This window comes from Lathamus discolor, chromosome Z (genome assembly GCF_037157495.1).
Source record: "Lathamus discolor isolate bLatDis1 chromosome Z, bLatDis1.hap1, whole genome shotgun sequence".
Lineage (NCBI taxonomy): Eukaryota > Metazoa > Chordata > Aves > Psittaciformes > Psittacidae > Lathamus > Lathamus discolor.
Genome location: NC_088909.1, coordinates 107,549,375 through 108,039,634, shown reverse-complemented (window position 1 = coordinate 108,039,634; position 490,260 = coordinate 107,549,375). Strand labels below are relative to the sequence as shown.

At 42.2% G+C, this 490,260-nt stretch overlaps 1 protein-coding gene, 1 long non-coding RNA gene and 1 pseudogene across 2 annotated transcripts; 2 read left to right on the top strand and 1 right to left on the bottom strand.

Moving 5' to 3' along the window:
• Positions 1–19,290: 19,290 nt before the first annotated feature.
• Positions 19,291–418,785, bottom strand: LOC136005990 (urea transporter 2-like). The gene is given in 20 exon segments (XM_065663882.1): positions 19,291–19,467; positions 20,114–20,163; positions 21,089–21,223; positions 21,853–22,000; positions 23,545–23,737; positions 24,646–24,774; positions 26,248–26,437; positions 27,158–27,320; positions 47,638–47,652; positions 48,148–48,408; positions 49,787–49,836; positions 50,350–50,484; positions 51,474–51,482; positions 53,700–53,838; positions 55,657–55,849; positions 57,902–58,030; positions 58,491–58,680; positions 62,296–62,487; positions 194,530–194,634; positions 418,635–418,785. Coding segments are annotated over 18 exon segments (2,472 nt in total). The 5' UTR covers positions 62,462–62,487; positions 194,530–194,634; positions 418,635–418,785.
• On the top strand, positions 323,443–326,226 carry LOC136005563 (uncharacterized). The gene is made up of 3 exons (XR_010608803.1): positions 323,443–323,658; positions 324,786–324,869; positions 325,061–326,226. It is a non-coding gene; the product is annotated as an uncharacterized LOC136005563 (long non-coding RNA).
• Positions 360,631–360,749, top strand: LOC136006100 (5S ribosomal RNA; annotated as a pseudogene).
• Positions 418,786–490,260: the final 71,475 nt, after the last annotated feature.

Sequence of the window (490,260 nt, the reverse complement as noted above, 5' to 3'; positions counted from 1 at the left end):
GCACCAGTATTGTAGATGACACTGATCCCGCTTCCTAGCATTGAGTGTTGCTGCAGAACATGGTCAGTGCTGCGTCAGACTCCCCGATCCAATTTGAAATTCTAAAGGTTCAGTCACTCACTTGTGGTGTTTGCTCAGCTCCTTACAAATGCTTCTGGCCTGGGAAGCTCTCCTGCCTGACACACCATCACTGCAAGGTCTTAAGCTCTTCCATCACCAAAGCTGCAGTGAAATGAGTTTCTGGTGAATGTTAGCTAAAGAAAGTTATAATCATATTTAGGCAAATTTCTCCTTTTAGGCAATTATTGTATGAAAAATAACTAGCATTTTATTATGGGCAAACCATCATGGGTGGTAGAAGAAACAGGGAGCATCTCTCTAGTAAGCTGCTGTCTGTTGACTTCTGCAGTCAGATCCATGTACTGAGTTGAAGAACAGATCTGATCTCCAGACCTGTTTGTTTCTCTCTCTACTGCTGCATGTTCAAAGCCTCTGCTATGACCATGAAGAACTGCAGTTGGAACACCTGCAGACAGTGTGCTCAACTTTGCTACAGGTAGGTCAAAGCCACTGAGAGAATGAGCCTGGATCCATGATAATGCTTGTGCTCACCTTCTCCAGACAGCACAGGAGTTTGGGGTAAGGCAACTATTTGCTATAGGTTTGCAGAGTGGGATTGTCTCATCTCAGCACTGGACTTGGTCCTGAGCTTAACCAACAGTGTAGGCATGCCTGATTTAATCACTGCTTTGAAATAAGGTGCCTGATGCAGCCATTCAGATCAGCAACCCTAAGAGACCTTTGACTTGCAAGGGATCTATATGCTTAATGATAGCAATGTAAGGTTTTAGGACTGAACCTAACATTCGCTGGACCCATATGAACTTACAACCACTGATTGTTTGATTGCTCTATTCTGGTCATCCTGTCATCCCAACAAGCACTGAAGGTCTGGACTCTGTGTGATGCTGGGATTAGCCAGAGCAAAGGGGAAAGCCAGATGGGAAAACAGAGTCTCTTAACCTCTCCTTTATCCTAATCCAAGCGATGTGTCTGATTAAAAGTGCTTGAAATGCCACCAGAAAAGAAGTCTCTGCCTTTCCCTTCCTGCAAGTTAGCCTGTGGAGGTTTATGTGCTCTTTCTCTGCTGAATGAGCACAAATGGTGGTTTAAGAGATTTATGCTCCTTTAGCTGTAGATTTCACAGCCCTTCTCTGGGATGACAGCTGCGCTCCCTGCAGCTTCCCAAACTGCAGCCTGGGAAGGAGTGTGGCCCACATGATATGTGAAGCGGGTCCTGAACTTTCCTCTGACACAACACTCCACGAAGTTGACAGATGTGTGATGCAATGGGACAGGTCACCATTTGACTGGAATCCATGGTCTGAGTTCTGGTCACCACTACCTCTGTGTCATCTCAAGTTGCAGACTCACATCAGAGTCAAAAGCACTTAGGCTTAGATGTGTGGCAACGAAGAGAAATGCAGCCCTCTAAGATGTGCCTTTGGAAAGAACCTCTCCACCTCTTGTTTTCACTTACATTCTGCCTTGCCTAGGATCCAGTACCCAACCCCTCTAAAGTTTATTGTGGCATCTTCACTGAGAAACACACCATTTTGTTGTCCCTTGTCCCTCCTAATGTGTGATAACCTATAGTATTTCATTTATCCCAATGCAGAAAGTAACTGTAATTATGTTGTTGGTGGTCTGGGTTTTTTGGGGGTTTTATTTTAATTTTTCACCTTGGTCGCAGGCTGTCACCATCTGAAATGTGATGAAGACTGGGATTATTCACTTGTTTTCCCTTGCTCACTGGCAAACTTCAGCTGTATTTCTCCTCTTGGCATTATCTGCTGCTGTGCAGCTCCAGATGTACTTTGGCTGCATGTCAGCTCACCCACCCGAAGGTGACAACTACAGGTTTTCCACCCTGCATGGAAATAAATAAATATCCATACATAAATATGACCCATTGTGCCTGAAGGTGATAGCTTTCAAGGGTGGGTTGAGCGACTAGAGGAGAGCATTGAGCCATCCAATCTGACCTGGTATATAAGCATTAGTAAGTGAGAAGGCTCTGGAGAGACTTTAGAGCAGCTTCCAGTGTCTAAAGAAGCTACAAGAAATCTGGAGAGGGGCTTTGGACTAGGGCTTGTAGGGACAGGAAAAGAATGAATGGCTTTAACCTGCCAGAGGGGAGACTGAGATGAGACATTAGGCAGAAGCTCTTCCCTGTGAGGGTGGTGAGGCGCTGGCACAGGGTGCCCAGAGAAGCTGTGGCTACCCCATCCCTAGCAAGTGACAGTAGATGGCAAACTGTTTTCAGCCCTTCTCCAGCATGCTTCTGCCTCCAAACGCCACTTGTGTGCATCTGTGTTGGTGAGTGCCCAAGGCTGGTAGTTTCTGTCTCGTTGGTACTGGAATCTGCTGGGTTGCAAGGTTCATGTGATAGAAGTGCCAGGGAGACACATGTGAGTTGTACCATGTAAAGGCATTTACTTTGGCTTCCTCTGGTCTCTGATAACATAGAAGTGTTCCCAGTAAGCCGGTGTTGACACTTTCAGACCAATGTAACCTTTACTTAATTGTATGATTGTCATAACCTCACGTGGCCCTTGAGATACCAAGAGAGATAAGCCCCCTGCCTAGGGGAGCTCACACTCATCAGGAGTGATGGATTATGACATTGACTCTTGGGATTAAGATCAGAGGCTGATAATGTGGACATGGAGAAGTGTTATAGGGAGTGCATTGTTCTTCTCTATTTTCACCACATACCGGGTTGATGCAAGCAATAGATCAATTTACATCAGTTACTACACAGTGCCCACAACCCTGTGTGCAAGTGGCTGTTGACTCACTGTCAGGGCCTTGATGAAAGCTCAATGTTCCCTTCCAGGCAAGATTAGCAAGTGAAGTTGCACCAGAGGAGGCGAGCTGCTTGACATGAAGGTGGCAAAGTGAGGGAAGCTGAGGAAGCATAGTGGGAAAGCGGGGTGAGGAAAAGAGGCAGTTAGGGGTGGGGAAAGATTATGCTCAACTGCAAGATAAGGTGTCAGAGAACAGCAGAGCCTGGGAGGTAAAGGAAGGATGGCTGTGAGGTGGACATTTCCATATAGTCATTTCTCTACTCTCCAATCTTGAACCCTTTTTATGGGTTGTGACCTTTGGTCATGACACTTTTTGCAAAGAGATTGCTGTAAAGCACAGTAGGGTGGAGTAAGAGCATCAACAAGACAACATCTCGTCATGCATAAGTAAAACAAACAGGGTAAATAAAATGATGGCATTCGAAAGCTGGGTATCAGATAAAGCAGGTGCTGAGCGGATCATGATGGTTAGGATCGGACATGATGAATGAAGAAGCAGTTAGTGACACTTCTTGGCACGCAGGGCAGGCAGGTTTCTCACAAATCCCAGACTCTCATGTGTAAGAGACTGTAGCCAAATTAACTTGAGGGGCTGTGCAGGCTCTGAAGGCAAGATCTTCCTTGGGTTTCCATGATTTGTTGAGCTTATCTTGGTGTGTCAGAAAATCACTGTGCCTCATTGTAGTATGTCTTAAGTACCTAAACAGTTAAAAATATGTGACCCTTGATTGCTCATGTTGTAATTTCCAGCTACAAGAAGAAAAAGGAGGTTTATCTTTCCATTAGAGGGCTGGGTGACTAAGGCCATCCACAAGAATCCACATTGTATAAGAAGACTGCAGGTGACTTTGCCACGGAATCATAGAATCATAGAATAGTTAGGGTTGGAAAGGACCTCAAGATCATCCAGTTCCAACCCCCTGCCATGGGCAGGGACACCTCACACTAAACCATCCCACCCAAGGCATCATCCAACCTCGCCTTGAACACTGCCAGGGATGGAGCACTCACAAACTCCCTGGGCAACCTGTTCCAGTGTCTCACCACCCTAACAGGAAAGAATTTCCTCCTTATATCCAATCTAAACTTCCCCTTTTTAAGTTTTAACCCATTACCCCTTGTCCTGTCACTACAGTCCCTGATGAAGAGTCCCTCCCCAGCATCCCTATAGGCCCCCTTCCAATACTGGAAGGCTGCTGTGAGGTCTTCATGCAGCTTTCTCTTCTCCAGGCTGAACAGCCCCAACTTTCTCAGCCTATCTTCATACGGGAGGTGCTCCAGGCCCCTGATCATCCTTGTGGCCCTCCTCTGGACTTGTTCCAGCAGTTCCATGTCCTTTTTATGTTGAGGACACCAGAACTGCACACAATACTCCAGGTGAGGTCTCACAAGAGCAGAGTAGAGGGGCAGGATCACCTCCTTCGACCTGCTGGTCACACTCCTTTTGATGCAGCCCAGGATACTGTTGGCTTTCTGGGCGGCGAGCGCACACTGCAGCCGGCTCATGTTCATTTTCTCATCGACCAGCACCCCCAAGTCCTTTTCCACGGGGCCGCTCTGAATCTCTTCTTTGCCCAATCTGTAGCTGTGCCTGGGATTGCTCCGATCCAAGTGTAGGACCTTGCACTTGTCATGGTTGAATTTCATAAGTTTGGTATCAACACCGATCCCTGACGGACACCACTCGTTACTGGATTCCAGCCGGACATTGAGCCATTGACCACAACTCTTTGTGTGCGGCCATCCAGCCAGTTCTTTATCCACTGAGTGGTCCATCCATCAAATTGATATCTCTCCAGTTTAGAGACAAGGATGTTGTGTGGGACAGTGTCAAACGCTTTGCACAAGTCCAGGTAGATGACATCAACTGCTTTACCCTTATCCATCAGTTCTGTAGCCCCATCATAGAAGGCCACCAAATTGGTCAGGCAGGATTTCCCCTTAGTGAAGCCATGCTGGCTGTCACCAAGCACCTTGTTGTTTTTCATGTGCCTTAGCATGCCTTCCAGGAGAATGTACTCCAAGATTTTGCCAGGCACAGAGGTGAGAATGACTGCTCTGTAGTTCCCTGGGTCTTCCATTTTCTCCTTCTTGAAAATGGGGTTATATTTCCCTTTTTCCAGTCGTCGGGAACTTCACCTGACTGCCATGATTTTTCAAATATGATGGCCAGTGGCTTAGCAACTTCATTTACCAGCTCCTTCAGGACCCGCAGATGAATTTCATCAGGTCCCATGGCTTTGTGCACATTCAGATTTTTAAGATGGTCTCATACCATATCCTCTCCTACAGTGGGCACAAGGTCTTCATTCTCACAGTCCCTGCATCTACCTTCTAAGACCTGGGTGGTGCGGTCAGAGCCTTTGCCAGTGAAGACCGAGGCGAAGAAGTCATTCAGAACCTCAGCCTTCTCCAAATCCTGTGTAGCAAGTTCTCCCAAAAGCTTCCTCAGGGGGCCTATTTTGTCCCTAGTCTGTATTTTGTTTGCTACATACCTGTAGAATCCCTTCCTGTTATCCTTAACATCCCTGGCCAAGTTTAATTCTAACTGGGCCTTAGCCTTCCTAACCTGGTCCCTAGCTTCCTGGACAACATCCCTGTACTCCTCCCAGGCCTCCTGTCCTTGCTTGCAATTTTTATAAGCCTCTTTTTTCCTTTGAATTTTCCTCAGCAGCTCCTTATCCATCCAAGGAGGTCTCCTGACCCTCCTGCCACACTTCCTTCTAGTTGGGATGCAGCACTCCTGAGCTTGTAGCAGGTGATCCTTGAATATCACCCAACAGTCTTGGGGCCCCTGCCCTCCAGGGCTATATCCCATGGAACCTTACTGAGCAGGTTCCTGAAGAGGCCAAAGTCTGCTCTCTTGAAGTCTTGAAGTCTCTTCTCTTGAATCACAGAATGGTTTGGGTTGGAAGCGACCTTTAAAGGTCACCTAGTCCAACACCCCTGCCATGAGCAGGGGCACTTTCCACTATATCAGATTGCTCACAACTGCCTCCAACCTGATGTTGAATGTTTCTGAGATAGGGGTATCTACCCCTTCTCTGGGCAACCTGTTCCAGTATTGTCATACAGAGAGGTTTTCATCTAGCACAGGGTGGTGAAACAGAGCCAAGTTCTTGTGGGCAAAAGACATTGCTTTGTTACAATTACTCTTACTGTAGAAAGATTAGGCCATGATTTAGCAAGGGAGGAGCAGACGTGCATCCTTTGAGATGCAATTGTTCTTTTGCCTGTCACACTTGAGTATTTTGAATAATCAGAGATTTGGCTCTTTTTCTCTCAGCATATAAACAATTCTCAGTTATCATCTGAATGCTTTTGGATGAGTTCCCAGAGGAACTTAAATCTTGGGTGGCTCTGTGACATGTCTGTAAGCAGCCATCTCCTCCAGCATGTGTATGTGGTTACTTTTCCCACAGCCAGGAGAAATCTGGCTATGTGTATCTGAGGAGCACATGAACAGCCCCACGTGGCTGAAGTCAGAGCAGCCTGGGTGCATTTCTTTCATTGCTTGCTCACGGCTGCATCTAAAAGCGCAAATTTCTGGAAGTGTCACAGATAGCTATCGTTCTTTGAGAGAACAATGGAACAAACTAAGGTGCAGAACTTGCTGGTGTGTTTATTGGTCATGTCGCAAATGGGGCCTCTGTTATCTCCTTAGCTCTATTACGTAAATCTGCAGCATGCAGGTTAGTGGCCTCCTCTGGCAGAAGGATTGTTGTAAGGAAATTTCTGCCTTTTCCTGCATAGCATTCTTGCTGACATTCCTCCTTTGCTGTTGTAGGCTTCAGAAGTCCTTGGCCTGCCATGTGCTGCTCTAGCTTGAAAGGTGGCACTGGTTTTGCCTGACCTGTCTATGTGAGTCTTGTGGATTCTGGATTGCTTGCAGAATTGGTAACTAGAGAGGCAGTGAAATACAGCTGTGGTTTTCAGCTATGCTGGAAGAAGCTAATGGGTGGTTTGACTTGCTCTGAAGTTCCATAAGTTGCCAGCAGAGTTTAGGCTGAAGCTATGCAGATGGCATCTCTCTTGTGTAATTCTTTCTTGGCACCTACTGCTCCTGAGAGCACATGGCTTGTGTTGAGAGAGACCACTACAGCTTCCAAGGGAAAGATTTTCTTCTGCAATTTTTGCTGCAGGCAAAATACAAAACTATATAATGTTTGTACTAAAGAAAAAGGACAAGTGCAAGGTCCTGCACATGGATTGGAGCAATCCCAAGCACGCATACAGGCTAGGGGAGACTGGATGGACCATCCCTGAGGAGGAGGACTTGGGGGATGGTGGGTGACAAGAAACTGGGCTTGTTCAGCCTGGAGAAGAGAAGGCTCCTTAAGGGGAGACCTTAGAGTGGCTCCCAGTGCCTAAGGGTGCTACAAGAAACCTGGAGATGAGCTTTGGCCTGTAGGGACAGGACAAGAGGAAATAGCTTTAACCTGCCAGAGAGGAGACTGAGATGAGCTCTTAGGCAGAAGTTGTTCCCTGTGAGGGTGCTGAGGTGCTGGCACAGGTTGCCCAGAGAAGCTGGGCAACCCATCCCTGAGAAGTGTTCAAGTGCTCATCCCAGAGAAGTGTTTGCCCCATACCTGGCAGTGTTCAAGGCCAGGCTGAACAGGGCTTAGAGCAACCTGCTCTAGTGGAAGGTGTCCCTGACCATGGCAAGGGGTTGGAACTGGATGAGTTTTAAGGTCCCTTCAACCCAAACCAGTCTGTAAGTGGACCACTTGGTGGACGGCCGCACACAAAGAGTTGTGGTCAACGGCTCAATGTCCGGCTGGAGACCGGTAATGAGTGGTGTCCCCCAGGGATCGGTGTTGGGACCGATCTTGTTCAACATCTTTGTCGGTGACATGGACAGTGGGATTGAATGCGCCCTCAGCAAGTTTGCCGATGACACCAAGCTGTGTAGTTTTGTTGTTACACTGGAGGAAATGAATGCCATCCAGAGGGACCTCGACAGACTTGTGAGGTGGGCTGGTGCCAACCTTATGAAGTCTAACCATGACAAGTGCAAGGTCCTACACCTGGATCAGAGCAATCCCAGGCATAGCTACAGGTTGGGTAGAGAAGAGATTCAGAGCAGCCCTGTGGAGAAGGACTTTGAGGTGTTGGTTGATGAGAAAATGAACATGAGCCGGCTTCAGTGTGCACTTGCAGCACAGAAAGCCAACTGTATCCTGGGCTGCATCAAAAGGAGCGTGACCAGCAGGTCGAAGGAGGTGATCCTGCCCGTCCACTCTGCTCTCGTGACACATCGCTTGGAGTAATGTGTGCAGTTCTGGTGTCCTCAACATAAAAAGGACATGGAACTGTTGGAACAAGTCCAGAGGAGGGCCACAAGGATGATCAGGGGACTGGAGCACTTCCTGTAGGAAGATAGGCTGAGAAAGTTGGGGCTGTTCAGCCTGGAGAAGAGAAGGGTGCATGGAGACCTCATAGCAGCCTTCCAGTATCTGAAGGGGGCCTATAGGGATGCTGGGGAGGGACTCTTCATCAGGGACTGTAGTGATAGGACAAGGCGTAATGGGTTAAAACTTAAACAAGGGAAGTTTAGATTGGATATAAGGAAGAAGTTCTTTACTGCGAGGGTTGTGAAGCACTGTAACGGGTTGCCCGAGGAAGTTGTGAGTGCTCCATCCCTGGCAGTGTTCAAGTCCAGGTTGGACAGAGCCTTGGGTGACATGGTTTAGTGTGAGGTGTGTCTGGTTATGGCAGCGGTGTTGGAACTAGGTGATCTTGAGGTCCTTTCCAACCCTAACTATTCTATGATTCTATGATTCTATGAAAATTTGTTGGTATTCAGTGGAGAAAGCCTGCATGTCTCAAGCTAAGAAAGCACATTTCTCAAGCACATTTGATGCAACTTATTCCTGTGACACCCCTCTGTTTTCTCTTCAGCACATCTGCAGACATCTCTGGGATAAGGATAGGTCTCCTTTTCTGCTCTTTTTCTTCTATTCTGCTATTAATCCCCAGCACATATTTAAGTTCATAACATCCATTGTTTGGTAAGTGGCCATTTGCCCTTCCAAAACTAACCTAATTCCTCTCTCTCTGCTTTGTATCAGCTTTCAACTTTGGCTTAGTAAAACAGATTTATAACATTACAAATCCATCCCAGTGCTGTTTCACTCATGGTTTGGATAAATGTAATCTCATGATCTCTGATGTAAAATCCTCACTAGGTTTTTGATGGGGTGGGCTGGTCTGTCTGTGGCACTGTGGTATGGGTAGTCTCCTGAATCCATTATTTGATCTTTTCCAGTTACACTAATGTAATGAACAATGTTGTCTGTATTGTGTGGATAAATGATGATCAAATAGTACATAATCTACCTTCATGAGACCCTCACTGAATGCCTCTAACAATTGTGTTCCTGTTCTAGCCCTCTGGGGATGCTGCTCTTGTACCTGGACTGACTGAATCTCTGGTGTTCTGGAGTTTCTTGCGAGGTCACACGTCTTTCATCATTCTACACCCCACAGAGATTAAATCCAGTGTCTTTAGGTATTATAGGTCAGAAAGGAAGGGTATGTACTTTCCAACATGTTGATAAGGGCAGCAAGTGTTGAGTGAACTCCAGAGAGGGTCCTACTCATAGGTGCCTGTGGATAGATGCTGCTGTGGCAGGAACATGGGTGCAAGGAGTGCCAGAACAAGCTCTGGTAGCACCTGGTTGGTGTCGTGGTTAAGGGTTTTTAAGAGTTATTGAAATAGAAGTGTTCGGTGATGTGGGAGAAACTGCAACACTTCCCCAGAGGGGTTGGTGATCTTTTCTATCACCAACACACTGAGAAAACCAAGAATGGAGAAATGGAAAAGGTGGGTGGCCAAAAAGGGAAGGTTTATTTTGGCAAAGGACAGACACTCAGTATCCTTTTAAGGATCATCTCTGGAGCTCCCAAAATAAAAAGGATGTGGAGCTGTTGGAGTGTGTCCAGAGGAGGCCACAGAGATGCTGTGAGGGCTCGAGCAGCTCTGCTCTGGAGCCAGGCTGAGAGAGCTGCGCTGGTTCAGCCTGGAGAAGAGAAGGCTCCTTAAGGGGAGACCTTAGAGCAACCCCTAGTACCTAAAGGGGCTACAAGAAACTTGGAGAAGGGCTTTGGACAAGGGCCTGTAGTGACAGGACAAGGGGGAAAGGCTTTAGTGGAAGGTGTCCCTGTCAGTGGCAGGGGGTTGCAACTGGAAGAACTTTAAGGTCCTTTCCAACCCAAACCTGTCTGTGATTCTATTATTCACTTTGGACTTGTAGTTCTAAATTACTGCTTTTACTTGTCTCCTGTATAATACTTGGATGTATTACACTCAGCACTCTTGCTCACAGTGCCTGGCAGAAAAGTTTCACAGAGAGGTGCATCTTGTTGCCAAGCCACCACTGTACAACCGTACAACACCATACCCACTTAAGGTGTTAAGTGGGTTTTCTCTTGTCAGGGAGGAGCAGTTTGTATTTTGAAGAAGTTCTATGCGTAGGTAGGGTTGAGTCATCTACACAGTTTAGTGTTAAGTTGAATGTAAGTGATGTATTGGGTTATGCTGAAGTGAATTGGAGAGATGTGTCAAGGGGGTTATTCTGGATCTTCGTTTTCAGGTGAAAACTGCTGCTTTGTATGCAGGGAGTGCATGAACACAGAAAAAGGTGGCATCTTCCTCTGGCTGAGAGTAAAGCCAGACATTTCAAGCAGCAGGAGCTGGCTGAGGATCCTGCATTTGCTATCAGATGCTGCTACTTGATGAAGGTGTTCACTGTCATGTGAGTAGAAGAAAACAGCAGAGAGCAATGGGAAGATGAGGATGAGCTGGGAATGTGTAATGGGAAATACATAGCAACTCCAGATACAGGAAACTTTCTTATTTTTTTGCCCTGCAGACAAGAGAAAATTCAGATCAGTGAAGATAGATGAAACACAAGCTACTACTTCTGTGGCCTGTTTGTCATCACTAACAAAACCTCATCTACCTTTTTTTACCTGCACAAAAGGTGTTCAGTATCATCTTGGCTAATGAGGGGGAGTGCCCCATTCACTAGGCCTGGCAGATGAGGTGACAGCATATGTATAGACTAGCAGTGAAGAGGCAGATGTCTTTAGACAAGTGGTCCTTGACTGCTTGCAAAGAGACCTACTCATATTCCAGCATCTCAATGTTATATTTGTTTCTCCTGTGAAGATAAACACCAGAAAAATGCCATGATTTGAGCGTGTAATTGCATTCTCGTTTTTTTGAAGAGTAATAAATACCATTTTTGTTTAAATAATAGACATTTTCCACTTACTAACTATGCTCTTGCTTTCTCCAAAATGGTGTGACTTTCCACCTCCCTTTCTCTTTCCTTGTGTGAGAAACCAGGGTTCAGAACCACAACCTGAAACAAAACTAGATACGTTCTGTTCTCCTCCATAGGATCTAACTTCCTGAATTATGGATCTATTTATCATATGAAGGCTCAGATCCCAGAAGGACAGAAATGCTGGGACCCTCACTGGTACACCTCTTAGCCTCCAAGTGCTTTACTTGAGATTCACTGGCATGACCAGGAAAACAAAACAGCATTATGGTGGGCAAGGACCTTTCCTGGACCACCCAATAGAAAGGCTCTGGCGAAGATGTAGCCTAAGTCCTTCAGAGCCTTTGCTCATTCTTTGAGCTGTCATCTAGACTTTGGGTCGCTAAGCTGTTTCATGTTTTTTTAGTAGCGCAGAGACTTCAGTCTCTGTTCAAGTGAATACATAATGTGAGATAATTAGAGGATATAACAAGGTAAATGAGCATAGTATATGTCTATGTGGTATGGTGCTGAATACAGGCACCAGTTTAGGACAGAGAAAGGAACACTGCTTTCTCCTCTTGTGTATGTGGGTCTGTGAGCACACTCTTGAGATGCTCATTCTTCCTGTTGAATTAGACCCTCCAGCCAAGTTAAGTGGTAGGAGCTACAAGAGGGTTATTGGCCAGGCATGAGTGGCTCAGGGTGCAGATGATTCTGGACACACCCAAGACCAAGGAGCTGTACATATGCATGTGGTCATCTCCCAGGGTGATAAACCTGCTTGTTGGAGTATACTCATGAGTGATCATCCAGTCTTTTGTTAGGATTAATGTAGTTCTAGTCAGTTTGGACCACAGGGTGTAGAGCGGGATTCAGAACACCCTAAAATTTGGCCAGCTGAATTGCTGTGTGGACTCCATGGGCTGCATTGATTAGGTGTCCATTGACTAGAGCAGGACTTTGACACCTAATGCACATGTAGATGCCAACATGTTGACACCTAAATTCAGTTCTCTTTCTTCGTGTCCCTCTGGATACTTTATAGGTAAAGCACAGCTAGGCAGTGGTTTTGAGCATCAAATCTTGATGTTTAGGCTTAACCTGGCCGTTACCAAGTACAGAGCCATGTGGTGCCTCTTGGGAGCTGTTTTACTGGGGGCCTTGAACCTTCATGGATCTACACTGGTAGCCCAGATTTGTCATTAAAGTGGGCATCTGGTTGCCCTCAGCCCCTTCTGTAGTCAGCAGAGAAAGATGAGCTGCTCCTACTTATCGGGCTGTTCCAAAATGGGCTGTGATGGAATCGCAGAAGTGCTTCTCTCTGTACCTTTATTCTCTCTCTTTCTTTTTCTCCATGAACTGTATAAAGTGTTTGTAGCTACCAGAATCTGAAGTCTGGCATTTCAACAAGAGTCTCTGAAATCAAGTGGGGCATATCTGGGCTTTATTGGGGCAGTGTTGGGTGAGTACCAGCCACTGTTGTCACAGAGGACACAGCAACAGACAAGCATTGTCTGCCTGATAACAGAGAGATCTAAAAGGTAAAGACAGGCAAGGCAAGTTGAAAAAGAGTTTGAAATGTCTTCCTTTTAGTAAAGGAGAAAGAGGGATGTGGTGTGTTTGCCCAGTACATGTGTAGTTGGATTCTTATGCAGGGTGTTCAGTACAACGCCATGTCTCCCCCATTCTGATTTTTTTCAGTATATGTTCTGGATCTTTCTGCACAGATCTTTCATGATAAGGTGTTGAATTTGTAGCTCACTGGTGTTCGGAACCACTTCTCCTGAAATCCAAGGACGTAGTTGCTCTTCTCTGTTTATTTTTTCTAGATGTACATGTTGTCTTGCCCTGCACATTTGACTGGCATGTGTAAGGCCTTTCAGACATTACAACCTCTGCAATACACATGCAGAATGTAACCTGGAGCAGGTCATAGTGTTCCACCCTGAGCAAGAGGGTGAATTCCAGCACAGCTTGCAACAACAATGCAGGAAGGGACCAGGGAGGTTACTTCTACCCACATCAGTTTGTTACTTTCCTTTCTGTTTGTTAGAAGTTATTTTCAAGTTTTGCTCTCTTTTTAACTAGCCTACTCTTTCTGTGTCTCATAAGCAGTGAATATGGAAAAGGAAGATAGTATGAGATTATTAGAATGGCATCTTTAAGAGAAAATAAAGCTCAAAGAGAAACACTTAATTCCCTTCATTTAATTTGTTTTTAAATTATAGTAAAAATATCTATTGCTAGGGCACCATCCAAAGTCTTTCTGTATAGTTGAAAACCACACCAGTGGTGTGTCTATGTAGAATGAGAGCGCAGTCAGTGCAGGATAGTGCTGTGAATAGTGTTTTCACCTATAGCAAATCCTTTGGGCAGCAATGCAGTTCAGAATGGCTGAGTTTCTTATAGCGTATCACATCCTCTACCAGCAAAACAGTATACTGCAATGTGTTTTATTGCTGCTTCATTGCTGAGGCACAAGGACTCCTTGCTGGAAAATTCCTCTTGAAAAAATTTTCCTCCCCAGTGCACCATGTCAGGTGCACGGTTTTCCTAGTATTATTTCTCCAATGACACTAATTACCAAATCTGATCCTTAACCTCCCACTAATCTTAGCCTTATCTGATTAACTGCTGACTGATCCAAGAGTGTAAATCCAAGTAAGGGGATTTTCAGTTTGCCTGTTTTCCAAAACCATAGTTCCCATCCATTATTCATAGGAGGCAAAAGAAAAGATAATACAGATTCCTCTAGAAAGTGTTTGCATTTGAACCCCTAATTTTGCAATCACGTGCACATGGGGTTTTATTTCCCCAAAAAAATAAAAATTATCTTCTTCACCTCATTGGGCCTAAAAGTGGAAGCAATTGCCCACATGTTCCAAGTGCAACTGAGCTGTGTTTTCCCACACAGGTACTTGTGTTTGATTGCAGGATTTGTTTTGTTGCTTGCTTCTAAACATTTGAATTTGTTGTGAGAAATCCTTCTCATGGTGGTTCAATACCTGGGGCCAGCTTTCAAGCTGCATCACTCCCTGGGACAGTTTGAAATACTGGCATTGTGGGCAGGATTTCATCCAGCCTCAGAATGGATCCTGTTGCTCTGGTATCTGAGGCTCTTGCCATGGCACATGAAGCAACATGAGCTTCTCTGTCACATGTTTGCCCTTTCAGCCTCCCTTATTCTGGTTCTCACTGGCATCTTTCTTTAGCAATACACTTGGGCAACGCCCAGAGTCACCAGGTTGCACAATTACTCATGTTCCTTCTTTCTCCTTATTCCTGCTCCTCTTTCTACCCCCAGGGGAGTAATTCTGAGTCAGGCAAAGGGCAAGACTTCAGTGCCTCTGTCTCCTGGGGTTTGCCCTTTGCATGTGCCAGGGACATCTTCAGCTGTGATGGTGGAGGCAGGGTGGGCAGCAGCCCCACAACACTGGAGCTGTACAGGACCAGGAGCTTGCACTTGCAAACAGCCTGGCATGAAAGGCTCTCTCTGACAGAAGTGCAGGAATGCTATGAAGCAAAGCTGTTTTACTTTGGACAAGGGCCTGCAGGGAAAGGAGAAGGGGCAATGGCTTTAACCTGCCCGAGGGGAGACTGAGATGAGCTCTTAGGCAGAAGCTCTTCCTTGTGAGGATGCTGAGGTACTGGCACAGGTTGTCCAGAGAAGCTGTGGCTGTCTCATTCTCTACAGTGTTCAAGGCCAGGTTGGACAGGTCTTGGAGCAATTTGCTCTAGTGGAAGGTGTCCCTCCCATGGCAGGGCTTTGGGACTTGATGAGGTTTAAGGTCCCTTGCAACCCAACCAGTCCATGATTATATGATTCTAAGGCAAGTAATTTAACCTTCAGAGCTCCTTTGCAAGTGAAAAGTCTTTAAATACTAGCTACGGTAGAAAGTACTGAGAGGCCAAAAGAGGTTCACTCTGTGTTGAGCTATGCCTAGGCACTGTCTGGGGGATGCTGATTGACAAAGGCTGGGACTGTGCCATGGCATGGATGCTCAGTTGAGTGGGGGATGAATGTCTGTGCGCTGGAACATAATTCTTTTCATTTACCAGCATGGATTAGCTTCTGGGGATCTAAACCCAGGTCTTCTGGCCCATAACTATGAAACATTAAGGCTTCCAACTCCTGTTTAAACACTTTCCATTTCAGTGCGTAGGAGACTAATTACCTTGGCCTATCTGTGCCTTTGAGAATAAGCTGAGTCGGGCTTTTAAGTCATTGGATTTGCTTTGAGAGTTATACTGTTTCCCCATCTCATTCGAAATATTGAATAAGATGAACTGCTGGTACCAAAAAAAACCCTTACCTGAAGGCAGGTTTCTGTGGCAAGACAAAGAGAAACCATCAGAGAGGTGCCCATTTGTGTCTAGCAATTCAGTTGGCATAGTGGTTTTTGCAATGCTTAGACTCTGAGGGAGATAATCAAGTATTTCTTTTGAATGAGCAGACCTGCTTCCTCATGGCTAGCACCTTCCTTAGTAGGTGAATTACTCCTATTGATGGCCAAATTCTGTGTCAATTCTACCCTTTATGCTGAATGGCAAGATTAAAAAGATTAGATTATTATCAACATGAACATTCTTTGTACTGCTGGTATTTCATGTACAACATGACAAAATCAAACAAAACCCACAACAATCCTTGAGGATCGGATAAAGGAGACTGTATTGTTGAATGTCCCCAGATTTGAGCATCTAAACAGGTAGTGTGCTGCACTCATACCTTTTGTTTTTCACCCTGCTTTTGCAGACAGCTCTCAGATCTGGTCCTCAGGTAATCAGGGCTGAATGTTTTCTCCTCCTTAGCATCATGAAGATACAATGACTTTGATGCATGGATGGATATTGGCCTCTTGTGCACTTGCCCAGGTACTGGTTTACAGGGGGAAGGGGAAAAGAGGGCAGTAGCCCTTGTTTTGTTATTGCTGTGGGTATTGCCAGGATACTCTGGGCTCCATGAAGAAGCAGCACTGCTTTGGGAAGGGAGAGGAGTGGGCTCTGCTGACAAAAATCTGCTGACTGTGGCTCAGCATCCTGTGATTTCTTGTCCTTCCCACCCCTTGCCTCCAATAGCAAACCTTATGCAGGATTATGAGGTGTGTGACTGCAGGCAGGGCTACTGAGGAGCTGAACCACAGCAGAAAGTACTGTGGAGCAGCAGGCACACTGGTGTCAAATGGTGGAGACTGGGGCAGTTGCTTGACATGGAACTGGGAGTGTTGGGGAGAGTTACGCACGTCAGACAGAAGCCATGAGAATAGCTTGGAAAATCACAGTGAGGCAATTCACTTGCATGAGACTTTTGGATAAAATCTGATTCCAAGCAATGTTTTCAAGTGATTTTCTCAAAATTGTTTTCTCTTTATATAATTTTTAGAGATATTAGACACTGTGCTATCTCTTTTGCTGTGTTATGTTGGCATTGGGAGGAGGGAGGAAGCTGGTGGAAATAGTCAAGGAAATAGCCCCAAAACTCCTGCCAGCGTAAATATTTCTTAAGAGACTGGTATTACCTGTGTGTCAGAACAGAGGACTAAAAAAGAGCGCTTGGACAAAACCATTGTGACTCAAATAGCATTTATTTGATGTAAAGAGAGCAGTTTCAATAATAAGATAAATCAGACCTGTTAGCAAAGACTGCATTATGAACAATAATGGGGAAAAAGCATATTCTGACTGATGTACATGTCAGATTACAACGTAACTGTTATCTTGCTCTAGGTGAAGGGAAGAATGGTTTCTCTGGACAGTGTAAAGTAAGGAATTAATTCCAAAAGGTGAAAAATTTAATGGCTGAGGCACAGCTTTCATCTTTTGTTGTTACTCTGTTCTGTGTATAAGGTTTCTTTACGGTACTGCCAAAATATCCCTGTTGCTCAGCAACAGCAAGCTGAAATAGCACCAGTTGGAGGAAATCTGTTGATTTACACTGGTCATAAAGTGTGTACTCTCACCCGAGTGCAGCTTTTCACACAAGAATGAAAGCCAGACATTGTAGGTTTGCCCCTTTGGGACATATATGGTCCTAGGTGGAAGATGTCAGTTCAGACACCAAAATACATCCTCATTCCATCAGTTTGGAGAGGTACATCCTCTGGGCAGAACATGACCTCATTGATCCTAATCTGAGGGCCTGTTCAGCATCTCCCCTAGGAACAAGTTTTCATCTGATCCCAAAGAAGTTTCCAGCTCTGCCTGTAGCTCTGCAGGCACGTTACTGTGCCCTGGGCTGATTGTGCCTCCTGTAGAGCAACAAATTTTTGCACTTGAACATTTAAGAAGATACTGGTGCATCAAAATACCCTAAGTAAAAAACCCAAAATTTAGCAGCTTCCTAAATATCCCCTTTACACTGATTTCATAACTTGATTTCCCAACATCTTCTAAGCTACTTATTTAAGAAATAAATTGTCTTTGGAAGAGTATAATGATGATAAGTAGAGGAAAACTTATACAGAACTCTGAAAAGTATGAATAGTTGTTTTAAAAATTAACTCCACAAAATGTTATGTAGATATTTGCCAAGTGAGATACAGGGAATGCTACATTTTTACAAGTGAACTCTGGAGTGTCAGTCATACAGAAATACTGTCAAGCATCTGAAAACCTACCACTTCACTAGAAAATATTGCCAGCAGTTCATCCCAAATATTTTTCATTCAGGTCTTTTTGCTGTTCATAAAAAGATGTTTGTTGTTTTTTTTTTTTTTTTTTTTTACCCAGCCTCAGAAATCAGCAGTAGCACTGTTCACAGGCTACCTTTTATTTCCTCTGCTACAAAAGAAAGGAATTTTGATTGCTTTCCCAGGAGAGACATTCCTGCCTGTAGGATAATGTCAACTGAGGGACTTGAATGCATGCAGTATTCATGGTGAAGACATCAGCTCCATCATGAAACGGAAGTATCTCAATGAGCCAGGGAGAAAGGTGGATGAGTTAACACCCATTAAGGTATCAAGAACTGTTGGGTCCAAGGTCAGCTCCCTCCTTTCCTAATTGCAGACCCTGGGAGCCTGTGCAGACATGGCACAAGGCTGGTCAGCTGCAGACCTCTGCTAAGTCCACTGGTCCCCCAAACATCCCCTTCTTATTGTAGGAGAAAAATGGCAGAGCAGCAACTTCAGCTGCAGGCTGCGATGGGGAAGCATTTTGCTGTTTGATATTTGTGGGCAGAAGCAGATGATGTGGGTGGGAGAGGTGGAAAAGATCAGTTCAAATCAGTTCTACTTGCGCACAGGCTGAACACAGCCATTCTACTGAATAGGAAAGGGACAGCAATGCCCTTCCAGCTGTTCTTTGCTTTGCTAACCCATGACCAAATTCAAGTATTAAGAAAAATCGTTAGAGTAACATAAACTCATGAAACATTTTTTTTTTTTTTTGGTAGGAAAATATTCTTTTCACTGGCATTTGCTACTTTTCTCTGCAACTGGGTGGGCCTGAAACTTTTTTTTTCATGAGACATTAGAGCCTAGTACAAACAAAAACATGCAAAAGCTGGGGCTGATAGACACCCCCCTCCATGCCATTATTGTGATTTCTTTACCACTAGTCTTTCAAGTATTAGCAATGCTGCCTGCAATTTATCTGTGTCCATCTTGTGTATGCTGATTACTGCTACATCATCTCTCTTCACTTGGGCTTGAGAGATCCTTCAAGTAGAATTTTTCACTACCTATTTTCTATTTAGAAAAGGGTACTCTTTATTCCACTTATCTGCTACTATGAAGCTTTCTAAGACATATCCTATTGCTGTCATAAACTGATTTTAGCCATTAATTAAATGCTGAGAGATGCTCTGCTCTTTATTTCTTTATGTCTGATTGCTATGACTCAGATTTCATTAACAGATTTTTCTTTTCAATTTCTAAGTTAGTTCCCCACTGCTTAAATTCAAGTATGTGCTTTTAAATCATTACAGATTGGTCTTGTGAAAGGTTCTTCCAGCACAGCACAGTCCCTTACATACTAAGGATAGAACAAATGAATGCAGTGGAAAAAGTGGCTCTACTCAGAAGGGGGTGATTCTTTTTAGTCTTTTGATCTTTTAGCAAGCAAATAACTTTTTTTTTTTTTTTTTTTTTTTGAAACACGTTGTACTCTTGCCTTAAAATCTGCAAAGTATCTCTGTTCTTGGGTTTTCATATGTTACAGCAAGATCTTTGATGTTTCTTCATCTTCAGGTAATAAACTCTATTGGCTTCTGGATAGGTGACTTTGGAGAGTGGCAGCTTGTAGATGGCAGAGTTGTTTGTGGTTATTAACAGGAAGGTCAGTGCAGACAAGCAAAAAGCCCAGGTTCCTGATGGTACCCCAAACTGCAAATTAAAATACAAACCACCTATTTACTGTGCGTCTTTCCTTCATTTGATCCCTCAACCCTTAAACAAAACTCAGAGCCAGGTAGCTTGGAAAAAACCTTTCTCAAGGAAGTCTTGACTTGGTTTTGCATGGAATCTCTTCCCTGGGGAGGCAGTATTTCTTTATGGCATCTAGACACTGTGCATTAACCTGCAACATCTACCAGCTGTGGTGAGAAGGCTGCCTTCTCTTTGTGCATCTGTGGTGGTCTTGGATGGAGATAAGATAGGAGCATATACCAGAGGCATTCAGCTTTTCCATGGGCAGTTGTACTTGGGCAAAGCAATTAAACCAAATTTGAGGTTTCTTTACACATGTGAAGGGTCCTTTTCTCAATCACCTCAGGTACAAAGGATATGTAATTATCTTGGAACTGTTGGGGGCTGAGCCGTGCAAGTTCATGCAAGCTCCAAGGAGAAAAGTTGTAAGAGGCCTGTATCAGTGGGAATCACACCAAAACCGTGGGCAGATCATGTCCCATCTCCTGGATTAGTTCTGCTTTTAGCTCAGTGGTTCTCCATGTCTTGGTGTTTTGCCTGATGAGTCAGGAAAATACACTGTGTTTGAATCTGTTGTTGGAAACAAAGCTGTTACATTACTTACCACAGACAGCATGTTAGTTACTGCTGCTCCCAGGTAGGCACTGAAGAGCGCTGTGAAAATGAATAAGGTATTTCCTGGTGAGTTCAGGTTCACATGGAGTAAAGCAGCAAATATCTCTGACACTACCTTAGGTAGCTCAACCATGTCTATGACCATATGTGGGGATAAGCCCCCTCTTGAAAGCTCTTTCCTTTGCACTGTGCCTCCCTTAACCTGGAGCTCAAGGAAAGGGCAAAACAGAAGAAGAACTGGGATGATGACAAATGTGACTATGAAAACAGAGGCTTTTGAAAAATGCACTGACGTGGAAAGTATGTAGCTTGATAGATTGGGTTAAATAGGAAAATAACCATTCCACCTCAATCTCTCCTGCCTCTAGGGCTAGAAGGTGGGTCAATGAGATATAAAGCTAATCTTCTTTATATGAGCACTGAATGAGCAATAGTTTCATTCCCCTGTGATATTGAAATTTCATATGGAATTGCCTTATAAATAGTTCTTCAATCATTCTGTGTTGCCTAACTCATGCCTTTGGTATCTATTTCACTAGACTGGGAAACTTTATTGTCTAGCTACAATGCAGGCTGATCTTCAGCCCCAGTTTTCTCAAAGTTTAGGTATGTTCTCCCCCAAAGAAGGAATTTGAACTGGTATCTGTGATTGGAAAAAACAATACAATTCATCCAGCAATGTTGAACAAACACAGTTAATGCCTCAAAATTAAGCATCTAATTTCAAAGACCTTAGTTAATCAGCATCCACTGATTGCATCTCTCATTTCAAACACGACTCTTGGCTGGAAGAGAAAGCACTGCTTTTATTTTGTCACGGTACATTAGAGCAAAGGCTCCAACATCTGACTCCATCGTTCATCAGTCTTCCCTAACTCCATCTGCCTGTCTAGAGGTGGTCCCCAGGCTCCATCCCACCTCTAGTATAAGTGCATCTTGTACAGAAAATCCATAGGGTACGTACCACAGGCAATTGCCAGCAAATGTGTCTGCCAGGTGAAAACGTAGAACATGCCTCCAATGGCAATGCATGAGAGGGAGCTGTTGTAGCCCCACAAGCCAGAGCAGATTTTGCTAAAAGGTGTTGCTAAACTCAGTGCTGGAAAATAAATCAAAAATGTGTCATTCCTTGGCCAAAGAGATAAAAGATGCTGAGAAATGGCATGAATCCAGCTTTTTAAGGGCCCTAGCCAGCATACATACATGAAGTTCCCATTAGTAGTTGTGCTGCTACAGTCTAAGACTGAAGACACTTTAATCTAATATAGTCAAGGCAGCATTTCCCAGGTGCTACTGACCTGAATTTGACTATGCAATTTCAGAATATACATGAGTGAATGAGTGTATGTGTGAACCTTAAATGTATCCTTAAGGCCTGCACATCTGGATTTATGGTGATCATTTTTAGTAAGCTGCTCCTAAACCCGTCAGTATATATCCAGAAATGAAGTATTCATGATAAAAATGTATTTTAGCCAAAAATACGCTTCTTTCTTCTGAAGATTTCTGCCATCAGCAAGTCCACCAATTTTCTGCCACCAAATGTTAAGAAGCTTTCCACCATCACAAAATGAGGTGGGGAGTGGGGAAATCAATCAGAAGAATTCTTAAGGCAGAAGCTTATGTGTATTTTTTTTCAAGCATTCTCCAATAGAAGGAACATTTGTGACTGTATCATTGTGGTTCATCTTTTATTCTCCATGATTTTATAAAATGTCAAATTCTTACCTGCCAGCATACCCACTGCTGATCCAATTGCTGCATGCAGACAAGTAAGAGGAGAAGAGATAAATAAAGCAATCAGGAAGATTCCCCCAGTCCAGGGGTTGTCACAGCCATAAACCTGACCCACTCCGACTGGAATGGATTGCAGGAGCTGAAGAAATGTAAAAAAAAAAAAAGAAAAAGAAAAGAAAAAAAAGCAAGTTTCTTATTGGCTTAACTTCATTTTTTTGTAATACTTATTTTTCTTACCCAGGTTCATGTTCAGCATTTGTTGGATGCAGTCTGGCTTTATGGATTGTAAGTGGAAAGTTTGCACATTGCTTGGGAGGCAGCAGGGCATTTCCACAGGGTTTCCCCTTGACTGAAAATGAGTCATGCCTTGCTCCCTATCCATGAGCTCCTCTGCCAGGTTTTTTTGCTCTAATATCAAAGGTAAATGTCTTTTGTGAAAGGGTTTGCTCATCATCTTTGTGCATGCTGCTGGCTTGGCCACTTTTTGCATGCTGTGAATCTAGGAAATGGAAGTGCTCAGGGAGATGATGCCTTTGAGAAGACATTCTCCTCAAGCTGGAGGGTGATCAGGAGTTGGAATAGGAAGTGGTGGAATCACCGGAATCCCTGGGAAGTATTCAAGAAACTGTGTAAGTGAGGCCCTTAGTGACATGGTTTAGTGGTGGCCTTGGTAAAGGTCCTGGGCTAAAAGTCGGACTTGAAGATCTTGAAGATCTTTTACAACCTCCTTAATTCTATGATTTCTCTGAGTGGGCAGATCCAAGGGTAAAATGGCCAATAATGGCTTGGCTAGAATTACAAGACTTCACTCAGGTTAGGCTATGTACATGATCTATGTATATACCTGAAACTCTGTTGGGATTCACTGGGAATATGAATGGGAGTTGCTGGGTTGATGGGACAGAGCCCAACTTGTTCACTCCTTAGCAATGGTTTCAAGACACTTTTCTTCAAAATGTTGTGTTCCTCAGTGTGGAACAGTCCACTTCATCGTGGTAAACATTCTTTGAGAAATATCACTTGTGGGGATTGACATTTAGGGTCAATTAACTTCCTTTTCTTTATCACTCCCTGGGAAAACCTCCAAATAATCTGCTGAGCCATGGAGGAAAGCCATTACTCTAGTATCTATATTGTTTATGGTGCTATATAGGAGAGTAAAATGTTCCTTTGGAAAAATCCCACTTGAATATTAACTTAAAATACGTGAATGTGTGCCTGCACCCAATTTTGTAACCATTCTTCCATAGAAATATCTGCTTGCTAGTTTCTAATCAGAAAGATTAAATTTTAAAAACACAGCACTCTGTACATGGAAAACTAAAATTAATCTGTGAGTTAACTGGTAGTCTCAGCAAACCTTAGCTATGGGGTGCTGGTCAGTGCATACACAGTAATTGGTAATTAGATTCTGCAGAGTCTTTGTAAATCATAAGATATACATTTGGATGCAATTGCAAATGAAAGATGACAGAAATGAAACATTCTCATTTTCAGGCTATCAAGAATGTCAGTTCCTAAAGTAAACCTTTATTGGTTTACAATATTGTTATTTGGATAATAACTATCTTATAAATGCAATTTTGTATTGCCAGGCCATAATGTAGCAATGTAAAGCAAGATAATATCATTCTATAGTGGTTTCTTTGTAAATGGAGGAGGCTGTTATCTTTGGCATCTTACCATTGGCAGTTCAGCATTTGTCCAGGTGATGTTTGGTGTTGCTGTTGCAGGCTGAATGACAATTGTAGGGAAGAAGAGGTTATGTGGTCCTGATGCAGCCAGGTAGAGAGTCAAGGCCAAGTTGAAAGGCAAGGTGAGAACAGGCAGATCCCACTTCGAGAAGACTGACCCTAAAGCACTGGTGAAAACAGGGCTAAAAGAAGAACAAAATGGTCTTACTAGGAGCTTGTCAGCTAGGCAAAAATCCCAACTTCAACAGAAACAACAACAACAAAAAAAAAAAAAAAAAAAAAGAACAAAACAAACAAAAACCACCATGCAGGAAATTCACTCTATTTCTTTTTTTTTTAAAAAAAAAGCTGTTTGATTTCCTCAATTTTTCTGATAAAATCAGAGATATTCTGGGGTCATTCAGTAAACTAATTTCCTACCCTTCCCTCTGCAATTATCAGTGCACAGATTTCAGTGGTGTTATTTAATATATGGGGTGAATTTGGTGCAATATTTATTTATTGCACCAAATGCATATTGCATATATATGCTATGTATGTGGAGAATTTGGTGACCACGAAGGAGACAGGATCCTCCACTCTTGTGCGAGATCCAGTGATTCAATGAAATAATTCCTAGCTCAGTTGCAGTGTTTACTAGTTTTTCTTTAGGACTTGGAGTAGACTGAATTTAGGACACCCAAGCCAAGTCTGAGTGAACTGTGTGTTCTTGTTCAAGCTTATGGGTCTTAAAGAAAGGCTGACATCAAAGTTATGCTAAATCTACCCTGTTAAAATACTGTTCCTCTTGAAAAAAAAAAAAAAAAAGGACTCATCACAGTAATATGGCTAACATTTAGGGCATTGCATCACACACTATCAGCCACCAGTTTTCCTTTTCCCCATTGGGTTTATTTCTGATTATGTGGGTATTTTCTTTGTTTCCTGGTTATATTTGATTTTAACATAATGCTACAGATTTAGTAGCACACATGTGCTAGCCGTGTTTCTTTTCCACCGTAGTCTGCATAGTGCATAAACCCACAACAATTAAGTCACAGTATGAGGGCTCTGGGACTGGAATAAGAAGCAGAGGAGTCATGTAACTTACCATGTCATGGACACCAGTGTTACAGGCAGTAGAAGCCACCAGTGGTAGTCTCCTTTATCAGAGAAGACAGCCATGAGCAAACCCACCAAGAGCCCGTTGTATCCGTACAGGCCTGCTGCTATGGCTGATCTGTGTGAAGGGAACAAGTACCTTCAAATCATATCTTTTGCTGATGCTTTGCTCACATCAACCCCTCCTCCCAATGCCCACATCAAACCCTTTCTCCCTGGACTCTCTGTGATGAAGATCTGTCAACGGTTCATAGAATTATAGTATAGTTAGGGCTGAAAAGGACCTTAAGATCATCTAGTTCCAACACCCCTGCCATGGGCAGGGACACCTCACACTAAACCATGTCACCCGAGGCTCTGTCCAACCTGGCTTTGAACACCACGAGGGATGGAGCGCTCACAACTTCCCTGGGCAACCTCACCACCCTCACAGTAAAGAACTTCTTCCTTATATTCAGTCTAAACTTCCCCTGTTTAAGTTTTAACCCATTACCCCTTGTCTTATCACTACAGTCCCTAATGAAGATCCCTCTCCAGCATCCTTATAGGCCCCCTTCAGATACTGAAGGCTGCTATGAGGTCTCCATGCACCCTTCTCTTTTCCAGGCTGAACAGCCCCAACTTCCTCAGCCTGTCTTCATACGGGAGGTGCTCCAGTCCCCTGATCATCCTTGTGGCCCTCCTCTGGACTTGTTCCAACAGTTCCATGTCCTTTTTATGTTGAGGACACCAGAACTGCACACAATATTCCAGGTGAGGTCTCATGAGAGCAGAGTAGAGGGGCAGGATCACCTCCTTTGACCTGCTGGTCATGCTTCTTTTGATGCAGCCCAGGATACGGTTAGCTTTCTGGGCTGCAAGTGCACACTGCCGGCTCATCTTCATTTTCTCATTGACGAGTACCCCCAAGTCCTTCTCCACAGGGCTGCTCTGAATCTCTTCTCTACCCAACCTGTAGCTGTACCTGGGATTGCTCTGACCCAGGTGTAGGACCTTGCACTTGGCATGGTTAAACTTCATAAGGTTGGCATCAGCCCACCTCACAAGCGTGTCAAGGTCCCTTTGGATGGCATTCTTTCCCTCTAGCATATCAACCGAACCACACAGCTTGGTGTCATCGGCAAACTTGCTGAGGGTGCTCTCAATCTCACTGTCCATGTCACTGACAAAGATATTGAACAAGACCAGTCCCAACACTAATCCCTGAGGGACACCACTTGTTACTGGTCTCCAACTGGACATTGAGCCGTTGACCACAACTCTTTGCGTGCGGCCATCCAGCCAGTTCTTTATCCACAGAGTGACCCATCTGTCAAATGGATGTCCCTCCAATTAAGAGACAAAGATGTCATGCAACTGAACTTTGATTTCCTATTCTTGGTTCCCTTGTCCTCTCAGCAACTACCTTTTCTGCAATTATATCCAGCATCCTTTTGCACCAGATGCAGCTGACAAGGAAAATTTGTCTGGCCCTACAAGACCAATTAGCCAGGAATGCTAGATACGTACTTTTACTCTGTGTCGCTTGTTTAACACATAAATCAGCACTAAAGGGACAGTCTATATTTGAAGGGGAAAATGATGGACTTACCTATCCTGACCCAGAATAAGTGCTGTTAAAGTGGAGACAACAGTTCCTAAACAGCCTGTGAGTGTCCACCATGGGCTCTGCATCAGGAAGCCAGCAATGACAATGATCCCACTGATGGGATTGTTGACAAACATCACCTGGGATATCCCACGCAGCACCCAGTCAACAAACTGGATCATGAGAGTTTTATCTGGAAGAGATCAAGTTAAATAGGAATAGAAAAACCAAACCAACCAAATATGCAGGTGATCCTGGTTTGGAATTGATTTTTTGAAACTCAGGAAGAGTTTGGCAGTGGAACTTGGCAGCACAACTGAAGCAATGAATCAACAAGACAGTAAAATCTGACTGGGATTTATTATGGTCTGTAGTGAAATCTTACAGCTGGAAAGCTGAGATGAGCTGTGTGGTTGCCAGAGTCCCGTGTTATAAAGTACCTTGGACCAGATTCATGTGAACCAGCTAATTTATATCTGTGCCTCAATTGGCAAATCATGTGTGTATCCCGTTACTGATTTATTATGGGGACCAAGAACACCTACTTACATGCAATTTAACTTCACAGTGGCATTAGGCTTGACAGAAACTGCTCAGCTGAAAGGACAGGGAGTTTTATGTAGAATGGCAAAGCACAAAATAACCATCCCAGGGTATGTTTTGTGGGATTAAATTTGCTTTGTACATGGCATGTTGGGAGGTAAATGTCATCTCCGTCATCCTCAAGATTTAAGCAGTGTACGTATCTCTGTGCAAAGCTGATATTTTTTCCCCACAAAATGAAAATAAGTCAAGGCAGAGGTTGTTTCTGCACTAGTATAACTTGAATCACATTACTGAGAAGTTAGTTATTGCTCTTTTGATGTAATTTTTCTTCGGAATCTCCTGATTACTCACAATGAGGAAGCTTTACCTTTTAGCCAGGCTCCAAATTCCTTCATGTCTCCAGTGAGGTACCCAACACCTCTGCAGAACCTCTTCCCAGCTTTGATCAGTGGATTCTGTTTTACTGGGTTTCTTTCCCCCTTGTTTTCTATCTTGATGTCAACACTGTTTTCCATGTTGATATTCCAACCCTTTGGTAAAATTACACGGGGGGGGGGGGGGGGGAAGACATTTCATTACAATGCTTTTTACTGTTCCCTGTTTATTCACCCATCATGATTTATTTTGGAGCCAGAAAGAGGAAGATCCTTACTTTGAACACCTGATTCTCACATCCCTTTTCATGTGCTTTTGGGACTCTTCTCTATCCTTCCAGGCTTGCATGCAGTCATGGATTTGAACACCACAAGAAACCACTGAGCTTTCAGTTTATTATCTTTTACCTGATTTTAACAGCTTGCTCAGCTACACCATGTGTTCTAGAAATCAAGAAGTTCTTTGTTTAAGGGGTGACTTCAAGAAGAACAAGGTGGCATCAGAGGACACTGGCTTCACAGGAGCTGAAACTTGCCTGAAGATCCAACTCCGTGGAAGTCCACCATGTCTAGGAAGCTGCTTCAGTGATAAAGTTTCCTCTGCTGCTTAACCCATATTTCCAGTTTGAATTTATCCATCAGCCACCAATAATAGCTACCTAAAGTTAGGTTTATAGGTCTCTACACTGTCCCTGTTGAGATCACCTCTACCTTTCCCATGAGCATGGTTTAGCTAGAGCGTTATTCATGGCATCTTACTTTGTTACTCGCGTGCATATGCACAATAAATTTTTCTTTACTGAACTCTACTTTCAGCTGTCCCATGTTTAGAACTACCCAGCACTGATTTAGGAGATTGTAGGCCAAATTCAGAGTGTTTGCTTTCCTCAGATAAATATCATACAGCTGTTCGCTCATTCCCCCCCAGTCCACAGAGGGATGGGGAGGAGAATTGGAATAAAATATGAAAAACCCCATGGGTTGAAATAAAACCAGTTTAATAATTTAAATAAGAGTAAAATATGATATAATAATAGTAGGAAATAAAGAGAGAGAGAGATAGAGGAAGGAATAAAAAAGTGATGCACAATACAATTGCTCACCACTTGCTGACTGATGCCCAGCCCGACCCAAGCAGCGATCAGACCCTTCTGTGTATCTCCACCCAGTTTATATACCAGGTATGACATGCTGTGGTATGGAATACCCCTTTGGCTATTTCGGGTCAGGTGTCCTGTCTCTGCTTCCTCCCGGCTTTCCGTTCACCTCACCACTGGCAGAGCATGAGAGACGGAGAAGTCCTTGATCAGGGTAAGTGCTACTGAACAACAGCTAGAACATCTACGTGTTATCAGCATTGTTCTCAGATTAAAGCCTAAACACAGCACTGCACCAGCTGCTAGGAAGAAAAATAACTCTATTTCAGCCAAAACCAGGACGACTGGCCATTGTTCTTTCGCATAAGACAAGGTAGGTGACCACATGTAAATAAGAAACTCTCAGGGACTGAAAAAAAGACTCTTATTACATTTAGCAGGCACTATATCAAGACTTAAACAAGGTAGGGGAGCATTATAGGCTAAATAGAGGTGTCCAGGTCTAAATAAGGTGTTAAGGAAATCCGCACAGGGCTGGCAGAGACAGGATCCCCCATGAGAGACATGTCCTTTGGATTAGGAGCTGCTGGAATACCTTTTGGCAACTCATGCAGGTCTACACAGCTTCATTCAGGCACATGGATGAGAGACTTTCACCAGCTATAAATACTGAATTTTAAAAACAATGCTCTATAGCCAATTCATTATTTGTCTGAAGACCAATTCTCAATATGAAACCAGCAAATTTAAACCAGCCAAACCTTTCCCTGGAATGTACTGTTTCCTGAAGAGTAGGCCTAATTCTTAGCAATTGTCGAGACAAAGGATACACGTGACAAGGTGTGTTGCTGAATACAAAACCAGAGCTGCTTCAGGTCTCACTGGTGAGTAGCAGCTTGTGCAAGAAGTAAAGAATTCAGTTTTGGAGTTAATAGTCTAAATAGGATGACACAAACTTTTCATTAGGGACTGTAGTGATAGTACAAGGGGTAACAGGTTAAAACTTAAACAGGGGAAGTTTAGACTGAATATAAGGAAGAAGTTCTTTACTGTGAGGGTGGTGAGGCACTGGAATGGGTTGCCCAGGGAAGTTGTGAATGCTCCATCCCTGGTGGTGTTCAAGGCCAGGTTGGACAGAGCCTCGGGTGACATGGTTTAGTGTGAGATGTCTCTGCCCATGGCAGGGGTGTTGGAACTAGGTGATCTTAAGGTCCATTTCAACCCTAACTATTCTATGATTCTAAGTATTTGAATTAGCTCTTGACTTACTTCCAACTTCAGTAAACGCCCTTTTGGCAGCTGGGGAAGAGAATCCATACTTCAGAAATGCAGGTGCTGAGTACTTAAGCTAAAGCAGCCTCAGCCCTGGGCATTATACTTGCAGATCTATACTTGTGGTAAAGCAGTTCTGAGTCCACATAGAGGAATGGCTGGTTAATGTACACCCTGGCTGGTTTCTTACTGTATGTTATTGGGACTGATGGTAACATTTCAGGAAAGAGTAAATATTTGCACAAATTATAAACAGACATTTTCTGCTGCCTGCGAAGGCTCAGCTAGTGTAAGGGTAGGTTCCATATGAAAAAGGTAGAAGGCAGGACCAGTACTTCGAAGAGTGTTGAATTTGACTTTGTGTAGGACACGAAAGCAAAAGCAGCTTAACTAAAGGAAGAAAAAAAAAAAAAGGATGAAAGTGTTGTTAGGGACTGTGTCTCTGTGCTGGAAGGTTTTCTCTGGCTTAGTCATAATTCATTACCTTGATTCATTAACCTTCAATTTTCTCATGTTGTATTCTGAAATAATGGAATGAGTGAATTTGATGCACTTCCAGTTAAATCAGAATTTCCAGTCAAGATAAATGCTCTTCATTTTTCTTGAAAGTGCATTTATATTTTCAATTTAAAGAATCTTTCTCTTTGTACGACTTAGGCTTTCTCTGTTGCTAATCCATAAAGTCAAGGGCTGTTGCACTTGCTGAGTGTGTCCTGTGCTAGCATGCCCAGTATGTTTCCCCTGCTTGCCGACTAAGGAGCTGTTTGCACTGCAGGACTCTTCCGTGTGGGATGTAATGGGCATCTGAAGAAGTACTGGAGTCACCATCTGGTCCACTTGCACAGTGGAAAAGAAAACTGGTCAAGTTGGAGGCCTTAATTCATCAAAACTTGATGAATTGCCTTGCTGTGGGAAGGTGTTTAAGTGTATACTTCAGGCAGTCCTGCATGGTGCAAATCTGAGAGCACAGAACTCCTTTGCTCTGGGTTTTCATGAGAAGAAATTAAGCTGTCCTGATGCAATTGGGACAGCAAAAAGACCAGGTGGCCAGGTGAATCACTTCCACCAACCTGGCTTGAACTTAACCCTCCATGAAGGCTGTGCTAATGCCCTGTGTGCATGCTCTTACAGAATACTCAAAATTACAGTGGTTGTGGGGTAATCATGGTTACCTCCTGGCCAGTAGCATGGGTCATGTTCATTATGTCCTTGTTTATCAAGTAATGTGTGCCTCTAGAGAGAGATATCTCACATGAACTTCAGTTCATCTTTCCTATCAACTCACGCATGGCAAGGTGAAATGAAACCATGATTGAACACCTTTACTGCCTGCAGAGCAGCCCTATACGTAATGGGTTGGCCAAGAGCACCTTTGGTTTCTGACGAGACCTTTATGACACTGTAATAGACCCTGATCCAGCCCTATTGGCTTCACAACCACCCTGACTCACATCCCAGTGCTGCATGCGGACTGCCTCTGGTGTGCAGAGGTTGAGCTATTGCCACAGCCCTGAGACTTGTCCCATCCATCCAGAAACACAGAGCATGGAGGGTTTGCGTTACTTCTGCTTAGCTGCCCAAACAAAGTGTAAAGAAGTATTTCTTGCCCATGGAAGCTGTGGTTGCCTTATCCCTGAAAGTGTTCAAGGCCAGATTGGACAGGGCTTGGAGGAACCTGGTCTAGTGGAAGGTGTCCCTGCTCCTGGCAGGATGGCCTTTAAGGTCCCTTCCCACCCAAACCAGTCCATGACTGTATGATTCTAAGTAGTGCACCACTTAGAAACTGGCACCAACATAGAATATTTTGGGCAGTTTTAATAATTTTCGATAACGTAAGAAGCAGTAGCTATCATATATGCTGAGATTAATGATCTGCTAACACATTACCTTGTTTAGGTAGTAGACAATAACAACTGTTTAAGAAAGGACAGAAGACAAAATATCCCTCATCCCAGAATAATGGAGATGTTCAGAGAAATTTAAGACAGTGATGTCTGTACTGTAATTGAAGCTGAAGTATGCATGTTCTGCATAAAGGCTAGAGTAGAGCAGGTCTTCTGAAGACCTGCTATTGAAGTTAACACACAGTTTTCAGTCAAAGGGGGCTTATTTTTTTTTTCTCTTAGTGCATGAAGAAAGGAAATGGAAACAATTGTGAAACAACTATTCCGTTGGAACAAATTGCTTAGATTCTGCAAGGGTCAGAATTTTTAACTTTAGTTTTTAGTCCTTATTTCTATTTGTCTAAGAAAGCATTTTTTTTATTATCTCAGATTCTTAACTAAAGCTGTGTTAAGACACACAGATTGAAGTGCAGTGCCTGACCTCATGTACGTTCTGGAGAGGTGCTCCATGGGTTTGGTAGGAAATGCAATGCCGGTGTGTACCTGGTGTGATAAAGGAGCAGCAGTGTGTCTGAATGAGGTTTTCATCTCTTTGGTACAAGGACTGATTTGTGCTCTGTTGCAAGTGCAGAGGAGCTATTTAAAACTATTTTCCCATTGTGGAAAAGTGACAGCTAGAGGTGGAGCACTGCTGCTTTTCTCCAGTAATTCCAGATATTGGCTGCCTTCTGTTGTCTAGTTATCTTTGTGCTGTTGGATAATATCTCCCTGTCATCCTCACATAAGCAAGAAGGAAATTTTGCAGCCAAAAGTACCTGAATGCTTTTGTATCAGCTATGAAATGGAACCTGCGAGAACAGAAAAGATAAAAAAGATGTTTTTCTTTCATGAAAACAAACGCATCACAGGGCCAAGAAGATAATCTATTTTTTTTTTATCATCTTTTCAGAGTTAATGAATGTCCCTGTAGCAAAGCACTGGTGTTATGCAACTCCATGTCTCTTTAAATCAATTTCTGTTCCACTTGTGTACACTTCTTCCATGTCAAGCCATACCTACGGCATGTCGGTAATGCCTCATTAAAGCTGCATCTTAGTAATGCCTCTTTAAAGCTGCAGCAAGGCAGACTCTATGCTTGTGCTGCAACATCTGACCTGCGACTACTCTTTTATTCACCTGATGAAGTGGAGATAAGCCCTGTCACACACTTGTAACATGTGGTATTCATGGTAAGAGCAGTGCTGTGCTTGCAGCTTGGAAAGGAATAGGGGCTTTGAGTTGGCTAATTGCTTTAATTATCCTAATAAATAGTTAATTCCAAGCTGGTGCCTGTGTTTTTAAGAGTTGGGCTTTTATCTCTGAAAATGCAGCAAAGTTATCTAGTATTTTCTCTTCTTTCTAGAGTTTTACTCTCTCCCTGATAAAATTAATGTTATCCTGTAAATCAAGTGGATTTAAGTTATTGTGCGGTATTAGTTTCTCCAAGGAACTGCTACTGCACAATTACAGTCATTGAATCTTGCATTCTCTGAATTGTTGCTGTGAAGCATGCGGGCAGCCAGCTCTCTGTGCAGCATGTTTTTAGAGGAATTCCTGCATCCAAGTACAATCAGAGGAAAGGGCCAGATTCTTAGCATACCCCTTGTAACATTACCAGTGGTTTAACAAAGCTGGCAAGTGTAGTATTGTGTTATGTATAGGAACACACACCTGCATGAGCACACTCCCCAAAACAGAGAGATTCTAATGCACTTGAACCTCACTGAAAAAAAAAAAAAAAAGGTAGTTCAAGTTTTCCCATGGAAGAGACATTTCAAAGCATTAGTTCAAAAGAAAGCTTATCCCTCAGATTCAAATATTCATTAAGCCTGTTCGCAATTCAATTTTCAGAGATCTGTCTCTCGGGGACAGAGAAATCCAGACACACTATCCCATTAACTCTACATTATTACTATCTGGGCATTTTTAATTTTGCAGAATAGAAAGGCAGTAAAAGGAGATGTTAAAGAGTTACAAATACGTTGTGGTTTTTTTTAACACTTTTATTAATTTTTTTCTTAGAGGTTCAGCCAACTGGGCTAAGCCCTACTAATAAATCCTCACCCTGCTAGAAAATTCTCAGTAACTGGAATCCTTGTGACATTCCCTCACCTCTTTAGTGAATGTCTTGAGCCTTAGCTGCTCTTGCTCAGGAGGACTGCTCAAATGCTGTTTGTTAGGCATTTTGGGGGAGAAGAAAGATCCAGATGAGTCAGTAAGAGAGTGCACTTTCATCGCTGTGCATTAAAAGAACTAAGAGAATGCTCTTACCTCTTTGATGAGCTCAGGGGTAGCAGTTGCCTTTCTGGCTGGGACAGAAGGCAAGCAGAGCAAAGAGAGTGGGGAAAAGAAAATGCCCCACCAGCTTATATAGGCTAGCGTGGCTCCTGTTCTGATATTACTAATTAGTTTGTTTCTCCTCCCACTCGGTGAGCTCTAAGAAAAAATTAAGAAGGTTCCCCCTTGAATTCTCCACCTTTCCTCTTGCTCTGTCCTTGGTGTCTTGCCAGCAGCCTCTCCAAATGTCCTGTTCCCTGCTGCTATTTTTTTGTTGTTGCTAATTCTCCTTTAACTCTGTCCTTTGTCCTCCTCTACCACTTAAAAGAACTCAAAGGCTTCAAAGTGGACTCTTGTTATACCTGAGCTCAACCTCTCCAGTGTTATTCTTCTTATTCAAGACAGCTCAGGATCCTTCCTTCTCAAAACACTAACCTGCGAGCGTGCATCACAGTGTGACATGTTCAGCAACCTGCCAAGTTGTCCTGTTTCTGGGTAGTTTTCGGAGGCACTATTCTGTTATCACACTGGTACGAAGGACCTGGCGATCTTCTACTGTTTAGTTGCTTTTTATCAGTTATTTGAGAAATTCAAAGGGCATTTTTCCTTCTTTTTTTTTAACCTGCCCCCCTGGCTTGCTGCAGAAATCTGGAATATCCGATGTGTGGCATATATGAGAGGCTTATAAGGCTGTGGAATCACTGTGAAAGTCAGAGAACAGGATGGAAAGGGAAGTCTTGAGAGAGTGAATTATGGGAAAAAGGACAAAGGAAAAGCTAGTAAACTTAAGGAAATCATTAGGCTAATCCAAACCACAGCTTAATTCCCTTTAGGAGTCTTTTACAGTGATGGCTTAAAGAAGCAAACCCACAAATTCATCCAAGAGCTGGAGTGAATGGTTTGTTTCTGAACCAGAACTGATCTAGTCTTATGAATTCGCTTCCTTCAGCCCTTTGGAAACAGCCTCATCATCTGTGTGAGCTGAAATCATGTTATTCTCACTCTGTTTATTCCCAGGATGCCTCTCTTTTGATGGAGGGGTTTTTAACAAGAGAGTGGATAATTTTTTTGCCCTAAGAGCAGAGTATCTGATAGCAACTGTCAGCTTGGCATTGCTGGTGAGCAAGGCTCATAAAATCATAGTCACAGACTGGTTTAGGTTGGAAAGGACCTTAAGATCAGCTAGTTCCAACTCTCTGCCAAGGGAAGGAACAACTTCCACTACACCAGGTTGCTCAAGGCCCTGTCCAGTCTGGCCTTACCAGCTGTTGTGAGTGAGCCAGACACTGCCATCCACTGAGTTTGCACCCAGTAGTACATGTTACAAGAAATTTGCAGGTGAAGCTGCTTCACTCTTGTGGAGTAAAATTTTTTCTCTTTACTGTTAATTTCTTCTGGGGCTGCCTGTGCTTTCTTACTGGTAAAATGAATCTTTGCATCCCAAAAGAAGAGACAAGCATTGGGTAATTTGGTTGGGAGATACTCATAGGGAATCTGATCAGATTGAGTTTCAGGCTTCGCATCTCTCGTGTTTCAGGGTCGCTTAGAGCATTTTAAACAGCGTCTTTTCTACTCTGTGTGAAAGGGATGTTGCTCAGGGGGTCGGCAGGATTCACTGTCAGGTAGTGTTACTTTCATCCATTGAGCAGTGGGGTGGCTCTTTCCTTGGGGAAGCAGATTCAGGACCCCCCCCCCCTTTCCAAGTCTAGTTCTTTAACGTTGACAAGTTGGAAAGGAATCACGAAAAAGCCACTGGCTCCACATCTTGGAGCGATGTTTTGTTTAGATTACCAGAGCTGGTTAATAATTAACAGGGTCAGAGTCTGCTGATGCCTACGTGGGAATGAGGTCCGTGGCAGCAGCCTGCTCTGTAAATTAGAGGCAGAGCAGTGATGATCTCTGCTACCATGTGGTGTGTTCACTGGATCCTAGGTGCAGCCAGCTATGTGGAGGGTTTCACTACTGCAACTACTGTCTTATGAAATCCCTGTGTTTCCTACAACCACCTTTTGAAAAGGTCTGGGCCAGGTCCCAGATTGGGTGCTGGAGTCAGGTGCAGGAGCTCCTGCTCATGGCTGTGTACCTTAGATGGCCAGGGCATTCCTGGTGGCCCAGGGACTGAAACTCCCAATAGGATTGGTGCAGAAAGACACAAATGATAGAAATGTTTCCAGGTGTAATTGAATCCATGTCAAGTCAGATGCCCATCACTAATCTGTGCTGGGCACTCAGGAACATAGGTATCTTCTTCTGTCTTTTGGGCTTTGGAATTCAAATGGGAAAACTAAAACAGGAGAGGCTATTCTTCGTCAAAAGGATCAAGGTGTGCCATGTGTCTCTTATGTAACTGCTGGGTACCATCTGCCTGGACTGTGCCACCGGTTCTGGGTGAGCACTGGGTAACCATGTAATGATGTGCAAACTGAGCATGGAGGTTACACACATGACAAGAAAGTTGCTTCTTAATTTTAGGCAAGTGTGAAGACCACTTTGTGCTTAAAAAAAGGCAGCTGCGGCTGGTGTCTGACAGCTAGATCCTGTGTGATTTAGGAGGGCTGGGTCTATGGCTTAACTCTGCAGGCATCTGCTGGTGGAGCTGGTTGATACATTTCTTCTGCCTTCTGTTCTCCGTGGGAAGCTGGCTCTGAGAACACCCCTTGGACTGAGCCCAGTGGTTAACTGGATCAGAAGACGGGTTGGTGACTGGTTCCCAACTAGACTATCTCTCCCAGAGAAATGCCTGAATGATCCCTGACTGTGTTAGCGCATGAGGTAGGAGCTGTATAGCTGCGTTAGCTGGGTAGTGCTTGAACTTGTCAGCTCTGAAAGGAAAGACTGTAATGTCCCTAACTGAGCTTCACACGCTCTGTCTCCACACTTCTCTCAAGGCTCAGTGGCCTCCAAGAGGTTCACTGAAAACCATTTTGTAGCAGATTGCCGTTATACTGTGGGTTTTGGCTGTGCTCCTCTGCTCAGGTTGCACTGCAAAGATCAGGTCTGCACAGGGAGCTGCACCAGCTCGTGGACTCCATAGGATGCTTTAAAACCATGTAAATGATAAAAATACCTCTGTTAGGCTGGGCTGTAGATGTGTAAAATGCACCCAATGTTTGTGGGCTCCATGTCATCCTTCGTTGTTGGGGAAATCACTCTCAGGAGCTGAGCTCTTGTCACTGGGCACCGCTGAGAAAAGTCTGGCTCTACTTTCTTTACTCTCCCCCACCAGACATATGTACCTAAGATCCCACCCTGAGCCTTCAATTCTCCATGCTGATCAGTCCCAGATCTCTTGGCTTCTGCTTGTATGACAGGTACTTCAATCCATTAACCATCTTCATGGCACTTTGCTGGACTTGCTTGGTATGTCCCTGTCTCTCCTGTACTGGGGAGCCCCAGACTGGATGCTATACCCCAGATGTGTCTCGCCAGTGCTGAGTAAAAGAGAATCATAGAATGGCTTAGGTTGGAAAGGACCTTAGAGCTCATCCAGTTCCAGCTCCCCTTGCCATAGACAGGGACACCTTCCACTAGACCAGATTGCTCAAAGCCCCATCCAATTCAGTCTTGAACACTTCCAGGGAGAGGGCATCAATAAGCATATTCCCATATTGGGAAACTGTCTAGATACATTCGTCGGTGCAACAACGGGATGGTCTTCAGCCGTGGCTGTTGGGAAGGCTGGAGAGGATTGTCTTCCATCTGTGGTGTCCAGCTCCCTCTTGTGGTGTGTCTCCATCCCAGCCGCATGTGCAGTTACGGAAATCGGACCAAATATTCAGATGTCTGGTTTTGACAGCACCTATAAACAGCAGTTCCCCAGCCATGGCACAATCAATACTCTCCATGCTCAGAGCTTGTGTATGGCTCTAGATACTGCTGCTGATGTATGCTCCCAAAATAAACAATTCTTCTAATTCACACTCATCCCTTCACTCCTCTTACTACCTGCTCTGGAAACCCACTGTTGTTTTTGTTCAGCTTGGCATGTTGTCAGGACTCACTGTCTCAGTCCATACAGCTGCAAGTCTGTACAGTTGCTCCCTGGGAACCCATTTATGATAAAGAACGTCAATTTGTCTCCTTGGATAGGGGTGGGGCATGAATTGGTGAAGAGCAGGTTGCAGGTGTCTTATGGCTAGAGTAGGGTGTCAAAAAGCTCTGTGCTGCCATGTCAAATAGATGCCAACTTTACGCAGAGGGTCAGGCTCTCTTCTGGTAGGCTGATGCTCTGAATACAAGAATACTGGGTTAGTGAGCAACTCACCTCTTTTAGCTGCAGATTTTTCATGGCATTTAAATTATTGCTGCTAGTGGGAGCGAAGATTTGCTCGGAAGTGAGCTAGGTGGTTATGGCCAGCACATGCATAGGTCTGTGCAGGTGGTTCAGCCTCTACGTGGTGATGAGCTGCCATCAGGTACCATCCCATTCACTAGGGAGGTGGCCGTGGCGTCTGGCACAGGAATTCTCTCTGGTACCCAAGGAAAGGCCACGTAGTCATGTCTCTCATGACACCCACTGAAATACAGGTCAAAGCAAAGCCAAGCACGTTCATCTGGCTGGCTCCACTTGTTTGTTTTTGTGTTCCCTGCCCTTTTTCCAGGTGTCACTATCACTTTTCATATCAGCAGTGGGCATTCCTCTAGTGTGACCTGGATGCCTGTGGGAATGAGATCGAGATGCAGCATCTATGGGAACTCCAATGGAAATCATTCTTTTCACCATCATGATCCTAGCTCCAATTGCTTACTGTGGTCCCCAAGGTAATGTGGAAGACCCTGGCCTCTTGTTTGGTCAGCTTCAGCTTCAGACACCTTCACATCCTCTCTTCTCTGCCTGTTGTGTGCATCTGCCCTCCAGGATGGAGCACCAGTTTTGCCAGGCTCCTGGCATTACCCTGTTAATTTCTTTGGTCTGGGATCTAGGAGCTGGAACGAGAAAAGCTCTCTGCTTCCTGCCATGAGCCTGGACCTCAAGGCTGCTTGTTTTTCTGGTCATCTGCAGCTTTGTAGAATTCATCAGGGATATTGAAACATCCTGAAATACTAGAGAATTTTGGAAGCCTGAGGTTGGCTTTCAAAACTGGAGGGGAAATCACAACTCAGTTTTAAATTTCAGCTTCAGACCCCTATCCTGTTCTCCTGGCCCCAGAGGAAAGTCTACGTCCGAAGAGGCTCATTTTCCAGACCTACTTCAAGACAGAGGGTTGCCATGAGAATGACAAAACTGGCTGGACTTGCTTCAGTTTTATGACACAAGGCAAGGCAGTTTTCTGCTGTTTCATCCATTTTTGCAATTTCAGAGATCATTCACTTAACTTTCTGCATCTAATCTCAGTTGGTAAAATTTCATATCCTTACCAGTTCCTTTGCCCGGGCGATGGGGCTGCAAATCTCACCCAAGATATGCTTGTTTTCAAGGAAATAATCCATTCTCACAAACCTTGTGGGAGATGAATGTGCTAGGCCTTAGCAAAGAGCAGAATGCTATAATAGTTCCAATGAGAAACTTTTCCAGCATAGAAATCCTACTGTTTACTATTTTCTTGCCAAATAGCTCTTAAGAGAAGTGGAAGGTGTTGTATATTGCCTGGGTTGTGGTTCTGATCAACAAAAGAAAAAGGACTGGTATCATGCAGATGAAGCAGAAGACAGTAGGAACAACTGAAAATTAGTAATCACTGCCACGGATAGAGGTAGATTTACACTGGTTGTAGATCGTTCTGGGACTTTGAAAGCAGTACTACAGAGCAGCATTTTTATGCACACACACAAGCAAATATAAATCCATCTGCAGTAAAGATGCACATTTTGAATAGACAAAAGAAAAAAGAAGTATTATCTGTTGGAGAATTCAATTTCTGGGAACGGAAAGTGCCCTAACAGGGTTTAATTTACACAAGTGAAATAAACTCAGCTACAGTAAGAAACCATTACTGGCTGAAATTTTATTATCACCTTTCCCTTTCTGTTTTTTTCCACACCCAGGAAGTCCCTGCCTGGCTTCTGACTGAGTGGCTTAACAGAGCAGAGATTTATGGATGACAGAGCAGCAGAGCTGTCAGCACTTAGTTGAAATGAGGGAAATATGGAAAAGCAGGGTCAGGTACAGGATGAAGTGCCCTGGAGAGAGGGGATAAAAAGACTGCAGCTCATCCTAAGATGCACAGGTCAAGGATGTGTCTATCTCTCTGTGCCTTTAGCAATTCAGTGCACAGCGCAACTTGATTTGCAACTTCTGAGATGTGTGAAGCAGCATGAACCCCTCTGCATTTTGGGTGGGTAAGGTAACTGGATGTGTTTGGAAGGGCTTCTTCATGTGCTCAGTGCTCCAACCCTGCTGTGTTGAGTGAAGCTGAATATTTTGGGAGTGTGGATTTGGGTCTGCTTCAACTATCTGTGCAAAGGGCTGTCCCTGGAGAAGGATATGAAGATGCACCTCCACAAAGGCTTAAGCTACCAAATGCACTGAGGTAATTGAGTGCTCTCAGGAGCTGCTGAGCTGTAGCAGAAGGTGCCCAAACCCATTCCCAGGGAAAGTGTTGTGGAAGAAACCCTTTGCTTCTCATAAAGCTATCCCCGTCCTTCTCATCCCACCCCTGGGATGTGTGAATTACAGATGTGGCAACAGCTGCAGGAGTTTGTAAAAGACGCCCTGAGAACTGTAAAATCAAATGCAATCAAGGGTTTGTTTCCTCTTTGAATTCCTTCCATCTTCCAAATTGAAACACTCTCTTCTGTTGAAAAGGGAGTGAGAGGACAGTGTCTGGCACACGGACCCTTGAAGTGGTGGTATTTCTGTAATCCTTGAAAATCATAGAATCATGGAATAGTTAGGGTTGGAAAGGACATTAAGATCATCTCATTCCAACCCCCCTGCCATTGGGTAGGGACACCATCACATACTAAAAAATGTTACTCACGGCTCCATCCAACTTGGCCTTCACCACTTCCAAGAATGGAGCATTCACAACTTCCTCGGGCAACCTGTTACAGTGCCTCACCAACCTTACAGTAAAGAACTTAGAATCATAGAATCCTAGAATAGTTAGGGTTGGAAAGGACCTCAAGATCATCTAGTTCCAACACCCCTGCCATGGGCAGGGACACCTCACACTAAACCATCTCATCCAAGGCTTCTTCCAACCTGGCCTTGAACACCGCCAGGGATGGAGCACTCACAACCTCCCTGGGCAACCGATTCCAGTGTCTCACCACCCTAACAGGAAAGAATTTCCTCCTTATGTCCAATTTAAATTTCCCCTGTTTAAGTTTTAACCCATTAACCCCTGTTCTGTCACTACAGTCCCTGATGAAGAGTCCCTCCCCAGCATCCCTATAGGCCCTCTTCAGGTACTGGAAAGCTGCTATGAGGCCTCCACGCAGCCTTCTCTTCTCCAGGCTGAACAGCCCCAACTTCCTCAGCCTGTCTTCATATGGGAGGTGCTCCAGTCCCCTGATCATCCTCGTGGCCCTCCTCTGGACTTGTTCCAACAGTTCCGTGTCCTTTTTATGTTGAGGACACCAGAACTGCACACAATACTCCAGGTGAGGTCTCACAAGAGCAGAGTAGAGGGGCAGGATCACCTCCTTCGACCTGCTGGTCACGCTGCTTTTGATGCAGCCTAGGATACGGTTGGCTTTCAAACTTCCTGCTTATATCAAGTCTAAACTTCCCCTGTTAAAGTTTGAACCCATTACCCCTTGTCCTATCACTACAGTCCCTAATGAATAGTCCATCCCCAGCATCCTTATAGGTCCCCTTCAGATACTGGAAGGCTGCTATTAGGTCCCCACGCAGCCTTCTCTTCTCCAGGCTGAACAGCCCCAACTTTCTCAGCCTATCTTCATACGGGAGGTGCTCCAGTCCCCTGATCATCCTCGTGGCCCTCCTCTGGACTTGTTCCAGCAGTTCCATGTCCTTTTTATGTTGAGGGTACCAGAACTGTACACAATACTCCAAGTGATGTCTCATGAGAGCAGAGTAGAGGGGCAGGATCACCTCCTTCGACCTGCTGGTCATGCTCCTTTTGATGCAGCCCAGGATACGGTTGGCTTTCTGGGCTATAGGCACACACTGCCGGCTCATGTTCATTTTCTCATCGATCAACACCCCAAAGTCCTTCTCCACAGGGCTACTCTGAATCTCTTCTCTGCCCAGTCTGTAGCTGTACCTGGGATTGCTCTGACCCAGGTGTAGGACCTTGCACTTGGCATGGTTAAACTTCATAAGGTTGGCATCTGCCCACCTTACAAGCATGTCCCTCTGGATGGCATTCCTTCCCTCCAGCATATCAACCAAACCGCACAGCTTGGTGTCATCATTAAACTTGCTGAGGGCACACTCAATCTGTCCATGCTGCCGACACAGATGTTGAAAAAGATGCGTCCCAACACCAGTCCCTGAGGGACTGCACATGTTACTGGTCTCCAACTGGACACTGAGCTATTGACCACAATTCTTTGCATGCGGCCATCCAGCCAATTCTTTATTCACCGAGTGGTCCACCTATCAAATTGATGTCTCTCCAATTCAGAGGCAAGGATGTCATGCGGGACAGTGTCAAATGCTTTGCACAAGTCCAGGCAGATAACATCAACAAAATATGATCTACATAAAACCTAGTCAGCCTGAAGTGTTTGGAACCATTAAGACTGGAGATATCTAGTATGGGCAAAGTGCAGAGCAGCTGGAAATTTTAGGGGCTTAATCTTATTTGGACATGTAGTTTCAGGTTTTTCAGCTTGTGGTGAGGCCCTGTGTTGCTGGAGTGCCCCTCTGAAGCACAAAGCCCTTCTTGATACCTACTGGTGGCTGTAGGGATGCTTGCCTCAGGGCTAGGGGAAAGATGCCTGCTCTCCTTGTGTCTGACAGCTTCACACTCTTATTTGCCCTGACCTGTAGTTGTAGGTACGGGAAGAAAAGGTGTTGACATTACAGAAGAGCTGATCCCTTTCCCTTTCCTTTTCCCTGTCCTTTTTATACGCATGTTTGGTTTAGGTTTTAGGTTAGATCTCTGGGAAATGTCTCAAAATTATTGAAATTGAAATACATTGAAAACTGTACATTTTATTTCTCTTAATGAATTCTTTTTATAGAACTCAGTAGACAGCAGGCTGTCTGGCTACCGTTGATAACTTCAGTTAGTGCTTTTATTGCCTACTGCTCCCTTCCAGGAGACGCTTGATTTGTCTTGCCTCTTCTCATGAACTATTAGCACTGGCTATAGATACTCAAATCTTTTGATTAGCTAGAGACTTAATAAAGCTGTTTATACCTCATTTTTTATGGGTGGCTTCAACTCCAGAAATTGCTTTACTAATTGATTTTAGGATGTATTTGCTGGTGGCTGAGGATTTAATGCCTGCAGTGGCTTTTACACGACAAATTCTTTCCCATAATCAGATTGTGCTTGGACTTCACTCTTTTTTTAAGAAAACAAATAATATACTTGGCATAACCAACCACAGTTGAGATTTCTCTTCAAAAATATGGTTCTAGCATGATTTTATGATATTTTTCTATTTTTGTGTTTCTACTATTCAAACTTTCTCTAGTGCTGGACTGTGTGTGAGCTAAATTTAACAGTGCAGAGCACATGTCTGGATATAAAGAAGAAATTTTTTATAATGAGGATGGTGTGGTTCTGACACAGGTTGCCCAGAGAAGCTGTGGCTACCCTATACCTGGCAGTGTTCAAGGCCATGTTGGACAGGGCTTGGAGCAACCTGGTCTGGTGGAAGGTGTCCCTGCTCATTGCAGGGAGATTGGACTAGATGACATTTAAAGGTTGATTCCAAACCGAACCATTCTGTGATCCTATGCACGGGTCCTGCTAGTTTGCATGTACTTAGTATTTCATCGACTCCTGTAGAGAGAAGGTTTTCAGAGAGCTGTGTATCCCCTCATATCTTATTCATCCCTGCCTTTGTTGCTCACGAGCAGGGATGTCCCTGATCTTGCAGTCTGCACTGACCATGCGAGACTGCTTTGTTAGTAGCATTGGTTTGCTGACGCTGATTCAGAGAAAAAACCCAGGAACAAACTTGCCAACAAAGTTTTCAAGTTGATGAGCAGGTATTCTTTATTGCGGCACCGGGAGACACGGGGGATAGCTCCTCCTAACGTGTATCACTGTATTGTCACACAGGCCATCCTTATATAGTCACTGGGCATACATACATATTCATGAGGCTACACATGAATTACATAATTTTCCAGAAAGTTTCCCGCATGCATACAAAAATGTGATGGTGGTCTTTGAGGGTAGTTTACTTCTCCCAACAATCTTCATATCTTCTGGCAGTCTTTGAAGCACCAGCTTAATTAACATTACAGACACAGCAATCATCCTGTCCTTCTACTTATCAGTTAGTTTAACTGTGTCCATCCTGGACATCTGCTAGTACCAGATATTCCCCAGTAGATGCTTACACCAGCTTAATGGGTTCATTAACACCACAAACATAGCAATTATCCTGTCCTTCTACTTATCAGCTAGTTGAACTGTGCCCACTCTGGATATCTGCTAGTCCCAGATACTCCCCATCCCCAGGTCCTGTTTTTCTATTTTGTTCTTCTTACACTTTCTGTACTAAGGTCCTAAGCACCTAAAACTATGTCAGCTACCTTCAAGCACCTCAGTTATCTTCCATTATGAAGCCGTCAAACTTAACATTACTTAGAGCTGATTGATTACATTTTGTGTTTTTGTGCCTCCTTGTCTCAACATCAAGGCTCAAAGGGCAGCTTGGCAGCCTGTTCTCCTGTGGCTTTTTCCCTGATTGCTGACACCTTTTCTGATGGTGTCTTTCTTTTTTTTTCCTGGAGTCACCATGCACGAATAAGCAGCTGCACATGCAGTCTACAAATGCCCTTTAACAGTGCTTGAGATTGCAAACCCATTTGCAGCAGTTTTCTGTGATAGCTTAAAGACTTAACTGCCTTTGTCCAGTGCTTGCGTCCTGTGGTTTGTTTATTTTATGTATTTTTTTATTTTTTCCTAAACAATCTGTTTCTCTTAAATTAGTGATTTTCATCCCTTGCTCTTGTGTTACAGAAATACACCAGTGCCTCTGGGCTCCTGCTGCTTTTCAGAGCTCAGCATCTCTAGGAGGCTGCTGGGATTTGAAAAGGAGCTATACAGCGTTTGCTTTTCTGCTTGCTGCAGTGGTACTGTCAGATATTCTTCCCTCTAAAAGAGACGGCTATGGAGTGCCATATATCCTAGTTAGCCCTGAGTCAACAAAAGTGTCATGGCTAAAGCGTCAGGCAGAGTGCTGGGATTCTTGGTCTTTTATTAATCTCCAGGAAGACTTGTGGCATGTGGGAATGCAGCTTGTTCCCTCGTTTATTTCCTGGAGAGCATTTGTAAGATCAGGTTCAGAGGTTAGCCTGAGGTCTAAAATGACACAGAGGTATAACACAAGTGCTCAGGTCTGAGGGTGGACCAAGTTATAATGGCTACAGAGCTTGCTGGGTCCTTAAATTTTCAATTACAGTGTTCTCTTGGCTACAGAAATTTGGACTTGTGTTGTGTGAAGCTGTTCTGTCAGGTGGAATCTCAAATAAGGTATCATCCACAGAGGGGAGGAAGTGGGAACTAGATTTTATGACATTTTATGGCTTAACCAGTTTAAAAAGCATCTGAACATACTTACACAGAACCACATTTTTTGTCTCCCAGGTCGAAGTCAGTCTTGGATGCAGTGTCTAGTGAGAAAAGGAGGCCCAAAACCACAAAATATAATCAGCTCTAAGTAATGTTAAGTTTGACGGCTTCATAATGGAAGATAACTGAGGTGCTTGAAGGTAGCTGACATAGTTTTAGGTCCTTAGGACTTTAGTACAAAAAGTGTAAGAGCAGAATAGAGAAACAGGACCTGCGGATAGGGGGTACCTGGCACTTAGCAGATATCCAGAGTGGGCACAGTTCAACTAGCTGATAAGTAGAAGGACAGGATAATTGCTATGTTTGTGGTGTTAATGAACCCATTAAGCTGGTGTAAGCATCTACTGGGGAATATCTGGTACTAGCAGATGTCCAGGATAGACACAATTAAACTAACTGATAAGTAGAAGGACAGGATGATTGCTGTGTCTGTAATGTTAATTAAGCTGGTGCTTCAAAGACTGCCAGAAGATATGAAGATTGTTGGGAGAAGTAAACGACCCTAAAAGACCACCATCACATTTTTGTATGCATGCGGGAAACTTTCTGGAAAATTATGTAATTCATGTGTAGCCTCATGAATATGTGTGTATGCCCAGTGACTACATAAGGATGGCCTGTGTAGCAATACAGTGATACACGTTAGGAGGAGCTATCCCCCGTGTCTCCCGGTGCTGCAGTTAAGAATACCTGCTCATCAATTTGAAACTCTGTTGGCAAGTTTCCTCATGGAGTTCTCTCCGAATCACTAGGGGACTGTCAGTTGCTGGTGCTGCTGGTCTTTTCGTTATAAAAGTGCAAACCAGTCCCATGAGGAGCCCAGGCTCACCTTTTTTGAAAGGTCCAAGTGATGCATTAGAGCTGGGTTCTAAACTCATATGAATCTGCAAAACTGCCCTACATCAAAGGCAGAAAGGACAGCATTGGGTCTGAAAGTGGTTGCGTAGTCTCCATAGATTTTAAGTCTTCAAGTCCTTTGGATCTGTGATTTTAAAGTGATCATGTGAAATAACTTTAAAAAGAGGAAGCTTTTCTGTGAAGCTTGTTTTGCAGAGGTTTTCGGAAACGTTCCCAAGAAAAATCCTCTTTAGGGCAATTGGCACTTCCCTGTTGTAAGGGCTTGGGGGAGGCATAAAGTGACCTCATGTTATGCCTGTTAGGACACCCAAGTGAGTTAGGCCTCTCACACATGCCTGTTAGGAACCAATGCCAGGAAAGAGCATTGGAAAGAATCACAGAATCATAGAATACTTAGGGTTGGAGAGGACCTCAAGATCATCTAGTTTCAACACCCCTGCCATGGGCAGGGACACTTCACACTAAACCATGCCACCCAAGGCTCTGTCCCACCTGGCCTTGAACACCGTCAGGGATTCCCAACTTCCCTGGGCAATCCATTCCAGTGCCTCACCACCCTAACAGGAAAGAATTTCCTCCTTATATCCAGTCTAAACTTCCCCTGTTTAAGTTTGAACCCATTACCCCTTGGCCTATCACTACAGTCGCTAATGAAGAGTCCCTCCCCAGCATCCTTATAGGCCCCCCTTCAGATACTGGAAGGCTGCTATGAGGTCTCCATGCACCCTTCTCTACTCGAGGCTGAACAGCCCCAACTTTCTCAGCCTGTCTTCATACGGGAGGTGCTCCAGTCCCCTGATCATCCATGTGGCTCTCCTCTGGACTTGTTCAAACAGTTCCATGTCCTTTTTATGCTGAGGACACCAGAACTGTACACAATACTCCAAGTGATGTCTCATGAGAGCAGAGTAGAGGGGCAGGATCACCTCCTTTGACCTCCTCAGCTTCCCATTATTAACTGATGATGCCTCAGGATGTTTCTCTGGGACAAGTGAGACACTGAATATCCATGTGAAGATCTCAGTCTGCCACCCAAGAGACATCAAGGGGACCTTTTGACTTCTTTGCTGCTCATGGCTTAATGCAAGGGAATTGCTTCCCAAGGAAAGGAAGTGAAAGAGCTGCAGTAACTGCCATCAGCAGTAAATGCTAATCTCATTCCTTAGATGAAGTTTTCCTATTTCCCACTGTATGCATGTAGAGATTCAGACCTGCTATCCTGCATTCATCAGGAAAGAGAACTTCCATTTGTAAGACAGAAATTTATGCGAAGGAAAGAAAAATGTTTCATCAGTGCAAGCTACTCACTTTCCTAGTCTGATTAAAGCATATATATTTATACCTTCATTTTCTTGGCACTCAACAAGGAGTCAGGAGATGGCACCAAAAATAGTACTCACTCTGTAAGAATATTTACCTGTGTACGTTGTAGCTGTTAAGAGGGATTAAAAGGGTTAGACATTTATGGAACATGACAAAGAGAGATCAGTCTGTTTATTCCACTTTCAAAGGTACATGTTCTTAATTTGAAGGGCAGCTCTTGACATAGTTCTTACATTATTTAACATTATTAGTTACCAATGCTTTTTGCAGCATATTTATTTTATTAAATTACATATCATGAAATTAAATACAGCCTCTGGTTGGTTTTAATGTTCTTCTACCTATCCTTATAATTATTATTGATAAGAATTAACTTTCAAGTTAACAGCATGTGGATTGATAAGGCAGCTATTACTATGTTACTTGAGTACATTTGGGAAAGCTTAGCTCAGGGGTAAATTGTGTTTCCTCTGGGCTGTGGCATGCTGAATCCCCAGCCTGCAAACTGCTGCTAAAGATGCTGTTTGTGGCTGTGGTGTACCTGGCTAGCATTTGAAAAGCTACCCCAAAACTACACAATTACATATATCTGAAATCAGTAAGCATGGTGGATTTTGGGAGTACAAAGGGGGGTCCCTCCTGTGTTTATATTTGAGTTGCTGGAGGGGTTTTGCTCCTTTCGTTTCTGCTCTTCTCTCCTGCTCTCTGAGGCTCTTCTCTTCATTCTCAGGTAGTAGATCCGGTTGGCTTCCGGGTAGGTGACTTTGCAGAGGGGGATTTTGTAGATGGCTGGGTTGTCAGAGCTTATCAGCAAAAAGAGGAGTGCGGAGAAGCAAAAAGGCCACGTGCAGAGAGGCAGGCCAACCTGAGGGGAAAGGACAGACACATAGGTGCATTTTGGTACCTCAGTTTGCCTGTTTCCTTTGCTTACTTCCATCTGTTGCTAAATTCTTGCATTTGGGAAGCAGAGAGAACCTGTGCTTTCCCTGGGGACAGTGTGACATAGGACATGTCCTCCTGAACCCTTCCAGATAGGATCCTCTGTTTAGATCCAGAGGAGGATGCCCAGGTTGGGTGGCTCCATGTCAGGAGTACATGTGAGCTTGGTTCCTGTGGTCACTGGAGGTCTGAGAAGCTCTTCTGCTACCAAACATCAGTTCAGCTGCTCACCAGAGGTATCCAGTTTATCTGAAATGGATGTAACTACATAAAACATCCCATATTGGAGACCTCAGTCCTTTTGGGGATGCAGCTGTTGATGCTAAATGGCACTTGGTACCAATGCTGAAGCAGCTGAAGCAGGCTCCAGAGATTCGCTGGCTGTAATGAAAGCCAAGACATCCAGCTTACTCATAAACATCTATATTCTCTAATAAATGAGCCAAACCCTACCCTCCATTGTCCTGTAAAACATCATGTACTGAGTACCATTCACACTTATGCCCATGTGTTACTGGCATTGCATCTAACCCTCAGTCCTGCTCTGTGACCTCACCTCTTGACCTGGCTTGAGGTCTGCCAAAAACAAGATCACAAGGAGAAAAAGTAGATATCCTTTTTTAATGCTATATCTGAAAAGCAAGTATGCTGAACAAAGCAGCCTCTCTGCAGGGACCTACATGGTGCTGGGTGTATTTCAGATGAATACATTTAATGTATGAAGCTTCTAGTTCTGACTTTTCTTTTTCCTTTAAGTTACTAGATCAGTTTTATTAAAATGTGGTTTTGCTTTAATCTCACAGATCTTAAGAAACAAATCTTTGCATATCTGTTTCACCTACTTCTTGATCTATCCAGATCTGCTCAGTCCCCCCCTCATTTTAGTTCTCATATCCAGATCAAACTTAAACAATATCTATGGGTAGGATGTGAGAATGACCATGGAAGAAGCAAATAAAAATTTAGACCATTGAAATGTGTTCAAAAATACTGCTTGCAGCTAAGTACAGCACCTCAAACCATACACTGTTGCTGGAATTCACATAGACATGCACAATCCCACTGTGGATAATAGGCTCCAAAGGTCTTCAAAATCTTACTAAGAGCTGTAGAGTCTGAAATGCGCAATACAACTGACACAGAATTTATACAAGACGTGACACTGTCTGTAGCATTCTCATGTCAATGCTGTCAAAACTGACATGGAGAATTTTGGGGCATTTCCTTAACATTATATCATAACAAGTCAGAATACAGTTAAAACAAACAAAGAAAAGAGCCCAAAACACCTCCCTCAAACTTACCACAGATAAGGCATTAGCAAGAGCTGCTCCAGAGTAGGCACAAAATAATGCTGAGAAAAGAAACCCAGACAACTCAGGTGAGGAAAATACTGTTCATCTCTCCGAAGTAATGAGAAATAGTAATATTGTACAAATGCACAGAAAAATATCCTCCCAAATACCTGATGTGAGGGTTAAAGTTAGAATTCATCAACTAGTTCAAATGTCTCAGTGCTGCATCTGGCTCTACGGACTACATTTGATCCTCCGTGCTCCGTAGAGATGGGTGGTGAATGAAGAAGATGGTTTTGTTGGGAGCAGGTGATGATGGAATTTCTTTTATCTTTAATTAAAAAATTAAAAAAAAATGCTTCCACTCTTTCTAGAATTTCTGTATGTTATGAGGGCCTAAAGGCCCTTCTCTCTCCACTTTTACCTTGCACACCCAAGCTGAAGCCATCACAGAAATAGCTCTTGCATAGTACCTAGTTTTGCAGCAGTGATAGCTGACTTTAAATCTCCATTACTCGTAGTCTGTCTGGCTGCATAAATTTATATCTTCCCTTTATGTACAAGATACATACCACAGGCAAGTGACAGCAAATGAGTCTGCCAGGTCAGGGCATAGAACACGCCCCCAATTGCAATGCAGGCGAGTGCACAGTTGTAATTGTGTAAGCCAAGGTAGATGCTGTCAAATGGTGATGCAATGCTCAGAGCTGCAAGACAAAAGGCAAGGCTGTCAGGTCAGGTATGAGAGGTATCTGCAGGAGGACCCGCCACTTGCTGGGAATCTGTCATCTTTCCCTGTGACATCTAGACAAATATAACTGCTCACACTCTCATATAACATACACATGCAGAAAAAGCATGGAATCAAATAAAGATTGTTATTTTAGAGCTCCGATACTCACAGGCTTATATAATCATGGAATGCTTTGGGTTGAAGGGACCTTAAAGCTCATCCACTTCCAGCCCCCTGCCATGGGCAGGGACACCCTTCACTACAGCAGGTTGCTCCAAGCCCCGTCCAACTTGGCCTTGAACACTGCCAGGGATGGGGCAGCCGCAGCTTCTCTGGGCACCTTGTGCCAGTGCCTCACCACCATCACAGGGAGAGCTTCTGCCTAAGAACTCATCTCAACCTCCCCTCTGGCAGGTTAAAGCCATTCCCCTTGCCCTGTCTCTACAGACCCTTGTCCAAAGCCTGTCTCCAGGTTTCTTGTAGCTGCTTTAGGCACTGGGAGCTGCTCTAAGGTCTCCCCTTAAGGAGCTTTCTTTTCTCCAGGCTGAACCAGCCCAGCTCTCTCAACCTGTCTCCAGAGCAGAGGTACTCCAGCTCTCGCAGCATTGTAATGTTCCTTGGGTTGGAATATGGCTCAGTCTCAAAGGTTTCTTTCAGACAGAACTTTCAGCATATGCACTGAGTGTGTTGTAGTTAGCTACCCCAGATGGAGAATCCAGCCAGAGTGCGGAAGGACCTTCCCACTTGGCTGTCCTTCTTGCAGAAAGCTGTGCTTTCTGTACTGTTTAAATCTCAAACCTGGCTTTGAATATCAGACGCACAGCTGAGTGTCTTTCTTCTGTGGGAATGAGCAGAGTTTTCCATGTCTTCCCAGTGATCTTTGCTAGATGTGGTATTGTCACTCCATCAGTGCTGTGGAAATCCTCCACTGGGATGGAGGTGAGGGTCTGCTCCAAATCTGACCTCACAGTACTTCTGCAGGATTTCTCATAGGCTTCAAGAATCGCAGAGAGCACAATATGTAGTGCACATGATACCTTTATGTCACTCTGAAGATTAATACGTTTCCTGCTATATTGCACTCCTTTGTCTCCTGTTTCATCACTATGCTTATCCCCACTTTCCCCAACCTTTCTCTTCTAGATTAAATGTCACACCTTTACAAAACTTGCCAAATGATCTTAACTACAGAAATTGTGGATAGTTTTGTTAAAAAACACAAACATAAGGCAGCTCCCATTTTCTACGATGCGCTTCAGAGCAGAGAACTTATTGTTGGATGACTGTGCCTTTTACAAGGTTGTTGTCTCCAACTACACTTATTCCATCATAATTTTTTTATTACAATTAGTCACATAAGTGTTATTAATCTTGCCTAATTTCATCTCTCTTTAGATTGTTTCCCTGGTTAGTGGAGAGACAGGACATTTTCAGTGGCATTTATTTAGCTATTTTTACAAACCTGCAGCAGGATAGAGTGAACAACATTGTAGAAAAGTGGGTTTCTTTTAATTGACTGATGAGCTCTGAGGCAGACATCTGCTTCAAAGCACTTGTGATGGCAAAAGATCAGTTCTGAAACTACTTCTCTAGGTTTCTTTATCAACATCTCCATGGGATTTACAACATCTGATGGCAGGAGGGTTAAGCAAGTTGGAGGGGGTCATTAAGAACAGCCAACATGGTTTTATGAGGGGGAAGTCATGTATGACCAACCTTATAGCCTTCTATGAGGAAGTGACTAGGTGGAGGGATGATGGTAGAGCGGTAGATGTAGTTTTTCTTGATTTCAGTAAGGCATTTGATACTGTCTCCCACAGCATCCTCATAGATAAGCTAAGGAAGTGTGGGCTTGATGATCAAGTAGTGAGGTGGATCGAGAACTGGTTGAAAGGAAGAAGGCAGAGAGTTGTGGTCAATGGCGCAGAATCTAGCTGGAGGTCTGTGACTAGTGGAGTTCCTCAGGGGTCGGTGCTGGGACCGGTGCTGTTTAATATTTTCATCAATGACCTGGATGAGGGAACTGAGTGCACCCTCAGCAAGTTTGCTGATGACACAAAACTGGGAGGAGTGGCTGACACACCAGAGGACTGTGCTGCCATTCAGCGAGACCTGGACAGGCTGGAGAGTTGGGCGGGGAGAAACTTGATGAAATTTAACAAGGGCAAGTGTAGAGTCTTGCACCTGGGGAAGAACAACCCCATGTACCAGTACAGGTTGGGGGTTGACCTGCTGGAAAGTAGCGAAGGGGAAAGGGACCTGGGGGTCCTGGTGGATAGGAGGATGACCATGAGCCAGCAATGTGCTCTTGTGGCCAAGAAGGCAAATGGCATCTTAGGGTGCATTAGAAAGGGAGTGGTTAGTAGGTCAAGAGAGGTTCTCCTCCCCCTCTACTCAGCCTTGGTGAGGCCGCATCTGGAATATTGCGTCCAGTTCTGGGCCCCTCTGTTCAAGAAGGACAGGGAATTGCTTGAAGGAGTCCAGCGCAGAGCCACAAAGATGATTAAGGGAGTGGAACATCTCCCTTATGAGGAGAGGCTGAGGGAGCTGGGTCTCTTTAGCTTGGAGAAGAGGAGACTGAGGGGTGACCTCATCAATGTTTACAAATATGTGAAGGGTAGGTGTCAGGATGATGGAGCTAGGCTTTTTTCAGTGATATCCAGTGATAGGACAAGGGGCAATGGGTGTAAACTGGAACATAGGAAGTTCCACGTTAACATCAGGAAGAACTTCTTTACTGTAAGAGTGACAGAGCATTGGAACAGGTTGCCCAGGGGGGTTGTGGAGTCTCCTACACTGGAGATATTCAAGGCCCGCCTGGACAAGTTCCTGTGTGATGTACTGTAGGTTACCCTGCTCTTGCAGGGGGGTTGGACTAGATGATCTTTTTAGGTCCCTTCCAACCCTTGGGATTCTGTGATTCTGTGATTCTGTGAATTAACCAACCACCTGCCTGAGTTACAAATCTAAAAGCAAATTCAATGCTTAAAGAAAATCTATTCTTGCTTCACCATGTGGTATGACCTTAGTAAGATCTTCTAAATTTAAAGACATTTTCAAAAATGAGACTGTTGTCCCAAGTGCATCCAATCCCATGCAACTCTAAAGTCTGGAAAGAGTAATGTAATGGCTTGGGTGAAGGTACCTTGGGTACAAAAATTACTTTGGTAAATTTTCTTACCTGCAAACATCCCACTGTTGATCCAATTGCAGCATGTAAACAAATAAGTGGGGAGGAGATGAGTAAAGCCACAAGGAAGATGCCTCCAGTCCAGGGGTTGTCACAACCATACACTTGACCAATGCCAACTGGGATGGATTTTAAGAGCTGCAGCAGCCAGTAGAAAAAGGCATGTTATTGTGCCTCTGTGAAGGACACAGCAGTTATTTTGTTCAAGCTATTGACTGAAAAGGAAATGTAAGAAGGGGAAGGGAAGGGAAGGGAAGGAAGGAGAGGAGGAGAGGAGAGGAGAGGAGAGGAGAGGAGAGAGAGGAGAGGAGAGAGAGGAGAGGAGAGGAGAGGAGAGGAGAGGAGAGGAGAGGAGAGGAGAGGAGAGGAGAGGAGAGGAGAGGAGAGGAGGGCGGAAACAAGGGCAAGGAAAGGGCAAGGGAAGGGCAAGGAAAGGAAAGGAAAGGAAAGGAAAGGAAAGGAAAGGAGAAGGAAAGGAAAGGAAAGGAAAGGAAAGGAAAGGAAAGGAAAGGAAAGGAAAGGGAAAGGGAAAGGGAAAGGAAAGGAAAGGAAAGGAAGAAAGAAAGGAAAGGAAAGGAAAGGAAGGAAAGGAAAGGAAAGGAAAGGAAAGGAAAGGAAAGGAAAGGAAAGGAAAGGAAAGGAAAGGAAAGGAAAGGAAAGGAAGGAAAGGAAAGGAAAGGAAAGGAAAGGAAAGGAAAGGAAAGGAAAGGAAAGGAAGGAAAGGGGAAGGGGAAGGGAAGGGAAGGAAAGGAAAGGAAAGGAAAGGAAAGGAAAGGAAAGGAAAGGAAAGGAAAGGAAAGGAAAGGAAAGGAAAGGAAAGGACAAGGAAGAAAGGAAAGGAAAGGAAAGGAAAGGAAAGGAAAGGAAAGGAAAAGGAAAGGAAAGGGAAAGGGAAGGAAAGGGAAAGGGAAAAGGAAAGGAAGGGGAAGGGGAAGGGGAAGGGGAAGGGAAGGGAAGGGAAGGGAAGGGAAGGGAAGGAAGGGAAGGGAAGGGAAGGAAGGAAGGGAAGGGAAGGGAAGGGAAGGGAAGGGAAGGGAAGGGAAGGGAAGGGAAGGAAAGGAAAGGAAAGGAAAGGAAAGGAAAGGAAAGGAAAGGAAAGGAAAGGAAAGGAAAGGAAAGGAAAGGAAAGGAAAGGAAAGGAAAGGAAAGGAAAGGAAAGGAAAGGAAAGGAAAGGAAAGGAAAGGAAAGGAAAGGAAAGGAAAGGAAAGGAAAGGAAAGGAAAGGAAAGGACCCTGGCTCTGAGTTGGACTGCTGAATGATTGTGGGCACTCATGCCCTTCAAAACAGAGTTAGTTCACTTATCAGTCCAAGATGTACTTCTATTTTCTTTGAGATGGTAGCATGGTGTATGTGGTGGTGGTGGGTTTTGGCTGACTTTAATGAGGGAGAAAAACAGTAACCTTCCCAGGAAGTAATGCTGTGGTGCGCCCGGTTGACTTGAGTTTATTATATGTTATAAGAAGCATTACCAGTTACCCTTAGGCTGCCTTGGAGAGGTGATCCTCCAGAACTAGAACTAGACCTGGGGGGACTGGATGTAAAAGAGTTCCTGTCCCTTTGGGATCCTGATTTTCCTTCTGTCTTTTCATATTGCCACTGACTGCCTTGCTGATACTGTTTTAACCACATCTGGACAGTGGGAGTGCATATCCAGATGTGCTTCCCTAATGACAGCACTTGAAGCTTGTTTCGGGACAGTCCAGCTTTAGGTGGAGTGAGAGGCTCAGCATCTCTGTTCCTTGGATACCAGCATACTTTCTGCTGGATCAGCCAGGACCATCCTGGGGCTTTTATGGCATGGTCCTCTATTCACTACGCGGGGTAATATATATCTGTGAATTGTTACTGGCTGCACATAGCCATTCTGACCCGTGTAAAATTGTTAATCCAGAGCTGAATGCCTTCATGCTCACCTTTCTGATGAAATACCATAACCTTATTGGAGTGAAGCTTACCAATGGCACATTGATTGCAGACCATGTGATGTTGGGCACTGACGCTACAGGCTTGATGAGGGTTGTAGGGAAGAAGGGGTTGTAGTGTCCTGTGGCTGCCAAGTACAAAGTCACCGCAATATTGAAGGGCAGAGTGAAAACAGGAAGGTCCCATTTACTGAAGATGGATCCCAAAGCACTGGACAGGATTGGACTGAGAACAGGAGAAGATACACAAGTATAGCTTGTTCACTAACATTGTGCTGAAACAGCCTACCTCTTTGGCCATAAGCCCTGGTAAATGAAAGACAAAGCCATTCCTTTTAGAAACATCATATTAGTGTGCATCAGACAATTAGCTGTAGAATGCTGTTCATCTTTTTGCAACAGCTATCACATCTATTCATGGATGGTACAAACTCTACACCCTCCCCTCAGGACCTGTAGCTAGTGTGCAGCTCAAGATGTCAGTGAAGAAATGCATCTAGTACAGTATTTTGGTAGTTTGGCTTCCTATTCAGTAAAAAAATCTAACAAGAAACAGAAGAGAAAATTTTGGGAATGCCTTGATTGATGTTCCTGCTTATATCAATGAGAGTGACGTTACTGCGTGCTGCCCAAGCACCACCTAAAATCATATGGTTCTTAAGAAACATAACACAGTATATTCCAGCATGTACAGTGTTTGGGGTCACCCTCAAAACATTTAGATACTGAGTACTAAAAAACATGAAAACTTTGAGATACCATGACTTTTCCAAGTGTTCTTGGCTGTAGAGCCTGGAATTTAAACTTGACCAGATCTGCATTTCAAGTGGAAATAAGGCAGTTTGGAAATGTCCAAACTGCCTTATTTCCATTCAAAGTACATGTCCTGCATTAATGACTTTGTGGGAGCATATTGGCAGGATAATAACTGTTTCTCAAGGGGCCCAGAAAGCTTGTGAAAGAAAGTGAATGGCCAGGTCCTGTTCTTGATGGAAATATCCTGTGTTCTGCAGCTTCCGGCTAAGATTTTCTGATGCAAATGAGCTGAATAGCTCTTATGGTCAAACTCCAAGTAGCAGCAAACATCACCCAGTTTATAAAAATCCAATTTAAAGATATGAATTATTTAAGATGCTGCATTTGAATCCCAGAAGCACATTTGTGTCCATTAAGCTGGTTCTAATAAAAAACCCCACCCAAATTATTTGGCATTTCAAAAGCAACATTTTGTCTCTTATTGTGTAGATACTATCAGTGGAAGAAATGCCTTGTTCTTCCTGTATAATCTCAGATGAAACCTATTCTTTTGTGACAACTTTGAGCAGTTTACAGATTTCCTTGCTTGTAGATATAGGAAAAGAAAAAAATATATAAAATTAGCACTTCAGTGAAACCAGTGCATCCTAATTTTTGTGCTGAAATACAAGGCTTCTGCGAGTTATACATTTTCTCAGAATAAAAAGAAATAACTAAGGAATTGCTGATTTGTAAAGCTGAAATCCAAAGCATCTACTGAAAAAAATCACTGAAATGTGTAATTTTAAATTCTTTCAGCTCGGGTCTTGTGAACTAAAAGACTGAAGGAAAGTTTGAACAAGAAGCCTGAAGGAATTCTGGCAGGCAAGACAAACTAAACATTTTTGCAACACGTCCTGGGTTTTGAGAGGTTATAAAATGACCTTTGCTGGGAGTGACTTATTGACATAAAATATGAACAAAATTTGATCTTAGAAGCAGTGAAATGCAATAATGACTTGCATCTTATTGCTGAGAGTGATTAAAATACAGCTCTTGAAATAATCTCAGAGAAGGCTGTTAAATAGATTCTGCAGTGCTGTTAGGGTCCGTATTTAGAAATGGCAAATTAAATCCTGAAAGGACTGTTTGGCATTCAGAGTTACTTGGAGGAATGAACTTTTGCTTATGTCTGATTGCATATCTGAGAGGGAGAATATTGTATTCAGCCCAAGGGAGAGCACTGGATTGGTTCAGCTTCCGGATGAGGAAGAACTGTTATGATGTTGGACACTATGACATCCACCCTGAATTTGTGGTGATCAGAGCTATTTGCGGAGCTGCTTTGTCTGTGTGCTGTAATCAGTGCTTTCTGTGCACTCAACCTCCTGCCAACACAAACAATTTGTATCAGTGAATTCCTCTTTCTAATGCCATCATGATTGGAGATGCTGATGTACGGGACTTCCGATATGTTTCAGCTGCATATAGTAAGACTCCTCATTCTCTGAGAATTGTCCTTAGGAGGTGAAGTGGCACTTACCAGGCCATTGATATAACTGTCACAGGAGGAAGAAGCCACCAGTAGTAATCTCCTTTGTCAGAGAAGACAGCCATGAGCAGTCCCACCAAGATCCCATTGTAGCCGTGCAGTCCAGCTGCAATGGCTGATCTGTGATGAAAAGAAATGTTTGCAAGGTCACAAGCTGTACAATCATGTGTGGCCCATCACAGGGACCCACTGAAATGCAGTTTGTAAGTATCCCGCTCCCGGTGAAAGGACTGTAGGGGAGGGACAAAAAAGCAGTAAGGTTTGTGCCACATTGCAGTGCCCTGCTGTGTGGATGGGAAGAGCTTGGAGACTGTTCAGTGATGATGGTCTAGGGTGCTCCATGTGATACATGGTTGTGAGAGTAGTTATCAGAAAGAGATAACTCTCACAAAGACAGCCAGTTATAGGGATAGGCCAGCTCTTCCTGCACCATGGCTCTGTCCTTACATAACTGCTTCTATACGGAAAGCCAGTCTGCTGTCTCTAGTGTACTCAAACGTGGGGTTATGACCCATCAGTGGGTTCCTGATACCATAATGATCAATTTTTATCAAGTGTCCTTACATGAGGTACCACCTACCTGTCCTGACTGAGGACCAGCGCAGTCAGCGTGGACACAGTCGTTCCAGTACAGCCTGTGAGCATCCACCAAGGTCTCTGGATGAAAAGCCCCACTAAAATGATCAGCCCACTGAGAGGGTTGTTGACAAACATCACCTGAGAGGTCCCTCGCAAGATCCAGTCCACCAGCTGAACCATCAGGGGCTTATCTGGAGGAGATCAAATAAAGACACTGGTGACAAGGCATCATTTCATAGAATCATAGAATCCTAGAATAGTTAGGGTTGGAAAGGACCTCAAGATCATCTAGTTCCAACCCCCCTGCCATGGACAGGGACACCTCACACTAAACCATCCCACCCAAGGCTTCGTCCAGCATGGCCTAGAGCACTGCCAGGGATGGAGCACTCACAACCTCCCTGGGCAACCGATTCCAGTGTCTCACCACCCTGACAGGAAAGAATTTCTTCCTTATATCCAATTTAAACTTCCCCTGTTTAAGTTTTAACCCATTAACCCTTGTTCTGTCACTACAGTCCCTGATGAAGAGTCCCTCCCCAGCATCCCTATAGGCCCCCTTCAGGTACTGGAAGGCTGCTATGAGGTCTCCACGCAGCCTTTTCTTCTCCAGGCTGAAAAGCCCCAACTTCCTCAGCCTGTCTTCATATGGGAGGTGCTCCAGTCCCCTGAACATCCTCGTGGCCTCCTCTGGACTTGTTCCAGCAGTTCCATGTCCTTTTTATGTTGAGGACACCAGAACTGCACACAATACTCCAGGTGAGGTCTCACAAGAGCAGAGTAGAGTGGCAGGATCACCTCCTTCGACCTGTTGATCACACTCCTTTTGATGCAGCCCAGGATACGGTTAGCTTTCTGGGCGGCGAGCGCACACTGCCGGCTCATGTTCATTTTCAGTCCTTCTCTGCAGGGCCGCTCTGAATCTCTTCTTTGCCCAGTCTGTAGCTGTGCCTGGGATTGCTCCGACCCAGGTGTAGGACCTTGCACTTGTCGTGGTTGAACTTCATAAGGTTGGCATCAGCCCACCTCACAAGTGTGTCAAGGTCCCTCTGGATAGCATCCCTTCCCTCCAGCGTATCAACCGGACCACACAGCTTGGTGTCATCGCCAAACTTGCTGAGGGCACACTCAATCCCACTGTCCATGTCAGCGATGAAGATGTTAAACAAGACCGGTCCCAACACCGATGCCTGAGGGACACCACTCGTTACCGGTCTCCAGCCGGACACTGAGCCATTGACCACAACTCTTTGTGTGTGGCCATCCAGCCAGTTCTTTATCCACCAAGTGGTCCATCAATCAAATTGATATCTCTCCAATTTAGAGAGAAGGATGTCATGTGGGACAGTGTCAAACGCTTTGCACAAGTCCAGGTAGATGATGTCAACTGCTTTACCCTTATCCATGAATTCTGTAGCCCCATCATAGAAGGCCACCAAATTGGTCAGGCAGGATTTCCCCTTAGTGAAGCCATGCTGGCTGTCACCAAGCACCTTGTTGTTTTTCATGTGCCTTAGCATGCCTTCCAAATCACCAAATTTCACAATTCACCAAAGCACATCTCTACCGTCGCTTTGAGGCCACAGAACAGAGGTGGTGTACCAACAGGACTGTAAAAATGGTCTCTGATTTATTTTTGTCTGAGCATATTTTGCATCTGGCACTTGAAAATTTAAGAAGGAAGGACTGGGCACTGCTATAAAGTTTATGGAGGGTTGATAAAAGAGTGGCTTATTTGCGGTGGTGAAAGAATAGTCTTACTTGCATGGCAGATCGCTAAATATACTGCTATAAATTTAATGAGGAGATCGGCCCTTTTTGGTGTATAATTCAAATGTAGAGAGGGACATAGGCACAAATTGAAACTAGTTTGTACATAGATCGGGAAATATTGAAAGGAAACAATCTGGTGTTTCAGGGAAAATGTCAGCAACCCAGAACGTGGAGGTATACTGTATATAGGAGATCAGGTCAAGTCATCAGAGGTGTCTAAAATGTATTTTGATAACTAAAGAACCTAAATTAAGGAACTAGTTGTTATAGCTTGGACTGTACTCAAGGTAAAGAGATGTTTCCAAATGGGAAAGAGCTATTGATCTTTAGAGAATACTGTTGAACACAGAGCAAATGGGCACCAAGCTTGGATACCTCATGTGAGTGCAGAGGGAGGCAGGATATGTATGGGCTGAGGGCAGCCTGTCTGAGGATGTTTATGTACAGTGCTCCTAATGATCTTTGTGGGCAGAGGAGGGTCTTGTAGCACTTCAATAACTTTTGCTGCTGGCTCTTCTAGCACAAATTGACTTGAGGTCTTTTTCTGGCCTGCTCCTGGGAAAGGTGCAACCATTTTTGTGCTGCTTTGTGTTATAAAGAATGCACAAGAAAGAGGAGCTGCTTGCATGTACAAAATGTTAATGCAATATGTATATATGCAGCTTTCATCTTAAATATTTTAAATTAATTCTAGTAATTTAGATTGTTAATTAGACACAGCATAAAGTGCCAGACTACTTTTTGAATCTGCAGGATGATTATTCCTAAAGTCTTCCCCCTCCCCCTCTCCTTTCTATTCTATTTCCTTGTCTTGTATTTACAGTCAAGGCTTAAGTTTTGCTTCATGATTATCGTAGCTTAAATTGAGGATCTCTGAAGGGTGGGGTATCATTCAGCATCTCTTCAGCATCCCTGGAAGAGCCTTCCCAAGAGGCTGGAGAGCAAGTTGAGGGACAGCTTCACAAGCATTCCTCAGGCTGTATGTTGTTAGAGAGCCAAGCAGTTACAACTGGGGAGGAATGAGTTCCTTAGATAAAAAAATGACCAGGATTGTGTAAAATAATTTTCACTAATATTTTTTGTTTAACTATGAAATGTATCAGCAATGTGGTTGGTTTTAGACACAAGTATTAATTGTAAACATTCAAACAGAGCTAGAGGGCAGTGGCCCGAGCTTTTCAGGTCAGTGAGCAGGAAAAGCTTTTCTACAGAGCGTGGACCACTGGAGAAAAGAGAAAGCGGTTGGAGATGTTTCCCTGTGGCTGGGGATCACACTGCCAGCCTGATGAGCTCCCAAAGAGTCTTGGGGCATCTCAGCCCACCTCCTTCAGCAATGACAGCCACTGCACAGCTTGTCTGTATGTGGCTGTCTCTTATTTCTCTCCCATTGCTGGAGTTGTACTGCTAACAAATCCAGCCTTGACAGAGGACCCACAGGCTTACGTAGCCTCTCAAAGCCCAGCATTCCTAATAATCCTGGGTTACGCAGACCATCTGCTCATGTGTTGTTCCTGTCTGGCCAGTAAACCTTTGGAATCAGTACTTGCGTTGTATTTTAATAGCATTGTAACACCCACGGTGCTTATTGCTCCCCTAAGGCTGATAATATATGAGCCTTTGCCCACACAATCCAGAGGCACACCGCCATCTTCAGCCCACACTTGGACAAGGACAGATCTGCTAATCCAAAGCATTTACAAACAAGACTAAATCCCCAGCCCTGGTGTGTGATTCCAGGCACTGCTATAAGGAACATGATACTAATGACACAGAACTGATTAAGTGTAAGAGACATCTTTTGCCTATGCTGAATTATGCATGCAGATATGGTAATGGCTTAGAGGATGTAGTGAGATTCTCTTCCCATTAAATGCTTTGGGTTAAAAGGCCAGAAGTTTGCAGTGAGCTCAGACCATGCTGGCTCTCCTTTGCCTCAAGGGGGTGAAGCGGCCCCTCATCTGGCGCTCCAGCAACTGTATGTTACCAGCTATATCTTCCTAGCCAGAGAGCCCCAGTCACATCCCTGTACTTACTTTTCATCCACTCTCCACATTCTTTCATTTCTCCTGTGAGATACCCGAAAACTTGGTAGAGACAATTTCCGCTTCTCCCCAGCAGGTCCTTTGTGTTTGACTTCTGCTCCGTGTACAACTGTTTCTCACTGGGATGTTCTGCCACAACAATCTCACCAAGCTCCATCTCTGTCGGGTGGTGTTAAGAGGTGACTGTAAATCACAAAGCCCATGTGTTAGAAAAACCTTTTGGCAACTCTCTGCTGTATTTTAGAGCCCCACAGTGATATAGTTTTCAAAGCTATTTAAATGTTTTTTCATGGAGAAGGGACCTGCCTGAACTGCTGCTGAGGGTTGTATGTACTGCTGCCCAGGGCAGTGGTGTGTCTTCTTGAGGATGAGGACCAAGCAATAACCTATTGCTGCCATGGAGCTGTGGCATAGAGCTGCAGGGTTAAGAAGGATGTGGCATAGGTGCCCTGCAGCCCCCATCCTCACTCCAGCTCCTGATGGAGGCTGTGACAAGCTGCTGATTGGATGGGAGACGTAACATTTGGCAAGTAACTGAGTGGTACCTGCATACTTACCAGTGCTGCTTGGCCAAGGATAACTGTTGCTGACAGCTACTGAAGGGAGATCCTGCTGATGTTGGACTAGCAGAGAGCTGGAGGGAAGCAATGCAGATTGCCAGTACAGTAGAAGACAGCAGGAGACAAGAAAATACTAGAGGAGAGGCTGAAGCTGTATCCCTTTGATGCTTTGAGCTGGTGCCTTCATATAGCACAGCAAATCTTTGGCTTTTCCATGTTCATCATTCCACATCTGCTCTTCATGGACAGTCTCATAGCAAACTCACATAGGATCAGCATTCTCATGTGACTTTAGACAAAGATAAGCACCTTGGCTTAGGGCTGTATGTTCTTTAGTTAGTAGGTGAATATCCAGCAGAAGTGTTGGTTTATTAACCTCTCAATGACAGTTGCAGGGCTCTGCTCACTATAAAATGTCCATTAAGATATAAACCCCTAAGAGAAAACACACCACACTGCATGCTGGTGGGCTACACTGCGGGTACATCTGCAATAATGACACCCTGCTCTCTGAGGGAGTTTGGCATCAGCAGTTCTGTGGCTCTGCCCCAAGGATTTTGGGGAAGTGTGACTGCATTTCTGGGTGTTGCCCAAAAGCATAGTGTGTTGTGAAGGGCTTGTCCTGTGTTTCGTGGAATATGGGCACCACCTTATGGTGGAATATGGTGGGAGCTTGCTTTTTGATAGCTCAAAGAGGCTGGTTCTTGGTGTTAGAGCCTAAAACAGCAGCAGGACAGGGTGGGAAGGGATGCCTGGATTATGGGAGTGCTGTTTTGCAGAAAAGAACACTGACAGGCGGATGGTAAAAATACGCGTGGCTGTGAAAGCCCTAACAAGGTCCTTGAGCAGCAAAGGATGTTTTCCTTTCACCCCAGGCAGCACAATGCTGAGTGCAGCCCTGCAAATACATTGCACAGTGCTTGCCTAGTGCTTGGGCTCTCTCTGCCGGCAGCTTGTCCCTACCGCAGCAAGAGTCTTTGAGATGACCTTGGCGTACCAGCATCAGCCTGCGGCTGGATGCACTGAAGAGTGATGTTAAGTAGAACTGTAAAAGCTAAACCCAAGTTTGCTTAATCCTACGCGGGAGGAGGGTTATAGAAGGTAGTGCATGGTCTAAAGCAGCCAGTGTGGTTGTGCAAGGAGTAGGCACCCCAAAAACCTTGCTCATGAGTGTGTCATGGGGCATAGCAAGGAGGTTCCTAAGTTGCTGCACTCAGTGCAGGAACAAGCAAGGAACAAAAAAAGAAGGGTGTGTGCGTGTGTTGTGCCTCTTCTTTTGCTGTCTGTAAACTGTTTCTGGCTAGAAGCTGAGTCCAACCCCTGGTTACAGTTCAAGGCAGCCTTAGTGACTCTCATTTTTGGCTAGTTCCTTATGGCTGGTGTAGGTACACTGGACAGAAGTCTCTTTTTTCCTCCCATGTCCTCTAGGACAGGGAAATTCTCAATGGTCAGGTAGTGGGAATTTTCTCTGAAGTAAGAAGAGGCCAGCTTCTGCTGGAAAACCAGGAAATTGTGTATGGATCTATCCCATAAGCAGTAAGCTGTGTAAGATGTATTGCTGCTCTGGGCTTCCTGGTAGTCAGTGTAGCTCTGGGCACCTTCAGATGGAAGTCTTAGCTCCGAACTATCCTCTGAAAGTTCCTCTTCTTCCCATTGACAGCTCGACATGGTGCTCCAAAACCCCAGTATTTTCTAGGAGGGACACTTCAACAGCACAAGCAAAGAAGACACTCCAGAGCACGCTAGCCTAGCACCCGGCTGGCACAGAGGTTGCTTTGCCTCCACAGCTTATTTAGTGAGGGTAGCTAGTATCAGAGATAGCTGCTTAATGATGCACATTTTGTTTGTTTGCTCCTGTCCCTTCCAGAAGACTTCTCCAAAGAGTTTCAAGGGACTGTATTGATAGGACAAGGGGTGATGGGCTCAAACTGAAACAGGGAAAGTTCAGGTTAGATACAAGGAAGAAGTTCTTCCCTGTGAGGGTGCTGAGGTGCTGGCACAGGTTGTCCAGATAAACTGTGGCTGCCCCATCCCTGGCAGTGTTCAAGGCTGGGGCTGGAACTGAATGATCTTAAAGTCCTTTCTAACTGTAACTATTCTATGGTTCTATGAGTGGGGCTCAGATAGCTGTGCTGAATCCCCATGAAGGTGACAGGCGAATTTCTTAGGATCCTCACATCCCAAGGACACATCACTAAAGAAGTAATGTCCCCTCTGCCGTGCACAGTGGCTACCACCAGAGTGCAGCTGCTACCAGCAGGGAGAACAAATACAGAATGGCTGTTTTTATGTCTTCACAAGTGCTTGAAAAGATCATGCTCATTCTAAGCCTCACCATGAGAAATTACTGCTGGCTTTCACAAAGAAGAAACATCATTGCAAAGCTTCTAAAGCTTGTTTTTAAAAGGCTGCACTGCTCAATTCCTTCTGAAATAGAAATGTGGGACCTGTATATCTGTAAAATTCTTGTCTTTGCTCACAGAATTTAACCCTTAGGGTTTAAGTGCAAAGTAGTCATGTTAGAACCCTTCTGCAGTCAATACAGGGAGGCTAGTATCATCAGTGAGGGATTCATGTCACTTTTTGGACATATCAACCTGAAATGTGAAATAAAGGATGTTTCTCTCTCTCCACAGGCTGCAAAGAAAGCCTTCCGGAGAGCAATTTTCAGGCAAAAGGAATTCCAGCCTAAGAGATTCTGCCAAGTTTAACCTTGAAGTTTATGGGAGTGGGATCTGGAGTCCCAGGCTGGTGCTTTTAAATCACTGAGCCATGTGCAACAGGCCTGTAACCTACATTGAAAAGGGCATCAAAGCTCTGAGGCTAAGAAAAAGATTACAGTCTCTTCTTATGATTCCTGCTCACTTTCTCCCTATGGATTGGAGGAGAACTATATCTCTGCTTGAAGGGAGTACACTCATCCTCCTCAGATGGGAAAGCAACATGGGACATGACTGGAGAATGGCTGAAGAATTACCAATTTTTTTTGGAAATAACTAGTGCAAAAAAGAGATATGAGGATGCCAAAATCAGCTACACTGCCACAGTGGTAATCTTGCGGCTTTACAGAAGAGAGGACTGAGGGGCTCCAACAGCTAAAAAAGATCCTGATGGGCACAGTGATCACTGCAGGGGCATTACCCTGGAAAACCATCATTTCTTTGCAGAGAGCATCTATCAGTTGACAGACTTGTGCTCAGTGGTACAGGCTCCATGAATAATAAAGAAATCATTTGAACAATTATCTAATTAGGGCTAATGAGAGCCTGAATCACTTACAGCACACCTAGGGCTGATGGGGAATTCCTTGAGAAAAGGGTCTTTTGTCAGCAAACACTGATTCATCAGTGTTATAATGAGCTGTCCTGCTCATTAAGAACATTTATCAGTCTGCATGGTAATGCCTGGTGGTTAGGGCTCATCTCTAGACCTACCTGTGCCTGCTCACTCCCAAGCAGAGAGCTATTATTGCACACTTTTGAGGTGCTGGCTACTGACAGAACAGAGCTGTGTATTTTTAAGCCCCCCAGAGTAAGCACTGGGTTTCTCTTTGGCTTGTGCTGCTAGAGAAAATGTTCACAGCTTAGCACCCCATGCAGCCTGCAGGGATCTGGTGGCCTTGTGAAAAAGAATAACCCACAAGTGGGATGTGAACAGTGGGATAGTGCATGGGCAGGGTGATAGGAGATGCATAATACTAGAGCCAGCTTTTCTACGGGGCTGTTGTTTGTGTCTTTATCCTAGGATAAGACTAAGCTCTGAAGCCAAGCCTGGGCAATAAGTTATTCCCTCCTGTATGAAAGCATAGAAGTGATCAGAAAACGGTTGCCTTCTAGGGACGTGGCCTCACGAGGACCTTGAGAAGAAACAGTTTGTAAAAGCACATTGTTCTCATAAGAATCCATGAAGAAACAGAAAAGAAATACAGTGTACAGCTAGAGGGCAAAACTTTGGGATGGTGACAGAATGCTTGGCTGAGTCGTAACGACTTAACCAAGCAAACCTCTACCAGGAATCAGCCTGTGACATTGAAACCAAGTAAACAAAGCAGGGCATTTCAGAACAGTCTCTGAGGTTAAATGCAGCACAATTGCAGAAAATAGGTATGAAACCCTTAGATACAGACCTTAAAAATAAATTAAAAAAAAAATAAAATTGATCCTCCTAAAAGGAAAGAAATACTCAAGTAAACTTGTTTTCTATCACAGACATTAAGTGAAGCCACATTCCAGAGCAGCTCTGTCGTATCTGTACAAGCACAACTACCACACAACAGTTAGTAATCAGCACAGTTTAACTTATGGGGCTAAATATGACTCTTGCATCCTTATTTAAATACTTGGATTTTACAGTGTGGTCTTGGAGTGTATCTGTGTCTTCCTTTCCCAGTCTGTGTAGTATGTAATGCAATACTTTGTTTTGCTCTAAGGCAACATGTTTTTACTGCTTTTCTCTCTGCTACAGCAGTTCTCCCAGTCCACTAAATGGATGCACAGTTTATTTAATGGATTGTTCTGGTGTCTTGGGTAGAAGTTGTGCTGACACCACTTGTATGCAGACTGTACACAGATACATACGCATTTGTATGTAACTGTGGAGAAGGAGGGTTTGACTTCCTTACCATGGATCTCCTGAATGATGCTTGTAGAGAAGGATTGATCTTGACTCCTTGTAGCCACTACAAGGTTTATAGTTTTGGCATGCTCTGTGGTCAACATAGATCATAGGTATGATCTCTGGGCAGTTGACCCTGGAATGTCAGACATCATCTTCAGGATGGGATGGATTTCTTCCAGAGGGATCTGTCTCATCTCTTTAGTAGTACAGAGAGGCTAAGATGGGGATTATGAGGTTAAACATGGGTATCTCCACTGTGAGTGTCTGTATCTGAGCAGCTTGCCTTGACTTCCAGTGAAAAGCTGGCCAATATACAGATCTAGAGCATGATTCATCCCCTCCCATCCTACACAGATGAATCATGTCCTAAATTCTGTTGTGTTTGCTGTCTATAATGGGAAAGACAGACAGCTCTGATGCACACAGCTGCACCGCGTACATATAGGAAGAGCTGTGATAAATCACAGCTAAGTGACTATCCCAAGGTCATCTGGGAAAGCTGTATCTGACTAGGGTATCAAACAAGGACACGTTAATATTTGAACCAAATGCCTAATACATGAAGAATTTTCAAAATGCTATCTGTTTTTTTAATAATAAAAGTAGTCAGACCAGGTAGATATTTTAAGACACAAAAAATCCTGTTTTCCTGCATATGGTTTCAGTTATAAAACCAGAGGGGAAAACAAATAGAGAAAATATGAAATATAAAAACTGTTGCTTCTAAACAGAATGTTTTTCAAAGGTTTCCATGAGGTGCTGGCTGCTCAGCAAAGCAGACTATAAAAGAACTTTACAAGCCACGTTTATTCTAAGAGCTCCACTTATTGAAGTACAATTCAAACTCTTGTTCTGCCAGCCAAGTTCCATAAATTAAACACTTGTCCAATAACACATACCTCTCAGCTTGGATTCTCTGTTTCTTTTTGGCTTTGTGTGTCTGTGTCACTCTCACTCTCTTTTTAAAAATTCCATTGCAAATGGAAACAAAAAAAGGTTTGCTTGTTTTAGGAGTGAGTTTAAGAAATAGACTAGTAAAAGCAAAAATATGGAGTGGAAAAAGAAAATAAGTCAACTTTTTAGTCCAGCTGACTAAAATGTGACTTCTGTTTCATTGTTTTACAACTTGGTGACACTGATTTAATATATGGCTAAATCCACATCGTGAAGCTGCATTATGTCAGACATCTAGCTGAAGTAGTGCTGAATTTCCATTACAGTCCACTGGACATTGGTGTTCAAAGGAACCAGCAAGGTGACCTGGGAGCAGAGAAGGAGGCCTGTGTCTTGCCTTCAGAAAGAACCCAATTTCCCTCCCTGCCCCAGAGCGTTATGGCCTTAGAGATGTCGCCATCAGCAGGACCAGCATTTTCTTGCAAGAGAAAGGATGGCAGGGTGTGAGACATTTTCAGATGGCCATCCTGTCTGACCTGGAGATGGATGGTATGTGGACATGCCAAGGAACATCCCTGCCAGCAGTGTTCCTGGGTGCACTTTCCCTTTCCCACCTTCTTTCCTGTTTCTCCGTGCTATCACCCCTACCCACCTGCAGTTATCATTGCTCTTTCAGTTCAGTCTAGAGACTCATATCCAGTCTGTGTCTAAATCTTGCAAGTTCTTTCTGCATGATGTCTTCTGAAACGTGACTTTTTTATTCATTCATCTGACTCATCACGTCACTTCTCCTTTAGCACATCTGTCTTTCTGGTCTTGACAGTCATTCCTTTCCTGTAGTATCACCATCTTCCTGACTTTCACTTTGACATGACCCTCTATCTTTCTCCTTCACATTGATGGTGAGTTGCATGCCTTCACTTTCAGAACCAGTCATTGCGTAGTCTCATCAGAAGGGAAAAAATAATTCCTACATTCCCCTGACCATAATACTGTCTTTGTCAGAAATATTTCTAAAGATCCTCTCCTGTGGTACAAAGCTTAGATGTCCTAACATGGACTTGATGATCATAAAGGTCTTTACCAACCTAGTTGATTCTATAATTCTATGGGCTCCAGTGAAACTAAAGCCTTCTTTAATATAGAGAATAAAGAGGTGGGAATAATACTGGATGATATCCCTACTTTCTTGTTAATTCACAGTGGAAAGTGGGGAATTTCAGCTACTAAATGTCTCATCAATTCAGAGGTGACCTCTTAAATGAGAATAATCCTTTTTATTCACTATAGTGATTCAGGGACTTACTCTTACAAGGCTTGAGTGTGACAGACATGGGAAGTCAAATGTGAATCAGGTTGGAGCAGCTACAGAAATTACTGTTCTTTTTTGGAAGCTACCTTCTGTCTGGCTGAGATACCGTAACTGATGGGTGTGAAAGAGAGGACAGCCAAGGAAACGTGCCTTAGGACATTTTAGCGAGGAAGAAGCCAGATTTAGTTTAGCTTCTGCTAAAGGTGCTTTTAGGCAGCCTATTCATGGCACAATAAGATTGGAGCAGCTCTTGTGGTCAGTCTCAAAGGCTGGGGATTGACCAAAAGACAGTAGGGTTATCAACTCCCTCTAAAAGATTATGATTGAAGGTGATGATTACTTCTTAAACTGCCCACCTGATCTGCAAGAGGTCAAAGAGGGCTTTGACCCTTTTTTTTGCAGTTTTGTAGCTTTTCTGTGTGATGCCATGTGGTGTTCTTGGTCTCTTGAGAACCAAGGGTTTGGAACATCCATGGCTCCACCACTGATCTGTAGGGCCAAAGTAATCTGTGGTCTGCAATACTTGCATGCACACAATTGAGTTGAAAGGTAAAAAACCTAATGTAGACATAGACTGAGAAACCTTGCTTATACTATACAGAATTATTTGGTTGCTCAGCCTGTGAACTCTTCCAGGATTGGATGCCCTGCAAAGCCATGGGTTGGCTGGCAAAACCCCTTCATTCTGGTGTGAAATACACTGCTGGTTTTGCTAGCTTAGCTTAACAGAGCTTTGCCTGTAAATGTTTTAATTGCAGTAACAATCACACGGTGTCTGCTGTTCCTGGGCTGACCCTGCTGAATACTGGACTGCTTTTAACAGTGCATGGTAAACTGCAGACTGTAAAGTGGTAGGTGCTGTTCACAATGAATAAAAATGTCAGAGCTGGGCCAGTATTTGGTTAAATCTTGAAACAAAACATACAGCTTTTTAATAGGGTAACAGTAAAGGCATTTCTCCATATAGTTCACATCACTTGCTCTTTAATACAAAGTTAATGGGGATTTTCTTTTTTAGATAACAACGATTTATCATGTGTTTCCCTGGTAACTGCAACACCATGAACCTTCCCTGAAAACTCCACTGGGATTTCTGCAATGTTAGTGAGCATAATGAATGGTAAATGTACAGCAAAACCATTGAATCACTTTATTTTAAATTTTGGCAGAGACATAATTTCCCACAGTTCATAAACATTTACGAAAGAGGAGTTTACATGTAGAAAAACAGTTGTTTTTATCACTTAGATCAAAAAAACATGTTCATCTAGATGCATGGATGTATTTTCAGCCAGCTTTTGAGAAACTCAGGTGACAATCTTTAAGAAGCTTCACAGAATAACACAAAATCTTTGAAGTCTGCAGCTTTGCTCACCTGCAAATGCAGGCATCACTTCTGCTCTCTGTTCTTCATGAGTCTGAAGCTTGCACTTCAAAGATTGCAGACGACAGGCTAAATTTCCCAAGCTGCTAACAGCACTGGGACTTATCGACTAGAGTAACGTGAAAAAATAGGGCACATCGAAGCATAAAGGGGTTTGTATCCACATGACATTTGTGCACTGGAGAAATGGCCTTATGCCATTGGAAGTGCAATGGAGGGATTGCCCTGGTGTTAATGACCTTTTCATCAGACCCTAAGATGGAAGAAAAGTAGGGAGAGCTGCAGATAACAACCTTGCAACTGCTGAGACTCCTGGCAGATCCTGGCACAGCTCCATGTCCTGGGCTTCCTTCTCTTGCATCAGCTCAAGCCCAGGGTTTACATGGTGGAGTCTGGTTTTCATCTTAGGTTTTATTCCTCTGTAGTTAGAGTAACACTAATATAAGTGAGGGAAGGGTCATATCCATCAAACTCAGTGGATTTTGTGCTTGTGTTTTGTGCTCTTGTTTTGTGCTGTTTTACATAAAAGCTGTTTCTGGTGCTGTTTGGAAGTAGGACTTCTTTGCTGCAGGAGCAAGTGAGGTTTCTGCATGCTACTGAATCAGCGAGCATCCCAGGGCAGGTCTGCACCACCCTTCACTGGTGACGCATCTGTACCTTACCTCTACTTTATATTGCCTAGCTATAACCTGAGAACTTTGTGAAAGAATGGAATGCTATTTTGTGGAGGGTTTCAAAATGGTGTGCAGAACAGCCCTGCTTTATTACAAAAACCTCTAAGAAGAAAAATTTAAAATGGCTAATAATTATAAAATTATGATCTTTCAAAACATTCAATTTTATTTAATCTTTAGAAAAAAATGCAGTATTGTATATCTGCAATAGCAAGTGACAGATAAAGTGTGGTTGCAAAATTTAAACTAGATCACTAGAGGCTGATTAGCACTGAAGATTTTCAGGAGAAAAATTGCTGTCTCCTAAGATTTCCACATGTCTGTGAAGTTCTTTGTTTTGTGGCTACATTTTTTCTCCCTGGTGCTTTGTTACTAGGCTGTAAGAACTGTAATATCATAGAACAGAAACATCAAATAACTCCAGCCATCACAAGATATCTTTGGCATATTTTGGTGGCCAATATACTTGTGTTCAAGTAGGATGCTCAAATCATACACAGAGTTGTGACAAGAATCTAATAAAGTTGAAAGCACTGGAAACATGATTAAATAATGTTTCTAATTGTAAGCGGGTATAATTTATTAGAAATTCAAAAAGTTCTTAAATTAAATTTGAGGACTAAGTGGGTCAGATGACATGCACAAATTAATTTAATCTTAATTCTAATACAAGTGGGGATGCATGGTTCGGGAACTTTGACTGCTGTGGCAAAGCTATTAAATTGGGAATATGTGAAGGGGGCAAAGGCAATTTTCACACTTTTAGCAGAAAAAACATGAAAATTGTTCCCTGGGCTGGTCAGAAGGTACAGGAGGGCCTTCCCTGAAAGGCTCTGAAATAAACTTGCACGCCTAACATCGAAAGGTTAAAGTACAAGTGTAGAATTTCTTATTCTCCTGGTATACTGGGGTGGACAGAATTCATTTAGGGGAACCACCAGGACATGTGCATGCTGGAAGCTGTGTTTTCCAGCTCAGCAGACATCCTGGATCTTTGGTGACCAACCACCAAGCTTGCTCTTGCTGGTGGCTCTGTTCATATTGGGCTTCATAGAATCACTGACTGGTTTGGGTTGGAAGGGACCCTAAAGTTGACACACTTCTAGCCCCATGCCATTGTCAGGGACACCTTCCACTAGACCAGATTGCTTCAGGCCTCGTCCAGCCTGGCCTTGAACACTTCCAGCAATGGGGCAGCCACAGCTTCTTGGGGCAACCTGTGCCAGCGCCTCACCACCATCACACGGAAGAACTTCTGTCTAAGAGATCATCTCAGTCTCCCCTCTGGCATATTAAAGCTATTCCCCTTTTCCTGTCCCTACAGGCCCTTGTCCAAAACCCATCTCCGGGTTTCTTGTAGCTGCTTTTGGCACTGGCGGCTGCTCTAAGGTCTCCGCTTAAGGAGCCTTCTCTTCTCCAGGCTGATCCAGCCCAGCTCTCTTAGCCTGGCTCCAGAGCAGAGCTGCTCCAGCCCTCGCAGCATCTCCGTGGCTTCCTCTGGCCTTACTCAAACACCTCCACTTCCCTCTTATGTTGTTGCCCCAGAGCTGCACCCTTACTGCAGGGGTAGTCTCCCCAGAGCACAGCAGAGATGGAGAATCCCCCCCCTTCACTCTTACGGGGCGGGGGGTTCTGGGCTCTAGCACACACTGAAGCCAGGTCCAGGGGAGCTTTTCATGAAAGAACTTGTTTCCTTTCTTATAACTGTCACTTCCACTGCGGAATTTCATCCCAATGTCTTGGTTATTTGTGACTTCCTGCACTGACTTGACTTGGATACCTAAGGGTCTGGCATATATAAGGTCTTCAGTAGTTGAAATTTTCTAAGTGACCCGTTCTGGGCACCATGATGTACATGTACCCTGTGTGCTTGTTGGGCAATGGGGACATTTCTGGCTCCTGCTGAGTCTTGTCTTCAGTTTTGTCAAATGTTGTCTGAGGTTCAGCCTTTCCCACAGATGCAGGTGATGTTATCTCTTGGTTCCTAACATGCTCCTGGTTGAGGACTTCAATAAACACCAGAATCTGTCTTTTGTTTTCTGAAGACTGAATGAATATAAATGAACAAATGAATAAATGAATAGGGTTTATAAATAGGGTCAGGTTAAGGTTTATGAAATTCAACAAAGTGCGTTGGTTATTGATTTATTTTTCATGTTAAGGGCATTTCTTCAAGTTTCTTTTGGCTCTAGTGGGAGCTGGGGCCTAATCCATAGCTAACATTTGGAATAGGAATAGTGCCCATGGTACAGGGGATAAATGACTTTATGATCTGTTCCACAATATATTCTAGCTGAAACATTGATGATTGTGAGAAAAGAGAAGGGAGAGGAAAAAACAAAGAGCATTTTGTCAGACCTTCTGTGTTTCATTTGCAAGTGTGAGTGTTGTAAATAGCCCAGCCAAAGGCTGGAGATGTCTTCAGGCTGGGCTTCCAAAGAATAAAGACTGGGGAGCCAGGATTAGGTCGGTATTAGACACATCCAGGGGAAAGGGAAGGAGGGAGTTAGGAGTTAGGGACCAGAGCAGAGTTAGGGTCTGCGAAATAGGGAAGTAGAGCCAAAGTCATAGCTAGTTTTTGCAATTCACACTTAGTTATTCAATTGGAAAGAGGTGGAAATGTGGTATTGGTGTCTCTGTGTGCTGTATCCCCGATTTGAATTTGTGCATGTGAATAATACCAGGTTCACTCTCACAGCTGGCTGGGTGAGCCAGACCGAGGGTCACCTTTAGGCTGAGCAGTGTGCATTGCCTGAGGTTTAAGGTTTGTTGCACGTGCAGAAATGATTTGGAAGTAAATAGTGGCAGGTATCTGGAATTTAAAATTTAAATTTGTTTGTTAAAGTTTTGGGGTTTATACATTTAAAAATATTGGAATTTTAGAATTTATTCAGGCCAGCTTTGTTCACAATTTGCTTTATTCTAAGTTTTTGCTGAGCAGTTTGACCATGTAAGAAGCTAGTGTTAAGGTGGGGTTATGAACATGAAAAGAATTATGGTAGAATGATGGTTAGGGTTGAATTTATTAACCCTGAGAAGGAAAGCTGTGTGTTGCTCTCACTTGATCTGGTTGCCTTATTCTGAATCTTTGCTCAGTACATACTGCTGGCAGAGGTTAGCTTAGACTAGAGTAGCTTATGAAACTGGTGCCTACAGAGCTACATTTTTAAATTTGCAAGTTCTGTGATGGAGAATATTGATATCACTTTATTCAAGTACCTTAAGCTCAAGTTTTTTCTGGTGCTTTTATGCCTTTCTCATTCACTGTATTTTTGTTCAAGTTACTTTTACAGGCTTTGAGAGATGCTTTGCAGATCCAAGCTTATAGCTGAACTTTGGCACGTTGGTGAAGGAAAACGTAGTTTGCATCAGCTTGTTTTACTCACTGTAAATTTTCACACAGAGGAATAGGCCTTATCTATAGCCAAGGTTAGGTTTAGCACTAGGTTCTACTGTAATGCTTCAGATGAAACGTTTTGTTTCAATGAAGGCTTCCAGTTATGTGCAGGAAATATCTAACTAGTATTAACCTGTTTAAACGTCATACTCTTTCTTAGGCTTGTGTGGCCTTGAGTGCCTTCTCCACGGCCAGTGCTTGAGTAATATAGGGTTTATGAGAATAAAGGATGCATAAGGAGGCATATGATATAAATTTGCCAATTGTACTGAGTCCAGTGCAAAGGTTGGGATTAGTTTGGAGGGTTATGAAAAGTTGAATTGGAAAGCCAGTGGTTTGGCTGAAGTTCGCCAGCTGCAAAGAGAAGAGCCAAGGGTTGCTTCCAGTTGCTTTGAATACCTTAGTCTGAATGCCTCATCTGGAGACAAAGTGAGCATTAGATGTGGGGTCAAGATGCATCCAGTAGGCCCTGTTACAGACCAAAATACCTTTCCACAAGGCTGCTCTGGGATTTTCTGTTTCTAAGAAGAGCAGAGACGCTATAGTGAGACAGTAAATTAAAAAAATACGCTATAAATAATGTTGCCCTTGACATTAGATATGTCACCTCTGGACCATGGTTTACATTTTCCATGGACACAGTATAAGCAAAATCCCATGGCTCCTCATGAGTAAATACTGCTTTTTAGGCAGGGTGCTGTGAATTCCTGTCCTTTCCCCTTTTGCCATTAGGGATGATAAAGCAGAAGCTACCTCAGAACCTACCAGAAAGGTTTTAGGTGAGATTTTTGAGCATTTTGAAAAAAAAAAAGCCTTATGAAATACTAACATATCACTTAGTTTTGTTCTACAAGAGAGGAAAATGTTAGATCTCTCTCTGGATGAAGAAGAATAATTTTTGAGAGAAAGATGCATTTTATTGCTAAAAAAGCAGTTTCAGGTCACTCCACATCTAGCAATAACAGCTGTATTTAGCAGAGTACTTTGTCAGAAGAAAATAAAAATGATCAAATGCAGGGAGAGAAAATCAAATAGTTACAGTCTGGATGTTTTAAAGCCTACTTTAGCTAAATTCAGTGATAATTTTTCAAAGGAGAAAAATGCTGCAATATAACATTTATTGTGGTTTTGTGCTTGTTTTCATTGCTTTGTGAAAAATGAAATAGTTTGAGAGTCATCCAATACTATTTTTTCCTTAGTTTTTCAGTTCAAGCATTAAACAACAACAACAAAAAAGTAGATCAGTTATTCACATAGTTCTCATTATAGCTTTTACTAGGGGAAAAAAGTTGTAAGATAGCTTTCTGGCCTGACTCAGTACTATCAACCTGACCATAAGACGACATCATTCATTTTAAACAGACATTGGCAAGGTGCTTTAGTAAGTATGTGAATAATTAAAGAAAACTAGGAATTTGGAAATTAAAAGAAGGAAAACATAAAATCTGAGTGTGTAAAGCCTTAAAAGAGATGTGTGAGAACTAATGCGCGTGGCTTATGCTCAGACCCATTTGGTGGAGAATTGCTGAGGCCTGAGGCACAAAGAAAGAGGTTTGGGCCACAGAAGCAAATTTGGAGGCTGTGAAGCAATTTGTTTCCATTTCCTTGTATCAATTTGAACACTCAAACAGCTTTGCAGCTCTGAAATAAACACAGTTGGGAGTCTATATGAGTTTAGGATGATGTAATCGTATGTTTTGGAATGGTAAGGGAAGGAGAAGAAACATTTGCAGCCAATCTGCCAACATGTTCCTCAATTGACATTATCAACAGGTTGGTTGAGGTAATGGGAGAGATAAGTATTTAAAATTGTAAATGCTTAAGAAGCTGAGGATCTGGAAAAAGGAATTAGTTTTGAAGTCTGGCCATCATTTATAGCCAGATGCGTGGGATGGAGTAAGGGGACCTTGGGAACTGCTGTTCCTGCCCTGTAAGCACCCTGGCTAATGTTGGAGCTTACTGAGACACACACCCAGGTCATGACTTGAGGCACCTTTGACTTGCTGGAGATGTGCACAAGGAGGAGGACAAATGAGAATCCTGTAGCCTGCATTGAGCCTGCCAGAACACTCATCCAACCTGGCAGCGGCTGGTCCCTGACTCCTATCCCACAGCACAGGCAGAGTGGCAGCTGGACGAGCTGCTCCAGTGCTGCTGGCAGCTGGCTGCTGCCTGATGTTGTTCTGGGATGAGACCTGTTCAGAGAACACTTTTCCTGCGTGGCTTTTCAGCTAAACATGGAAGAGAGCCTTGCTTGTTGACTGAACATGAGGGAAGAATGTTATCAGACCTGCTTGAAGTTCATGCTTTCCTGCAGAAATATGGGTGCCTGAGGACTCTGGTACCCACAGGAGTGGTAGAAGCTCAGGATCTATCTCCAAAGCCCCAGGGTTAGTGTGGCTCAAGGATATTAAGTCCCTATTGAAGCCCCAGTGATGTCAGAGGACACATAGAATGACTGCACTATGGTTCTCTGAGGCTCAGCTGCTGGGACAGGCCACCTACTGAGCTGAAACATTTGGCTTTTCATCAGTCTTAAAAGCTAATTGATATGAATAATGATAATGACTGGTTTGTAGACCTTGCCTTTGGCAATCAGCAAAGCTGCTTGTAGAATTGCAGTCTTTATATATGAGTATGGATATCTCAGCCTTATCACTGAACTCAAGGGCAATGAAACCTTCAGGGATCTGTTAGTAGAGAGCAACTTTCCCTGCAGCATATGACTTCTTTCATCTCATGTTTATGCCATTGCTTAAGACCTCATCTGGCTCTAAAAATAGCCCTGTCCTAGCCTTGGAAAGGTGAAATGCCTTGTTTTCTCTTTTACAGGTGTGGAACCTGAGAGCAAAATCAGTTAAGGCTGACATGTATGCCTATAATGATGGAAATACTTGTAATTGCACATTTAACAGTTGGTGTGATTTTCTAATCTGTGTGAGTGCAGTCTGAGGTGTGCTGATGGCAGCCGGAGGCAGGAAGGCTTCGCAACAGGGAAAATGAAGCCATACATTTCAGGGCAGACATAATGACCAAATACCCCAAGTTCACCCGACCTACTTCAGTATAGAATCATAGAATCATGGAATCATAGAATAGTTAGGGTTGGAGAGGACCTCAAGATCATCTAGTTCCAACCCCCCTGCCATGGGCAGGGACACCTCACACTAAACCATCCCACCCAAGGCTTCGTCCAGCATGGCCTTGAGCACTGCCAGGGATGGAGCACTCACAACCTCCCTGGGCAACCGATTCCAGTGCCTCACCACCCTAACAGGAAAGAATTTCCTCCTTATATCCAATCTAAACTTCCCCTGTTTAAGTTTTAACCCGTTACCCCTTGTCCTATCACTACAGTCCCTAATGAAGAGTCCCTCCCCAACATCCCTATAGGCCCCCTTCAGATACTGGAAGGCTGCTATGAGGTCTCCACGCAGCCTTCTCTTCTCCAGGCTGAACAGCCCCAACTTTCTCAGCCTGTCTTCATACTGGAGGTGCTCCAGTCCCCTGATCATCCTCGTGGCCCTCCTCTGGACTTATTCCAGCAGTTCCATGTCCTTCTTATGTTAAGGACACCAGAACTGCACACAATACTCCAGGTGAGGTCTCACAAGAGCAGAGTAGAGGGGCAAGATCACCTCCTTCGACCTGCTGGTCATGCTCCTTTTGATGCAGCCCAGGATACGGTTGGCTTTCTGGGCTGTGAGCACACACTGCTGGCTCATGTTTGTTTTCTCATTGACCAACACCCCCAGGTCCTTCTCTGCAGGGCCGCTCTGAATCTCTTCTCTGCCCAAGCTGTACCTCTGCCTGGGGTTGCTCTGACCCAGGTGCAGGACCTTGCACTTGTCATGGTTAAACTTCGTAAGGTTGGCATCAGCCCACCTCACAAGCGTGTTGAGGTCCCTCTGGATGGCATTCATTCCCTCCAGCATATCAACCGAACCAGACAGCTTGGTGTCATCGGCAAACTTGCTGAGGACTTGTATCTCCAGGACTCAGTCCTTCCCTCTGCAGTTAAGCAGCAATCACACTGCTGGGAACTCGGGACAGAACCTCAGGGAGAGAGGTGAGGGATTAAAGAGCTTCTTGACCCTTTGCCTCTGTCCTGGCCACCTCTTCACAACATTCCAAGATGTGCCTCCCATCTGGCATCATGCAGAGAGCATAATGCCTATTGCGCATCTCAAGGAGGACTCAGCTCTGATGCGTCACATCAAGCTTAAGGTTGAGCTTGTGGTACGAGGTCCCATAGCTAAACCTTCTGCTGTAGGTGGTCCTACCTGGGGTGGGATGGAGAGGGTCAGTCCTTTCCTTTCTGCCAGCTCAGACTGGGACACAGAGGTCTACTGATACTGGCTATTGGTTTCGCAGCATACCTTGACCATAAGCCGTGTCCCTCCTGCAATATTTATAGCTTATGTCTGAATCATGACTGCAGTACCTGATGACAGGCCAGCACAAATAAGTGTCCCACAGTGGGTTTAAGTATCCAAGAAGTCTCATGCAAAAAACAGAGTTTCTCAGATGTCAGTGTTCTTGTTGGTTAAATGGGTTTCAGGTCTTTAATATGCTAACAAAATACTTGAATCACCCCTTGAACTAAATGAAAGCTTACTGTGTGTGCATATAATTGTCTTTCTTGCTATGTTACTTGATCAGGTTTGAGTAAGGTTAGCAAAAAATTAAATTAATTTTCTTTGAAAGTTATGTATTGAGGTATAAAAGTTGCATTACACCTAGCAAATGTCTCAAGGGTTTGGTTTATAGACTTGTTTAGATTTTTATTTTAATGATTATTACCTTCTGTGTTATTTCCACTTTTGCATCTCTATACTCATTATGTTTTTATTATCTCTTTTATAAAATCAATGGCTGCAAACCAGAGAATTTTGTTTTTGAGATACATAGGTCCAAATATATCTATCCATAAATCAAACTTTGTGAGAGGGACTTTTTGAAGTCACTAAGCTTAAACTGAAGCCAATTAATAGCTGACCTTTCATTTTTTTTGTGGACCATGGCATGCATCATATCCATATGACTTAGCAGATTTGAAATTATCCAAGTGATAGCTGAACTGTCTTGAAAAACACATCAGTAAAATTAGTGCTTATGAAAGGCAACAGATAACAGCCTTGGAAATCAGATCCTCATGAACAAGATGCAAACCCCACTGAAGTAAATCATTCTTTGTCTTGACTTCAGTGGGTTCTGGATGAGGGCCTTTGTCACTGTATCACATACAGCCTGTTCAAGGGTTATCTGAATTTCAGCCAGCAGTTTTTGCTGTGGACCTCAACTGATGCATGTTCCCAGGCACGCTGTGCGTGGGGAATGCTGTCACAGAGCAAGGGGAATCTGCTTACAGAAACCGGCAAGTTGAAGTTATCAGAAGACAAAAACAAGAGGACAAACCAGAGTCATCTAGCAACAAGAGTGCCATGAAAAAGCCTGTGAAAAAGCCTGTGAAAAACCAAACACTGCTGTAGCTGGCATCTGTCCATACAGAGTCACCCTTGTCAGCTTTGGGGGAATTTTGTGCCAGTCAGACAGCTATGGATACTTATTATTGCTGCTATCATAACAAGATTTGCTGCCTAGAGTGACAAACAGAGTGAGGAAAATGTGTTTATGAACAACTCTGATTTGGTACCTGTTGTACCTAAACTAAAGGAGGGATTTATAATTTTTTGATTACCAGAGAAAGTTCTGTAAATGTTTAGCTGAAGTAGGCTTCAGCTAGTCAGAGTAGTAAAAGCCCAAAATTTCTGTCTGAGCCATAACACAGCACCTGGCAGATAACTAATATGAACTTGAGGATTTATGGTGGTGCAGGGTCAACTCTATCCTGGACATCTACTACAACCAAAGCAGGTTGGGCTGGGACAAGAAAGGAACAGGGTACATGTCCCATTGAGCTCAGCCCACAATGAACATGGGAATGAGTGAGCTACATAGGAAAGCTGATGGCTGTTCCTTTGTATCAATCCCTCCACATTCAGATGCTCCTCTTTGTGCATGAAGACCTGCAGTTCCTTCCCCAACTAAATATTAGAATGAGATTTCTACCACTTTGAACCACTGGCAAAAATAAGATCGTCAGATTTTTTCTCCACACAAGAGTTGAGTTAGGGCTACAACTTTGCTTTGTTGTTTCACAAATGCCAGTGATGACTGAGGTGACGGGTATGTCCATTTTGTTATTTTATTTGTGTAATCTGCTAAATGCTTCTGGGGGTAGGAGATTTGTCACCAGGAATAAGTGACTTCTCTGGTTGTGCTGAAGAGACATTCAAGTCTGAGTTCTACTTGAAAGGATGCCTGTCAGAGAAGGGTGGTGATCCTACCCCTGTGCTCTCTGTCTTGGTCTTCGTTCTAGAGTAGGATCCATTCTGAACATCAAGCAACACCAACCTTCTGTACTTTGTAAGCTGTGCAAATATTACATGTAAAAGAGTAACTTCTGATCAGAAAGTAAAATCAAAATAAGCCTAGGATATGTTCAGCATATGCCATTTTAACTGGAGTGCTCTCTTTAAGCATAGGAGCAATTTCATCTGATATTATGTCAAGAAATATCTGGGCCAGGAGTAGCCTGGCTGCAACAGTACAGAGCTCTGGACAGCTTAAATTACTCTTGAAATATGGAAAAGGAGATAATAGCTTATTGTGAATCTTTCAAAGAACCAATTAAAGCATGTCTATTTGCAGAAATAGGAGTTTAACTCACATATCTGCAATAAAGGTGTGATTACTGTTAATAAAATTAACCAGAACTTTTTGGCTCTATGTGGCCTCTGTTCTCTGTGAAAACATTTTCTTTGTGTGTAGATATTCTGTTTTTAATAATGGTTAGTTTCTTTATATCATCTTGGTGTCCTGAAACATATCTCTACGTATTTTTCCTTTGGGCCTGAAACTTAAATCCCCACTATATATATATATATATATGTATATCTGTCCTGGGTTATCAGGTCTGCATCCTTGTTGCCACAAGGCAACCCATTTTATAACCCCATACACAAACCCATTTTTGTCCATGTGAGAACCAGTCAGGTTTCTCCCTGCGTGTTTCCATGGAAAGGCTGTTCTAAACCTTTGTCACATTTGATGTTAACATCTTTCGATTTTCTCTCATTTTATCTGACAGTCTTCTCCAGGCTCACTGGAAAAATAGGGTGGTAGTGAGACTAATTTACTTGGAAGACATAAGTGAACATAATGAAATTAGGCCAGTGGTCTGACCAGTGAAAACATAGAATTTGGTAGTGATCGGGCTTCTGGTATGTTGAGGTCTTTCCTGTTCAGCTGACCAGTATTACCTTGTGTTGTGTTTGTGTCATTGTCTTTATCAATCTTGTCTTTTGTTTTGAGTTTCAATCCAAAACTATTTTGGAGCAGAGCCATCTTTCTGGGTTAAGTATGCACAACTAGTCCAGTGGGATTTAGGATTAAGGATTCTATAAGGAACATGATACGAATAATAAGACTAATGTGAATAACACTAGAGAATATAATCAAGCTTGTTGTAGAACATCTAACACAAATCCTGTATCTAAAAATAGAACACTGCAAGCAAGAGAGAAGTTCAAATTAATTTAAAATTATTTCCCCCTCCACACACCCTTTATGTCACTGGGATTTGCAAATGAACAGGGAACTGTATTTCAACAAACTAGCATTTCCTGAATTTTCTAAAATTTTCTAAACATGATTTTTAGAAAGTAACTGTTGAACTATGCCCATTCCTGCTACTCCATATTGGCACCGTCCCTCCCCCAGCCCGTGCATATTAAGCAGGATGCCTGTAAAGAACTGAATGTAATTTTGCATTGTCTTGCTGGAGTTTTGCCTGAGGAAACAGGGAAGGCTTTAGGATCTAGCTCCTTGTGTGGTGGACAAAATATTTCATTATGTTTAAGCAATGAGTACAGTGTTCCTTTTTAACAGTCCTATTGTTGTTGTAGAAGGAGAATAGAGATTGTGATCCAAAAGCCCCTTAAACAGAATTTGAAATAATGAATAGCTGTGGTTATTGGAAGCGAGAATTTATGGAGCCCTTTGCTGTTGGTGCCAATCTTAATGATACATGCTTCACCAGGCTGCGTTATTTGCATCATGGTAGATCATGGAGTGGGATGCACTGGAATACACTGCAGGAATGTAGAAACAAGGGACATTCCTTCTCTGAAGAGTTTGAGTCAAAGTATGTTAAAGTCAGTTACTAGTGTGGCCATGTAGAGCTAGATAAGGGACCAAAAAGAAGGACAGTCTGTTGTCAGGCCAATGGTTCATATGAAATGAATGAAGTGTTCAACCAAGAAAAGTGGTTTGATAATTTTATTTTGAAAATGCTAACAGTAGATATAGGGAAAAAGAAACAAGAGATCATCTTTTCAGAGGTAAATGGGATCCTGGTTCATAAAAAGACTCTGGTTCAAGTCCAAACTACGCAGAAACAGCTATAGAGGTGGAAGACTGAAGTGTGTAATGCCATACTTTTATCTGGGCTTTCTGTCTGTTTTGTTGCATAAGTACGAAGCAATGATGTTGGATACCTTGCCAAGGTCTATAGGTTGTGTTTTCATCTTGATGGCATCTCTGGAAGCAATCTGTAAACCCGTGCACATGAAACTCTGCTTTGAGACAGCACATATGTTTGGGGAATTTGGGGGTGCTTCCACTGCATGCAGGATATGACATCTTGGTTAGAGGTGGTAACGAGTGCTCTGAGGAGCCTGATGTTATGTCTAGTTCATGTTCCCTCGTACCTCAGGAGGCTTTGGAACGACAGGGACCTAAATACAAGCATGTTGGTCACTGTCATCGAACCTAGCCCTGCAAAGAACGTGTCCGCTGATGAGTCCTTGTCAAAAGGGTTGTACACCCTGTGTTGACGACTGTAACCAATAAATGAGGGTAAGAGAGGGGAGATTAGGACAAAGCCAAGGGCATCCCACATTTTCTTTTCCCTCAGCTTGCTCATTGTATAGCCAATAAGATATTCCCAGACTATTTTTGTTTGCTCCTTTTGATCATCCTTCCTTGCCAAAATGCAGACAGCAGTCAACACAAGCTTCCTGTACACACCATTTTATATAACAAATTAGTAAAGCTTAATAAGCCCCCCATTATTTTGTTGCACTATGGAGAATACAGGTGCTTTTCTGCATAACATTTTCACATGACACAGCAGGAGTTGCACTTTAAGCCTAAATGGCATGCACTTAGTTATCTAATTTTTGCACATTAATCCTCTCAAGATGTCTGTTAACATAATTAATTAATGTTCCTTTAGCATCTGTAGATGTATGATTCAGTGCTTTAAAGGAAATTGAAAGACCACAGAGTATTGTATTATGAATCATAATATCAATAACATTTAAAGACCTGTAAAGTAATTTAGCTGACTCCTGGACCCTGGTGGCAGATGTTACAGTAATACAGCACCCTGTACCCTGTAATCTACAAAAAAATGTCTTAAATCTGTGTCCTGGGTTGAGCAGCAGCAGTCATTTTTCTCCTTCTTAGGAGCTAGTACAGTGCTGTGTTTTGATCTTTTGGCCTGGGAACAGTGCTGATAACGCCGATGTTTTCAGTTGCTGCTCGAATGTTTGGTCTGGCCAAGGACTTTCTGAGCCTCATGCTCTGCCAGGGAGGAGGGGAGGCCGGGAGGAAGCAGAGACAGGACACCTGACCCAAACTAGCAGAAGAGGTATTCCATACCACAGCACGTCATGCCCAGGATGTAACTTCGGGTGACCCGGAAGGGTTGGGACTGCAGGGTTGGAGGAGGTATCGGTCGGTGCTTGGCTGGGGGGAGTGGGGTGAGTTATTGGTCGGCTAGTGTTGAGGTGTTGTATTCTTTCCTCTTGTTATTTCCTTTAGCACTATTATTATTGGTGGTAGCAGTAGTGATTTGTGTTATACCTTAGTTACTGGGCTGTTCTTATCTCAACCCGTGGGAGTTGCATTCTTTTTGATTCTCCTCTCCGTCCCTCCAGAAGCAGGGGGAGGGCAAGAAGGGGGGGGAGTGAGTGGACGAGGTTTGTGGTTGGGTTTAAACCACGACAATCTGCTATCTTAATTTTTTACTTATGTTATTAGACTGTAGTCACTTCAGACATTGCCTTAATTTCAATCTGTTGAAGAAATAATGAGATTCTTATCCAAAATAAATGTCTAAAAAGACACAGAGATCTGAATGAGAGACTCTAGATTTCCTTTCAGTCAATGGAGATACACAAGCAGATCCAGAAGGTAATTCATTTGATCACAACCTAAGAGAATTCACATCTAAGCCTTATGCAAACAACGATGTTGCAACAATCTCAAGTTCAAAACTCTATTTATAAAAAAAAAAAAAAAAAAGAGTACTTTAGGGACTTGTGGCATTCCTTTGCCCTTCTTGTTTTGAATGGGAAATAGCAGACAGCTTATTGTCTCTGTTTTGGCATATCTGAGGCCAGCAAATGTGTCAAACAGGCACTGTGGTCCTGAAATTTAAGCCTTTATTTCCAAACTAAAGGGATTTGGGATTTTTAAGTAAATAGACATATTTCTGGATATTTTTCTTGCAAAGCAACTTCCAGTTCTGAATTGCTTTGATGCTTGCAATGGTACCTTTCTTCAAAAGATCTGAACCTACTTAATAAGCATTAAGCCTTCAGTGACGGAAAATGTACAGAACAGAAATGGGAAAGATTGAACCAAAAAGGATGAAGAGATATTTAAATATCACCACCATGCATTTCTACACAAAATCTTAATCTGTGGATTTGATGGAGCAGAACTTGGTAGAGATGATAAAGGAGAAAAAAAGAAGCACATTATCATGATTTTTGCTCAAAAAGTTTGCAGTTAAGACTCCCACAGACAGTCTTAATCACAGATATACAACTTAAATCCTCCTGTTATCAATATTAGCTTAAACCTCATGTGTTATTTATCGCTGGTAATGTTTTTAACAGAAGGCCTAATTACCTGTTGGAGTAAACTACCAGGAAAAGGAGTGGATTCCTCTTCTCTTAAAGTCTTTATCTCAAAACTGGAAGTCAATATTACTACTATGCTCAGTGCAGCAGCTACAGGATGAAATTTACAGACTGTATTACATGGGCTGAATGATGAAATGTCCCTTCTGGCTGCAGCATTTACGGATTTCAGTGTTTCTAAAGTACCTACAGATCCTTGAATAAAAGCCACAATTGGAAGTACAATATATTTTATGGGAGAGCTCCGTCTGCCTTATGTGGAGGTAAAGAAAAGCTCAAGCAGTTGTATAGCGTGTTCAGGTACCTGCCTTTTATTAAACTTATTACCACTTTCAACCAAGTGGGTGCCTAGACATAAATAAGCAAGGGCACACTGCCTTTACCAAAATACATACTTTTCTTACTCTGACAGGTATGCAAGGGGCTGCAATTGCCTGTGTCTTGAGGAAAATTTTAACATCAAGATCATTCTCCTCAGGGGTCTGCTCTCATTTTTTCATTTGAAAAAGGAGAAAAGAAACCCAAGCCTAAACATATGACGTTTTTATTATGTGAAACCTAATAGGAAATGAAGTAAGAATGTCAGACTGCTTTCAGTTGGGTAGTTTCCTAGCAAGGGATTTTGTCTTATGTTGGAAGAGGGGCAGCTGTGTTGGAGGCTGTTTCCCTTCACCTAAACATCAGGACCTCTCTAATTGTATAGAGGCTGTTGGGTGAACTAGGTGCTGAAAAAGATACAACAGGCTTGGTGAGAGCTTCAATTCAGGCTCTGCTGGTTTGGAGAGGAAGATTCAGCTGCAGAAGTAGAAGAAAAAGAGCCCTCTGAATGACTGCAGCAGCTCCTGGTTGCATCTATTGGTGTGCACATGGGGGTGCTTGTGTGTGTGTGTGTGTGTGTGTGTGTGTGTGTGTGTGTGTGTGTGCACTCACCGCATAAGTAAGCTAGCCAAATTCTATCTTCATGGACAGTTCAATGGAAAGTTAGCTCGAAAATGCAGTATATCATATTTCATTAATTTAATAGGGTTTTCATGATTTTACAAAGTGCTTCAACCAGACACTCATGGCTGGAGGCTGCACAGCAGGAGACCTAAAACACTGCATCTGTGTTTTTCAACTCTTGCCAGAATCCATTGAATTTGATCCGGAATGACTATGCATCTTTGGAATGTACACTCACTTTTCTCTTGCCTTATCCAAATAAAAAAGGGAGGGGGAGGGAAAAAAAAAAAAAGAGTCCTATGAGAATTCCATATGGAAACACTAAACTAGCATTATAAAGGATTTCCTATAAACAAAATTATGGTCACAAATTTTGGACTTGGACCACATGTGAAACAAAGGGCCCTTTGTCTCCCTCTTTTTATATGTTATTTTATCTGTGTTAACACACACATTTTTATTTTTTTATAGATTTTTATAAACAGATGTACACGTACACACTCACATAGAAATGAATGTAAATATTAGTTTGAGGTCCATTTGCAATCTCTCTCTCTCTTTTTTTTTTTTTTTTTTTTTTTTAACTGCAGAACTCCTAACAAGAGCAAACTTTAATCGTTCTCTGCACTAAATCCCTTGAAAATAAATATCCAGGGCAACTTCAAAAGCCCTTAATTAGAAGCACATGTGTGGTGTTACAAATTTCTGGCTGAGGCGGCTGAGTTGTAATTCAATGTTATGATCTGCCATAAATATTATCCATAATGAGCAGACTTTGTGTTACACTTCTGTATGTCAGATTACTGCAATATTTTTTGTCTGCTTTTGTTCAATCACTGAACCTTAAGTGAATTTTAAAATTAGAAAGAGAGAAAGGAAGAAAGAAAGACCAGTTTTCCAGCCGGCGAGCTGAACATTTTGTCCTACCTGTAAAGAGGGCTATTGATATTATTCTGTTTTCTTTGCTGTAGTTTAAAATTGTGATAAAGAGATAATAACATGGAGATGATAGGGAAAGCAGGATATTATGGATTGGAGGTTAGTGAGATAACTGTTGTTTTTGAACATCTTTATGACAGCAGCTTCCTGGAATATGGGCTGTGTTTCCTCCCCCCAAACCCTCTCACAGCTCATTTCTGCATGAAAATCTAAATCATTTCTGCCCCTGTGTTCTAGCTGATCAAAGGGGCAGTTTTCTGACATACTGCAGAAACTTGAAGGTAGAATATAACATTTTCTGTGATAATTTTAGGCACAGTTTGTGAATTGGTTTTGCAGCCTTGGCATAGACTGTGCATGAATGTGTGTGTGTGTGTGTAAGGATGGGGTAACGAACCAGCTGGTAAATTTACAGTACAAATATACAGCTGTAGGGATTATGCACTGGCTTCCTAAATGTGTGTGAAGCGGTATAGAAAAAGTGTGGGGACATGGGACAAGTCCACAGACTTATAGCTTGTGTAAAGAGGCAATGCGGTTTTGGACTTCAACCAACCATGCAGGCTGCATGTTTTTTTCCTTGCAGAGTACTCTGGGACCCCCTCTCTCTCCCCATACCTATTTAAAATGACAAGCCTTATCTAGTGTTTTTGACTTGAGGTGTCTGAGCATTTCCTTGGCAGGCTTTTAATGCAGATGCACCCGTATCTTTTAACCTGAATTGGGCTATCTGTCCTAGGCAGAAGACATGTATCCTCAGCTTATGCTCCCTCCAGCAATCTGAGCATTTCCTACAACTTCTCCCACTCAAACAAGCCTTTCAGTTAGAACTGCTTTTATGATAAATACAAAAAAATGACTGTAAGTACGAGCAAAAGTCTCCATCAAAGAGCCCAGGGTGTTGATGTCTGTGCTTTATTGATTGCAGCAGCTCATCATAAAATACGGCTCCTGCAGCTACATGCCGATGGAGTGATTCAAAGCAGGGAAGCAGTGAGCAAAGACATAACAGTTTCAAGCTGTAGGCACTACAGCCAATAGATGACTGGAAACAGCATGCTCTGTGGGCATGAGAGTAAGTGGTCAGATGTCAGTGTGGCATTTGTTCCTGTCTATTTAGCTTTTGTCAGACTCTGGCTGCTGCCACTACTGCTGGGTGTTTGGGACGATACCTCCTCGTAAGAAGCAAAGCCCTTATAGGAATATTAGTTAATTCTTGTGGCAGCAGGAGGAGCTGCAAATCCACCTCTCCAAGGTTTCTGTACCAAGACTTTCTCAGGTCTGACCCTCATTCCTGAGATGTCTACATATACTCTTTACATATGCTGTTGCAAAGCCTTGAGCTGGATCACATCCTATCAGATTTCTTAACTTGTAGAATCATAGAATCCAAGACAAGTTTCGGTTGGAAGGGACTTTAAAGCCCATCCAGCTCTAGCCCCTGCCATGGGCAGGGACACCTTTCTCTAGACCAGGTTGCTTCAAGCCCCGTCCAACCTGGTCTTGAACACTACCAGCGATGGGGCAGCCACAGCTTCTCAGGGCACCCTGTGCCAGCACCTCACCACCATCACAGGGAGGAACTTCTGCCTGAGAGCTCATCTCAGTCTCCCCTCTGGCAGGTTAAAGCCATTCCCCTTTTCCTGTCCCTAGAGGCCCTTGTTCAAAGCCCCTCTTCATATTTCTTGTAGCTGCTTTAGGCACTGGCAGCTGCTCTAAGGTCTCCGCTTAAGGAGCCTTCTCTTCTCCAGGCTGACCCAGCCCAGCTCTCTCAGCCTGGCTCCAGAGCAGAGCTGCTCCAGCCCTTGCAGCATCTCCGTGGCCTCCTCTGGCCTCACTCCAACACCTCCACATCCCTCTTGTGTTGTTGCCCCAGAGCTGCAGCATTACTGCAGAGGGTCTCTCCAGAATGCAGCAGAGATGGAGAATCCCCTCCCTCGACCTGCTGCTTACGGTATGAGGATGGAGCCCAGCATACACTATACATATCAGATATAGCAAACTGCAAGACAGGTTCATTCTCTGTTCATCAGCCCAGTTGAGTTACATGGAGATTAACCTGGCTACCTCCTTCCCGTCTTGAGGTACTGCAGAACAGAAGCAAGGCTGTGCGCCTTCTAGGTGACAGGTTATCCCCAGAAAGTTTGCCAAGTCACTTTAAAACTTTAGCTACACAGGAGAGAAGATAAAATCTATAATGTTTCCCATCATTCCCATCCCAACATCCCCATCATGATATGTTGCTCCATCTTTCACTGTGTTGGGTGACTCCAATGAAACCTTTCATAAAAGCTGTATAAATAAAATACCTCTAGTCTCTCCCTTTCCTTCCTTCTCTAGTTTCTGGAACCAGAAATGCTGAGATATGGGGAGGCTGTTGTCAAGAAGTTTCGTAGACCCAGTTAGGCTGGAAAAGACATTATGCCTGTTAGGGCAGGACAGCCAGAAATGCCCGTTTTTCTGTGGCTACCAGTATCCATTTGCAGGCTGGAAGGTTTCAGATAATACCTGGAGATCTGCAGAAGTGCAAGTACATCTCTGAATGCAATCAGCACCCACAGTAATGCTCATGGAGGCATATCCAGTATTTTGGGCCTCTTATCAAACTAATCTTAAAGCAAATATATTGCTGGAGAAAAGCAATGTATTTGGTTTAAGTCCTTTCCAAGTTCTTGTTTTGTAATGATAGTTTACACCTCACAGGATCCTTCCAACCAGAGATCAAGAAGTTATTTAAAAGTATGAATAATTTCAGTGCTCCAGAGCAATTCCCTCAAATCCTCCACTGCAAACCCCACCTTTGGCTGACCTCTGCACCATCGGTGACTTCCCCAGTATGGACTGGTGTGATATAACATTGCTGGAAGTTGAACATCTCTCTATTGTGTCCTTATTTGCTATCCATTATTTGGGTGCATGTATCTCCAGGTAAGATGGGGATTATAGAACCATAGAATAGTTAGGGTTGGAAAGGACCTTAAGATCATCTAGTTCAAAGCCCCATTATTTGTCACACCCCTTTAAATAGGAGCTTAGAAAAGCTACTCATGAAAGATTGTAGGAGAGACATAAAGCGAGAAATTACTTTTTCAACCAAGGTCATAAACTAGTAATGAGTTTAAGCCAAAGGAAAGCCCAGATTTCATGTGGGTTCCCATGACCCAGTGCTCCCTGCCCTGCATGAGGCTTCTCTTCTGTTCACCTCTTATTCTGGACCAACTCGTTCTGAGTGAGAAAACCTGACCTCCAAGAAGGGACACCCAGGGAGATACCAGATGTACAAGGCCTGTGGGACTTACCAGTGATGCTGTGGTGAACAAAGTCTTCCTAGGGAAAGAGCACTAAGGTGGGGTTGCACTTTGAAGGATGCCCAGGTGAAGAGGTAAAGAGGACCTTGTGTCAGACAGGTTGAGAGATGCCTGTCAGCTGTTCCCCCATGGTCTAGCTCTGCTCTTTCACACGTACCTCCTCCACTTACAGCTTTGCAAAAAAAAGCTTCATATTCTGACATTTTACAGATCTGTTATCAGTGCCTGTTGGCCCACAGAGGCCTTTCAGAGTGAATAAGGGAAAAAAATAATCCCAAATAGCAGAAGAGAGAAACAAACTGAGTCCATCGCTCATCTTCCGGACTTCCCAACTCTGCTTGGGAAGCTTGCTCTTTACTATCCTTTTCTCATGGATCAGGGTGTCAGTTCTAACTTAAACTTTTCATTCACTTAGCTTGGTCTGGCCAGTGAGGAGTATTGCACACCAATCGCACAAGTAACTGGCTATTTGCTCTTTCATCTTCATTTCATCACTTCTCTATAGTTCATCCTGATTACCTCTACTGACTTACTAGGCTTCATGTCAGACTTGTAAACCAGATCATCTGGTAACAGTGGTAATGATGGTTGTTCTTCCTTGGGGTTGGCTTGTATTCAACTTTTCTTAACTAAAGCACAAGTTTCTGTCATGATCCAACAAATAATTTCCTTTAAAACATGGTAGAGTACAGCTTGTTTGATCAGCTGTCCTGAATCCACAGAGATTAGTCATGTCCCTCAACCTGTAAACTGCAGTTTGATCAGGAGAATGGGTCATCTGTGCACATGTACAAGGCTGTGCAATCTGCTCAAGACAGAAGGAAGAGACTTGCTGCCCCAACCACTTACTTTTTTAGGGTGTCAATAGGTAGAGCTGCAGAAACAATGCAGAGCACACAAGAGAGTATATATATGGGTTTGTTTGCTTTTTCGGTGTATTAGGAAGGTATCACACTTGTGTAATGACAGAAGTGTAGCTGTTTAGTGAAGGGAGCTCATGAAGGACAGAAGACTGCTATACAGAAAGATGAAGGAGCCTTGGGAAAGGAATAGAAGGCATGGAAATTTGCATCTGGGACAAAATATCTGTTATTTGCCTATGGGCCTTTCCAGTGTATATTCTGCATTTGATTCAACGTCTACACATATAGCATAAAAAAAAACTTCTCTTGGTGTATCACCTACAGACAGAATTTTAACACACAATTTGGCATATCTAGCTTAGATTACACAATCACTCAAGTGCTCTGTGTATCAGAGATGTCCACCTTGAGATGATATAGATCCCAGTTAAGGCAGGTCAGATATACTTAAACAGTCCCTCTGGCTAAATAAATCATTGTGAAAGAAGTCTCAGTATTCCATGTAAATAAGAATTCTCATGTCATAGTTTGCTTAGTCTGATAATCAAAACATACAGCTCTGAGCACTTCCCATTTAGTGAAGCTTATGAAAATCAAGCACCATTATTGTCTCTGATACATTACCACCAGCAGCCATATAATGGGCAAAATATTCCTGGGCTGGAAAGAGTGCAATTTATGATTCTCAATTATAATGTATGAGTAAAAGAAGGAAAACTGCAGCTGGATATTCATTAGATGCATTCAATTTAATATATTGGAAACAGTAAAGAATATGTTTTAACTAATAAGCCAAGTGTACCTGGCATGGAATACATAAAGAGAACACATAGAGCTCCACAGCAGTCTCGTACCTACTGGGAAGTGAAATGGCAAAGCTGCTCCTCTGTCTAGTTGGGTTTAGTCTGTATTTATGTGTAGACCAGAATTCATCTGCTTTGGTTGTCTCTGATTTATCACCAGGATAAGCAGATTTTGCCCTTTGGACCCACTAGTGATAGAAAAGACATTGGGTGTTTTTACGAGCCTCAGTGGTTGGACTTCCAATTTGCAAATAGTTTCAGAAGGAAGATATGTGGCATGTTCCAAAAATCAATACCTTTGGTGAAATTGTTTTCAGAAAGGGCAATTAAGAATTGTTAAAAAGACATTAGAATTGCTGTAAGCATTGCCTCTGTGCTGCAATGTTGGAGGGAACAAATAGGAAAAAACAGGCCATCTTCAACAACTTTGAAGTTCAAGTCCCAAGATGACCTTCAAAGTCAAAATCACATCACTGACATTTTCCCCAAGTGTCTGAAAATGTACTGAAGCTATCTACCAAAGGATCTACTGTGAGGTGCTCTTAAAAAGACCCAAAATAGAAATACAGTAGCATGAAGAATTATTAAAGTTACTATTGGGACTGCAACTTTCATTCTAGCTCAAAATGCTTGTTTGAGAAAATTTTGGCACCAGGCACTAACCAAGTTTCTCAAAAGCCAGAAAGTGAATCACCTTGGAAAATCTGAGCAAAATTTACATAGCTGCCATTATGGAAGGGCAAGTGAAATGTGTTTTCAAATTGTAAGAAATTTTAACATGATTTTTTAGCTCATAGAAACTAGCTCAACATCAGCCAGCGCTTTCAGTTTGTAATTGAAGTAGAATCTTCTTGACTTCTACCTGACATCTACCTGGACTTGTGCAAAGCATTTGACACTGTCCCACACCACATCCTTCTCTCTAAATTGGAGAGACATCAATCTGATGGATGGACCACTTGGTGGATAAAGAACTGGCTGGACGGCTGCACACAAAGAGTTGCGGTCAATGGCTCAATGTCCGGCTGGAGACCAGTAACGAGTGGTGTCCCTCAGGGATCAGTGTTGGGACCAGTCTTGTTTAACATCTTCATTGCTGACATGGACAGTGGGATTGAGTGTGCCCTCAGCACATTTGCCAATGACACCCAGCTGTGTGGTCCGGTTGATATGCTGGAGGGAAGGGATGCCATCCAGAGGGACCTTGACACGCTTGTAAGGTGGGCTGAGGCCAACCTTATGAAGTTTAACCATGCCAAGTGCAAGGTCCTACACCTGGGTCAGAGCAATCTCAGGCACGGCTACAGACTGGGCAAAGAAGAGATTCAGAGCAGCCCAAGGAGAAGGACTTGGGGGTGCTGGTCAATGAGAAAATGAACATGAGCCGGCAGTGTGTGCCCATAGCCCAGAAAGCCAACCGTATCCTGGGCTGCATCAAAAGGAGCGTGACCAGCAGGTCGAAAGAGGTGATCCTGCCCCTCTACTCTGCTCTTGTGAGACCTCACCTGGAGTATTGTGTGCAGTTCTGGTGTCCTCAACATAAAAAGGACAGGGAACTGCTGGAACAAGTCCAGAGGAGGGCCACAAGGATGATCAGGGGACTGGAGCACCTCCTGTATGAAGACAGGCTGAGAAAGTTGGGGCTGTTCAGCCTGGAGAAGAGAAGGCTGCGTGGAGACCTCATAGCAGCCTTCCAGTATCTGAAGGGGGCCTATAGGGATGCTGGGGAGGGACTCTTCGTCAGGGACTGTAGTGACAGGACAAGGGGTAACGGGTTAAAACTTAAACAGGGGAAGTTTAGATTGGATATAAGGAGGAAATTCTTTCCTGTTAGGGTGGTGAGGCACTGGAATCGGTTGCCCAGGGAAGTTGTGAGTGCTCCATCCCTGGCAGTGTTCAAGGCGAGGTTGGATGATGCCTTGGGTGACATAGCTTAGTGTGAGATGCCCCTGCCCATGGCAGGGGGGTTGGAACTAGATGATCTTGAGGTCCTTTCCAACCCTAACTATTCTATGATTCTATGACTTTTCTGATAATTTGTAATTTGAAAGAAAGGGAGAGGGCTGGGTTGCCGTATTGTATTTTTTGTATTCACATTAGCACTCAAAGTACACAAAGGCATGGGCTTTTCTCAGAAACTCCACAAGCCAGGTGTGATCATTATCATCCACAAACCAGAGTCTCTCACTGCCATTGCCCACTAAATTTTCCATAGGCATCCTCATGGGGCCTGAATGTATAATGTGAAGTCCTTTCTCCTGAAAGGATGTGTTTTATACCATTCACAGCATTAGTGCTGAGGGGAATAGCCTTGATACCTGTCGTGTTTAAATTTTTGGATGTAAAACCATGTCAAAAGAGAATCCCAAAGCAGGAAGTTCTGCTACAACAGAGAATTTAACCTGTGAGTATGCACAACCTTGCTTACTCCAAGAAGCAACTGCAGTGAGGATGTGGTAACAGCCAAGGCACCACCAGTGCCCTGGGTGGCTTTTTAGTTAGAATATAGCTCTTATACCACCCCATGTTCACATATGTCCTGCAATGAACTAAAAAAGTTGTAATTTGAAGAAGTAATTGCTCATTACAGCATACTGAAAATGACCCTGGGTGTCCGAACTGCAGGGTGAACTGATGGCTTTCTTCATGCTCCTACAAGACACCCAGAGTACATTCTGAATTGTATCTGACCGACACACTCACCACTCATATTTTAATGCAATGAAATAGAGAAATGCTTGTGTAAGGAGTTTGTTTGCATATATGGTCCATAACAGCCATCAATCTAAAAAGTCTCTAAAAAGCTTGCTTTGCTATAAATAGTGTTATCAGTTTAAAAGCACTGGAAAATACAGTGCTAATGGAAGAAGTGTCATCTTTGCTGCTACCTTCAACAACAGATGTTAGCAAGAAGAAGCTGTTCCACAGGCAGCAGAATTAATGAAACCATCTTTCTGGTAGATGTTGGTCCTGGACTTGAACTTTCTGGTTAAACAAGGGTGCCAATTTAAGCTTTTCACATAGTTTTGATATGAATAATGTCTCTCCTCAACACGGATTCTTCAGTGTCTGATAGAGGGGCAACTGGAACCTGTCTTATTCTGGCTGGTGCAACAAATCAAGTCCCTGTCTCCCCCAGGCTGTAAATTTTCCTGAAACCTGTGTAGTTCTAGTGGACTTTGTTGAACCAGGTTCAAAAGTTGTCAGGGGACACAGAGATGAGCTGATACACACGTAACTTTGACTGTGTAAGTCCTTATTTTCTTTGGAAACCAAGATAGAAATATTCTACATAGGCAGATTTCAATGCAGAAAATGGCTATTTATGGAAAACTTTAAACTCTTTTCTGTCTTATAGAGAGATGCAACTTGGCTTCTCTCCTCTGTATGATTTATGAACTATAGGGGAAGAAGTGTTTAAAGGTAACCTGCCAAGGATTTTAACAATTGTCCCTCTTCCTTTAACACATTTCCTAAATTCTTGTTGTGCTTCATTTGATGAGCAAAAGCTCACCAAAAAGCTTCTACATTTTCACTTCCAGTATTTTGCTGCTTGTACTTGCTGAGGGTTTTAGTGAAGAATCTTTGAGATGTTTCACAAAGACCATGTGAATCAACAGGTGCCAGTATTTAAATTTTAATACGGGTTTTCTAAAGGCTGAAGTTTAAGCACTGATGTTAAATAAACAGTTAACAAAAGTTCCTCTTTCAGTTACTTTGCTTTTTCTTGTCCTACTCTTCTTCATTTTAGTAGACCATCTGTCATGCATCAGCCTAGACACAACCTATATTGCCAAACTGAAAATAAAAAATAAGCTCTTCCAAAAAATCCCAGTTTTCTTTATGCTAAAGAAAGAAAGAAGCCCCAATGACACAGGCTCTTTCTTATCTCTCACAGGCCCTCTTTCTCACCTCGAGGAAAGGTGGAAGGTTCTGAATATAAAAAGCCCAGCTGAAGCCTAGTCAAAGCCTAGTGAGATTTGTTTTCTCTTTTTGTCTTGCCTTCACTAATTCAAGACTCAGAAGTGATTTTAAACAGGTCATTCTTCCTAGGAGCAGGATCTCAATTCTCCATATGTTCTAGGATCATTGCAAAGCCCAACTCTACTCATTATTTCTGCTCTTTTGAGTTTAACCAGTTCTTGCTGTGGCCAGTACCAGTGACAAGGGAAATACTTATAGTGTTGAATTCAAAGGAGCCAGCACAAGGCAGTGCTCACAGTACTCCCTCTCTTTAACTTTATTTTTCAAGGCATTGGAACATTTACCTCTTCGAAAACCTTTGTGTTACAACTGCAATTCAGGGAAATTGGTTTATTTCATAATTCACAATTCTTCAACATCCATTTAATCATTTTTGGCAGGACAGGGTGCTGGAACATCTAGTCTAGATCATGCTTTGCCAAGAAAGGTTGGACAAGATGATCCTTGAAGTCACTTCCGACCTGGGACTCTATGCTGCATTGCTGGTTCAAGCAGCACATTGTTTTTCTGATGCAAACCGGTGCACAGTGCTATTTCTTAGCCTTTTTCACCCACTGTTTATCCTGGTGTCTGTGCGCACCAAGAATTCTCAAACAGCAGAAAAAGGGCTGATCTTGTGCTGACCAGTAGAATACTATCATTCACCAACACCTATCTATTCTCCCCTATGTTGTTCCTTAAGCTTGGGTTTTTAAATTTGTTTAAATTTGTTTATTTGATTTTCTCTCTATTCTGTAGTATGTTTTTCACTTGCTACGCTATTTCTCAAAAAGCTACAGTATTGCAGCAACCTCCCATTGACTTCTTTTTTTCACACATCCCGCATTCTTTGATTCATGATTGATGTTATACAGCAATTCAGCAAGACAGCAGCAGGGAGGCCTGTAGGTACCCACAGCTCTGGTGTCTCACTGTATGTTCTCGAATGTCTTCAGGCTATCAGTCTAAAATTAGATGTTGACCTTCATCAATCCCTACGCTCCTCCAAAGACCAAAGAGGGGTGTTTGTCCCAGGCCACAATTATCAGGAGAGGGACAAGAACACGGTAGGAGAGCTGGGGATCAGTTGGAGGTGGAAGAGCTCTGGGAAGAGAGAGATGCAGCCAGGAATTGCAGCTTGGAGTTATCACCTTATACTGAAGTTTTCCAATGTGCAAAAGTTGCAGGGTCTTATATATTTTTTGTCTCTGTCATTCATATTCCTCCAGCCCCCTTGCAGCAATAACCTGTCCCAGGCAACTGCCTCCTTTGCCTGTGCTGAGAGCTGGCCTGGGCTGCATTGCCTGGCCCTGAGCTGTTTCCAGTCCCCTGTGCTCTAGCTGCTGAAACCCTGGCAGCGGCTTGCAGTGGGGTGATGAGAGCCTGACAGGGGGGATGTGAATAGCTTGCTGCTGATTGACAGCCCCTCCACAGCATAGTCTGTCATATTCATTATCTGTACTTCAAAATTCCCTGGAGATCCCATCACCATTTTCACAGGGTGCCAGAGAAACATGTAACAAAGATCCAGCTCCCTTTCCCCAAGAGGTGGCAATCTATTTCTAAGATAAGAGACAGTAAGTGGAACCAGCTTGTGGATGGCAGCAAGGAAAGAAAAAGACTTTTAAGATCCAGGAAACATAGATGCAGCAAAGTCTGTTTCCCTTTAGCTAATGGCATCAGAGTTTCTTTGGCATCTCTGAAAGTGGTGGTCTCCAGAAGTGGACCAGCAGCCTGAGTCTTATCCCCTAACAGGTGGGTGTACCCCAGCCACAAAGTAGTAGAGAGCATTCTGTTGGACAAAGACACAGCAATCTGGGTTCCAGTATTTGAACCTGCAGATGTTCATTCTGTTGATATAGCAATAAGACTAAGATTTTTTATTATTATTATTTCCCAAGCAGCTGTCAAAGTGAATTTGAGGAAGGGGACTTCTAAGTAGTGTTTATGTGAGGAATGATTACTCATGGAAAATTCCTCCTCTTAACTTTTCCAATTTCATTAAGAAAGGAATGTTTACAAAGTAAAGACCTGCTAAACATGCTGATATTTCTGAGTTCGGAATTGCTCTTGTAGCAGTTGAAATTGAGTTTGTTCATCAGTTCGAGAGCATGTATTACATCTGGGTGGAACAAGGGCCTGCTTTTGGCAATCATGAGAGAAAATATCCCTTGTGTGTCAAAGGGCAAGTACTGAGAATATGAGTAAATGCATCTGAGATAGCTTTGTGAAAGCAGTTTCTTGCCCAAAATATTGGTGAAAGTCATTATTAGTTGGGCAGAATAAAAATTAAATTTTATCTTGGGCAAATGTTGGCAAAGATACACGTTCAAAAGGGAACTGAATGTCATATTCGTTGTTACTAGTAACTATTCAGTGTCCACCTTGGGACAGACGCTTGTTATATAAGGACAAGATTCCTCACAGACTTTCAAGTTTAAAATTGGATCCTCATTAAAGCTAGGCTAATATAATCCCTTTTTTGTTTTTTGGTTGGTTTACCACCTTTTCTGTTGTTTCAGCATGAGATACTGAAATGCTGTTTCACAAAGGCTGAAAACCCCTGCTGTTCATTCATCCTACTAAGTTATCCAAAGCCCACCTTATTTCAAAGTTCAGCTAGCCACAGTAACAGTCCTATGCCATTCATGGTCTCATCCTGTCTATTTTCAAGCAATAGGTTGAAAGTTTTTTATGATAAGGTACCACAAACTACTTTTGAAATTGATCAACAATTTGAACTTTCATATCATCTTTCACTGAGGGATGATGAGAGCATTTGCAAAACAGGTACTACTATCCCCATTTTGCCATTGAAATATGGAGGGATGAAGAGCTGTCTGAGGCCACAAGCTGACAGAGTCAAACCCAGACACTTTCCTTGTGCTCCTCGGGAGGATGGCATCTTTTCATTTATAACCGTAGGACTACCAGCTGTTTCTAGTCTCTGCTAGTAACCAGCTGCTAAAGCTCATCTCTCCCACAGCATATTCCAACATAACAAGAACTGGAGAACTATAGTCAATTTTGATTGAGATTTGGTATGGGGGACACAGTGCTGTGATTTCTAGAAGAAGGGACTAACAATAAGAGAAACGTGACAGTGCTGAGAGTAAGAACATGTGGCTACACTTTTTTGTGCATAGAAATTGTAGAAAAAGACAGGCATGAATCTGCTAGCAGGAAAATCAAATAAATAGGGCTACAGGGATACAAAATATCTCCATGTCACCTTCCTAACAGAAACCACTTGTAAGACCCCAAATAAAGCTTTCCTGATGCTAATGCTATGCAGGCAGGAAGCTTGTGTGATGTCACTGAGGTACTAAGCAATTATGAGGAGTATATTTTAGAAGATCATGTGAGGAATTAAACATGAAGGTGCCATTTAATGATATGTTTATGCACTTGCTTTTTTTTACTTTTTTTTAATGGACTTTCTGATGAAGGTATACTCTTTTGAGGTAATCATAGAATCATGGAATAGTTAAAGTTGGAAAGGACCTTGAGATCATCTAGTTCCAACCCCCCTGCCATGGGCAGGGACACCTCTCACTAAACTATCTCACCCAAGGCTCTGTCCAACCTGGCCTTGAACACCACCACAACTTCCCTTGAACATTCACAACTTCCCTGGGCAAGCCATTCCCTTGCCTCACCAGCCTCACGGTAAAGAATTAACTCTTTATATCCAATCTAAACTTCCCCTGTTGAAGTTTGAACCCCTTACCCGTTGTCCTGTCACTATAGTCCCCGATGAAGAGTCCCTCCCCAGCATCCCTATAGGTCCCCTCCAGATACTGGAAGGCTGCTATTAGGTCTCCACGCAGCCTTCTCTTCTCCAGGATGAACAGCCCCAACTTTCTCAGCCTGTCTTCATACGGGAGGTGCTCCAATCCCCTGATCATCCTCGTGGCCCTCCTCTGGACTTGTTCCAACAGTTCCATGTCCTTCTTATGTTAAGGACACCAGAACTGCACACAATACTCCAGATGAGGTCTCACAAGAGCAGAATAGAGGGACAGGATCACCTCCTTCGACCTGCTGGTCATGCTTCTTTTGATGCAGCCCAGGATACGGTTGGCTTTCTGGGCTATGGGCACACACTGCTGGCTCATGTTCATTTTCTCTTTGACCAACACCCTCAAGTCCTTCTCCTTGGGCTGCTCTGAATCTCTTCTCTGCCCAACGTGTACCTGTGCCTGGGATTGCTCTGGCCCAGGTGTAGGACCTTGCACTTGGCATGGTTGAACTTCATAAGGTTGGCATCAGCCCACCTTACAAGCATGTCAAGGTCCCTCTGGATGGCATTCATTCCCTCCAGCATATCAATCAAACCAGACAGCTTGGTGTCATTGGCAAAGCTGCTGACTGCACACTCAATCCCACTGTCCATGTCATCAACAAAGATGTTGAACAAGACCAGTTCCAACACCAATCCCTGAGGGACACCACTCGTTACTGGTCTCCAGCCAGACACTGAGCCATTGACCACAGGTCTTTGTGTGCAGCCAGCCAGCCAGTTCATTATCCACTGAGTGGTCCATCTATCAAATTGATGTCTCTCCAATTTAGAGACAAGGATGTCATGTGGGACAGTGTCAAACGCTTTGCACAAGTCCAGGTAGATGATGTCAACTGCTCTACCCCTGTCCATCAGATCCATAGCCCCATCATAGAAGGCCACCAAATAGGCCAGGCAGGATTTCCCCTCAGTGAAGCCATGCTGGCTGTCACCAAGCACCTTGTTGTTTTTCATGTGTTTTAGCATGTCTTCTAGGAGAATATGCTCCAAGATTTTGCCAGGCACAGAGGTGAGACTTATTGTCCTTAGTTCCCTGTGTCATTCATTTTCCCTTTCTTGAAAATGGGTGTTATATTTCCCTTTTTCCAGTCGTCGAGAACTTCACGTGACTGAAATGATTTTTCAACTATGGTGGACAGTGGCTTAGCAACTTCATTTGACAGATCCTTCAAGACCCGCAGATCGATTTCATTGGGTCCCATGGGCTTGTCTATGTTCAGGTTCTTAAGATGGTTTTGAACCAGATCCTCTCCGACAGTGGTCCTAGGGTCTTCATTCTCACAGTCCCTGCATCTGACTTCCGAGACTTGTGTGGTGTGGTCAGAGCATTTGCCAGTGAAGACTGAGGCAAAGAAGTCATTCAGAACCTCAGCCTTCTCCAAATGCAGGGTAGCCAGTTCTCCAGATATCTTCTGGAGGGGGCTTACATTGTCCCTAGTCTGTCTTTTATTCACAATGTATCTACAGAATCCCTTCCTGTTATCTTTAACATCCCTAGCCAAGTTTAATTCTAACTGGGCCTTAGCTTTCCTAACCTGGTCCCTAGCTTCCCAGACAACATCCCTGTATTCTTCCCAAACTGCCTGTCCTTGCTTCCACCTTTTATAAGCCTCTTTTTTATTTCAGATTTTCCTCAGCAGCTCCTTATCCATCCAAGGAGGTCTCCTGGCCCTCCTGCGGCACTTCCTTCCAGTTGGGACGCAACACTCCTGAGGATGTAGTAGGTGATTCTTGAATATCAACCAAGAGTCTTTAGTTAATGGCAATAATTGCATGAAAATCCTTTTGAGCCTCTCAAGATACTGAATTTACAAACTGGCAATAAAAATACTGTAATATTCATTTAAATACACTGTAATTGTGCTTGATTCTAAGCAGTGGTGTTTTAAAACCCATGCTATTTGTAAATACTAGACCTCTCTCTTCCCTGTTCCCTGTCTGCTCTAACATCAGTCTTTAGCAATGTACAGTGTATCTGTCTGATGTCAGTCTTGATAAATTATTCTGCTGAAAGAGCTGACCATAAAGAATAACATTTTCCATCAAAAATTAATATATTCCCATGCCAGAGGTCCTTGTGCAAGAGCAATGCAATAGTCCATGTCTTCTGTCTGTCAGCAGATCCATGCCTGGTTTGCAGTTTACCTAGATCCTACAAATGAAATTACAGTTTTAATACCTGCCATTGATTGGTAATATTTATATGATCACTCATTTGTACATTGGCAAGTGACACCTGGAGTATGGCTAGCTGTCAGGCAGGCTCACAACATGAAGGAAAGGAAATGAACTTCCTTATTGAAGGAAAAGAACCCAATTTTTTGCTGCCATTCCTTCAACACTTGTTTTTGTATAGGATGGGCATGGTTTTCTGCAGGCCTACAAAAACCTAGAGCAGCAGAAACTGAATCATTAAGCCCATTTCCCCATTACTGCATGTCCACAGTTGCATCACTTTGCTCAGAAGCTCACTGAGTATCATGTCAAGAATAGGTTGAGTTTCTCCTCTCTCCTTCCTTTTGCCATGATGGATATTCGAGGATCTAATTTCCCTTGTGCACAAGAATGCTTTCCTTATTTCCAGATTAAATACCACTTTGAAGACTTTAAACTCCTTTGTTCTGGCAATATTCTTCTTTGTATTACTTTTCTGAGTACCTGGTTCTTTTGAAAGTGGACAACTCTTTTATTCCATGTTTTCAAGCACCAATCTTTTGTTTATGTACACACTGTGGGTGCACACGCATTGTGCCAGACTTTCAGTTGGAACTCTTTAAAAAATGCATTTTCTTTCTCTTTTGCATTTTAGCTGGTTTAGAAAAGTCTAACTTAACTCAACTGAAGCATTTCTTATCTGCAGAAGGTCAAAAAAGTCTATACTAACTTATTTGATATTTCTCTGCTTTAATTTTTCCTGGCTTTGTGCTGTATGATAATAATGTGAAAGACAAGAGAATGTTAATCAGAACATTTCATTTGCTAGGAAGCAATTTTTTTCATTATTTCCTGGAAGGCTGTTCTCAAATAGAAGGAACACAGTCACAGGTACATTTTGCAACTGGTCTCCTCCAGAAATAGAAAAGTTAAAGCTACCTGCAAGGTCAGATGAAATGTTATAAGAGAGCTTTGTAATTACTTCAAAGGGTAAAGCTGATTACCAGTCAACCTAAGTATCCTCTGGTTTTCATTCTATTACATTTAGAGATATGGGAGTGAAATATAATGCTTTTTCTTCTTCTTCCTTCTGTTGTGCTTGTGTTTTGCTTGTTCTTGTTCTTGCTCTTGCTTTTGTGCTTGTGCTTGTTCTATTTTTATTGTAAGATATTTGTAATTACTTTCTTCAAATGGTAAAGTTGGTTGTCAGTTGAGTTTTAATTTTTCTTCCCCTTTTTAATTTTCTTATTTTTCTTTTTTTTTTTCTTGGTTTTTGTTGGTAGAAAGTGCACTTTCTAAATGATTAATTATATTCCTTCAAAAATGTCTTCTGTGATGCAGTTGAAATCAATCCAGCTTCAAAATTCTCTTTAAGTCTAATCTAGCAAAATTTTTCTCATGATAAAACCAAGCAAAAATGTTTGCTGTGTGGAAAATTTTGTCCAACAATATAGCAACCCTTGCACATATTTCAGTATTTTTATTGAGGTTCATCTGCCCTAAATTAGGCAACTAGAAGGGAGATGTGAAAAGGTAATCCCACTCACTGAAGAGCCATTCCAGAGCATATTAACCCATAAAATAGCCATTTTAAATTGAGAGACATCATTCTGGTATGCTACAAGACATATTGTTAAATTCTGATTTGCATAACCTTCTGTACCTTACATATAAATACATCAAATACAAAATATGTGCACATCCTCTGCCTTTTGGCACAAAAATCTTTCACACATGGATGCTTATGCATGTGCACCACACACCAAGACAAATGCCCCAATGTTCATAACTCCACATTTCCCATTTTTAATTCTTACAAGGCAGGTTTCTGAAAGACTGGTTATTTTAGCAAAATTAAATGCACTGATACGACATGCTGATACTCCTCGTGCTGGGAAGAATGAAAGGATAGGCTTTTAAATAAGAACTCTTTAGGTAAACTCACATGCTTGAATGGTTAAACCCAAGGATAAAAATATCTTTTACAACGTGTAATTTTTTCGTTTCTCACCGTAACTTTAACACAGGAAGGGAGGAAGGGGAAAAAGAGAGAAATAAGCTTATATTCTTAACTTTCCTAACCCATATTACATTCCAGAACTGTAAGATGTGGTAAAGACAGGTAAGCAGATTATTTCAGCAGACTTCCAGACTTCTGAAGGAAGAGAGGGATGCAAGAACATTTTATCATTTCTGGCATATGGAGCATGTGGTACTGACTGCAATATGGGGATGGATGATCAAAGTCATGTTTCCAATAGATTCTAGGAACATTTTTAGCTTTAAAGTCATTAGTAAGCTTCAATTTAGGAGCTGAACCCTACAACCTTAATTTGGACAAAGTGCTTCTTCTTGGGAGCAATAGTAACTCACTCACAGGTCAAACTTTAATATAATTCTTGAGCCAGGCAGCTCAATGTCTTGCAGAAAATGACTAAAAAATACTTAGAAAAATACCCTGAAGGGATGAGGATGAAACTGAGGGCTAAGCACAGAAAAAGTAAGAACCATGTCTTTCAAAGAAAATTGAAGCTTTGGAGAGCCTTCAACTATTTTGATTTATATTTAAACATTTTAGAGATTGGAGCTTTGATTAGCTGAGGCCCTCTCCAGTTCCCCTTCAGCTCTGATTTATGGGCAGGCTGAATCTTGGTAAAATGAAAGCTAAACGAGGTGTTCTTTAAAATTACCTTTGAACACTTAAAGAAGGTAAGGAAGAGGGCAACTTGGCTGGTGATGACATGAAGGGGAATGGGATATGAAGGTGAATATTTTCAGGAGCTGAAGTCTTTTGAAAACTGGAAATGGGGAAGTAGCAGGAAGTACAGGATGCCAGGGTTTTTTTTAATTGCTTTATGCAATAGCACTGATACATCACTTTTGAGTGGGTGATGCATTAAGCTGGATTTGTTAGCACAAACAAGGCTGTGCATATGTAAGAAGGTTTTTGGTGGGGTTTTATTTTCAAGAATTTTTTTTCTCCATTTACTTAAGGAATTGCTTTCTCATCTTGGGGTTTACAATTGGTTGTCTTAGCACACCCAAGGGCTTTTTGATGCAGATCTTATAACACCCAGGAAGCAGCTAAACACTTCCAGGTGAAACTGTGAAGGGGTGATTGATGATGACTGACCCCAATGGCCTATGTTAGACTAGCATCCTTTAATATTAATATTGGATATAAAAAGTCTGTATATCTGATATGTTCACTTCACTTGAACATGATGTTCCTAGTCCTCCCCTGGTTTTGCCCTTCAGACTACCATTCTTTTTATAAGAGATGATACACACTAACAGACTTGGGCATTATCAGAAGCCAGCCAGCACTGAATGAAAGTGTCCCCAAGCAGGCTAAAATTTAAGGCAATATCCAATTCTAAAAAAGGTCTCAGTCCTGTTCTCTGGCATTGGAACTGTCTCTGCTCAAAGATGTGTCCTGCTTTTGCAAATAGCTGCAGCAGAGATACACATGGGGTCATTGTCCCACCCCAAACAGGCTACTGCAGCTGGCACGTTCTTGGAAGAAAAATCTCAGGTGCAGAGGAAATTGCATGTGACAGTTGTTTGAAAACATGTCTCTTACATGAAGTAAGGAATTTGACATAAGTAGATGATCCCTGAGAGAGTGGTAGTTGCCAAAATAACGAGTTAGGTCATGACGTTTAGAAGATTTTAATATTTTGCAGCTGGAATGTGCATATAAAAGCCTATTTCCCACCCCACATTTTTGATGAGTTTGAAGACATAGATACAAATGATTACTGACTGGCTCAAAAACTTCCTTGCAGATATTGTGAATTTGTTTCTTGACAGCCTTTATCATGACAAGAGGAACTGTTGAGGTATTATGAGTGGAGAAGATTGAGACTAACTGAGGGGGATTGTTTAAGTTTTCCTAGTTACTTCAACAGCTGTAGAGCATCTTGGATTGGATTCAGCTTCATAGCTTGGACATGGATCTCAGTTATCCTCTATTCTTGGCACTGGCCTTGCCTGACAGTTCAGTGATGGGAATCCAGGATCTTTGACTATAAAAATCTGTTCCTATATAGGTGTCACCTCATTTTGCAGTTCAGCAGAATGCATTCAGCATTCAAACATTTTCCTTGGTCGTTTTTCACCAATAACTGTTTCTTCCCCGAGGGGACCAGATGAGCCATGTCAAACCTTTATCACTGCTCTGAAATGATATTATATCAGCTTCCACATCAGTCCTAAAGACAACTGCAGTCTTGTGGAGTCCATGGCTTGGATCTTTTTCTGTTTGCCAGAACATTGTCCTAGCAAGGCAGTCTCACCCTTATCAACACAATTAGATCACATGCATGATGCTTTCTGCCCAGGCATGCGCATGGAGGAGTAGTGAACTATTTGTGATATCTCTTGCATTCCTTGCAGGACTTTTATTCCAGACACATGCAACAGTTTTGTGATGTGGCTGTTCTCAGCCAATTTGAGAGAATCACTGTCGGCAAAGGAACATAGTTACTATTTTTGTAACTGCTGGCATCAAGTAGTAAGTGGTGATGTCTCTGGAATTAGCCATATACTACAGTTTTTTTACCTTTCTTGAGACATTTGGCTTCTTTTGTCTCCCTAATCACTTTCTCATGTGTCAAATCAGGGTTGAGCCTGACACATGGCAGTCTTTCATGCCCAAACCATCAAGAATAGGAGAATCATTTAGGTTGGAAAAGAAGTTTAAGAACTTGGACTCCAACTGTATTGTTTCATTATACAACCAGCTGGAGAACTGACAGCTTTGTAGAGGAACTGCTTTGGGACTGTAACCTCAATGTTCTTTCTCTGTACAATTCCTGGGCGGTGGTGAAGGTCCTCAGAATGACCCCAGAACATCTTGTCTGGCCAAGTAAGACCAGTGGCTGAACTGAAGAAGGATGTAGGGTACAACAAAAGGGTCTGTGCAGGCATGCAGTATCTAGCCACAGTAGAGAAGATTGCTAACCCTATTGGCTCTGATGGTAGGTACCATTAGTATTTCCTTTGGAAAGACCTCAGCACTGGGGTTGCCCTATGGCCAATTCTCATGCTGCTGTAGCCAACCCCAGGGAGCATAGTGCAAGCCATGATGGGGCTGCTTGCAAATGGCAACCCCATGATGATCTCTCTTACAAAGAACAGACGTTCCCTTTTTACCATCAGCTATCATGCACATAGATTAAATTACTAACTCCCTTCTCTAAAAGAAAAAAGGATTGTTTATTTAAAGCAGTAAGAACAGGATAGAAACCACCAGTTTGCGTCTGGAGTGTATGAGCTGAGGGTACTTTATGGTTTAGGTCATCATGCTGTAAGCACTCCTGCAAGATAAATAGAAATGGTTCTGGAACAGTTCAGAGGATTTAAGAAAGAAAGTTGTAACCTTCTTTCTCCCTTAGGTTCACAACTAGAAATATCTAGCTGCACTCATTCTTACTAAGCTAAGACCCATTCAGCAAAGAATTAAACTCTGTGTTTAAATCCACCCCTGTTCAGCATATGCTCCATATTAAACATATACTGAAGTCCTTCTCTTAGGAGCTATTTGCCAACCTAAAGCTCTACATCTAAATTCTAACAAAAATTAAACTGATGACACAGTTTTGGCCCATGGATGTCACTCAAAATGTTATCACAGTTTAAATGTGCATGACAGCAACTGAAATTTAAATACAGAATCTAAATAACTAAACTTTGAGGCAGGTGCAAAATCGTCCTCCACGAACTGTGGAAACCATTCGTGCTGGAGCTTTATTAGGATACATGACTGGTTTATGAAGGAACAAAGTAATTTCTAAGGATCTCTACTGTATTCACATTGATTTAACATAATGGAGGTGAAAAAATAAGATAACTTGTATGTAGTCCCAGCTGCAGATTCAGATGTGTGTTGTCTGTTCAGAATATCTAAACATATGGAGCCAGACTGCCATTGTAGCTTGTCTACATGTCTTGGGTAGCAAGGGACAATTTGAGTACATGAAATGGATGTATGCAGGCATAAAATCTGAATGCTTACAGTTTTTCAAAGTTTCAGAAGTTTAATAACTGCAAAATTCTGTAAGAACACCAAGTCTAAAATGCCTGAAAATTGATACCCGCTATTTCTGGAAATACGCTGGAAAACTGACAATTATTTTTGAGCAGCTCTGTGACTACTGAAGCCCAAGGAAGTCCTGCCACCCATTTCCGTGTGAGCAGAAAACGTTGAGTAATTGTGAAAGACCACCCCAAAATTCAAGTTTTCCCAGTGAAGTCAGCACAGTTCACATCCTTCCTTTATCCCTGACAATCCCTGTCCCAAAAGAAATGGCCTACCATGATGTGCTGCATGGGAACAGAATGAGTCAAGGGACAAGAAGAAAGTAAAATGCTACTTTCAGATCAAAGAGTAAGTGCACACTTAACATCAGACATTTACACATCAGACTTCCTATGATAGCTACTGTTATCAGGAGACTTCACCTACTGAGAACTGCAAATTGAAGACTTCCCAAGTAGATGGCAAATGTATACAGACCTGGTGATATATATACTACTATGATATTTACACTACATACTGTATATGGTACATATATATGCTATATATATATATATATATATATGTCCCTTCCAACCCCAACTATTCTATGATTCTATGTATATTATATTACAGTATTCTAATACATACTGTGCTGTCTGGGACCAACCAGACTTACAGTTCAGCCATGAGTTGGAGGAATGAGCAATGCAATGTACCCATCAACTCTACTTTATGTAGCATGTACATAAGCCCTAAAAATCTCAGTTTGAATACTAGGCACATCTCTTTGGCATGATATAAAATGTATGACAAGATAAAAGTCTGATGTGATGGTCTGAGTCATGACATCATTGTTATGTGCCAATTATAAAATAGTAACAACTAAATGTCATTCAATGGCTGTACTAAGAATAGCTTGAAATGTAATGACTATGTATCATCATTAGAGAGCGGCTGAGTCTCAGAGAATCTCTTCTAATGAACAACTGGATATTAACTAGCAAATGATGACTTTCGGAATGGAATCTAAAAGATTAACTCATTGATACCAGTGGATTATTAAGAGTTTATGTATTGATGTTCAATCATTTTAATAGATTTGCTTTCCTTACTGTAGAATACGACAATAAAAGTGCTGTGAATAATGATCTCCTAATAATAAACCTAATAATGCTAATAATACCATAATCTTATTTAGCCTGATTTAAATCGACAGCAGAAAGACCTACTTAGAACCACTTGTCTTTTGTTGGTTGAAATATTTTCATTATGAAAATGAAATTGCTTTTGAACTCCTTTGGCACACTAAAATCAAAGCTACTCACCAGCTACAAACCAGCAAGCACCAAATCTGCAAAATATTCAGGGAAACACTAATGCATCATGTTTAATAGGGATAAATTTAAGCAATTGCTTACAGACTTTGCTGAGCTGCGTTTTGAGGTTTTGGGCACAGTCTTGGTTTTAAATTAGATTAATTTTGCATCCATAACAGGACACTCTATTATTATCTGAATCAATTTATTTTCCCAATGAAGTCTCTGCAAGTGACTGTAGGAATTAACAGGGAAGAAATGAGAAGTAGTGAAGGAAAATACACAGCTGAAATCAAGTGGTGTGCTTGACAAGTCTGTCCAGAATACCAAAATCTCAGCATGTAGTAAATTTTCTTGACTCCACATGTATGTTTAACATCCCATATCAGAAAGAAATCCTCTGCGAGCGTCTCATCCGAATATGGACTTGCCTGAGCAGTATTTGAAACAAACTCCATCATCAGGTATTTCTAAGTTGGATCCACCGTGAACTTTCAATAACTTTTCTACATGTGTAAACAATTGGAAATCTGACAGACCTAATCCTGTAAAAGAAGAATGAAAAGCAACTCCTTTTTTGCCACTAGTTCCATTTTATCTCTGTGCTATATAGATGTCTTATTATTTCAGTCACATCTTCTTGTGTGCAGAGGCAGGTTTGTGTGTTTTGCTTGGTATCACTGCGGAGCTGATGTGTTCCTGGGAATGAGGGCTGCCTCTTTTGTGGTTAATGCTTCACACTGGGAGCGTGCCTCTGATTGCCAAATTTCTGTCGGTAACAATGAGAGAGGCAGAAGGAACAAAGTTGGAATTATGGACTATTTATGAGTCTGACAGCCAGGCTAAAAATACCCTTCCTGCTCAGCGACACAGAAGAGTGGATGTTACAGGGGTCAGACAAGCATGGTAGCCAACACAGAAATTTCCTCTGAGAAATTTCCTTTTCAGAATAGAGCCATAAGTTCAAAGCAAGAAGGATGGGCTGGATTTACAAAAGAGGGTAAAATGCCATGTTTGCTGCAAAATTCACCACTGACAGCAGGATACATCACAGGTGGACTCACTGGTGAGGATTGTGTGGGGATGAAAATGGGACTGGGAGGAGAAGGCAGGAATAGTAGCGGGATCCCAAGCTAACTCCACTGGACAAAATGCACTTTTATTTCCTACCTGAGCTCTTGATGGCTCATCAGGAAGCAGGCTGAAGGGTGCTAAAACCAGAAACAGCAGCATTTGGAGGAGCACACGCACTGACAGTGCCTGGGCTGGGTTGGTGGCAGGGTGGGATCTGGAAGTGCCCCTCTGCCAGGAGATGAAGTGCCAAGCGGCTCCAGCATAGACAGATGGAAACCTTTTACAGTGGGAAAGGAAGGAGAAAAATTACCTTTTTCTATTAAAAAAACAAAACAAAAAAAAAAACCCACTTCAAAAAAATACTACTTCAACCTAGTAATTTTGGAAATAGTAAGATGCATTATATATCCCCACAATGCTACTTCTCTGGAAAACACTACAGAGCATGCAACTTTAAAAAAGTCAACAGCTTTTTGTTACTTGCCGTCTTTCAAACCCCAGCTTATTTCTGCCCACAAGCCTCAGCATAAAATGAGAAACATGTCCATGTGCAGGACAGGACTGCAGGTACCAAGTTAGACTATGCTGTAAATCCTGCTTAGCTCTCCTCAAGAGGTGGTCCCGAAAGTCACCGCTGCCAATTCCAAACCTGCTCTGACTTGTGCTGCCTGCTGATGATATCAGTGCACACGGAGAAAGGCAGGGCGTGAGGATGCCTTAGGCCATGCCTCAAGTGTCTGGAGCATGGTGGTGATGGGACCTGTCACTGAGGAGTCCTCCTGTGAGCATCTCCCTCCCAGGATGATTTAAACAGACCATGGGATCCCTGGGTCTGGAGGGATTCATTTATTCCAACCTGCCTTAGCTCCTGCAGGGCTTTGTGGAGGACAGTGTGCTCCTTTGGGATGCCCTTGCTGCATAGTGAGCCCAGGGAGACAACCAGGCTGCTAGGGAGAAAGAGTGTTAAAAATAAAATTAAAGGAAGATTGCAAATTACAGTAAAGTTGAAGACAGGACTTTGAGAGCACAGTTTTTCAGGAAGACAGCTGCTTTTTATAGCATGCCTGGCATGGTTGATGGCAAAGACATTTGACATTTAGCTCTGATTGAGTGGCAGGTGGGGAGAAGGAAGCCAGAGACACTGTAAGCAAATTGCTTTGAAAGTGAAATTAGGAAGGGGCAGCATTTGGGGAAATTGGTAGCTTTGGCTGGACTCCGTGAATGTTTCACAGCGCTTGAAGGAATGGATTCAATGTCCTTTGCCATTACCCTCTCATCCCTTCACAGAGTGAATAAACCAGTCCCAGACCTCCAGGAAAATGAGTTTCCTTCTACAGGGGTCTGCTTTTTGGGCTGTAGAAGCTGCCTGTGTGCAGGTCTCCTTCCCCAACAAGTCAGTGAAGGATTTGGTCTTTAGGAATGGCAGATCCATGACCAAGGGTGAAAGACCCCTAAGCTCTCTGTAGTCGTGGCTGGGATCAACTCCTTTCCTTTGCCACTGAACCTCTGTCAGGAGGGCAAACTGGCGACGTAACATGCGGATTACAACCAAGAGGGTCTTTCAGGTGTTCTTGGCTTAGGACAACCTAGCCCCATTACAAGTGCTTGAGCAACTGAAAGGTTGTTGAAATGAAAATCACGGACTCACACACTGGTTTGGGTTGGAAGTGATCTCAAAGCTCCTCCAGTTCCAACCCCCTGCCATGGGCAGGGACACCTTCCACTAGAGCAGCTTGCTCCAAGCCCCTTCCAACCTGGCCTTGAGCACTGACAGGGATGGGGCCTCAGCATCTGATTTTCTTCATTTGCAAGATGTCAGAACCAACAGGGACCCTTCTCCCACTTCTCAAAGTGCCTCTGAAGACACAAAGCGGTGACTATGAATTACTCCGATTATCAGGAGGGATTTATTCCCTACATGATAGCTTCTATTTATTACACTGGTAATGAGCACATGGTTTTTGATTGTTCATGAACTAGATCCCTGCTCAGCACCCAAAATGGAGATAATATGCAATATTGTTTTATGTGTTTGAATGAAGTAATTCACTGAGTTTCCAGCCCAGCTCTGTTCCTGTGTCTCATAATCAAAATTAGACACTGTGCACTGGGGACCACCATGAAAAAATGAGAGTAAATCTCTTACAGAATCAGAACAGTTAGGGTTGGAAAGGACCTCAAGATCATCTAGTTCCAACACCCCTGCCATGGACAGGGACACCTCACACTAAACCATCTCACCCAAGGCTCTGTCCAACTTGGCCTTGAACACTGCCAGGGATGCAGCATTCACAACTTCCCTGGCCAACCTATTCCAGTGCCTCACCACCCTAACAGGAAAGAATTTCCTCCTTATATCCAATCTAAACTTCCCCTGTTGAAGTTTGAATCCATTACACCTTGTCCTATCACTACAGTCCCGGATGAAGAGTCATTCCCCAGCATCCCTCCAGGCCCCCTTCAGGTACTGGAAGGCTGCTATGAGGTCTCCACGCAGCCTTCTCTTCTCCAGGATGAACAGCCCCAACTTTCTCAGCCTGTCTTCATACGGGAGGTGCTCCAGTCCCCTGAACATCCTCGTGGTCCTCCTCTGGACTTGTTTCAACAGTTCCATGTTCTTTTTATGTTGAGGACACCAGAACTGTACAGAATACTCCAAGTGAGGTCTCACAAGAGCAGAGTAGAGGGGCAGGATCTCCTCCTTCTACCTGCTGGTTACACTCTTTTTGATGCAGCCCAGGATACTATTGACTTTTTGGGCTGCAAGGGCACACTGCTGGCTCATGTTCATTTTCTCATTGACCAGCACCCCCAAGTCCTTCTCCACAGGGCTGCTCTGAATCTCTTTTCTGCCTAACCTGTAGCTGTGTCTGGGATTCCTCCGACCCAGGTGTAGGACCTTGCACTTGTCATGGTTGAACTTCATAAGGCTGGCATCAGCCCACCTTACAAGCGTGTCAAGGTCCCTCTGGATGGCATCCCTTCCCTCCAGCATATCAACCGAACCACAAAGATTGGTGTCATCGGCAAACTTGCTGAGGGCGCACTCAATCCCACTGTCCATGTCAGCAACAAAGATGTTAAACAAGACCGGTCCCCAACACCAATCCCTGGGGACACCATTTCTTACTGGTCTCCAGCCAGACACTGAGCCATTGACCAAAACTCTTTGCATGCAGCCATCCATCCTGTTTATTATCCACTGAGTGGTCCATCTATCAAATTGATGTCTCTCCAACTTAGACAAGGATGTCATGTGGGAGAGGGTCAAACGCTTTGCACCAAGTACAGGTAGATGACATCAACTGCTCTACCCTTGTCCATCAGTTCTGTAGCCCCATCATAGAAGGCCACCAAATTGACCAGGCAGGATTTCCCCTTAGTGAAGCCATGCCGGCTGTCACCAAGCACCTTGTTGGTTTTCATGTGTCTTAGCATGCCTTCCAGGAGAATATGCTCCAAGATTTTGCCAGGCACAGAGGTGAGACTGACTGCTCTGTAATTCCCTGGGTCTTCCATTTTCCCCTTCTTGAAAATGGGGGTCACATTTCCCGTTTTCCTGTCATCAGGAACTTCACCTGACTGCCATGATTTTTCAAATATGATGGCCAGTGGCTTAGCAACTTCACTTGACAGCTCCTTCAGGATGCATGGATAGATTTCACCGGGTCCCATGGACTTGTGCACATCCAGATTTTTAAGATGGTCTCAAACCAGATCCTCTCCTACAGTGGGCCCAAGGTCTTCATTCTCACAGTCCCTGCATCTACCTTCCAAGACCTGTGTGGTCCGGTCGGAGCCTTTGCCAGTGAAGACTGAGGCAAAGAAGTCATTAAGAACATCAGCCTTCTCCAAATCCTGTGTAGCTAGTTCTCCCGAGAGCTTCCTCAAGGGGCCTACGTTGTCCCTAGTCTGTTTTTTATTTACTACGTACCTGTAGAATCCTTTCCTGTTATCCTTAATATCCCTAGCCAAGTTTAATTCTAACTGGGCCTTAGCCTTCCTAACCTGGTCCCTAGCTTACTGGACAACATCCCTGTAATCTTCCCAGGCCACCTGTCCTTGCTTCCACTTTTTATAAACCTATTTTTTTCCTTTGAAGTTTCCTCAGCAGCTCCTTATCAATCCAAGGAGGTCTCCTGGCCCTCCTGCCACACTTCCTTCTAGTTGGGATGCAACACTCCTGAGCTTGTAGCAGGTGATCCTTGAATATCAACCAATAGTCTTGGGCCCCCATGCCCTCCAGGGCTATATCCTATGGAACCTTACTAAGCAGGTTCCTGAAGAGGCCAAAGTCTGCTCTTCTGAGGCAGGACAGTGCCTGCATGCTCTTCTTACTGTCCTGAGGATCTCAAATTCGACCATCTCGTTATCGCTGCATCCAAGGCTGCCCTGGAGTGTCACATTCTCAATGAGCCCTTCCCTGTTGGTGAGCACAAGGTCAAGCATGGCACTTCTCTTTGTTGGCTCCTCTATTATTTGCAGAAGGAAGTTGTCTTCCACACAATCGAGGAACCACCTGGATTGCTTGTGCCGGGCTGTAGCGTCGTTCCAACAGATGTCAAGGTGTTTGAAGTCACCCATGAGAACAAGGGCCTGTGAGCGTGAGGCTTTTCCTATCTGTCTATAGAGTTCTTCATCCACAGGTTCTCCTTGATCAGGCAGTATGTAACAGATCCCCACAGTAATGTCTCCCACAGCTGTTTTCTCTTTAACCCTGACCCACAAACTCTCTGTAAACTGCTCACCTGTCCCCAGACAGAGTTCCATACTCTCCAGGCTCCCCCTAACATAAAGGGCAACTCCCGCTCCCTGCCTGCCAGGCCTGTCTTTTCTAAACAGCCTGTAACCTTCCATTCCAACACTCCAGTAGGAGGAGCCATCCACCATTTTTCTGTGATGCCTATTATATCATACCCCTGTAGACATGCACACATCTCTAATTCCTCTTGTTTGTTCCCCATGCTACGGGCGTTTGTATAGAGGCGTCTGAGCTGAGCTCCAAATGAAGCCGGCTCATTGACTGGAGCAGCTGGAATATCTCTGCATTGCTGCAAGCCTTTATTATAGGTGTTGGCAACTGACTGGGAGTGCTGGGATGGAATGATGCCCCCCTCCCCCAGCACATCTAGTTTAAAGCCTCCTTGACCAGCCTGGCAAGCCTCCTACCAAAACTGCTCTTCCCCTTATCATCAGACCAGCTCCACCAGCCCCCAGTAGACCTGGCCTACAGACTTTGGTCCTCTGTTCAAGACACCCAAACCCCTGACTATGACACCACCCTTTTAACCATTTATTAACCTGGCTAATCCTCCTAGCTTTTTTTAGGTCCTCCCCTGTGTCCTGGAGAATTGACGAAAAGACTATCTGAGCTCCACAGCCCCTAACCACCTCTCCCAGGGCTCTGTAGTCTTTCTTTATGGTCCCCAGGCTACTACTGTCTAGCACCCACATGGATCACCAGGAGTGGGTAATAGTCCGTGGGATTTACTAGAGAAGGCAGCCTCTCTGTAACATCCCTGATCCGTGCCCCTGGTAGGCAGCACACCTCCTTCAAGACTGGGTCAGGCCGACAGACGAGTGCTTCTGTCCCTTTCAAAGTAGAGTCCCCTGCTACTATGACCCACCGCTTTTTCTTGGCAGCACCAGTAGAGATCTTTACCTGTGCATCAGCCAGCTGTTTCTGGTCCAAGTGCATTTCCTCATTAGCCTCCTGCAGGACAGCAAAGCGGTTCTGCGTGGGCACAACACATTTAGGAGGAAGCCTCTTCCTTCTAATTGTCCTTTTCCTCCTTTTTTTTTTTTTTTTTTTTTTTTTTTTTGTCACTAATTCCCAGCTTCCCCAGGTTAACAGCCTCCTTCTTTCCTTCATGGGCTGGAGGGGAAGCTTGAGGCCCCTGCACAGTCTGGGCCTGAAGTAAGCAACCCTGCTTCCTCTCAGCTACCCTGACATCTTGTAGCCTATTAATAGCATCCCGCAGCTCAGCCACCTGCTGCAGGAGGACCTCCACCAGGGAGCACCGAGTACAGCCCTGCCCATTGTGCAACTTTCCCTCACCAGACCAGTGCAGGCACCCTCTACAGTCCGAGTTCTGCGCTGCAGCCTCGCCTGTCATCTGCTCTGTCTCGATGCCTACGCTGGCACCGCCAGGGCAGCCAAAGCAGAGCTCGCAGACTGGGCCCTGGTCTAGGACGACTGCTCAGCACCCCGCTTGCCTGCCCGTGCGAATTGCCACCTGAACTGAACTGAACTGCCTCGACCCGCCCTGTTTGTCGCGCTCCCTGGGGCAGGTTTTTAACCACTCAAGGCTGGTGCCGCTGCTCCTGGCTCCGCCCCCTGTGAGTCCCTGCTCGCGTCAGCAGAGCTGCCAGCTCCTGGGCAGGCCCTGTCGAGGTCTTGAGGCTCCCTCTGTGGCTCTTGCTGGAATGAGTTGAGGCTCCTGGACGCTGATCTGCCCCCCGCTCTGGTGTTGAAGGCGTCCTCTCTCGAACTACTCACTTCAGCAATTGACTACTATATCAATTACTACTTATCACATGGACCTACAGATATATTTTTTTCGACTCCCCTGAGCTCCCTAATTTAATTTACTGTTTTTAAAAGGTCTTCCTTATCTCAAAATACATTTTACTTCTGTTTATTCTTGAGGATACCTTTGGTAGAAGGGTTTAAGTACCTCAGTAATTGACAGACATTAATTTAATGACTGTCAATTTAGTAGTGTTTACACCTTCTGTAGAAGAAGGCAAGGTATTTGATACAATAAATACATTTCTCCTCAATTTGTCAGGCTGTATTTGTGAGTGCGAGTCTTTTGCTGTCAGTGCAATGGTAAACCATGGGACCCCCTGCAACAGGACGGGAGACAGTGTGGGTCCGTGTGAGCACATGTGAGAAACCTAATTAGGACTAATGGCATGAGGTATGCTCTTAGGCAAATATTTTAACCTGCATATGGCTGAAGATCCCTGTTTGGAAGATAAAGGCAGAGAAAGCAAGTTACATTAAGCACTGGCTTTGGAAGAGAGAGGGATTTGAGAAAAAAATAATTATTTGCTGAAGTATTGTATTTTAATTAGGGAAAAATTAACTGTGCTTTTAATTTTTGTTGTTCTGAATGGAAATACTCTGAATTTTGGACCAGACCTAAAACCTTTGATGAACAATTTTCTTTCAAACTCATTTGACTAAGGTGCTATGGTATTTCATGGAAGCTGTGATTTAAATATTCGCCATCTCCCACAGGCAAAACTTCTCCCACCAGGTTTGTGGCATAAATGCTTTTTCTTTTTCTCATCTATCTCAAAGTGTTGAAAAATTCCTACTGCAGGCCAGCTGTCTGGAGGCCTATGTGTAATTGTAGTTCTGCTTCCAGCAGAGAGAAATCTGTGTAGTGATGGGGATGATGTGTTGATGTTGAGTTTATACCTTGTCACAGGCTCAGTATGTATTTATTGGAAAATGTGTCTACTTTCCCTGTGCTTTTCTTTTAATCTGAGAGGTGGAAAGACTAACGCTGGACAGCAATTTCTTCCCGCATGTTTTTCCTGGGTGGGGGTGCAGAGGCAGGGTTTCAGTTTTATTACGATTTTCCACGTAACATCTTACTTTAAATGAATTCAGTCCCCCAAATATTTTTAATATTTTGCCACAAGGAAATCAGAGTTTACTGCTAAACCTTCTGTAATGTGTCATGGTTTCTCTTCTTACCGACAAGAAGTTGAACATTCGGGAAATCTCAGACAGCGAAGTGTTAGGGCAGATGTAGTTTTCCTGGTGAGCCCAGCTTCCAGGTGAGAATAGGACTGCAGGCAGCAAAATTTGTGACAATTTCTCCTTTAGTGCAAAATATCTGCCTTTTTGTGACGGCAGTGCTTCTAGTATATAAGAAATATAATAGTCTCTGTGGAAAAGAAGTTGGTGTTAATTACAAATTAGACTTCACTAAAGCAGTGATTTTCTAATGTAAAGCAACTTCCAGAGAAATTCCATGTATGAAAATATTGGCAGTAATGCACTGCTTACCATTTTCTTTATTTTTATATTGTCAATACTACAAGGGAGATGAGTTTCATTTGTGCATCTGTTGACTGACTCTAGGTCTTGCTGTGATTAATAATAATAATCATCATCATGATAATAATACTCTTTTGCCTGTTATGTACTTGAGAGCAGACTTTAACCACAACAGGCACACCATGAATGGAGATACAAGGTGTTTTCGCTGGTGGAGAGGCTGAGGGTTCATGCAAAGCCAAGGGAAGCTGTCTGGGTCATTGTGAAGCAGTGATTTCTGGGACAACCACTAACTTCAACAGCATTGCAAGTAAACCCCTCAAAGCGTTTTCTGGTATTCTTCAGCTTCTACCAGAAATTATTGGTCTGCTGCAGGAATTACCAGGTGAACCCCCATGCAGACTGTGACAATAATGTAGGGACAGATGCTCCCAAGGGTTCTTTCCAACTAAAGAGTCAAAAATCCACTTAATATGGCTGTGCTTAGCTCAATGTTTACTCTTAATAAAACATCATTAGAGGGACCCAGCCTTTCATTAGCGTTGGCTTTGTTCTGATGAAATCTGGCTGCATAAAGAATATCTTGGCTAGGCTCTCCAGCAGAAACACCCGTTGCCCAGTGCTGCCAAAGCATACTCTGCTTTACAGGAGAGGTCCTGCCCATGCCTCAGGAGCACTGAGGTGAGCCAAGCCCGCGGGCTCAGGGTGATGATTAAATTCACAACCTGCCAGAGAAACAGCTTATGCTTTTCCTTTTTGTCCCACTGTGCAGAGAAGCTGGCTGGAAACCTGGGGGTATTCCTTGCTCTGGGCAGTGTGTCGGCTGAAGTGTGCACTTGTAATATAGCTACCATAGCATACTGCATGGTGACCTGTCTAGCATGGTCCTGTGCAAGCAGCAGGATTAGTTTAAGACCGCAGAAATTCACTGTTCGCACCTTAGCCGTTCTAGCTTCATTGGTGACTTTTTTGTCACTCTTGTCACAGCATTTGTTCCTTTAGTTTTTCTCCCTCAGGAGGTTAGCATGGTTGCAAAATCTTTGTCATTATGATCTTTTGTATTGGGAAAGGGCTGTTTGTATTTGTGTTAACTATCTGTGCAGCTTAGTTTAGGTCTATTCGATGTTAATGACTTCTTTGCCTCAGACTTCATTGGCAAATGCTCTGACCACACCACACAAGTCTTGGAAGGCAGACGCAGGGACTGTGAGAATGAAGACCTTAGGATCATTGTAGGAGAGGATCTGGTTTGAGAGCATCTTAAGAACCTGAATGTGCACAAGCCCATGGGACCTGATGAAAACCATCCCTGGGTCTTGAAGGATCTGGCAAATGAAGTTGCTAAGCCACTGTCCACCATAGTTGAAAAATCATTTCAGTCACGTGAAGTTCTCGACGACTGGAAAAAGGGAAATATAACCCCCATTTTCAAGAAGGGGAAAATGGAAGACCCGGGGAATTACAGACCAGTCAGTCTCACCTCTGTGCCTGGTAAAATCTTGGAGCATATTCTCCTGGAAGGCATGCTAAGGCACATGAAAAACAACAAGGTGGCTGGTGACAGCCAGCATGGCTTCACTGAGGGGAAATCCTGCCTGGCCTATTTGGTGGCCTTCTATGATGGGGCTATGGATCTGATGGACAGGGGTAGAGCAGTTGACATCATCTACCTGGACTTGTGCAAAGCGTTTGACACTGTCCCACATGACATCCTTGTCTCTAAATTGGAGAGACATCAATTTGATAAATGGACCACTCGGTGGATAAAGAATTGGCTGGATGGCTGCATGCAAAGAGTTGTGGTCAATAGCTCAATGTCCATCTGGAGACCAGTAAGGAGTGGTGTCCTTCAAGGATTGGTGTTGGGATCTGTCTTGTTCAACATCTTTGGTGGTGACATGAACAGTGGAATACAGGGGAAGTTTAGATTGGATATAAGGAGGAAATTCTTTGCTGTTAGGGTTGTGAGGCACTGGAATGGGTTGCCCAGGGAAGCTGTGAATGCTCCATCGCTGGTGGTGTTCAAGTCCAAGTTGGACAAAGCCTTGGGTGGCATGGTTTAGTGGGAGGTATCCCTGCTCATGGCAGGGGGGTTAGAACCTAAGGTCCTTTCCAACCCTGACTATTCTATGATTCTATGGTTGTATGATTGAGTGCACCCTCAGCAAGTTTGCCGTTGACACCCAGCTGTGTGGTTCAGTTGATACGCTGGAGGGAAGGAATGCCATCCAGAGGCCTTGACACGCTTGTGAGGTGGGCTGATGACAACCTTATGAAGTTTAACCATGCCGAGTGCAGGGTCCTGCACCTGGGTTGGAGCAATCCCAGGCACAGCTACAGGTTGGGCAGAGAATAGATTCAGAGCAGCCCTGTAGAGAAGGACTTGGGGGTGTTGGTTGATGAGAAACTTAATATGAGCTGGCAGTGTGCGCTCATAGCCCAGAAAGCCTACCATATCCTGGGCTGCATCAAAAGGAGCGTGACCAGCAGGTAGAAGGAGGTGATCTTGCCCCTCTATTCTGCTCTTGTGAGACATCACTTGGATTATTGTCTGCAGTTCTGGTGTCCTCAACATAAGAAGAACATGGAACTGTTGGAACAAGTCCAGAGAAGGGCCACGAGGATGATCAGGGGACTGGCGCACCCGCTGTATGAAGATAGGCTGAGAAAGTTGGGGCTGTTCATCCTGGAGGAGAGAAGGCTGCATGGAGACCTCATAGCAGCCTTCCAGTATCTGAAAGGGGGATATAGGGATGCTGGGGATGGACTCCTTATTAGGGACTATAGTGACAGGACAAGGGGTAATGGTTTCCAACTTCAACAGGGGAAGTTTAGACTGGATATAAGAAAGAAATTCTTTACTGTGAGGGTGGTGAGGCACTGGAATGGGTTGCCCGAGGAAGCTGTAAATGCTCCATCGCTGGTGGTGTTCAAGGCCAAGTTGGACAGAGCCTTGGGTGACATAGTTTAGTGTGAGATGCCCCTGCCCATGGCAGGGGGGTTGGAACTAGATGATCTCAAGGTCATTTCCAACCGTAACTATTCTATGATTCTACTGTGAGAATAATTGAGCCCAGCGTGGTTGAACTGGGGATGTTTTCAGATGAGGGCTCTTGCGCATGTTTACAGATACCTGCAGCATATCACAAAATGACCATCCTCAGTTCTCCATCATCTTAAAGTGACTAGAAATGTGCCCAGTCTGGCCAAGGTCACAGAGATGTAGTAAATAAATAAACGTGAAGTTTATTTGAGTGTACACAGAAGAGATTCTGCAAGGCAACAAAAGGCCTGGACCCAGCACATCATGTAGCAGTTCCCATCACAAGGAACCCATTGTTGCAACAATATTCTTATGACAGTAATGATGGTATTACTTGGGTTTGCCTCCATTTTGCCCTTTGACTCTTTTCAGTAAACCTTTTAACATATCTCACATCTAATGGTGTTTCCCTGGCCATGAGACTTTGTGAGATTGCTTGTTAAAGATAGTATCACCTAACATACTTCACTCAGCCAGTATCATCACTGTTAAATCCTTAATGGCGAATACTAAATATTTTATATAATGAAGAACTTCCCTTCACCCCTGCTTAAGAATGGCATTTTTCCCTCCATAGAGAATGATTGCAAATATTTCTGACAATAATTAATTTTCCATTAATTATTTTCTATTTCTGTACAGTGTGTTCTTTTCATTCTAGGTCTCTAACAAATTTGGCGTTGAGACCTCTTCACCCTTTCCATCTATTCAAGTACAAGGTTCCATTCTTCATTAGGGCTATTTTAAAATCTGCAAAGAACTGTTTTCCAGATGTGGGTATGCACAGACAGTAATTGCACTTCATGATCACTTCCAGCTGCCCTAAATGCCTGCCAACGAATTCCCAGAAGAAGTGCATGTTTTGTGCCGCAAATCAGGGTGAACATTGTAAAATGATAATGTGTTGCACACTGCAGTACCTACAAGAGTTATGGACTTTATAACTGAACTAATTGGAATTAGGATTTACTTTAAAGGTCAAGAAAGTGACAAAGAAATGTAATCTTTGTAAATTAATCTGTTGGGTTGCTTTTGAGTAGTACTGAATACCTGTTTCTTGGATAATGCTCATTTTTGTGAATTATGTACTTGAATACCCTGCGGATGCTGTGCAAATTACATGTCATGGATATGGCAATCTCATGTTTTGAATTTGAATGTGTAATCAGACATCACATATTCCTTTACCAAGTAAAACATTTGCCTCCTGGAAATGTTCTGGTGTGACCAGAACTTATAGTTACGGATCACATGCTCTGCTGGTGTTAATGGCCTCAATGTCATCGATATCAGTTGAGATATGTACACACTACTGGAATTGAATTTGGTCCTGTATTTTTGTTATTTTAACAATTAAATTTTAAAATAGGGTTTTTTATAGTTCCAGTGAAGTTTTGTCCCTTTTTATTTACATCCTTATGATTCCTGCCTGAGATTCAGTTTTGTGCAAGAAGACCAGCAGAAGACATCACTTACAATGTCAGAGTGAGTAATAACATTCTAACCAGCATTGAAAATGCTTTAGCAGTCTTCAAAAATAATAATAAAAAAATTAACATTAGCAGAAGAGAATTTAGAAGTCCATCATGTAACATCTTGATCCATTACTCACTAGCCTGCGGACCCAATAACCAACCTCTACTAGCTCTCTGTACAGACTACCCTGCGGTCTTTCCAAAGTATGACCGTGGCCATTGTTCGTGGGGATTAAAAATGTGAAGTCAAAATTCCACCCATGCTTACTACCTTAGTGTTGTGCCCCAAAGCTCAGCTTTCCTTTCAGCAGCTAATTAGAATCTGGTATTCCTCCAGAGCAATATAAAATGTGGAGAGCCAAACCACTGCCAGGATCCAGATGAGAAGAGCCCCAGCTTGAAAACTCTGGTCAGGTGAGTCTACTTCTTTTAAATAAAAATGCAAGTATTTTGTTTTCTCTGCTAAAAAGGAGGCTTACACATCTGACTTCTTTGGGGCCTCTCTTCAACAATCTGGTAGACTTGAACAAAATGCATCCTAAAGTGCATATATGCTGGTGCAGGATCAGACTGGAACATGAAAGCTTTCTTGCATGTCCACCAAACTACAGTTCAGCTAATTCACTATTACCACATTGCTGTACACACATGTATGCCTATGACATGAACAAGAATCTTATCTGTAGTTCCTAAAGACACAGTGTATGTGGTTCCAGTGGCTACTTGTAAAGTAGCTCCTTATACCTGATGAAAGCAAACAGTCATTCTCTAGTCAGTTTTGCTGCACCTGCTAGCAATCCATTTATTTTGATACCTTTTTCAGTGAAGATGGGTATTGCTATCTTGGAAAGTTAAGTTTCTGACTACAGCTTTTCTTTTATTGGTTAGCTTTTCTTTTGCCAACTCCTTATGTATAGTGCCTGTATGTCCTAGAGATCACACATTTAAAACTACTCCATTAGCTAACTCTCTAGCTGTGTGTCTCATGAGCATGTGTGCCTATTTCAAGAGCTGCTTTCTACAAATATGTGAAAACCTTGCTACAGGTTTATGTAATCTGCAGCTCTGTTTTGGAAAGTAACTCATTAACACTTTTTTTGTGGTTCAGAGTTATCACCTCTTATTAACAAGGAACTGAACAATAAGTTGGACTTCTTGGCCCAAACTCACCTATGCCTTTCCAAGGCATTGTGGCTCTGAGTAGATGTTACCTGTCAGCCGTCAGCTGTAGAAACAAGCCTTGTGTTGTCCACAGGGTGTATTGTGATAACACAAGGGGCTTTCTGTGTCATGCAGATGTATTGTTTGTGTACGTTGTCCCCATGATCACTCCTGATGAATATACAGCTGGATACTTTTCTAACTGAATGAAATGGCTTAGTAATACAATGTAATTATAAAGCTTAAGTGTCAGAACTACAATTATGAAAAAAGAAAGAGAAAATTAGGCTCCTAAATCCCCATTTACTTCCACAACAAATTTGGTCAGCTTTCTAAACCTCCTTAGGATATAGCAAGCCCTGTCTGTGCAGGAATTACTGGGTTCAAGACACATTTGAAAATCATGTCCAATTAGGACAATAGGTATCTACAATACAGTGTTTTGAAGACTTGACTTGTTTGTGCATTGCAAGTGTGTTCTTGTACTAGCAGAGAAATGGGTTTCATTCTTTTATTAAGGTTCCATATTTGGTAAAGGAAAAATGAGCCTCATGTCTGCTGTTGATATTTTGAAGATAATGAAAGGCTTTAGGAAAATAGAGGTTGAGAAGCGATGCTTTGTCTGAGTAATGATAGTGCGTCTGTATGGGCCTGTTTGTGTAAGAAGTGCACGAGCGTCTAGTGACTTGTTAGGATGGACAGCTGCTCCCTTTCCACCTTAGAAGGCTGACTGTGACACTCCTAGCCCCATGCTCTGTTCTCCTTGAGGGGAACTGGCCATATTCTAATGATCAAGTGCCAATGTATTGCATGACCTAATGGGAGTAGGAGAGAAGGCTGGGTGCCTGATTTGGAGCCCAGTGCGATGAACAGAAGGCTTTCATTTGACTTTTTTGTTGAATTTTATGGAAAGCCCTGTTACATAAATAAAAGCCTGTCTGACATTATCAGTCTGATAATGCAATTGCAGCAGTCTTTTTCACTGTAGGTGGAAGTCACCAGAGCAGCCCTGTAGGCAGCACTTGCGACTTTCTAGGCGAGAGAAAGTGTCTTTCATACCATGGCATTTGTCTTTGTAGGTGGGTAAGCACTTGTAGCTGGGCATGGAAAAGAGTATAGAAGTCTTTTGTCATAAAGTTTTATTATTAGCCATGTCTGTATGTGCTCCATGGTAAAATTTCATCAACAACATCAATTTATTGTGCGTTCATGAACAATTCTTCATTTACAACCCTCCCACACCCAGACATTCACACATGACCAAGGTTCAGAGCTGAAGTTACTTGCTGAGGGGTATTCATCAATGGCTCTTTTCATCAGTGAGCTTTTCTGATGATGGATTCTTTTCACTCTGCTCTCTGGTTGACCCAGCACCTCTGCTATCCCTGTGTCTAGCCCAGAATCTCTTGGTTTTCTACTCTCCCTTCTGTTTAAACATATCTATTTCTTAAAGTTAAGGCTTACTGAAATTTCAGGAGGAAAGAATTTCTGCCAAAAAATACAGTTTTGTCAAACCTAATTTCTGGCAAGAGGAAGTCAGCTATATGTACATGCACACACAAAACTCTGCCTGTGAGAAATCCAAAATGAAAAAAAAATATTTTGAGTGATCATTTCAAAACAAGATGAAATATCACATTATGGTACAACATAAACTGTATTTTTTTTTTTTATTTCAGTAAAAATCTCCCACATTTTAAAATAAAGTATTGTTTTATTTTGAAACATCAACCTGAGATAATTTTATTTTTGGATTTTCTGGAAACTGCTCAAGCAACTTATTGTTTTAAAGCCTACAGACAGGACTTTTCCTTTTTAAATTCCACACTTTTTTTTTTTTTTTTTTTTTCAGGAAAAGACCTCTTTTGATTTTACTTGCTCTACTTCTAGTTTTCAGACCTGGTCTATGCCATACTGCACTGGTGTAGAGATGCTCTTCTCTATAGAGGGTTTCCCCATACCTTCTAATTAGTGTAACTAATGTCTCTAAGGGAGGGGGGATGTTTTATTTTACCCTCATCTAAAAAGGGTAACTTAAATTATTTTGCTTCAGTTGTACAGAAGACTGACACAATAAAAAACAGCAAATCTTTGTGCACTAACTTAGATGGCCCCAAGACGTGGAGATTTAACACTTGCTCAAGCACTCTTCATGTTTGCCGAGTGCAGGGGGTTCTATCTGAGCGGAAGGACCATTCTGAAGACCTGGTCTTTTCAGGGCTGATCTAAGCATGCTGCACCATCATAGCAATTCCTCTGCTGCATTTCCACTTCCACCTTCTGCATTTCTGATCACACTCCTGGCTTAGCTCACTGCAATATTACTTGTACAAGCCTTGCCAATCTGTGGGGCCTTGCCAGGCTCCCTGCCTCTGTCCTTTTCAACTTGCATGCAGCTGTAGAAAACAACTATTACCTTTTGCAATTGGCCTGAAAGCCCTGTGAGGCTGTTGGTTTTAAAGGGGAGTTTAGACAATAATTGTGTGGTCTTTCGTGACAAACCAGCCTTCAGTCATAGGTAGAAAACCAGTAAGGCTCTTGTGTTCTCTTGACCTTTCTCTCCAGATAATACCTGTAGGCTGTTGAGCCTATTAGACTCCGTGCCAGTAGAGAGGCCCCTCTTTTCCTGTCTGGAAAACCCAAAACTGGAGAGATTTGGGAATCCTCTGGGTAAATTCCTGCAGGAAGCTGTATTGTATCTTCCACAGCAAGGTATGTGAGGCTAATGCATAAAATAATAGCTCTCTAGCCACAATGAGAATCGTAAAGAAAACGCTTACCACTCTAAAGCCAAAATCAATAGTAAGGTTTTTTTTCCTTAGCTCAAAAGGATAAAACTATTTGTTTCACCATCACACCAGCAGGGCATTCTTTGAGATGAGCTGCTTCCATCAAAGGCAGCAGTGCCTGCAGAAATGACATTAACTTAACTTCACTAGCCTCTAATCATAGAAGGATTAGGTAACCCTATCTGTTCAAAGTAGATAAACAGTTTCAATTGCCTACCATGGTAAGTGGGTCTGTTTCAAATTTAGAAACCTTTTATAGCCTCGGGATAGTGTCTTTCATGTGACCTTGGCAGCAGCAAAGTCTATCTTGAAACCTTGCCCAAGTTTTGATTCCTTGTGGATGATACTCGTAATCCTGAGAAGCTGGACATTTTTACCAAATGCTATGTCTCTACTAATGTAAAAAACTATCTGCAAAGTCAACTGGACTATATGTTTCACTGTTTCTTGTGCTGAATCATGCCTTCTCGTGCACACAGATGCCTTCCTGTGTTACTGCCACAGTTTTCCCTAGAACGTTATTTCAGCTGTGATTGTTGCAAGACTGGTGGTTACAGCTGAATCAAAATCACTGTCTGAGGTTCCAGCACAAATCTGCAGAGTAGTTTCTTTCTTCCCTTCTTTCTTTCTTCCCTCACTCTGCCCTTACTTGACACTGCTTTGATTTCTTGTCTGTTCCCCAAATCCCTGTTCCCGTTTCAACACGAATATCCCTCTGCACAGCTCATGCCCACATAATACTTTTCGCATCTCCTCAAATCCCTCTCTTTACCGTGCCTCTTCAATTATCCTGAATATATTGCTGATATTACAGGTCCCAGTATTTTGGGTGTTGTGTAAATGCATCTAAGAAATGGCCCTTGCTGAAGACTTAATAATGCAGACAAATAAGATAAAGAGGAAGCAATGTTACTACATTCCTGGCTGAGATAAGGAGCTAAGATACTTCCTGATTCAGGAAACAGCTTATAACTCAGGAAGTGGGTGAATACTTGTTTAAGTTCTGTAAGAGTCTGTGGACCTTGAGCATGTATGCAAAACTTATTTAACTACTTCCTTGATCAACAGCTAAGTTAATTATCTCAGGTAACACAAGGGGTATATGGCTGAGTTGGCAACTTAGTCCAGGTTTCCAGTGACCTTGTCAAGTTTCTTAAAGACCACGTTTGGTTTATCTTCTCTCTTCCCCTCGCTTGTATTTTAACAAACTCAGTACACTATTACTTCTAGATGTAAAGACACCCTTGAACATTTCTGCGTTACTCTTGCTATTTTCATTAAAAAAAAAATACATTATCTTTGAGATTAAGAAAGACAGAAAAATGAAGTCAAGAATAACATCTGATATCACGAAAACTGCATGGATTTCCATAGTAAAAAATCTATGACTCAGACAATAGATTTCATTTTAAAATATAAATTATAATCCCACCAGGGATCATTTTTACAATGCAGAACTACTCTTTGACACTGCGGTGGGTTTTTTTTTAAGGAGTCTATAAAAGAAGACCTTAAATAAATACAGCTGGTGCAAGCTACAGGTAGGACTGGATTGTAGATGACAAAATTACTCAGATAGATAGATAGATAGTCTTCATGTCCCTTCCAGACAGAGTCTGTAATCATGATAATAGGGATACTGCACACAGGAGTATCAAAACAAAACTGTGACAAGGGCCAAGGAAAAAGCTGTGGGACACAGCCTAAATTTTTCAAGGACCAGTAAAGCATGCAAATGGCACTGAGCTGTGTGGCATGAGGGATGGGATGCCATCCATAGGGACAAGCTTTAGAAGTGGGCCCATGTGAAATTCATGATGTTCAACAAGGCCAAGTACAAGCTCCTGCGCAAGGGTTGGGACAGTCCCTGGTATCAACATAGGGGGGATGAAGGAATATGAACAGCAGTGCTGAGAAGGACCTGGGGTACTGGTTAATGAAAAGCTGGAGTGTGCGCTTGAGCCCACAACCCTCCATGTGCTGGGCTGCACCCCCAGAGTGTGAGCAGCAGGCTGAGGGAGGGGATTGTCCCCCTCTGATGCACACTGGGGAGACCCTTCCTGCAGTCCTGCGTCCAGCTCTGGGGTAACAGCACAAGAGGGACATGGAGCTGTTGGAGCAAGGCCAGAGGAGGGACAGAAAAATGATCAGTGGACTGGAGGCCCTCTCCTGTGAGGAATGGTTGAGGGAGTTGGGGTTGTTCAGCCTGGAGAAGGCTCTGGAGGTAAAAAAGAAGTGGACAAAATTTAGCAGGGCCTGTTGCAATAGGAAAAGGGGCAATGGTTTTAAACAAGAATGGAGTAGATTTAGACTAGATATAAGGAAGAATTATTTTATTATGAAGATGGTGAAACACTGGCACAGGATGCACAGAGACGTGGTGTATGCGCCATCTTCAGAGACATTCAAGGCCAGGCTGGGCAGGGCTCTGGGCAACCTGATCTAGTTGAGGATGTCCCTGCTCATTGGAGGGATATTTTAACCAGATGACCTTTAAAAGTCCCTTCTAAACCAAACTATTCTATGATTCTATGACTATGATTCTATGATTCTCTGATTCTGTGATTCTGTAATTCTATGATTCTATGATTCAGTTCTATGATTCTAAGATTTCATGGCAGAATTTATTACAAGCTGCTGCTAATAGGTGTGTAGTGTTCTGTATTGTGTGTTCCAAATAGGGTTCAAACATATACTTCATGGACATGCAGCACAATTTTAGTCCTTTTTTTTTATTTCCAGTGATCGTTGGTGTTATGATTGTTGCTTTCTGCAGGAAAAAATACCTTATCCTAGCAAAGAGTATGCAGAACCCCAGAAACAATGAGACCAGAATATCCTTTCATCAGTTTTTTTCTGTTTTCTAATATTGTTATTTTCCTCTATTATCTACTGTTTCACACTGCAGTGTGGCTAGAAACTGCTCAATAGAGGTTTCACCATGAAGAGATTAAATAAAAAACAACAGGGAAGATCTTCATGAAAGGGTTGTCATGACCATTTGAAGAGAATAGGAACAGGACAAACTATAACAGCCTGTTATAGCTTAGTTTTTTCTTTGTCTGCAACATTTCTGGGTTTTTCATTTCAGGTGATCAGTCAACAGAGAGTTTGTGGGTCAGGGTTAAAGGGAGAACAGCAATGGGAGACATTACTGTGGGGATCTGTTACAGACCGCCTGATCAAGAGGACATTGTGGATGAAGCACTCTATAGACAGTTAGGAACAGCCTCACACTCGCAGGCCCTTGTCCTCAGGAGGGGCTTCAATCACTCTGATATCTGCTGGAAGGATGGTATGGCCCGGCACAAGCAATCCAGGAGGTTCCTCTGTTGTGTGGAAGAAAATTTCCTTCTGCAAGTAATAGAGGAGCCGACAAAGAGAGGTGCCATGGTTGACCTCATGCTCACCAGCAGGGAAGGGCTTGCTGGAAATATGACTATCCAGGGCAGACTTGCTTGTAGCGATCATGAGATGGTTGAGTTTGAGATCCTCAGGACAGTGAGAAGGGCATGCAGCAAGCTCACTGCCCTCAACTTCAAGAGAGCAGACTTTGGCCTCTTCAGGAACCTGCTTAGTAAGGTTCCATGGGATATAGCCCTAGAAAGCAGGGGGGCCCAAGACTGTTGGGTGATATTCAAGGATCACCTGCTACATGCTCAGGAGTGTTGCATCACAACTAGAAGGAAGTGCAGCAGGAGGGCCAGGAGACCTCCTTGGATGGATAAGGAGCTGCTGAGGAAACTTCAAAGGAGAAAAGAGGCCTGTAAATGGTGGAAGCAGTGACAGGTGGCATGGGAAAAATACAGGGATGTTGTCTGGGAAGATAGGGACCAGGTTAGGAAAGCTAGGGACCAGGTTAGGAAAGCTAAGGCCCAGTTAGAATTAAACTTGGCTGGGGATGTTAAAGATAACAGGAAGGGATTCTGTAGATACATTGTGAATAAAAGACAGACTAGGGACAACGTATGCCCCCTCCGGAAGCTATCAGGAGTACTGGCTACCCTGCATTTGGAGAAGGCTGAGGTTCTGAATGACTTCTTTGCCTCAGTCTTCACTGGCAGATGTTCTGACCACACCACCCAAGTCTTGGAAGGCAGATGCAGGGACTGTGAGAATGAAGACCTTGGGCCCACTGTAGGAGAGGATGTGGTTCAAAACCATCTTAAGAACCTGAACATAGACAAGCCCATGGGACCCAATGAAATCGATCTGCGGGTCTTGAAGGATCTGTCAAATGAAGTTGCTAAGCCACTGTCCATCATATTTGAAAAATCATGGCAGTGGGGTGAAGCTCACTACTACTGGAAAAAGGGAAATATAACACCCATTTTCAAGAAGGGGAATATGGATGACACAGGGAACTAAGGACCAGCCAGTCTCACCTCTGTGCCTGGCAGAATCTTGGAGCATATTCTCCTGGAAGGCATGCTAAGGCACATGAAAAACAACAAGGTGCTTGGTGACAGCCAGCATGGCTTCACTAGGGGGAAATCCTGCCTGGTCAATTTGGTGGCCTTCTATGATGGGGCTATGGAACTGATGGAGAGGGGCAGAGCAGTTGATATCATCTATCTGGACTTGTGCGAAGCATTTGACACTGTCCCACATGACATCCTTGTCTCTAAATTGGAGAGACATCAATTTGATAGATGGACCACTCGGTGGATAAAGAATTGGCTGGATGGCTGCATGCACAGAGCTGTGGTCAATGGTTCAGTGTCCATCTGGAGACCAGTAACGAGTAGTGTCCCTCAGGGGTTGGTGTTGGCACTGGTCTTGTTCAGCATCTTTGTTGCTGACATGAACAGTTGGATTGAGTGCACCCTCAGCAAGTTTGCTGATGACACCAAGCTGTGTGGTTCAGTTCATATGCTGGAGGGAAGGAATGCCAACCAGAGGGAACTTGACAAGCTTGTGAGGTGGGCAGATGCTAACCTTATGAAGTTTAACCATGCTGAGTGCAACGTCCTGCACCTGGGTTGGAGCAATCCCAGGCACAGCAACAGGTTGGGCAGAAATGAGATTCAGAGCAGCCCTGCGGAGAAGGACTTGGGGGTGCTGGTCGATGAGAAAATGAACATGAGCCGGCAGTGTGCGCTCACAGCCCAGAATCTATCTCTGAATTAGCTGTGTGCATCAATTTTTTGGTTGCTCTGAGACTATCTGGTGTTAAAATCAGTTCTTTTGCAGTTACCTGTTCAGTCTGAGTAGCTGAATTATTATTCCTTCTTGCATATGAAACATTTGTGTCTTTTTTTCTTTAATTCATTGTTGCTTTATTAGCAGACCCCTTTTTGTTTTTTTAAATGAGTAAATGTGCCAACTATTCTAGAAAATAATAGGAAATATTAAAAATGCTAGATTCATTACTTGGGTTCTCACACATTTTCATACTTATCCTCATTGGTGAACAGAAACAATAACTTGGGAATAGCCATTTGCCAAGATAAAAAACGCCCATTGGAAGTTTGAATTCCAGACACTAAATTGTTAAAAGCGAGTTTCTCAGGAAGCACATAAAGACTTCCACATGCAGAAATTATGTAGGTAACAAATGAGAGAACAGGGAGAGTCAGAATATAAACTGTTCATTGTTTCCCCTAGAGACATAAAAAAGTCAAAATTCACATAAATATTTTGAGTGTGTACCTTCTCAGTGTTACTCTTCTCATGTCAAAACTTTGCCCTTCTCTAATAACTCTAGTGGAAAGATCTGAAAGCATTTGCCTGACAGTAATCCCACACCACCTACCTGCAGAGATACAATCATGCTGGAGGCACAGGTCACCTATCTGTATCCTGAGCTAGATAAGGCTTTTTTTCCCATTCTGCCTGTCTTGATCAGCTGAGTTTCTGGGTGGTGTGGATACTTCGACACTGGAGAATACCCATAATGTGAAATCCTACCCGGAACTCAGTGATTTGAAGAATAAGCCTTTGGTATTTTTTTTATCAAGCCCTTTTTCCTCAGGGCTGCAAGTCAGGAGAGGAGCCTAGGAGCCAATTCGTCATCACCTTGCATGACCCCATACCACATGCGTGCTTCCTTGTCTGATACAGCATCAGCACTACCACATTTGAAATAGGAAGTCCCTGTAATATTATTTTCCTCTATCATCTACTATTTCACAGTGCAGCTTGGCAAGAGACTGCCTCAATAGAGGTTTCACCATGAAGGGAGTAAAAGGGAATGGCGAAAATCTACCTGAAGAGGTGATCATCAAATCATAGAATTGTAGAGTAGTTAGGGTTGGAAAGAACCATAAGATCATCTAAATCCAAACCCCTACCATGGGCAGGGACACCACACTATGCCATGTCACCCAAGACTCTGTCCAGTCTGGCCTTGAATACTGCCAGGGATGGAGCATTCACAATTTCCTTGGGCAGCCTGTTCCCGTGCCTCACCACCCTCGCAGTGAAGAACTTCTTCCTTGTATCTGACTTAAACTTCCCCTGTTTTAGTTTGAACCCATTGCCCTTTGTCCTATCACTACAGTCAACAGTCAAGAGCTCCTCTCCAGCATCCTTGTAGGCCCCTGAGCTTTTGAAGAGAAGAGGAGCAGGACAAGCTATAACAGCCTGTTACAGCTTGCTGAGGAAAATACACTTCACTTCTCTGAGGTGTATGTGCAAGTGGAGTCTGTGCGCTACAGAAATAATCACCCATTAAGCATTCACATCAACCTACAGTGCAGCGAGTCCTTCCACCCCAGTGAGACAATGAGAAGTCCTTGCCTGAAGGTTTGACATTCATATTCTATAGATAAATTATGTATTGCCATGCTCCTATCCCCCACCCTGTGCTGTCATACTATATTTCATACCATGCTTGCCACAAGCTGTACTAGGGTTTTGGGGGGTGTGGTGTGTGTGTCTTACCCAAGGCTTAGAGAGGAGCGCTGAATTTTCTAATACTAAAGGGCCCATTTTATGTTATTTATGACCTCACTAGCGTCAAAACAGAGATCCATAAATTGTAAACATAGGCACACTAATTCTAGCAACAGCAAGTTTTAGTCACATGTAATTAAAACATCCCAAAGTCTTTCAGCTGTAATGTATTTCCAAATGACACCGCTGGGACAGGGGGAAATGGGAAATGGAGGAATCAGCAGTATTTCAAAGCCATGGCCATTGTCAGCTTTTGGTGCTCTGTTACAGCACAGGCAGTGCTGCCAAGTCTGCAGGTTTCTTGATGCTGTTTTCTATTACATATTTTAATGGCAGTGTAATTGATTTCCAGAAACAGCAGGGGCATTCGCTGTTCAGGGATGCCATCATGAACTTCAGGAGATTAATTTGATGTCCACACTGAAACATAATACAACCAAATTCTGTGATGGCATCTCTGTTATAGATTAGGTATACTAGAAAGGAGAAAATACTCCTTTTTTCCTCACTTTTATTCCCCAAAGTGAGCTAAAACTGGGATCTGAGTCTTCCTTGAGGTTTGAGGCAGTTTGGGTTTTTTTTTGCTTTTATTGTAATTTCTATAGGAGTTTAGTATTAGCTGCTGTTTTATACTCAGGGGAGCACTGGAAAGCTGATGCAATGTGAAGACAGCACATATTCAAATGCAGTTAAGGGATTTGTTGTAGCTGGCACAGGATTAACCTGTGAATTCCAGCTATCACTCTTGCCAATAGGTTGGAAGGACCCATCAAAGTTTACAACAGGGCTTGCCACCAATGTGTAGCTCATGGCTATCAGAAATCAGAAAAATAAGCTGAAGCCAAGAGTGACAGGTATGTGTCATTGTGTGCAATGCGTTATTTGCTCTACCCAGAAGACAACAGAAGTTTGAGGTTTATGTGTGTGGTGGGGACAAATGTCTGGATTGAAGGGTGTACTCTCAATTCAGACACTAATTCCATGGGTTCAAAGGAATTGTGCAGCCCAGGCCAGCCTGGATGAGAATTTGGGACATTTTCTCTCTCAAAGAGGATGTTAAGCTTCCACATTGCAGGGCAAAAGCCAGCCCACAAGTAACTGGGATGGGAAAACTTCCCCTGTGGGTATACAATGCCATGGAACTGCAATGGAAGCCCATTGCTGTTCCTTTGAAGCACCTGTTAACTGTTTGCAGAAACCAAGGGCTGGCTTGATGGACCATTAGGCAGATCTGATGTGACAACTCCTCTGTTCTTTTCCAGCCTGGATCCTCAGGCAAGTGATGGTGCTGGCTGCAAATCATAGGAGTAAGCACGGAGCCAAGCCATGCTACTCATGGCAAAACCTCTTTGAAAACCCTGGACCAGGAGCAGCGCTGGCTTGTTTGCAACTGGGAACTCGTGCCGGGAGTGGCAGAGGGTGCGGGCAAACAGGACCATGGATCCAGCCCTGTGCAGATCCTACCCCTGCCAAAATACATGCCAGGTTGCTTTCTGAGGGACAAGTTGAGCAGTTTGAATCAAACTTTCTGCTGTTGCCTGATTCCTGTGGTCAATGGCGCAGAATCTAGCTGGAGGTCTGTGACTAGTGGAGTTCCTCAGGGGTCGGTGCTGGGACCGGTGCTGTTTAATATTTTCATCAATGACCTGGATGAGGGAACTGAGTGCACCCTCAGCAAGTTTGCTGATGACACAAAACTGGGAGGAGTGGCTGACACACCAGAGGACTGTGCTGCCATTCAGCGAGACCTGGACAGGCTGGAGAGTTGGGCGGGGAGAAACTTGATGAAATTTAACAAGGGCAAGTGTAGAGTCTTGCATCTGGGGAAGAACAACCCCATGTACCAGTACAGGTTGGGGGTTGACCTGCTGGAAAGTAGTGAACGGGAAAGGGACCTGGGGGTCCTGGTGGATAGGAGGATGACCATGAGCCATCAATGTGCTCTTGCGGCCAAGAAGGCAAATGGCATCTTAGGGTGCATTAGAAAGGGTGTGGTTAGTAGGTCAAGAGAGGTTCTCCTCCCCCTCTACTCAGCCTTGGTGAGGCCGCATCTGGAATATTGCGTCCAGTTCTGGGCCCCTCTGTTCAAGAAGGACAGGGAATTGCTTGAAGGAGTCCAGCGCAGAGCCACAAAGATGATTAAGGGAGTGGAACATCTCCCTTATGAGGAGAGGCTGAGGGAGCTGGGTCTCTTTAGCTTGGAGAAGAGGAGACTGAGGGGTGACCTCATCAATGTTTACAAATATGTAAAGGGTAGGTGTCAGGATGATGGAGCTAGGCTTTTTTCAGTGATATCCAGTGATAGGACAAGGGGCAATGGGTGTAAACTGGAGCATAGGAAGTTCCACGTTAACATCAGGAAGAACTTCTTTACTGTAAGAGTGACAGAGCACTGGAACAGGTTGCCCAGGGGGGTTGTGGAGTCTCCTACACTGGAGATATTCAAGGCCCGCCTGGACAAGTTCCTGTGTGATGTACTGTAGGTTACCCTGCTCTTGTGAGGGGGTTGGACTAGATGATCTTTTGAGGTCCCTTCCAACCCTTGGGATTCTGTGATTCTGTGATTCTAGTGAGCATAGCCGGGGGAATAAGTTCAGGAAACTAGATAGTAGTAGTGACAGGGAGGATAAATGGAAAATATGATTTCTGTGGCCAAAGCCCCAGGCATGCAGATTTCCATACTGACGTGTTTCTTATTCTCCTTCTTTTTCATTATGGTGTCCTTTTCCTCAACTGTTCTCAGTCTTTCTTATCAGCAGTAGCTGACACATACTGAAGAAAATTATCTCTTTAATGAGGCTGAAGTAAATGCAGACCTCAACACTGGGTAGTTAGACTGGATCTGTTCCCTGAATTCAACTTTGGTGTGGGAAAGGCAAAGCATTTCTATGGCAGGTGTTACATTCTTCTATAAAAACTATCTTATACCACAGTCCCACTGGCTGAAATCAGTGGTCTATCTGGAGCTTTGGAAGCCAGACAGGATCTTCTGTGGCAAGAGATGCTTCTGGGAAAAATGGAGCCAAGTTGTTCTGTTGAGAGGAGCATCCCACAGCATGAGATGAGGGGCAGGAATTGTGCAAACTGGATGGTGTATCTGGTCAGGTTAGAGGGGTGGAATGCAGAGTCAGAACCCTGGTGACACCAGACAAGGGAAGAAAGGCAATAATACAGAGAGCACCTTGGACATTCTTGTGTTTTTCAGACTAATTTGGGTATTTTGTTTGGCATTCAGATATTCAAGGTGAAAGGAGGCCTTATCATCAGTTGCAGTAATGAGAAGAGACATAATCTGAGTTGCGCTAAGGAGCCTAGAAAGATTTAGCAGATGTGAAAAGGGGCTTTTATATTGTAGTGTTTTTATATCCTCGTGATTAATAATGCTATGAGAGTTCTCTGCCTCCAAATCTTCTTTGAAGGTTTTGCAGGGATTGTGTTTATTCAGTGAGGTGACATTGACATGTCATTGGTTGAAATTGCATAAGCAAGGACAGAGACAACAGAGAAGATGTTCTAAGTTCCTAAACTCAGTGGCTGTGGTTGGGATGGAGGCAAAAGTTCAGCAAAGCCTTATAGGGATAATGCATTTTCCCAGATTCCTAGAGAACTGAAATTTTCCTGAAGTGTGCCTGGTATTGCTGGGCCATACCCTTTGCTGGGCAGAATGATTACATCAGTGTGTTCAGCTGTATTATTTTTCTACTGGATGTGATGTCATCAGCTCCAGTTTCTACCTACATTTAAGGACTGATGCCTTTTTCTGTGATTGAGGTCTCTGAGCTTGTTATCTATCACAGATTTATCTGGAAATTTTGGGGTCATCTTGTCTTAGATATTCAATGTCAGGAGATATATCACAGCTCCTTTTAGATTTCAGTTTGCTTTGCTTCTATATATTCAAGTGTCTGTTTACAGAAATGCTGCTAAGGTCTCCTTAGTAATCAGCATTTTGTGCTTTGGTGTTGGTACTGGTGAAACATCACAGTTACATTTCTCACTTTGAAACCCATTGAAATACAGTGCCAGCTTACAAAAACTGCAAAGAGCAATTTGAGATCCAAAGAGTAGGATTTCTGTGGCCTCAGTTTAGTCATGTAAGATGTAGATATGTTTTAATGTTACTTGGGCATCTTGACTCCTTTTATAGGCAACAGAGAAGCATCTTCTGGTTAATTGTATTACTCATCTTGGACAACTGTCCCACATGCTCTCTGTGTTTCTCTGGACAGTCTTTCTCTATACCCACTAAAAGAGGAGCTCAAGTAATTTAGATTAATGCCCAGTTTTTATGTGGTTAAAATTAGAACTGCATTAAAAATTTGTGGATTCAGGAAGTATTTCTGTTTTGTTCGCAAAGAATGGGCAACCAGATTAAATAGAGGCAAACACATTTTCTGTTGCTTTAAAATGCTGGAGTATTTTTGGCAGCAGCTGAACTTTCAAGAATCTTTAAATAGAATTTTCATTGGTTAAGTTGTTGAATTTTCTCAGAGAAGAAAATCAGAAACTTACTTGTTTCTTGACTACCAACTTCATCAGAAGAATTCTGTTTCATAAGAAATACTGACTTGGATGGATAAGGAGCTGCTGAGGAAAATTCAAAGGAAAAAAGAGGCTTATAAAAAATGGAAGCAAGGACAGGCGGCCTGGGTAGAGTACAGGGATGTTGTCTGGGAAACTAGGGACCAGGTTAGGAAGGCTAAGGCCCAGTTAGAATTAAACCTAGCCAGGGATGTTAAGGATAACAGGAAGGGATTCTACAGGTATGTAGAAAAACAAAAAACAGACTAGGGACAACATAGGCCCCCTGAGGAAGCTTTCGGGAGAACTGGCTACACAGGATTTGGAGAAGGCTGAGGTTCTGAATTACTTCTTCGCCTCAGTCTTCACTGGCAGATGTTCTGACTGCACCACCCAAGTCTTAGAAGGTAGACGCAGGGACTGTGAGAATGAAGACCTTGGGCCCACTGTAGGAGAGGATCTGGTTCGAGACCATCTTCAAAATCTTAACGCGCACAAGTCCGTGAGACCTGATGGAATCCATCCGTGGGTCCTGAAGGAGCTGGCGAATGAAGTTGCTAAGCCACTGGCCATCATATTTGAAAAATCATGGCAGTTGGGTGAAGTTCCTGACGACTGGAAAAAGGGAAATATAACCCCCATTTTCAAGAAGAGGAAAATGGAAGACCCGGGGAATTACAGAGCAGCCAGTCTCACCTCTGTGCCTGGTAAAATCTTGGAGCATATTCTCCTGGAAGGCATGCTAAGGCACATGAAAAACAACAAGGTGCTTGGTGACAGCCAGCATGGCTTCACTAATGGGAAATCCTGCCTAGTCAATTTGGTGGCCTTCTATGATGGGGCTACAGAACTGATGGACAAGGGTAGAGCAGTTGATGTCATCTACCTGGACTTGTGCAAACTGTTTGACACTGTCCCACATGACATCCTTCTCTCTAAATTGGAGAGATATCAATTTGATGGATGGACCACTTGGTGGATAAAGAACTGGCTGGATGGCTGCACACAAAGAGTTGCGATCAATGGCTCAATGTCTGGCTGGAGACTGGTAACAAGTGGTGTCCCTCAGGGATCAGTGTTGGGACCAGTCTTGTTTAACATCTTTGTCGCTGACATGGACAGTGGGATTGAGTGCGCTCTCAGCAAGTTTGCTGATGACACCAAGCTGTGTGGTCCGGTTGATATGCTGGAGGGAAGGGATGCCATCCAGAGGGACCTTGACACTCTTGTGAGGTAGGCTGATTGCAGCCTTATGAAGTTCAACCATGACAAGTGCAAGGTCCTACACCTGGGTCGGAGCAATCCCAGGAACAGCTACTAGATTGGGCAAAGAAGAGATTCAGAGCAGCCCAAGGAGAAGGACTTGGGGGTGCTGGTCAATGAGAAAATGAACATGAGCCGGCAGTGTGCGCTCGCAGCCCAGAAAGCCAACGGTATCCTGGGCTGCATCAAAAGGAGAGTGATCAGCAGGTCGAAGGAGGTGATCCTGCCTCTCTACTTTGTTCTTGTGAGACCTCACCTGGAGTATTGTGTGCAGTTCTGGTGTCCTCAACATAAAAAGGACATGGAACTGCTGGAGCAAGTCCAGAGGAGGGCCACGAGGATGATCAGGGGACTGGAGCACCTCCCGTATGAAGACAGGCTGAGGAAGCTGGGGCTGTTCAGCCTGGAGAAGAGAAGGCTGCGTGGGGACCTAATAGCAGCCTTCCAGTATCTGAAGGGGACCTATAGGGATGCTGGGGAGGGACTCTTCATCAGGGACTATAGTGACAGGACAACGGGTAATGGGTTCAAACTTCAACAGGGGAAGTTTAGATTGGATATAAGGAGGAAATTCTTTACTGTTAGGGTGGTGAGACACTGGAATTGGTTGCCCAGGGAGGTTGTGAGTGCTCCATCCCTGGCGGTGTTCAAGGCCAAGTTGGATGAAGCCTTGTGTGGGATGGTTTAGTGTGAGGTGTCCCTGCCCATGGCAGGGGCGTTGGAACTAGGTGATCTTGAGGTCCTTTCCAACCTTAACTATTCTATGATTCTATGATTCAGAACATTTTGGCAATCCTGCATCAGAATGAATTAGACATATTTCCAAATTTTTCAGAATGCTGATGAGTGTAAAAAGGAGCTCAGAGCAGCTAACAGATCATTAGCCCTTGAGTTTGGGAAGCTTGCGTTCATGTCCATGTGCTAATTCAAGTAGACTTTTTCTCAATGAGAAGTATTGGTGATAAAGTTTTCATTCAGCAGATCCATTTTACACACATACGCTCACAAACGCACCAGAAAATAACCCTACCCAAATAAATAAATGAAAGACCCCTCTGAAATCCAATAATGAAAAAAAATAGTCACCACCCCCATTTTATGACTTCAGTTGGTTTTCAGGGTGACTTTTGAAGTTCCAAAGTCTGATTTTTCTTGCTCTGCGGAAGTGAATTGAGTACCTGATTCCCAAATTTGTTTGCCCACAAATTTTCCCAAGAAACAAGAGATGGATCAGGAAAGAGGAGGCACAGAGGCAGAATTGAGTTTTTGAGGCTACATCTATCTTTATTTAAAATTTCTAGTCTTGGATGTAGCTGCCTATCATTTGGATGCAGAATTAGTGTTGGTGTTAAGCAAATCTCTATTCATGTACCTACAGTGAATTGCTTATTGTAAGATTTCGCATGCACCACTCCAGGATGCATTGCTCTGAGATCTGCTGATGGGGAAAGCTCAGTGCTCCATTTCTCAATGTCCTTGCAGTAAAGTCTGGAACTCAGGGTGACAGATGTCTGCTGCTGAGTATTTGGCTTTTTATTCCACCACTCCCTGCACTCCTTGTGCTTCTTCACTTGGTATTTTTAGTTGCAAAATGTTGCAGAGACAGCTTTTTCAATTAGGAAAGTGGCAAACTCTGCAAAATTAATTCCACCACTCAGAGAACATCAACATCAATCTCCAGCATTTGCTCACTGACTTTACAGTATAGGCTTCTTTTTCTTAAACTGGATGTTTTGACCTATTTGTCTCCAAAAGAAATAAACAAAACAAAACACCAAGAACATTCCCATCTCATGATGTTTAGGAAAAGGCATGTGTCCAAACCCATTCCTGTGTCCTAAGCAGACCAGCATCGCTGGACTTGAATCTCAATGGGGTGTGGTGGTAGGACAGTTAAGAGACTTTGCTATGGATACAGAGTTTTATTGATGGCTGCCAATGCATTTATAATCTGGTGTGTGGTTAGGGTGTCAAACATGTTCAAGTATGATGCATGTCTGTCACTTTCTACAAAATCCTTTGTGCATTATACGAGCTTATTTAATGCCTAGGAATCGGACTGACTTTTGTCCTTCTTTAACATTAAACAAAATGGCCAGTATTTGCCTTAATTTAAGGAATCAGAACTAACAATGCCTAAAATATAGACCTGATAAATGAAATCTGAGGTGCAAATAAATGGCCTTATTTATAGAATCATGGAATCATAGAATAGTTAGGGTTGGAAAGGACCTCAAGATCATCTAGTTCCAACACCCTGCCATGGGCAGGGACACCTCACACTAAACCATCTCACGCAAGGCTCTGCCCAACCTGGACTTGAACATTGCCAGGGATGGAACATTCACAGCTTCCTCAGGCAACCCATTCCAGTGCCTCACCACCCTAACAGGAAAGAATTTCCTTCTGCTGCACTTCCTCCTAGTTGGGATGCAGCACTACTGAGTTTATAGCAGGTGATCCTTGAATATCAACCAACAGTCTTGGGCCCCCATGCCCTCCAGGGCTATATCCTATGGAACCTTCCTAAGCACGCTCCTGAAGAGGCCGAAGTCTGCTCTTTTGAAGTCCAGGGCAGTGAGCTTGCTACACGCTCTTCTCACTGTCCTGGGGATCTCAAATTCAACCATCTCGTGATCGCTGCATCCAAGGCTGCCCTGGAGTACCCCATTCTCACAAGCTGGCTCACCCTGCTGGTGAGCACAACGTCAAGCATAGCACCTCTCCTTGTTGGCTCCTCTATTACTTGCAGAAGGAAGTTGTTGTCCATGCAATCGAGGAACCTCCTGGATTGCTTGTGCTATGCAGTGCCATCGTTCCAACAGATGTCAGGGTGGTTGAAGTCCCCCATGAGAACAAGGGCCTGCGAGCGTGAGGCTTTTCCTATCTCTCTGTAGAGTGCTTCATCCACAGGTTCTCCTTGATCAGGCGGCCTGTAGCAGATCCCCACAGTAATGTCTCCCATGGCTCTTTTCCCTTTAACCCTGACCCACAAACTCTCTGTAAACTGCTCACCTGTCCCCAGACAGAGTTCCATACTCTCCAGCCTATCCCTAACATAAAGGGCAACTCCCCCTCCCCTCTTGCCGGGCCTGTCCTTTCTAAAGAGCCTGTAACCTTCCATTCCAACACTCCAGTCATAGGAGCCATCCCACCATGTTTCTGTGATGCCTGTGATGCCCCGTAGATGTGCACACATCTCTAATTCCTCTTGTTTGTTCCCCATGCTACGGGCGTTTGTATAGAGGCATCTGAGCCTAGCTCCAATCGAAGCCAGCTCGTTGGCTGGAGCAGCTGGAATATCTCTGCATTGCTGCAAGCCTTTATTATAGGTGTTGGCAACTGACTGGGAGTGCTGGGATGGAATGATGCCCCCCTCCCCCAGCACATCTGGTTTAAAGCCTCCTTGACCAGTCTGGCTAGCCTCCTACCAAAACTGTTCTTCCCCTTCTTTACCAGAGCAGCTCCACCAGTCCCCAGCAGACCTGGCCTACTAACTTCAGTCCCGTGTTCAAGACACCCAAACCCCTGACTATGACACCACCCTTTTAACCATTTATTAACCTGGCTAATCCTCCTACTTTTTCTTGGTCCTCCCCTGTGTCCTGGAGAATTGATGAAAAGACTATCTGAGCTCCACAGCCCCTAACCACCTCTCCCAGGGCTCTGTAGTCTTTCTTTATGGTCCCCAGGCTACTACTGTCTATATCCCTAGCACCCACATGGATCACCAGGAGTGGGTAGTAGTCCGTGGAACTTACTAGAGCAGGCAGCCTCTCTGTAACATCCCTGATCCGTGCTCCTGGTAGGCAGCACACCTGCCTTGAGACGGGGTCAGGCCGACAGACGAGTGCTTCTGTCCCTTTCAAAGTAGAGTCCCCTATTACTATGACCCGCCGCTTTTTCTTTGTAGTGCCAGTAGAGATCTTTACTTGTGCATAATCCGGCTGTTTGCGGTGCAAGTGCATTTCCTTGTTAGCCTCCTGCAGGACAGCAAAGCGGTTCTGCGTGGGTACAACAGATTTAGGAGGTAGCCCCTTGCTTTTAATTGCCTTTTCCTCCTTCTTTTGTTATTTTTCTTTGTCACTAATTCCCAACTTCCTGGGTTGGTGTCCTCCTTCTTTCCTTTATGGGCTGGAGGGGAATCTTGAGGCCCCTGCACAGTATGGGGCTGGAGCAAGCAACCCTGCTTCCTCTCAGCTACCCTGACATCTTGCAGCCTATTAATAGCATCCCTCAGCTCAGCCACCTGCTGCAGGAGGACCTCCACCAGGGAGCACCGAGTGCAGCCCTGCCCATTGTGCACCTTTCCCTCACCAGACCGGTGCAGGCACCCTCTACACTCCGTGCTCTGCGCTGCAGCCTCGCCTGTCATCTGCCCTGTCTGGGTGCCTGCGCTGGCCACCACCGGGGCAGCCAGAGCAGAGCTCGCAGACTGGGCCGTGCCCATACGACAGGTGCTCACCGTCCCGCTCACCTGCCCGTGCAAACTGCCACACAAACTACCTCAACCCACTCTTTTCGCTGCACTCCTGGTCGCTCGCACTCCCTGAGGGAGGTTTTTAACCACTCAGAAATGGTGCCGCTGCTTCCCCTGTTTAAGTTTGCAACCGTTACCCCTTCTCTTATCACTACAGTCCCTAATGAAGAGTCCCTCCCCAGCATCCCTATAGGCCCCCTTCACATACTGGAAGGCTGCTATTAGGTCTCCATGCACCCTTCTCTTCTCCAGGCTGAACAGACCCAACTTTCTCAGCCTGTCTTCATACGGGAGGTGCTCCAGTCCCCTGATCATCCTTGTGGCCTCCTCAGGACTTGTTCCAACAGTTCCATGTCCTTTTTGTGTTGAGGACACCGGAACTGTACACAATACTCCAAGTGGTCCCTCATGAGAACAGAGTAGAGGGGCAGGATCACCTCCTTCGACCTGCTGGTCACGCTCCTTTTGATGCAGCCCAGGATACGGTAGGCTTTCTGAGCTGCGAGGGCACACTGCTGGCTCATGTTCATTTTCTCATTAGCCAACACCCCTAAGTCCTTCTCCACAGGGCTACTCTGAATCTCTTCTTTGCACAATCTGTAACTGTGCTTGGGACTGCTCTGACCCAGGTGTAAGACCTTGCACTTGTCATGGTTAAACTCCATAAGGTTAGCATCTGCCCACCTCACAAGCATGTCAAGGTCCCTCTGGATGACATTCCTTCCCTCCAGCATATGAACTGAAACACACAGCTTGGTGTCATCGGCAAACTTTTGAGGGTGCACTCGATCCCACTGTCCATGTCACCCACAAAGATGTTGAACAAGACTGGTGCCAACACCAATCCTTGAGGGATACTATTCGTTACTGGTTTACAGATGGACACTGAACCATTGACCACAGCTCTGTGCATGTAGCCATCCATCCAGTTCTTTATCCACCGAGTGGTCTATCTATCAAATTGATGTCTCTCCAATTTAGAGACAAGGATGTCATGTGGGACAGTGTCAAACACTTCACACAAGTCCAGGTAGATGACATCAACTGCTCTACCCCTTTCCATCAGTTCTATAACTCCATCATAGACGGCCACCAAATAGGCCAGGCAGGATTTCCCCTCAGTGAAGCCATGCTGGCTGTCACCAAGCACCTTGTTGTTTTTTGTGTGCGTTAACATGCCTTCCAGGAGAATGTGCTTCAAGATTTTGGCACAGAGGTGAGACTGACTGGTCTCTAGTAGGACCCATCGATGCTTTTCATCAAGTCCCACGGACTTGTGCACTTTCAGATTCTTAAGATGGTCTTAAACTAGATCTTCTCCTACAGTGGGGCCTGAGTTACTCCATTCTCACAGTCCCTGCATCTGCCTTCCGAGACTGTGGTGTGGTCAGAGCCTTTGCCATTGAAGACCGAGGCACAGAAGTCATTAAGAACATCAGCCTTCTCCAAATGCAGGGTAGCCAGTACTCCTGATAGCTTCCGTAGGGGGCATACATTGTCCCTAGTCTGTCTTTTATTCACAATGTACCTATAGAATCCCTTCCTGTTATCCCTAACATCCCTAGCCAGGTTTAATTCTAACTGGGCCTTAGCTTTCCTAACCTGGTCCCTATCTTCCCAGACAACATCCCTGTATTTTTCCCATGCCACCTGTCACTGCTTCCACCATTTACAGGCCTCTTTTCTCCTTTGAAGTTTCCTCAGCAGCTCCTTATCCATCCAAGGAGGTCTCCTGGCCCTCCTGCTGCACTTCCTTCTAGTTGTGATGCAACACTCCTGAGCATGTAGCAGGTGATCCTTGAATATCACCCAACAGTCTTGGGCCCCCCTGCTTTCTAGGGCTATATCCCATGGAACCTTACTAAGCAGGTTTCTGAAGAGGCCAAATCTGCTCTCTTGAAATGCAGGGCAGTGAGCTTGCTGCACGCTCTTCTCACTGTCCTGAGGATCTCAAACTCAGCCACCTCATGATATTTATGTATTTGTTTAATGCTAATGAAAATGCTCTGAAAATCTAGGTTGTTTAATTTTCTGCTTAATATAGACTTAACTTCTATTTTGGTTTTGTCTTTAGAATGTACATGAACCTATAGAGTCTCAGGAAAATAAAAGCAGTGGCAAATAGGAATTATGATACTTGGGCTATTTATTATTTGTAGTGTATATCTGGTTTAAGAACATCCAGCCATTTACCTGGGAAGGATTAAAAGATACCTATACTGGAGAAGTCACCTGGTAGTTTAATAGTCAGTCTGTGTTATTCCTTAAGTCACCTGATCAGAAGCTGAAATTAGACAAATTTAGGTTATGAATTAAATTGGTCAAATATGTAATAGTGAAGGCAGGAACACCTTATGTGAGATTACAGTGGCTTCTCCATCCCTAAAAATACTTAGATTTACATGGAGATGTTATAACTCAGATGGGGATTGCACTGCTGTTACTATGAAGTATGTCAAACTAGATGATCATAACATTTCTATACAAGCCCATGCACTATATTTATTACTTTTCACTGATAATGAGCATGATATTGTCTAACTGCAGCATTGGAATAGAGCTGTGAGAATATATTTGCAGAAGAGGCACAGGCTGAGAATCAAGCACCACAGACGTATTACTATTTAGGAGGCTGACACAATTGACATAGTCAAAAATCTAAGCTATTTATTCCAAAAGTATAGACAAGTTTTGGGCATCCTTTAGCATGTTAGAGATAAGAGAAACTTTTGGGAGTCCCAGTCAAGACTACCATGTTTTATCACCTTAGCCCAAAGTCCACTGAGCAGTGCCCTCCTGGTGTCTTCATTGACTCTTGCTGAGTTGACCCTGAAAGTCAGCAACTTCCATGCTACAGAAAGTCCTGGATTTCAGACTGGGGTATCATAGCTGGATGCTCGAAGAGAAAAAGGCCAGGATGGGGCTTGGAGCCACCTGGTCTAGTGGAAGGTGTTGCTGCCTATAGGAGGGGCTTGGAACTGGATGAGCTTTAAGATCCCTTCCAACACAAACCAGCCTGCGATTCTGTGATTCTATGAAATGGCTGGGACTCAGTGCCAGTCAAGGAGGAAGACAACACAACAAACTCAACTCAGCTCAAAAACTTCACTCAATACCCATATGAAACAAAAACTCTGAGCTCCATACTTTACCACATGAGAGGCTCTGATACAGGTAGCAGGTGCTGATACATCTTGAAATCTACATGAAATTGTTTAAAGCAAATGAACAAGTGACTTGGGGACAGCTTACACTCCTAATGACTTATGAGGATCTGAGAAGCAATTCAAAATTATCTTCTTTAGGCCAATTCCCAGCACTTGCAGATTTTCAATGTAATTCTTGATGCTATGAGAACTCAGTGATAGGAGAGAAAAAGGTCTGTGAGTAGGGAACCACCAAACACAGGCAAGTTGTCCTCCTGACAGATTTTCTCATAAAGGACTTTTTTGTTTGTTGTTACTAGTTGTAATAAACCCATGATGCTAGCAGGGTCTTTGTAGTTATTTCTTAGGTGAGATACTCTGGGTGGGCAAAATTTGTGAGTTGTAAATTCTTCTCTCAAAAATTAATGTTTCTGTTCATTGTCTCTCCAGAATGTCCTCACTAATATTCCTCTAATGAGATCATCTTAGGTAGCTGCAGAAGCCCAAGGAAACCGCTCCGTCTCTGCAATTTAAAGTGGGGTTGAAGAGCTCTTAGGACAGAGAATAGAACAGAGTAGAATAGAAAAGAACAGAATCCGTTTTAGTGAGTATTAAGAGGGTTCATTACTGAGATAAATGCACCCTGACATAACCTATGAATGTCTCTGTTTCTTTTCATAAAAAGAAAACTGGGCTGAGCTGCCAAAATCTTGGCTTTAACTACAATCAGGAGAGAGATCAGACCACAGTGGTCTTATTGCACAGCAGTGTTGCTGAAGCCTTCTGTGAAGGCCTTCTGTTTTGAAATACTGCTGGAAAAGATACATGTAATAGTTGGGTAAAAGTTAGCTGGTCAGACAATTCCTATATATTATCCTATGTACATCTGATATATGAACATCTGCTGACTCCTGTGTTGGATGGGAGCCTCTCACAGGAGCAGTGTGGTACTCTGCAGTGTCACTGTCACAGGTCCTGCTCAAGCAACACACGCTAGGATGTGTGATGAGGGAATGCCAGCCAGACATTTAAGATCTCCCAGTCAATAGACGGACAATGTGCTAATTAAGAACAAACTCTCCTGTCTACACATTGGTGTAGGACCTGATGCCGCTGTACCAGATTCTGGGATTTTAGTTGAAGAAACTTTTTCTTGTTTCTCAGGAGCAAAGCTATCCAATTTTCTTTCATTCCAGCTGAAATAATGGCAGTGCCTGGACTCGGTTAAGCAAAAGCATTCATAGCAGTAGATGATGATCAGCTTAAATCTCAGGTCTGAAATTATTTCTGTTCAATGAAGAGACTCTGGATCTTCATTGCCTCACTCCCCAGAGAAGGCTGCCTGTTCCTCACAATTCAAACGTGTTATGGCTAGTTGGAAGATCACTCCTCTCACAACCTGTCATAACCTCACAGGAGCCCTGCTACAGGAAAGAAATAGTTCTTCAGGAGTCATAAATTGGGTTAAAGTTTGAGTAAGTTCACAAAATACACCAAGATAGAACGATACAGGGAGACTTCTATTGAACCTTTCATCAGAGCAGCCTGATATTTAGCAGAAAGCACAGGAATATCTTCTGAAAAGCAGACACCATTTAAGTGTTTCAGGCAAGCAGATAAGAAAGGAAACCGTCAACCGTCATTAAAAGGCTTGGACTCACAGTGTGGCTTATGCTGCTGTAAAGAAGCAGAAGGAGCTATCCCTTTTAAACTCTGAATGCTGCTTTTAATTAAAGGACCACATTTTTTACATTCTGGAAACACTAGTGTTATGGTCTTACCAAGAGAAATAACCTCAATGATTAGGTAAGTATCAATACTAGGCAATCCTTAATGTACTCAAATAAAGTTTATTTTACCAAGTAGTTGCTAGATTTTGTTCTTACACCCTAAATGAATATAAATGAAAACCCTTGAGATACAAGGATCTCTAAGTTAAACATGGGTTTCATATGATGAACCCATGTTTTTATTTGACACCATGGGACATGTGACAATATCACCAAGAGAAGAACTTGACCTATAAAACTGTGGAAATGTGGTCTGTTCGGCATTTGGACCAAAGCACTTTTCAACAGTTAGAAGGGCCTTTCCTTGTCTGGAGTTGGAAAAGTAGCTAGGAGATGATACATCTCTCCCAGTATTGGCTGTCCGAAACCTGGACTCCTGTGGAGGGATTCAGCTTGCACAGTAAATACTGAAATTGAAGAATTCACCTGTGTTCTTCTCAGCTCCCATTGCAGTCAGTATCCACCCAGGCAATGCAATGAAGGGATGAGAGGGCCCAGTTTTGCTCTTCCAAAACAACTATGCTTGGTCAGTTGAATCCCTCCATAGGCTTCATTGACTAAACACAGAAAGCCTCTGTTGATTTGTAGTATAGACATCCAACTCACATGTGAGCACTTATCTATGCACCCCTAAATGTCAGTATGTTTGCCTTGTGCCCAAGTGACTTGTCCAACTTTTCTACATGGAGAGAAAAATGTTCTTCCCTTAGAGGATGGTTCAAAGCTGCCTGCAAGACATCAGGAATTTCGTATCTCCCTCACATGTGTTTTTAGAAGAAGGTCAGATGCTTAATGTAGATTAGACATCTAATTTTAAGAAGTGTAAAGTTAGGTGAGTATGCCTGCACAGTCTATCTCTGTTTATATATGACTCAACTGCAGCTGGAAAACTGCATTTGATTAATAGCCCTGTATTGCCAGCATGTTGTTGAGGAGCAGAATCTCTCAATTTTAGTTGCTCTCCTCTGATCAGAAGGCTGGAGCCACAGGTTTATAAGGAGAATTGAAAGAACCATATCTTCATGCATACAGTAGAAGAAGCAATTAAGAGGAGCTACGAAAAGCCAAACTTCAAGAGACAGCTAACACAGAGGAGAAGAGCAATTATTTGGCGTGATACCCAAGCTGAAGCTATCTGCAAGAGGATTCAATTAAGACAGAGAATATGTGAAATCTGGGCAGACCTTACCCCATATGTGAATCTCTGGGCAGAAAATTTCCTGAGGGAGTGACCTGTGGGGGTATGGAGTAATTTGAAATCCCTGAAAAGAAAGATTTTAAGCCAGGCAAAACAGAACATCAGCAAGTATTCTGGCGATAACTCTCAGAAGAGCAAGAAAATTGCCTGGATGGTCTAACTGGTTTCTTCTCTGTGTAAATTCTGTAATTTTTCATACTGCTTCTTGATGCATGATGACTTCTACAGTGTTAAGTCCCTTTAATAATGACTAGGATATTGTGGTTCATTTATCTTTGGTGGGCCAGTTATTACTGTTCTGTAATAATGGCTGCACATTATGACAAACACACAAAAATCAGCTATACCTACAAATACACCTGCCCTGCCTGTCACCATGCAGTTGCAGTAACAGTCCATCTAGATGCAGCATTACCATCAGAACAGACTGAGCTGTAGCCGAGGCTCAGGGTATAGCGGTACCCTGAATTTATTCATATAGGACATTGCAGGAGTTACCTTTACATTTTCCTATCATCTGCTCATGAGGGAGCAAAAGCTGTTGACATGTTGCCTGCTTGCTGAGTGTTTGTCTCCTAAGAAGGGCCAATTCATGTGACTACTGTGTTAGTAGGCACTGGGGCACTTGAAAGCAGCTGTGTCAGCAGATAGCTTCTTGTAGAAACTGGTAAAGATGTTCTCAGGGAATGAAAAAATCAAGCCAGAGTGATTCAGGGGAAATACTATTCTTAACAAGGAGATTTTCTGTGTCAGTTGCTATATAAAAGGGGAGCTTTTCAGTATCCCCACTTAAAATTAAATTGGAGTAAAGGGATGGAGTTCTGGGGAGACCCCAAAATGGAGCTGGTCCATTTCAGCAAATTCTTTTAACAAAAAAAAGAGGCACAAGTTTTGAAAGCATTTCACACTTGAACGCTTTTCTACTTCAAATGTTTCAGTTCAGGAAATGCCAAAGGAATTCATGTGAGTATTTTTTTAAGAAATATTTTGACTTTTGTTTCAAAACATTTCTTTTTAATTTAAAAATTGACTACAGTGAAAAGGGGAAAAAAAGTTAAATAAAAAAAAAAAACCCTAAGTAATCTCAGGACATAAGAAGATGTTTATTTTTGGAGTGAAAGAATTCCTTCAAGTTGACCCCAAATGAAGCTGATCCCAAATGAAGCCGATTATTAGGCTTTTTCCCCTAGCTGGATATCCTGAACACATTTCATAGTAGACCTGGCCAGGAGTTTATTTTGGGTTCCTTTTAGACCACTGAACAGAAAAGAAACCTTATGGAAAAATACTCTGGCTTTGCTGTGAAATATATTGCAGAGAGCAGTCATGCCTTGTTTGGGATGACATCGCATCTTTGTTATCTCAATGACTAATTTTTAGACATTCAGATTTGCCTCCTAACATATGGAAGATGCATGGACAGGATTTTTTGTGCAAGTCAGACTGCAGCAGATGGGTGACAAATACAGCACTCTGTCTTTGATTTAGCAAAAGTAATCTAGTCCACATTCATGGACACTGCATGGTTTTTCCATGAAGCCTTTATGCAGGCTTACTTCTCTATGAAATCTGGTTATATTTCAAATAATCTGTAACTCAGTTATGCTAATTTTTGTTCAGCTGGGGAGAATCTCATATATTTGATGCCCATTTCCCCTACCCTGACCATCCTTGTGACATTTCATGCGTCTGCAGAACAGCAGTAGACTCTGAAGCTGAAAGAAAACTGTGGCTCAGCAGGTTCCTGATGGAGGGCTCAGTCCCTGGGTGAGCAACCACTGAGGCAGCCTGGAGAACAATGCAGGCTGGTCCATAGAGGACTTTATTGCCCACACAGAGCAGGAGATCTGAGTGCTTTGACCTCCTGCACATGAACAGCTAACCTTTGGCACCAAGGATGAGTCCCAGTGAGCCCCAGCTCTCAAGATGATGCCATAATTAAACTTGATCACTCAGGGTTGGGCCTGTCCTATGGCTCTGATGTTCACAGGAATGCTTGTTTTTCAGTGACGCGGTAGTAACATATTCTGATGTGCGACTATCACTCAGGATGTACCCCTGGGCATGGAGTTTCATACATACATAGGCATGAAGACACTGAGAGGCCCGTAAGCCACATCTGTCTGAAGAGTCATATGGTCCTAGCCCTTAAAATTCAGTTACAAATGTCTGTAAGATGTGTATAAGGCAAGGGCAAAGAAACTCTTTCAAGCTCAAGTTACACACGATCATTTCAAATCCTTATTTCATGGCACAATTTGTTCTCTTTTTACTGAGTCTGTTCTCACACCAAAGCAGCAAGACAAAATGCTTTTCATTATCGGTGGAAAACAAAGAGAAAAGGAAAGGAAAATGACACTCAAATTTATTAACCAGTGCTGTGAAGTGGACATCATGCAAGGAGTCTACACTGGAGGGATGTGTTCTCCATGTCTCAGACGGGGACATGGAGGAAAGAGGAGGAAGAGCAAGACTGATCCTATTCCTCTCACTCTTTTTCTGCTCTGTCTCTGGGCCAGCTCTGCATTGCAGAGGCAACCCATTTTGCCTTTTCTACTGTGGTGCCCCGTGTGCTTTACAGGTCTACTCCCACACCGGTAAACTTGCTCTTCAGGCTCATTCTTGCAAACACACACGTTCCTCTGCAGAGCAGGATCAGCCAGCCTGAGCTCTGCCTTTGAGGAGTCAAACTAGGCTTTTACTAAATACAGTGAGTTTTTCTTTTTTTCCTTCTTTTCTGTTTAATTATCTATGGCAGGAGCACAGTGGACTGCAGCTCTGCTCTGTACACCAGGTGGCCTCAGTGGTATGTGCTTCATTCGTGATCTTAAGGTGCAAATGTCACTCCTGCTGATAACCCGGTTTTTGTTCACCATGATCTGAGCATGCTTACAGTACAGTGAAACAGAGCCAAGAATCATGCAACAGGAGAAAAAAATAGAAGATAAACCACATACATGGATAGGATTGGTATCACAAGGCATCTGTTAAACACACATAATCAATTGCCCGTTTATATGAAACAGCTCTGCAGACAACAAATACTGCTGCATTATAGCTACCTGGAAGAACAGATTGTTGCTATCCTATTGCTTTAGAATAAAGTTCCTAAAATATAAAAGCCTCAGTTGCAGTCAAGCCTTTTGCATCTTGCAAAACATGACAATTTGCTCTTTAAATAGGCAATGCAGGAACCAGCAGATGACTGAGAAAATGGCTGTATGGGAAACTGCATCAGGTCTCAGTGAGAGGCTGATCGTTCATATGGAGGAAAGCTACTGTCTAAATTTCTCATTTCACTGAACTGACTTACTACATACACAAAGCAGAAGTGCACTGATGAAATCTGCTGGTGATGTGAAGTTAGAGGACAGTATTGGTGCAATGGAAAAGCGTGAGTCAGAATGCTCAGCAGTACAAAATGTAACTTGTCCACCTATGGGAGCAGTCATCTGACTAAAAGTAAATTTCTATGGAGCAGTCACTCACTGTTAGTAGTAACAAAAGCACTTTAAACACACTATCCATGTCTTCCTAAGATAGATACTTAAGATACAGCTAAAGGACCTTATGCTAAGAATAGCTATCACACACTCTTGATGGTAAGGACTCCATAAGGAGTCTGAGTCAGCTGCAGATGCATGAACTGTACCCACCTAAAAACTGCAAAATAAATCCCATCTGGGTTTAGAGGAAAATAACAAAATTTCTGCAAGCTGGTGGCATCCATGGGGACGGATGAACAAAGCGCGCCTTGTGCTCTTCAGACATCAAGAACTCTGATGTGCCACTACATGGGAATAAAAACCCACAAATGAGAAGGTAAACTATGATCCTGAAATTGTTCAGTCAATGTATTTCCTGCTTTGAACGTCTTGATATGAGACAGAAATGAACAATGCCTTGATTTACAACAGAAGCAGGTGCTAAGAGTGGATGTGATGATCAGGCAGTGACCATCACTTCAGACAAGACTGAGGTTGTTTGGCTAGTTGGCACATAGAGGGCTTGTTGGCTCAAGACCCAACTCCAAATGAACTGGTGGATGTAATAAAAAGTGTGTTTGGAAAGCCTGAATAAGGTGCATCAGCCTGGATGACCTTGGAGAGAGTCTCTCCAGCATTCACTGCTGGACCACAGGAGCCTGAAGGAATGGGAAGGGGAGGGGAAGGGAGGGGAGGGTAGGGTAGGGGAGGGGAGGGGAGGGGAGGGGAGGGGAGGGGAGGGCAGGGCAGGGCAGGGCAGGGAAGAGAAGAAGGGTGAGAGGCTTTCTAGGTGTAATCCTATTTCTCTTTAAGATTAGCCCTCAGGCTGTGAACCACTTTTCACATTGTATCTTACTTTTCTCAGCATTATCAAAACTATTGCCATGTTTTCCCACTTTTTTTTTTTCTTGCACTGTCTCCCCACATACCATGCTAGTTTCATCTCTCCTTAGCATAGATTCTTCCCCTGCCATACCTACAGTGACCTGGTCAAGCAATGCCTCAGACCCCAGGCTTTTCCCACTCCATGTAGGTTTTGCCAAGGATTGCGAAAAAAGCTTCCAACCCCCTCCTCTGACTGTGTAGAGATTAATTATGCCCAGCCTGGCCAGGGACCAGTGCTACCTACTGTAGCTTGACTTTTCTCCTCCTGTTTTTCCCTCCCTCTTTTTCCTTCTTACATAAATGAGAGAGGAGCTTGAACGCTGGGAAATTTGAGGAACCATCAAGACAGCAACTACTTGCCAGAATGGAGAGATACGTGACTAGAGAGACAGAAAAATCACAGAAAGAACTGAGAGAGGACAAGAATGAATCAAAAAGATCAACACCTAAAATTAAACTGCCAGTAAACAGAGATTAATTGCAAGTGAAAGCAAGACAAAGCTATGTAATACCTCATGTACTCCATTACAGCAGGAGGAAGCCTCTACTTTAAGGAACTGGTTAGTGACCAGTTACATATGGCCAGTTATATATGGCCAAATAAGTTGGTTACAACATGAGAAACAATTTGCAACTTGGTGTGGCAAGCTTTTGTAAAGGAAACACTCACCTCTACACTCTACAAGAGCCCTTCACACATTGGTCAAAGGGTGACATGACAGGCATGATAGAAGGCAGATGGACAGACTGCCTTGGATTATCCTTCACTACCCCTCATCTGTGACTGTGAGCCTTGTAAGCCACCAGAGAGCAAGTGGGTGGCTTCTGATGGGGCAAGGTTCAACAAGGCAAAGTGCCAGGTCCTGGACTTGGGCCCCATGCAGCACCCCAGGCTTGTGGAAGAGGTTTTGGAAAGCTGCTCATTGACAAGGACCTGGGGATGCTAGCTGACGGAGCTAAATGTTAGTAGCTTGTGCCAGGCGACCAAGAAGCCAACAGCATCCTGGCCTGTATCAGCACCAGTGTGTCAGCAGGACCAGGGCAGTGATCCCTCTGTACTGGGTACTGGTGAGGCCGCACCTCGAATCCTGTGTTCAGTTCTGGGCCCCTCACTACAAGAGAGACATTGAAGTACTGGAGAGGGGCCAGAGAAGGATAACGGAGCTGGTGAAGGGCATGGAGCACAAGTGTGATGGGGGAATGGCTGAGGGACCTGGGGGGGTTTAGTCTTCAGAAGAGAAGGCTCAGGGGGGACCTTATCACTCTACAACTGCCTGACAGGAGGATGGAACCAGGAGTGGGCTGGTCGCTGCTCTCAAGGAACAAGTGACAGGACAAGAGGAAGTGACCTCAAGCTACACAGGGGAGGTTTAGACTTGATATTAGGAACAATTTCTTCCCCAGAGGGTGCTCAGGCATTGGAAAAGGATGCCTGGGGAAATGGTGAAGTCACCATTCCTGGAGGAATTCACAAACCATGCAGATGAGGCCCTCAGTGACTGGGTTAGTGGTGGCCTTGGCAGTGCTGGGGTGATGGTTGCCCTTGATGATGCTAAAGGTCTTTTGCAACCTAGCTGAGTTTATGATTCTATAAGGTTCAAGAAAGGTTTGGCAAAAGGTGAAATAATTTGATGTGTCTTATACGAAAGCAGTGGACTATAGGAAAGGAAAGAGGCATGGTTTGAAGATGACAAAGATGATGATGAGTTCAATTGCAGCCATGCAGTTGAACAGTTAGACCAGACCACAGCAAAGGCCAGATAAAGACACAGCGAGCCAGACACTAGGCAATAGGGAGAATCATTTTTCATTCTTGTAAACAAAGAATTTTTTCCTCCTACAATGCTTAATTGATCTTTGGAATTACTACTATAAAGTATTACTGGGCACGCAATTTAGCAGGAGGAAGATGTAGTTGGCAATACTCAGTTATCTCGCAGAGGATAGATGCATAATGGAAATACAGTGTGATGTAAACTCTTATACTTTAGGGTGTGCGATCATTAACTGCTGACAGGCTTATATAGCAAAATTAGTCCATAGTTATTTGAAGGGGATTCTTGTGTCTTCCTCTGAGGAACTCCTGGAGGAAGGACACTGGATTAAGAACACTTCTAATCAGATCCAGCTCCAGTCTTCCTGTATGTTAGCAAATCTTCTCAATTTCTGACTCATATGGTATAGAAAAAATAATATCTCCTGCAGTTTATATGCATTTTAATAAGAACAGAAGTTTAATTTCTACGAATCGCATTCTTGGGAAAGGGAAAAATATCCAAAAAAGCACAGAAAACTGCAGCAAACTGGCTGTTTTGCAGACTTCCCTACCTGCAGGCAGATAATGCAAGTGCAGTGGTTAATTATCAACGAGCATCTTCCAAAAAAACTCTGCCTTAATTATAGAGGCCCCTGAGACATCCTCTACTGAGGCTTATTTGGCCATGTAGCATATGTCCAGATTTACAGAAGACAGAATTACTTTTTCCTACCTTTTTTTTTTTTAATTTCTAATTTGAAAATATATAATTAAAGACTACATACAGGATAATATTGAAGGGACTGGGTTAGAGACTATCCAGTTTCCAGGTTTGTAGGGTATTTGACTTCATAGAGATGTTATGTGCCTTTTAGGTGCTGCCAAGTGGCTGTTTGGTACTTGGGTTTTTAGCTGCTGTCATGGTTTAAGCCCAGCCGTAAATCAGAACCATGCAGTCTCTGTCTCACTCCCCTCCTTCACCCCTCACCCCCCACTCAAGGAGGGATAGGGAGGAGAATCAAAAGAATGTAACTCCCAGGGATTGAGATAAGAACAGTCCAGTAACTAAGGTATAACACAAACCACTACTGCTACCACCTATAATAATAATGATAAGGGAAATAACAAGGGAAGAGAATACAACCGCTCACCACCCGCCGACCGATACCCAGCCTGACCAGAGCAGTGATGTAACCCTTCCGGGTAACTGCCCCCCATTCTACATCCTGGGCATGATGTGCTGTGGTATGGAATAACTCTTTGGTAGTTTGGGTCAGGTGTCCTGTCTCTGCTTCCTCCCGGCTTCCCCTCCTCCCTGGCAGAGCATGAGACTCATAAAGTCCTTGGTCAGAGTAAACATGACTGAGCAACAAGTGAAAGCATTGATGTTATCAGTGCTGTTCCCATGCCGAAAGTCTGCACTGCAGCACTGCACCAGCTACTAAGAAGGAAAAAATTGACTGCTACTGCTGAACCCAGGACAGGTGCATCAGATGATACACATTCACAGGAAAGACGAAGAGAACCACATTTGATTAACCTTTGGGATTTCTTTGGATCAAGGAAAGAAAGTAGCCTCTTGAGACCTCAGCTGGTATCTCTGAGAAGAGCTCCTGAATTCTGTGGCTGTGCCAAAAAATAGTGATTTTAAAGTGTCTGAAGAGGAGAATAATAATTATTCTTCAGGATGTTAGGAACATATGATGGAATTCCCCATCCTCTGATAAACATATCTACAAACAAGTGATCAGATTGAAATACTTTTAGTTCATAAGCAGCTAATCTGCAAAGAAACCTCCCCCTTGTTCCTTCCATTGCCTTCACAACATCATTTTAATTTCTATCAAGATTTGTTTGCTTATTAGTCTGTGGCCTCCCCCTAAGGATATAACTGCAGATGGATGAATTATTTTATTAAATATTTTTCTTGGCTTTTTAGAGATGTTTTTTTTTTGTTTTCCTTCAATGGTTATTCTGCCTGGTGTTATTTCAGTTTTCAATTACAACTTGTGTGTGTATGTGTCTGGTACACTACCATTTTGTAAATGAATGTATGCACTTACTGTTAATTGATTCCCCAAATAAATCCAAATGCTTGCATTGAAACAATGTATTATATTCCTAGCATACCACTGAGCTGGATGCCTTCCAGTTTGGCGTCTGTTGTTGCTCTGGAGGCGGACATATTTCTCTCCCTCCCATTACACCTTGAGTGAACAGAGATGTTCATGTCAATTTTCACTGCAGACTTGATAGAACTGGCTGATGTCTTGGAATAAAGGTGGCCGAAGCTGCACTTCTGAGCGTGTATTTAGCCATCTAGAGAAATGATTTTTTTTACTTCCCCTCCCCAAAAAACAGCAACCCCCAAAAATCAAAAACCCAAACACTGAATGTTCAGTAGCCCCCACAGGCTTCAGTGAGGGTTTTCTTCCCTGAAGTCAGGCCATTACAAAAGATATTTTTCAAAAGCAGACCTTGATGGACTATATTTTCTCCCCCCAAAACCAACATCTGTTTGAGAACTATCCTGGAAATTAACCCACAACTGTTTCTGCAGCCAATGTTTGCAGCTCCATATTTTTCAAGACTTTAGCTAGAAATCAAGCTGAAGTCCCTGATGGTGAGAATGTGTACTTCAGCAGGTCATCTAACTCCCTTCTAGCTAAAGAAGAAAGATAATCTCTTTTCAACTGTGATTCATCCCACATGTTACAGACATCTATTTTAGGAGAAGCTGAATCACTTCCTGGAGGTGCTTCTTTCTATCCATTTATTTTCCATTTAGGAAACCTAGAAAAAAAAGCCTGAGAAAAAGTATAAATTCTAGATAGCATAAAAAAGGGGAGAGGACCCCCACTGTGCACTGAGAATCAATGACTGCTGAATTATTGAGCTTTCAAATGCTGTCAGCATTTCTGTTTTGACAGCAAAACTCTTTTTGTTCGGTATTTTCTACGAGTAACTAATTACTGCCATTTTTATCACAGACATGAAAAAAACATTAAACTGGCCCAGTGTGCTGGTAGGGACATTTGTGATGGCATTCAGTTGCTCAATCACAGGCACTTCAGTGTTGTTTTAGGCACTGAAGGGTTTCATGTCTGGTCTCCAGGTGCCCAAATGAGTCAAGTTCTCCCATGAGGCTGACTTCATGTCTGCTGGCCCCAAAAGATAACTCAAATGCAAGCTGATAGTTGGATCAAACCCCTGGTAAAATGTCTTCAGAGAAAGAGAAGCTGAAGCTGGAGAGGTGGCATGTCCTGCCCTGGGCTGGATACCCATTAGCTGTTGGTCTGCCAATGGGTGCTTCAACCTGGCTTCTGCTTCTTGCTGTTGCCTCCAACATGGATTGGTGTTACTCCTCAGGGATTTGCCTTCTGAAGGCCATGTCATAAAATAAGGTTATACTTACTGCTTACAGATTCAAAAGTAAAGTTCACCTTGCTAGAAAGACTCCACCACATTAATATTTAGCCAATGAAAGAGTGGCGCAAAACAGACCAAACCCTTCAAGGCAAAAGTGTTCGGGGCTCATCTGAGCTGAAGAAACCTGAGCTAGCCCTCACCAGGGTGTACATCCCATCTACACAACTCCTTCCATCATGCAAAGGAAGCAGTTGAGGTCCTAGAAGCAGATTCATGCAGTGTGGCCTGGGCTGAGCAGCCTGCTAATTATCTTGGCCTTTCAACGGCATTAATTATCACTAAACTGGTACAGCACAGATGCTTTTGGCTGCTATACGAACTTGGTTGGGACCTCTGCATAGCAGTGTATTATGTATTGTAGTTGAGGCCAGAGTCAGCAAGGAAAATGTTTTGATGGTGGCTGCACAATTATGTGTGTTGATGACAGTGGCTAAACAACTGAAAGTGAGTAGAGAAAGCATATGTAGCAGCATGCTGAAAATAAACTATATAAATCTGTGAAACTCCTCCTCTTTTAGAAAGTGTTATTTTACTCTGTGGGGTATAACAATGTTCCCTAAGCACCTGAGAATCCCTAGGATGATTTAAAAGGGAAGGACATGGAAGTGCTGGTTGATGAAAAGCTCAACATGAGCTGGCAGTAGGTACTTACAGTCCAGAACTCCCTCATGGACTAGACTGCATCCAGAGTGTGAGCAGCAGATAGAGGGAGGGGATTCTTGCCCTCTGCTGTACTATGGGGAGACCCCCCTTGCAGTCCTGCTCCAGCTCTGGGGCAACAGCACAAGAGGGATATGGAGCTGCTGAAGTGAGACCAGAGGAGGCCATGGAGATGCTGCGAGGATTGGAGCAGCTCTGCTCTGGAGCCAGGCTGAGAGAGCTGGGCTGATTCAGCCTGAAGAAGAGAAGGCCCCTTAATGGGAGGCCTTAGAGCAGGTCCCAGTACCTAAGCTACAAGAAACCTGACAAGAAGCTGTGGCTGTCAAGTGCTCAAGGCCAGGTTGGATGGGACTTGGAGCGATTTGCTCTAATGGAAGGTGTCCCTGCCCGTGGCAGGGGGATCCAACTGGATGAGCTTTAAGGTCACTTCCAACACAAACCAGTCTGTAATTCTATGAAAAGCGCATAGTACTTCATACCAAAGTACAGTACAGCATCCAAAAATTATTGAACCTTAATAAAAAGTCAGAGTATCCTTAAGATACCACAAGTATTACCTTGTTACCTGCCAAAGTTGAAGCCATCATCTTGCGCCATTTGGCTGAGAAAAGGAATTTGACGAAGGATGCAATTTATCTTTAATAATGAACATTCCTCAGCCACAAAACACAATTCACAAATGTCAAGCATTCTGCTGTTGCTCAGTGCACCCAGGATTTCTGATGTGATCAACTGGAGTGGAGCTGGTGACCTTCTGAATGATACTTTCTCTACAAGGTGGGACAGCAGTGTAAGGGTGACTATATCACAAAAGCCCAACTATCCATTTACTCTCTAATCCTGCCTCCAAAAGAAAGAAGAAATTATTCCTGAAAACTGCAGCTAAGAGTAACACCTCCGAGCACGCGAGATCTTTTCCTAGTGCTATGCATGTATGGTAGCAATTTAATTATATCACATGGGGAGATTCATCCAATGAATCTAATTTGAGTTGTGTTGTTTTTTTTTTTCCCAGAATTCTTCCTCATTTAGTGGAAGACATGCATTGAAACACAAGGTCAACCAAAACCGAAGATGCAACTATAAACCCTCCTTGGGGCTATTCTTGCAGTGAGGGTGCTTACATGTTTAGGTGATTTCAGTTCACTGTTTTAGTCCTGAGGGCTGGTGAGTCTAGTATTTTGCAATAACTTTCAGGTTTTCTGGCCATATCTATATGGCCAGGTTCAGGCAGTCATCCTGCTACTCTGTCCTTGACTGTCAAGACCTAGGTCCAACAAAAGAGCCCTTGCTTTAAAGCTATCTCATATCCAGCACCAGTGGGATGATGCATAACTGTCTGCAGCTAATATCTAGGAAGACTTTAAGAAACCCCCAGGATTTATTCTAGTGTTCACATCTGACATCAGTTAACTGGTATTAAAACATAGTTATGTAGAGCTCTATCTAGTTTCTTAGCTGGCAGACACAAGCGTTTGCCAACTGCAGGGGCATTTTTAAGTTTGTGCACCCTTTTTCTTTTGAGTACTAGTAAAGGTCATATTGGTCTTGGCTACTCATTTATTTCCTTTCTCTCATTGAATATGTAACAACAGCAGGTGTTTATCCTGAGCTCTGGGCTCCTCTACATTGCATTAAAATTCACAATGTCATTTGCTTTCAGTAAATATATTCAAATGGGCTGCCTTCAAAACTATAAATGACTCACAATACAATCAATCATAATTGCAGGATGCTGAATTTCTCCTCTATGTATTGTCCTCTAATGCCCAGAAGGAATACATGATGTAACTCTGACCAGAAACTGGTTGGGGAAAATAAATTATGTGTGATCATTTTTATTCTCTAAGGAAAACTTGGTAAGTTAACCTCAGGACCAGTTTTGGCTGGAAAGTGAGACAGATACATGTACATTTTATGCTGCCACTAAGAGCTTTGAGAGCTACTTCACTTAAGAAAACTTATCTCTCTAATCAATTATTAAGTTAAAAACGGAGCATGTGCTTCCCTCTTACTAAATTCCCATAAATGTCCCCCCATGATATTAAACAGACATTTTCACATGCTAAAATTGGCTTGTTCAAATACTACGTTGTCAAAGCTTCCAATCAGATAGAAATGATAATGGCATTTATAGAATGTAAAGGATTATGCTTATGAAAAAAAAAGTGAAAGAAATTACTAGAAATTATCCAAAAGATTTTTAATTATAACCTCATTTTCCTCACAATGCTGTGCAGTTAAAAAAAAATAAGAAAATAAAAATCATTAGGAATCTGGTTATTACTGATAGATAACAGTGAAACTATTGCCTTCCCCTTGTGTTCATGGTAAGGTCAGGCATAGTTTTATCACTGAATCGCAGATATGAGAAGTAGAAGAGGTCTATTAGGAAAACCTGGCTTTCTCTTCATAAGTGTGGAATTGTTCCTGGTAACATGCTTTCTGAGGCTCTGTCTGGTCAAACATTTAATGTCTCAAAACAGCAGGGCTCCAGTCACTTCCCTTGAGAGACAATTGTATTACCTAATAGAACTCAGTGTGAGGGACTGAGCTCCAAACTACATTTTCACTTTTCATGTTGCTAGAGAGTTACTCTGTTTGAGCAACCACTGCCTTAAAACCATTGCCCTTTATCCTGTGACAAATCGCCCTGTGCTCACATACCTTTAAACTGAGTCTTTGGCTTCCACTTTACTGACTTTGCTACTTGAATCCATGTGCTCATCCTCAAGGCTGACTTAATTTACTATCAGCTTTATTTAACCTACTGGTGCTTGATGGGTATGCTCAATGGAATGGATAAATTCCCAATAGTCAACACTGTTCTCCTATAGAAAAGCTTACAAGAAATCAGCAACAAATAAGTGTTAGAATGAAGAAATATGGGTAGATTGCATCTGCAGATCCCAGCTGTAGATATTCCTGAGGATAAAATAAACAAGTGCAATACGTATCAACTTCCCCTTCTGCCTTTTTCATACCTTATATGTCTTCTTTGGGTCACACCCAAAGACCTCTGAACTATAAATGGAAAACTTCCACTGACTTCAATAAGCTTTGGGTCGACATCTTAAGGACTGCAGTTTTGTCTTCCCAGAGTGTGTGGTCATGATTCAGCAAGATACTTACGCGCACAACTGCTCTGAGTATTGGAGTTATCTCGGGGCCTTTGGTGAGGTTTTTCATACACTAAATACAAATGCTCTTTAACACCCTGTTGATTCTTCATATTTAATAGTGTGCACCCTATGGAATGCCAAACATCATATTTTTAATACTATGGCTTTTATTTACCTCAGACACATTGAAGCTAAATTTGATATACTAATAATTCAAAACAGAAAGATGATTACTCTGCTGGTATCTTCTCATGTATTTACACTGCTCAAAAATCTGCCCTTTGACTTTAGAACAGCTTGTTAATACAAGTTCCTTTCACTAACCTGTCTCAGAACATCATACAAAAGTGAAATCAAATAGAAATATAAACTTCATAACCTATGATATATGTGGACTAAATCCAGTGAAAACATTTCTGATAGAACAATTTTCAGTTTAAAAAGAGGGCTCATTGAAATTGGATTATTATGTAGGAACATGACTATTTCAATGACATTTTCTATGGGAAGAATGTCTCAGCAAATTGCTTTGATTTTCTTATTTTTGCAACTAACGTAGAACTGATTTGTTTTGACAAAAGAAAAAAATGCATTGTTGTGTTTACAATATTGTTTTGTTTTGACTTATAACTAGTACAGATTTCATCGTGTAGTTTAATATAGTGTATTATATTCAATGTTTCATTTGAGTGTTTTTCAACATTATAACAATGAAGCATTTCTACTTTTCCAGAATAGTATATCCATATGTCTCCATGAGGATTTTCAAAATTTCTGTTGTTTCTCCTAAAAATTCTCTTGAAGTTTCTCTTAAAAAAATCCAAATTTTCTAGTTCTAGTTCTGAATTCTAGTTCAACATGTAAACATGATTTCAGCATGTACACAGCACTCAGAAAGTTTTGAATTTCTGGACACTTGAAGTACCAGCTCAATTATATGTATTTGCTGGTTGAAGCAGCCACACATACAGCCAACAGCAGTCAAATCTGTGTACATTAGGTACAGATTCTCAGCTATGCTCAGCTGCAGTCTGACCCAATGCCTTTCTTTGCTATGTGTACCTCATGACTGACTCAATCTGCAATTTCAAGGAGTTAAACTTTATGAAAAATTGTAGAAAAGATACACTAAGTCAGCAAGATTGCCTTTGACACATAAATATGAATATTCATAGGCCAAGGAGAATCCAGCTACTTGGAGCTCCTGGCTGGAGCAGTTCCTCATCCTCCATCACTTGCTCACACCAAAACCCAGTGGCTGAAGCACCAGAGTCATTAGAAATCCTGCTCCGGGATTCCACACTGTAGTGCATGGTAGTGAGCCACACATGGCCACATTTTGTTTATGACAGATGGCTCTTCCCAAAAATATGATGTGCGAGATTGTGCTGACTTGGACAGTTCTGCATAAACTGTGGGGGATTGACAGAGTGTAATATGCTTTTTCTGTTTACTTAAAGTCTAGAAGAGAATTGTCCAAACCCAGCAAAGAACAGCCTGTTTCAAAGATATTAAGTCTGGAAAATGTTGTTTCTCACAGAGATCATCTCTCTATAACAAACTTTATGGTGATCCTGTATGGTGGGGGAAAAGCTATGCAGACTGGGGAGTCAATCACATGGTTTTCGTTTGTGTGTTATCATGGAAATATCTGTGAGAGGAAAAGGGAACTTCTTGTCTCCACAGCTCAGCACAAAGCCAGCCTAGCTGGAAACAAGTTACCTCATGGCCTAGAAACTACTCATGGGAACCATGTGAAATTCAAATGTAAGAAATAGAATTCATCAGTGATGAACAGGCACCCTCGGAGAGTCTGAGTTGATGGACGATTTGCAAAAGTCAGCTGGGAATTGGACCAAATGAAACACATATGCAACCTTGCTTGAATGACAGCTTGGAAGAGCCATGCTGAATTTCCCAGCAAGCTGGGAAGCTGTGGCACACACGTGGGATTTGCTCTACCTTTGTTTTCTTTTTTCTAAACGTTGGATGTCTGCTAAATGGAGAATGCGTGTATAATATGGGGTTAACTGAAACTCTTTTCCTAAAGCCTGAGAATTATAATTAATCATGAAATATTGAGGATATTCTTATGGTCTTCAATCAGTATAGATTAGTATAGGTCTGGTGAGGTTAATGTGTTTGAACAGATTTGTGCCAGCTGAAGATCAAGTTCTCTTTTAAATGTTTTACTGAAAAAGGAGAAATTAATTGTTTTGCCCCAGATTTTTCCAGATGTTCTGGACTGAAACCTGCTACTGAAATGGGATCTCTCATTCCTTTTGGCTTTTCAGATTACACAGCAGACAGACAAAGCACAGAGGGCATTTTCGTTGCAGCTTCTATTTTGGTCACTTCCTCTGAAATATGCAAACCTCCCATGACTAAAATGTCTTTCTTTGGCATGGAGGAATCACATCTATTAAGATGATGTAACTAGCGTTGCATGGGAAGTATTTTTTCCCTAGACTAAGCAACTGATATAAAAAAAAAAAAAACAATCATTACTTTCCAAATTGAAATCTTTGGAAAAGTTCGTGGGAAATAGGAGAGACCTATCCTTAAAACAGTCAGTTACTTCACTCATTAAAATGTTGGACTTCACACCATTTCAAAGCCCATATTTTTAGGTGATTGGGAGGAGCCTCTTTTTCTGTAGCTGGCACATTGATTGGAAACTCCTTTTGAGAAAAAAATTCAAACCGTATGTGCTTCTCTGAACAATTTTATTTCTATCAAACTAACATTTGTTGATGAAAAAACATTTTGTTCCAAGAATTCCTCCGATGATAAGAATTCAGTAAGTAAAGTTTGTCTAACCTTTCTGGAGCCCTTGTCTGAAAAACCAAGTCTTGAAAGTAGCTGGAATCTTCCTGCTTAAAGAGCACTATGCCTTTCCTTCTACAATTAGTATGGCTGAGTTCTGCGTAGAAAAACACTTCCAAATTTCCTCACTGGTCTCATTAGGTTTTTCTCTCAGACTGTGTAATCCCATGGTTACATGATGTTGATGAAATGTGACACAGTATGTCAGTGGAGTTTCTGACATCTTATTTTGTAGCAGTTTGTGTGCTTCAACTGAAGCAGACTTTACTGAAAGAAGGAAATCTGATAATTGCTGTTGAAGTTTGCTAACAGGTAACTGGCAGCCTGGAAATTTCAAGAAGTGCCACTGTGCACAAAATGCTTGACAATCTGGCAGTGTACTCAGTAGATATTTCTGCCTGTCCATTCAGTAGATGCCTGCATTTAGCAGTATTTCAGGAGGATACTTGACTGCTTGACAAAAGGCCCTCCAGTATCAGCCTTGTGTGTGAGCACATTGATCAAATCCTTGAGCCAGTTATGATACACTCTTGGCATTTCATCAGCTGAGGCTCAAAGTCTTGTTGGCCTTTTTGGGCACTCCTCAGTAGTGACTGCCATTTGATCACAAATGTCAGAAGTACGTAGGATGGTCTAGCAGATGATATGCTACAGTCTGTCCTCTAAAATGTGGAATGTCTCCACCCAGCTTGAAATTTCAAAACTAAAGATGGTATTGTTTAGTCAAGAAAATACGTGGTAGATTCATATTAGACATAAGGAAGAAGTTCTTCCCTGTGAGGGTAGTGAGACGCTTGTCACAGGTTGCCCAGAGAAGCTGTGTCTGCCCCATCCCTGGCAGTGTTCAAGGACAGGTTGGACGGGGCTTGAAGCAACCTGGTCTAGTGGAAGGTGTCCCTGCCTGTGGAAGGGGATTGGAACCAGATGAGATTTAAGGTCCCTTCCAACCCAAACCAGTCAGTGATTCTATGATAACATTCTATGACAATACTAAAGAGTCCGTGTTCAGCTCTTGTGGGTGTGAATTATCTTAAATGTGGCTATGCAAGCTTATTTTCCCAAGGTCGTTCAAATGGGTGGCAATAAAATATCATCTTTAAATTTATCTAAACTTACTAAAAAAATAAAAAAACCAGATCTACATGGAAATGACATCCTGATTTAGAACACTCAAAATGAAATGTAGAAGTCTGAGCTGTGATTTTTAGAAGTGTTAAATGTGTACGGTTTTCAGATGAAATCAAGAGGAAGGTGTTGTTTAGCCACAGTTTCACACCTTCATCTCTAGTGAATGCTCACTTTACTGGTCTAGTCTACACTGGTCTTGAAAGACAGCAGCTACTCTCTGACGGCTCTATGGAGCAGAAACTGTTATATGTTTTAGTTTTCACCCTGCACTGGCCAGAGGAACCAAGCTTACCTTGTTGTACCAAGTTGTAATAGCCCAAGAACATATTGCAAGTGAGCTGTGCTGCCAAAGATGCCTGTCTGAGCACCTTTTTGACAAGACAGGGCGAAGGCTCAGTGTGTACATCTGGGTGAGTTACTCCATTTCATGTGAGGCAAGGGTGATCATCTACTACATCCATTTACTACATGTGGATCCCAACTCCTTTTATCGATACTACATGTAACACTCATTAATGTAGAATTCAACCGACTTGCTTTAGGTGCCTACTGCAGATAAGATGACTCATGTCCCAGAAGTGCTATTTCTTTCCAACGCCTTTTCTGGGAGTCTAGAGGACTAGATACAATGTAGGCAACTACATTGTTGATGTCTAAATTTAGGCAGGATTAGTCTGTCCCAAAGGAATGTAAGATATGATACTGCGAGTCTGAGCCCACACTACCCTTTGCCACATGACTGTTGGATAAAAATAACAATATGCAAGAGCAGTGGTCAAAGGCAATGTATAGGGACTCAGTCTCAGCTCAGCTATTAAAATAACTATAGGGCCTGTGGGACAAGCTGACTCCTTCCACACATCTCAAAATTCAGCCAGGAACCCTGAAGGTTTCATTATCAAATTAACCAAAGCTTTGACACTCAAGATACTCCTGAGAAGGGCTGTCTGTTGGCCATCAGGCTGTTAATCCACAAAAATCTGGTGAATAACTGGCTTGGCATTTTAATATGTTTTATTAACTGCTCACGTGTCGGTATTAGTTTAACAATACCAATTAGTGATGGATAAACATGCTGTAGTGAAATTTGGAATTTGTCCTACATCTACTGCCCTGTTCCTGTCTTAAACACTGCCTCAAGAAGAGAGTGAAAAGCAGTTCCCTTAATTTTTTAAGAAGTGTGGGTTCTCTTTTCTCAGAAAGTTAGTCATATTCCCCTCAGATTATCTCAGAGAGAAGCAGGACAGTGTTTATTAGGCAAGATATGTTAATACCTCCACAAATATTGGCCACTTGCATATTATGGATGATGTATTTACAAATCCAGTAAGAAACATAAAGACAGTGAAAGCATCCAATTCACAAGAAGGTTTAATTCCTAAGGATGAAGATCACAGTTAAAGAAGAGCTCTAGTTTTGATATAGGTTTGTTGGGGGTTTTTTGTTATTTTTTTTGTTTGCTTGTTTGTTTCTTTGTTTCTTTTTTTGTTTCCTGGAGCCAGCGTGTGACATAGATTGATCTTCATTTTCATTTCCCTACAAATATCTTTTTGTCTCTGTCCTCGAAAGAGGATGCCTTCAACACCTGAGCGGGGGGAAGCTCAGTGTCCAGGAGCCTCAACTCATTGCAGCAAGAGCCACCGAGGGAGCCTCAAGTCCTCGACAGGACCTGCCCAGGAGCTGGCAGCTCCGCTGACGCGAGCAGGGACTCACAGGGGGGGGAGCCAGGAGGGGCAGCACCAGCCCGGACTGGTTAAAAAACTGCCCCAGGGAGCGCAGGCGACCAGGAGGGTGGGATGGGGTGGGGGCAGGGGCAGGGCAAAGGGCGAAAGGCGAAAGGCGAAAGGCGAAGGGCGAAGGGTGAAGGGCGAGGGGCGACAGGCAATGGGAGACATTTTTGTGGGGATCTGTTACAGACCGCCTGATCAAGAGGACTGTGTGGGTGAAGTGCTCTATAGACAGATAGGAACAGCCTTGCGCTCGCAGGCCCTTGTCCTCATGGGGGACTTCAACCACCCTGATATCTGTTGGATGGATAGTATATGGCCCGGCACAAGCAATCCAGGAGGTTCCTCGATTGCGAAGAACATAACTTGCTTCAGCAAGTGATTGAGGAGCTGACAAGGAAAGGTGCCATGCTTGACCTCGTGCTCACCAACAGAGATGGGCTGGTTGGAAATGTGATACTTCAGGGCAGCCTTGGTTGTAGCGATTGTGAGATGGTTGAATTTGAGATCCTCAGGACAGTGAGAAGAGCGTGCCCTGGACTTCAAGAGAGCAGACTTTGGCCTCTTCAGGAACCTGCTTAGTAAGGTTCCATGTGATATAGCCCTAGAGGGCAGGGGGGCCCAAGACTGTTGGGTGATATTCAAGGATCACAGAATCACAGAATCCCAAGGGTTGGAAGGGACCTAAAAAGATCATCTAGTCCAACCCCCCTGCAAGAGCAGGGTAACCTACAGTACATCACACAGGAACTTGTCCAGGCGGGCCTTGAATATCTCCAGTGTAGGAGACTCCACAACCCCCCTGGGCAACCTGTTCCAGTGCTCAGTCACTCTTACAGTAAAGAAGTTCTTCCTGATGTTAACGTGGAACTTCCTATGCTCCAGTTTACACCCATTGCCCCTTGTCCTATCACTGGATATCACTGAAAAAAGCCTAGCTCCATCATCCTGACACCTACCCTTTACATATTTGTAAACATTGATGAGGTCACCCCTCAGTCTTCTCTTCTCCAAGCTAAAGAGACCCAGCTCCCTCAGCCTCTCCTCATAAGGGAGATGTTCCACTCCCTTAATCATCTTTGTGGCTCTGCGCTGGACTCCTTCAAGCAATTCCCTGTCCTTCTTGAACAGAGGGGCCCAGAACTGGATGCAATATTCCAGATGCGGCCTCACCAAGGCTGAGTAGAGGGGGAGGAGAACCTCTCTTGACCTACTAACCACTCCCTTTCTAATGCACCCTAAGATGCCATTTGCCTTCTTGGCCACAAGAGCACATTGCTGGCTCATGGTCATCCTCCTATCCACCAGGACCCCCAGGTCCCTTTCCCCTTCACTACTTTCCAGCAGGTCAACCCCCAACCTGTACTGGTACATGGGGTTGTTCTTCCCCAGATGCAAGACTCTACACTTGCCCTTGTTAAATTTCATCAAGTTTCTCCCCGCCCAACTCTCCAGCCTGTCCAGGTCTCGCTGAATGGCAGCACAGTCCTCTGGTGTGTCAGCCACTCCTCCCAGTTTTGTGTCATCAGCAAACTTGCTGAGGGTGCACTCAGTTCCCTCATCCAGGTCATTGATGAAAATATTAAACAGCACCGGTCCCAGCACCGACCCCTGAGGAACTCCACTAGTCACAGACCTCCAGCTAGATTCTGCGCCATTGACCACAACTCTCTGCCTTCTTCCTTTCAACCAGTTCTCGATCCACCTCACTACTTGATCGTCAAGCCCACACTTCCTTAGCTTATCTATGAGGATGCTGTGGGAGACAGTATCAAATGCCTTACTAAAATCAAGAAAAACTACATCTACCGCTCTACCATCATCCCTCCACCTAGTCACTTCCTCATAGAAGGCTATAAGGTTGGTCATACATGACTTCCCCCTCATAAAACCATGTTGGCTGTTCTTAATGACCCCCTCATCCTTGATATGCCTAGTGATGGAGTCAAGAATAAGTTGTTCCATCATCTTTCCAGGGATGGAGGTAAGGCTGACCGGTCTATAATTACCCGGGTCCTCCTTCTTGCCCTTCTTATAGATTGGTGTGACCTTTGCCATCCGCCAATCCTCAGGCACCTCGCCCGTTTCCCACGACTTACCAAAGATGATGGAAAGTGGCCTAGCAATGACCTCCGCCAGCTCCCTCAGCACCCGTGGGTGCATTCCATCCGGACCCATCGATTTACAGATGTCCAGTTTGCATAGCTGATCCCTAACCCAATCCTCATCTACCAAAGCAAACTCCTCCTTTGTCCTGACTCCTTCTGGGGCTATAGAAATCCGGGGCCCTCGGGGAGAGTCTGCAGGAGTAAAGACAGAGGCAAAGAAGGCATTCAGCACCTCTGCCTTCTTTATATCCTCTGTCTCCAGGGTACCCATTTCGTTCAGCAGTGGGCCTATATTGCCTCTTGTTTTAGTTTTATTTGCTATGTATTTGAAGAAGCCCTTTCTATTGTCTTTAACCCGACTAGTAAGATTGAGTTCCAAGGAGGCCTTAGCTGTCCTAATTGCCTCCCTACATCCTTTAACAACTGTCCTATATTCCTCCCAAGCGGCCAGCCCCTCCTTCCATAATCCATAGATTCTCCTTTTCCACTTGAGTTTGCCCAGCAGCTCCTTGTTTAACCACGCCGGTCTCCTAGATCCCTTACTTGACTTCCTACTCATTGGGATGCTCCGATCCTGAGCTTGGAAGAAGCGGTCCTTGAATGCTAACCAACTATCTTGAGCCCCTTTACCGCCTAGTACATTTTCCCATGAGACTTCCCTTAGCAGTTGACTGAAGAGGCCAAAGTTGGCCCTTCGGAAATCCAGAACTGTGGCTTTGCTAGGTATTCTATTCCTCCCACACAGGATCCTAAACTCCACCATCTCATGGTCACTGCAGCCAAGGCTGCCATTGACCGTCACCACTTCGACCAAACCCTCCTTGTTGGCGAGTACTAAATCTAGCAGCGCTGCTCCCCTAGTTGGTACGTCCAGCATTTGCATTAAGAAATTATCACCTGCTACAGGCTCAGGAGTGTTGTGTCCTGACTAGAAGAAAGCACAGCAGGAGGGCCAGGAGACCTCCTTGGATGCGTAAGGAGCTGCCAAGGAAACTTTGAGGGAAAAAGGAGGTTTATAAAAGTTGGAAGTAAGGAAAGGTGGCCTGGGATGAATACAGGGATGTTGTCTGGGAAGCTAGGGACCAGGTTAGGAAAGCTAAGGCCCAGTTAGAGTTAAACTTGGCTGGGGATGTTAAAGATAACAGGAAGGGATTCTGTAGATACATTGAGAATAAATGACAGACTAGGGACAATGTGGGCCCTTTCTGGAAGCTATCAGGAGCCCTGGCTACCCTGGACTTGTTGAAGGTTGATGTTCTTACTGATTTCTTTGCCTCAGTCTTCACTGGCAAATGCTCTGACCACACTACCCAAGTCTTGGAATGCAGACACAGGGACTGTAAGAATGAAGACCTTAGGCCCACTGTAGGAGAGGATCTGGTTTGAGAGCATCTTAAGAACCTGAATGTGCACAAGTCCATGAGACCTGATGAAATCCATCTGTGGATCCTGAAGGTGCTGTCGAATAAAGTACTAAGCCACTGTCCATCATATTTGAAAAACCATGGCAGTCAGGTGTAGTTCTCAGAGACTGGAAAAAGGGGAATATAACCCCCATTTTCAAGAAAGGCAAAATGGATGACCCAGGGAACTACAGACCAGCCAGTCTCACCACTGGACTGGCAATATCTTGAAGCAGATTCTGCTAGAAGGCATGCTAAGGCACATGAAAAACAACAAGGTGCTTGGGGACAGCCAACATAGCTTCACTAGGGGGAAATCCTGCCTGACCAATTTGGTGGCCTTCTATGATGGGGCTACAGAACTGATGGAAAGGGGTAGAGCAGTTGACGTCATCTACCTGGACTTGTGCAAAGCGTTTGACACTGTCCCACTTGACATCCTTGCCTCTAAATTGGAGAGACATGAATTTGGTAGATGGACCACTCAGTGGATAAAGAACTGGATGGATGGCCACATGCACAGAGCTGTGGTCAATGGTTCAGTGTCCATCTGGAGACCAGCAACGAGTAGTGTCCCTCAGGGGTTGGTGTTGGCACCAGCCTTGTTCAACATCTTTGTCGGTCACATGGACAATGAGATTGAGTGCACCCTCAGCAAGTTTGCTGATGACACCAAGCTGTGTGGTTCGGTTGATACGCTGGAGGGAAGGGATGCCATCCAGAGGGACCTTGACACACTTGTGAGGTGGGCAGATGCCAAACTTATGAAGTTCAACCATTCCAATTGCAAGGTCCTACACCTGGGTTAGAGCAACCCCAGTCACAGCTACAGATTGGGCAAAGAAGAGATTCAGAGTAGCCCAAGGAGAAGGACTTGGGGGTTTTGGTTGATGAGAAACTGAACACGAGCCGGCAGTGTGCGCTCGCAGCCCAGAAAGCCAACTGTATCCTGGGCTGCATCAAAAGGAGTGTGACCAGCAGGTCGAAGGAGGTGATCCTGCCCCTCTACTCAGCTCTCGTGAGACATCACTTGGAGTATTATGTACAGTTCAGGTGTCCTCAACATGAAAAAAACATGGAACTGCTGGAACAAGTCCAGAGGAGGGCCACGAGGATGATCAGGGAACTGGAGCACCTCCCGTATGAAGACAGGCTGAGGAAGTTGGGTCTGTTCAGCCTGGAGAAGAGAAGGCTGTGTGGAGACCTCATAGCAATCTCCCAGTATCTGAAGGGGGCCTATAAGGATGCTGGGGATGGACTCCTTGTTAGGGACTGTAGTGACGGGACAAGGGGTAACGAGTTCAGACTTAAACAGGGGAAGTTTAGATTCGATATATGGAGAAAGTTCTTTCCTGTTAGGGTGACGAGGCACTGGAATGGGTTGTCCAGGGAAGCTGTGAATGCTCCATCCCTGGCATTGTTCAAGGCCAGGTTGGACAGAGCCTTGGGTGAGATGGTTTAGTCTGAGGCGTCCCTGCCCATGGCAGGGGGGTTGGAGCTAGATGATCTTAAGGTCCTTTCCATACCTAACTATTCTGTGATTCTGTGATTCCATGATTCTATTCTATTGCAATCAGGTGTCACCATTTCAAAGTATATCTGTGAAGAAAACTTCATTTAACAATAAAAGACAGTAATAGGAGAGTAAAGTGAGGAGATTTTCAAAAAGATATCAAGAAGTTAGTGAAGTAATTGTAGTCTTGAACCTAAAAAGTGAATGCAACGTCCACTGGGTAATGCGATGTTTCTTCTGTTGCTGAAATGCCTTTTCACCAGTGTAATAACTTTATCTGGTTTCAGCCAAGGACTGAGGAATTGCATGCTCTAGCTACCCCAGAAGGTCTCTTTTTGGGGACATGTAGGAAAGACTGCAGTACTTTTAACCTCAGTCTTGACTTACTTTAATGCTTGTTCTCCTGCTTGCTGCATGCTTGTTGGTGAGGAGCTTGTCCTGAAAGGGTGAAAGCTTTTCACTTCTCTCTGTCACTAAGATAGAGTGGATCTGACATAAAATGTCTCCAGATAAATGTCTGAAGGTCCCTGGGGAAAGCAGATCACCACATTCAAACTAATCTTGAACAGGGAGCTGGGAGAAAGGGGACCAGGAACAGATGTTAATACTGTTTGGCTTCATGTTCTTTGTGCTTCGGTAGAGCTGTCTGCAAACAGTGTCTGGCTGAAACATCATCTTCAGGGGATTTTTCCTGTTTTGTTGACAAAAAGTGAGGAGCTTTGTTTTGCTTATAGCTCTGCTACTTTTATTTTGTGTTTTCTGCTTTTCTAGCCAAACTGAAGAATTCTTTGTCCAACCTAAGTGTTATCCACAGAGTGGAAGAATGGAAGATAAATGAAAAGGCACTAGAAGAGAGAGTACTCCTAAATGTTCATGGAGAGTCTCATGATGTGTCCATGTTGATGAATACAGACAGACTGAAGCTCCCCTTCATCAGCAGCCCAGGAACTGAAATATGGCTTGGTTTAGAAAAGGGTAGGCTGTAGTTACAGGAGCCTTTTTGAGTATGGGGGCCATTCAGTCAAATCAGGCCATAGCTAAGCTTGAGAAACCAAACATATTTTTAATGCATCTGAAATTCCAGTTAAATGGGCAGACTTCATTAGGGCCTTGTTTGGGGTCTTGACCTTCATTGGCTCACATGGTTGTAGTGACCCTTTTCTGTGTATTCTTAAGGACACAATATACCTTTGGGTCTTCCTTTGTGTTGTGGTTGCAGACAGAAACAATGATTCTAAAACCATGGTGTAGTCACAGACATTCCTGTCATCTGAGGTTTTGCTTAAAATCTGTGGAGATAGATTTTGGGGAAAAAGGAAGTGATATTTCAGTGAGGAGCAGTAATTTAAAGCTCCTTATTTTACTGCATCTTGAGCATCATCTTCACATAAAACAGATACCAGGTAAATTTTAACCAAACTTCACTCTTGAGTACTGTCTTTTTTAATACAGTTCATAAATATAACAGTTGAAATCAGAGACTTGACACTGGGGACACCATTTGATACTGCCTTCCTTCGACGGATGTTTGGCCTATTGGAGAGAACAGGGCTAACAGTCTTGTTAGAAGCTTGATTAACAATCCATTTTAATGCATGGCCAAGCTGCCATGTAGCATGGCAATCATTTGATGCCTCGGTACTTACTACATGACCCTAGCAGTAAAATCACTACTAACTGTAGAGAGCATCTAAAACAGAAATAACATTGAACTGGGGAAGCTGAGGCAGTGGCTTGGGATTTAAAATTTGCTAATGGATCTCCCCCAAGGTAGTTGCCATCAGCTATGGTGCAGGTTTGAAACCTACTGACTTAGAATCTGAATTGTGGCAAGGCTTAAAACCACGGTGGAGCTGGAAAATCAGTCTGAATACCATTTATTAAAGGTTTAGATTGCTTTGATTCTCCTTCTATCTATTTATTTATTTTCCCCTTTCCAGAACCCTTGTCAAAGTGTCCAACCCTTGTCTCACCCCAGGAAAATAACTCTAAAAACTAAAATACTGGAATAATGGTTGAAACCCTCAATGTGCTCCAGAAGCAGTAGTTTCCTCTTCAGTTCACATGCACCACTGAGAATTAAGCCTGCTAAGCTTTTGTTTGTTTGTTAAACACAGGATGGACAACTATATTCTTCTCTAGAGATGCTTTTACTTAGAGTTGCAGATTGTGGAGAGATACTGTACTTCAAACCAACTGAGAAAGTTTATTGTCCCTATCTCCCAGCAATAAATGAATTTTACAAATTGCAATTAATAGTGCAACATTTACATTAATAGTAAAATGAGTGCCAGTCCTCCAAATATGTTGGCTTTTACTTTAAGAAAGGGCAGACGTGTTCCATATTTTGGCAGTCCTCGTATGCCTCCTTGTGCCAAGAAAGGCCCACTGTAGCTGAGGATTCATTGACTACTATACAGCTGTAATGGCTTAGCATAGCAAACTATCATATATTTTGTAAGAGTTCTGCTCAGTATCCAGTAAATCATGCCCAAGAGACAGGGCTAGTGTTAGTCACCAACAGCGAACACAGATCTAAACTGTGCCTGCAATAGGTGAAAATTTATATTTGAAGTTGTGTTGCTAACTTGCTATACGCTCCTTATCTTTGCAGGGTTCAGAGTTGAGTGGGTTGTAAGGCATTAGGGCAATTCTCTGTTCAAGAGTTTAAACTGAGTTTACTGTGGGGAGGGGAGTCTAAGGACAGGCTGCCTTTCAATCCTCATTTAACGCTGTCTGTTGCAGCTTGGGCTGTCCTAATTATGTGACAAAGAAAACCCCCTGTGACTCTCCAAACCCTTATTAAATTGGCAGCATCTCAGTCCTGTAGCTGTTGTGGTTCAGAACAAAAATATATTTTAAGACCATCAGAAAGATGTCATCAGTTCAACCACGCCTGCCTGAGTTTGCTGAAAAGCTGAAATGGTAGCTTTATGATGCACTCTCTGGCATCCATTGCAATAAATGCCATCAGATTTGCACTGAAAAGTCAAAAATCAATGCTGAGAAGACAGATAATATTGTACTAGAATATCTAAAAACTATGCAGTTTTTGCCTGGTTTTAATGGTGATTGTAGTTTCAGAGTCCAGAAGGAAAAAAATGGCTATGAGAGGAAAGCTCATGTAAAGAATTCTGATTCCACATGAAAAACTGCATCTATTTTCCCAGCTAATTTATTTCTGCTGGATACAAGGAGTGACAGATGGTGTAAGGAAAGAGGAGCTTGTTTAAAAAAAGAGTTGAAATCCACTAATGCACATGTGTATGCATGTGTACTATTAGTGCTGAAAAAACTTACCCCCAAGAGCGTAAATTCATTTACAAAGAATGAAGACATCCAAGCAGATCCATAGGTATCCAACTCAGATCATTCTTTTCCACTCAAAATAATGATAATTAACAATTTTTTTTTTCTTCTGGAAGTATAAAGCTCTGGACTTCCTCCAGCCTTTCCTCCGATTTTGCCTCATTTCACAAAATTCAAAACAAACATACTCAAATGTAGAGAGCTACTTGTTACACAAAGGGTCTACCCATCCAAGCTGTGCAAGCAAACTCTTTACCAGAATGCTTTTCTTTCCTTTTTTGAGCTGTTTTGACTAGGCAGAAATGTCAGCTTGGATTTGGAAAATACCTTACCTGCTCCAGTTTAAAAGCCTTTGTATGTCATGTACCATTCTTCTAACAGAATTCGCTCCTGGGGGGTTGCAGGCCATATCGCCACCACAGGGCTGCTCCATCACTGCAGGTGAGGACCTGACTCCTTCCAACAGCTGCTACCATTATGCGCTCAAATAACACAGCAGCCTTTTTTGTTTCTTTGTTTGCATATTTTTGGTATGAAACTATAAAAAAAACCCCACCCAGCTGTGTTTGTCTTTCCTTCTTTTTTCTTTTTTTTTTTAATTTATCCTTTTTTTTCCAGTTTTCTTCTCAAAGTATTTGCCACCTCTTCTTTTTTTTTCTTTTTTTTTTTTTTTTTCCAGTGCATGTATCCTTCTGCTTAATTTATGTGCATAAGGTAATTCTGCTTTCTCTTGACCTTTTTTTTCCCCATCTCTCCTCTCCTGTTGTTTTTTCTGCCCTCTCCTTCTCTTCATCCCTGTTTTTGCTCATCACCAGGCCTAGCAACACCACTGGTATGACAGATGCTCTCTGAAAAAAGGCATAGAGGACTACAGGAGCAGTAACAGATCTGGGGGAATGTGGTTAGGTGGCGAGTATCACATTGTGAACTTGCTGAAAGAAATACTTCCCACCTACAGGATTCTGCTCCTCCTTGCAAGAGGATGCTCACTACTAGCTGACTTATAACATGGATGTACAGTGTTTGCTGTGGGGAGCAAAGCTCCCCAGAAACCCTGTAAGTGGTCCCATGAACAGGTACATGTGGCTAATCCAAGGCTTGCTTCGTTAGTTTAGTGTTCTAAAAGGACAATTTGGTGCTGACCATACCTGGAGGTGCAGTGCAGAGGTCCATGGAGAGGTTTTTGGTTCTGGGAGGAAAAAAGCATCATGGAATTAGAATGAAGGGGTAAGGAGGATGGTGTGCTGAGCCTTCATCACAGCGTTTTGTCTGCTTCCTTTTGCAATATACCTGGCTGTGATTAAATGAGAAGGGCAGGAAAAGCATGCTTCAGACATGGGCCACTCATGGGATAAGCTCAGAAGCTCAGCTTTTATTTATTGTTTTGTGTGTGTGTGTGTGTGAGCAGAGCTGGAATCATTGGCACAGGCTGGGTGGAGCCATCTCATAGAGAGTATCCAGCTCGGGTTGAGGGTGTAGTTTGTCTTTCTTTTGTAGTCCACTTTCATTGATTGCTCCTCAACTGAAGCATTTTCTAAAGGAAAGTTGAGTTAGGGGTTCTCAGCTGCCTACACATCTTGACAGCTGGGCTGGAAGGAAGGTGAGAGGGCAAAGTACTTTTGCTGTTTTCTTTGAAGTGCATCTCAAGTGTCTAAATTTCAACAAATTGTCCCCTTCTTTGTTCAATGGCCACTGTTCCCAGTAGGTGCATGAAAGTCTTTTGCAACTGCATTGTGCAACATTTCCCATACCACAGGATCTATGGAATAGCATAGAGCATTCAGAGGAGGCAAAAATATCTTCTTGCAAAGGGCGCAAGGGTGGGACTAGGATGCCTATTGCTCCATATAGGATATGCGAATTTTGTTTTCTGTTTCTGAAACTCTGGTACTTATGAGGCCTGTATGTTTCCATGTGTGTATTTTAGTTATCTTTTCTAAGTAACAAAGGACTTGCATAGACTAGGAAAACATAAACTACAGGTGGGAGACCTGTCTGAGGGATCAACAAAGGTCTTTAGCTGTTGGTAGCAAAATGGCTGCTTCCTCATACCTAAAGGGTGTGCTTTGAACCATACAGGTACTGTAAAAAATAAACAGGGAGCCCTCACAGGTTCAAAAGGTATTTCTGCATTATGGTCGAAGGTTGTATGGCTTCTTCTTTGGGAATAATGAGATTGGCTTGACGTTGGAAACAATGGTACCACCACAGTCTGGTTGAATCCACACAAACCAACTGCATAGGGGTTCACAAGCATTTTGGGCAAAGGCTGAGCTCACTATCCGCTTTGCTCCTGCTACTCAAATGAGCTAATTTGAAGCAGTGGATGCATTTACGTGAGCTGCAATTACAGCTCATTTGCAGTGTAGTCATGCAAAGAGTTACCTGCCTTGTTCAAAGCTGCATCTTCTGAGATGCACTAGTTACAATAATAGGAAGCAGACATAAGTTCACTGGGGCGTACCAACTTTGGGCATCACCGAAATAGCACACAACTGAGTCTGAACTGACAGGTTCTAAACATTACTCTTGTCCAATGTCAAGTCCATCTACTGAGCAGTGAGAACAAGGATTTCAGCATAAAGACAGGGAAATACTCTAGGAGAGAACTGGGATATTTTTACTGTAGAAAGAGGAAAGCATATGACTGAGAGCATTAACTGTCTCAAAAGGTTATAGTTTAAGGTACCCCAATCATAGTTTAAGGTATCCTAATATTATCAAAATTTCCATATCATTTGAAGCAGAGTGAAGTTGGCATGAAAGAAACAATACCGATTCTATTTTAGAGCCTGACATTGCACAGTCAGTAGCCTGCAGCATGACATAAATGGCAGAAAAATGTAAAAAATAAAGACTAGATGAGAAATTTATGGCTCAGATGAGTAATAAAGGGTGACAAAACCTTTCTTTTTAACAACGTATCAGATTGACAGCAACCAAATCTTAGTATCTGAGATAACTAGGACTGTGGGTAGGGTTGGGAGGGAGCTTTCTCCACCATGGTGTATGGCTGAGTGTGTGCGTAGAGATTTTCAATAGCCAACACTATCACCCTGACACCTTTCCCATGTGACAAATGATCCACAGATTCATAGCCCTGATTTATTGAGCTAGGTGCAAGAAGCATGAGGTGAAATGCATGGTCTCCACTGTGCAGTTAGTCAGGGGATCCTATTGCCCTCTTCCAACCATAAACTCCTTGGATCATAGCAAAGTGATGAACACTTCCTGCATAAAAACCGGTCTAGAAACAGGTAAAAGGCAGCTATGGAGCATAATGAAATCTGGGAAGCTGTGTGGGAACTCAACTTGTCTCCTTTCAAAATGCTATTGCACAACAAAGGCAGAGTACAGCAAGCCCAGGAGCACAAGGATTTACAGCCCAGGAGCTCCTGTGTGCTGCCTTAGTTCAGATGGTTGGTGCACACCAGATGAGCTGTAGCTACCTCTGCTATCACAGAGCAGAAAGGCCAGAGTTTGGGAAATGCTGGAGGTGCTTCAAGTGTGATTTTTAAGTGACCAAATCCAAAATCATGGTGCTCATTCAGCTGTTATTTAGCTCCACAGGCAGTTACATTTCAAGTGCTCCTCAGTTTTTTATGCTTAATTTTTCCAGATGCCTGAAGTTTTTTCTCACTCCCAATAAATCTCCAGAAATCAACAATGACTTTTTTTTTTTCCCCTGAGAACCATGAGCCAATGAGTTTTCTCAGATTACCTTCAGTGTTGAGGGTTTTGACTTTTGCCATTTTTTAAAACACCAGAAAGGAACCCCCTCGCTCATAATAGCAGCACTTCTGCGCAGAGGGAATATCCACACCCAACCCTTTCCCTCCATGAAGGAAACGAGTCCTCCATGAGTCAAATCCCTGTTTCTGGCCTCTCAGGAAGCTGCTGTAACCACTAGTTTGTAAAGTGGTGTAGGAAAGAATTCAAGAATCATGGCCAGAAGGAGTGAGGCTGGTTCAGCTCACTTTCAGAAGGAGTGAGGCTGGTTCAGCTCACTTTCAGTATAGTGGCTCTTGGAAGGCAATAGGTTAGTGTTGGATCTCATCTTTATTCAAATCACAGTTAGTGGTCTTTTGTTTTCTAAAACAGAGCTTTCTTTTTAAACCCATAAGAAAATACAGAAAAACACCAAATCAAAGACACTATTTAAATTAAGGATCATTAAAATGAAATATTTACTATTTGACTATGTCTGTGACAGTAAGCTGGTATCTATTTCGTCTGCTCAAAATACAGTATTTTTTTTCCTGCTGAAGTCCCAAGACGGCCTTCTTTTTCAAATTGCAATCTATTTGTACAATAAGCCAAATCCCTATATAAGCACTGAGCACTTCTCAAATTCTTTTATGAATGGTCACTCTTTTTATAAACTTCACCCCAACCCTGATCTGATCCCAGAAATTTCCCCCAGAACTAAATGGGGATTTTTCTTTTAGTATTAATAGGTTTTCAATCAAAAAGGAGTTTCTGGGTGAACTGAAGAATGACGAGGGTGCAGTTTCTTCTGGATTTGAGTCATTTTCTTTCCACCCCACTAGACTGATTTCAGCTTTCTGAGCTGTTTCTGGGCTGCCAAGAGGATGCAATCCCTGTGCACATCCCCAGTTCCTGTCCTTGTGAACACTCTGATCTTCCCTCTTAGTCCCAATTAGCAAGCAGCAGCACTTGTGGCTCCTAGAAACACATATGTTGGTTATTGACCAGTAGTTTCATGCATAAAGGCCAGCTGGCAGCTAAAACTGAACAGAAAAGCTTCTGATTTTCTTGGAAAACACTAGAATTTAATGTTTGTGACCTCTACTTTTCTGTCAAAGTTGATCCGTGGGTTTATAAGTTACTGAAAGAGACTGACGGCTGCACAGGCACAAAACATGATCACACAAGCCCTGTTTTCTTAGGCTAAAGACCATGATTAACTTTTGAAAAAACAAATTTCAATGTACCTGGATTAATCTTTTCTCTAGCAGTGATTTATAAGCAACTTACAGAATCACAGGCGATACGAATTATGTACTAGTGATGCACATCGAGAAACTTTTCCAGCATTATAAACTTCGAAACTTCTGGTTTTGATAGCATCCTCCTCCACACAGCAGCAAATTCAAGTCAGCTAAAGACATAAGCAGCTTATCTATTTTTAAGTTGCTTTTCTTTGCTTCTTCTGCAGCTACTTCATCAGTTAGAAAGCTCATGGAAAAAGGACATTCCTAGGAGAGATTCACTAAGTGAGAGAAGGAAAGAGCAGAATGCAAACACAGCTGATCCTCAGTGAGCTGAAAGTTCCCCTAAATACTGTAACAAATAGATACATGTACTTCTAGCTTTGCTTCTTGGGATTCTTCTTTCTTATGCGTCACATGCTAACTATCTCACCAGCCAGCCTGCAACGTTTGATTCACATTTTTCCTGCTTCTTCCTTGTAAATTTACATCAGAGAAGAGATGGGATGAAATTATTAATAAAAATATATCCACAGGTGCCTTTCCAAAGGAAGAGAGCAGAACTAGCATATAGAACAGATTGCACTTTCAGGTTTCCTTTTAAAGCATTTACATTTAGCTCCGAACCCCACTAATTTGCATATGCAAGAGTATAAAAAAGTAACAAACATCTCAGCTGGTTCTGAATTCCCTCCACAGACAGAATTATGTACTGGCTGCTCCTTTCTGGATGTGTTTATCCCAGGAAGCAGACAGCACAGAGTTCAGTTGCCACTCTTGGATCTTTGTAGTGGCAACCCATGTTGTACCAGGAAAAAGGAGGATTCCCCAGTGAGCTGGGACACTGTAGGTGGGATTTCTCTGAGCAAAAATGTCTTGAGCTGAGCTATGGCAGAGAAAGAGGGACTTCCTCAGAAGGAAAGGCCTGAAATGAGATGAAATGTGGCCTAAAAAGAGCTACTCAGCTTAGCTGATGTTTGCTTTTATGAATCACCATCAGGAGGAACTATGGAGGAGACATCAGTGGTTGAGCGGGAAGGAAGGAGAAAGGATGAGCTTTTTCTCTCATGGTGAGTATGTACATGCCTGTCTTAACACTGCAGCTAGAGTAGGTGAGTCTTAGTTGCTCAGTAAATGGTAGACATCGCACAGCAGTAAGTCAGGATGTGAGTTGAGGAGGGTGTGCAAGATGAGCTCAAAGCGGATGTGCTGCTTAAGGAAAAAGTGCATATTTTTCCACAGTCAGTTAGGAGGTACCTTTTCATCGGGCAGTGTCAACATGCAGGACAACATCTATGCTGATTTATATATCTAACTTCAGTAAACATAGCAACAAAGTTAGGTAGCAGTTAGATGCTTGCTGCTTCTTGTGTTGTTGCCCCAAAGCCGGCGCAGGATTGCAGGGGGGGTCTCCTGAGAGTGCAGCAGAGGAGTATCTTTCTGACCAAAAGATTGACTTTAGTCTGCCACATTTTGCTACTTAGAACTCTACAAAACCTTGTATTGAAAAAAGCCTTATTAAAGACGAAAATTCACTGAACTGCTCCCTCAACAAAGAATCAAGCAAATTAAAACACCTTTGATTGAGAAACCGAAAGCGTCAGCTGCAAATTCAACTGCACCTTTTTTTTTTAACCTCCTGATTTTCAACTGTGGGACAAGGAGGAATCCTTGGCTTTTAGGTTTTTTTTTTGCTCAAAAAATTTCTAATCAACTCTTTGCTTACAATGTATGGCTTCAAAACAAACCAATTCTAATGCAATTTGTATGAGCACTATATCACTCAGATCCTCCTGACAATTCAATGAACTTTGTCCTGTGTTTCACCAGAATACGTATGAACCACATTGGGCACAGCAGAGCTGTTAATGAAACTGGAACAGTATAATTACAACACGCTCATCCTTGAAGATGCAGGCAGATGGGAAGTGTACTCCATTTGTGTCATTGAAATACCACTGCAAATTACCTCTGTGCTAACTACATTTAAATAGGAAATAAAGGCGGGGGGGGGGGGGTGTGTGTGTGGAATCTTCTTCCATAATGGCAAGACAAGAATATCCATAAAAAGGAAATAGAGATGACATACTGCTTTGTCTGTGACATACATTTTTTACATGACTTAGGGGCTTTGCTTTCTGAGAGTTTACATCGTCAACTGTCAGGGCCCTTCCATGCATGATTTATGTATGCATAATAAAGACATTGTGGTAGAGGAATGATCTGTGATTTCCCACAGCTTTGAAAGTAGCATTAATAAAATGTATAGCATATTAATAATATATGGTTTAGTTAAAAAACATAAAGTTTTGAAAAGTAGGAGACATATTTGTTTCCCACTGCTTCATCTGCTGGTTTTTTATTATTTAAGGCAAATTGAATGACATCTGTTAGGAGAGACAGGCCGAAGACTTCCAACCCAGGGGCCAGGCTGTGCACAGAACACTATGTGTGCCCCTTTCTCCCATTGCAGATCCCAGGTGTTGGTGCAATTATCAAAACAAACCCAGAGCAAGATTTAGAAGAGGACAGACTGTGACGGTCTTGGAGCATACATTTAAATAAGCTCTTCCTAAAATGCTACAAGACTTCCCATACCACTTGTGCAGCAAGGCTCATGTACTAGCAACACTGAGTACTAGTGTTATTTTGCAGGGTTATCAAGAGGCCATCAGCGGAGATTGCTGGAGGCAATGATGAACACCATGCAATGATGAATAGTTCTGTGACGGCTCTCAAGCTATCAGCGAGTCTTGCTGAAATACTTCTCACACAACTCGTTAACCTGCATGCTTTCCTGCCTTGAACAGCCAACAGGACTAGGTTATAGAGCTGGTTTTCTTGGTGCTGTTAAAAATGATCTTTCAATTTTTTTGTGATAAGATAAAAATACAGAAACTTAGCGATTTGGATAAAACCAAGTAGGAAATCTATGCTAACCAGTCCCTAATTCCTAAGTTCTTGTCCATCCTGTAAAATTATCCATTTTATATTGATGGAGCTTTCTCAGGTGTCTAGGGGAATTTTACTGTCTTGCAGTCATATTTCAAAATTTGCTCCTGTTCGGTTAATGAAATGAAAAGGAGGATTAGATCATGCTTAATGACGACAAGAACATGACAAAGGTCTAAAAAGCCTTCAGGAGCTGTCTCCAAATCTACATTAAAGCTCTTATTTGGCTCTGTAAGTAGAGAAAGCCGACAGAGGTCCTTCATAGCCTCAGAACCTATTTTAATTATCCTGCCCCTGGATAATTATTAACAGGGAGGAGAAAACTGTCTGAAAGTCTAAATGCTAATGGGTTCCCTTGAGAGTGTGAGTCCAGAAAATCAAGGAACATATGACAGGCTAATGGCCTCTCCAACATGTGGCTGCTGGCTTGAAGGGGGAATGCCACAGCTGAGATGCCGGTAATATTCATCAATGGCTGAAGACTAAACTGCATGTCTTTATAAAAGCCAAGCTGTTCTTGCACTGACATATTCAAGGGAAAGAAAATTGCATAGCTAAAGCTTGGCTTTTGACATAGTCAAGTGCTGTCAGAAGGAATAAGGAAGGGAAGGTAGAACGGAGATCTGAGATTTGTGACTTCATCACTGGCTGGGGTGCTTTTTAATTGCAGTTCTCCAAGTGATTTAAAAATGGAAGAAGACCTCACAACAACCAGAGAAGAGAAACCAGTTCACACTTGCACCATGTCAAGGGGGTCACAAGGTTTGTTAAAAAATAAAAGCCCAGATGTTTGTGGCTTTTACCTAACAAAAGTCAGGTCGTGAAGTGTTATCTCAGGTTTAGCACATCAGCTCTTTATTAGATCATTAATTAAAGTTATTATTCTAAATCACCTACCTCTCTATTAGGTGTTAGAGCTGTCAGATGAAAAACACATTTGAATGGGCTGTGATGAGCAGTCACTGGCTGTTAATAATAATCTCTTTTCTCCAGAGGTTTGAAACCAATTCTGCTGTGCTTGGAGAGAATTTAGCATATAAGTGCCAGGGCAAAAGATGGAGTAAGAGAAAGTGATTCTTCCGCTTTCTCAGGTGTTTTCCCCCAAGGTCCTCCCTTCAGCAAAGAATGTCCAGATTAACCTTTGCATGGAGGTGGCACTTAGGTATAAGACTCTTATTTCTTTGGCAGCAAGTTTGCTCTGAAAGTAAGTTAAAATGGGATTTCACATCTGTTGTTTCTCCTAAGTTTTATGCATTGAGTTCACGAGACTGTTTTTCAATCTCTCTCAGCTTATGAATCTGAGAGCTTGCTGGAGTTCGTGCCAGTTAAAACCCAATCCTCAAGCTGCATGATGAGGTTGGTCCCATTATTGCCATTCAGCCCTTTTTCCACCATAGGGCCTCTTGGAGGGCCCCATGAAGCCAGGGTCAAAGCTCAAGGCAGTATTTGGGTACAGATTACTCTTCGGTCACTGCACACAAATGCTGGGTCATTCACAAGGAAGTGAGGAGTGGTTGATGTGGAGACAAGTGCGCACATGAAAGCTTAGGAGAATTACCCCTAATTGTTTTGCAGGCAAATTTATTACCATTTGAGTCACATCTTGTTCTCTATGTTTTATACGGAGAAGGTGGTTTTGGGTTCTTCCCATTGACCAAGCCCTTGGAGGTATCTATACAACACTATTACTTCTACAGACAGAGTAGAGAGAAGGCTTCCTACAGAGGAACAAGTAAGGCCGAATTCTCTTAGAGGCTTTATGACCAAGCAAAACCTGATGCATTGTTTTCTAGAACCTGTGTATGTACGGGCCATTTGGAGGTCAGTACAGAGAAGACCAAACTAGCTTCAGAAGCAGTATCTGTGTCTTGGCTAATGAGTGTGTTAGGGTTAATTAGTCTGCACTTATCACCATATTGCCTTAACTGTTGGGCTTTCAGGGCCCAAAGCTGATGTCTTGGAATGGTGGAGACACAACCCTGGCTGGACTTGCTCTGAAAAGTGTACAGGGCAAAAAACTGCTGGAAGGCAGCGGGTAAGAACCTACAGAGAGAGGGAGAGGGTGCCAGTGCTGAGGACTCATGGTCTGAACTTACCATCCTGTCATGACCCCTGTCTCCAAATCACACAAGGCTAATTTTAGCAATACTGCCTCTCCTGTTCTGCTGTTCTCTATAACCCAGACACAGTGCTATGGCTTTCTTCCCCTCTGTCTTCCACAGCTGTCACAACCTCATGCCAAAAGCCCAACATTAGGAGTGTTTTGAGCTAAAAAGCCCTGCTTGGATGATCATGCTTATGTCAGCTGAAAGGCTTTCAAAGCCCGGCTTAGCCAATATATGTGTGATACACACAATGAGTCCAGTCATCCCCCTTATAACCATCTATGAAGAGCTGTTTTTAAAACCAAGCTTTTCCATTATCATTTTCTTCCATTCTTGTTTCAGCTCACTAAACATTAACCACCATGACATACTGCATAAATCAGACCATATTAAACAGATGAGGTTTATGGCCAAATCCTAACACCCTATTTGGGGAACAGCTACAATGCTTGGCTGTTTCTACAGTTTTGTGGGTTGGGTTTTTTTTTGGAGAAAGTTAGATCTGTTTACTTGACTGAAACATTTTAGATGTGTTTAATACCACACTGCTAAAGCAAAACACGTAGACACAACCAATCCATTTATTTTAGAACAGTACTAAAAATTACATAACCCCCAAGCCTATCTGCGATGTATATCCAAAACTTGTAAAAGGAACCGACAACCTTTTATGAACTGGCTTATGTATATATATATATTTACATTTTGTTCTCATGAATGCTCCATCCCTGGCAGTGTTCAAGGCCAGGTTGGACAGAGCCTTGGGTGACATGGTTAGTGGGAGGTGTCGCTGCCCATGGCAGGGGGGTTGGAACTTGATGATCTTAAGGTCCTTTACAACCCAAACCATTCTATGATTGATTCTATGTATTCTATTTATATCAGAATGTAGGAAACGACCTCTACCTTTCAATTTACATTGCAGTTAAACATAATCACATGTTTTCCCATGGATAAGAACCCATTACTCTTAACAGAACTGCCAGGAAGCTGAGGTAGTAAAGAACAGTGCTGAATATCGCAGTTTTAGTTTTTAAAGGAAAAAACAAGGGAAGGCAAAGGGGGGAAAAAAAAATAAAAATCCTCACAGGATGATATCAGCTGACAAAAGGATAAATGGCAGATCCAACAATTCAGATAAATCATCATCAACGAGGGGCATTATAAGCAGTGTCTCCACAAAAGCAGACCTACGCTTTGGGCTGCTGGATGTTTTCATCAGTAATCCAGAATTAGATATAAAGTCACTACAGATAGAATTTGCAGCTGATGAAGATTGGTAGAAGTATAAATAACTGCAGGGACACCGCAAGCTAGATCACTGTCGAAGCTTGGTTTATTCAGGCAAAACATGTTTTAAACCAGCCTTTTAAACCAGCCAAATGGAATGCAGTAACACAGAATACATACTATGTTCCTACCACATAGCTATGAAATTTCATATGTAGGAAAGGGTCGACCTTCCTGCAGGCAAGGAACATGAGGGATGTGTATATGGGAGAGGTCATGATGGGTGAGTAACACAATCTGAACTCCATGCCATGTTGAGGCATTCAGCATTCCTGGTTGTTCAAGGACATGTAGAGATCCCTGAATGGAGAGAGATGACTGCTGTGAATGGCAGGAGGGAGGTGACCTTGGTCCCAGGGGTAACTTTCAGACCCCCACCATCAGGAGCAGTGCTGTGTCATGTAAAGCCTGTTGTTCTCTGGATAAGACCTGGGAAATGACAACTAAGGAGCTCAAGCCAAAGAGGATATGCCTTCATAGCAATACTTTTGGAAATATTTTAATGAAAATCTTAGCTAAATGATATAGCCAGTGAACAAGGAATGTGATATAAGTACAATATGATGAATTCCTAAATGAGTATGAGTAATACTGCTTAGGAGTAACACAATTTACAGACATGACAATTTACAAAGAATGGAAGTCCATGCTATAAGTAATGCTAACGAGCCCAGCCTGCTTGGAAATGAATTTTACCTAAATACCTGTGATCCAGAAACCAAATATTCAGTGGTGACCTTGAAGCAGACAAGAATCTCTGTCTGACCCTGAGTTCAGGGCAGGAGGTCTCCACTAAGCTCTGAACATTAAATTAGATCTAGATAAGGCAAGCAAATCTATCGAACCTGTTATTAGTGGCTATGCTTACTGCACTCTCCCTGCTTATGCAAGACCCTGATTAATTTCTTGCTTCTGAGAATGTTTCACTGCCTCTCTGACTTCTTTCCACTTGTTTTTCCCTTTTTCCATTAGGCAGCTGAGCCTGCAGAATAACTACTTCCATGGCTGCAGAGACAGATACATCTAAACCTACACGTATCTATCTGTATTATACATGCTATATGTACTGTATAAACACTCCATATACTGTAAATCCAGGGCGTTTAATGTTAAAAGTCAGGGTTCTTTCTTATATGCATGTTCCCACTTCAATAGAACCTGATTGCAGCCCTGCACCTGCATACAAAATCAGGGCGAGTGAAACGGTAATGCTGCATGCATCCCGGTTTGCTTTCTTTCAATAATATAAAAAGAAAACAAAAGGAGAAATCTCAGAAAAGAGCCAGACAAGGGCAGGAGAAAATTCTTGAGAAAGAGAGACTTTTCAAACTCATCCTACTTACTTGGGCAGTGAGAGGATGGGGAGGTAATTTAACTAGTGGAGAAAACTTGTGTGGAGAGATGAACCATTTGGAAAAAGGCTCTTTAATCAGACAGAAGAAGTCATGAGAGGAGCCAGTGTAATTTAGAGTGAGTTTAACATTTTGCTGAGAGGGATTACAAGCTAAGGAAAGTGGTGGGTTCTGCATTTTGTCCTTCCAGAAAATCAAGACTGGATGTCTTTCTGGAAAAGAGTTTTCAGTGAACATCCGTTCCTTGGATCAGTCTTGGAGACAGTAAGGCAAAACTTCATAACCTGTGACATAAGGGATGTAAGCAAGATGATCCTTTAGCTTTAAAATCCCTTCATCTTGGGGATGCTGAGAGCAAAGCCCTACATAGCAATGAAATATAACCAGAAAGCGAATGCTGGAGGGGCAGAACAATTAAGTCCAAGCAGCTAGGACAAGGACTGCCATGTAATTAATTTTTTACACCTAAATGTCAGATAGGTGTAAAGTGGGTCTTTTGAAACCATGAGGGTGGCATAAAGCCTTTGTACACAGCACACAAGCTGTTCTGCGTTACTGGGCTCCTTTTATGACCTGCTATTTCCATGCTTAGAGCTCTGGGGAATGAATGTGCTCTGGCCAAAGAGGAATGACATTAAGCAAGACAAGGTATTTTGCAGGAAACTTGGAGCACTGGTAGTTCCCTTTTAGCTCAGTTTGTGTCTTTCTGTGTTTTTGTCATGAGGATATGGTATTTCATGAGTGGAAGAAGCTATTTCACCATGCCTTCTCTCATCCCATGGTTTATTGCAAGTATTGATGTTTCACGACATGGATGTTTTACTGTTGAATTTTCTGTTGGGCTGTTACTTGATTTCAGTAATGAATTCCAGCCTGCTTATTTATTTATTTACTTACATTAAGGGGAGCTAACAAGTTTCACAAGAAATATGTGTCATGAGGAGGTGTCTTAGCTAGTTCAAAGAAGTAAATTGCAAGAGCAGGAAGCCTCAGTATGTGAATTGAATTTTGTAAGACACACAAAGTGCAATGTGTTCTCATTGTGGTAGAGGTGCCTACTGAGATAAAGAGCACCATGTAGTGCACTCAGGTAATTCTGAGTAAAATTGTTCCCATCCCATGAAGACTGCAGCAGGTCATCTGTCTAGGCTGACAGCAGCAGATACAAGTTATTAATAGATAACCAATAAATGATTTACAAGGAAGGTGAGCTCTCCTGTGTTAACAAACTAAGGCATTCAGAAAGGTGTGTTGCTATTCCTGAGGTATCTTAGTAAACTAAAGGCAGTTGCAGTAAAACAGGGCAGATTTCCTTGAAATAAAATGAAGTCCTACATAAGCCCTAGCAGAAAAATTGTCTTTTTTCCCAAAGTAGGGAAATCCCTCTTATCCACAGCTGACTGGCTGGACCAGACACCCCTGAAGTGTATGGTGCAATCACTAAGCATAAGAGGCTTCATGCTCAAATTTCCCCCCTCTAAAATATATCCATAGGCTTTTTGGATCCCAGATCTTGATCTAGAAACTAAATTTTGAGCTGTGTTCTGTCAAAGTTGTCAGTAAGCAGGAGAGGGAGATCCTTTGCCAGCCTACAAGATAAAGTTTTAGAGAGACATATCCTTCATTGGCTTGAACATTGATGAATCCTATTCTTTCTGAATTAGACTTCTTATCTGAAAGTGAGTGCTTTGTTATTACTCATGATTGTTTCTCACTGGTGCAACTTTTCTACCTCTCTGGCCATGCAAGGGTTAATGTGTAGATGACTGCTGGATGTACTGCATAAGTAAAGTCTTATTAAATGCTAAATTATCTCCTTCACTTGCAACCTCTCTGTAACTCCAAAAGAAGGGGAAAAAACAGAAAAGGCCACAGAAATCCCAAACAATTTTTTTGTTTAATAGTGTTGCAAAGTCCCAAAAGTATTCCTGCAACTAGAGAAATTTTTAGTGAGAGAAAACACTGCTGATACTTTTCTTAAAAAAAATAAATTAGACCTTTCTTCTTGCAAGATGAAGGTCAAACAAAATGCAGGGGAACGGTTCCTTCTCCACCCACCACCAGCCATCTTGCTCCCAGGAATTGACTTCTCGCAGCTCAAATGCGGAGACCAAGTCCTGCTACAACTCCAACATTCCACCTCTTCCTGGACACAGATCTTAGTGTTAACCCCAAACTTACATCCCTGCAGCATGTTTTCCCTGTCAGCACTTACACACCAAATAAGCCTTGAATGACTAGCTATGACAGCGCCACCTCCTAAAACTTGTCATATTACTGTCTGTCTTGACTATGCACTGCATGTTTTCCACTCGTATAAGTGAGCATTCATGCTGGTTTGCCAAAGCAGCAGCAGAAGCCTCCAGCATTGTATTTCTGGCATTGGCCAATTCTATATATCCTACAGATTGTAAAAAATAATCTTCACAGACCTTGGAGACACTGTTGTGGTACCATACCATCTGACACCAGCTGCTGATGACCTAAACCTTGTAACCTTTTTTTTTCGTTAATATACATCAACTGCAGAACTTAATGTCATGACATGTACAATTGTCTAATCTCTGTGTTCTCCTCCTAATCAGGAATTTTTCTCAATACCAATCTATGATGCCACAAATTAATTATATCAGACTTTAGGATATTTGCTTTGTCCCTTTAAAATGCATTCACAAAAGCACTTGGAGGACTACATAAGGTGTAGACGAACAATTTAATTTAGAAATATCATTCCTGTATATATAAGTTCGTGAGATGTCTCATTTATTCAGTTAAATCAGGAAAAATAATTGTCTACCTTAATTTTTATCTTTAGAAGAAGTATAATATATGCCAAATCAAACATGTAACTCATCCATCTTTAATAGCTTTCTTTGCGCCACGTAACTGCACAGCAGCTGCTTTGTCAAATGACCAAGAAATGGGAGTTTGGCAATTGGTTTTCATCAGCATATGACCTTAAGATAACATTTACATTTCAGGAGACGCCGTTCCAGTCAGAACAGAACTACAGGGCAAACTCACATCTCTGGATACTCATGGAGGCATCTGACAGAAAAGCTAATAAATGCACTAGATTAGTACAGTTTTATTTTCTATAAATCTGGGACATGCTCAACAATGTCAGAATTGTTCTAGTGGCTTTAAATGAATAAACAAACCCAAGCTCACTCTGAAGCTCAGAAGTGAGGTGGAATTCATTTAGCTCATTACCATTTAAATGATAGATGGACAGGGTAAACTCTTTCTTTTGAGGCAGGGGACAGACAATGTGGAGACAAGAAGAGTGGTATTACATAGATGTGGGCTCCCAGGCTTATACGATTGGATTCACATGTTTCCAAGAAAATTATTTGCTCCAAAAGGGCTCTTTAGTTACTAACAGGTATAGCAATCATATTTAAAATGTTTTTACTCACAGCAGGCTCCTATAGCTTCAGTCACATAGGCTTTACTGGAGGGTTTATCCTTGTGCTGCTTTGTTGAATGCAGAGAATTCGGGCAGGTGTTTTCAGAGGGTTAGGCTGCCAAGACACATATAGCAAAAACCCAACATGTTTAGAGGAGAAATATTTTGCTTTTGCCATTTTTACTTTAATTTATTTCCTGCTTTTGCAGTAGGTCATTATTTGTCACTTCTAAATTACAGAGAAATTCAAAGGAGAGAGAGGTAACAGGTATGTTTTCTGTTTGCTCATTTATTGCATGCAAAAGGAGGTACCTGAAAAGAAGGCGGCATGATCTTTACACCTAACCCAGGATGAATGAGAATAAAACACTACAATTTTGTAAATTAATGAATTTCTCTATCAGACAAGCTCCTTTGAGAAGAAGGAATAAAATGATAACTTAATTTTATTTGTTGCATTTAAAAGAGGAAGAAAAAGGGACCCGAAAACAGAAGAGAGAATAGGATATTTCACATGTGACACTGATGCTGCAAAATCAAAAATGGCTTGCATGATTTCTGGTTCACTTATAACCTTGAAGCTTAATGTAAACTCACCAAAAGCTCCCTGAGCGCTCAGAGGTCTCTTCTCACCAGTTTCCAGCGAGGTAATAGCTTGAGTCAGAGCTATGTGTAAGTTTCCTGTGTACAGGGCTGTGACAATATTTTGACCCCAGTATCAGACATGAGGGGTAGCATGAGGAGCAGGATAGAGCTAGCTGTGGGAATAGGTCACACATGACTCTACATTGTAATTTTATTTCCTAAAAAAAGAGCTCTTTAACAAATTGTCACACATGGGTGTTTTCTTAATCCAGCCAGTGTTAGTTGCCTACTGAGCGGTGACAAACTGCATCATTCCTGCCAGACCCTAGGACAAACCTTTTCCATCCCTGGCTGAGTTCAAGGCCAGGTTGGGAAGAGCCTTGGGTGACATGGTGTAGGGTGAGGTGTCCCTGCCCATGGCAGGGGGCTGGAACAAGATGATCTTAAGATCCTTTCCAACCCTATCCATTCTATAATTCTGTGATTTTATGATTCTGTTCTTCACAACTGAAGCCTGATGTTCTGCCTAGGCCTGTCTTTCTCTGGAGACCTCCTTCTTGCTGGGTTTTCCACATCTTTCCTGCACAGATGAGCATTGTCGGAGCAACTTAGAGAGCAGAGCTTCTCCTACCTCTCAAATTTCTCTTTTTGCAGCAACTGCGAACAAAAATATGAATAGGCAGTCTTTGTATATTTGCTGTCCAGGAGCAACTCTTGCATGACTATAACTTGCAGTAAGAAAATATACCAGATATAACCCAACATAGCACCCCATATTCCTGGACATCCATGCAGATCTGCCTTAAAAACATGCAGAATCTAAATTAATAAATTATGCTCTTTTTACACATACAGATCAGCAGCTACTGTAAACAATGATTTGCACAAGGAGGGAGCTTGTATGCTGGAAAGGGAAGATACATGGGTATTGCTCCTAGTGATGTATCACTTGCAAGGTGACTAGTGGTGTTGGGTGCCACAGCTGCCAGGTCATGCAAAGCATTGTGTAGTTGGGCTGTCCAAAGGTGCTGCAGTACTGGTTTTCGGAATGTCTTTTACTGTGTTTGAGACATGCAAATCTTTCTCATTTTAGACTTGAGAAGACATGTTAAGAAAAGACAGAGGTGGAAGTGTGATGTAGGACAGTGAAACAATAGGGTGATCCTTCATTTCTGTCTTCTGTTGATATAAATAATGGCAGGGTGAGGAGTAAGGAGGCATTTGGATGAAAAAGAGTGAGTGACTTGTTATCCTTAATACTATGTTATGTGAGAGGAGATAGCACTGGTGGATCTGCACAAATTACTATGGGTATTAGCTGCCAAAAGAGCACTAAAGCAGAATCTTTGGGGGTGATTCAATATCTCAGGTAGATTGTTCCCAACGACTGGAAAAAAAGGAAATATAACCCCATTTTCAAGAAGGGGAAAATGGAAGACCCAGGGAACTACAGACCAGCCAGTCTCACCTCTGGACTGGCAATATCTTGGAGCAGATTCTCCTGGAAGACACATTAAGGCGCATGAAAAACAACAAGGTGCTTGGGGACAGCCAACATAGCTTCACTAGGGGGAAATCCTGCCTAACCAATTTGGTGGCCTTCTGTGATGGGGCTATAGAACTGATGGACAAGGGTAGAGCAGATGATGTCATATACCTGGACTTGTGCAAAACGTTCAACACTGTTCCACATGACATCCTTGTCTCTAAATTGGAGAGACATCAATTTGATAGGTGGACGACTCAGTGGATAAAGAACTGGCTGGCTGTCTGCACACAAAGAGTTGTGGTCAATGGCTTAATGTCCGACTGAAGAACGGTAACGAGTGGTGTCCCTCAGGGATCGGTGTTAGGACCGGTCTTGTTTAACATCTTTGTCGCTGACATGGACAGTGGGATTGAGTGCACCCTCAGCAAGTTTGCCAATGACTCCAAACTTTGAGGTTCGGTTAATACGCTGGAGGGAAGGGATGCCATCCAGAGGGACCTTGACACGCTTGTGAGGAGGGCTGATGTCAAACTTATGAAGTTCAAGCACGACAAGTGCAAGGTCCTACACCTGGGTCAGAGCAATCCCAGGCACAGCTACAGACTGGGCAAAGAAGAGATTCAGAGCAGCCCAAGGAGAAGGACTTGGGGGTGCTGGTCGATGAGAAAATGAACATGAGCCGGCAGTGTGCGCTCGCAGCCCAGAAAGCTAACTGTATCCTGGGCTGCATCAGAAGAAGTGTGACCAGCAGGTTGAAGGAGGTGATCCTGCCCCTCTACTCTGCTCTTGTGAGATCTCACCTGGAATATTGTGTACAGTTCTGGTGTCCTCAGCATAAAAAGGACATGGAACTGCTGGAATAAGTCCAGAGGAGGGCCACGAGGATGATCAGGGGACTGGAGCACCTCCCGTATGAAGACAGGCTGAGGAAGTTGGGGCTGTTCAGCCTGGAGAAGAGAAGGCTGCGTGGAGACCTCATAGCAGCCTTCCAATACCTGAAGGGGGGCTATAGGGATGCTGGGGAGGGTCTCTTCATCAGAGACTGTAGTGACAGGACAAGGGGTAATGGGTTAAAACTTAAACAGGGGAAGTTTAGACTGGATATAAGGAAGAAGTTATTTCCTGTTAGTGTGGTGAGGCACTGAAATGGGTTGCCCAGGGAGGTTGTGAATGCTCCATCCCTGGCGGTGTTCAAGGCCAGGTTGGACAAAGCCTTGCGTGAGATGGTTTAGTGTGAGGTGTCCCTGTCCATGGCAGGGGTGTTGGAACTAGATGATCTTGAGGTCCTTTCCAACCGTAGCTATTCTATGATTCTATGATTCTATGATTCTATGATTCTATGATTCTATGATTGGGTGTGTTAGCAGGAGCCAGCTTGGGTGAATGTTGTACTAGACATCTAAGCCAGGAAGAAGACTGCAGGTAGGTTGGTGGTGCTTGTCTGGATGGTCCTGTAGAGGAACTTGAAGAAGAATTGGAAGGGAAGGGGGGCACTTTTTCTCTTAAATAATTTTAAAAAGAAAATAGTCCCAGTGGGACGGTTTTCACTGGACTCTATGCTAGGTTTGCCTGCTGCAACAGGGTGTAACTCCAGTACTTCTAGAGTGAGTTCCCTTTGCTTGACATTGAGAGTTCTCCAAGAAGGGCAATTTCTCCAAAGGGCTTTAAAGTTTTCTTTCCACAATTTCTTGGCCTGGAGCAACTTGAATTTGTTAACACAAGCAGAATACAGTGCAAAATGCATGGCTTTTGGGAAGGAGTTAAGTGGCTGTGCCTGGGATTTCCACTGAGGAGGAAAGTTTTGTGGGAGGAGTATTTTTACAGGCAAGTATGTTAGCTGTTTGGCTATTTGTGGACTGATGTGTTGGCATTTCCTCTCTTTCTTCTTCCCCCAGAGCCTACAGCAGGCCTCCTTTAATACACACAAATGAAATGAGATGAAAAAAGGTATTAAAATTGTAGCTGAAAATTGCAGGAAGCAGAAAGAGGAGGGAGGGTAGAGGGTTTTGCTTCTACAGCACCAAACAGTGAAAACATCTGTGTCCAGCTGAGTCACTTTCATAAAGATGCACTGGTGCTTGATCAAACCCGTCCAGGGCATCTTGCCTGAGCTGTGTGGCTTATATCAACATTATAGATCTGGCTCATGGGCCAGGTAGCAAACAAAGCTCAGTCATTTGCTTGTGTGTGGCATTTTTGGATCCTATTTTAAGGATCTAGACTGCATTTGCAAACCACTGGTTACATTTCACCTCTGTTGACAATTGCAGTTGTTCTCATGGATGCCTTGTTGCTTTGAATTTGAACCTCAGCCACGGCACTATTGCCTCTGGGCCCACCTATTCATTGCTGTTGATCCACCATCCATCTCCCTGATTCCCTGGAAGAGCAGCCTGGAACAGGGAATACATGCTGCACCTCACCTGCTGCAAATGTTTCTATTTTTGATGGCTTGGGGAAAGCTGTTGGTCTCAATTCCTTTTAAAACAGTTTGTGCTGCGGAGAGGAAATGAAGCTGAGCTGCAAAGCCTGGGAACTCCATTCACCCCTAAGCTTAACTTCTTCAGATCAGCTGCCCACAGCTACCAGCACTGTCTTCCAGCATCTGGTGTTGAAGGCTGATTTGGTAAAGCCCTCTGCCACATACCTCCCTGCAAGCGCACGTTGTCCTCCTGATTTCAGTGAGACTATTCAAATTATTTACATGCCTACAGATGTAAATGGAGGTGACAAATAGAAACGAAAAGAAACATAGAGTTGTTTTCTGTTTTACTTGTTATCCACAGGAGTAAATGACTTTGTTGATGCTGAGTTGTCCTCCAACCACAATATATAATTGCTTAATATACATTTATTAAAAAACCTCCACTTGTTTAATTTCCAAGGAATAAACAATTTGGTTTCCAGATGCCTTAAGTTTAAGGTTTGTTCCGTCATATTTACTATGGACCCCACTCAGACTAGGATTACTCTAAGCAGCATGTGGAAAGTGTAATTGAATAGTACATCACAAGCTGAAGTCTGGCAATGGTTCCGTCATATTTACTATGGACCCCACTCAGACTAGGATTACTCTAAGCAGCATGTGGAAAGTGTAATTGAATAGTACATCACAAGCTGAAGTCTGGCAATGGTTTTCAAGTTAATTTGAGAAAAGACTACCAGTTTTTGTGGCCAGCAGACCAGCATCTCATCACCTTTTCTTGCACCCAGCACATATCCACAGGTGGGTCAATGGAGGCTACCTCCAGAAAACATTCCCACTTACATCCTGGGCACAAACAAAATGCCTAAACTGCTTTTCTGCCTTCTCTCTCTAAACCCACACTTAACCTCTGAACATGGTGCTGGATCTTAGTAGTTGGAAAGACCTTCAGACAGACATACAGTTTTAAGGTCAGCCATCAGTTTCCAAACATTGCAGATGGTGTGTTGGTAGTTGGATATCATCTGTACAGCCATAAATTACCCTCTGACTCTCAGAAACATCCCTGCTCCCCAGAGTGGCAAACTGCTTCAACAGCTTAGGAGTCTTATGAGTAAAAATGTGACAGGACAAGGGCAGGCAGACAAGTGACCCTGGGATAGTCCAGTTATCATCCAGTGAGCACCATACACATGCTCTTAGTTATGCCAGTGCAGTAGCAGAGCATCTCATGCTTTCCTCAGGACTGGGTACATAAAGGCAGAGTTACCACAGAGCAGGTGACATGCCAAAAATGCATACTGTTGCTTAGTTCATGGTGATGTGTTCATCTGCCCTTGTCTACTGTAACTTTGGGTCTATGACAAATGGAAGCTACTGCAATGCTAACCTGAAAGGGTATTTGCCTTCTTTTCTGGAAAGAAAATATGCACTGTAATGTTTGGCTCTGGCAACTCCTCTCACATGCACATCTTCTTGCATACGAATGATACAGATTTTGTGTCCCATTGTGTGGCTTTTCTGCTGGTGATCTGGGGAAGCACCCCATGGGTTCCTCATTCTGGTAAGAGTTTGTGAGCGATGGAGGAAGGGGAGAAAGGTCTTGTGAAAGGATTTAATCTGATCTGAAAATGACTGAGACCTGTTAACTGCAGAGCATTGCAAAGCCGTTTTTTGACCTCTGCTTTATAAATATAGTCCTTGCCACCAGCACCTGCTCTACCAATAAAGCATCATCTGCGAGACGTCAGTTACTGACACTGAGTGTCACATACAGAAGCAGGCCAAGCATTTGCTGAGCTGAGTGTGTTCTCTAGAGGGAGGAATATAGCACAGATTATATGACCTGGATAACATTTGACAGGATTATGCAGCTGTACATGTTTGCTCAGCACCCTATGCATTGAAGCTCCCCCAGTCTGGAGCCACAGGACATTACTTGAACCGAAGCATTATTTATGTTGGAAACTAAGAGGTAGATCATGCATGAAGAAAGAGAAGAAGCATTGCAAGTGAATGAATTTGAGTCTTATCTTCTTTATAGGAAGGATTTTCCTTCAGGAAGGCAGGCAGTAGAATTGCAGTGCCTCTACCTAGCAGGACACACAATTGCAGTGAAGGGGCGACAGCTGACCTCTTTAACCTACTGTCCTGGGTTCAGCAGTAGCAGCCAATTTTCTCCTTCATAGTAGCTGGTGCAGTGCTGTGGTTTTGACTTTCAGCATGGGAACAGCGCTGATAACACCAATGTTTTTAGTTGTTACTAAGTAATGTTTAGTCTGACCAAGGACTTTGTGAGTCTCATGCTCTGCCAGGGAGGAGGGGAAGCTGGGAGTAAGCAGAGACAGGACACCTGACCCAATCTACCAAAGAGGTATTCCATACCACAGCACGTCATGCCCAGGATGTAGAACTGGAGGCAGTTACCTGGAAGAGTTAGATCACTGCTCGGGTCAGGCTGGTTATCAGTTGGAAAGTGGTGAGTGGTTGTATTCTCTTCCCTTGTTATTTCTCTTATCATTATTATTATTGGTGGTAGCAGTAGTGATTTGTGTTATACCTTAGTTACTGGACTGTTCTTATCTCAACCCATGGGAGTTACATTCATTTGATTCTCCTCCCCATCCCTTCGGGGGTGGGGCGGAGGGAGGAAGAGAGGGGGAGTGAGTGAGCTGCTGCATGGTTCTGAGTTACGGCTCTGCTTACACCATGATACCCACTCTCCTCTTTCCATTCTCAAGTGGAATTAGAACTGGACTTGGACCCCATGGGTTGGGATTGACTAAATCAGGCTTCTATTGCATCCAGAATTTGATCGTTGCCTGGCCCAGCTCAGCTGAGATGTGCCAGGGCAGGTGGATTTGGCTTAGTGTGGGGATCCCAGCACTTGTCTGGAAATTCCCACACAGAGCTGCTGCACTGTGGTCACTGCATGTAGCTCTGAGGTGGGTGAGCACTCCGAGAGGTGATGAATCTGAAGTCTGGGTTGCTGAAATCACTGTCTGACCATGTCACCACCACTTACCCCAGTCAGCCACTTGCTGGACAAAAGGATACTAAAGGCACTGCTGTCCACTCCCAGCTCTCATAAAGTACAAAGGTGGCTCCCACTGCTTTTTAAAGCATTTCAGCTTAGCTACCAAACTGTGGCCATGCAGCTTCCTTTCTCCTTCATGTCTCTACCCCCATCTCCTTTCCAAACACCTGCAGTAACATTCAGCATGCATTCATACTCTCAGTTTTGTCTGCTGCATATATGTTCAAGTTATTTCCCAGCAGATATATCTCATGAAGTTACTGAATTCCCACCACTCTCTCAGAGCACTGTGCTGTCAGAGCAGCAGCAGTTTCATTAAAATAGAGCTGAGCATTTAAACTTCATTCTCAGATTCATCTGCCTTAAAACAGTAGACATTCAAAATACTGCTGATGGTGAAATAGCCAATATAACCTCCAAATCTCCCCTGGTCAGATCAGATGCAGGCTTTCTGCTCTAATCCTTCCTCCACTCTCCCCCTCCCTTCTCTCTCTCTGACTGTGATTCTGCAGTGGCAGAAAGGGGTCAATCTATCTGTGAAAGATGGACTCAGCCAAGTTTTTCTAGCTTTTTCCTGCTGATGGCAATTATCCGAAGGTTGGCAGCGGTCCCAGAAACCTGCAGCTCCTGCAGTCCTGCTGCTGCTGGCCTGCTCCACAAAGCCAGCATCCTAAGAGGATCACTTGGTGTGGTGCCCAGGAAATGACAAACAGAAAAGGTCACACATACTCCAGAAAAGATATACTGCTCGGCAAATTTAATTGACATTGTGCAGCTTTTCAAAACGTCCCTGCAGACATTCCAGCGTTTAACAGATGCAAGCAAAGAACAGCAAAATAAGACAGAAAGTGCAGAAAAAATGCATTCTGTCCCCCAAAATAATTTTTTTGTACCCTGATATTACCCTTCCACATGGTCTATTGGATCAGTGTAATTTTTTGTTACCACTGGTCTGGCAAGTGAAATCTGCCATCCTATCCTTTAGCCTCCGTTCCTTCCCTCACACACACACAGCTGCTTTTTAAATCATCGGGCTTTCATTACACGGGTTAACTGTTTTGTTTTTTTTTTTTTTTTTAATCTTTTTTCCTTGCATGTTTGTCTGTTAAAATACTGTATGAGAAACCAGCTTCTTGTCAAGCCCAGCACTCTCTGGAGGTTCACCCTGTTTTATCTAGCCAGAGGGAAAAGCACTGTCTGCATCAATGGGTTCTTTCTTTAGAGAAAAGAAACAGGAGATCATGGAAATTTAAGAAGGTGTCTGATATCCAACGCTATTAGCAAGAGGTGGTGGGAAAGCAGGAGTGGCCAGGGTGAATCTAGAATGAAGGGAGGTGGTCCTGGTTCAGCAGTGACAGTGCTCAGCAAGGGTTCAGCTCTTCAAGGTTTTATTATTTCAGCCTCCTTTGCTAAGAACAGATTTAAGATCAATTTGATTTGATGGTTTTGTTTTTAATGTCCCCCAATTAAATGGAAAACTGGCAGGAAAAAAAAAAGTGTATTATGAGTAACAAAGATTAAGAAGACATGTGACACAACAGATATGAATACTTGGTCCATTTACGTCCATGAAATTTGGAATGAAAAGCACATCTTCCTTATGTAGTTGGAGCTATGCAATCACCATGATTTAGACAGCTAGGATAGTAAAGAAGCAAGGTTTGAGTCCATTGGGAGTGTTGAATCTTCATGTCATGAGTCCCAGCAAGTGTGTTAGCTGGGACTGCTGTGGAGACAAGTGATTGATATTTCCGAAGTTGCTATCTAAATAAAGGGTCAGAACTGTCCAGTTGCAAAGGTAAAGAACTCATTTTATCAGACTGAACACTTCAGGAGTGTATAAAGCAAAGAAAAAGATCCATGTGGGTGTTTTTTTTTCCCTGATTACTATATTTAGCAAGAATTAACTACCATATCTAGAATGTGAGTGTATACATAGAATCATAGAATCATAGAATAGTCAGGGTTGGAAAGGACTTCAAGATCATCTAGTTCCAACTACCCTGCCATGGGCAGGGACACCTCACACTAAAGCATGCCACCCAAGGCTTTGTCCAACCTGGCATTGAACACTGCCAGGGATGGAGCAGTCACAACCTCCCTGGGCAACCCATTCCAGTGTCTCACCACCCTAACAGTGAAGAATTTCTTCCTTATATCCAATCTAAACTTCCCCTGTTTAAGTTTTAACCTGTTACCCCTTGTCCTGTCATGGATGCATAGATACATGGGTAGCATCTATGAAACCTGGCCACCTATCTGCCTGAGTATGGCTAGGTTTTAGTCAAACAGTCTTATAACTGTAATTTCAACATAACAGCCATAGACTCAGAATCAGACTGGTCTATGTTGGAAGGGACCTTAAAGCTCATTAAATTCCACCCCCCTGCCACAGGCAGGGACACCTTCTACTAGACCAGGTGGTTCTAAGCCTTGTCCAGCCTGGCCCTGGACATTGCTAGGGATAGGGCAGTCACAGCTTCTCTAGGTAATCTGTACCAGTGTCCCACCACCCTCACAGTAAAGGGTTTCTTCCATATATCTAATCTAAATCTCTCCCATTTAAATTTAAACCCATCACCCCTTGTTCTGACACTACAGATCCTGACGAAGAGTCCCTCTCTGACATCCCTGTAGGCCCCATTCAGATACTGGAAGGCTGCTATGAGGTCTCCATGCAGCCTTCAATCAGTGGGATAAATCTTTTTAATTTATTTGGAAAGCAGTATGATCAGAGATTTTACAGGATATAACAGCAATACAAAAGCAGCCTGTAGAAAACAGGAAAGACGGACAACTTAAAGTAATTTTGCTTTGAAATACTGCTTCTGAATAGTAAGATATACAGTTACAAGTGTCCAAGTACTCTATGAACAACACCTAACTCTACCAGCCACAGAAGGTGGGGAAATATGATTTGACTTCTTCTATAGCAGGCAAACATCATTATGGTGTTAGGATCAGAATCCCAAGGTTCGCAGTCCACATCTGTGATTAAAGAGAAGGTTGTACTCAAACAGAGGGAACTGGTTAGAGGCAGGTTCATTTCAAGGCAGCTTTCTCAGTTTCAGTATTTGTCTGTTTCAAAGGAAGATCGCAATAGGAAGAAAATGTGACATTTGACGTTTTCAGTATGGATGTGGCAACATCCACTTTCTGAAGGAAAGCTGAAATTTATAGTTTAAGGACAGTTGGTACCCTGTAGCTATAACACAGATGTGGGGCAAATTTTTAAGGCTTTATGCTTTCTGATTCTGAATAGGATTTGTCCATCCTTCACCTACCTCTGTGTTATGAGGAAAGCTCAAAGCCCATAGTTATAAACCTCATGTCTGCACCTATACCAATCTATGCAGAGTGGGAGATGCATTAGCCCTTCCCTTGAAATGTCCTTGGAAACTAATGCAGCCCCATAACAGTTTTTGGCTCTGAAAAAGTTTCTTTTGATTCAAAATATTTTGTCAAAAATGTGTGAATAAATACACTTGAATTTACATGGTATTATAAAAAGATTTTTACTTCCTTGTGGACTCAACAATTATTTTCTGAAAACCTACTATCAGAAATAGTTAACTTTCCATCAGAAAACATTTCCAAGAAAGGGTTTTTGCTCTTGACAAAATCAGTTTATACTAAGTGACTCATAACTGTGTAATATTAATGGCTGGTTTCATAACACACTCTCCTATTACACTGGACTTCACAGAAGCAATGCAATAAAATTCAGAAGTTGATCTCCTCTGTACTGCAGACTTCTGTTGACACAATTATATTGGTCAGGAGAGGCAGAAGGTGAGATCTCTGGCCAATGAGCAGCATCAAGAGAAGCCTGACTGTAAAAAAAGGCACAGAAGCCAAAACTGAGCTTTTGCCATATCACTGATTTCACTTCAGGAAGGACGGGGCAGAGGAGGAAAGCTCCATTTTCCCCATCAAACAGTTTAACCTATTGGTTTTGTCTTCTTGGGGAGGGGAGAAAGATCTCTAAAGCATCTTGAAGTTTTAAGCGCAAAATATTTTCTGATTAAAGCTTGGTATATATCTTCTGTCTGAAAAAAGCAAAAGCTCCAGTCCTTTAGACCACAGGAAAATTGCCAGCTGTGGAAATACTAAGGCTTTTACAATATGCAAGTGAGCTGTTCTGACTCCATCTGCTAAAATGGTAGATTTTCACATATGCCTATTTTGACTGATACCAAATCCTGAGTACTCTCTAAGGCACATGCAGGCCAGGCAAAAAATGCTCAGCGCTTGCCAATTCAAGAAGATGATCATTAGAGGAAAGTGACAGGGTGGGTCTTCATGACTTAACAGGCAAGGCACAAAGTTTATAAACCACTTCCTTGTTTTGTCAGCAAAAATATTATCAAAACCAAGAAGATACTATAGCTTTTTGAGCCATCATGAGAAAATAGGTGAAATGGCTAAAGGAAGGCATATACAACCTGATGAAATCCTTTTGATTTATGAAGTGCGAATATTCTGCAAAACAGTGCTGGGGTGATTTTATGAATACTACCATTAGGCTTTCCTGTTTTCACATCTTGTAGCTAATGAGTGGTTGGATATCTTCGATTAAAACTTCAGGAAACATAAAGAAACTCGCTTTCAAGCCACTCCTTTCTTCTCATGGAACATTTAGAATTAGAATAATAAAAAATTCTAAGAATAAATCCCTGTGGTGTATCAGTATGAAATACTGTCAGTGGGAACTCAAAGACTGTGCAGTCTCAGGAGAAAAGAAAGAACACAATTTAATTAAAGCTTCTTATTTTAATTGCAAAATTGTATCATTCTTTAGTTCAATCATTGCTAGGGAAAAAAAGAAGTATAAACTGATTTATGGGCAAGTATGATGGATGCTTCTTGCTATTACACAATTGTTTAGGAGGGAATTGTGGAATCTCGCAGCAATTTTGTGAAAGGGACTTCTGGAGGTCACTTAATCCCACCCTGCCCTCAGAGCAGGAAGCACTGTATTATTTCCAATCAAAACTCTTGGGAAATCAGGGAAGGAAAGAGGTCATGAGTGGTTGATGATGTAAGCAGCTCCGGTGCTAGCAGTGGGGTGTTCCAGCACAATGCACAGTGGGGTTCCTGAACTGGGGAGGGCTAGAGAGCTGCCAGGGGACCCATAGCTTGTGCCACAGTGGTTGACAGGACTTCAGCAGGGCCAGGAGCATCAAAGGCAAGCCCCTCAATGTATGGAAGCAACACTTGGGAAACACCAGTGACCAGGAGTGTTGCCAGCATGGTGGACAAACAGGGCATGGCAGATGGCACTGAAGACCATGCAATAAGGGTGCTGAAGTCCTGCCAGCTCATCCAGGGAGCAGTGTTATACCCCTGGCAGAAAGCCATGGGCCCTCTAAGCTATGTGCCTACCACAGCTGATGCATCTGCCCAGACAGAGCTCTGAGGGTGCCCAGGTCAGGTTGGACACAGCCTTGGGAGACATGGTCTAGTGCGAGACATTCCTGCCCAGGCAGAGGGTTGCAACTGGATGATCTTAAGGTTCTTTCCAACCCCAACCATTCTGTGATTCTATGATTTTATGATTGTATGATGAGTTCTTGCCTGGTGCAGCAGGCTCATCTCCTCTGTGACCCCTTCATCTTCCCCGATGCTCTGAGGCTCTGCAAGTTGACCCAAACAATGGGAGTGATGTTTCATCTAGCACAGAGGTGTTGACAAGGCTAAGCTGGTCTACATCCTTTATCAAAACTGCTTCCATAAAGAAAAAAAGATGAGTCATTGTAATAGGAGAATCCTTTCTGAAGGGAAAAGAAAGCCTATTATCCAGACTGGACTCACTTCTTAGGGAAATTTGATGACTCTCTGGGGCCTGGGTTAAAGATATGAAGAGAAAGTTTCCTACTCTGGTCTCATCCTCATATTGTTATACATTATTGATTGTTTCGGTATGAAGCAATTGAGTTGCAACAGGACATCCAAGGGGAATTAAGAGACACTTCAGGGCCTTGGGACAGTAAGTTAAGGGATCAGACCACAAGTAATGTTCTCCTCTATCCTTTCAGTTACAAGGAATGCTGAGGGAAGAAACAGGAAGAGCTGGCAGATCAATGCTTGGCTCTGAGCTGGTGTCAGTGGCAGAATTTTTGGGGTTTTGATCATGGCTTAGTCTGTTTGAGGAACTGTGTGCTAGCAAGGACCTTCAGTCTGCTGTCTCAGTGGACGCAGAGGATGGAAATCCATGTGGCAGCAAAAATGCAAGGGTCATTGGTGAGTTAGAAACCACACAAACATCTGAGAATGGTCATGTAGGAATTAGGGCTTCTAACCTACAGAGAAGGTAGTTATATGAGTAGTCCAAATGAAGTGCACCTACACCAATGCTCGTGGCATGGGCAACAAACAAGAGGATCTGGAAGCCATTGTGCTGCAGGAAAACTGTGACATGGCTGCTGTCACACAACTGGAGTGCATCAATGGATGGCTGTAAACTCTTCAGAAGTGACAGGCAGGGAAGGAGAGGCAGTGCTGTAGCCCTGTATGGTAGGGAGTGTTTTGATTTCTAAAGCTTAATGATGGTGATGATAGAATTGAGTGTTTATGGGTAAGAATCAGGAAGAAGGCCAACAAGGCGGATATTATGGTAGGAGTCTGCTACTTCCAAGCAGGATGAAGAGACAGATGAAATACAACACTCAGCTGTGAGAAATTTCACTGTTGCTAGTCTTTGCTCTCATGGGGGATTTCAACTTCTCAGGTGTCTGTTGGAAATACCATACAGAAGAGAGGGAACAGTCCTGGAGCATGTGGAAGAGAACTTCCTGACACAGCTGGTATGTGAGCCAAGTAGGGAAGGTGCCCAGGTGGACCTGTTGTTCATGAACAGAGACAGACTTGTGGGTGATGGGATGGTTGGAGGCTGACTTCGGCACAGCCATCACAAAATGACAGAGTTTTTGATTCTTGGAGAAGCAAGAAAGGGGTGAGTAGAGCTTCCACCTTGGACTTCCAAGGGGCAGACTTTGACCTGTTTAGGAGCCTGTTTGGCAGTCCAGGAAGGCTGGGCATTCTTAAAAAAAGTAAATATTCAAGGCACAGGAGCAGCTGTTCCCATATGCTGAAAAATGAGCCAGTGGGGAAGACTAGACTGTCTGAACAGAGTGCCTTGGATGGAACTCAGGAAAAACATTCAGAAGAAGGGGCAGGAAACTCAGGAGGACTACGAGGGTGTTGTGAGGTTATGCAGGGAGAATATTAGAAGGGTCAAAGTCCAACGAGAACTTAGTCTAAGTACTGCCATAAAAGACTGTAAAAAGTTGTTTCTTTAAATACATTAGAATCATAGAATAGTTAAGGTTGGAAAGGACCTCAAGATCATCTAGTTCCACACCCCCTGCCATAGGCAGGGACACCTCACACTAAACCATCCCACACAAGGCTTCATCCAACCTGGCCATGAACACTGCCAGGGATGGAGCACTCACAACCTCCCTGGGCAACCGATTGCAGTGCCTCACCACCCTAACAGGAAAGAATTTCCTCCTTATATCCAACCTAAACTTCCCCTGTTTAAGTTTTAACCCATTACCCCTTGTCCTGTCACTACGGTCCCTGATGAAGTGACCCTCCCCAGCATCCCTATAGGCCCCCTTCAGGTACTGGAAGGCTGCTATGAGGTCTCCATGAAGCCTTCTCTTCTTCAGGCTGAACAGACCCAAATTCCTCAGCCTGTCTTCATACGGGAGGTGCTCCAGTCCCCTGATCATCCCTGTGGCCCTCCTCTGGACTTGATCCAGCAGTTCCATGTCCCTTTTATGTTGAGGACACCAGAACTGCACACAATACTCCAGGTGAGGTTTCACAAGAGCAGAGTAGAGTGGCAGGATCACCTCCTTCGACCTGCTGGTCATGCTCCTTTTGATGCAGCCCAGGATACGCTTGGCTTTCTGGCTGCGAGCGCACACTGCTGGCTCATGTTCATTTTCTCATCGACCAGCACCCCCAAATCCTTCTCTGCAGGGCCTCTCTGAATCTCTTCTTTGCCCAATCTGTAGCTGTGCCCGGGATTGCTCCGACCCAGGTGTAGTACCTTGCACTTGGCATGGTTGAACTTCATAAGGTTGGTATCAGCCCACCTCACAAGCGTGTCAAGGTCCCTCTGGATGGCATCCCTTCCCTCCAGCATATCAACCAGACCACACAGCTTGGTGTCATCGGCAAACTTGCTGAGGGCGCACTCAATCCCACTGGGATATGTAAGGGGACTGCCATTCTTTATTGCATGTGGGGAGAAAGAACAAACAATGAGGAAAAGGCTGAGGTACTTAATGCTTTCTTTGCCTTAGTCTTTAATAGTAAGACCAGTTGTTCCCTAGGTACCAGGCCCCTGAGATGGCAGACAGGGACAGGGAACAAGATGAAGCCCCATAAAAAGGAAAATGGTCAGTGACCTGCTACACCACTTAGGCACACACAGGTCTATGGGGTCAGATGAGATCCACCCAAGGATGCTGATGAAGCTGGCAGAAGTGATCAGCAGGCCACTTTCAATCATTTATTGGCAGTCCTGGCTAACAGGGGAGGTCTCAGTTGACTGGAGGTTAGCAAATGTGATGCCCATCTACAAGGGCTGGGAGTAGGTCCTGGGGAAATACAGGGCTGTCAGTCTGATCTTGGTTCTGTGGAAGGTTATGGAACAGATCATCTTGACTGCCATCACAAGACACAGGAAAACCCCTTCAGGCTCTGTCAGCATGGGCTTATGAAAGGCAGGTCCAGATTGACCAACCTAATCTCCTTTTCTGAACATCAGCCAGCTTGTGCCCAGACAACCAAGAAGGCCAACAACATCCTGGCCTGTATCAGAAATAGTGTGGCTCCAACTTAGGAACATGGTTTAGTGGTGGATTTGCCAGTGCTGGGTTAATCATTGGGCTCGATCTTAAAGGTTTTTTCAAATTTAAACTATTCCAGAATTCTATGATCTGACTTCCAGAGAGTCTGCCTGCAGTTCTGGAAGGGATGAGGATATTTTTCCTCTTTTTGTATATGTATACATATATTTGAAGTATATAGTCAACATACTCTTATCTTGTTGCTGGGATCTTAGAAATAAGTCCAGGTGTCAGGATTATACACTGAATGATAAAGGTTTTATACTGCAGCCTTAGAAGAGGGGAAACCTTGATCTAGCCATGCTTTATAATGTATATCTTGCTGCCCTCGATCACATAATGCTTTTCCCTCAGTCCTCACACACTCAGCTCAGTTGTTCAAAATATGGTTGTAGGCTCATTAAAGACAAGAAAGGTCAGAATTTTCATTTTACATTTTGCTTGAAAGACTTGGTCATTCCAGCCTGTACAGAGCTTTCTAAAATAATTCTGGGACTTCTGTCAGTTTTGATTTATAACAACATATGTCAGATTTAATTACACCATAACTATATCTATTCATTACCAGTGTTGCTCTCTGCAATGCTCACTGAATCGCCAACAGACAAAGTGACCTGAACTTGTTTCACCAGTGGACAACACAATTAGATATCCCCATCCCATCGCATTTTGCAGATTACGGACCACACTAAAACTAGAGGAGTATGGTTAGAGAGTGTAAAGATGCAAAAAAGTGGAGATGTTTGGGATGCCTTGCCCAAGACTGCTGCATAACCAGCATCGCTGTTAACAATCCCTGCTGCAAGGACTTTAAGCAGACTTGCACTCTGGATATATTCCTTTTATGTAAATCTAAGACACCCTTAGCACCTTTGAGCTGCATCATGTGGATGCGCCAATTTCACTGAGAACTGGCTCTAAGGTCGTTGAACCATGCTACATTATCTCATAGGGAGCAATTTACAGGATTCTCAACTTGGTTTTATGCAGAAAAGAAAAATATCCCAAACACTTTCTCTCCCTTAATTATCAGGAAGGAAGTTTTAGTCGGTGCCAAAGCACTGTTTTCTGATTAGTTATATAACTACTCCATTGCTTCAGATCAGCACTTGCAGGAGTAATCAAACTGATCAGATCTGAGCTCTTTCTTCTGATGTTTTAAATTTATAGTAAGATGCAGTGATGGTGTTTATTTTTTCTTTTACTTAGTTTGATTTGTTCTCTCCTCAGCTTTAAATTTCTTTACAGTCATAAATCCAAATAACTGTCTGGCTATCACAGCAGCAGATTCATCATTAAGCAGAGACTGAAGATCAAATACAGAATTTAATTAGCATCAGACAATGTTTGTGGGAGGGAAAAATCTTCCTAAAATCAGATTATACTATTTTCCTCTGAAGTATTTATTTCTCTTTAGAGGAAGTTTGATTTTGAAGATAAAGACCTGAACTGGGGCACTAAAGAGTTGAATCCTGAACAGCTGGACACATTTCAGGTATCTTAATCCCAGGTAGGCATCATACAGTACCACAAATGTATAGAATAGTTCAGGTTGGCAGGGACCTCTGAGGGTCACCTGGCCCAGCCTCCTGCTCAGACCAAGTTGTGCTTCAAAGTTGGATGTAGTTGCTTAGGGCCTTGCTCAGCTGAGTTCTAAAATTTGCTGAGGAAGGAGATCTGCACAACGGGCTTTCATGTACAGCCACTCTACAAGGCAAAAAGGTTTCCTTATATCCAGTGCATATTTCCTTTGCTGCATTTGGTGATCCCCTCTGAGAAGACCCTGGTTCTGTCATACAAATAAATCGCCTTTGGTAGTCAAAGACTGTGATTGGACACCACCTTCATCATTCCCCAACTTAGCACTTCTGTTTGCATCTTTGCTTGCAAACTACAAGGTCTCCAGAAGCGGGAGGAAATAGTTTGGCTCCTGAGGTCTACTTTTTGCGGTTTTTAGGTTTGCTTCTTTGGTTTTTTTTTTGTTATTTTGTGTTTTGTTTTGATTTTGTCTTTCTCTCCTCCACCCCACTATTAACATGCCATTGAGTGATACACTGAAATAACCAGCCTAAATTTCCTCTTCTAAACTATCTGAATTCTTTATTTTTATATATAAAGTGAAACAGGAAGGCCACTGTACATGGGCACTGTGTCTATCCTTAGACATACAACACAGTCGAGATTAGTGACACAGTAAAAAAGTAAAACTCTTGTTTCTTGTACAAAAAATTAGCTGAACTCATGCCTTCCACCTTCTTGTTGTCAGAAATGAATGAAATGAGGTTTGCAATAGCAATCATTAACTGCACAGGCAGACATGCAACTGTATGACCTTATGACTTTGTAGATGGTAGGGATATTTAGTGCATACCATGGAATCTTTCAATATTAAAGAGGTTCAGCATCTAGTTCTGGGCAACATACAATGATGGACACCAAGCATAAACCATGAACTGTGTACATTTATGCAGAGCAACTAGAAACAGGAAAACTTCGATGAATGGAAAGGCAAGAAATTCAAAACCAAGGAAAGGCTGAAATTCTGGCACCAAGCTATGGAGCTCCTCACCACAAGGTGTCATTGGGGCCAAGGCATTAGTAAGATCTGCATAAATAACAGGAATATCCAGAATGATCATAGATATTACCCAACATCTGCCTTCTTAAGGCCTAGTACACATTCCTTAGAGGCATCTGTCCCGGATTGCTGCTGGAGACTGGATATGTACTACCTAGTTCATGTGTCTGATCCAGTTTGGTACTTCCTACTTCTTTCCAGATCTTTTTCCTCTCTTTTTTTTTTTTTTTTAAACTTTTACCAGAGGTAAAATGCTACCAGAGAAAAGAAAGTTGCTTTTCCTGCAGTGTTCCCCTTGTCTATTAACGCCTGTTTTTATGTGCAGAATGATGGAGACAAACAGGCAGTAAGACTATCTTGCACTGTGATGTCTCTGGAGTTGGAACCCTCCAGGACAAATGTCCACTTTCATTTTCCTTCTCTATGTAATCTGTTCTGCTCACTCTGTAGCCATTTATTCCAAGATAATGCATTTATCACCATTCTTGGTTTGCCCCCATGCAGTCTATCCCATTTGTTTGATAACTGCTTTCACTTCCCTAACTGCAACAAAAAGTTCATCTCACAGGTTTCAAATTTTAGATTGGATATAAGGAAGAAATTCTTTCCTGTTTAGGGTGGTGAGACACTGCAATGGGTTGCCCAGCGAGGTTGTGAGTGCTCCATCCCTGGCAGTGTTCAAGGCCAGGTTGGATGAAGCCTTGGGTGACATAGTTTAGTGTGAGGTGTCCCTGCCCATGGCAGGGGTGTTGGAACTAGATGATCTTGAGGTCCTTTCCAACCCTAACTATTCTATGATTCTATGATTCTAAATCTGCAGTTGTGAATACTCACTTGGAGAGAGCCATGAGCACCCGTAACATCATTCATTTTCATACTGCATGACCCAGCACTCCCTTCCTGTGCTTTGTTTCTGGTAGGCTGCACTAAGCTCTGGGATAGATGACAGCTCCATTGCGCAACCACATTATTCTCACCAACCTTCACTACTGTGTTAATTTTAGTACTCCCTGCTGTGGATTTAAATCACTGGGACAATTTCACTTGCCATGTAACTGGAACTAAGTCTGTTAGAGAGCAGAATAGATTAATTGAATATACTATTTTTATATCTTAAAGGTCATTGTTCTTTTAAATATCACATGAGCTCTAAATATGTGACTGAAGATGATTGATATGTCTATTTTCCATTCAGTGTAACACAACGTAATGGATTTATTAGATTTCTGCCAACACATTGTGGGATTTGGAATCTAAGTAACTCTTAGATTACTGGAATACGTGTGTCCTACCACAAATGATCACATACCATAGCATAGCAGCTGCGCTATAAATCACAAGAGTGTCTTTCTCTATCTGTCATTGCTATAACTAGGTTTCAGGAAAATAAACTGAATCTACCCACAAGTGGGTGAAATCCCCCCCATTTATACCCAGAGGTTTCAGGCTCAATATTTTAATAATAATGGTAATATTGTAGCAGAGAGTAATTTGTTTGGAACTGAAAAGAATACATACATTTTGCTTTTGAAGACGTCCTGCAATACTATCATTGTCCGCGTCTCTCTATGACTGATAGAGGTTAACTCCATGCCAGAACTATGCAACTGTGATGACTCTTTACCGTTAGCTCTACTAGACAGTGACTACATTCAGGAAGACATTGTGTCTAAAGTCTGAGACTTTTAGGTAACCTGAGGTTGTAGACAATTTTATTTCTTCAGATATTTTTGATGCTACAGGTACTTCCAACACATAGGTGTAGTTCATAGAATCATAGAATAGTTACGGTTGGAAAGGACCTCAAGTTCCAACCCCCCTGCCACGGGCAGGGACACCTCACACTAAACCGTGTCACCCAGCGCTTTGTCCAACCTGGCCTTGAACACTGCCAGGGGTGGAGCACTCACAACCTCCCTGGGCAACCCATTCCAGTGCCTCACCACACTAACAGGAAAGAATTTCTTCCTTATATCCAACCTAAACTTCCTCTGTTTAAGTTTTAACCCATTGCCCCTCGTCCTGTCACTACAGTCCCTAATGAACAGTACATCCTTATAGGCCCCTTCAGATACTGGAAGGCCGCTATGAGGTCTCCACACAGCCTTCTCTTCTCCAGGCTCAACAGCCCCGACTTTCTCAGCCTATCTTCATATGGGAGGTGCTCCAGTCCCCTGATCATCCTCGTGGCCCTCCTCTGGACTTGTTCCAAAATTTCCATGTCCTTTTCATGTTGAGGATACCAGAACTGCACACAATACTCCAGGTGAGGTGTCACAAGAGCAGAGTAGAGGGGCAGGATCATCGCCTTCGACCTGCTGGTCACACTCCTTTTGATGCAGCCCAGAATACAGTTGGCTTTCTAGGCTGCAAGCACACACTGCCAGCTCATGTTCATTTTCTCATCAACCAGCACCCCCAAGTCCTTCTCTGCAGGGCTGCTCTGTATCTCTTCTTTGCCCAACCGTACCTGTGTCTGGGATTGCTCTGGCCCAGGTGTAGGACCTTGCATTTGTCATGGTTGAACTTCACAAGGTTGGCATCTGCCCACTTCACAACTGTGTCAAGGTCCCTCTGGATGGCATCCCTTCCCTCCAGCATATCAGTCGAACCACACAGCTTGGTGCCATCAGCAAACTTGCTGAGGGCACATTCAATCCCACTGTCCATGTCACTGACAAAGATGTTGAAAAAGACTGGTCCCAGCACCAGTCCTTGAGGGACACCACTCATTACTGGTCTACAGCCAGACACTGAGCCACTGACCACAACTCTGTGTGCAGCCAGCAAGCCAGTTCTTTATCCACTGAGTGGTCCATCCATCAAATTGATGTCTCTCCAATTTAGAGACAAGGATGCCGTGTGGGACAGTGTCAAACGCTTTGCACAAGTCCAGGTAGATGACATCAAATGCTCTACCCCTGTCCATCAGTTCCGTGGCCTCATCATAGGAGGCCACCAAATTGGTCAGGCAGGATTTCCCTTCAGTGAAGCCATGCTGGCTGTCACCAAGCACCTTGTTGTTTTTCATGTGCCTTAGCATGCCTTCCAGGAGAATCTGTTCCAAGATTTTGCCAGGCACAGAGGTGAGACTGACTGGTCTGTAATTCCCTGGGTCTTCCATTTTCCCCTTCTTGAAAATGGGGGTTATATTTCCCTTTTTCCAGTCAAGGGAAACTTCACCTGACTGCCATGATTCTTCAAATATGATGGAGAATGGCTTAGTAACTTCATTTGCCAGCTCCTTCAGGACCCGTGGATGAATTTCATCAGGTCCCATGGCTTTGTGCACATTCAGATTTTTAAGATGGTCTCGAACCAGATCCTCTCCTACAGTGGGCCCAAGGTCTTCATTCTCACTGTCCCTGTGTCTGCCTTCCAAGACTTGGGTAGTGTGTTCAGAGCCTTTGCCAGTAAAGACCGAGACAAAGAAGTCATTAAGTACCTCAGCCTTCTCCAAATCCTGTGTAGCCAGTTCTCCAGATAGCTTCCGGAGGTGGCATACGTTGTCCCTTGTCTGTCTTTTATTCGCTACGTGCCTACAGAATCCCTTCCTGTTATCCTTAACACCCCTAGCCAAGTTTAATTCTAACTGGGCCTTAGCTTTCCTAACCTGGTCCCTAGTTTCCTGGACAACATCCTTGTATTCATCCCAGGCCACCTGTCCTTGCTTCCACCTTTTATAAGCCTCTTTTTTTTCTTCAGATTTTCCTCAGCAGCACCTTATCCATCCAAGGAGGTCTCCTGGCCCTCCTGCTGCACTTCCTTCTAGTTGGGATGCAACACTCCTGAGGCTGCAGTACATGATCCTTGAATATCAACCAACAGTCTTGGGCCCCCCTTCCCTCTAGGGCTATATCCCGTGGAACCTTACTAAGCAGGTTCCTGAAGAGGCCAAAGTCTGCCCTCTTGAAGTCCAGGGCAGTGAGCTTGCTGCATGCTCTTCTCACTGTCCTGAGAATCTCGAATTTGACCATCTAGTGATCGCTGCATCTAAGGCTGCTCTGGAGTGTCACATTTCCAATGAGCCCTTCCCTGTTGGTGAGCACAAGGTCAAGCATGGCACCTCTCCTTGTCAGCTCCTCTATTACTTGCAGAAGGAAGTTGTCTTACACACAATTGAGGAACCTTCTGGATTATTTGTGCCAGGCCTTACTGTCCCCCCAACAGATATCAGGGTGGTCTTAAGTCCCCCATGGGAACAAGGGCCTGTGAGCATGAGGCTGTTCCTATGTGTCTGTAGAGAGCTTTATCCACAGATTCCTCTTGATCAGGCAGTCTGTAACAGATCCCCACAGTAATGTCTCCCATCACTGTTCTCCCTTTAATCCTGACCCACAAACTCTCTGCAAACTGCTCACCTGTCACCAGAGTTCCATTCTCTCCAGCCTATCCCTAAAATAAATAGCAACTCCCCCTCCCTGTCTGCCAGGTCTTTCTTTTCTAAAGAGCCTGTAACCTTCCATTCCAACACTCCAGTCACAGGAGCCACCCCACCATGTTCCTGTGATGCCTATTGTATCATATCCCCGTAACGTGCACACATCTCTAATTCCTTGTTTGCTCCCCATGCTATGGGCGTTTGTATAGAGGCATCTGAGCTGAGCTCCAAATGAAGCCAGCTAATTGGCTGGAGCGGCTGGAGTATATCTACATTGCTCCGAGCATTTATTAGAGGTGTTGGCAACTGACTGTGTGTGTTGGGATGGAATGATGCCCCTCTCAGCCAACACATCCAGTTTAAAGCCTCCTTGACCAGTCTGGCAAGCCTCCTACCAAAACTGTTCTTCCCCTTCATTATCAGAAGTTCAAAAGATTACTCAAAAGAGTGGTGAGCAATCTCCACTGATTCAAAACTGGCCTTATTCAAGTCTCATCTGCAGCATTTCAGGTGGCTGTTTCTCATGGATGCTGACAAATACCTCTTTTCTGAACTAATCATTATTCACCTTAAACGAGGGAACTGGACTTATATGGAAAGAAATGCATGGTGAAAAACTACAGAAAATTCCTTTAAAGGGCAAAGGCATTACCTATTGGTTCTAAAACTCTACAAATGTTGACATATCAAAGTTTTAACAAAATGTTGACATCAAAAACTCAACATTTACAAGTTTCAATAGAAGACAAGGATTCAAATCTAGCAGCACTGGTGAAGTAGCTATACTCTTCACCCCCTTCAAGGTTGACTGCAGGAGACATTCAGGCTTATGAAGTAGAGATCAAACCACTAAAGAAGAGCTATCAGCACTACTTGGTTTTATTCCCACCAAGAGTGACATGTCTTTTTGTTCACCTCTCTGCTCTGCAAAGAGTCATCCTGAATATACCACACCTTTGCCCACAACCCTCTGAGTAAGAGCACTACAAGGCAGCCCTTACTTAAAGTACTTTAAACTCTCACTGAATTGCCAACAAACACTGTGGGAGAAGAGGAGTAACTCAAAAGAACACAAAGTCTATTTGCAAAGTATTTTGATATTTACTTTTACAGAAAGAGAAGATCTTGTCTCTGACTCATCTTAAATTGCAGACAATAATTTTAAAAATGGTTTAGCTACACTTGTACACTCAATTCTGCTGGGAATGAAACACTGCTCATTGTGAGCTTGGTACCATCTGAATCATTAGGAATGGTTACCCCAGGTGAATCCATTTCAGGCATCAAAATACAAATTTCTCTGGGTGAAGTGACTGTGAGTATTCCTCCAGTAATTTCATATTTTGATTCAATAGCCAAAATGAATTATGAAACTCTTTACAATGTCAGATATTAAGAAGGAACTGTAAAAAGCTGATAAGATGCTGAAATGAAGGCAAGGGGATTTAAAGGTCATTCTGTCGAATTTTATCTGGTGAGCTTTTTAGACTGAGCTAATTACCATAGTACCTGAACTCTAACAGGCTGGGCAGGATTTGTTAGTGATATTAGTAAGAAGCTGACTACACAGTCATACCTATAAGGTCTCCAAACATCTTCCATACACAGATGAAAGTAGAGCTAATGGAACCAGTCTACAATGGACTGCAAGATCCATGTTTAATTTCTAAAGCAAATCATAGAATCATAGAATAGTTAGGGTTGGAAAGGGACTTAAGATCATCTAGTTCCAAACCCCCTGCCATGGGCAGGGACTCCTCACACTAGACTATGTCACCCAAGGCTTCATCCAACCTGGCCTTGAACACTGCCAGGGATGGAGCATTTACCACTTCTTTGGGCAACCTGTTCCAGCGCATCACTACCCTCACAGTAAAGAATTTCTTCCTTATGTGTAACCTGAACTTCCCATTTTAGTTTAAACCCATTACCCCTTGTCCTGTAATTCGTCACCAGAATATGGGTTTATGTGATACTTTGTAGGAGTTTCTCAAACAAAGTATTGACGAGTTGTCCGCAGACACCCAATTACAAAGTCAGTCCTATTAGCAACTGTTTATTTATTCATATGCCTAGGTATGCAATTATAAGGTTGCATGAAATGAAATGCAGAGGGCAAGGGGATGTCGTTGAAAATCAACAAATGCTTTCTTCAATGTGTGGCATGGCACATACTATTTTTTTTTTCTGCTACACTCCTTCCTCTATTACTCTTCATTGCCCTTCATGTTGAAGCACCTTTGAAGTTCTCTGAGCTGCTCCACACTGATTTATATGTACCTCAGTATTTGATCCAAGTAATAGGCTATTGTGTTTTGAGAGACATGTGTTGATGCAGATGCAGAATTGATATTAAACTAATCCTCTTCATCGCAATTATAAATCTGATAGCATAAAGCTTTGGATAAGAATATTAGAAAGTAAAAGGAAATACATAAAACCCAGCCAAGAACTTATTCCACACAAGTGGCTTAACCATATTCTTATTGACTTAAGTGGCATAAGATGAGGGCCAGAGCGTATCTAATACATACATACAAGGCTTGTGGTTTTAGTCCTATTCCCACATTTTGTGGCAAGCCATTGTAATTAATGTGCAATAACTAAAACCAGTGATGGGTTGAGGATCTCGAGTATTTCTACACTGACACTGATTTTTCTGTGATCTGAACTTTGCAGGAATTACTATTATCTGTTGACAAGTGTTGTCTTTCATGTGCTATTCATAATTTTATTCACTACTAATTTTCCTACTTTTGTATCCAGTGCCTGCTGCCTCCAAGAGGAAGAGAAACCCTAACACAATAATTCTTAATAATTTTGGCTGGGACTTGGACAAAAGACACCAGCATATTTATTTAGAAGGAAACCTATGGATGAATGCATAAATTATGGATGCATACTTTATGTATTCAACACATTGTGTAGAACTATTTCAGAGCTTTGGCTCATGAATGGCTTATTTCCATTAAAAGTAACGGCGTTATTCCTGGTGATGCGAGCTTGTGTGATTATGCTCACAAGTAGAGATCTGCCTATACATATAAAACAGCCCCTGCAGTTTCAGGAGAAGAGAGGAAGAGGAAGTTCATCTCTAACTTCTAAGCTGTACCAGCAATTTACTTTTTCACTTTTCACCGCTGAGATTTCCATTGTTGTTTTAGTTCTATTGAACTCAGGATTAAATTGAAGGCAGCAATTTTGAAACCTGGCCTTCAGGGCCTCAAAGGCAAGGTTGAGGGGAGAGCAGCTCATGAATAAACTGCAGGCTGGGGTCTGAAGGGAAATGCTTACCTGCCACAGAAAAAGCATGATTAGCGCTGGCTCAACAAGCCTCATTTGCAACATGTCTGGCAACCCCTTCTTGCCCTCTACTAATTAGGGCTTCACTTGTGAAGAAGTGAGAGCAGCCTCTACTCAGTTAATTCCTCATTGTTTTTAATTTCAAGAAACTCCAAATACAAATTCTCCCCTGGTGCCAAGACTGGCAGAGCCAGTCCTGACACAAAGAATGGATCTAAGCTGCTGTCTTCACCAAAGCTTGAAGCAGCCTACGGCTGGGAAGAAAGTGTAGCATTTGGCATTTTGCCCATAAAATAAGACCCTCTGAAAGGTCATATGCATGCAAGTACTCACAGAGATGTGTCATGGGAAAAGGAGATGGAGGGAAAAATATTCTTTTCTGCGAGGTTAATTGACTATAAGGTGAACTTCATTAGAGGACAGCCCCTTGTGTCCAATGCCTCCATTTGTGGTTTGGTTGGAGAGGAATAGATTATGCACTCAAAATAACCATACAGCAGGAAGGGGTACAACACATGTGAGAGCTGATTTTTATAATCTGCCCCTAATAAACAGCAGACAGGGATCAATATCCACTGCAGCTTTCCTTTTCAAGAGCACTAGGCACATTATACCCTCTGCTGTCAGGAAGGACTTAATAGTCACCTAGTAAGGATTGGTGAATTGGACACCTTTGAAAATGAGAATCCATGTGCAGGAGAAAAAGTATGGACCTGGAGGCTCTAACGCAAGACCCTCAGTAAATATCATCCAAGATCTTTAGAAACCCAAGTCCCACCAATTTTCAGTGAAGACCCTGATATTCTTGAAGATCCAATCCCTCAGCATTAATGGGGGAAAAATTATGATAGTGGGATCATATCACAGAACCACAAAATGCTTCAGGTAGAAAAGGACCTTAAAACTCATCCAGTTCCAACCCCCTGCCACAGGCAGGGACACCTTTCACTAGACCAGGCTGCTCCAAGCCTCATCCAGCCTGGCCTAGAACTCTGCTAGGAATGGGGTAGCCACAGCTTCTCTGGGCACCCTGTGCCAGCGCCTCACCATCCTCATAGAGAAGAATTTCTGCCTAAGACCTCATCTCAATATACCCTCTTTCACCCATGATTTAATACAGTGATGTTCTACATTATACATATAATACAGTATATAATAAAATTTACCCTAAGTAGATTTTAGGAGTGGTGGTTCACATATGCATATTATAGTTTAAAGACACTGAGAGGAACTCTGAAAGCTTATCATTCCATAATGCCTTTTTAGTGGAGCCAAGTATCCTTTTTTGTTTGAAATGTGACACATCAGTGCACTGATTTAATTTAAACAGTCACTTGCTTTCTCTGAGTTCTTTGCTTTTCCTGATGTAGCAATAGAGAACAGTGGGAAGACGTCGATCATTGTGTGTAGGAGGAGTAGCACTTCAGTAGGCACTGCCTGCATTGTTGCCTTCTCTCAAGGAGACCTATTGTCTCACCCTCAGGAGACTCACACAGATCCTCATACTTCAGCTATAAGTATTTTCTGCTGTTGGTATTTTCCTAAATCAGACATTGTGCGGTGCTGTGCCTGACTGCTTTTATACGATGAGCAAAAGGAAGCCGTAAAGGGAAGGGTTCAACATGTCAAGCGACCTCACAGAGTATAAGCCAGGTTTGGGTCCAAAACCACATTGCCTTGTGAATGAAAAGCTGTTCCCAGGGTAATGTACACCTCTCAAAACAGAATCTTGCCCCAGTGCTATGCTAACCCATATACGGGCTTTCCATATCAGAGCAGGACGTCACTCACACAGCCTGAGAAAAGCAAGACTGGGTACATATCCTGACAGATGTGTGTGGAAGCTTTTAACAATATGTCAGTGCTGTTGACAACGGGTCAATGCCTACTACTTAAATCTTTCTGACCGTAGGAAAAAATTATCATTTTGACTGTAGGGAAAATTAGGGACGGACTGTTGCAAAAAGCCAGGGTCTAAGAGGAAGTACTAAAGATTCATATTCAGCCTTAAAGAACAATGATTAATTGTTATTTACAAGTAACAGGAGTGCCTGAAGATCTCAGCTGGATTGAGGGCCTTGTTTTGCTATTTCCTCGGCACTTCCCCTTTCCTGCTTCTCACAAAATACACTCTCCACTAATATCAAAGCACTAATGAGAATATGTTGGTTTATGTCCAAAGCTGATCCTGGCCACTGTCTTATCAGCCAAATATCATTTGCTTTGATTTCAAGTTTCATCCTATCTGCAGATGAATTAACAAGTTGCACTGTCCAGTAATTATAACACAGAACAAGTCTAACAAACCTATTTGCTTCTAAACTGTGTGGGAGGAAGGAAAGCAATGGAAAAAGCATCAGCTCTAAATATGTCCTCTAAGGACCACATTAAAATTTATAGATTAAAAAAAATAAATTATGCTTCAAAATTAAGCCAAATCAGCAGTTTTGGCCTTGCTTTTCTAAGCAGAAAGGCTTTGCTGTCTGACTTCTCCTTTGGCTGCCTTTCTAGGCATGCAATTCACAGCTGCATTGAAGCGGAGCAGGTCCAATAATGCCATTTGTTTTCTACTTAAAAAAAAATATAAAAAAAAAATAGTAGGACATATAAATGGATCATAGAAGAAGGGGGCCATTAGCAGACATTCAGTCTGACCATAGCTGGAAGTGCAGATGGTTCAGAGGAACACAGCCAACTTGCTGTTTATGTAAACTACCTTGTATCTCCCTCTTTCTTCCCTTGTGCTGGCATTCAGATTGATTAAGAGGTCAAATAAAGGCTCCTTCAATGTTAGAGTGTGCATGATATATGACAAAAAATTCTGTCTCAGAGTTAAGGCTTTCTAAACAGCACAAAAGACAAATCAATGTATAAACTAATTCTCAGCTTTTTTAAGTCTTTCCTTCCTGAGAACTGTATCGACATCTCTTTTTTTGGTTTTTCATTTTTTCAGAGGCACAAGTGAAGAAAACCAGGCAGACCAGTGGAATGTGAACACAAGGAGGTAGAATAAGAAGGACATTTTTAATAAAGCAGGTGAAAAATACTATAAACATATCTGTTTTATACAATAGACACAATAAGTATTCTTCAGCAAATGTCTTTTCTGAAGAGTAAGGAAGAAAAGCAAAAACTGCTTCCCATGTGGCAACCTACGTCCTGAAATCTCTAGCATTTTAGCTCAGGTATTTTTTGTGTGCCTGCTTTGCAGAGAGAAAATTTTGAGTCTGTGAAAGAAAATGGAACTTTGATGGAGGAGTTGTCTTCTACAATAACAAAAGTAATGATCTTTACATGAAGTTAGGCACCTGGGATTTCGATCCACTATGGTGTTTTGACATCTGTCTTTCAATTGCTCTCAGGATACAGGATGTCCGATCACCTAATTGGTGCCTAAATCATAGGCTCCCAACAAAGAAACTGTCTCAAGACCTAGCTGGTGACCTGCTTGACCCTCCAAAAACTTCTGGATGTAAATCTCCGCTGAAGTTCAGACACCTTAAAGTGATTCAGGATTTGAAAATCAGGCAAATCTAGGAGTTTTATTAGAGGAAGAATCCCACCCCTAAGTACATCTGAAGATTTGGGTCTGAACAGAATCTCAGGTTGCGATAGCTCAAGCAGGCTGACTGAATCATGCTTGCACTTCTAATGCTTAGTTATCCCATGTGCCACAGGGATGGATACATAGAAAACAGGTGCAGAGGTATTCCTGAGCATCTGAAAACAAGCAGATCTGTTAGACTGGGTTCTGCAGATCTTGTTTGAATAGTTAATCACAGGAACACAGAGATGAGGAGAACCACATAGGTCACTGAGCCAGGTCTGTGATATTTTCTAATTATGATTTACAACCTGGAAAGTATCAAGAGCATGCCAGGTGCCTCATGCAGTCAAACAGCCTGAAAGTTGGCATTTATTTTGGAGCCAAGTGAGGCCTGCCTGTTTCATGAATCAAGGTTCTTATTGCTTCTTTTTGTTTTGAGACTGGGATAATAATTTTGTTTACAGTGTACTTTGTGGGGTGATATTTTTGCTCACCTCCATTACTGTTGACTGTGCATCATGTCCTAGTAGTTTCATTTAAGACCCATGAGTATGAAAGCTTTCCTTATAACTTTACTGAGTTATCCGTTAATGTATTTTGCTTTGGGCTTTTTAGACACAGGTACACACACCTATAGTTAGTAGAAATTATCAATAGGTAAATATGTACGCCTTGCATGCTTAAGCCTGCACACATATGTTTCCCAAACTTGTATATTATTGAAATATATGTATGCATATAGCACAAAAGCTTCTTAAACATCCAACTGAATGGGAATTGTCCCATTCCAGAATCAGCTGATTGTTACTTTTCCAAGCACAATTCTAGAACACAATAGGAACACCTTTTGTAGCTGAGATTATTGATGCAGTTTAATTACTCTGAATGGGTATAAAAAATTAATAGCATTCAGAAGTTAAAATTGATAACTAAAATTCTTATTTACTGAATTTGAATATATATGATAAAACTGATGTGCTAAATATTTCCACAACTGAATGTCACTAGAAAAGTAAAACATAAACTGCAAAGCGTTCTGAGAAAACCCTTAGACGTATAGATGAAAACACAAGTTTGGACACATAAGCAGAAATTAATTTGCCAGACAATAAATTACAATATTGTGCCAAAGTGTGACAATAGATAAGCATGGCAGACATCTCTAACATATAAATACTCAAGTGAGCTGGACACAAGCTATTGTGCCAAGACTTTCAGTGCATGAGGATACTTCATTACAAGAAAGAAAATCCAAAAGGCATACAGCAAGCTCAAGAGATTCCTGTTAACCCTCCTTTTAAGATTAGTAAAGATCTGTAATTGTGGGACAGGCTACTTAACAGATTATGACTTAGCTTTTTGGCAATTGTCCTGGGTTCAGCAGTAGCAGTCATTTTTCTCCTTCTTAGTAGCTGGTGCAGTGCTGTGGTTTTGACTTTCTGCCTGGGAACAGCACTGATAACACAGATGTTTTCACTTGTTGCTCAGCCATGTTTAGGCTGACCAAGGATTCTGTGAGTCTCATGCTCTGCCAGGGAGGAGGGGATGCTGGGAGGAAGCAGAGACAGGACACCTGACCCAAACTGACCAAAGAGGTATTCCATACCACAGCATGTTATGCCCAGGATGTAGAACAGGGGGCAGTTACTCAGAAGGACTAGATCACTGCTCGGTCAGGCTGGGTATTGGTCGACAGGTGGTGAGTGGTTGTATTCTCTTCCCTTGTTATTTCTATTATTATTATTATTATTGATGGTAGCAGTAGTGGTTTGTGTTATACCTTAGTTACTGGACTGCTCTTATCTCAGCCTGTGGGAGTTGCATTCTCTCGATTCTCCTCCCCATCCCTCCAGGAGCCATGGGGCGGGAAGGTGGGGAGTGAGACAGAGACTGCGTGGTTCTGATTTATGGCTGGGCTTAAATCATGACAGCAATACAGAAGTATTCAGTGCATTAAATGATGATGTGCTACTAGCCTGTAAATGACAAATTGTTCATTACAGGACTTCAGAGAAGTTAGTAATCATGATAATGGACCACGAGTCAGAAGTGTCTCCTGTATATCACTTTTTCACTTTTATAGACAAGTATAAACTTACCATATCAAACACTTGTACTGCACAGTCAAGTGGGAGAACCAATTAAGCTGGTTGAAAGGGTTTGCAGTGCAAATTGAGGGAAAAGTTTACCCAGCACACCGCCCTGTCTTTGTCAGCTGTTCAGAGAGCTTTGAGAAGAACAGCAATGTCTTCTCACCCAACATCTATCAAGCTTTTAGAGGTAAAGACAATTCACTTTGAAGCAGCTATGTAATCCTTTCATCATAAAGTATCTCAGTCTCTTACACTAAAATAATAACAACAAAAACATGCCATGGAAAAACTAGCAGAAAAAAAGCTGAGCTCTTCAGAGAATTGACCCTAGCCACCTTAGTGATTACTTATACGGAGTAACAAAAGACCTGTTTTCTAAGGTGATTGCTACCCATTGCCATATCTTCATTCTGCTTTTCAGCCACTGCAGTGCCATGAAAAACAGTCCCCACTTGTAATTATTCACTGCTATTCTAATTTTTCCTGAAGAATTGTCAGAGAACATGAAAGGATCATCATACACTGCAACATTAAAAACTGTTACTAAGACTTTCAGCATGTCTCCTTATAGATACCGCAAAAGGACTTCCAGTCTTCTGCGATTAAAACCATATAGACAGCACCAAAGTTCTTCAAGTATGCAACTGACAGGGTAACCAAAATGAAGATGTCCAGCCTTACCACAAAAGCACCAAAAGTGAGCAACTTTGCGCTTCCTTTAGTGATCACTTCCAATAACCAATTTTAACTTCAAGGCACTAGGTCTTGGCATGTACATGTCCGTAAAGCCGGGCAGCTTCTTTTTCATCTGTCACCACCTATAAAGTGATCAAAGAACTTTCTCACTTTAAAGAGGAGCAGACTGAGTTTCTCAGTCTGTGCAGTGCATGATCTTGACACATACATCAGTATTGATAGCTAATAATTATCCTGGAAAGCTTGTTTAAAATACAAGTGGGCAAGTTATGACAGGCAAGTATTATGGAGACAATCTAGGGACTTTCATTTAACCAGGAGTGATTCAGGGTATTGCTAAAACATTGTTTGATAGTATGATATACCAGCCTAATTTTTATTTCATACTTGTTAAAGGAGAATAAGTTAAAATATAAGTGTATAATTTTAAAGCCATACAATTTTGAAGGCACTATTAAGATATAATTATGATATTATTTTAAAGCCATACAGTTTTGAACGTAATAAAATGCTCTATGCCTTAGATGGACAGATATCTTTTGCATTAAAGAAAAACCTTTTCCAATCTTTTTGGCTGTGTTATGATTTTCTGGTATAGGAAGAAAGCACAGATGTTTAGTATGTTAGAAAACTTTTCATCCTAGAAAACTTTGGAGTTTTTTCCCAGAACTCATGGGACATGGGCCTAAATTCACTTTTCCTGATTTTAAGCATTTATGTGATCTTTCTAGTTCATCAAGCTCTGGGTTTTGTTTCTGCACTGGACGGAGCATACTGAGTGCATCTAGAAAGCAATGCATTTTCACCTGTTGATTGACAATCACAGAATCACAGAATCACAGAATCCCAAGGGTTGGAAGGGACCTCAAAAGATCATCTAGTCCAACCCCCTCACAAGAGCAGGGTAACCTACAGTACATCACACAGGAACTTGTCCAGGCGGGCCTTGAATATCTCCAGTGTAGGAGACTCCACAACCCCCCTGGGCAACCTGTTCCAGTGCTCTGTCACTCATACAGTAAAGAAGTTCTTCCTGATGTTAACGTGGAACTTCCTATGCTCCAGTTTACACCCATTGCCCCTTGTCCTATCACTGGATATCACTGAAAAAAGCCTAGCTCCATCATCCTGACACCTACCCTTCACATATTTGTAAACATTGATGAGGTCACCCCTCAGTCTCCTCTTCTCCAAGCTAAAGAGACCCAGCTCCCTCAGCCTCTCCTCATAAGGGAGATGTTCCACTCCCTTAATCATCTTTGTGGCTCTGCGCTGGACTCCTTCAAGCAATTCCCTGTCCTTCTTGAACAGAGGGGCCCAGAACTGGACGCAATATTCCAGATGCGGCCTCACCAAGGCTGAGTAGAGGGGGAGGAGAACCTCTCTTGACCTACTAACCACTCCCTTTCTAATGCACCCTAAGATGCCATTTGCCTTCTTGGCCACAAGAGCACATTGCTGGCTCATGGTCATCCTCCTATCCACCAGGACCCCCAGGTCCCTTTCCCCTTCGCTACTTTCCAGCAGGTCAACCCCCAACCTGTACTGGTACATGGGGTTGTTCTTCCCCAGATGCAAGACTCTACACTTGCCCTTGTTAAATTTCATCAAGTTTCTCCCCGCCCAACTCTCCAGCCTGTCCAGGTCTCGCTGAATGGCAGCACAGTCCTCTGGTGTGTCAGCCACTCCTCCCAGTTTTGTGTCATCAGCAAACTTGCTGAGGGTGCACTCAGTTCCCTCATCCAGGTCATTGATGAAAATATTAAACAGCACCGGTCCCAGCACCGACCCCTGAGGAACTCCACTAGTCACAGACCTCCAGCTAGATTCTGCGCCATTGACCACAACTCTCTGCCTTCTTCCTTTCAACCAGTTCTCGATCCACCTCACTACTTGATCGTCAAGCCCACACTTCCTTAGCTTATCTATGAGGATGCTGTGGGAGACAGTATCAAATGCCTTACTGAAATCAAGAAAAACTACATCTACCGCTCTACCATCATCCCTCCACCTAGTCACTTCCTCATAGAAGGCTATAATGTTGAAACCTGTGGTGGGACAAGCAGGTGAAATACATTCTGAGCAGAACACATATACTGTTGTCTTTTGTATAACAAATACTACCCTTTACAGGTATATCAAGGAGTCAAGGTTCTTCCACCAACACTAGAATGGAAACTGGATGTTTAATTAAAACTGAAAATACGCAGTATTTTGTAGAACAAAAAAAACCTAGCTCAGAAAGTATAAAGAAACTTTCCATATTAGACCTCTCCATAGACTGTTTGGACAACCTTGATGAAAGTAAAGCTAGACATTATTTCCTTTTTTCTTTTCCCCACAAAGAAAGCATAGGTCCTAAAAACATTACTATTATGTTTTCATGATACAACATTATTGTAAACTCTTGAGCAAAAAAGGAAATAATTATTAATGGATCTATATAGTAACAATGAATGTTAAAACTGTCAGACTGGCCTTCTACACCTAGTGCCATACAGTAAAATGAAACAGTTACATCATAAAGAATTGCCTTGGCTTCCTAAACTCCCTGGTGTTGCTTAGAGACTCTTGGATCAACTTCAGGTTTTCTGTCTTTAAACAATTTAAACAGTGTTAACGTTTTAGACTCTTACATAAAAGGGCAATTGGTATGGCCAATCTGCTTGTTTACCCTCTTGCTATTAAATTCATTATACTCTAATGAATATTTTTAAAGCTGGAATAGTTTAGTAGGTCTAATATTGTTACTGTTGTCAATGTAAGTCAATGCTATTCTTATGTGAAGATTCCTATGTCTAATTTACTTGCTAGCAGTGTTCTGGCTTTATGTATAGGTTGAGATCATCAGATGCTGGGCAGACACACTTGCAACCTAAGTTTTATTGAGTCCAGAGTTAAGAAAATGATCATGTATAAATACAGCTTAGACTGTCTGTATAGAGTAGTCTCTGGTAACAATATTCCAACACCCCTCTTGTTACATCCAAGGGGAAGAACCAAATGATAAGGAAAACCCACTAAGTAATGCAAGCAATTTAATCTTTTTTTCTGAAAAGAATTAATATGCTATAACAATACAGGAAGGCTACCATCCCTGCTTGTAAACACAGGCCCAGGTTATTTCATAAAACAGTGAAGCTGCTCATTGCTGTTGTCCATCATTTATTACTAGCTTAATAAATACTTCAGTTACATTTAATAAATAATATATTTAGGCTCAGTGAAGTGATAATTCTTTCAATCAATTATTAAATTCAAGCAAAAGGTTTTATTGCAAGTACTACTACAGGGAATTTCTGCCTCTAATCTAAAGTGATTTTTCATTATGCACAGTAAAAGGCTCCATTTGCATATTGTTAGTGAAGTAACCTTTAGCCTTCCTGGCAGCGATAAAGATGCATCTCAATGTTGCTGTGCATTAACGTTCTTGGTTAGCCTTCCAAAACTAAAGTGATGATAAACAATGTGTAATAAAGCTTTTATTCATGGCCTTCCACCAGCTGTTTTTTGATATCTCAAATATACTCGATGACAAAATGTCCAGTAAATGTATTACAGCAAGTTGTTAAAAGGTGTTGCCTGCAGATGGTTTGTTGATGGGAAACAGTAAAAGTGGAACCGATTAATGCCCTAGAGGTTTGGGTAGTAAATTAATCTCAAAAAGATCTTTTAAAAGGCCTCTCTGTGGTGTTCTCCCATGTGCTGAGCTACCCTGTACTTGCTGCTTTCCCTGCATGCTACCTAGCAAAGCCTCTGGGAGCTGGCCATGTTCTTTGCCAAGGGTCAGTTGCCCAGATGTTAGATTTTTCCTCTGTCTTGTGCAACTTTTCACGCTAACAAAAAGTGTTTCCAGCACCCTCGTCATGTACCAGTCCTAACCCCCAGGCAAGGTGAGGAGGAGCTTGATAGGGAGGGAAGTCCCACTAACTTTCAATGAAAGAAACCAGAGCAGCCTCTTTCCATCTTTCATTTTCCCCTCTCTCTCTGTCTTTCTCTCACTTCTTCACAGAGATCCTTAAAGACAGATCAGTCAGTCCAGAGGACCTGGTCCAGTGCTGAAGATTACCAGCTTGCGACTGGAAAGACCTATCCTACGGATAAACCCTTCTCCTGTAATATGGTATTGCCCTAGAGTTGAGCTGGCAGTCTAGTGCTGGATGAGCAGTAATTACCATTGATTCACACTCCCGCCCAAAATGGATCTTGAAAAAACAAGCCTAAGTGGCTTCTATGAGTGGCCAGGAGACGACTGCACAGGCTGTGCTGGATTCTACAGGTCTTGGTGCATCAGGCCTTCACACTTCTACAGGTCTTGGTCCATCAGGCCTTCATCCACCAAGACTTCTAAAACTTTCCTCTGGGATGCTGAATATATGTGTACTCAGGGACTGATCTGTTTTGCAGGGAAAACCTGGCCTGATCCCGCATAGAGATGTTTTCCTTTCAGAGATGTTATTTCATAATGTAGTGCTATGATCAATGCTTACATCTCAGCTAGACAGTTAGGGAAGGCAACACCATCCAAGTGCATGGTGAGCAGTGAGGAACGTAGGCAGGAGGAGAGAGCACAATCCATCCTTGGGATAAACAGACATATTGAGCACCATTTATAACACCTGAAGCTAGAGTTTTCATTAAGTGGTCTGCTGCTTTGAATGATGGAAATCTGGGATTTAACTTGAGTCTTGGGAGAACTAATGATAAAAAAAAAAAAGAGTAAATAAAATTATTAAGTTGTGATCATGTTTTCTCTACTACAAGTCTATAATCTCAAGCACAGTTGGGTTTTAATGGGTATTCTCAACATAGTGCCTTGTTTTAAGCCTCTGTTGTTAAGCTGTTTAAAAAAACAGCTTCTCCAGAAAGCCAGAACTGAAGCTAAATGGTAAAATGATCACAGGCTCCTTTTACCAACAAATCTAGTGAAAAGACTTTTGCTCTTCAGAGTGTGTTCTTGCTTGTTCTTTTTCTACCTGTACTGACAGCAGGCTAAATACAGGTCCGTTCAGCACAGGTGTTTGGAAGTAAGATTTCTGAAAAATAAAGTTAACTAATGCAACTCAAATAGAAGCACATTATTTTAAAGATTTTAACCTGTATTTAGTCAATACACACAAGAAAATCATGTACTGTTTTCTGCAGGTTAACTAAGAGGTCAGGTGAGATCTTTCTCAACAAATATCAAGTGTATATTTTGTTGCCTATTTGTCTATGGTCAGTAGAGAAATGCACTTACAGAATCATAGAATAATAGAATACTTAGGGTTGGAAAGGACCTCAAGAGAATCTAGTTCCAACCACCCTGCCATGGGCAGGGACACCTCACACTAAACCATCCCACACAAGGCTTCATCCAAACTGGCCATGAGCACTGCCAGGGGTGGAGCGTTCACAACTTCCCTGGGCAACCCATTCCAGTGCCCCGCCACCCTTACAGTAGAGAATTTCTTCTTTACATCCAATCTAAATTTCTCCTGTTTAAGCTTGAGCCCATTACCCCTTGTCCTGTCACTACACTCCGTGATGAAGAGTTCCTCCCCAGCATCCCTATAGCCCCCGCTTCGGATACTGGAAGGCTGCTATGAGGTCTCCATGAAACCTTCTCTTCTCCAGGCTCAACAGCCCCAACTTTCCAGCCTATCTTCATACGGGAGGTGCTCCAGTCCCCTGATCATCCTCGTGGCCGTCCTCTGGACTTGTTCCAACAGTTCCATGTCCTTTTTATGTTGAGGACACCAGAAGTGAGGTCTCACAAGAGCAGAGTAGAGGGGCAGGATCACCACTTTCGACCTGCTGGTCACACTCCTTTTGATGCAGCCCAGAATACAGTTGGCTTTCTGGGCTGCAAGCACACACTGCCGGCTCATGTTCATTTTCTCATCAACCAGCACCCCCAAGTCCTTCTCTGCAGGGCTGCTCTGTATCTCTTCTTTGCCCAACCGTACCTGTGTCTGGGATTGCTCTGGCCCAGGTGTAGGACCTTGCATTTGTCATGGTTGAACTTCACAAGGTTGGCATCTGCCCACTTCACAACTGTGTCAAGGTCCCTCTGGATGGCATTCCTCCAGCATATGAACCGGACCACACAGCTTGGTGTCATCAGCAAACTTGCTGAGAGCACACTCAATCCAACTGTCCATGTCACCAACAAACATATTGAACAAGAATGGTCCCAACACCAATTCCTGAGGGACACCACTCGTTACCGGTCTCCAGATGGACAGTGAGTCACTGACCACAACTCTTTGCGTGCGGCCATCTAGCCAGTTCTTTATCCACTGAGTGGTCCATCTATCAAATTGATGTCTCTCCAATTTAGAGACAAGGATATCAAATGCTTTGCACAAGTCCAGGTAGATGATGTCAACTGCTCTAGCCCTGTCCATCAGATCCATAGCCCCATCATAGAACGCCACCAAATTGGGTCAGGCAGGATTTTCCCTCAGTGAAGCCATGCTGGCTGTCACCAGCCACCTTGTTGTTTTTCATGTGCCTTAGCATGCCTTCCAGGTGAATCTGTTCCAAGATTTTGCCTGGCACAGTGGTGAGACTGACTGCTCTGTATTTCCCTGGGTCTTCCATTTTCCCCTTCTTGAAAATGGGGGTTATATTTCCCTTTTTCCAGTCGTCGGGAGCTTCACCTGACTGCCATGATTTTTGAAATGTGATGGACAATGAAAGGCAATACAAGGTATCCTAAGAGGTATAGCTGGGATAAATGGGATAGTTTTCCCATTGCAGTGGCTGCCCTCTCTAGAGGGATCCCAGTGCTTTACAGTGTAGCATCTAAGACGACTGAAGTTAACCAGGATGTGCCACACCCATTCTAAAAACCAAACAAAAAAATCTCAGTTCGTAGAAGATCAACACAAATCATGGATAAGCATCATGGTGATTATTATAGCCTGTTAATGCCCAGAACAGTGAAACAGCTTGTCCCATATTAGCATTTACCATGTGTTACTTGCTGTGAGTTAGCTGAGATGCAGCTCCCCCTCCCTTCTCCTGAAGCAAGAGCTGTTTTGCTCTTTAGCCACAGTTTTGTCCCAGATTTGAAGGCTGCAGACAGAAACTGCTGGGAGTGTTATCTCCCTTTTCTCATCTGATTCCAGATTAAAGGCATCTTTATTGACAAGTTTCTCACTAATTTGTAAAAAAGATGCATTGTATATCAAATCTCTATAGACACTGCTTGGGGATAAGAGCGAATTCAGGAATTTACAGAGCCTGGCTCCCTTCCCCCATCCTGCTCATATTCACATCTCTAACACGAAGACTTCTGGTTCACCTTTGAATCACTTATGTTCTCTTCATCATAGCAATCAGCTCAGTCCTACATAAAGTGTAAAGTGCTGACATTTTCAAGCAGCTTAATGTTTCTTGCAGTCATCTAGCAGCCTTTCAAATGCAGAATCCTAGATGCCCTTGCTTTCCTTAATCAGCAAGCAGTGAAAAAGAAAAACGGAATAAAAAGACCTCATATATTCAGTTGTCCTTTACCCTGTAATTTGCTGTCCATCCAAAATAATCCCCCTACATCCCTTCCATTATACAGATGTGGTGAGATCTCTGAACACAAATATTGTAAACCTCAACATAACTTCACTGATTCACCCTAAGGGAAATAAATTTAATTCACTCATCTTCTCATCATCTCATAGCACTGTTAGGGAAAATCATCTGCGTTAACTTTCTCTGCAGTTTTTCTAATGTGTAAGTGCCACTGACTATTTTCTTGCTGAAATACTTGTGGCAAGAGAACAAATTGCCCCACAGTGGATTTCTTTTCTACAACAGTGGTTTTACTGTTAAGAGTCAGGTTTGGAGTGGTGTTGATTTAAGACTTGGACAGCAGGTTTTGTGGCTGACTGTAACAGCTTCATACAGGAATTTGTAGTCAATTTGTGTTTCTTGAAAAAGGAAAAATTACAGTATTTACTCATCCAAACTTTTATGTCCACTCAAGAGCCACAACGATCCCTTTGGTTTTAAGGAGAATGATCCTTTTCTCAGCTTCCCACTTTCTTGAATTACCAAATTTTAATAGCTAAACGGCTTGGTTTTGCAGATATGTAATAAACAAAGCCTTTGGTAGGACATCTTGAATGCTGATAAAAGGATAGTCCTAATGCATGATTTCAGTCCTGACTGAAAAGTCCTCTTTAGAGACGTTGCACAACATAGACGCACTTTTGTTCACAGCTGTGGATTCAAATTCTTGTTCTTCCACAGATTCTATGTAATTCTGAATAGGAACTTTCTATCTTTAAAGTACTGCTGACCATACATTCTTTTTTCTTTACTGTCTGCTTAACATTCTCGAAGGGGCAGGGGTTGTTAGCATGTGTTTACATCAGGCTGTGAATTGCATACTCCAGAAATCATCAGAATTTATTTTACTGCTTGTTGCCTCTCCATATCTACTTTAGTTTTCTTTCTCTTGACCTGTCTTATTGCCCTTTTTGATCTTAAAAGCCTCAGTCACCATGGAGAGTTGAACTCGTAGGATTAATCCTTGTCCTCTGGCCTTTTCAATCCTTTTCATTCCTTGCTGGCAAGTGTTACTCAGACCTTTCTTTGTGATATACCAACATCAGAATTAAATCTATATGGCAAACCCAGAACTTGCCACCTACCTGCTTAGCTTCTTCCTTTCTCACTTTACCTCCTGGTTTCTAGGCCCTCAGGGAAATACGCCTCTCAGGGACATTTGTCTTGTCTGACTGTAGAATAATGCTTTGAATTCCATCCTAAGAAAGCCTCTCCCCTTTTCCTCTTGCATTTGCAGAGAATCTGTGGAGATAAACCTCCTACTTTGGGCTAAATTCATATCTGGTGAGTAGCACCTTATGGGGTATCATCAGTTTTCAAACAGATGAATCTGAAAAAAGAACATTTCCTTCACTAAAAATCTGGTAATTCCTATATGTTTTCACACAGGGACCTTCCAAGACTTTTAAGGAAGACAAACCCAAAAGGTATGCTAAGACCATTGCAGAATCACAGAATCACAGAATCACAGAATCACAGAATCCCAAGGGTTGGAAGGGACCTAAAAAGATCATCTAGTCCAACCCCCCTGCAAGAGCAGGGTAACCTACAGTACATCACACAGGAACTTGTCCAGGCGGGCCTTGAATATCTCCAGTGTAGGAGACTCCACAACCCCCCTGGGCAACCTGTTCCAGTGCTCTGTCACTCATACAGTAAAGAAGTTCTTCCTGATGTTAACATGGAACTTCCTATGTTCCAGTTTACACCCATTGCCCCTTGTCCTATCACTGGATATCACTGAAAAAAGCCTAGCTCCATCATCCTGACACCTACCCTTCACATATTTGTAAACATTGATGAGGTCACCCCTCAGTCTCCTCTTCTCCAAGCTAAAGAGACCCAGCTCCCTCAGCCTCTCCTCATAAGGGAGATGTTCCACTCCCTTAATCATCTTTGTGGCTCTGCGCTGGACTCCTTCAAGCAATTCCCTGTCCTTCTTGAACAGAGGGGCCCAGAACTGGATGCAATATTCCAGATGCGGCCTCACCAAGGCTGAGTAGAGGGGGAGGAGAACCTCTCTTGACCTACTAACCACTCCCTTTCTAATGCACCCTAAGATGCCATTTGCCTTCTTGGCCACAAGAGCACATTGCTGGCTCATGGTCATCCTCCTATCCACCAGGACCCCCAGGTCCCTTTCCCCTTCGCTACTTTCCAGCAGGTCAACCCCCAACCTGTACTGGTACATGGGGTTGTTCTTCCCCAGATGCAAGACTCTACACTTGCCCTTGTTAAATTTCATCAAGTTTCTCCCCGCCCAACTCTCCAGCCTGTCCAGGTCTCGCTGAATGGCAGCACAGTCCTCTGGTGTGTCAGCCACTCCTCCCAGTTTTGTGTCATCAGCAAACTTGCTGAGGGTGCACTCAGTTCCCTCATCCAGGTCATTGATGAAAATATTAAACAGTACCGGTCCAGAGATTATCACCTGCAGTAATGAGGATATATCTGTGCTTTGCAGGGTGAAAAGGGCTTCCCTGTGTGGAGATAGGTCCTGTGTGTAACCTCTCTTTCTTCTCCAGCTCTCCTGCTTTTAATGGAGTGAACAATTTCCCAAAGGCACCTTCATTCTGGAAATGGAGCAACACATGGTGGGTCAACTGCTTTCAGAAAGACACAGATGGAGAGATGAAGTTTTCACTCCCAGTTCTCCATCACTTCCTAATTGCCCCAGTATTTTTGCTTCCCTGGCTTCTCTTTCTAGTCAATACGTTTCTCGTGGACCAAAAATGAACTCCAAATATTGAAGAAGTGGCTTCTTCCAGTTTATTTCATAGTTCCTATCTGGTCATCTTGATCAGGTTTTTTACTCACAACAGAAAATATATTTGGGGACTGAAGAAATTTTTTAAATTGAATAGCCTCAGTTTTAGAAAATAGCTTTTTTTCTTTGGAAGTCACAGAATTCCCAACCAGTTCTTACTGTAAAGTAAAGTTGCTAGGTAGAGCAGGATCTAAGCATGGCACTCCAGGCACGGTTCTCACTGTTCATTCTTTCTCTCTAGAGGAAGAGTTGCAAAAGCAGACCAAGAGTTTGTGTTTTCAGACAGCAAACTCCAAACCTATGGCTACTGGCAGTTTTATCTTTTTTCTTGTGCAGTGTCCAGCTGATGCAAGTGATGCTACAGATGCTATTTGAGCTTTTTTATAACTTCAGATACAAAAATTGTCTCCCCAGGATCCTTGTATTGTTGAGTGTGTTAAATAAAATGGGGAAAAAAAAAAAAAAGAGGTTTAAAAATTCAGTAGAAGGACTGAGTAGAAAAAGAAAGGCAACAGTGATTGCATGGCACTGCTCATATGCTTAGGGTGGAGGATTATATTTTGCTAAGCCTTCCAGGAAAACAAGCCCCAGAAAAAACAGGAATGCTTTATGCAGATTGTTGTGGTTTAAGCCCACCTGTAAATTAGAACCATGCAGTCTCTCTCTCACTCCCTTCCCTTCCCCACTCCGGCTCCCAGAGGGATGGGGGGGAGAATCAAAAGAATGCAACTCCCACGGGCTGAGATAAGAGCAGTCCAGTAACAAAGGTATAACACAAACCACTACTGCTACCACCTATAATAATAATAATAGAAATAACAAGGGAAGAGAATACAACCACTCACCACCTGTCGACCAATACCCAGCCTGACTGAGCAGTGATCTAGTCCTTCTGGGTAACTGCCCCCTGTTCTACATCCTGGGCATGACGTGCTGTGGTATGGAATACCTCTTTGGCTAGTTTGGGTCAGATGTCCTGTCTCTGTTTCCTCCCGGCCTCCCCTCCTCCCTGGCAGAGCATGAGACTCACAAAGTCCTTGGTCAGACTAAACATGGCTGAGCAACAAGTGAAAACATCGGTGTTATCAGCGCTGTTCCCAGGCTGAAAGTTGAAACCACAGTGCTGCACCAGCTACTAAGAAGGAGAAAAATGACTGCTACTGCTGAACCTAGGACAGAGATATAAGGCTGTTTTGTAATCAATCAATCAAATTTTGGCTTGCTTTGGTTTCTTCACTGCCTTTCTCCACCATCAGCTGAATGTATCATTCTGAGCAGTCTTGTTTTTTTTTTTTGGCCTGTCTATTGATTTAGTTAAATTAATAATGCATAATGTCTGGCTTCCTGTAATACTTTTATTTGTTTTGCTGTTAATGTTGTGCCTCATGTTTGATTATCTCTTCCAGGATGATGGAAAAAAAAGAAAGTGAAACAAAATTGTGGATTAAACTGGTTTGGAGGAATTGCTGGGGCATGAGGAAGGACCATGGAGAAGTCAGGGACCTGATTTTGATGAGAAAACATTTCAAAGTGCATGCCACCACCTGTTTTCTGTGGTGTTTCTTTGTTTTTAATAGCTGCTATTTGAAGATACTTAGCCAGAATTCACTTTCTAAGTAGAAGTAAAGAAAGTGAGAAAGCGCATCTAATTTTTTAATCATCATCATTGCTGAAGCAACAGTTCTCTCCCTGTCTCCATTCTGTAAGAGGAGCCTACAGTGGCCACACTCCTAGTATTGGCATGGCAGGTTAGAGGCTAGGACTGTCTGAAAAGCATCCGGCATTATGTTCTTTTTTTCTACCTACTTCCATTTTTGCTTAAATGAACATAACTCCTGCAACTGTACAAGCAGGAACATGAATGACTTAAATGTGCTGAAAATGAGGTGTATCAGGGACATACTGAAAGTCCCATTGAGCATCATTATAATTTGGAACTCAAATAAGTAAAACATGGCTAATTACACCATCCTGTCCTCAGCCTTCATGCTGGCTGGAAATTGATACTAAATGTGAAGATTTGCTTTAGCCCATACCTTAGTTTTTCTAAGCAATTATCTGCCTGCCGGAGAGGAGACTGGCTCCTGCACTCCTGTCCCACAGCCCAGAATCTCATGTTCAGTGACTCTGACACAGACCTGCATACTTTCAGTGATTAGTATATTAACATTTCACTACTGACACCATAGGTTTGAGCTAATAAGATATATGCCACTTGGTAAGGGAGGAGACTGGGAACTGTTCAGTAGTCTGGGGAGATTTTGACAACCCTCATGGGGCAGAACATGAAACAGGAGGACAAGCAGGTCAAGTGTTTTTCAGAAGAGTTCTTTGCTGGAAAATGTTGATTTACGATCATGAAATGTGTCTTGAGACTGCTTTTTATTTCACTAGACATTTTCACTTGCACCAGGTGGCATTGACGGTCAGATGTAGGCTTCAGAAACAAGTCACCAACCCACAAGCAACCAAGGTCTGTGAGACCCAAGTATAAGGAGTAAGTATGGATGTACAGCAAATATGTTCTCTACACCCAACAGGACTAAATCTCTACTGTATAAGGGCCTATAAGAGAGTGAAACCCGTTCTACCATCTCCAGGTACAACACTTAAAGAATAATGATGTTGGAATGAATCAATATCAACTGAATTACCATTAGTAATACTAGCAACCATAATCTTTTTTATTTCTGACATTTCTAGCAAGAGTTCATTGCATCACTTTAAAGAAAAAGAGGAAAGATAGAGCAATGTTTCAGTTTTTATTAAGTCCTCTTTGTCTTCTAGCACAGATGGAGTTCATATGGGTAGCTAACATTGCTGCAGAATATGAGAGATTATTATGAATATGATAGAAAATACCATTTAGAATAATTACATTATCATATTTTCACAGGGAAATTATTTTCTAAGCAAATGTTCCCTGTTTTGAGAAGTTGAAAACAACTCTAAATACATCCTTCTGTATGTCACAGAACAAAACAATTTTTAAGTTTAAAACCCATTATTTTAGAAGAACTATTTATTTCAAGTAGGTGGCAGTTTTCTTCCCCTCCCCTAGCCTACAGATTTCAGTAGCTATTTCCCTCTCACAGTTTTCATTTAGCCTGTTCTTTAGAAGCCAATTGCAACCTTCAAAGTAGTCATCTATTTCCAAATGGAAATCTTCACATCCTGCTCTTTAGGCTGCTTTTTCAAACTTTTAATAAATTGCCTCAGGTTGTAGAGTTGGTAATGACACTAACTAGTGGAGGGTTTTCATGAAATGTTCTGAACCTCAATTCTCTTCTCACCCCTTCTTTTGTCCACTGCTCCTTGCAATTTTGCAGAATTTCAACAATTGCTCATTCAAGAGGAACAGATGCCTTTATTCTCGCACCACAGAATTTGGGAAATTTGTCAGAAAAATGGGGATGAGGATGTATGTGTAAACAGGGCCAGCTGAAGCAGAATTGGATCTCAAAAAAGCAGTAAATACTTAGCTCTCACCCTTTTCCTGGCAAGAATTTTCTTTTCAGGAAGAGAAAGAAGAAACTGTGAGGTGACTTTATGCTACTGAATTTACCTCCAGCTGGTGCTTTACAATCAGTGCCTGCAGTGAATTGGAAGTTTTTGAAAGCTAGGTAGGGTATTACAACATGGCAATGTGCTCAGTAGGCATGCTCCCTGTAGAAGTGCTGGAGGTAAGAGGTGGCTAGGAGATCAGGATTCATTAACTCTTGAGTCTGCCCAAGTGCCTGGCTGAGATTCTGGAGCTTCTGGCTGAGCAATGTGTCAAGATGATGTGGCTCAGGGCTGTACTGGGTTAACTGGTGGAGAGCCTCCAGAGTGGAGAAAGAAGGGAGAATTCCTCAGGCTGCCTCTAAGACGAAATTTCTGGAACCCTACTGCCCATAAAATGTATTAAGATGAATGCTCAGGAATGCAGTATAAGATCAGGGAAATTTATGCTGGGATGACTGTATCCTTGATCATAAGGATATATGGACACCAAAAAAGAAGCGGGTGTCCTGAAAAAGATATTGTGGTCATTTAAGTACTCGTATAGCAGTACTTTTAGACTTCATCAGCCCCCTAACCTCACTGCATATAGGAGGGCAAATGCAATCTTGAACAAGGGTATAATCAGATACAGCAGGGAAGTAATGTTTCTCGGTGTGTTATGAAACCGTTAGCGGAAAATGGCACCCCAGTGCTCCCACACTTCAAAAGAGGAAGTGGGTGAATTAGAAAGCATTCAGAAAAAAATTACAAGCCTGTTTTAGAGTACAGAAAATCTATCTCACTGTGAGAGATTTAAGAAGTTGAATCTATTCAGTTTATCTGGGAGAAGATTAAGAGGTGAATTGATCATAGTCTACTAATACCTATGTTGGGAAGAGATTTCAGAAAGCAGACAATTCTTTAATTGAGTAAAGTAAAGCTTAATGAGATTCAGTAGTTTGAAACAAAGCTATTGCTAACTCAGAGTAGGAATGTGGTGTACAATGTGTGGAGATAATTAACCACTGAAGCAGTTTAACTGGGTATATGGAAGACTTTCTGTCACATGAAAATGAGCTAAAGATAAATTATTATTTAAACTCAATTAAGTGCTTAGTGCAGACATAGCTAGCAAGGTTTTGTGGTCTGGTGTTATGCACATCAGATTAGTTGGCTGTGATGGTCCTTCTAAATTATAATTCTTCATTAATCATTATTGTATCAAAGGGATGCTTCCTTAGAAAGGGCAGAATTTACTCTGAAGGCTGCAATTAAGAACACTACATTATCACCTATTTAATTCTATTAGAACATAAATGGGCTATAAAATTTACAAGACTTGAAGAAATAAAACACACTGCACTTCTCACAGCTTGCTGTTTTTACCCTGAATAGTCAATGTTCACATTCATCCTCCTGGTTTTTAGCCTTCATAAGCCATCTAACCTCACTACAAACTTGATCTTCAGGAACAATAGTATAGGGAATTATGCTTCTCTTCCTTTGCTGTGCTCTGGGATTGAACCCCCATCCCCTCTGACCTGAAGGGACAAAAAGAGTGCTGAGAAGCAAAGCAAGATAATTAGGGCATGCCCTGATTTTGTTTGTTTCGTTATTTTAAAGCTGCCTTTTAAAGATCCTTATGAATAACACAGAGAAATAACAACATTGTCAACTTCTGTGCCAGCTTGTCCATAAGGATGCTAGTCACCTGACAGATACAATACATTGATAAAAACCTTACTCAGTTCTGGGAGAGATTAAAAAGCTAAAATGCATGCTGAAATACTTTGGAGCAATCAAAAAATATTAAATGAAAGTGAAATACTGTGTTTTAACAAAATGAAAGAGTCCATATACAGAAATGTACAGAGTTTCATAGGGCTATTCAGATTTAAAGAAAAGATTCCCTATACCAAAAGTAAATCTATTTGAATCGCCAATATTTTAAAATTAACCTGTGTGCTCTCATTGTGAAGTCAAAATGTGGGATGAAAAGCAGACAAATGATGAAAAGACTAATGAAAGGAAGGTCGATATAGTCAATGTGTTTTTTCTGTTTTAGAAGGTGAAAAACACAAAGTTTGTTTTTCATAAAAAGAAGGCTCAAGAAAAACCTCTCCCTACAACACAGTGGAAACAATCCTGTGCCTTCAAGCTCATGAAGTATATCATTTCCCTTGGATTCTGATATTTGTTTTAGGCAATTTGGTCTCTGAGATGATATGCTGACATTCCTTTTTTTTTCCCTAGGCAGCTTTGCAAACTTTGTCTCTGAGCTGTTTATACGTGTTGTGGTTTTGACCTCCTGCAGTGGGTTAAACTTCTGTCCCAAACAGACAGAGCCAATGTGGCACAAGACCAACATGCAAAATGGATCGGGGCTTGTGTGGCTAAATGACTCAGTACCTCAAAGTTTGATTATGAGTTGGAGTGAAGGCAACTCTTTCTGTCTGAGCTTATGAAAACAGATCCCCACAAGGTCTTATAAAAAGCTGTGACATGTTCTTGATCCCCACTGGGCAACTGAGAGCAAATGAACCACACCTGATCTTCCTAATACAAATAATTATCATAAATTTAGTAATTTACAGTAAAAAACTAGAGCTCAACAGAGCCATGGGTGATCCACAGACCCTGTAGGTATCCTCTGGCTTTGAGACATGGTGAGTCTCAATCTGCCCTTTGTAAAGTTAGTAGGATAGGACACATAAATCTAAAACACCCTCAGATAAGAAGAGATCTCCTTATCCAAGAGTGAAACAAGCCTACAGCTGGAAGCTTTATGCTAAGACTGTTATTTGCCCTCCTTAATTTCGCTCTGTTTCACATTCATCTGGTATAGCTCCTATGAGAAAGTGCTCTATTTTCGAAATAATGTAAAAAAGGAGATTATATTCTTTCTCATTCCACTCCTAACTCTGCAAACCCTTAAGGAAACCAGTCTTCTAGTCTACACAATTCAGTCTTGATAAATCAATGTTACCAATGGGAAATATACTGGTTACTTGACAAGTTCCCAACTGGTTATAACAAGAGCTGGCAAAGGTCACAGTATGATCAAAACTTGCTTTCTGTTAAAGTATTTTCCCTTCCACTGAGGCATCTCTGGACGCCTATTCTTGCCTTTCAGTTGTTCTTCCACCTGTTGACAACAAAACCTCCCGTAAGAAAACACCTGTCTGAGGTGGGAAAGGCAGTGGGAACTTTCTCATGGTGGTATGGGAGAGTTTGATCAGGGAAGTAGGTCTGAGGTCTTTTCATGAGTTTTTGGACTCTCTGTTCATCCCCCAGCCCCACTCTAGGGCAAAAGTCTTGGAAGACAAATCCCCAGCTTGAGTTAGACATTTTGCAACTCATCTAACTGTTGATTCTATGATTCTATCCGTATCTACCAGCAGTAAAAACTCAATGACCATCTTCACCCAAGAGGCACCCATAAGGGATGCAAGGAAATTAGCAAGGAAGTTAGTCAGAGTAGACACATGCATCAGCCTGTTGCCTTCCCTAGGGTCCACCACAAAATCAGCTGGTTCTTGCATTATGAAGTATATTCACACAGGTACAGGATGAGACAGGCTGTTCCAATAATGTAGTTAGCAATGGTAAACATAAACAAGTGGGACCCCAGAAATTGTGAAGTTTTTCAAATGCACAAACGATGGTGAAGTGACAGATTTCCACTGAAATTTCACAGAATTTGGACACTATTGTTTATTCCTATATTTGAAATTTCACTGGTCTTTGGGATAGTGGTGGGTGTAATTATTCCTTCTTAATTATGAGAGGAAACTGGAAAGATAATTAATTGTTGAAAATAGGAATATGAGAGAAAACTAAAGTAATTAGTTCTCTGAGTGTGGTGAAACACTGGAACAGGTTGCCCAAAGAAGTGATAAATGCTCCATCCCTGGTGGTGTTCAAGGCCAGGTTGGTAAGAGCCTTGGGTAACGTGGTCTGCTGTAAGGTGTCCCTGTTCATGGCAGGGGGTTTGGAACTAGACAATCTTGAGGTAATTTCCAACCCTAACTATTCTATGATTCTATGAGATCATTTAGGCCATAGTGTCCATGCATATATTTGTTGCACATTACAAGATATAGCCGATGACGCTCTCAGGTACTAAAATGAAACAGAAAGAAGGAGTTCTAGAGAGTGCACCAACAAACTCTGAGCCTTGTGGCTATGAGATATGGTGATGCTAGAATATAAAATGACCTAACCACTTATATTCCTATATAGTCCTGCAATTTCTTTCATTGCAGAAGCATAGTTTGGGCCCAGTAACTGGTTTGACTTCAGTATGATAGTACAGTGCTTTATGGGGAAAGAAGTGAAAGAGTTTGTTTTCTACCTGAATTATTCTAATGATAACTGGGGTTTATAAAACAGAAATAAGAACTAAATCTTGGTGCTTGGATTGAGGACTTGTAGAGAGCTGATCACCCATGTTCTGCTTACCCACCTCTATAGTAGTCTGTTGGATAGAAAATAAACCAAGCTTGCCTAACATGATGCATCCTTATAGCAAATGTTTCCGGTACAGAATTTTCCATGGCTAGGAAGCTGACCTGCAAGGCTCTCACATCTACTGTCCAGCAGAAAAAGCAGCAATATATCAGTTATCTCCCCATCAGCTATGCTTTGACCTTGCTGATGACTTTCTAGACGGACATTTTGTCAGTTCAGTCTCTGGTACTTACATTTCTGGAGGCCTTTGCTTCCAGCCATTTACTGAAAACCATGCCTTGAGTCTAATATGAGGAAAATTCCAATACTTTACATAGTTTCTTTGACAATTTTGGCAGAAGAACTAATGATTCTTTTACATGCTTAAACTGAGGGTATGCACAGCATGACCTCCTCAAAAAAAAGTTTTCCATTGAGCAACTGAACTCTGAAGATAAGGTTACCAGCTCAGGCTCAGCATCCGGTTTTGCTCTCTATTCATTTCTCCCCAGCCCTGGTGTGGTTTTTCTGTTTGTTTGTTTGTTTGGTTTTTTTTTTTTGTGTTTTTTTTTTATTTTATTTTATTGTTTGCTTGTTTTTCTATTAGTCTCTTTTACACGCTCTTCTAGGTGATTATCTCTGTTTCTACAGTACTCTCACTTAGTCATGAAAGTGTCAGGTTCTTGTCTTAATTCTTGCTGGTGAAACTCTCTGAGGTTCGTTGGGATGACACCAGATTTATATCAACCCAACGGGTATCACAAGGTGACCATAATGTTCTTTCTCAAGTTCAGCATGAGCTCGTGTCAGAACTGTGCTTTCTTCTTCATTATCTCACTTCATGTGGCATCTTTCCTATCTGAAAATAGCTCCTAACTGAGCCATGCCTTCATAACAGTAGATGGAGGAAGAATCTTGCAGGTCTGGTCATTAACTAGAAAAAGGCTGTGTATTCCAAGGATTTAGGATAATTTGAGAAAGTGTATAGGTCCAGCTATTAGTTCAGATTGGAAAGTAATATTTTCTTTTTTTAACTTTTCATTCAGTTAGTTAACTAGAAAGTGATAGTTATTGATAAATCTTACTATAAATGAAAATTGTAGAAAATAAGGCATAAGATTAATTACTTTAGTGCAAAGAAATTACGTAAACTAAATATTCTTTGCTTCTAAATATCAGCTTTCTTTCTCAGTGTAAAACTTTTCCCTAAAATTTCATCACTGTCTATACATTTCAGCATGATGGATTTCTTATGATTCATCCTACTTATTAACACTTCTTGATTTTGAGTCTTCTGTAAAATTTTAACTGTGTTTTTAACTTTTCTTCCAGTCATAGAATCATAGACTAGTTAGGGTTGGAAAGGACTTTAACATCATCTAGTTCCAACCCCCCTGCCATGGGCAGGGACACCTCACACTAAACCATGTCACCCAAGTCTCTGTCCAACCTGGCTTTGAACACCACGAGGGATGGAGCGTTCACAGCTTCCCCGGGCAGCCCATTCCAGTGCCTCATCACCCTTACAGTAAAGAACTTCTTCCTCATACTTCTATTTGAACCCATTTTCTTAAAAGAAACTGCCAGAAACTACCAGATAACTAAGTTTTATGCAGTTTCTCTAGAGCTTCAGTTGCCAATGCAAACAACTGGTTTTCAAGATGAATGTGAGGCTGCAAAAAATGTACTGTAAAACAGTCTAGAAAAAGGTGACATTGTAATAATCCAGTATTTTTTTTAATATGGCTGAGAATTGCAGCATAAATTTTCCTGGAAAAATAGCAGTGCTCTTCCTATTAGAGAAGAAAATAGATACAATTTTGCCTGTACTTGCACCCCTGTGATCAGTACTTTACATAATCTTTGCAGTGACAACTGTAGAAAACCTAGAAAATTCTGCGAGTTTTTTAACTCAAAACCTCTGCACAACTCTCTGAAGACTTCAGCTCTGAAGACACAACTCTGTTGACTCCTTAGAAACCCTGTGGACTGACGATGGGTCATGACAGGTAGGTTACGTAGTAGCCCCACAGGGTATGTTTCCAAAGGCTGACTTACAGAGTCCAACTTTAGCGCAGCATGCTCAAGAAGTCTGAAAGCCTTGTGAAAGTAATATAGAACAACCTGTGCTTAACACCCATCAACCAGTCATAAACCTGATATAATTCTGTAGTTAAGAGTCTTGTCACTACCTGAAAATCACCTCAGTAATATTAGCAAAGCACCGAGTCATCTGAGTTCAAAAGAATACCACAACATTTCATTTGGAAAGAAATGACTTACCATTGGAAATAATTGGAATTTCACAAGTTCGTTTGGGGAGTTTTTCTCTGGTAACAGAGGAAAACCATGCATCTGTCTGCTGTTATGACATTTCTTGCATTTGTACTGGGAGTAGAAAGTGAATCTCTTTCATGCCCAGATGGTACCCATCACAATCAAAAAATACCATCAGAATTAGCTTATTTGCTGTTCTCATCAAAAAGGCCACAAGGACAAAATTGCTGCTGGTGGTTTGCCTTGCCATTTCTGCACAAAAATTACACTTCCCCTTTTTCTTTTTGGTGTTTACTTAACTGGGCAGGATAGGTAGGAATTCTGTTGCCAGACAAAATTATTAAGGTTGTTTCCTAATATTTAAAGGAAAAAAATACATCTTTAAGGAAAATTTATTATTATAGCACTTGTGCAATTGCAGAAAATACTACAGATGTAGCTAGACAGGCAGAGAAGAAGAACTTCATTCTGCTGTTGCTCCTATATGATATGGACTAAAATTTCATATGATATTTTATAGCTGAATCATCTAAACTGCAGTTTTCCCATCACTTTTCCTCACAGCAGAATTTCTTTTTTCTCCAGCTGAGTGTCCCATTTAAGCCACAGATACCTTACAGTGCTCTTAGGGTACACAGATACCTTAGAGCGTTCTACAGCTCTGTTGCTGAAGAAAAAATGTGCACGAGCAATGGCTACTGCACTAGAAAAACTCCTTCATCAGCTCTGGTGAATATATTCAACAGATGAAGAGCTTAACTCTAGTGTACCTCTTATAAGTGTTTCCATGTCTGAACAGCTCATTCATCTGCTGTTAGAACCACGGGGTGAAAAGTGAAACAGCAAGGTGCTTGAAAGAAAGTGAAACAACAAGGTGCTTGGTGACAGCCAGCATGCCTTCACTAAGGGGAAATCCTGCCTGACCAATTTGATGGCCTTTTATGATGGGGCTACGGAACTGATGGACAGGGGTAGAGCAGTTGATATCACCTACCTGGACTTGTGCCAAGCGTTTGACACTGTCCCACACGACATCCTTGTCTCTAAATTGGAGAGATATCAATTTGATAGGTGAGCCACTCGGTGGATAAAGAACTGCCTGGATGGCAGCACACAAAGAGTTGTGGTCAATGGCTCGATGTCAGGCTGGAGACCAGTAACAAGTGCCATCTCTCAGGAATTGTTGGGATCGGTCTTGTTCAACATCATCAGTGACATGGACAGTGACACTGAGTGCGCTCTCAGCAAGTTTGCCGATGACACCAAGCTATGTGGTTCGGCTGATACCCTGGGGGGAAAGAATGCCACCCAGAGGGATCTCGACATGATTGTAAGGTTGGCTGATGCCAACCTTGTGAAGTTTAACCATGCCAAGTGCAAAGTCACCTGGGTCAGAACAATCCCAGACGCAGCTACAGGTTGGGCAAAGAAGAGATTCAGAGTGGCCCAAGGAGAAGGACTTGGGGGTGTTGATCAATGAGAAAATGAACATGAGCCGGCAGTGTGCACTCGCATCCCAGAAAGCCAACCGTATCCTGGGCAGCATCAAAAGGAGTGTGACCAGCAGGTAGGAGGTGATCCCTCTACTCTGCTCTCGGGAGACCCCACTTGGAGTATTGCGTGCAGTTCTGGTGTCCTCAACATGAAAAGGACATGGAAATGTTGAAACAAGTCCAGAGTCCCATATGAAGACAGGCTGAGAAAGTTGGGGCTGTTGAGCCTGGAGAAGAGAAGGCTGCATGGAGACCTCATAGCAGCCTTGTAGTATCTGAAGGGGGGCTATAGGGATGCTGGGGATGGACTCTTCATTAGGGACTATAGTGATAGGACAAGGGGTAATGGGTTAAAACTTAAACAGGGGAAGTTTAGATTGGATATAAGGAAGACATTCTTGATTGTGAGGGTGATGAGGCACTGGAGTGGGTTGCCCAAGGAAGTTGTGAATGCTTCATCCCCGGCAGTGTTCAAGGCCAGATTCGACAGAGCCTTGGGTGACATGGTTTAGTGTGAGGTGTCCCTGCCCATGGTGGGCCGGTTGGTACTATATGATTTTAAAATCCTTTCCAATCCTAACTATTCTATAATTCTATATGAAGGCAAACTAATGATTCTATAAGAAGGCAACCTAAAATGAGAAGCTACTACAGGTGACTCATCTCTTCTATCAGAAGCTAGAACAGTAAATCAAACCTAAGGTGTCTGGTGCACAGCTGACCCCAGGAGGATACATCTTCAACTTTGAGTATTATGTAAAATAGTTTTGCCTTTATGGCTATTGCACACACAATAAGAGTGGTAGAAACCAGCATCCTTATGAAATCAAATAATGGATGAAGAAAGTATGAACCCTTTCCACTATGAAAGCTTTCTGACAATAAACTATTAGATTTATTTCAGGCACAAAGGAGTCTTAAGGGCTGGAAAAAATATCTTTTTTCCATGCACATATTGTTTTCGTTAATAAATAGAACCTGTCCTTGGTGATATTAGTTTATATTCTTTCTTCCTCCAGACCTGGTTGCTAACAAAGACAATTTTCAGTCTTGCAAAGAGAGGAATGCTTGAAGGATGAAGGTCCCAAAAGAAAGCGAGTTGTGTTTGTGTGTTTAACTCCCCTAAGATCTGTGCAAATCACAAACAGAGAATTTAGCAAGGGCTGATGTAGGCTGTAGAAGAGAAATAAAACTGAAGTGGTGCAGAGGAAGGCACTTTTCATTTTGAAATCACAAAGTTAGCATTGAATGGTCAGAAATTTTAACCAGAAATCTACATCTAGGGAGATATAAAATACAGAGGTCAGTCTTTGCAGTAAATCTCTGAGATTAAATCATCTAATCTGATATTTTGCAAAATGAAAGATGGAAAATACCACCTCATTATGCCTAGATTAAGACAAATAACTTGTTCTTGACCAAAGAATTTTCAGCAAAGTACTTGATCTTAGTTTGAAGTCATCCAGCAAAAAATACATCAGACTGAATACTGACATCTGCAATGCGTATGTCTGTATCCCAGCTAGTCACCCTGTTCTTTCTTGAAAGTTATGGCTAAAAATAGATATTTATGGGGAAAAGTTCATCTCATCCTACTCTAAACATTTAAAAAATGTTAAAGAAAGGGTGCCTAACAGTATGCATTTCAAGTAGTCTTTCTAACAAGTCTAGTAAGTTTGATTTGGGTGTGGTCATTATGAGAACATATAGTACAATGAACCATTTAAAAAAAAAAAAACACATAGGGGCAAAACCATACCTTATTTCAACTAATCCTGCTTATTAAAGAAAGGAAGAGAGAACACTGCTGATATATGCTTATTCTGCTGTTGCCATTTTGCAAACTCACTTACAAAGCTCTTTACTGATTTGAGCATTTAAGTTAATGCGGTTAAAAAAGCCCCATACTAGCATTAAATATGAGAACTGCATTACAGATGGGTACTTTCTGAAAATTCCTATACCTACAGCCTGAGATATTATTTCTTCTGGAACAAATAAAATAATAATATTCCTACTCATATACATGAGCTGAAGTTTATCTATGATGTAACTACTGCATAAAAATTAATAATTACACAGATCACTAATCCCTCACACATACTAATCTTTCCACCTGAAACTATAAATTAGAAACATAGTTAAATTCATGTATTTTCTGCAAAATGTGGGTGCACAGGGAGGACTTTAAATGCATAAAAAAGCCTTTCAGCTGGTCTAGAGAAGGACCAGGTGTACAGCCTGCAAATTTCCCCAAAAATATAGCTAAAATTGGGTGTGAAGAATAAGAATGTAGCTCTGGCTTTAAAAGTTCTTTTTTTTTTTTTTTTTTAAAAAAAAAGAAGACAAGTAAACTTTATTTCCCACAAATGATTCAATAATTAAAATTCACATTTCATTTACAGCGCAATAATATATTTTACGTGCACGCAGACACAGGCTGTCATTTTGCATATGGGTTTTGTGAGGTTACAGAGGCAATAGAGGAAACAACCCACAGCTTTCCTGAAAAGGGAGCAGTGCTCCTTGCAAAGTTTTCTCTTGCTGAACACCACAGTCATGAAGAATGGTGCTTGGATTATGTTGCACCGATGGTTAATTTCAAATCTAGAAGTTTAGCTTTGACTCTTAGCGTAAAAGGCCATGACCAATTATTATTCAGAAAAAAACCCTACTGTTTAGCCAAAGACCATACTGAGCAACCATGTACTTGATATGCTTGTGGTAAACGTTCACATGACAAGGTTATTTGGTGTACAGCGGCTGGAGGGGTTGTCATAGCAACCCGTGCGCGATACCCATAAATCTGATGTGTAGTTATCCTTGCTGTGTATGCAAAAAACACAAAGGCAACTCAACCAGTTTAATTTACAGCATTGACTGTCTCCAAAAAGAAAAAGAGAAGAAGAAGAATGAATTCTAAGGTAATAGTACTCTTCGGATTATATTCTTTCACAAGGAGAAACAGCCTCTTCAAAGCCAAAAAGACTTTTAAGGTAATCATTATAGTCGGAAGTGCAGGTCATCATTGATATCAAGAAAGAAAAAAGACCTTTCTTAAAAATCTCTGCTCAAGTATATTGACTGTTTTCTGTCACTCTCACAAGGAGCTGACTGTGATAAAAACCACCAAACACTCTCATTTTTATTTTTCTTTTGTTTGCCAGAAATGATAAGATGAAACCTTGAACCACCTGTCAAGTAGGCCACAACAAAATGCCTTTCTTTCCACAAACAATCACCAGGATAACAAGAATCTATCCTTTACAGTTTTGCTTCATTCACATACAGGATAAAAACAAAGACAAAAGTAAAAAGACCATTCTTTTCTGATGTGTAAAAAAGGTTGGTCTGGAGGTGATAAAGACAGTAGATGAAGTAGGAGACCAGGGCTTTTTAGTAACCAAGTAATCAAAAACTGCTGTTTGGCCAAGTTGCTTAAATTATGTCCCTCAGTCTCCCTATCAGTATAGTAGGGATGCCCTAATTCCATTGTCAAGAATAAAGTATCACCTCCTTTAGAAAGAAATAATGTCTGTAGCAATGGAGATTTTAGAGTAAAACCACCTGCAGAGAGTAAGTGAGAAGCTCTGGACTGTCACCACTAGCACTGGGAAGAGCTCTGGTAGAAATCCTCCTCTGCTGGTGCCCTTGTAACCCATATACAAGAGTTATGCCCATGCACCCACATGACATACGTGGGCACCAAGTAGCAACAGCAACAACTTTGTCGTGTATCTACACCTGCACTGCTGCAAACTACATACAAGTGTAATGGGGTGTGATGAGTGCCAAATATTTCCAAAGCATCCTCTGGAGGATGCACATATTTATTATTACTTCCAGACAAATGAATATTAATGAATCAAGGGTCCCAGGTATAGCTGTCCTGAGTTCAGCAGCTTAAAGCACAACAATAACCAAAACTAGAAGTTCCCATGTGCAGAACAAGAGAGGACCTCCTTCCTGCTTCAATGGCCAGGCCTTTTGAAGAAGCTGTTTCAGTAAAGACAGAAGATACTTTCAAATATGTGAAAAATTTCCCCAAAGTTTTTTAGCATGTAAGACTGACATGGTATTACATAACATTTATCTCCTAAGAATAACCACATCTGTTTCCAGCTATAACTGCTGTTCTATGACTTCTTATTATAGAAATAAATATCTAATTCTATAGATGAACTCAAAAGTATAATAAGTGCAAATTATGAAAGGAGGAAATAAAGGCACAACCTTATTGTCAGATATACGGTGTCCTGACATAGACACTTCTGGATAGTGATCCCAGCTGCAGAGGGGTGCTCACCATAGTAAGATGATCATTGTCTGGAAAAGCATATTTGGCACACGAGATGCTGGAATGACTACCTCAAATTTAGACATCTAAAGGTCTAAAGAGGAGTAATGTAAGCTAACTGTAGATGTGTACAGTGCAGATGTCTACATGTGAGCTATATATACAGTATCCCACTATGCTCAGGAAGACTTAAGCAGTTAATACGCATTACAGCAAAACAAATTTCATCCTTGAGCTGACTTTTAACTTTCAGTTAGAGGAATCACTTCCTAACTTCCATTTACTCTTTTGGCTAGATTTTTGTCGATAATAGAAATCTAGATGATTAGTTCATGTGTAGTCCCTTTCAATGTTGATCCCAACAGCTAGGTAAAAGTCTCATGAAAATCTCCTTTTCTTGCCTCATATTGAAGCATGAATGTCATCTGTGCCTCCCATATTCCTTTCACCAGGTAACTGCATTCTCAAGGACTCCTTCCAAAAAAAACTAATTTTGCAACACTACCTTTTAACATGCTAAGTTGCTTTGGTGCCATGATTTTAGTGAAATGCGGTGTTCTCACAGGGACTGTCAGGTTATACTGAGAAAACCTGTTACTTTGCCACTTCCAACAACTTTTAGTGGAAGAACCACAAAGTCTCAGGGTGTGTGGTCTCACACAGAGTAATAAAATGTGTCCCCAGAGGTGTGATCCAGCTTTGGTTAACTTCATACGTACACACACCACGTAAATGGCAAAGCCCGGACTGGTCACACTGGGCTCCCTTTGTAGTCAATGGAGAGGGGAGGTGAGGGTGGGTGTGTGGAAAAAAACTTCCAGGGCATGATTCATCTCACTGGTTTTAGATCTATTTCAGGATGAAAAGAATCACATCCTGAAAGATCTCTATAGGGAGCCTGGATTGACTAATGCAGAAGTAAACACCCACATGACAGGCACAGCCAGGAGACAATGCTTCAACACATAGTGTGCTATAGCAAACTCATGGAGGATTAACATGATTTTTGCCTATCCTTATAGTCTAATGACACTGCAATCAAGTGATTGCTCGCATCCAGATAGGTATTATGCAGAACACAGAGTCAGAATACAATGGTCAAGCTCTTCTGTTTTTTTCTCTCCCAAGAAGCTGAAAATATGTAGCGTAAATTAGTGCTTCCTGCACTGAACCCATAGGACTTGGGCTGCTGCAACTTCTGAAGGGTTTCTGCTGAAACAAGTACTGGCTATTTTGTTATTCTGTCTTTTCCTCCCTCTCCAGGGAAAAATAAATGCTTGGTATGTGGCAGTGGGGATCCTGGAAGTGAAGGAAAGCAAAAAGAAAGCTCTGTGGTTTCTCAAATCCTTTATTTCTGCGTGGCAAAAGGGAGAAACAGCCCAGTTGTGTGACCAGAGGGAATTTGTTTCAAAATCAAATTGAAACTGTGAAGCTGCCAGGCAGCTGAAAGGGGGTGTTTCTAGCCTGTGATCCTGCTTTATGTCACGGGGGCTAGTAGCGAAGCTGTTCTGGTCAGGCTTCCCTCTCCACACTCAGTGCAGAGGTCTCATGCTTCAAACCCTGACAAGTAAGGATGCTGGTGCTTGCTGAATTTCTTCTCTCTGCTGGATCTGCAGAAATGAAAGATGAACTTAAAGCGAAGCCCACAGGAGGCCACTGAGGGAACATGTTAGCAAGAAGCATCTTTCTTTCTCTCTCTAGCCAAAGACCATTGACTACATCAGTCCATATTTCATCCTCAAAGAGTAGCTTAGAAAAAGCTACAGATGAAGGAAAGGAGCATGTTAAATTTAACATGAGGCATGTTAAAAAATACCAGATGAATAAGAGAAGCATCTTAAAACAATAAAATACAGGATGTCTGGACCAACAGCACATACCAGTGGAGTTCTCCAAGTTCCTGTTTGGTGATTCGAAAATATCAATGATTTATAGGTTTTACTTTATTTATTTTTTTTAATAAGACAGTAAAATTTATTGCCTCACTTTACAATTATTCCTAATAGTTCTAGAATAAAGCAAGCTAAGGAAAAACCCAGAGTTACCCTCTTTCGGAGACATGTTGGGGGAACTAAAAAAGAGATTGGAGGCAACCAGCTTTTCATACAATTTTTTTAAAGCCTCTGAAAAAATACTATCAGATGGCAGCTTCTTTCATCCTTTTTATGAGCCACTGATACACGTAGAGGAGAATGTAAATCTATTAGTCACTAGGACTATGACACAAATGTGAAACTGATGTTAGAAGTAAAAATGAGAGAAAGTGCCATTTTGGGCAAGCACCAGTGTTTGTAATGGTCAGATATCTCCGTGTAATCCTTTCCATTAAGGAGGGTAGCTGTATCTTGCTTGATATCCTGGTGACACTGAAGTCAAAGGAAATGTAATTACTTTCAGTAGGACCAGCTTTTTCACCTCTTTATGTTTGGCTATATTCCCTCTATCTGAAAAGCCTTCAAATACATGTTCTGCACCAGTACAGGCACACGGATGGATTAACCTCTCCCAAGTCATGCTGTCCTAAGTTTAAAAAAGCTGCAGACAGATGTTGTAATCTCCAAAAGGGCCTTGGCTCAGCCCCAGGAATGGCAAATTTACCTCCTGGATGAGTCAGGGCCATTTTCCCATGTGTTTTGCTGCCTGACTTTTAATGCACCATTAAAAGGGGCTTGTTTCTCACGCTCCCGGGCACACAGAGAGACACAGGTTTGTGCCCAGTTGCCCCCGTACAACGTGCTTCAGGTTTATGCCTCAAGCTTTGCCTCTCTGATCACGTGTCATGTGCCTCAGGGATTGCTTTGACTGCACTGCACCCTTTCCTAAGTTGGATTATACTATTGCACACACACACAAAGAAAACATTAGTAAAACACAGGCAAATCCTTTTTTTTTAGTCCAGTCATTCATTTAATGGTGATGTGAATGGGGCAGAAAAGAGGCATTACACAGAGTGCCTTGGGCTCATCTATTATCATAAGTAGGAAACCCTTCTGAATGGTGCCATTGCTATCAAAACAGCACTCATTAACAGGTTCCTGTTGAACAGTAGCATCACTGTGAAAGAATACAAATATTGAATCACACGGCTATTATTTTTTCCAGCATTCTGATGTTACCCATCTGTATAATAACCAGGCCCAGTTTGTGAGTTAGTGATTATTATCTAAGTGAAAATGGTGACACACACAACAGGGAAAGCCACGAAATGGAAAACAAACAAGCAAAGTAAACTTGCAAATCTATCCACTGATCGATGAGGTGCATGTGCTTCTTCAGGAAAACAAAGGAGGATTTAATTTCATAAACAAGACAGAAGCAAAGTGAGAGAGATTTGCAGAGGGTAGTTTATGAAACCGCGGTTGTGTTCACCCCATGTGTTAATCCCATCATACAAGATCCAGGAGAAGTGCTCCATGCTCCTTCACTCCAACTGAAACTTGAACTTGCTTCTGGGGGCTGTGTGCCTTTTTGACAGCTACTTCTCTTGGGCAAATGAGTTCTCACATGAGATGAGTAGCAAAACAAGAGGTAAGCTCAATCTTTGCACTGCAAGCTGCATGGGACCACGCTGCTTAGCACAGTGGGGGAAGAGGATCACCAAGAAAACCCTCAACCAAAGCTCTGTCAAACAACACAGACATGAATCTGACCACCACCTTCATAGAGGGGGCACTTGTTTAGAATGAATTTGACAAGATAAAAATCAAACTACACCCAGCTAATAAATCTTAAAGGAGATTATTTTATTTATTTATATATTTTTAATAAATGATGCCTTTTGCAAGGATGAGTAATCCAGAAAAAGTTGGTGTGTTTTAGCTTTTCCAAATTCTGTAATCTGCTTTATCTGCTGTGTTTCCTAAGCAATTATTGCCTCCGAAATATTCAGATCTGTGTTAGTAACATAAACTCAGTCCCAATGAGTTGTATTCAGTTAGTTGGGGAAAAGAAACAAAAGTGTGGAATTTCCAGGGCCATTAAAGCTAAATGGCTTGATTTCTAAACACTGAGAGCCACTTACCAGATCAAGAAAATTAAAACTATGAAATAATAAATACTGTGTTTAATCTTGTAGGAATCACAATCTGCTTCTGGACATGCTTGCCTGGATTCATCTTACCTAATTCAAGTTCTCAGTGAATGTGCCTCAGTAAACAGATTTTTTTTCCCAATAAATTATTCACTTCAGATTCATTGTTACTATTCTCCTGAATGCAATTCTGGAATTTTGAATTATATTCCTTAATTAATTGAAATGAACAACTGAAAATGAAAGATGGGCAACATGGGAAGTTTTATAGTGCTAAGAAGTTCATCCTGGGATGAGTTCTGCCTTACATGCATAGAATTGGGTAACATTTCTTGGTCCATCTTCAAGCTATGTTAGATAAAGCAGTAGGAAATGCAGTGAAAGGAATAATATTTGACTAACCTGTAAATTACTGGCCTTGAATAACTTACGAGTTTTCAGCATCTATAATTTTGACAATGCATTAATAATGCCTCCTTCAATCACATTTCAGCCTGAAGTCACAGGATACTTACAGTAATAAAGGATGAAACCTAGCAAAAGTCATTTACTTTGTTCTTCCACACAATTAAAGAAAGAGCAGCACAGAAACAGTTCTGTCATTAGTCTTCCAATAACACCATTTCATTGCTAGAAAACCTTAGCTCCACAAATACTTAAGATTGCTCCTTGCACAGACTTAATAACCCTGCTTATTCTGACCCCCAGGAACACAAGGTGACAAAAGATATATTGAGACATAGTCACTGAATGCCTTAAAACAAACAGTAAAACCTTGAAATCAATAGAGAACTTTACAGGGAGTTGGTGTGAAGATTGTAAAATATGAGTGATGTGCTCACCTACATGCTGATACTTTGCGAGAGATGTGCTCTACCATTCATGTGTCTGCGGCTGCCATTAATGTTAATGGGAGTCATGCACCACCAAGTGTAGTTGTGGGTTAGAGAGAGGTCAGTGGACAAGGAAGACTTGCACACCCTTAGCTGGATTTGGAACCCAACCACAAAGATGTAAATGGAGATGGGAAGTGGATTTTCCATGTTTGTGCCTGTGTAAAGGCAATCAGTTTTTGTCTAGCCATTAAAAAATGTTACGATAAAATAGATTTACATTTTATGTATTTGGTTTTGATGTGTTGCAGTAGATAACAATTCTATATGATCTGCAATAACTGTACGATGCACACCTTTATCTGTATATTTATATGTGTATGTTTATATGTGTATGTTTATGTGCCTTTTAATGTTCATTATAGACATATTTGACTATTTTACCCTTTTATGTCTGTGGTAGAGTTTTTCTTTATTACCTATATGGGTATGAATATGGCTACAAGCGTAGTTCTTTTTTACTGATTCACCTTGAGGTGTCCTTTTGGAGCTGCATGCTTATTAGACACACAGGCTTGTATTATGATGCCCTCAATTGGTGAGGAGTTCCACTGGACTTTACTTCTAAGGAAAGGGTGAAAGTGCCTTTGGCTTTGTTCCCCTTCCAGATGTTCCTCTATAGATCTATGTTGGACAAGCCTGCTATATTATTGCATCTGTAGCATTTTTGTGAGGTTTGCAAAGTTGCAGACCTCCTTGCTGCATCCAGAAGGTCACACTGTGGAGTCAAGGGGCACCATTCATTTATTGCTCCAGGGATTACAGAAGGCTCCTTTTCCCACAGAACTAAGGGAGATTATCCACATTAACACTAAGCAATAAAAAAAGCAAATCTCTTTCAAAGATATTTACTGGTCACTATGAACTTGGAAGAAATCTCCTTAAAAAAAAAATTAGTGCCTTCATCATATCATAGAATCATTGAATCATTGAATCATAGAATGGTTTGGGTTGGAAGGGACCTTAAAGCTGCCATGAGCAGGGCCACCTTCCACTAGACCAGGTTGCTCAAAGCCCCATTCAACTTGTTCTTTAGAAAGTACAAAGACTGTAGAATTTTATGAAGAGTCAGTCCTGTGAAGACTTAATGCTTTTTGGAGAAAGGACTGACTTCTTTTGAACACCTGATACAACTGAACAAAATGATGCTCTGCGCTCACTGCAGGCTTTCAGTCCTGTAACAAAATCAGAGGCTACAACATCTATACACATGCAACTGCCTTTTATTGTTTTCTTTTTTCCCTGATACCTTTACTCATGACACATAAACTCTGCACAGAGCAGATTTGCAGAAGAAACTCCCCACACTGTGTTTGTTTCAGCAGATTTTCTTCATTTATTTATTTTCTCTTGCATCCCTTTAAGGTCCTTCATGTCAGACGTACACACTATTTTATAACGATCAAAGAAGTCAGCTTCATAGTCACTCCCTTTTGGATGATGATAGGTCTGCTTTACATGTAACAGCATCAGCCACAGAGAAATGTTTTCCATAAAGCTGTATCAAGCAGTCATGGTGTTAGACCCCCACATATGCTGACTCCTCTAATTTTGAGCTTGAACCCCTGGTCAGGAGCAGAATCCAAACTCTGGCTTTAAAACACTCCCACAGATGAAAAGTTAAGAGATGCTGTTGTGCACACAGGTCTTCACCATCATGAATGACACTGTTTTAGGCAGGTCATGGACTAAAGTACTTCTAGAACTGGAAAAAAACCCGAACCATTTTGGACTAAAGAGTTTATAGGGTTTACCTGGGCCTCCACATTCTACAAGGCACATTTTTGTATATTAGTGGAATGGTCTGTGTGTCAAGAGTGATACACATGCCTGCAGACAACTCTTGTTTCATTCTGTTACTGGATAGAAGAAAAGATGCTTTTAGTCAGTGGAAACATGAGCAGTCTAAAGGAAACTCTTTCCACTGAAGTTTTTTTGGGCCTGGGATTACCATACAGGGTTTTGCACAGATCTCTAAATGGATTCTCCTTGGGAAACAGGAGGTTACAAAAACAGATGTCTGCTAGACACAATTGCCTATTTCCTCTCAAGTGGCAAAGTCACTCAACTTGCTGAGTGACGAAATCAGTACAGTGCTAATATCTCAAGGCATTTGTTTCAGGACACATCATTCTTTCATTATCTTCTCACAGTCTTCAGCATTTCTTCAGACACACATTATTAAACCACAGCTAATTATTAAATATTTAACAAAGACTTTACAGTACATTGACTACAGCTACCAAGGTAGGCAGAGCTATACAGATTGATTTTTTTTTCTGTGAGTGGATCTCAATGTACATCAAACAATATGGGTGCTTTGAAATTTCAAATCACAGGACCACCTTTGGGTGGTTGGTAGTGTTCAAGAGGAATTGATTTCCTTATCCAATTAATATTTTTATGTTCTTGAAAAATAAAATTCAGAACAGAGACAAAATCTTGGAATCTTAAAAAAAAGATAATCTTCAAAGTGAAAAATATCTCTCTTTCTAGTTCAGCCCAAAAAAATTGCTTAGTTAAATGTGGAATATTTGACCATCTTAATCTATAATTATTCTGTAATTTGATTTTTGAAATGCAAGTTTCTTGCAAATGGAAATATTTTCATTTTTTAAATTTTAAAGGAAAGAGCCTTGAAATTTTGAGGTAACGAAGAATAATTTAGCTAAAGTAAATCTCACTCAGTGCTAAGTTTTGCTAGTGTCACCTTTCAAACTTCGGAGTTGGCAGCTTGGTGTTTGCATTTCAGCTTTAAAGACTTCGTTTGAATCCAATTTACTTGTCATGTAGAATAAACGTTGGGACTTCTGTTTAATCCTTTCACAGAAATTTCTGCACACAGATTAAGGAATTTTAAAGCCATTATGATCATCTACTCTGACCTCCTGAATAACACGAGTCATAAATGTCACCCAGCAATTCTTGCATCAAGCAAAGTCATCTGTGGTTGAGCTAAAGCCACCACACTGCATAGCATGCCTTTCATTATCTCAGAGGAGCCAAACAGCAAATAAAAAATCACAATTTAGCAAATATGATTTTTGTTTCTACAAAAAAGGCCAAATCAGAAGGCTGCTGTGCATGTTTTTGAGGTGGCCCTTATTTATTAAGGTCAGGAATCAGCGATCTCATGCATATGCAGTTAACACTAGTGCAAGAGGATTGGAAAGTGGTTCACATTCTAGGAATGTGGGCCAGAAAGGAGAATAGCATTGGATATGACTGGCTAGACCGGTGGCCCATTGCTTTGTTTCTTTTGGGACTCATTCAGGAACAGATAGGCACGGCTGCTCAGAGCAGCAGCTCTGAGGAAAGTGTCAGAAGCTTTGGAAAACCTTTTTTCTCCTTCCTACCCGCCATCATCATTTAAGCCAAAGACCCCTGGAGAGACTTAATCTTATGGGAAAAAAAAAAAAAAGGAGAAAGAAAAGAGAGGTTTCAAATGGGAGATAATAGTCAAATAGTTATTTTGATGGATTTATCATTTATTTTCTACTTCGGTTGGGATAAGATGTTTCTTTGGATGATTTTTATACACAAATCTGGTAATTTTGGTCATTGTGTAAGAATCATAATATTTATACATATGAATATCCACCCATTTACCTTTCAAAGAAGCTGAGCAGATATTGCAATGATTGACCATAATAAATATTATTGATTGTCTTCCTTCCAAGTGCAGAACTGCAGCAGTAACATGGCAGGAAAGGAGTATTATCCTTCCCAGTGCCCAGAGCCCCTCCAGGCTTCCCCATCCTCCACCAGCATATTGCAGCTGTGCAGTCATCTCAATCTTCCATCAAGAACCCACTGAAAATTCAAACGAGTTAATTAAGGGACTCACATAAGATTTTTAACAAAGCAGCCATAAAGAAGGGGTGAGATACTTGGATGTGGCTCCTCTGTCTGGTTTTTAGAAATAGAAGTGGTTGGGAGTGTTTGACAGAGTAGACATTCTGTGGAAAATTGAGGACAAAGCAACACTTTCTCTGCTGGAATGCGCTTGCTTTGGTTGAACTTCTGTCAGGAAAGCTTTATAAAGACCAAAATATATTCTCTAGTCAAAATGAGAATCAAATTATTTTATTTCAGATGAAACAGGGACTCAGACACTATGTAGTCTCTGTTACGCCAAGGGGTGGGTCTGTTGATGGAGATTTATTGAAATTCACCCAGATTTCTCTGAAATCGCTGTAATTATTTTTAGAGAAATTGTGAATGAAAAATATTATAATTTTTTAAATATTATTTTAAATAGATAAATATTGCAGAAGAGCAACCTCGTTTCTCACCAAGCTTTGGGTAGACTCAATGGTCCTGCTTTCAGTCAGCATTTCTCAGAACCACTGAGGACTATGGGCTTCAGACAAGCAACATCAATTTTCCTCAAATTCCAGCATCAGATCTATTAAGACCAACTGGAAATGTGCCATTGTATTAGAGGGCCTGCTTCAAACCCATTTGATCAATGGGAAGACTACTACCAGTTGTGATGGGACTAGATCTTCGCCTGTATAGATGCAGCACGGGGATGTGCATTCTGCAGAGTCTGTTTGCAATGAAGTCAGTGGGAGCTTTTCTTCAGTACAGCCTAGTGTTGATACACTGGATGGCAAAATCATCAGATCAAATGTCTCTGCTCCCTATAAATTATCCAAAGCAGAGAAATTATCTCACTAGCAATTAAGAGGAAATCACAACACATTTGCTTAAAATTGGGTTCCTTTGGGATAGATTTTGAGTTGTTGAGTTTGAACATGTGAGTTGCCCTTTGAATAAAGAGGGGGAGATCTTCTCTTTGTTGTTAAGCAAGCAAATAAGCAAAGCACAGAATGACAGACCAATGAGAATGTGATTTAAAAGGCTTAGAAGACTTAGGAAAAACGCTTTTCCTTTTCTTTCCCTTCCTTGTTAATTTGAAATTTGACAATGACAAATTTAAAAGTTGGAATATTTCTTATGGGCAGACTAATCCTAGAAAAAGACTAAATGATTGAATTTTTTGGAGGGATTATATAAGCCATCAAGCATGCCTCATTTTTCTCACTAAGAGAGAGCCAAAAAGAACTGTGCTAGACTCAGATCTTGTGTTAAGTGATATTTTAGAAATGTACTTTTTAAAAATAATGAAATTCCCATTTTACTGCTGCTGATCTGACTGCTGCAGAGAGTTGGAATAATCTCTGCCAGCACTTGCTGCCTAGTTTGGTTTGGTTTGGGCAAGTCACACCTATAACAAGTGTTTTGGGGCTTGTATGTAACCTGCTGGCTCTTGTTAAACTTCATTTCGGCTTTTGATGTATGTGAAACAATATTGCCAGTACCCCTTACCACACAAATCATAAGGCTGACTAATAAAAATTGTGTATATAATAATGAGCTCCCAAAGGGTGGAAAAAAGGTTCTTTCACACTGAGCTGCACACAGGCACATATTGATGCAGTTTGATTTGATCACTGGAAAATTGTGTCCTGCAATTACTAAGCAAACACAAGGTGGAATGACAGGGAAATGCAAAGAAATGGGGCTTTGAGGTGGAAGCTGAATTTTCAGAAAATGCATTTGAGAAGGAACACATATGAAACCTGTGCAACTGCCTTGAAATACAAGGGGCCTGTTGATATAAAAATGGATTTTATGAACTTATTGCTGCAGAACCTGCATGGGGCAGTATAGACCAAGAATTATCTTGAAAGAACTGGGGTTCGGGCATCTGGGTTCTCATATGACAGGCACCAGTTTTGGAAAACATCAGGTTTTCTGAATGGCTCTCCTTTGGTATCCAAAGTTATTGATTTTGTTGCTGTTGTTTTGTTTTTTTTTTTTTTTTATTATATTCTGTTTCAATTTTAATGATCTATTTCCTGGATGATAATAACATTGTCTCCCTTTATTGGATTCTATGACAACTTATAAGCTAAATTGATTCAAAATCTTTCAGTATATTCACAAACAACAAGACCTAATCTCCTACATAATGATATAAATTGTTAGATATTAATTTTCAATGTTATTATTCATTAGTATTTGCAAATGAGGAAATGCATTTGCAATGTGGAGAGCTGCTCATCCAAAATCATTCCACATGCTAGATGTCAAGCTCTGTTAGAACTTGGCTTCCTTGGGTCCCAGACCAGGACAACCTAAATTGTACTACCCAATATGCATATTTCCCTTAAGATACCTAAATTTGTGTTATTTTGCAGACTTCCTTGATGATGATAAAAAGTTCCAGCCAACCTCGTAGATTGTGTGCACTGTGAACGAGAAATGGAAGTATGCATTCAAATAATAGTAAATCTTTTTCCTGCCTCTGCTGGCACCTATAATGCAGGATTTAGGGATAGCATGGCAAAGTTGATGCTTTCAGTCTTATTCTATTTCCTGCACTTGAATACTTTAATATGGCAATAGACATCGTTGGGCAGGATTATTAACTTATTGAATAACCAGTGCATCAGCAGCACTTGTACTGTTGATAAAAGAGGATGAAAACTAACCCCCTTACCCATTCAAATTCCACTCTGCAGGCCAAATCTATCTGTCTGTGAGTAGATTCTCAACGTTACCCTTGAGAATGGTACATTCCTAGCAGTGCCTGTGAACTGTATATGAGTGTTACTAAAGGATTAATGTCCTGGCTTAGCTTCTCCACAGTCCTCTTTAATATATACCATAATTGCTTACGTTCGGAGCTTTCAAGTGGTAGCCTGGAACATGCAGCAAAGTCTCAAGAAGTGAAAGAGTTGCAGTAAAGCTTCTTAAGAAGAGAAATGAGTAATCAGTTTTCAGCAAACAATAAAAATAGAAGGAAAATTAATGATGTAGGGATCCTAAAAACGATGTGGACTGGTGGTGCCTTTATTAGCCTCCTTTGTTTTAGTCTCCTTTTGTGTTCTTGCTTGAAACATTGATCATCGCTGAACTAGGTGATTATTCTCTTTTAATTACTTCATATGGAATAATTACATAAAATGAAGACAATAGTCTTTTATAGACGGTTATGAAGAGGAACATGTTTTTTCTCAGGGAGTTGAATATACATTCCTTTTCCCTCCCCTTTACCACCCAAGACTATACAGATCTAATGCATTCAGTGCTACAGCATAGGGAGAGCTCCTGAATTCTCTGAATTATTTGTTTTTAATAGCTAAGCATCATTTAAAAGCCTCACCTAGATGAAATATCATTGAAGCACAGTGTTTTGTTCTGATGACATGTTCCCAATTTCCTGTGTGTTATATGAGCAGCTTGGATGCTGCTGTTTGCTCATATTTAAAGTCAATTACTGTCCTGCTGAGATTGGCCAAGGACCCAGCACTGTTGATCTGTACCCCTCTGCATGGACTGAATGCTGCACTGTGTGGAGGGCATAGAATAAAACAAGACTGCTTTGAGGTTACCCTTAATGAGATGGCACTTTCGATTGCATTCATAGGTTCTTGCCTTCCTTGTGGCTGCAGCTCTGAGCCCAAACCTGCATGAGGATACAGGTGAGAGACACCTGGATGAAAATGTTCAAGAGCTGAGTGTGGAGAAGCAGAAGCCTGAAACTGGCTGCCAGCTTGGTTTTCTCTCACTAATGTGCGGTAAAGACCATCTTTGATTGTACCTTCTTAATGGCTTTAAGCTGAAAGAGGGCCGATTTAGATTAGACACTAGGAAGTTCTTCCCTATGAGGGTGGTGAGGCCCTGGCACAGGTTGCCCAGAGAAGCTGTGACAACCTCATCCCTGGAAATGTTCAAGGCCAGGCTGGTTGGGGCTTGGAGCAACCTGCTCTAGAGGAAGGTGTCCCTGTCCACGGCAGGGGGTTGGAACTGGGTGAGCTTTAAGGCTCCTTCCAACCCAAATCAGTCTGTGATTCGATGATTCTCTGTCCCAGCTCACTTCCTTTGCACAGGCAGAGATCTGTCAGGTTGGGAAGAAATAGATGGATGTGATCTATAAGCAGATGAGGTAAAGACAAATTCATGCTTCATATCATAACTTTAGAGAAAAATTGCAATCAAGTTGAGTCTTTAAAATAATGTCAGGTAATCAGGATCACATTGCAACCTGAACCAGAAACGTGGCGAACAGCAGGCAAACAGAGCGGGTCGAGGCAATTTGCACGGCAGTTACAGAGTGGGTCGAGGCAGTTTGCGCAGCAGTTCGTGCGGGCAGGCGAGCAGGATGGTGAGCACCTGTTGTATGGCCAGGGCCTGGTCTGGGAGCTCTGCTCTGGCTGCCCCGGTGGTGGCCAACGCAGGCACCCAGACAGGGCAGATGACAGGGGAGGCTGCAGTGCAGAGCTCGGAGTGTAGAGGGTGCCTGCACTGGTCTGGTGAGGGAAAGGTGCACAATGGGCAGGGCTGCACTCGGTGCTCCCTGGTGGAGGTCCTCCTGCAGCAGGTGGCTGAGCTGTGGGATGCTATTAACGGGTGCAAGATTTTAGGGTAGCTGAGAGGAAGCAGGGTTGCTTGCTCCAGCCCCAAACTGTGCAGGGGCCTCAAGCTTCCCCTCCAGCTCATGAAGGAAAGAAGAAGGCCATTATCCCGGGAAGCTGGAAATTAGTGACAAAACAAAATAACAAAAGAAGGAGGAAAAGGACAATTAAAAGCAAGGGGCTACCTCCTAAATCTGTTGTACCCACGCAGAACCGCTTTGCTGTCCTGCAGGAGGCTAACGAGGAAACGCACTTGCACCGCAAACAGCTGGATTATGCACGGGTAAAGATCTCTACTGGCACTACAAAGAAAAAGCAGCGGGTCGTAGTAATAGGGGACTCTACTTTGAAAGGGACAGAAGCACTCGCCTGTGGGCCTGACCCCGTCTCGAGGGAGGTGTGCTGTCTACCAGGAGCACGGATCAGGGATGTTACAGAGAGGCTGCCTGCTGTAGTAAGTTCCATGGACTATTACCCACCCCTGGTGATCAATGTGGGTGCTAGGGATATAGATACTAGTAGACAGGGGACCATAAAGAAAGACTACAGAGCCCTGGGAGAAGTGGTTAGGGGCTGTGGAGCTCAGAGAGTCTTTTCATCAATTCTCCAGGACACAGGGGAGGACCAAAAAAAAGCTAGGAGGATTAGTCAGGTTAATAAATGGTTAAAAGGGTGGTGTCATAGTCAGGGGTTTGGGTGTCTTGAACACGGGACTGAAGTTAGTAGGCCAGGTCTACTGGGGGCTGGTGGAGCTGGTCTCATGATAAAGAAGGGGAAGAGCAGTTTTGGTAGGAGGCTTGCCAGACTGGTCAAGGAGGCTTTAAACTAGATGTGTTGGGGGAGGGGGGCATCATTTCATCCCAACGCACCCAGTCAGTTGCCAACACCTCTAATAAATGCTCAGAGCAATGTAGATATATTACAGCCACTCCAACCAACGAGCTGGCTTCGATTGGAGCTCAGCTCAGACGCCTCTATACAAACGCCCGTAGCATGGGGAACAAACAAGAGGAATTAGAGATGTGTGCACATCTACGGGGGTAGGATATAATAGGCATCACAGAAACATGGTGGGATGGCTCCTAAGACTGGAGTGTTGGAATGGAAGGTTACAGGCTCTTTAGAAAGGACAGGCCTGGCAGAATGGGAGGGGGAGTTGCCCTCTATGTTAGGGATAGGCTGGAGAGTATGGAACTCTGTCTGGGGACAGGTGAACAGTTTACGAGAGTTTGTGGGTCAGGGTTAAAGGGAAAAGAGCCATGGGAGACACGACTGTAGGATCTGTCACAGGCCACCTTATCAAGGAGAACCTGTGGATGAAGCACTCTACAGACAGATAGGAAAAGCCTCACGCTCGCAGGCCCTTGCTCTCATGGGGGACTTCAACCACCCTGACATCCATTGGAACGATGGCACTGCACGGCACAAGCAATCCAGGAGGTTCCTCGATTATGTGGAAGACAACTTCCTTCTGCAAGTAATAGAGGAGCCAACAAGGAGAGGTGCCATGCTTGACCTCATGCTCAACAACAGGGAAGGGCTTGTTGAGAATGTGGCACTCCAGGGCAGCCTTGGATGCAGCGATCACGAGATGGTCGAATTTGAGATCCCCAGGACAGTGAGAAGAGCGTGCAGCAAGCTCACTGCCCTGGACTTCAAAAGAGCAGACTTTGGCCTCTTCAGGAACCTGCTTAGTAAGGTTCCATGGTATATAGCCCTGGAGGGCAGGGGGGCCCAAGACTGTTGGTTTATATTCAAGGATCATGTACTGCAGCCTCATGAGTGTTGCATTCCAACTGGAAGGAAGTGCAGCAGGAGGGCCAGTAGACCTCCTTGGATGAATAAGGAGCTGCTGAGGGAAATTCAAAGGAAAAAAGAGGCTTATAAAAAGTGGAAGCAAGGATAGGTGGCCTGGGTAGAGTACAGTGATATTGCCCGGGAAGATAGAGACCAGGTTATGAAGACTAAGGCCCTGTTAGAATTAAACTTGGCTAGGGATGTTAAGGATAACAGGAAGGGATTCTACAGGTACATAGCAAACAAAATAGAGACTAGGGACAACATAAGCCCCCTGAGGAAGCTCTCAGGAGAACAATTTGATGGATAGACCACTCGGTGGATAAAGAAGTGGCTGGCTGGCTGCACACAAAGAGTTGTGGCCAATGGCTCAATGTCCGGCTGGAGACCAGTAACGAGTGGTGTCCCTCAGGGATCGGTGTTGGGACTGCTCTTGTTTAACATCTTCGTCGCTGACAAGGACAGTGCGATTGAGTGCGCTCTCAGCAAGTTTGCTGATGACACCAAGTTGTGTGGTCCGGTTGATATGCTGGAGGGAAGGGATGCCATCCAGAGGGACCTTGACACGCTTGTGAGGTGGGCTGATGCCAACCTTATGAAGTTCAACCATGCCAATTGCAAGGTCCTACACCTGGGTCAGAGCAATCCCAGATGCAGCTACAGATTGGGCAAAGAAGAGATCCAGAGCGGCCCTGCAGCGAAGGACCTGGGGGTGCTGGTCAATGAGAAAATGAACATGAGCCAGCAATGTGAGCTCGCAGCACAGAATGCCAACTGTATCCTGGGCTGCATGAAAAGGAGTGTGACCAGCAGGTCAAAGGAGGTGATCCTGCCCCTCTACTCTGCTCTTGTGAGACCTCACTTGGATTATTGTGTGCAGTTCTGGTGTCCTCAACATAAAAAGGACATGGAACTGCTGGAACAAGTCCAGTGTAGGTTACCCTGCTCTTGCAGGGGGGTTGGACTAGATGATCTTTTTAGGTCCCTTCCAACCCTTGGGATTCTGTGATTCTGTGATTCTGTAGGGTCACGTGGATGATCAGGGGACTGGAGCACCTCCCGTATGAAGATAGGCTGAGAAAGTTGGGGCTCGTGATCCTGGAGAAGAGAAGGCTGCATGGAGACCTCATAGCAGCCTTCCAGTACCTGAAGGGGGCCTATAGGGATGCTGGGGAGGGACTCTTTGTCAGGGACTGTAGTGACAGGACAAGGGGTAATGGGTTAAAACTTAAACAGGGGAAGTTTAGATTGGATATAAGGAGGAAATTCTTTCCTGTTAGGGTGGTGAGACGCTGGAATGGGTTGCCCAGGGAGGTTGTGAGTGCTCCACCCCTGGCAGTGTTCAAGGCCAGGTTGGATGAAGCCTTGTGTGGGATGGTTTAGTGTGAGGTGTCCCTGCCCATGGCAGGGGGTTGGAACTAGATGATCTTGAGGTCCTTTCCAACCCTAAGTATTCTATGATTCTATGACATGTGGTGCAGAAAATGAAGTGTGAGAGGACAGTAATGGTGGAACTCATTCCTCTACTTTGCAAATATTTGAGCACATTTCTACCTATAGTCAATGAAGAAAAATTAGTATTTCAAAGGAAGAGGGGCACATTTCACCGTGTCACACAGGTCATGTGAATAATCTTCCCGTGCTTGTGAGCTGCTGCATCTCAGCCCAGATCTTACAAGCCCAGATCTTTCGAGAGGCAATGGTGGGGTCGTCAGCAGGCAGATGGGTTGAGAATGATAACCTATATTTCATAGCACACAGATCTGAACAACCACCAATATTTTTGCCTCTTTATTCCTGCTGAGTTGCCTGAAAGTGGCAGAATAGCTGGCTATCCTGATGACTACAGTGGACCAAATTATTTTCAACAAACTCTCCAAGTTCCCTGCTGAGGGTGACGTAACTACTTCCTTGGAATTCTCTTGTTACAGCAGGCAATGGGAAAGTCCTGCAGTGCGCTGTGGCTTTTCTCAACCTTTTAGCAGCTTTTTCTCCTGTGTAATTATCCCAAACACAACCTTGATATTAACTGAACTTAAAAAATAAGTTATATTTAGGACTTTTTTGAAAGAAGATGATCCTCTGGGTAAGGTGATTTTGACTTAGCTGTATTCTTAAGAGTAAGATTATTTCTGAATCTGGAAAAGCAATCACTATTAATAACACAGTTCTTATAATACTTTCTTTTTCAAGATTGTTCACCCATCACCATTGTTTGATCATAAATATACCTATTTTACAGCTTACTGAAAAGAACTCTTTTACGGTTTCAGCTGAATAGATCTGGGGAATGTCTAACCTGGGCTGTGTCAGCCTGCACATCTGAACACATAGACACTCAAGATCAGAGTCAATGTTGTTGTTGTTGCTTCTCAAATTAGTTCATGGCCACATGGAAACATTTAACCCACCAATGTTTCCCAATTAGCCACCTGCCCTAACTCCAGGACAACACTGTTGCCCTGTGGTCTGAGTCCTGACTCATTCTCAGTCCAGTTGAACAGCTAACTTTAGAAAATATGTTTCTCACAGGGCTTCCAGCGTCATAACCTGCAGCAGGAAAAGACCATCATTTTGACGGTGCTTTACAGATGTAAAATCCTTCACGAGACTCCATTTAAACTTTAGGCTCAATGTCAAAAATAACACAAAAAACTGGCTGTAATTACCTCCCAGAGTTAGCTTGCCATAAATTAAAATAAGAAGAAAAACCAAAAAATTCACCCCACATTTTAAAGGAATTTTGACTTTCTGCCTAGATATATATTTTTTAACTCCTTGCTTGGAAACTTAAAGAAGGGAACAAATAATGAAAACATATTGCTCTAAAAGACATAGCTTTCAGATCATGTTTGTTTTCCTATTTTAAAGTAGCCTGCTGTTTCTTACCACAGTTTTAATTCATAAGAAAACTCCAAGACAGATTACAAATGTAGATCAGATGAGGAAAGATATAAAATTATCTTTATTTTGACCCCATATTATTGAATACACTCCTGCATGCCTCATTTTTTTTTTTTTTTGTTGGTTTCTGCAATAGTTTAGTATTTTTACAGCTTGCATTATTATAATTCAAGGAGTGTATATTTTTAGGGACAAAATGCCCCTTTTGCAGCCATTGCCAGAGACCGCTAGTAAGATGCAAATTAAATGCAGGTTGCTGGAGTGGTTAAACATTTTGATTTGTTTCCCTCCACCAGCATATTTTTACTTTTGCAACTTTTTCCTTCCTGGGTACAATGGGAAACAAAAGTCCTGTGGTGCTGCAAGGATAGCAGATCATGTGGGATCTGGGTCCTTAACAGAAGTTGGAAATATAAGTCTTGCATATATTCTTAAACTGGAAAATATTGTTTGTTTGGAAAAAATATCACTAAATGTATGTGTTTATCCAACACAAAACCTGGACTTCCAGGATATAAGCTCTCAATCCACTCCTGCCCACTGATGGAGGTTTGACTGCACAGTTAACCAACACCACCAATGGAACCGTTGTTTCTTAAACTGTTTCCAAAGACAATCTTACCTATTTTGTGCCTGATTCATGTTTATCCATCTTGTTTTACTACCCTGGGTGTACTGGAGCTGAGAAGACTTTGTTGCTCTAACATTTACCGCAGGAGCAGGAGCTAGCTGAGCATTGCTGTCTATCTTCGTAAGAAAACTTGGATTTCCACCTTCTGCAAGCAGACCCCGTTACACTTCAAAAGCAATCTTCCTATGTAGGATGGACTTTGTCTCTCCTCTGATGACTAACATGCTGTACAACATGTGTTTAGATCCTAACTAACTTTCTTTTCTGGACTTTGGCTTGATTCTGGACCATAAGTCTTGTCCAGATGTTAAGTTTGGTCCAGTGTTTGGTCTTTCTATTTTTTGCTGCCTGGTTTTAAGCATAGTACAAAATTTATCAGGTATCTCAGTCTGAACTCTGTCTAGCTTCTGTGAAACCACTCTACACTTAACATTATGTATGTACATACTGATACACCAAACCCAAAATAGTTTCCATGACCTTTCTTTTAAAAAAGGAGAGTTTAACTTTAATCCAGGGTATACGTGTCAGTTCCTGTTATGGGGTTACCATTTGAAACTTAAGATAGCAGCTTTTCAGAGTAAATAGTAAATTAACAATTCTATCTTTATGCCTAAAAAGGGAAAGAGCTAATCTCTAAGTCAAAGACCTTGGATCCCCTGCTACAAATGCTTGTGGTTTTCAAGTTCAATTTATATAGGAAACATGAAGCAGTGTCTAGAATGCATCCAATTTTGCCAAAAATTCTTCATTTGTCAGTGTGAAAAAGTAGCCCTGTGTGTGAGAACTAATTGCTGCCAGAAACTCACTTTATGGAAGTGATCAAAATGAGTAATTCTTTGAGCCTAATGGATTTGCTTCAAGAAGCAAAATGAGCCAAGGAAGAAGTATGTAGAGAGTTTTCCAAGGATTTAAGGTCAAATAAGACACCATCTTTCAGAAGTGTAATGAATGACAAGTAGGAAACCAAGACTTTCAGGCACAGGAAAAAGTCACACTTTTAGTGTAAGTGACGATACTTTAAAGAGTGTATCATTATGGAAGTGAATCAACATCTTTCAATGCATGTAACAGAGTCATTTTGTTACTCCAACACAGAGAAACCTTTGTAAAGTGGTGAAATGATGATGAAAATTGTGAATTGGTTTCACATCTTTTCCCAGATTAAACTTAAACGTTTTACAAATGGTGAATCAAATGGTATTGTATTTTACCAGTTGATCATTGGAGGGTAATTGCAGACCCAGATACCTTTAATCACATCATCCCATAGACTCCTGCTCCTCTTTCATGACACTGGCAACCCAGCCCAGTCCAGTGGCTTGTCTCCCACAGACCATTATCTTGTTCACAAAACCTAATTTGCCTCTCTCATCATCATAAAGCATGACCTGACATGAGAAGAAAGTTTCAGTTTTATGTCACTGAAAAAGGTGAGTAGAAGAAAAAGGGGAGTAAAGGGGTAAAACTTGGATTCGCCCATGCTAGAGCATTGGTCATGAGATTTAAGTGAACAGGGGTGAGTTTGCCCACCTGATGCTTGTCCGCTAAGTTGAGCTTGTCACTTCTACTACTTTATTACATGTTCCCTGGTCAGACTGTTTTTTCTGCAAGACAGACTGTATCTAACTATGTTAGACTGTATCTAACTATTAGGCATCGTCAGTGCCTAATACAGCATGCAATTAGTCTTGACAGGGACATCCAGGTGGCAGTGCAGCCAGTATTTCTTTTGGACCGCAAAAGCAATCAGCCAGCTGTGCTATCACAGGGAAGCAACACAGTGGCTTTTCCAAATTCAGTGTTCTGCAATATTCTCATAACAAGTGACTTGCTGGTTTGAGATAGTCAGCTATGATGACCTGAGAAGAACAGATTATAAATGAACTCCATCACTAAGGAGAGAAAGCAGTGTTTCAGTCAGAAAATGATGGAATTAGAAATGGTACGGTGTTTCTGAGATCACAAACATAGTGAATCAGAAAATGGAAAGCCATTGAGAAACAAAAAATCTCTGAGAGAAAAGAGATGGAATTCAGCACATTTGGGTCACAGAAATAGTCTCTAAGTACAACTCTGCTATCCAGTCAGCAGGGGGTATACTGGGCAGTTTGTTCACTATCTTCTGCTATGAAACATATAGAACATTTCCTGACTGTGATTTCCTCAAATTTTATGTCTTCTATAACCCCACTAAATTGCAGTAAAAATGTATCTGTAGTAAATTCTACTCAGCCTAATAACTCTGTCACTGAGCTTGCAAACCCTTAATTTATGGATGTTGCTTTCTTGACCAATGTAGATGTTTGGCTTAACTAACCTTAGAGTGTCAAAAAAAATCCCACTTTCAGACATTTGTACATCCCTATGATCTAGTATCAAATGGTTGTGGCAAAAGACAGGCAATTTTAAATAAAAATGAGAGTAATACGTAAGAACACATGTTTGAAAACCATCTTGCCAAGACATGAAGCAAAAGGCAAAGGAGAATCACAGTCACAGTTTTTATATTTTCTCTGATCACTTGTGCTTTTTGTTCCTTTTCCCACAGGGATAACTATGTCTTTTGAATCTGCAGAATCCATACAATATGTGACAAGAAATTCCAACCTACCAGCACAGAGAGAGAGAGATGCGCTTATTTCCATTTCTAAAGCATGCATAACATTCAGGGGTTTTACAGGGATGAATTTAGAGGAGAGGAGTCAAAAGGTCCAAACCTCCTCTTCCAGCCCTGCCATATGTGGCCTGCAAACTTTACATCACCAGACATGGCTGTGCATCACTTTGCAACATTTCCAAGCCAAGCCATCAGCATCACAGAGGTATCTGCTTCTGTGTTGTCTTGAATTTTTAATGGTTTTATGTCTAGAAATAGCATTTTCTCACTTTCCTTTACTGGATCACCTTCAAGAATCACTTGAACATGTTCTTCCAAATGAATTATTCACTTTTGCAGTTGCAGATATTAATGGTACTTTAGTCTTGAGATCTCAGCTTCTCATACACAGTAATTTTGTCTCTTGATGGCTGAAATGCCTTTTGTCTAAGGCAACTTAAGAGGAGCAGCTCAGAAATATTGAGAAGTGTAATGATTTGAGAGACACTGAAAGGAAGACTAAGCGACCAAATAATCCTGCTTGGATATAAGGTCTACAAAACTAACAGAACAGAACAGGTAACTTCATTTCTACCAGTTAGAAAAGTTATGTCTATTCACCTGTGTAAATCTGTTCTTACCTGACACAGCGACCCTTTTTCTGCATGGAATTTTGTTGGCGCTAATCAAGCTTTTATGGTGAACTATTTGAGCGGAAATGAAATTTAAACATACTGTAATGTCTCATTTTGGGATGGATTTTTATGATTAGAAGAATATATTATCCCAAGCATCCCCACAAACTGCAAGTTTATCACGCCTGTTTAACATGTCTGAAGAGATTTCACAGTGCAGATATTTTGCAGCTTCTCTTTTCATCTCAAAACCAAACAATTAAAATATGCTTATGCTCCTGCCATCCAATTTCTTCTGCTTTGCTTTGCCCCTGTGATTTGCTGATAACATGGACTGGAGAAGATCTAGGTGAAATATGGGGAGTTGATTTTTCACCAAACATTTATGATTTTGGTAACAATGAACACAGTTTTCCTGAACTAACAGAGCTAACCCAAACCTAAGCATGATGCTTACTTGGGGACAAGAAAGCGAAATGTGAAGTGGCTGATTCATTAAGACTTGCAGCTGATAGCGGAGGCTACCCCTGTTAGTGAAGAAGAAATCAGACCATCCTCTTCCACTCAGTCTCTGGAAGGTGTTTCATTGGTCTGGGTAAATGTCAGTCTGTTGGAGAAGTGCAATAGTGTGGCAAAAGCAGACCTTGGAAGGGTCTTTTCTCTCACATACTCATGTCCTCTCACAGCAACAAGGCACATTTCCACCACAATGCCACCGATAAGCACATTCATCTTTTGGAAATCCAGCCAGAGTCACAAAGGAGCACTAAGGAGAAAGATTCATTTGAACATCCATTTGAATGTTAACTCAGGAAAGGGAGTTCCTAGGCTCCAAGTGGATCAGCCACTGCATGGTCACCTGCCCTGTTAGGCTTGGGAGAACAAATACATGGGCCATTGCTCCCTGACTATATGTACCGCCTAAGTACCAGGAGAATCTATCTGGGAGAGATGGCTTGAACCGGAGGCATGCATCTTCATGCAGTGTTGCATGACTAGAGCACAGGAGGAGCCACCAACAAGGAGAGGCTGGTCGAGCATATGAAGCTTTAAGGCAGCCTTGGCTGCAGTGACCATGAAATGGTGGAGTCCAAAGTACTTAGGGCAGCAGAAAGGGTGCACATCTAACTCCATGCCCTGGACTTCAGGATAGCAGACTTCAGCCTCTTCAGGGATCTGCTTAGTAGAGCACCATAAGACCTGGCAGGAAGATGGGGCCAAGAAAAATGGTCAATATTCAAGGATCTCCTCCTCCAGGCTCACAAGTGACACATCCCAACAAAGATGAAGTCAGGGAAAATTGGCAGAAGACCTGGTGGATGAACAAGGAGCTCCTGGACAAACTGCAAAAGCGGACAGAAAGTGGGAGCAAGGACAGGTATCCTGGGAGGAATACTGAGAAACCGTGTGAGCACCAGGGATCAGGTTAAGAAAGATAGGCCCCAAAAGAATTAAATTTGGCCATGTATATCAAGGGCAACAAGAGAAGCTCCTATAGAAATGTCTGTGATAAAAGGAAGTCTAAGGAAACTGTGAGCCCTCTGGATGGAGACTGCAGCTCTGAGGGGAAGAATTTGTGTAAGCTGGTTGATGAGAAGCTCCTCATGGCCTGGCTTCAGTGTGTGCTTGAGCCCAGAACACCCCCACCGTGTGCTGGGCTGCATCCCCAGAACGTGAGCAGCAGGTCGAGGGAGGGGATTCTCCACCTCTGCTGCTCCCTGGGGTGACCCCCTGTGCAGTCCTGCTCCAGCTCTGGGGCAATAACACAAGAGGGATGTGGAGTTGTTTGAGTGAGTCTAGAGGAGGCCACAGAGATGCTGCGAGGGCTGGAGCAGCTCTGCTCTGGAGAAAGGCTGAGAAAGCTGGGCTGGTTCAGCCTGAAGAAGAGAAGGCTCCTGAAAGGGAGACCTGAGAGCAGGTCCAGTGCCTAAAGGGGCTGCAGGAAACCTGGAAAGGGACTTTGGACAAGGGCCCATAGGGACAAGACAAGGGGGAATTTGCTTTAACCTTCCAGAGGGGAGATTGAAATGAGCTCTTAGGCAGAAGTTCTTCCCTGTAGGGGTGCTGAGGTGCTGGCACAGGTTACTCAGAGAAGCTGTGGCTGCCCCATCCCTGGCAGTATTCAAAGCCAGGTTGGATGGGGCTTGAAGCAACCTGGTCTCATGGAAGATGTCCTTGTCCATGGTAGGACGTTGGAACTGGCTGAGTTTTAAGGTCCCTTCCAAACTAAACCATTCTATTTTTCTATGATTTTATGAAGTGGCTGAAAGTAGCTGGTACAGTACCATCAGCCCTGGCTTGGACAGGGATATACCCCTGGAGGGCAGGGGGGCCCAAGACTCTTGGCTGATATTCAAGGATCACCTGCTACAGGCTCAGGAGTGCTGCATCCCAACTAGAAGGAAGTGCAGCAGGAGGGTCAGGAGACCTCCTGGGATGGATAAGGAGCTGCTGAGGAAAATTCAAAGCAAAAAAGAGGCTTATAAAAAGTGGAAGCAAGGACAGGCGGCCTGGGTAGAGTACAGGGATGTTGTCCGGGAAGCCAGGGACCAGGTTAGGAAGGCTAAGGCCCAGTTAGAATTAAACTTGGCTGGGGATGAGGAAGGGATTCTACAGGCACGTAGCAAACAAAATAGAGACTAGGGACAACATAGGCCCCCTGAAGAAGCTTTCAGGAGAACTGGCTACACAGGGTTTGGAGAAGGCTGAGGTTATGAATGACTTCTTCTCCTCGGTCTTCACTGGCAATGGCTCTGACTGCACCACCCAAGTCTTAGAAGGTAGACGCAGGGACTGTGAGAATGAAGACCTCAGGCCCTCTGTAGGAGAGGATCTGGTTCGAGACCATCTTCAAAATCTGAATGTGCACAAGTCTGGAGCTGGCAAATGAAGTTGCTAAGCCACTGGCCATCACATTTCAAAAATCATGGCAGTCAGGTAAAGTTCATGACGACTGGAAAAAGGGAAATATAACCCCCATTTTCAAGAAGAGGAAAATGGAAGACCTGGGGAATTACACACCAGTCAGTCTCACCTCTATGCCTGGCAAAATCTTGGAGCACATTCTCCTGGAAGGCATGCTAAGGCACATGAAGAACAACAAGGTGCTTGGTGACAGCCAGCATGGCTTAACTAAGGGGAAATCCTGCCTGACCAATTTAGTGGCCTTCTATGATGGGGCTAAGGAACTGATGGACAAGGGTAAATCAGTTGATGTCATCTACCTGGACTTGTGTGAAGTGTTTGACACTGTCCCACATGACATCCTTGTCTCTAAATTGAAGAGGCATCAATTTGACAGATGGACCACTCGGTGGATAAGGAGCTGGCTGGATGGCCGCACACAAAGAGTTGTGGTCTATGGCTCAATGTCTGGCTGGAGACCAGTTATGAGTCCTGTCCCTCAAGGACTGATGTTGGGACCGGTCTTGTTTAACGTCTTTGTCGCTGACATGGACAGTGGGATTGAGTGCGCCCTCAGCAAGTTTGCCGATGACACCAAGCTGTGTGGTTCGACTGATACGCTGGAGGGAAGGGATGCCATCCAGAGGGACCCCGACATGCTTGTGAGGTGGACTGATACCAATCTTATGAAGTTCAACCATGACAAGTGCAAGGTCCTACACCTGGGTCGGAGCAATCCCAGGCACAGCTACAGATTGGGCAAAGAAGTTATTCAGAGCAGCCCTGTGGAGAAGGACTTGGGGGTGCTGGTCGATGAGAAAATTAACATGAGCTGGCTTCAGTGTGCTGTTGCAGCCCAGAAAGCCAACTGTATCCTGGGCTGCATCAAAAGGAGCATGACCAGCAGGTCAAAGGAGGTGATCCTGCCCCTCTACTCTGCTCTTGTGAGACCTCACCTGGAGTACTGTGTGCAGTTCTGGTGTCCTCAACATAAAAAGGACATGGAACTGCTGGAACAAGTCCAGAGGAGGACCACGAGGATGATCAGGGGACTGGAGCACCTCCCGTATGAAGATAGGCTGAGGAAGTTGAGACTGTTCAGCCTGGAGAAGAGAAGGCTGCGTGGAGACCTCATAGCAGCCTTCCAGTATCTGAAGGGGACCTATAGGGATGCTGGGGAGGGACTCTTTGTCAGGGACTGTAGTGACAGGACAAGGGGTAACGGGTTCAAACTTAAACAGGGGAAGTTTAAATTGGATGTAAGGAGGAAATTCTTTCCTGTTAGGGTGGTGAGACACTGGAATGGCTTGCCCAGGGGGATTGTGAGTGCTCCACCCCTGGCAGTGTTCAAGGCCAGGTTGGATGAAGCCTTGAGTGGGATGGTTTCATGTGAGGTGTCCCTGCCCATGGCAGGGGGGCTGGAACTAGATGATCTTGAGGTCCTTTCCAACCCTAACTATTCTATGATTCTATGATTCTATAAGACAGCATGTGCGCACCAGTAAGAGCAGGATTTTGATCTTGTCTTGAAAATGTTCAGTTTTCTTACCTGGTTTCAGATCTATCCTCAGTGTATATTTCCACTGCAATGAGCTCCACAGGCAGACTGCACTGTAGGGTATTTCTGCTGTTTAAAATTTACCTGCCATTTATTTTAACATATGAGCCCCAGTTCTCATATTACTGTGAAGTGTAAAGAGAAAGAACGATCAGCTTTTCTTATACCATTTATCATCTTAAATAGGCCAATTAAGCCCGTGTAATTATCCTTCTTTCCAAGTTAAATAATCCAAGTCTTTGCAGCTTCTCATCTGGAAAGTCCATCATGCCTCTAAACCACTGAAAATGATGTGGTGCTAATTTAAAACATGGCCACTTGTAACATGCGTATCTATGCCTATTTCTACTGACACTACGATTGTCAGCTAATTAAACATGTGTAACACAGAAAGCACACCTCCAGCATTTTGTTCCCACAGCCATTAATGAAGGGGCAATGTGTTCTGGGATATAACAGTGATTTGCATGTGCTGAAGACGGTTGGGCACCTTCCAAAGACCTAGGATTCATGAAAGCTTACAGAATTGTTGAATATGTTTTATTCCCTGACCTCTAGAGACAGGCTATGCCCACACTATTCTGTCTCCCTTGTCCCACAGTTTCCCATCACACTGATGAAGTCCCAGATAGAGGAAACTATTAACAATAAAATAGTTATTTCCACAGTGCAAGCAATGTTGAGGGTCCCCAGCTGAGATCAAGGCTCCATTGTGCTCTTAATGGCATAAGCATGTATTTACAGACATTACCTTCTCTAAAGGGCTTATAGGCTAAATAGGAGAGACAGATAACGGGTGGGAGAGCAAATAAATGTGGAGTGATTTGCACAGCTGCTAGGACAGCTGCTCTTGGAGGGACCTGGAATAGGATCCAGTTTGGAGTGTCTCAGGCCAGCATGTTAGCTACTGATCCGCCCTCCTCCACATTTCCTTGTGCAAAATGACATTTTAACCACTGGTCAGACAGAGCCTAGGGGACAGAGAACTTAAAATACAAACAGCTACTTGGCAGCTCAGTACCCTTGTGTGGTTTCTGCTGTTGTAGATAGAGCCAGTACAATAGATTTAGAGAAGACCTGATATGGGAAACAGCACACTGAAAGAAATGTGGTGTCTTCTGTGGTCACAGGCCATCGATTTACATTAAACACTCAGAATTCAGGTCACATGTAAGCTTTGGCCAGCTTCTGAGCAAATGAGCATTAGTGATTCATACAGCACTAAAATTAAAAGAGGTCTTTGATCTGGAATCCTAGGAATGTTTACATTTGGAACCAGATTTTAATGTGTCTGCTCTTTGGTCCTGTGTGTCGAGTTGGCTATCACAGCATCTCACAGTTCACATGCAATGCTGACTAATGAATGAAAGGAAATAGATGGAAGTCTGTGAGTGAGGAGCTTTTGCTGTCAGAGACATACACAATCTCGCTCTCTCATCTTTCCTTGGCAGATAAATGTATTTGCTAATAGTTGATAAAAGCTTTCTGGGAGTCAGTGGCCTTGCCTACATTGAATATCCAGGTACAGATCCATTTTTGCCAGTTTTATATTTTTAAGCAGTACTAAAATCTCACTCTCCTCAGGCTGCCAAATTTGAAGAGATTTCCTGCTTATGAATGCATTGGTCATCCATATAAGCAGCGTTTTACTTGCTTTGCCTACTGCAAAGTGCAAGCCCAGGATTTAAGACTACCTAGTTCCCCAGTGTCCTGGAAAGACCTCCTAATGTGGAGATCCCTGCTGGGCAGCCAAAACCTGCCAAGATGCTTCCTAGGATTACTTGAAGCTTTTCAGTCACTCCTTATTTGAGGTAGTTTTCCCGGCTGACTGAATTTCCAAGGGCAGAGCAGTGCAAGAGCTGTAGGGTTTGCTGTGATCTCTGCAGAAGATTCCCTCTTCTGAGACTCCTTTTCCACACTCTTGCTTGCAGCTACTTCAAGAGACAGACTTCTCCCTCCCATCCTCTTTGAGATGGAAATGACTGACACAGCTTGTACTTGATTTTTTTTTTTTTTTTTAACAGGTAGTATGCTTTTGCGCTGGTGTGCACTGCCTGGGACTCTGCTCCACCCTCCCCACCGCAAGAACCTGCCAGCAATCCTCATAGCCTCACAGCCTAAGCACTACCCAATTCATTGCCAGAGGTGAGGAGGAACATCTCTTACACACAACAGCACTTTCTTGCAAGCAGGTACACAACTCATTAAGAAAGCATATTTACAACAACAAGCACTTAAGATTTTATAACCCTTCATGCTTATTGGTGGACACATATTACATTTGGGGCCCAATTTTCCAGCCTTCCTGCCATAACCTTCCATTTTCTCTGTTTAGTTCCCTCCTCCTCTTTAAATCATAGCCAAAAAATCTCTTACAAATCCTAGCTTCTCAGTCTGGGCAAAAGCTCTATTTGACTTGACCTGAGTAAAAAGGGTGAATGCCTTATGGAGATATCCCTGATATATTAATATGATTTTTGGGATGCTGCCAAATTATATTCATAAGTATATCTTCTGTCATCTCAAATGTGATCCAATGACCTGCATGCAGTAGGACCCGTGTTTATTGCTTCTAGTCACTGACATACCCTCTACAGTTGCAGGAGAGAAAAAGACACTTCTTAAAGGTGACTCCGTCCCTCTTAGATCTCACCCACACTCCAGAGGAACCATATTCCTCCACCTTTATTATCGAGTAAAGAAATCAAGACCGATGCTCCTGACACAAAGGCCTAAGCTTAATAGCTGAAGTTGGGTGAAAAGATGCCAGACTTGGGAAGAATCCTATTGGGGTGGCTGTGTTTCATTGCTGCTCTACTACAGAGCCCTTTCCTAGAAGAAACAATGTGAAAGCCCTCAGAAGCCAGTATGCTGCCAATGTAGTTGTGAAAACTTTATTGAACAGCATAGATGTGTCTACAGTAGGATTTTATTGGCAAAGATACATTGGCTGGGTACATCTGAATTTTTTTTCATGTTCTTAGCCAAAGAAGCTATGCCAGCAACATCTCATAACATAGACTTCACGGCAAGTAGCCCATCATAAATGTACTCACAGAGGCATGCAGAATGGTCATTAAGAAAGATGCTCCTCATTTCTCTGCTAAGTTCTTGTTGGCCACAGATATTTAGCAAAGTTAAAAATAAATGAGTGAACCAATCCACCAGCCACTTATGAGAGTCAACAGCTGTCTCTTTGTGCTAGTAGGAACTCCAGTCAGAGGTCATGATGCAAATTAATTTTAGCAGCACTGTTCTCCATGATGAGTGTGATTCTTTTGGGTCAATCTTGGGTCACATAGGAGTGAAGAAAAAGTGCTTTCACTAACTTCTTTTCTCGGGACCAGCTCACTCCAGAGATACTCCTTGCCAGAATTATGTGACTGCTTCAGAGAACAAGATACTTTCTCTGGGTTAATCATTTAAAGATTTAATTCTCAGCTTATAAAAATAGTTCACACCACAACAGAGAGTATTTTCAGAGTTTATCTTCTTCCTCTTTTTAAACTGATTTTCAATTCACTGTTACTCAATGTCACTTCTGCTATTCATGGAGCACAGCCAAGTGAAACTGGACCCGCTATGCTGCTGATTTACACTATAGAACCATTATTAACTGAGTTTTCTACTGGCATTCCAGGCATTCCAGTGTGTAGCTAGTCTCCTGTGTATTTATTCATTCAAAATAATGACAGAGCTGGCGAAAGATGCTGGAGTGACAGGAGTGAAGAGGTCCTTCACTAAGCTGTGGAATAGGAACAGCAGAGCCGACGCCAAGCCATCCCCTCCCCATACTTCCCATACCCTCCTCGATCCTAATCTGAAGGCTGTCTGCACCTTGTGGAGTTAAAGCACAAGACAGAGCATTCACAAGGCCTAGTTAATTTTTTATGAGATGTGCAACAATGCAATTTCTGCTTTTGCTGTCAGTGGTCTTCTATCATTCTCGGTCTTAGCACAACTAACTCATTAGATGGCCCTATTTCTTGAATTATGAGGGCAAACACACACACACACACACACACACACAGAGCCTCCAAACTATTTAGGACCCTGGGACTAGATATCAAGAGTGACATGACAATGTAAGTCATAGCTCCAGACTACCGTTAGGGTAGGTCTGAGGTCTCTGAATGGTGCAACCCTTTGGCCCAGTGCCTGAAGCACACTGCTCACTGTTCCTCTTTCAGTCCACTCCCTCCCATTCTTTTGTAAGAAGGAAGCATCACAACAAGTCATGAAAAATGTGCTCTCAGAAGCAAGCCGGTGTAGCTGGGATGCAACTAAAATGTTCCATTGTGCTAAGCACTGTGTAAACAATGAAACAATGGTCTCTGGTGTGAGGATCTCACCGAGTCTCTGCAGACAATAGCAGTCATTTACACCACCTATTATAGACTCTTTGGTGTATCCATTTTAGGTGTGAGTCATACTCCAAGTTTTCTGTATGGGCCAAGGAGTCGATACTTCCAGGGAGTGACTCAGAGCACCTAAGTTAGATGGCAAAAAGTCATACGTTATCAATATCCTCAGTGAATACGCAGAGCAGAGTGAGGGAGGATAACCACCTTTTGTCTAATGGACCTCCCTCCCCAAGCTCCCTCCATTGCCAAAAGGGGGAGAGAGATTTCAGGAGGTGGTTCACAGCATCCAAGTGCTCTGCTCCTGATGGAAACAATTTCTCTTTACTGAAAACAGAGGGGGGAGTCTGGGGATAGTAAGTTCATTAGGCTAAAATAACCTCTTGTATCACCCTTGCAGCTAGCAGGAAAAGCAGCACGCAGCTGTCTAACTTTGTCAGGTTGCCCACTAAATTTATTAATGGATATAAACTGGACAAAAAAGTTGGGGGGAAAGCAGAGAATCCATTTATGGGAAAACAAACATCTTTCCACATCTCAGCCAAACACATTTACGAGCAATAATGAAAACCATGCAGCATTTCAATAAGGTTGACATCTCCTCTCAGACACCTCTGTAATTTACATTTAAAGTAGGACTCCGTGAAGCCCCAGACACCACACTGCTGGGCTGTTTATATGCAAAGATGGTCTGTGCCTTTGGTATAGTCACAGGAGAGATACCCATACAGAGGACTTCCCAAGCTGTGTGCTGACTTCCAGGTCACACACTTCTGAGGTGCCACCAGCGGTCAGAAGCCACCAGGACTTGGGGCTGCAGGAGCCACCTCTCAGCAGTCAAGGGCAGCTTGCACATCACAATGGGGTTTTCTTTCACTCCTGGTCTAACAGTATCTGCTTACTTTCTATCAGCTTTACTCAACTGATGCTTACAAAGCACACAGAGGCCTTCATATTAAATGTGCTAATGGAAGAGCAAAGTGCTATAAAAGCATCCGGTGCCACTGCCACCACGCGCTTCCCCTCCCTCTTCCCTGCCAAGCCGCCGTGCTTGGATGCTGCTCCACTGTGACCTTCTACGGTGGTGCTGCGGCAGCCTATTTCTTCACGGGGGCATTTGGGCTGACAATGCGAAGCTCCTTTTCCCACATAATTGAAAGGAATTTCTGATTATGCACAGGGATGTCAGTAGTGAGAAGAGCTTGGATGCCTTCCAGCCACAGCCAGATCCAATGGCAGTGCTGTGATTTCTCCTTTTTTGGCACTCTACTTGTGAACTTTCTGCTCCCTTCTGGGAGTGATTTCTCAAGATAATACGCTGCTGCTCCAGCTTCTCTCTGATGGCCTAAATTTATAGCTCCAGCAAGGCGTGAGAGGGGAAGGGGTGTGGGAGAGGCAAGGGAGGATGAAAGCAGAAAGAGAAATTATTTTCTTGGTTGGGGTTCTATTATTTTGGTCCTGATCTGTGAGAGTGACTGTCTCCAGGCTCTGCACAAAAACCCCACAAAAATAGGCTGTCGTTTCCACCTCTGTAAGGCTCATTACTGCCTGCGGTGAAAGGCTGAAAGTACACACATGTTTTTCTAGCCCTCTTTAGTCCAGTCCCCGTGAATATGTGGTATGAAGTGAGCACTACATTTATCTCTGACCTTTTCACCATCTCTTGCATCTGTTAGCTGAAAAGAGATGAAGATGTCCCCAGCCTCTTCTCCCACAGAGCAGATGATACTGGTAACTCGATTTATGTGATCTCTATCAGTCCCAACTTGACTTAGATCTTTCCAAATGTCTAATTTATCTAAAGCCTTCATTGCTCTAGCTGCACTAGGGAAAAACAAAACAACTGCCCCCAAAACCCCAGCCACTGATTTTCAGGGAGAAATATTTCAAAATTCTAGGTGCTGTCCTCAGAAATTTAGTAACACCATAATTAACTGGGACAAAAATTTCTCTCTCTGGACGTGCTAAACCACTGAATATCCTCTTTCCCCAGTGTCTTCAGATTACTGAAGATGCTTCTGTAACGCCAGAACCGTATTATCCAAGTATATAAATCCCCTCTCATAGCACCTCCAGGAAGATGGAGCAGTAATGCCATCGCCATTTTTCATGTGGGGAATGGGGAACTGAGGCAGAGAAGTTACCTAGAACAGCCCAGGTGAGTTACAGTTTTTGAATATACCTGCTCCACCTTACTTCTTACAAAGATAGGTCATTGATGACTTATGGGATTACACCCACAGTCCTGTATAGCTACAGTCAGCTGAGATGAATACCCTTCTTTGAGACTAAGCAAGGTCACCCAGGAAGTGTAGAGCAAATCAGTGAAATGAGCCTTGGCATTTTACAAATGACCTGGTGAATAATACATGCACCCCCTTATGAGATGCTGGTTCCTGGAATGTTCAGATGGCATTGCTCGGAAAGGCTTGGGGTGGGGGTGGGGTAAGCAGCTCCTGGGGGTGGTCTTAGTCCGTGTATCAGCTTTGGTGTCTTCCTGGCTGCTCTGTGATACTCACTGGCTTTAGCTGCTGGGGTGTTTTAGTTCTTCAGGCTACATGTAGAAAGGGAAATAGCACTGACAATTGCCTGTGCTCAGATACACATTTCTTATTGTCCTGTACAGTCAAATTGCCTCTGCTAAGTGCTCATTTCTAGGAGTTCTGGCACAAATCCTTCCTCTCGAGGGAGAATACATCAGGAGACTGACTTGAAAATCTTGCAATTTATCTAGCTTCTGTTTATCTTTTGCTGGTTTCATCTGCAGGAGTCTCAAACTTCCCTTCACTGTAAACTTTGTAAAATTACTTGAGGGAATCTCAAGTAACCTGATTCCAGGTATACTGAGGTCTAAAGAAAAGCTTTTGCATGGAGGGGTGTAAAATCAAAAGATAACTGAGGGTCAGGTACAGTGTTTTCTTAAGAGGACTGCAGGAAAGCATCTTAAAGATCAGGACTGGAAAACATTTGCACAACTCTTTCCTGATACTTGGGTATTTCAGCAGAAACCCGCATACTCTGTCTGTAACAATACATTCTAATTAAACACCACCAAGTCTGGACTTGCATTCAAAGCAGAAATGAATTTGACCACTTAGTGCTCCTCCAGCCTGAGTCCACGGGCAGACTGTGATTGAAATGACCTTATATACAGTCAGTTACAGGAGTCAAACTCCTCCTCAGCAAGAATTGGTCTGGGGTGATAGGAAGCTTTGTGTCCTCTTGGAAATCAGTGACAAAGACATGCTGACTGGTTGAAGAAATTGTATTTTATTCAACTTATCAGCATGTGAAAGATAACAGAAATGAGCTGCAGAACTGAGTGGCAATCTCTTTAGCAATAGCTATTGCAGAGGAGGAGAAGAACTACTGCAGAAAGGCAGGCACTACAGACCGCCAGGATGATCTGGGGAACAAACAAGAGGAATTTGGGGAAAAAACAAGAGGAATTAGAGATGTGTACACATCTACGGGGGTATGATATAATAGGCATCACAGAAACATGGTGGGATGGCTCCTAAGACTGGAGTGTTGGAATGGAAGGTTACAGGCTCTTTAGAAAGGACAGGATTGGCAGGCGGGGAGGGGGAGTTGCCCTTTATGCTAGGGATAGGCTGGAGAGTATGGAGCTCTGTCTGGGGACAGGTGAGCAGTTTACAGAGAGTTTGTGGGTCAGGGTTAAAGGGAAAACAGCTGTGGGAGACATTACTGTGGGAATCTGTTACAGGCCACCTGATCAAGGAGAACATGTGGATGAAGCACTCTACAGAGAGATAGGAAAAGCCTCACGCTCGCAGGCCCTTGTTCTCATGGGGGATTTCAACCACCCTGACATCTGTTGGAACGATGGCACTGCACGGCACAAGTAATCCAGGAGGTTCCTCAATTGTGTGGAAGACAACTTCCTTCTGCAAGTAATAGAGGAGCCGACAAGGAGAGGTGCCATGCTTGACCTTGTGCTCACCAACAGGGAAGGGCTTGTTGAGAATGTGGCACTCCAGGGCAGCCTTGGATGCAGCGATCACGAGATGGTTGAATTTGAGATCCCCAGGACAGTGAGAAGAGTGTGTAGCAAGCTCACTGCCCTGGACTTCAAAAGAGCAGACTTTGGCCTCTTCAGGAGCCTGCTCAGTAAGGTTCCATGGGATATAGCCCTGGAGGGCAGGGGGCCCCAAGACTGTTGGTTGATATTCAAGGATCACCTGCTGCAAGCTCAGGAGTGTTGCATCACAACTAGAAGGAAGTGCAGCAGGAGGGCCAGGAGACCTCCTTGGATGGATAAGGAGCTGCTGAGGAAAATTCAAAGGAAAAAAGAGGCTTATAAAAAATGGAAGCAAGGACAGGCGGCCTGGGTAGAGTACAGGGATGTTGTCCGGGAAGCTAGGGACCAGGTTAGGAAGGCTAAGGCCCAGTTAGAATTAAACACAGCCAGGGATGTTAAGGATAATAGGAAGGGATTCTACAGGTACGTAGCAAACAAAAAACAGACTAGGGAAAAAATAGGCCCCCTGAGGAAGCTTTCGGGAGAACTGGCTACACAGGATTTGGAGAAGGCTGAGGTTATGAATGACTTCTTCGCCTCGGTCTTCACTGGCAAAGGCTCTGACTGTACCACCCAGTTCTTAGAAAGTAGATGCAGGGGCTGTGAGAATGAAGACCTTGGGCCCTCTGTAGGAGAGGATCTGGTTCGAGACCATCTTCAAAATCTAAACGCACACAAGTCCGTGGGACCTGATGGAATCCATCCGCGGGTCCTGATGGAGCTGACGAATGAAGTTGCTAAGCCACTGGCCATCACATTTCAAAAATCATGGCAGTCAGGTGAAGTTCCCGATGACTGGAAACAGGGAAATATAACCCCCATTTTCAAGAAGGGGAAAATGGAAGACCCGGGGAATTACAGAGCAGCCAGTCTCACCTCTGTGCCTGGTAAAATCTTGGAGCACATTCTCCTGGAAGGCATGCTAAGGCACATGAAAAACAACAAGGTGCTTGGTGACAGCCAGCATGGCTTCACTAAGGGGAAATCCTGACTGACCAATCTGGTGGCCTTCTATGATGGGGCTACAGAATTGATGGATAAGGGTAAATCAGTTGACGTCATCTACCTGGACTTGTGTGAAGTGTTTGACACTGTCCCACATGACATCCTTGTCTCTAAATTGGAGAGATATCAGTTTGATGGATGGACCACTCAGTGGATAAAGAACTGGTTGGACGGCCACACACAAAGAGTTGTGGTCAATGGCTCGATGTCAGGCTGGAGACCGGTAACAAGTGGTGTCCCTCAGGGATCGGTGTTGGGACCGCTCTTGTTTAACATCTTCGTCGCTGACATGGACAGTGGGATTGAGTGTGCCCTCAGCAAGTTTGCCGATGACACCAAGCTTTGTGGTTCGACTGATACGCTGGAGGGAAGGGATGCCATCCAGAGGGACCTTGACACGCTTGTGAGGAGGGCTGATGTCAACCTTATGAAGTTCAAGCACGACAAGTGCAAGGTCCTACACCTGGGTCAGAGCAATCGCAGGCACAGCTACAGACTGGGCAAAGAAGAGATTCAGAGCGGCCCTGCAGAGAACAACTTGGGGGTGCTGGTCGATGAGAAAATGAACATGAGCTGGCAGTGTGCGCTCGCAGCCCAGAAAGCTAACCGTATCTGGGGCTGCATCAAAAGGAGCGTGACCAGAAGGTCGAAGGAGGTGATCCTGCCCCTCTACTCTGCTCTTGTGAGACCTCACCTGGAGCATTGTGTGCAGCTCTGGTGTCCTCAACATAAAAAGGACATGGAACTGTTGGAACAAGTCCAGAGGAGGGCCACGAGGATGATCAGGGGACTGGAGCACCTCCTGTGTGAAGATAGGCTGAGGAAGTTGGGTCTGTTCAGCCTGGAGAAGAGGCTGCGTGGAGACCTCATAGCAGCCTTCCAGTACCTGAAGGGGGCCTATAGGGATGCTGGGGAGGGACCCTTTGTCAGGGACTGTAGTGACAGGACAAGGGGTAACGGGTTCAAACTTAAACAGGGGAAGTTTAAATTGGATATAAGGAGGAAATTCTTTCCTGTTAGGGTGGTGAGACACTGGAATGGCTTGCCCAGGGAGGTTGTGAGTGCTCTATCCCTGGCGGTGTTCAAGGCCAGGTTGGATGAAGCCTTGTGTGGGATGGTTTAGTGTGAGGTGTCCCTGTCCTTTGCAGGGGGGTTGGAACTAGGTGATCTTGAGGTCCTTTCCTACCCTAACTATTCTATGATTCTATGTCCCATGCCACCACCGACATATGTGGCCTTGCAAGGTTGCTCATGGTTATGTGCAGGTGACACACATGCCTAGCTCAGACAGCAAAGAGCAATTCAGATAATGAACCATCCACTGCTGTCAAGCAGTTTGAGGAATATATAAGCAAAATACCTGGATTAGTCAAATCATTAAGTTTATGCTCCTTATGTTAAACGTTTTGATGGCCTTGCTCTGCTGAGGGCATATGAAATGGGAGTTGGGCAGATGGGGAGAGTGGCCACTCTCAATTCCAGACTGATTAGGGTTGGAAGGGACCTTAAAGCTCAACCAGTTCCAGCCCCCTTCCATGGACAGGGACACCTTCCACTAGAGCACGCTGCTCCAAACCCCATCCAACCTGGCTTTGAACACTGCCAGGGATGGGGCAGCCACAGCTCCTCTGAGCAACCTGTGCCAGTGCCTCATCACCCCCATAGGGAAGAACTTCTGCCTAAGAGCTCATCTCAATCTCCCCTCTGGAAGGTTAAAGCCATTCCCCCTTGTCCTGTCCCTGTGGGTCTTTTCCAGCCCTACAGTCCCTTTCCAGGTTTCCTGTAGCCCCTTTAGGCACTGGGACCTGTTCTAAGGTCTCCCATTAGGGAGCTTTCTCCTCTCCAGCCTGAACCAGCCCAGCTTTCTCAGTCTGGCTCCAGAGCAGAGCTGCTCCAGCCATCGCAGCATCTCTGTGGCCTCCTCTAGACTCACTCAAACAGCTCCACATCCCTCTTGTGTTGTTGCCCCAGAGCTGGATCAGGACTGCAGGGGGCTTCTGCCTAGAGCGCAGTCCCCTCTGGGGATGCAGCCCAGCACACGGAAGGGTTCTGGGCTCAAGTGCACACTGAACCCAAGTCATGAGGATCTTCTCATAGACCAACACTCCCAAGTCCTTCTCCTCAGGGCTGTTCCATCCAGTCTTCCTCAGCCTGTGTTTGTGCTTGGGATTGCCCTGATCCTTGCACGTGGTCTTGTGCAACTTCATGAGGTTCACATGTATCCTCCTCTCCAGCCTGTCCAGGTCCCTCTGGATCTCATCCCTTCCTTCCAGCATGTCAACCATACCACACAGCTATTGTCTTGAACTGGGAAGCCATAGAAGGCTGGATTCTTGAGCCAGGCACCTGTAGCAGGAAACTTAATGTAGCTTTAAGCACTGTGCTCTTTGTTTCCCTACCTATAAAATGGGGTTAACAGCAGTATATGCTGTTCTAGTTGCAATGATGTCTTTGCTATCTAGGGGGCATTCCCCTTCTACCCCTGAATAAGGAGAGACCACACACCTGATGTGGTAAACCCAAGTTAGGCTTAAGCTTAGTGTGGTCAGAGACAAAATATTTACTAGCTTGGTAGTAAACTTTGTACTGGCAAGTAATACTAATAAAAAGTGGTTTTGATGTATGCAGTACTTACTGGTATATGCATTAAAACATGTGGTGGCATCTAGGGACATAATAAAATAGCTGCTTTAGTTAAACCCAGGAGTGTCTGGTGGTTATGCTGGAGAAGAGGATGGGAACAAGGCAAGGGTACCCACTTAAACTGCTTTGCCGCTGGATGCTGCTGCAACACAGGCACAAAAGGGCTATTTTTATGTGAAGCTACCAGGTCCCTGAACTAGTGGTGTTTCCCAATAATGCAATTTTCCTGCAGTGCCCTGCAGACAAGGCACACCCCACACACAGAACAACATTTTCACTGCTGTTTTATCACCAGACTTAATTTGATTTAACAAGCCTGGCCCAGATATATCAACTGCTTACAGATTAGGAAGTCCTTGTGATTACATGGACAGTGTTCATAAAATTCAATGTATCGTGCAAATTGTAAACAGGAAGAGATCAGCACAATTTTATTTACTCCACAGTACTGCAGGTTTGATTCCACCCCAGCTCCCTGAAAAAGGAAGAAGCTGTATCCTCTCTGCAGCCTATGCAGGACTTTGTTGATATTCATGCTCCTTCTATTCTACTTTCAACACCTTTAAAAGCATTTCCTCTCTTCTTGGCACTTTAATACTGGAGACACACATTTGAAACCCCTCTAAAAGGTGTGTTCAAGTCTTTTTTTTTTTTTTTTTCCCCTTTTAAAGGAATCCCCTCTTTTTATGTTTGAAGGGGAAAAAGCTTCTTGATGCATAGCTTAAGAAAGCAGGGTTAAAGGTTTTCCTTATTTGTATGTCTGTATGGAGAGCATTTAGCGCTCTCATAACCAAGAAATTCAGAACTGTCCCAGAGAAAGATGATGGCAGAGAGTTAGATCAGAATTTTCTTGCTGTCTCCATGGGCAAGGACCTCTAAACTCATAAGAGATAACAACTGTGGTTTTCCATTTAATTTGCTTTTGAAGCAACAGAATGCACTCATTTTCCCCTTTGCAAAGATGTTTGAAGAGCTTGTGGATACTGGGGCCTGATCACTGCATATGTGGTACTGGGTTCAGTATATAACCCTTCATTCATTTAGGAACTCATTCAGCTGCTTGATAAACATCGCCACTCCTGATTAGGCTAAATACCGCACTCTGCCTTCCCTTAGCAGGAATCATCACTAACAGTCATGTGTTAGATGAAGTAGCCTGGGGGTTCTTTACATTTAACATCAAAGCAGGGCAAAACAAATGTAATTAAAGTCCAGTAATAAAATTTGTAAATTTGCTTAGATCTGCAGCAGAAAATCCAGATGCAGATAAGCTAAAATCAGTTCCAGAATGAGTGATGAGGGAAAGTTGAAATTTCTTTTTAATTTATGGGGAAAGAGATAGCATACAGTATATAAACCTTACAGAATGTTTACTTTTTGTTTAAGCTGCAGAGTAAAAATAACTTTCCATTCATCATGTGAGTGACTGTACAGTATGAGGCCAACTGGGAAGCTGCTGGCAGCCTCGAGCAATGTGATGTTTCTGAGTTCAGAGGCAGGGAAAGGGGATCTTCAGTGCTGTGGACTAAAGGTAACCACTCCTTGTAAAGACCTAACACAAGACCACTCTTCATTTTGCCAAGATAACGGTTATCCAACCTCAGAAGAACAGTGGGAAGTAGGCAAGTGACTTTACTCCTCCTTAGAAACCAGCAGTTGTTAATTAGTGTTTCCTGTCCTACTTCAGGAAACAACTCTTAACCCTTTTACACAGTTTCAGAGCAAGAGCCCAAGAAGCTGGGAACAGGTTATCCTGTTCCTAATCATTAATGTGCAATGGGCAAATAGAAAAGTAACAAAAAATTCAGTCAGGACTGCAAACAGAATAATTCTCTTTAGTTTTGTGTGAATTTCTTTTTGTCTGGGTCAGGACTGGTGATATTTCCCTGAGGGACTTTACACATCATCCACTTTTTTTCTGTCTAAAACACACTTTATTTTAACACACCAAATGCTTCCTTTCCTTGCTGTGCAGTGGCAATTGTTTTAATTAATGACCAGGCTTCTGTTCCTTTGCTTTTATTGAATAATGTTGTGATTTCAGGAGGGCTCCTTGCATCAGAAGATGAGAACATAAGTGAAGACATTAGTGTGAATAACCAGACCTGAACACGTCCCTGAGACTGCTGGACTGAAAATGCATCTTTAGCTAGCTAAATAATATAAAAGGCCTTTGAACAAAACTCATCTGATGTGCAGTCCCATTCATTTCCACCAAGCCCTTCAGTGGGGAGAGGCAGACTCTGAAGTTTTCACTAGATGAGACGCAACTTACAGGAAGACTGCTGAGCTCCTCAGTGAGAAAATGGCGAGAGTCCTTATTCTGTCTGGTTTTATGGCTTTGCCTGAATAACAAGGTCATGGCATCGTAAGATACCTAGCTACATCTTCTTTAAAACCAGCTAAACACATTTTAAATAAAGCACTCCACAAATGAGAAAGTATTTTCCACCGAGGTCAGTTGCATCATCTCAGACCTCTGAAGATTAAGGTTTACTGCTTGTTAATGCCACTTGCCAAGGACACGTTTTATTGCCTTTGTGTTACTGTATGTCAGTCAGGAATAAATCTCTGTAGAGCTTCTATCTCGCTCTTCAGCCACACATAACCTCATTTATATTCAACAAAATTTCCTTGCCTGCTCTTTCCCTTTGCCCCCCACCCCCTCTTCCTTTGGACAAGGCATTTCAATGAATCTGTGCAGGCACAATTTGGGACTGAAATGAAGATCTCTATTCAGAGGCTGAACAAATTCTCATCAGCTTCCTTAGAGGTAGGGTTAAGCTCCTCGGTTCCCTTCACCCCTTTGTTTGCAACTTTCTCGAAGCCAGACTGCCACGTTCAAGCGAGTCTCCAATCTCTCCTCTTTCACAGGCCTCCTGATTAGTGGCTTTCTTTTTCCAAGACTATAGATACAATTATTAGAAATTCCTTTTTTTGTGAACACATTGAATGAAGGTATGAATGGAGATGCTAAGATGAAGAAAGTGAGAAGCTTAATATAACTTCGGCTTCTGTAGTTAATTAGATTTGGATGGCTTCAGAGGAGCAGCTGTATTTTTTTCTTTCTTTTTTTTTTTTTTTAATTGAAGTTACATAAAAGGCTATTCAAGGTATTTTGGGTAGGAAGGGGAGACTGTATAAAATAAAGACACTGTGAGACGGGTTTGGGAAATACACCCTCTCCCCCTCTCCCTCTCTTCGTTTTTCGTGAAACAGTTGTGGGGAGAGTAAAAGGAGAAATAGAAAAAATGTCCCATCACCAAAGGGGACAAACAGAATCACCATCACTACTGCTAATACCCTGTGTCTAAGGCACAGCAAGCAGGATGCATATTGAAATAGGACGATTTCTTTTTTTGCTCAGAGATAATCTGAAATGCAGAAGACTGAAATTCATTCCTTTGCACATCCAGAACACTATATCTCAAACTTTAAAAGGACATTGCCAAGATAAAGATCACATTCAGCATTTAAAACATCTCAAGAAAATATGTCCCTTCCTATATGCATGAAATATTCAAGCTGCTAGAAGAAGGCATAGATTTTGAAACCCGAGCGATGCTGCAGCAGTTACATTGTTTATTCTTCACCTTGTCTGGTGAAGGAAAAGGGGCTGGTCAGCTCTGCCTGCTGTTTCATGTCACGCCAGTTTTCTCTTCTTGCACCACACACACGGCAGCTGCCTCTGCAGTCCCAGACCTGGCCAGAACCTCAGCCTTAATTGAATTTTTAAATACGTAAAGAGATGGACAGTAGCATTAGGTTTTCAAATGTTTTTTTTTCATTTCACCCTAATCTACATGTTAATACCAAGGCTCCTTAGGAAAGTGGCTATCTCACCAAGGGTAATTCAGGAGCTAAATCTCCAGCTCATGCAGACAGACATCCTTTGACTGCAAGTGTGTTGATTTGTCCTCGGCTAAGCATGCAAACCTGGGAGGGTGTCAGATACACCAACACACTGCGCTGTTTTCAGGGTGGTGACTACATAATCACATTGACTGCATCCCTAAATCAGTGTGTTTTAGCCTTCTCGCCTAGGTTATCAATAGGGTGAATCAGGAAGGAGAATTCTGCTCTTGGTACCACACTATATTACTTACAGAGATAGAAGGATGAGAAAACAAGCAAACAAACAAATAAGTAATTTGTCATTATAAAAATTTTTGCAGTTCAGGAAAAAATGACACAAAATACCTGTTTTTAAAATTTGAAATCTCTGATTCTAATAGTACACGTATGCTGACAATGATATTTTTACTCTCAAAAAAGGGCAGTTGTTTAGGCTTTATCCCTCTAACCAGGTGCAAGTTTTCTTAGAAAACTGTAAGAGTACATCTCTGAGATCTTCACTTCTTTATCAATATTAGTTTTTAAATTGACTGACGTATTACAAAGGAGGTGGTTTTGGGCAGTTTATCAATCTCATTTCTTTCTCTTTCTTCTCTATTTGGAGTTTAAATAGAAGTCTTTGTAAACTCAAAACCCCCACCAAATAAGCTCAATTTTCCAAACTGTAATGCCTTGCTTAGGAGGGGAGGAAAAATTGTTAGGATCGTATGAGGTTTTGAATTGTTATTTTTTTTAAATTGAAAAAAAAAAGTTATGGAAATGTTGAAATGAAAAAAATCCTTTAAACTGAAATAAGAAAACATTTAATAAAACATTTCAGACTTCTGAGTGATTTTTGTCAAATTTGTCAACACATTCTTCAAACATTGCGAAAACAGGAAAAAAAAAGTGTGAAAATTTTTCCAGCTACTTCATATTGGATTCAACTCTACCAACCTTTTGTCAGTTCAGAAAAGTATAAATACCATCTTTCCTTATGACACTTGAGATGGGAAAAAAAAAAGGAAGAAAAAGCTTAATTTCCCATGTAGATTTAATGGTTGGAGAAAAGGTGTAGGTGTCTAGACGAAAAATGAACAGAGTTAGTAGGTTTGCAAGAATTCTGGCGTGAACTTCTGGGTTCAATAGTGAGTGGACGGCCTGAAAGAAAGAAAAGGCTGCCAGAAAACATATGCAGTGTCATTCTCAGGAGACAGGGTAGCAGCACCAGGGAACAGAGTTTGTGGCATTTAGTTTCTGTTTTAGACCAACTTTCAGTTGGTAAAGCAGGCAAACCACCTCCAGCATGATGCAGAGATGTTTTCTTTCACTGTAAACATCCCAGCTTGGTTACTAGAGGCTCCAAGCTCTGTAAAGTCTGAAAAGCAAAATATATTATCATGCCTGGACTTTATCACTGCCACAACTAAGCTGTTTCTACTACCCAAGATAAATCTTAATTTACATAGTTACTCCTAAACTGTTGTGGAGGTCTACCCCAGAAACATTTCTGATTTTGCTGTTAACTTTTACATTTCTCTTAACTGTTCTTCCAAAATAAAGATACGTGTTTATGTTGAGGGAATGTCTCCTGCTGGGAAGAAAAGGAAAGAGAGAAAGAGAATGAGTTTATGCGTATTAGCAACTAGCTGGATTGCCCATATGCAAGGGTCTTGGCTAAATTGGTGGAACTTAAATTATTGGTACGTGATGCAAACCAGATCTGTTGAAATTGGTATGTGACGTAATCCAGATCTGTTGAAATTGGTATGTGATATAAAACAGATCAGTTGAAGGGAATAGAAACATAAGAGAAAAGCTGTCACTGGAGTGTTGAAGAAGATACTGAGAATAAAACAAAACTCACCCTTGACCAACAAAAGGAAATGGGCAGTGGAATCAGAAAGGTTTATTCATGACTTGTTGAACAAATCACTGTCAACTATTTTCTGTGCCTTCAATAGAAAAGCTGACTAACAATTCTGGTCCAAGTATCCGTGCCTTGAATTTAAATTCATTCCTTAAATATTTGTATAGTGACTTAAAAATTCCCTTCCTGTAAATATTCCCAACAGGATAAAGTGGATATTGAAATGTTTGCACACAAAAGGTGTAGTCACTGTGAAAGCAAATCCATTAAAAAAAGTGTTAGGCAAATATTCAGAGAAAATGAGAATAAAATGAATGAAAAAGGCTTTAAGGGGGTTTGGAAAACAGGCAGGTGAAGTATGCTAAGGCACATGAAAAACAACAAGGTGCTTGGTGACAGCCAGCATGGTTTCACTAAGGGGAAAACCTGCCTGACCAATATGGTGGCCTTCTATGATGGGGCTACAGAATTGATGGACAAGGGTAAAGCAGTTGATGTCATCTACCTGGACTTGTGCAAAGCGTTTGACACTGTCCCACACGGCATCCTTCTCTCTAAATTGGAGAGATATCAATTTGATGGATGGACCACTCGGTGGATAAAGAACTGCCTGGATGGCAGCACACAAAGAGTTGTGGTCAATGGCTCGATGTCAGGCTGGAGACCGGTAATGAGTGGTGTCCCTCAGGGATCGGTGTTGGGACTGCTCTTGTTTAACATCTTCGTCACTGACATGGACAGTGGGATTGAGTGTGCCCTCAGCAAGTTTGCCGATGACACCAAGCTGTGTGGTTCGACTGATACGCTGGAGGGAAGGGATGCCATCCAGAGGGACCTTGACACGCTTGTGAGGAGGGCTGATGCCAACCTTATGAAGTTCAAGCACGACAAGTGCAAGGTCCTACACCTGGGTCAGAGCAATCGCAGGCACAGCTACAGATTGGGCAAAGAAGAGATTCAGAGCAGCCCTGCAGAGAAGGACTTGGGGGTGCTGGTTGATGAGAAAATGAACATGAGCCGGCAGTGTGCGCTCACAGACCAGAAAGCCAAGCGTATCCTGGGCTGCATCAAAAGGAGTGTGACCAGCAGGTTGAAGGAGGTGATCCTGCCCCTCTACTCTGCTCTTGTGAGACCTCACCTGGAGTATTGTTGCAGTTCTGGTGTCTTCAACATAAAAAGGACATGGAACTGTTGGAACAAGTCCAGAGGAGGGCCACGAGGATGATCAGGGGACTGGAGCACCTCCCGTATGAAGACAGGCTGAGGAAGTTGGGGCTGTTCAGCCTTGGAGAAGAGAAGGCTGCGTGGAGACCTCATACCTTCCAGTACCTGAAGGGGGCCTATAGGGGTGCTGGGGCGGGTCTCTTTGTCAGGGACTGTAGTGACAGGACAAGGGGTAACAGGTTAAAACTTAAACAAGGGAAGTTTAAATTGGATATAAGGAGGAAATTCTTTCCTGTTAGGGTGGTAAGGCACTGGAATGGGTTGCCCAGAGGGGTTGTGAGTGCTCCACCCCTGGCAGTGTTCAAGGCCAGGTTGGATGAAGCCTTGTGTGGGATGGTTTAGTGTGAGGTGTCCCTGCCTATGGCAGGGGGGTTGGAACTAGATGATATTGAGGTCCTTTCCAACCCTAACTATTCTATGATTCTATGATTCTATTGTGATAGTGCCATGTCAGATTATTGTTCCAAAAGGGCAGTATGCTTCAAAGTAGTTAAGACATTTACCCCTGCAGTAATACAAATTTACTCACATTAATCAGTAGACTTGTACACCCATTATAGAACATAGTTCATATATAATAGGAAAGAGAAAAATCGATGTAAAATAATAAACTAGTAACAATGAGTGAAACTAAACAAGTTTTCTGTTATTCTGTTATTTCTGTTATTTCCTACCTTTTCAAATTGCATTACTTATTAGAATCAAACCTTCAGGGAGCTTGCTGTAGACCTGACTGAAATACTGTAGAACAGATTGGTAACTAAACATAGCATCAAAATAAAAGAGTAACTCAATCATATAATCTTTATCCACAGGTTGTAACTACTAATCTGACTCTACCACTGGTCTGTCTGATTTGATATGTTTTTTCTAAGTGTATTCAGATACAGTTACCTTGATTGGAGAATTATGTGGCCAGCATCTGGAAGCAACTCTACTGCAATCAGGGAACAACAGCCGTAGGAAGAAGCTGTCTCACTCTCAAAGAAGTTGCCAAGACCCTGTAGTCGGAAGATGGCCAAGAAGGAAACTGGTGGGCTTCAAAAATGTCTAGGAAATACTCAATTTAGTTATACTCATGGACTCCAAGAAGTGGTATCCAGACCAGGGCAGTGTTTAAATGTTAAGGAAAGACTTGAAGGAACCCCTCATGAAACAGCTGTGGTTGGTGGGGACTCCAATAACTGCTGCATTGCCCAAAAGCAGAAAGAGATGAGTTTTGTTGATGGTCATGTTATGGATGTACAGAGCAGCTGAGATTAAGTAGGTGGCTTCATTATCTTGGGAAGTGTAAGGTCCTGATTAGCCTCTCTGCTTTGAAGCACTTGTGGCCAAACCGTGATCCCTAGTATGGTTTTTTACATTCAACGGAAAGGTGGGGTCACATCAAGAAAGGCTCTCAAGTTACCTCACATAAGTGCCTACAGTTAGGCAAGGAAAAAATTAGAACCAAGAGATAGTGAAGACCTCACTGACATTGTAAGAATGTAGTCCAGCTAACAAATCTAAATAAACTACATTTTTACATCTGCAAACATTTATGTTGCAATAACTCATAAATGAATGAATAACTCCTACCTCTGCACAAAAAGTGCTGCTTTGAAGAATGAAGAACACGCTTTGCACCATCAGAAAAAAAGAAAGAATAAATATACATCTCAGCAGTGTCACACTGTTATCTTGGATTTTAAACACTTTTGTGTCCTCTTGCTTCTACTCAATCAGAACATTTAGCACTGCAATCATCCTAAGAAAATCCCCTTTATCAAGAAAAATGTACTTTGATTATGTTAGTAATAATAAAACCCAGTTATTGTGATTTCAGACATTCATTTTAATTGAAATGGGTGGCTCCTTTCAAACCTGGGTTTGTTTGTTCTCAGCACAGAGCTGGTTAATGCTCTTTGTCTGTCCCTAATACTTTTGAGATGATTTTCTCTCATATTCCAAAAACTAATCAGATGGGAATAACTCTCGCTCTTGACACTGTAAACATGATAGGTAACCTTGCAAGTAAGTCACCAGGACATGACAACATGACTATGACACTGTATGAAGAACATGTTTGAGAAAGTGAATCTTATATTCACTGTTTGCTCATCACATTTGCATTTTTGAAGAAAGAAAAAATCATACATACACAGTGTCTGCACAATAGGAAAGACAGGAAGAGCAAGGATGTATGAGAGTGGGGCTGTATGTGAACTCCACTCACGTAGCTCCCTCCATAGCATGGGCTGTGGCTGCTAAGAGAAAAAGGAAAGTCCTTGCACATACCAGGGACAAAAAAAAAAAAAAAAAAAAAGTTGATAAGACAGTGTAGATGGCAGAATTCAATGAAACAGAAACATTATCCTGGAGAAATCACTTATATTGCTTTTGATTATGGATTTTTAACTGATCCACATGAAAGTAGGGCTTGGTGTTTCTGACCCTTTGAAGTGCACTAAAAAATGGTCATCAAAGAAATCCCTTTCATTTTACCAGTATACTATGGGATTAAATTAAACTAAAACCAGAAAATCCTTTGAAGATCACCCCATCACCTTTCCAGTGCAAAACCGGTGCATTTTCAGAGTTCTTACCACTTACTTTCACCAGGAGAATCAAGGCTTTCTTTAGTAGAGTTTCCTTTGGAGTCAGTTCCAGGTTCTGAATGAGGTTTTCATTAGGATTTTCCTCCCTAATATTTTCCATTGCTATGTTTCATCTCATTATATCTAATTATACTCCCCTAAGCAACTTGAAGCTATTCTTATCCTTCCCTTCAGATACTTACAGACAATTATCTTCTTCCCTATCTGTGCCAGCCAAGTTAGAGTTATTTAGTTGTTTTAACCTTCTGTTCCATTAACTTGATTTTCCTGTTATCCAAAGGCTATGCAGTACCTTACTTAAGATTTGGAATGACTCATATTATTGTAAGCATAATGGGTTAGGTTTGCAAAATATTTGTCTCTTCCTTGCAATTATAGTCACAAGTATTACATCACATTTGAAATTCCTATTTCCTGTCATTCTGTGGATGGCTATTAAAAAGGCTTGACCTTTTAATAATTTCATAATTGATGTACTAGTGTGCTGCTGGTGAGTATTATTGACTTCAAGGATTTATTAGCTTTCTTCTTCCATTACATGAGAGAAAATCCAAACTAGCTACCTTATTATTTGACACTGGTGATGTCATCTAAGGATTCTTGACCAAGCCTTTGTCATATCAATCAAGGAAGAGACTATCTGAGGTTAACTGTAAGACCAGGCTTGCTGGATGACTTCTGTAACTTTAAATGTTTGTGGCACAGCTTTTGGACTACTGGCTTTCAAACATTTCTGAAGCTCTCCCAGAGAGAAAATTTTACAGAAAAGAGGGAATAATAGTTTGGTAGAGCCAATGTGAATTAAGTCACTAAGTCTGGGGTCAATACAAATGTTACATTTTGTTCAAATTCATGTTTTTAGCAATAACAAAACACTGGCCAAGTAAACCTCAACGCATCTCACCTAAAAGCAGCCATGTGGAAGATAACATGCAGACTAACCCAGTCCCTCTACATGCATCTCTAGAAAGTGATGCATTTCACCTGTCTTTGATATTGATCTTGGTATATAACATGCTGCCAGAGTATATTTTCCTGATCTGCCAGTAACACGAATACAGATAATGGTTTGGACACAAGCAGCTTTGGAAGAATTTCACCATGCAGTAATACTCTCAAACCCCCAAGGTATTTCATGAGCAGTGGCATTAGAGAAGCCATTTTCCTTATCAGATTGGGTAGATTATTCTTTCTAGATTTCTCTCCTTTCCCTTACTCTGTATTCTAGGCTCTGTGGAGACCTCACAGCAGCTCCCAGTGCCTAAAGGGGCTACAGGAAACCTGGAGAGGGGCTTTGGAAAAGGGCCTGTAGGAACAGGATAATGGGGAAAGGCTTTAACCTTCCAGAAGGGAGACTTAGATGAGCTCTTAGGCAGTTCTTCCCTGTGAGGGTGGTGAGGTGCTGACACAGGGTGCCCAGAGAAGTTGTGGCTGCCCCATCCCTGGAAGTGTTGGAGCTGGAGGAGCTTTGAGGTCCCTTCCAACCCAACCCAGTCTGTGATTATATGATATGATCCTATATGATGAAAACCCATGATTCTTTCCATTCTTGCTCAACATCCCACAGCAATCCCATGGGAAACAGCAGCCTGTGTGCTGCCAGAGATGTGGGATGTTCCCCACTGATAGCTACCCACTGATAGCTACAGAGGCTGGGTAGAAGCCTACTTCACACAGCACAGATTTTTTCTCTGTGTGAATGGTGGATCTCCTCCTCCTGTCAATCTCATGTACTTCATGTGAGCATAGTAGTACAAGAATATTACAGGAGAATCATAAGCCCATCTTCAAATCCGACCAAAACAGGACAAGAGAGCTCAGAGTTATAAAGTGGAGAACACAGACTGACAAACAATAGTATGACTGCAGAAGCCTTTTTTCCCTTCAGAAACTTTACTAAAGAAAGAACAAACCCTTAAACAGAATTTAATCATAATATTTTTTTTTTTTAATTTATCAGGGACTTATTATTTTACCCCTGCCATGAAAACTGAGAAACTGGGAATCCAATTACAAAGGCTAGATAAAAGAGAATGATAGTGAAGAATTTTAATTGGATGGAAAAAGACTTTGAATGCATGTTCACTAGATACATGCTTCAAAAGCCTTAGCACTACAAGTGTACAGGCAGAGGTCACTGTAGAAAGGGATATAAGGTGACTTAAACACAGAAACAGTGAGCCACAGATCTGGTTTTCAATCAATAGAGCTAGCGAGAGCTGTTAGACCTCTGGTGCAATTGATTACTTCAAGAGGTAATAAATAGTGATACTGACATTTAGAATGTGACCAAAGTGAAATTGCTCATCTCTTTTGTCAGCTTTATTTAAAGTGTGAAATCCTCAGCAGCAGGTACCAAGGATTTGGTAACCTTTTATTTCCAAGGCTTACTATACATGCTGTTTGGGGTTTCTTCCGAATAGCTGTTACTACATTTTTTATTGTTGTTATTATTATTATTTCCATAAGCTGCTGCAGTAAAGAAGGGGATAACCACCTCTGTACAGCATGGTGAGCCAAAGTCCTCTAAATACTTTAAATTAGAAAAGTCCAAGTTTCTTTTCTTGAAATACAATTTGAGCTTTGCAGATCTTTCCTGCTAAGTATGGCAAGCAGCAGTCATTTAACTCCTGCTAAAGTGAGCAAGTGAGCAAAACTGGTTTGTATGCAGCAAGACTTTAAATCTGAATCCAGCTGAGCCTGAGCATTCCTCAGCAGTTTGGTAAACTTTATTGTGTGGTGTCTGCAGACTCATGAGATCCTGGCATTTAAATTACAGTCAAACCCAATGACAAAACTTGCGCTGGTTTCAAAGATGTCAGGACTTCACTCATCAGAATGAAATAATCTATCAAACCTCCTTGTTCAGGCCCTGTGAACACAGGAGCATGCCACCTGATGTATCTGACTACAATTCAGACTGAGGTGTGTGGGTTTAACCTCTTCGAGAAAGTGGCCCAGTGTCGTGGTTTGAACCCAACCACAAACCTCTTTTACTCACTCCCCCCCCACCTTCTTGCCCTCCCCCTGCTCCTGGAGGGACGGAGAGGAGAATCAAAAAGAATGCAACTCCCACAGGTTGAGATAAGAACAGTTTAGTAACTAAGGTATAACATAGATCACTACTGCTACCACCAATAATAATAATGATAAAGGAAATAACAAGAGGAAAGAATACACCACCTTAACACCAGCCGACCAATAACTCGCCCCACTCCCCCCAGCCGAGCACCGACCGATACCTCGTCCAACCCTGCAGTCCCAACCCTTCCGGGTAACTCCCCGTTACATCCTGGGCATGACGTGCTGTGGTATGGAATACCTCTTTGGTCAGTTTGGGTCAGGTGTCCTGTCTCTGCTTCCTCCCAGCCTCCCCTCCTCCCTGGCAGAGCATGAGGCTCAGAAAGTCCTTGGCCACACCAAACATTCGAGCAGCAACTGAAAACATCGGCGTTATCACCACTGCTCCAAGGCCAAAAGATCAAAACACAGCACTGTACTAGCTCCTAAGAAGGAGAAAAATGACTGCTGCTGCTCAAAACCAGGACACCCAGCATCTGACAAGACTTTGCAGTTAGGATACATATTGTGAATAAAATTCTTTTGCTGCTGGCCCTGTTTGTAAGATACTATTCACCTTTTAAACGATGCACTTTCTCAGACCTGTTGCTGTAAAGCACACCTACACCTGACTCTGTAGCTTCCGTTAATAGACCTAAAGAAGTTTTATTGGAAGGACAGCAGGAAAACAGAAACGGCCACACCAGGTTTGTTGGTCCATCCAGTGAAATTGTGAATGCTAGATCTTCCAAGCAAAAGGTATAAACATGCCCATAATGGATACTATAAAAATCCTGCCCAGAGAAAAAGTGTGCCCCTAATAAATAGGTCTGCAATGCAGAGGATGAAATCTCCTTCTCTTGCACTGAAAACATGGAACTTCATCCTGCCCTCCCTTCTCAGACATCCTTCAGGAATGACAGAAAACCCTGCCCACAAACACTGCGAGTTACATCTTTAAAGAATGAAATAGATTGGGGTTTACACAAATTAACCTCTACTCATAGTTTTTATCCCACAAACCATTGCTAAATTGCATTTAGCTACTGCCTCTTTCTTTGGTGCTGGTGACTGCTAAAGGCATGCACTGCTTTCTGCATCCTAAAGGTCAGCTCTGAGTCTTGCCTATGTTCATGGGTCTATGTTCACGTGTACATTTCTGTGCACTCATACGGACACACAGATAGATCTTCCGTGGCTAGGCTTAATAGGGTAATATGGCAATAGGGTAATGGGAGGGGAAGGGAAGGGAAAGCATATTGCTTACTCTGGTGTGCAAAGATCCTGGGATCAGAGTTAATGGGAGTTAGTAAGTCTATTTATTTGAGCCTAGAAGAGGACAGCCACTTTTCCAGTGGAAGCTTGGTGCTGCCTCACCTGTCCTGCCTTCACATATAACCACTCTGAAATCAAAAGGAGATTACTCATTTCAATGTATCCCAATGATACAGCAGTGCATCATGTTGGATGTGAATTGGCACACACCATCTCTGCACTCCTAGGATGACCAATTCATAACCTGCCTGACCTGTTACAGCATACTAATGAGCTGACTGCATTGCTTTTGGGGAATATTTTTATTCTCCTCCACTGTCTAAACGTCAAACATCCTTGACTCCACAAATAACTGGTAACACTAAAACATGCTGGAGAACTGAGAACTGGTTTTTTTTTTCTGTGTAATTTAAAATTACATTAGGGAAAAGGAGAGAAAATAATTAAAATGATCACTTTTAACACTTCTATTTTTACCTATAGTTCTAATGAAAAATGCAGTGTAATTATACAAAATATATAAAAACATATACATAAACATATATATACACAAACCATATATATAAAAGAAAGATACTTTTCTGAAATCTATGCTTACACAATAATCTCATTGTATACCAAAGAGGGACTGAAAATGAAAAGAAATTTATATCTCTATTCCTATCTCTGATTTACATCTGTGCTTATATCTATATGTTTTCTATATCAAAGTCACCAAACCAACTCTTTTGCCATGTTAAGGATATTTACAATACTTTCAACATAAACTTTTATATAAACCTAGTATTTTCAAGTAAAAATTATTCTTTTCATAAGTATTTTAAACTAACTTGTCTGGTCATTAGCAGCATTATAGGGAGACACAGTAACATCTGTATCTTTTAGTAGTACCCCTCCTTCTCAACTCTAAAGGTTGCTCCAAATCACAAGCTCTTTCCCTTTCCAGCAGGTAATTACAGACACTATTACCACCACCTCTAAAGACTCACAAGCCTTCTTTCTGTAAACCAGCTGTAAGCATTACATAAATATATATAACTCTGTTCAATTATTTTCTTGCCCTTCCTGTGCTATGGATCTATTTGATAGTAACACTAAAATACACACCCTCATTACCTTGAAAGAATCAGGCACAGTCTGTCTGAAAACAAACTTGATTGTAAGGCAGCAACAACAAATGGCAACAAGTCAAAGAACATTACAGAAGTCATCTGCCAAAGGAATTCTCTTACAGCTTGTGGACACTGAATTATTGACACAGAGTTTGGGGGGTTTTGAGTAGCTGGCTTTTTTGCAATGTTGTTTTTATTTCAGTATTATGATGGCAAAGTTTTCTAGAAGCTGTCATTATGGTTTCCTCTTTAGCTCTTCCTAGATGTTCCTTTTGGGACCTGTGTATGACACATATAGGTGAGAAAATAAATTTCAGAAATCATTAGATATTGGCTATGGACTGACATAATATAGTCATCAGGAAATCATTTTGGATACAGCTGACAGGAAATCACCACTAAATGGTGACAAGGCTGACCTAGCTCTGGTAGCTAACTTAGGCTAGAAGGGCTTTACTGCTAAAGCGCCTATTTCCCTCTATTGACTGTAAAGGAAATACAGACAATTAGTTTAAACAAAGAACCATTAAAGACAACTATCATTTTTGTGGGATTAAACCTGTCCAAAAACTAGTCAACAGTCCTTAAGAAATAATTCAAAAAGGCCTACAAAGAGAAGTGCATAAGAGGTTGTTCATACTTAGAGTGAGATTGGTCTTAGCTGTATGATTAACCTCAGACATGGTAAAAATCAACTACTAGTAAGTACAGCAATTTTTCTGCAGATGTCACATCACAGAGAACACTGAGGAAAGTTTCTGAGAATGTTTTTGGGGTGCCTTCCATACACTGTGGAAATGGGATAAAAAATTATCTTTCTTGTTAAATTTAATAAAACCCACCATAATTCTGGCACTGCAAAGAGAAGGGAGTAGGGAAAGAGCATAGTGACTGTATTCAAGGAAACAGGGCATTGTGGGGATATAACATTAAAAGTCTAAGAAGTTTGTGCTGAAGCAATGGAATGGGAAGAACCTTTGGAAAGATACACGAAAGGAAGCATTATTTTCAAAACAACAGGCAAACAAAATGGTCTCTGCTGGAGCCTAGGAAAAGCAAATGCTTGATTTTGTTTTGCCCTTGTATTTCTGCAAGGCTTTATGGTACTTACCTATCTGTCTTACTTTCCTAACCAATGCCATTTGTGTGTGGTTTAAATGCACTTCTCAGCTCACAGTAATAGCTGGTGATGGACCCTTATGTGTATCTAAAGGACGAATATTATTCAGCAAAGCCACTGGAGTACTTCTCCATGGTAGTCTGCTGATCCCTTTCCATTTCTGAGGAAGCACTGGTGGGAAAAAACACAATCTGGATCTTTGCAGCTCAGTCAATCATTCATTCACTCACTGATATCATCGGAATGGCATCAACAACTAAAGGAAGCTAACTGCCACACCTAGTGTCTAGCTGAAATTTCCCTTGTTGCATTTTTAGCTACAAATACTCTCTTTGCCATGGAGTTTTTTAATTTGCAGCAGTCTTTCATGTATCTTGGGGTTGTTACACCTTTAGTTTCCTCCAAACCAAGCAATAGTATTTTTTAAATTCTCTAGTATAGACCATGGTTTCAAGGCCTCTAATCATTCTTCCTGATCTTCTCTGAGCTGTCTTCAATGAGGCCACAACTCTCTTGATGTTTACTGAACAAAGTCACCTGGATCTGCTGAATTTGAAGTAAACACAAATAGTCGCACAAAGCTGTGCTGAATCATAGAATCACAGAATAGTTAGGGTTGGAAAGAACCTTAAGAGAATCTAGTTCCAACCACCCTGCCATGGGCAGGGACACCTCACACTAAACCATGCCACCCAAGGCTCTGTCCAGCCTGACCTTGAGCACTGCCAGGGATCGAGCACTCACAACCTCCCTGGGCAAGCCATTCCAGTGCCTCACCACCCTTACAGGAAAGAACTTCTTCCTTATATACAATCCAAACTTCCTCTCTTTAAGTTTTAACCCATTATCCCTTGTCCTATCACTACAGTCCCTTACGAAGAGGCCCTCTCCAGCACGCTTGTAGGCCCACTTCACATACTGGAAGACTGCTATGAGGTCTCCACGCAGCCTTCTCTTCTCCAGGCTGAACAGACCCAACTTTCTCAGCCTATCTTCATACGGGAGGTGCTGCAGCCCCCTGATCATCCTTGTGGCCCTCCTCTGGACTTGTTCCAGCAGTTCCATGTCCTTTTTATGTTGAGGACACCAGAACTGCACACAATACTCCAGGTGAGGTCTCACAAGAGCAGAGTAGAGGGGCAGGATCACCTCCTTCGACCTGCTGGTCACGCTCCTTTTGATGCAGCCCAGGATACCGTTGGCTTTCTGGGCTGCGAGTGCACACTGCCGGCTCATGTTCATTTTCTCATTGACCAGCACCCCCAGGTCTTTCCCTGCAGGGCTGTTCTGAATCTCTTCTTTGCCCAGTCTGTAGCTGTGCCTGGGATTGCTCCGACCCAGGTGTAGGACCTTGCACTTGTCATGGTTGAACTTCATAAGGTTGGTATCAGCCACCTCATAAGCGTGTCAAGGTCCCTCTGGATGACATTCCTTCCCTCCAGCGTTATCAACTGAACCACACAGCTTGGTGTCATCGGCAAACTTGATGAAGGTGCATTCAAACCTACTGCCCATGTCACTGACGACAATGTCGAAGAAGACTGGTCCCAATACCCATCCCTGAGGGACATCACTCGTTATCAGTCTCCAGCCAGACATTGAGCCATTGACCAAAACTCTCTGTGTGTGGCCATCCAGGCAGTTCTTTATCCACCGAGTGGTCCATCCATCAAATTGATGTCTCTCCAATTTAGAGACAAGGACGTCTTTGGGACAGTGTCGAATGCTTTGCACAAGTCCAAGTAAATGACGTCAGCTGCTCTACCCCTCTCCATCAGTTCCGTAGCCCCACAATAGAAGGCCACCAAATTGGTCAGGCAGGATTTCCCCTTAGTGAAGCCATGCTGGCTGTCACCAAGCACCTTGCTGTTTTTCATGTGCCTTAGCATGTCTTCCAGGAGAATCTGCTCCAAGATTTTGCCTGGCACAGAGGTGAGACTGACTGGTCTGTAATTCCCCGGGTCATCCATTTTGCCCTTCTTGAAAATCGGGGTTATATTTCCCTTTTTCCAGTCATGGGGAACTTCACCTGACTGCCATGATTTTTGAAATGTGATGGACAATGAAAGGAATACAAGGTATCCTAAGGTATATAACTGGGACAAATGGGATAGTTTTCCCATTGCAGTTGCCAGGCTCTGTAGAGGGATCCCAGTGCTTCACAGTGGAGTGTCTGACACTACTGAAGTTAACCAGGATGTGTCACACCCATTTTAAAAGCCAACCAAAAAATTCCCAGTTTGTAACAGATCAATACAAACCATGGGTAAGCATCATGGTGATTATTAGCCTGTTAATGCCCAGAACAGGGAAAAAGCTTGTCTCATCTTAGCATCTACCATGTGTTACTTGCCATGAGCTAGCTAAGATGCAGCTCCCTTTCTTGAAAATGGGGTGTATATTTCCCTTTTTCCAGTCGTCGGGAACTTCACCTGACTGCCATGACTTTTCAAATGTGACGGACAATGTCCTGGGTTCAGCAGTAGTCGTCATTTTTCTCCTTCGTAGTAGCTGGTGCAGTGCCGTGATTTTGACTTTCAGCCCCGGAACAGCACTGATAACATCGATGTTTTTAGTTGTTGCTAAGTAATGTTTAGTCTAACTAAGGACTTTGTGAGTCTCATGCTCTGCCAGGGAGGAGGGGAAGCCAAGAAGAAGCAGAGACAGGACACCTGACCCAAACTAGCCAAAGAGGTATTCCCTACCACAGCATGTCATGCCCAAGATGTAAACTGGGGGCAGTTACCCAGAAGGGCTAGATCAGTGCTCGGTCAGGCTGGGTATCGGTAGGCGAGTGGTGAATGGTTGCACTCTCTCCCCTTGTTATTTCCCTTATCATTACTATAATTGGTGGTAGCAGTAGTGGTTTGTGTTATACCTTAGTTACTGGACTGTTCTTAATCTCAATCCCTCAGAGTCATATTCTTTCAATTCTTCCCATCCCTCCAGGAGCAGGGTGGGGAGGTAGAGGAAAGGTGGGGAGTGAGAGAGCAGGCTGCGTGTCTGAGCTGCTGACTGGGCTTAAACCGCGACAGACAGTGGCTTAGCAACTTCATTCGCCAACTCCTTCAAGACCTGCAAATGGATTTCATCAGGTCCCATGGGCTTGTGAACATTCAGGCTCTTAAGCTGCTCTCAGACCAGATCCTCTCCTACAGTGGGCCTGATGTACTTCATTCTCACAGTCCCTGCTTCTGACTTCTGTGACTTGGGTGGTGTGGTCAGAGCATTTACCAGTGGCAAAGAAGTCATTAAGAACCTCAGCCTTCTCCAAGTCCAGGATAGGCAGTTCTGATAGCTTCCGGAGAGGGCCCACGTTATCCCTAGTCTCTCTTGTATTTGCAATGTACCTATAGAATCCCTTCCTGTTATCTTTAACATCCCTAGCCAAGTTTAATTCTAACTGGGCCTTAGCTTTCCTGTCCTGGTCCCTAGCTTCCTAGACAACATCCCTGTATTCTTCCCAGGCCTCCTGTCCTTGCTTCTACCTTTTATAAACTTCTTTTTTCCCTCAAAGCTTCCTCAGCGGTTCCTTATCCCTCCAATTAGGTCTCCTGGTCCTTCTGCTGCACTTCCTTCTAGTTGGGATGCAGCACTCCTGAGCTTGTAGCAGGTGATCCTTGAATATCAACCAACAGTCTTGGCCCCCCCTGCCCTACAAGGCTATATCTGATGGAACCTTACCAAGCAGGTTCCTGAGGAGGCCAAAGTCTGGTCTCTTGAAGTCCAGGGCAGTGAGCTTGCTGCACGCTCTTCTCACTGAAGTACAAGAGGCAAAGACTGTGGTTGAGGACAAGACAATTATGTTAATAGCTTCTTATCCTCTGCCTATGTGTGTTCTTGGGAGCTGTCAGCTGAACCCTAAGGAATGTGAGCCACTGGTATTCATCATCTTTATTCAAATGAAACCTCATAAATAAAACTTGCCAACAGACAACAGCCTTTGAAGATACTGAATCTCTAATGCATGTTGCTTTTCACTCCTGTGCTTTATTCTCACTTAAATAACAATGAGATTTTGGAGAGGAGGTAAGGCTGGGGTGCACACCTGAACCTGCACCTAGGAAAAGCTGCTTGCTGTGGGCAGTGGAATCTGTGGGCTTTGTTTATCCACTAGCTCTACTTGCTTTGAAAAGCCTGACATCTGCAATTACTGGGGACCAGTATGCACTAAGCCAGAAAGTCACAAGTTTCAGCAAGTAGTCACAAATTGGGAAGAGTGGGCTGTCAAGAACCTTACAAAGTTCAACAAGGACAAGTGTCAGGTTTTGCACCTGTGTAAGCACAATCCAGAAGCACAGCATAGGGTATGATCTGCCCAGATGGGGAGCAGCTCTATAGAAAGGGACCTGGGGGTGCTGGTAAACATAAGCTCAAAAGGAGTCAACAGTGTGCAGCTGTGGCAAAGAAAGCCAACAGGATGCTGTGAAATATCAACAAGGGCATCACCAGCAGAGATAAAGATGTCATTGTCCTACTCTACTCAGTGCTTGCCAGGCCACACCTGGAACATCAGGTTTGGTTCCCACTACACAAAAAAGATGCGGACAAGCTGGGAAGGGTCTAGACAAGCCGTGTGAGGAAAGGCTGAGAAAGGTGAGCTTGTTTAGTCTGGAGAAAAGGTGGCTTAGGGGAGACATTATCACCATGTTCCAGTATTTAAAGGATGGCTACAAAGAAGATGTAGACCCCCTTTTTACATGAAAAAGATGAGGGGTGATGGGTACAAGTTACTCCCAGGGAGATTCCAACTCGACACAAGAGGAAATTTTTCACAATGAGAACAACCACAAATTGGAATTATATCCCCAGGGAAGTGGTGGATTACCCAACATTGGACACTTGTAAGATTTACCTGGATAGGGTGTAGGGTTATCATGTCTAGGTCATGCTTTGCCAAGAAAGGATGGACTGGATGATCCTTGAGGTCCCTTCCAACCTGGGATTCTATGATTCTTTGATAAGAGTATCTATGTTTTCTCTGCATTCTGGATTTCCCAGTTCTCCAGAATCTATCCAGCTTTTTAGGTTCCTCATTTTCTTTCAGCAACAACTCATGTTTTCATATTCCTGGTTTTGTTCCTCTCCACAGCAGTCAAGTTCACAACTGCTTTCCCAGTGCTGTTCATGCCCATGTTTGTTGGACACTTTGCAGACACAAACTTCCTACCCCATAGTTTATACTTTCTATCTTTCCATTTTCTGCTTCATGACCAAATGTTCCCTCCAAATAAAAAATGGACCTAAATATCTGGCAAAACCTGTCCTGCCTCAATTGAACCTAAGCCCCATTTTCCAAAAGTTTCACCTCACTTTCAGAACCTGATATATTTTTCACCTCTCCCTTGCCTAGCTGACTTCCTGAACTTTTAGTGGGAAGACCTTTCAGGGACTCTGCATTGCACAGTGTTGGAAATCAAAGTCTCCCCTTTGATCTCAGGAGACCTGGAGCCTCCCCTCTCATCCTGCAGTTCCCCTTCACCACACACTATCTTCACATTTTGAGAGACAGTAAAATGGGTGAGAGAAAAAGGAAAGGTGAAATTTTTCTGGAATTACCCTGTTACCTCAGGATATACTCTGTGCCTCTCCCTCTCTCCCTGTGTTATGTTTGCCTGCCTCAGAACCGGTCTCCTAACATTATGGGATCTTCACATTCAGCAATAAGTAAAGCAGTGCAAAAGCCTTGGGCATTGTAAGGAAAAAGCTTATTAACTACCTAAAGAGAAATCCAGAGCAAGAGCAAAGCCATGACATTTTGCAGGATTAGCAAGCACACAATATTCAATTAAACATAAATTACTGCTCCTATCATTGTCTTAATAGTTTGATGGATGTGGTAAATATTTACAACAACCCAGTAATGTGAGGAATTCTGTATTATTCAAAATGAAGACAGCCTCTATTTTAACTTTTAGGAAAATGAAACTAAATTCTCTTTTTCTACTGAAAAATGACCTATATTTAAGACTTCATTGGATTATATCTCAATGCTGTTTTTTCTGTCTCTGCTTTCTGTCTCTGGCTGGATGTAATACTAGGAGCAGCTGTAAAGGTTGAGGCCAACTCATTACACTGGCGCTACCCCTAAATCGAAGCAAGGACCTGCCTGGAGCTCCAAGCCAGTTCCTTTGACTTCTTTGAGGGGTCATGAAACAGAACACAGAAAAGGGAAACTTATTGGTAGACATCTAGTAAGAAGTGCAGAATGGTTCAGTGTCCTCAGTTCAACAAGAAGTTTGCACCTCCCCTCCTTAAGCCAATATGGGACCCCACCAGTACTTCTTTTGAGTCTGATGGGGCAAGGCAAAGAGCCACCAAGGTCACCACAAACTCCCTTGTGGCAGAGTTATGCAGCAGAGATTACTACATGCCATGAACAGCTGAGGAAACACAGCCTGGTGAGATAACTAATCAACTAACAGACCTGAATAAAACAGGGGAAAAACACATCAGCTGTCACTAATGATAGTATACACTGTTCAATTTCATTCAGTTGCACTACTTTAATACTCATCTCCTTTCCTATTTAAGCCTAGGTAATTCTTAATTAACTTTTCCTGACATGTCACACTCCAGATATTTTTTGGAAATGACATGCTAGAACAAACATCTTTCCAGTTATGCATAAAAGGGGCTGTTAAGAACACATATACCTCATATACCTTAAAAAGTTTAGTCACTTGGCATGCCTGATTTTCCTTTAGCACTTCCTTCTGTATAAGAAGACTGAGACCTCAAATTGTACAAATGAACCCCTGATTTAATGAATTTTATTTTCCTTCCCAACTCATTCTTGAGAGGTCACTGAGGAAGGCTCTGTGTTTTATACTGGTCACATTTTTGGTATACATTACTAATTTAACAAAAAAATAAGATCCTCAGACTTTCTCCATCTTAGCCCCAGTTTTCTCAACTGCTACATTAACTTCAGGGTTTCTTTTTATAAGATAATTGAGTGCACGGTTGCACTCAACAGACAACACAGAAAATAACATCAAAGCTTGACCTTTCTTGAATGATATCACAGATACTACATCAGGTTCTGTCTTGTCCAAGAACATCACCTCACCCTTTCTAATTTGGCTCAATTCCTTACCATGTCTATCCATCCCAGCAACATTCTTTAGTTGTTCTCTTATGGTTTTAATTCTATACTCACAAAGGGTGCAAAATAAAATGACCTGCACAAAGTAGAGATCAGCCTGAATCATGAGGTTTAGGTCTTATTCCCAAGAATATTAATGTCTGTGAGAACCAAATCTGGGGAATAAAGTCTTTTCTATATAATAAATTTTGCAGCAAACAGCACAAGCTCCCTGACACCCACCTTTTACTATACTGACTTTACTGAAGTGAAAAGCTCTTTTGCTAAATAGACAGCTATAAGGCCTTCTCACTGAGACTACTGCACCGCTTGAATCAGAGCTGACCTACCTAAGAATAGCAAAGCAAAAGAAGGTGGGGAGGGGGGTGAAAGGAAATTATAATTCGGACCCAGGTTGTTCAGCAATAGGAAGAGGGAGGGAAAAGGAATATTTGAGTAGGTTGCAGAAGTCCTAAAGAACTGGGAATCCTATTTCTGCTGTGATGAAGAAGGGATCACAGTGATGGAGGCAGTTGCTGTCCCCCATTGCCCAATTCCCACCCTGCCCTCTTCCTCCATGGAGGAAGCTGCAGGAAATAAGCAGCTGAAATAAGAAGCTGAGCCACAGATGGTTTGCTCCTCTTCTCTTTTCCTTAGGGACCTCATCTCCACAGTGGCTTCCTGCTTTGTCCACACCTTGACATGGATATTGTTCAGCAATGAACTGTTTCTGCAAGCCAGTACCAGAAAACCCTAAATGCAACAGGAACAAAGAGCAACCCTGAGATCCCATCTTTGGCAAAAAGCCATCACACTGAGTTCACCTGGAGGGTTTTTAATTGAATCAGGTACGTTAAAATCCAATAAAATAATAAATGTTTTCTAGCTGCTACTTTTTGGGGGCAACAGCGCGCTACTGTAGGTTGCTACTCCATTTTCATCCTCTGCAAAAATGAGGTCTCTCATAATTAGTATCTGGAAACATAGTAGGTAGGTGTCCAAGGCTGGATTTATTTTCTCTTTCCTTCTCTCTTTTCTTTTGTAGCATAAAGGTGAGTTAACAACACTGTCTGTTCTGCTGAACTTAAGCTAGGTCCTGCTGAACTGCAATTCATCCCAGCAGCAAACTGTTTATTAAAGATCTGTCACATGCCCATATTCTGTGGATCATCACAGGAGCTGACAGCGCGACAAAGGCTTGAAATCCAGTGCATATCACTGGAGGATGTCATTAAAATGAAAGTGAGACCAAAACCTCACAGCTGTCACTCATTATCTAGGACACTCTCACACAGTAGATCTCACACACTTCCCTTTATCTGACATGGGTCTCCTAACTTCCCCATTTTCACTGTAATGAAACAGCTTCCAACCAAAAACATTTTGAAACAAAAAAAATCATAAGACGTTATTAAAGATGTGCATTTCTACTCCTTTGGAGTTCTCCTGCGAGTCCAGTTAATCACTGAATTTCTCTTTTTGGTCACCTGCTGCTTATTTTATAGGCTGTTATATCTCAGGGCTTAAAAAGAAGAATAAACAGGAATGACTGAATTTCAACCACTCAAACAGAGCTTTCACAAGAAAAATTGTTCTAAGCCACTTGCCCTTATCTCAGACCCAGCCTGAACATGTCTTTGTTCCAGTTCAAATGAGACAGGCTGATAATATTTCTGTCCTCATTATTTTTTGGGTTTTCTTCCATTTCTCCAGTTCTCATTTTGACTGGGTATATAATGACTATGATAGTTAGGTCAAGGCTGTATCAGTGCTGTCAGTGAACAGCTTTCAGTCATGAGAAAAGGGTGGTCTTAACTGTATTTGCCAAAGGTAGGAAATACAAGAAACCTCATAAGCTCATTCTGAAATACTTGCTATCCAGTCTGTCAGACCAATTTTACACCCATTCAGCTTCATCAACATCAGAGACACTATGCCAGAGTAAAAATAATGGAATGTTGACTCAGGCTCCTATAATTTTTAAGTCATTCTTGATTCACTTTAGGCTACAGTGTACTGGATTGCTCTGTGTTTTCACTCTGGAACCCAGGTCTCAGGGAACTCTTCTCATTACAATACCAGTGGCCAAAGAAAGATCCAAATACAAGACAAAATCTGTGGTATAATTACTTGACTTTGATCTCATCCTGTGTCCTATGTAATTATGAAACAGTTCCACTTTTTTATGTCTATAATTGCTACAAATTCATATTAAATGAAAGGTCATCCCCATTAGAACAGATTTCAGATTTATTACACTACCCTGTCACTGCTTTGATGTTAAAGATTTTGACAAATATATTTGGCGTATTAAAAAACCTCAACAAATTAAGGGTAATTATATCATTTACACAAAGATTTTTGTGATTCAAAATTTTATTTTTAGAATAGCAGTGCACAACTTACTCTGTAATTATTTAAAAGTTTTATTTTGCCCTAATATATGTACAACTGCTACAAAAATTGTTAGAATAATTCTAGTACGACAGCAGGTTAAATTCTGTTCCTTTAAGAACAGACAGTTAATAATGCCAGTCATATACTTAAATTTAGGGGTAATTACACATGTTTAAAAATAAATACTAAGAGTAATTACAGTGGAATTGCAGTAAAACAGCCATGCAATGAAAAACACTCCATTACCCAGCATACCTGAGGCAGGTGGAAACTCAGCTAAATCAGATGACAGTACTTAAGCCAGGTACTTGGAAAGCTTTTCAGGGACATGTCAGTTAATAAAGATCATCAGAAATACAGGATTGGGGTGGGTTTTTTTAATTTCAAATCTTTGGTAAATTACAGTTAAGGTTAATAACACACATCAGTGACAAAATGCCAATGACACTGACAGTACAAAACATGTTAGAAAACTAGACTATTCAGACCAAAGGTTTTGATTTTGGCCTCAATTTCTAAATGCAGTTAAATAGGGTAGCTGTTCTGGGGAGGGATTAGACAGCAGTTATTTAGACTGGAGAAAGAAAAAAAGCATGGTATATGATAAGCCCATGTAATGCTACTCAGAAGATGAAGTGTCCACTAGAGAGATGCCTGGACACACAGAAACTGTTCTGGGTGCCTTCCGCTCTGCTTAGGAAAACAAGGCATATTTTTACATATTCTTTATGACTAAAAAGGATGGCAGTCATGCATTGTTTGACTATAGTAGCAATACTGCCTCCTGACAGAACCCTGGAGGCCCCAAATGCTGATTAATTGCTCATAACATAAGGAGTCATGTTAGCATCAGCAGTGGGATCCGGTTCCCAGGGAGGGAAATCGCAGACTGGTAATTCCTCTTGATCCAAGTGGAACAAATAATGGAAATGATCACACAGATCAGATAATCTGAAACAAGAACCAAAACAAGGGTTGAAGAAGAAACAAGAAATCTTTAAAAGAATATCTTGGAACATCCCTGAATGAGCTTAAAGTTGAGCTGCATTTGGAGACAAAATATTTGCTAGGACAAAAGCTACAAAAAATCTGAACAGACATGGGACATTTCTGGTAAAGCTCCCATCCTGGCCTGGAAATGCAGATCAGGGAGGTACAAGCTGTCTCCAAGCCTAGTAGAGGGCGTGAAGAAAGTCATGGCCTGATCTGGGATTTGCTACCTGAGATGCACTGCAGTATGAATTGAGGGAGCTGAAAACAATAGCTTCCAAAAGAAACAAAAGGTGTGCTGACCAGTGTGTCTGGATGAGTCAGTAGATGAGGAACGGGGCCAGTTAGATTTGGTAAGACTAGGCACGTATATCTACCACATTGTCTGTAACCAACAGAGACTGGGAACAGAAAGGCTGGATTATCCCAGCCTGAGTAACACAGAATCCTATTACTTTGAAGGATAAATCTCCCTGGGAGTTCTTGCTTCTGTTTAATTTCATAGTCCAAGTGGAAAACTTGGGAGACTATCTAAAAAGTGTGCAAGGGAGAAAGTGAAGTGACAAGGGCATTTTCAGGCAGCCAACTTTATTATCTCATCTTCAGCGGCACTACAGCATTGTATCCACAGGAAAGAAGCTGCATTATCCAAGTCTAGTAGAGGCCCTTCGTTTGGCATGTGATGGCAAGGGCTCATCTCAGCTTGCCAGAGCACACCCAAGCAGATCCAACCTGAACCTGGAAAGATCCTGTCCAAACACCATATCACCAGAGCAACTGATGGTTGAAAAAGACACAGCTCTATAGGAGGTGGCAGTTTAAGATCAGCAAAATAAGGCCCAGAACTGCAATGGCGACTCCTGAATTTACTTAAGATCCTGGAGAGTTTCCTGGTGCACTCTAACCAAGGAAGAAGAAGGGTATACTTGCAATGGAAATTGGTGACAATAATGCATGCAACATGTGGAGATGTGGCTATAGATGTGCTGGGGAAGGGGATTTAATGTGGCTCATGAAAATCGTGGTAGACTTTCAGGGAGAACTTTCATCTATAAATATGGGAAACAGGCAAGTGGAAAACGAAATTCTGCAGGAACAATTTAACTAAACACTGACACAATCAAAAGAGACAGATAAATCCAAGGCTGGGTAGGACAAAGCCTCACCATTGCCTGGTGAGCACCACCCAACTGCTTGTGTGAACTTGCAGATCACCAGCTGGAGATACGCTTTTAGGGTAGAAGGCTTTGTGTTCAAATATGGGCAGTGCAAAACCAGTCTTAGAATTTTACTACAAATACAAAAATCTATGAAGTACACAGGAATAACTGGTCAAACTGAAAGAGCTGATTTTCACACGACTAGAGAAAATGGAACCCAACACGTTACAAATGGAGAGAGTGACAGGAGGTCAGGGAAAGACGGGAAAATGCTGAAGTTCATTCAGAAACTGTCTGCATGAGCAAATATTCAGTTTGATTTATTTTTTGACAGTAACTGTGTCAAAGCCATAAGAAGTGGCCAACAAATTCAATCTTTAGAGAAGTCCTTTAAAGAGGCCAGTTGAGTAAAATATATCTAAGTATTCAGGAATAATAACAACAACAATAATAATAACAGTAATAATAATGATAGTGCTAGTAATAATAAAACAACAGAATGACCTAAACACATTCTGAATTCAATTCCAGAGCTGTAATCTTGTACTCTGAAAATATGGATGACAGTGATTAAGCTGGAGGGTGTCACAGCAGCACACATTGAGCAGCTACTCCATCATGTCACAGTATGAAAAAGGGAAGATGGAACAAGTCAGTGGGGAAATATATCAGTATAGTATATACCCCATGTATATAGTATATACAGTATAATATCAGTATAGTATATACCCTTCAACCAGAAGGATCCAGAATCTCATCACATTTTTGGCTAAAATACATAGCAGAAACAAATTTTCTTTGGAAGACAGAGATGAAATGCTAGAATACACTTTGTTTCAGTATCGTATTTAACCAGGATGCTATAGTTGGGCCAGTATTTCTGTGAAAATATATGTGGAGATGTGTAAAAGGAGCCTAAAACAACAAGGTGAGGAGTACTGTCACAGCAGGGTGACATTCAAGGTCATTTAATACGGGTTTGCAGTGAAAGCACACTACAATATTCCAAGTGGTCTACCACTAGGTCCCTTGGTTTACCAGGACTGCAATACAGCAGTAGCAACTGGGTAAGAAAATGAAATTCTTTGAGGGTTGAGTGTCATTTATCTCACAGTTGAACCTTAGTGACTACTCCTGCCTTACATTCCCCTTGCTTCAAAACTTTCAATAATGCTTTCAGCCAGTAATGCTTAGAGGGACTGGAGTTGGAGTCCAACGGAATGGTGGTGTCACAGGAATAAAGGTTTCTAAAGATGTTTGGGAAAAAAACTTGCCTAAAAGGAAATTCTGGTTGTGGCAAAATCTGTAAGATATTTCTCCCATGGACTGCAGACAGAATATCTGTGGTTAGATCAATCCATAGTTTCTTACACTGGCTCTGTTAGTTCAGAAATCCTGGGGAAACTTGCTAGGTGGCTGGAAAAAAATGCCTTGTTTGGATTTCATGGTCGTATTGAGGCCTGGTTGTGAAAACATAGTAAGGCTGATGCTCTTCCAGATGGGTGTTATTGGGAAGCTAATTGCAAATGATGTTTCAGATAGGAGTAGGAGGGACTAGTTGCTCCAGAGAAGATGCCTGGTTGGTTTTTTTTTCAGTTTTTCTGACTAGTTTGAGAAAGTCCAATGAGGTTGCAGAAAAGAACTCTAGGAAAGAAATTCATGAATCACAGAATCACAGAATGGTTTGGGTTGGAAGGGAACTTACAGATCATCCAGCTCCAAACCCCTGCTGCAGGCAGCCCACCTTCCTCTCGACTCTTACAGAGCTGCATAGCACAGACTGTGAAAACTAGAGCCTGGGAGAGCTTTCTGGATTACTGGAAAGCCACTGGCAGGAAGGTGGAAGCCTTGCAGACCCTTGTATCCCATCATAACCATCTCTGACTTATCACAGGACACCATGCTGTCTGCTCACTGGTGGGTCTTGTGCTGGAACATGCTGGACAAGCTCCGACTCAGATGACAGTAACAGCTCATGAGTGCTACTGTATATCTACACACAGGGTGTGCAAGCAGCAGACAAAATGTAGCTGTGTACGTCTATCTCCTTACATGCTTTATACCTGGCTAGGTGGAAAGAATGAGAAAATAATCTATTTATGCAAAATCTTGTGCAGTTTGCCTCTGGAACTGGTATAGAGGCTCCTGTCTGCAGTGGTGAAGGAAAAGCTTATCACTGAATCTGAGTTAAGGAATATATATTTTTATTTTGTACAGGTTGTACATCTGTGTTTAATTATCAAATACTTGCCAAGGTGGAGGCTACTCAGAGTAAAGACGAGTTTAATTTTAGTACCCATTTTGTTCTTCCTCCCATTTCCAGTTTCTTCCCATGAAACATGTTCTTTCATTTGGAGTTTCAAATCTCAAGACTCCCTTCTGTAAGTTGACTAAATGACTTCATTTTGCCAAAAATACTTGTTATTCTTTAATTTAGCTGTTTTTTTTTTTTCAACAAATAAAATTTTTTTGTTTAATTTATTTTCCTTTTATTTTTTTTAACCAAGCATCATCTTTTCAGTTGCCACTGAAAACGAAGTATTTTCTTCTTGTTTTCAATCTATTTTTTTTAATTAAAACCTCCTAATTTTCATATATTTTCTAGGCTTTATTTTGTATTCTAAACATAAAACTTCTCTAACTAATTGCACAGTTTTGATCTGGGTGCTAGAAGTCTTGCAAACTCACACCTCATTCATATGCACCAGTCCTCAGGCTCACTCATGCTCTGAAATTAGAGTCCAGTCTTTTCCAGACCACTAAATTTGGGGTCCCTTTAGCATGTCTCTAAACATACATTTCTCCAAGCTGCAGGAGAATGTCCTAGAGGCCAGTGTAATTGGCGGAAGACAAAACAGCACTGTTCTGGGCACGGAGCAGAAAGCATGTAGGCATTAAAACAATTCAGTATTGCTAGCATTAATTTACTATACTGTTTATGATTAAAGCAAACCTGTCCAAACAGTTAGTCAGAGTCGAGTTTGCCCAGCTTAGTCTAGATGTCTTATTTGGGATCTGGACCTCTGGGAAGCAGGAATGCAGAGGCAAAGGCGTGTTATGGTATACAAGAGCAGAGTGCTTAAATTTGCTGGCCGTGCATGGACAGTGACAAAAACTCTCCAAGCCCTGCTGTTTTCTGCAAAGGGCATTGTATTAAACACAAGTTTTACACCAGCCGTCTCTTGTAGCTATTCATAAGCCCTGGTTTACAGTGGGGAGAGGAACTTTCCAGTAGGCTGAAGGAGTACAGGTGGTTGAGTTTACCAGCTTTCCAAGTGGTTTTCATTTCTTTTTCCTTCCTGAGATAGTTAAAAGCACATTCCTCAGCTGTGTAAAAACAAATGGCCTACTCTCCCACTTTGGGTGGATTTCAAATGGAAGCCCGGCTTAATTAGAGTTTTTTAAAGCTCAAGAGTTAATACCTGCCCATTAAACGCTAACCACCAATCATTTGCTGTTCGTTTGCTGGCAATAAGGAGCTGTGCTCACAGGCATGCTGCCTGGGATGTGGGGCTGTATTAGTGGGAAAGATCATGGGAGGAGAGACCATGAGTATGGCTCCACACCCAGCTTGGGAGGGCAGGCAGAGGCCAGGGAAAGAAGGAGCAGATGTTTGACCTTTTGGAGGCTTGGAGAAGAGTCTGAAGTTCAGAACACTAGGAGGGTAAGCTTGTCTCTCTGTTGGATTTGCTGTGGTGTTTGAGCTTGTAGGGAGGTGAAGAGAGCGTGGACTCTGAGTAGCCACTAGCAGACTGGTGCTGCTTGGCATATTGCTGGCTGTCTCTTCAGATCCATAAGTAAATGGCATGGTGCTGACCTGTACCTGGCAAGGGGGATCACAGCTGCACAGGATGAATCGCTACTGTTGTAACACTTCAAGAATTACTGTTCCTACTTTATAGGTTTGGGAATCCAGGGATTAAATGAGCTGTCAAAGGCCACACAGAGAGCCAGGGGCAGCCCAGGCAGCACACGGAGAGCCCTCCGCTCTCAGAGGCAGCTTGCAGACCACATTGGGTCTTAAAGGCAGCCATTCAATAGCCCTGTGGCTTGTATGGAAGACAAATTGCAGCATTTTGTCTTTATTTGCACTAGTAACATCTGTCCAGACTTCTAAGACTGCACAATGACTGATGAGTAGCTCAGCAAAGAACTCTAGCAGACAAAAGAGACATGCAACACCCAGGGAGTTACATGTTCAGCTTCCCTGCAAAAATCTCACCAACAGTCTTGCAATAAGTATATAATTTTATGGCCTATTTCTCAATCATATTCTGCTACATAATATCATGCTAAGAACTGCTTGCTACCTTGCCAATGGAAATACATTGCTGGCAAGTGGTAAGTCTCTCCAGATCTGCTCAAGGATTCATAACTGTAACAATATAAGCAAACAGTTCATCAGCATATTCCTTTCTGCTTTCTTCCTCTTCTTTTTCTTTCCTCTGTTCCTTCCTTTCTTTCAACTTATTTTCTCACTCTCTCCCATCTTTCCTTCTCCCTCATTTCTCTCCCTTGCTTACTCCTTCATTAGTGTTTAGAAGATTTCACAGTTTTCTCCCAGCCCTGGAAAGAATGTAAGTTGATGCTGCTGATTGCTTCTGAAAACATTTGGAACAAATTATCTCTACGTTTGGAATCTGAATAAAGGAATGTGAGCCTCACTGGAGAAATATGAAATACAGAGTGAGATTCAAAGAAGTTCTGTAGCTTTCTTTTTTTACTTCTTTCAAAAAATGAAAATAATACACCTTTTCTTTAATTTTTCCCCTTTCTTTTTTGTTTCTTCAGGTTGGAAAATATTTCATCTGGTAAAAGTGAAGAGTCTAAGGGAGTGCTTTCTGTGAGGTGTCATCTTCATCAGCTCTTTTAAAGGTGAAAATGATGATTGGCATGAATCGGTTGTTAGCATGAACTCTGTGAACACAGTGGGATTGATGAAGAGATTAAGCAGATCTTGTATTCTCTCTCTCTTCTGCAGTGACAGCAGATTTGGGTCACTCAAGTCTCCTTTTCCTGACTTATTCTGCATTTCAATTAACTTGCCTCAATTTCCCTTCCTGCAGGCTTCTTCCACACTGGTGATTTGGAGTTGCCATCAGTCAAACAACAGTGACCTCCTGAGGAAAGGTGCTGTGCAAATTTAGGACAAGTCACACATTTAAAGATTCAGACTTTTCTATGTGTAGGAGTATTCGTATCCAAGATTTCATTTTGTCTCATTGCAGAAAATAGTGCCAACCACAATATTTGATTTCAAATCATGATACAAATAGCTCAAATTTGGTGAAAATAATTGGCACTGGGGCTTTTTTATTTTATTTGGGTTTTTTTTTCCCCCTTTTTTTCTTGTTTTATTTTGTTTTGGTTTGGGTTCAGATTCATGTCCAGTATAAATGCAAAATCCTTATAACTAAAACATAGACAACTTTGCATTTCTCGAGGTCTCGGACTAGAAAAGAAGTGAAAAGCAGAATAGCTAAAATTGTTCAGTGCAGTGCCTCATATATTCAGAATGGTGACACACAGACTGGTGAGTGGGCACAGCAGCAGGAGGAGCAGGTGAGAAGGCAAACACCAGCCTTTGCAAAATCAGTTAACTAGCTGGTCCATAGACGCTTGTTTGATTTTAGGAACATTGCATCCTTTGGCTCCTGAGGCTTAATAAAGATAAATGAAGACAGAAAATTGCCCTATGGAGGACAAGCCATGAGACCCAGTGTGGCTGGTTCCTCTGAGCCCTGCATGGGCACCATGGGCCACTGGACAGTGTTCTGACTGCTCTGGGCTTAGTCTTTCCCTGGAGAAATTTATAATCTGGGGCAGACTGTCTCACAGGGATTTTCAGTAGATAACTATGCTGATCTTCTGCTTAGTCTGCAAAAACCAGAAAGCATCAATGACCAAGACATTTTCCCATTTCTCCTCTGTTTTTCTGGAGACTTTCCAGAGGTGCTGAAGCCTATCCACACTAAAAAGCTGATTTGGCTACTGAGTTGAACATGGTAAGCAGAACTGAATATAAATTGCTCTGAAGATCAAATAAACCTTTTTAAAAGGCAGATGAAAACTGGTTTCTAAGCTTCAGACTTTTTGTTTTGTTTCCTTGACTCATAAACTCTTGGTGAATCCTGCTGTTAAGTACTAGAGATAGTGACAGATGCCAAAGCCCTGGCAGGTTTGAATCTGTTCACATAAACCCTGTGGGTGTGATTCTGATTCTTTCCAATGATTGTTTTAGGATGATTTAGTCACATTGTTTTGACCTACTTTCCCTAGTTGCAAACTCTGTCCAACCTGGTTATCACTTATACAAAAGAACTGTGGGGGCTATTTTATACAGTGGTATATTATCTCTGATAAATTTCACAAATAAGCTAAGAAAAAAAATATAGAGGAACAATAATTCTAGGTAAAACCAAGAGTGTTCCATAAGATGCAGCTCTTTGTCCAAACTCTGGCAAAAGTCCAATGCAAAGACGAGTGTTGGGAAAATTACTCCAGGAGGTTTGATCCTCAGCATTTTGTAAGATAAGGTATGAGAACCTCTCCTGGTAGCACTGACAGGCAGTTTGTGTTCATCAGCACTACTGGGGTAGCTATAACAGAGATGATTTGATTACTGCTTCTTAGAGAGAGAACGTGCCCTACAGAGCTGGGCAGACATAGGAACTGGGAAGATCATGAAAAATAGGAAGGCAGCAGTTAAGGTGGGGAGTCATTAAGTGGAAGTTAATACTGTGAGTGGGAGGTAGTCTAAGAAAATATGTTAGGAGTTGAAATATAAACTTGAAGGGCAAATCTAGCCCTTTACATCTGTATTTTCAAAGCAGTCCTAGGGAGTGAAGTGCCACAAATTTGTACAGGGAACTTGACATCTAGTGCCCCTGGTAATCAACCTTTTCATATCTGACAGCTGGACTCAGAGCAAGTGCTCTTCTTCCAGTGTTTGCTAACACCTTGGAACAACACCATCACTAAGAAAAACACAAACAAATCTCTTGTCTCCACCAGGGAAATCAAAAATGGTAATTAAGACCATCAGATTCCCACTTCTTATATAACAAAAGCAGGAAAACATCTCTGTGTTAGGTCAGATTTGAAATGAAGCACAGAAAAAATAAAAAAATTGAGTGCAAATATGTCTTCAGCACCAGATCTCCTGGACTTTACGAAAACCATATAAGCAAACAGCTCCACTCAGCTTAAAAGCTTCCAGCAATGAAATATTACCAATAAAACATCATCAATAGACTTTCACATACAGTAATTAGAATGCAAAAGGTATTTAATCTTCAAGCATAGTATACATCATGGCTGAAGCCTGGAAAACTCTGAGAATAACATCATTTATATCCCTTCACATTTTCTGCATTTTAGTTCTGTGCATGACAAAGGAAACATCTGTAGGGAATGTATCAGTTCTGTGGCAAAGGTTACAGTAAACTCATGCTGTGTAAATATGCATATACATCTAAGGCATATACATTATTCTGAAAGGAAGCCAGTCATCCAGACATTGATTTCCTTGCAAGAAATAAAATTCACTGATGCACGGCTATGGTAATATAACAAGCAGTATTTGCTCTTCTCATGCATGGATTTTTGCATTCAAAGGATATGTTTTACTAACAAGTTTGTGTATATGTGTTGCAGAAGAGGGAAATTTTTACTCAGAAATCTTTATCTCCACTGAATGCTACCTTTCAGCTAATGAGATTGCTGTCACCTAAATTTTCATTGTTTTAAGAGCAACTGGCTGCCGACAGTTTCCTTTCAAGCTTGAATGATGAAAGGAAAACACCAGGCTGCCTCATCTGGCTAGCTTGCTGAGAGCTAATGAGCCTGAGGCTGCACCCATCTTTGCTATACTAGTGTGACCTTATGTCTGCTAATGCACAGGGAAGGAGTGAAAAATGTACTGCTAGTTCTCTCTAACCGTCCCTGGGGACATGCTGAATGTGCCAAAAAATTTAGTAAATATATATCAAGTTACTGTGTTGAAACATACTGCAATGTATTGTGACCCTGGGTATCTCAATCATAAGATCATATTTTATTTTTGCTTACTTTCCCCCTCTGAGTTCAGCATTTGATAATTCCTCTTTAAAAAAAAAAAAAAAAGTTATCTTTTCTCGCTAAATTTTAAGTACTGCACAAAAATTTTAACTTGCTGCTTAGTTTTGTAATAGAAATTTCCAACTTGTGGTTTTTTTTTTTTTTTTCTTTTTTTCTTTATTTCCCCCTACCAGGTAAATATAAGTTGATGTGAGATTCAATAGTGCAAGTTTAAAGGCTGCTTAGCTGGTAGAAACTGAAATCACTGAGTATAACATGGACTGTGCATTTTAAAAAGCTTTTCTATGCATATCAATAGAAAATATTTTATGGCTTCCCCTTGGTGGAATCTCTTTGCTCTTTGTGCTCAGTTACCATAAATATTGGTGGAAACCACCTTTACTGGATCTGAAGATCAAAATTTCATTTGCAAACTTTACACTCAAATATGCAGCTGAAAATTCTCCATGTATAGTAGTTACTTGCTGAAGCCCTCTAATAAGGGATGGAAATGCTACCAAGCAGTGAGTGTGTGTGTATATATACACACACACATATATATAAAAAGATATTTTATATAATATAGTATATAAACAATATAATTATAATATATAATAAATGTATATAATATCTAATTAGAAATATAATAAATTATATATATGAATTATAGACAATATATAAATGTATTTATATACATAAATTTCATAGGGCTATTTATTTATATATATTTATGTGTGTATATGTAATTTAAATACAATGGAAAAATGACTTCTGAACACTATAAAAGTTTAAGAGGTTTCTGATGAAAAAAAATACTGAGTCAGTTAAATAGTGTTAGTTCCTCAATGAAAGTCAAAGCAAAATCTATAAGTATCAAATAGGTTACTGGTGGTTACTTATTTTCACAGCTCTAGGACTTGCTATCCATTGGAATACAGGTCAGGGCTTTGATATGGCCAGTGATCTTGGTGAGCTATGCAGTAGATTTGCCTTTTATCTTACAGATCCTTCTCGTGTCTTAGTTTTTTTGCAATACCTGGAAAGTACAGACCAATGAGTATCTTTCTTCATGTTAAAGTGAAGCATGGAGTTAAAGTGAATTAAAAAAAGGAACTTTTAACTTCTGGCAGGAAATAATCATCAGTCAGTATACTATTTTAGGGTGATTTGTTCAAACAAATAAGGTTGAAAGAATTGTATCAAATCTTTTCCTGATCAAGTCTGTCTTGCATACTCTAGTAACATTAATGCTAGTGGTGAGAAATTAAGAGCTTCCCTTTCATACCTCACCAAACATCTGTATCACCCATTTTTGCCACTATAAATTCAAACAGAAACCTTTCGAAAAACATCTGTCAGGCTGGCCTCAAACAAGAATGAAGTTCTGAGGTGGTGACTCCTCTAAATCATAGAATCACAGACTGATTTGGGTGAGAGGGGACCTTAAAGCTCATTCAGTTCCAACTCCCTGTCAGTGGAAGGCAAGGACACCTTCTACTAGAGCAGGCTGCTCCAAGCCCTGTCCAACCTGGCCTTGAACACTGCCAGGGATGGGGCAGCCACAGCTTCTCTGGGCAACATGTGATAGTGCCTCACCACTCTCATATCAAAGAATATAAAATATACCCAGTATTTCCCTGAGTAAATTGTCTGTGGCATGACGATATGCTTAACACATCATAGAATTGCTGCCTTGTCCTAGCAGATAAATAATTTTCTTCATGAAATACTGTTTTGCAAAATGGCCCCAACACTGGTTCTGCTCACTTCTAGCAAACTTGGAGCATGAAGAGGGTAAACCCTTTAAGGATGTTACTTAGTCTGGAAGACCTTATCAGCTGTTGGCAGCAGCCCCCTGTGTAGTTTGACAGTTTATGATGTTCACAAATTTTACACACAGAAACACAATATATACTCTCAGCTATTCCACCCCGACCAGGGCTCCCCTCCATGTGCTTTTCAGTCAAGTTTTTGGGGCCTCAGGAAAGCAAATTATTACCATTTCCCTCAAGGATGGTCTTGGCAATTGAAGAAGTGCTTATCTTTTGGGGAGTCACTCCCCACACTGAAAGAAAGGAGCTTTGCAAAGGGCAGAACTGACCCCAGACAAATAAAGTGTGGGGAGAAGACACTGTTTCCCTAAGTCAAAGGCAGAGGATGCCAGGAGGGAAGGCGAAACCATTGACTCCATGTGGCACTGGACCAACTGTGTTTGACCCCAGTGTCACAGTGCCTGCAGAGCTGTCTCTGCTGGGCTGCTCAGTTCCAGGCAGACATGCTGCGAGGAGGCAGGTCTGAGCACAGAGCTCCTGACCTGTGCCTCCATCTCTGCACTTTTCAGTGGGCTGTTTTGTTTTGTGGTTGCCAACCATTGCATTTTTCTCTACTGTTGGAACAGTAAAAGGTCTGGCTTGTTGTCACAGGAGCTGCTTTTCCCCTGCATTAAGCATGCTGAATTATTATTGTATTGCAGTCACCCAGTCCCTTTTGCTTTCTGTGGCATCAGCATTTCCCTGCAATAGCAGTTGTATTGCACTATAACCCTGCGGGTGTGCCTTATAAGCCCTGAGTCTCAAATAACAGCAGCAATGTAGGTCTGAAACATGGAAACTTATATTTGATTTCCTTTATTTGCCTCCATCCACACCTTCCTGAACTGCTGCAGTAAATCCTTCATACTAATTATTATCCTTTCAGACTCTCAGAACAGCAAATGCTTACGCACTGCTTAATGTACAGAGATGCAGCATGGCTTTTATCCAAAAGCTACAATCAAACCAGGACAAGATTAAGTATATTCAAGGCAAACACACCCACAGTCTAATCAAGACAAAAGAAATGCTGGCTCTGTTTGACTCAGTGGAAGATTTGCCACTGACTTCAGTGAGGTTAGGATTTAATCCAAAATAAACAAGTATAAGACAAGACAAAATAAAAGTTTAGAAGTGGGAAGGTTTGTGGATGAGTCATGGGAGAATAGGGGAAGGGATATTTACTTCCTGGGGGGAATGAAGATGAGGCAGAAATGAAATATGAATGTTTATATTTGGCTGACTGCAGTGAGGAAAAAGTGAGGGGTCCTCGCATGTGCCTTTCAGAGAGCTGCAGGGAGGCCACCAGGACATTGCATCGGGCCTGGTGCTCTGGCACTCTGCTAATGAATGGATGGAACCGTGGCCCTATAGGAAGAGTGGCAAAGCCTACAGGGCATGAAAGCCCTATAGGCTTTGACAAAAACTCAACCAGAGGAAGCGGCAGAGATTCTGTGAGAGCTGGAGCTCTATGACCCAGGCTGAGAGAGCTGGGCTGGTCCAGGCTGAAGAAGAGAGGGCTCCTTAAGGGGACACCTTACAGGAGCTCCCAGTGCCTAAAGAGGCTACACGAAACATGGAGAGGGGCTTTGAACAAGGGCCTGTAGGGACAGGACAAGGGGGAATGACTTTAAACTCCCAGAGGGGAGGCAGAAGTTCTTAGAATCATAGAATCACAGAATCATAGAATAGTTAGGGGTGGAAAGGACCTCAAGATCATCTAGTTCCAACCCCCCTGCCATGGGCAGGGACACCTCACACTAAACCATGACACCCAAGGCTCTGTCAAACCTGGCCTTGAACAACACCAGGGATGGAGCATTCACAGCTCCCCTGGGCAACCCATTCCAGTGACTCACCACCCTCACAGTAAAGAACTTTCTCTTTATATGCAATCTAAACTTCTACCAGGTTAAGATTTAACCTGTTACCCCTTGTCCTATCACTACAGTCCCAAATGAAGAGTCCCTTCCCAGTATCCTTATAGGCCCCCTTCAGGTACTGGAAGAGTGCTCTGAGGTCCCCACACAGCCTTCTCTTCTGCAGGCTCAACAGCCGCAACTTCCTCAGCCTGTCTTCATATGGGAGGTGCTGCAGTTCCCTGATCATTCTCGTGGCCTCCTCTGGACTTGTTCCAGCAGTTCCATGTCCTTTTTATGTTGAGGACACCAGAACTGTACACAATACTCCAAGCGAGGTCTCACGAGAGAAGAGGAGCAGGATCACCTCCTTTGACCTGCTTGTCTCGCCCCTTTTGATGCAGCCCAGGATACAGTTGGCTTTCTGGGCTCCAAGCGCACACTACTGGCTATGTTAAGTTTCTCATCGACCAGCACCCCCAAGTCCTTCTCTACAGGCTGCTCTGAATCTCTTCTTTGCCCAGCCTGTAGCTGTGCCTGGGACTGCTCCAACCAAGTTGTAGGACCTTGCACTTGGCATGGTTAAACTTCATAAGGTTGGTATCAGCCTACCTCACAAGCATGCCAAGGTCTCTCTGGATGGCATTCCTTCCCTCCAGCATATCAACAGCTGAACCACACAGCTTGGTGTCATCAGCACACTTGCTGAAGGTGCACTCAATCCCACTGTCCATGTCACTGACGATGATGTTGAACAAGACTGGTCCCAACACCGATCCGTCAGAGACACCACTCGTTACTGGTCCCCAGCCGGACATTGAGCCATTGACCACAACTCTCTGCGTGCGGCCATCTAGCCAGTTCTTTATCCACTGAGTGGTCCATCCATCAAATTGATGTCTCTCCAATTTAAAGACAAGGATGTCATGTGTGACAGTGTCGAATGCTTTGCACAAGTCCAGGTAGATGACGTCAGCTGCTCTACCTCTGTCCATCAGTCCCGTAGCCCCATCATAGAATGCCACTAAATTGGTCAGGCAGGATTTCCCCTTAGTGAAGCCATGCTGGCTGTTACCAAGCACCTTGTTGTTTTTCATGTGCCTTTGCATGCCTTCCAGGAGAATCTGCTTCAAGATTTTACCAGGCACAGAAGTAAGACTGACTGGTCTTTCCTGTAAGGGTGGTGAAGTGCTGGCACCGGTTGCCCGGAGAAGCCGTGGCCGCCCCATCCCTCACACTGTTTCACTCTTGGTCCTGCTCGTAATGGAAATTCAACAGGTGCTCAGTCTTGTTGCTGGGGACACCACCTACCCTCAGTTTTGTGGTCCCTGACATTATCAGTACCAGTCACTGGGGATGGGAACTACCACAATGCATGGATACCTTCACCATTTGGTCTTTTTTTTTTTTTGCTATGGTTAGGTAGTGCTTAAAATGGGTAAAATCTTATGGATGGCACTGTCAGCATTTGTTGGCACTTCTCTTGAAAATAAAGCTGTGCTGATCCAGAAATGATGCCAGCTCTTATTCACCTTCTGCAGGACTTTGCTGCTAGTTGTTGCTGCAATCAGCAGCACAAAGTCCAGCTGGAAGCCAGTAACTGGTGTAACCTTGGCTACATGGGTACCTCTACTGAGGCCAATACTATTTAACATTTTAACTATTTAACATTTTCATTAATGAATTGTACAATAGATTCTGCAAACCCGAAGAAGGTACAAAACTGGGAAGCTGATACACTGTGTGTGTTGCTACTCAGAGGTCATGGACAGCCTCAACAAATGGGTCTACAGAAACCCAATGAGGCTTAGCAAAGAGAAGTGCCAGCTCCTGTCCCTGAAGAGGAATAACTGCAGACACTCCATCCCAGTGATGCTGCCCCACTGGTACCCATGCACACATATCCATACACAGACAGGATCTCTGACCAGCCTGGCCTAGCTTCAAGTACAATTCTACTTCACCTGCAGTTGTGAGATCTGAAGACAGCAAAGAGGGAGAAAAAACTTTGTGGATCAGTCACAAAGAGTCACTGTCCTCATGTCTTCTGGGCTGCTGGCAGAGACACTCCACTGCTTCTCTGCTCTGCATTGAAACTCTGCTAAATGGGGAACAGATCTGAAACCCATTTTCCCTTTGCTAAAAGAACCCAGTAAGGAGCAGTTAAGAGACAGTGTAAGAACAGAGCACAGGTATTGCAATTTTTTCTATTGATAGTCCTATCCAGATGATAATAATCAGGAGAGAGACCTCCTCCCTGAATTCTGTCCAGTTTCTTTCAACCTCCGTAACTTCTTGTGGCTCAGTTCCCCGGGAACTGCAGGGAAGCAGGAACCAAGTGCAGTCTTGCAGTGCCCTTATATCTCTTACCCTGGCTTCTGCAACAACTCTCCTGGGCATAAATAAGATCAGCTTCAAAGCAATAAGAGGATAAAGAGGGTTCTAGACTAGCCCAGGTGGAGAGTGTGTGGTTTGTAATGAGTGCTTGAAAATAGCATAGCTGCATCTGTCCTTGCAGCAGAGGAACAGAAGAAACCAAAGAGAACAGTCCAAGAAGAGGTCCAAAGACAGCAGAAAGCACAATAAACTGATTAGTGGGGAAACCAGGTCAATATTTTCTATGCTTTTCCATTCCTTCAAATAGCTTTTCTTTAAAATGCCCCTGTTTGGGCACACATAGTGCTTTGCAGTGAGGGGGAAGACAATTTGTGGTGAGACCTTGTTAATGTCTCAGAAATTTCCCACAGAGTATGTGCTGTCACAAAAACTTCACCCTGCTCCCCCCAAAAAATCACATTCCAGACATTATGTGAAACAAGACCGTATCTGGTTATCTATAACAAGAATGACAATGACAATGTGGTTGTGAAACACAGACTCATTCTTGGCCTGGAGACCTGTCAAGATCTCCAAATCTTTTACAACTAGTGTTTCAATCAAGTTATTTGTTCACCTAATCAAAAAGTAAATCAGATATACAGTTTCAGGACTACAAAGATTCTGTCTCCCGTGATGGGATACAAATGAAACCACAAGTTTCCTAATGCTGGTGATAGCTGACACTATATATTTGGTAAAATAAGCTCTGAGTCACACAGAACACGTTTCTTAGAAGAAAGAACTATTAAAAACCCCAGGCTGAATGGTGTGAATAAAGCAAGATTCAGAGCTCAAAGAGTAAGGCTAAACACAGCAATTGTCAGAAACCCCAGGGTTTTAACCCAGAAAGATGACTACCTGCTGGCATGAAAACATGAGTGATAATTCAGACAAAACTAAAAAAAAAACCAAAGAAGGCTGATTAGAAGGTCCACTAACACCTTAAGGAAGCCATATACGACATTGAGTTCTAAGTCTACCTTGCCTGGTTCCTTAAGCAATTGATTCATTCAGATAAAATGAAATCAAGTAAGAGCTGGTGTTTCTAAATTCATATGGAAATGTTTCACTAATTAATTAGTATGTTATATTGGGACAAAAATTGAATAAGAATTCTACAGCATCAGCAATGCTATTGCTTGAAAGAACAAGGAGCAAAACCTGAATGCAGATTCCAGCCTTCACTGATTATAAAATGCTTTAGAAATTAAAATTGTGGCAACCATTCTGGGCAACAACTGACATCTGTGCCCTGAATGACAAAATAATAAAGTCTACTTAATGCAGTGGATTCAAGGAAGAAAGAGATGACTGATCCATTTCCAGATAAGATCCATAAGCAATGGTTTGATAGAAAATACTAAAACACCTGGGAGACATTCTGGAAAGTGTGAATTGACAAAACAAGCTTGTTACATCAACAGCAGTGAGTCTGAAAGTAGGGCAAATAAGAATAGACAATCAATAATGATAACAGGGAAGCCATGAAGACAGAGAAACCTATGCACAGCACAGAAGAACCAGACAGGACTACTACCCCTCCCAGTGTATTTTAAGTAATTATTGAAATGGCCCAGCTGCTTAGGAAGCAGAAGAGAAATGTCTTTTGAATCTTGATATATTTTACTAGTTTCTTTGAACTACAGATGCAAAAAGTTGATATTAGAGAGCATTTTTAGTTCAGCCCTCTATTATCAGCTTTTCTACTGATGATCAGCTTAGACAGGCTGAGTAGAGATATATCGTAGAATCATAGAATCACAGACTGGTTTGTGTTGGAAGGAACCTTAAAGGTCATTCAGTTCCAACCCCCTGCCATGGACAGGGGCACCTTCCACTAGAGAACGTTGTTCCAAGCCCCGTCCAACCTGGCCTTGAACACTGTCAGAAATAGGGCAGCCACAGCTTCTCTGGGCACCCTGTGCCGGCACCTCAGTACCCTCACAGGGCAGAACTTCTGCCTAAGATCTCATGTCAGCCTCCCCTCTGGCAGCATAAAGCAATTCCCCTTGTCCAGAATATAAACAGTTTCATTAAAGCTCAAACTGAGCAACGTGTTTCTGACTTTCTCCCCAGACTTGAAGCTTGAGGTAAGTTTGTCAAGAAATCTTTCAGGGCACTGATAGGGTGAAAACTTCTCCCTCTGGCAGAGTTTTTAGTCTGGAAAAAAGCCATGCTCAAATCCTTTTCTCTAGTGGAGAATCACTATTCCTTGAGGCAAGGACAATTACACACTTACTATTTTTGTAGGCACATGGCAATGATCTGGTGATCCTCATCTGGGGTCATCTGTACTTGACCTGCCCTGAGCTATCACTGCTGTATGCTGACCTGTTGTGATAAAAAGTTATTTAATTTTGTTATGGTAGGGGCCACAATCAGCTGGCATAGTAGGGGACAACACTAAGATGTTAAAGACATCAACAGCATAGAATAGAATGGAACAGAACAGAATAGGAGTGTAGGGAGAATACAAGAGAAAATATTTTAGTTGGAAAGAACCTGCAATGATCATCTAGTCGGACTGCTTATGCTGTGCTAACCAGGTTGCTTGCAGTTTGTGAACATGCATGTGGCAGTTTTGTGGTTGTGTGTATAGCTACAGAAGCCTGTGTACTTGCTAAACAGATCTTTAAAAAGCAGAACAGAACTGAAAGTCTGACACAGCAAAAAAACCATGTTGTATCCCATCCTGTTTATACTGTATTGACATTTTGCTTCACCAGCATTTTCCACATACCAGCTCCTAGCCTGCCTACTGTCCAAAGATGGGTCAATTTGCTGGTCTCTGGTACCTTGTTTAATCATCCGCACCTAAGAAAGGTCACTGTAAAAATATGGCACTTCAGAGCTGTGCTGTTTAACACCCACTGAGTACAGATGTAAACGGCTAGCCACTGCAGAAAGTGGCTGAGAATAGATCCCCCATGCTGAGTTAATTAAATGTCTGTCCAGACATAACTAGAGGAAAATCAGCTGAAAAGGAGGATTCAGTTTCTTACTTGTTAACACAAACATTCAGACAATTTTTTTGTGATCACAGACCATACTGACACTTTCTATAATACCAGGAATAAACACAACAACAACAAACATTACTAGAATTGCCAATGAATTCATCATCTATATCAGAAATACAGCATCTTCATGATGGTTTGTAAATGATAAGATCTTTTGCTATTGCACCAAACAGCATTTTAAATGTATTCTCCCTAATGACAATGTAGGCACTGAAGGCTGTAGCAAAAGCTCATTGGATGGTTTGGAAATCTATCTGATAAAGATGTGTTCATGAAAGATCAGACTGTTCCAACAGCTTCCTAGTTTTCTGCACAAATATAACAGATTTTCTAGACAAAAGAGATATGAAAAACCTCATTTGTTAGGTTATTCTTACATTTCTAAAGCATACCTGAGATACAATCTGGCTATGTGTTGAAGGTGGAGAATCATAGAAGAAATCATTGGGTGGTTGAAGGTGTGGTGAGGGAGCAGACAGCAAGGGGTAACATTGAGAGTTGAATTATTTTGGAGGGAGGTAACACTCTTGGACCTCACTCTGTTTTTCTGTTCATCCTGGCAGAGGGCCCGATCTTTCACTGTTAGTACAGAGGAATGTCAGAAGGTGATACAGGTATAGCAAAAGATTGGAAACTTGATTGAGAGGAATATCATATCATTCAACATCATGGTGCAAAGTCATTCATCCAGAGGGCACATACTTCAGTATTTTGATATTCTGATAATTTGAGAGCTCATTCTTTGGAACAACTGAGGGGGAGATGGCCTAGAGGCATTAGCTGATAGCTGGCTGAGGTTGTGGAACGGCAAATATGATCCAACAGTTTGCAAAATTTTCTTCCCTAGCAGAGAAAATGAAGCGAGAAGTCTTCTGAAGATGTTCAAAAAAGATGGAGCAAGTGTGCAAGAAGTTATAGTGTAATAAGACAACTGTAAAGGAAAACCCAACCACTTTTAAGATGTTTGTGAGAAAGGGAAGGTCGGTACATTTATGCAGTGGTTTATAGAAGGTAATAGTAATTGTCAAGGTTAAACTAAGTGGTCCAGGAGATCTGTAGGCACATAATAACCTCAATTCCCAAGTTTCTTATAGCTCTTTATGACTATTATGTCTTGTAAAAATTCCTTTTTTTAGCTCCTTTTTTTTCTCTAATGCTATGCCCAGTCCCCTTCACTTCAGCAGGCTAAAACACTACACTCTGCTAGAGCATTTACCTGGTCAGATGGGCAAATAGCAGAGTGAATTCACCCTCCCTATGAGGGTATTGGGTACTGCGCAGCTGCAGTTGACAAGTCACCTTGAGTCAGAGCTGTGCCAACTCCTCCAGCGCAATTTACACCATCAACTATTAATACAACCTGACGGCTTCTAGACTGAGGGTGGGTCACTTCTAGGGAGATTGAAGCATCTGCCCATTCAGTTAGACCCTTTCCACAAGTGTTGCCTTTCATTTAGAAGCCAAAGAGTGGATTAACACCCCTAAATTAGGAATTATGCAAACACCTTCCCAAACAAAATATGGTAAAAGCCAATGACTCTCAAACATTTGTATAAGGCAAAAGTCATACTTTCTTGGAAGCTCTTTCATCAAGACTAGGAAACTAGTGACATGCACACTTCATGTCATATATGAGTTGCAGACTGTCCATCATGGCTTCCCAGAGAAACAGTAATGTGCTAGGCATAATTTTGAAGTCCTCCCTCTCAAACATCAAAGCAGAAAGTATCAGTACCCTCTGCAGGCAGAGGGGAACTCATAGAATCATAGAATGATTAGGGTTAGAAAGGACCTTAAGATCATCTGGTTCCAACCCCCCTGACATGGACAGGGACACCTCACACTATACCAGTTGCCAAAGGCCCAGACTAACATGGCCTTGAACACTACTCAGAAAGAAGAGGACTAGAGCGATTGGCAAGAAAGGGGCATTCAGCAATTCAGCCTGTTACATTGCCAGTGATTTTGCAGAATGTTATTCTATCTGTCCCAGTTCTGTTCTCTTTTTCTTTTGATTCTCTTGCAGTCAATATTTCTGTATTCCTATTAGTCTAGCAAATGTTGGTGTAAACTGTAAATTTCACTTTTACTTTGAAATGTCAAAATATCTTCTTTTTTAACTGTAGCAAATTCTTCCACCTTTGAATTTCAGTTTATTTCGCAATCTGGCTGCCTACAGCCAATTAAATGAGGCTTTTCTAACCAGCCTGCTTACAGACACAGACAGAATGTTTTTAAACAAAAAATTGCTTCACATTAATCTCTTAGCAGAATTACAGATTAACCCAAGATCATTTGAGATGAGAGCAACGAGACACTAGGTACTAAATACTCTCGTAATTGCAGACTCTCTTCAGAAATAGTAGTTTTGAATTCACTCCTTATTTTCCAGATCATCAGCTTTAATTGTAAACTCTTCATCATTACGAACTATGGCCAGCATGAAATCTTAACAACTGTGGAAGCTTTGTGAGCCCAGCACACACGACTCCCTACCTATGGGGATTCAGAAGGAAAGCTTTTTTAACTTTTTAAACTGTTTGTGTGCACACTGCTAACCACCTCCTGAAACAGTACTGTAGAAAATACTTTGAGATCTCTGGATGAAAAGAAGTCCCTTTCTCACATCCCTTCAAGGTACAAAACTGTAGCTTTTCTGAAATGCATCTGCACATCTGAAATGCTTCTTCTTCTGTTTTCTGTAAGAGAAGCCATGCATTGTGAGAAATAATGAAGACATTTTACTGGTCAGGAGGCACCACCATGCCAAAGCCTGATAACATAAAGAGGTAAAAAACAAACATTTTCTTGTGTCATTTGAGCCCATCAGCACTGAAAGTGAGACCCTGGTTCATCAGGCCAAACTGGCTAGCTCAACCAAATTGGCAAAGTTTCTATGACCACTCAGCTTTCTTCTAAGCCATAAGCTCCAGGAACCTATACACTGTCTTCCATTAGATTATTCTATGAGAATACGATAATTCTATGAAAATGTAAGACTATTCTATAAGAACAGCTTTAATCAGAAACATGTTGCTCACACAACAATACCAAGAAAGTTAATTTCTGCTGGCTTCTTGGCAGTGCTTAGGTCCAGGAGTGCAATTTAAATCATATGAAAAAAACCTGTACTTTATAAATGTTAAGAAATATCAGTTCTAGTAAAACAAAAAACTTTGTGCAGAAATCCTGACTAGAATAAAATTTTGGAGAAGAACTCAAGAAATTCAGGTTGAGGCAATGTTCTCTTTTTTTTCCTTTAAGAATTAACATTTTTTGCCCAAATCCATTGGGTTTATTCAAGTTTGTCAAACAGTCCAGAGATAAGGTTAACTTCAGTAGATGTAGGCAACAGGAGTGGTCTTTTATCACTTCGCAGCCAAGGGCTGGGGTATTTACCTATGCTGTGAAAAGTCCAATTCAATTTCCTTTTCTGCTGCTGACAATTTGAACTTGTATATCCCAGGTCACTGAATTAATTATGATTGCCCTGTGGGAGAGACGCTCAGTCCCTCTTTCACATTCTCCAGTTTTCTGTTGTGGGTGCTGTTTTATGTTATATAAATAGTTAATCACGGGTGGTGGGACTGCCTCAGGAGTGCTCTGGCTTTCACACAGCATTGAACTGCCAAGGCACAGAGTCATTCAGCCTCTCCCTTGCTTACTTTGTCTATTGAAATATAGCACAAAGGGTCCAGCGGACGAGATGATGAAAAGCCAGCCCTCCTCATGCCCCTCAAACTCTGATTAGGACATACACTGCAAATGTAGGAGTCGTTCACCCAAAGCCTTTGAACTTTTTCGCTCTTTTCAGAAGTCTCTCATATTCCTCATCCTTCAGTTTTCCACTCTTGTGGGAAAACCACAAAGTGTCCAGAACTGACATTACTGTAGGCTTGAGAAATGTTTAAACAGTGTAGGAATAACACAGAAAGTAAAATGAGTGAATTGAGTAGCTCATTGCATCCCACTGAAGTTGATCCCACTGGCGTTGGATGTGCAGCCATGTAGACCAATCCTGTGTGGAACAAACGCAGCGTTTCACAGTATCTAACCATCATTTTGTAAAGTGCTTATAAGTTGCCAGTGCTTTGCAAATTGATTCTGACAAGAATAATAATAATAACATACCATCCACTAGACCATCTGGTCTTTCCCACCAAAAATATCTTAATCAACTATTAGAGATGTTTAATATGCATCACACCAAGAATTATTTGTGGTTATTAAGGAGTGGCTGAAACCAAACACAGACAAAGAACATACACCCATAGTCTTATCTGCTCTGGAGCACCGTAGTAAGAGTCATTAAAGCTATGCTGACTTGTGCTGGTTAAGCATACAGCCCATCACATTTAGAAACACAGTATTAAGAGCAGTTATGCTCTGAAACTTATTAAAATTACAAATTGGAATATCTCTAGTGAAATTAATGATCCAAAATATTACAGTCAAGCAGAATGCAGCCTCGTCTTGAACTTTGAAGGTCATTTGGCTTCATAAAAATGCAGTTTTATGCTTTAGAGCTTTGGAACAATAATAAGGCAAAGGGGATATTTGACAGCAAGAAGAAAAAAAGAGTCATCTATCTCTCTCTCTCTCCTCACTCCCTGCCCCCCCCCCCCCCCCTCCCATTGCAATTCATTCGCTGAAAAAAAATTATGGAGAACTGTGCCCCCCAAAAACAATTCAACTCTACAAAAACAAAACCATACTGACATTCAGACTAAGCTGGTGGCCACTATTTCTATTTAGTGGTTCTTGTGACTGGACAGAAGAGGGTACAAAAAAAGATCCTATGGAGAAGATGTCTCAGCTCTGCTATTAGATGGTGCCTGGCTGCCAACCTAACATTCTTCTTTCCTCCTGCACAGCCATAATAGGAACTGGAAAAGCGATGAATTTAGGGAAAAATCAGGAGGAAAAAAGAAAATAGCGTGAGTCAAGCCAAAGCAAAGTACTTAATCTTACTTAATGGAATGAAAAAAACCCTAAAGCCCAAACCCAACAAAATCCCCATGGAAACAAGAAGTTTTAGGAAAAGAAAATAATTTATTCAGATTCAAGACAGTTTTTCTGGTTTTAGGGAAAAAAACTGTTTCAGATTATTTCCCTAATTGTGTCAGCACCTGATTTTTTCTTTATTTATAAGGTAAAACAGGTTGCTTTTGAAGAGGTTGATTTAAAAAAAGAACACAACACCTTCCTAGATTGTGTTGTTTTGTTTTGTTTTTTTATATAAATCTCTCATTTTACAGGTTTGGAAATACATTTTTTTTTTAACTTAAAAAAAACCCAACTCCTTCATTGTCTCATACCAAAAACATATGATAGTTTGGGCCAACTTTTCATGTAATTACTTGTCTTACAGAAATATTTTATCCAGCTCTACCCAAGGCCATCAAAGGGTGGAGATATTTCTAAGTCCATAGAGAGAAGAGAAAAAATTAAAATGAATAATGAACTACTGAAAAAAAAAAAATGAGAGAAGAAATTTATTGCTTGGGAAAGGAGGATGCAAGTGAATTAAATGAGAGCTGATCTTAGCGCTCTCAGCCAAAAATATTTGAAAAGGTTTGGCAAGTCAGTTACAGATTAAAAATCTTTGCACTTGGAATGTCTTATTCTTTGGTCCAAGTCCTACATGGTAGTGATTAAATATGTGCCTCCTGTGCCCAGTTTTCTACATGTAATATGGCAGTAATGAATGCTACCTGGATGCCTTGGGAGTTTAGAGATGCGCCGAAGCACAGGGTGAAACCTTAATCTAACAGAAATCAATAGCAGAATTTCCTTTGACTTTGGATTCTTCTGTTTTATTCCTGTCAGTGTTCCTCTAGTTTCAATTTCACCCATAAGAACAAGATTTTGAAAAGGAAAAATCAGGGGATGTGTCTATTTGTGTAACTATAGTACAATCATGTAGCCCATACCCATTATATCAGTCCTTGTACACAAATAAGGGGAGATCCTTCCCTCAAAGACCTCACAACCCTTTTCAACAAAGCAATCACTAGAGAAAATATTTGAAGATATTTGCTTTTAGGTTTCCAAACACTGTGGCTGACCTGCTCCCTTTTGGAAGTGAGTTCAGGCTTAGGCTTTCCCAAGAAAGCTTTCTCCCTGGCCCATACAAGTTTGACTTTCAGGTAGAGATATCAATATTTTTCTCAGGCTTTTTTCTCCTCCCTCTCAAGTGGAAAGAGCATTAGTATAATTACATTTTTAGAAGGGGCAACATTAGAAAAATGAAAAAGGTAAAAATAAATCAATACAAGGTAATACTTGAGCTGACCTGTGCTGAAATATCATTTTGAAATTTTCAGCCCATGAAACTATCCCTAGATTGACTTTTATCTTCATTTTTTCAGGGTAAAAATACTTTTATATTCACATTTTCATGGGAGAGGAAAATTGTTTTCCATGCAGCTGTATACTTCAAGTTGACAGCTGCATTTTTCATGGATATGATCTCTCAAGCTGAGGTTGTCACTCAAGCAGCTCAAGCTGATCCCATGCAGGGCTTTGGAAATGACCAGGGCTACCTTGAAATTGTCGAAGAGAGGAGTCCCAGGACAATAAACACTTCAGGGCCATGTAACTATGCAGACAATTTGCTCTGTTCTGAACCTACAAGAATTTTGTATCACTAGTTTTATATTTCCTGCATGCAACAAGAGAGAACTCATGAAGTCCATGGTGTTATTAGAAACTCTTGCCATCAGTACATTACAGGGGGCAGAATTGGATCCTTCTTCTTCTCTGGGTTATGGTTGCCCACTGTTCCAAATCTTACAAGTATCAAAAGTGAGAATGAAAACTGCCTTAGAGCTCTAGGGAGATGAGCTATAAGCTCATGTCAACCCATGTGTGAAGAAAGGGCTGGCACAAAGGTTTCCATCCTTATAGGTTGTGTATTGTTTTCCTCAATGTCCACTTTTGAAAACTCAATTTTAATCTGCTTGACATATGAAGAGACCTATGTTTGCTTTTTTTTTTTTTTTAATTTATTTTAAAATAAAAATAAAAAAAACCCCAACAAAACAAAATCAAACAAACAAAAACCCAAAACCAATAAACTTGTCTTTGTCAGTCAATGACACCTCACAGGCAACCGACAGAATTTGCATTGACAGCAAAATAAGGCAGGGTCTCTCTGGGGAAAAGGGTAGCTTGCTTTCTCTCTTGATATGTTCTTATGGAGCCCAGACTTACATCGCTTCATTATCATGACTGCATAAAATTAGTACTTCTAGTGCTTGGGTTTTCTGAAGTGGAAAATACAACTCCCCAAATCTTGTGCACCCTGTGAAGCTGAAGGAGAGAAATGTGAGCCAGCTATGGAGTTGCAAGGCATTATAAGTAACCTATATGTGTAACTTACTCTCTTTCAAATACCTCATCAATCTGGAAGCTACACTCCTCATATGTCTCTTCTGCCAATTCGTTTTAACTGTCAAAGAGGTTGTTTTCAAAGGACTCAAGTAACGGCTCAGAAATCCATCTTGCTGGATTGGCAGGTACTGGAAACTGTGTCTCTGAACTGTACAGAGGTCAGCTATTTAATTTCATATGGGTTCCCATGATTTATACATACTCCAGCTCCCAACAGAGAGCAGCCCATGCTTCCTCTGTTTCTCAGGATGTAATGCCTGTCAAGGTATTGTGCCCTTCTGTATAGTGTGTACAATTAAAAAGCACAATGCCAGTGCTAAGATAGATCAATACACTATTATTATTTTTGTATCAAATGGGTCTCCAGTTAGGTGCCCTGTGAACACAAAATCTGATAAAAGGACTTGCTTTGTCAAATGTTTGCTGGACCCCCCTCTGGCTGGTTATTTGAACAGCATTAATGGGCACAAGTAAAATCAGCCCTTGATATAGGCAAAGAAGCCTGTCTGGTGAGATGTACAATGGAGAAGGATGGAATTCACAAGGAAATTCTTGTGAGCGATAGAAATTATTTACACACTAAAATCTTTCAAGATATTCTAGTTTATTTTCTGGACAAAGAAGAGAAATGTTAGAAAGACACGGAGGAAGTGGTTTGACCAGCTCATGCAGTTTCAAAAGAAAGAACCAAGATTTGTGGGTTATCAGCTCAGCCTTGCTCCACACAGCGTCATATTCCTATGTCATTCCTATGTTGCTTCACCTACCCAGTGTACTCAGTTATAGAATAGTCAGAGGAGTTCAAAGGTAGCCTGCAAACTTGGCCTGAAAATACCATGAGAATAAAAAAGTTGTCTAAGACACGCTTAGATACTTACATCTGAGATATGCAGATAGATTCCATCCCAGAAATGTTCATACATTAGACAAATACTGGGAGAGAGAGTGGAAGTCATGCTATTATTTTTACCTTCCCATTGACTTTTTGCTTTACCTTTTCCACTGTGATTTCATGCGCTGTGGTATCTGAAGTCCTGAGGACAACCCTATGCATCCTGTACAAATCTTGCAGAGCAGAACACCAGACTGGGAACACCTTGTCAGCACCATTTCTGTAAACCTCATACATCATCTGTCTTTCTGTGCCATACATAATTGCAGCTCTGGTAGTAGCAGCCTACTGGCATGAGTCCATACATTGAGCGATTATTATCTTCAATCCAGACTGATAGAAGGCTTCATGCCTTGGCAAAATGACTAAGCTATCTATATATCTATGCTCTTTTTATGACTTGGAAAGTTAAACAGCTTTCTGTCTTGATTATTTGCCCTTGAGAAACCTGCAAAATAAAAGGCAGCAATATAAATAGAACCAATATGTTGAAGTTCACTACATCTAGATTATTTCACAAGGAAATTGATAATTTTCTAATCATTATCAGGCTTTTTTTTTTTTTTCACCTGTCTAACTTGCCCCATCATTTGGTGGTGATGAAAGAGAAGAATCCAGGAGTATAAAAATATGTTTTCTTATATTTTCTAAAAGACCTGCCGGTGCTCATAGGAGATTAGGGGAAAATACCCAGCCCAGACAGTGTTTGCCTTGTGATGTGGCTAAGTAACATGTTCACTGCTAAAGGCAAACTTTCTCTTGGCTTTCCCTTAAGCTGTTAGTGATCTGGTTGCTCCATTTGAATTTCCTGATAGTCAAAGTAACCCAGCCAGCAAAAGCCCAACATCTCGCAGTAGCTGTTCCACAAGATGGATGATGGATCACAGATGCAGTTGGTTTCCTACATGACATCCTTGTCTCTAAATTGGAGAGACATCAATTTGATAGGTGGACCACTTGGTGGATAAAGAACTGGCTGGATGGCCGCATGCAAGGAGTTGTGGTCAATGGCTCAATGTCCAGCTGGAGACCAGTAACGAGTGGTGTCTCTGACCCATCGGTGTTGGGACTGGTCTTGCTCAACATCGTTGTTGGTGACATGGACAGTAGGATTGAGTGCACCTTCAGCAAGTGTGCTGATGACACCAAGCTGTGTGGTTCAGCTGTTGATACGCTGGAGGGAAGGAATGCCATCCAGAGGGAACTTGACATGCTTGTGAGATGGGCTGATGCCAACCTTATGAAGTTTAACCATGCCAAGTGCAAGGTCCTACACCTGGGTCAGAGGAATCCCAGGCACAGCTACAGGCTGGGCAGAGAAGAGACTTGCTGGGGGGTGCTGGTCAATGAGAAACTTAACATGAGCCGGCAGTGTGCGCTTGGAGCCCAGAAAGCCAACGGTATCCTGGGCTGCATCAAAAGGGGCGAGACCAGCAGGTCAAAGGAGGTGATCCTGCCCCTCTACTCTGCTCTCAGGACACCTCACTTGGAGTATTGTGTACAGTTCTGGTGTCCCCAACATAAAAAGGACATGGAACTGTTGGAACAAGTCCCGAGAAGGGCCATGAGGATGATGAGGGGACTGCAGCACCTCCTGTATGAAGACAGGCTGAGAAAGTTGGGGCTGTTGAGCCTGCAGAAGAGAAGGCTGCGTGGAGACCTCAGAGCAGTCTTCCAGTATCTGAAGGGGGCCTACAGGGGTGCTGGAGAGGGACTCTTCTTTAGGGACTGTAGTAATAGGACAAGGGGTAAAGGGTTAAAGCTTAGAGGGGAAGTTTAGATTGTATATAAGGAAGAAGTTCTCTACTGTGAGGGTGGTGAGGCACTGGAATGGGTTGCCCAGGGAAGGTGTGAATGCTTCATTCCTGGTGGTGTTCACGGCCAGGTTGGATACAGCCTTGGGTGGCATTTTTTAGTGTGAGGTGTCCCTGCCCATGGCAGGGGTGTTGGAGCTAGATGATCTTAAGGTCCTTTCCACCCCTAACTATTCTATGATTCTACAATTCCATGATCAATCTCACATGGCCTTCTGCACCATTTCTAGGCCCTTTACTGTCTTTCTGATGATTTCCCAAGGCTTTGGAAGAAATATGGCTCTTGTTGAGCACTCTTCTGGCATGCCTGTCAACAACCTGAAAACAACACAGGATGATGAGACCATTCTTAATTTCATAGAATCCCAGAATGGTTTGGGTTAAAAAGACCTTAAAACTCACCCAGTTCCAATCCCCTGCCACAGGCAGTGACACTCTTCACTAGACCAGGTTGCTTCAAGCCCCATTCAACCTGGCCTTGAGCATTCTTACGGATGGGAATAATTTCTATTTAATGTCTAATCTAAATCTACCCTTTCCTATTGTCTAAGCACCAATGTCCAGAAAGCACTAATTAAGCTCAGATCTCTGTCAAATTTTGATGCTTTATTTTCACTACACTCTAATAACTGTGCTCCATAGCTGAATACCGTATTATGGGAGAAAAAAGGAAGACTTGTGCCTCTTTCTCCCATTTCATCTCTCTCACACGGGTACACTCCTGTCAAATACATTGCAAACAGCACCTGCACCAAAAGGTGGTGCTCTGGGTAAATGGTTATTCATTTCATGATTGCTGGTTTGGATGTTGTGAAGTGAGTCCTGCCCTTGTGGATTTGCACTGTCCGTGTGCACCCTCTAAATTCATTAACTATAACAGCCAGCAAATGCCACCACAACTTTATGTCATGTTTATAAAAAGCCATACCTCTTTTCTTTTTTAGCCCCAAGCATTTCCTTTTCCCATCTCTAGGTGGTCTAAGTACAGATTTATATGTTTTAACAATCCAAAAACATCTGTAAAAGGTTTATGTGATGCTTGGAAACAGAGGAAAGGAGAAGCCTGAAAAACAGTCTTCTCAGTACCCTTTCAGGATACCTTGTATTTTGTTGAGCTTCCTGAGCCTTCTTTGGAGAGGTTTAGCAGATCAGCCACTATGCATCATAATGTATCCCAGCATGGAGTAATATTCCTGAAAACAAAACTAATTCCTGCATATAGTGTTAGATCCAAAGTGTTAGGCAGGAAACCTCTTTCCTCTGTTCTTGCTGCAGCTGTAGGTGATTTTTCTTTGGAGAAAGTATGTTCAAGGTGAAGAACAAAGTTGAGATGGGCACTGTCCCAGTTTACTCTGAGAGCTCACCTTGTTCTAAGCACACTAATTCATGGCTATCTTGGGAGCTCAGATGCGATTATAGACCAACAGAGTAAATCTAGAGTAAGGTATGGACAATATGCTATTTCATGTCTTACTTCATCAGTGTGGTCAGTAAAATATAACCGAAGCTACCTTTCTGCTATTTCATGTACCTTCAGTGAAAGGACTGCAGTGTAAAAGTACTGCTTACATAGATTGCCCTAAAGGTGGCATATGGTTTGCTGTTTTCATAAGGAGCAGACAAATACTGTTTTTCCCACAAATTTCAGAAGGACAGGCAGTGCTCATACTGCATGCAAGTAATGGAGGTGGAGTAAATGACACTTGTCTGCTTTCCTGCATTCCCAGAGTAGCATGTACCAAGCAGTATGCAGTCCTTCCACCAAAATGCCCCAGGCTATAAAATCCTTCTCTCACACATGAAAAAATGAAAGAGGCCTTCGCCAACTCTTGTAAATTGCAGACTCCCATCAAACAGGGAGACTGGGACCAGTCCAGAAGATGCTTCTCACTTTGTACTTCTCAAAATAGGTAAAATGAAGTCAGTAAAGCTAGTTTACTCTTTCTGATGATCCTGAACTTAGAGCAGCAGAAGCAAATACTAGACTATGTTTGATACAAATTTATTAATTTATTCAATCTGAGAGGTATTTCATAACCAAAATTTGAAAAAGTAATCCACAGCAAACAAACACAAAGTAGAATGAAATATATAGAGCAGGATTATTCAGCAGCTGTCAATCTGACTTTTGTTTATGGAACCAATGTCTTATTGGAATTGTACAAATCCAGAGAGCTTGTGACTATTATTAATGGCATTAAGCATTGCATACTGTACCTTGCTGATTGTAAAACTGGCATTTTTCCAACCAGTTACCTACTGGAACAGTCATTAGAACATAGGATTAATTCAATTATTTGGGAAAGAGCTCAGGCAAGTGAGTTTTCAGACAGCAGGATAAAAAACAAACGGATCACATTAAGCAAAAGTTTTCCTGTTTGTCCGCAGCAAGTGTCTTTTTGGATTCCTTCGAATTTGTGCAAGTTGAAAAGTGAAGGAAAATGTGACTTGGGGTTCAGGCTGTTTTGGGAGGTAGCTGACAAACTCATGAAAATGCTACATCACAGCAAAGCTCCCATCACTTCTTTCTCTCTATTTAAATTATGTTACAGATTTCATATTCATGAAAGGAGATTAAAGATGAAGACAAAGGGTTGTCTTAAAACCTCCAATTCCACAGAAGCAAAAGCAAATAAAATCCCTTGTTAACATTCTCTCCACTTTCCTCAAAACCTGTGGAGTCTGGCTCATGACTTCTGAATGTTTGGGGTCAGCTGGACTGAATAGCTTGTGGATAGTCAGAAACTGAGCCCACACAGAGCTGACACTGAAACCCAGGTCCAACAAACAAGGGCCAGCCTTATTGGTGCTTCAAGCTGCTTCTGGCTCACACAGGGGAGATGAGTCTTACTCTCCCCTCCCTTGCTCATCCAGTGCCAACTTCCATTTTTTTCCCAGCACAATTAGACAATCAATTACATTAAATGGCAATGATACGACACAGTCTCTCCACTCTGTCCAGTTGGGATCACTCTCCTTGTAATACCATTCTTTCAGCCAACTGCTGAATATCTCCAAGGAAGAGATTTAAGCCAACAAGGTAGCAAAGTGGCTAAAACCCAACTCTCCATGGGTTAGGAGCCCACCTGATGTCTATTCTGGCTTAACTGACGGGAAGGAACTCATTAAACAGCAGTAACCTGCGCAAGAGCCCTCAATTTCATTGCTTTTGTATTTCCAACACCCCTTTGCCTCTGATGTCTGCCCTGTCTACCTCTGCATGTGGGAATTATGTTTTCCTATGTGTTTCTGCAAAGTGCCTAGCTCCCTGCTGGTGACTCAATCTGTAATACACGGTGACCTTTAGGTCAGCAGAATCATCAGTGCAGCCACAGTTCTATTTGCATTAATGTTAAATAGTGTGTACAAAAGCAAAAGGAAGCCTGCATATAATATCTTTTTTTTTTTTTTCCTTTTTCACTGAAAGGTTAAATTAGTATACATGCTATGGAATCTCCACGATTTTTACTTTATCTGCTACAGAGCTTGAACTTTAGTCTTTTGGTCCAAAGGGAAAAAAATCAATAGTATCATACTGATACATAAGAAACTTTATTAAAGTAGCCATGGGCATCTCTGCAACCTTACCATATCAAGCTGGCTTGCTAATTGGTTTGCAACAGTGTGGCTGCCATGAAAATTACCCGGGTCTGTCTTGTAAAAATCTGGCTCTATCAGCATCAAGAACACAAACAGCCAGGGAAGCGGTCAAAGGTCGCTTCCTAGTTGTTGGGAAGGGAAAATGAAGCTTGTTAACATTCTGCTGCTGCTTCTTCTAGGGAATATAAAACCACATCAGTGCTGCAGGGAGCTGTCCTCTGGAGGATTGAACAAAGATGATCAAGCTTCTCTCTGCTCACTTCCACTCACCCATCAGGCTTTCATTGACGGGGAAGCCTAAAAAAACCTGCCAGAAGTGTCATTTCATACCTGCCTGAGGCCTTCAGTTTGGAGTGCTTCCCTTAGTTGTCCATCACAACATAGTCTCTCTCCCTTTCAGACAGTGTATCTCCTCTTTGCTGTGCCTTGTTTTGTTGCTGTGCTAAACCACAGCCAAATTCAAAATGGACTGAAAAAAACACCAAGTGTATTTGGGCAAGAATGAATTAGAACGTTGCAGAGATTTTGAAAGAAATGCCAAATATAGAGAGAAGGGAGGACAGCCACAGTCTCTAAATCCCTCCTGCCACCAAGGTCCAATCCAGAAAGCAAGAAATGCTTTGACTGGCTGCATGGGTTTACAGTTACATCTCTAAGGCAAAAATATGACTTGAAGGATAATGTTTCCTGAGTGAACCTATGCCACCAAGAAGTTGTGTCAGATCCCAATGCATCTGTGTAAGCAGCAGACACTGCTGAGTAGGTTCAGTTCTCATGTGATTAGTTACACGAAAATAACACTGAGTTGTCCCTGGTTGGCACCAGAGTTTTTCACAGGATTCAGTGATGGAAAAAAGCCCATGTCACCTTGCTCAATACACCTGAAAAGTGAGATGGACAATAGATGTGCAAACCTGTTATTTTTTTTCTTCCAGTTCTTTAATTCAGGATGTGACCAAAAGCAGTGGCTATGGGGCTGCCCTTTTTGCCAAGAAATTGAGACCTAAGTAGGAGTTTTCTGTTACATGTTCAGTTTTCCATAATGAAAACTTTATTAAGACCAGCCATAACTCAGACATAAACTGTTGTCCATGGCCTAAAAGATATCCAATGTAATTTCTAACACACAGAAGATAGCTATGGTTTACAGCAGCTCTTTGGCCATGCAAGTGCCTGTTCAGTCTCCTAACCATTTTATCCTAATGATTGGGCCTCGATAGCTTGGAGGCCTTCCCTGTTTGCGTAAACATGGACTGCTAGGATCCCCCTCCCATGACAGCAGGTTTGGAGCCTGGGCATACACAACAGCTCTCTGTAAACCACATTTACTCACACAGAAGTTCTCACAGTTAAACTGTCTTTAAGGCTGATGTGTGTCCTTCCTGTAGCAAAAGATCTAGCTCATGGCCTTATATTGAGCTAACTGCTTGTGTTGATATAGGACCCTGAACACTACCTCAAAAATTCCTGCTTGTGTTGCTATTGTTGCTGCAAAAAAATAATGTAGGCAAATCGTCACAGAAAGTTTGTGTAGGAATCAAGCAAGGAATAATGCCAGTATTGCACCTTTTTCTGTTAAATGTTTATTATGAAGATATTTTTTATTTCTCCAGCCATCTCCCTGGGTATGTTTTCAGCTTTTCCATATTGTGGTGGAAGGAGGCTAACTGAGGCATACAGCCTCAACTGTGGCATACAGCCATGCAAAATTTTCTATCTCGGCCAGTTCAACATATTAAACTTCTAAGAGGACAAAGGATTAGGAAAAATACAAAAGAACTAAGAATATGTGAAATCTGGCTTTATGAAATAGACTTGGAAGAGACGGATGCGGAATTTCAACATGAAGTTTGATGTGCAATATTTTTCCTTATTATGGAGTGGTTGTGAAAAACTATTAGAGTCTCACCTATTTGACCTATTCACTTTTCCATTAGCGTACCAATAGATCATCTTAAATTTTCAGAAAGAAAAACAAAGATGAATTTTCTGTTACAAAGAAGAAAAAAAATAATCTGGTTTTAAGGGGAAAAGGTTCTGTTTTGTTGTTCAGGCTTGTTTGTTTATTTTTTGTGTTTGGAATGGAGGACGTTAGACAGGAAACAAATTGATTCAGAAAGCTGTTGAACTCTACCAATTGCTCAAATCTTTTGAAAATGGTAACAATTTTTAATAGTTTGTTATTATGCCACCAGAGTCTGCTAAAATGACTCTTCGTCCACCTCACACACAGATGCACACAGTTTAAATGCAATATGAAAGATACTTTTGACTAGTAAAGATCCTGTCAAAGTATGCTAATCAAATCCAGCCTTGATTTCATGCTTACTTTTCTGCTCATCCCAATTGTAAAGCTAAGCTGTAATTAATACATAAAAGGCTAGTGATTATACAGTATTAGGCTGAACATATAGAGTGAACGTACATTAGATTTCATTTCAGTAGATCAGACAGTGTAAAGAAATAAGATCAACTCACAAGGTCTGCTATTACCAGGCTTCTAACTTATCTTGGTAACAATCTTGGCCTCTTGTGTTGGTCTCTCGCTACTGGTGACATCTCTTGCATCTGCTTGTTTGTATGCTTATATGTATAGGTACAGACTAAATAAACACTATTTTTTTTTTTTTTAATTCGGGGGGTATTGAATCTTGAGATACATCAACCAGGGAACCATTAGTATTGCTTTGGAAATGGTCCTGGTAGGTGACTGACATGGCAGAGATGACGTGCCTCTAACCAACAGACCTCCAAGCTCTGCTCCCTCCCTGCCTGCCTGCTCAGGGACAGCCCACAGAAGGGTAGAACATATAAAAGAATAAGTATCACAGCATTAGAGAGCACCCTACTGCCAGATGGTACATAAAAAATAGAGGATTCCCTTCAGATAGCTTGTCAAAGACCTGCTAAAGTCTTCTTTATATCCCCCTGTCAGCAGGAAAAAAACCCCAAAGCTTTCCATAGTCTGAAACATGTAGAACTAGAACAAAGGACATACGACTCCAAGAAAAGTCCTGGGATTCATCATTCAGCTTTATAGCATGGGAAATAGCACTAACTGTGATAAATAGTGAAAAGCTAAGATGAGAAAAAAGTAGCCTCCTATGATCTTGAAACTACTTGTGGTTTCTCTGGAGTAAATCTGGAGCTATTGTGGAGAAAAGAAACAACAGGCATCGAGAATTTCAAAGTCAACTTGATTTTAAACATAAAAGTTTAAGCAATTCATCTTTTGAACAGTGCTATGCCTCAAAACATTTTTTATTAAAAAAAAAAAGTCAAGGAAGAGAAGATTCAGTTATAAAGAGAACTCTATTCTGCATGCACAATCCGATGCATTTCATTGCAGAGCTGCACACAAGTAACCCTGTGCTGAGTGCGGCCGTGCCATGGCTGTGGCATGCCATTTCCACACACCGTAACGAGATCATATGTGAAAGCCTAAATTATGCAAATGAAAAGGCTCCACTAATACTGTTGAAATATTCCTGGAGTGTACACTTGACAACCTCAAAGTACATTTCACACCGCTAATGACTTCATCACTAACACAATTGTCATGAGTCAAGCAGTTTCCATAGCAACGCCCTAGTACAGCTGTTTACCCATATAAAGTACTGCACCTACTTAGTTACATATACAGACAGATCACTAGATTCCTAGGTACTGAAATTGAAATAATTCAATTTTCAGTGTCTCTCTTTATGAAGTGATTCTGCCAGCTATAGGTATTAGCATATCAATGTGACTTTGACAGGGTCTGCTGCAAAAGACATATTTTGCAGGCACTTCATGTCAATTAGAGCTCTAACTGTTTCATGGAATAATCATTCCTGCCAGATTAAGGTCAGGCTGCAAGGTAATTTAATTGGTGCCATTATATCTAGGGGGAAAAAATGCTCTAATAAAGTGCACACACTGTAGCTGCCAGTGAGGATGTGCTATGCGACATGAAAGGGATTGCCTTCCTAAAGTGTATGGGCAAACCATTTAGAGAGAAATAAGACGGAAACAACTTCAGATGCTTTGTTTCCAACAACATTCCAGTGTGTTTGACCAAGGAGGGAATTTTATTTCACTTTAAGTGGTGCTACTCACAAGGGAGGGAACACTGAAGAAAAATAAATGAGAATCAGGAGAAAAAAATTCCCGGACTTTATATACGCCTTCTTATCTCCTGTGGAATGATAAACACTTTAATTAAAAATCTGCAAAAATCAAAACAAAATCTCTTATTCCAAGGGCTGTGATGGATAGGATGCAGTGAGCTGGGTGGGAAAGTCCCTGGCCTCCCCCTGGGTAGCAGGACCTACAGGGTTTCTCTTTCCTCCTGTGGAAACTTTCATCCAACAACATGTTTCATGAGCAGCATGAGTTCAGTTTCTATGGAGTCAGGTAGTTTATCCCCTAAATTCCCCCTACATATCCATAATTCAGCTTCTCACAGTTTTCCAGGGGCCTGATTTCCCCTGCAAGAGGCAGGTCCTGGGGTGCCCAGTTAAAGAGGTGTAACATGGCCATGTGTCAATGCGGGCGTGGGAATACCAGATGCATAGTCTTTGGGTCTGCTTTCATCTATACTGAAAACAAAAAAAACGCAGATCTTTTTTATTTCTGTATGCCTTTTCATTTTTTTTTTTTTTTTAATTTTACAAATCTGATTTTCCATGAAGCTGATGTGTTTTTCTTTTCTGTCTAAAGCCAGCCAAATTTTTCAGGAGACTGCCAGATAGACAACGCAGAGTTCTCCAATATAATAAGCTTGTAACATATGAAGGTGATGAGAAAGGAAAATTTATCTCTCTATCCACATCTCATGATGATTTACCTGATGATAACCACCTCACAAAAAGAGTCACCATTTTGAATTTACCCTCTTTCATGGAAAAACAGAGAGGTGGGGAAAGCATCTGCCTTGTAAGCTGATTACTCCTCATAGTGTTGTCCATGCTCAGCATAGTAGTCACAACCACACTCTAAATAGCAGCATAGCAAAGATTAGGTTAACTAAAGAATATATGGCGTTTATCAAAGGCACAAGGCCAGATTTTTGGTGATGTAAACTGTCTCATTTTCACTGACTTCATGTATGCTGCAATCACCTAAACAAAGCTGAGGATATTAATCAAATATTGTGGCAGGTTCAAGAATAACAAAGAAAAGTTTAGTTAGAGTCTACATAACCCAAAGAGTTTACAACGTGTTTGTAAGGACTCCAAACTGTAGCTTTTATGCAGCACTTTTTCTTTTTTTTTTATGCAAATAAGCATATTCCTAAATTGCAGTTTCGGACGCTAAACTCCTCATCCCTATATTTGTTCTTATTACTATGATATTAAACAAAATATCGTGTGCTTATTATGTTGTGATGTGAAAACTGATCACGATTAACTTAAGTTCAAAAGACAGAGATGAGAACTGAAGTTTCCTTTCTTTTTGAATGAAGAAAATATGATATATAACAGGAAATTCTGACAAACCAGAAAAAAACTGCAAAATTAAAGCAATGGAAAAAGATCAGATTCTGAACCCTTTGAATTTCTTTATGAATATTTCAAAAGACTCGATTCATTATTACTATTCCCTTTTACTATCCACTCAGGCTTACAGTGGAACTATTTAAAAAAGATATAGGAAAGATTTTTTGCTGCTATGAATATTGCATAAACTAATGAAATTAAGGTCAAGCAAAGGTAGATTATAAATGGAAATGAAAGTTTTTTGTCATTATTATTTTCCTTTAAATATGTCTGATAGAACATTTTGGTTCAGTATCCTATCTGAATGCATTTGATCAGCCATAAATTATCCATTAAAAACTCCATTAATCCCATTATAAATGTAGTCTAGCTTCCATCATTTGGTTCAACCTTGGTCATAAATGCAGGAACAGGGACAGTGGGGTGAAAGAGGGCCACAAGACAACAAATAGTAGAATCATAGAATTGTTTAAGTTGTAAAAGATCTTTAAGATCATCAAGTCAGGGCTGGTGGAGCTGCTCTGGTAAAGAAGGGGAAGAACAGTTTTGGTAGGAGCCGTGCCAGACTGGTCAAGGAGGCTTTAAACTAGATGTGTTGGGGGAAGGGGGCATCATTTCATCCCAACACACCCAGTCAGTTGCCAACACCCCTAATAAATGCTCGGAACAATGTACATACATTCCGGCTGCTCCAGCCAAAGAGTCGGCTTCAATTGGAGCTCGGCTCAGATGCCTCTATATAAATGCCCGTAGCATGGGGAACAAACAAGAGGAATTCGAGATGTGTGCACATCTACGGGGGTATGATATAATAGGCATCACAGAAACATGGTGGGATGGCTCCTATGACTGGAGTGTTGGAATGGAGGATTACAGGCTCTTTAGAAAAGAAAGGCCTGGCAGGCGGGGAGGGGGAGTTGCCCTTTATGTTAGGGATAGGCTGGAGAGTATGGAACTCTGTCTGGGGACAGGTGAGCAGTTTACAGAGAGTTTGTGGATCAGGGTTAAAGGAAAAACAGCCGTGGGAGACATTAATGTGGGGATCTGTTACAGGCCACCTGATCAAGGAGAACCTGTGGATGAAGCACTCTACAGACAGATAGGAAAAGCCTCATGCTCGCAGGCCCTTGTTCTCATGGGGGATTTCAACCACCTTGACATCCATTGGAATGATGGCACTGCACGGCACAAGCAATCCAGGAGGTTCCTCAATTGTGTGGAAAACAACTTCCTTCTGCAAGTAATAGAGGAGCCGACAAGGAGAGGTGCCATGCTTGACCTTGTGCTCACCAGCAGGGAAGGGCTTGTTGAGAATGTGGTGGTCTAGGGCAGCCTTGGATGCAGCAATCACAAGACGGTTAAATTTGAGATCCCCAGGACAGTGAGAAGAGCGTGCAGCAAGCTCACTGCCCTGGACTTCAAAAGAGCAGACTTTGGCCTCTTCAGGAGCCTGCTTAGTAAGGTTCCATGGGATATAGCCCTGGTGGGCAGGGGGCCCAAGACTGTTGGTTGATATTCAAGGATCACCTGCTACAAGCTCAGGAGTGCTGCATCCCAACTAGAAGGAAGTGCAGCAGGAGGGCCAGGAGACCTCCTTGGATGGATAAGGAGCTGCTGAGGAAAATTCAAAGGAAAAAATAGGCTTATAAAAAATGGAAGCAAGGACAGGCGGCCTGGGTAGAGTACAGGGGTGTTGTCCGGGAAGCTAGGGACCAGGTTAGGAAGGCTAAGGCCCAGTTAGAATTAAACATAGCCAGGGATGTTAAGGATAACAGGAAGGGATTCTACAGGTACATAGCAAACAAAAAAAAGACTAGGGACAATATAGGGCCCCTGAAGAAGCTTTCAGGAGAACTGGCTACCCTGGATTTGGAGAAGGCTGAGGTTCTGAATTACTTCTTTGCCTCAGTCTTCACTGGCAAAGGCTCTGACCACACCACACAAGTCTTGGAAGGTAGACGTAGGGACTGTGAGAATGAAGACCTTGGGCCCACTGTAGGAGAGGAACTGGTTCGAGACCATCTTCAAAATCTGAACGCACACAAGTCCGTGGGACCTGATGGAATCCATCCGCAGGTCCTGAAGGAGCTGGTGAATGAAGTTGCTAAGCCACTGTCCATCATATTTGAAAAATCATGGCAGTCAGGTGAAGTTCCCGAGACCGGTAACGAGTGGTGTCCCTCTGGGATCAGTGTTGGGACCGGTCTTGTTTAACATCTTCATCGCTGACATGGACAGTGGAATTGAGTGCTCCCTCAGCAAGTTTGCCGATGACACCAAGCTGTGTGGTCTGGTTGATACGCTGGAGGGAAGGGATGCCATCCAGAGGGACCTTGACACGCTTGTGAGGTGGGTTAATGCCAACCTTATGAAGTTCAAGCACGACAAGTGCAAGGTCCTACACCTGGATCGGAGCAATCCCAGGCACAGCTACAGACTGGGCAAAGAAGAGATTCAGAGCGGCCCTGCAGAGAAGGACTTGAGGGTACTGGTCGATGGGAAAATTAACATGGCCTGGCAGTGTGCGCTCGCAGCCCAGAAAGCCAACGGTATCCTGGGCTGCATCAAAAGAAGAGTGACCAGCAGGTCGAAGGAGATGATCCTGGCCCTCTACTCTGCTCTTGTGAGACATCACCTGGAGTATTGTGTGCAGTTCTGGTGTCTTCAACATAAAAAGGACATGGAACTGTTGGAACAAGTCCAGAGGAGGGACACGAGGATGATCAGGGGACTGGAGCACCTCCCGTATGAAGATAGGTTGAGGAAGTTGGGTCTGTTCAGCCTGGAGAAGAGAAGGCTGCATGGAGATCTTACAGCAGCCTTCCAGTACCTGAAGGGGGCCTATAGGGATGCTGGGGAGGGACTCTTTGTCAGGGACTGTAGTGACAGGACAAGGGGTAACGGGTTAAAACCTAAACAGGGGAAGTTTAGGTTGGATATAAGGAGGAAGTTCTTTCCTGTGAGGGTGGTGAGGCACTGGAATGGGCTGCCCAGGGATGCTGTGAGTGCTCCACCCCTGGCAGTGTTCTAGGCCAGGTTGGACGAAGCCTTGGGTGGGATTGTTTAGTGTGAGGTGTCCCTGCCCATGGCAGGGGGGGCTGGAACTAGATGATCTTGAGGTCCTTTCCAACCCTAACTATTCTATGATTCTATGATTCTAAGTCCAACCGTTAACCCAGCACTGCCAGGCCACTATGAAACCATGCCCCTAAGTGCCACATCTGCACGTCTTTTAAACATTTCCAGGATCGGTGACTCCACCATTGCCCTCGGCAGCCTGTTCCAGTTCTTGACAACCCTTTGGGGAATAAATTGTTCCTAATATCCTGCCTAAACTTCCCCTGGTGCAGTTTGAGGTCATTTTCTCTTGTTCTATTACTTGTTACCTGGGAGAAGAGTCAGACCACCACCTCACTACAACCTCATTTCATGTAGTTGCAGAGAGCCATAAGGTCCCCCCTGAGCCTTCTTTTCTCCAGATTAAAGTCCTTCAGTCCCTCAGCCGTTCCTTATCACACCTGTGCTCCATGCCCTTCATCAGCTCTGGACCTGCTCCAGCACCTCTATGTCTCTCATATAGTGAGGGGCCCAGAACTGAACACAACATTCAAAGTACGGCCTCACCAGTGCCCAGTACAGAGGGATGATCACTGCCCTGGTCCTGCTGGCCACACTATTGCTGATACAGGCCAGGATGCTGATGGCCTTCTTGGCTGCCTGGGCACAAGCTGGCTCATGTTCAGCTCCGTCACTCAGTGCCCCGAGTTCAGTCGTCATTTTTCTCCTTCTTAGTAGCTGGTGCAGTGCTGTGGTTTTGACTTTCAGCTTGGGAACAGCGGTCATAACACTGATGTTTTCACTTGTTGCTAAGTAATGTTTACTCTGACTGGGGACTTTGTGAGTCTCATGCTCTGCCAGGGAGGAGGGGAAGCCGAGAGGAAGCAGAGACAGGACACCTTACCCAAACTAGCCAAAGGGGTATTCCATACCACAGCACGTCATGCCCAGTATAGAAACAGGGGGCAGTTACCTGGAAGGGCTAGACTGCTGCTCAGGTCTGGCTGGGTATTGGTTGGTGGGTGGTGAATGGTTGTATTCTCTTCCCTTGTTATTTCTCTTATCATTATTATAATTGGTGGTAGCAGTAGTGGTTTTGTGTTACGCCTTAGTTACTCAACCTGTGGGAGTTACATTCTTTTGATTCTCCTCCCCATCCCTCTGGGAGCAGCAGGAGGAAGAAAGGCGGAGAGTGAGCAAGCGGCTGTGTGGTTCTGAGTTACCGGCTCGGCTTCAACCATGACAGTTCTTTGTGGCACACAACGTGAGGTGCCTATGGCCACACCACCCTGAAAAAGCCTGATCTCATCTGATCTTGGAAGCTAAGCAGGGTTGGACTCGGTTAGTACTTGGGTGGGAGACCGCCTGCGAATCCTGGGTAGTGTAGGCTTAGAATCAAAAGAATGCAACTGCACCTGCTACTAAGAAGGAGAAAAATGAGTACTACTGCTGAACCCAGGACATTCAGCAACCCCAGGTCCTGTTCCATGAGCAGCTATCCAGTCACTCTTCCCCAAGGCTGGAGCATTGCATGAGATTATTGTGGCCAAGTGCAGGACCTGGCACTTTGCTTTGTTGAGCTTCTTACCATTGGCCTCAGCCCATCAATCCAGCCTGTTTAGATCATTCCACAGAGCCTTCCTATCCTTCAGCAGATCAACACTCCCAGCCAGCCTGGTGTTGTCTGCAGTCTTACTGATGTTTCATTTGATCCCTTGTTCAGGTCATCGATAAAGATTAAACAGAACCGCTCCCAGTACTGAGCCCTGGGGAACACCACTTGTGATTTGCCACCAACTGGGTTTAACTCCATTCACCATAACTCTTTGGGCTCAGTCATCCAGATAGATTTTCACTCAGTGAAGAGGGCACCCATCCAAGCCATTAGCAGACAGTTTCTCCAGCAGAATGCTGTGGGAAATGGTACCAAAGGCATAGTCTGGGTACACAACATCTACAGCCTTTCCCTCATCCACTAAGAAAGTCATCTTCTCAGGTCAGTCAAGCAGGATCTGCCTTTCATAAAACCATGCTGAATGTGCCTGGTCACTTGGGTGTCCTCCAAGTGCCATGTGCACTCAAGATGATCTATGCCACAACCTTCCCTGGTACAGAGATCAGATGTATCAGTTTAAGAGGGAAGCTTTGTATTGGTGTACTCCCAGATTATGTGTGCAAAAGTGTAGCAGATCTCTAAATAAAGCAACTTAAAAGTGCAAGATTTAGTGGCATAAACATACACTTAGAAACCTGAATCTACATTAGCTAAGTTTATAAGGGCTCCCCCTTGCTTTCTTTCAGTCTCTCACCCAAAAAGCCAAAAGAATGGATGCATTACGGAGCCTCTGAAGTTCCCTGATAAGGACACATACACATAGGTGTCATGTTAGGTTTCTTTATAATTAATTGAGATATGGGGCATCTTTCAGCTCACTTAAACTACAGTCCAACCCAGATGGAGGTGACTAACTCTGTAGGCTCTACTGATAATGTCAACCAGACCTTCAGCCTCCTCTGGTGCCAAGTGCCATTTGAGGTACCCCAGGGTAGCTAAGCCATCCTCAGCTAGCAGGCATAATGTGGGACCAGTAAGAAAATCATACCCCCTAAAGTGATAGCTGGAGGCCAGATGAGAAGGACCCCTCGAATGCATATGAACAGGCTAGTTAATTAAGACCCTGGTGATACAATGGAAGTTCAGATAGATAAGTCTTCACAGAATTCCTGGTGAAAGCAAAATAGCGTCTTTCATCTGGTCAGCACCACATACACAACAGAGTATGTATATGTACAGAAGTAGACGGATGATGAGTCTTACATGTTTCCTACCTGCCTCTCAACACAGGCACTGTGGAGTTTGTAGATTTAATACAGGTCTGCACATGAAAACTAGGTACAAAATCACCACTAGGTAACCAGTTACCTTATCAATAATTTGAAAATGTAAGATGCTTTCTGGTAGGAAGGGAAGTTTTGCATTCTAGACAATACAAGATCAGCTGAAACTCTGTATGGTCATTTCTTCATCCACACAAATCATAAATCCTTCTGTTGCAACTGACAAGGGAAGCAAAGACTGAGCCCGTTCTACGAGTATCTTTGCTTTGAACTCACAGGACTCACTTGTTGCTTCTTCCTTGACTGAAAGAAAGATTGCTTTAAAACATCAGGCATGCTTCAGCAGTGGTGAAGCAGTGAAGTGAGCTGTCTGCTTTGATCTGGGTGTTGGGTTCCTAGTCCTTGCATAGCCAATTAGTCCACATCTATAATACAACTGTTTTCATGGGTTTCTTCATAACCATCACTAAACCATGTTGAGAATATCACTCTGGGAGGTGGCTGGCTGAGGCTATGGAAGGTAGCAGTGGACGAACAGATTGATTTTCTGCTTACTTTATTACAGGGTTTTTTTCTATTTTCTTTTTTTCCTCTTCAGTCCCTTGTGATAGGAATGAACTTGTTCCCCAAGTCCAGAGAGAGCTGGGTTCAATGGAAGTGATTTAAGGACAAGGAAAAGATCAAAATTGCAGGAGGAATACCATTTTTTGTTTGGGTATTCTTCTTCTTAGTATTATTACTTTTGAAAGATAAAGAAAACTACAGAAGGAAAGTTTTCACATTTGTGAAAATATTTTCTTTCAAAGGTTTTCAGAAAACATACAAACTAAACAGATGATGAAAGCTGATGAAAACTGAGAAAATATTGTCATAAACAGACATTTCCAAAATAAGTTTCTATCTGGCTGAAAGCTACTTTCATTCCTTTTTCTAGTTTTGTTTTGAATGAAGCCGCTTTTAGCAATGCAGAACTGGAGACAGCCCTCAGAGTGCTTAATTGACTTTAGCTTTCTCTTCATCAGGTGAATCAAATCGGATGGGTTTGGCCAGGGACACCTGTTTTGCCAGGCAAAGGCCTTTTAATCAGCATGCAAAGTTTTTTGGCTATACTGTGTTTACATCCCACAGGATCCTTACTTAGCCAGCAAAGAAACCTGTTATTAGGAAAAAATACATTCCTGACTTCAAGTTTTGAATGCTTGCACACAGCTGCCATGCTGCACAGAGGAAAGAAAACAGCTCAGAGCATGTGCAGAGGAAGAATATATCAAGTTATAATCAAGAGAATAAACCTGACAATGGATTTTATGTTTGATATTTTTTTACAAAAGGAAGAAAACTTGCAAATGTATATCTCTGGAAAGAGGACGTGGTAATGAGCAAGCACAGTGCATTTCCCAGTGGGTGATGAGTAAGCCCAGGGACAGCTGCAGGATGCCATGATGTACTCTGCTGTCACAAATATTTTACACATAGGCTGGACAACCTGTTCAATAAATCAACATGCATCTATCTGCTGTTTTTTATTTCCCTGTTTCCTGTTTGGAAACTCACAACCATATTATAATGCATAAGCAGTGTCTGTTAACTTGGCATACCCTTTTCATCATTTCCAGCCCTGTGTTATCTCTTGGGTGTGAATCAACATTATGTAACATAGTACACATGGTACCATGTGATAATCCTTGTCCTTGTTGGGAAAAGAATAAAAATAAACCCAAACCCCACAAAAGTATATGAACACAAAGGTACACACTTATCCTAGCAATCATATACAGGTTAGACTGGCTACCTAGTATGTTTTCCTCACCTCTCAAAAACCCTTATTGATTTCAGTGGGAAATGTTCTTGCCTAACTCATATACAGTTTGGTCTCTGGGGTAATTAATGGGAAAATTTGTATTTTTTTTTTTTTTTTAGATCGCATCTTGCTTTGAAAGGAGGAATTCCAGTTAACTTCAGTAGTCAGAGCAGAGACTGTTCATCCTTGTTTTATTTTCCTATGCACTGCTCTGGTCAGACTCAAAAAAACAAGCGAATTTTTGAGATCCAAAGGCTAATGCAAACCCAGAGAACATCCACTTGCTGGTCAGAAACCAAAAGTAAAGAGTGAAGCTGTTGATTAGGAAGTTATTAAACTGACCAAGAGTTAGTGGCTAGACTGGAGTAACAGCAACTTGATCAACGCCCAGCCCGGATCACACACTGTACTGGGAGTGGAAGACATCAAGGAAATACTTAGCTATCAGTAGAAGTTTCCATTATCACTGCCTTCAACAATGGATATCTCCATCATCACCATAAAACATTGCCTGCAGCTAAAGTGCATTGGAAACTATGACTGGGAGAGAAGGGTTGGGGTTCATCTCAGATGGGCCCATCTATAAGTGAATGGTTTGTTCACTTGGAAAGATAAACTCAGCGGACTGTGGGCCTCTTCTCACAAACAGTGCAAGAAAAAGTGTAAACTGGAATGGAAACCACCAAAACTTCCACTGTCACAGGCACAGCAAGTGTAAAATTGTGCCTCAGAGTGTTATCTTGCCCAGGTTGGAAGCACCACTGGAAGATAAAAGCCTTTAAATTGCAGATGTGAAATAGCCTCATATTGTCATAACACTGGCTCTCCTAGGTTTGGAAAGAAAAAGTCCTGTCAAGTTTTCTTGTTCTTAAGATCAAAATTCTTCAAGAACTTTCAAAAGATTTGATCTTTTCCAAGACATTTCAAGAATTTCTTACAAGCAACAGTTTGCCTTTGCCTTGCTGTTTGGCATTTTGTTTTGCATACGGACAAACTAAGCTGCTTACAGCCAACAAATAGTATAAAATAACATCAGAAATGAATAACTGGAAATGGCTAATATACATATTTTTTGAAAAAAGGTCTTGATTTTCACCAGAATGAACTATTATATAGGACAGTACGAAAACACAGATAGGGTAGAAAAATACCTTGCTTCTCTGATTTACTAAGCCATCATGGTAGTACATAGTTATTTAAATCTATATCAAATTATGATTTATTTTGGTAATTGTCATTCTAATTTTGTCTTTAGTTTATGGATAAAAATTCTCTTGCACATATTCTTTCTCCTAACAGTTAAATCAAAACATCGCTACGTATTAATACAAGGCATGAACTCTGATGGGAGTTTTAGCTGTCAAGAATATCATCTTACAAGTCCACAATTCACTATGTATACAGCAGGGAAAAGGAGAAAAAAAAAATGCCTGCCAAGTATTCATAACATGCTTTCAGATAGCAGCAGTAACACTTAGGTTTGAAAGAATATTGGAATAAGGTATTGCAACATGTCCAATCCTTCTACACTACGACGTCGCATATTCACAAAACAAAAGAAAAACAATATGCCATGTTTCAGTAGATTACTTTCTATCCATATAACAGTCTGACTTCTGGAGCAAGAAATAAGTTAATGTGTCAGGTGAAGGAAAAGAGAAGCCATGACCTGCATAAAATCATACAATAATAGAGTGGTTTGGGTTGCAAGGGACCTTAAAGCTCATTCAGTTCCAACCCTCTGCCATGGACAGGGGCACCTTCCACTAGAGAACGCTGCTCCAAGCCCCATCCAACCTGGCCTTGAACACTGCAGGGATGGGGCAGCCACACCTTCTCTGAGCAACCTGTGCCAGCGGCTCACCATCCTCATAGGGAAGAACTTCTGCCTAGTGTCTAATCTAAATCCTTCAGGGCTTTGACCCATGGTACTCTACCAAGCAAATCCCTGAAAGGCTAAAGTCTTCTCTCCTGTATTCCTGGGCAGGAAACTTGCTCTGTGCCCTCCTCACTACTCTTAAGGATTTTGAACTCAACCATTTCATGATCACTGCACCCCAAGTTACACATTTCCCACCCAGGAATCCCAACTTGCTAGGATTCAAGTTAAAAGAATTGTATACAAATGCACTCTGCATGCATAATAAGATGATCAAATTGAATGCATAGCATGTGTGCTAATGAATACAGTTAGAAAAATTACTTGGAATTAAATACAGACAGCATCCAGAAATGAGAGATAATATAGACTTGTGCTCTTAGGCTGGGAGATGACTGTGTGATGGCAGAGCAGCATTTGTAGGAGTTTGACAGGCAGAAAGAGGGGGTTTACACATAGCTGGTGAGAGAGAGAAAGTAACTTAATATCACCCATGATCTAGATGGAGTTTCAAGTATTCAGTCAGGAATTACTCTATTTAAGAAGAAATCTGAAGCATTTTGTATTATTTGAGCATGAAAGACAGAATTCAAACCTTTTTATAAAAGGTCCATTATTTCACTATTTCCAAGAAGATTTTTGTTTGTTTGTTTGTTTAATGATGAAATTGATTTAGCTTGATTTGATTTCCAGCTTCTGTAAATGAAAAGGCAGGCAATGAAGACCTATCATATACACAGTCTATTGCCTGACTTTTTTTTTTTTCCTGAATCTGCATGGTGGATTAAACCACACATTTTTCAGAAAGGTACCTAGTCTTGACTTAAACATTCTAAATAACAGGGAATATGCCATGTCAGCTGATGAGCAGATCCCATTTGCCACTAGAACACTGGGTGTAACTTCAAGTTTGAATTTCTCTTAGTTTTAGCTCTTGAGGATTATTGTACTTGTGTTTAGAAAATTAAAACACCAATTTCTTCCCAGTCTACTGCTGTACAATTTTTCCATATCTCACCAGCCATGCATAGTGCTCAAATCACATGGAACCTTCTTTGCCCCAAATACAAATTGATAATACTTGCCTTTCATCTGCATAAAAACCCTATTCTTACACATCCTTACACATTTTATTTCAAGCAACCACAAGAAAGTCTGTAGCCTTTCTACTAATGCAAAGTAACCAACAGAGATGAATGACTGTTTTTCTGAATGAGAATATTCATTAGGAAAAAAACTCCCAGTACAACAAAAACACAGTTCCTGAGGGATGTGAGTTATTAATGAAGCATGGTCAAAATCAACATATATCTTTGTGACCAAAAGAGCTGAAAGAACATTTGAAAACATCTAATATTTTGTGTTAACATCTTCTGAAGAAAAAAGTGTAATTTTTGTTTCCAAGTATTGTTTTGGAACCAGATGATCTTAAGGTCCTTTCCAACCTTAACTATTCTATGATTTTGCCTGGAAAGTTAAAGAAAAAATAATAATAAATAAAAAAAAAAAGTTATTCCTATATTATAGCACAGTGACAATACTAATTATTTCCCCCAGTATTTCCCTTCTGGTATTTTCCGAGACCACATTTGTTTGATTATCACGCCAAAATTCCAAACTGAGATAGTCACTGCCTTGTATTTCTCTCTTTTGAGATTTCAGCTATTTATTTCAGTTGCTTTTATTTTTCACTGCAAACACTTCTGTCTTGTAAAGTTGATCAATAGCTTCTGTTGATGGGAGTTGTACATTTCGTTTGGTTTATGAACTTTATTAGATTTTGAAGCTTTGTTCAGGCAATTATAAATACTGATTACTGTGCTCATTACTGGGCAGCTAAAAAAAAATTTGGCGTCTTCAGATTTTACTGACAAAGATTTATCTCATTGATACAAATGCTAAAGAGAGCTGGATTAAGACCCTAATTCCTTGGACACTGCAGCAGCAGCAGCTCAACTCATTGATTTCTCACTATTAAAAACTCCATTTCAAGACCTGTCAGACATGGAGTTTTAATCCATTTAATGTGTGCCCTGTTAATTCCATATAATGCAGGGGTTTTTAATCCAGATGTAATGTGGTACTAAATCAAATTCACTGAGAAATCCAAGTGTATTATGTCAACAGCATTGTCTTTATCAACCAGACCTGTAATGTTGTCAAAAAAAATATAACACACTTGTTTGACAAGATCCACTTTCCATGCAAACATGTTGACTAGCATTAATTATATTTTTAGCTTCTAATTCTTTACAGACAGAGCCCTGAATTAACAGTTCCAATAGTTTGGCCAGACTGACATCTGACTAATCAGTTTGCTGAGTCATCTCTTTTGCTCTCTGTTCAAATGCTGGGATTTTACTGGCAGACATCCAATCTTCAGGAAATTTCCTCAACTTTCCGAAAAATTGTTAAAATCTGGTTTGGATGACTATCAACTACTTCCTTTCAGACCTCTGGACATCAGGTATATATGTATGATTATTTAATGATGGCTCATAATTTCCTCTAAAACAGATAGCCATAGCTCTATTCACTGCTTTATCTAGGAGGGTACCTCTTCCACTTCACGTCACCCACAGGACAGAGCTACATGTTTTAATAGGTATTTTTATACAGAAAACATTTTTCATATATCCTAGAAAACACTTTCTGGTATCTAACTGCAACCCCCTGCCATGGGTAGGGATACCTTCCACTAGAGAAGGCTGCTCCAAGCCCCATGCAACATGGCCTTGAACACTGCCAAGGATAGGGCAGCCACAGCTTCTCTGAGCCAGTGCCTCACCACCCTCACAGGGAAGAACTTCGGCCCAAGAGCTCATCTCAGTGTCCCCTCTGGCAGGTTAAAGCCATTCCTCCTTGTCCTGTCCTTACATGCTTTTGTACAAGGTCCCTTCCCAGCTTCCTTGTAGGCCCCGTTTAGGTACTGGAAGGCTGCTCTAAGGAGCTCTAAGGAGATTTTTGTTCTCTGGGCTAACCACCCCAGCTCTCTCAGTCCGTCAAGCCTATCTTTTGTCTTCTCACAAGGATCTGTCCAGGAAATACACTTATAATGAATATAGAAATAGTAAGTCTACTATATAAAACATGTTTTGACTAGCAGTTCATGACTGCCTTCAGCAACATTTATATTGTTTTTTACAGTGGTGCCATATCTTTAAAAGAAGTGAAAGCACCCAGAGCCTGGTTAGAGAGAGCGAAGCTGAGAGATATGTTCTTACGTTCCTATTTTCATTTTCCTTTTCTTACGGTTATGAGCAAACTCCTCTCCAGCCCATTTCTGCAGATTACTTCTATTTATTCTTTTGTTCCTGTTTCCAAGAGTACATCTTCAGAGTCAATTCAAGCTCCAATACATGGCAATTACTAAAGAAATAAAATACTATTAGCCCCCCCTGTCTTCAAGCATTTTGACCACATTCTTCTTTGCTTTCCTATTTTCAGTATCTAAAGTGCAGCACTACTTCACTACCCTTGAAGAAATACTTGTTACATTACTGGAGTCATTATCCTTAGAAGAGGAAGTGGAAAAAAATCATATTTCAATTTCTGAATCATTCTTATCTTTATTCTTCACCTTCACTTTTCTTTGTGCTTCCTCCTTTTATGGTCTTCTAAATTACTTCTTAACAAATACAATGTCAGTAAGTTGTAACACTTCATTTTGCTACTACTTTTATCAACATTTTTACTCTTGCCATCTTTAGGCAGTGCAACCTCACTTTTTTGGCACACAGTAACCTTATTTTACCCTCCAGGAACCTGTTTTCTCCTTTTTTTCTTTCTTTTTTTTTTTTTTTTTTTTTTCCCTCACCCACTGCAGAGCTGTTCTTGAGCAATGAATTTATTTATTTATTTTCCCCTTATGCCATTGCTTTGGCTCTGATACATATCTGGACTAAGGTGCATTGGGACTTACAGACGTACAGAGCTCTCTGGCTCAGATTTCCTCAAAAGCTATGTCATAGAAATGACAACATTCATATGTAACTCTCGTATGTATGTCAGAAATGAGTGACACGGATACTTGTAGAATTAAATCTAATTATAATGTGCTCCAAAGAATGCAAAAAGACGCTCATGGGGCAAGAGTCAAATACTTCTTAATCAATCTGCTGGAATTAGGGCATGAACATAATTTATATCACCACTTATGATGGGGAAGAAGATTACTTTGATCAAGGAAAATGACAAATCTGCAAACATCCATTCTGCTAAATAAATCAAAATCAGTTGCAACTGTTCCCATTTTACACATTGTTTTACATCTGTAATTTTACATGTTACTGAAAATGAGCAATATCTATGCACTTAATATGGCTGCAGGGGCAAAGTTAAAATGTAGTTGGACCTTTTAGCAATGGACATTACCAACCCACGAGTACAGACCTGATTTCCCAGGAAAGGGGGATAAATACTGTCATATTAATGTTAGAATACATGGAGATATGAAGGTTAAAAATCAAAAAAAGAGGCCAGGGTTAAGACAAGACATCCCTGACTTCACAGCCTGGGTGGGCAAAAAGTTACCTGAAATCACAACACCTGAGAAACCTCTGCAACAACTAGATGTGCTGCAGCTCCCCATTTAACATCAGACACAAAACGTAGAAGCTGACTTCTCTTGAGGAGGATATATACAACAAAACAATGAGAGACCAGTCACCCAGAGCAATCACACAAACCAGACAGAATAGCTGGGCAGCTCTTCAGTAATTGCTAAGGTGAGTAGTTCGAGAGAGGACGCCTTCAATACCTGAGCGGGGGGAGGAGGTCAGCGCTCAGTAGCCTCAACTCAGAGCAGCAGGAACCTCAAGTACTCGACAGGACTAGCGCGAAAGTTGACTCATAGAGGGCAGCGCAGGAGGGTCGGCACCAGCCTGACTGGTTAAAAACCCCGCCCCAAGGAGTGTGGCGACCAGGGCGGGCAAACAAGGTGTGGCGCGGCACTTGGCGTGGGTAGGCGAGCGGGGCGGTGAGCCTTCGCCTTATGACCGGAGCCTCGTCCGGGAGCTCTGCTCTGGCTGCCCCGGCGGTGCCAGCGTAGGCACCCAGACAGAGCCCATGAGAGGGGAGGCTGCAGTGCAGAGCTCGGAGTGTAGAGGGTGCCTGCACTGGTCTGGTGAGGGGAGGGTGCACAAAGGGCACAGCTGCACTCGGTGCTCCCTGGTGGAGGCCCTCCTGCAGCAGGGGCTGAGCTGCGGGACGCTGTCAATGGGCTGCAAGGTGTCAGGGAAGCTGAGAGGAAGCAGGGCTGCTTGCTCCAGGCCCAAACTGTGCAGGGGCCTCAAGCGTCCATCGTGGCTTATGCAGGAAAGAAGGAGGCCCTTAACCCAATAAGCTGGGAACTAGTAACAAAAAAAAAAATCTGTGGGGAGTTAAGGCGATAAGATTTGCGTGAAAAAGAGTTCAGGAATGAGCTCTGAGTCCTTCCTGCTTAACAAGCCCTGGGGTGATGTGCTGGAGTGTTGAAGGACAGGGAAGATCAAAGACCAAACCTCGGGAGGATGGGCCCGGATGTAGTTGTGGCAGGAGTCTCAGGTTGGAAAGTACTGCACAAGGGGATAAAAAAGGCTTCGTGGTAATAAATGAGGATTTGAGTCTCTGCATCAACTTGAGTCTGTCTCGTGAAATACCACAAAAAGCAACAAAAGAAAACAAAACCAAAAAAAAAAAAAAAAAAAAGGAAGAGGACAATTAAAAGCAAGGGGCTTCCTCCTAAATCTCATTTCCCCACTCAGAACTGCTTTGCTGTCCTGAAGGGGCTAATGAGGAAACACACTTGCAAAATGAACAACTGGCCAATGCACTGGTAAAGAAGATCACTACTGGTGCTGCCAGGAAAAGGCGTTGGGTCGTAGTAGTAGGGGACTCTACTTGCCTGACCCAGTCACAAGGCAGGTGTGTTGCCTACCAGGGGCTCAGATCAGGGAAGTTGCAGAGAGGCTGCCTGCTCTAGTAAGTCCCACTGACTATTACCCACTTCTAGTGATCCATGTGGGTGCTAGTGATATAGACAGCAGTAGCCCAGAGAACATTAAGGACTACAGAGCCCTGGGAGAGGTGGTTAGGGGCTCTGGAGCTCAGATAGTCTTTTCATCAATTCTCGAGGATAAAGGGGAGGACCTTAAAAAGGTTAGGCGGATTGGCCAGGTTAATAAATGGTTAGAACAGTGGTGCCATAGTCAGGGGTTTGGGTATCTTGAACACAGGACTCAATGTGGGAGGCCAGGTCTACTGGAAGCTGGTGGAGCTGGTCTGACAAGGGGAAGAGCGGTTTTGGCAGGATGCTTGCCAGACTGGTCAAGGATGCTTTAAACTAGATGTGTTGGGGGAGGGGGGCATCATTCCATTCCAACACACCCAGTGAGTTGCCAGCACCTATAATAAATGCTTGGAGCAATGCAGAGATATTCCAGCCTTTCCAGCCAATGAGCCAGCTTCATTTGGAGCTCGGCTCAGATGCCTCTATACAAATGCCCGTAGCATGGGGAACAAATGAGGAATTAGAGGTGTGTGCACATCTATGAGGGCATAATTTAATAGATATCGCAGAAACATGGTGGGATGGTTCCTATGACTGGAGTGTTGGAATGGAAGGTTGCAGGCTCTTTAGAAAAGACAAGCCTGGCGGATTGGGAGGGGGAGTTCCTATTCATGTTAGGGATAGGCTAGAGAGTATGGAACTCTGTCTGGGGACAGGTGATGGGTCAACAAAGAATTTGTGGGTCAGGGGTAAAGGGAGAACAGCAGTGGGAGACATTTTTGTGGGGATCTTTTACAGACCGCCTGGTCAAGAGGACTGTGTGGGTGAAGTGCTCTATAGACAGATAGGAACAGCCTCACGCTCACAGGCCCTTGTCCTCATGGGAGACTTCAACCACTCTGATAGCTGTTGGAGGAACAGTACAGCCTGGCACAAGCAATCTGGGAGGTTCCTTGGTTGTGTGGAACACAACTGCCTCCTGCAAGTAATAGAGGAGCTGACAAGGAGAGGTGTCATGCTTAACCTCATCCTCACCAACAGAGAAGGGCTGGCTGGAAATGTGATGCTCCAGGGTAGCTTTGGTTGTAGTGATTATGAGATGGTTGAGTTTGAGGTCCTCAGGACAGTAAGAAGAGGATGCAGCAAGCCTACTGCCCTGGACATCAAGAGAGCAGACTTTGACCTCTTCAGGAACCTGCTTAGTACAGTTCCATGGGATATAGCCCTAGAGCGCAGGGGGGACCAAGACTGTTGGTTGATATTCAAGGATCACCTGCTACAAGTTCAGGAGTGTTGTGACCCAACTAGAAGGAAGTGCAGCAGGAGGGCCAGGAGACCTAATTGGATGGATAAGGAGCTGCTGAGGAAACTTTGAGGGAAAAAAGAGGCCAATACAAGGTGGAAGCAAGGACACGTGGCCTGGGAAGAATACAGGGATGTTGTCCGGGAAGCTAGGGACCAGGTTAGGAAAGCTAAGGCCCAGTTAAACTTGGGTGGGGATGTGAAAGATAACAGGAAGGGATAAGGTAGGTACATTGCAAATAAAAGACAGACTAGGGACAACATGGGCCCTCTCCAGAAGGTATCAGGAGAACTGGCTACCCTGCATTTGGTAGAGGGAAAGGTTCTTAATGACTTCTTTGCCTCGGTCTTCACTGGCAAATGCTCTGACCACACCACCCAAGTCTTGGAAGGCAGACGCAGGGACTGTGAGAATGAAGGCCCTAGGACCACTGTAGGAGAGGATCTGGTTTGAGACCATCTTAAGAACCTGAATGTGCACAAGCCCATGGCACCTGATAAAATCCATCCGCAGGTCCTGAAGCAGCTGACGAATTAATTTCCTAAGCCACTGTCCATCATATTTGAAAAATCATGGCAGTCAGGTGAAGTTCCCAGTGACTGGAAAACTGGAAATGTAACCCCCATTTTCAGGAAGGGCAAAATGGATGACTTAGGGAACTACACACCATTCAGCAGATTCTCCTGGAAGTCATGCTAAGGCACATGAAAAACAACAAGGTGCTTGGTAACAGCCAGCATGGCTTCACTGAGGGGAAATCCTGCCTGACCAATTTGGTGGCCTTCTATGGTGGGGCTACGGAACTGATGGTCAGGGGTAGAGCAGCTGATGTCATCTACTTGGACTTGTGCAAAACGTTCGACACTGTCCCACATGACATCCTTGTCTCTAAATAGGAGAGACATCAGTTTCATGGATGGACCACTCGGTGGATAAAGAACTGGCTGGATGTCCGCACACAAAGAGTTGTGGTCAATGGCTGAATGTCCAGCTGGAGACCAGTAATGAGTGGCATCCCTCAGGGATCAGTGTTGGGATTGGTCTTGCTTGACATCATTGTCAGTGACATGAATAGTGTGATTTAGTGCACCTTTAGCAGGTTTGCTGATGACACCAAGCTGTGTGGTTCAGTTGTTGATATGCTGGAGGGAAGGAAACCCATCCAGAGGGACCTTGACATGCTTGTGAGGTGGGCTGATGCAAACCTTATGAAGTTGAACCATGACAAGTGCAAGGTCCTACACCTGGGTCGGAGCAACCCCAAGTACAGCTACAGTTTGGGCAGAGAAGAGATTCAGAGCAGTCCTGGGGAGAAGGACTTGGGGAGTGCTGGTCAATAAGAAACTTTAAATGAACCAGCAGTATGTGCTCACAGCCCAGAAAGCCAGCTGTATTCCGGGCTGCATCAAAAGGAGTGTGACCAGCAGGTCGAAGGAGGTGATCCTGCCCCTCTACTCTTGTGAGACCTCACCTGGAGTATTGTGCGCAGTTCTGGTGTCCTCAACATAAAAAGGACATGGAACTGCTGGAACAAGTCCAGAGGAGGGACACGAGGATGATCAGGGGACTGGAGCACCTCCGTATGAAGATAGGCTGAGAAAACTGGGTCTGTTCAGCCTGGAGAAGAGTAGGCTGCGTGAAGACCTCATAGCAGCCTTCCAGTACCTGAAGGGGGCCTATAAGGATGCTGAGGAGTTACTCTTCATCAGGGACTGTAGTGACAGGACAAGGGGTAACGGGTTAAAACCTAAACAGCGGAAGTTTAGATTGGATATAAGGAGGAAGTTCTTTCCTGTGAGGGTGGTGAGACACTGGAATGGGTTGCCCAGCGATGTTGTGAGTGCTCCATCCCTGGCAGTGTTCAAGGCCAGGTTGGATGAAGCCTTGTGTGGGATGGTTTAGTGTGAGGTGTCCCTGCCCATGGCAGGGGGGTTGGAACTAGATGATCTTGAGGTCCTTTCCAGCCGTTACTGTTCTATGATTCTATGATCCTGTGTTTTTATAGCATTTTTCCACTTTGGAGAGCTCTCCTAAATTTTAACCAGAACCACATGGCTGGGAAGTCACAGCTATGTGAGCCACAGGAACTCCCATGAAAGCACCACCCGCTCCATTGTATTCTCTGCAGTACAATAAGGTTTCCCAGCAAGCCCTAAAGTTATGTTGACTCCAAACTGAGTCTTTAGAAGGAGCTTGCAGGAGGCAGGATACAGGTAACCTACACTATGGTCATGATCTTATTTCTAAGCAGTTTGTTGCTACTACACCAATTCAGAGGCAGATTTTAAGTCTGATATGTCTGTTCCACAAGTTAAAACATACTTAAAGCATCTGTGAAGCACACATGGCTGCCCTTGAAGCTGCACCACTCTCAGCAGTACAAGCACAATGTTCCTGTCTTCCTCTATTCCAAATGAATATTTGCTGAAGTCGGATATAATAAAGACCCAACACATAAGGCTGGGTGGTGATTTGCCCTCCAGCCTTAAGGCTGTTGGCTCTGATCAGTGAGTGAGCTTAAATACCATGAGGACAGCAAATATTCATAAAGCTGTATAGACTAATGCTGTTCATAAATTCTGTGTGCTATGGAGCACCTAGTACATGTCAGTCTTACAACTGTATTACACAGCAGATTATTCCCCATCAGGAGCGTTGGGAAGTTCAGTTGCAAGGAAGAGCAATACAGCAATCCTCATTTCACATGGGAAACTGGGGCACAGGGAAGCCAACAGCTAGAAGGTCAACTGTAAGAGGACTTCTGAATATCTTCAGAGATGCACATTGAACTGATTTGCCCATAATCACTCCCAAAATTTGTGGTACCAAAGTGAGCCTCCCAAGCCTGGGGAAAAGAAAAAAAATATTGCAGGGGATGGAAGTAGGTTATTGCAATGATTTTTTCCATTTTCCAACCTTATTTATCACCTGATTTCAAATATCAGGTGGTTTAACAAGTTTTAACAGATTGTCAGCTGTTTTATACTGAGGAAGGAATTGAGAATTCTGGAAGAGCAAAGGAAGGAGAGGAAACTAAATTAAACGGTGAGCACTGACTGACACTTTCTTTAAACCTTAGGCCCCTGTTCACCTTTGATGAAAGCTGACTCTGTAAAGTGTAAAAACAGTGCCTTAGAGTTTTACTAGATTTCTGGTGAATTTGATCATATTTTCTTTGATTTCCTTGATTTACACCTTCTCCAAGTACTGGCTTGCAGACTGACAAAATGCTCAGAAAAGAAGGAAGTTGGAAAGCTGCCTGGAAAATCACCTTGAGAAATACCTTGTGGCAAGGCACCCAAAATGTATTTCTTGGTTTAAGATGTAGGCTTCTACAGTATGTTGCAAAGTGGTTTTGGTTACAGGTATAAGATGTAGGGTATGTTATTGCTACCGTTAGCATAGAAGAAGAGCATTTATGTATGGAGCGTGCATGCATGCATACATATTTATATACATATCAAGTACTATGACTGCCATAATACATATTGCATGCAGTAGAGGTGAATCTGGAATTCAGAAGACTTTAGCTTAGTGTTTGGGAAGATATGGAGTCACTGTGATCCATCTGTCCCTCTGTGAACGTGTGGGAGAGGAGGGTGGTGAGGTGACAGTCATGCTAGTGATATTATTGTAGGAATTTCCTTATATATGTGTATGTGTGTGCACATATAAATGTGTGTGTGTGTGCACATATAAATGTGTGTGTGCACATATAAATGTGTGTGTGTCTGAAACCACAAGTAGAATCATAGAATCACAGAATGGTTAGGGTTGGAAAGGACCTCAAGATCATCCAGTTCCAACCCCCCTGCCATGGGCAGGGACACCTCACACTAAACCATGCCACCTAAGGCTTCATCCAACCTGGCCTTGAACACTGCCAGGGATGGAGCACTCACAACATCCCTGGGCAACCCATTCCAGTGCCTCACCACCCTCACAGGAAAGAATTTCCTTCTTATATCCAATCTAAACTTCCCCTGTTTAGGTTTTAACCCGTTACCCCTTGTCCTGTCACTACAGTCCCTGACAAAGAGTCCCTCCCCAGCATCCCTATAGGCCCCCTTCAGGTACTGGAAGGCTGCTGTAAGATCTCCACGCAGCCTTCTCTTCTCCAGGCTGAACAGACCCAACTTCCTCAGCCTATCTTCACACAGGAGGTGCTCCAGTCCCCTGATCATCCTCGTGGCCCTCCTCTGGACTTGTTCCAACAGTTCCATGTCCTTTTTTATGTTGAGGACACCAGAACTGCACACAGTATTCCAGGTGAGGTCTCACAAGAGCAGAATAGAGGGCCAGGATCATCTCCTTCGAGCTGCTGGTCACACTCCTTTTGATGCAGCCCAGGATACCGTTGGCTTTCTGGGCTGCGAGCGCACACTGCTGGCTCATGTTCATTTTCTCATCGACCAGCACCCCCAAGTCCTTCTCTGCAGGGCCGCTCTGAATCTCTTCTTTGCCCAGTCTCTAGCTGTGCCTGGGATTCATCCGAGCCAGGTGTAGGACCTTGCACTTGTCGTGCTTGAACTTCATAAGGTTGGCATCAGCCCACCTTACAAGCGTGTCAAGGTCCCTCTGGATGGCATCCCTTCCCTCCAGCCTATCAACTGAACCACACAGCTTGGTGTCATCGGCAAACTTGCTGAGGGCGCACTCAATCCCACTGTCCATATCAGCAATGAAGTTGTTAAACAAGAGCGGTCCCAACACCGATCCCTGAGGGACACCACTCATTACCGGTCTCCAGCCGGACATTGAGCCATTGACCACAACTCTTTGTGTGCGGACATCCAGCCAGCTCCTTATCCACCGAGTGGTCCATTCATCAAATTGATACCTCTCCAATTTAGAGACAAGGATGTTGTGCTGGACAGTGTCAAACGCTTTGCACAAGTCCAGGTAGATGACATCAACTGCTTTACCCTTTTCCATCATTTCCGTAGCCCCACCATAGAAGGCCACCAGATTGGTCAGGCAGGATTTCCCCTTAGTGAAGCCATGCTGGCTGTCACCAAGCACCTTGTTATTTTTCATGTGCCTGAGCATGCTGTCCAGGAGAATGTGCTCCCAAGATTTTACCAGGCACAGAGGTGAGACTGAATGGCATGTAATTCCCCAGGTCTTCCATTTTCCCCTTCCTGAAAATGGGGGTTATATTTCCCTTTCTCCAGTCGTCGGGAACTTCACCTGACTGCCATGATTTTTCAAATATGATGTCCAGTGGCTTAGCAACTTCATTCGCCAGCTCCTTCAGGACCCGCGGATGGATTTCATCAGGTCCCATGGACTTGTGCGCATTCAGATTTTGAAGATGGTCTCGAACCAGATCCTCTCCTACAGTGGTCCTAGGGTCTTTATTCTCACAGTCCCTGTGTCTACCTTCTAAGACCTGGGTAGTGCAGCCAGAGCCTTTGCCAGTGAAGACCGAGGCAAAGAAGTCATTCATAACCTCAGCCTTCTCCAAATCCAGGGTAGCCAGTTCTCCTGAAAGCTTCCTCAGGGGGCCTATTTTGTCCCTAGTCTGTTTTTTGTTTGCTACGTACCTGTAGAATCCCTTCCTGTTATCCTTAACATCCCTGGCTGGGTTTAATTCTAACTGGTCCTTAGCCTTCCTAACCTGGTCCCTAGCTTCCCAGACAACATCCCTGTACTCTACCCAAGCCGCCTGTCCTTGCTTTGTATTTGAAATGTTCTCAGGGGAAGGTTGTCGCAGACTTGTGGGATGTCTGTTTTGGCAATAGAATGACCATGATGTGACCCACCATGCTACCACTGCAGCAGATATGTCTGTGATGAGAAGCATGAACTTAAAAATGCCATGGCTAATAAATGCAAAAAGTAGATGCTTGAGGACACCAGGTCTTCAAATTGATGGTTGGGCTGAGCAGGTTGGAAAATTAAGGATCAGGGCTAAACATTCTGAATGTTTGCAGCTATATGCTCTCAGCACAATTCTCATCTGGATTTCTACACAGAACCCGTGACAGTGGAGTTACTCCTGACTTACAGTCAGGATGGTACTTGCAGTCTCCTGCCTGCAAATGACAAAGGTATCAGCAGAGCCTTGCCAAACACTATTTCCAGGTGAAGTTAGTGAGGATTTTATGTTAATAAGAAGGATAGCTGAGCTTTAACCCTTTTCCTTGAAGAAAGAAACTAGGGAAAAATCTGGCCTCTTTTGTTAAAAAAAAATAATCAAGGCTTGTGTATCTGTGTATGTGCAAGAGAAAGAATCAGTGAGAGAACCATGCAAGGGGAGACTATTTGCTCAAATCGGGTAGCATTACTAATACATAACAACTCTGCCAGCAAGGCACTGCACAGCTGGAATTAATCTAGGAGAATGTGTGTTGCTGCATAGACAAGCACAGAAAACTTTCCCCATGTGAAGGCAGCGTGAAGCCCTGCCCTGTGGATTGGAAGCACTTCATCAGGCCCTGACAGCACAGACATCTTCTTTAGACCATCGGTTTGAGGGGGGTGGGGGAAATGTGCTCCACCCTGCTCAAATGAACACCCAGGAGGGACTGGTTTTTGTTTCATTTCATGATATTTCACAGATCACAACTGTCTTTCCCCTCCCTGATTTGTTGGTGGTTGGTTTTTCTTATTTTTTTTTTTTGTCTTAATTATCCATTTAGTTTTGTTCGGTTGCCTTATTGCATTGGCTCCGAACCCAGCTGAAAAATTGCTATGGCTTGTTTACACTGAACAGCTATTCAGGCCAAAAGCAGCTGCTCCATTTAGCCAAGTACCTCTGTGTTACCCAGCTTCCCTGCTTTTTTTTAAACACACGCTGTGAGGAGGTAGTGTTGAAATGTATGCAGCAGATGATGTTTCTTTCTGAAAGGGGGTTTTGAAAACTCAGTGAGCCCAGGATCATTATTAGTAAATGATTGCACAGTAAAAGACAAGTTTATCCAGAAATCTAGTATAACCACAGCTGATTTGAAGTAGGTTCGTGCATATGTGTAGCTCTTCACCTCCAAGTCCTTCTTCGCTCCAGTCTGGACCTGTGAGATTTCGGATTTGCATGAATAAGTGATTTTTCTCCTAAGATTTCAGCTTCCCAGGGTGACCTAGTCTCCTTTTGTCATGCAGCAAACCTCCCTTCCTACACAAATATAGCCATAAGGAATTTAGGGGAATAAGAAAAATTACTTGAAATAGAAGTAATGTGGTTTTAGTGCAGAAAATTGGACAAAATACACCTTTGCAGGAAAAATATAGGATTCTGAGGGGAAAGGTTTGTCCTGTTTTTGAGTGAAAGCAAACATAGGCATGCTCATACACATACACATAGAGCTTTAGCTTGCGAACACTGATTGCTGAGGTGAGTAGCTCGAGAGAGGAACGCTGAGCGTGGGGAAGCTCAGCGTTGAGGAGCCTCAACTCAGAGTAGCAAGAGCCACCATGATAGCCTCAACTCTTCGACAACAGTTGCCCAAGAGCCGGCAGCTCAGCTGACGCAGGCAGCTGACTCACAGGAGCGGAGCCAGGAGGGGGGGTGCATGAGCCCTGACTGGTTAAAAACCAGCGCCCGGGAACGCGGGCGACCAGCGTCGGTTGAGGCAGTTTATGCGTCAGCTGGCCCGGGTAGACGAGCGAGATGGTGAGCCCTCGCTTTATGAGTGGAGTTCGGGGGGGGGTTCTGCTCTGGCTGCCCCAGCGGTGGCCAGCATAGGCACCCAGACAGAGCCGATGAGAGAGGAGGCTGCAGTGCAGGGCTCGGGGTGTACAGAGTGCCTGTAGTGGCCTCCTGAGGCGAGGGTACACAACGGGCAGGGATGCACTCGGTGTGCCCTGGTGGAGGTCCTCCTGCAGCACGGGCTGAGCTGCGGGACGCTATCAATAGGCTGAAAGATGTCAGGGAAGCTGAAAGGAAGCAGGTCTGCTTGCTCCAGGCCCAAACTGTGCAGGGGCCTCAAGCGTCCATTGTAGCTTATGCAGGAAAGAAGGAGGCCCTTAACCCAATAAGCTGGAAAACAGTAACAACAGGTCAAAAAAAAGGGGGGTGGGGGGGGAGAAAGAGGAGAATTAAAATCAAGGGGCTTTCTCCTAAATCTGATGTCCCCACCCAGAGCAGCTTTGTTAAGGATAGGCTAGAGAGCATGGAACTCTGTCTGGGGACAGGTGATCAGTCAACAGAGTCTGTGGGTCAGGGGTAAAGGGAGAGCAGCAGTGGTGTTAGAGAAAAGGGCAAAATTTTACGATAACTAAACATTAGAAATGATTATATTTGAAAATTTATAAATCAGTAGTGTGGGTTTGGAAATACTGTAATTTTCCAGTACAGTTTGTAGTTTGTACCAGAGTTATTCAGTAACCAATGTTAACAATGGTAGGCTAGGTGGTAAGAGCTAACATAATTACATACGGTAAAGGGCATACGGGTGGATTTAGAAAGTATTGTGAAGTCTATCGAAGTAGAAATTAATGGACACACCAGGGTAGTCAAGTGAGAACAAGACAATGCTGGCGTCCACACAATGGTTGGGATATATCCAAAGAACAGAAAGGTGAAGGAGGACAGAGCGAGGAAGACTTCTTACTTCATCTGAGGAAGACTCCTTACTTCATCAATGCGACCACCAGAAGAGGCTGCGCAAGCGCAGAAGAGGCTGATGTCGTAATAGACTGATGTGGCAATCCTTGATGCATATGTATTAGTTAATGATGCAATCCGTGTTAAATATGTATTAGTAACCAAATTTTAGTGTATAAATTGTGAACGCGATGTGACGAGGTCGAAGCCAGATTTGGGCGAGTGCCCCTGGTTTCCCAGCGCTGCAATAAAGCACCTCATATAACCATTCCGGTGGTTATGTGTTTATTCTTACGCTAACATTTTGGCGACCCAGATGGGACCTCGCGGGCATTGCTGAGGCGGATCGCGTTTCGACCCCGCTCCAGCCGGCACCGAGAAATTCTCGGGGAGCCATCGACCGCGACCGACCTCTGCTGCTCACGACGGACCTCTGACACGGTAAGAAAGGTGCTTTATTTAAGTTACAGAACCGGTTTCTAGTAAAAGTATGGTGTATTGACCTTTGGTTAGGTCTGGTAAAAGCCTGCCTGTAATACGCAGCGAAAAGCTGCGTTTGGCTGGGCTAGTAGTAAAGCCTGCCTGTTAGACGCGGTGAAAGCTGCGCTTGGTTGGGGCTAGAGAGCTCTCGGGGTAAAAGCCTAGGCGCCGTCCGTTAGACAGTAGCGAAAGCTCTGCAGGTTCGGCAAACGTGGTTATGGTATTGGTATTTCTGCTGCAGGATCAGCATCTGTCTGTATAATTCCTGTAACGTAGTGGTAAGTGTGTGTGCGTGTTTTGGAGATCTCTTTGTATTTACAAAATGCCATTGGTCCCTAAGTCGTCTCCATTAGGTTGTTTTTTTAAGTCACTGCAAGGAGGGTCGGTTTGGGCAGAGCATGCAAAAGAGTAAACTAATTGATTACTGTAATGTACGGTGGATGCAATATGAATTAGAAGACCAGGAAAATGGCCTGAGAATGGAACTTTACAGTATAATACCATCTTGCAGTTGATGTTGTATTGCAAAAGGGAAGGAAAATGGGACGAGTTTCAAGGGAGGCAGGAGCGAGCTGGAAAGCCCTGCTGCTGCCTTCCTCCCACCCACCTACCCCTCCTCCTTTACCCCTCTCCTTTCCCCACTCCCTTTCCCTCCCTTCAGAAAAAAAAAAAAAAAAAGAAAAATAAAAAAAATGAAAAAAAAAAAAGAAAAAACAGAAACCTTAAAAAAAAAAAAAAAGAAAAAAAAGCAAAAAAAAAAAAAAAAAAAGATGAAACCTTTAAAAAAAAAAAAAAAAAAAGAGAAAAGATGAATGGCAGAAATCCTATGGAATAATGGTTGTTAAGGTAAATACTAATGAACAATGTAAGGGATGTGTTACTACTAAGAAAAGAGGTATAGGGTGTCTTGCTTTAAAGAATAATTTACAACATCAGAAAGATATTGAAAGCTTGGATTTGACAGTTGCCCCATCAGCCCCACTGGCATTAAATGAAGAAAGGGGGGGAGAAAGAGGATTTTGTAATTAAAAAAAAAAAAAAAAAAAAAAAAACAAACAAAAGAAAAAACACAAAAGAGAATGAATGTAGACAGAATGTGATATAATCAATGTGCCCTTTGCAAGCAGGAAGGACATTGGAAAAATGAATGTCCATCAAAAGGGGGGCAGTTCATGTCAACAAGAAATCCTTTTGCAGGATCCGACATGGCTAAAACAATGTTGTTGGGGGATTTTGTTAATCAAAGCTGACTAAGCCAAGCAGAAAATAAAGAACCCCTTGTAAAGATCCAACTAGGAGAGGAGGAAGTAAAATTTTTTTAATGGACACAGGGGCTACATATTCAGTTTTAAATGATTTACACAGGGGGTTAAGGGAAAGAACTATGACAATTGTGAGAGCCACAGGGAAGGAGGAAATATGGCCATTCTTGCAGCCCCTAGATCTGCGATTTGGAGGGAAGGAATTAACACACGAATTTCTATATGTACCTGAATGCCCCATTCCCCCTTTAGGACGGGACTTATTGGCCAAATTGGATGCAATAATCATTTTGAAGATGGTGTATTAATAATGCAAATCCCCGAATCAAAAGCAGGACAGATTTTGGTTCTTAAAAAAAAAAAAAAAAACCACCATTGCTCAAATTCCAAAAGAGGTAAAAGTGGCTGTGATACCGACAGTTTGGGAGACAGAAATCCCAGGAAAATCAAAAGCAGCTCAACCAGTAACAGTGGAATTAAAAGATGGGGTTAGGCCAGTAAGAGTTAAACAATATCCTTCGAAGCTAGAGGCAAAGTTTGGGATTATAAAAAACAATTGAGAAATTTTTGAAATGTCGAATTTTGGAAGAATGTGAATCAGAATATAACACACAAATTTTTCCAGTAAGAAAATGAAACAGTGAATATAGGTTAGTACAGGATCTGAGGGCAATAAATAAAATAACAAAAGATATCCCCCAGTAGTAGCAAATCCTTATACACTGTTAACATCTGTGAAGGAAAAATATAAATGGTTTACAGTGATTGATTTAAAAGATGCCTTCTTCTGCATTCCTCTTAATAAAAATAGCAGGAAACTGTTTGCATTTGAATGGGAAGAATCCACAGAGTGGACGAAAAACAGAACTAATGTGAACCAAACTACCACAAGGATTCAAAAACAATCCAACCCTTTTTGGGAATCAATTGGCTAAGGAACTGGAGACATGGACTACTCAAGGAAAGGTACAGGTACCGAGATCACAATATCTCCGATTGCAATACGTAGATGGTATCTTTATTGTGGCAGAACAGAAATCATTATGCATAAAAGTGACTATTGAAATCCTGAACCAGCTAGGAATAAAAACTGCATAGAGACAATTTGTGCCATTCCAGAACCATGGAATTTACATGAGTTAAGAACATTTTTGGGCATGGCAGGATGGTGCACGTTGTGGATAATGAATTACGGACTTATTGCTAAACCCCTGTATGAAGCCCAAAAATCACATGCTTTTGTTTGGGACAAACCACAGAAAGAGGCTTTTAAAAACTGAAGAAGATGTTAATAAAATCACCAGCATTGGGACTCCCAGATTTGACAAAGGACTTTCAGTTATTTGTCCATGAGAGGCAGAGATTGACGTTGGGAGTATTAACCCAGAAAATTGGAAGCTGGAAAAGACCAGTAGGATATTTTTTCAAAACAACTAGATCCGGTAAGTGCGGGATGGCCTTCATGTTTAAGAGCGGTAGCGGCAACTATTGTTCTAATACAGGAGGTCAGAAAACTGACTCTGGAAAACATATGGAAGTGTTTGCACCACATATGGTAAAAACTGTCTTTGAACAAAAGGGGGGGTATTGGTTATCCCCTAGCCGAATGATGAAATATCAAGCAATCTTAACAGAACAAGATGATATGAATCTAAAGACTATTAATTTGTTAAATTCAGAAGCTTTTCTAGGAACTGACCTAGAGGAAGGAACTCTTGAACATAACTGTACAGAGGTCATCGAGCATATATATATATGCAACCAGAACAGACTTAAAAGAGGTACCTCTTGAGCAACCGGACTGGGAACTTTTCACGGATGGAAGCAGCTTTGTGGAGAACAGAACACAGTACGCAGAATATGCTGTAACAATGCAACAAAAGGTAATTGAGGCAAAAACATTACCTCCTGGGACGTCAGCTCAATGGGCAGAGCTGATAGCTCTTACAAGAACGTTGGAACTGAGCGACGATAAAAGGTGAATGTATGAACTGATTCAAAGTATGCGTTTGGTATAATACATATACACGGAACATTGTAAAAAGAATGAGGACTGTTGTCTTCACCAGGGACTGATATAAAATATCAAGAAGAAATTTTGAAACTGATAATTGCTGTACAAAAACCCAAACAGATAGCCAGTATGCATTGTAAAGCACACCAAGGAGGAACTTCGAAGATGTCCGAAAAAAATACACTGGCAGATTGGACAGCTCGACAAGTTGCCCGAAAGGTATGGAACATGATGGCCCTGATACCTCTCAAGGTAAGCCCACTCCATACCTATCTTTCACAAGATCCTAATTATTTAAAAGAAAATGAAAAGCTGGCAGGACTATTGGAGGCTCAAAAGAATTCTGAAGGGTGGTATACAACAACAACTGGACAAATAATAGTACCACCAGCAATAATGCGAAAAATCCTACAAACTGAACACCAAAAATGTCATTGGGGTGCAGAAGTATTGGTAACTTATTTAAGGCTAGGAATAATTTCCACACAGATGTTAACGATGGCAAAAGCAGTAGGATCAAAATGTGAAATTTGTCTAAAAAAAAAAACAATCCGATAGTAAGGAGACAAATTGAAATGGGAAAAATTAAAATAGGAATGAAGCCAGGAGATAATTGGCAGGTTGATTTTGCGGAATTACCAAAAGTACAAGGATACAAATATCTGTTAGTAGGGGTTGACACCTTTTCTGGATGGCCAGAAGCCTTTCCCTGTCGCACCAATCAAGCAAAAGAAGTGGTAAAATGGTTACTTAGAGAAATCATTCCACGGTTTGGAGTTCCTTTAGGAATATCATCAGATAGGGGTCCACATTTTATTGCCAACGCAGTACAAGAAGCTAGTAAACTATTAGGAATATCATGGAACTTACACACTCCTTGGAGGCCCCAATCTAGTGGACAGGTAGAAAAGATGAACCAAACAATAAAAAGACAAATCTGTAAAATATGTCAGGAAGCCAAAATAAAATGGCCACAAACATTGCCTATAGCTCTGCTACGAATTAGAATAAAACCCAGAAGTAAAATGTCAGTAAGCCCCTAAGAAATCCTCTATGGAAAACCATATGAGATACCGGAACCCAACCCTAATACCCATATTAAAGGGAATCAGGATGTTTATAATTATGTGCTATCTCTCGGTAGAACCTTAACTCGACTGCGAAGCACTCTGGTGTAGAATAGGCCACTATCTCTGGAAAATCCAGCACATGATATCCAACCAGGAGACCAAGTATACATCCGGAACTGGAATAAAGAACCATTAAAAGAACAGTGGGACTGACCATATCTAGTATTGCTAACCACATTCACAACAGTGAAGGTAAAAGGAATAGATTCTTAGATACATTATACACGAATAAAGAAAGTTTCAAAAATCTGGGAAACACAGGTACTAGGCCCTACAAAACTAAAACTGGAATGTAAATAAGATGCCTGGGTTCTATTATAAAACTTTGATTTTCATATGGTCGTTAACAGAGCTGACATCTGTTTTTATCCTAGCAATCCCTCGGAAAGAAGTTTTAAAACGACCTAAAACAAGATGCCATTCTGACTTGCAAGTTCGCAAAAACCACTCCAATAGGACCAACACCAACAAGGGTAGTTGTGAAAAAGATAAATGGTTCTATAGGACTGGATATACAATTAGCCATAGCGAAACTAAGGTTACAAGAAAAAGGACTAAAAGATCAGTAAATTCAACACAAATAATCCAATTGTATCATCGAAATCCTGAGGAAAATTTAATGATAGGACTGATTAAAGATTTTGCAAAGATGAAAAACACAAGTAGAATAACAGCTTGTTTACCAATACCCAAAGCGGCAGGAGAACCAACTGAATGGGGAATAATAACATTCTCACTTTCAGAAATTAACAGAGCAATCACGTGTCAGGAAAAGGAGGTAACGGAAAACATGACAGTGACAGAATATCGAGAAGAAGGTGTTTTTGGAGATCCTGCAGTTTTAGTACTGAGGTCAGTCTGTGAGAGATACCAAAATGCTCAATTTACCTCTGTAAGAGATGAATGGGGAAAATGCATTTATAAGAAAGAAATCAAGATAAATAGGCAAAAAAGGGTGTGGGAATGTGGAAAAACAAATAGTTCAAAACAAGACTGGAATACAATTTGGTCAGTGAGCATTTTACAGAAATTCCAATATATTGGGAACATCTCTTGGTGTCTTAGATGGACAGGAAAACAAAACTTAACAGAAAATATAAACATCAGTAACTTACTGTCCATAAATAGGGTTAGTCAAAATATAATCAAAAATGTTCCTTGGTGGAATTGTACCAGAATCTTAGATTGTGACACTGACCCTGAGAAAATTACAATACCTCCAATCAAGATTGCTTTAAAGGCAGGATGCGCGTGCCAAGGACTGAAAATTGGAGGAAAAGTAATACAAGTCCCCGTTGACAATATAGATTGTAAATATTCAACAGTGCATAGTATGGGACATTTCGTTTGGGCAGCAAGTGACGGAACCTGGACTACCCACCTACCCATGGAAGGTCCAGCTAAAGAAATTACTTTAGGATTACCGACTCTTTGTCCAATTTGGAAAAATTCACCATTCAAAGGCAAATTAGAAATCTTACAAATTCGAACAAGAAGAGATATAGATAATAACGACAATAATGATGAAGACATTTGGCAGGAGCCCTCAACAGGAGTTAAGATAGGATGGGCTTTTGAATCTCTACTTGCCCCAGTGGCAGCATATCGAAACAGAGAAATGATTGACAACCTGTTTAGTCAAACAAAAGGGTTAGCCAGAATAACAAAAAAAAAAAGGGGATTCAAAGATATAAATTTGCAATTACAAGCCACAACTAAAATGACCTTGCAGAACAGAATGGCATTGGACATGTTACTGATTAAAGAACATGGTGTTTGTGAATATTTGAAAGATAGAATAGACCATTGTTGTATTCATATTCCCAATGTAACTGCGAACATAGAATATAATATTTCCCAATTGACTAAAGTTGAACAGGAAGCAGAAAAGAAAAAGAATATATTGAACAAAATTGGATCGGAGCACTTTTTGATGATCTAGGCCTTCACCTCACAGGATGGGTCCATTCCCTCGTATAAACTATAATAGTGATACTGATTGTATTTTTAATGCTATATTTGATGTATCTTTGTATTCGAAAGGAAATAGCCCAAAACAGGGCATGGACCCATCGAATCATAGAGGCAGTAACTAGGAAACATCTGAAATACCCTACACCTCCACTGACTTATCAGGAAACAGCTACCTAAGAGAATGAAAATACTTACTTAAGTTAAGTGAAGTATTTTCAAAGGGGGGAAATGTTAGAGAAAAGGGCAAAATTTTACGATAACTAAACATTAGAAATGATTATATTTGAAAATTTATAAATCAGTAGTGTGGGTTTGGAAATACTGTAATTTTCCAGTACAGTTTGTAGTTTGTACCAGAGTTATTCAGTAACCAATGTTAACAATGGTAGGCTAGGTGGTAAGAGCTAACATAATTACATACGGTAAAGGGCATACGGGTGGATTTAGAAAGTATTGTGAAGTCTATCGAAGTAGAAATTAATGGACACACCAGGGTAGTCAAGTGAGAACAAGACAATGCTGGCGTGCACACAATGGTTGGGATATATCCAAAGAACAGAAAGGTGAAGGAGGACAGAGCGAGGAAGACTTCTTACTTCATCTGAGGAAGACTCCTTACTTCATCAATGCGACCACCAGAAGAGGCTGCGCAAGCGCAGAAGAGGCTGATGTCGTAATAGACTGATGTGGCAATCCTTGATGCATATGTATTAGTTAATGATGCAATCCGTGTTAAATATGTATTAGTAACCAAATTTTAGTGTATAAATTGTGAACGCGATGTGACGAGGTCGAAGCCAGATTTGGGCGAGTGCCCCTGGTTTCCCAGCGCTGCAATAAAGCACCTCATATAACCATTCCGGTGGTTATGTGTTTATTCTTACGCTAACAGTGGGAGACATTTTTGTGGGGATCTGTTACAGACCGCCTGGTCAAGAGGACTGTGTGGGTGAAGCGCTCTATAGACAGATAGGAACAGCCTCACGCTCACAGGCCCTTGTCCTCATGGGAGACTTCAACCACCCTGATAGCTGTTGGAGGGACAGTATGGCCTGGCACAAGCAATCTGGGAGGTTCCTTGGTTGTGTGGAACACAACTGCCTCCTGCAAGTAATAGAGGAGCTGACAAGGAGAGGTGTCATGCTTGACCTCATCCTCACCAACAGAGAAGGGCTGGCTGGAAATGTGATGCTCCAGGGCAGCTTTGGTTGTAGTGATTATGAGATGGTCGAGTTTGAGGTCCTCAGGACAGTAAGAAGAGGATGCAGCAAGCCCACTCCCCTCAACTTCAAGAGAGCAGACTTTGACCTCTTCAGGAACCTGCTTAGTACAGTTCCATGGGATATAGCCCTAGAGTGCAGGGGGGACCAAGACTGTTGGTTGATATTCAAGGATCACCTGCTACAAGTTCAGGAGTGTTGCATCCCAACCAGAAGGAAGTGCAGCAGGAGGGCCAGGAGACCTAATTGGATGGATAAGGAGCTGCTGAGGCAACTTTGAGGGAAAAAAGAGGCCAATACAAGGTGGAAGCAAGGACACGTGGCCTGGGAAGAATACAGGGATGTTGTCCGGGAAGCTAGGGACCAGGTTAGGAAAGCTAAGGCCCAGTCAAACTTGGATGGGGATGTGAAAGATAACAGGAAGGGATACTGTAGGTACATTGCAAATAAAAGACAGACTAGGGACAACATGGGCCCTCTCCAGAAGGTATCAGGAGAACTGGCTACCCTGCATTTGGTAGAGGGAAAGGTTCTTAATGACTTCTTTGCCTCGGTCTTCACTGGCAAATGCTCTGACCACACCACCCAAGTCTTGGAAGGCAGACGCAGGGACTGTGAGAATGAAGGCCCTAGGACCACTGTAGGAGAGGATCTGGTTTGAGACCATCTTAAGAACCTGAATGTGCACAAGCCCATGGGACCTGATAAAATCCATCCACGGGTCCTGAAGCAGCTGATAAATGAATTTCCTAAGCCACTGTCCATAATATTTGAGAAATCATGGCAGTCAGGTGAAGTTCCTGAAGACTGGAAAAAGGGAAATATAATCCCCATTTTCAAGAAGGGCAAAATGGATGATCCAGGGAAGTACACACCAGTCAGTCTCACCTCTGTGCCTGGCAAAATCTTGGAGCAGATTCTCCTGGAAGTCATGCTAAGGCACATGAAGAACAACAAGGTGCTTGGTGACAGCCAGCATGGCTTCACTGAGGGGAAATCCTGCCTGACCAATTTGGTGGCCTTCTATGGTGGGGCTACAGAACTGATGGTCAGGGGTAGAGCAGTCGATGTCATCTACCTGGAATTGTGCAAAGCATTCGACACTGTCCCAGTGGAGAGACATCAATTTGATAGATGATCTTAAGGCCCTTTCCAACCCTAACTGTTCTATGATTCTGTGATTCTATGATTTAATGTTCATTTCACCCCTAATTATCCTCTTAATTGCTATCAAAAGTCTCACATAGTCACCAAATTGAAAAGAAGTTCCTGTGTACCATTTTCTATTACTGCAGGAATTATGGCTTTATTGCCATTATTTACTTTTCCCAGCTATAATGTATGCCTGGCCTTGCCTTACCCCGCTGTAGGAGCCAGTGACTCCAGCATGTTTTCTAAAACAATTTCCTTAGTTTTCACTTCCCTCCAGCTCTTCTTTCCATCCTGACTCCACAGTTTCACTCCCTAAGCACTGTTTCTGCATTTTATGCCACTCCTCCTCTGACTTCCACTTTTTAGATACATTTTTTCCTGATCTCTGTAAATTTTTCTTCCCTTTCTTTTATATTTTTATTGCCCCCTAAATTTTGGCCTAATTATTGGACACTGGATGCCTGGCCAAAAACTTCCCAAATCTCAGGAGGTTCCCTGTGCAGTGTATGTCCAACATAGCAATCTCTAAAACAGGTTTCTCCCATTCATCTGGACTGGGACTGTGCCAGGGCTATCACAGATAGAAAAGGGCTGCTGGACAAGCCGGAGGCTGTCTGCAGGAGCTAGCGGAAGTTCAGTGCTGGTGGCCTCTACCAGCCCACCACACATTTCAGTGGGATAACCAAACTGAATGGTGTAACTGGTGCTTGGCCTAATGTATAATCTGTGTTTGGTGAACACATGCCTTCCAGAAACTCACCCAGAAACTTGTGATCTACAAGGTAAGAGATGGTTCAGTCAGTGCTTTATTTGATAGTTTGACTTTGCTGGTTGAAGAAACCAGAAAATAAACAAGAGTGTATAAAGAACCCCAACAAACAACAAACAAGCTACTCTGTGCCTAATTTCTCATTTAAATTTGTCTGGCATCAGCTTCTAGGCTAGTTAGCCTTTCTTTTTGGTTTTCAGGAGTTTCTGGATTTTCTTCCTCCAAAGGTAAACACTTAACTTTGAACACTCTGATAAATTAAGCGGATTGTATTCCCAGAGTGTCTGACTAGGAGGCATTTTTGCCAGGTCTTAAATAACTGTATGAGGTTCTTCTGCAATTACAGCTTTTCAATATGCAGTTTTTCTATGCATAGATGTCTGATCTGGATGCCGGATTCCAGTTTTGCTGGATAAATGCGTAAATCATGAACAAATGGTGAAGGGAGAAGACCTACATTTCCTTTCCCACTAAGGTAATCCATACTTGCATGGTCATTCATCTTCATGACTTATCCTCACCTTTCCTGAAAGCTATCTCATGCCCTGTTTAATGGCTTCTATAACTCTCACCCAGTGACAATAAACCCAGGATTCATCCTGCATTCACCGTTGGGCTGCAAACCAAGGTCTTTTACTTCTTCAATAACAAGGGAGAGACACTGATAAAAAGACAGTATTTATAGGTACCCACTTCTTTCTCTGCTGATTACAGAAGAAGCTTTAGATAACTCCTTTTCCTCTGGGCGTACTGATTAGATGTCTATCATATAGTGGATTTCTCCTGCTGCGTTTCTGGGCTGATCATCTAATCCACATTACCAACGCTGTTAGTGACCACAACACTGAATAATTGGTATTGCAATGACAAACACATGTTTCTTAATTATGAGAAGCTTAAAGAGAGCAAGCTGATAAAGCTTTGTTTTAAAAGACCTTATGCTTCACATAATACAGCCACTATCATAGAAACATAGGATGGTGTGAGTTGGAATGGACTTTAAATGGACTTCAAAGCTCAAATAGTTCCACTGCCACTGCCATGGGCAGGGACACCTTCCACTAGACCAGGTTGCTCAAAGTACCAAGTATGCAATTAGTGTGTGTTGTTTTACTGCAGTGTAGAGATAGGTGTAAAGGAGTCTCCTTGCTAAGGCTGGTTATTGTAAGACAGAGAGACTACAGGACATGATGTATGCACAGTTAGGTGGCTGCACCACCTCTCTACTGCTTCTGTATGTCTCCTTTCATGTAGTGCTCCGAGTTCTCTAAGTATAAATGCCCAAAGCGTTTTAAAGGCCATGGGATGGAGAAGGATTCTTAATAAAAGTAACTCATAAAGGCTGTGTTTACATGTCATCATTTATCAGAAGTCTCTGAATGGCAGCTAAAGTCTCTTAGGTGGGAACTGAAATGGGGAGATTTAACACGACTTTAGTCAAAAGTTTCACCATGTACTTAAGGGTTTGCAAGATTCCACTGTCAGAAGCATGCTCAAAAGCTCCGGAGATTTCTTCAGCAGTACAAATAACTAGTACAAATAACTAATTTCTGGAAGTGCCATACTGGGAGGTGATACTGCCCCTCTACTCTGCTCTCATGAGACCCCACTTGGAGTATTGTGTACAGTTTTGGTTTCCTCAACATAAAAATGACATGGAGCTGCTGGAGCAAGTCCAGAGGAGGGCCATGAGGATGATAACAGGGCTGGAGCACCTCCCATATGAAGACAGGCTGAGAAAGCTGGGGATGTTTAGTCTGAGAAGAGAAGACTGCATGGAGACCTCATAGGAGCTTTCCAGTATCTGAAGGACTCCTACAAGGATGCTGTGGAGGGAGTCTTCATTAGAGACTGTAGTGACAGGATAAGGGGTAATGGGTTCAAACTTAAACACGGGAAGTTTAGGTAGGATATAAAGCAGAAGTTCTTTACTGTAAGGGTGGCGAGGCACTGGAATGGGTTGCCCAAGGAAGCTGTGAACACTCCATCCCTGGCAGTGTTCAAGGCCAGGTTGGATGGAGCCTTGGTTGACATTTAGTGCGAGGTGTCCCTGCCCATGGCAGGGGGTTGGAGTTAGATGATCTTGAGGTCCTTTTGAACTCTAACTATTCTATGATCCTAAGATTCTGTGATTCTATACTTACCTCTTCTTGCTCATAAATATCATATCTCCTATCATATCATCACCATACCTTATTCTCTTGGGAAGACCAGGCTGACTTTCAGAGATGCCTGAAGTCTTCTTTTCATGTTTTTTTATGAGTTTTGTGTTCCCATGCTTCATATTCCCTTGCAACAAATACAGAGAAAATTTAAACTTACCTTAAAAAGCTTCTATATATCTACAGGTATGTACACAAAGGAGAGAACTAGTAGAGAGAGAGTTCTACTCCTGAAATGCAACCATACATTAGGTGGATCATGGGTACTAACTAGAAGTTAATAGCATTGTATGTAATAATATAAATCAACAAGTCAAAAAAATTACGTGGTTTGGAACTGCAGGAGGAGAACTTCTGTGGAGGCTTTAGAGAGGTTGTATTACTTATTGTCTACATTCAAAGCTGACTACATTGTGGATACTTCATCCCCAATAAACTCTTCCCTTGGGTTATACATCCATTGCTAGGGTAACCTCACTGCAGCTATAATAGTTTTTCTGAGTTTGCCATAGATACATTTTAGAAAATGAGGTCTTGTATCACCTCTGTACCATGGTTTTTGTTCCTTGGGAAATGGGCTTTAGTAACTCTAATGTTACTGTGCTTACACAAAGAAGTTCCCTATGACTGGAAAAAGGGAAATATAATCCCCGTTTTCAAGAAGGGGAAAATGGAAGACCTGGGGAATTACAGACCAGTCAGTCTCACCTCTGTGCCTGGCAAAATCTTGGAGCAGATTCTCCTGGAAGTCATTCTAAGGCACATGAAAAACAACAAGGTGCTTGGTGACAGCCAGCGTGGCTTCACTGAGGGGAAATCCTGCCTGACCAATTTGGTGGCCTTCTATAATGGGGCTACAGAACTGATGGACAGGGGTAGAGCTCTCGATGTCATCTACCTGGAATTGTGCAAAGCGTTCAACAGTGTCCCACACGGCATCCTTGTCTCTAAATTGGAGAGGTATCGATTTGATGGATGGACCACTCAGTGGATAAAGAACTGGCTTGCTGGCTGCACACAAAGAGTTGTGGTCAATGGCTCAATGTCTGGCTGGAGACCAGTAATGAGTGCTGTCCCTCAAGGACTGGTGTTGGGACCGGTCTTGTTTAACGTCTTTGTCGCTGACATGGACAGTGGGATTGAGTGCGCCTTCAGCAAGTTTGCGACGACACCAAGCTGTGTGGTTCGGTTGATACGCTGGAGGGAAGGGATGCCATCCAGAGGGACCTTGACACGCTTGTAAGGTGGGCTAATGCCAGCCTTATGAAGTTTAAGCATGCCAACTGCAAGGTCCTACACCTGGGTCGGAGGAATCCCAGGCACAGCTAGAGACTGGGCAAAGAAGAGATTCAGAGCAGCCCTGCGGAGAAGGACTTCGGGGTGCTGGTCGATGAGAAAATTAACATGAGCTGGCAGTGTGCGCTCGCAGACCAGAAAGCCAACGGTATCCTGGGCTGCATCAAAAGGAGTGTGACCAGCAGGTCAAAGGAGGTGATCCTGCCCCTCTACTCTGCTCTTGTGAGACCTCACCTGGACTATTGTGTGCAGTTCTGATGTTCTCAACATAAAAAGGACATGGAACTGCTGGAACAAGTCCAGAGGAGGCCACAAGGATGATCAGGGGACTGGAGCACCTCCGTATGAAGATAGGCTGAGAAAATTGGGTCTGTTGAGCCTGGAGAAGAGAAGGCTGCGTGGAGACCTAATAGCAGCCTTCCAGTATCTGAAGGGGGCCTATAAGGATGCTGAGGAGGGACTCTTCATGGACTGTAGTGACAGGACAAGGGGTAACGGTTTCAAGCTTAACCAGGGGAAGTTTAGATTGTATATAAGGAGGAAGTTCTTTCCTGTGAGGGTGGTGAGGCACTGGAATGGGTTGCCCAGGGAGGTTGTGAATGCTCCATCCCTGGCAGTGTTCAAGGCCAGGTTGGACGAAGCCTTGTGTGGGATGGTTTAGTGTGAGGTGTCCCTGCCCATGGCAGGGGGTTGGAACTAGATGATCTTGAGGTCCTTTCCAGCCCTAACTATTCTATGATTCTATGATTCTAAGTGCTTTGAGATAAACCACACAACCACCAGTTAGAAATCAAAGCTTCTCTCAAACACACATCTATTTGCAGTGGTTTCTTTCCATCATCTTCCTTCCCTGACATCCCCCTAACATCAGTTGGTTCATCCGCAAAGCACAGAAATTTGGTTTTGTTGGAAACATATTGATTTAATTTCTTACCTGCAAAATCAAGGCTTGTAATCAGTCTGCAGGCCGCACTCCCTGACAAACAACATCCCTGCCAAACACAAGATTCAGCCAGAAAGCAAATTTCTAGGTGTTACTGTTTACTAAGAAAAAGCATCAGGTCATTTTTACTTGCAAAAGATTCTATAAAGCCTCAGTTTAAGTTCTGTTTAATAAAAATAAGATGGTGGGGGTCAGGGGGAAATAAAATCTCCTAATCAAATCTCCTAATCAAATCTAATGCTGGTCAGGCTTACTGGCTTTGAACAGAATTGATTTCCTATTACGGATTTCCATCTTTGCCCTTCATTTGGTACAATACATTAGGAAACAAACACTAGGTAATAATTTAACCATACTGTTGAGCATACTTTTAATAGGCAAGTGGCCAGATAACTTTTTGTCAGCTATTTTTAAAAAAGACTCTTATGAATTAAATGTGACCAGTTTTTCCTGGACACATTCTAATGGCCTTTCAGGTATATAAAGGATTTTTACCCTTGCTATTACTATTTCGTACCCTAAGCTTCTTACCGTCATTCAGTGTACACTTTTCTAATCTGACACCACCTCTAAAGAGTACTGAAGAATTATTCTCCCTATTTTTAACTGTAGGAAACAAAATCTCAAACAGGTTGAAGTCCAGATCCTAAGACTATTTTGACAGTTAAATCCCTTAGATTTCAAGGGAAATCTTAGAAGGCTGAGGAGTTGGGTCCAGGTGATTTCTGCAGTTGCAGAAGAAATATATGGCAGGGAAGCTGTTGAACTGTAGCTACCTTAGATCTGTAACTATTTCCTAACCTTAGGATGATCATTCTCCTGACTGTTGAATAATCCTTTGTTATAAGGACAAAAATCACAATGGAGGGAAGTCCTTTATTTTTTTTTCTGAGTGACAAATAATGGAATCATAGAATAGTTTGGGTTGGAAGGGACCTTCAAGACTCATCTAATCCAACCCCCTGCAATAAGCAGGGACATATTCAACTAGATCAGGCTGTCCAGAAACACATCCAGCCTGGCCTTGAATGTCTCCAGGGATGGTGCATCTGCTACCTCTCTAATGGTCATATACCTTTGATGTGGAAGTTCAGGAACGGAAAAAGCAAATATCAAATACTTTTAAAATTCTTTCAGCTTTCCTTTTAATGCATAGGGGAGGAGTTTGTGGATGGTCGTGACTGAAGGCAACAGAAGCATTGTTTTTCCTGGGCTATGGGTTTGCTTCCAGACTTAGGTCCTGAGCTCTTCAGTCAAAAGCATGATAAAAGTAATCTACAGGATTGAGGAGCAACAGAAACAGTTTCATTTTCATTTACTTCATGTACTCCTAACACCAATGTAACCACATATATTTTCTTATGAATGCTCTCTAGCAGATGTCTAGATATCTTGGGGAGGTTTTGAAGTTCATGGATTTGGAGCCAAATGAACTTTTGGAGTATGAAGCCCAAGCAATAATTCCCAGAAATTATCTGTTCAGCCTCGTCAGCAGTGCAGGCTCCCTATACTATGTCAAGATGGACACTCAAACACAGAGCATGCAAGCAGGTAGCTTGGAGGGAAAGCGCAGCTGTAACATAAATCCAGTTAACTGGAAACCACAAGGATGTCCAGGACTTCAGATCCTTTAGGGACTACTTCTGATATGGCTCTCATAAGCAATGCAAGAAATAGCTGTGGTTTAATGGCTAGACTAAGGTATGCTGTATGACTGTATATACCTGACGGGTTCTTTCTCAAACTGGTCATCTATTTGTGTGGCCTGTTAATGGCGGAATCCTTCTTCATCGGTCAGGTCTTATGTATGTGCTTAACTTTCTGAACTCTGAGCAGTCCCACCGATTTCAGCATAGCTAACCCTGGTGCAAAATTAAGTGTAGCCATAAATCATTGCAAGACAGTGTCGTGAATAGTTTTTCTTCAGGAAAACATTTATTTCCTGAAGGCACCGCTTCAACTTAAAGTTTTCACATATTTGTGTTAGTCAGTTGGGAGGCAGTGTTGAAGGACAACGGGAATGCCCAAAATACATATTACTAGATACAATATTTCAATTTGTGGAGATAGACCTGCAAAGGAATTTAGATGCCATGACAATGTATAAGAAAGAAGTGTCAAAGGAATTTGTACCTTTCCGTCCAAATAAGCAGGGTAATCATCTGGGAATAAGGAAACCGGAGTTTAAATTTCATCTTTGCTTGAAAGTGTGAAATTGGATTTCAATTTCCAACATCTTTAGAAAAGAATGTCTTAGACTATGGACTGTGGAATCTGGAAAGCTTGCTGAAGGCCAGGTTTGTGAACCCAGTCCTCTGGTGATATTAGTGCTCCTTTCCAAATTGTAAATATATGTTAAAACTGACTAACTAAAAAAAAAAAAAAAAAAAAAAAAAAAATTGTATTTCCAGTGTGATTAAAAGTAATGTCATGGCATTTTACTTAATCACATTTTGTGCTGTTGCTGAAGCAAGTGATAAAAATTATTCCCAAACATCTAGCTGTGACAGTGGTGACTCACAAACAGGACTTTAAGGTACTCCCAGTGTCTAAATATTAAATATTTATTATAGTTCCATAAAATTTTACATTCATTGTACTGCTTGCTTGTTTTACCAGTCCTCCAGGGACTGAAAAGATTCTGTATTTGCTTCCCCTTTACAGCACATCAAACTTTTTTCCATAATATCCCTATTAAACCATTCGTCTCCCCAGTTTCCTGCAGATTGTCACTGAGTCATATTGATATCAGTGCAGAGACTCCAGTTTAGTCTCACTGATATCAATCTGTCAGAAAAAGGATGGGAAAATATTGCAAAACCCCAGAATTCCTAAAAATCTTGCAGCTGGCAAGGCTGTCCTTAGTCAGGTCACTCATGCTGAATTGCGACTTCCTTTCTGCATTTGCATGTTGATTGTCAATACTTTCTTATCTGTCTGTATAGTGTATTGCCAGCATAACATAAATAAATGAGCAAATGAATAAATAATAGCAATCAATAGAAACAAACATAGAATTGACTGGCCTCTGCATTGTTCTTACTGAATGAGATGCCAGAAGTAATCAAGCAACATAAATTATAAAATGTAAGTTCAACATTAGAAAGTCATTGTTTCAATATTTTACGAAACCTGCAGTGTGAATAAGGTAATGTGCTGGCTACAAAGCATTTAGATAGGTTTGTTTTGCTTTCAGTAGATGCTTATCTCTGCCCCCACTGAAGTCAGCAATAAGCCTGCTGGTGCAGAATGGCTTCCAAGATCTTCCAAAATTGTTTCTACAAAATAAAACACTTCAGTCTTTCTTTTGCCTAAAGAAATTCTGCTCTCTAAGGGGGTGGTGTATAACAGAAAAACAGTTTAACCCAGTCTGTTGAGGACCCAGTGACTCAAGAAATAGGTACTGGCCAACAGAGGCTTTCTGCACGTGGTTAAATGGTGAAATTCTCCTCCTGGAAGTAGTTATTATTGAAATAATATTGAAACAACTGGTTTTAGCAGATGCATTAATTCTTCTCTAGGTGCCTTTAAACATCTCCACCCCTCTTGAATCTTTTTATCACCTCTTTCAGAGATATATATGGAGAAGTCCTATTTCTATTTGTGATACTTGCCAGGAACCAGCTTTAATGTGGTGATACTGGTACTTCCCACAGTTTCCTTGTATCATTCCTGTCTCTTATGACCCATTGGCCATATATTTACAAGCCAGGAGAAACCCCACTGAGAACCACAATAGGAATGGAAGAATCTTGCTGCATCCAGCACAAAGGAGTATGATGTCCAGCCTTAACATAATACAAATACTTTTTAAAAACCCAAAAAGCTAACAACAAAAAGCCTTGAACAAAAAAACCCTAAATATAATAGCATTCCATGAGTAATAACAGTGATCATTGGTAAAGTGGAGGGTGCTTGCAACTCCTCTTTCCCACTGGATGCCAAATCATATTTTATTAAACAAAGAAGGCTCCAGTAGACAAAACCAAAACAAGAATACAAGAGTCTATGTTGCACCCATGTGTAATAGTAGTGCCATATGATAATTTGCACTATGTGTATATTGAGATAATAATACGACATGGTGGTGTAGCTGAATGCATATCTATTGTTAAGTAACTGACGACAAAGGCTGGCACATTATCAAAGGTTGGACTGAGTTTGGAATTTAATATTCTGCTCACATTTCAAGCAATTTTCAATGTCCACAACTGTCATCTAACATTGTTTCCAAGCTGCAATTCAGTGGGAGAAAAATAGCTATCCATATAGGACTTCACAGTGACACATCTGTTATTTATCTTAAGTGCAAAGACAGGAATGAACTGACTTTCAGCTTCATAATTCAGAACTGAACTTACTAGAAATTAAAGGGAGAAAAGGACAGCATCTTTGTATGAATGTAAGTTAATGGAATATCATGTGGAACTGCTTTTGCCAAAATTACTCTCCATGTTTCCTTCCAAATATACTTATCACAATGTACATCAGGAGCTTCATTAAGTGAATCATAGAATGGTTAGGGTTGAAAAGGACCGTAAGTTCATCTAATTACAACCCCCTTCCATGGGCACTGACACTTCACACTACAGCAAGCCCCATCCAATCTGGCCTTGACCACTGCCAGGGATGGGGCAGCTACAGCTTCTCTGGGCAACCTGTGCCAGCGCCTCAGCACCCTCAAGGGGAGAACTTCTTCCTTTTACATATAATCTAAAAATCCTTTTTCAGTCTGAGCCCATTACCCTTTGTCTTATTGGCCCAAACAGCTGTAAAGCAGACCTGAACAAGGCACGATGTCACTGTGAGAGGCCTGTGATGCAAAACCTTCCCATGATTAAAATGATGGAACAAACACTTGAACCTTTCTGACCTGAAATGTGTTTCTCCTCCAAGGCAGCTGTCGACACTGTATTTTTTTAAGGCATTCTTCCCTTTTCACTTCAGTGTTTTGGGTCTTGCTCCACCTACCCCTAGCCAGGACTCGCCGCACACAATTTCATGGAACTTCCAAACATTTCCTGTGAAGCAAAAAACCAAACTTTTTGAACTCCACATTGCTTCAGGGCATCTAATCATGAAAGTTATGTGTGCTGTTAAAAGATTGCCTTTCAAATCATGGAACCAGGCCTTTAGGGATACTTTCTTTCTCTTTTCTATTTTTTTTTTTTTTTTTATCTTTTCATAAGAAGTTTCAGAGCTGCAGAGCCTCAAGCCAAAAGAAATAGTTGTACAGGCAAGTTTTCTACACTGAATCCAAGAGAACAAGAGGCATGCTGGAGTGCTTGCTAGGGGCTATCTCGCCCTCCCGCATCCACACGCCTCCCACTAGACTTCACGTAGCTGATATGAAAATGAGTACATGAACTCCTGAGTGAACTTTCAAATTGGCCCTGCTTCTTCCTCTCACCTTGGCCATTTCAGACACATTTGTCTTGTTTGAGAATGTCTTTCCAGCTATTTTTAACCCTTCTAATATAAAATTATATAAATGTATGAAAATGAGCAGTCAGCTGGAAAGGCACAACCAGTAACAACTGAATATGATGGTCCCAAGGCACTAGTTATCACTGCTTCTCTGCTGGGATTATGTTTTTCATCTAACTGGGATATAGCAATGGCCATTTTTATTATTTGTCACTGTGGGAATAAGGCGGTCACTGGTCATTACAGTTCCCAAAGATCACTCTTCCCAGTTACAAGAACATTCCCATTATTAAACAGTGGCTTTACTGTACATAATTCAAGATCATTGTTAGGGTCTTTACTGATAACTGTATAAAAAAATACTTATATAGAAAATTCTTACCCCCAGATTAGCAGATAACTACTTTTTCTTGGTACAATCTTATATGTGCGAGAGTTAGAAAATAAATTTTTGTGTCACAGAAGACACTAGATATACTTAGGCTATTCTCTTTCCTACAATTCAGGCCTGAAAGGGATCACTTTTCTGTGGTCTTTTCTCCCACATAAATAAAAGCCAAAGTTGAAATTTTGCATTGTGAGCCCTGAAATAGTAAAATTAAATCAGAGAAGAATGCCGTCAAATTTCATCTTAAAATGGCTTTTTAAAGACACATGCATGAAAAGAAATGCTTAAATTGTTTCATACACCAAACATGCTGTTAGAGAGAAGACTTCTACTCTGGTGCTATTATTATTCATTGTATATTACAGCACTGCCCCCAGTTGTGCCTTTGTAATAAAAGACAGACTCCCTTTCTCTCTCCCTTCCTGATTTTGAGAGATTGCAAACAAAGGCACTGGCCATGCCAAGCTTCACACCCATGGTGAATCTCATAAACTGCAAGCGTTTCCTCTGAAACCCATGCCTGCACACAAACTGATGCATATGATGCCAAAGCTCTGTGCCTGTGCCCATACAAGCACAATGGTACAGTTAGTGGGAGGGTTTAAATACTTGTTCATGCCTGTGTATAGTATTTTTACAATAGAAGTCACCAATGATTTATTTTCTTAGAAGTTAAATAAGGGAAATTCCCTGGTTAGTAGTGATCATAGGCTGTTTATACCTCCACTGAACTTGATACTGGAAAGCAAGTGCGTGGGTCAGGGTGTGAGATGTCGCTTCATGTTTCCCCATCCCAATATCCCACAGGGACTGGAGATAAACTTTATTTTATGCAGTAAAGAGTCTTGGCCCTAAATCACCAGCTAGCAGCAGAACAACAGGGAAAATGCATTTCTTCTGCTCCCAGGGTCCAGCTGTTGGCATGGTGGTCTGCCCTGCATGAGTGAGCAGGACTACAAATATTCCATTTCCTCCTCTGTGCTGATCTCTGTGTTTAGCTTGCCTACACAGAAGGGTTTTCAAACGCACTTAACAGGTACTAACTTGTAGTTCGCTACAACTCTCCAGTCAGATTGCTGAGCAATTATACACATACTTTCTGTTTTCAGAAACTCAGACAGAGACTCCAAGGACTAAATCAACCTAAGGTGCAGAAATTTTTTCTACCACAACTGATTATCCAATGAAAACTCTCAGTTCAGCAGTATATCTAAAAATAGAGTGCTTGGAAAGCCAACCTAGAATTTCAGTCTATTAATAATATAAAGCTTCACTATAGCCAATGTTGTTAAGAGGTTTTCATAGCATATAGCATGAAGTTTTGGTCTTTAATTAGTCCTTTAATCTTTGCTGGGCTTGCTCCTGAGAACAAGTTACACTCCTGCATTTTACAGGATAAACAGCTCTCAGGAATGCTTCAGACTGCCTCAGAGGTCAGAGAGTGCATTTATTGAACACCACTCTATTTCGGCCTAAATCCTGACTGATCTGGTTTTGCTTAGAGGAAATGTAATTAGTATAGCTAATTAGCAGATGACCGCCCAAGTTTATTTTTTTTTTTCTTTTCCACAGAGAATTTACAGAAGTCTTCATTTGTTTCATGTGGCTCCTCTTCCAGCTGGAAGGGTCAGCTGTTTGTAGGGATGTTGTTAAATTCCTATGTTAATATAAGGATTATCTTAAAGAATTTTAAATATATGTTAATGTAGGGATTATATTAAATCTGATAAATGTTCTGATGTTGTCTTTTTTTATTGCCTGATGGATGGTGCATAGGACTACATAATTTTTCTTATTTTGCTATACATTCACATCATATCCAGGGATCAAGCTGGCATTTCGACTCCGCTTACAAACTCATAATAGGTCCTTAAAGACAAGGTATTTTCTCTGCTGTCCTGCAGTATGACAAGAAGCCACTGGAGATACTTGTTTCACAATGACATGCTGTGTTCCCAGCTCCTGGAAACACTGTTTTCTGGATACCCTTGAAACATGTCTTGAGGTGCTGGATAATGTGAGAATGACCTTTTGGTGCAGTTATAGAGCTCTCCTGAAAGAACATAGGTCTTTTATTCACCCCGTATCCCCAAATCATCCTTAAGAGAAGATAAACATTAAAGGGAAAAGGGTTATTTACTACTCTACATGTTTTACCTTTGATTCAGAAACAGATACCGCAGGTTACGATTGTCCATGTTTGCTCTTTCCATCTCAGCTTCCATTCTCAAGTAAAGTAGGTACAATTTCCCTCAGGGAAGAGGATCCGGATCTGGAGGTATACTTCCTTACAGACCTAACCTTTCCTTGGGATTCAGATTCAAAACTCTCCTCATTCAGCAGGATTTCTCAGGACTTCAGAAATGCAAGTGACTCTTGATCACGGCAAATTAGAGATATCTCCTTGGATAGAGATATGCTTGTTGGACATCTTGCCAACAAATATCTGCTGGAAATTCATTCACCCATTGGAAAGAAAGAAGGTTTTAATTGCCAGGGAGAAACTCAATCATTTGTACATAACTTGTACATAACTTTTGTTTTCCTTAAATCTCTATTTCATATAAAATGATGGCTGACCTGTATTCATGCATGCAAGTGAGGCTTCATGTGTGTGGTTAGTTCTCCATTCTTGGACAAGGTTCCTGGATGCAACTGTAGCTGGATAAGGATTTGACAGCTTTCTGGAATCCTGACACTTCATCTTGTTTTAACCAGCATCTGCCTGTTGTAAAGTTATTGTGCAACACTAGAGAGTTACAAATTGGTCACCAAAGGCATATGAACCATGTCAGTTTCTAATGTTAAATTGGATTAAGATTTTAAATGGCTCATGGTGACTGCATTGACTTTCTGGTTCTGGATCATGCTAAATTTCATAGAAGGAGAAAAAGAACAGAAGAGTTGTGAAGAACAAGAGCTTCTGTTTGAGAGGTGGCATATGATAAAAGGAAGAAAGGTAGGACTGAGGAGAACATTAGTCATGTAGCTCCATAAGAAGTTGTGGACTACAGCTGAAGGGATTTGTGACTAGAAGAATAAAAAGAAAAAGGAAAAGGAAAAGAAAATTTCATCTCCAAGGAAAGTCTTATCCACAGAGCTATGTGAGTTGTTATCCATGCTTTGTGTAGCTACTTTCATTCTCAGAAATTGTTCACAAGTTAGTACTGATCTCTGAAAATTTATTTATTCATAAGCATTCACTAAGCGGCTTTAACAAACAGTTTCTGGACTTTCATTTATTCATAAATAACACCTACTCACCACAAAATGTATATTATGTGTCATGTTTTATTTCAGTCATATGGTATTGCTCCAGTTCCAGACTGGTCAGTTAAAATGTAACCAGTGACTGGATGACTAAAGTACAATGGCCAATCTGGAATCACAAGCAACATATAAATATTCAGAAGAGCTTCATCTGGGGAACACAAGGGACCTGAAAACCGATTCAGAAGCAGACAGCAGTCATTCATATACTCATGAATAACCTTACAAGGCCCCAGAAGAGCAGACAAGAAAATCCACATATAAATTTGTGCCTAACCTCATTTTGTTCTTACAAGGGCTTTAATATAACACAGAGGGAGAGCAGAATTCACATGAAAAAGTCAGCAGAAAAAATACATACACAGCCTTTGAAAGAGATAAACATACAGATCTATCTCCTTTCCAAAGCAAGTGTCCACCATTCTAGATTTGAGAGCTCTGCACTCAGTTAATGTATTTTTCAGACTCAAAAATATCTTGGAGTATTTTCTCATCAGCTTCACTGTTTCTACAGAAAAAGAAAAAAAATGGTGCATTTCATAAGGCGTAGTTTGGAGTCTGTTGAGCTGTCGCTAGGAACCATAAGGTCTATTTTGAATCTGTTCAGGTAAAAGTGAACTCAAACCTAGACTTGGCATGGAGCCACATGCTCCAACAACTAGGGCTGCTAGCTTCATGTGTAAAGGATGTGCAACATCAACAGCTTTTCCTCCTTTACCTGCCTTTTAAAGACTAGATACAGGAAAAAATGACTCAGGCATAAGAAAGCATTATGGTACTATAGAACACCTGCAGAAAGAGAAAATTAGATATAAGGAAGATTTTTTTTTTTTTTTTTTTCTGGAAAGTCACTGATGGAGTTCATGTCTAATTGCCTTGTCCAATATCACAACTCAGTATAATTTAGCAGGTTCTATCAAAAGAATGTGATAAGGCAGGAATATAGTCAGCATTCAGCAGACAGCAAATTAAAACCCCACTTATGACAGCACAGTTGGGACCAAACTTCCCAAGGGTTGTGATGATAAGAATATAATACGGATACCTAGAAAAGAAATATTCTAAACTAGTGAGATTAAACAGGGTAAGATCACCCATTGATAAATTTATCCCATGACTAAGAACAATGTAATGGGATTAATGATGAGGATTTTTGATCATAATAAGATGTGGGCTGATGCCTGAGAGAAAGTTCAGTGGTGGCAACAACTGCAGCGAGTCCCATGTGCAAAGACGACATAATAATGTTTGATTGCAAAATGCCTTGTTGTGAAGAGAAGCCTTTGCCATCATTTTATGTGAAAGCTCTACAGAATTTAATAGACAGCTTGTAATCTTCCTTTCATTATTTCTACATTTTGACTCGTACATCTAAGTGCAATGGGAAGACTGTATCCATGGCAAAGTGTTTGATACAGCTACAGCATCCTCCCAAGTAACTGGATATAATATGTAGAACATCTAACAAGGAGGAAGACTTTTGTTCTGTGCTCTCTTTGGCTACAGCGACGCTCTTTTCCTTTGAAGGTTTCATATCAGCATGTCATGGATGTTTTCCTCTCAGTGTGTGAGAGGAAAATATGTTGGTGAGACTGACACATATTGGTGAGACTGACACACACTTCATCACCTGGGGACCTTTCAAGGAGAAATTCCTTAGACTGTGCGTTACAGAGAGGTCCATCATGATCAGGGCTGGTCTCAGGGTGAAATTAATCTCACGTAGATGTGAGCTGGTCACTCTAGGTCCTCTTTGTGGTTAGTGAAGAGAAACAGGGTATTCTGTAGAAATTAACCATCACCAGAAGATTAAATTAGGATAATATGAACTGCCTTTAAAACACCTGTCTTTCTCACAACAAAGTAAAAACGGAAGGACTATTTCAAGCAGACAAATATACTTATGCAGGTGGTAGTGAAGGACTGTTCTGTATCATTATAAGTTGACTCTTTTTCCCCAGTGTGTTTGGTAGACTTGATCAATGTGGTTAGTATTGTTAATGGAAATATAGGGCTTTAGTACCAAAATACCCCCCAAAATTTTGAGATTTCTGATTGCAGAATCCTTTTTGGGTCTCTCTGTGAAATGAGATGCTCCCAAAAAAGCTCATTATTTGATTAACTCACCATAAGTCTAAACCAGTTTTACAACTATTGGCCAGCTGAACTCAGATCCTGTAGTGAAGTTGTCCTATTTTATATGTGGGGAAATAAAGACATCAAAAGATGACGTTGTGAGCTCTGTGAAATAATTGGTAATAATTATTAAAAAGTTATTCTATTTGGGCTTGTCAGACGTAAGAAAAGTAACTGTGTGCTATCCAAAAGCACGATGAGAAACTCCTGAAAGGCACGGTTTTAGTGGAACTCATTCAACAAAAAGGCAGTTATGAGTAGCAGGCACAGAGTGTGTATAACTATGTGGACAGTAAAAAGGAAAAAAAAAAAAAAGTCTTGGCAAGTATGTGCTTTGAAGTTTTCCAAATAACTATGCTTTCATAAAGAGAGGCCACGCAGACTCTATTGAACCCAAATGGCTTGTCTGAAACAACGTGTACAGAGAGCTTTCAGGAAGCATGTTTGACTGTTTTCAAGTTTATGTTTATGTTCCTTACATGGGCTTAAAACTCTACATCTTTTTTATTGGCTTTTCTTGATTTAGACCAAACCCAGTGCTTCAAATAATTAACTTTTTTACAACTCAAAAATCCTGTATTGGTACTTGTTTGCAGCTGAATTTCAGTCTAATCATATCTAAAATAGTCTTAATAATAATCCCAAAGTATTTGCTAACTCTATCATCCATTAACTTTTTATGGTATGCAAACAATTCCTGCTTTATTGACATATGCCAAAAACATGCACAGAGAGACTAACTAGGCATGAGAGCAAGGGAGTTATCCTTAATTAGTAATTTCCTGTTAATGTAAATTGTACCTGCTCTGCATCTTTAGGGCCTCCTTCCATCTTGAAATGTTACTCTGCTACTTTTCTGTTTAACTTATGCAGCTTGAATGTTGTAAAAACTACAGTAAAAGTCAATAAAAATGCAATAACATCATGTCAATCAAAAGCAATGGAGCAATCTCTTTTGAGCAAACAATTGGAAAGCTACAGCTAAAATGCAATCTCACTATGTTGCAATTGATTAAAGATATGAATCAGAAAATTAAAAGTTTCTTTTTCCCAGTTTTAGTTATTACCAGTTGCTTAATTTATAGAGCAGTTACTCAGATCCTATCTAGAGCCCTGTAAAGAAGCTACAGGTACAAGCAGTGATACTGGCCTGTGTTGCTTCTATTAGTATGGATTACTCACGAGCACTCAGCATATGTTGCCACAATGTAAGTCCATTTCTATTCTGTTTATGTGAATACTCAGGTAAGAACTTTATTTTTCTTTTTTTAATCAGGAAAAGAAAACTGTTGTACTAAGGGTCCATCCAACTCAGTATCCCATACCTGACAGTGCCCTGCAGCAAAGCCCTAGGGAAAAACATGATAAGAGGAAAAGTCCAAAGTCACCTTTCTCCAATAGGATGATAGTGATGTTCTCACAGTCCTGTTGTCCCAGCCTTGTACAAGTTTGTCTGTTACAGTCTTTGCTGGATTTTCCTTCCCTGCATGCACTTAATCACTTTTTGAATCCAGTTGAGCTTACATGTGAGCTTTCAGGCAAATAACCTGGGGGGTTTGTGCTGATTTCAGCCTCTATTGTAACTTCACCTTTGAAGATAAGATTTCCCACAGGGCCACCAGACTGAATCAGATGTTGAGCAGAGAGAAACCATTGCCTCAGTGATAGGGGTATCTAAGTAAAGAGACTGTGTATTTTCAAGGCTAGTGTGGGTGTTTTTATTTCTGCTCTATCAAATTTTTGTATACGTCTGTGATCAAAATAGCTTCTTCAAGGATCCAGACATCCTTTGGGTAAATATGGCAATTTGATTCTAAGCTCATTTTCCACACAGCAGATAAATAAGCAATCATAAGCAGTGTCATCCTAAATAAAAGCCTTATTGAGCTTAGGCAATGAAAACCAATCAATAGAGGACACTCATCCCCAGTGAAAGAAAGAGCTAATGCTCTGTGGTTCCTGGTGGACACTCTCTCATTGTATTTTAAAACCACAAGGAATTCCCTGTGTCATCAGCAATGACCACTTTATTGCTGGTGAATTGGGAAATAAGCAGGGCTAAAGGTGCATTTGAATTCCACAGACTCATGCATTTAGCCCATTTTTCAGTGCAGGAGATCACTTGGTTATCTCATGGGCTTAGGTGGGTTCAGAAAAAGAAAAACAGGCTCTTCCTTCAGTTTCAATACTAGAAAATTATGTTTTTCTGCTCTTTCAACTAGAGTGAGGCAAATAAGTTGATTATCATTAATTACAAGTGAAAAAAAAAAAGGACTGAAGTGATCAGATGTCACACATTTACATCTATTCTTCTGGTTCTTTCAGTCAAAACTCCAAACCCAAAACAAAACTTCATTTTTTTCAAAAGTATTACAGTTCCTAACATTTCTTAGATTTAAGATATGCCTTTTTAAAACAGCAAAATTCTGTATTTCAAAGTAAATCTATTCATTTTTTATGAGACAAGCTTTTTGAAAATGAATGCTTCCAACTCGAATATTTTTTTCTAAAAAGCTATTTTAATTAACTTTGAAATCATATTCCCCCTCTCCCCGTATTTTTTCAAATTATGGAGCATTTCTAATGAATCAGAAATTTTAGCAAACAGAAAAATATGTTAATGTTACATTTTTATTATTTATTCCATGATGAATACTATGCTGACTACAATCAGATGCATTAAACCAGACTCATTCAGTCTAAAAAATGATCAAACTTCATTTAAGCAATACAATTTTTTTTTAATTATTAAAGGGGAGAAGCACTACATTTTCAAATCATTCATTTCTCTCTTGCTTAATGAATTATTGATTTTTGCTTTCCTTTTGAATGATAGTGTTCTGATGTGATAAAGATTGATTTGAATCTTTACACAAATATTGTATATCATCAACATGTTACGGCAACAGAAAAATACATACCAAAGTAGACCTGAAGGGATGGAATAAAACAAAAAAAACATTATGAGGTACCACAACCATACGCATGTGTGTGTGAAGGTGCATATGTAAAATAGCAAATGGAAATGAAAGCATTACATACAGGGGGATGATAACAATGCAGAATTCTAGCAAGTCTACGTTTAGATTAACACTGAACAAGGAACCTTGGAAATGAGAAAATAATTACTTTCTACAAATAGTAATTCTTCTCAGTTGACATTTCTTGCAACCACAAGTGCATAGCTGTCACAGCTTTAAAGAGAGAGCTTACACCCTGCTAGAGTTCAGAAGCTTTCGTTTCATTCACAGCTATTCACGCCAGTGGGAACTGCGCAGTCAAAAGAGAGAAAGAAAAGTGCTGAGGGTGGTAAACACATAGATAATACTGTCCACCAAACAATTTTGCATTTCCTTTATGCACCATTTATTTCAGACAAAAAAGCTGCTGAGAGATTTATGTTAAAGTGATTTCCACAACTCAGCTGCTCAGGTCTGGAGAGGTGATTGAAGTGCTGAGCTACGCTTTCCTGGGGACCTGTGCATACCCCTTTTCTGCCATGCTGTAGGTGGGAGATCTCACATGCTCTTCTTCAGACAAACTCATTTCTATCATCAGCTTGGTGGATTTTGATACACTGGATTAGGGGAAAGAGCCTATGGTTACTGAGAGATGAAGTCTGTCTTTTTTTCCCTTGGACAATCTTAGGACCCCAGCACTAGCTGTCCATCTTTTGGGCTGTCATGCCCGAAGTGGACAGGCTGGAAAGGTGTTCCACTGTTCTTCTTCTTAGCCCTCTGTAAAGAGGGAGCACCCATCTCACATCCATGGAGGAGAAAGCAGATACACACAGGGCTAAAATGGTCGGATATTTCACAACACAAACCAAAACATCCATATTCCATTCAAAAATACTCATCCTTGTCATGCAAAAATCCTCAAATGATTATGGCTGCACTGGGACAAGTGCTTATTGTATCACACGTGTTCACAGAGAATTAGACTTGCAACTAATGAACTATAGCTATTATCCACCAGGGCCACATTGAGATTTTGCCTAGAAGGCTACAAAGGGTAAGGAATAAATATCACCATTCAGGGACTAACCAGATACAAGCACACAAGGCTCAGACCAACAGATGCAAAGCAGGGCCAGCGAGACATGGAAGCTGGGATCTTTCTCTCTCTAACATCGGAACTAGCACTCCTAGTGGAGAGGGTGTTGCCACTCATCCTGCTGCAGGCCAACAAGAGGTTATGATCCCTTAGAGCAGGAAACAATCCAGCTTTCATGTGAGCATTGTCACATAGGCAGCTTTCGCCAGCTTACTATAAAACCCTGGACAATGATGTACTTGCAGGTAGAACCTAACATAAGGTTAATCAGTCTAGGCAAAGCGTGCAAGTGAAGATATTCAAATGAATTTGTATAGTGATCCATATCACACTTTCTTTTTTTTTTTTTTTTTCCATACAAAGGCTTTTGTGCACAGCCATGTTGTTTTACAGTGTCTCTCCAGGCTCAATAGAAACACTAGAATGAGATGCACCTGAAAATTTTGCATGAGACTGTTTCCCAGGAGTAGGTGGTTAATCCAGATTTGAAACCTGAGCTTCTAGTCTCACCAAAGCAGGTATCCTATTTCTATCACTCAATAAAAAATGAGTTCTCCATTCCCAGGAAATATTCCTAGTATTAACTTAGAGAATGAATCACTTTTTTGTGGTTATCAGTAAAACCCCCCAAACAGTCCATTTAAAACCGATTAGCAAGCATAAGAAGGCTAAAGAGGCATAATTCATGGTGGTTTTTTTCCCCCTTGCCACATACTTAGAAGTATTTTGGAACATGATGCATAACATACACAGCTCTGATTGTAAGGAGGTAGGTCAACATCCTGCACCACTGATCTTACACACGGAGTGGGAAAATGAAACTTGAGACTTTAGTTTACAAATAGCCAGGGAAAAAAATATATCGCAGAGTTGAAAACTTGTAATCATTATGATATTTGCATTATGACAAATTAAAAACTGTTTTTTCTAGGTTATGAACAGTGCTATAAAGCTGGTATTCTACACTGTGTATTGCAAGCTCATTTGAAATGTACTCTTCCACGACATGATGAGAACACAAATTACAATTAGGAAAGTAACCCAAGCAGAAAATTAGTCTGGAAGACTAGTCTGAGTGTGCTCCTGCAGACAAAGCCATTCTGTGTCTTAACTTTACTGTCTCAGTTTAGGGAGAGCTTGATGCAGAAGATAAAGACAAGGACAAATATGGCTTTCTGGGGGAAAAATAAAAATGCTTTGAAAGTATGATTCGTAGTGTTTGAGTCTTGAAAACATGCACAAAGAGAAGCCTCACCTGATCCCATCTTTGCAGAGTTATTCACAGAATAGGTTGTTATAGCCACAATGTGCTGTAACTGTAACTACCTGGATTTTTGTTCCCCTAACCCTATTCATAGGCAAAAATCCACATTTATGAATAGAGATAAGGTCTGCTGACCCCACCCTGAACCCAGAGATTACTTGCACAAGTAAATGCACACAGCCTTTGTAACCGACAAAGGGTTAGCTCTAAAGGTAGTGATCTGAGAGAAAACATGATTCAAAATTTCATTCCGAAACTAATGGACCAAAAAAGACAAAAAGTCAAAAAGTCAGGAAGTACTTTCTACTACTAAGTAATAAACTAAATAAATGAACTTAACATACTTATAAGCAAGCAAGACAATATCTGAAAACATTCGTGTCTGAGGTTTTTTTTTCTGGAAAGGTTTTGTGGGGTTTAAAAGCAAAATAGTTCTGTACAAATCACTTGGTATCTCTGTACTTTATCTAGAGAGATTGGAACAAATCCACTGACTGGAAAATTATACCTACCTTTTATGTGTCTCGTCTGGTGGAAAGGGGACGTGTATACTAAACACTGGTTATACTGCACGAGAAGGATCACGATTTTCTATTACATCTCATTTTCTTTTCTGTAAGAGTTGATTTTCTTGAGGTAACTGATTCTATTTCATTGTAAAGGCACCCATGACTTCCCAGTACCTTACAGGATATTGCAGATTTATCCTTATTTAGAAAAAGATTTAAAAAATGAAAGCCAAAAACCTACTGAGACAAGAAGCTATATCAACAATTGACATGAAAAATAATTGCCCTCTGCTATAGCGGACCAGATGTTGGCAAAAAAACGCAATGTTTGGCAAGTCTGAAGCTAGGTGAATATCTAAGAGGGTTTTAAAAAGTGGGAATTAATATGTAAGAGGCTTTTTACTCCAGAGGTGGCCTGCTCCATGCTTGTCAGTGCATGCAGCACTAGTTAAATCTTCAGCAAAACAGGCTTTTGTTAGCAGGGTGTGTAAAAACATTACCAGATTGCAGAAAAACACACAACAGCCCCCACGCTGACCGCTAAGCCTGGCTCTTCTCTGTTACCGTCCATGACCTGGGGCATTTATCACAACTGTTGCAGGTGTTACTCAAAATATTTACCCCGACTATATCCTGGATTTCAAGTGTAACTGCACAGTCCAAAGATATAGTGCACCGAGGCAATTTGGAAGTTATTTCCAATATCCATTTTTAATTCCTTTTTGGCTGAATTAAACAGAACAAGAGGAACAGAGGCTGTAATTGAGAGCAGAAATATAACTAAGAAATAGTTACCCTCCTTTTTTTTTATTGGAAAAACATTAATTGACATTTAGGGGAAACATATAGACAACAAGCCACATTCAGCACAACACAGCCTTAGACCCAAATCCATCATCCTCCTCTTGCAAGAACCAAAATTATCTACAGCAGCTCCTGCTGGTCATTGGGGCTCTGCCATATTTATCAAATCAGTACATTTTATTTCTGTCTCCTACTCACAGGCTAGTTGGAGCATCTCACTTCAATGAAATGGTGTTGAAATTCAACTGGTAGCTGGTGATAGGGATTAGAAATCCAAACCAGGAAAAAGCTCCAGGAAGAGCTTTTTGGAACTAAATGAAAGAGTAGATTGATTAGGGATAGGTGCTTTTCTCATTTTAAGGTTGAAGTGCATTATTAATTTCACATTAGTTCATATGCTTTTATATTTTTTCTTAAATTTAGGATATTTTGTACTGCATCTCATGTGTCCAAGAAGTTGGAAAAAGGGAGTTATAACTTCATATACAATGCATGGTCTGAGACAGGGTAAATACATGACTTTAGTGTGCATTGAAATCCCCTGGTCAGAACCTTCCTTGGGAGCAAAATTTAATACAGGCTTCAATACTGTGCTTCTCTTCATTTGAAGGTGACTTGAAACCATGTCTGGAGTAAGCTCGTGTGTATGGATTGTTGTTCAGGGTACTGATAATTCTTGAACTGGGAAGTAACTAAAATTTAAAAGTAATAGCTAGTGATTGAAAAGCACATAAACACCTTTGCAGCCAAAGCTCCTCATTGAAATTTCACCGCTGGGACATGTGTTGTGAATTTGCAGTGCCCATTTTGAAAACCTCTAGGCATAATATTTTGATAAACATTTATAAAAGGGAAACATTTATAAAAGGGAAGCACTTTCTGTAAAGAAAATATTTGGAAATGAATGCAAATTCTTGCTGCTTCTTTGAGTCTTCATGTGGGTTTTAGATTTTATACAAAGGAAACAATATATAATCATCAAAACCAAAACCAGCAGTGATGATGTAGATGATTTGGGCAACTGAAAATTTTATTTTTGATTACCGATTCCTGATTTTTCATTCTTCCCTTACATTTTTTTTAGAGAAATGCCTTTAGGAAAGTAGCTATATATTATAAGCTAACAATTTTAAAACTCTGGTTTGGTGACATTTACAGGATATTTAGCACTTTCTAAAACTGTGATGGCATTTATATTCCTGGATATAGTTTTAAGAACCTAATTTTGAGTTTAAAAATACTGACTCATAAGCTTCTCGAGATGTGCAAGAAACATCCTCTAAAACATGCATAACATGACAAGAATAAAGGTGTTAGGCTAAAAACCTGGTCGTAGAAATAAAAAAACAGTAGGAAAGCTGTTAATCTGCTCATGTACAACTGCAGTCTCTTTCTGTATGATTTCTAACCAAAGGATGTCTTGGGCTTTACAAAGACTTACTGAGTTTAATAAGTCCTCGTAAGTCCAACTTGAGGATGCACATTTCCCCCAACAGGATGGAAAACTTGGTTATTAATATTTTATTATTGAACTAGGCAATAACACTTTCTGAAAGTTCAGTATGCTATTTACAGGAGTACCTTGAGTATAAGAAGCAGGGTGTATATTCCCTGTGAAAGGGTTTTCTGTGTTGGCAGCTTTCAAAATACCTGGTGCTTGTCATGCAGAGGTGGATTCAGGTGATAACACAATATCTGGTTTTATTACAAGCAAAACCCCCAAAGAAAACTCAAACAAAAATACTTTCAGTATTGATTATAGTGGTTGCAAATAAAAAAAATAAATTCATATTTAAAAAGCAGCCCTTAGAGTTATGCTAGCAAACGGCAAGGTAGACCCAGACCTGTTCTTTGCCAAAAAAATATTTCATGATATGACTTTCTTTTCAGGACTCTGGAAATTATTACATTAGTCAGTAGTTTTCTGAAAGCTTGAAAAATCACACTGCAAAATTTCTTTTGGTGAATTTTCCATCACTTGTTTAGATTGAAGAAATTAGAAGTGTTCTGCTTTCTTGGGATTTTTAGCACCTCCTCCATTCCACCCTCCTACAGATTAAAAACAGTATGATATAGCAAGACTGGCCAGAAAAAATTCATATGTAGAAGCGTGCCTTATAGTCTAAGGTTTTCAAACTCCAAAAGACAGGGCTGAAAGCTCCAGACACATGTGCAGTCTTGTTGCTATAACACGTAGCTCCAAGATTATGTGTAATGCCCAGTTCAGAAGTCTTCCCTTAAATTTGAAACTCACAGGCTGCTCTCTTCTGCCTGCTCCCTTACTGCCTAACTCCTCCAATTTTAATTAATGATGCTGTTATATACCTCCATTGCAATGTAAGACCCTGCTCAAGCAGTATGGAGGAGCACTTAGAAGGAACCCTCCAAAGAAACAAGAACTGTGATTCCTTTTTTCATGTTAGGACTTTAAAGAAATACGTGGACATAGAAAGAGGCCACTGCAGACTTCCTAAGTGAAATCTGTATCTGCATTAGTACTCTTCAACAGCTGGAATAGGTTGAAGAGGACTAAGTATAGAAAGAATTAAGATTCATTTCTGTCTTCAGAGTATACCCTTTCCTACTCAACCTCTAAATACAATGTACAGTCCTGTACAGTCTGTTGTCCACGGGGACCATTCAGTAGTCCTTGTGATTTACCGATGGCCCTACACCTGGATATAGATGTTACCCTTTAATTATGATGCCCTTAATAATTAGCTATGCCCTTAATAATTTGTTTCAACTTTTGGTCAGCCCTGAACTGGTCAAGCAATTTGACTAGATTATTGTTTTAGGTTCCTTCCACCTGGAATATTATTTCTATTCTATTCTAATTTCCAGACCCAGGCTCAGATCAGTACCTTATCAAAAGCCTCCCTTCCTCAATGTATGGAAACAGCTCTTCCTCTGGAGCTCCTTGCCATGGAGGACAGCCCTGGGAATACAGCTTTAAGAACTATTTGCTGTAAGGATGGGGTGAGGTATCCCAGCCTGATCGGAGAGGTTTTCTTGGCCTCCAACTGATATTTTCCAATATCACCATCTCCTGTACTGACATATAGATCTTGCTACATTATTTCTGTCCCTGACCACTACCTGTAGCCTTCAATTTACCTATTGCCTTATCTCTGCCATAGTCTCTCTAACTCAATGCATCCTGTAAGTCTTCATAGAATCATAGAATAGTTAGGGTTGGAAAGTACCTTAAGATCATCTAGTTCCAGACCCCCTGCCATGGGCAGGGACACCTCACACTAAACCTTGCCACCCAAGGCTCTGTCCAATCTGGCCTTGAACACTGCCACAGATGGAGCATTCGCAACTGAAACTCATCCTCATTCACAACTTAAACTCATCCTCCCCTAGTCCCATAAGGATGTGGGACAATATATGCCAATACAATGTCTAGGTGTGGCTGAAATGGCGCAGAGATATAGGTAAAGATTAGTTCTATGGTCTGCAGCACAATGTTATGTCAAGCTGCATCACCCAAAAGTAAATTCCTTTTTGCTTTGCTGCCCAACAACCTTTGATTGTTTATGGCTAAGCCATTTTTTCTGAAAGAAAGGGAGGGAAACTTATCTATAAATTGTTTTACCCTGCTTGTTTGCTAGTCGGCACTGTGATTCAGACACCGCAGCAGATAAAGGCTTTTAACTTATATTGAAAACCACAGGATCATGACTGTGGCCATAACAGTAGCCACTCCTGGGCACAGAGGGAAGGTAGAGGACCACCCTATAACACCATTCATGACTGCAGCATTATTATTGTTAATCATTATTTAACTTGATGTTCAGGCACAAGAGCCAACTGAATAAAACATCTTTACTGAATTATAAGATGGGAGAGAGAAGACTGAAAAGAAAGAAATATTTCTAGGTCTGCTTTGTATAACACTGTTCTCTAGTGCGTTGCAAATCTACTAGTATCTCTTTAAGAATACCTTTTCTTGGTTTATAAAAGCTAATGGCATTAAAAATACAGTAATTAACATGTTCATACTGTAAGTGCTAATCATTTAACATGTCAGTCATCTTCACCCTGTACTGAATCAATATGAATTATTAAAAGAGACTCTTTAAGACCTTTAAAATCAACTCTCAAAGCATGCACTAAACAACCACACCGCTGGCATACGGGAGCACCAAGTTACAAATTCATGTGTTAGACTGTCTGACACACTCGTTGTCTTTGATGGGAAAAAACAAAGCCAAAAAACCTCCCCTCAAAATCTTATATTCAGAACTGCATAGTCTGTATGCATAAGTTAAATGATTATTTTAAGCAGAAACGTTACAGAGTTAAAAAAAAAAAAAAAAGGAAAGAGAGAAAAATAATCTATTCAGCTTATGAAGTAAGTTTTCCATAACCAAATTGTGTGACAATCCGAAACATTTTTGAAGCAGTAAGTATAGCAAGACAATAAAAATAAAAAATCTAACAAAGTGAAAGTTAAATGTTCCAAGTTTTAAACCAGTTTCTGTCAAGACTGTTACTGGTCATGAAGAAAGCTGTATATGCATTTGGAAATGGATTTTAAACATTATAAAGAAAGACTAGCTCTTAAAGTAAAGGTTATTCCCAAGTTTCCTGCAGAAAAAAATAAAGGTTTATTTTCAAAATAGAGACGGAAATATTAAATGGATACATCTTACCTCACAACAAGCTCAGAACACTTCAAGAAAGAGTCATGAAGTCTCTTTCGCGTATATATATGTATATATATATATTTATGTAAAGACAGCCGAAAGTCTGCAGCAGATGCCTGTTTCCTGGTCAACCCGTTAAAAGAAGATGGCAGATACGAATATGTTTTTACAGATACAAAATAAATGACGTTTTGCAATCAATTACAGAAAAAAAAAATCACATGAACAGCGTGTCTCAAATTTTCCTATCCAATTGTGCAATGCTCATGTTAACATCTTGTTCTGCTTGAACAATCAGATAATGGACTGGATGTTAATATGTCAGAGGTTATTCTTGCATTGAGGAAACTTTCTATGCCCATGAATTTAATTAATAGTAGTTTTTCTACAGCTAGAGGAGACTTTCTTTCAGTGGGAGTACGAGAGTACAACCCCCCTGCAGTACATACAGCCAGATTAACTTATACCAGCTGAAAATTTAGCCCTCATTTTCTATATCTTGATACACCTGATCTCATGTTGAAGTTGAAGTTCTATTTGGCAATCCAAAATCCCTTTGTTGTGAGAAAGGAGGAAAGTAATTTCGGACAGGTTAAAATTTTACCAAGTTTGTGTACTCAGGAATAATTTATGAGGGGTTACACATCTGATAGGAGATAAGAACTTACGTACCTTGCTTTCCTAGCATGAAAAATAGGTCATAACCTTCTACTAACCCCCTCCAATAAAACCCACAAACTAACTAGGAAAAAGTTCAGCACACTGCCTCAGATGCTTTGAGATTAGCAGAAATTACAGTCAAAGGGCAAACAGAAGATGGAGAATTCCAGATCTGGGTCTAAATAAGTCAACTGCAATTAGGGAAGCTTTTCATGCCTGTTGAAAGGGGAAGCTACTTTATATTTGAGGCCCAAGTCCTGCTGCCAGTCCCTTGTGCAGCAAAAACTTCTTTCCACAACAGGATATGAAACAAACATGGAAGATGTGAGCACAGACCAGTGTTCTCTAATGCATCTAATGAGAAACATTATCTCTAAACCACTCTTGGTAAGCTCCTAAACCATTCTGTCCACGTTTTTATTTTTTCTGAGAACTCAGAAATATCATAACACCAAGGCCTTCTCTAAGTTCTTGTTTGAATTTCACAAACTGTTTGTTAAGGCCACACAGTAACCAGAATGATGTGGGCACCTGATGCTCTAGTACCTGCCTCTGGAGACAAACACAAGACAGACTTCAAAGTTCTGTAAAAGGTGAAAGAGCTGAAACAAAAATCTTGCTGGATTGCCCTAGCTTATCTTCTCATGACCTCAAATCGAGATAAAATTTCCTTCCTTTATTTTTTTTTTTTTTTGTCTTTTGCAAAAAATGTTATACCCCTGCAACAAACGTTCCTGAAGTTAGAAATCCAGAGTTTAAAGTTTGACATAAATGCAAACAGTTACTAAGCAATTAGCTTTCACAGGATACCATTTGTATTGCTCTTTCACAAAACAGAGCACATACAGAGCAAGAATAAGGCTACACATAGAATAACAGAATCATAGAATAGTTAGGGTTGGAAAGGACCTTAAATCATCTAGTTCTAACCCCCTGCCAAAGCCAGGGACACCTTCAACTAGGCCAGGTTTCTCCAAGCCCTGTCCAACCTGGCCTTGAACACCACAAGGGATGGAGCATTTATCACTTCTTTGGGCAACCTCTTCTAGTGCCTCACCACCCTCACAGTAAAGAACTTCTTCCTTATGTCTAACCTGAACTTCCCCTCTTTAATTTTAAACACACACAGAGTTGTCGCACACAAAGACTTGTGGTCAATGGCTCGATGTCCGGCTGGAGACCGGTAATGAGTGGTGTCCCTCAGGGATTGGTGTTGGGACCGCTCTTGTTTAACATCTTCGTCGCTGACATGGACAGTGGGATTGAGTGTGCCCTCAGCAAGTTTGCAGATGACACCAAGCTGTGTGGTCCGGTTGATATGCTGGAGGGAAGGGATGCCATCCAGAGGGACCTTGACACGCTTGTGAGGTGGGCTGATGCCAACCTTATGAAGTTCAACCACGACAAGTGCGAGGTCCTACACCTGGCTCGGACGAATCCCAGGCACAGCTAGAGACTGGGCAAAGAAGAGATTCAGAGCGGCCCTGCAGAGAACGACTTGGGGGTGCTGGTCGATGAGAAAATGAACATGAGCCGGCAGTGTGCGCTCGCAGCCCAGAAAGCCAACTGTATCCTGGCTGAATCAAAAGGAGCGTGACCAGCAGGTCGAAGGAGGTGATCCTGCCCCTCTACTCTGCTCTCATGAGACCTCACCTGGAGTATTGTGTGCAGTTCTGGTGTCCTCAACATAAAAAGGACATGGAACTGCTGGAACAAGTCCAGAGGAGTGCCATGAGGATGATCAGGGGACTGGAGCACCTCCCGTATGAAGACAGGCTGAGGAAGTTGGGGCTGTTGAGCCTGGAGAAGAGAAGGCTGCGTGGAGATCTCATAGCAGCCTTCCAGTACCTGAAGGGGGCCTATAGGGATGCTGGGGAGGGTCTCTTCATCAGCGACTGTAGTGACAGGACAAGGGGTAATGGGTTAAAACTTAAACAGGGGAAGTTTAGATTGGATATAAGGAGGAAATTCTTTCCTGTGAGGGTGGTGAGGCACTGGAATGGGTTGCCCAGGGAGGTTGTGAGTGCTTCATCCCTGGCAGTGTTCAAGGCCAAGTTGGATGAAGCCTTGTGTGGGATGGTTTAGTGTGAGATGTCCCTGCCCATTGCAGGGGTGTTGGAACTAGATGATCTTGAGGTCCTTTCCAGCCCTAACTATTCTATGATTCTATGATAAACCCCTTGTCCTACCACTACAGTCCTTAATGAACAGTCCATCCCCAGCATCCCTGTATGCCCCCTTCAGATACTGGAAGGCTGCTATGAGGTCTCCACTCAGCCTTCTCTTCTCCAGGCTGAACAGCCACAACTTTCTCAGCCTGTCTTCATATGGGAGGTGCTCCAGCCCCCTGATCATACTTGTGGCCTCCTCTGGACTTGCTCCAAAAGCTCCATGTCCTTCTTATGCTGAGGACACCAGAACTCTGCAAAATACTCCAAATGAGGTCTCATGAGAGCAGAGGGCAGGATCACTTCCTTGGTCCTACTGGTCACGCTTCTTTCGATGCAGCTCAGGATATGGCTGGTTTCTGGGCCGCAGGCGCACAATGAAGCCATCTCATGTTCAGTTTCTCATCAATCAAGGTCCCCAAGTCCTTCTCCGCAGGGCTGCTCTGAATCTCTTCTCCACCCAGCCTGTAGCTGTGCCTGAGATTGCCCCAACCCAGGTGCAGGATGCTGCACTTGCTTTGTTGAACTCCATTAGGTTGGCTGTGGCTGCCTCTCAAGCATGTCAGCGTCCCTCTGGATCCCATGCCTTCCCTCCAGCATGTCAACTGGACCACACAGATTGGTGTTATCAGCAAACTTGCTGAGGGTGCAGCAATACCAATGTCCGTGTCACCGACAAAGATGTGGAACAGGATCAGCCCCAACACCGAACCCTGAGGGACACCACTCGTTACCCATTTCCAGTTGGACATTGACCACAACACTCTGTGTGCGGCCATCCAGCCAGTTCTTTATCAACCAAGTGGTCCATCCATCAAATGTATGTCTCTCCAGTTTAGAGACAAGGATGTTGTGCAAGACAGTGTCAAACATTTTGCAGTCCCTAACGAACAGTCCATCCCCAGCACCCTCATAGGCCCCCTTCAGGTACTGGAAGGCTGCTATGAGGTCTCCACACAGCCTTCTCTTCTCCAGGCTCAACAGACCCAACTTTCTCAGCTTTTCTTCATATGGGAGGTGCTCCAGCCCCCTGATCATCCTCGTAGCCCTCCTCTGAACTTGTTCCAACAGTTCCATGTCCTTTTTATGTTGAGGACACCAGAACTGCACACAATACTCCAGGTGAGGTCTCATGAGAGCAGAGTAGAGGGGTAGGATCACCTCCTTCAACCTGCTGGCCATGCTCCCTTTGATGCAGCCCAAGATTCGTTTGGTTTTCTGGGCTGCAGGTGCACACTGCCATCTCATGTTAAGTTTCTCATTGACCAGCACCCCCAAGTCCTTCTCCACAGGGCTTCTCTGAATCTCTTCTCTGCCCAACCTGTAGCTGTTCCTGGGATTGCTCCAACCCAAGTGTAGGACCCTGCTCTTGTCATGGTTAAACTTCATAAGGTTGGCATCAGACCACCTCACAAGCATGTCAAGGTCCCTCTGGATGGCATTCCTTCCCTCCAGCCTATCAACCGAACCACAAAGTTTGGTGTCATCAGCAAACTTGCTGCGAGCGCACTCAATCCCACTGTCCATGTCACCAACAATGATGAACAAGACGGATCCCAACATCGATCCCTGAGGGAAACCACTCATTACTGGTCTCCAGCTGGACATTGAGCCATTGACCACAACACTTTGCGTGCGGCCATCCAGCCAGTTCTTTATCCACTGAGTGGTACATCTATCAAATTGATGTCTCTCCAATTTAGAGACAAGGATGTCATGTGGGACAGTGTCGAACGCTTTGCACAAGTCCAGGTAGATGACATCAACTGCTTTAATCCTGTCCATCAGTTCTGTAGCCCCACCATAGAAGGCTAATTGGTCAGGCAGGATTTCCCCTTAGTGAAGCCATGCTGGCTGTCACTAAGCACCTTGTTGTTTTTCATGTGCTTTAGCATGCCTTCCAGGAGAATCTGCTCCAAGATTTTGCCAGGCACAGAGGTGAGACTGACTGGTGTGTAATTCCCTGGGTCTTCCATTTTCCCCTTCTTGAAAATGGGGGTTATATTTCCTTTTTCCAGTTGTTGGGAACTTCACCTGACTGCCATGATTTTTCAAATATGATGGCCAGTGGCTTAGCAACTTCATTCGCCAGCTCCTTCAGGACCCGCAGATGGATTTCATCAGATCCCATGGACTTGTGCATGTTCAGATTTTGAAGATGGTCTCAAACCAGATCCTTTCCTACAGTGGCCTAAGGTCTTCATTCTCACAGACCCTGTGTCTGCCTTCCAAGACTTGGGTGGTGTGGTCAGAGCATTTGCCAGTGAAGACTGAGGCAAAGAAGTCATTAAGAACCTCAGGCTTCTCCAAATCCAGGGTAGCCAGTTCTCCTGATAGCTTCCAGAGAGGGCCCACGTTGTCCCTAGTCTGTCTTTTATTTACAGTGTACCTATAGAAACCCTTCCTGTTATCTTTCACATCCCTAGCTAAATTTAATTCTAACTGGGCCTTAGCTTTCCTAACCTGGTCCCTAGCTTCATGGACAACATCCCTGTATTCTTCCCAGGCCACCTGTCCTTGCTTCCAACTTTCATAAACCTCCTTTTTCCTTCCAGGTTTCCTCAAGAGCTCCTTATGCATCCAAGGATGTCTCCTGGCCCTCCTGCCGCACTTCCTTCTAGTTCGGATGCAACATTCCTGAGCTTATAGTAGGTGATTCTTGAATATCAACCAACAGTCTTGGGCCCCCCTGCCCTCTAGGGCTATATCTATCCCATGGAACCTTACTAAGAAGGTTCCTGAAGAGGTCAAAGTCTGCTCTCTTGAAGTCGAGGGGAGTGAATTTGCTGCACGCTCTTCTCTCTGTCCTGAGGATCTCGAACTCGACCATCTCATGATCGCTACAACCAAGGCTGCCCCGGAGCATCACATTACTTGCAGGAGGAAGTTGTGTTCCACACAATCGAGGAACTTCCTGGATTGCTTGGGCTGGGCCGTACTGTCCCTCCAACAGATATCAGGGTCATTGAAGTCCCCCATCAGGACAAGGGCGTGTGAGCGCGAGGCTGTTCCTATCTGTCTATAGAGCACTTCACCCACACAGTCCTCTTGATCAGGCAGTCTGTAACAGATCCCACAAAAATGTCTCCCACCGCTGTTCTCCCTTTACCCCTGACCCACAAACTCTCTGTTGACATAGTTCCATATCCTCCAGCCCATCCCTAACATAAATAGTAACTCCCCCTCCCAATCTGCCAGGCCTGTCTTTTCTAAAGAGCCTTCAACCTTCCATTCCAACACTCCCGTCATAGGAGCCATCTTACCGTGTTTCTGTCATATCTATTATATCCCCATAGACATGCACTCATCTCTTATTCCTCTTGTTTTTTCCCCATGCTACGGGCGTTTGTATAGAGGCATCTGAGCTGAGCTCCGAATGAAGCCAGCTCACTGGCTGAAGCGGCTGGAATATCTCTGCATTGCTCTAAGCATTTACTATAGGTGCTGGCAACTCACTGGGTGTGTTGGAATGGAATGATGCCCCCCTCCCCCAACACATCTAGTTTAAAGCATCCTTGACCAGTCTGGCAAGCATCCTGCCAAAACCACTCAGACCAGCTGAACCAGCCTCCAGTACACCTGGCCTCCCAAACTGAGTCCTATGTTCTAAATACCCAAACCCCTGACTATGGCACCACTGTTCTAACCATTTATTAACCTGGCCAATCCAGCTAGCCTTTTTAAGGTCCTCCCCTGTATCCTCGAGAATTGACTAAAAGTCAGTCTGAGCTCCAGAGCCCCTAACCACCTCTCCCAGGGCTCTGTAGTCCTTTTAATGTTCTCCGGGGTACTGCTATCTGTATCACTAGCACCCACATGGCTCGCTGGGAGTGGGTAATAATAGTCAGTGGGACTTACTAGAGCAGGCAGCCTCTCTGCAACATCTCTGGTCCAAGCTGCTGGTAAACAACACACCTCCCTTGAGCCTGGATCAGGCCGATAGATGGGTGCCTCTGTGCCTTTCAGAGTAGAGTCCCCTAATACTACGACCCTATGCTTTTTCCTGGCAGCACCAGTAGTGATCTTCTTTACCAGTGCAACAGTCAGTTATTCATGTCACAAGTGTGTTTCCTCATTAGCCCCCTTCAGGACAGCAGAGGAGTTCTGTGTGGGGACATCAGATTTAGGAAGAAGCCCCTTGCTTTTAATTGTCCTCTTTCTCCTCTTTTTTGTTTGTTGTGTTTGTTTGTTGGCTGTTTTGTTGTTGGTTTTTTTTTTTTTTGGTAACTAGTTCCCAGCTTAGTGGGTTAACAGCCTCCTTCTCTCCTGCATAAGCTACAGTGGATGCTTGAGGCCCCTGCACAGTTTGGGCCTGGAGCAAGCAGCTCTGCTTCCTCTCAGCTCCCCTGACACCTTGCAGCCCATTGACAGCGTCCCGCAGCTCATCCCCTGCTGCAGGAGGACCTCCACCAGGGAGCACCGAGTGCAGCCCTGCCCATTGTGCACCTTTCCCTCACCAGACCAGTGCAGGCACCCTCTACACCCCGAGCTCTGCACTGCAGCCTCCCCTCTCATGGGCTCTGTCTGAGTGCCTACACTGGCACCGCCGGGGCAGAGCTCCCACACCCTGGTTACAAGGCAAGTGCTCACCTGCCCACACCAACTGCCACACAGCACTCTGTGGGGCAGCATTTTAACCAGTCAGGGCTGGTGCCGCCCCTCCTGGCTCCGCCCCTTGTGAGTCAGCTGCTTGCGTCAGCTGAGCTGCCGGCTCATGGGCAGGTGGTGCCGAGTTCTTTGAGGCTCCTTCCGTGGCTCTTGCTGCTCTGAGTTGAGGCTCCTGGACGCTGAGCTTCGCCCCAGTCAGGTGTTGAAGGTGTTCTTTCTCGAGTTACCTCAGCAATCCGTCAATGATGGTAAAACACAGATGCTGGAAGCAAGAATCTTCCATTATGCATTACAAATCTCACAAAACAGGACACCCTAGAGCCTGTCAGCATAAACCTGATCAATAGTTGAATGAGACTAAATAGTAAAGGGTGGTTCAATGGATTCATTTGCTCTTTTTAGGATTCCTGATTGCTGTGAGTTGTTGTCCAGGAGTGACCCTCCCAGGAACTCCCATCACACTAATGTTGTCTTGTACTAGATGATTTGGTACAATTTAATTTTGCAGACATGTAAATGGACACATCAGTATCAGAACATGATAAAAGGATTATCTTCTGGAAAAGCTGACACTAATGGCATAAAAAGCGGACAGGATAGAAAGCACGCAAATACAATAGAATTGTGATGAGATTACCTGATCATGCACAACTCCAAACTGAGTCTCTTTAAGGAATTATTTTTTAGGGAAAGAAGCACTCAGCAACAGAACATATTTTAATGTCCCTAACTTTTTCTTCCAAGATGTAATTTTAAAAATCATGTCTTTCTATTCTATAATAATGGTAATTTGCTCATTACCATTTGAGGAAATTGTAATGAAACACAGCCCTTAAGTACACATGGTTATAATTTAAGTAAATACTGTATCAAGGCAAGCTATTAATATATAAGCTAGCTTGGTAATGTCCAAGTTTAGATTTTGTATTATGCAAGGGAGGAATAAAAGTCCGGAATTTGTCTTTTGACTTATTGTCAACTTTGGGTATTTACTGACTTAGCAGAGACATGGCCAGTAGTTTGCCATTTCTGCAGGAAAGTTAGTGACATTTCTATTAGGGATGCAGATGTGGCTGGAGTAGGGGAAGCCAAGCAAGACAAGTCACACTGGCTGAGGTTAGAAACTTCCTTACACTGGAGCTGGTTCTTGCCAGCAAAAAAACCCCAAAAGACACACATATGTTTCTTTCATGCCCATTTTTCTTGACTGAACGCAGCAGCAGTGAGAGTTGTTTGGGACAAGGTTACAGGAAGCAGAGGAAATCACAGGTTTTTCAGTTTTATAGACTACCAGAAGGCAGAGTGGCAGCTCAAGACTGGAAGAAATGTACTACGCTGACACTCTTATGCCTCCTGTGAGCCAGACTCCTTTATTCTGTATAAAACAAATGTTCATTGTGGGATCAGTCAGCAGGGCAAGGAGACATTAAATACCTCCTCCTGCTTCCCAGCAACGCCAGTCTTACAATGAGGGATCATCTCAAAATCACTACTACTGCAGAGAAAATATTTCATACATCTCCCAGTGCTCATCTTTTTGTCTGTGGAAACACCGTTATTTGTAGAAGAGAAGCCTGATTTAAACAGTTTGGTCTTACCTTGAAATAATTTTATCTACCTGTGTTGCTATTTTTCATGCAAGTTTTCTATCTGCTCTGTCAAAATTCAAATGGGTTAACATAAGCCTCATGGCTAGGAACTAGCACAAGTGTAAAGAATATAAAGTTATTAGATCTCCACCTTTAGCCACCTTCACCATGGCTCTCCTCACCTTGCAATTCCACTTGCATCGCCAAAATCCTTTGCTGAAATGTGAACCCTAGAGACAGGGAGCCTCACACTGTAAGAGAAAAAACAGTGTGCACTTCTGGGAGCTACCCACGAATGATCATTTCAGTATTTCACTTCTTGTTGGTTTTTCAGCTGAAAATATTAATATGGTATAAACATATGTGATTTCTCCCAAAAATAATTGTCAAAATATTTTTTAAGTCTTCTCCAGGATTTTTTATTTATTTCAAAACCCCTTAATTTTCCATATGAAACAGCAACACAAATATTATCTCCATATGAGGCATTGTTAAAAATGAAATGTGTATTGTGATTGAAATAAGATTTGTTAAAACATGGTGATGAGCTAATTTCCATGAGCTGCCTGCAGTTTTCTGTAAAAGCTCTATTTTATTTTGGTGTTCAGATAAATGTCTGTTTTTCCTTTACCTCTCATTTAGCCTCCTGTAGTACCAACATAACATGAATGCAGGGATAGATGATTCCAAGGAACAATATCTTTAGGACTTCACCTGCCCTAAACCAAACAACTTGTTTTTAACCAAAGACTTCTTGAGATTCAAGACTCTCAGCCACAGTTTGATGAATCCAGCTGATATCTATCTCAGCTGCAAGGCTGGGAGTGTAGCACCAGCAGGGATTTTTTGTTTTCTGTTCAGCAAAATTTCTTCATGACTATTTTAACAGTTTTGAAGGGGAGTGTTGTATTATTTTTAAGTCTAGTGAAGGGTTTATAGCAGAGGGCCCTGGGGGACCTTCTTTTCTCACTTTGCTCTACCACAGGTACTTAGAATCATAGAATAGTTAGGGTTGGAAAGGACTTTAAGAATCATTCAGTCCCAATCCCCCTGCCATAGGGATGCCACTTGCAATATGGATACACATGGGACTGCCACTTTTTATGTGGATACCACTATAAGGGCTAGCTTCCCTCTGCCTACACCTTCTGTCTGTAAAACAGGAGACTTGCAGATATCATTAAGTTGGAGAAGAGCTATCAGTTAGAACAAGAGATGGAAGTCACAAAATCCATACAAGTGCCTCACAGAAAGTTAGAACAAACACATCTCTTTCTGCTTGCCATCCTGTTTCCACATCCACTAACTGCAGAGGCTCCCCAGGAATGCAGTGTCTTCTTACTTCAAGTGAGATCATTCACTTCGGCAGGCAAAGGAAATAAACAGCTGAAAGAGCCCTGAAGTAGAGGTTATTTTTCCTTTGGAGCTGCTGTTTATAACATGCATGCTGAAGTAGATGCTTATTTGCTCCATTTAGAATAGCTCCTGCACTCAGAGCGATTTTTCTTGTGTTGCTCTTATAGCCCTCAGTGAACAGCAGGGAATATCCTTTCTTCAAACAAATCTTTGAGAAGCCACTTGAGATTCAGGCCTTCTTTAACAGAGACCCTCTCTGCCTCTTGAGAGCAAGAATACGTGTTCCACCGCCTTCCTTCTCCTGAATTCTGCAATTTTGATGATTGAAGAAAGGCTCTTTTTTTTTTTTTTTTTTTTTACTAAAATGTAGTAAAAGTACTTCTGTTGGGAAGACTAAATAATAGGTAAATGGCTTCAGACAGTAATACAACTTTAAAAGGTTCATGAACAGCCTTTACTACATTGCATCCTCTCTTCTCCCTCCCTCAAGACTCTAAGAGTCAGTTTTAAGTCTAAGTGCATACTACAGGTATTTAGTCACAAACATTTCTGCAGATATTTTCTGTACCTATGTGGAGACCACCAAGGCATACCATAAACACTGTTGCATGGTCTTTCATGTAACTTACTTGTTGTAAGTTAAACCAATAAAAAGATATGGTCAAAAAGAATCTTTCACAGATACTAATGTTTCTTGCAGCTACTTGGTAAGTCTGTGGAAAGAGATGGGCTAGACCATGTTTGTGAAGTTTTGTCATGTTGCTTCCTTTAAGTAACATGCTTCTCTGTGTCTGGGTTTACTTTCCCTGGAGACAATACCATCAGGTCATCAGGGTGCTTCCTAATCTGAGTTTAAAGTTTCAGGTATAAGGGGATATTTTACTAGCTGATGTTAGTAAACATGTTAGCAAGACCTTACAGGACTTTGAAAGAATGACTTGACTTACCACAAATACTTCCTCTTGTAATGTAAGAACCTTTTGGTCTAGAGAGAAGTGGCAAAGGATATATTATACAACCACATGTATGGGAGAGCAAGCTCGGCACCTAAACAAAGGTTTCCCACTGAAGTCTGGCATGCACAAGTCTGGTTAATTTGTTAGAGAAGATTGCTGAGAAGATTTCCCCATGTATAGCTAGAAGAGAATACTCTCCTCAGAAATGTAGCCTGAATGGGAGGCAAATAGACAGCAAAAGTTGGTTGTGATTTCGCTGTCCTTTGCCTGGGAATGTTAATTGAATGTTAATTAAGGGATAACATCTCCATTTAAAGATAAAAGGGAAAAAGAGGTTTTGTCTTGCCCTATAGCTATAATAACTATGGTGCAACTGGGTATCAGAGGTGTGTGCTTCTGGGCACACCAAATGCAATTTGTCACCAATTCCCCACCTGGTTTTGTAGCTCCCTAGCTTGTCTTTGAACAGGTGTGATAAAGGACTAGTTTGAGATGATGGAATGACCTGGGAAAAGGTGGTTGGCTGAACTTTTACTCTTGACAGAATATATGAGTAATTGGTGCAGCAGTTTTCCAAATGGGTTTTTAGATGGTCATGGAGATAACCCTGCTCAAGCAGCCCCTACATCAATTCACAGACACTATTTGTATGCAACTTTATATAAATGAGACACTTGTAAATTGTCAGTAGAAACTGTTCCTACAGATACAGAAATTATCACACAGTACAGTCCTTTGCACATAGTTTGGAGATATACTGTACATAGTTTAAGCAAATCAAGAGTAATAGAGCTGTTGTGGTCATGTAGGACCACGGGCTAGTTGGGTGTAAAGACTGAGCAGATCAGCAGTTTGGTAGCCAAAATGCTTATCACTGTCATAATTCCTGTGACTATTAGAGTCACTCTTAAAAGCATGAGGATTTCTTTCTTTTTTCTGTCAGAAAGCAGCATGGCACCAAACTCCTTTATCCAACCTCAGGTCACTTCATCCAATATGGCTTTGTTTCATAGCTCGTAGGTGATATTTTCTGTATAGTGCTTTAGAAAGCAGGAAAGAGTTGTGAAGACCTACTGGGAAATTGTCCTACTAACCTTGTGAGACAAACGCTTAAGACTAAAGTTATTTGCAAGATACTATGGGAATATGCCTGAGTTTCCTGAAGCATACCATAGGTTTGTGAGGCAAATAGTAGTAGTCTGATGGGAGAGGCAAGTGCGCACGTGTGTTTGCATGTGCATAGTGAGAGATAATAATAATATATATATGAATAGAGATTTTTTTTTTTTTTTCTGGCTCAGTGCACTGCTATTCCAGCTCAGAGCAATCTGCAGAAGATGAATTCACTGAAAAACTCATGGTTTTGTTTTTTTTTTTTTTTCCTTAGCCTGGAACCTTTCAAAAGTGTTTAGGAAATTCCATGAAGGAATTTGTCTGCATTAAGCTCCCAAAAAGTGAAATGAGATTCTTTGCACTCCTACGTGAAGACATCTTGTTATAGCTTCTCTAGAGAGGTAGGAATATGAAACACCTGCGCTCCTGCGGGTCTCCATTTTAGTTAATGGAGACCTCAAAACTCAGGCGCAAAAGACATTAATCAGCTAACCAGCTTCCCATGGTGTTGGTTTTACCCACTAGCCCATCTTCCTAATGACTCAATTTAGTGTCTGTAACATTTAACAGCCAAGACAATATCAAGAATTAAGTTCGAAAACTGCTGTCAGTAGAAGGTGATGGATTCTGTCATTAAATCAAAGCATTGGTTCTCTTCCTATTACCCAGACATTGCTAAAGGATGTTTTGGTCTGGTTTCTGTTCTTTTTACTGGGAAATACAAGTCAAGTAAATAAACTATCAGAACAGACTTTCTTCTTTTTGTGGTTTGTGTTTATTTATGAAAACATGATGAAAGGAATTGGAGTGCAGCTGAGACAGGGCATCTTGCTTCTATGTCAGTCACAGGTAGTCTTCATATGACATACCTTTAAAAATATCACACAATTTAATTTGAGTATCAGAACTCATTAATTCCAACCACCAAAGTTTTGTTTATTGTACATTGGGTAAATTATACTGAATACTGAATGCATCCTTACTAGATTCCCGATAATCCACACAATCCCCTTAACTGGGTAAAGATTTCTTTGCTGTCTTGGGTTTAGAATATTTCCAATTCTCCCATGTATTTTTTAAATTTGTTAATAATTCTTTTAAATGTGAATGTTTAATTTGTTGTATTATTTCTCTGTGGGGGAGAATTAATCGGGCATGTTCCACCACTCAGTCACTTCTTATCAAGCGTGCTGTGTGGACTCAGTAGTTCTGCCAGCATCACTCCTCTGTCAGATCTGCAGCTGATGAATGGATCCAGCAGTTATTAAGTGGTTCTGACAGACACAATGATCATCCAAGCCTCATTTCCTGAAGAAACCAGGCAAAAAATTGTTCAGTAATTATAAATAATTGGCCAGTATGCATCTCCACCATTCAAAGAGGAATATTTAATCTGATATATATGCTCATTTCTTCTTTTCCTTTCAGCACTAAACCAGTCTTTTGTTCCAACCTCACATCTTCCCAGGGTTCTTCTAAAGACCTGCTTCCCTAGAGCAGCAATCTAGGATATTTCTCTCTCAAGATTCCCTGAACACAGCTACTAGGGGTCTTTTTATAAACAAGTTAATCTTGGATTACGTGAAGATAAATCATGGATATTTTGAATAACTATCAGCAAAACTGGAACTATTTCTCTAGGTAGTCAAAATACCCAGGTAGCTGAGACTTCTAACAACCCCAACAGAAGTGAGAATGCACTTGTATCACAAAACCACCAGAAACTGGAGGTAGAATTACCTTTATCTTTCCTTAAGCAAGCTGAATTCATCCACCCAAAGGTTTTGAGTCTCTCAAGCTATGTTTTACTAGACCCTGGGAAAGAACTGTGTTCTCAACATGACCTGGCTTCAGTATACACTTGAGCCCAGAACCCCCCCAGTGTGCTGGGCTGCACTCCCAGAGCATGAGCAGTAGGTCATGGAAGGGATTCCCCACTCTGTTGTGCTCTGAAGGGACCCCCATGAATTCCTGTGTCGAGCTCTGGGGCAACAACACAAGAGGAATGTGGAGCTGTTGGAACGAGGCCAGAGAAGGCCACAGAGATGCTGTGAGGGCTGGAGCAGCTCTGCCCTGGAGCCAGGCTGAGACAGCTGGGCTGGGTCAGCCTGGAGAAGAGAACACTTCTGAAGGGGAAACCTTAGGGCAGCTCTGCTGCCTAAAGGGGCTTACAAGAAAGCTGGAGAGAGGCTTTCTACAAGGGCCTGTAGGGACACGACAAGGGGGAATGGCTTTAACCTTCCAGAGGGGAGTTTGAGATGAGCTCTTAGGCAGAAGTTCTCCCCTGTGAGAGTGGTGAGGCACTAGCATAGGGTGCCTAGGGGAGCTATGGCTGCCCCATCCCTGGTGGTTTTCAAGACCAGGTTGGACAGGGCTTGGAGCAACCTAGGCTAGTGGAAGGTGTCCCTGCCTGTGGCAGAGAGTTGGGACTGCATAATCTTTGAGGTCCCTGACCATTCTATGAGTCCATGATTCAGATAGAAACAACTCCCATTTAGTGGGTGAAAAACAGCAAGCACACTTCTGCTCTGGGGAAGCATTCTCTGAATAAATACAATACTGAATCCAAATGAACGCATCACCACTCTGCAGAGCATAATCCAAGCCTATTTTGATATCCAGTTCTCTCCCAAAATCAGTCCTGGTCTTTGGTGACTGCCATTGATGGATCACTGCTGTATATGTACATCTCAATTCTGTAAATGGCATTCAACACTGCTCTATCAGATAAACCATGATGTTGGCATTAAGTCATAGTTTAACAGCTAGTGACACATCAGGATATTATGCTACAAAGAGAATGACATCACAATGTGGCTTGATTGCATCACGAATGACCCAAATAGGGCCTCACAAGTTGTTCTCTGATATTCTTTAAAATATATTTAAAGAACTCCAAAGATGAAAGGGTTATTTTCCTGGGGGAAAGTGAGGGGAAACAGAGGGGTTACAGGCATATACTGGTAAAAAAGAGGGAATAGACCAGATTAGTGTCTTCCAAAGTGACTGCTCCAGAGCTGCAGCACTTCACTGCAAGCAAACCAAAATGACCATGGCTGCAGAGACCATGCGGAATAGAGTTTTAATAAAAAGAAGATACATTTTTTGGGCTTTCAAAGGAAAGCAGACAGCATGATTTAATGTGGAAAAAGGACAAGATATTAGAGAGAAATTGCTCTTTTTGAGTGCCTGTTTCAATTGTTCAGTTGGTTACAAGGCTAATGTTTCCAAGAGAGGATTCCTGCTACCACAAAACTATACTTAATCCCATACTCTTGACTTCAGCCTAGCTCAAAGCAACAAAACTGCTGAATACAAAAGAGAAATACACATTTTTAAGTGTAATCTTATAATTTATGTATTTCTTTATTTCTAAAAAGATAGAGTCTAAAAAGTAACCTATTATTTTCTTTGAGAGACTTGGCTTGTGACATTTTCATATAACTTGAAATTTTCAACATCTGTCTCTAATTAAGAAGCATTTTACTACTAGGAACAACGATTACAGTGTCTGAAAGTGCTGTTATACAGATATGATTCATATCTTGCTCCTAAGAATCTCATCTTATGCCCTGAAATTCGAGATTTGTAAATCCTTTAGCTAAACATTTATATCTGCTACTTAGGCCTTGATTTTGCAGGTGCTTAAATTTGCAATGTTTTGCTGAGGTTGATCTGTAAATGCATAACAGACATCAAAGTGTTTTGCAAGTCTGGGAACTTTTCTCTCAAGTCTTTTCCAGTTTCAGGTAATGTATTGAATTCTCTCTTCTGTGCAATATACTTTACAGTAAAAAATGCCCCATGCGAAAAATTAACTTCTTGCACTGACTGCCAACCCCTTTCCTCAGATTATAAAATAAGCACAGAATGATGTTTGACTAAAAACAAATCAAAACAAAGCAAAAGGAAACTGGTTGTCTAAATTTTCATTTTAGATAAGCATTAAAGTTTGCTTCAGGGTTTTGGTTTTGTTTTTTTTTTTTTGTCAGCTAATAAAAAGAACCTTCTCTGATACTATACACAGTGGAAAACTATTGGGAATATAACCTGTGCTGTATTTGTTTCTACATACAATTCTCTGAGGTGAATTTATCTAGAGAATAAGATGACCTTTTATTTGACAATTCAATGGTGCTTGCCAAATACTTGATGGGAGAATGATACATGACAGTGCCTTGTCCTTCCCTCACCTAAGATAATAATTGCTGTATACAACCTTGGAAAGGACACTGTTGTGCTTCAAATACATATCTGCACTACTGTAATTAAAAAATGAGTCAAGTTAGGATTATTAATATGTTCTAGCACAGACAACAGTGCAGCACTCAGAAAGGATTAAAATTTAAAAAAAAAGTTAAAGTCACTTATCTTATTAAAATATACAAGGTGAAGAGGAAAGCCACTGCTGGTACAGCCAAGAGTCCTCTGCTTAACTCTGAGGGTTGAGTGGGCTTTGTGCATCATTTTTTCTCGTTTTTTAGCATACAAAAAGGAAATACAGTGTGGAACTGCAAGTCAGTTTAGATTTCATATGCATTTCCTCTCTCATTTGGGAGCAAACAGGGTCAATGGAGAGTCTTGGAAGAAACTGTGTTACCTCACACCTGCATATCTATATGGCTTAATTTGACTAAGTGCAATTTGTCTAAACCAAAAGCAATTAAGTGTTATCAGTGTGGTGTTACCTAGCACAAGGAAAGCGTAATATTTACATTGATATTTGACGTTTTTGTCCCAAGCTAGTGCCTATTCCCATTCATTTCTGCATTTTAGATGCGTGAATCACTCTGTCTCCAAACAGACAAATCTGTGTCATGGCTGTTTGGCAATGCCAGATGCCCAAAGGGGTGTGTGAATGAATGGACTCAGTTGCGGACTTAGTTGCAGTCTCAGACCCATTTCAGGTAATTTCTATGAACTGTATTAGAAAAACCTAATCCTATAAAAAAATGACATCAAAATATTTCGATATAAGAATATTTAGTTGTGCTCTGTCAACCTGGAAAAATTTAGGATCTTCTCAGCTGACAGAACTTACTATCGTAAGAACTTGAAAGGATGGTGAGCAGGTTTGAATTTGGGGTGGGGTCTTTTGTCAAATATTTGAACATTGTCAAAATACACTTTTGGACACTTGCAAAGGAAAATATTTGGAGTTTTATTAACTCATACTTTTGCTTTGAAATTTGAATACATTTGTGATTAAAAACCAAAATTAGGCTCTCTCCCACAGGAAAATGAATCTGAAATCCTGATTATAAAAGTTGCTGGTGACATTGTAGGCTCAGTGACTTCACTGCACTTAGTTGACTGTGACCATTTCAATGTGACCATGCTGTAACATGCTTCTGGTCATTTATGTTAGTCTGATGCACTTGCAAGGAGTCAAAGTGTCTTCAGTGCTCTTCTCTTTTGGCTCCTGCCTCATGATGACCCACAACGAAGCCTTGAGCATGGGTGCAAAAAGCCACAGATGTGATAAAGAGTATGTGCAAAATATTAAAATCATCCTCAGGAAGTGTTGTGGTTTAAATTTCCATTTCTGTACCAGTAATTTTCACATTAATCCTTTTGCCTTGAAGATTTCATTTCCTTGGAAGAAGGAGGAAGAAGGGGATGGATAATTGCCCTCTAGTTCCACTTCTGTTGTTGCATGGCCCTGATACTGAGATCCCATTACTTAAGTTTTATTGACTTTGATAAAAGCCTTTGACTTGCTGAACTTGCTCTCACTTTAGGTACAGCTATAGAATTATGGATTTCCTGACAAAATAATTAATCTTTTTCTTGCTTCCTCTCTTTTTACATATGTGTGGGAGCCCAATAAGTTCACATATAAAATGTTTTTATGCAGCTTCTATCTAAAAACAGTAACATTTTTTAGGCTCATAAACTTCCAGGATAAATGGGCAAGATGATTTCTGCCTTGCTGTGCTGGATACAAGAAGCCATCATAAGTTCTGCCATTGTAAACTCACTCTGATCAACATCCTTGCAAGAGAGATCAATACTCCGGTTAAGAAACAGATGGACAACTGGAATGCAATCTCACTTTCAGCTAGATAGAAAGGGATACATTCAGATTACACCATAACCTTTTTCAAATCCCTACTGTTACTTTATTTAGAGAAAGACTATAAAAATTAATTCAGTTTAGCATCAAAGCTCAGGAGTGCTGCATCCCAACTAGAAGGAAGTGCAGCAGGAGGGCCAGGAGACCTCCTTGGATGGATAAGGAGCTGCTGAGGAAAATTCAAAGGAAAAAAGAGGCTTATATAAAATGGAAGCAAGGACAGGTGGACTGGGTAGAGTACAGGGATGTTGTCCGGGAAGCTAGGGACCAGGTTAGGAAGGCTAAGGCCCAGTTAGAATTAAACCCAGCCAGGGATGTTAAGGATAATAGGAAGGGATTCTACAGGTACGTAGCAAACAAAAAACAGACTAGGGACAACATAAGCCCCCTGAGGAAGCTTTTGGGAGAACTGGCTATGCAGGATTTGGAGAAGGCTGAGGTTCTGAATGACTTCTTCGCCTCGGTCTTCACTGGCAAGGGCTCTGACTGCACCACCCAGGTCTTAGAAAGTAGATGCAGGGGCTGTGAGAATGAAGACCTTGGGCCCACTGTAGGAGAGAATCTGGTTCGAGACCATCTTCAAAATCTGAACGCACACAAGTCCGTGGGACCTGATGGAATCCATCCGCGGGTACTGAAGGAGCTGGCGAATGAAGTTGCTAAGCCACTGGCCATCATATTTGAAAAATCATGGCAGTCAGGTAAAGTTCCCTATGACTGGAAAAAGGGAAATATAACCCCCATTTTCAAGAAGGGGAAAATGGAAGACCCGGGGAATTACAGACCAGTCAGTCTCACCTCTGTGCCGGGTAAAATCTTGGAGCACATTCTCCTGGACAACATGCTAAGGCACATGAAAAACAACAAGATGGTTGATGACAGCCAGCATGGCTTCACTAAGGGGAAGTCGTTCTTGACCAATTTGGTGGCCTTCTATGATGGGGCTACAGAATTGATGGATAAGGGTAAAGCAGTTGATGTCATCTACCTGGACTTGTGCAAAGCGTTTGACACTGTCCCACACGACATCCTTCTCTCTAAATTGGTGAGATATCAATTTGATGGATGGACCACTCGGTGGATAAAGAACTGGCTGGACAGCCTCACACAAAGAGTTGTGGTCAATGGCTCGATGTCTGGCTGGAGACCGGTAATGAGTGGTGTCCCTCAGGGATCGGTGTTGGGACCGGTCTTGTTTAACATCTTCATCGCTGACATGGACAGTGGGATTGAGTGTGCTCTCAGCAAGTTTGGCGATGACACCAAGCTGTGTGGTCCGGTTGATACGCTGGAGGGAAGGGATGCCACCCAGAGGGACCTTGACATGCTTGTGAGGTGGGCTGATGCCAACCTTATGAAGTTCAAGCACGACAAGTCCAAGGTCCTACACCTTGGTTGGAGCAATCCCAGCCACAGCTACAGATTGGGCAAAGAAGAGATTCAGAGCGGCCCTGCAGAGAAGGACTTGGGGGTTCTGGTCGATGAGAAAATGAACATGAGCCAAGCAGTGTGCGCTCGCAGCCCAGAAAGCTAACCGTATCCTGGACTGCGTCAAAAGGAGAGTGACCAACACGTTGAAGGAGGTGATCCTGCCCCTCTACTCTGCTCTTGTGAGACCTCACCTGGAGTACTGTGTGCAGTTCTGGTGTCCTCAACATAAAAAGGACATGGAACTGCTGGAACAAGTCCAGAGGAGTGCCACGAGGATGATCAGGGGACTGGAGCACCTCCCGTATGAAGAAAAGCTGAGGAAGTTGGGGCTGTTGAGCCTGGAGAAGAGAAGGCTGCGTGGAGACCTAATAGCAGCCTTCCAGTACCTGAAGGGGGCCTATAGGGGTGCTGGGGAGGGGCTCTTCATCAGGGACTGTAGTGACAGGACAAGGGGTAATGGGTTAAAACTTAAACAGGGGAAGTTTAGATTGGATATAAGGAGGAAATTCTTTCCTGTTAGGGTGGTGAGGCACTGGAATCGGTTGCCCAGGGAGGTTGTGAGTGCTCCATCCCTGGCGGTGTTCAAGGCCAGGCTGGATGAAGCCTTGTGTTGGATGGTTTAGTGTGAGATGTCCCTGTCCATGGCAGGGGGGCTGGAACTAGATGATCTTGAGGTCCTTTCCAACCCTAGCTCTTCTATGATTCTATGATTCTATGTAGTGAGGCTCTTGCTCTGCCACTTCAGTGCTATATTTGATGACCATAGGATATGTAGAACTGAAAAGAAAGTAAGACATTATGACCCTAATGTATTTATTATATTCTTTACCATATTTTGAAAATATATTGGAACAGAATACTTTATATTCTGGATACAATATCTTCAGCAGAAAGAAAATTGTACTTTAGGCAGAGTATTGTTTAGTCATTTTAAAAACTTGGAAACTGGAACAAAACTTTTAAGTCACATGCGGAAGCTGTAGTAAAACCAAAAAATTTATATCTTGGTTAAACTCTATGACTCAGACATTTAAGGGATCTGCCACAGTTTAACGATTTTCTGTGGGTCAGCTGAGCTGTGGTCATTGTCCGTGTGTAGGCTTTTAGCCCATGTGCAATAGTTCATTAGGCAAGTTATCTAAGTGCTCTTCATTGTAGTCTAAGCTGCGATAGAGGATCGTGCATCAGAGTAGACCAAGAGCATACATAAATGTGGTTAGAGTACGGTAAATCTGTAAGCCATGACGAAATGGTTTGATGTTTGATCCCTCAATCTGGTAAGCAGAGTATGAGACTACATTTTTTACCAGGCACCCCCATGGAACAGCTCCTAACTGTGGTGTTCACATCACCTCTTAAAGTAGGGAAAGAATATCCTGATAGCTGATAAACCGCATGCAAAATAAAATCTAAACTGATGTTGCAGTAGCAAAGTCATATAAGTACTCAGTAATATTTCAGCGTTGGTGTTCATATATTTTTATAGACATGGACAAGCTGGTCTTCAGAACTTGCAAGAACTTCCCTTCCCTCCCCTGACACACACTTGAGATGACATTAGGTACATGCTGATATTTTGGTAAGGTCTTTCTTTTTTGTATTGAAGCTGTGAATAACATCATAAAAATTAGACTTGGGAATTCCAGAGGAAAGAAGATGTCCTTGATTCAGCTATAGCAGTCATTTTTTCTCCTTCTTAGTAGCTGGTGCAGTGCTGTGGTTTTGACTTTCAGCCTGAGAGCAACACTGATAACACCTACGTTTTTAGTTGTTACTAAGTAATGTTTATTCTGACCAAGGACTTTTTGAGTCTTGTGCTCTGCTGGGGAGGAGCGAAAGCCCGAAAGAAGCAGAGACAGGACACCTGACCCAAACTAGCCAAAGGGGTATTCCCTACCACAGCACATCATGCCCAGTATAGAAACTGGGGCAGTCACCTGGAAGGGCTAGATTGCTGCTCAGATTGGCTGGGTATCGGTCTGCAGGTGGTGAGTGGTTGTATTCTCTTCCCTTGTTATTTCCCTTATCATTATTATTATTGGTGGTAGCAGTAGTGGTTTTGTGTTATGCCTTTTTTACTGGACTGTTCTTATCTCAACCCATGGGAGTTACATTCTTTTGATTCTTCTCTCCATCCCTTGGGGAGCAGGCGGGAAAGAAGAAGCGTGGGAGTGAGCGAGTGGCTGTGTGGTTTTGGGTTATCAGCTGGGCTAAAACCACAACAGAGCATTAATGAAAATGTATGATACAGATTGCAATAGGTTTACCTCTAGGTTGCCCTTTTCGTAAGGGTCCAAGTTTCAGTGCTTCAGGTGCAAAGTTTAGTGATCACCATTAACCATTAAACTTAAGTCCACCTCTTTCTCACAAGTGCACAAGCAGGAAACCAAGGACCCAGCATCTCTCAGTATTAGTGAAGGAGATCAGCTGCATCATGCTAAAGAAATCAGAGAAGGCTCCAGGGAGACCTTAGAGGAGCCTTCAGGTACTTGAAGGGAGCCTACAAGAAAGCTGGAAAAGGACTTTCTACAAGGGCCTGTAGGTGCACGACAAGGGGGAATGGCTTTAACCTGCCAGAGTTGAGACTGATATGAGATCTTAGGCAGAAGCTCTTCCCTGTGAGGGTGCTGAGATGCTGGCACAGGGTGCCCCGAGAAGCTGTGGCTGCCTCATCCCTGTCAGTGTTCAAGGCCAGGTTGGATGTGGCTTGAAGCAACCTGGTCTAGTGAAAGGTGTCCATACCTGTGGCAGGGGGTTGGAACTGAATGAGATTTAAGGTCTCTTCAACCCAAACCAGTCAATGCTACATCAGATTGCCACATCCAGCCACATCAGAGTGTCTTCCCTCTCCACCCTTGGATGCAATTTTAAGGAGAATGAACCAGAGCAAATGCTTTGACCTGCTCTGCCTGATCCCTTCCTCATCACTTTTTATTTGCCAATGTCTTCTGTTTATTTATTCATTTATTCGTTTCTCTCTTGAGCCCCTCTGGAGACTTGTGGCTGATGATGATTTGTTTGATGCGAAAAGCCTTTGCAATGAGATTCTGGACCAAATTTCATATTGCTAGGAGTATGAAAGGATGGAATGAATTCAGTGCTAAAAGGAGCCAAAGGTTGCTGTGGAAAGTAAAGTTCAAGCTTTCTGTTCTATGGCTATGATGTTATACCAAGAATACAGAGAAGACTGAACAAATGAACAAAACAATGCATTTTTTTAGAAGAAATAAGACAAAGCCTTAGCTGTAGTTCTTATAACCTGAAAATAACAGTAGCTGTAGTGAAGATTTATTTAGGAGTTTCAACTTTTTTTGCAAACATTATGAATGATTGGATTATATATTGCCTCTGAACCAGAAAAAATAAATAGTGATCTTATTAATATAAGACACAATAACATTTTTAGCACAGATGTAAAATATTATGCTTGTAGCAATGTCAGAACTTTAGTCTATTTCAAATTCTGGATGTAAGTGGTTAGTTATAGTGCCTTATATTTGCAAATATCAGAAAGTAACTATCTAGGGGAGAACAAATTTTAACTAACCGAGTAGGCACTCTTGGACCTGGCATAGTAAATGTGTATCAATAGTGTTCCAGAAACTGATACAATCTTCATGCTTGCCTAGAGATTTTGAATCCCATTGTAGGTCTATTAACTTCCCAAACTGTACACAGTTAAGTTCTCCAAGTTCTCTGTTCATACCCTATCTCTCTGGCTCTGTCTGATGGTCCATGATTGATGGATCTGATGCAACAACAGCATTGACTTGTCAGATCTTCCCTCACTTATTAAGGAATTATGTGTCATAACATACCTTTCTGTGTCCTAAGCAGTGGACGTAAGTCTTGTGCTCACCTCATTTGCTGTGGGATTTCAAATGCTCGTGTTGGATTTGGGTGTAGTGCAGTGCAGTAAGGCAGGCATGTTTGTGGGTTTGTTGTTTTTTTTTTTTTTTTTTTTTTTCTTGTTTTTTTTGTTTTTTTTTTTTTTTTTATATATTCTCCCAGGGTTTCTGCTTCACCCCACAGAAATAGGAACTGGGCTCTCTTTCTTCAGCACCCCCATTGCATAGGAAGCCATCTTCACATAAACAGACGGTGAAAGTAAGCTTGAACTACCAATATTTCATGGTCAGACACTCCTCCAACAGATTTTGCTGCAGCATTATCCATTCATGTTAGAGCTGTAGCTGGCAGCTGAGGGACATCAATATTCAAATCCACTAAACTGATACTTACCAAAGACAGTATGTCAAAGTCTTAATCACAGAGTTTTTCCCTGACATGCTGTCATAGTATAATGATAACACTGTGAAAACATTATAACATCCCCAAAATTGCATTTAAAATGCATGTTAAATTTGCTATCAATTTAGGTGTGTGATTGTGCATGTGTAAATAATAAAGTGATAACAAACACCATATAATTTTCATACTTTTTAGCTTCAGGTCTAAGACACAGCTCTCTGAAGTTTGGGGGGTTGTTTTTTTCCTTCCTCAGTATCAAAGAATTTTGCAGTGTACCTTGCAGTAATTAAGCACACATTTTTCCTGCAACAGCAAGATACCTCCTGGATGGGGTGGTGTTGTAGTCCTTTTAGGTAATTTGAAGTCACTGGAAAATTGCTGTTTTTTCAATGTACTGTTCATTATGTCTCATAGCAAACTGCATTTCATTTGTTTATATTCCCTATGGTTTTGTCTTGCATTTGTTGGGAAAGAACTAATTGGAAGCTTGGATGAAATAAACTTAACTGCCTATTACAGTATTAGTAGTTTGAATTTTTATCTGTCCAAGCCATTTAGCTTGCTTCACAATGTGCGGCTTATTCGGGGGAAATAAGCCAATCCTAAAATATTACCCACTAAAGGCATGGAAAAGTTTCTACAATCCAACATTGAGTGTTGGATCAGGATCCTGTTAAAGACTTCTGCAAGTTTCTTTCTGAGCAGCTTAGCAGTTTGATCTGTCGAGCTGATAACTTATGTATGGAGATGATATGATGCAACCAAATTCCCACTCTCATATAAATAAAACAGCCCTTTGCTAGCCTGGGATTGCCTTCTGGAATTAAATAGTTTGGTATGCTTTGGTTTCCGAAGTACTACATTGCTTGCCTTTCAGTTTCCCAGTATTAATGTCTAGCAGTTCATTTATTTCCCAGATGTTTGAGTGTTAGTCTACTTTCAATAACTTGGAATGAAATGTTGCTTCCCTGCCCTGCTTCTGTTCATCTTCTGGGGATGCTTTGTGCTTTAGGTATCTCTTTTCTTTGCTTGCTCTGTTTTGGCTCATGTGTCACCCATGCTAACTAGGTCTCTGATGTCCTTGGCCATATTTAGCCAGGACACTGGTTTTGTAGACTGCTGTTTTGTATTCCAAAGAGCACCTCTCCTTTCAGTGATCAGTGTTATAATTCAAATTACTGCATCTGCAATGGTGATATGTATCCTTTATTCACACATCACAATGCTTCCAGAATTTCTGAGAGTTAACTTGGCCTTCCTCTATGTGACTGTCAACTCTAACAGAATATTATATCAACAGCTGGTTACATTTGTTGGTAGATAATAATCAAGTTTTTCACACACAAACCAGCTTGGATAAGGATTTCCATATCTTTTCATGTTTTCTTTAGTTTTCCTAAGCTAAGAAGCTCATATGTTAGTTTATTCTCATATTTCAATGCATAGAGTTCTCTGGATTAGAAACTAGCTTTATACATCTCATTTCATTACACATGATACTGCAGGCTCAGTAGCATGCATTGAATTCCTGCTGAAAATGGGGTTTATCCATTTTCTTTTAAAACGGTTCCCCTTCCTTGAAAAGAACATGACTTCTTTGTGTTGAGCACTCTAACATCTAGAAGATTCTTACCAAATATCTCTCGGAGGCAATGATACCAAATGCTTGATTCAGGCCACTCTGTGTAGCCTCTTTCTTCATGTCATCTTTTCCTCATGGATAGCTGATGGGCAGGATTTTGAGACATGAGTCAGCTGAATCAAGTAACCATTTTATGGACCACCTTATCCTCTTGACATACTAAGAATTCAGAGATATTTTAGTAGCTTAGAAAACGCTTTCTTCGTAAATCCTAACCATCATAATAATTTAAATATACTTCTGAGAAGATATTTGCTATACCAATCCTATATTTTGGGAAGTACTGGAAGCCATTGGAACAGAAGAAATGTTTGATCTATATCATGCCTCAATGAGTTGCAATCTTCTCTTGATTTTGTTTGTATTAAATTTCAAATGTATTCGGTGACTCGTTCTTGAAAACAGATGGGGTTGTGATTGTGACCTGTCACAGCTTCTGTCACGCTGCTTCTGTGGGCTATGCATGACGGGTGTAGGTGGATTTACATACATACATAAGTGCTAAGCTAGAGACAGTGAAGAGTGATTCAGAGAACACCCAGCCAGGGCTTCCACTGCCTGTTTTCCTGTGCAGTCATGGAAAGAAGCAGGAACTAGCCCCTTGTGGGAGATTAACTGAGGTATGGTGGTATATCTCTGGAAAAGTAAGGAAGTATTTATATCATTACATTGCCAAAGACTTTGGGGACATATCTGCAATCCTGGATATAGCTTTGCAGCAATCACACCATTCATGTAAGCATGTGTTTGCTTCTTGGACCCTCTGGTACTGCTTGCCAGTGAGCTGATACCACATTATTTTCTCCTTACAAAAGAAGATAAAGAGATCGAGAGCTGAAACATACCCCCAGGGAGATCTGTTGAAGAAAATGGAAATGGATCTTGAACTGACAAAGCCAAGACTAGTTCCAAACAAGTCAGGGCACAGAAGGTGAAAACAAAAACCTCAACCTGTGCTTGCTTAAATCTGCAAAGAAGCAGGTGTAACTCCTGGTGCACAAGAATAAGCTATAAAGAAAGACATTTGCTCTTAGAAACTGAAGAGGTGTGCAAGCACAGAAAAGAAACAGAGCTATCAATTCAGTCCTGTCTTGTGCAAGAGCTGAGAATTCAATAATTACAAGGTCAGTGTTTTTTCTGACTAAGGACAATGCTATAGATTTGCTGTACTATCCTGGAGAAGTGAAAAATTTGAAGAGTTTAGGAATAAAGTAGATACATTGGCAGTTGGAAATCTAAGAGTGGCACAGAAAGAAGTGGAAGAGTTACCAGCTGGAGGTTACCAGCTCTCCTTTGAGTAACTAGCTCACGGGAGAGAGAACAACTCCCAGATCAAGGTATTTAATTTAGGTGTTCATGTGGAGGCATATGCTTGTGAATTGGTTGTCTAAGCCATCATCAGCTTAAACTAAAGTCAAGAGAGAGGGAGTCATTACAATCAGTGGAGGCTGGTGTAAGATTCAGATCATCGTATGCCTGCAGTGGTTGCCTCAACAGTCTATTTAATCAAGTGTACTGATGAGAGGTTTGCTTCAGTTACCAAAACAGTGGCCTTTTTTGCCATCTGGGGTGTTCCATACTGAGACATTTTCTGTCATATAGGACCCACTACTCTGCTCCTACATACTGTTCTTCTACCACAAAAATTAGAGACTATGTTATACTCCAGAATATCTTAAAGTAGATTTAGTCGGCTGAATTGGGCTTCAGATTGTAGAGAGATCACAGATGCTATCATCTCATTTGTAGACACCTAAATGTAGGTGTCTCATTTGTGGTCATAATCCCATTTTAAATAATGAATTATATTAAGATTAATTTCAATTCTGGACATTTCATGCAAGTGGGATTTGTGCAAACAGAAATATGCAGAGGTTTAAGCCTCACAACAGGATGCTTTTCTTATTAATTAGTGTGAAAATCATAGAGCTTAGTACAAGAGATGAGGCAGAACAAAGAGATCATGTGAGGTGTATATATCTGTGGCTTTGGAAAACAGAATTTGTATTTGTACAGCCTAATTTATTTCTTTAGAAGGAAACTGTGGGATATGGACACTCAAGGCGACAGAAATAGCTAGGCAAGAACTAAATAATAAAGGCAGCCCAAAAATTCAGAAAAGGAAAATGCCTGCATTTGTTTTGGAAACAAAGCAAAACAGAACAGAATAAAGTTGGGAAACAATTGTCTACAATTTTACCTATCAAAATATTATTTAAAGGGAATAAATGTCATATTTTCTGTGAAGAAATTTCAGATTTCCTGTAAAACTTTGATTTTCTATGAGAAAACTAAAATAAAGAAAACTGAAAATTACCATATTCTCTCAGGGCAGTTCTGATGTTTCTTTTTCCCTGTACAGGTATTTTATGAAAGATTATTGCCATAAAATGAAAGCTGATAATTGTAGGGCTTTTTTTTTTTTTTTCATACAGATTTGAGGAACTCCCCTCTAAAACAATTGAAACTAAGGAGCTTTATCTTGCAAAAAAAGACTTTTCTGTTTTTCATACGGTTTTACTGGTCAGTGATATTATCATTCTGTCCTACCAGTGCTGTCACATGGCAACAACGGAAGCATGATTTATATTTATAATTATTCTGTGCTACTGTTGGGAAAGGAATAGTTAGAATCCTCCTGTTCATAATGTTCCCTGTCTATGACATGTCATGTCCCTTTAGCTTCTCTACAGCAGTTTTGAATGGGTTATTTTTAGTCTTATTATTATTTCTTGAGGCCTGTGCTTTCAAGTTTCCCTCTGACTTTAATTAAAGTGTCCTTAGGCTTGTGCATGTAAAAAGCTAACAAGTTCACTCAGTCAAGATCTATCCTAATTACAATGCAAAGTAGGAGTTCAAGTGAGGAGAACATCAAACAGTTTTTATGTGACATATGAGAGCTTGACACTGTATTTTGACAGGCCTGTTGTAGAGTACATGATGCCACTAAAATACATTTAAAAAGTAATATCCCAGCTTACACATCAGCCACAAAACAAGCTGATAGTGTAGAGAGCAAGCTGTACAACATGCTGCATAGAGGAAAAGACAGTGTTTGGCATGTTATTGATGTGTTATATAAACAGTTGTAAGATTCAAAATACGATGACTTTTGGTTTTGCTTCTTATGTATTATGGCAATCACAGATTAACTAAAACTGTAGGCCAGTTCTTCAGATGGAGGAGGTACCCACAATGTAGCTGCTTGATGAAAGATTGAGCAGTGGACCTTTGCCATTAACAAACACTGCCTGCCACAGCATGAGCTAAACAGTGCATCCTTTCTAGGCAGGAGTAGAGGACAAGCACATTTTCTGTAGATGTGACACAGAGAAAAGGCATAATACAATCTCATTACACTATGAGTCTGTTCACCAAGATACATCCTTTTCACCCCAATTACCTTTATGATCAATAAAAGTTAAGGTCCTACACTGCGGGTGCTTAGAAAGGCAGGCTGTGAACCCAGCATATGCCTTCCTTTAAGGCTGCAGTTCATCCATTCTAGGCTGAGACTAATCATGCCAAGAGGTTTAATTTTTTCCTCTGCTTGTAAGAGGAGCCAAAGATAACTAGCTTAGATGTCAATGCTGTAAGCACCTTCACTTTAAACCCCACTAGTGAACAAATCCCTCTGCATTTTTTATGTCCTCTCTTAAAATTTTAGCTCTCCAAGTAAGCACAAAGTAAACTAGTTGAGGAAGAAGACAAGCTGGGACTGGGAGAAAATAAGAAGGGAGGATGGATATGACTAGTATACGTTATCTGTGGCAAAACAAACAGGGATTTTTTACTGAGAGATTTTCTCAGAAAATTTGTTGCTGTTAATAAAACTGGAATTTTCTTGAAAAATTCATTGTTTGGTTGAGGTCTCAAGATATTGCAAATAAGATTGAGAAACAATGCAGAAGTGTGAAGAAAACGTCAGTGAAAAGTATGAGAGGTCAATTTCCTGACCGTCAGCTCTACTCCTAACTCACTTTCATCAGCAATACTGTGAGTATCCTGAAGTCAGAGCTGACACTATGGTCACAGGAATGGGTGAGTCAAGTCTTGTAGGCGTGCACATGACTGCACAGGACTCTTGCATGACAAGCACCTTTTATTTCACCATTCACAGTGCCACTCAGCACTCAACAAGACCTCTTCAGCTGCAAGATCAATACACTGAATAAGAAGAGGTGAAGAAAGGAGGAATGTAAGGGAGACGAAGAGCAGAAATACATGGAAGAGCAGAGAAGGGAAGTGAAAGAATGAGATCTACAATGTTAAAAGGGCAGAGTTTTTTTCTTTTTTAATTATTGCATAAAGTCAATCATGCACATTTTTGTTCAAGGGTGACATTTCTGGAAGATTCCTACAGTATCTTGTCTGTGGTTTCTGCATTCTACTGTCAATAAGAAGGCAATGTTAATAGAAACATTATTTCATACAGTATATTGCAGCCTAAATACTTAAAGCAGCCTAACTGCAGAGCATCTGAACTGCCAAGCAGCCAGTAGTCTGAACAAAGTTAAGGACTGAAGAGCAGAGGTATTCTGCATTGCCTCACAGTTCACGCCAAAAGGAGGCAACAACCGCCATATTTAGCAACGATTTCCTTATAACTGGATGCAAGTACACAATATGCTAGGAGGCAGAATAATGTGCAGAGACTAAAAACATAGTGTCTCTTATCTTAGAACTTCTTAGGCATCCATTATTAGCGCTGCATTTTCCTAAATATATTTCAGTGTGAATTGTCTTGTAATAAGTCTATGTAGACGGTGTTGTAGTTACTGTGACAGCCACAGGGTCTCCCTGAGTGGCATAGCACAACACACTGTGCTTAATGTTGACACTGTTCAGTGAAACAATTATTACAATCAATTTGACTTCTAATGTGACTTCTCTTGTAAATCTGTGGGTCATTAACCTTAACAACATCAATGTACAGTCAGTATCCAATTCCAACAAATTAGTGTCCAAGATAATAGGAAAAGGAATGTACTAATGTGTTATTGGTGACTAAAAAAGACAGCAACCCTCTGATATGCTAAGAAGAACAACTGAAGCATGCAAGAGAAGAGTAAGCAAAGAAAATCACAGCAGACATATTTGGTGGTATATGTCAGGTCATCAGGTTAGGTGTTAAACAGCTGAAACGCTTTACCATAGGCTCAGGAAGACCACAGGGATGAGGCTTTGACCATGGGATATGACAAACAAGCAAGGCATTTCATTTTGGGCTGGGCAAAAAGAACCCTTTTTCACAAGGGTAAATCAGAGCTCCATGTTTGAGCAGCTGAAGAGCAGCATTGTGTAAAATCATATGGTTGTACTGGAAAGAAAGGAAAAATGCTCCTAACTAGGAAAGGATTTATATTTTTTTGGCCCCCATCATGCTCCATAATATAGGTTACACTTCAGAGAAGTTATGCTGGGCTAATATAAACAAGCCTTTGCATCAATGCCATCCAGTTTATCTTCCAGCTGGCAGGCTCTATGTGACATCTTCTGGTATTGTTTGAAATGGCTCTCTACTGAGATGATAGGTGTCAGAGCTCATCAAGTCCAAAAGGAACACGGAGTACCTGCAACCCAGTAGAATGGGCTCACTGAGACTCCAGAGGGAGTGACCGATTGAGCACTGGAAATCCCACTGACATCCAAGTATCAGGAGAAGTGACGTGTTCGAGGATAACTCCTGCCAGCTTGCATTAGCAGAGAAAAGTAATGGATGGACATGGCATGACCCATGTAGGATTTGGATCGCTTTTAAAGCCCTGCAACATCAGTCTTTACCTGTAATTACTGAATGGGCAATACATCCCTTTTCCAAGCAAACCTGTATTCGGATGGTTGATGGTTTTCCAACATCGTTGCTGGTGACATGGACAGTGGGATTGAGTGCACCCTCAGCAAGTTTGCCGATGACACCAAGCTGTGTGGCTTGGTTGATACCCTGGAGGGAAGGGATGCCATCCAGAGGGAACTTGATACGCTTGTGAGGTGGGCTGATGCCAACCTTATGTAGTTTAGCCACGACAAGTGCAAGGTCCTACACCTGGGTTGGAGCAATCCCAGGCAGAGTGACAGGTTGGGCAGAGATTCAGAGCGGCCCTGTGGAGAAGGACTTGGGGGTTTTCATCAGTGAGAAAATGAACATGAGCCAAGCAGTGTGCACTTGCAGCCTAGAAAGCCAAGCGTATCCTGGGCTGCATCAAAGGCAGCGTGACCAGCAGGTCAAAGGAGGTGATCCTGCCCCTCTACTCTGCTCTTGTGAGACCTCACCTGGACTATTGTGTGCAGTTCTGGTGTCCGCAACATAAAAAGGACATGGAACTGTTGGAAGAAGTCCAGAGGAGGGCCACGAGGATGATCAGGGGACTGGAGCACCTCCCGTATGAAGATAGGCTGAGAAAGTTGGGGCTGTTGAGCCTGGAAAAGAGAAGGCTGCATGGAGACCTCATAGCAGCCTTCCAGTATCTGAAGAGGCTATAGGGGTGCTGGGGATGTACTCTTTATTAGGGACTGTAGTGGTAAGATAAGGCATAACGGGTTCAGACTTAACCAGGGGAAGTTTAGATTGGATATAAAGAAGTTGTTTACTGCGAGGGTGGTGAGGCACTGGAAGGGGTTGCCCAGAGAAGCTGTGAATGCTCCATCCCTGGCGGTGTTCAAGGACAGGTTGGACAGAGCCTTGGGTGACATGGTTTAGTGTGAGGTGTCCCTGCCCATTGCAGGGGAGTTGGAACTGGATGATCTTAAGGTCCTTTCCAACCCTAACTATTCTATGATTCTATGATTCTTTGTAGCATAGAATAATGCTTCAACAGACATTACTCAATAGTAATAAAGATAATCTAAGACAATATTTTAAATCAATTTCCCAGTCTGTCTTCAGCACTCACCCATCATTTTTGATGCCACATCAGATTAATACTCAGTAATAATAAATAAAAGCTAAAGTAACATTATTTTCATCCCACATTCCCAAATATCTTTATAGGCTATGAAGGAAAGTTACCAGTTCAACAGCAAAGCAGAAATCCTTAATAATCAACCTTTCAGAGCAGAAGAAAGAGACAGGAAGAATTAGTGACATGTTTAATCATGAAGGCAATATTTCTTGACCAAAGTACGTCAGGCACTTCATTTAGGGATTGGCAGAATCACTGGATCAATATCTTTACCTATAGAGAAAGTTCTATAGGATTTTAATCTTGTAATTAGGATTCTTGTCTTAGGGCTGAAAAATGTCATTTTGTGTTCTGGTAGGGCACTTTCCCTGGTGTTTAATTTCTATTCTACAAATCCATACACAAAGGTAAAGAAAGCATTATCGTTGTTGTTATTACTATTAACATCCATGTGAATAATAGATATTAAGAATAATCTAACCCTTAGAATCATAGAATAGTTAGGGTTGGAAAGGACCTCAAGATCATCTAGTTCCAGCCCCCCTGCCATAGGCAGGGACATCTCACTAAACCATGCCACCTAAGGCTTCGTCCAACCTGGCCTTGAACACTGCCAGGGATGGAGCACTCACAACCCCCCTGGGCAACCGATTCCAGTGCCTCACCACCCTAACAGGAAAGAATTTCCTCCTTATGTCCAATCTAAACTTCCCCTGTTTAAGTTTGAACCCATTACCCCTTGTTCTGTCACTACAGACCCTGTCGAAGAGCCCCTCCCCAGCATCCCTATAGGCCCCCTTCAGGTACTGGAAGGTATGAGGTCTCCACGCAGCCTTCCCTTCTCCAGGCTGAACAGCCCCAACTTCCTCAGCCTGTCTTCATACAGGAGGTGCTCCAGTCCCCTGATCATCCTCGTGGCCCTCCTCTGGACTTGTTCCAGCAGTTCCATGTCCTTTTTATGTTGAAGACACCAGAACTGCACACAATACTCCAGGTGAGGTCTCACAAGAGCAGAGTAGAGGGGCAGGATCACCTCCTTCGACCTGCTGGTCACTCTCCTTTTGATGCAGCCCAGGATACGCTTGGCTTTCTAGGCTGCAAGCGCACACTGCCGGCTCATGTTCATTTTCTCATCAACCAGCTCCCCCAAGTCCTTCTCTGCAGGGCTGCTCTAGTTCTCAACAGTATTGATGAATTCTGGATGAGGCTTTTGTACATGGTTAAAATTATAATTAATCTCATCAGATGGGATTAGTTTCATCTAACTTTAGCCATTTAATAGAGTATGTGTCTAATCTGAGATATCTCCTATAGCAAATAGCTTCAGATAAATACCCTGAGATGGGGTGTGGGCACAGATGCAGTTGCAGTTACCTGAGGTAGGTAAGTAGCATGGGGAAAAGGACTATGTATCTCTCCTTATCTGTGGAGGAAGGAACTGAGATGGCTAGTTTAAATCTGATTAAAACTTTGAGTTCTGTATGATTAAATGCAGACAAGAAATGCAGATTAAATGCAAGACAAGACATACTTCTTGTGATCAGTTAGCTTGTGAGGTGGAGCAGTGAAATGTCATTGCAATGTCACAGGAGTGCTCTGATGACACTTTGTTATAGAAACTAATTATTAATTAAAATGTATTTTAGAAATATTGTAGAAAGGGGAATAAACGGTATGGCATCCTTTCTTGTTCACTATGCTGCCATGGGTAATTTTGATTTTCTGCCTCTCCTGGACGCCAAAGCAGCACTGAATTTACCTTATCTTCATCTTTTCTTTCCTTGCCTTTTTTAATGATACAAGAACATGAAGTTTGACACTTGTATTGTTTTGCCTTAGGCTGTGTCTGCGAGAGAAAATGGAGGCAATAGCTCTACTTTCAGCACTGGATAGCCTAAGAACTTTTTTATTCAGAGGGATCTGAAGAGGCAGGAAGTTTTTATTTCTCCAGGCCGTTTTCATGGCATGAATTATGAATGTCATGGAAATGTGGCTATTACACATTTGAGAACGTGCCACTGCATAAGACCCACAAATGGGGAGAGGAAGAATTATACTCAGTTTTAAGTTACGTGAAAAAATAGAGTGAATTTTCAGCATTTGTACAGATTATAATTTTGGTTTGTATCACTATTATTTTAACTAAACAATGCTGGTTTGTTTCATAAAAATATACAGGATATTTTATATATTGGTACGCTGAATATTATAAATAATACCTAATATTTGATAGAATGTCCCTTCAGTGTAATGCTTTATAAACATTGGGTAACATTGTCTCTTAAGACTCAGCCTCTTTGCATCACTCAGCTGCAAAGGTCCTGAAACCATTAGAAATGGCCAAGTGATGCAAAACAGCAGGTTCACATGAGCCAGTCTAAACTGGCATAAACCATCACTGTTACTGAAAGAAATCCTCATATCTCCCATCATTTATTCCTACCCAGGCTGTACAATCCAGCCAACAAAACCCCAAGCATTGAATTGATGTGTTTTAATCAGCTCCCTAACCTGTTCAGTGTGTGGTTGCACAATTCTTGTGTTGCCATGTGGAAGAAGTTCCACACAGGCAGCAAAAGATAAGGCTCACTCCTTAATTACTGCATTAGTTCATGCTGCCTTAGAGTTAAACATGAAACTCTGCAGCTCATATCACCTACAAAGAGAGACTCACCAATAGTGGGAACTACACTTCCACTCTGTATCATATAGGTTTTCCATGGAGAAGCAGCTGTAACTGAGCACTTCTTCCATCCCAAATATTGGCCAAGCTGTGAGTTTCTTGTCTGTTCAGAAGAGAAGTAGACTCTCCCAGTGCTGAATCTTTAAGGCCAAGAAAGGCTGCTCTACTGAAAGAATTATGTTAGTCAAACAGAAATTATTGGATTCCATGCAGCAGTAACTGAATACATTTTTTATTGCCTGTGTTATGCCAGAGGTCAGACTTGATGAGATAATCCTCCTTTATGGCCTTAGAGTGTATAAAACCAGACAAAATTAAACCAGAGGACACTCCTATGCCTATAGATGCCTAGCAAGATATCTGCTCTATCTGACTTTTGGTATTCAGGGTTATTATAATTCATGGGCTATTATTTTTCTTCCATTATTGGATTTTCTCTCCTTGCAGCTCCCAGACTTTATGGGTTCATAGGCAGAAACAAAGAGTGAGTAATGGGAGCAGCATCTTTCTTTGCTTTCCCTGCCAACCTGGACCACAGCCACAGTTTCATTAAAGAGTTTTCGATTTTCTGTGGCCATGAGGAAAGTCGGAATATTTCCTGGGCAGAAAGTGGTCTGCAACTCATAGGTCAGAGGCTGTTGCACTAATACATGTCTTCTCTTCAAGAAGAGCTGAATATATGTATCAGACCCATCTTTCCTTTCTTAAATTAACAAGAAAGAAGGATTTTTTATCTTTGTTCCAAGAAGAAGTCTGAAGAGTATGGTCTGAGACAGCAATAATCTCCCAGCAAAAAGCCCGAGTTTTGCCAAACTACTTTTCAGGTTATTTCTGTTTCCACCCATAAAAAAACAAAAAAACAACACAACTTGTTTAATCCTAAAGTGTGGGTTGGGTTTTTTCAGTGTGGACTGAGTATGACATTTTGGTATATACTCATGCCTCGTCTCAGTAGCATGCCAGTAATAATGCTTTCTGACAGATATTAACGAATTTTGCTTTGCAGCTCCCAGGAGACACAAACAAGTACTATTCTTGGCTTTTTGGATGGAAATCAAGGAATAAGTGTCTTGCCTCATAATATGCATTAAGTCAGTCACAGAGCTAGGGATCAAACATATGTGAACTTGACTCCTTGTCTGGATCTGTAATCAAAGCCCCAACTATCAGTAAATTAAAATCTTAAGAATACCAATATATGTGAAAAGCATACATGTCTTAAGATAGATGAAGCAAAATCTATCTGGAAATTTCTACAATACTTCCTTTTCCCTTCCCCTCCCTTGCCCTCCCATCCTCTCCCCTCCCTTCTCCTCTCCCTCTTTTACTTTTTCTTTCTTTTTCTTTTTCTCTTTTTCTTTTTCTTTTTCTTTTTCTTTTTCTTTTTCTTTTTTCTTTTTCTTTTTCTTCTTTTTCTTTTCCTTTTTCTTTTTCTTTTTCTCTTTCTTTTTCTCTTTCTTTTTCTTTTTCTTTTTCTTTTTCTTTTTCTTTTTCTTTTTCTTTTTCTTTTTCTTTTTCTTTTTCTTTTTCTTTTTCTTTCTTTTTCTTTTTCTTTTTTTTCTTTTTCTTATTCTTTCTTTTTCTCTTTCTCTTTCTGTTTTTCTTTCTCTTTCTCTTTCTCTTTCTCTTTCTCTTTCTCTTTCTCTTTCTCTTTCTCTTTCTCTTTCTCTTTCTCTTTCTCGTTCTCGTTCTCGTTCTCGTTCTCGTTCTCGTTCTCTTTCTCTGTCTCTTTTTTTAAGTCTTTCTACCAGACATACAGGACCCATTTCATAAATACAAAGAGAAATGTGGACAATCAAAGAGTACCAACTCATGGAAATAAATAGGAGGGGAGTCTTGGCTCTAAATTACACAGATCCTTTGTCACAGCTCAAGTGTGTTCTTTTGGCCTGTGAGTGAGATGGTGTTCTTACTAAGTCAAGTCAGGCACTGGCAAAGTTTTTATCTTCATAACTTTAATGGAGCATGTCCATTATTTGATGAGTTAATTTCAGAAAGAAGGCCAAGTTTGGAAGGATTAACTGCCAGCTAAAGAAACAAAGCTTTCATGATCTCCTGCCTATCTTGCTCAGGGGGGGAAATTGATGCAGCTTTCTATGTGTGTGCTCATTTCCAAGTGCCTTCATGAGACATGGTGTGACAAAGGCTGCCAAGTGTTTAGCACAATAAATGGAACCACATTTTAAACACAATAAAAACCAGATGAAACCAGCCTTTTTTAAAGCCACCCACCTTTAGCACAACACATTAGAGGCTTTGTAATAGAAAAAACAAAAGGAAACCCAAACCAACAAAACCTCTGTATAGGAGCACAAACACAGGACCCTTAGTGGCAATAAAAAGATCAGGAGATTTAAAGTTATTGTTTAAAAGGCAGCAGTGGTAGAAGAAGAGGTGTGCTCAAGGGAAGCAATCTCTATGGTGCAGTTAAAGATCTTCAGGAAGGAGCAGGGAACACCTCAGCATGAACACATAGAAGAAATGTGTAGAATCAGATTGGTGAGCACCACATTAGGAACTGGAGCTGTTATTAAATGCTTAAGAGGCTTTTTTCTGCAGCAAGATAAAGCAGACAAAGCTTCTCCCTCTGGCTACTCTTTGGACTGGTCCAGCCTAGCAAAGGAGATGGCTGAAGACCAAGGGGAATGGGCTATCTTTGGTGACAGTGGAAGATTTGGGGATTACGTCTGCTTCCAGACTAAACAGATTTCTTCTCTCCCAACAGAGCCCAGTGTATGGACAGGGTAAGAGGTGAGGAACATAAGAGAAGAGGCAGGAGGGGAATATACCCTTGAAAGGTTTTATTTTTTCTGAGAGTACTTGTGGCCTCTGACCCTTGGTTTTAGCAGAGATGTTTTGGTGGGTTATTGGGCCATAGCCAAAGGGAGCAGCACTCCTGATGCTCATAATGCTCCTCAAAAACAAGGGGCAGGAAGTTCTCAAACGGTGTGGTGGAGTAGCAAAGTGAAACAGTTTCAGTATGTGTTTTCCTCCAGGTAGAGATACCTGACCTCCAATTCAAGAAGCTAGAAATGGTAAAACTGAAGACTGGTAAATATATTATTGAAAGTGATTTTCTTAATGTTACTTGTTCAGATAGCAACAAAACTTTTCAGTTCTCTGTAAGCAAGTGTTTTTCAGCTTAAATGTATATATATGCTTATATTTAGAAGAAGGTAAGATTGATACACTTCTCTGGTCTCACCTTCAGCTAAAGAGGAAGGAGACATCCTACTGGTAGCAGTACATTTATCTTCTACTAGTGAAAGGCTTGTCAGGGAAACTTATAAACAATTTTGTAAGTTAAAATGGCTTCAGTGCACCTCCAACATAACACTGATGGCCCAGATTGAAAAGCCGTAAGTGGCTTCTGTTCTTCCACGTTCTCAAAAAGGTGCAAAGAAGTGTGATAAATCTATAAAAGCTTTGAATCCTGTGTGGCTTCCAAGAAGAAATATTCCTCTAGAGTATGTCATGGAGTTGCATGGTGTAAAAATGGCTTTATATATTTATAGTATAGAAATTGAGAAATTTTTGTATCTGCCTTCCATACACCTCAATCCCAGTGGGTGCAAGGAGGCAAATCAGGCCAATGGATGTACTCTGGCACTCTTCCTCAGTAACTTGTTTTTAATACTGGCTTTGCAGCTCAGAGAGCAGAAGAAAGTCTTGCTCTGTTTGGGTACCATTCAAGTTTTTCCTTGTATCATATCTAAAAGATATTAGTTGAATAGAATGTAAGCCTATCTGACTCCTAACCAGAAGATACTATGACGATACTGTCTGCTTTTTTTCTTTTCTTTCTTTTTTTTAATTTTTATTTCTTTTATTCTTTGTTAACCTATTTTTGTGAGTCTTGAGGGAAATAGTGAGTAGTTAGCACTCTGCAAAAGCTTTCAATACATCAAAAGTCCCAAGAATGAGATGGAGCTTCCATTACATTCCTTTTGGTTTAGTGACAATGACATTTTTTGTTGCTGTTTAGGTAGCTTTAGCTTTATTCTTTTCAGAAGAACCAATTTATTAGAAAGGCCTGGATTGAATATAAATCAGTATCCTGAAGCTGCCTGCAAATTTTCCTGACATCTAGCCTGACAATTTTAGGACCTCGGGTGTTATCTCTAAGGAGAGAACTATCAGTAAAGATGCCTGCAGTTTGTAAACAAAAGTAAGAAGAACATCCTGACAGGAGGCTGTAATGTGGTCTTTTTTGGTTTAGTTATTTACTTGCTGGAGAGTGGGATTTTTTCCTCTGGCCCCTTCCATGACAGAGGGATCCCACTCTATGTGCTGCAATAACACTCAACACTTGCCATTCCCATAGAGATCTGCCTTCACAAAGGGTGCGAAGAGAAGACCTTGAGGCTGCTTCCTTGGCACACTCCAATGCCAGTGGGACCTACAGGGAGGCAGCATCATGTAAGACAATTTGGCAGTTCCCCTACCATTTCAACAGTGCAGCAGTGTTGCATCTCAGATACAACACTTTCCAAACTGTGGCTGGCGTAGAGGCGTCTGTGCATGATTTCATCATAACAAGAAAGTAAAGGAGTCAGGACAGTGATGGCTTAATTTAACACATGAAGAAACCCAAGTGTGGAGGCTTTCCCTCAGTGCTGGAGACAGTTGTATATGTGGCCTTGTTTTTTCCCAGGGAGATCCCAGGTCCAGCTATGCCTTATAATTCTGCCTCCAGAAGATAAAGGAGGGCAGCACCCAGCCTGTGCTCTCAGCTGGAAGAAGTATGGATGTAAGTTTGCAACCTGATATATCACGACCCATGAAATGTGCTCATTTTCAAAAGAGTTTTTTCTCAGTTACTCAACAAGCAATTCCTTGAGCTTTCAGCCATTATCTTTAGCTTTAACAGACCACGGAGTTTGCTTACAAATATTTCAACATAAGGCTTTTAAGTTATTATGAAATGAGTCAAATGTGACTAGATAGATCCAGCTGTCATGAAAGCTTCTCCCCATACTTTTGTAAGGCTGTTGCTATGTGCAGTACCTATATACCAACATATAGTATTGTACTGGGTGCAGCAGTAGCAGTCATTTTTCCTCCTTCTTAGGAGGTGGTGCAGTGCTGTGGTTTTGACTTTCGGCCCGGGAACAGTGCTGATAATACCGATGTTTTCAGTTACTCTTCAGATGTTTAGTTTGACCAAGGACTTTCTGAGCCTCATGCTCTGCCAGGGAGGAGGGGAAGCCGGGAGGAAAGAGAGACAGGACATGTCATGCCCAGGATGTAAACTGAGTTACCCGGCAGGGCTGGTTTACCGCTTGGTCAGGTTGGGTTTTGATGGGTGGTATTGTATTCTCTTCCCTTGTTATTTCCCTTGTCATTATTATTACTGGTGGTAGCAGTAGTGATTTGTGTTATACCTTAGTTACTAAACTGTTCTTATCTCAACCCGTGGGAGTTACATTCTTTCGATTCTCCTCCCCATCCCTCCAGGAGCGGGGGGAGGGAAGAAAGGTAGGGGGGAGTAGACTGAGTGGTTCTGATTAATGGCCTGGGCCTAAACCACGACAAGTATGTTTGCTGTTACAGCTTTTAAGCAAGGCTGAAGATACGACCTGGACTTGAATGTCTTCACTTTTGAAGCACATAGGATCCTCACAGACAGCTATGTGGGGTGATCAGCAAAAGGAAACCCTATCTGTCCTAGACCTGGACTTCCATTAATGGAACTTACTTTTAATGGTTTTGTCTTTGTTTGTTTCTGGGATTCTAAATTCAGATTTCATCAATGCTTAAAAACACCATGATAGGTCCTTTATTTTTAAGGTGAAAAGAGATCAGTGAAAACACAGGTTTCGATTTTTAGTCTCTCACCGCTGGTCTCACCAACTAGTGGACCAGCATAAACACTTTGATAGGGGAGCTCAAAACTTTCCACTTCCTGAAAGAAGGACATTTTGCAGATAGTCAGCTTGCGATTATATTTGGATTTTACTCCCAATGGTCAATATTTTCTGCTTTTTCTAACCAAAGTAAAGCCATAGTCCTTTCAGTAGGCATCCCTGAATTCTGCATGGAGGCTCTTAGGAGAAAGTAGGGCAGTTTGTGAGGACAGTTGTTTGTGAGGACACTGGTGGTGACACAAGTATTGTACCAGAGTTGGTATTGCTCAGGGTCAGAAGAGGTCTGCCCAACCTCCAGCTCCATCTGACTGTCCCAGGTTATTACCAGGGATATGTTGCCACCACCTGATGACTGTGAGATGGTTCTGAAGTGAAGTCAAAACTCCTCAGGAGACATTCGGCTTTCTCCATTCATCAATCATTGGGCAGGTGTCGCATCACAAAAAAACACTGCCAAGAGGTGATCCATTGCCTGCCTGCCTTTATACAAGAGACCAGAGGAAATTAAATGCAGAGACCAAGTGATTCTCCCCCATCTGATGGTTGAGGTCAGGGTTGAGGGCACTTTGGGAGGGGGCTGGAAAAACCAGGCAGGCTGGTGGGAATGATCATGGTTCATCCTTTCATCAGTCCCTGCATGTTCTTTGGGTAAAATCAGGTCTTCAAGGTCCAGTGAGCTACCAGTGAAGCATCTTTCATCAGCACAGAAAACACCCCTTCACTTCCCTCACCTGCCACTTCCCAACAAACCTCTGAAGCCTGCTGAAACCTTTACAATAGCTTCCTGCTTGATCCTGAAATCCAGCACTTAACAGACTGTTCAAGTAGAGTGGGCCAAATCCCCTGCTAGTGTAAACCAGAGGGAACAATTCATTGCACTGTATTTACATTAGCCTCTGTGAGCATGCCCCAGCAGGAGACTTGGCTCTTTAGCTCAGGGAACTTTTAAAGAGCACACATTAATGAAAATAAAACACAACAACAGAAATATAAAAGTGAATGTAGACTAGCAGATTTGAAATCTTTTCTTACCCCAAACAGAGCGCAAAGGAAAAAGATAAATAGCATTTTGTTGCAAGCAGAAAGCAGATGATAAATGTGCAGCATTCGTGATCTAATATGAGAAAATGCTTGTTTTCTTTGCCTGGGGAAAAGGAAATAAAGTAAATGCTGCTAACTAACAGCTCAGCCATTTTCCTCTACAGTCATTTTCCCCCACCTGACTGCATTACGGCAAGACTGGCTCACATCAGGGAAACTGTTTGCTCCATGGTAAAGCTTCATGGCAAGAAGGCAGGTTGAAGACATTGTTTTCTTTCTTACTCCTCTAAAATGCTGCTTCTGGTGTACCTGCTTAGTGCTGCTTTTTTTGTGTATGTGAGATTTCATCTCCCCACTCTGTGCTCCATGCTGGATGTCTCTAATGAGATCATTTTGGACTTGGATTTCAGTTGGCACTGGTGACCACAAATGCAAATAGGATTGCTGAATCTTTTTTTTTTTTTTTTTTTTTTTTTTGAGGTAAGAAAGATTAGGGGAAAAAAGATGAAAAGGAAATAAATTTATTTTGATGTGAAACTGAAACTATGGATAATTGAAGTCCAAAAGTTTGGGGGATCAGAACTGGACTTTTCACTTTGTCATTAGAATAAAATCATGGCGTTTCTTTCTAGTCCACATTTTATACGGCTCTTTTTCTCCTTCTTCCCTCCTCAAGCCATAAGAAATTTCTCTTTAGAGAGAGAGCTGGGGCAGTGAACCACACCAGGCCTCTCTAACGAGTGGTGAGATGTTACCCGCCCCCCCCCCCCCCCCCAAATTAGCACTGCTTTGGTTCCAGGCTTGTTAAAGAGTTTCTTTAAGTCAGTACTGACTGTGTCAGTCTGGTTAGTCCTTGAACATAATGTATTGGGGAGTGAATAGAGGTCTCATCCTGGTCCCTAACTGACAATGAACCTACCCTTGAGGAGGAGGTGGTAATTAGCTTTTCTACTGGCATCCTTAGAAGAAGAAGTAGGGATTGATTGGGCTCTGTAACACAAATTGGCTACTTGCTACTAAAAGAAAGATCAGCGTATTGTTTCAGAATAATGTAAGAAAGGCTGGTGCTACTCCCCTTCAGACAGTATGGAGTGAGATGGATCTTGTGTGGTGTAAACAAGCAATGGTCCATTGAAGAAAAATTCAAGGGTGATCTTGTCTGGTACAAAGGTTTGTTTCAATTCTTGAATTATGCATGAGGCTCACTCATTTCATTACCATTTCATGTTTCACTCTCAGCACCCCTTGCCCAGCCACATCACTGTGGAAGAAACACAGCTTTGTGTGACTTGTCCCCATCTCCATCCATCCCCATCCTCAGGTCCCCAGACCAAGTGTAGTCAGTGCCTCTCCCAGGCTCCCCCTTTGCAGAATGAGATCCTCTTTATCAACATGTGCACTGGGTACAAATATATTTCAGGAGCCAAGATGAACTGGCTGCAGTGCCAGTTTGGCACTTTTCATAAACAATAAAATTATCCCCAAATTTGAATATTCAGTGAAGCAGTGACCAAAGTTTTGGTTTTTTTTTTTTTTAGTAAAATTCTACTTTTCTTGTTGTACCTAATAAAACTTCTAACTTTCTCCCCAAAAAAATTTTGTAGGTAGTGTTTCTTTCCTGTCAGCTAGCAGTCGCAGCTAGAATGACAATATTGCAGGGAAATAGTACAGACCACAGCAGAACATCCAAAAGCTTGGCTTGCTTCAGCCTGTTTTCTGCACAGCAAGCCCTGACTTTAATATCTCATCTTAACAGAGAACAATTTCTCTGGGAAAAGCAATAATCACACAATTTACTCATTGTGCCTCTGTATAGTTTCAGGCTCTCAATGGAAAGGAGACAAGTCATTTGGATTGCTATTTTAATTGGATGCAGCACTGAGAAAATAGGCATTGCTGAAACCTTCAGAAGTGTTTATGTTATTTTTGTTATGGACCAGCTTCCGTATGCTCAGAGACACCTCAGGTTAATGATTAAAATTTTCAAATAAGCAATATGAGAAAGAAGAGATAATCAAATTTTTCCTTCAACAATCCTTTGCAAAACTCAAATCCCAGAGGTGAAAATGGGAAGAGAGGAATGCCAACAAGGCAACTTAGATGTCACACTGGTAACAGAAAACATCGTGTGTCAAAGGGTCTCTCTGATAAAGTAGCTGAGGCAACTGCCTTGATTGGCTTCCTGGGTTGATGACGATTGGGATGGTGTAAATTAAACATTTTGTCCTCTTCCTAAGACTCCAACCCTTTGATCCCTGGCACTGGGATAAGTCCTTCAGTGACGAGTCAAGAGATCTTTCTCCATCCCAGTCTTCTCCTTAAAATATCTGCGCTATAAATCTCAGTTCCTTTCTGACAGCTCACTACTACGCTGGTGATTATAAACTTTGAAGATACTTTGGACACAGTGGAGAAACAGAAATATTACATAAAATCATCCCTGGGAGCACATGGCTGATCAGCACCACTGCGTAGTCTGCAGTGCTCATGCTGTGGCCAGCATCTCACCAGGACCATCAGGACCATCTGGCTGTGGCTTCTACAACTGTGGAGGGCTGAAGACCCTTGTAGGGGACATTGCTCAAAGGCACAGCTCAGAGATACAGGTGGGAAGACCCATGAAGGGAGTGAGACTGGGGGACAGGGTGGCAGTAACAGATGCTGTGAAGGTAATTATTGTAAAACCCAAACCCTTACTACATGTTAAATTTCTGACTTCTGTCTTATCTGTCTTTTTAAAGTGTAGATTTAATGCTGCTGGAAAGTGCCTGAGTGACAGCTCTGGAGAACAATGGACTTTTCCTTAGGACAGAGGGAAGAAACCAAATAAACTTTCTTCCATGCTAGCCTGCAGGTATGTTTCAGCCCCAGCCATGCAGCTTGCTCAGGAGTGGTGGAGAGGAGAGACCCTTCCAAGTAAGAAGCCTGGGGAAATCCTATAGCCATTCCCATCACATGGGGCAGGACCTCTACAGGAAATACTTAACTCCTGACACCACCAAGCCCACCATGCAGCCAAGCAGTTAAGCACAATTTAAAGCACGAGCTAAATTAAGTGCATGGTTAGCTGCTTTTCCAAGTCAGGCATACCAATCCGGTTATGTTTCACACCCCTGGTCTGCATATATGTTGAGTTGGCTGGACTGAGTCCTACATGGAGGTTTAGAAGGACCACTCCAGACCTACACACCTTTGCTGTTTCTGGACAGCTCATTTCACTCCAATGTTAATTCTACTGGCATGAAAACTGGCTAAATTTTGGAGCATGAAACACAAAGTGTATGTGTTTCTCTCTCCAACATGGCTTGCCACTGGGTTTCTAAGTCCAGTGGTTGCAAAGTGCCGGGCTGGATGGCAGTTCCCATTGTCCTGGAGATACGACGGTATCATTCTGCTACAGGCTTTGCTCCATTTGGCTGCATCAGCATTGCTCACTGCCACCCTCCTGTGCCCCTCTGTATGTCTCAGGCTGTCTCTCTGAATCTTTCCTCAAGATTGCTTGGTTTTCCTCCAGGCAGTGACTGTGAAACACTGACCGCTCAGACCTGAGTGAGAGCCCCATGCTGAGCAGTGAAGAGCCACATGCAGCTCAGCAGCCGTAGCCTTGGAATCTGCGACGGTGAGCAGCGGCACGGGCCAGGGCCGGCACATGTTTCACATCAAATTGCTGGTTAATTTTCCTGATTTATTTTTATTAATGACTATTTTTATATAGACTTCCTGAGCTGTGTTCAAAATACATTTGCTAGTGTTAACACCAATGTGCCCATGCCTCCAGCGGGCTACATGGATACTGTGTTTCTATGCCTTAGCTGTCACTGGGTCTGATTTTTGCCCACTGGAAGCTTGCACTCATATTGAATTTTCCTCCAGAACCGATGAGAAGCTGCATGAACCCACAAGGCAGCACACAAACAGCGTCACAGGATTATAGCATTGCGTTAAGAACACTAGAGCGTAGCTTAGATAAAGCTTTATTTCTTATCCAATCTTGTTTCTATAAAATGAAGTTATTTCCCCCATTTTTAATATATGCTTTGGTTTTGTGCTGCATTTTGTTTATTTTTGCTGGTTGAGATCAACGAATTTTTCCTTAGATGTGTCTTATAGTTCATGGAACCACTTAATTGCTTTCCTGTTAGGATATTGGGGTTATGTTATTTCAGAGCAGTGCTCAGACTTAGCTAAGGATACTACTATTTTCTTAGAACAAAATACATAAGTTTTAACATTTCTGTATAGCCGAGCCCTTCCTTTAATTAACTTAAGGAGAAGTCTGGAAAACCAGTGTGAATGGGTTAAATCCACAGCTAATAGAAATGAACACAGTTGACTGTTACAGCTATATGTTATCACATAACTTGCAGCCCTGAAATTCCTGGTGAACTAAGGTATGATTTTATGATGTCTGACACATTTGAACTTTATAGTCTGCAGTCCATGGAAATCCAATATCTGTGGACCATGCAAGTCCAGTCCATAGAGCGGTGGCTCATCGAATGACGATTAGTATTCTCTTTGTTTCCAGCTTCTTAAGTTGTTTTAGGGAAAACGAAACCACTTATTATAGCAATTTAATGGTCCTTTCTCCTGGAAGCTATTGGCACACAGACATCTTACTGACTGACAGAAAAATGGCTAGCAGGTTCATAATGCAGAGGGGAAGTGATTGGATAGAAATTTATGTGCTTGTTTGTCGTCTCTTCCCTACATTTCAGGATCCTTATTCCGGACAATAAATTTTTTAGCACAAAGTGGAAAGATTGTACTGGACAATACTTATATCTTTTTTTTTTTTTGTAATTTTTCTATAATCATAAATTTCAATGCCAAACAGAATGATGGGTTTCATCTGCTTCTTACTTACCACAGACTGTGGAGAGTTACTCAAGAATTCTAACATCAAACTCTAAATTCTGCTGTCAAAGCCTTGACAAAATAACCAGAGGCAGAGGAAAATTGCCTTCATCTTGAGCAAGGTATTCCAGTGGTTAATTACCTATACATGCTGTGGGTGAAGACTGACCTTTGTAAATAGTGAAAACGCTGTTATGGGCAAATTTTTAACTGCACTTTCCCATTCATTTATTACAGAGTCTTTTGAAGAGGAATTTCATAATTCAGTCTTGCGTAAACTTAATGCTTGGGGAAAATAAGAAGTTAATAGCACTGATTTCTTCCAGGTGTATGATGAAAATGGATTTGCAACATTAACTATACAGCTAATGTGCAGTATTTTAGAAATATGATTCATTTACTATTAAGCTGAAGTTTTAGTGGCAGATGTGAACATGAAGGTATGGCTGAGCAGGACAGCATGTAGAAGAAAAGCCTTACACCATCATCTGGTGCCCATGACTGCTGTTTCACACTATTCACCCAAGGTGAGCTAGGCACAATCATCATCAGGAGAAGGGCCAAGAGCAGTTGTACAAATAGGCAAGAATATTGTGGGGGGAAAAAAAAAATAAAATTCACAGAACAAAAAGAAAACAGTAACCAAGAAAGGTATCTGAAATAGCCAACAGTCCTTCTGGAAACAGGAATGATTTGGAAATTACTAAGGTAACATGGACTATTCTTGCTGAAGTAAAATGCTCTTTAATTTTTATGCTATCAGGAAGAGAGTTTTATTGTGTGTAGAAATGAAACCACAGCACATCTTTGCCTATGTGACCAGCTCGGATGAGGTCTGATAGACTGTTAGATGTGTGAATCTATACCTAAGAAGTGAAGGACATGGCATTCAGACTTGGCCATTTCTGTTTCCCCAGTCCAAGCGACCATTACAATAGCTGGCTAAGTAGGGAACGTGTTTAGACTAAAAATTAATTTATAAATCAGAGCCCTTTGGAAATTTCTCATTACCCATTCTCTACTGAAATTTAATGTTGTTGGAAGAACAATATTATTGTTAGAAATTACACAGGCGGCATAAAAAAAAAATGCACAGTTTGAGAAAAGCAGTTTACATATCATGTGCTGTACTTGATTGTTGGGTGACCAACTAATTGTCCTGCAACAGTGCCTACTAGCAGATGTAGAAGGAAACCCCCCGCTCCCCAAAACTGGGTTTCCTAAGGCACATTTGAGCCAAACATTGAACTGATATGACTTTGTTTGATAGTTGCCAAAGGAAAAAGAATGCATGTTTAGGATGATTTGTTTGAAGACACATTCCATTACACATCTGTGAATTAATGTCTTTGGGCTGTTGATGACAAATCATGAACTATATGAAACTGATTCGACATTGCATCAAATCCTATGACCAATATATATTTTTGAGTGTTAAGCCGGAGACACCAAATAATGCTACCCAATCAACTAAGCAGGTAAGTTAAAGAAAGTATGCAAATAAGATAGATGAGTAAGACCAGGGATACATATTGAGAATGATGCATATACACCAAGTTTTTTGGTGGATAAAGAACTGGCTGCATGGCCTCACACAAAGAGTTGTGGTCAATGGCTCGATGTCCGGCTGGAGACTGGTAACGAGTGGTGTCCTTCAGGAATCGGTGTTGGGACCGCTCTTGTTTAACATCTTCATCGCTGACATGGACAGTGGGATTGAGTGCGCCCTCAGCAAGTTTGCCGATGACACCAAGCTGTGTGGTCTGGTTGATATGCTGGAGGGAAGGGATGCCATCCAGAGGGACCTTGACACGCTTATGAGGTGGGCTGATGCCAACCTTATGAAGTTCAACCATGCCAAGTGCAAGGTCCTACACCTGGGTCAGAGCTATCCCAGACACAGCTACAGGTTGGGCAAAGAAGAGATTCAGAGCAGCCCTGCAGAGAACGACTTGGGGGTGCTGGTCGATGAGAAAATGAACATGAGCCAGCAGTGTGCGCTCGCAGCCCAGAAAGCCAACCGTATCCTGGGCTGCATCAAAGGGAGCGTGACCAGCAGGTCGAAGGAGATGATCCTGCCCCTCTACTCTGCTCTTGTGAGACCTCACCTGGACTATTGTGTGCAGTTCTGGCGTCCTCAACATAAAAACGGCATGGAACTGTTGGAACAAGTCCAGAGGAGGGCCACGAGGATGATCAGGGGACTGGAGCACCTCCTGTGTGAAGACAGGCTGAGGAAGTTGGGTCTGTTCAGCCTGGAGAAGAGAAGGCTGCGTGGAGACCTCATAGCAGCCTTCCAGTACCTGAAGGGGCTATAGGGGTGCTGGGGATGTACTCTTTATTAGGGACTGTAGTGGTAAGATAAGGGATAATGGGTTCAAACTTAAACAGGGGAAGTTTAGATTGGATATAAGGAGGAAATTCTTTCCTGTTAGGGTGGTGAGGCACTGGAATCGGTTGCCCAGGGAGGTTGTGAGTGCTCCATCCCTGGCAGAGTTCAAGGCCAGATTGGATGAAGCCTTGTGTGGGATGGTTTAGTGTGAGGTGTATCTGCCCATGGCAGGAGGGTTGGAACTAGATAATCTTGAGGTCCTTTCTAACCCTAACTATTCTATGATTCTATGATTCTAAGTTTTCTGGAGAACACATACAACAGGACTATTCAGGAAGGATCCATGGCCAAGAGCAGAAAAGATTTCTTAGAAGACGAGGTTTTCTTAGAACTCATTTAGATAATGTGTTAAACCGTAAATGTAATGCCAGCTTTGCTGTACATTTCACTATGAGAGCAGGAAAACGTTCCAATAAAAATAATTCAAGACATCTTTGAAACAGCCACATCAGTGAAATGAACTGAAATTTTGTACCTTTGAAAGGCAGTTTCTATTTGTGAGACCTAAAATGTGTCTACACTTAGCCTCCATGACACACTAGGATATGAGAGATGTGAGGTGAGCTTGTACCTTTGACACTAACATGACACTTTTTAAAGGCAACTAAGGATGTAAAACAAAATTTCTGTGATGTGACTGAACTGAAAAGTTATCAGTGATTTATTGCTGATAAAGTTCTGCGGAGATATGCCCTGTAACGTAATATTTTAATTAACAAACTGAATTACAGAAGGGTAGGTATGCCTATTGAACTTGCAAGTGATGTGAAGCTGAAAAGAAATTGAGGATGCAAGTCTCCCTAAGGTTTAGATAGAATTCAAGCTGAATGTGAAAGATGTAATGACCTGAAGAAAAAAGGATACGCTTTAGTAAAAGGAATAAAGAACAATTGTGTAAAAAAAGATGTTTATAAAACTTCAGGATGGATAATAATTGGTTTAGCCTTGCAGAAAAGTTCTCTCATACCAAATGCCAAGCTGAACAAAATCAACACCATTATTGGTGATAAAAAAGACACTACCTTATTGGGATCCATAAGTAGAAGAAATAAGGATACCTCATGAGCATTGTTGGAACTTCAGCTGGAGAAATGTGTTCTATTTTGAGCACCACAAACGGAAGAAGCTGGGAATCAACTAGAGACTGGAAGAAATTCAGGAAAGGGTAACAGAAATTAACTGAATTTTAGAGATTGGAACAGCTGGAAAAAATGGAACAAGCAAAGTTATTTAATTTATAAAGAGACCAGGAGCTGTCATCATAGCCACTTTCAAACACTTAAAAAATACTGTGTTAGGATGAAGAAGCAAAGTAAAAGCTGTTGTCCTTGTTTGCTAGGTGTGGGATGTGTAATAATGGGCTGAAATGGCAGGAGGATTTTTGAAAGTCTAATATTATTAGGGGATTTATTATTCCATTATATTACCTAGGGATGTTTTGAAAGTCTTCAGTAAGAAGTTAGGCAAACATCTGCATGAATGACATAATAGATTTTATTCCATTTAAGGCGTGGGAATGGACCATACAGTCTTTCTCTGATGCTTTTTTTAAACTCAACTCTATAATTATAATGGTGCAATGGGGAATCAGGCACTCTGTAAGAGAGAAACCTTTCACTGGAAGTTAGCAATTTCTGTGAGTCATTAGATTAAAGATGGATATCCTACTGTGTAGAATCTGAACTTGATCCAGGACTCTACATATATAGCTTGTCACTCTACTATATTTTAAGGATGTGACAACATTATGGAAAAATGTAAAGCATAAGTTAGTAGAAGAGACAAGAAAAGAGTCAGAAAATCTTATTTGTCCTCACTAAGGGAAAGATTTCCTGTAAAAATGCATATTCAAACTCTCTAGAGTTTATAAATCAGTTGCAGATCTATAGCAGTGCTGTGAAACTACCCATTGTCATGTTCTTAATTGAACCAATAGCTGAAAAAGTGGCAATAGCAACAATTAATCATAAAGATATTTTCTTGTACATCTAGTTTTTTCAAAGGAAATGAGAGTTTCGTAAGGTCAAATATCCTACAAAACTACTTTTGTTGGGGAAATGTAGCAAGATTGTTTGTCAGCATTGAGAATGCTCATTTTGACTGAAACTATATTACCTAAGGAGCCAAAAAAATTATGAATTTACAGATAGTTGATGTCAAGGCAAGTTGCCAGATTCTTTTCCCTGCCCTTTTATGCAAGAACAAAATAATATTGAATTGCACACCTTTTCTCTCGTTTCCTCAATGCATGTAACAAATAACAGGAAAAAAAGAATAAAATTGTCAATATAACTAAATAATCAGAGTATATGATTTGCAATTCAGCATGCACACATTTTCTGTTACAGAGTAGGGTGTTTTTAATAGTCATTTTCAGAGACTGTAGGTTTTGTTTATATATGATTAATTAACAAATAATTATCCTCAGCTGGTAGAAAGAGAAACAATAAACAGGCCATAAAATCTAAACAAACACAGAATCTGTTGCCATTTCTTTAAATCACAGCTAAGAATATTCACTGCAGTGATAAAAGACATAATGAACCAGCCACAACAGATAGTCAAGGTAAGCTAACAAAATTAATATCAAATACCATTCAATAAGAGTTATGCCAGTATCCTAAACCACCTAACTTATATTTTCCTTGGATCTTGCATTGACATGAAAAATTGAATAACTTAAATTATATAATAAAAAACTGCTTGTAAAGAAAATGATCTTTCTTTCCCCAGCCTTATTGTATAGGAAAAAGTCAGTGGAAGATCCTTCTGCCTACAAAGGAAAATCTCCTGGACTACTCTACTCTGATTGCTTATTTAAACAATACGTCTCTATGTACTTGCATTTCAATAGACTCTTAAAATTGAAAAAAAACCATGCCCCAAACAGAAAGCAATAGTAGTAGGCATAACTCTATCATATGACAATGTTGTAACTTTCTCTGAAATCTTTGGACTGTCTAAAACCTGCCGTGTCTTGGGTCTGAAAGGTTTATTTTGCTGTCTTGGTCACAAAAGCCTCTGAAATCATCCTCTACAAGAGTATGCATGCATTGAAAGGATTCAAGAGATAATAAGGACAGTCATAAGTTACCAGGTCCATCCATCAAATTGATATCTCACTAATTTAGAGACAAGGATGTTGTGTGGAACAGTGTCAAACACTTTGCACAAGTCCAGGTAGATGACATCAACTGCTTTACCCTTATCCATCAATTCTGTAGCCCCATCATAGAAGGCTAATTGGTCAGGCAGGATTTCCCCTTAGTGAAGCCATGCTGGCTGTCACCAAGCACCTTGTTGTTTTTCATGTGTCTTAGCATGCTGTCCAGGAGAATGTGCTCCAAGATTTTGCCAGGCACAGAGGTGAGACTGACTGGTCTGTAATTCCCCGGGTCTTCCATTTTCCCCTTCTTGAAAATGGGGGTTATATTTCCCTTTTTCCAGTCGTCGGGAACTTCACCTGACTGCCATGATTTTTCAAATATGATGGCCAGTGGCTTAGCAACTTCATTCGCCAGCTCCTTCAGGACCTGCAGATGGATTTCATCAGATCCCATGGACTTGTGCACGTTCAGATTTTTAAGATGGTCTTGTACCAGATCCTCTCCTACAGTGGGCCCAACGTCTTCATTCTCACAGTCCCTGTGTCTACCTTCTAAGACCTGGGTGGTGCAGTCAGAGCCTTTGCCAGTGAAGACCGAGGCAAAGAAGTCATTCAGAACCTCAGCCTTCTCCAAATCCTGCGTAGCCAGTTCTCCCAAAAGCTTCCTCAGGGGGCCTATGTTGTCCCTAGTCTGTTTTTTGTTTGCTATGTACCTGTAGAATCCCTTCCTGTTATCTTTACCATCCCTAGCCAAGTTTAATTTTAACTGGTCCTTAGCTTTCCTAACCTGGTCCCTAGCTTCCAGGACAACATCCCTGTACTCTACCAAGGCCACCTGTCCTTGCTTCCACTTTTTATAAGCCTCTTTTTTCCTTTGAATTTTCCTCAGCAGCTCCTTATCCATCCAAGGAGGTCTCCTGGCCCTTCTGCCGCACTTCCTTCTAGTTGGGATGCAGCACTCCTGAGCTTGTAGCAGGTGATCCTTGAATATCAACCAAGAGTCTTGGGCCCCCTGCCCACCAGGGCTATATCCCATGGAACCTTACTAAGCAGGCTTCTGAAGAGGCCAAAGTCTGCTCTCTTGAAGTCCAGGGCAGTGAGCTTGCTGCACGCACTTTTCAGTGTCTTGGGGATCTCAAATTCAACCATCTCGTGATCACTGCATCCAAGGCTGCCCTGGATCACCACATTCTCAACAAGCCCTTCCCTGTTGGTGAGCACGAGATCAAGCATGGCACCTCTCCTTGTTGTCTCCTCTATTACTTGCAGAAGGAATTTGTCTTCCACACAATCAAGGAACCTCCTGGATTGCTTGTGCTGTGCAGTACCATTGTTCCAACAGATGTCAGGGTGGTTGGAGTCCCCCATGAGAACAAGGGCCTGCGAGCGTGAGGCTTTTCCTGTCTGTCTGTAGAGTGCTTCATCCACAGGTTCTCCTTGATCAGGCGGCCTGTAACAGATCCCCACAGTAATGTCTCCCACAGCTGTTCTCCCTTTAACCCTGACCCACAAACTCTCTGTAAACTGCTCACCTGTCCCCAGACAGAGTTCCATACTCTCCAGCCTATCCCTAACATAAAGGGCAACTCCCCCTCCCAATCTGCCAGGCCTGTCTTTTCTAAAGAGCCTTCAACCTTCCATTCCAACACTCCTGTCATAGGAGCCATCTTACCGTGTTTCTGTGATATCTATTATATCCCCATAGACATGCACTCATCTCTTATTCCTCTTGTTTTCTCCCCATGCTACGGGCGTTTGTATAGAGGCATCTGAGCCGAGCTCCAAATGAAGCCGGCTCGTTGGCTGGAGCAGCTGGAATCTCTCTGCATTGCTCTGAGCATTTATTAGAGGTGTTGGCAACTGACTGGGTGTGTTGGGATGAAATGATGCCCCCCTCCCCCAACAAATCTAGTTTAAAGCCTCCTTGACCAATCTGGCAAGCCTCCTACCAAAACTGCTCTTCCCCTTCTTTACCATCAGACCAGCTCTACCAGCCCCCAGTAGACCTGGCCTACAAACTTCAGTCCTGTGTTCAATACATCCAAACCCCTTACTATGACACCACCCTTTTAACCATTTATTAACCTGGCCAATTCTCCTAGCTTTTCTTTAGTCCTCCCCTGTGTCCTGGAGAATTGACGAAAAGACTATCTGAGCTCCACAGCCCCTAACCACTTCTCCCAGGGCTCTGTAGTCTTTCTTTATGGTCCCCAGTCTACTACTATCTATATCTCTAGCACCCACATGGACCACCAGGAGTGGGTAATAGTCCGTGGAACTTACCAGAGCAGGCAGCCTCTCTGTAACATCCCTGATACGTGCTCCTGGTAGGCAGCACACCTCCCTGGAGACGGGGTCAGGCTGACAGACGAGTGCTTCTGTCTGTTTCAAAGTAGAGTGTCCTATTACTAAGACCCGCCGCTTTTTCTTGGTAGCACCAGTAGAGATCTTGAGATTACGGTATACAGACTATCATAATGTACTGTCATAAGTCAGTGCCTTCTATACAGTGGCATTTTTTGATAAATCAGGCCTTTGACATTTCAGTAGATTTTGGGAAGCTACATTACCTTTTTCATAGAATGTCTGTTTTCTGTCTTGTATACTGGACATATATGAGCACAAGTGTGTGTGTGTCATTTTCACTGGAGGGAACAGTTCTTACTGCTGTGGGTAAGAAGGCTTGTGTCCTTAATATTAATCCTTAGATCAGGTTTTTGCTGTGAGAAAGAGCTACTTCTTCTAAGCCTGCAAAATGACAGGGGACATCTCATGAAAACCAAGTTTGTGATTCCTATGAACTCTCATCCTACCTCCTTTCTCATATTAGCTTAAGAAAAAACAAACAAACAAAAAAAAAAAATTAAAAAAAAAAAAAAAGCCAACCACCTACCTTGCCAAAAAAATGCTTCACAAGGTGTGAGTGAATAAGACTGTGTGCAGCCAGCAGCTATAATGGCAGGCAATTTTCATGACCTGTGTTTATAATCTGTTTTGAATTTGGCCAAGCACAGAAAATACCTCTTTCCTAATGAAATGTCAAATAAAGCTTCCCTGCAGAAGTGCCAGTTTACTGGTGTTCTCTCTTCTCAGTGTTGTGGCAGAAAAGAGCAGCTTTGCCTGGGGGTTACGTCTGTTAAGTACGCTTCAAGCATGTGATGTGTCCAGAGTCCCTTTTATTGCTCACTTTCCATCTTTCCCAGTGGAATCAGCAGGCTATTTACAGAGAGAAAGTGAGTAGTGGATGTTGTAAAAGTGACTAGTGTCCCTAGAAATTAATGAATAGTTGGAACACTGGATGCCTATGTATAAATTGTAGAAGTCAGCAATGTGTCAGTGCTATTTGGGTTTGAAGAACAGCCAGGGGCTGTGAATACCCATACTCTACATCGCTGTACTTCTTTTGGGGTAGAGGTTGGATGAGGCTGTAGATCAGATATATCCATTAATCAATGACAATAATAAGCAATCCATGGTGCTGGAGTTCTAAATCAGTGTCCATGGAGCTCCGAGGCCAACTTTGCTTTTTAATGGAATCATAAAATCATAAAATCATAGAATGGTTTGGGTTGGAAGTGACCTTAAAACTCATTCGGCTCCAACCTCCCTGTCATGGGCAGGGTCACCTTCCACTAGACCAGGTTTCCCTGTCCAGCCTGGTACTGGTGCCCCAGTACCTAGAGTGAAGGAATCAAGACTGCTACTATTGGTACTACCACTGGCAGGGCATTTTTTTTTCCCTGTTTAAGGACTAGTGGTCTGAAATCAATTTTCCATAGGATATTAATATCAATAATATTCTACTTAGAATATGCACTGAAAATATAGGTGCAAATATATAAGCAATATGAAGGCTAAATTGAGCTCTCAAAAATCTAAAAATTAAAGAAATCCCATCACTGGAAAAAGATTAAGACAAAAGAATAAAACAAAATTAGAGACTACATATACTGTGGCACAAGTAGGACACACAGAAAAGGAGGTATCAGTACTTGCAGTGATAGGGACTGAAGTGATCTGGTTTCAATGAGAAACATCACGTTGCACAAAAATCAGTTAAACACATGACAGCTATTACAGTTACAGACTGGTATGGGTTGAAAGGGACCTTAAAGATCATGTAGTTCCAACCACACTGCCAAGGGGGGTGACATTATTATCCATGACTTAGAGAATTATCCTTATTCTTGGTTTTCCGTATTTGAGCCTCATCTTCCAGCTGGCCTCTTTCCAGCTTCCATTGATCTTAAAGGCACATGAAACTTACTACAGACACAAGAAAAATAACTGGCCTTATTCTCTAGAATATCACAGTCTAGTTCTGTGGGAAATCCTTTGTTTACATTTTTATGTTCCAGACATGCAATATTCTGAAAATGCCACTTCTCCCTTCTAATCCAAACTCAGGTATCTTTATCCAACCCACTTTCCCAAACTTCTTTCCACCTCTGTTTTTAACTAATAAGGGAGTGCCCCAGTGTTCCACATTCCTGTTTGTTTCACATTGTTCCACATGCTGTTTTTCTCTTAGACACATAGCTGAGCATTTCTTCTATTCTGAATCAGTAAAGACCTTAAAAACAGTAGAGTTCAGATGATATTCCAGCATGCTCAAGGGAGGTGATTCTCCCCCTCTGCTGCGCTCTTGGGAGAACCCCCCTTCAGCCCTGATACAGCTCTGGGGCAACAACACAAGAGGGATGTGGAGCTGTTGGAGCGAGGCTAGATGCTGTGAGGGCTGGAGCAGCTCTGCTCTGGAGCCAGGCTGAGAGAGCTGGGCCGGTTTAGCCTGGAGAAGAGAAGGCTTCTTAAAGGGAGACCTTTGGGCAGCTTCCAGTGTCTAAAGGGGCTACAAGAAACCTGGAGAGGGGCTTTGGATAAGGGATGTAAGGACAGGACAAGAGGAATGGCTTTAATCTTCCAGAGGGGAGACTGAGATGAGCTCTTAGGCAGTTCTTGCCTGTGAGGGTGCTGAGGCTCTGGCACAGGGTGGTCAGAGAAGCTGTGGCTGCCCCATCCCTGGCAGTGTTCAAGGCCAGGTTTTATGGGGCTTGGAGCAACCTGCTCTAGTGGAAGGTGTCCCTGCCCATGGCAGGGGGCTGGAACTGGATGAGCTTTAAGGTCACTTTCAAACCAAAGTAGTATGTGATTCTATGATTCTACAAATTCATGTGTATACGCTTTTGGGTGGGATGTGTGTAGCCTGGATAGGCACAGTGTAGACACAGAACTGTTCAGAAAGGGAAATACTGTTGTTTAGTTCTCCCTTCTCCAATTTTAATGCCTTGCCCTCAAACCTCAGTCCTCTTATCTGCTTTTACAGCTTCTCACATTGCCCCTGTCAGTTCCACTGAGTAAATGATGTCATCCTTGTCTGCTTGAATGTTTACTTCTTTCTTTACTGCCCTTGGCACAGAAAACCCTTACCAAAACTAATCCATCCTGAAAGCCATTTCTCTTTTCCTTCCCGTCTACCCTCTGCCTGCAGTAAAATGGCAGCTGCAAATGGCTAAGGAAATGCTAAGAATATAAAAGCTTTATGAAGTCTCTGCCTCCTGAAGCCAACCCTCCAATCTCAACGCAAGCACTTAAACTCCCAGCGCAGGCAGGGGAAGACCCAGGCAACTCGAGATATGACTAACTGTAAGAAGGACAGTACTGCAGTCTTTACATCTTATTTATCTTAGTCAGAGCTTCATGGGCACACCGCCCACCGCTCCTGATCAAAGCCTCCAGTGGAAAGAAGCCAAGAAAACTGTTTTCTTTTACAATGCAAGGAAGCGGTAACAGCAGCTGCAGCTGATGCCATGTGTTCATACACCAGTTCATACACCAGCTTGCAGGCTGTGTTCTTCCACCAGGAAAGAGAAATGACAGACTCACACTTGGTTTCTTGACATGCCACAGGACGTCCATGATTTGAAAGAAAGGAGTAGACAAAACTTCCTCTGATAGACATCTGTTCATAAAGATATGTAATAGAACCATCATTCCCCCCAGAAAAGACCACTAAAACAAATCAGGGAGAAAGAGCTTACCTGTGAATGTAGATGTGCTAAAATGTAGTGTTGTAAACCTGGGGAGCTTCTAAAACCAAAGGAAACCACAGTTAGGGTGAAGTGGTGGCTTGGAAGGGTGTACATTGCCAAGGATTTAGGTCCCAGTACTACTCTGGATTTTCTCCAGGTTTATATAATTTGTCTTGTGGAAGAGTGCAGAAGGTAGCCTAGGTTTACAGCATCTTTTTTTTCCAAAGTCTTTCCTCATCTACAATGCAGCTATTTGGTATTTCTAAGTTTACCACTGCTCTTTGGAGGACTATATATTTATACATTTTCCAGTATAATGAAATTGTAAGCCATGTATTTTGGGAAGGATTAATACAAATTATGCAAATGATAATAGAGAATTGAAGAAAAGACTAATACAAATTATGCAAATGGTAACAGAGAAAAGAAGAAAAGCTATGAAACTGGAACAAAACCCCCGCATCTTCACCAAGTGCCTGTTCCTTCTTTATGATCTCTGTTGTACTGTGTGATTCTGTGCAAGGTTCTGAGCATGTTCTTAACTTGACACAGCTCAATCTGAACATCAAGCTATTTAACAGGCATTTTCTCTTTATCTTCTTAATTACATGAACCAAAAAACCCACCAAGTGAGCTTTCAAATAAAGTATACTTCTCTTAAATTGAATTTACTGTTTTCAATATAATTGTAGATTCAGCACTATTATTTAATTTCAGGATTTAATAAATGTTGTCAGATCTCCTTAAGGGATACACATGAGGCTGATTAACTGACTTCTGGTTCACTTGTGCCATGTAGTCTTCAATTTCATTTAACCAAATAAAGTCTTTACCCTCTTTCTTCTGTTGACCTTTGGAAACATCTCTGAACATCTCTAGGAACTTCTAGGAAAATGTTACCCTGTGTATGCAGTCCCCTTAACACCTTCAGGGTTACTGCTAGCCTCTTATTATTCCTTGTAGCTTCTGTTCATCTTGCACTGAAAAAGATGAAAATAGGCTTTACAGGGATTCAGCTAGTACATTGTCTCCAGGTGTGTCTACCTGACTGGGATGTCTTCCAGTCCTGTAACAGATACAGTGCAGTAGCTACCCGCACCACACCTCCCCCCCGCCCCCGCCCCGAGGCATTTAATGATTTATCAGCACAATTGTTCAAAAGCTCTCTCCTTCCCCCCATATTATCATACCTTCATTGTGCTGATTCCTGGCCTAAATTTTGGGAAGGCACCTATTATATGCAAACTTGCAGTTCTGCTGCACAGGACAGAAATGAATATACTATTGAATGTTATGATCAGAGTAATTAACAGAGACTAATAAAATAATTCAGACCTGGTTTTGAGCTATACCATGGGGCCATTCTCCATTTTAAAAAGGACATAATATTTTCACTTTAGCTTTGAACATTACAGAAATAGTCGTAAAAAAATTCTTGGTGTCCTGATGATAATTCAATCTTGACTCACTACAAACCAGGTGTCTTAGAAAACAACTACAAATTTTATTTTCTCCTTACCTCTACAATCATGAAAGTTCTTAATTTTTTCTTCAAAAATCAAGAAAGAATTTTCAAAGGTCATAAATTATTCCCCCAAATAGCATTATATTTCTTCCTATAGAAATGCTACCAAAAAATCTAACCAGCTTATAGAAATGGAAGATAATAAACTAATGAGATAAAATTGGGGTCAATTGTAGTAAATAAATGCCTTTTTTTTAGGCATCTCAAACACAACTTATGGGCCAGAATGAAAGAACAACCAGTTCTTGCTTGGCTGTGTATTTCGACAATACTAAAATAAACTGATTTGAACAAGAAAATAGAACTGATAGAAAGGGTGAAAAGGAGAGGAAGAAATATTGATAAGACTGGATATGTGGAGTACACATAAGCAAGATGTAAGGAGTGAAAAGAAGGGTACTGGAGAATAATGGCTCACTACAAAAGTATCTTTGTATAATGGCACTCTATTTCTAGGTCCAACAGAATACCTACAAGAGAAGATGCAGTTCTAAATCTGCTTGTAAGTTATAATGTATGTTTATTGAACAACAAAGGTCAAAAATCTTTAAGCCAGTGTCAACCTAAATACACCGGGGTATAGAGATACTAGTTTAGATAACAACATTACAACCAGATTGCATGACTCTGTCACTTACTTGACATAACTAAATACATAATTACACAGTTTAGGATTTCAGAGCCAGTTCTCTTGCTGCATAGCCTGTGGTCATTTCACTAAGGTCTTTATGTTGGTAACTAGGTCATATTGTGCATCACATTGGAATTATTTAGAATTTACGAGTTCTACACACTGCCAGCTCATGTTAAGTTTCTCATGAGCCAACACCCCCAAGTCCTTCTCCTCAAAGCTGCTCTGAATCTCTTCTCTGCCCAACCTGTACCTGTGCCTGGGATTACTCCAACCCAGGTGTAAGATCTTGCACCTGTCACAGTTAAACTTCGTAAGGTTGGCATCAGCCCACATCACATGCATGTCAAGGTCCCTCTGGATGGCATTCCTTCCCTCCAGAGTATCAATTGAACCACACAGCTTGGTGTCGTCGGCAACCTTGCTGAGGGTGCACTCAATCCCACTGTCCATGTCGCTGACAAAGATGTTGAACATCTTTGTGGCAGGAATGCCAAGTTACCACCTTGGATGGATAAGGAGCTGCTGAGAAAACTTTGAGGGAAAAAGGAGGCTTATAAAAGGTGGAAGCAAGGACTGGCACCCTGGGAAGAATACAGGGATGTGGTCTGGGAAGCTAGGGACCAGGTTAGGAAAGCTAAGGCCCAGTTAGAATTAAACTTGGCTAGGGATGTGAAAGATAACAGGAAGGGATTGTGCAGGTACACTGCAAATAAAAGACAGACTAGGGACAACATGGGTCCTCTAAGGAAGCTATCAGGAGAACTGGCTACCCTGGATTTGGAGGAAGGTGAGGTTCTTAATGAATTCTTTGCCTCAGTCTTCACTGGCAAATGCTCTGACCACACCACCCAAGTCTTGGAAAGCAGATGCTGGGACTGTGAGAATGAAGACCTTAGGCCCACTGTAGGAGAGGATTTGGTTTGAGACTATCTTAAGAATCTGAAAGTGCAGAAGTCCATGGGACCTGACGAAATCTATCTGCGGGTCCTGAAGGAGCTGGCAAATGAAGTTGCTAAGACACTGTCCATCGCATCTGAAAAATCATGGCAGTCAGGTGAAGTTCCCGATGACTGGAAAAAGGGAAATGTAACCCTTATTTTCAAGAAGGGCAAAATGGATGATCCAGTGAACTAAGGACCAGTCAGTCTCACCTCCATGCCAGGCAAAATCTAGGAGCAAATTCTCCTGGATGGCATGCTAAGGCACATGAAAAGCAACAAGTTGCTGGTGACAGCCAGCATGGCTTCACTAAGGGGAAATCTTGCCTGATCAATCTGGTGGCCTTCTATGGGCTATGGAACTGATGGACAGGGGTAGAGCAGTTGACATCATCTACCTGGACCTGTGCAAAGTGTTCAACACTGTCCCACATGACATCCTTGTCTCTAAATTGGAGAGACATCAATTTGATAGATGGACCACTTGGTGGATAAAGAACTGGCTGGATGGGCACATGCAAAGTGTTGTGGTCAATGGCTCAATGTCCGGCTGGAGACCTTTAACGAGTGGTTTCCCTCAGGGATCGGTGTTAGGACCGATCTTTTTCAACATCTTTGTCGGTGACATGGACAGTGGGATTGAGTGCACCCTCAGCAAGTCTGGAGGAGTCCCAGGCACAGGTACAGGTTAGGCAGAGAAGAGATTCAGAGCAGCCCTACAGAGAAGGACTTGGGGGTGCTGGTCGATGAGAAAATGAATATGAGCTGGCAGTGTGCACTCGCAGCCCAGAAAGCCAACTGTATCCTGGGCTGCATCAAAAGGACCGTGACCTCACTTGGAGTATTGTGTACAGTTCTGGTGTCCTCAACATAAAAAGGACATGGAACTGTTGGAACAAGTCCAGAGGAGGGTCACGAGGATGATCAGGGGACTGGAGCACCTCCCGTATGAAGATAGGCTGAGGAAGTTGGGGCTGTTGAGCCTGGAGAAGAGAAGGCTGTGTGGAGACCTCATAGCAGCCTTCCAGTATCTGAAGGGGGCCTGTAAGGATGCTGGGGAGGGACTCTTCATTAGGGACTGTAGTGATAGGACAAGGGGTAACGGTTTAAAACTTAAGCAGGGGAAGTTTAGATTGGATATAAGGAAAAAGTTCTTTACTGTAAGGCTGGTGAGGCATTGGAATGGTTTGAGCAAGGAAGTTGTGAACGCTCCATCCCTGGCAGTGTTCAAGTCCAGGTTGGACAGAGCCCTGGGTGACGTGGTTTAGTGTGAGATGTCCCTCCCCATGGCAGGGGGCTTGTAAGCAGATGATCTTAAGGTCCTTTCTAACCCTAACTATTCTATGATTCTGTGATTCTAATAAGGACTGTGGAGACATTCAGAAACCTGAAAATGTTTACTCAGCTGTATCACTGATGAACAGTGATGGCATGCTTCATCATCTTGACTGTATTTCTCCAGCTTCTGACCTGCTGCTGCGTCTTCTCCAGTTAGAATAAAATCTCCACCAGGAACTTAACTGATGTCTTCTACCACAGCAGTACCTTAGTGTTGAGTATAATCACAGAATAATAATAAAATAAACCTTACTAATTCAGAGAACCTGATGGGTATTCACATGTTCTGGATAGCCTTGTGTCTCTGGTGACCCTAAGTAAGTCTGCTTTCTTTTATCAGATCTGGAGCTTCAGCAGTCCCAGCTGTTTCTTTGAAGCTTTTAAGAGAGACTACTTGGAGATCCCAAATGGAAACAGAAACTAGGAATAAATCATGAACCATGATAAAGAGGACAGAAAATGTGAGGTGGCAGAGATGGGACTGCAATGGAAAGTCCATTAGGTTCCAGTGCAGTTGTTTTTTATCCTTCTCTACCAAAAAACAACACATTACAGTGCGTGAGAAACAACTCTATACTCCATGCTTGATCTGGGTTCTGTTCTTGCAACAGTCCTCTAGCAAAAGATTAACACTGTGGTTGGCGGGTGGATACTGTGTGGTTGGCATCCAGCTGGGTGTCATTCCAGAATTTCCTCCTCCCCTCTCTCAACCCTTCTGATGCGTTAGAGTCTGGGTGCTTATTCAAAATCATAGACTATGTCATTTAACAATGTTTGGCAAGTTTTATTTATTAAATATTTTCCAACAAAAGCCTGTAAGGCAACAGAAAAATAAAGCATAAAATATATTTGACTTAATTGGCAGCAGCAGACTGCATGCGTCAGAAGGAATTAACCTCCAATAAAGCAGGATGTGCAGGAAACACAATGTACTAGTTTGATATGGTCTTGCAAAGCTACCAGTTCCTTGTACAGAGGCAGAAACACAGGTTGGCTAAACATGGAAAAGGCCATTGGATTTATCTGCATGCAATAACTTTCAAAAGATCCCACACGTGCACATCTAGAAACCTAGAAAGAAGGAATTCATGATTCTCTTGCAATGTCAGGGTTTTCATGTTCATTTTCCCCTTTAGTGCTTGGATCTCAGGAAGACAGAGCACAATGTTTATGCCTCACCTCCAGTACTCACCCACAATGTACTTGCTTGCACATAATGTAAATATCAAAGCAGTCAAACCAGACAGGTATAGGTTTTGGGACACCCTTATCAGTAAAGATAAAAATACATGAGGAATCCAAAACTATGTAATTAGTATCCTCAGTGTGAACAGATGTGCTTGAGAACTATTTAGGGAAAGCTGAAAAAAGAAAGGATTTCATGTTATTTTTTGAGGTAATGAAGGATGGACAGAAACATATGGCTGCAGTAAAGAGGGACAAAGAAACCCTCACCCTAGTTTAAAGACTCATTTTCACTTTGCTGTGTAAATGACAAGGCCTCATTTTTCATGGTTTAAAGAAATAAAGAAAGAAGCTGACTCGGAGAGAATGTCCTGTCATGAAAGTCTCAGTAAGGATGTTCTCTTGTACATATCGCACTTTTTTTTCCAAGGAATTCACAGCTTTTTGGTAATGCTAACAAACAGTCCTCCAATGTATGCAAGCAGTATTCATGGTAAACTGAGACCGGAGACTAAGAGCATGTTGTGAGATTGTTAAAACCAGGAACTAATAAATTCTTATTTGCACTCAAAAAATAATTAAAGTTCAGTTTGGGCAGCTGGGACTAGGTTTTAGAATTAGAAGTCAGTTATTCGTGTAACAGTAATTAATCATCTATTCAATTTTAAAGTGCTTAAATCATATTGATGTCAATGGGATTAAACTGAATAATAAATGCAAGTTTCTGTTTATGTTACATCCCAAATTTCCAGAAGTGTGTGCTAATGTGACTTTTTGAATTGAGGTGACAGCAATTCAGACCCCAGAGAGGCTGTGCCTCCTTAATGTCCCTTGTTTTTCAGGAAGAAAAAGCAAAGTAATGATCCTATAATTCTTGGCTGATAGGAACTGGTCTCTCAGGGTTTCACCAGCCATTCTGGAGACAACATTGTAGTGAACCACCATTTGAAAAAAAAGCAAAACAAAAAAGCTTCTCATGGTACCCTATAAAAACCCTAGTAGCTGGCTTCGAGCCAGATATTTAATTTTTTATTTTATTCACACTTTCACAAAAATCACCAAGATCCACATTCTGGAAAGTTTGCCTCTAGGAGGCCCCTCAAGTAACTATACAGCCTCTTAAAATATGTGGAAAACACAGTATATATAGGGTGCTTCAAAATGGAAGTACCCAATAGCAATGAATAACTCAGACAGTATGAGCTTCATTTTTTCGGGGTTTCAGTTGCCTCATCTCTAACAGATGGGGTTGCACAACGGCTTGTTCTTGGGCACAAAGCACCTTGCATTCCCATGAGAAAGCAAGCTGCTGAGGTGCATAGCAGAAGAAAGTATGTGACCCTCAGATACTTGGGGTAGATGTTCAGTCAGCATAAATTCTTCTCATGAGAAGCTACAGGATCAACAGCACCTACACATTACTGTAATATCTTTGAAGCAAATTAAGCTAAGTCCAATTATATCAGAGAGGGCATCTCTTTGAAGTCCCATCTTTGTAAGCAGACTTCTGTACAGCAGTTGTCTTTACTATCAAGCCTTTGTTGACATTGGCTGATCCCTGCCCAGGATTTTGGGAAACTGTAAATATCAATAATTCAAGCAAAGAAAGTTTCAATTCTAGCAGTAGCTACCTATCCATCTGAAGTTTAAAGAGAGAGAATTGGAGACTAATAGTCATTAGCTATGCCCTCATGGTAGCTGTTTAATGAGAATAAATGATGAGTTCTGTGTCAGCTTAGAAAACAGCAATAAAGTCACAGTAAGCATGCAGGCTGCCTCTTCCATCTTCTGTTGCAAGACCCATTTTTATACTCTGTCCATCTTCATATCCAGCCTCTCCCTTTCCCTTTTCCTCCCTTGAATGAATGCCCTTTTGTATTTTTTAACTCATTGCTTCCCCTTCAAGTATGCTGCTTTATTTCTTCTCCCTTTCTTCTCCCTTTCTTCTCCCTTTCTTCTAGAAAACTAAGCAGTGCTTTCCTTAGTCATTATCTTAATTAAAGCTCTACCACATCATCATTTGCTTCCTTCAGAGATCACTTTTGATCCCTTTTCTAATTGTGTTCTTGATGTGCTTTGAAAATGCTCACCAACAGATGCTCTTCATGTGCTCTCTTTCTTGCAGAGCCTTGCAGAGCCTTCCAGAGCCTTGCAGAGGCTTTGTTCTGCTTGGTATACTTGTTCTCTGATTGCATAAACAGAATATTGGGCCAGGAAAGTAGAAGACAGTATGAGCTATTTGATTCCACAGATAGCATTGTGGCATGCTAAATCAAGGAGATGTGGTGGAGAATTTTGTTCCTCTGAGTCAGTGACAAAACTTCTATTGATTAATTTGGAGCGTTGTTTACCAGTAACACTTGTGGGGCAGTTAAAGAACTGCCAGATAGGAGTATGTGTGGGAGTCAGACAAGAAATTTGCATCACTGACCAGGGGAGATACAGAAGCATATAAATCCTACTAGGCAAATGGATGCCATAAAAGATAACGTTTCAAGCACTGCAGAAGGAAATGCTGGGCTTTCTATATGCTTGATTTATGCAGGACTGATGAACTCTGTAATACCAAGACCTACAGAATTTCTTTGGATTTTTTTTTTTGAAGTGCAACAGAATCATGAGAAGAAGTACATACTAATACTTAAATACCTTCCTGATACATAGAAAATGATGTCTCAACATTCCTCAAAGACTCTCCGCTTATTTTACCCATTTGTTTCCACCACAGCTCTTATAAAACCATGCTGACCTGGCTACAAGTGCTGCTCAACCCATTTTCCTATCATTTGATTTTTAACAAAGGTCTACATTCTCGATATGATGCTTCTTAAAAGCGGCAAACAACAGTAGTTTGTATTACATTGTATTACTAGCAGCACTCCAAAGCCACTTTGGGATGAATAGCTTCCATAAGGAAAATGAAAACAGATCTTTTGGTCCTGCAAACTGTTTTAATACATTTGAAAATGACAGTGCTGATCTGCATAAGCCGAGAATGTGAACCAGGGGGTCTTGCTCTGTGTTATACAGAAAGTTAATTGTCATAATGAAATGACTTATGATTGTGTGAACATTCTGTTAAGCTCCTCTTACAACTCCTGTGGTGCTTTCACACCACTTATTCCTGCAGCTCACAGTAAACTCCTCATAGATTGTTTGATATGCCACACTTCACTGTGATTTCTACACACTATTTCTTTGTATATTTTCTATACACTTTCTTTTAGCTCTGAAACCTCTATGCAGTGCGCTTGTCATGTGGCTCATTAATTGCTCATCAAAGACCAAACATATATTTTTTAAGTTCTCATCCAATGTTTCTCTTTGCTTTCTAGAACTTGCCAGATGGTATGGACTGAAGGGCTTTGAGTAGGGTCTTGTCATTGATCCATTGAAAATAATTGGAAAATGATTTCTACTTAGACAGTAACAGTAGAATTATTCTAAAATTATTTGCATGCTTTGTGATACAGAATAGCAAGTAATGCTGCCATGAGCTCACACAACTTGCATACAGGCTGCAGGCATCTCCATCAACTAAAATTTCCTTGACACAAAATGAATTCAACACATGAGATAACTCTGGAGTCTGGTGGGATATGGTACCTCAGGCAGAGCCAGGCTAAGGTTGAAGCTTGTCTCCACTAGCTGAGGATGAGTTAAGGTCACCATAGTCAGCCTCCTTATCCCAGGGGACATGAACGAACTCCATCATCAAAACTGAATTAAGACCACACTTTGACCCAAGAGACTGTGCTCATCTCCTTACCTGTACCGTGATGGTGGAGTGTGTAATGCTCTCCTAAGTTCAAACTCCAATAATATGGAGGATGACCAAAAAGATGCTTAAAAAAAAAATAAAAAAAGGATAATCAGAAAAGAACATTATTTTTGATGACAGTTGTTTCCAACACACATGGTGTTTTCATTATTTTTAGTGATACCCTGTCCCTGGAATTGTTCAAGGCCAGGTTGGATGGGGCTGATCTTGCTGAAAGTGTCACCGCCTGTGGCAGCGGGTTGGAGCTGGATGTTTAAGGTCTCCTCCAACACAAACCATTCTATGATTCTATGAATATTTCAGTGCAGGGATTAATAACGAAAGTACTCTAAGTAAATTTGGAAAACAGTGAATTCATGCAAAATGACACAAGGGAACAACACCTCATTAAAGAGTACCTAAAAAAAGTTACAACCTACCAGAGCTTGTAAAATTCCTAAACTTTGTTTCTAAGACTTTCAATGGTTTTCATCACAGGTGGTTTAATCCATAGGCACTGACAATGCTAAAGTAGTTACCAGAGATGAAACAGTTACAGATCCGTCCTAGCAAGAACCAGACTTTGGCCTGAGAAGGCAGATGAGGGTGATGATCAAAAACTCTTCCAGGCCCAGGAGGAGGCTGGTGCAGGAGTACAGTGCTCTGGCACTGTACATAGTGTCAGCAGTCTGGTAGAAAAAAGAGCTCAGAGTGATGAAAACATGAAAACTTTGCAGACAGAGTCCCTCGTCCCTGCCCTCCATCAAGTGTTAGAAACCTAACATCCCCAGCTGCAGGGTGACACCACCAAAGTACAGAAGAGCTTAGCGGCGATGTGAGGTACATCTCTGAAAAGAGCTCGTGGGAGGGGCGATCAATCCTGAGATATTGCAGCAGCAAGCCCAAAACTTGACAGTTCACAGATGCTTCCAAGGGAGACTTACCACAGGCCTTTTTGCAAAAATGTGGTTTATTTGGAGACCAGCAGCTTATACATCACAGGCCCCGATACAAACAGTGAGCGAAGACATCAGCGCTTTTGCAACTGTTGTCAAAAGCTGGGGTTATGCACATGTTAAAGAACGAAAGAGGAGAAATTAAAAAGCCCCATCATGATTGAGATCTTTACAGCAGCTCTATTACAGTAACATAAAGCAATAGCTGTAAAAACAGTAGTCAGAAGAGCCACATTTGCTGTTGGTTTAGTCTCACCAAGCCAACCCACCCCAAGAGGTTCACAAGGGAAGAACATGAGAGTACACTAAGTTATCTACCCTGCCTGAGCATCACCTCCTCCTCAAGAAAATAAAGACTTAATTTCCATGTGGAGGATGCTGAGCCATTGGGTAAAGTGGTGGGTCTTCTCTGAGGAGGCGAGGAAAGATAAAATCTGATGTTGCTGCAGAGGAACTTGTGGGTGCTGAGGCTGTCTGTGTAATGGCAGCTGACCACTCTCAGCAGCAACTTGAAACTTAGAACCATGCTAAAACCAGCTGCCAGTCCCCCAGTCACAGGATGAGATTTCACAGAATGGAAAATACCCCTTGGCCTACAGCCCTTCATCTCTGATGCTGAGTGATGAGAAAGCTGGCCCCCTTGTCCATAACCCAGCCCTGGGACTCCCTTTTCTGCAGGGATCTGGAAAGGGATGCTCCATCTGCTTTATGAGCAGAAACCCCACCTGGGTGGCAAGTACTACCGCAGTGGTGGCTGTGAGACACAATTTGGACCAGAGAAGTTTCTGTTCATTTGGTGAGAAGCACAGCCTTAAAGTGTGAATCCCCCTTTTGTCCATGGGGTCCATGGCACAGTCCGTTTTTAACTTTCAAGGATATTCTGGAAAAAAAAAAAAAATTAAAAGAATAGAACCAAAGCATGTTTTTCTCCATTACTATAAAGAGGGCTTGTGAATGCATGGTATTAGTATCCCAAAAGCTACTAAACTCCTTAGTGATGGAAAACAGATGGAAAATAAGACAAAAGAATTCACAACTCATGTTAGACTGAATTGAATTCCTTTAATTTCACACAATGAATAACATATGAATAGGATTAACTTTTTTTTTTTTTTTTCCTTTTTTTTTTTTTTTTTTTTTTTGTTAAGTGCTCTATAGTGTGCTAACCTGATTTGGTAGCGAAAAGACTGAGCTTTGTTTTAGAAAAAAATGTTTAAAAACCAACATCTAAGATCATGAAGGAGCATGACATTAAAGCATGCCAGATGTATCTAAGCCTCAAAGAACATCAAGTCCATATCCATTTTTAAATGTACAAAAATGCTTCATGAATAAAAACTGTTACAAAAAGAACATTTCAAACAATGTACAAGTTTTTTTCTTGCCTCTATATTCAATAAAATACAAATACATTTTTTTGCTCTAAAATATGTTTACATACAATCAAAGTAGAACATGCAAATTACACTTTAAAAAAGGCTTTTAAAAACCACTTATGAATACAAACTAAAAATTAGCCAGCACGACTTATAGAACAATCTTGTGCCCCATTTGATTTTTTTAATTTTTTTGAAATACAGTATATACATATTTAACACTTCATGTGCATTTATTATTTAAGAAATAGCTTAAAAAAAATAAAGAAAAAGAAAAGTAAAACAAAGCAACATGGGATTGAACTGCTTCCCCATGTTGTCCAATTGGCAGCTTTTTTAATGTTTTTACTCTTTTTTTTCTTTTTTTTTTTTTTTCTTCTAGTAGTGTTTTATACAACCTAGGCAGGCATCTTAAGGAGATCTTGAATATGTGTTCTTTGTTGAAATGTGCTTCTAATTATCTCAGAACTGCTGCACCCCAGTTTTTGGATGATATGGAAGGAAGAGGCATTGCAAGGCATGATGTTTGTTTTCTCCATTCAGAAAACCATCTTGTTGGTGTTTTTTTTTTCCTTTTTCCTCTCTTTTTTTGTTGTTCATTTTAGTCTTCAGGATGCTACTTATATGTGCTTAAGCGCAGTCCTGAATCAGGGCCTGTGAAAATAAGAGTTGGGGAAATCCTTGTGTACAGAACAGGGACTCCTGTTTATAGTTGTCGTATTGCTGTAACACTCAGAAGCCCTAGAGACAAACCAGCACCTCATTACAACAGACGCTACCCAAAAAATGTAATAACACAAACAGTATATTCTACACAAATGGTCCAAAGCATTGCTGTCAAGTGCAGAGTCATGGGCCATGCTGTAGGATACCCTCGTTATACCTTTTTTTCTCTTTTTTCTCTTTTTTTTTTTTTTTTTTTGGTGTATGACAGTTACTCAAAAACGTGTAAGGTGCTTCACAGAAAATTTGATATCGAAGGGCTCAAGAAATTGGCAGTATGAAGCTCTTGGAGACACAAGGGCTCGTGTATTTCTTCCTCTCTCTGCATGCTTATCCCCATTCCTCATTTTATGCTGGATTGAGGAAAACAACTACGCAACAAGACCGATGGAGAGGATGTAAACCCATTTCATGTGGCTCACAGCCATGTGGTCTTTTTTTGTTTTTCACATTTTTATTGAAGCATACTA